The sequence below is a fragment of the Pongo abelii genome, chromosome 7, assembly GCF_028885655.2.
Source record: "Pongo abelii isolate AG06213 chromosome 7, NHGRI_mPonAbe1-v2.0_pri, whole genome shotgun sequence".
NCBI lineage: Eukaryota > Metazoa > Chordata > Mammalia > Primates > Hominidae > Pongo > Pongo abelii.
The window spans coordinates 26927457-27476200 of NC_071992.2; the positions used below are offsets into that span (position 1 = coordinate 26927457).

The window sequence follows — 548744 nt, forward strand, 5'->3', positions numbered from 1 at the left end:
AGTGCTACAAAAATTTTTCCCATGGAGATTATTAGAAATCTGTCATGCAATGGGCGAAAACTGACCACCTGGATGCCTGCAACTATTAAATTAGCAGCATTTAATTTCACACTGTTATACTGTTTGCTCATTGCTACATGTGCTCTTTTAATTAGTCTTAAAGGATCATGTTTCTTGCAGCTATAAAGTCATATCTGTAGCAACACTCCATAACAGTAGGTGTTCAGCACTTTTTGATTAAGTCCCATATTGGTAAAATTGCACATGGAAAGGGGAGCCCTATGTAGCACATCTGTGCAAAACCAACAAACAGAAAATCCCATAAAGGCAGGGCAGGAACTCCAGTCTATAGTCTGTTTAATAGCAGGGACTTTGTCTTCTGTCATCGCCACAGCATCTAGCACAAAGCTGGGTATACAGTAGGTTTTCAATAAATGCTTGCTGAATTGAACCTCCTTCTACCACAGGTGGCATGGAGATAGAAATGATATCTTAACTAATTCAGGTTTGTCATGCCTCCTGGACATTCTGTATTTCTTTTGAAAATTGGTCTGAGAAAAAGAATTCGTTTGCTGCAAAAGACAATATGTCAAAATTTCCACTTTGAACTCTAAAGAAAAAACTATCACATAATGTAAATAAATTATTTCAATAAGCATAATAATAGCTTCAGGAAGGTAAATCACAGCTAACGTGTTCATTGTTTACAAGGAAGATAGCAATAAGAAAGCAGCGTAACAATAAACACAAAATAAAAACACCCCATCAGCATCTTAACCAGCAAACCACAGCTGTTCTGAGTGCATTCAGCATCCAGGGTTGTCATATCCTCACATGTTTCTTATTCCTCCTGATTCATATGCCCAGTGATTAGTTAAGATATAAATTCAGTGGTTATAACAAAGTCTCCACAATTTAAAAATGGCTTAGACCAGATTAAGGTTCATTTCTCTTCTATCTAAAACACCATGTAGGCACTTCAGGGTAGATATGGTGGCTCTACAATCTTGAGGGTCCCAGACTACTTCTATCATATTTCTCTGCCATTCTCATCTTCAGATTTCATCTCCTATCCCAGTATGGCTGCTTTGGCTCCTACCATCACAACTGCATTCCAGCCAACAGAAATAGGAGAGGTGAAGCTTAAAATATGTTGTAACACAGAGGTTTCTCATATTGGTTCCTCTAGAATCCAATGTTTTTAACCTCCTGCAAAGGAGGCTTGAAAGGAAGACTTTTCTGGGCTTTTCTTTGCATTGTTAAAATTTGGGAGTGGTATTATCAAAAGAAAAAGATGAGAATGGATACTGGGGAACAATCAGCAGTCTTTGCAGTACTACGCCTACTGTTTGGTAATCTCCCAGGCTTTTCTGGTGACATAGAGCAGTAATTCTCAAGTTTATTTAGGAGATAAAATATCCAGGTATCATTAGCTAAACATGAACATGAGATGCTCAATATCAATGTTTAAAACAAACAGAAAGCCTTCTATGGAACACTAGCCCCACAAGATAGAGTGGAGAAAAACTATGGTGCTGAGGTCAAATATGTTTGGAAAATGTAGCTCCATTTTTTCCTGGAGACACGTAAGGTACAATCTCATTTCATAGACTCCGAGGAAACAGTTTAATTTTGTTTAAACCAGTATTCCCCAAACTTATTTGACTGAAGAGTTTTTTTAGGTAAGCCCTGAATCCCATGGAATTAGTGTGCTACAAAATACACATTGGAAAACAGATTTCATTTCATCCTTCAAAGTGGGAAATATAATTGCTAACTACTGTAACCGCCCAGTGGGTTCACCTTGCCTGCTGCCTAGACAGAGCTGATTTATCAAGACAGAAGAAGAGGGAATTGTAGTGGAGAAAGAGTAATTCATGCAGAGCTGGCTGTGAGGGAGACTGGAGTTTTATTATTACTGAAATCGGGGATTGGAGGGGTTTTTTTTGTTTGTTTTGTTTTTGTTTTTGTTTTGAGACGGAGTCTCGCTCTGTCCCCCAGCCTGGACGGGGATCGGAGTTTTTAAAGATAATTTGGTGGGTAGGGGATTGGGAAGTGGAGAGTGCTGATTAGTTGGGCTGGAGATGGAATCATAGGAGGTTGAAGTGAGGTTTTCTTGCTGTCTTCTGTTCCTGGGTGGGATGGCAGAACTGGTTGAGCCAGATTACCTGTCTGGGTGGTGGTGATCCATCCAGTGCAGGGTCTGCAAAATATCCCAAGCACTGATCTTAGGTTTTGCAATAGTGATGCTATTCCCAGGAGCAATTTGGGGAGGTTCAGACTCTTGGAACCAAAGGCTGCATGACCCCTAAACCACAATTTCTAATCTTGCAGTTAATTTGTCAGTCCTGCAAAGGCAGACTGGTCCCCAGGCCAGAAGGGGGTCTTTTCCGGAAAGAGCTGTTACCAATTTTGCTTCAAAGCCAAACCATGAACTGAATTCCTTTCCAAAGTAAGTTCATCCTATGCCCAGAAATGAACAAGGAGAACTTAAAGGTTAAGAGCAAGATGGAGTCGGTTAGGTCTGATATCTTTCACTATCATAATTCCCTCAGTTATAATTTTGCAAAGGCAGTTTCACTGTAAGAAGAAGAAAATCACAACTGTAAGCTCTCGTATTCCAAAATAAAACAAGCCCTTGGACTAAGAATAATCAGGTGTTTCTGACTCTGTTGTTATATATGTGTGTGTGTGTGTGTGTGTGTGTGTGTATTAATTATGTACCAACTCCAGCAGAGTCTAGGGCAACACCATGAAACGAAACACATATTTCTGGAGTGCAGTTCATAAATATTCACATGAAGGAAGATGAAAAGGAAACTTTAAATACCTCATATCACTTCAGGAAAGTTTTGCTCCATAATAAGTATAAAAACGGTTTTTTAAAGATGTGGTGATTACAATTTGCAAAAAAAGATTCTAGACCCATATATACTTACCATTTTAAAGCAGTAAATTAATAGCCTGGGTTTATATTTTTTGCATAACTGTTATTAGTGTGAATTCATGTTCTAGAGTAAAATACTCATCCACTCTCACCCCAGGTAAATTGATAAAATAAAATAGCTGGAGTTGGTAAAGCCAAGTAAACTGCTGGACAGTTTGCCCCTCTCTTGCCCCATTCTGGGCAGAACAGATAACATAGGCCTGCCAGTAGTCTCTCTCCAGCTTCCCACTAGCCATCATTAATTTTTGGACATTGTGCCCTGTCTATGACTTTCTCTTTCACCCCTTTCTGGAAAACCTTGTAAGAGACCTCAATGGTCAAGTAAATCATTGCTGAAGAAAAAGTCATTCAATTTAATACATTTAACAAATATTGGAATCTATGCATTAGTACTGTGCCATTTTACCCTATATAATTTTGATCCTCAACTTTTGATAAGGTACCCTAACAGAGAGTCAATCTCAATTTTTCTAAAACTTGGTGGCTAGCATCAGGATTTGGCTGCAAGTCTAAAACTGGGAGTTTTCTGCTCTTTTGTTTGGGGAGAGTTAAGAACCTCATTTGGAGGGTTTTTTGAGAAAGAAAAAACAAAGGGGATGGGGAGGGAAGGGGCAGGGGAGGGGCAGGGGAAGGGAAGGGGAGAGGAAGGGGAGGGGGGAAAGGGGAAGGGGAGGGGGGAAAGGGGAAGGGGAGGCGGGAAAGGGGAAGGGGGGAAGGGGGAAGGGGAAGGGAGAGGGGAAGGGAGAGGGGAGGGGGAGGGGAAGGGAGAAGGTGAGGGGGAGGCAGAGAGAGAGGGAGAGGGGAAGGGGGAGGGGGAGAGGGAGGGGGAGAGGGAGGGGGAGAGGGAGGGGAAGGGGAGGGGGAGGGGAGAGGGAGGGGAAGGGGAGGGGGAGGGGAAGAGGGAGGGGAAGGGGAAGGGGGAGGGGGAGAGGGAGGGGGAGAAGGAGGGGAAGGGGAGGGGGAGGGGGAGAGGGAGGGGAAGGGGAGGGGGAGGGGGAGAGGGAGGGGAAGGGGAAGGGGGAGGGGGAGAGGGAGGGGGAGAGGGAGGGGGAGGGGAGGGGAAGGGGGAGGGGAGAGGGAGGGGAAGGGGAGGGGGAGGGGAAGAGGGGGAGGGGGAGAGGGAGGGGAAGGGGAAGGGGGAGGGGCAGAGGGAGGGGGAAGAAAAAGGGGAAAGGGAAGGGGGAGGGAAGGGGAAGAGAAGGGGTGGGGCAGGGGGAGGGGAAGGGGAGGGGCAGGGGGAAGAGAAGGGGAGGGGCAGGGGGAAGAGAAGGGGAGGGGCAGGGGGAAGAGAAGGGGAGGGGCAGGGGGAAGAGAAGGGGAGGGGCAGGGGGAAGAGAAGGGGAGGGGCAGGGGGAAGAGAAGGGGAGGGGCAGGGGGAAGAGAAGGGGAGGGGCAGGGGGAAGAGAAGGGGAGGGGCAGGGGGAGGGGAAGGGGAGGAGCAGGGGGAAGGGAAGGGGAGGGGCAGGGGGAAGGGAAGGGGAGGGGCAGGGGGAGGGGAAGGGGAGGGGCAGGGGGAAGGGAAGGGGAGGGGCAGGGGGAGGGGAAGGGGAAAGGGGAGGGGAAAGGAAAGGGAGAAAATCCCAGTTCCTGCTCAAGAATGGAGAGTTTGGGAAAATGTAGAGTTCAACTGCTCTGTTTTCATTGTGCATCTCTGCAGGGCAGGGCAGGGAAGGGAGAGAATCCCATTTCCTGCTCAAGAATGGAGACTCTGGGAAAACATGGAGCTCAACTGCTCTGTTTTCATTGTGCAACTCTGCAGATTATCAGGCTGTCTGGAAGGCAGCCATGAAGTGGGAAGAGGTTGTCTCCCTCTCTTTAGGCTGCAGAAAGAAAAAGAACCTGAAGAGAAGGACGTGGTCAAGGCAATCCTATTGTGGAGGATGGGCTTGCCACAGCAACATGGCACCCAGCCAGGAGCTAAAATAGAGAGGTGGCCAGCAGAGGGATGGCCTAAGAACTGTCAGCAAAAGCGTTGTTTAGGTTGTTTTATGGTTTGGTTTGGTTTTAGTCTTTTTGGGTTAGTAATTCCCTTTAGCTATCTATTTGCCATGCTTTGTTAAACATTTTGGAAGAGAGTGCTAGATTGCAAATAAAATAAATACAACCAAAAAAGAAAATACTGAGACCATGTATGAGAAGAAAGAGGTCAGATAGCTGCAGTGCAACCCATCCCATCTATTGACTGGAGAAGGCAGCCAAAAATTTGTAGAGAATATTAAAAGAAAGGATAGACTTCTGTTAAAAAAAATTTAAAAAAAATCAATGGATGACGACTTAGCACTTGCAGCAATGCAGGTGACAGCCCGTCAATGGAAAGGGTAGTGGAGTCACAGAACAAGAGGCACAGCTTCTGCCTAGGACATACAGGACGGGACAGTGTGAGACCCACAGAACAACCAGACTGTACCACCCCAAGATCGATTTCAAACCTTCTTACCTTCACCTAGAAGCTCTGTGACTTGGAAGTATCCTTGAAAACTCTGAGTCTGTTTCCTCATCTAATAAATAAATTTACTTATTCCTACTTCATTGGACATGTATAAAATCAAAGATTGCTTATATAAAGTTTTTACTAGATATTCAATAAATGGTAATTATCATTATTGTTTATACACTAATTAAGGTTTATTAGAGATTGAAAGTTGATAAATCCTTTAGCGTTTATTATGTATAAAGCTGTTCATAAGTAATGCCGTTCTCATGACAGAATGGACTCATTATTTGCAAATCACTGTGTTGTAATGATGAAGCCTCAGAAAAAAGAACATTTCAAAACCTATCAGAGTCCTAAAAAATGTAAAGATCTGATGTGCCAAGTGTTGGTGCCTGTGTAACTACATATTGACTCCCAAACACTGGTTTTGGCAATGAAATGAGAAACAATTCAGCAACATGACCCAGTATTTCTATCCCCAGACATATATCTTCTAGGAACTCTCATCCAGGCAACAAGGAGACATATCTGAGAATCCTCACTGCAGCATTTCTAATCAAAAATAAAACAGGCTGGGCATGGTGGCTCACATCTGTAATCCTAGCACTTTGGGAGGCCGAGGCAGGCAGATTGTCCGAACCCAGGAGTTTGAGACCAGCCTGGGCAACATGGTGAGACTCTGTCTCTACAAAAAACCCAAAAATTAGCCAGGTGTGGTAGCACACACCTGTAGTCCCAGCTACTCAGGAGGCTGAGGCAGGAGGATAGCGTGAGCTTGGGAGGTCAAGGCTGCAGTGAGCCATGATTGTGCCACTGCACTGCAGCCTGGATGACAGAGCAAGACCCTCTCTCTAAAATAAATAAATAATAAAACAAACATCTAAGATAATCTAATGTCCATGAATGGAAGAATGAATAAGTAAATTCAGTTGGAGACAAACAGAATACGCTTTAGAAGTTGAAATAAATAAACCACAAGAAAAGCATATTGCAAGAGGATATGTACAGCAAAATACTATTCCTAAAAAATCTTACAAACATTTAAAGCAATAATGCATTGTTTAGAAAAATGTAATATTTAGTTAAAGTAGGAAAGCATATGTGACCATTATAAATATTGAGGTCAGGAGGGGAATGTGACTGGTGAGGGCCACAGAGGAAGCTTTAAGTGTATCTGTGAAATACTTTTCTGTTAAAAGAAAAGCAATCTGGTAAACATAGCAAAAAATAAATTAAGGGAAAAAAGTTGGGGCTTGGTATCAAGTATATTGTTATTCATTATATTATTCTCTTTAATTTTCTGAATATTGAAAATAGTTCACACTTAACAGAATCAGGATTTCAAGGTTCCTATAGAACAATGGGGACAAGTGAAATCTAAATTCCTTCACACCCTGTTCAAAAACCACGCAGACAAATTAGTATGAAAGAGATAAAACCACCTATCACCAAAGTCTGCAGCAAAACTAGGAGACAAAGAACATTGAAAATCTCATGTATGCAGGAAAATTAATATCCAACACCAGTAAGACAGCTGCAGAGCTCATGTCAGAATGAAGAGTCAAGTTGGCAGTGCGTGGAAAGAGGGGAAGGCAGTTGATATGATAGTCCGTCTGGGAAACCAAGAAAATCAATGGCAAAGCTAGTGTAAACAAGAGAACTCATTAAGACAGCAGGCTATGGACTAAACACTGAAAAATCAGTAGCTTTCATATGTACAATCAATAACCAGTTAGAAGGTGTGAAGGAAAAGAAAACATCATTTTTGGTACCAATAAAATAAAAATACATTTCTTAGGAATAAACTGAACAAAAAGATTTGTAAAAGCTGTACAAGGGAAACTTTCAAAGACCGCCTGAAAGACACAAAAGTTGACTCAGACAAAGAAAAGGGCATTCCTTGTTCTCGGATAGGATAGCAACATCTGAAAGATGTCAGCTCTTCACTAGTTAATATCTAAGTTTAAAGTGATCCCAATAAAAATAATAATTTCTTTTTCTAGAGATGGACAAGTTTTATTTAGAGTCTGCAGGAAACACACACACACACACACAGAGAGAGAGAGAGAGAGAGAGAAGAAAACCAGGAAACAGTTGAAAAAGAAGAGGAAAGAGGTGAATTGGCCCTACGAGATAGTGGAACACAGTGTAAAACTTCTATAATTGAAACTGCAATGGCATGGAAAACAACAATCCAACAGAATAGAATAGAAATGCAGGAATAGTCCCAAGTACATGTAAACATTTAGTATGATGATGATAGCATTTCAAATAACTGAAAAGACAGACTTTTTACTAAATGGTGTTGGAACAACAGGAGAGCCATTTTAATAAAAGGCTAAATGAGACTATAATTCATATCATTAAAAAGTACAGTGAAAGAAAAAGGTGCAGAAACCATGAAAAATATGATTACGTTCCTGGGTGTAGGATATAAGGAAAGCTGCTCTATCTATGACTCAAAATCTGGAAGCAATTAAGAGAAAATTAATAAATTTGACCATGTAATAACAAGGTCCAATTTTTAACATTGCAGAATCCCATAACAACAACAACAACAAAGAATGGCAAGCTAGGATAAAATATTTGCAACTGGCCAGGTGCAGTGGCTCACACCTGTAATTCCAGCACTTTGGGAGGCCAAGGTGGGTGGATCATGAGGTCAGGGGTTCCAGACCAGCCTGGCCAACATAGTGAAACCCCATCTCTACTAAAAATACAAAAAATTACCCAGGCGTGGTAGCGGGTGCCTGTAATTCCAGTTACTCGGGAGGCTGAGGCAGGAGAATCACTTGAACCGGGGAGGCAGAGGTTTCAGTGAGCCAAGATCATAACACTGCACTCCAGCCTGGGTGACAAGAGTGAAACTCCATTTCCAATATATATATATATATATATATATATATTTGCAATCTATATAAAGAGATCTTAAAAAAATAAAAGGAATAATAAAAAAAAATTTGAGAGAAAGGTGAAGACAAGAACCAATATATCACAGAAAAAGACTCACAAATGGTCCTCGGGCATGTGAATAGAGGCTCAACTTCATTTGTACTAAGAATAATGAAAATTAAAACCTCACAAAGCTACAATTTCACATATGTCAGACTGACAAAATTTTAAAAGCTTGACGACACACTTTGTTGGTAAGAAAATGGGGAAACGGGCACTCTCAAACCTTGCTGGTAAAACTGCACAATGTTATGCACATAATATAGAAGGGAATTTGGGGATAGATAAAAAGACTACCTATGCACTTACCCTTTGACTCAGCAATCCAGCTTTTAGAAATGCACCCTGAAAATACACCTCCAGAAATTCTAAACAACTTATACACTACTCACCTTACAGTATTTGTAATTTACTAGGTTTCTAATTTATAATTAAAAACCACCAAATTCCCAAACAGGAGACAGATTTACTAAACCATGTTACAATCATACAACAGAGAAATCTGTATAAAACAAAAGAATAACTCCCTTTGAACTGATATGGAGTCACTCGGAGTAGCAATCAAAATCTCTAAAATAACAAATAAAAGCCCCCCTCCCATTGCCCCCACCACATCCCTGACCTTATCTCTGATTGATTTTTTTTTTTTTTTTTGAGACAGTTTCATTCTTGTCGCCCAGGCTGGAGTGCAATAGCGCGATCTAGGCTCACTGCAACCTCCGCCTGGTAGGTTCAAGGGATTCTCCTGCCTTAGCCTCCCAAGTAACTGGGATTACAGGCACCTGCCATCATGCCTGGCTAACGTTTGTATTTTTAGTAGATATGGGGTTTGCCACATTGGTCAGGTTGATCTCAAACTCCTGAGCTCAGGTGATCCACCCACCACCTTGGCCTCCCGAAGTGCTGGGATTACAAGCATGATCCACAGCGCCCAGTCCCCTCTTACTGATTTCTCTCTGGATTAGTCCATGACAGCTACTGATTGTAGTGTCAGTCAATGCTGGGTGCGCTCCTGTCTTCTGTCGCTTGCACTTGATCAAGAGGTCCACGTGGCTTCTCCTTTATTTTTTGTAGAACTTACTAAACCATAATCTTCTCAGTGAGACATTCACTGGCTGTCTTATCCAAAATTGCAAGCTCTCCTGCCACTCTCCTTCCTTTACCTACTAGATTTTTCTTCCTTAGCACTTACTAATACACTCTCTATGAAACAAGCTGAGTTTTGCCTCCTGTCAGATCAGTGGCAGCATTAGATTCTCATAGGAGCTCAAACCCTATTGTGAACTGCAAATGCAAGGGCTCTAGGTTGTGCATTCCTTATGAGAATCTAATGCCTGATGATCTGTCACTGTCTCCCACCACCCCCAGATGGGACTGTCTAGTTGCAGGAAAACAAAATCAGGGCTCCCACAGGTTCTACATTACGGTGAGTATGTAATAATAATAGAAACAAAGTGCTTGAATCATCCTGAAACCATCGCCCCCCTACACTGTCCATAGAAAAGCTGTCTTCCACAAAACTAGTCCTTCGTGCCGAAAAGGTTGGGGACTGCTGATGTAGGTAGTGGCCATTCTCTTGTTTCTTTACTTTGCTAATAAACTTGCTTTCACTTTAAAAAAATCTGGACACCATGTATACAAAGATTAAGACAACTAAATCCTGGCCCTTTCATAAGTTCCACTCTGGGGAGGAAATTGACAAATTGTAATAACCGTTAGTTAAGGAACCCAGCAACTCTATTCTGGTGTCTTATTTCTGTTATTAAAATGTTTCCACATCTTAGTTTTTCTATCTATAAAATGGTTGAGAGATTCTTGGTAAGATACATCAGACATTTTGAAGGGAATTCTTAGTATTGCTTTCACTAATTGGCCACTGAAATTATTCTTTCACGAGGAGATGCAGAGAGAATTGGCATGGTTTAATCACCCCTTCCATACACAATTTTCCTAATGCAGAAAGGCAGAGAGCCCAATATGAATGCAAGCACCTGACGCCAGCAACATGACAGCAAGGGCATCTCTAGGTAGTCAGGGGAAGTAGAGTCAGAAGGAGACAGAGTGACAAGGGGTAGAAATGAGAGTGGGGGGGAAGGACCAGAACATGGCTTGCTTTTTGCTATCTTCTAGAATATAATATAGGGACCTAAAGCAAATGTCTAGGGCAAAACAGGCTGTGCAAAAGAAAAAAAGTTGAAAATTTTATTTCAAATTCCTACCTCTCCTTTGTGTGTGTGTGTGTGTGTGTGTGTGTGTGTGTGTGTGTGTGTGTCTGTGTGTGTGTGACGGAGTCTCGCTGTCTCCCAGGCTGGAGTGCAGTGGCGCGATCTCGGCTCACTGCAAGCTCCGCCTCCCGGGTTCACGCCATTCTCCTGCCTCAGCTTCTTGAGTAGCTGGGACCACAGGCGCCCGCCACCGCGCCCGGCTAATTTTTTGTATTTTTAGTAGAGACGGGGTTTTACCGTGTTAGCCAGGATGGTCTCCATCTCCTGACCTCGGGAGGCCTATGGCCTCCCAAAGTGCTGGAATTACAGGCGTGAGCCACCGCGCCCGGCCTAGCTTTCCTTCTTAATTCTAACTAAAGCCATAACGTTTCTCTGTAACAATCAGAATTTACCCAATCACAATGAGCTTCCAAATGGCAAAGAGACTAAGTGAGCCAGTCACGTTGAATGAACTTCTGAATTTGCTTTACAGATGTTTGAGACTGCTCAGGGAGGACAGATCAGGGGCCTGTGTGCAAGCTCACTTTCATTGTGCAGTACACGGCAGGCATTCACCAGAAGACCTCAAGGTGGATGGCATTCCTTGGAATCGTGCAACATGAAGCCCTGATGGGGATATATCTGGACTGGCAAAAACCCATCCCAACTACTTAGAATCAGAAATAGCATACGCTTCACTGTAGCATCGTCTTTTGGCAGGAGAGGCAACAATCTGACTTCTATCCATCCTGCTCAGTCTTAGAAATCATCTCCCAAACTCAGGCCTTTTTTTTTTTTTTTTTTTTTTTTTTTTTTTTTTTTTTTTTTGAGACGGAGTCTCACTCTGTCGCCCAGGCTGGAGTGCAGTGGAGCGATCTCGGCTCACTGCAAGCTCCAACTCCCGGTTTCACGCCATTCTCCTGCCTCAGCCTCCCGAGTAGCTGGGACTTCAGGCGCCCACGACCACGCCCGGCTAATTTTTTGTATTTTTAGTAGAGACGGGGTTTCACGGTGTTAGCCAGGATGGTCTCCATCTCCTGACCTCGTGATCCGCCCGCCTAGGCCTCCCAAAGTGCTGGGATAACAGGCGTGAGCCACTGCTCCCGGCCACTCAGGCCTTTTTAAGTAAACTTTTACTCTTCTGGGGTATTTGCTTTAAGAAATTGTTTACATGGGAAAGAGAAGGTTGCGCTTTTCCCAATTTAGCCATTTCTATCTCTGTACTTAGAAGAATAATTTTTTTTTACATTCACTAAAGTGTCATTTAAATAAGATGGGCAAGATGATCTCCAGGTACTAAACTATTAATGAGAACTTTTTCTTCTAGAAGGAAATTAAATGAATAGCAAATAGTCCTATTATTAGATTTTAAATGACTTTAATTTCTTAACACCAACTGGAAAGAAAATAGCCAGTGTTAGAATGTGTAATTGCTTATAATAGTAACAATAAAGATTTTATTTGCAATCTTATTATTCAGTGAGAAGGTTACTAAGCAATTTACCAGAGTTTGGGCCAAGGATTATAAAATTTCATTTACACACAAATGATGAAACGTGTTGCCGTGGCGAAGGTCTGGTCAAAATAGGGTAATGTTCTAGCTCATTTGAAATTTATCAGAGCAACAATTGTCTGATAGAAAGAAAGCAACCTGATTCTCATAATCCATGAACCTTTTAGAAATAATGCAAAGAATAGCTGAAAACTAAAAATTCTTAATTACTCTTTCTTAAACTTGCACTTTGATACTACCTGTAAAGTTTTTAAATATACTGATGCCCTAGTCCTTCCCCAGAGATGCTGATTCAATCATATGGGGTACAGTATGGGAACTTGAATTTTTTATATTTTTATTTTATTTATTTATTTATTTTTAGAGTAAGGCTCTTGCTCTGTTGCCCAGTCTGGCGTGCAGTGGTGCAATCATAGCTCACTGCAACCTTGAACCAGACTCAAGGAATCCTCCCATGTAAGCCTCTGGAGTAGCTGGGACTACACATGCGCACCACCACACCCAGCTAATTTTTGTATTTTTTGTAGAGATGGGATCTAGCTATGTTGCTCAAGCTGGTCTCGAACTCCTGGGTTCAAGCAATCCTCCCACCTCAGCCTCCCAAGGACTGGGATTACAAGCATGAGCCCCTGCACCCGGCCTCGGAATTGAAATTCTTAAAGCTCCCCAGGTGATTCTAATATGCTTTAAGTTGCAGAAATTTATTCAGATGACACATCCTTCTGTTCAAAGACTTCAGTAAAAGTGAAGCTTATTTATCACATATTTGTGCCTCAACAAGGGCTTTGCTTTAGAGATATTGTATTGGTGTGTCTAAAGACAAATGAAGAAATAGAAATATAGAAAGATATATAGAAATAAAATAGAAATAGAACACTTAATAATTGGCAGCAGCAAATTATCTATTACTATAATAGTATTATGTTTTATATAATATCTATTAACATAATAACTGAAATGTAAAATAAATCAAAATAAATATAACCTCAGAGTTTATAAAGACTTACATTCGAATAAACTTATCAGAGGCATATTAGTACATGATGAAATGCATTTTGTTTCCAGAGAAAGTTTAGTGCTTACACATTTTAAAGAATATTAATTCCACTGTGTGTATACCCAAAGGAATATAAATCATTCTAATATAAAGATACATACACATTATGTTCATTGGAGCACTAGTCACAATAGCAAAGACATGGAATAAACCCAAATACCTGTCAATGATAGACCAGATAAAGAAAATGTGAGTACATATATACCATGGAATACTATGCAGCCATAAAAAGGAGTGAGATCATGTTCTTTGCAGGGACATGGATGGAGCTGGAAGTCATAATCCTCAGCAAACTAACACAGGAACAGAAAACCAAACACCGCATGTTCTCACTTATAAGTGGTAACTGAACAATGAGAACACATGGACCCCGGGGGTGGGGAACAACATACACTGGGGCTTGTCAGGGAGGCAGGGGAAGGGGGAGTATCAGGATAAATAGCTAATGCACACGGGGCTTAATGCCTAGGTGATGGGTTGATAGGTGCACAAACTACCATGGCACAGGTTTACCTATGTAACAAATCTGCACATCCTGCACTTGGGTCCTGGAACTTAAATAAAATTTTTAGAAAAAAGAATACTAATGCCATCCCATCATAAAATCAGGCTGTAGCCAGGTAACATAGGTGGTTTTGATACAAGTAGAGGCAACAGATTTAGTTTCTATTCAAATCTGAATTAGCCTCATTGCATTTCATGGAGTCAAACTATTATACAGATGTTAGCAAATGATCCCAGAAATGCATGGATTTGATCACAAAGGAAATCAAATTTAAATCAACTACCACCAGTGAGAAAACAGTTCACTGGCATCAAACTTCACATGTCCATTCACAAAGCATTTCTTGAATGCTTGTAAAGTAATGAGCTTTGCAAAATGGAAGAATGAGGATTCCAATTCCATCTGTGAAGCTTTATTACTGAAAACGAGTCTAAAGCAAGTATCAGCAAATTATAACATTTGTTCAGTATGGCTGACAAATATATTATGTTTGCTATATTATTCTTCATACTTCTCATATATATTTGAAATATTTCACTTAAGAAAAGTTCAGTTTGGCCCAGGCATGGTGGCTCATGCCTGTACCCCCAGCACTTCAGGAGGCCGAGGTGGGTGGACCACCTGAGATCAGGAGTTTGAGACCAGCCTGACCAACATGGTGAAACCCTGTCTCTACTAAAAATACAAAAAAAAATTAGTCAGGCGTGGTGGCGGGTGCCTGTAATCCCAGCTACTTGGGAGGCTGAGGCAAGAGAATCGCTTGAACCCAGGAAGTAGAGGTTGCAGTGAGCCGAGACTGTGCCATTGCATTCCATCCTGGGCAACAGCATGAAACTGCATCTCAAAAAATAAATAAATAAAAAAGAAAAGTTGAATTTGAAGAAATCTACAATCAAGGAAACAAAAGAGCTTATGAACAATAACATAAATTTGAAGGTAATAGGGTGGTACATGGTACAGGATAGTAATTTATTTCTCACTCTTTCAACAGTTCAAACAGTTGAGTAGGCAACTCTGTATTATGGTATAGAGACCCAGGTTCTGTCATCTCATGTCCCTGCCATTTCCTAAAGCCTCTTGGTGCATCACTGGACCCTCAGCATCCAGCTGGCATTCTGAGGAACAAAGTGGAAGATTGCACAGAAGATGTTTTATGAGGCACACTGAGGACTCACATACATCACATCTGCCCACATTCTATTGTCTAGGACCCAGTCATGTGACTGCCCCTCCGTGGAGGCTGGGAAATGCGGTTCAGCCCTTTGTCCAGGAAGAACAAGAAAAGGGTTAGGTGAGCATCTCACTAGTCTCTGTCGGTGGTGATTGCATAAGAAAGCAGATAAAGGGCTGAGGCAGCTCAAAGGAAAGAAACACTGTTTTGGCAAAAGGGATTACGAAAAGCTTCACAGGAAAGATGACTTCTGAATTGGAACTTGAAAGATTTGTAGGATTTAGAAGTGCAGAGATAAATTTTATTTGGGGCGGGGGTATAAACTATGTACAAAGGTAGGAAAGTTGAAAAGTAAAAGTCCATGCAGGGAGCAGAGAACAAAAGGGGGACAGCAGAGTGTAGATAGGCTGGGCTGATACTCAGCTGTTACATACAGGAAGGCTATAAAGATTGCTCAGAGAATGAGATGCTTCTGAACTACTTGTCATCAAAAGTCACCGGTCCCAGCTCCTGAGTGTCCACATGGCCATCACAGCTGCCACTGGGACACCCTGAGCTTCTCCCACTGTCCAAGGAGATGCCCCCAACACAGCCGACTCCTGCAGGACCCTGCTCCAGCACTGTGGTCATGTTAGTTTTGATTGTTTGTGTCTGCATTTTACTGGCTGTTACATATTTTTCACATCATCTCTGAACACAAGACCATAAGCAGAACTAATGGCAGGATTTGGAGAGGTAGACTGGAGCTAGTTCACAGTGTCCTCAAATGCCACACCATGAACTTTGGATTTTATTCATTAACAGGAAATTGAGTGTTCATCACAGACCTTTTCTGAGGAGGCAAGTAATATGATCAGAGCTGTTTAGAAAGACCATTCTGACAGCAGCTAATTTAGGATGACATGAAGAGAGAGAAAGTAGATTACAAAGATTAAGTGATCTTTATAAATGAATGGCACCAGGTTATTAAAACAGCATGGAGGCTCCATCTAATTAGTTATTACAGTTACTAAGATAAGGAAAATATTGCCAACGAATTATATCAGACCTGACCTTATTACTTTGTTCTAATAATCAATGTTTATAACTGTAGTTGCTATTGCTGTATCTATAAGAGTGGACATTTTGGCCAGTCACAGTGGCTCATTCCTGTAATCCCAGCACTTTGGGAGGCCAGGGCGGGCAGATCACCTGACATCTGGAGTTTGAGACCAGCCTGGCCAACATGGTGAAACCACGTCTCTACTAGAAGTACAAAAATTAGCTGGGCATGGTGGCAGGCACCTGTAATCCCAGCTACTCGGGAGGCTGAGGCAGGAGAATCTCTTGAATCTCAGAGGCGGAGGTTGCAGTGACCCGAGATTGCCTAGTGGACTTGGACTTCAGCCCAGGGGACAAGAGTGAGACTTCGTCTCCAAAAAAAAACAAGAGTGGACATGTTATTCTGATATATGTCTGAGGGCTCTAGTGCCATGATTCACAGAGCATCACTGGATAACCATCCTTCATGTTGTCCCTCAATTATCTCTGTAAGGGCAAAAATCTACTGGTTCTATTATTTAAGGAAAATATCTGGAATTTCCCCATCCTTATATTTTCCACTGCTTTAACTCCCTACATACACATACATACACACACGGGAGCAAGTGCACACACATGCACAGAGACACACATATACACATGAGCAAGTGCACACACACAACTACGTGCATATAGATGAACACCCACACATGCATGCAGGCACCCACCAGGACACTGGCATCTATGAGGGATCCTATGCCTGCCCCAGCATGTTGATGAGAACCTGCTTGCTTGCTCCATCTTTGCCAGCTCCATATCCCAGATAGACATGATTTCCATTCTTTTCTTTCTAGCTTTCAGACTGCTTTTTTTTTTTTTACTTAAAAATCAAAGCCAGCTTGTCCTTACCATGAAATTGTATAATACTTCCCACTGAGGCCACAGTTCATCCCACTCAGCTCAAACCTGATCCTTCCCTTCCCACCTCTCCCACCCATGCTCTTGAAATGAATGGTGTTTTCCCTGCCCATTCTTGGGCTCCAATCCCATCCCATCTGAGCACAGAAGCTTCTGTCCCCATGGGTTGGAGTGCACCACCCTGTCAGCAAGGCGATGCATTCACTAACCTGGAAGCTTTTCAAACTCCATCATTTACGGGGTTTTTTTGGAGGTACCATTACAAAGGCATGATTGATTAAATCATTGGCCATTGGTGATTAGCTCAATTTCCAGACCCTCTTTTCTCCCTAGAGGTCTGGAGTTTCAGCTGAAAGTTCCAACTCTCTTATCATGCCTTGTTCCTTCTGGCAACCAGCCCCTACCCTGAAGCTATCTAAGGGTCTACTCTTTTGATCTAAGAGTAGCCTCGTTATATCAAAAGATGGTCCTATCACCCAGGATATTCCAAGGGATTTGGGAGCTGTGTGCCAGGAACCAGGGATGAAAACAAAATACTTATTTATCATACGTACTGTCCTAACATCAATTAGTGCAAGAAAATCATCTCTCCATTATCATTTTAAAATGTGTACTAAAGTCATAACTGTGCTAATTTTAATAAGACCAATCCCTGGTATATTAGTTCATTTTCATGCTGCTGATAAAGACATATCTGAGACTGGGAAGAAAAAGAGGTTTAATTGGACATACAGTTCCACATGGCTGGGGAGGCCTCAGAATCATGGCAGGAGGCAAAAGGCACTTCTTACATGGCGGCAGCAAGAGAAAAATGAGGAAGAAGAAAAGTGGAAGGCCCTGATAAACCCATCAGATCTCGTGAGACTTATTCAGTATCATGAGAATAGTACGGGAAAGACCAGCCCCCATGATTCAATTACCTCCCCCAGGACCCTTCCACAACACATGTGAATTCTGGGAGACACAATTCAAGTTGAGATTTGGATAGGAACACAGCCAAACCTTATCACCTGGACATAATAGTACTGTATTAGTCTCTGTCAAGTCAGGAAATTAGAAGCCACATCAGGCTTTACAAATAGAGGGCATTTAATACAGGGAATTGGTTATATGGTGTTGGAAGGTTGAGGCAACTCAGATATTAATAACTGCAGGAAACAGTTCCCTCCCCAGGTTGGAGGAACAAAGTGAAGAGAATTACCACAACTTAGGAGCTCAAAGGGTAGGTGGTTAGATTTCTGGTTAGACTGGCCAGTGCTTAGATTTCTGAGTGGGGGAGGGCATTGCACAGCTGCTGGAAGCAAAGAATTTTGAAGGGCGGGCACCACACGGCAGGTTCCAGAAGTACTGAAAGAAGCTGGGAGCCTGGCATGTGCTGCTGGCAGGATGCTAAAGGAAGCTAGAAACAGGACGTCTCCCACTGGAGCTCTACTTGGTGACATGTTACCATGTAAATGGACACCAGACAAAACAGAGTCCAGGATATCTAGTTTACACACTCCAACCCTAACCAAGACAAATTTCACATGAATACAAAATGAGGTGAGGCTCGACTCAAGGTGGCTGATTGGAATGGTCATATTGTAAACACTGGGAAGCAAGAACCACAGAGGATAATGGCAAACATACCCTTTGATATTTACAATTAGGGCCAGGCACGGTGGCTCATGCCTGTAATCCCAGCACTTTGGGAGGCCGAGGCGGGTGGATCATCTGAAGTCCAGAGTTCAAGACCAGCCTGGCCAACATGGTGAAACGCCATCTCTACTAAAAATACAAAAATTACCCGGGCGTGGTGGTGGATGCCTGTAATCCCAGCTACTCAGGAGGCTGAGGCAGAAGAATTGCTTTAACCCGGGAGATGGAAGTTGTAGTGAGCTGAGATTTCACCATTGCACTCCAGCCGGCACACAGAGCGAGACTCCATCTCAAAAAATAAACACATAAATAAATTATAATTTGGCTTCCCAGCCGTTGTTTTCTATTTTAGTATTATGATTTGTTTAACCTAGTATGGAAGCTAATTTGTATTTTAAAAAATCCATGTTTGGACACATTTTCTTATGTTCTTGTTAGTGCTGGCAAGGTAAAATTATTTCAGGCTATGAAACAAAATATGAAATTTTTGCAACACTGAATATATTCATGGAAAATATGTAATTTCAGTTACTATATTAGAATATCAGAAATAATGCTATTTCCAGTTTAATTCTTTGTTTTATAAATGTGCAAAACCTTTCTACAGCAACCCACTGTTTCAAAGACTGTTCTGATGCAAAGATTTTGAAACACGTAAAAACCCATAATAAATCCATTCATTCTTTCAAAAGTGCTCATTTCTATGATTCAAAAATGAAAAACAGATGATAAATATTTGTGCAAACTGGAAAAAGGAAGACATTGATTCTTAGAGTCCCAAATCTGGCAACTTTTGCTTTGATTAGCCAAATAGTGCCTCTCAAAACTCATTTTATTTCAATGCCTGGTTTCCATGGGGGAAAAAAAGGGTTACTTAACCTTAAAATGTCAGATCATTTGGCTCCAGGACTCTTTGGATTTTACGAGAAATGAGATATCTCTGGGCTTGGATCCACTCAGCCTCTCTTTATACTTCACGTCTATGGCACGAAATACTTTAGTTCCAGTATTTACAGTTAGTTCCTAGAGACTGAGGGGTCATGGAAGAGAGAAAAGTTCACAAATTTTGTTGAGAAAAGTTCACAAATCTTGGCCGGGTGTGGTGGCTCACGCCTGTAATCCCAGCACTTTGAGAGGCCGAGGCGCGTGGATCACGAGGTCAGGAGATCGAGACCATCCTGGCTAACAAGGTGAAACCCCATCTCTACTAAAAAAAAAAAAAATACAAAAATTAGCCAGGCGTGGTGGCGGGCGCCTGTAGTCCCAGCTACTCAGGAGGCTGAGGCAGGAGAATGGTATGAACCCAGGAGGTGGAGCTTGCAGTGAGCCGAGATTGCACCACTGCACTCCAGCCTGGGCGACAGAGCGAGACAGTCTCAAAAAAAAGAAAAAAAAAAACTATCTCAATCATGGTATCTCTCAATCATGGTATCTTTTTTGGGCAACCAGTAATATTAACAGCCATCCTGATGGGCATGCATTTTAAAATCCTTCTCGACTGCTGTTAATAACTCAGGAAAACAAGTGTATTGAAAGGATGGAAACCCTAAAATGGCCAAGACAGCTCAGAAGGAGTGACAGTAAAATGACAAAGCAAATACATGGTGTCCTTCAAAATAGGCACCATGGAGAGGATAACCTATTTCAATGATGCTGCCATTATACAAGTGTTTGGGGATCATTCTGAATCTTTTTCAAGCCACTTTAAGAGACCCACAACCATAAAACAATCTATTTAATCACTTTCTTCTCAATCTTGCTTTTTGCCACCAAAGAACATTTACACACCTCAGTGGGTTCCAAGTGACTTTTGAATGTTTTCCATTTTTAACAGCTATCGTCAAAGACAAGCATATATGAATGCTCCAAAAAATGGGCTTCATTACCAAAAAAAAATTCCAGAATGAAAGTTTCAAGATATTTTGCATCTTGGGTATAACACAAATGTTAGCTCCCCAAGTTTCTACATTAAAAGAAAAAAAAAGCCATTGTAGTGTTCAGATTCTGGTTTTGCTTTTTTTTTTTTTCTTTTTTAATGGATCATAACATTTTATATAGCACATACGTTAGCTGTGCCTTTAAGGGCAAACATGCTTCAATGATCTTCCCCTGAGATTTTGCTGTCATTACTTAATTACAGTTTCATTTAAAGAGATGTTCCTCCAGAATGAGTTTCCCAGTGATTTTATCATATCCAATTACACTATTGAAGGTTTATAATGAATAAAGGCTCACAGAGTCAGAAAAACATTTGTCACTGGTAAATGAACACTAGAATGTCATGAAAGACAACAATGGAATAATTTCTCAACAAGTCAAGTGACCACAAGGAAACCAATGGACCAGCAGACGGAAAATGCTTCCAAAAAATAAATGTTGGGGCCGGGTGCTGTGGCTCATGCCTGTAATCCCAGCACTTTGGGAGGCCAGGGCAGGCAGATCGCCTGAGGTCAGGAGTTCAAAACCAGCCTGGCCAACATGGTGAAACCCTATCTCTACTAAAAACACAAAAATCAGCCAGGTGCGGTGGTGCACACCTGTAATCCCAGCTACTTGGGAAGCTGAGACAGGATAATCACTTGGATCTGAGAGCCGGAGGCTGCAGTGAGCCAAGATCATGCTGCTGCACTCCAGCCTGGGTGACAGAATGAGACTCTGTCTCAATAATAATAATATGTTGGGTAAGGATGGCTTCTGTGCTGTATGAGTCATCTTGGGCTGCCATAACAAATTACTACAGAAATTTTCTCCAAAAGGAGGCTAGAAAGTCCAAGATCAATATTTGGACAGGGTTCGGTTTCTGGTGAAGGCTGTCTTCCTGGCCTGCAAGTGGCCCTGTCCTCTCCTGGCCCTTCCTCTGAGCATGGATGGACTGGGTGAGCTCTGGCATCTCTTTTTCCTATAAGGGATCAGACTTATCGGATTACAGCCCCACCCTTACAACCTAACCTTTATCATCTCCTCATGGGCCCTATCTCCAAATACAGTCACTGATATGGTTTGCATCTGTGTCCTCACCCAAATCTCATGTTCAATTGTAATCCTCAATGTTGGAGATAGGGCCTGGTGGGAGATGATTGGATCATGGGGGTGGATCCTTCATCAATCACCATCCTCAGTGCCATTCTCATGGTGAGTTCTCACAAGATCTGGTTGTTTAAAAGTGTGCAGCACACCTCCCCCACCCTTTCCTCCTGCTCTAGCCATGTAAGAGGTGCCTGCTTCCTCTTTGCCTTCCACCATGATTGTCAGTTTCCTGAGGCTTCCTCAGAAGCAGATACTGCTATGCTTCCTGTACAGCATGCAGAACCATGAGTCAATTAAACTCTTTCTTATAAATTACCCAGTCTCAAGTATAGAGACTTTATAGCAATGTGAGAACTGACTAATACAGTCACATTGGTGTTAGGGTTTCAACATAAGAATTTGGGGAGGACACACACATTTAGACGATAGCTCCCTTCCTCCTGAACAGTAAAGTCATTTCCAATGGAGTCAACAAATAGGTTAAAGTAAAAAATAGGCCAAACTGTCAAGCAAATGGATCCACTAGAAGTTACTCCAAGTTACTGGATAAAGGTCAGAATAAAAATCAGAATCCAGGGCAGGACATGGTGGTTCACACCCATAATCCCAGCACTTTGGGAGGCTGAAGCAGGAGGATCACTTGACACCAGGAGCTCAAGACCAGCCTGGGAAACATGGTGATAGGCCATCTCTAGAAAACATTTTAAAAAATTTTTAAATGAGCCAGGCATAGTAGTATGCACCTGGGGTCGCAGCTACTCAGAAGGCTGAGGAGGGAGGATCACTTGAGCCCACAAGCTTGAGGTTGCAGTGAGACTATGATCACTCTACTGCCCTACAGCCTGGGTGACAGAGCAAGACCCTATCTCTAAAAAAAAATTAAAATTAAAAAAATCAGAGTCCAAGAAAGAATTAGAGGACACACACACAGATGTCAAGCAGGAGACTGTTGGGACAACAAAGTTCAAGCTCACTACCTGTTTGAAAATTAATAAAGTCAAAGGGAAAATCCACCAAGAGGGTCAAGAATGAGGCTTAAACATCCACCACCACTGGCTCCCATTGTTCCCTGGAAGGCCTGACAAGTTCTTGCCATGCTGTTGGGCCCTGTGCTCTCAGCTTCCTGTGTCAACTCCTTGGCAGCCAAATTAGTCTCCACACCCCTCAGCCCAATGAGAATCTCATCTTCATTCTAAAGTCATGTCTCCCTAGTGCCCCTTCTGTTGTGTCACAAAAGTCAAGTCCATTTTGGAAATAATGTTCAGGGAGCATTCTGAGCTGCCTGGCTCCTTTGGGTCCCCTTCAGAGTCGAACACCTAGCTTAAACCTTACTGCCACTCTCCCTTCCATATTGCCCAGAGAGACATTGAAGATTGATTGATTGATTGTTCATCATCTGAACCCCCTTTCTATGTCTGAGGACTCTCATTGTGTGACTTTTGGTGGTTGGTCACATGCCTTCTCACCTTGGAAACTCCAAATTTGGACAGTTGTTTTCTCAGACCCTCCCTGGCAGCTGTAACTTGGGCCTGGGACGAGGCCTCAGCCACTTAGATGCCACCCCCCCCATCAACCCCGGGAATTTGCTCTGGATTAAGTGATGCAAGCTATCAGTTAATTCCCAAGAAGATTCCCTGGTGGCAGTGTCAACAGCAGCCTGGAAATGGCATTTAGCTTCTCCTGGCTATAGCAGCGCTGGGCCCAGGCCCATACTCTGCAAAAGCAGTGGAGATACCCCAGCCAGCCTCTCCCTGGGGCATCCTCAAGGCCGCTGACCCCCTGATCTCCTTTGACTACTGCATGATTTCTGTTTTCTCCAGCTCCCTCTCCTTTCTGTAAGTTTTCTGATACCCTTCTAATAAATTCCATTTCTGCTTAAACTAACCAGAAATGACCTCTATCTGCAACTAAGAAGCCTCAATATCACACCTTCCCTGGCTCTGAGCTTTGAAATTGAAGTAAAATTCTAGGCCAGAAGAATTATGGAGAATTGAACATAACAATCATTGAGTAATAAAGCTGGACACAAACTTGATTTGGAACCAATTAAAATACAAATGCAAAATAATCCACAAGCAATTCTTTTTCTTTTGTCCCTGATGCTTTGTGAAGGTCATGTGGACTTTTCAACAGCAGACTTAAAACATTCCCTGAATCAGGATCTGCTTGGTTAGGAATAGAATACGTTTTTGATTTGCTTGGCTAGTTCTTGAAGCCAACTCTGTGCAGTGTCTTGCAGAGGCCAAACAACTTTAAAACTTAGATTGCTTCTACAGTGCAAAGCTTAGCCAAGTTTTGAGAAGTAATTTATTCTCGGCCTCATGTGTTCCATCGGATAGAAGCCCAAGGGTCCCTTTCATATTGAGTGTGTCAGGGACAAATTGGCTTTGGTGGATTCCAAAAAACAAAGACATTTTGGGAACAATTTTGGAAGTGAACATTCAAAACTTTCTAGCACCACAGGGCCTAATTTGCTGCTATATTGAATTTCAGCAATCCTAATTTTGAGAGTTTTACAACACCTGCTAGTGAAGCCGTCCAACTTTTTCTTACTGAATTGATAAGTAGGTAAGAAATAATGTGGCCGCAAGAGTTGGGTAATCAGAAAACTCAGGAAAAAAAAGATGAATTGCTCTTTCTCTCAGAGATAAACCCACACAAAACAGCATGAGACTTCTACATTTTCGCACAAACTAATTAGAGTTTCTTGGCCTTACCTCATTAGACTAAATTCATCTGAACTAAACATACGCAGAGACTCCTACAGTCAACGTGCTTCAAATAATACAGGATATGAGGCTGGTGTAATTGCCAACTTAGCAGAGGAGCCTCTCTTTGCAAAGAGAGTGAAATACTGGTTAAGCACATTCACGTATTTCCTGCCTAATGTAACCACTAATTGATGAAGGGGTTAGACCCAAAGGTAAATATTAAAAAAATTGCATTGCAGGCCGTGAGCTGATCACAGTGGGCAAATCAGTGCTGATTACTTTGATTACAAACATAAATGATTAAACCAGAGTTCTGTTTCCAACTACCGAAGCTTTCACCACTTCCTTTTAGTTCAAGTTTTACTTTTCATTTATTTTGTATAATAACAAAATTAAAAACTAGTAAGCTTCTCAGGGGGTTCTGGATGTCATTGCTGTAGTAGATTGGCTATTTGATATTGAGTATCTGATATATCTGATTTGTCTTTGATGTTTCTTCTCTACTTGCATTATTCCTTTTTTCTACTGCCTGAAACAAAATTTCCTATTAGGTAGCCTGAGGAAAACCACAGCTGTTGGGCTCCGCTCTTAATTTAGACCCTGTTCAGGTTTCTGCAACAGGGTGGGCATTTGTCACAGTGGGAAGCACACAAAGATTCTGGCGGGGACAAGACTGTGCCTCAGAATCAAGGTCTCCTTGGCATTTGTCGCAATTTGCTCTGCGGTGGGCAGGGTATGCTGCCGCGTGGTGGCGTTCTTGTGAACACAGGGACACTACTGAGGGGAGGGACATGGCAGCAGAAGCAGAGGAATCTTGAGGCGAAACAGAGAAGCAATGAGCAAGCCCAAGCAGGGCTGCAGCCTATTCAGCCCTGATTCTAGGCCAGCACCAAGTCAGCTGACCAGCCAGGGGCTGGGAGCGGGGCAGGGGGGTAAGGGGGAAGTTTGAGAGGAGGTCCCAACTTTTCAAGTGAAAGGCAGAAATTATTAGAACATCAGGCAGAGTCCAGGTCATTGCAAGAATTATCTCTACAAGTCAAGGGAGGGCAAGAAGCAAGGTCAAGACCTGCAAATGACTCTGGAAGAGACCAAGGAGAACCTCAGACCCCTGCTCTTGGGTACAGTGCAAGGTGGGACTCCACTCTCAAGTCAACCTGGCCCCAGTACCTTCAGGAAGTCCCCCCACTCTGAGCACCTCACCCAACAGGACCTGGTGACAAGCTGGCCTCCACAGAAGTTGTACCGTGAGGGAAAGCATGGTCTAAAACCTGGCAACTTTATGGAGACTTTGCCTTATAGCTCAGCACAGCACAAAGCAAATATTTTCAACAAGCAAGAGCTATTGTTATATGCTGGCCTTTCAGACACTAGGTTTTGGGGTTGGTTTGTTTGTTGGCTTGTTTGTTCATTTGTTTTGTCTTTTTGCTGCATAGAACATAACAATACATTAGGCAGGATTTTGGGTAGCAAGCAACAGATATCAAATCTGGCTAACTTAAGCAGGAAGAGTGATGTTTTAAAAGGGTATTAGGTAGCTCATATAATTACTAGGAAATCTAGAGAGCCAGACCAGGAACAGTACCCGAAAACCCACAGCAGAACTGGTTCTCAACTCCAAGTTAGCAGTCCTTTCTCCTTCATTCTTCATCCACTTACCCCCAGGAGTAGAAACCACAGGCTGCACTCTTATCACTGCTACCATGGAATCTTCATCTTGTTGCATCCTGTAACCATCAGTCCCGCAGCCACTGCTGCAGTGGGGAGATGGTCATGCTGCAGCCACTGCCACCACCAGAGGATTCACTGCAGGACTTGCTTCTGTGTGTTCCCAGATCCTGGCTCAAAGTCAAGGAGTGTGTGAGGTTGACAAAGCCCAGGTTGCATGATCATGGCCTCACTGCAAGAGAGGGTGGGAAAGTGAGTGCCTGCCTATCTTTGCTTCCATCATGGTAGATGAACTCACTCCCACCACAACATTCATAAGGCAGAGAGTTCTGCACACTGGAGACACTGGAATGGGACTCAATCAATGGGCAACCGAAGAGAATGACCAACATCTACTGCAGACATCTATTACATATGAAACAGTTGGAGTGGAGAGAGACCCTATCAGGGGCTGACAGTGCTGGGCCTTTCACCTCTAGCTCACCTCGTCTTACTCCTCCTGTTCCATAGTTATCCCCGTGCCCAGCTGCCTACTGGGGTTTCTCAGTGTTCACGTCATCTTTGATCTCATCTGCCAACTACCCAGTTCTTGACCTGGCACTCCCGCTAATCTCTAGAATCTGGCTTTAGCTTGCTTTCCTGGTTGCTCAGAACATTTCTGAGTCTCAGGTTCTGGCCTCTTGTGCTGTCTGATGGTCCTACCCCTGCAAATGATGCTGATACCACTTCTGAATGATGACTATGCAATCCTCAGTGATAAAATGTTCTGTACCTTAGGACTGTAGCTCTGTAAAGTTCCATTATTTTAAGATCCTATAAGTAATTGAGTCCCCACAGTTGGGACTATGGTATATGTGGTTCACGCCAAACCCGGTGTCTCAGACTGCATTAAGCTAGCTACACTGTGCCATTTAAGAGACATTTTTGCTGACTTGCAATAATCAGCTCCCCAACCAACCATCCGCCTCAAACAAGTCTGGATTTTCAATAAGTACATTAAAATATTACTTTAAAATACTTCTGTTAAGCACTCTTTTACAACAATTGCCAAAAATCTGACAAGAAGTTTGAGGGAAGAAAAAGTGGTCACATCCGCACCTCCGCAATGAAGTCTTGTGTTCCTTGGTACAGCCCCTTATTTGACATATTTGCAAGCAGAGCCTCAGCCTGCAGTGGCTATATTTCTTCAACCATGAAAATACTAAGGACACACCTCAGAACACTGTTAGAAGAGATCATTCAAGAATGTTTGGCAAGACTTTTTGCAAAACAAAATGCTGAGTAAATAATCTGGGATGCATGTTGCCATTCAGAAGGCAAACAGAGAGGAGGAAGCATCACATCAGGACCAGTCATGTTCTTTTCATCAAGAATCAAATCCAATATGGAATATACAATGTGGCAACATTGCCTTCTGAAGGGTCCCAGAGGTAAGCAAGGAGTTGTACTCCTGGGAAGCAAAAACAGGAAAAGAACCAAACCCATGGATAGAGATTTGGTCTCTGGTCAGAAGTAACTGATAAAACCTCTCTCTAGGGCAATTTTACACAGCTGTCTTCTTCATCTACCCTGAGTGCAACAAAACTCTTCACTGTGAACTTGGAAGTCTGTTTCCTGGTGTGTTCAGCTTTGTAAGCTACTGTCTCTGATGCTCTCAAGCACAGCTACTTTGGAATTTAAAATATCTGCGTGGTATGATCCTCTATATTCAAAGTGCTCTGCAAAACACTCTCACATCCATTCTTTTGTCTGAATCTGAGAAGCTCAGTGGATAAGTGAGGGGATAAGGGGACAGGAATCAAAGCACAGACACAAGGTCCCTCACTTTGCCAAGATATCACAGAGAGTCAGAGGTAGTCAGTCGAGGTCCCCTAATTCCTTTGTGACTGTGTCCCCCTGCTTCCCTCTTCATTTCAAGTAAAATATGTTATCTCCTCCAAGGGGTTCAGAAAACAGATTTTCCTCCCTTACCTTTCAAGGAGATGTTGGCTGCTTTTATCTACTCAGCATCTCTTATTTTCTTTGGAGAACTAACCCTTCCCTGTTTTTGATGGTTCTGATGTCACTGACATCAAAGGCTGTCCCAGAGCCTCCCTCCCCACTTGGTATATTACAAATAGGTAACATATGACTGAAAACTGAGGTATGAAATGCTTTCTGCTACTCCCAAAAGAAAGAACTGGCTTGCATCTGCTCCCGAGATCTTCAAACATCCCTGGCGCTCTCCTTCTTAAGGCTGGAAATTCATATCATGCTTCTGTTTGCTAGCCTATGCCAACCTAACTCATTCAACTCCATCATTGCCCATTAATCAACCACACTGGGAGATGGGAAAGCCTTGGTTTTTAAGTCCTAGAAAAGCAAACAAACAAACTAGTTTCTGGGAAGCATATCAAGTCATTTTTCCTGCAGGCAGGCAGACACTTTTGATTTGAGATTTGGCTGTAAGTGTAAACTTCGCCTGACATCATAATCTAAGTTTACTCAGGCTCTTCAGCTTCAACAAAAAAGGCCTCACAAATCATTGAGGGAGTGGTAACACATTTCAGATGGTCACTTGTTGAAGTGCAAATACTCATTAAACATCTTCATTGTCTTTACTAGACAGATGTAAATGGCTTCTGAGTCCAGACTGACGGGCATCTCAGGGGATCTTCAGTAACTACCTTGCCAAGCATTTCTTTTTTTTTTTTTCTTCTTCTGAGACAGAGTCTTGCTCTGTCACCCAGGCTGGAGTGCAGTGGTGTGATCTTGGCTCACTGCAGCCTCTGTCTCCCGGACTCAAGCAATTCTCCTGCCTCAGCCTCCTGAGTAGCTGGGATTACAGGCACACACCACCACAGCCAGCTAATGTTTGTAATTTTGGTAGAGAGGGGTTTTCGCCATGTTGGCTAGGCTGGTCTCAAACTCCTGGCCTCAGGTGATCTGCCTTCCTCGGCCTCCCAAAATGCTAGGTGAGCCACCACACCCAGCTGCCAAGCATTTTCAAATGCACATCAATTCCCCCAAGTTCTATTTGGCCAAAAGGCTGGAGTAGGCTCAATTGCTCCTTCCCTGCCCTTGGAGATCTTCCCCTTCTTCCTAGTACCAGCCTTAAGCAAAAATGAAAACCCAAGAAAATATAAGTTGGTTTTCTCTAAACCCTTTCCTTCACTGGGACTATAACCTCTTCCTGGATCTCCTCCTTAACAGAGTTTGCTTACAGCAAAAGAGACAATATCCATTATTTATTCTGCAGCACACATTTCAATGTGCATGACCTGTCCAGAGTATTAGCATGCTCCCTTTCAGCTATCGGCCAGCAGGGAAGGAAGGAAACATTAGGGGGATGGCACTGGCACAAATGAGCTCAGACTTCTATGCTCACAGACAAGCCTGGTACTGCCTTCAGAACTAGTCTAAGAACACAGCGCCTGTGTTGAAACCACCATAACCTCTTCACATTCAGAGACCCTTACTCCTAACCCCCAAAGTGAAAAAGCTGCCAGACGGATATTGTTTCCTTTTATTGCTAGGTTTTCTCAGGCCTATATCAGTTTTTATTTTTTATTTTTTGCAAATGGACAAATGCGTCCATTTGCAGAGCAGAGAGTCTCAAATAACAAACAGAAGAGTTGACAAGATGCCAGAACCCGATTTCTAGTCCTCTCTTCCATCCATGCAAGCAAACCACTTATACCTCTACGTCCCACACACTTCATCCTTCAGAAGCATTTCCGCAAGTGTCATTAGCAGCTTTAAAAAGTGAGGGGAGCATTAAATAATTCCAAAAGCATTTTCCCTTTTGGAATTGATCCTTCAGAAGCACCATCTTGAGACAAAACTTTAAAGGTATGTTGACTTTGATTCCCCTGCATAGCTTTAGAGCCCCTGATGTCACATTGTCCTACTGCCCTCATGGTCAGTGGGGATGAGAACAGTGGGAATCACTGTGCTGTGCAGGAGAAAAGGAGAGTAGGGTCTCATTCCATTTCTTCCAGAACTTCCCACAACCTTGGCCAGGTCACTCCCCTTCTCTGGACTTCAGTTTCTGCATTTCCAAGGTGAAGAGATTGGAGATAATGAATGCTAAGGTACCTTCAGCTACTAACCTCCTCTCCAGCATCGTCCACACTCTACAGACAGCTGCTTCTCTTCTCTGTGATGACCCAGCCTGGATGGAATGTGAAAAATGACAAGAAAGCCAAACAAAGCAAACCAAATACCCCCTAGCAATGCTTGTAAATTATAAGCAATTATCTTGCACAACTAAGAAAAAGACAAACTTTTTTTTGAAATGTAGCATATTAATGGTGCTAAGAAATAGAAAGAGACATTCATTGTGTATCTGTGGTACTTTTATTAAGATTAGGACAAAAATTAAAGACATTAGTCCATTTCCATATGCAAAGTTTGGGGTGGGAGACAACAGTGAGGAGAAGGGAAGGGAATAGGGACTATTTATATCTCACTCAATTATCTCCGAAAAAGTATAAATCATCTGAAGAAAGTAGCTAACTTTGTTATTTTAATCCTTAGTTTGAAATTTTGAAAATTGATTCTCATTATTTTGACGTGCAGTAATTTAAACAAGGCTGCCAACATGTTAGGTAGTGCAGCGAGCTGAATGGTGGCCTCAAAAAGATACACGCGCATCCTAGTCTCCAGGGCCAGTGATTATCACTTTATAAGGCAAAAGAGTTGATGTTACTTAATATAGCAAAATTGATGTGATTAAATTAAGGATCCTGAAAGGAGGTGCTCATCCTGAATTATCTGGGTGGGCCCTAAATGCCATCATATGTATCCTTAGAAGAAGGAGGCAGAGGCCATGCACAGTGGCTCACACCTGTAATCCCAGCACTTTGGGAGGCCGAGGCGGGCGGATCACCTGAGGTCAGGGGTTCGAGACCAGCCTGCCCAACATGGCGAAATCTCATCTCTACTAAACATACAAAAAATTAGCCGGCTGTGGTGGCAGGAGCCTGTAATCCCAGCTATTCGGGAGGCGGAGGCAGGAGAATCGCTTGAACTCAGGAGGCAGAGCTTGCAGTGAGCAGAGATCGTGCCACTGCACTTCAGCCTGGGAAACAAGAGCGAAACTGTCTCAAAAAAAAAAAAAAAAAAGGAGGAGGAGGCAGAGGGAGTTTTCAGAGACACACAGAGAGAAGAGGAGGAACAATGTGACCACACAGGCAGGCACTGGACTGATGTGACCACAAGCTAAGGAAAGCATAGATCCCCTGGATTCAGGAAGAAGCAAAGGAATGTATTTCCCCTCGGAGCCTTCGGAGGGAGTGCAGCCCTGCCCACACCTGGCATCAGACTTCTGGCCTCCAGAACAGTGAAAGAGTACAATTCTATGGTTTTAAGCCACCTAGTTAGCATAATTTGTTCCAGCAGGCTAGGAAACTATTATGGATAGCAATGGTGCTATAATAGATAGATACTAATTATTCATAATTATCATAACAAAACAATAGCCTAAGTATGAGAACATGGCTTATATTATTGTTCTAACAATTTGCTTAGAATTATGGCTGCAATAAAACCTCAAGATTTTTATAGGCTGAGGAGGCCACCTAACTTTCTCTACATACTCTTTAAAAGCCTAAAAAATGATTTCAAGTTCAGTTTCAAATGCCATCTGGTTAGCATGACCTAACACAGTCTTTCTCTACTTCTCTCAAATTAATCTCAAAGATCCTGGGAAAAAAAATACCAAAATCTAAAATTTAAGGCCAACGGATAAACTATTGTAAACTCCTGGGTTCAAGTGATTCTCCTGCCTCAGGCTTACAATTAGATGGGACTACAGGCATGCACCACCATGCCCAGCTGGGAATTCTTTTAAAAGAAATTTGAAATGTCTATGGTTTCAAAGGTAAATGCTTGAATCTATTAATAAACATAAGAGAATAGAACAGGTTCAAGAAGTTTACCACTTAAGGCATCACTTCTGGGAGTCCCCTGCCCTGGGGTAAGAGCAGGGCTGGACCCAAAGTCCCTTCCTCTTCCATGGAAAGAAGAGGGATCTGGCTTCTCCCTGGACTTCTGTGAATATTTATTCTATTTATGGTTCCTGGGAAGTTGTTTGGTGACAGAAGCCCCTTCCTGGGCACTTTCTACCAGTGCTGGAGTAGCCTCCTCTTCTGGACCTGGCTCAAGAGGCTGTGATTTCAACATATTTTTTAATACAGGACTTTATCTTGGCAAAAATAAGAATAAAATAAAGTAAAAGATACAACTTTTTCAAATGGAATAAAAGCATATAAAGCTTTCTATCTATATTAGGTAGATATTATTTACAAGAGACATAATTAAAACCTAATAGTATGTAGAGATAGAAAGTAAATCAATCAGCATATGCACAGACACACACATGCACACTCACACACACGAAACCCATACACCAGGCAAATGGTACCCAAAAGACAACTGATGCTGCTGTAACTGGGAAAAAAGCATTATTAGAGATAGAGTTAATCACTACTTAATGTGGCTCATGCCTGTAATCCCAGCACTTCGGAAGGCCGTGGCGGGCGGATCATGGGGTCAGGAGATCGAGACCATCCTGGCTAACACGGTGAAACCCCATCTCTGCTAAAAAAAAAAAATTACAAAAAATTAGCCGGGCGTGGTGGCAGGCACCTGTAGTCCCAGCTACTCAGGAGGCTGAGGCAGGAGAATGGCGTGAACCCGGGAGACGGAGCTTGCAAGTGAGCCAAGATCGCGCCACTGCACTCCAGCCTGGGCAACAGAGAGACACTCCGTCTCAAAAAAAAAGAACAATTCACCATGAAGATTTAACAAATTTAAACACATACATGCCTAACTATATATGTTCCAAATATATAAAACTTTTCAGATTATGAAAAGAAAATGATAAATGCATTATTGTGGTAAGAGATTTTAACACAATTCTCTGTAAGTGATACATTAGGCAGAAAAAAGATTGCTAAGAATAAATTTGTAGACCACAACTAGCAACCTTTATCTAAGTGACACAAGGATAGAACCCTGAAGCCAATGGTGAGAAATTATAAAACCTCCCAAAGGTGTGTGGAATGTTTACAAATATGGATGATGCACGAGGCTAATATTCTACCAACAAAATTATCTGACCACAATATCCTGAAATTCAGAAGAAATGAATAAAGAACAATTCCAAAATGTGTATAATTGGATATTAGAGAATATACTTCCAAATAATTCAAGAGTAATTGAAGAAATAAATGAAAATTTAAAAGTAAAAAATGCATATAAAAAGCAATAATATAAAGCTTAAGCAGATTAGAGAAAAATATACACACTAAATGCATATTTTAGAAAAACGATTGAAATCATGAACGAAACATGAAATTTGAAGTTCTTCAGTATAAATCCTAAGAAAGTAGAAGAAAAAGTAATAAAGAGAAGAAATTAAAGAAATGAGTATAAGAAAAGCTGTTTTTTGAGAAGATAAAATAGAAAAACACTGATTACTGACCTAGAAAAAGAAAAAAACAGATCATCTCTCTCAAAAATGAAAACAAAGACATAAAAGTAGAATAGAGATTTTTTTAAGTATAAAATAGTAATATAAAATGTTCATGCCAATAAATTTGAACTAGAATAAGATTTATAATTTCTTAGAATTTATAGTAAGAATCCTAAAGTAAATCAAAGAAAATATATGTGAATATATAGAACCACCTTAGAATGGAAAAGGATTATATAATCACGATGCTAGAGACAAACTTGTAATGAAAGAGATTAAGTTGAAAGATAATAAATTGGAAAATATAAACACTAAAAATTACACTGTAAGTTTAAAAATAACCTAAAATATTTTAAATTAAAAAACTAACTAGGAAAATTTTCAATAAATATGACAGACAAATGTTAATATATTAAATATTCAAAAGAGTTATTTCTAGTACCTAAAAAGACAAACATCCCAATAGAAAATAGAAAAGGTATACAAGCACATAATTCACAAAAGTAAAAACCAAATTGCCATTGAATTATTGAATATATATATTTTTGAATATATATTGAAAAATATATATATTTTAATCCACCTTTGGCACACTAGTAAGTTAAAAAGCAAAAACAAAATGGAGAGACATAGTTTGCCCTTAGCCCAAACATAAATTTACAGATAATTTTAAGGAAATGTATAAGCATTGGTATAAAAATGCACTGTCACGTAATGTCGGCAGACACTTAACTTGGTATATTTCTGATAGCAATTAGAAAAAGTATAGGAACACTTACAACATGTACATCCTTTAGATTCAGCAATTCTAGTTCTACGATTTACCCTATGGGGAAAAAAGTCACGGATCTGCATAAAAGCCTATTTCTAGGGATATTCATGCCTACAAAAGAGAAAGTTTAGTAACAAACTACATAACAATGGGAAAAATTAAACCAATGAGCTTTGAAATCATTAAAAACAATGCTATAATGGCACAAAGATAGATGAATAGACCAACAGAACAGAGAAAAATAATAGACCCACACATACACCTGACTTACAACAAAGGCACCAGTGAAATTCACTGAGGAGAGGATGATCTTTTCAATAAATGGTGCTGGAGCAACTGGATATTAAATGGAAAAAATGAACTTTGATCTCTAGCTCACACCATACACAAACATTAATTTATGATGGATCATAGACCTAAATGTAAAACTTTCAAGCCTCTAGAAGAAAACATAGATGAATGGCTTTATGACCTTGGGGTAGGTATAACTTTCCTTTTTTTCTACCTCCCCTGCTCTTGTTGCCCAGGCTGGAGTGCAATGGGGTGATCTTGGCTCACTGCAACCTCCACCTCCTGGATTCAAGCAATTCTCATGTCTCACCCTCCTGAGTAGCTGGGATTACAGGCATCCGCCACTACACCCAGCTAATTTTTGGTATTTTTAGTAGAGACAAGGTTTCACCATGTTGGGTAGGCTGGTCTCGAACTCCTGACCTCAGGAGATCCACATGCCTCGGCCCCCCAAGTGCTGGGATTACAGGCATGAGCCACCGTGCCTGGCCGGTAAAACTTTCTTAAACTGGAGACTAAAAGCTTTAACCACAAAAGGAAAAGAATTGATAAATTGGACTTTATTAAAGTTAAAAACTTCTGTTTACCAAAAGGCATCACAAAAAAATGGCACTGCACAATACAGGATGTTTAAACAGCCAGTAAGCATGAAAGGAGTACAACATCATTACTCATCAAGTGCATACTCATTAAAATGATAATGATACCACCACATACCCACTAGAATAGTTGCAATTTAAGAAACTGATAATACCAAATGTTGGTGAGGATGTGGAAAAATTGGAACTCTCCTACACCACTGGTGAGAGTGTCAATTGAAACATACACCTACCCTGAGATATGTTCTTCCTAGGTATGCAAGAGAAATGAAAACATATGTCCACAAAAAGACTTATACAAGATTGTCCACAGTAGCTTTATTCATAATAGGTACAGAAAATGAAAACAACCCAAGTATTTGTCAATAGGAGAATGAATAAAGCAAATGTGGTATATTTATACACTAGAATACTATACAGCAACAACGAAGAAGAATGAACCATTGGTACATGCAACAACATAGATGAAGCTTTTAAAAATTATGTTGAGTTAAAAAAAGCAGATCCAAACGGGTACTTTTTTTAAAAAAAAATCTGTTTATACAAAATTCAAGAATAGGCAAAATAATCTCTGGTGAGAAAAGTCAGAATAGAGCCACCTATCAGGATGTTGAACGGGAAGGGGCTCAAAAGCAACTGTGGAGTGATGGAATGTTCTATGTTCTGATTAGGGTGAGGCTAATAGATGCACACAGATGTAAACATGTATTGAGATGTATATTTAATATATGTACAATTTCTGTACATAAATTATACCTTAAATATTTTAAAGAGATGCTGTAGAGAATATTTAATAATATAGGGAAATATTAACATTATTTTAAATTTTAAAATTTTTATTAAGTTGTTCATTCAACAGACATTTGTTAGGCATCTACTAAAAGCCAGACATTATCCTAGGACACAGAGAATAAAAATGAATAAAATGGAAAATATCTTTAACCCTTGGCAGCTTACCTTCTAGTGTGAGGTTTGTTATACAATAAGTACATACATTCAGTATAGTGTAGGTATTATTTTGTGTATGTGTGTGTGTGTTTATCTGTGTATATGCTCATTCTTGCCAATATATGTTTAAAATACGTGTAGAAAAAAGAATGGAAAATTTTAACGATGGCATCTGTTTTGGTGATTTCAATTAATTTTTATTATTTTCTTTGTGCTTTCATCATTTTCTACAATGAGCATGCATTCCTGTCATAATCAGGGAAAAAACATTGCTAACAAAACTCTGAATGCAGACATATTGGTTCCTGCAGTTTCTCAGCAGAGGGAGAGCCACAGCATGCTCCCTGAGAACTTGTAGCTAGTGAGTTTCAACAGCTGTGTAACACCTGGAGCATCTGCATACAACTTGAATGAATCTCTTCCAGGCAATTGATGCAGAAAGTTTTATTAAGAAAGGAAGGAGAACAAAAATGTGGCCAGGAAAACTTTAATTGGCATCATGAAATGGTCTCTGTAGGGATTATTTACTAAGCCAAGATTTTTCGCTGAACATTAGGTCAAAGTCATTAAACCAGAGCTAGGAAAATATCTGAACTGCAGCGGAATGTTTGCCCAACCTTCTAAGTTATATCCTTCTGTCATTGACTTGTAGAATAATACCCTTATGTAAATTCACACAACTTAATTTCCTACCTATAAAATGGGAATAATCATCCCTATATTAGAGGTCTACCACAGTTTTTTCACATAGCTCTCACTGACCTAAATTATATTCTGACATCAAAAAATTAACAGTAGAGCATGAACCCAGCTCCCCAACTGACCACAGTTTATTTCTCACTTAAATCCCTGCATATGACACACTCCTGATTGCCAAACTCTATGCTAGGCAAAAGTTACTCTGTGCAAATATGTTGGGATTTAGGTTACTTAGAAATCTATATTCTACAATTAATTAGATAATTAGATACAGAATAATTAAGTGAGACATTAACTCTGAAGTGTTAAATCTTGCTGTACATGCATCATCATTTCTTTATATCCCAACACATAAAGGCATTCAGTGATGTGAATCTGTTTCACGTGTAAGCCCTTACTTTCAGAGCAAGTAAAGTGTCTAAATGTATTCCAGGTAGTGCTGACATTAATTGTAAAATATACAGATATAGAAAAAACATATGAATGACTGGGCCATGAGGTGCCCAGATATTTGGTTAAACATTATTCTGGGTATGTCTGTGAGGATATTTTTGGATGGGATTAACCTTTGAATCTATAGATTGCCCTCTAACAGAGGAGAGTCTCATCCAATCATTTGAAGGCTTGAATAGAACTGAATAAGGCTAAGAGGGAATTTCTTCTGCCTGACTGCCTTCATTCAGGGACATGGGTTTTTTTTTCTTCTTTTGGACTCAAACTGAAACATTGGCTCTTCCTAGGTCTCAAATCTGCCAGCTTTCTGACAAACAACTACACCATTTGGTTTCCTGGGTCTCCATGTTGTCAACTGCAGATCTAGGGACCTGTCTGCATCCATAATCACAAGAGCCATTATAATAAGTTTTTTATACTTAAATATTTTATTTGTTTTATTTCTTTATATATACTATTATTCTGTTTCTCTGGAGAAAACTGACTAATCTATATTTGGTAGTGAGAGGGGTTCTAGAGGAATAGAATTTTAAGAAGAGTTCTCTGAACTAGTTCTTGGGTTTCTGAAATTGGCTAATCTGATTATATTTAAAGACATTAATGACTCAATTTCCAGTAGTAAAGAGAGCACTGATAGTGGTAATGATCTGGCAATAAAGATACACAAAATAGTATCATTGGATATTCCTAATTTATCACTTACAAGAAGCAACTCTCTGGGTGACTGTATATTTCAAACATTTTTAGCAAACTAATGCATACAATAAAATCACCTGGTTGCTCCTAATGTCACTGGACAAAGTGGGGAAAGAAAAATATGAGGTCAGAGATTTTAATTCCTAGCTCAAAAACCATATAAATGATCTGAAATCTTCTATGCATGCCTGAAGGAGACCCTTCTATCCTGTAGCTGCAGGGCTGAGATTGCTGAAAATCAGATTCAGAATCTCATCCCAATGACTAGCTAAATTACAACACACTATATATATATATATATATAGAGAGAGAGAGAGAGAGAGAGAGAGAGAGGCCCAAGCAAGCCTTCAAGTCACAAGTAAGTTGCATGAAGAGGTAGCCCAAATACCCATGATACCCTGTCCAGCTACAATGCCTTCTCTCTCTCAGCCTGCACTTATGACCTAATGAGGAGTTCACTACAATCAGTTGACAGAGCAAGAAAAGATTTGGAACTGGTTTATAGATGGCACTACTCAAAAGTAGGCAGTGGCAACATTGCATCCACTTTCCAGGAGATCCTTAAAGGACAATAGTGAAGGAAAATCCTCCCAGTGGGAAGAAGTTTGAGCACTGCACTTGGTTGTTTACTTTGCTTGGAAGGAAAACTGGCCAGACGTGGGTATCCTCAGCAGAGGAGGATTTCAATAATCTAGTGGATAGGATGACCAGTCAGCATGATGTTATGTAAAAGAAGACGTATTAACTTTATATCAGTATTTAAGTGTTAATTTTACATTACAGCACTTTAAGTTATTGTGTATCAAAAAGAAAAGTCAATATTACTTAAAGGCTCCACCTCCCCTTTGGGGTAAGGAGTTACTGTATTTTCATTTGTACACAAAATAGTTGTGTCAGGTTAGGCAGAATTATGACATTGTTATTGTCTTCATTTGGAGATTAAGTATGGGTTAAATAGATGTATATGGGTGCCAAGTTGACAAGGGTTGAGCCCGTGATGGATAAAGTTTGTATCAACTTGATTGGGCCACAGGGTACAGGGTACTTAGGTATTTGGTCAAACATAATTTTGGATGTGTCTGTGAGGGTATTTTGGGATGAGATTAACATTAGAATCAGATTGAATAAACAGAGGGTGGGCCCCATCCAATCAGCTGGAGGCCTGAGTAGAACAAAAGGGCTGAGTAGGAGGGAACGTCTTCTGCATGATGCCTTCAGGTAATCAGTTGGGTTTTCTCCTACCTTTGGACTTGAACTGAAACATTGGCTCTTCCTGAATTTTGAGCCTGCTGGCTTTTGTACTGGAACTATACCATCAGCGCTCACTCGCATGCTCTCTCTCTCTTTCTGCCCCCCACCCCAATATATACATATATATTTTTTTTAATTTTTTTTTTTTTAAGAAGGAGTTTCACTCTTGTTGCCCAGGCTGGAGTGCAATGGTGCTATCTCAGCTCACTGCAACCTCTGCTTCCTGGGTTCAAGTGATTCTCCTTCCTCAGCCCCCCTAGTAGCTAACTAGGATTACAGGCACGTGCCACCACACCAGGCTAATTTTTGTATTTCTAGTAGAGGTGGGGTTTCACCATCTTGGCCAGGCTGGTCTTGAACTCCTGACCTCATGATCCACCAGCCTCAGCCCCCCAAAGTGCTGGGATTACAGGCGTGAGTCACTGCACCCAGCCATACATATATCTTATACACACACAAACGCACACATATACATATATATGTATGTTCTGTTTCTCTGGCGAATCCTCATATACTTACATATATATGTATGTGTATATATGTATGAATATGTATGTATTTGTATGTATATATACACATATGCATAATTTAAACAATAGTAATAAAGATTTTTAAATCACTGTGGTGGCTAGAAACATTATGTCTCTAGATCTGTCAAATATAAGTGGTGTTTTTATAATTTACTCATTTGGCAGGTTTTAATCTTCTAACTGCTAAAATGACTGTTAACTAGCTATGTGAATATACTACCTCATAGAATTCATCTGTAATTATTGGACCTATTCCAGCTTAGTTTTCTCTAGAAAATAAATTATATAAGTAAGATTCTTGTGACTGTCTTTATGTAATTACTTTTATTAACATTTCCTTGTGGGTTACTCATCTCCTTGATCTCTAAATGTTGGAGTATTCCAGTGTTTTAACCTTGGACCAATTTTTTTTTCTATCTAAACTCACTCTCTTTATACTTGCATCCAGTCCCATAGGTTTAATTACCATCTTTTTGCCATCCAAAATTTACTTTCCCAGCACCGACATTTCCTTAGACTTTAAGCACACATTCCCACTTATAAGCCTCATGAACATTTCAAAATTATTTTTTCTAAAACTGAGCTCCTGGTATTTGCACACTGACTCTCCCTCTTTTCAGCCACTGGCAATTCCAATCTCCCAGTTGCCTCTTTATCCTTAATAACCTATTTGTCAGTAGACTCCATCAATTCTTCCTATAAAATATATTTAGAATCTGACATCTGCTGCTACAACCCTGGCCCAAGCCACCATTACCTCCTGCCTGGACTATTGCAACATTCTTATAACTGCTCTGCTTATTTTTTTCCCTTGACACCAGTCAAGCCCACTCTTAAGAAAGCATCTATCCAAAATCCTTTCAAAGTATAAATTATATCATGTCATTCCTCTGCTCCAAAACTTCAGTGCCTCTAATTGCAATCAGAGAAAAAGCAAAATACTTTTCAATTCTTTTAAGTCTATATTCATCTGTGGTCTTAGAGAAGTAGATGCAAAGACGGGATTAAAATTACAAATATAGAAGTTACATCAACAAAATGGCAAACTGGGAAGATCCAAGCACTCATTTCTACCCAGAAAAAAATAAACAGTTAGAACCTCAATAAAATGACTTTTTGGCAGGGGATGGTGGCTCACTCTTGTAATCCCAGCACTTTGGGAGGATGAGGTGAGTGGATCACCTGAGGTCAGGAGTTTGAGGCCAGCCTGGTCAACATGGTGAAACCCTGTCTCTACTAAGAATACAAAACTCAGCCGGGCGTGGTGGCACACGCCTGTAATTCCAGCTACTCAGGAGGCTGAGGCAGGAGAATCGCTTGAACCTGAGAGGTAGAGGTTGCAGTGAGCTGATATCATGCCTCTGCCCTCTAGCCTTGTCAACAGAGCAAAACTCTCTCTCAAAAAAAAAAAAAAAAAAAAAGCAAAGAGAAGACTTTATAGGATTCTTGGAAACCAGTGAAAGATCTACAGCAACCAAGCAAATAACAAATCAAGGAAAAGCTACATGCAAAACAGTAGAGAAATTTCATGGTGTTTTACTCATCTTGTTCTTCCCCGTTCCCCATGTGGTGCAGTCTGGAGGAAACAGTGACCTGGTTCCCAACCCTCTCCCATTAACCAAATTTTCACCTTTCTAGCCTGTCTGTGGACTGCCTGAAGTATTGCTCTTTGTACTGACTCAGAGCCCAGACAGCCAAAAAGCAACTCAGATTTCTGGCTAGAACAAGCAGTGGGAAGCAGTGAGAAGCAGTGAGCATGGTTCCTGAAAACTATAAGAGGACTATAGACCCACAGACACTTGGGCAAGAGATTACTGATTGAGGAATACAATAAAATGGCAAAGGCCCTGAGAAGAATCAGGGGTGAGACTCTTAAGCAAATTAAGACATTTAAAAGTAGCCATGAATATAGGGGAATTGGAGGGGGAAAAAGCATACACATGGCCCATGGAAGATGCATGCCCAAAAATTTCCTGAGAAGACCTTAAGCCTTTGTGCTATGCTAATCGCTGAATGTCTTCTCTTAAAAGGAGCCAGTCTGCAAAGACTAGTGAAGGTGGCTGTTTCCCCAAATGCCCAACTTTCAACAGAAAGTCACAAGGTATACAAAAAAAAACACACAAAAAAGCAGGAAACTACTACCCATGCAAAGGAGGAAATAAATAAATTTTCAGAAACTGTCCCTGAAGAAACACAGGCATCAGACTTGTTTGACAAAGGCTTTAAAACAACCATCTTAGCCAGGCATGGTAGTGCATGCCTGTAATCCCAGATACTCAGGAGGCTGAGACAGAGGATTGGTGGAGCCCAGGAACTTGAGACAAGCATGGAAAACAGTGAGACAGACAGACAGACAGACAGAATGAATGAATGAGAGAGAAAGAAAGAGAGAGAGAAAAGAAAGAGGGGAAGAGAAAGAGGGGAAGAGGAAGAGGGGAAGAGGGGAAGGGGAAGAGGAAGAGGGGAAGAGGGGAAGGGGAAGAGGGGAAGGGAGGGAGGGAGAGAGGGAGGGAAGGAAGGGTAAAACAACTGTCTTAAATGTGCTTAAAGACTTCAAGGAAAACATGAAAAAAGAGCTGAAGGAAATCAGGAAAATGACTTACGAAAAAAATAAGAGAGAATTTTTTTCTCTCTCAGAGAGAAAATTATAAAAAGAACAAAACAGATATTCTAGAGCTGAAAAACATAACTGAACAGGAAAATTCACTAGAGAGTTTCAACAGATCACTTGAAACAGGCAGAAGAAAGAATCCGTGAATTTGTGAGTTTCAAGTCAGTGAAAAATTTATAATTTTAATAAAATTAAAATCTTAATAAATTTTATAATCTTATTATTTAATTTTTAATTAATTTTAATTTGATTTAATTTATTAATTTAATAATTTTAACAAAATTAAAAAATAAGATGGCCCACTGGACGCAGCCATGTGTAAGAGCTTCCACACAGAAATGGAGAGGACTGGCACACTCCTAACATCTTCAGAGGGAAGTCACTGAGAGTGGGCAGAAGGAAGACACAGAAGCTGGGCTGAAGCGGGAGGAAGCTGAGAACCCTGCATGGGGCTACCATGCACCAGGACTCATTTCTGACCCAACTAATCTGGAGAAATGGATGAGTTGAACTGGCAAGGAGCAACCCCGCTCTCACCAGGAGCCAAGATTCTGAAATCTCGGCAGAAGGAGACCCTTCGACCATGAGTTGACCTGCTCCACTGCGTGACACTGCATGGAGCGATGTGTAGTGTGCAGACTCCGATCTTAGAGGTCAGATGTGGATGCTCAGGGATTCACCGAACTAGATTCCTGACTGATTGACCAGCGGGTGGACTCTGGGGAACACGATTGAGAAATGCATACTTCGGGAGTGAAAACTGGCCCCGGGACAGGAGGGAGTGTGGTGCAAGCTGTCTTTTCCGTGAAATCCACGCTGTGTCCGGCAGCGTGGATTTCATGGACCTTGTTCCACTGTGACAGATATTGCCACTCTGAGGTGGTGGGTCTGGAGTCTACTCTGAACTGCTGCTTAGGGAAGTGGTAAGGGCAGCACCCCAGCTGATGCCTAGTCTAGGATTTGGTGCTGGTGTGTCTGTAGCCCACCACAGCTAGGGATACCCATTTCCCAAAGCTCAACTTGCTCCCTTAGGAGACTTTAGCCCCAGGGGAACTGTTCAACCTGAACTCTACAAGGTGGTCTTGCCCATCAGATAGGGCCATCCAACCTGAGGACTCCTTGGTCTGCTGGCCTCTCCCAGGGCTCCAGCCTGGCTGTGCCTGCTTATAGGGTAGCCTTGGGTGCCCTGGGGGCCCACACCATAGCTCCTGTGCTGATGGATCCTGCCTGACTGATGGGGAGCTCCAGCTGGGCAGCCCCCACAGCCACACACCAGCCTGCCAGCTCCCTCCCCACACTACAGACTTCCCTGGGCCCACAGCAAGCCCCCACATCGCTTTGCTGGCACTTATGTGCACAGGTGGGTTTTGCCTTCCTTGTCCCGCCAGCATGTGTGTGTGCATGCACCCTGCCCTGCCACTGCTGCAGTGGGAGTACACTCTGGCACCCCCACACAGAACTGCCATTGCAGTTGGAGCCAGCCCCACAAGTGCCCCACCCTTGCACCAACGCTGCTGCAAGAGTGAAACTAGGCACAGAGAACAGCTGACCTTCCCCCTACCCTAAGCAACCACCCCTGCCTGCTGTACACAAATAGCACACACAGACCTGCACCTGCCAGCTCCCCACCCCCAAGCTAACACCACACCGCCACCAGCACAACTGCACCAGCAAGACCCCCCAGCCCAACCCCCAAGGCATGCTGCCTCTGCCACTGTGAGTGAACACAGGCATGGAAGAAGGCACCCCAGCATCTACTACTTAGGTCTTAGGAATTGATTTCTTGATTTCTTCTTAATTTTATTATTAATGAGATATTATTAATAAGCACATTATTAAGGTGCTCCAACACAGGAGCTCCCAGGTTCATAAAGCAAGTTCTTAAAGACCTTCGAAGACACTTCAAAGACACTTAGATTCAGATAAAACAGACTTTAAACCAACAATGATCAAAAATGTGAAAGAAGGGCATTACGTAATGACAAGGGATTCAATCCAATAAAACTTAACAATCCTAAATATATACACAGCAAACATTGGAGCACACAGATTCATAAAGCAAGTACTTTTAGACCTACAAAAAGATTTAGCCACACAATAATAGTGGGAGACTTAAACCACTACACTGACAGCATTAGGTGGATTATTGAGGCAGAAAACTAACAAAGAAATTCAGGACTTAAATTCGACGCTGGAAAAATTGGACCTAATTGACATCTACAGAATACTCCTCCATCCATCAACCACATTCTTCTCACCTGGACATGGAACAAACTCTAAGATCGACCACATGCCTGACCATAAAATAACTATCAATAAATCCAAGAATATAGAAATCATACCAACCATACTGTCAGTCCACAATGGAATAAAAATAGAAATCAATTCAAAGAAGATCTTCCAAAACTACACAATTACATGGAAATTAAACAACTTGCTTCTGAATGTCTTCTGGGTAAATAATGAAATTAAGGCAGAAATCAAAACATTGTTTGAAATAAATGAAAATAGATACAACATACCAAAATCTCTAGGATGCAGCAAAAGCAGTGCTGAGGAAAGTTTATAGTGCTAAACACCTATATCAAGAATTTAGAAAGATCTCAGATTTGGATCTAACATTACACCTAGAGGAACTAGAAAAAAAAAAAAAAAAAGAACAAACTAACCTGAAAGCTAGAAGAAGAAAAAGATTACCAAAATCAGAGCAGAATTAAATGAACTTAAGACCTAAAAACCTATACAAAGGACCAACAAAACCAAAAGTTGGTTATTTGAAAGAATAAACAAGATCAATAGATCATTAACTAGATTAACAAAGAAAAAGAGAATATCCAAATAAGCACAATCAGAAATGACAAAGGTGACATTTCAATTTATCCCACAGAAATACAAATATAAAAAATCCTCAGAGACTATTAAACCATTATAGCCATCTGATCTTTGACAAAGTTGTCAAAAGTAAACAATGGAGAAAGGACTCCCTAGTCCATAAATGTTGCTGGAATAGCTGGCTAGCCATATGCAGAAGAATGAAACTGAATCCTTACCTTTTAAAATATATAAAAATCAGCTCAAGATGGATTAAAGATTTAAATGCAAGACCTCAAACTATAATACCTCTAGTAGAATTCCGGACATCAACCTTGATAAAGAATTTATGATTAAGTCTTCAAAAGCAATTGTAACAGAAACTGAAAAGTGGAAACTAAACTAAAGAGCTTCTGCACAGCAAAAGAAACTATCAACAGAGTAAACAGACAACCTAGAGAATGGAAGAAAATATGTACAAACTATGCATTTGACGAAGGTCTAATATACAGACTCGATGGGGAACTAAACAATGCAACAAGTAAAAAACAATAACCTCATTAAAGGGTGGCCAAAGAACATGAATAGACACTTCTCAGTAGAAACCAAATGGCCAGGAAACATATGAAAAAGTGTTCAATATCACTAATCAGAGAAATGCAAATAAAAACTACAATGAAATACCATCTAACAGGCAGTATGGCCATTATTAAAAAGCCAAAAATATCAATGAAAAACACCATATTAGTTGAATGAAGGGTAAAAACTCATTATTATCTCAATCAATGCAAAAAATTTTGATGAAATTACTGCCTTTTTATGATAAAAAAAAACACTCAATAAACTAGGAATAGAAGGAAACCACCCCAACATAATGAAGTCCATAAATGAAAAAGCCAAAACTAACAGCAAACTCAAGGATGAAAGACCAAAAAAGCTTTTCCTCTAAGATCATGAATATGTTACTGAAGTCCTACCCAGAGCAATTATGCAAGGAAGATAAATAAAAGGCTTCCAAATTGGAAAGGAAGAAATCAGATTATCTCTGTTTGCAGAGGACATTATTATTTATTGGGGCATATCTGTGAGAGAGAATGGGTAGAGAACTGGAAGAATTTGAGAGAGCCATCACCATTGAGCTAGTCTGAACCTAAGTAAGGGAGAGAGGAAAAAAGTTTGGGTGCAAGGATCGTAGACCTCCATGCAATCTAAGGAAGGTTTAGCAAGTACATTTGCCAACGTCACCCATTAGAGAAATCCCCATTGTCTCCCAGAAACGGGTCTACTGTAGTATTCCTGCCATACTTAGTTGTAAGCTAAAAGCAGTTCTGAGAAATATTGGCGGGTTTCGGAATGCAGCAGCTGGAGCCCATCGTCAATTACACTCTCTGTAGTAGGAGGTCAACAAAGTATATTCTCATTGCCACCCCAAAAGCCTTACATAATATGCATCCACCACTGTCTCTTGATGCCCTAAACTTCTTCCTCTTGAACCCTTTTTTCCAGCCACACTAACCTTGGCAACCCTTGACAACAGTAGGCATATTCCCCTGCAGAGCCTTTGTACACATTACCACACCTAAATTTTCTTCTCCCAGATACCCACATGGTTTGTTCATTCACTTCCTCCAGGTCTTTACTCCAATATCACCTTCTCAGTGAAGCCTGCCCTGGCCACCCCATCTAAAAGTCCAACACTTCGCTACTCATCCTCACAAATGTACACACACATTTTTATTAGCAATTATCACTAAAAAACATATTATACTCACTTATTTATCTTGTTTCTTTTCTATCTCCCCTACTAGACTGTAAGTTTCATGTCAGCAAGAGCTTTGATTTGCTTGGTCATTGTTGTTTATTCAGAAAGTGGAATACTGTGTTGAATATATTAACCACTCAATACATACTTGCTGTATTAAAGATTGAACACAGAAGAAAAAAGGGTTTTAAAATAATACATTTATTACTGGTGTACAGATGAGTTACTACAAGAAATCCAGAGGGACATTTTGGCAGCATTTTTTTCAGTTAGTCCAAGTCTCTATGTACACTTGGAAGGAAGAAACTTCATGAAAAATCTATAATGTAAATGTTTCTCAAAATCAGAATGGTTTTTCATGACAGAAATCAAGAAGTCTTTCAAAGATAAAAATGACAAAACTAAAAAATAATCTTCAAATGGCACCAAAACCAGCCTTCAGTAACTTCTTTGACCAAGAATGGAACAATTTGTGCATCAAAATAGTTACTAAAAGCAATTAATTTGAACATATTGACTTATTTTTAAATAGCCATTTTTTTGTGTGTAATTATACCAAAAAAGGAAGGAAAGAAAGAGAAAGTCAAATAAGGGCAACATCAAAAACAAAAACCTGACCCATGGGAAACCAGTAGGAAAGACCAGGAAACTAACATTTTACTGAAGATTTGTAATTTAAATACAAAGATTCATTGCTTAACCTAATTTTAGGATAACCAAATAGTTCTGGTGGATGAGAAAAAGTCTCTCTTCTCAGAAAACATTGAGCTAATCCATGAAGAAATGTAATAACTTTTCTAAACCATCATTTTGCAACCCCTAGTGAAACATCATCAGTAGGGAAAACCATTAAAGGATAAACTGAGGGCTGGGTGCAGTGGCTTACGCCTGTAATCCCAGCACTTTGGGAGGCCGAGGCGGGTAGATCACCTAAGGTCAGGAGTTCGAGACCAGCCTGGCCAACATGGTGAAACCCTGTCTCTACTAAAAATACAAAAATTACACGGGTGTGGTGGCATATGCCTGTAATCCTGGCTACTTGGGAGACTGAGGCAGGAGAATCGCTTGAACCCGGGAGGCGGAGGTTGCAGTGAGCCAAGATTGTGCCACTGCAGTCTAGCCTGGGCAGCAAGAGTGAAACACCATCTCAAAAAAAAAAAGGATAAATTGATGGGGAACTTATAATGCAAGTTTCAAGCCATCGCCCATTAAAACGAGCGACGAATCTTAGCATCACTAAAGGCTGAACAAGCAGACATTTGTGTGCCTTCTGTTGTTATGATGCAATACAAACACAAAGCATCACCTATGAAATTGGCCAAGAAAGCAGAAACTGAACTTAAGCAAGCTCTGTGGCTAACTTCTGTGTATGAGAAATATGAGGAATAGAAGAACAAATTAGGTGGCAGCCCCAGAAAAAAAACAGACCAATTCAAAACGTGGCATGTTCTGTATGACAACTGATCCAGTTTCTGAAACAAGTAAGTAGCATGGAAAAAAGGTGAGGAGATATTGTTCTAGAGTTTTTGCTTAAGAACACTAAACAACAAAATATAATGTGTAGAGTTCTTCTGGGATTCTGCTTTAGACAAACTAAATATAAAAATACTTTTGAAGGCCATTGAAAACTTCTGGTTGTGATCTGGATACCAAAAGACATAAAAGAGTTGTTAATAATTTTGCTAAACATGAATAATGTCGTACTTAGTTCAGAAAATATCCATATTTTAGATCCACACCTAACTTTGGAAAGGAGAATGACATGACTTACTGAATCATACGGAAAAGGGGAAAATAGATAAAGCTAGTGGAGCAAATTGTGATAATAATTGAATCTGTATAAAGCATGTATAAAGGTTTATTTTACAGCTCTCTATTTGTGTATGTTTGAAGAATTTTATGATAAAATTGTAAGTGTTTATTCCAATTAATTCTAATGAATAAGTGTTTACTATAAGTTACAATTAAATTATCTACTTAACCAACTTATACTCCAAAATATTTATTCATTTCATTAAGGGAAAAATATAGCATGAAGATATTTAACCTTAAAACAGATACTTGGAAGATATGATATCCATTAATTCAACCTATATTTATTGAGCCTTTATTATGAATCAAGCGTAGTCCTAGATGCTACTACAGAGGTGAGTCAAATTAAATCCTCTTCCTCCTAGAGTCTATATACTAGGAAGAAGGAGAGTACTAGTAACAAATAAAAGATAATAGTAATGCCATAGTGATGAATAATCACACACTAATAAGTGCCATGAAGAAGATAAAGCAAGGAAAGATGACAGAGGAACAAAAGGAATGGAGGCTATATGGGAAAGGTGGACAGGGAAGGACTTTCTAAAAAGGTGAGGCTTGAGGTTGAATCTAAATGATAGGTAGGTTAGGTACATGCATGCCTTATGGGTCTGGGTGATAAAGGGGCATGGAGGTGGGGAAGATCAAGTATGAAAGCACTGAGTTGTTTAAAACAAAAAAAAAGCAAGTTATATGCAATGGACAGTGAAATACAAGAGTGAAAAGAGAAGGTAAGCAGGTAGGAGGAATCAGAGGGCCAAGTACAGAACAAATCATGTAAAGCCTGGTAGAGCCATGGTAAGGCATTCTGATTTTATTCTACATATGACAAACCACTGAAGAACCCAAAGCAGGGGATGGTCATGCTTAGATTTAATATTTTCAAAAAATATACACTGCTAGATTTAGATTTTATGTATCTGTGTTCATGGCAAGATTAGCCTAAAACTTTCCTCTTATTGCCTTGAATGGTTTTGTTGACAAAGTTTATTAGCATCATAAAATGAAGCTGAGAAAATTCCTTCATCTTTTGTTCTCTAGAATATTTTGTATGAGACTAGAGTTATCTGTTCCTTGAAGAATTTATAGACATTGACTGTAAATCTGCCTGACCTTGATGTTAATTTCTGCACAGACTTCAGTTTCAATTTATTTTGTAGTTACATATCTCTTCATATTTTCTAGTTCTTTAGTTAAATTTGGTAAGTTATATTTTCCTAAAAACATACCCCATTTCTGAAGATTTTAAAAATATATTTACATAGCCTTATATTTCTGACCAATATAAAATAAATGGTTACATGAAATGATTGTTAATAAGTAGCAAAATATATGAAACAAAGTTTGTAACACATTGAACATCAGACAACAAAGAGGAGTGACCCCACAGAGATAGAAAACTAACAATATGAACATTATTATTGACCAGATTATGGCCTTGAGAGAACTTCCAGGATGCAGCACAGGGTGGAAAATCCCATGTGGCGTGTAGGGGACTCTCAGAGTTTAGAAAGTAGAGCTGAGTCCAGGGAGACCAAGGTGGCTACAGTTTATGGGCAGAGGACCAGAGAGGAGAGAGTAGGAGCACACGAGAGAGAACTCCAGCGATCTGCAAACTGCCCACTAGCAAAGCATAGATGGGCCTAAATATGTGAGAAAACTACCCCAGGCCAAAGAAAGAATGTCCCAAAATGAATAAAGGGAACAGTGTGCAGAGCTCACACAGGGCTGGGAATTGTGCCTATTACCACCAGCCAGTCAGGAAAGCCTCATAATTCATGGTACATTAGGTAGAACATTCAGAAGAGTCTTGCTTTCATAGTGGAAAATGATTAACTCCAGATTAAACACTGCTCTCATCCTACCTAATAAATCTTAAAAGCAAAAACCAAAAGAATCAAACAATTTCCATGTAATTTAATAGTCTATCAGAATAAAACTCAAAAACGTTTCTAGAAATGCAAACGTATCCAGCAAGAAAGTACAATTCACAAGGTTTGGTATCCAGTCAAAATTTACTAAGTAAGCAAAGAAGCAGGAAAATATGACCCATAATGAGAAGGAAAATAAATCCATCAAAACCAACCCAGCCTTGGCATAGGTATTAGAATTGGCAGACAAGAATACAAGAATAGTTATAATTGTATTCTATAAGTCCAAAAAGTTAAAGAATCAACATACTACAGAGATTCAGAAGACAAAAAAATTCAAATCAATAGTCAAATGCCAATATTTTTCAAAGATCCATGAAAGTGATAAACCTCTAATCTAATGCTTCTCATTTGGAGGTGATTTGCCAATGTCTGGAGATATTTACAATGGAGAGTACTGCTGGTATCTAGTAGGTAGAGGCCAAAAATACTACTAAACATCTTATAACGTACAGGAAAGCCCCCATGACAAAGAATCATCTAGTATTTGGTTTCCTGTTCCTGCATTAGTTTGCTTAGGATAATGACCTCCAGCTGCTGCAAAGGACATAATTTAGTTCTTTTCTATGGCTGTATAGTATTCCATGGTGTGTATGTACCACATTTTCATTACCCAGCCTATCATTGACAGGCATCTAGGTTGATTCTTTGTCTTTGCTGTTGTGAATAGTGCTATGATGAGCATATGAGTGCATGCCTCTTTTTGACAGAACAATTTATCTGGTTTTGGGTATATACCCAGTACCGGAATTGCTGGGTCAAATGGTAGTTATGTTTTAAGTTCTTTGAGAAATCTCCCTACTGCTTTCCACAGTAGCTAAACTAATTTACTTCCCCACCAGCAATGTATAACTGTTCCTTTTTCTGTCCATCCTCACCAGTACCTGTTATTTTTTTACTTTTTAATAGTGGCCATTTTGACTGATGTGAGATGGTATCTCATTGTGGTTTTGATTTGCATTCCTCTGATGATTATGATGTTGGGTATTTTTTCATATATTTGTTGGCAACTTGTATGCCTTTTTTTAGAAGTGCGTGTTCATGTCTTTTGCCCATTTTTAATGGGGTTATTGGTTTTATGTTTGTTGAATGGTTCCAGTTCCTTATAGATTCTGGATATCAGACCTTTGTCAGATGCATAGTTTACAAACATCTTTTCCCATTCTGTAGGTTTTCTGTATACTCTGTTGATAGTTTCTTTTGCTGTGCCAAAGCTCTTTAGTTTAAATAAACATGAATTCAAACTAGATTACTGTAAGCATGCTAGTGGTAATCCAGGGAAACCACTAAGAAAATAACTCAAACTTCAGAAAAGCTTCATTATAGAAATTGTTTGAGGGCAACTTGACATGATTTCTTATTCAGGAATGGCCCAGAAAGAGTGCCATTGATCTCTCTCTCACTTGGCCATAGTAACCCAGATGGGATCTTTCAATATGGAGGGCAGTTGCCTTCGTGGTTTTCCACTTCCTCTACCTGCCTTTGGGAAATCTGTTTGGAAACTTGCATTCACAGAGCAAAATATCTGCACAGACTGGACCAATCATTATTGAGCCAAATCAGGCCAGAAATATCTCTCAAGGATCTTCAGAAAGATGTAATGGATGGCCCAGATTATCCAAATTGTGGTAAATGAAAAGATTAAAGACATCAATGACTGTTCAAAGAACAGATAGCATATGGTGTCCAATAGCTTCATTGAAAGGACATGAAAGATGTGAAGACTGAGAGTAGAGAAGGAAAATTTTGAAGGGGAAAATAGGTAATTCAAAAATAATAGTTGGAGTTATCAATATCCCATTTTCTTTTTCTTTTTTTTTTTTTGAGATGGAGTCTTGCTCTGTCACCCAGGCTGGAGTGCAATGGTGCAAACTCAGCTCACTGCAAACTCTGCCTCCCAGGTTAAAGCAATTCTTGTGCCTCAGCGTCCAGAGTAGCTGGGACTGCAAGCACCTGCCATCACACCAGGCTAATTTTTGTATTTTTAGTAGAGGCAGGGTTTCGCCATGTTAGCCAGAATAGTCTCGAATTCCTGACCTCAAGTGATCCACTCACCTCAGCCTCCCAAAGTGCTGGGATTATAGGCATGAGCCACCACACCCAGCCAGTATCCCATTTTCAATAGTGGGTCAAAAGTAGGCTGAAAAGCAATAAGAACACTAAAGAAAAACTATAAACTAACCCTACCTAACAGACATCTATAGAACAATGTACTCAAAAAGATAGAACACAAATTATTCTCAAGTTCACATGGATGATTCTCCAGGATAGACTATATGCTAGGTCATAAACCAAGCCTCAACACGTTTAGGAAAGTTGAAATCATACAAAGTATGCTTTCTAACCACAGTAGAATAAAAGAAATAAACAATACAAAGAAATTTTGGAAATGCACACACATTGAAATTAAACAATATACAATTAAATGACTAATGAACGGAAGAAAATCATAAGGGAAATTAGAAAATGTGAGATTAATGAAAATGAAGATATGTCATACCAAAACTTATGGGGCACAGCTACAGCAGTGCTTAGAGAGAAATTTGTAGGTATAAATTCCTATATTAAAAAAGAATAAACACCCCATATCAATAACCTAATGTTCTATTTTAAGAAACTTGAAAAATAAGAGGAAGCTAAATTAAAAGCAGAAGAAAGAAAAATTTGAGTTGCAATAAATGAGACAGAAAATAGAAAAATAGGGAAAATCAATAAAACAAAAAGTATTTTATTAAAAAGAACAACAAAACTGACAATCTTTTAGCTATACTGACCAAGGGAAAAAAAAGAAGACTCAAATTACTAATTCCAGAAATGAAAGAAGAGACATTACTATTGACCTTACAGAAATAAAAAGAAATATAAAAGAATATTTTGAACTATGGTATGCCAACAAATTAGATAACCTAAATGAAAGGAGAAATTCCTAGAAAGCCAGAAACTCCTGAAATGGACCAAAGAGAAAATCTAAAATCTGAATAGACCTGTAACAAGTATTAATTTTAAAAAATGAATTAGTAAGAACGAGGCCTAAATAGTTTTACTGGTAAATTTTACTATATGGTTAAAGAATAGCTAGCACCAATGCTTCTCAAACTTCCAAATAATAGAAAAAGAGGTAACACTTCCCAGCTTATTCTAAGAGGTTGGTATCACCTTGAAAGCAAAAGAAATCACAAGAAAACTGCAAACAAATATCACTTATGAATATATTTGCAAAATTTCTCGACAAAATACTAGCAAACCAAATCCAACAACACATAAAAAGGATTATACCCTTTGATTAAGTGTGATTTATCACAGGACTGCAAGGTTGGTTCAACATATGAAAATTTGTCTATATAATAATCCACATTAATAAATAAAGCAAAAACCCACATAATCATCCCAACAGACACAGAGTCTGACAAAATCCAACATTTCATAATACAAACACTCAATAAACTAAAAACAGAAGGTAACTTCTGCAACCTTATAAAAGACTTCTGTGAAAAAGCCACAGCTAACATTATATTTAATGCTGAAATGTTGACAGATCTCTCCTTAGATGAGGAACAGGACAAGGATGTCCAATTTCAGCACTTCTATCCAACATTCTAATGGAGGTAATTAGACAAGAAAAAGAAATAAACAGCCCTTTGATTGGAAAGGAAGAAGTAAAACTATCTTTATTTCCAGATTGTGTCTTGAAACTCCTAAGTAATTCACAAAAATCTATTAGAACCAATAAATGAATTTATCAGCTTTCAGGATACAAAATCAACATACAAAAATGAATTATATTTCTATGCATTAGCAAAGGACAACCGTATTAGTCCGTTCTCATGCTCCTATGAAGAAATACCCAAGACTGGGTAATTTATAAAGGAAAGAAATTTAATTGACTCACAGTTCTGCAGGGCTGGGGAAGGCCTCAAGAAATTCACAATCGCGGCAGGAGCAAGAAGCGCAGAGCAAAGCAGTTTGAGGGGGAAGCGTCTTATGAAACCGTCAGATCTCACGAGAATTCACTATCAGGAGAACAGCATGGAGGTAACCACCCCCATGATTCAATTACCTCCCACTTGGTCCCTCCCATGACACGTGGGGATTATGGGAACTGCAATTCAAAATGAGATTTAAGTGGGGACACAGCCAAGCCATATTAACAATCAAAAATGAAAACAAGTGCATTTACAATAACATCGAAATAATAAAATACTCAAATAAATTTAACAAAATAAGTGCAAAGCTTATAATATCAATTATAAAATGTTGAAAGAAATTAAAGAAGACCTAAATATATGGAAAGACATCCCATTTTTATGGATCAGAAGTCTCAGTATTATTAAGATGGTAACACTCCCCAAATTGATCTACAGATTCAATGCAGTTGCTATTAAAATCCCAACTGACATTTTTGCAGACACAGACAAGCTGATCCTAAAACTCATATAGAAATGCAAGAGACCCAGACTAGCCAAAACAATCTTTAAAATAAAGAACAAAATTGGAGGATTCACACTTTTTTGTTGTTGCTGTTTGTTTGAGACAGGGTCTCGCTCTATCACCCAAGCTGGAATATAGTAGTGCAATCACGGCTCACTGCAACCACAAACTCCTGGGCTCAAGCAGTTCTTCCACCTCAGCTTCTCAAAGTGCTGTTTACAGGTGTGAGCCACCATACCTGACTTACACTTCTTCATTTGAAAATGTATTACAGCTGGGCGTGGTGGCTCACACCTGTAATCCCAGCACCTTGGGAGGCTGAGGTGGGCGGATCACGTGAGGTTAGGAGTTCAAGACCAGCCTGGCCAAGGTGATGAAACCCCATCTCTACTAAAAATATAAAAGTTAGTGAGGCCTGGTGGCATGCGCCTGTAATCCTAGCTACTGGGGAGGCTGAGGCAGAAGTTGCAGTGAGCTGAGACCGCACCATTGCACTCCAGCTTGGGTGACAAGAGTGAAACTCTGTCTCAAAAAAAAAAAAAAAAAAAAGACATATAGATCAATGAGTGAGAATCAAGAATCCAGAAATAAATTTTAAACATTCACTGTCATAGTCAATTGATTTTCTTTTATTTTTGACCAAAATCATTCTTTTTTTTATTATCACCAACAATGTGGAACAATGTCGGTAATAAAATACTCCTTCCTGCCAAGGTAAACTGCTCCTACTGACCTCTCCCTTCTTTGTATGGCATTGCACTGCACTGCACATATACCTGCACATGCAGAAAACCTAGACCCAAATAGGCATTGGAAATATGTGAAGTGTTCATATTAGCCATCTAGACAGCCCATGTTACCACATCCTCTCCATTCAATTTTCTTCTGTAAACATATCTTGAGTAGTCAAAGTCAAACATACCAAAAAACCCACAGCAATGTGTATCTTCCTAGAATTATATTTATCTCAAATAAAGATTCTTATCCCAACTAGTCTCAAAACCATCTCCAGCGGAAGCCATTGGCAACTGACATCCAATGCTATAATTTCCGTGTGTTCACAGGCTCACCAGGAACAATTCTTGCTCTTCTTCTGTGCCTGGGCCATCTGGCATGTGCTCAGAGGGATAAACACCAAGGGATCTTTAAAGCCCAGCCATGTGTCAAAAAATCACATGGACAATATCACACTGTAATTTTTGATAAATGTTTCCTGGACAGGGCAACAATCCTTGACTGTATAGACGCCAATCCAGATTTCCTAGGATCTGGCTGACTTTCTGTCCAATGACACCTGGACGGTGGTCTGCACCTGGGGGCCCCCAATAGAGTATTGATCTTCAAAGGTGGAGTTCTGCAGAATGTCAGGAGGCTCCTAGGGCTCTGTCAGAGTCATCTTTGAGCACTGCTTGGTAGCTTTCTCAGTCTGAAACATCACTCCATCCTTATGGAGCAGAATATATTCAAATAATCTCTTGCAGGGAATTATTGCACCGTCCTCTCATCCAGCACTGCATGTGCTGGTTCAGACTATCCTAGGAGAATGGGGCACAGCTGTTGCAACTGTTACTCTGCTGGTACACAACCTGGTGACCATCTGATTTTCAATGAATGGCTATGAAATTTACCCATGTAAGAAACCTGTACATGTACCCTTTGAACCTAAAATAAAAGTTGGAAATAAAATAAAATAAAAAGTTGAAGAAATTAAAGAAATAAATAAATAAGAATATTAAGACACTACAATAGGGAAAGAATACAACAAACGGTGCTGGGACAATTGAATATCTACATGCAAAAGAATGAATTGGAACCTCTACCTTACACCATATTTAAAGATTAACTCAAAATGAATCGTAAACCCAAACGTGAGAGCTAAAATATAAAATTGTTAGAAGAAAACATAGGAGTAAATACTTGTGACTTGGGGTTAGGCAATGATTTTTTTTTTAGATATGACACCGAAAGCACAACTGACAATATTAAAAATAGATGAATAGAACTTTATCATAATTAAGAACTTTTGTGCATCAAAGGAACCATCAATAGAGTGAGAAGGCAACCCAGGGAATGGGAGAAAATATTTGCAAATCATACCTGATAGGGGATTAATATTCAGAATATATAAAGAACTCCTAGAAATCAACAACAAAACCCAAACGACTCAATTTAAAAAATGGACAGCAGCCTGAGCAACATGGCAAAACCCCATCTCTACAAAAAATACAAAAATTAGCCGGGCATGATGGCACACACCTGTAGTCCCAGCTACTAGGGATAAGGGGAGGGGCGCTGAGATGGGATGATCACTTGAGCAAGGGAGATGGAGGCTGCAGTGAGCTATGATCTGGCCACCACATTACAGCCTAGGAAACAGAGTGAGACCCTACGTTAAAAAAAAAAAAAAAAGACTTGAACAGACATTTCACTACTAAAGGAGATAGACAAATGACCAGTAAGCACATAAACACATTCTCAAGATTATTAGCCATCAGAGAAATGCAAATAAAAATCACAGTAACATACCATTTCATATTCACCAGACTGGCTATAATAAAAAAAGACAGACAAGTGTCAGTGAGGATGTGGAGAAATCAGGACCCTCATGTATTGCAGATGGAATTTTAAAATGGTGTAGCCATTTTGGAAAACAGTTTGGTAGTTCCCAAAAATTTTCACAGTTATCTAGACCCTCAAAATTTTCAGAGTTATTAGCCGGGCATGGTGGCAGGTGCCTGTAATCCCAGCTACTAGGGAGACTCAGGCAGGAGAATCGTTTGAATCCAGGAAGCAGAGGTTGCAGTGAGTCGAGATCGCGCCATTGCACTCCAGCCTGGGCAACAAGAGCGAAACTCTGTCTCAAAAAAAGAAAAAAAATATATCAGAGTTATCTAGACCCAGTCCATTCTTAGGTATATATCAGAGAGAAAAAAATATATATATACACAAAAACTTGCATATAAATGTTCATAGAGGAATTATTTATAATAGCTCAAAAGTGGAAACAATCCAAATGTTCCTCTATTGGTAAATGAGTAAACAAAATGTGGTATATTCGTACAATGGAATAGTATTTACCAGTAAAAATTAATGAACTATTGACACATTCCATAACATAGGTAAACCTTGAAAACACTAGTTACAAAGGTCATATATTATAAGATTTCACTTATATAAAATGTCCAGAATAGGCAAATCCATAGAAACAGAAAGTAGATAAGTCATTGACAAAGTCTGGGTGGACCTCAGCCTCTCAAAGTCCCGGGATTACGGGCTTTAGCCACTGTGCCCAGTCCAAACGCCATTTTATAGGAAATGCAGAGGACATGGGAGCTTGTTCAAATACTCATGCAGATGTAATTAACAATATCTAGCTTTCGGCCGGAACCGCCATCTTCCAGTAATTCGCCAAAATGACGAACACAAAGGGAAAGAGGAGAGGCACCTGATATATGTTCTCTAGGCCTTTTAGAAAACATGGAGTTGTTCCTTTGGCCACATATATGTGAATGTATAAGAAAGGTGATATTGTAGACATCAAGGGAATGGGTACTGTTCAAAAAGGAATGCCCCACAAGTGTTACCATGGCAAAACTGGAGGAGTCTACAATGTTACCCAGCATGCTGTTGGCATTGTTGTAAACAAACAAGTTAAGGGCAAGATTCTTGCCAAGAGTATTAATGTGCGTATTGAGCACATTAAGAACTCTAAGAGCCGAAATAGCTTCCTGAAACGCGTGAAGGAAAATGATCAGAAAAAGAAAGAAGCCAAAGAGAAAGGTACGTGGGTTCACTAAAGCGCCAGCCTGCTCCACCCAGAGAAGCACGCTTTGTGAGAACCAATGGGAAGGAGCCTGAGCTGCTGGAGTCTATTCCCTATGAATTCATGGCATAATAGGTGTTAAAAAAAAAAAAAAAAAAAAAAAAAGGACCTCTGGGCTATTAAAAAAAAAACAATATCTAGTACAATTTCTATAACGAAGCCAGGAAAAATGCTTATTTTAATTTTTAAGAAAAACAATATTAAAAACAACGAGTTGATTCCCTATCACCCTTCAAAGAGAGCCAAATTTTTAAAGCATCATTATGAACTCACATATTTAATTTCACTTAAGATTAGTATAAAAATTGTAATTTGTGTTTTTCAAAAAAATTTTCAACTTTGTCTACATTTTCAAACTTATTGGCATATAGTTATTCATAATTTTTGCTTATTATACTTTTAACATATGTAGGATCTACCTGGGTATGTATAAAAATGTGCCCAGATATACATCCATGATTTTTTACTCTTGTAGGTATGTTTTATTTCAACAATAAAAGTTATTTAAAAATAAAAGAAAGAAGGCACAAGAGAGTCTTCCTTAGCCTGCTTAATTTACCCTTCATTTTTTATTTTAGGAAATGTTGCCTTTTGGTATCATCTGTGTCATGGGAGAAATACATAATTTCATGCTCAATTTAGAAAGAGTCCAGCTGCTGTTACATTATTTAGTTGGCACTGGGTGGAAGTGTTGCTTAAAGAGAGACTTTCATTGCCAAAAATTTCTTTGCAATATATCATATTAAACACTGTTGATTTGTGTTTTAAATGTTGCCTAATGCTTTTTGTAGTATTTGAATTCTTATTGTAAACTATGGGAGCTATCTGCAGGGAATCCAAGGCCTTTCCTGTTTTTCATTTCCTTCATTTTTGGAGATAACATCACAGTATGGAGAGAGAACCCAGTTATTTCCAAATCCATAGATTCACTGGGGCTGGGCAATGTCAAATCAGCACCTGAATAAATAAAACATGAGCCCATTAGTGCAAGCTTATATGACCTGTCAGCATCATTAGGCTTTGCTGTGCACAGGAAGCCAGCAGGGATAAGGCCTTTCATAATTACGGCATCTCTCGAGAGAGCCTAACAAATCCAGGCTTTGCTTTTCGAATAAGCATTCTGGTGTTTACTTTCCAGGCAAGGGTCTCACTTCGTTTTTAGGTTGCTGTAATTCAAACCCTGCCCTCCTAGGAGTCCTCCTGCCCTGCTGTGAATGGATGCACCCAACTAGATTCCATGGAAATTCAATTCCACCAGCTCGACACACATAATGACCAAGCAGTAGCAGGCTTATTCACCAGGGTTTACATCCCTGATACTGGTATTCTCAAAGGTAGTCTCTGCAAGAACCCTCACATTTGACAGGATAAACTTGTTAACTTTACGATTCAAGCTCGTGTAGTGAATGTTAATGTTTAGGAGTGCAAAGCTTAGGAGCACGGACCTGCACCCAAATCCAGATTCAAATCCAGCCTTGCCACTTGTGTTAGTCCATTCTTGCATTGCTGTAAAGAAATACCTGAGACTGGGTAATTTATAAAGGAAAGAGGTTTAACTGGCTCACAGTTCTGCAGGGGGTACAGGAAGCATGACAGCATTTGTTTCTGGGGAGGCTTCAGGGAGTTTTTACTCATGGTGGAAGGTAAAGCAAGCAGTTTACATGGTGAAAGCAGGGGCAGGACAGAGCAAGTCTATACTGATATTACAACACACTTGTAAAGAACAAGATCTCGGGCCGGGCGCGGTGGCTCACGCCTGTAATCCCAGCACTTTGGGAGGCCAAGGCGGGCGGATCACGAGGTCAGGAGATCGAGACCATCCTGGCTAACACGGTGAAACTCCATCTCTACGAAAAATACACACACACACAAAAATTAGCCGGGCATGGTGGCGGGTGCCTGTAGTCCCAGCTACTCGAGAGGCTGAGGCAGGAGAATGGCATGAACCCAGAAGGTGGAGCTTGCAGTGAGCCAAGATCATGCCACTGCACTCCATCCTGGCGACAGAGCGACACTCCGTCTCAAAAAAAAAAAAAAAAAAAAAGAACAAGATCTCATAAGAACTCACTCACTATCACAAGAATAGCACCAAGTGGATAGTGCTAACCATTCATGAAAAATCCACCCCTATAAGCCCATTACCTCCCACCAGGCCCCACCTCCAACACCGGAGATTACAATTCAACATGAGATTTGGGCAGAACCACAGATCCAAGCCATATCACCACTTACTAGCTGAGTAGCCTGAGACAAGTTTCTGAACCTTCCTGGGCCTCAATTTACTCATCTATAAATGGGGGCCATAATATTGTCTATCACACAGGATTCATGTGAGAATTAAATGGCATTATTATACATGAAGCACTTAGAGAAGCACTCTAATATAGTAAGTGCTCTGTGCATTTGTTTTATTATTCTTATTACCTGTGTGAGCTCACACAAGTAACAAGCTCTCTGTGCTTTTGTTTCATATCTATAAAATGAAAATAATAAAAACAGTACCTGCTCTATAGGGTTGTTATAAATATTGAGTTAGTTAATTCATATACGGTATCTAATGAATTGCCTAGCACATAGTCAGCACCCAGTGAATTTTAGCTATTCTCATTTGATCTTTTCTATTTTCTGACATATGGAAATGCAGACAGGATGGTAGGTTGAATGTAACTTATGCCAAGGGTTTGCCAATTTTCAGGGAAAAAATTATTGCTTTTTTAATACATCTGTTATATTTTTCCTATGATCAAGGAAATACATTTTTATAATAATAAATTTGTAAAAGAGAAAAAAGTAAAATGTTCATAATCTTACTCTGCAATTACATGTACTTTATATTTTTATATTAGGTTGATGGAAAAGTAATTGCAGGTTTTTGCCGTTGAAAGTAATGGCAAAAACCGCAATTATTTTTGCACCAACCTAATATTATATTTTTCTTTCCAATCTCTTTTTTACCATGCACAAACTCAGATCAGGGTAAAAGAAAATCATAATTTTAAAATTTGGCCATTGATTTCCTTTTAGAGGAGAACAATTTCCCTTTAGCAAAATTCCTTAAAAAAATCACTTGGGTGGAAAGTGAGACTATCAGGGCGTAATAAGTAGTTAAGAACACAGAAAGAAAGCTAAGCCACTCAGCATTCAGAATGAGCAATAATCTGTAAATAGAGAGTGAGAAAAGTAAAGAGAAAGCAGAAAGGGAGTTAAAAAATATAATGAAATGGCTGAGTGTCTTTAAAGAAAAAGAAGGTGCTGGATCATTACTGCCATATGATCCAGCAGTCCCGCTTCTGGGAATTTATCCAGAAGAATTGCAATCAGGACCTTGAAGAGATATGTGCACCCCCATGCTCATTACAGCACTATTTGCAGTAGCCAAGATACAGAAACAACACAAACCTCCATCGAGAGATGAGTAGCTTAAAAAATGTGGCACATGCACACACACAGGCACACACACACACACACACACGAATGTTATTCAGCCTTGAAAAAGAAGGAAATCCTGCCATTTGCAACAACAGGTATGGACTGTAAGACATTATGCTAAATGAAATAAGCCAGGCACAAAAGGACAGACACGACATGATTCCATTTATGTAAGGTACCTAAAATAGTAAAACATAGAAGCAGAAAATAGGATGGTGCTTTCCAGCAGATGGGGCCAAGGGAAGAATGGGGAGCTATTCAATGGGTATAAAATTACAGTCAAAACAAAATGAGTAAGTTCTAGAGATCTGCTGTACAACATTGTGCCTGTAGTTAACAATACAGTGCTGTACACTTAAACAGTTAAGAGTGAAGATTTCATAAGTGTTCTTAACAGACACACACACACACACAAGGCAAAGGGACATAAGGAAACGTTTAGAGGTGATTGATATATTTATTACTTTGACTGTAGTGTTGGTATCACTGGTGCATGTGATGTCCAAAGTTATCAAATTATATACATTCAATGAGTGCAGTTTTTATGTATATCAATCATACCCCTGGCCAGGTGCGGTAGCTCACACCTGTAATCCCAGCACTTTGGGAGGCCAAGGCAGGAGGATTGCTTAAGTCCGGGAGTTCAAATCCAGCCTGGGCAACATGGTAAAACCCTGTCCCTACTAGAAATACAAAAACTGAGGTGGGAGAATCACCTGAACCTGAGAAGGCTGAGGCTGCAGTGAGCCATGATTGTGCCACTGCACTCCAGCCTGGGCAACAGAATGAGATCTCAACTCAAAAAAAAAAAAAAAAAGAAAATATTATATCCCAATAAAGCTGTTTTAAAAAGTTCTAATATTGTAACTTTAATCATGTGCTACATAATGTCATCAATTTCCCCAAACTAAACAGTCTATTATCACCAACCAAATCTTTGTGTGTGTATGCATTTATGTGTGTATGTGAATCATGGAATCATGCTGAGGTCCGTGTTTGGGCCAGTGTAGTGTGGGAGAGAGACAGCCTGCCCTGGTGTGACAGAAACTGACTATTCATGAGTATCCTTTATCTAATAAGAGGTTCCTTAAGTTTCAGCCAAGGACAAAGCCATCCAGCTGAAGTCTACATTTCCTACTCTTGCAGTCGGGTATGGCCATGTGTAAAGTTCTGGCCAATGAACTGGGAGAGGAAATGGTGAGTGCTAATTCCTAGAATCGACTATAAAGCCTCCAACACATCATTGAAAAGACTGTGCATCAACCTGAGATCCTGGACTTTGAACCAGATACAGTAGTTTGATAAGACTTTGGATTGCCTCCCCTGGGGAAGAGCTGAGTGTATCCTGCACCAAGAGGAAGCAGGTGGTGAGAGCTACACAGACTTCAAATGGGCCAGACTCTCTAGTGTCTAGTGTCACTGCAGAATTAGGGGCCACAGAGAACAACAGACAAGGTGATTCTTCCCAAAGAGTAGAACCAGAGTCCAACCAAAGCATCACTCCATTGCTAGCTAGGGCAGGGAGTCTTCACAATCCAATGCTTCCAGATTTGACCATTGCTATGGAACACTGGCTGCTGTGTACTTCACATTCTTTGCTTTTCCAAGTAAGGGTTTTTATAACGGTTGTGCTGGTCCTAGTCCACCATTTCATGCTGCATACATAGGAAAAGATACAGATGATGTGATTTTTTTATAGGTCATAAGACCATGCGTAGCATCTCCAAACTTGGTGGAGAAGAATGCACATCACCTTGAGATCCTAGCCATTAAACTGGATGAGATTTTGAGGTGTCTCACTGAAGGAGGCATCAGCGTGTTCTGTACAGTGGAAGGGAAGAGTGCATTAACTTTTAAGTGTCCAGAGAGAACAACAATGGCAGACTGCTAATAGTTCCCCACCATCTCCATGTTTCCCTTCTTCCACAGTGATAGCTGTTACTGGATCCACGTAAGCCAGGTAAAGCTACATTTTCCAGCCTCCCTTGCAGCTAGGTATGGCATGGGATATAAACAGGATTGATATGTGCCATTCCCAAATAATTTCTCCAAAAGAGTTGAGCATGCACTGTTCTGGCTCTTTTTGCCCCTTTCTTAATGCTTGGAAGATGATGAGAGCTGAAAGCACTTACCAGACCTAAACTTTCTATCTCTAGACAAGTGTTTTCCAAGCTATCTGTGGTGAAGGACGATCTCTCATTAACTCACACTTTTGAGAAATATTATAAAATTAAATGGTTAGGAATCATGAAATAGACAAAAAACAGAGACAAATCCCAAATATTTTATTATCAGTCAATAATATTATATTTCAATAAATATAATAACAAATAATATAGAAAAATTTTCTAAATTGGCTACATTAAATTTACCAAAAGACATACAAGACTTCTTCACTGAAAAGAATAGAATATTGTTGAAAAAAATTAAAGAAGACCTTAGTAAATAGAGCAATATAGCATGTTCGAGGATGGGAAAACTCGATATTCTCAGTTCTTCCCAAATTGATTTATGGAGTCAATGGAATCCCCATCAAAATTCCTTCAAGTATCTTTGTTGAAATTCACAAGCTAATTCTAAAATTTTTGATGGGAATTGCTGCGGACCTAGAACACAAAACTAATTTTTAAAAATATAAAGTTGGAGAGGCCAGGCATGGTGGTTTACACCTGTAATCCCAACATTTTGGAAGGCCGAGGTGTGTAGGATTGCTTAAGCTCAGGAGTTCGAGACCAGCCTGGGTAACATAGCAAGACCTCATCCCTGCTAAAAATTAAAAAAGTCAGCCAGGCATGGTGGCACATACCTGTAGTCCCAGCTACTCAGGAGGCTGAGGCGGGAGGACCACTTGAAACCAGGTGACTGAGGCCGCAGTGAGCCATCATTGTGCCACTGCAATGCAGCCTGGGTGACAGAGCGAGATCCTGTTTCAAAAAGAAACAAAAAAGAAATGGAAGGAAAACATCTCATTTCAAGATTTACTATAAAGCTACAAAAATTAAGACAATGTAGTATTGGTGAAAGCAAAAAGATCAATGTACAGAATAGTGAATTTAGAAATAGACCCATTTACATATGGTCAATTCATTTTCTACAAATGTACCAAGGCAATTCAATGAAGAAAGGAAAGTCTTTTCCAGAAATTGTGCTAGAACAATTGTATATCGTTCTGTATAGGAAAAAAAGATAATTAATCCCTACCTCACACAATCACAAAAACTAGAAATATATTGTAAACCTAAGTGGAAAAACATCAATTACAAAACTTTTAAATGAAAACATAGTAGAGAAAAATCTTTATAACATTAAGGTAGGCAAAGTTGTCTCATATGGGACACAAAAAACTCAAACTATAAAAAATATAATTATTTTCTTTTCAAAAGCCATCATTAAGAAAATCAAAAGACAAGCCACAGGACGGGAGAATTATTTATAATTATTTATAATATATATCTTCATTATTTATTTATAATATATTTATTTATAATAGATAAATTTATTTATAATAGATTATAATATAAATATAAATTTATTTATAATAGATTATAATATAAATATAAATTTATTTATAATAGATTATAATATAAATATAAATTTATTTATAATAGATTATAATATAAATATAAATTTATTTATAATAGATTATAATATAAATATAAATTTATTTATAATAGATTATAATATAAATATAAATTTATTTATAATAGATTATAATATAAATATAAATTTATTTATAATAGATCTATATTTACTTATAATATGTATAAATATATTTATTTATAATATATATAATACATATCTAACAAAAGGCTTATGTCAGGATATATGTCTTACGACTCAATAATAAAAAGACAAATAACCACATTAAAAAAACTAAACAGACACTCCACCAAAAAAGATATGCAAATGGCTGATGAACATATGAAAAGATGCTCAAGACCTCATCTCTATAAAAATTTTTTTAAAAAATTAGCCAAACGTAGTGGCATGCACCTGTAGGGCCAGCTACCTGGGAGGCTGAAGCAGGAGGATCACTCAAGCCCAGGGGATCGAGGCTGCAATGAGCCGTGATTGTGCTACTACACTCCAGCCTGGGCAACGGAATGAGACCTTGTCTCAGGAAAAAAAAGTACCATTATAGTGCATTGATTGAAATAAGAATCTTGAGACATATGTATATATATATACATATATACATACATACAAAAAAAGGGAAATGCTAACTTATGGTAGAATGCCAACTGATAAATGTGGATGAGGCTGGGCATGATCACTCACATCTGTAATCCCAACATTTTGGGAAGCTAAGGCAGGAGGATCATTTGAAGCCAGAAGTTCAAGGCCTGCCTGGGCAACATAGTGAGATCCCGTCTCTACCAAAAAATAAATAAATAAATAATGTGGATGGAATAATGAAATTTAAAAATCAATATTTAGCAACCACTATAGTAACAGCTGATTAAAGCAAAGAATCACAAATGGACACTAAAACTAGTGGGTGAGATTTTGATAAAGAACAGAAAATTTACACAAAATTATAAGTACCATATGTTTATTAACTTTACAGCTGAGAACTTAGCAGGCACAATTTTAACCAAGTGATAAACAGTAAAATCATGTGCCTTCTAATTTAATGCCCTAAGAAGAAAACAGAATCACTTCTATAACACTTCTGAAAAAAATGACATAACCTGAGGAAACCTATGAGGAAATGAAGAAATATCCATGAACAAATGTCAGACAAATCCAAACTGAGGGACATTCTACAGAGTAAATTGCTTGTGTGCTTCAAAACTGCTAAGGTTGTAAAAGCCAGATGGAGGCTGAGTTCCAGCTTGAAAGAAACTCAAGACACATGACAACCAAGTGCTACATGTGATCTGGATCGGAGCTTAGAGCTGGATGGGACACTGTTGGGACAACATGAGTGGGATCCATGGATTTGAAGGCAGTATTGTCTCAGTGTTAATTTCCTGATTTTGATGGCTGCTCTGTGGTTATGCAGGAAACCCTCCTTGCTTTTAAAAAACATTAAGAGGTAATGAGCATCGTATCCCTAATGAATTCCCTTAACGGCTCAGAAAAGAAAAAAGAAAAAAGAAAAAAGATTATTAACGTGTTGTTCTAGTTAATATGGCAGAGTAACTACCCCAAAAATGCAGTGGCTTATAACAACCAGTTACTATGCTTGTGGTTTCTGTGTATCAGGAATTTGGACAGAAAACAGCATGGGAGGCTTGTCTCTGCTCCCTGATGCCTGGGGCCTCAGCTGGAAGACACAAAGTGTTGAGGATGGAATCACCACTCCCTTGTCTGGTGGTGAATGCTGGCTGTCCGCCAAGCCGATGCTGATGCTGTTGACTAGAAAACCTACCTGTGGCCTTCCCACACGGCCTGGGTTTCCTCACTAAATGGCATTTGGGCTCCTAGGGTGAGTGTCTCAGGAGTGGTAACGAGGCAGAAGTTGTATCCTTTCTAGGACCTAACCTCAGAAGTCGTGTAACCTCACTGCAGCCATATTCTATTGGTTGTAGCAGTCTCAAATCCAAGAGGAGGGGCTGTAGATGCATCTCTTGATGGGGAGAGGCAAGATTCTAGAAAAGCCTGTGGGACAATGGCTACCGCTGTGGCCATTCTCAGAAAGTACCATCAGCCATGTGTGTACATACAGAGAAAGAAAGGGAAAATAACGCAAATGTGATAAAATATTAAAAGTAACAACCACAAAATATGGCTAAAGAGTATACAAGGGTGTTTTACATTTTCTTATAACTTTTCTGTGGGCCTGAAAGTATTTCAAAATACAAAGCTAAAAAATAAGCAATAAAAATGTATTTATCGAATTGAGCTAATAATGTTAAACTGTGAATTTCAAATAGAATTGATTAAAAATAAAATCATTATTAAATGCACGTTATAAAAATGTTTAAAATGCGGTTACATTATCCCAGACTTAACTCAGTATTTTTGCATTCAGTTCTTAATTGTAAAAGAGTCCTACTGCCCATGACTAGCCTATGTAGGCCCCATGACCATCACTGCACCACACATGTTCTCAGCATCCAGATGGCAACGTACACTGCTCAGCAAGATTGGCCCAACAACCACACACGTGGAGGTCACAGCAATGTAAATTGCTCTAAAAGTTTCTAGATGCTTACACTCAATTTTAGAAACTACCTCATCATGGCCCTTGAACAGGCTGTGGATCAACATCAGTGTGTAAACCACACTTAAAGTAGCACCATTTTAGGCTGCATTTTTGGTGATTTCATTGAAGCGGCTCATGCTACCATTTTTTAAATATTTTAGAGTTTTCCATCTAATTTGAAATGTCATTTTACCATAAATTAAATTCTCATATGTACTTGGCCTTATTCTAGGTCTGATATTTTATTCCACTAGTCTTCACTGGCATCATGTTGGTTTAGTTACTATAACTTTAGATGATGGTTTACGCACTACCCTTCATTACAAGATTATCAGAAATCTACCTGGTGACCTCTAAAATACCTTTTCAGGCCAGGTGTGGTGGCTCATGCCTGTAATTCCAGCACTTTGGGAGGCCAAGGCAGGCAGATCACTTGAGGCTAGGAGTTCAAGACCAGCCTGGCCAAGAAGGTAAAACCCCATCTCTACTAAGAATACAAAAATTAGCCAGGCATGGTGGCATGCACCTGTAGTCCCAGCTACTTGGAAGGCTGAGGAAAGAGAATCACTTGAACCCGGGGAGTGGAGGCTGCAGTGAGCCGAGATCATGCCACTGCACTCCAGACTGGGCAAGAGAGCAAGACACTGTCTTAAAAATAAAATAAAATAAAATAAAATAAAATACCTTTTCAAGTTGGAAAAGAATTACATTTTTACTTTTATTAGAATGTAACAAATAATTAATTTAGAGAGAAATATCATTAAATTTTCCCTTTCAGGAACATAGTATCTCTTTTAATTCATGTGCCTTCATATATTTCCTTCAGAAAAATTTTACAATTTTTATTTTTTGTTTTATTTTTGTTTTTTAAAGCCTTTATTTCTATAGGTTTTGAGGGAACAGGTGGTATTTGCTTACATGAGTAAGTTCTTTAGTGGTGATTTGTGAGATTTTGGTGCACCCATCACCAGAGCAGTATGTGCTTAACTCAATTTATAGTCTTTTATCCCTCACCCCCTTCCCACCTTTCTCCCCAAGTCCCCAAAGTCCATCATTATCATTCTTATGCCTTTGCATGATCATAATTTAGCTCCTACTTATGAGTGAGAACATATGATGTTTGGTTTTCCATTCCTGAGTAACTTCACTTAGAATAATAGTCTCCAATCTCATCCAGGTTGCTGCAAATGCCGTTAATTCATTCCCTTTTAGTATTCTGAGTAGTATTCCATTACATATATATATATATCACAGTTTCTTTATCCACTCATTGATGGATGGGCATTTGGGCTGCTTCCATATTTTTGCAATTGCAAATTGTGCTGCTATAAACATGCATGTGCAAGTATCTTTTTCTTATAATGATGTCTTTTTATCTGGGTAGATACCCAGTAGTGGGATTGCTGGATCAAATGGTAGTTCTATTTTTAGTTCTTTAAGGAATCTCCATTGTTTTCCATAGTGGTTGTACTAGTTTACATTCCCACCAGCAGTGTAGAAGTGTTCCCTTTTTATTGCATCCACACCAACATCTATTATTGTTTAATTTTTTGATTATGGCCATTTTAGTAAGAGTAGGGTTATAATTTTTGTTTCTCATTAGATTTGTGTTATTCCTGGATATTTGAGGAGGCACTAACCAATACTGAAAGGAGGAATGAACACGTCATCAAGGCCAGCTTGAGCTTCAGCTGTGACAGTGGTAGGAATCAGAGTGGAGACCACAAGGCCTCTGCAAGAAGCGTCGTGTCAGAGTCCAGGGAGTCTCCTAGGGTACACTCATCCTAAGGAAGAAAGTAAGGTGTGTAACTTTGGTCTTGTGACAATACTTATATCATTAAAAAAGGAAGAATATATTAGAGTGTCTAAGTCCTGAAGAAAAAGACTGGGTGTAGTGGCTCACACCTGTAATCCCAGCACTTTGGGAGGCTGAGGTAGGCGGGTTGCTTGAGCGCAGGAGTTCAAGACCAGCCTGAGCAACATGGCAAAACCGCATCTCTACAAATATAAAAATTAGCCAGGTGTCGTGGTGGGCGCCTGTGGTCCCAGCTGCTGAGGAGGCTGAAGTGGGAGAATCACTTGTGCCCAGGAGGTCCAGGCTGCAGTGAGCCAAGATTGGGCCACTGCACTCCAGGCTGGGTGACAGACACCCTGTCTCAAAAACAAAACAAACAAACAAAACCAAGACAACAAAAAAAGCGATAAGTAAAAATGAAAAACTTGCTTATATAGTAGACTTCTGGAAGAAACTGAATCAAAAGTGTATGTAAGTAAATAAGAAAGCAAAAAGAGGCTAGGAGCAGTGGTTCACATTTGTAACCCCAGCACTTTGGAAGGCTGAGATGGGAGGATTGTTTGAGCCCAGGAGTTCAAGACCAGGCTTGGCAACACAGAGAGACCCCATCTCTAAAAATAATAATAATAATCATGTAAATATGAACTTAAACTAAACTGAATATCATTTTCAACCTTCGACTTTGACAAAAATCCATACATTTGGTAGCACACTCTATCAGTAAGACTGTAGAGAAATCAGCATACTCACAAACTTCTGGTGAAAATGCAAATAGTTCCCATTCTCATCATCAGCTATCAGGAACATCTGTTGGCGTCAGAGTATTGAGTAGCAGCAATGAATGTGAGAGGAAAATTAAATGACAACTTCAAATTTCTGTGAGAATTAATTTCTCACCAAGTATTCCATACCTAGCCAAACAATTATCAATATGTCCGAAGAAGCAAAGACCCAAAAAGTTAACCTCCAATGCACCATTTCTGAAAAAATTACTTCAGGTGTTATTCCAGCAAAATGAAAATAGAATCCAAGAATGAATACGAATATAACATGAATAACTTTCTTTTTAAGTGGAATTTACAAAACATACAGTTTGAACAGGACACTAAGGCTTTTTTCTTCTCTTTCTTGAACATGACAGTCAAAAAAAAGAAAAAAGCAATAGAGTACCCAGTAAAATAAAAGCTATCCAAGAAAGTCATGGGTCTATATGAGGCAAATTAAAATGTAGACTGATATTAAGTAGTTGCTCAAGGGGAAAAAGATTCCATTTGATTTTGATGCTTACGATCTTTTTTTTCCCAAGCAGTACAGTTTCAGTGATGTAGGATTGTAATTTCTTTTCTATAGGTCTAACACCTCACTTGCTACTTCAGTGGTTAATATCTTCATCATCATTATATTGGAAGTCCCACTGATTACTGTTCAATTTTAGAATAAATCTATACACAAAGCACATGAAAGGTTTAATTATAATTACAGAAAAGTAATCCTTAACAATGTACAACTAATGATATCACAGACAGAAGCCAAACATAGAGGAGTCAGAGGGAAAATGGAGGAAAGTACAGGTACAATAACTTTCACATGTTACGTGTGGGCAATCAATAAAGAGTGCTGAAAGTAAATGTCAAAAGTTATATAAGGCTGGGTGTGGTGGTTCACGCCTATCATCCCAGCACTTTAGGAGGCTGAGGTGGGAGAATCACTTGAGACCAGGAGTTTGAGACCAGTCTAGGCAACATAGTGAGACACCATCTCTATTCTACACATTAAAAAATGGAAAAAAAAAAAGTTACTTAAGCCAGGAATGGTGGCTTATGTCTGTAATCCTAGCACTTTGGGAGGCCGAGGCGGGTGGATCACGAGGTCAGGAGTTCGAGACCAGCCTGACCAACATGACGAAACCCCATCTATACTAAAAATACAAAATTACCCGGGCATGGTGGCGCATGCCTGTAATCCCAGCTCCTCGGGAGGCTGAGGCAGGAGAATTGCTTGAACCCAGGAGGCGGAGGTTGCGGTGAGCTGAGATCACGCCATTGTACTCCAGCCTGGACAACAAGAGTGAAATTCTGTCCAAAAAAAAAAAAAAGTTATTTAAAATATAACTAAATTAAAGAAGTAAGGAAGTGTCAAGGGGCAAGAGAAGGGAGGCAGGTGTGTTAAATTCAGAGATTCAATAGATACTTTTTAAACTTTTATTTTAGGTTCAGAGGTACATGTGTAAGTTTGTCATATAGGTAAATTGCATATCATGGGGGTTTGGTATGCAGTTTATTTTGTCACCCAGTAATTAGTTTTTCAATCTTCACCCTCTTCCCATCCTCCACTCTCTAGTAGGCTCTGGTATCTGTTGTTCCCTTCTTTGTATTCCCCTGTATTCAGTGTTTAGCTCTCACTTATAAGTGAGAACCTGCAGTATTTGGTTTTCTGTTCCTGTGTTAGTTCACTTAGAATAATGGCCTCCAGCTGCATCTACGCTGTTGCAAAGGACATGAACTAATTTTTTATGGCTGTGTAGTATCCCATGGTGTGTATGTGCCACATTTGCTTTATCCAATCTATCGTTGATAGGCATTTAGGTTGATTCTATGTCTTTGCTATTGAATGCAATGAACATGTGCATGTATGTGTTTTTTATGGTAGAATGATTTATATTCCTTTGGGTATATACATAATAATAGGATTGCTGGGTCAAATGGTAGTTCTGTTTTAAGTTATTTGAGAAATTGCCAAACTGCTTTCCATAGTAGCTGAACTAATTTACATTCCCACTAGTAGTGTATAAGTGTTTCCTTTTCTGTGCGACCTCACCAGTGTCTGTTGTTGTTGTTTTAGACGGAATCTCACTCTGTTGTCCAGGCTGGAGTGCAGTGGCATGATCTTGGCTCACTGCAACCTCTACCTCCCAGGTTCAAGCGATTTTCGTGCCTCAGCCTCCCAAGTAGCTGGGATTACAGGCATGCACCACCACACTTGGCTAACTTCTGTATTTTTAGTAGAGATGGGGTTTCACCGTGTTGGCCAGGCTGGTCTTGAACTCCTGACATCAGGTGATCTGCCAGGCTCAGCCTCCCAAAATAATGGGATTACAGGCATAAGCCATTGCATCCGGCCGCATCTGTTATTTTTTGACTTTTTAATAATAGCTAATCTGACTGGTGTGAGATGGTATTTCACTGTGGTTTTGATTTACATTTTTCTAATGATTAGATGTTGAACATTTTTTCATATGCCCGTTGGCTGTGTGTATGTCTTCTTTTGTAAAGTGTTCATGTCTTTTGCTCACTTTTTAATGTGTTTTTGTTTTTGTTTTTGTTTTTGTTTGTTGATTTAAGTTCCTTACAGATTCTGGATATTAGACCTTTGTCAGGTGCCATAGTTCGCAAATATATTCTCCCATTCTGTAGGTTGTCTGTTTACTCTGTTAATAGTTTCTTTGCTATGCAGAAGCTCTTTAGTTTAATTAGGTCCCACTGGTCAATTTTTGGTTTTGTTGCAATTGCTTTTGGCACCTTTGTCATGAAATCTTTGCCAGGGCTTATGACCAGAATGGTATTTCCTAGGTTTTCTTCCAGGGTTTACATTTGAGCCTTTAATCCATCTTGAGTTGATTTTTGCATATGGTGTAAGGAAGGGGTCCAGTTTCAATCTTCTGCCTATGGCTAGCCAATTATCCCAGCACCATTTATTGAATAAGGAGTCCTTTCCCCATTGGTTGTTTCTGTCACAGAGAGTTAATATATATTTTTTAAGTTGATGAATCAAGAAATAGAGATATAGAAGCAAGTTATCTAGCATTTTATGTCAAATAAGCAGAAGAACTAGATAATAGAAGCAGTTAAAATTATTGGGGATGATTTCACTTTTTACTTTATGTCTCTGTGCTACCATTATTTTTTTATTAAGTGTGGGAAACAGAATAATGGTTCCAAAGATGTCCATGTCCTAGTCCTACGAACCTGTAAATATGTCACCTTACATAGTAAAAGAGATTTTGTGGATGTGATTAGGCTAAGATTGTGAGATGGGGAGATTATCCTAGAGTCTCCGGATGGGTTCAATGCAATTACAAGGGTCCTTACAAGAGGGAGGCAGGAACATGAGAGTCAAAGAGGAGATGAGACAATGGAAGCAGGTTGAAGTGATGCACTTTGAAGATGGAGGAAAAGGCCATGAGCCAAGGAATTTGGGTAACTTCTAGAAGCTGGAAAAGGTATGAAAATGATTCTCCCATAGAGACTCCAGAAAAAAAAACCTTTGCCAACAGTTTGATTTTATCCCTAAAGACTCAATTTGGACACCTGACCTCCACAACTTCAAGATAATAAATTTGCATGGCATGGCAGCTCATGCCTAAATCTCAGCTACATGGGAGGCTGAAGCAGGAGAGTTGCCTGAACCCAGAAGTTCAAGGTTGCAGTGAGCCATGATTGCACCACTGTACTCCCGCCTGGGTGACAGAGTTCCCATCTTTAAAAGTTAATAATAAAAATCATATTTTAAGATAATAAATTTAAGTTTTTTTAATATATGTATTTTTTAATTTTTATTATACTTTAAGTTTTAGGGTACATGTGCACAATGTGCAGGTTAGTTACATATGTATACAAGTGCCATGCTGGTGTGCTGCACCCATTAACTCGCCATTTAGCACTAGGTATATCTCCTAATGCTATCCCTCCCCCCTCCCCCCACCAAGCCACTAAATTTGTGGGAAATGGAATGGAGTCCTACCCTTTTTCCTCGGTAAAGGCAGGAAGGGGCATATTTTCATTTTATATGTATTAGCTTAAAAAGCTTTAACCAGCCAGCAAAACTTCAGGAACATCCCTTATGTCCCTGAAGGCCCAAATACTAAATTATCAGACACAGTTCTGTCCTGAAAAACTTTCAACATAGAAGAATTTTTTGCAATCCTACCCGCCTACAACTGACCCAGGAAGCAAAGCAATGTCCATACAGGACAGCTCTGAGAAGTCTAGACCCCGCTCCAGGATGGCGGAGGCTAGCCCTCCCACCTGCCCCTGTCATGGCCATCCATTACAAAATTGATGTCACCATCAGTCAGAGAGATTGCTAAGAGCTCACAGGACATTGCCTAGGAAATCCAGGACATGGTGCTATTTTAGCCAGGCAGACTGGGGCCTTCCCTCTTGTATCATGTCTCCAAGTCACCATTCTCAGCGGGGAGGGGTCTTTCTTTTTTCTCCCAATGCCAGAACTTTACCCTTTAGAAGAAGTGTCCAGCAGAGTGACTTCCAGGCACATCACTAACTTAGACCATACCACCTCTTCCATCTGTCCCTTTAGCTTAGCAGTGGTAGCATCTGGTTATTATCTCTAAGTGAACTTGCTGTTCTGTTCGGCTTTTCCATCCTCTGAGAAAACAGTCCCTGCATTGGCATCTCTCTGTTTAAATGCTGAAGTGGTTTCTGTTTCTTAGTTAAGCCAACAATCTCTGCCACATCAAGTTTTGGACCCTTTCTATGTTTTAGGATATGCTAGACACAGAAAATAATGTGTGCTGTGGATTTTTAAAAAGTAGTGTATGTAAAAATAGCATGTGAGAAATAATTATGAAGATGATCTTATATCGGTTGGGATTTGGTTCCATTCTGAGCTGCCGTGACAGTGCACGCCCATAGTCCCCGTCATTTGGGAGGCTGAGGCAAAAGGATCACTTGAGCCCAGGAGTCCGCGGCTGCAGTGAGCTGTAATGGCGTCACTGCACTCCAGCCTGGGTGACAGAGTAAGACCTCATCTTAAAAAAAAAAAAATTAGGCCGGGCGCGGTGGCTCACGCCTGTAATCCCAGCACTTTGGGAGGCTGAGGCGGGCGGGTCACGAGGTCGGGAGATCGAGACCATCCTGGCTAACACGGTGAAGCCCTGTCTCTACTAAAAATACAAAAAATTAGCCAGGCATGGTGGCGGGCACCTGTAGTCCCAGCTACTTGGGAGGCTGAGGCAGGATAACGGCATGAACCCAGTAGGCAGAGCTTGCAGTGAGCCGAGATCGTGCCACTGCACTCCAGCCTGGGAGACAGCAAGACTCCGTCTCAAAAAAAAAAAAAAAAAATTAAATAAGTAAATTGATAGATAAGTGAAGATGCATGTGGCTCCATTCTGAGTGAACGAAAATTTAAAGCAGCAGTGGTAGCTGGGTGTGGTGGCATGCACCTGTAGTCCCAGCTACTTGGGAAACTGAGGCAGGAGACTCTTTTGAACCCAGGAGGTCAAGGTTGCAGTGAGCCGAGATTGCACCGCTACATGCCAACCTGGGCAACAGAGCAAGACGCTGTCTAAAAATAAATAAATAAATAAATAATATAAATAAAGCAGCAGTAGCATAAGTAAGAAAGAACTTTATTTCTCTTGCACATAAACCATTCCTAGACATGAACGACACAGGGGGCTGATTTGAAAACCCCCCAATCATTAGGGACTCAGATCATCATTTGGCTTCCACTTCATGTTCCAAGATGGACAGCAGCAATGACAAAGTGTTCTGGAACTCGGTAATTCAAGTGGCAGGCTTCTACTACCCCTCACCCCTCAAATATATATATATATTCCTCAAATATATATATTTTGAGACGGAGTTTTGCTCTTGTTGCCCAGGCTGGAGTACAATAGTGCGATCTCATCTCACTGCAACCTCCGCCTCCCGCATTCAAGCCATTTTCCTGCCTCAGCCTCCCGAGTAGCTGGGATTACAGGGGCATGCCACCACACCCGGCTGATTTGGTATTTTTGGTAGAGACAGGGTTACTCCATGTTGGCCAGGCTGGTCTCGAACTCCTGACCTCAGGTGATCCACCTGCCTCGGCCTCCCAAAGTGCTGGGATTACAGACATGAGCCACTGCACCTGGCTCCTTCAAAGATTTTGAAAGGGGGTAATTAACTGCCTGGATTAACCTTTTCTTTTTTTTTTTTTTCCTTAAAAAAATATGGAAACACATATCATTTCAATAGCCAGAGCTCAGCACCTAACCACATTCTAGCCACATGGGAAGCGGAGAAGTACTAGTCTTTATTCTTGACTGCTTTGTGTCCAGCTAAAAAATGGGATTTCTGTTACTAAGGAAGGAGTGGGGAGAATGGACATTCAGGGAAAACTAGCAATCTCTGGCAAACCCCACAAATGTTCTCATTAATTAATAAATCTTGAGTAACCACTTCATATTTATGGTATCTCTAAACCCCAGCGAAGACACAAGCCTTTTTCCATTAGGATTGAGAGGGGAGAATTATCCTTCTGATCCCTTAGAGAGATCTGATAAAGAAACTCACACAGAGTTATAAAGAGAAAGGAAGCAGCTATTAATAAAAGACAAGTAGAATCAAAAATGAAATAGAAATGCTATGCAATGATAGTCACTAAAACTAATATAGACACTATTTATATAAAACTTCTTTTGGCCAGGTGTGGTGGCTCACACCTGTAATCCCAGCCCTCTGGGAGGCTGAGGCAGATGGATCGCTTGAGCCCAGGAATTTGAGACCAGCCTGGGCAACATAGAAAAACCCCATCTCTACAAAAAGTATAAAAATTAGCCAAGCGTGGTAGGGGGCGCCTGTAGTCCTAGCTACTCAGGAGGCTGTGGTGGGAGGATCACCTGAGCCCAGGAGGTCAAGTATGCTGTGATCCGTGATAGTGCCACTGCACTCCAGCCTGAGTGACAGCATGGGACTCTGTCTCAAAAAAAAAAAAAAAGAAAAAAAGAAAAAAAATTAAAAACCACTTATTTTTAAATTTACAGTTATTCTCATTAAATCCTTAGCAAAAATGTGTAAAGTCTTTATTATCATCCTCAGTTAACAAATGGAGGCCGGGCGCGGTGGCTCATGCCTGTAATCCCAGCACTTTGGGAGGCCAAGGCGGGCGGATCACGAGGTCAGGAGATCGAGACCATCCTGGCTAACACGGTGAAACCCCGTCTCTCCTAAAAATACAAAAAATTAGCCGGGCGTTGTGGCGGGTGACTGCAGTCCCAGCTACTCAGGAGGCTGAAGCAGGAGAATGGCGTGAACCCAGAAGGCGGAGCTTGCAGTGAGCCGAGATCGTACCACTGCACCCCAGCCTGGACGACAGAGCGAGACTCCGTCTCAAAAAAAAAGGAAAGCTAAAATGTAAAGAACTTAAATGATTTACCCAAGTTTGAAAACAATGGCAGTGTTAGGACTAAAATTAAAGTCCTCAGAGTCCAGAGTTCAGAATCTGTGCCCTTTCCTTCCCATCATTAGGCCTCCCTTCGGGCAGTTTGACAGAGCACATGCCCCCAAGTTGGAAGTGAGTGGTTCCTACAAAGTCACTGGGTGAGATATAACGATGCTGGAGATATGAGCTATGTGACATGGTTGGAACATTGGAAAAAAGATCCACCCCTTTGTGGCAAGATAGTCTGCTAAAGTCTGAATGTTGGTGTCCCCCCTCCCTGCCAAAATTTGTAAGCTGGAACTTAATTCCCAATGGGATAACATTAAGAGGTGGAGCCTTTGGGAGATGGTTGAGTCTTGAGGGCTCCACTCCCATGAATGACATTTGTGTCCTTATAAAAGAGGCTCGAGGAAGTTTCCTGGGCCTTTCTGCCATGTGAGGATGCTCGCAGCAGGAAGGCACCATTTTTGAAGCAATCACCCAGATGCTGAACCTGCAGGAGCCTGATCTCCACTTCTCAACCTCCAGACCTGTGAGCAATACATTTCTATTGTTTATATGAATAATTTCCCAGTTTAAGGTACTTTTTTTTTCTGTTTGTTTGTATATTGAGAGAGGGCCTCACTCTGTTGCCCAGCCTGAAGTACAGTGGTGCAATCACAGCTGACTGCAGCCTTGACCTCCTGGATGCAAGCCATCCTTCCACCTCAGCCTCAGCTGGGACTACAGGTGCATGCCGCCACACCCAACTAATTTTTTTGTATTTTTTGTAGAGACAGGATCTCACTGTTTTGCCCAGGCTGGTCTCGAACTCCTGGGCCCAAGCAATCCTCCTGCCTCAACCTCTTGCCTCGGCCACGTGTGATTACAGGTGTGAGCCACCACGCCAGGCTTAAGGTATTTTGTTACAGCAGCAGAAACAGATCAAGACATTGCCTTTCTATAAACCAGAGGTCATGCTAAAAGCCAAACTCTTTTTCCTAAGTGAGATGTACAAGTGTTCAGGCAATGTGAGCCAAGAATTCTCCCACACAAGCTGCTTCCTGAGATATTTAGCCTGCTACTGCCCAGCACCAACTTTTTGCCTCAGTTTTCATACATTCTCCCTAGGCTGCTAGACTTCCAGTTACTGTGGCAGTTTTGATTTTCAAAAAGTAAGAGCAAACACCCATATTCATATCAATATTATTCACAATAACCAAGAGGTGGGAGCAACTCAAATGTCCATCAACAGATGAATGGATAAACAAAATGTGTTATATCTATACAGTGGAATATTATGCATCTTAAAAAGGAAGAGAATCATATCTTACTACAACATGGATGAACCTCAAGAGCATTAGGCCAAACAAAATAAGCCATACACAAAAGGACAAATCTCATATGCTTTCACTCATATGAAGTATCGAGAGTAGTAAAAATCATGGAAACAGAAAGCTAAAAGATGATTAACAAGGGCTGTGGAAAGGGGGAGGAAGAATTAGGTTTAATGAGTATAGAGTTTCTATTGCATAAGACGAAAAAGTTTTAGAGATATGTTATACAACCATGTGAATATAATAAACACTACTTAACTATAAGATGTTACGATTTTTGCCACAATTTATTTATTTATTTATTTATTTATTTATTTATTTATTTAGAGACAGGATCTCGCTCTGTCATCCAGGCTGCAGTGCACTGGGACAATCTTGGCTCACTGCAGCCTCAACCTCCTGGAACTAAGAGATCCTCCTGCCTCAGCCCCGCTGAGTAGCTGGGACTACAGGTATGCAACATCATGCCCTGCTAATTTTGATAGCTTTGTAGGGATAAGGTTTCACCATGTTGCCCAGGCTGGTCTTGAACTCCAAGACTTAGCTATCCTCTTGCCTCGGCCTCCCAAAGCGCTGGGATTACAGGCATGAGCCACCATGACTGGCTGTGAAAAATTTTAAAAAGGAAAAAAAGTTACAACACATCACACACACACACACACACACACACACACGTATGAAGTAGGGTTTTCCAGGCAAGAGGTAAGATGCTGGCCCAGCAATCAACTGCACAACTTTGGATCCCAACCTCAGCTGTAACTGGGTAACTGGGCTGTGGTTTTGGGTTCAGACTGAAACTCAGCAACCCAGGTTTTTAACTATTTACAGATGGATTGAATCAAGTGCTGTCAATGGTAAATCTGTGGAGGAGAAGAAAGAGAAAGGATATGAGGCAGATTTTTGACTACTCATAGCGTGCAATGAGAATGTTTTTCACAGCAAGGACGCTGGATAAATCTTTATCCAATTGAACTGACTGGGCCCTAATGGTATCTGGTGTTGACTCACTTGCCTTCAGAGATGTTCTCCTAAGAAACAATACACATTGCCATGGGGTCCCCGACCACTTGCCTCAAATCTGCCAGAACAAGGAATGATTCCAACTATTTGAACTGCATCTCCACTTCTACTCTTCCAATAACTGGCTCCTGGGTACATTTTCCTGATTTTGCTGCTCTTCTCCACTTGGATTTATTAACCTGCCTATGTCTCCCTCCTGGTTTTGCCCCTCTGCCCTACTGGACTCCAGCTATTGCTATATTTTTTCCATCTGCTTCATCCCCTCTCCGTTTTGTGCTTTCAATTCTTGGACACAAAATATCATCACATTTAGCAACAAACACTTGGACTCATTAGAACATGGTGCTAAAAGTTCTTAGCATGTGCATACAATAACCAAAAAATGTTTTACAGCAAGCCATGTATATTATACCAAATAAGGACCAATAAGCCATTCTTGTCACCCTGATAGAACTGTTTGTATCATCCTCAGTCTAAGGGAGTGCCTTTCTGGGGAAATCTAATTCATCTTCTCACTTCTAAACTAGGTTACTCTGAAGATATAGGAGTAAAAGTTATTAGTGTCCATTATGCAGTGCAAATTAGCACGAAGGCACATAAAGGCCCGAAATTTGATAAGAATTTTGGTTTTTTGTTTGTTTGTTTGGGAGACAGAGTCTGGCTCTATCGTCCACGCTGGAGTGCAGTGGTGCAATCTCAGCTCACTGCAACTTCCACCTCCCAGGTTCAAGCGATTCTTGTGCCTCAGACTTCCAAGTAGCTGGGATTACAGGCATGGACCTCTATGCAAAGCTAATTTTTGTATTTTTAGTAGAGAGGGGGTTTGACCATGTTGTCCAGGCTGGTCTCAAACTCCTGGCTTCAAGTGACATACCCACCTTGCCCTCCCAAAGTGCTGGGATTACAGGTGTGAGCCACCTCTCCCAGCCAAGAATTTTGTATTAAAATGTAAAAGACAGAACAGGCACAATGACCCACATCTGTAATCCTAGCACTTTGGAAGGCTGAGGCAGGAGGATTGCTTGAGCCCAGGAGTTCAAGATCAGCCTGGACAACATAGTAAGACCTCGTCTCCACACACACACACACAAAATGTAAAAGACCACCCCAAATAACCTGCAGAACCTTTGTTGGGTCTAATAATGTTCCTAATAATCCATTCCACTAGATCAATCCTTTTGAATACGGAAAACTGAGGCTGAAGTGATAAACACATAAATTTTCTGTAAGATCTCCAAAAAGGGAGATCTCAATGAAAAGTAACATAGCATGAAGGGCAGAGATTGTATTCTGACAGACAGACCAAATTCTGATCTGCCAACCTCCCTGGCTCTGCCACTCACCAGCTTCCTGTCCTGAGGTAAGTTATTTAGTAACTCTCAAGCTCTCTTCTGTTCACAGATATAATGGGGACAAAAATGCTACCTACCTGGTAGTGTTGTTATGACATCTAAATGAGAGGATTTATGTAAAGCTCTTGGCACCATAATCTTTAGCACGCAGTAAGATTTGGATAAGTGGAAATAGTGAAAGCAACATAAAACTCACGGTTCCTGCCATGAGAGGGCAGGTTTTAAAAGAATACTGAATATTCAGAGCAACCAGCTATTAGATAGCTGCAATTTGTATCTACAACAGCAGGTGGCACTAGCACCATATCTATCTCGTTTTACCTTGAACCAATTTTTTTTTTTTTTTTTTTTCTTTTTTTTCTTTTGAGACAGGGTCTCCTTCTGTTCCCTCTATTGCTCAGGCATCCAGTGGCACAATCACGACTCTCAGCAGCCTCAGCCTCCTTGCATTCAAGTGATCCTCCCACCTCAGCTTCCCAAGTAGCTGGGACCACAGGCACACATCACCATGCCTGGCAAATATGTAGTTTGGTTGGTTTGTTGGTTTTTAAAGATGGCGTCTTGCTATGTTGCCCAGGCTGGCCTCGAACTCCTGGGCTCAGGCGATCCTCCTGCCTCAGCCTCTCAAAGTGCTGGGATTATAGGCGTGGTCTTAATTTTTTTTTTTTAAGCTTTTTTTTAGCTTTCTTTTTCAGGAAAAGCAGCATTTCTCCCTTGATCTTTTCTAGTTTTTGTTATTCTTACATAGTTTCATAAGCTATTTTCAGTAGTATATGATACATTATTGCTATTTCAAAATGCAATGAATTGCCATGAACTGATCTCATGAAATTTTAAAATTTATTGAGGTTTTGTCTGCTTTCTAATTCGTTTTTTTAAAATTAGATAGTGTTGTTCTACTATGGGCCAGTGAAACAAGAATATTCCATGTCTCTGACCTTTTTTAAACCTGGAATGGTCAAGCAACCTTTTCTAGGATAGTACAGGATATGCATTTGTTAGAAGGAATGTTCAAAAGACTTTGAGTATCGTGACAGGAAAACTACCAATGTCTCTGAAATCACTCCTAAATTGCTTGATGGATATGCTCGTGGTTAATTTAGCAGCAATTGTAATTATATTTTCCAATTATATTTTTGTTGCTCTCACAAGTATCTTCATATATTTAATTTTGTACGCTGCTGCCTTTACAACTGATGATAGTTCATTCTCTAGCCCTGCTTGGGAAGCCACAGATTTTTACTGACTTGTGTGATCAGACTTGGACTATAACATGGCTTGGGATTCCCTTGTACCACAGGTTTGGAGATACTCTAGAAGACTGAACTCAGTCAACAGGGGTAAGACGCTCACTTTGAGTCAACTTCAGGCAAACATGGGCTCTGTGCAAAATATATTTGTGCAAACACCACCACTAAAGTCTCCATTGCAACCAGACTTCTGTGGTTAGTACAGAAAGGATGATGTTGACAGAGACCGCAACACCATGCCAACCACAGGGGCAGGGCTGTCAGCTGCCACTGGGCTGGGAGGTGAACTGTGAGGTCCTGCAAATGCCTGTTATGGGGGCCTTGGCATCTGCCTTGCTGGAAGGGTTCAGTATGACACCATATAACCCACTGCAAAGGCTGATTTCCACCCAGAGAGTACCCCAGTGTCAAGCAAAAGAACAACAATCAGGCTGACCTATTTAAACTTTTCCATAACAAATTAAGTTATTTGCAAGTTAGAGTCTCTTCTGTGTTTAAAGATGAATAAATTCAGAGAGGAAAACAGAATTTGCAGAATTGAAATATCATATGTTACAATAGTAGCAAATTAGTAAATTTAATGAATCACATTAGTATATTTTATATAAAATATAATATATTATATATAAAATATACAAAATATAATATATAATATATTATATATTTATAAATATATATTTATATATTTATAAATATATATTTATATATTTATAAATATATATTTCTATATTTATAAATATATATTTCTATATTTATATATTTATATATTTATAAATATATATTTCTATATTTATATATTTATAAATATATATTTCTATCTATTTATATATTTATAAATATATATTCCTATCTATTTATATATTTATAAATATATATTCTATCTATTTATATATTTATAAATATATATTCTATCTATTTATATATTTATAAATATATATTTATATATTTATAAATATATATTTATATATTTATATATTTAAATATATATTTATATATTTATATATTTATATATATATTTATATATTTATAAATATATATTTATATATTTATATATTTATAAATATTTATATTTATATATCTATAAATATATATTTATATATTTTTATATATATATATTTATATATATAAATATATATCTATATTTATAAATATATATATATTTATATATTTATATATATTTATATATTATTATAGATTATATATTATATGTTATATATTTTATATATAACATATAATATATATTTTATATTATATATATATATAGCCTGTGAAGTCCCTTTACATGTACTTCAAAACAAGAGAAAAAAGTTAAACATGATAAAATTCTGATTTATTCAACCAGGAACAGTGGCTCATGCCTGTAGTCCTTGTGCTTTGAGAGGCCAAGGTTAGGGGATTGCTTGAGGCCAGAAGTTCAAGGTTGCAGTGAGCTATTATCATGCCACTGCACTGCAGCCTGGGAGACAGAGCAACACCCTATCTCTACAAAAAATTAAAAAATAATTAGCTGGACATAGTGCCTCTTGCCTGAAGTCCCAGCTACTAGGGAAACTGCGGTGGGAGGGCCGCTTGAACCTGTGAGGTTGAGGCTGCAGTGAGCTATGATCGTGCCACTGCACTGCAGCCTGGGCAACAAAGCGAGATCCTGTGTCCAAAAAAAAAAAAAAAAGGAATTCTGATCTAATCAAAAATATTCACTGTGGATTCTACTAGCGAATTATATCATGAGCAAATATTGACAATTAATGTTTCTTATTTCCTTGCATGGGATAGAGCAACCTCTGGATACTGCTTTCACTATGGTGTGATAGGACATTCTTTTCTTATTTCTGATTAATAGGAATTCACGGCAATTCACCTTTAAGTGTGATGCTGGCTGCTTGTTTCTATTAGTAATATATACTCTATCATGTTGAGGAGGTATAGCCTGTTCTTAGTTTACTAAGGGTTTGGATCAAGAATGAGTGTTTTCAAATCCCTTTTACGTATCAATCCAGATAATCATTTGGTTTTTCTCTACTGACCTTTTGATGAAATAAATTCTATTGATAAGTTTCCTATTATTGAACTTCTCTTGTACTTTAAGAATAAAACTTATAGCTGGGCGCCGTGGCTCACGCCTATAATCCCAACACTTTGGGAGGCGGAGGAGGGCGGATCACCTGAGGTCAGGAGTTGGAGACCAACCTGGCCAACATGGTGAAACCCTGTCTTTACTAAAAATACAAAAATTAGCCAGGCATGACGGCAGGCACCTGTAATCCCAGCTACTGGAGAGGCTGAGGCAAGAGAATCACTTGAACCCGGGAAGCAGAGGTTGCAATGAGCCGAGATCACACCACTGCACTCCAGCCTCGGCAACAGAGTGAGACTCCATCTCAGAAAAAAAAAAAAAAGAATAAAACATATTTAGTCATCCTGTATCCTTCTTTTCATGCAGAACAATATGAGATTCACTAATATTTTCTTTAGTTTTGCATCTCTGTTTATAGCTGAATTTGTATTACATTTATACAAATACATGTTTATATTTTTGGCTCCACATTTTAGCAGGCTTTGTTGCCAAGGTTAGGCTAGTTTCATAAAACAAAATTTTCTTTTCCTTTTTTTTTTTTTTTTTGAGTCAGAGCCTCACTTCATTACCCAAGCTGGAGTGTAGTGATGTGGATCTCGTCTCACTGCAACCTCCGCCTCCTGGGTTCAAGTGATTCTCATGCCTCAGCCTCCCAAGTAGCTGGAATTACAAGCGCATGCCCCCACACCCAGCTAATTTTTTTGTATTTTCAGCAGAAACAGAGTTTTGCTATGTTGTCCATGCTGGTCTTGAACTCCTGACCTAAAATGATCCACCCACATAGGCCTCCCGAAGTGCTGGGATTACAGGTGTGAGTCACCACGCCCGTCCTCACTGTATCATTTTCTGTGGAACAGTTTATATTACATTTAGCTGACCTGTTCCCTGAACGTACAAAAGTATTTGCCTTTATAGCTAGGCCTGGCACATTTTTTAGCTATAATATTTTGACCGCATTTTCAATTTTTTCTATGCTGTTTGGTTGGCTCAGGTTTTCTACTTCTTGGCTCAATTTTGTTTATGTACATTTTCCTAATGAGTTCTGTTTTTATTGTGATCTTGACAATTTATTGTATAAGAACTATACTGCACATCCTAGTCTTACGTAAGTTGCTTTTCTATGGTCCCATACCCTTTTAATTAATTACATCTATTTGTGTTTTTCTTTTATTCTTGACTAGATTCACTAAAAGTATATTCATTTTATTGCTATGTTTCTACTCAAATAGCTTACAGAATATTAAGTAAAATACATGGCCATTTGAATTTTCCTATTTTTCACATTCTAGGTAAACTGAGGTGGAATTTCCTGTCTTCAAATAATACACCATCCTGAAGAGTTCTAACATTTGTACCCAGGCAACACATCACAACAATAATTTTACAAATAAGAAGACTGTGTTCAAGAGAGGCCTTTTTGGCAATTCACAGGAGAAATAAAATTGTAACTTCCAGGGCCAGTGTTTGCCTAGCTCTTGCTGTGTGGGCCAAGCCCAAAGTTAACAAGGACAGACATTAATCATCAGATCATTTCTAAATGGAGTTTGCATCCAGGAAGAACCTAAGCAAGTTTTCTCTCTTGTGAGACTTTTTGCATAGGTGGTATAAGTCGTTCAGGGGAACAAATCCTGGGGCATAATTTCATGGGAGGGAAAGGCTTGTTTAAATAGGAACTTTATGCCACAGTACATGACTAAGAAACTATGTAAGTATGAACCCTAGGGCCCTGTCCTCCTGATTCAGCCAAGCCAGGTAATTGCTGCAAAGTATTTAAAGATTCCTTGTTATTTTGAATGAAGTGAGTTCAGAAATATTGCTCAAACATGACACAGACAACCCTGGGATGAAGCCAGACTTTGAGATTGGAGATTATACCAAAAAAAAAAAAAACCCCAAATCCCAAACTGTAATAGCATAGCCTACATTTTAATATTAAAGATGTGTAGTTTGGCTATTATGAGGGAGTATTGCAATCACATAGTTGCTTAATTAAAATGCTGCCTTTCAAAACATCTATTAAGAAATTCAAAATCTGGCCATCCAAATGAACATTCCCTAAAACTTTAAGTCACTTTTATTGATGCTATAACAATTCTACACTAAATGTAGTTTCTCCCAAGAGGGTAAAGACTGACATTCAAAAACATGAATTCTGAGGACAAGGACCAATTAGAGACAACAAATAGCTGTCCCAATCTCAGTGAGCTAATGAACACAAAAGCGTTTAGGAACATTATCCATCTGGAGCTGGTTCTACGATTTCATCACCCCCACCTCCTTTTCAAGCCTCCTTCAGGTATTTCTGGAAGATCTCAGGGTGTACATCTGAGTACTCACAAATCAATTGGGCTATTTTGTTTATTTCTGCTCTGACCTTCACCAGGTGGTATCACCAGTATCTACTCAGCCTTGCAAATATTTTAATAGATATTGTCATACCTCCTTCTAGTACCCTTATCTCAGGCAGGCCCCGTGTCATTTCCACTGGGATACCCATGAGAATGCCACCCTCCCCTCTGTAGAAACCTGCTTGTTCAATGGGTACCAAAGCATTGTTTGTGTGTTGCTGTCTTACCAGGGCTTAGTAAAAATTTTTTTTTGAGACAGTCTTACTCTGTCGCCCAGGCTGGAGTGCAGTGGTACAGTCTCCGCTCACTGCAACCTCCATCTCCCATGTTCAAGCGATTATCCTGCCTCAGCCTCCCAAGTAGCTGGAACTACAGGCGTGTGCCACCACGTCCTGCTAATTCTTGTATTTTTAGTAGAGACGAGGTTTCACCATGTTGACCAGGCTGGTCTCGATCTCCTGACCTCTGGTAATCCTCCCGCCTCAGTCTCCCAAAGTGCTGGGATTACAGGCGCGAGCCATTGTGACCAGCCAAGTTTTCTATTTATAGTTCTTATCACTGGGAATAGAGTTCAAAGGGCTAGGCCAGTAGACAATTCCCCAACACAGATATTCACTGCTCTCAGAAGTGCCCCCATCCTCTGATTTCTATGGCAACTTTTACTATTGGAGTCCTCCTCTTTCCATGACTTCTTTTCCAAGGGCTTCTCACAAATCCTTATGCAAACAGACTTCCAGTGGGAAAGCACCACACATGCTTCCTTAGTTATGCTGCTCCTTCTGGAGGCTCCCAGTCTTCCCACCCACCTAAAGGGGTGACAGTCATAGTGTAGAGCAGAGATTGGCAAACTAAGGCCCAAGGGCCAACTCTGCCTCACCACCTGCTCCTGTGTAGCCTGCAAGATAAAGATAAGATAAAGATAAGAATTTTTTTTTTTTTTGAGACAGTCTCGCTCTGTCACCAGGCTGGAGTGCAGTGGTGCGACCTCTGCTCACTGCAACCTCTGCCTCCCAGATTCAAGCCATTCTCCTGCCTCAGTCTCCTGAGTAGCTGGGACCACAGGCGCGTGCCATTACACACAGCTAATTTTTGTATTTTTAGTAGAGACGGGGTTTCACTATATTATCCAGAATGGTCTCGATCTTCTGACCTCGTGATCCGCCTGCCTCAGCCTCCCGAAGTGCTGGCATTACAGGGGTGACCCACCGCGCCTGGCCAAGATAAGAATGTTTTTTACATTTTTAAATGATAAAGAAAAACATCAAAAGAAGGATAAACAATAATATTTCTTTTCTTTCCTTTCCTTTTCTTTTCTTTCCTTTTTTTAAGATAAGGTCTCACTCTTATCGCGCAGGCTGGAGTGCAGTGGCACAACAATCACAGCTCACTACAAGGTTGACCTCCCCAGGCTCAAGTGATCCTTTCACCTCAGCCTTTGAGTAGCTGGAACAACATGTGTGTGCCAACACACATCTAATTTTTGTGTTTTTTGTAGTGACAGGATTTCTTCATGTTGCCCAGGCCGGTCTTGAACTCCTGGACTTAAGCAATCCGCCCACTTCGGCCATTCAAACTGCTAGGATTACAGGGGTGAGCCACTGCACCTGGCCAGAATAATATTTCATATGCATAAAAACTACATGAAATTCAAATTTCATATCTACTGTTAAAAGAAAAACTGTAGCCAAATTAAATTTAACGTAGTTTAATTGAGCAAAGAACGACTTGAGAATCAGGCAGCCTCCTGAGCCAAGGTAGGCTCAGCAACTCCAGTGCAGCCACGTGGTGGAAGACGATTTATAACAGAAGAAGGAAAGTGATGTACAGAAAATGGAAGTGAGGTACAGAAACAGGCGGATTGGTTACAGCTCGGCATCTCCGCGTTTACCTTATTTGAAGACAGTTTGAACAGTTTGCCCCCTTTGATTAGCCAAAACTCAGTGATTGGTACAAGAATAGGTTTTGGTCTGTTTACACTTCCATTGAGATTACGGTTCACTATGTACAGAGAAACCTTTAGGCTGAACTTAAACTATGTAAGGAGGCAGGTTTAGGCTAAACTTGATCTAACACAACTAACGAAGTTTTACTGGGACACAACCACACTCAATTCATTGTATGTATTGCTTATAGAGGCTTCCCTGCTACAACTGCAGAGTTGAGTGGTTGCAACGAGGCCATGTGGCTGCAAAGCCTGAGAACTATACATAGTGGGGCCTTTATAGCAAAAGCTTTCAGACCTCTGCTTTAGAGCATGGACCCTGGAGTCAGGCTGTCTGGGTCTGGATTTTATTTTGCCACTAATTAATTATGTAGGTAATTTCCTGACATCTCCCAAGCCACATTTGTGAGGTGGGAATGACCGGAGAGTTATATTTACCTCATAAGCTTGTATGGGGATTAAACAAGGTGATTTGGAGCCAGTACTCATTACTTCATATGCAGTTATTATTGTTACTTTACAGTAGGTGGCTGTGAAAAAATAAAATCGTTCTGGTATTAAATACAAATTCTGGATTAAATGCTTGTTTTCTTAACTGACCACAAACAGGAAGAAAAATCTGCTGAATATGACAGTCGTCCAAACAAGATAGTCATAGTGTCCGTGTGACCAAGGAACTGAGGAGTGAAACTTCACTCTTGTCACAAAAAATGATCAGATTTAGGCAAATAACTTCCTACTCTTGCTACATAGCCCAGAGACTTCAGCAATCAATTTTTCTTTATTTTGTTTCGAAGAAGGTTGAATAAAATTTTTCATTTATTCATGTTCTTCCACGGTCATTTTCCCTGTAAATCTATGACTTTCTATAGTTATAATCATTTTGCGGCATAGACAATCTAATTATTTTCATTTATGCTTACATTATACATTTTCCACATTTCTTCTAAGTTTTCATCATCTCTGTTTTTATTCTTTTTTTTTTTTTTTGGCAGGGGGAACAGGGTCTTACTCTGTCACCTAGGCTGGAATGCAATTGTGCCACATCAGCTCACTGTAACCTCCACCTCCTAGGCTCAAGCAATCCTCCTACCTCAGTTTCCTGAGTAGCTGATACTACAGACATACACCACCACACCCTGGTAATTTTTGCATTTTTTGTAGAAACAGGGTTTTGCCGTGTTGCCCAGCCTGGTCTCGAACTCCTGGGCCCAAGTGATCTGCCCGTCTTGGCCTCCCAAAGTGCTGAGATTACAGGCGTGAGCCACTGTGCCCAGCCCATCATCTCTTATTTTAAACAGTTTTATGAATATAATTTTTCAATGTATATAGGAATCAAGACATACAGTAAATAAACTTAGTTTTTTTTTCTTAATCAGGTAGTTTGATTTCATCTCACCTAAATATGGATCTAGTTTTCAAGAAACTAATGCCTTCTTACTGCTCACATCATACACCTCTCCCAATAGTGGAATCAGCTCATTTAGACATAGCAAAGAACATTCCAGAAACAAAACTAGAAAAAAGAATTTTGCCATGTTCATGAAAAGGGTAAATCATAAGTATAAATCTCCTTGTGACAGGGATGAGGAGATAATAGCATTGGAGCCCTGAGCATTATCTTCCCATCCATCAGAGAAGCCGGACCCCCACAGCCACATGGCAGAGCCTGTGCAGACTCAGAGATGCTCATGACCTAAGTCACTTGCAGAGTGGAGAGTGAATAATGATGTTGGAATCCCTGGGGCCTATGAAAAGGTACTTCTGGGACTAGAGTGATTCATGGTTTCCTTTGTCCTGCTAAGCTCATGGGTCCCAGAATTACAATGTATCACCTACTCCTGGCTTACTTAGAACCATCCTTAGGAGCCTGCAAAGCACTGCTTAGAACCAATTACATTATTTTTATTATTATCATTTTTCTGGTAGTTCCATTAGTCACTCACTCATATAGGATCAAAGAATAATCTTCTTTTATCTAGAGGGAGAGAAAAAAAAGACACTTTAAACGAATCCACAGCATCTCACAGAGAAGCCATCAGACCAGCCTGATTTGGCAAAAACAAACCTGGTAATCAACAGGGAGGTGAGGCTCTTGCCAGTTCTCTTCACATCCTGCCCATTTATTCTCTAAGGCATTGTAAGGGATAGTCACAATACTCATGTCAAACTAACCCTCAAAGTCACTTACCCTCATTTCCTTCTCCATGGCTCCTTCAAGCAGAGCCTGTGAGTGTCTGTGCGTGCATAAGTGTGTTTGTATTTGTGTGGGTTTTGGAGTCTGAAGATCTCTGGTTGTGGAATATGCTTAATGTTTCTTCTGAAAAGATATCAGAGGAAAAAGAAAAGGGTATTTCTGGGCATCACGCTGTCATTCCACCTACCTGTCTGGTTGACTGTCTAATTTTAAGCCTCATTCTAATAAAAGACTTGGAAGAGCTCTGCTTTTATGATTTAAAAGGACATTCACACCAGGATTTAGCCATCTGATATAGCAAAGTGACTGGATTTCAGTTTTCAGAAGGAAACGATAAACATACTGAAAGCTGTAATTAAAATTTTCCATTTTCCTCCAACTCTCTTAAAGCAATTGTCAAATTTGAAATCTCTGGCGCCCAAATTCAAACCTCTAGTTTTGGAAGAAGAAGACTTCAGTGCAAGAGTGGGATGAGGCAGTTGAAATCGCTTTGGTAGAAACCCAGTTCCACTGGATAGGAGCATTAACATTCTGATGTATATTACATTTAAAATATATCTGTGGTCAGAGAGCAGAGGTCATCCAATTTCCCTAAGCACAGAGAATCCACGTAACTTTGAGAAGCCCTGAGTCCACAACAGGCAGGTCATATAATCCAGTGCAGAGTGCTTTAGCTCCTAAGGGGCCACATGGAGAAGTTGCTGAGGAAGGTGTGAAGAAGTGGGTCCTAAAGAAATATTGAAAGGAAAACTTTGATACAGAGCAACTGGGACAGGAAAGGGTGAAGACAAGATACATATCATTGGTGACCAAGACAATGGCAACTCTACTCCCTAGTTGTTCAAGCCCCAAACCTTAGAGTCATTCTTTTTGTTTTGAATTAATATTTGTTTAGAGACAGGGTCTTAGTATGTTGTCCAAGCTGAAATGCAGTGGCAATTCACCAGTGCCATCCCATTATTGATCAGAAGGGGAGCTCAAGAGAGGGTGCCACCTGGAGCCCGAGGCAGTTCAAATGTGAAGTCCCAGCTACGGGATCTTTGTCAATAATACAGTTGGTGACAGAGAAAAGACAAGGACGCATCCAGTCGCTTTCTACACAGGGATGCTCTCTGGGCTGCTGGCCAGTTGGAAAAGGGAGGTCTTGGGGTGGATTTTCCCCCTGGATATGTGGGCCTGAATTTCTTCAGCTAAGGAGGAGTACCGAAGTTTTGGGATATAGGACTTCCAAATCAGGGCTTTCCAAATAATTGACCTGCTCCATTTCTGATCTGGGCCAGTTCACCCCTCCTTAGGCAACCTGGTGGTCGCCTGCTCCCAGGATGTCACTATATTGATGTGGAACTTAGTGCAGACACCTGATCAGCATAGCTCACTACAGCCTGGAACTCCCGGGCTCAAGCAATCCTCTTGCCTCAGCCTCCCGAGCAGCTGGGACTACAGGCACGTGCGACCTAGCTGGCTTTAGAGTCATTCTTGACCCAGCTTGTATCTCACATGCAGGGACAAGAACCAAGGTGTGTGGGGCCTGAAGTGTCTACGATACAGGTAGGGCTCTTTAAAAAAAAAAAGAAAAATACAAGCATATCTCTTTCTGGGGGAAAACTTTCCAAAAAAGATTGAAGCATACTGAGAGCATTAGAAGCCTCACAGTAGTAAATCCCCCCGCCGTTCATGCGACCCTTCTGTTGGTTCTTTTTCATGCTGTGAAGCAATCATAGCTCACTGCTAGCCTCGACCTCCTGGGCTCAAGCAATCCTCCCACCTCAGTCTCCTGAGTAGATAGGGCCACAGGCACAGCCACCACGCCCAGAATATATATATAGTAGACGAGGGTCTCACTATGTTGTCCAGGCTGATTTTGAACTCCTGACCTTAAGCAATCCTCCCACCTCAGCCTCCCAAAATGCTGGGATTACAGGTGTGAGCCACCACATCTGGCCAGGTTCTATTTTCACATATGTCAAGAACCCAACATCTTTTTCACCTCCATCCCTATCCTCCTGGACCCAACTACCTTCATGTCTTGCCTGAATGACTGAAATAGCCCCCCACATCCATCCATGTGGGCCTCCCTTGCCCCTTTACAATGGATTCATACCACAGCAGGCAAGTTCAATATGTTCCAGGTTGGCTCAAAGCCCTCCAACCCTCTCTTGTAGTAGTAATATATAAAGTCCATATGCCTGTCAGGGTTCTGCTCTATCTGGCACCCCTCTGCCTCTTAGACCAAGTTTCCTCTCACCTGTTACTCAGCTCTCACTACCTAGGATCTCTGGCTGACCTGGGAACCTGCCAAACACACTTGGTGTCCTTTAACTTTGCTGTTCCTCTTTCCCAGAATACTTTCCCCTGGAATCTTCACTTCCTTCAGGTCTACACCTCAACCTCAGCTTAGCAGAGCTGCATTCCCAGACCACTCCATACAAACAGCAGCACCCTACACGCCCTATCCTCCCTGCTTCGGATTTTTATCTAATGTTTACCCTCGTTTGGTGTACATTTCTTTACTGTCTTACTCTCCCCGCCTAGACTAGAAGCTCTGTGAAGGGACACATTTTACTGTATTCACCACTGCAGCCTCATTCTTAAAGAGATGCTGGCACTTAATGTGTAGGCATTTAATATGTGTGTGAAGAAGGAAGAAGAAATTACCTAACCTGGGAAATTAGAATCATGATATACTAATGGAGGAAGATAAATTATTTTACGGAAGATGGTGGAATTCTTTCTGGATGTCAAGTCTAAAGTGACAGAGGAATTTCTTAAATTATTGTTAAATATTGTGAATAAATACCTATTGGTTGATGGAGAAAAAAAAAAAAAGCCAGCTCCAGTAGTTACTCACCGTGAATAGGACTTAAAAAAAAATTTCAGACCTGGTTTTGCAAAAAAGCACCAAAGTTAAAATGCACTAATTCTCCAATGAAACTTTACTATCTTGTTACCTTGTTACCTTGTTTGCCTATCTATCTTTACTGTCTTTTTTTTGAGACGGAGTCTTGCCGTGTTGCCCAGGCTGGAGTGCAGTGGCGCCATCTCGGCTCACTTCTAGCCTCTGCCTCCCGGGTTCCAGCGATTCTCCTGCCTCAGCCTCCTGGGTAGCTGGAATTACATGAGCACACCACCACGTCTGGCTAACTTTTATATTTTAGTAGAGAAGGGGTTTCACCATGTTGGCCAGGCTGGTCTAGAACTCCTCATCTCAGGTGATCCGCCCGCCTCAGCCTCCCAAAGTGCTGAGATTACAGGCATGAGCCACCGCGCCCGGCCAACTACCTGTCTTTACTATCTTTACTACATGTTTGTCTTCCTTTCTTTTATATTCCTAAAAAGCATGAAAACCTTCACAGACTGCAAGGAGGATATAATTTCTCTCTAGAGGAATCTTCTTCGAAGGTGAACGTAATTAAGCTGGTCATTTACTCTGCTTGCAATGTTACTTCTCAGTACAAGGTAGCGAGAAGCCCCTGGATCTTCATTCTCCAGGTCTCTCCAGGAAGAAACGAATTCCAAGAGGGGAGCTCCAGAGAGGGCGCCACCTGGAGCCCAAGGCGGTTCAAATGCGCAGCCCCTTTGGGATCTTCGTCAAGAAAAGGCAGTCGTTGACGGAGAAAAGACGGGGATGCGCCTTGTCTCCTTCTCCACGGGGATGCTCTCTGGGCTGCTGGCTGGTTGGGAAAGGGAGGTCTGGGCATGAGGGTCTAAGTTTCTTCAGCTTAAGGTTGGGGGGTCCCCGGAATTTGGGGATACAGGACTTCCAAATTAGGGCTTTCTAAACAATTTCCCTGCAGAGGATCCCCTAGCAAACGGTCTGATACTTCTGAGGAGCCCACCTCCCTTGCACCAGCTCTCTGGTGATAAAAGTTCTGCTTTCCAGACTCTAAGCGGTGGCCCCGGGAGATTCAGTCTGCCCTGAGTCCGGCTTCTCGCGCTTGCGGCGCGGGTTCAAGCTCCAGGGGGTGAAGGCAGAAGTCAACTGCTCATTCATTCAACAAATATTTATTGCGCGTCCGCTTAGTGCCAGGCACCGGAGGTGCCCCAGGCAAGAAGCCACTCTCGCTGATCCGTTTCCGCTCCCCAAGGGTCCGGCGCGCGCCGTGGGAGCGCAGCCCGCATCCCTCGCCCACCGGCCGCCCGGCCTGGGCGTGCCCGGCTCCTCCAGCGCAGCCCTCTGTCGGGAGCCGGACCCCCGGGACCCAGCCTCCGGGGTATCAGCCGGGTGGGGAGGGCGGGGGAAAGGCAAAGCGCCGCCAGCGCCAAAGTCCCGCCGGCCCGGGAAGCCGCTCCAGGGAAGCGCGCGAGGCGGAGCCGCAGTCGGCCCCCGCCCGGCAGAGCGCAGAGAGCGGCGCGGGCGGGAGAGGCCGGGCGCCCGCGGCTCGGAGGCGGCCCCGGTGGGCGGAGGGCGCGGCCAGCGGGAGGGGCCGAGGCGGCGCCGGGAAGGGCGCGCACTGCTGCGCTGCCGCCCGGCCCAGCAGGTGACCGCGGGCGGCGCGGGCACGGGCACGGGCGCAGGCGGCGCGGCGAGGAGGCGGCCCGCGGAGTCCAGCGAAGTTTGGCGGAACATGGCGGAAGCGCCCGGGGCACGCAGGAGCGCGGCACGGCGGCGGCCGGAGCCGGAGGAGCTGTAGCAGCCTTATTCGCCGCCGCCGCGGGGCGAGGTCGCCGCCATGGCCCGCTGGATCACGACCAAGAGGCAAAAGTACGGGGTTGGTGAGTGCCGCCCCACCTCGTGCCGGCCCGACCCATGCGGCCAAGTTTGCGGACAGCGGCCCTGCCAGGTTTGCGCAGAGCCCGGGGGCTCGGCCCGGCTGCGCAGCTCTGGGAGCCGGGGGTGGTAGGAGCCCTCTCCAGGGAGCGCCGATGGGGAACTCGCCCAGGGTTTGGGGACTCCGAGTGCTTCCAAGTGCAGCTGAGCTTCGGGACCGTAATCCCGCTCTTGCATCCCAATCTCCGGCACTTCACACCGGAGAAATGTCAACGCGAGGGGGGCGCGCCTACTGCTCTTTTGGGGCCGCAGCTCTGTGGCTCGACCCCGTGCGCCCAGCGTGGGTTTCACCTGGGAGTAGGTGACCAGCCCGGGTCGGCACATGGACTGGTGCTCATTGTCCCAGGGCTTTCTGCCCCCGCCCCCCTTTCGTAGGTTCTTCTCAGACGCCCCTTAATTGAGGAGTTGAGGGTGGAAAGCCGCCCTGCCCCCTTTCCTCCAGAGACTGGGATCTTGATGACAGTTGTGAGCTGGATGGAAACTAGAGTCGTGGTGTGGAAGTGATGGAAGGGACAGGAAGTTGTGGCACGGGAAGGGGGTGGCTGGCCCCTGGGGCTGTTTGTGCGCACTCATTCCCTAACGGAGCCTGTCTGGAGAGGGTGTAAGGCTGTCTTCCGGATCCTGAGTTTCATCCTGGAGACGAGAAGAGGACATTTTATTAAGGAAACGGTGCCAGACCCAGTGCTGGGCACTTGGCATTCAGAACAGCGGTGCTGGAGAGCCCCGGGTTGTGCGCAGGGGTTGCCAGTGGTGGTGCTTTGGAGCCGAAACAATGGATGTGCGGGGATTTTGACCCAGGTGGAAAGTCAGGCTCGTTTGGCTTTTTATCAAGGATTGAGGTTATTGAGGGCCTGTGGGAAGACTTCTGCCCTGAACGGGGTGATTACAATGGCAGTTAGACCTGGGGTAATTCCCTACAATAAACACGGCTGAGTGTGTTGCGAATTTTATCACTTCCTCTCAGATCCATTCATTTGGCCTGTTTGTAATTTAGTCTTTGACTTTACTCCCTGACTGAGGTCCTGTTTTTCCTCACCTCACTGGTTAGTGAAGTGCAGTCTCAATTAAGAGCTACTCAACGTGTCTAGGGGCTTTTCAACTCTGTAGCCGGGAGTCAGGGTTTTTTGTTGTTGTTTGTTTTGTTTTTTAACAGTCTCATATTTACTATATTATTCTTAGGTTGTGATCCTTTATATATTTATTATTCTTTGTTTTCCCTCAATTCAAAAGACATTTTCTTTTTTGCTCTTAAGTTGCTTTTAGAATCTTAGTCTCTCCCTTAGCTGCACCTCAGAAATGGGTAGAGATGTTGCTTCTGCCTCAGGGCTCTTTTTTTTTTTTTTGGTTTGTTTGTTTTTGAGACGGACTGGCGACGGAGTCTCACTCTGTCGCCCAGGCCGGAGTGCAGTGGCGCAATCTCGGCTCACTGAAGTGGCGCAATCTCGGCTCACTGCAACCTCCACCTCTGGGTTCCAGCAATTCTCCTGTCTCAGCCCCCCTCCCCGAGTAGCTGGGATTACAGGCTTGCATCACTACACGGGGCTAATTTTTGTATTTTTAGTAGAAACCAGGTTTTGCCATGTGGGCCAGGCTGGTCTCAAACTCCTGACCTCAGGTGATCCGCCTGCCTTGGCCTCCCAAAGTGTTGGGATTACAGTCATGAGCCACCTCACCTGGCCCCTAGATGAAAGCATATTTAACAATGCCTAATAACTACAGAAATGTTATCAACTCTAATTTTAACAGGATTAAAAGCGCTTTTCAAAACTATTAAGTTGAGGGTAATTAATGCAAACATGTTTCAAAAATGTGGTTTTTATTGCCATAGTCCTAGGAGCAAGTATAATATGTTTTTAATATTTTGTTTTTATGTTCTGGAGTCAGTTTACTGTGTCACTTACCGGTCAAGAAAAATATTTCGGCCAGGTGTGGTGGCTCACGTCTGTAATCCCAACAATTTGGGTGGCAGAGGCAGGAGGATTGCTTGAGCCCAAGAGTTCAAAACTAGCATAGCAACATAGCAAATGGGTCTTTACAATAAATACGAAAAAAATTTAGCCATTTAGCCGGGCATGGTCGCCTGTGCCTGTGGTTCTAGCTACTGAGGAGACTGAGGTGGGAGGATCGCTTGAGCCTGGGAGGTTGAGGGTGCACTGAGCCCCCATCACGACACTGCACTCCAGCTTGGGTGATACTGTGAGACCCGATCTCAAAAAAAAAAACAAAACTATATATATATATGTATATATATTATATATGTGTATATATGTGTATATATGTATATATAATATATGTATATATATGTGTGTATATATACATATATATGGAAATATGGGTGGAAATTGTGTGTGTGTGGGTGTGTAAAATATTTGGATTGCATTTCCAGGGCCTAGGTGTTAGGAAAACTGCTCTAGGATATAATTCTGAACACTTATTTCACCAGACATAGATTCTGGTTGGTCTGGGTTTGACAAAAGGACCCACAGTTGGGATAAATTAACTGAAGAGAGAAATCTCCATTGCTTACTCCTAAAACTCGTTGTTTTTGTCACCTCCTTGCTTATGTTTATGTCACCTTCCTGCTTGGAAGCCTCTCGTGGTCAACAGGATAAAGTCTGAGCCTCACTTCCAAGGTTCCTATAATCTGGTTCAGCCTATCTTCAGCATTATCTCTCAAGGCTTCTTTCACTAGCTCTCCAATGCAGACCAACTGCCCTTCCCACTGTTGTGCAATCTACCCTGCAGAGTCCCTCCTTTGGGACTTTGCTCCCATTGTGCCTGTCCCTGCCAGGAGTGCCCTCCCAACTCTGCCTCAGACAGCTCACCTTTCCTTGAGGGCTCAAATCCATTCCTACTCCCTTCTTCAAATTTGCTATTTGTCAGACGGTCCCAAACCTCCTTGCTTCTTCCTTGCAGTTCCTGGACTGTGCCATCCTTGGGTTCAGTGAATCAGACCATTATGGTTTTGTATTCCTAGCACTCAACAGGTGTACCAGGTATTAGTGCATTCAGTTTGCTTGTCCTTGATGTTGGGGTGATGTTCTAAAGCACACTAACCTAGCTTCTCTGGTGATTGAATGCAGTTTTTTCCTCTTCTTTTTCTTCCCATTAGGCATAACATCTCATTCACCCCAATATGAGTTGAATTTTGTTTCATTAGTTGGAGGAAGGGAGAGCCTCCACTCTGTCTTTATCTCTGCAAGTAAGAGAATGAGATATTCTGCTAAGAAAACAAGGAAGCATGGAGCAGACAGACTTGCTTAAATATAGTTGGGAAAATTGGCTTTCTGGACTTTTCTAAATGTGTACTGGGCAGATTTGGTTTCTGGATGAAGGAACCATAGGATAGTCATGTTGAAGCATCTGGATGACTCAGAGCTAGCTATGACTTTGCCTGTTGTGCTCTAAGAGGACTGTGCCTCTGCAGAGCTAGTCTGTGTGAGGATAGAGCTTTGGACTCAGTATGAATTGTGCCTGCTGAAGCTGGCCGTCGCTACTGTCATATTTTATCTTGGTGCCACTCTTGGCTGTTCCTGACATATCCTGGATGTTTCTACAGGGACTGAAATGCAGCCTGTCTGGGCTTTCTTAGTTCTTAAACAGCAGTGTTGGCTCAGGCTCTAGCATTAAGTGGATCTCAATGGTTTCTGTGTGTTATCAAGTGAGGTGACTGATCCATTTGATTCTTTAAACTTATGGTGCTCTAGTACCCCAGTGTGAAGTGCTCAGTGGCTAAGTGTTCTTCCCTGGAGACGTGGAAAATGTGCTTTTTTCTCGTCTTTTTTCTTTCTTTGTTTCTCTTTTCTCTCTCTCTCTTTTTTCTGTTTGAGCTTATGAAGATATAAAACACTTTTAAGCAAACATTAGTGATAAATATCCAGAATAGTCTGATTATAAAAACATTTATTTTTAAGTTTGCTTCCACACAAGCCATTATGTAAAGAACAGCCCCAGATTAGGTTGACTATGAATTCTTTGCAAAACTTTTTCTTTTCTTTTCTTTTTTTTTTTGAGACAGGGCCTCACTCCACAGCCCAGACTAGAGTACAGCATGATCATAGCTCACTGCAACCTCCCACCTCAGCCTTCCAAGTTGCTGGAACTGCAGGTGTGCACCACCATGCCTGGCTTAAGTTTTTTGATTTTTTAAGTTTTAAAATAATTATTTTAAAGATGGGGTCTTTCTATATTGTCCAGGCTGATCTGGAACTCCTGGCCTCATGTGCTCCTCCAGCCTTTAGCCTCCCAAGTTGCTGGGATTACAGGGGTGAGCCATGAGCCTGGCTGATTTTTTTTTCTTTTCTTCTGAGACAGGGTCTCGCTCTGTAATCCAGCATAGAGTGCATTGGCAAAATCATGGCTCACTGCTGCCTCAACTTCCTGGGCTCAAGTGACCCTCCAGCCTCAGCCCGCTGAATAGCTGAGAACTACAGGTGTGTGCCGCCACACCCAGTTGATTTTTGTATTTTTTGTAGAGATGGAGTTTCACCATGTTGCCCAGGCTGGTCTGGAACTCCTAGGCTCACAGTCCTTCTGCCTCAGCCTCCCAAAGTGCTGGGATTACAGGCATGAGCCATCATACCCAGCCTTATTCTTTGAAAAGTAGCTCATTGTTGCATGTTGGGATTTGTGATCACATATATTTTTATGATGTAACAAAAGGCAGTTTTGGGAAATATTACTAGTTGCTTTCACTGTTAGCTCTTCAGGTGTTTACTTGTTTAAAGCTCTTTAGTTGTTTAAAAGCATCTGACTTAACAGAGTAGAGCTTTGAATGCTGATTTAAGACTGACTTAAGATTTGGGCTTTTGTTGTGCTTTTGTTTGCTTGTTTGTTTGTTTTTTGAGATGGAGTCTTGCTCTGTCACCCAGGCTGGAGTGCAGTGGTGCAATCTTGGCTCACTACAACCTCTGCCTCCTGAGTTCAAGCGATTCTCCTGCTTCAGCCTCCTGAGTAGCTGGGATTACAGGCGCATGCCACCACGCCTGGCTAATTTTTGTATTTTTAGTAGAGACGGGGTTTCACCATGTTGGTCAGGCTGGTCTGGAACTCCTGACTTCATGTGATGCGCCCGCCTAGGCCTTCCAAAGTGCTGGGATTACAGGTGTGAGCTGCCGCGCCCGGCCCAGATCGTGCTTTTTGTTAATGTCCTCGGGTATGTTGTTTCCCACCTGATTCTTCTCCATTATGGACATTATATTCCGTAGACTGTAGCTGGAGTGGTAGAACTGGGAGCGGCCTCAGGGAGTAAGCATCCTTTCCTTTAAAAGAGAGGAACTTGGTACCTGAAGAGGTTAAGTGAAATGCTTAACACCAAGGGTTCTTGCCTTTTTGGCCACATGAATCCTTGGCAGTCTGGTTAAGCCAGCAGACCCCTTTCTCAGAATGTTTTTATTTTATTTTTTATTTTTATTTTATTTATTTATTTATTTATTTTTTATTTTTTGAGATGGAGTCTCGCTCTTTTCGCCCAGGCTGGAGTGCGGTGGCGCGATCTCGGCTCGCTGCGAGCTCCGCCTCCTGGGTTCGCGCCATTCTCCTGCCTCAGCCTCCAGAGTAGCTGAGACTACAGGCACCCGCCACCATGCCCGGCTAATTTTTTTTGTATTTTTAGTACAGACAGAGTTTCACTGTGTTAGCCAGTATGGTCTCGGGTCTCCTGACCTCGTGATCCACCCGCCTCGGCCTCCCAAAGTGCTGGGATTACAGGCGTGAGCCACCGCGCTCGGCCCAGAATGTTTTTAAATGCATAACGTACGATACAAAGTTCCAAGTCACTGTAGAAATAAAAATTAAGTTAATTACAAAGGATAGAAAATGAAAACAGCCGTATTGAAGTAGGCTGTGAAGATGTTTTTCAAAGTTCGTGATACTGCAGTATATGTACTTCTTTATTAATGCATAAAGTACCAAGATCTAGTGACAAGTCTAATAACTACCATAATTTTGAATTAGTCACGAGCATATGATTTTTCAAGATATCTGCAGTAACCATACTATGATATAAAAATCCCTGTTTTATTGGTGACAGTATCACGGGCGCTACTAGTGCAATTGTGGTTTATTGGCTACAGGCGTAATTAAAGTAAGTGCTGAATGTCAGAAAACAGAGATGTAACTTTTTTTCTTGTTCAAGTCTGTGGATCCTCTGGATTTAACAGATTAAGTATCCTTGGCTGAGGATCACATAGCTAATTAGTTACAGTACCATCTGAGCAACACAGTGATACTTGTTGACCACCTCTTTACACATAACACTGTACCGGATATTATATAATTATAATGACCCGAAGAAGGCCTGGCCTTAACTTGGTCATGGTTTTTGTTTTTGTTTTTGTTTTTTTTTGAGACGGAGTCTTGCTCTGTCGCCCAGGCTGGAGTGCAGTGGCGCGATCTCGGCTCACTGCAAGCTCCGCCTCTCGGGTTCACGCCATTCTCCTGCCTCAGCCTCCCGCCTAGCTGGGACTACAGGCGCCCGCCACCACGCCCGGCTAATTTTTAGTATTCTTTAGTGGAGACGGGGTTTCACCGTGTTAGCCAGGATGGTCTTGATCTCCTGAACTTGGTCATGTTTTAACAGCATTGGGGCTAAGAACAAAAGGAAGAGAGAGTTAGTATTCATTGAGAACTTCCCTTGTGAGGTACCATTCTGAACCCTTTATTTTAGTATGTTCCAGGGACATGTGGGGTCTTGAAGACACGCTCAGAATGGGGGGGGGGGATGGTCCATGAAATTAAAACTTTCTTTTTGCAATAATGCTAAGACATTATTGGCCTGTTTACATTCTCATTCTCTCGTTAGTGTCTCGTGGAGTTTTCCAGAGGCTTTGCAAAGTGCGATATGGCCACCGATGGAATGCAGAGGCAGCTATAAAGACCCAGCTGCCTATAGAGAAGTCAGACATTAAAGAGACTTCCAAATATGCACAACAAAGCCACGCTTCCAACTGTTTTTGTTTGAGAAAATAGTTCTGTTCCTTGAAAATATGTATTTTTACAAACATGTATTGGATTTATCATAGTTATTTTAAATTAATTACCAACTACTTTTTGAATGTTTCAATTTGAATTTGTTATATGGTAAGTTGTGATAGATGTCACCCACATAGACAGAAGCTCTTTGGGGGTTCTCAGTAACTTTTAAGCAAGTAAAGGGGTTCTGAGATAAACATTTGAGCTGCTTTACCTGTTATTTCATTAAATCATTGTGGCAGTGATATGAAATGCTGTTCTCCCCTGTTTCTGATAAAGGAAACGAGGTTCGTAGAAGATGAGTTTCTCATCCATGGCCATATAATCTCACTCCAAAAACAAAATCTTTTTTTTTAATATTTATATATTTTTATTATACTTTAAGTTCTAGGGTACATGTGCACAATGTGCAGGTTTGTTACATATGTATACATGTACCATTGTGTGCTGCACCCATTAACTTTTCATTTACGTTAGTTATATCTCCTAATGCGATCCCTCCCCCCTCCCCCCACCCCACAACAGGCCCCGGTGTGTGATGTTCCCCTTCCTGTGTCCAAGTGTTCTCATTGTTCAATTCCCACCTATGAGTGAGAACATGCAGTGTTTGGATTTTTGTCCTTGTGATAGTTTGCTGAGAATGATGGTTTCCGGCTTCATGCATGTCCGTCCCTACAAAGGACATGAACTCATCCTTTTTTATGGCTGCAAAATATTCCATGGTGTATATGTGCCACATTTTGTTAATCCAGTCTATCATTGATGGACATTTGGGTTGGTTCCAAGTCTTTGCTATTGTGAATAGTGCCACAATAAACATATGTGTGCATGTATCTTTATAGCAGCATGACTTATAATCCTTTGGGTATATACCCAGTAATGGGATGGCTGGGTCAAATGGTATTTCTAGTTATAGATCCCTGAGGAATCGCCACACTGTCTTCCACAGTGGTTGAGCTAGCAAAAACAAAATATTTAACCCATGTTGTGTTTCTCAAGTTCCACTTGTTCATCGTCACCTTGGTTTTGCCCTGTCCAGGTACCACTGTGTAGCAGCTTCAGGGCTATTGTTATACCCATTTCCATCTGTATTCTTTTTTGTTTTTGTTTTAAGAGATAGGGTCTCACTCTGTTGCCCAGGCTGGAGTGCAGTGGTGCAATCTCGGCTCACTGCTGCCTGGACCTCCTGAGCTCAAGTGATCCTCCCACCTCAGCCTCTGGAATAGCTGGAACTACAGACACACACTACCATGCCTGGCTAATTTTTGTTGTTGTTGTTTTTGTAGACACGGGGTCTCACTATGTTTCCCAGGCTGGTCTTGGGCTCCTGGGCTGAAGCAGTCCTCCTGTCTTGGCTTCCCAAAGCATTGGGATTACAGGCGCCAGCCACCACACTCAGCCTATACTATTTTCTATGTTATATTTTCTTTATATTGTCTGCTTGTTTTCTTTTTTAATTTTAGCAGTTACTGAAAAAGAAAGCCTTATCTTTCTACCAGTACTTGCTGTAGAAAACAAACAATTGTAAAAATGAAAGCAACAAAAATAAAAGCGGTGTATTAGATTCTGGCTAGATACTATTGCTGTCAAGCCTAGAGCCCCAGACCTGCTTTTTCTTCATTAAAAAAGGAGGAAGCTGATACCCAATGGAATCTTTCTCTTCGGTATAGTGTCCATTCTCATTATTCATGGTAATTATGTTCTATTTACTCACAGTGAACACTGAGTTAGTGAATACTGACCCGTTGCTCCTAGGGGAGAGGCAGGGTTCCTGTGAGCCTCTGGTCCAAGCTTTTCATCAGCCGATCAATACATAACCTTATTTTATGTGTGTTCGTGTTTAAAGTTACCTTATTTAACATATATAGTTGGTTCACTAACGTTGAGCCCATGGCAAAAAGCACTGTAACTCATGCCTGAATGAAGAAACTTATCTAACATGTATTTTTTTTTTAAGGCACATTACAGCTTTTTTTTTGCATTTAGTAACTTAGACAGCACTGTAGCATATGCTTGGGACCATTTTAAATAGCAAAATCACCAGCAAAAAGCACAAAAATGAGGCCAAATGTGGTGGTTCACACTTGTAATCCCAGCATTTTGGGAGACTGAAACGAGAGGATTGCTTAAGCCCAGGAGTTTGAAACCAGCCTGGGCAACGTTGCGCAACCCCGTCTCTACAAAAAAATACAAAAATTAGCTGGGCATGGTAGCATGTGGTTGTGGTCACACCTACTTGGGAGGCTGAGGTAAGAGGATCATCTGAGCCTGGGGAGGTCAAGGCTGCAGTTAGCTGTGATCGTGCCACTGCACTCCAGCCTGGGTGAGCGAGTGAGACCCTGGTCAAAAAAAAAAAAGCAGAAAAATAAGAGAAATGTGGCAGTAAATAGACCCCGGAAAAGACGCTTGTTTACAATATGTCAGCTGAAACAAGAATGGAGAGCGTCACCTTGCTCACCCTTAGCTAGGAACTTGTGCAGGAATATTGGTTTTAAGGTTCCATGTATATTTTAGTGAGTAGGTGAATTCGCAAATATGGAGTCTGTCAACAATGAGGATCTACTGTAGTTTCACAAAACGATAATTGAAGCCAGGCATGGTGGCTCACACCTGTAATCCCAGCACTTTGGGAGGCTGAGGCAGGTGGATCACCTGAGGTCAGAAGTTCGAGACCAGCCTGGCCAACATGGCGAAACGCCATCTCTACAAAAAATACAAAAAAAAAAAAAAAAAAAATTAGCCAGGTGTGGTGGTGCACACCTGTCATTGCAGCTACTAGGGAGGCTGAGGTAGGAGAATCGCTTGAGCCCAGGAGGCAGAGAGGTTGCAGTGAGCCAAGATCACGCCACTACACTCCAGCCTGGGTAACAGAGCAAGACTCTGTCTCAAAAAAATAAAAGATAATTGAAAATGGAATCACTTCCTTTCCCCATGTGTTTGTTTTTGTTCACAGATTGGATGCAGTTGACTTTACTTCTGGAAACATTTTCTTCTCTAGACTTTTGATGCCATTTCTCCATGGTTTTCCTCCCATATCCCCACCCTCCGTCCTCCCTGCCTTCCCTCCGCTTTGCCAGAACTTTAAGTCTTGCCATGGCCTGGCTGGCTTTTGTGTCTCCTTTATCTACCTGATACCAAGTGATCTCATCCCCCGCCTTGGCTCTCATTCCCGTTCATTTGCTGCAGCCTTCCACATGGATAGCCCCGGACCCCTTCCCTGTGCTTTGGAATCACATACAGCTGTTCACTGGGTGTCTCCCAGTGTTTTTCTTAACAAGCAGTCCCTGCTTCCAGAACAGAAGTTTGGATCCTCTCTGACCCCAGAACTGCACTTTCCCCAGTTTTTTGCTGTCTGTCCAGTGGCCCAGGCAGAACACTAAGAGTCACCCCACATTCTATCTGTCATCAAGTTCAGTCTGTCTTTCCTCCGAAATACGTCCTCAGATTACCGCTCCTGATGTTTCCATTTCAATGCAAGCCTGCATTAGCTTCTGCTGGGCTACTGCAACGGTATTTTTTTTTTTTTCTTTTGGAGACAGAGTCTCGCTCTGTCGCCCACACTGGAGTGTAGTGGCACAGTCTCGGCTCACTGCAACCTCCACCTCCTGGGTTCAAGTGATTCTCCTGCCTCAGCCTCCCGAGTAGCTGGAACTACAGGTGCGCATCACTACACCTGGCTAATTTTTGTATTTTTAGTAGACACGGCATTTCATCTTGTTGACCAGTCTGATCTTGAACTCTTGACCTCAAGTGATCCACCTGCCTTGGCCTTCCAAAGTGCTGGGATTACAGGCATGAGTTACCACGCCCAGCTGCAATGGTCTTCTAACTGGACTCCTTACCACTATTTATTTATTTTTTTTTTAAGATGGGCATCTTGCTTTGTTGCCCAGGCTGGTCTTGAACTCCTGGCCTCAAGTGATTCTCCCACCTCAGCCTCACAAGTGCTGGAATTACAGGCATGAACCACCAAGCCCAGCTAAGAGGAACTTTTTAAAGGCAAGAACCTGACGTTGCCACCTCCCTGCTTCCACCTTCCCATTGCAGTTGGGATGGCACTGAAGTTCCTGGTCATGCCCTCCAGGCCCTGTGGGATCAGACCTGCCGCCTACCTCTTTCCCTTCTGCATTCCGGCCACACCAGCTTTATTTCTGGTTTTTGAACTCGCCAAGCTCAGCTTGACTCAGGACCTTGGCACTTACTCCTCCCTCTTATGGAATGTGTTTCCCTAGATCTTTAGATGTCCGGTTCTCTGGTCATATTGAGGTCTTCCTTCAAATAATCCCTGCTTTGAGAGAAGCTTCTCTGAGAAAAACCCTAGCTGCATGATCCCACCTCCTTGCCAATGCCTCAGAACGTCTAGCCCTTTTCCTTTATTTATTTGTTAGTGTTTACTGTCTGTCTCCCATACTAGAATGTAAAGTTGTGAGGACACGAACTCTTTTTCATCAGTGTGCCCCAGCCCCTGGAATAGCACCTGGCTCATAGTAAGTCCTCAGTAAATATATGCTGTATGAATAAATGAATACTGACCCCATCATCTATTTAAATTCATCTTGCTTACCATCAGCAAGATTTTGCCTACACTTTGGAAAATACCACCCTATGTGTGTTTCCCATGAGAGAAACATCAAAGGCATAGAGAAAGGGACATTCAAGTAATAGAGATAATAGATTTAATAAACTGCATAAGCAAAAGATTACGTGAATCCTGTGGGGTGGGCAAAGACTTAGAATCATAAATGTTGCATTATTAGATGGAAGTGATGGGATTTGCTTTTTTATTTTTGGGTTATTATTTATGGAGGCTTTATGGAGGAAGGGGCGTTGCAGACTTGGCTACCTGGAAAGAAAATGCTTGAGCATGTGGTGCACAGAGTTTAGGAGGTTCTGAGTCATTGGATTGGTGCTGTGTTGAGCACGTGAATTGGAAAGGAGAGAAGGCGCAGTCTCATGGAAGAAACAAGACATTTAGATTCATCTGTTATTTCCCATTTTAATACAAGGAGTTGAGATTCCTTATAAAAAGAGCATATGTACTGTACACTCAATAATTAAATAAAAAAATCTGAGAAATCACAAGTAATTTGGAGAAGAAGAAAAAGTAATTTAGAATACTGGCAAGGGGCTTTGAAGCCATGGTTACTCAAACATTAGTCTGTCTAAATTTTCTTGTGGCCATAGCTGTCATGTAGCCATCATGTTAGCTGAAAATATAAATTAATTTGTGTTTTCTCCTCATCTAAATTTCAAGAGACAAATCAGTGGGGCTTGAAAGTAAGGAATCAAATCTCATTGTACTTAATTTTACCATAAAGCAAAGTTTTTCTAACTTCTAGCTTATTGCCAGCAGTATTCAATGCAATGACATTATAATGCAATGCATATAAAAGATTTTAGTACTTTCAAAAGAATTAAAAAAAAGGAATGATCCAGTTCTTTGGAATGAGTTGTAGCGGAATTGAACCATAAGTCTGTGGTCAAGGAACACATAGTTTGTTCTTCACTAAATATTTTGGCTGGGCACGATGGCTCATGCCTGCATTCCCAGCACTTTAGGAGGCTGAGGCTGGAGGACTGCTTGAGCCCAGGAGTTTGAGACCAGCCTGGGCAACATAGTGAGACCCTGTCTATTATTTAAAAAAAAAAATTAGTAGAAGGAAAAATCGTTTTCCCCTTCTTCAAACAGGTAAAATCACCCAGAATATGCCTACTCTCCGTGGACATTAAAGGACATAATAAGCCCTTTGACTGATTTATAACTACACCAGCATACCTCCAGCATAATGGGGGTTTTATTGTCAAGCTTTATAAAAGTGTTTTTTGAGAAATTATTTTGAGGCAGAGATGTGGATGAGCATGTAAATTGTATTTTTCCATGTAATGTTTGGGCCATGTCCTCTCAGAGCCTGGGCTCACTCAAACGATTGTCTGAATGCTGGCAGCCACTTCCCAAGCAAGAAACAGAAGTGGGCTTTGTCTTTCACAAAGCTCTGTGCCATTGCAAAGCCACTGTTGTTCGAATGGGTTCATGGTCATTATCCACCTTTTCCCAAATGTGCCATTTGCTCTCATATTTCCACAGCTGATTAAACCCTGTCACTGTCCACATCAGATAATAGTTGGACTCCAAAGATGCCCTCTCTCTAAGGATCGTGAGTGTCTTTGTCTTTTTTTTTTTCTGAGAAGGAGTCTCGCTCTGTTGCCAGGGTGGAGTACAATGGCGTGATCTCAGCTCATTGCAACCTTCACCTCCTGGGTTCAAGAGATTCTCCTGCTTCAGCCACCCAAATAGCTGGAACTACAGGCGCATGCAACCATGCCAAGCTAATTTTTTTTTTTTTTTTTCTGTGGCGGAATCTCGCTCTGTCGCCCAGGCTGGAGTACTGTGGCATGATCTCGGCTCACTGCAAGCTCCGCCTCCCGGGTTCACACCATTCTTCTGCCTCAGCCTCCCGAGTAGCTGGGACTACAGGTGCCCACCACCACGCCCGGCTAATTTTTTGTATTTTTAGTAGAGACGGGGTTTCACTGTGTTAGCCAGGATGGTCTCGATCTCCTGACATCGTGATCTGCCTGCCTCGGCCTCCCAAAGTGCTGGGATTACAGGCATGAGCCACTGTGCCTGTGTCTTTGTCTTTTAAAACAGCTTGAGGGAAGGAAAACGCAGTGGAGACTAATTCCCTCTTGAAAATAACTCTTTGCTGACTCAGCCAAGGTGCATTAGAATGCACCCTCCTGATGGGTTTGTTACCTGTATACCTGCAACAAGTTGCGTCGTATTTGATTTGTACTTTCTGTGAGCCTGGAACAATGCGGCTCTCATGACCCAGTCTTCCCTGCCAGAGACCAGTTATAAGACGAAGTCACGACCAGACACGGTGGCTCATACCTGTGATCCCAGCACTTTGGGATCACAAAGTGAGGCGGGCAGATCACCCGAGATCAGAAGTTTAAGACCAGCCTGGCCAACATGGTGAAACCCCATCTCGACTAAAAATACAAAAATTAGCTGGGCATGGTAGTGTGTGCCCATAATCCCAGCTATGCAGGGGGCTGAGGCACAAAAATCACTTGAACCTGGGAGGCAGACGTTGCAGTGAGCTGAGATCGTGCCACTGCACTCCAACCTGGGCAACAGAGCGAGACTCCATCTCAAAAAAAAAAAAAAAAAAATACTAAGTCATAAATAAGACTCAGTTGTCAAAATCTAACAGTTTTGCCCTCTTGTATGTAGAATCAGAAGATATTAAGAGCCAGAGTTTGTAAGTATTACCTCTTGGCTAACACCCTCGTTTTATCAGAAGAAAAAAAGCCCCAGAGACATCAGATGACTTATCTGAAAGTCACGCAGCTAGTGGCAAATTTTTGTTTCAACTTGTTGTCTTCTAGCTGCTCTCTTTCTCTTTATTTACAACTCTGGAGACGGGTTTGTTAATCAGATCTCCTTAAGGTTTGAAGAGTAAATTTTCCCCTCTCCATCCAAAGGGGAAGATGCCTGGGTTTTTTCCAGGTGGAGATTTTGTTATAAGTAAGGTTCAGCTGTTAAATATCTTCCCTTTTTTAAAAGTTCTAGGAAGGAAGTGTGTTTGAGGAGGTTTGAGCCTGCAAAGTGGAAGTGACACTGTGGGTTCCACGGTTTGGCCACTGACTTCTCACATGGTTTCAGTCCTCAGCACCATGGTATTGACATGATATCAGTTGCAAAATTAATAAGTAATGTGGCATTGTCACTGCATCACAGGCATATTTGAGAATGAACATCACTGTGTTTTGCAAAGTAAACGTTTAAGGGGTGAAGAAAAGGTCATGTATTGCTAATAAATGATTATATTAGTAACCTGGATGTGAGAGAACATTTCTACTTTTTCAGACCTGTAGTTCAAATAAAATGTGATGCTATCTTCTGAAGACTTAGGAAAAGTTTGAGTAAGCGCCTTCTTTCTCCCTCAGCTTCCATTTCCGCGCTATTCTTTTTTTTTTTTTTCTTTTGAGACGGAGTCTGGCTTTGTTGCCCAGGCTGGAGTGCAGTGGCACCATCTCAGCTCACTGCAACCTCCACCTCCTGTGATTAAGCAGTTCTCCTGCCTCAGCCTCTCTGGTAGCTGGGATTATAAGCATTTGCCACCACACCCAGCTAATTTTTGTATTTTAGTAGAGACGGAGTTTCACCATGTTGGCCAAGCTGGTCTCGAACTCCTGACCTCAGGTAATCCTCCCGCCTTGGCCTCCCAAAGTGTTGGGATTACAGGCGTGAGCCACCATGCCCAATCAACTTCTGCTCTATTCTCTTTGCTGGGAGTGGACAGCTTTACTCTAGAGGAGGAGATGCAGCCTCTTCTCATGCAGAGACAATCACTGTCATTCTCCATCGGGAGCAAACTCCTGAAATGGGGCAATATCTACCCACGTGGAACCAGAGGTGCTGGTGCTGGTGCTGAGCTTTGAGCTTCCTTCAGAACAGAAGTAAACAGCAAGTTGCCCTTGTTCTTTACCATAAGCAGAGAAGGCCTGTCTATCCAATTGTGACTGCATGATTTGTTTTAGATTGTTAATTTACATTTTGCAGAATACTGAGGCACATTTTCTGTGAACTTATGTGGTTATATATACTTTCCATCAGTGGATACTGGAAGCATTGTTATACATTTGATGTCTTTTATAAAAGAATCCTAAGGGCCAAAAATGTTGGGAACTTTGGAGTAACTGAAATGGCAATGTGCTGTATCTTATCATAATACTTTGGAGTTCATTGTGACTTGAAAATTCCAATTAAAGTTGATATAACCTCTATCATGTCTTGATTAAAATTAAAAATGCACATACCCTTTGACTTAGCAACTCCATTTCTCTGAGTTTATCTTACAAATATACTCCACATGTGGGGAATAATACATGGACAAGGTTATTCATTATAGCATTATTTATACCAAAAACATGGAAACTCTGAAGTGTTGGCTAATTGGGGATGGATTTAGTAATTTATAGCACATGCATACAATGGAAAACTATACAGCCATTAAAAAGAATCTGACACAGTGATTAAGTGTTGACAAAGGTGACAGTGGCATGTAGTGGTTGAAGGATGATCTTTTCAAAAAATGGTATGGAGTCATTTGCTTATCTATACTGAACAAAATGTATCAGGACCCCTACCTAATACCATATAAAAAATTGATTCCAGCTGTATGAAAGATAAAACAGTGAAAGCTCTTAGAAGAAAACATAAGAGCATTTGTTAATCAACAAAAACCAAATCCAAGATTTTACTTCAATAAAGGGCAAAATAAAACATGCCTGTGCTGGTCTCATCTCTTTATAATCCTACTTCTTAAAACTCATATAATTACATCTTATTAATTGTAGTGTTAATTTGTTGGTTGTTTAAGGATCTCAATGGCTATGTCTTCTTCTTCTTTTTTTTTTGTTTGAGATGGAGTCTTGCTTTGTCGCCTAGGCTGGAGTGCAGTGGTGCAATCTCGGCTCACTGCAACCTCTGCCTCCCGGGTTCAAACGATTCTCCTGCCTCAGCCTCCTAAATAGCTGGGATTACAGGTGCATGCCACCATGTCCGGCTAATTTTTGAATTTTTAGTAGAGACAGGGTTTCACCATTTTGGTCAGGCTGGTCTCAAACTCCTGACCTCAGGTGATCCGCCCACCTCAGCCTCCCAAAATGCTGGGATTACAGGTGTGAGCCACTGTGCCCGGCCTAAATGGCTATTTCATGGTGAATAAACCATTAGCCTCAGGCTTCGTCTACTCTCTCTGTTTGAAGACAATAAAGTATGATGTAATTGTATTATTTTGATAAGGTAATACTTAGTCCCATGACATGGAAAACACTAGTAGCATTACATAAAACAAAGTATTTCAATAATGAAAGAGAACATTTATATAAAATTATTTCTATAGTCTAACAGTATCACAAACATTACATGCCTTTTAAAAAATATGTTTGAGTTACTGAAGAAGATTGAGATACAGATGTTAACTTGTTTAGGGCAACAGGTTAAGCTAACTTTAGAATGCTGGTTGCTACCTTTAGTCCTGCAGGCTGTGGAGCCGGGCAGCCAAGCCATGCTTGAAATCAGAATCGTCAAGGTGGATGCAAGAGCCATTGGCTGCAGAGTGAAGTTTTGGAGAGTAGTTGCTTGTGCCTGGGGTTTTTGAAGTTCAAGTCTTCTAACTTTTATTACTCTTTACCTTGTGAAGTCATATAAGGCTCTAAGCCAAGTAAGAAGGAAGGAATAAGATTAGCACACTTCCTGGTACAGTGGGCAGTACGTGATCACTATCTGAAAGTTTGCTCAGTCGCAGCCTCCCTGACAGTACCCTTGCCTGGCAATCAGGTGCCTTTGTTTGCAGAGTGGGGCTGATTACCAAGTAGTTAATACTGGTTGGCTCAGAACCTGTCCTCAAAGTTCAGAATTGATTTGAGTATATTTTTGATTTTAGAGCCTTATGGCCAGAAATGGCCTTATCTTGCAAGAATCTTCCTGGAAAAAAAAAATATATATATATATTTTTTTCTTCTCTTTGAGACACAGTCTCGTTCTGTCACCCAGGCTGGAGCGCAGTGGCACCATCTTGGCTCACTGCAATCTCCGCCTCCCAGGTTCAAGCGATTCTCCTGCCTCAGCCTCCCCAAGTAGCTGTGACTACAGGCATGCACCACCACCCCCAGCTAATTTTTGTATTTTTAGAAGAGATAGGGTTTCGCCGTGTTGGCCAAGCTGGTCTTGAACTCCTGTCCTCAAGCGATCCACCTGCCTCGGCCTCCCAAAGTGTTGGCATTGCAGGTGTGAGCCACCACACCCACCCCTGGAAAATATTTGAATTCCCAGGTGTCTCTGGGTGATGGGACTGTTACTTTCTTCTGATCTTGTGCTTTTGGGGTGGTACTCACTCACTGGCTTAGAATAGCCTGGAATCCTAAGAGGAATGAATGAATGAATGAATGAATGAATTAATTAATTCACACACAACAAACTAACATGAATGTTTTGAGTCACGCCACCTTGCATGTGAATCCCCACTCACTGCGGCTAACCCACCTCACTGTTCTGAGGAAGCCCATGTTCACTGAGCACCTTTTATGTTCTAGGGTCTTGCTGGGCTGGATGGTGGTGAGGATCACACAATGGTCCTGCCTTATCCTCAAGGGATACTTGAAACCGCGGATAGTACCTAAGCTTGTATATACGATGCTTCTTCTATACAAGTATATCTATGATAAAGCTGAATTTCTAAATTAGGCACAGTAAGAGGTTATCAACAATAACTAATAATAAAAAAGAACAATCAACACAATATGCCAGTATTACCACTCTTGCACTTTGGGGCTGTGATTAAGTAAATAAGGGTGACTTGAACACCAGCACTGTAATACCCTGGCAGTTTGTTTTTGAATTTTTTTATTTAATATTTTTGGAACTGGTACCTGAAGCCACAGAAGGTGACACAGGGGACACTAGGAGACTACTGTGTAAGATAAAGAATCTATAGAAACACACATAGAAGCAGTAGGCAGGGATTCATAATGGCTGCTTTCCTTTTCTTTAGCTTGATAAGAGCACTACCAAATACATCTCTAGTGTCATGAATTCATGGATGTGTGACCAGTAGCTCTTGGCCAGTCATTTCTGGTCTTAACACCCAGATCATCATAGAATCTGAGGATAGGAATCCATTGAGGACAGAATCCTGAATGACTATCTTATGTGCCTGAAAGCCTGCCTCAAAGAAGGCTGATGTCTTCTTGAATTAAAGAGTTGCTTGCATATAGAATATACTGGAGTCATTTTTCAGAAGATCCTTACATGGCTTGGCAGAGGGTTGCATCCAGTTTATCTTTGGCGGAATGAGAATTGCTGCTCAAGATTGTTTTCAAATTGTTTGATAGCTTCAGGGAGGTCCACTGGTAAGCTCACAAATTCAGAAATAGTTTGAGGCTACAGAAGAATTCTTTTCATGTTTGAGCTGTGATCTAAGCCAAGAGCCTTGGAAATTTTGAATGTGTCTTATATTTTCTTTCCTGAATGAGAAATGGGTATACTTGCTCAGTTCCGATTCTGACAACATGACTTATTTCAAAAACAAATAGCTCACTCTGTGAAGCAAACCCTGTATCACTCTCCTCTGGTGACATTTCGATTCTGATATAATGCGGTGGCATGGGGATAGATTTTAGACCAGGAAAAGAGAGAGCCTCTCATTTGTTGCCCAAAAGACTCAATTTTAAAGATGAGATTGGAGTCTGTCAGGGAGGACGTATGGACATACTGATTTTTTCTTTTATTTGCTTTTTTTCGCCTCTCTTTACTTTTGGTTTAATTTCTTTTAGGACTCGAGGTACAAAATCCAGTATGTGGAGGCATTAGCTAACAGTTGTAAAACCTTAGGAAAAGTACAGCATCTCAGTGATCCTGCCTTCCTAAAATTGCTCCTATCAAGAAATACAGATGGAGGAAATAGAAATATCTAAAATGAAACGTGTTCTTTCGTCTTAGATGTCTTTATCTTCTTGCTTTTATCAGCAGCCTTGAGTGACAGGGTTTTATACTTTTAGAAGATTAGAGGGTTTGTTTGTTTTTCTTGCAGAAATAGTTACTTATACCGTGTTCATTTGTCTGCCTCAGTTCTGAGAATTCTTTGCCATTTTTTTTAATAGCATGTGTTTGGATGAATTATAGAGTTCATAGAAGTAACTTCAGTAATTATCGACTTCTTAGTCGATACAACGTAATGAGACCCTGTCTGTACTTTAACTTTTTAATACAAGAAATTTTTTAAAATTTTAGGGGCATTTAGGTTTTTGGGGGATACTGCATGGAGTGAAACTAACAGAGAAGTATTGATACCAGGATTAGGAAGCTGGGTTCGTATTTCAGTCTCTGTTACAGAAGTGACCAAGTGGCTTGACTCTCTTTAGCTTAGTTTTTCCATCTGCAAAACAGAGATAATATTTTCTATTACCTTCTAGATTCTCAGAGTGTGATGAGTTTTCACTTGTTGAAAATTTCTGCAAATGAATTAAGCAATGCCTCTTAGGCCACATTAATGGACTAAAAACTGCTAGGATCTAAAGTTGACATGCCATTGAACTTTCTGCCTGAAGACTTACTCAGGAAACTTTGTCTACAAAAGTTTTGGTGCAAAGAACCCCATTACTTTATGGCCAGATTTTCTTCACATGCCGATGGTAATCCAGTAGTTTTTCTTCTAACTTCTTGGTGGCTTTCATATACTCTTCAGACTGGCTAAGTCATATGTAATAGGAAGAACTAATTTTCTCTCCCTGAGGCTGAACTTGTGATCTTTTTCATCTGGTTTCCAGTTCTCAGATTTCTCCAAATATCTCAGTCATCTTTCCCGAAGTATTTAAAGGAAGATTGATTTTAACAGAGTGCTATGGACTGAATTATGTCCCTCACAAATTCCTGTGTTGAAGCCTCAGCCCCTAGTGTGATGGTATTTGGAGATGGGTCCTGGGAGATAATTAGGTTTAGATGAGTTCATGGTGGGGCCTTCATGAGGGGATTAGTGCTTTTTTTAAAAAAAAAATATTTTTTAAAAATGTCTTTTATTAAAAAGTTAATTAAAGTATAGACAGGGTCTCATTATGTTGACCAGGTTGGTCTTGAACTCCTGGCCTCAAGCAATCCTCCTGCCTCAGCCTCCCAAAATGCTTGGATTACAGGTGTGAGCCACTGTACCTGGTCTCTTCTTTTATAAGGACAGCGCTCTCCCTCTCTCTTGCTCTTGCTGTCTCTCTCTCTCTTTCTGTCTTTCTCTCTCTATAACATCTGAGGACACAATGAGAGGGTGGCCATCTACAAGCCAGGAAGAGAGCCCTAACCAGAAACTGACCATGATGGTAACTTGATCTTGGACTTCCAGCCCCCAGAGCTGTTAGAAAACACATTTCTGTTATTTAAGCCACACAGTGTGTGATATTTTGTTATGGCAGCCTGAGCTGACTGAGACACAGGGAGTTGAGTGTTATTTGAAATACGAGCCCACTGTTGCCAGAACAAAGTTTAATCTCTGTAGTTTAATCCTTGATTTTCCCTCCTCTTTTACAGGGATTTGAATCTAGTAAAAGTAATTCACATGCACATCAGATACATGCCTTTAGCAGCCTTCTGGCCTTGAAAATCCTGCTGTTGTTGATTCAGTTGTCAGGGCCCAAATCAGTTGGGGAACTCATGAGTTTGCAGGTCTAGAATTGTAGTTGTGGGAAGGGGAGAGAGACATGGGTTACTGGAGGCTTGTGCAAATAAATGCTCTGTGTTCATCTTCATCTATTCACCAGGTATCTGAGTAGCAGATATACACTCAGCACTTGGAATACTCAGAGATAATGTGATTGCACACTTAATTAATACTTTTTGTAACACTTAAGAGAAGTGGATATAGATTCTATTTGTGGGAAGTTTATAATGAATTAAAAGACCCCAAAGTATGAAGCCATAAATAACTCCAGGGAAAGGAAGGCTGAACGTGAAAAAGTTGCAAAAAAGTCCAATTGGGGTTAAGGGAGTTTAGAGAAGCAGAGATTATTCTAATTGAGGGAGCTGGGGAAGCTTCAGGGAAGTAGTTGAACTTTATAGAGATGGACATCAGGTTTGGGAAGGCTGGGGACCTGGCACAGCGTGAACCCTGGCCCTAACGCAGGTATTTGTGGCAAGTGGCTAATGAGGAAGTTGTCCATTCTGGCTGAAGCAAAGGGTGGGTGAAGTGGAAATGAGGGAAATGATATAGATTGTGTCAGATTACGGGGAGACTTGTTTACCTTGATTTTTTTTCTTCCTCTTTAACCATTCATGCTGCAATAGTGTGCTGGTAAACTAGCTCTCTAGAGTGGGAGAAAAAAACTGAGTTTGTAGCATTTGCCAATATCTGTGGTGTAAATACACCCACAGTGGGCAATTTCAGACCAGCAGTGGATTCACAGATAGCTCACAGAATTCCTGAAAATGTAACAGTTGGCCCTCGCAAACTAGTACAAGTTTGCTCTAGTATTCTGTGAAAAACCTGGGCTAGTTCCCACGTGACCAATAGTTACAGTACCTGCCTGCCCACAGCCTGGATAGAAGACCCAGGGAAGGACTAGGTAGCCTTGTTTTACACCATCTAAGATTCCTGTGGCCATCACTGATTGTCCATGGATGGACAACACTACCTAGAGGCCATTCCATAGCCTGGACAATGACATATGGTTTGACACAAAGAAATAAGTACTCAATCAGGTTCCTTCTCTTGGGAATTTGAATGAAGGAATACCAATACGTTTTGCCACAGGGGCAAAAGCTAAAAGGATGTCGTTTGGGAGTTGAGTTGGTGGCAACCTGAAGTCATGTGGAAGCCAACGTTGTGAATGGAAACCACAAGGAAACTGAAAAAGCTGATTAATAGAGAGAGGGGAGCAGATGTGGAGAGACCCTACAGCCCTAGAGTGGCTCCTGTTCTTAGCAGCTTTCCACGTCCAGTTCTAAAAAATCCCTTTTCTGAGGCAACTTGAGTGAGTCTCTGTTCCTTGCAATATAGTGGCATCACTGAAGAAGTTTATGTGGCAACTCAGGATACTTTGCAGAGCTTTCTATGAATGCAGACATACCTCCTTCTATAGCACATCACTTTATTGACTGACCATAAGATTCATGGTCGATCAATAAAGCAATAGTTCATGAAGTTTGATGAAAGAAGTTTGATGAAAGAAGTTTAATAAAAGAAGCCATCGCCATAGCACAGAAGTGCAAGGTGAGGCAGCAAGTGCTGATACAGAAGCTGTAGCAAGTTATCCAGAAGATCCAGTGAAGATATTGATAAAAGTGGCTACACTAACAACATATTTTAAGTGTAGATGAAATAGCCTTCTATTGTAAGAAGATGCTGTCTAGTACTTTCATAGCTAGAGAGGAGAAGTCAGTGACGGGCATCAAAGGATAGGCTGACCCTCTTGTTAGGGGCTAATGCAGCTGGTGACTTTAAATTGAAACCAGTGCTCTTTCACCATTCTGAAAAATCTGAAGGCCGTTAACAATTATGCTAAATCTACTCTGCCTGTGCTCTATAAATGGAACAGCAAAGTCTGGATGACAGTACATCTGTTGACAGCATGGTTTACTGACTATTTTAAGCCTACTGTTGAGATCTACAGCTGAGAAAAAAAAGATTCCTTGATTCAAAATATTACTGCCCATTGACAATGCACCAGGTCATCCAAGAGCTTAGATGGAGATGTACAAGGAGATTAATGTTTTCATGCCTGCTGACACAACATGAATACTGCAGCCCATGGATCAAGGGATAATTCTGACTTTCAAGTCTGATTATTTAAAAGAGTACATTTCATGAAATGGTGGCTGCCATAAATAGTGATTACGCTGATGGTTCTAGGTGTAGTACATTAAAAACCTTCTGGAAAGGATTCTCCATTCTAGATGCCACTAAGAATATTGGTGTTTCATGGGAGGAGGTCAAAATATCAATATTAGTAGGAGTGTGGAAGAAATTGATTCCAATTCTCATGGATGACTTTGAGGGGTTCAAAACTTCAGTGAAGGATGTCCCTGCAGATGTTGTGGAAATAGCAAGAGCACTAGAATTAGAAGTGGAGCCTGAAGATGTGAGAATTGCTGCAATCTCATGATAAAACTTGAGCCGAGAAGAGTTACTTTTTATGAATGAGCAAAGAAAGTGGTTTCTTGAGATGGACTCTATCTTGGTGAAGATGCTGTGAACATTGTTGACAACCAAGGATTTAGAATAATCCATAAACTTAGTTGACAGAGCAGTGGCAAGGTTTGAGAGGATTGACTCCAAATTTGAAAGAAGTTATACTGTGGGTGAAATGCTATCAAATAGGGTCACATGCTATAGAGAAATATTTCGTGAAAGGAAGTATCAATTGATCTGTCAAACTTAATTGCTGTCTTATTTTAAGAAATCGCCACAGCTGCCCCAACCTTCAGCAACTGCCACCCTGATCCATGAGCTGCTATCAACATCAAAGCAAGACCCTTCACCAGCCAAAAAATTAAGAGTCCTTGAAGGCTCAGATGATCATATGCATTTTTTTAGCAATAAAATATTTTCAAATTAAGGTCTGTACATTTTTTAGACATAATGCTATTATACACTTAATTGTAGTGTAAACATAACTTTTATAGGCACAGGGGAACCGAAAAATTTGTGTGATTGGCTTTACTGCAATATTTGCTTTATTGCACAGTCTGGAACCAAACCCACAGTATCTCCTAGGTATGCCTATATAGCAAATTTCTTAAGAATAGAGGACAAATCACGTGCTTCTGCTTGAGGTTAAAATATGCCCATGACCTTCATTTCTTTGCCCTCCCTCCCTCCCTGCACTCCTCCCAAATGACTTGTGAGTATTATTTTTTCATTCTTTTTCATTCCAGCAGAGCTGGTTTGGAATTCATGATGTTGAAAGAATAGCCAGTAGGAACATGTGATGGGGTGATGTTTTGTTGGCATTTACCATTACAGAAAATCACAAGAAAATTGGAGCCATTAGCAGCTGGGAAAGGAAAATGAGTTCTTTATCTGCTGAGGGCATCTGGTGAGGGAGGGTCTGTGAAGATGCTGGGGGTGCACTGCTCTAGTATGAAATGCCATTTGAAGGAGGCTCAGAGCACATTAGCGCCTTCATCCCTGTCTGATGTACTCACCACACCCAAGTTCGTGAATAATTAAATTGTTAGGAAGGGGAAAGTCATGCATGGCGGGTCTTGCCCGAGGCTTAGGCAGACACACAATGAGGTCGCTACTCTCGGAGCCCAGTGGTCCAGGATGCCAGTCTGGCAGTGCCAGGGAAGGATCCTTTCTTTCAATAAGCGAACATTGTGAGGGAGCGGGATGGAGGCAAGAGACTGCTTAGAAATCAGCACATGTGAATTCTGCTTCAAACTCTGCCACTAACCAGCTATTTGACCTTCCAAAAGTTGCTTCTTCATCTATAATGAAGGATGTTGCCAAGAAGATTTTAACTTTTTGAGAAATAAAGCTCCTTTGAGACTGTAATGAAAGCCGTGGATTCTTTCCACAGAAAATGGTGCATATGTGTGTCGATGACATTTCACATACAACTTTAGGAAGTTTACAAATCTTTGGGGACTCAAGGATCCCAGCTTAAGAAGAAGTCTTGCATGAGATATCTGAACTTTTTTTGTATCTCTACAATTGCATTTTTCTGAGACTTTGGATCTTGGAAGGAACCTAGAATGTCAGCTGGGCTCTCACTTCTACTCTCAACAAGAGGCAAGCCTGCCCTGCCAGCATTTTGTGCAGAAGGCGCAAGCAGCATGGGAGCCTCCTGTGTTTTCCTCAAAAGACACCATACTTCTTTTTCATTAGAGACAGGGTCTCAACCTCGCTCTGTTGCCTAGAGTGCAGTGGCGCCATGATCCTCCCCCTTCAGTCTCTTGAGCTGCTGGGACTACAGGCACGTGCCACCATGCCCGGCTAATTATATGTGTGTGTGTGTGTGTGTGTATCTGTTTATTTATCTGTCTATCTATCGAGTAGAGATGGGGCCTTGCTATTTTGCCTAGGCTAGTCTTGAACTCTTGGCCTCAAGCGATCCTCCTGCCTTGGGCTCCCAAAGTGCTGAGATTACAGGCATGAGACACTGCATCTGGCCCTTTATAACCTCTTGATGTGTGCATTCTAAATGGGAAGAAACAGACAGCAAATGCACAGTGTGTGTAGCATGATGTCAGTGATCAGGGCTTTGAAAATATTGATGAAACACAGTGATGCCATAGACAATGATGGGGTGAGGTGCTGTTGTCGAGTTGGGATGGTCAGATAAGGGCTCTGTGGAGGGGATATGTGGGAAAAGATGTGAATAAAAGAGGGATTGAGGCCGGGCGCTGTGGCTCACGCCTGTCATCCCAGCATTTTGGGAGGCCGAGGTGGATGAATCACTTGAGGCCAAGAGTTCAAGACCAGCCTGCCCAACATGGAGAAACCCCATATCTACTGAAAAATACAAAAATTAGCCAGGTGTGGTGGCACACGCCTGTAATCTCAGCTACTTGGGAGGCTGAGGCATGAGAATTGCTTGAGCCTGGGAGGCAGAGGTTGCAGTGAGCTGAGATGGCACCACTGTACTTCAGCCTAGGCGACAGAGCAAGACTGTCTCCAAAAAAGACAAAAAAGAGGGACTGAGCCATGCAAATCTAAAGTAAGAACATTTTAGGCAGAAGATGTGGCACAGTTAAGGAGAAGTGGAAAGTGCCAATGTTCCTGGAGCTGAATGAGGGGAGGGGGAAGGGAGGGAGGGAGAGGTGGGAGACAGGTTGAGAGATTGGCAGAGGTGAGGTGGGGGTAGTTCTTTGTCTATTGGAAACACAATTATCTGTACTTGAATGATATCTAATAATAATGGTTATTCATAAGCCACCCATTCATTTCATAGGCTTGGTTCATTACCAGCAATGGGCTGCTTTAATAAGACAGTGGTCCTCAAACCTGGTTCTGTCAACAGCACCTGGATAGCCTGCTTTGCAGAGTACCATTGGAATCAGATATCCCTGTCTTTAGGGAGCTTACAGTACAGCAGAGGGGATAGGATGATGTCTCCGTTATTTTGTGCACATGGGAGAATTGCTGTGTCTCATAAGAGAAGCACAGAAAGTGCCAAATAGAGTTTCAGGAGAGGAAGTGAGTACTTTCTATTGGAGGGGTCAGGAAGGCCCCAGGGAACAACTATGCCAGTTTTATCACCCATGCACTGGGGATGGTATTAGAACCTCCCACAGCATTGTATGGACAAACTGTATGAGTGCCTAGAAAGCTTTCCACACAGGGTCTGGCACACACCTAGTAAGTGCTCAATAAAATATGGGCAAGCATTTGACTTGGGTCTTAAAGAAGGGTTAGGATTTCTGAATATAAAATGCTGTCTGTGGCCAGGCACAATGGCTCATGCTTGTAATCCCAACACTTTGGGAGGCTGAGGTGGAAGGTTCACTTGAGCCCAGGAGTTTGAGAGCAGCCTAGGCAACATAGTGAGACCGCATCTCTGCAAAAACATTAAAAAATTAGTCTGGTGCAGTGGTGCATACCTGTAGTCCCAGCTACTCTGGAGGCTGAGGCAGGAGGATCGCTTGAGCCCAGGAGGTCAAGGCTACAGTGAGCTACTATCACGCCACTGCACTCCAGCCTAGGCAACAGAGCAAGAGCCTATCTCTAAATAAATAAATTAATTAATAAATGCTATCTACATAGTTTATCATCCAGATTTTTTAGAAATACAGCTTCCGCCGGGCACGGTGGCTCATGCCTGTAATTCCAGCACTTTGGGAGGCCAAGACGGACAGATCACGAGGTCAGGAGATCGACACCATCCTGGCTAACACGGTGAAACCCTGTCTATACTGAAAATGCAAAAAAATTAGCCGGGCATGGTGGCGGGCACCTGTAGTCCCAGCTACTCTGGAGGCTGAGGCAAGAGAATGATATGAACCCAGGAGGCAGAGTTTGCAGTGAGCCGAGATTGCGCTACTGTGCTCCAGCCTGGGTGACAGAGCGAGACTCCGTCTCAAAAAAAAAAAAAAGACAGCTTCCATGTAAAGAACTATTCAGGTCAAAATAGCCGGCAATTTTTTTTTTTTTTTTTAATCTGGCTGTTAGCTTTATGAGTAGTCTTAACAAGAGGATCAAGATTTTTCCGAATCTAAATCCATCTGTATAGCCTTGTTCAGGAAACATTTTGTTCTTGACTTTGGCTTGTGTTTGATACATTTGAACTGTCTGCGTTATTTATTGCTTCTTTAATTAGAGCAGCTTTTAAGGACCAACTATGGGCCAACATTGTGCTAAGGGCCATGGGCAAGTTTTATGTGGGGTCTTGAAAGAGCTTACATTCTAGTCGGGGAAATAAGAAATATACACAAAAGTCAAATTATGTTGAGTTTTCATTATGTGGGTACCACCTAGGAAGGGGACTGGATGTACCTCTGCTCAAAACATCTGGATCCCATTTCACTTGTGAAGTCTGTTTTGAAAGGAAATATCCAGATGTGTCACGTGACTGTGACCAATTCATCTGAAGTAGCTAGAGAGTGTCTGAATAATTTTATTTCGATGCTTGCAAGAGAGAGGGTCGAAAACCCCTTTATGCTGGACTAGAGGAAAAACTCGGCAAGGGAGGTCTGTGTCAGGCCAGCGTGATTCTAGATGGGGCTGACGCCATCCTCTACCCTCCCCAGCCATGGCAGGGAAATGCTCAGGAAATAGATTAAGGCACGAGGGCTTGGCGTGGCTTAATTGACCCCTGAGTTTTGACTGCCAAAACCCTGAATAAGGATGAATCTGCTGTTTGGAGAATATTCCCTGAGCAATTTAAAGGCTAGTTTCTGGGTTCCCAGAAAAAGGCAAGGTTCTCTGTGAGCAGAGTCTTGGAGGTTGCCCACAATGGTCGTGGGTGGACGAGTTTGTTGGAAAAGCCCCCATGACTGGGCTCTCGGTAGAGTGGCAGGGCGTGTGTGTTGGAATGGAAGATGGAAAGTTAAACCTTGGGCTCAGTGAGCGTCTAATCAAGAGACAAGTTTCCTGTGCATCAGGCCCAGACCTAGGAAACGGGGAAGGTCTCTGTGTTTCCATCCTCAGCCTCAAATGAATGGGCACCAGGATGGGCCGCAGTGACTTCTCCGGGATCTCTCTGATGTCCAAAGCTCTCCCCACCCAGACATTTTTGTTTCACAGGAAAGTCAGGAGCCTCCCAAAAACAGACACGAATGTATCAAAAAAAAAAAAAAAAAAAAAAAAAAAAAGCTGATAATCTCTAGGTTTCAGCCCCCTTCTGGCTGGTGCAACTATTTGTAACCTTTCCTTTGTGTGCGTCTGCTAGTGTCCCCTTTTTGAAGGCTTTTAACATTTGAGAAACTGGAGACCTGGTTGTTTTTTTGTTTTTGTTTTTTTTTTTCCTAATTTTTACTCTTGTTTAGGGTCTGGCATTTTCATTTTCCTCATGCTACATCAGGGTTTAATTAGCAACTGTCTTTGAAGTAGCCTTCAGGGAGGAATACACTTTCTTTGTGAATACCTCCTCACCCCACAAAGAAAAGCAGTAATGCAAATTAAATGCGTATCCAGAATTGCAGTCACTCTAATCCTGACATCATAAACACATTTGTTCTTGGAAATGACTGCGGTAGAGCCAGACAATTTTATGCTTCTTACTGTGGCTGAGGTGGAGTGGCCTCTTTAGATGCAATAAGAGACGGGGGAGAGGTTGATGCTTTGATTAGTCAACCTGTTACAGGTTGTGTGTCCCTTATGGAAAGTACTTGAGACCAGAAGTGTTTTGGATTTTGTATTTTTTTCAGATTTTAGAATATTTGTGTATACATATTGAGACATCTTGGGGATGGGACCCAAGTCTAAACACAAAATTCATTGGTTTCATATACACCTTATGCACGTAGCCTGAAGGTAATTTTGTACAATTATTTTCAATAATTTTGTCCATGAAGCCAAGTTTGTGTACACTGAACCATCAGAAAGCAAAGGCGTCACTCTCTCATGGCAACGCTCTAAGAGTTTCACATTTTAGAGCATTTTGGAGTTCAGGTTTCTGGATTAGGGATGCTCAGCCCATAGCAGGTTCTGTTTTCTCCCTCACTGACCCCTCTGCTTTTAGAGAACGAATTCTCTGCTTTGCCTGTTCCTCTTTGATCTTAACCTTGGATATTTTCCTCTTTCTCCTGGATGTTTGCTATCCAGGAGGGCACAGAGAAGTGAGCCCGGACCCCGTGTTGGGTGTGTGTCTTGGGGTCAAGGGATCCTGGGCACATGAGTGGGGAAGCCATTTCTGAGCACCTCTGAAAAAGGGGAAGTGGCATTTTCACAGCAAATATGGGTTGTGTCTAATCTGGTAGTTCCCAATTTCAATCTCCTGTTTACCTCTTCAACATCCAGGCAGGTGACACACGCTGTCAGTATCTGTAAGTATACACAGTGATTCCTGTACCTTCACTGTAAGACTGTCAGCTGCCAACCCCCGACCCCCAAGCCCCACTGCCACTTCTCTTAAAGTGTGCCTTAAACGCCATCCCCCGGCACCTCTTTTATCCTGTGGGAATAGAGTCTTCTCGATTCAGCAGTCATCGGTTGGTCATTAATCTTCCACAAACCATGCACTTTATCATTGCGAAAGGGGACAGAGAGGATCAGGATGTTGGGTTGTGACACGTGAGAGAGCCCCATCTGTCCCTGGCTGCTCCACTGAGGTCATGGCACAGCACAGAGGACCAGATGGGATGGCTAGAATCTGTGTCCTACCCTAACGTTGTTTTTATCCCCCACTGGCCAGCTGCAAATTTGCTCTTGCCAGCAGAGGCTAGGGCCTGGAATGAAAGACTTCCTATACTGCTGGCTGGACATATTTCTCCCATGCATCAGCAGATGAGCCTTTTGAAGGGTGAGACATGATCTGTGACTAGGGGCTGTGGGAAAACTTGCCTGTCCTGGAGCTGGGGGAATCCTGGACTCCGTTTTGGAGAGGGAGTCATCCGGCCCCCGTTGGGATATGGTTCTTCAGGCCAGGGAAGGCCCTAACAATGGCTCAGCTGGACTCTTTGTGTCTGTTTGAAAAACGGGGGAATTGGGTGACCAGTTTGATTTCAGCTTTAAAACATGGATAGGCTAGGGTGACACTGCCATCAACATATTCCGTGGGAACAGAGGGCCTTTGGACAAGGCAGTGTCCCTGGGTGAGGGTAGGATGGGGGTGGGGGCGTCTTTTCTCCTCTGTCCTGGATCCCGTAGAGGCTGAGGAGAGAGAGAGAGAGGCACAGAACTTTCGGTGCTTCAAGTGCAGGAAGTGTTTCTTCTACACCCTGATCCCCAGCACCCTGGCCATCATCAGCGGCCAAAAGTAAGGTCACCAGGGCAACTTGTCCACTACGTGACAGTTGCCATTAGGACAGTGACTCTCGGGAGGGCACAGATAAGGAGAAAGGAATTCTTCCCAAGCAGGGCAGGAGAGCAATTTGCAACCTACTCAATCCCTTGGACGTTGTGTTATTTCTATTTCTAGCAACATTTCTGACAACAGTATGTATGATTAGAACACATCTCTTTTTTTCACCTTTAAATATAAAAAAGGCTTTATTAAAGCAATACTGTTCTGTTTTTAATGAATATATAATAATTCCTGTTACAATAATAACAGAATGTGATAGCTATTAACTTTGATATTGCCTCCCCCAGTTTGGATAGAAAAAAAGGTTATTGTCATTTCTATATTAGATAATTAAAAGTAACACCTCTCAGATTTTTTTCTTAATCTTTTCAAATCCTGGAAATAAATATATATATACACACACATATATGTATACAATATGAATATATATGTGTATACAGTATGTATATATGTATACGATATGTGTATACAGTATGTATATATGTATACGATATGTGTATACAGTATGTATATATGTATACGATATGTGTATACATGTATACAATATGTATATATGTATACAATATGTCTATATGTGTATACAGCATATGTATACAATATGTCTATACGGGTATACAATATGTATGTATACAATATGTCTATATGTGTATACAACATATGTATACAATATGTCTATATGGGTATACAATATGTATGTATACAATATGTCTATACGTGTATACAATATGTATATACATGTATATATGTATGTATGTATACAATATGTATATATGTGTATATAATATGTGTATATATACGTGTATATATGTGTATATATACACGAATGCAGGAGAAGGTGATAGCATTGTTCACTTTCCTGTTGTAGGGAGATATATACACACACACACACACACACGTATACATACAATATGTATATATGTATACAATATGTATATATGTATACTATATATACATATATATGCATATATACACACAATTTCATATTAGTGGGAGATTTTTGAAACTAGTTCATATTTAAACAATTAATTATACTGACGATCTCTGGACACCTAAGTAATGAACAACTTAAAAACGGGGAACTGAAGTTAGGGGTTTGAGTCACCATGAGTTTACTAAAGTTACTACCCATGGGACTTGCCCTGACCAGTAGCATTCATTTGTTGGAGAGTTTGAGATTCTTCTTTCTGTGCCAGCTGATACTAGCAATGCATGTGCCAGACATCAGGCAAATAGAGTTGTTCTAATGCCTTTAGTTCCAGTGACACAGAAGTCAGCAGTCAAGGTCGGGTGCTTCTTGGGTGGGTTATGTTGGTGGAGAACAATGTGTCAAGGTTGGTGGGAGAATATTATTGCCCAGACCAGCACCCACAAGAAGGGGACCATGTCTGTGATTTCAGAGAGCCATATGGTAGTTTGAGAGGGTGTAGTATGCATGACATTAATCTAACATTGAATCATGTAGTGAGGAAATGATTCTTTAAAAATTCTCTTTCAGTATTTCTGGTTTCACCAAATAGAATGAGACATGTTAGTAATGGCTCTCTAACATTTGCAATCCCAGTCTTGCAGGCCACTGCACCTACTAAGATTGTTCTTTATTACCTTTTATTCAAGGGGAGTGGTGCTGGTTTTCCAATTATTATAAATAAATCAATTTAAATAAATTGATTTCAAATAAATCTAAATGGTGTACCTATGAGAAAATCAGTGAATTTGTTTAAGCAAATAGTAAGCAAATAAGTATTACAGGTGGCTGATGGAATTGAAATCCTGGAGGCAGGTACATGAACAAACAGAGCCTGGGAAATCCTGACCTAGGTCATTGGCGTCTCTGGAATTTGTTTTCAAGTGGGTTTCATGAATCTTTTCTTCTATGAAAGATTTTTAGATTTTTTCAGAATGGTTATGACCTGATTAAGTGACAGGGACTCTCCTGCCTCCATGGACAGGAATGGAGTGTGGAATCCCAGGGTGCCCTCAGGTTGGTCACACAGGCTCTGATTATCACAGGGCATCCCTGCAGGGCCTGGGGTGGCTGCAGAGCTCAACTTCTGCCCTGATTACCACACATGTGCCACCACGGCCACTGTGCTCTTACAGTTCTATTTCATGCTGCTTGCCTCCATAGTGCCTCTGTGTGGTGTCTGGACCTTGCCATGGTCCAGGGACAGCTGGATTGTTACAAGGGGGCATCACCAATGTCACCTTAGTGGTGGCTAGGAGGTGTTCCTAGTCCCTGACTAGTAGGATCTTTTAAGTCCCTCCTGTGGTGTTTATGACACGTTCAGCTGTATCCTGGGGGCAATGGACAATGCAGGAGAAGGTGATAGCATTGTTCACTTTCCTGTTGTAGGGACAAATCTAACATAGAAGGAAACACTAACCGATTTGTCACAATTAAGGACTGTCTCGTGTGGAGCCTCTGTGGCAGTGCTGTGGCTCTTCTAGGGAGAGGCTTGAAGGCTAGAGCAGGAAGACAAGTTTCCAGGAAGAGAGCTTAGGTGGCAGGACCTTGAAGGCTGGATAACAGAATTAATAATCATTGTAATCAAAATAATGCATGCATATACTTTTTAAAAATCCAAGGAGCACTAACAGGCTTATAATGTATCAAGTAACACTTTCCTTCATCTCCTTCTCACCCAAATCTCACTGATACTCCTTTTTAAAGAGGATTCTTTTGGTATTCATATTGATGACTCTAAACATGCTTATTTTGCTCTCTTGTGATTCATTGGTTTTAGGCATTATTTACTGACTTCCATTATCTGTTGGTAGATGAGTGTCTGCTCTTCTACCTGGCTACTTCCCCTCCCCTCTGAGTCACTTTTTTTTTGTTAAATTCACATTCCGTGTTTATGATATTATGACTACGCAGATATTCTTGGCTGAATAAAATATGTATTATGACCCTGAGCCCTTTCTTGTACAATTTTCTTTTTCTGGAGTTAATAATTGCTTCATTTCTATGTCCTCCAATATATGCCCTCTGATAATCTGTCAGTGGCATGTTTTTTTTTATTAAAGACCTCATCCCTGGAGCACTTTTTCTGTTAATTTCAATCTGGCATAGTCGCTCTTTGTATCTCTGTCCATGGCTATCATCCGAGACCTCCTGTCCCCCTCATTTTGGGACCTTCCTTTTCCTCCCTCCATTGTTGGATTTTGTCTTTCTCCTTCTTGGTTTACTTATTTGTTTTTCTGGATTGCATCCTGTAGTAACCCTTTGAGGAAAGGTTCCGTGGTAACTTTTGAGAGCTTGAATGTCTGAAAATATCTCTATTCCATCCTTCCACTTCCTTGATAATTCACACATAGAACTTGAAAATGATTTTCCCATGGGAATAATGCATATGTAGTAGTCTGTTGTCCTCTAGGTTCCGTGTTTTTTTGTTTTGTTTTGTTTTGTTTTGTTTTGAGATGTTCACAACCACTTTTGACTTTCCCCTCAACTGTGACCTGGTTTTTCTTTTTGGAAGATTCTAGAATCTTCTCTTTATTTTTTGTGCTGGCATGCCTTGGTAGGAATCTTCTTTCCGTTATTTGTGCTATATATTCATTGATTCCAGAAAGTTATGCTCTTTACCTGGAAACTGTCTTGTGTCATTTAAAATAATATTTTCTTCTTACTCATTTTGTATATTCTTTATGAAATTTCTAACAGATGTTGGTCTTTGGGGATTGACGCTTTAGTTTTCTTCTTTTTTTTTCTATTGTCCTTCTCTTTGTTTCACAGACATGATATTTCATCTTCTCTGCAGGTATCAATGATCACTTTGAGATTATTATTACTATTTTAGTTTTTCCTCTAATACTTGCACTACCTCTTTTTCTGCCAGGTTTTTTCCCTCCCCTGCCTTCCCCTCCCCTCCCCTCCTCTTCCCTTCCCTTCCCTTTTTCATGTGTGTGTATATGTAGGTGTGTGTACTTCCTGTTAGAGAATTTCCCCAATGGTTTCCTGGTACTTGGCCTCTTGTTTCTATATAAAGGTGAGAAACTGAAAGTTGATTGGATGCTCTGTGTATGGCTAGGCATGTTGACAGGTGGACTTCACACTTAACTGCCTTTTTTGTTCTCTTTCTAAGACTTTCAAATGCCTTTATCTGTAGAAATTTCTCTGTGGCAATTCAGATTCTCCAGGAAAAGGTTTTCTAATTTCATACTGAGGCAGGACACACCTGCTGCTAGGGCTCTTTGTCTGCAGCGGGAGGGGCTGGGGTCACAGCACGTTTCATGTGTAGTGTTACCCCCCAGCTCTCCACAGGTAGCGGGTATCCCTGAGGCCGGAACATCTCTCATTCAGTTTTGTTTTGTTTGTTTGTTTGAGACAGAGCCTTGCTGTGTCGCCCAAGTTGGAGTATAGTAGCGCAATCTCGGCTCACTGCAACCTCTACCTCTGGGGTTCAAGTGATGCTCCTGCCTCAGACTCCTGGGATTACAGATATCCGCCATCATGCCTGGCTAATTTTTGTATTTTTGTAGAGTTGGGGTTTCACCATGTTGGCCAGGCTGGTCTTGAACTCCTGACTTCAGGTGATCCGCCCGCCTTGGCCTCCCAAGGTGCTGGGATTCCAGGCATGAGCCACTGCGCCTGGCCTCTCATTCAGCTTTTACAGAGGATGAACTTTCCTGTCTCCTGTGGGAGTGGAGAAGGGATTGTTATCTGGACATGTGGAGGGAGTGGGTAGGGATGGCGGTCATTTGTCCCATCTCTCAAATTTCCCTGTTTCTTAGCAGTCTGCCTCTCCAGTCTGTCCCTAACTGGGACCAAGCTACTTATATCACTTTATTCCTACAGTTCATTTTTCAACCCCCCCCGATCATTGGGTATTTAGCTTGTTTGCTGCTTCTCCCAATTATTACTGAACTTTGTGTTTAATTTGTCTTGTCTTTCTCTTTCCAAAGGAATATATCCGATAAGTGAAATTATTAGATCAAATAATTAAAATATTTAAAATACTTGAAGCTTTTTAAAAGCTTCAGCTACATTCTGCCAAATCTTTTTTGTTTGTTTGTTTTTTGAGATGGAGTCTCGCTCTGTCGCCAGGCTGGAGTACAGTGGCACAATCTGGGCTCACTGCAACCTCTGCCTCCTGGGTTCAAGCAATTCTCCTGCCTCAGCCTCCTGAGTAGGTGGGATTACAGGCACCTGCCACCACGCCTGGCTAATTTTTGTACTTTTAGTAGAGACGGGGTTTCGCCAAGTTGGCCAGGATGGTCTCGATCTCTTGACCTTGTGATCCGCCCTCCTCGGCCTCACAAAGTGCTGGGATTACAGGCGTGAGCCACTGCGCCCGGCCCATTCTGCCAAATCTTAAATTCCACTTCTGCTGCCTACCATCATCATCATCTCCATCACCATCCCATCATCATCATCATCATCATCATTAGTTGAGTACTTACAGGGACCATGCTGAGCAGTTTTCATTCTCATCTCATTTAATCCTAACAGCAATCATGCATAAAGTGTACAGTTATTCCTCAGATTGGCAGAGGAGAAAATGAAGGCTTAAAGAGGTTTAATGACCTGTCCAGAGTCCCAGGGTTAGTGGGTGCTTGGAGCTGGGACTTATATCCAGGCTCACCTGATGGCATAGTAACGCTGATCGTATCAGCTCCCCACTGCCAGGGCTGTGCTGACCCATGTCAACCGAGACTTATCTTCAGGGCCTTTGAGAGTGAAGAAATGTGCTCTGAATCTTACCTTCTCTCCTGCTCTCAGCCCTGCGAGTTAACAGAGAGCATTACTTTTTGCTAGGGGTTTTTGCTGTTTAGGACACTTTATTTTCTGTGAAGGAAAAAGGATGAGTTCGTGATCTCGCTTTCTTCATGCTGGTCCACTCTGCACTGTTATTAGATAGAACAGTGCTCTCCTCAAGGTCCTGGCATATGATTAATGCTTTGGTTTGCTTTCTACGGTGGCTGTGGATTTGTCTTTCTTTGAATAATTCCAATATTATTTCAAACGGGATCTGAGAGGCAGACCATACTCTTGAGGGCTGTGCCTTATCACTTATGAATTGTTCCCAAACCCTGTCTTTAAAATAAATGGAAATATAATTCAGTGGGTCATATTATGTTCACTTCTAGGCTGGGGGGATATGAGAGCTCTCCTAGGAGTCAGGTGGCCTGAACCAGCCCCTGACTCAGACGGTCCTTTATTTTCTGAGCTGTGAGTAAAAGCGTGATATGCCCCGTCTCTAGCTGTTTCACAGGAGTTCCATGAGAATAAGTAAGAAGATCTCTAAATTAATTCTTTTACCAGGAATCATAATTATTGCCACATTAACACACTTAGCAGAGCACATTAGAAATCCTTCCTTCCTTTCTAATCTCCCTTTCTTCCATCTGTTCCTCGCCTCCAGCAGGGGCTCCTGGCAGCCCTGGGCTGTGTGTCCTCATCTTTCGCAAGCACCAGGCCCATGGCAGCTCAATGAGACCTTCATAGAGGCTGTGGGTCCTCAGCATTTCCCTGCCTGCAAGCAGATTCCCATCGTCCAGTGAGGACAAAGTATGTGAAATTTGCCAAAAGTGTCTTGCACGCTTGGTGCCCTTGGCAGCTACCTCGCCAGCAGATGACACCCCAAGTAATGCCCTTCCTAAAGGGCTTCTCACCCTACCTGGAGTACTGCTTGCCCAGGTCCCCATGAAGTGCTTCCGTGGAAAGTCCTGGAACCGAGGAGCTAATTAATCCATCCTTGCTCGAGCCCAGTGGCTTACCTAGGAGCCAAGTTTTGGAATATGTATTCAGGGTCTCAGTCCCATAAATAAAGTACATGTGCTGGAATGTTTTATAATTGGAACTATTAATATGTGAAGTTTTTAAAAAAATTTTTGAAATCTTATTTTAAATTTAGAGACAAGGTCTCACTACGTTGCCCAGGCTGGTCTCGAACTCCTGGCCTCAAGTTATCCTCCCACCTTGGCCTCCCAAAGTGCTGGGATTATAGACACAAGCTACCGCATCCAGCCAGAATGCTTTATTTATTTATTAATAGACAGGTTTTTGCTCTGTCATCCGGGCTGGCATAAAGTGGCACAATCACAGCTCACTGCAGCCTTGACTGCCCCAGGTTAAGTGATCTTTCTACCTCAGCCTCTTGAGTATCTGGGACTACAGGCGTGGGCCACCACGCTCAGCTAATTTTTTAATTATCTGTAGAGATGAGGTCTCGCTCTGCTGCTCAGCCTGGTCTCCAACTCCTGTCCTCAAGTGATCCTCCTGTCTTGGCCTCCTAACATGCTGGAATTATAGGTGTGAGCCACTGCTTCTGGGACTGGCCATGATTTTTAATACAACCAACAATGGGCATAAAAAATGAAATAAGAGCGAGTGATAAGAATGATTTGCTATTATTGTCAAGAGAAGTAACTTACTTTTGTAACAAATATATTGATTACACATTTACTTGTTAAGATGGATTTGGGCCCTTTGGGGTAGATGATTATTTAATTTTATTAAAATCTCTCTAAGATTAAATTTCTGTTAAACAGCAAGACCCTGTACTTTATGGATGAAGCATTGAATTCATGACCTGTCAAAACTGAGGCTCATCATAACAGACAGTTTCCCTGACCACGCTTTGTACTATTTTGTACAGCACTTATCACCTCCAATTTCTCTGTTTTATTTACTGCTATATCTCCAACAAGGAGAACAAGGCTAAGTTGCACTCAGTTAATATTTGTTGAATGAATGAATGAGGCATTTTTAACTTTATCCTTTTTTCATGTTTTCCACGTTTATATACTATCCTTGAGTTCCAAATCTTTGTTTTTGTTTTTTGTTTTCTTTTTCTGAGACAGAGTCTTGCTGTCTTGCCCAGGCTAGACCACAGTGGTGTGATCTTGGCTCACTGCAACCTCCGCCTCCCGAGTTCAAGTGATTTTCCTGCCTCAACTGCCCGAGTAGCTGAGACTACAGCCGGGCACCACCACACCCAGCTAATTTATATATTTTTAGTAGAGATGTGGTTTCACCATGTTGGCCAGGCTGGTCTCGATCTCCTGGCCTCAAGTGGTCTGCCCACCTTGGCCTCCCAAAGTGCTGGGATTACAGGCATGAGCCACAGCTCCCGGCCTTAATCTTCTTTGTCATTTCTGTGTGTAAACAAATATCTCCTTTTCACTATGTGGCATATATTATGGACATTCTTATATCCATGAGAAAAAGTGCAAGGAAGTGTGTCACTCTGAATCTTACTAACTTGTTGTTGGAAAAGGTACAAATGAAGTAAGAACACTTCAACTAGGGGAGAGAAACTTTCATTTAAAATAGATACGGTTGAGGGAAGATGGACTGCAAATTGTAGAGGTTGGCCTGAGGCTCTTCTCTGCATTGAAAGACATGGCATCATATTTTCTTCCTATAACACATTAGATATAAAAACAGCCAGAAAGGCATCCCCCATGTGTTTTATAACAAATCAAATAATACAGAAATGTATAAAGAAAAAGTTACTGTGTTCATTGGCCCCACCTCTGCTATGGGCCACCCTGGCACCCTTCTCAGGAGACTGATGTTAAGAAAGTCATCTGCTCTACAGCTTAACCATCAAAAAACCTCATAACTCAATTAACAAATGGGCAAAAAACTTGAAAAGACGTTTCTCCAAAGAAGATGTGTAAATGGACACAAGCATATGAAAAGATTCTCAGCACCACTAAGCAGTATGGAAATGCAAATCAAAACCACAATGAAATATCACCTCACATCCATTAGAATGGCTGTTATCAAAAACGAAAAGCAAAAACCAAAATAAATGGTCATCCAGGATGTGGAGAAATTGGAACTCTTATGCTCTCCTGGTGGGAATGTAAAATGGTGCAGCCCCTATGGAAAACACTGGTAGATCCTCCAAAAATTAAAGATAGAATTACCATGTGATCCAGCAATTCCACTTCTGGGTATATCCAAAAGAATTGAAAGCAGGGTCTGGAGGAGATATTTGTACACCCATGTTCATAGCAGCACCATTCACCATAGCAAAACATGGAAGCAACAAAATTGTGTACAGATGAATGGAGAAATAAAATGTGGTCTGAACATACAAAGGAATATTATTCAGCCTTAAAAAGGAAGGAAATTCTGCCGTGGTGGCTCACGCCCGTAATCCTAGCACTTTGGGAGGCCGAGGCGGGCGGATCACGAGGTAAAGAGATTGAGACCATCCTGGCTAACAACGGTGAAATCCCCGTCTCTACTAAAAATACAAAAAATTAGCCAGGCGCGGTGGCGGGCGCCTGTAGTCCCAGCTACTCCATAGGCTGAGGCAGGAGAATGGCGTGAACCCGGGAGGCGGAGCTTGCAGTGAGCCGAGATCGCGCCGCTGCACCCCAGCCTGGGCGACAGAGCGAGACTCTGTCTCAAAAAAAAAAAAAAAAAAAAAAAGGAAATTCTGACACATGCTACAACATGGATGAACCTTGAGGACGTTATGCTAAGTGAAATAAGCCAGACACAAAAAGACACTGTGTGATTCTACTTATATGAGGTCCCTAGAGGAGTCAGATTTATAGAGACCGAAAGTGAAAAGGGAGTTACCAGAGGGTGGGAGTCTGGAGAGTGAATGGGGAGTTATTGCTGAATGAGTATAGAGTTACAGTTTTGCAAGATGAAAGAGTTCTGCAGGTTGGTTTCATTACAGTGTGAATATACTTAACGCTACTGAACTGTACAATTGAAAATGTTTTAAGATGGTAAATGTTATGCTATGTTTATTTTACAACAATTAAAAGTTAAGAAAAAATACTGAAGTCATTTAGCAGGTAAAATAAAACAAGAAAAATTGAATCTGTTTATCAGTTAAAACAGAGATAGACATAAAAATAAATTAAGAAAAAAGTAAAATAAAATTTAAAAAGAGGGGAGTATGTATCCTCCACACTAGTCTTAATGCTTATATGTGCCAAATGTGTGTATAGGCTGCTTTTTGCTTCCTGTTTACTTTTAAAATAATTTTTTGAAGGATCATATTACATACATTAGTCAGCAACTTCCTTCTCCCCCACCTTTTTTTTTGGACAGAGTCTCACTCTTGTCACCCAGGCTGGAGTGCAGGTGGCATGATCTCGGCTCACTGCAACCTCCTCCTCCCAGGTTCAAGTGATTTTCTTGCCTCAGCCTCCTGAGTAGCTGGGATTACAAGCTCGTGCCACCACGCCTAGCTAATTTTTTCTATTTTTATTAGAGACGGGGTTTCGCCATGTTGGCCAGGCTGGTCTCAAACTCCTGACCTCAGGTGATCTTCCCGTCTAGGCCTGGGATTACAGGCGCAAGCCACCATGCCTGGCATTACCCATGTTTTTTTTTTTTTAATTTTAATTTTAATTTTGATTTTTTGAGACGGAGTCTCTCTCTGTCGCTCAGGCTGGAGGGCAGTGGCGCCATCTCGGCTCACTGCAAGCTCCACCTCCCGGGTTCACGCCATTCTCCTGCCTCAGCCTCCAGAATAACTGGGGCTACAGGCACCCACCACCACGCCCGGCTAATTTTTTGTATTTTTAGTAGAGATGGGGTTTCACTCTGTTAGCCAGGATGGTCTCGATCTGCTGACCTCATGATCCGCCCGCCTTGGCCTGCCAAAGTGCTGGGATTACAGGCGTGAGCCACCGCGCCCGGCTCCCCCATGTTTTAAATCCATACCATGGTCATCTTTCCAGGTCAGCAAATATAGATCTGACTCACTTTCCTTGAAAAGGTGACTAATTAATTATCTATGGGATGTGTGTACCATGATTTATTTCACGTTTCCTTTTTCTGAACCTTCAGGTTATTTCCGGGTTTGTTGCCACTGCAGTGTTGCAATAAACAGCCTTATTCATATTACGATTTTATTGTGGTGGTTCTGACTCCTGCTGAATTTCAAAAAGTATTGCTAGGTCAAGAGTAGTGCCAGATTATTTTCCAAAAAGTCCGGAGCAGCTCACGTTCACACCACATTTCGTGAGAAGCCTGACTGCCGACCTCCCACGAGGGCCAGGTACTGTAATCTGCAGGTGGAAAATGGCTTGCTGTGATCTTTCAAACATATAGTTAGGAAGCTGAGTAGCTTTTATAAATTTATTACTTGCATTTTTTTGGATGTGATAAAAGATAGGGAGTCTAATTTCTTTTTTCAGGCAAATAGGCAATTATACCCATGCTGTTTATTAAATCATTTGTCCCACTAAATTAAAGTACATAATTATATGCATTTTGGATATTTTCTTATTTGATTCCATTGATTTATTTTTTTATTTCTGTGTCAGTGCTAGATTGCTTTGGGTATGTAAACCTTATAGAAAGTTCTAATGTCTTGAAAGCAAAATCCCTTGCCATTTTTCCCTTCTCAAAATGTTGTCAACTCTCAGATACTTTTTCCTTCTTATGACCTTTTAAACCATTTGTTCAGTTATTTTAAAAAGTCCAAGTCAGGTTCTAATCCTATTTAAATCTACCACATATAATCTGGTGTGTGTATGTATTTGTATGTCTCATTGTGTTTTATGAATAAAGATATATCCTTATCTTTGTCAAGCAAACTATAAAGTATTAGATAATACTTTCTCTGGTTTTCTAAGCATCCATTAATAATTTGTAGTATGGACATGAAGATGTTTTTCTGTGCTTTTTTTTTGTTGTTGTTGTTGTTGTTTGTTTTTTTGAGGCAAGGTCTCACTCTGGCACCCAGGCTGGAGTGCAGTGGCAGGATCATGGCCTACTGCAGCCTCCACCTGCCAGGCTCCAGTGATCCTCCCACCTCAGCCTCCTGAGTAGCTGGGACCACAGACATGCACCACCACACCTGGCTAACTTTTTGTAGAGATGGAGGTTTGCCCTGTTGCTCAGGCTGGTCTCAAACTCCTGGGCTCAAGCGATCCACCTGCCTTGGCCTCCCAAAGTGCTGGGATTACAGGTGTGCGCCACCATGCCTGGCCATTTTCTGTGTTTTTGAAACACACATTTAATTATTTAATGAAAATAGAACATAATATACTAAGATATTTCAGCATAGTTTTGTTCCACTTAGGAAAAGTTATGGCAATTTTATCAGTAACTGTCTAATTTAATACCCATCATGCAGGGCAGATGTGTCCCCAAATTGGGGCTTAACCTGGGAGGGTTCTTGGCTTCACTTAGGATGGAATTCAAGGGTGAGCCAGTGGTGTTAAACAGTAACTTTGATAGAAGTGGCAGTGTACAGCAGTGGCAGAGGGACTGTTCCTTGTGGCTACCCCGTAGGCAGTGTGCCCACTGTGGCAGCTCTGGTTCTACAGTCATATTTATACCACTTTGAGTTATAGACAGACTAAGGGGCAGAGTATGCAGTAATTTCTAGAAAAAGGGTTGTAGCTTCTGTGTCTTTGGGTTGTTGCCATGGGAAGGGGCAGTAACTTCCATGCGTTGCCGTGGCAGTGGTAACCTGACATAAATATGTTGAGGCAGGTCTCCCTTTAATTTTTCATTTTCAAGCTATTTTAAGCTATTTTTTAACTTTTTTCACGTTTATTCTTCCAGATACATTTTATTACCATTTTTGTGTCATTTTCTAAAAACCTTTTTTATTTCAATTAGAATTTAATTTAGTCTGTGTTTTATTTAGAGAATTGAACTCTTTGTAAGATTACTTTTTTTCTTACAGGAACATGATGTGTATCTATTTTCTTGGTTCTTCTTTCAATCTTTTAAACAAAAAAAAATTGTGAGCTGGGCACAGTGTCTCACACTTGTAATCCCAGCACTTGGGGAGGCCAAGACGGGAGGATCACTTGAGCCCAGGAGTTCAAGACCAGTCTGGGCAATGTAGTAAGACCTCATGTCTACGAAAAAAAAAAAATTGTGATGCAAGAATTTTAAACTCAGTTGAACTTGAAGGCAACAAAAAGTCACAGATGCAGGAACCAGAAAGAATGCCACACATACGTTTCTTGACTTAAACAAATTGCTTGGAGCCAGGTGCGGTGGCTCACGTCTGTAATTACAGCACTTTGGAAGGCCAAGGCAGGCAGATCATCTGAGGTTAGGAGTTTGAGACTAGCCTGACCAACATAGTGAAACCCCATCTCTACTAAAAATACAAAAATTAGTTGGGCATGGTGGTGGTCACCTGTAATCCCAGATACTCTGGAGGTGAGGAAGGAGAACCTCTTGAACCTGGGAGGCAGAGGTTGCAGTGAGCTGAGATCCTGCTACTGCACTCCGGCCTGGGCGACAAAGCTAGACTCCATATCAAAAAAAAAAGTGCAGTTCAGGTGAATTTAAGTTTTCATTTCTTCTAAAATTAAGTCTTAGAAATACTGATTTACCTTTCTTCAGACTGGAAGAAGAAATGAGATTGAAAAGAATTTTTCATATCTTTGCTTTGAATTGATTGCAACTAATTGTATCTCAAAAAGAAAATTTTATTTGGTTGCTTATATATATGAAGAAGGAAAATATATCAAAGGGTCATTCTAACCCTGTGATATATTCATATATAATAATTCATAGACCTGAATGTTTCATTTGTTTATTTGATTGATTGATTATCATTCCTTCATTGCATAAAAGGTACTTGGTCATTTGTTTTTATTCCTCCACTGTTTTTATTGTTTACTTTAAAGGTATAATTTAATACAGGGTAAAATTTATTATAAAGATCACTAATGTGGCCCTTGAGAAAAATGGTTCCAGCTTGCTCGTCCTAGACTGCTTCTAATTCTCTACGATTTTAAGCAAGCTACTTTATTCAGGTCATAGTTTTCTTGTAAGTGAAAACTGCAATTGGATCTAGAATTACCTTCAATAAGAATCAGCAAGTATAGAGCCAGGGTTGGACATAAACAGTCTGAGTCCCGAGCTGGTGTGATTAAATATTATGTAATACTGCAGACCTCTTAATCTCTCAGAGATTATGTTTCTTTATCTGTAAAACGAGGACCATGAGCTCTTTCTTCTCTGCTGGTTTGCATGAGGCTCACATATAGTAATGCAGGGGTTTTGCAATGTCATCTCTGAACCAGGAGCACCAGTGGTATCTGGGAATGTGCTACAAACACACATTCTTGTGCCATATTCCCAACCTACTGAATCAGAAACTAGGTTTAGGACCTCGCAACCTGGGTTGGAGCAAGCCTCTCACATAATTCTGATGTGTGCTAAACGTTGCAAACCACTGGAATAATACCTATATGTAGGTTTGTGTTAACGTGCCATCAGTTATGTAAACAGGTTTCCTTTTGTCATTATGATCCTCTCCTGCATACATATATAAGTATCTGTCTAACTGGTTTTTGTTGTTTTAATTAAACATTGAATGCATAAAGTATATTTATACCAGGCTGGGCATGGTGACTCATGCCTGTAACCCCAGCACTTTGGGAGGCCGAAGTGGGAGGATTGCTTGAGCCCAGGAGTTTGAGACCAGCCTGGCCAACAAGGTGAAACCCTGTCTGTACTAAAAATACAAAAATTTGCCAGGCGTGGTGGTGCATGCCTGTAACCCCAGTTACTTGGGAGGCTGAGGCAGGAGAATCACTTGAACCTGGGAAGGGGAGGTTGCAGTGAGCCAAGATGGCGCCACTGCACTCTAGCCTGGGTGATGATGTGAGACTCCATCTCAAAAATAAATAAATAAATAAATAAATTTACACCATTTGCGAAGAGTATGAAGAAAAACAGTAGTAAAAGTACCTACATATCCCTGTCAAATGAATTGCAAACAACATGATTCTAAGTATATTAATCCTATACTCATGCTCTTCCCTAATTGTCTGACACCTTGGCCCCACCCTGGATGTAAACATACCCTCAGGTTAGTGTGTTTCATTTCCTCCTTTTTTTTTCTGTAGTTTTATCATCCATACACATATGTATATGCAAATTCAATTCACTTAGTTTTGTAAGATTTGGTATTATATCTAAAGGCATCTTCCTGTGTATATTTTTCTGTAATTTTTTAATTCGCTCTACATTCTGTTAGTGTCATGCATGCACTTATTTTCCCTGCCATATAGAATTCTATATCTGAATATGCCATAATCTATTTCTCCGTTTTCCTTTCCATGGACGTTAGGGGTGATTCTCTTTTCAAAGGGCTATCACACACCATGCTTCTGTGAACTTTCTTGTACATATTTCCTGGTACACTTGTGCAAGTATTTCTCTGGGGCTTAGTCTTCAGATTACTACACCTGCACTTCATGGGAAGAAATGCACTTTTTATCACAACCAAGCAATTTCATATTGTTTGTTGTAGTATAGAGAAATACAATGGATTCTTATACATTGACCAAAAAATTAGGCCCTGAAACCTCCCTAAAAACTCACGTATTAGTTGTAGTAACTTTGTTTTTGCAAATGCCTTAAGATTTTCTATATAGATAATCATGGTATTTGCTCATAAACACAATTTTATATTATCCTTTCTAATTAATATGCCTTTTATTTCTTTTTCTTGCCTTATTGAACTAGCTAGACCCACCCTTAAAATGTGAAATAGAGTGATTCAAGCAGATATCCTTGCCTTGTACCTGGTATTAGAGGAGCACATTTAATATTTAACAGTTCATTATGGTGTTTGCTAGATGTGTATCATGGATGTTTTTTTCTACTTTGCTGACAAGCTTTTATTATGAAGAGATATCAGATTTTACCAAATGTCTTTTCTATGTCTATTAAGATGATCATATTTTTTTCCTTTTTTCATCATAATATGTTGGGTAATGTTGATATTGGAATGTTCCTTGGGTTATTTAGAGGTGTGTGTTTAGTTTTCAAATATTTTGAGAGTTCCTAAGTATCTTTCTGATACTAATTGGTAATTCAATTCTATTGTAGTCAAAGAAAATGCTTTGTATGATTTGCATCCTTTTAAATTACTTGGGACTTGTTCTGTTGCCTGATCTGTCATTTCTGGGTCTTTTTCTAAAAGTCTTTTTTCTCCTACCTATGAGTAATATTTTTCTTCTTCTCTGGCTATTTGGTAATCTTGAACCAGATGTCAGACATGAATTTAATCCTCTTGGGAGTTTGAGTCTTGTTCTGCAATGCAGATGCAATGCAATGCAGAACAAGGCTGAGCTAGTTATTGGAAAACACATTCAAGGTTTGCATTTTAGCTTTGTTATGCAGGACCAACACAGCCTTTATTCTGGGGCCATTTTGGCTACATGTCTAAGTCTATTTGGGATGCTATAACAAAGTCTCATAGACCGGGTGGCTAGTAAACAACAGAAATATATTTCTCACAGTTTTGGCAGCTCAAAGTCCAAGGCCAAGGTTCCAGCATTGTCAGGTTCTGGTGAGGGCCACCTTCTGGGTTGCAGACTGCCAACTTATCACTGTGTCCTTGCATGGTACAAAAAGGGCAAGTGAGCTCTCTGGGGTCTTTTATAAGGGCACTAATCCCATTCATGAGAGCTCCACCCTCATGACTTAATTACCTCCCAAAAGCCCACCTCCTAATACCTAATACTATGGGCGTAGATTTCAACATAAACATTTAGGGGTACAGGAGACAAACATTCAGTCTGTAACACTGCACTACCGAGTACTCAGTACCCGTCTGATCTCTCAGCCCAGTACCCTCATATTCCAAGCTTTCTCTACTCTGGTTGTGGGATCTGTAAGCTGTTCTCATCCATGTGTGTGGGTTGGGAACAATGCCTCTTGCTCTTTTCCAGTGATTTTTTTCTTAGCCTCGGGTATTTTCACATGCATGCACTGACGAGTACTCAGCTAAAGACTTGAGGAACCTTCTACACATCTCTAGCACTCTCTCTGAGCAGCCCTCTTCTCTCTGGTTCTCTGCCCTGCACATTCTAGCCACCTTGACCCCCCTGAATTCTCCACTCTCTTTCCTGGTCTCAGAGGGACCACTGGCTGCCTGCACAATAGCCTGGAAACCCTGTTCAAGCAGTAAGTGCAGGCAGGTGTAGACTTCACTCATCTGTTTCTCTCCTCTCAGGTATCACTCCCTGCACTGCCTGCTGTTCAGTGTCTGAAAACCAACGTGTCATATAAATTTTGCCTAGTTTTTAATGCTTAAAGCAGGATAATTCATCTGGTCCCTGATGGGTTGGTTCCCTGGTCCACCTGGGCGACAAGTAGGATTGAAATATGTGTTTTTTAGGTAGAAAACAAATCCCAAATTCAAACTGATATTTCCAACCCACGTCGTCCCAGAATCAGTTAACTTTTTTGATTGTGTACTTGTCTTTGATGCTGCAAGATCTTGGTTCCAAAGACATAACCAATAACCAATAGTTGCTTGTTTTTGTTTTTTCTCATTTTATTCTTAACCAGAAGAGTTAGGTAAAACACCAGCTCACTTTACTGATGAGGGAACAGAAGCCTGCAAAGATTGAATCACCTGCCCTAGAGTCCAGGATGGTAGTTTTTTGGCCACACTATGGAAAATATCTTCAATGGCACAGCTATAATTTTGTTCACCTTGGTCTATCACTTTTCTTTCTTTTTTAAAATTCTAGATATTTTTTAGTGCTTCACTTTTTAAAAAATTTTGTTTTATTTTTAATTTTTATAAGTACATAGTAGGTGTATATATTTATGGGGTACACGAGATGTCTTGATGCAGACATGCAATGTGAAATAATCACATCAGGTCTGTCACTTTGAACTTCACACACACACGTATGTACACATGTCCTATTCTTCCGTTTCCTCACTGCAATTTCAGTAGGGTGTGATTCTGGCGTGTATAAATACCCAGGAAGTTGAGATTCAGTTCTAAAATCCTCCTGAGTAGGATTCAGAGGTTAAAGGAGTCAGGCCAGAGCTTGTCCTCAGACTGGCCCAGGGCTGGAAGCTGCTATTGTACTTGCATTTTTTAGGTTGATATTATCAAAGTAATGACTTTTGTAGCCTGGTTGGGGATCATTACTTTTCTCAGTGAAATGTGTTTGTCTCATTCTTGTACATATGGAGAAGATAATCGGTGACATCCTCAACTATCATTTAAAAATGCTTTTTCTAGATTCCACAGTAACCTCTGGCATTTATCTTCAGATTCTCTATTCGTCAGTGATGATTTCTGTCTGTAACAGAGTCTTAGCTCAACAGAGTCTTAGATGTGACCGTCTTAATCTTAGATCTGTTCACTTTTTGTTTAATAAGGATGTGTACCAAGAAGAACCTGATAAGGAGACTTTATTTGCTTTGGAAAAGATGTTCTGGGCTGGGTAGTGAGCTATTTTCCTTCATCATTAAAGACTGCAATAGTTGCTGTCGGATTTTTTTCTGTTTTACTTTTTCCTATTTTGCTTAATAAGGAAGATATTCATTGAGGAAAATGGAGGCTAATAGAACTATAGGCATGAATAACCTTAGCATGTGTACCTTTGATATTATATACAGCCTGAGGGTCCTGTGGTGAGTACATGACTGAGGCCATCTTTAGTGTTCTGGATAATACCCTGGTTCCTCATTGAATTGTTGCAGAAATGCTTGGAAGGGGCAGCAAGAAATGGTGAATGTATTAAAATACTCCCTGCGCCTGGTGCTGTTTCTTAAAGGAGCTCTGTATTTAGCGGCCTGCAATAAAATGGCTTAGCTCTAATCAAAGACATCTGCATTTCGTTGTCCATCAACCATTGCCTTGGAAGGACCAGTGAGGCTGATTTGTTGTGTGACCTCTCCAGTCCTTCCTGATTCACTGTTTTCATTGACCGACTCCCACTTGTTTATTGATGAGGGGGTAGTGTCCACCTTTGAGGATGTAGGTGTCACCATGCCCTGAATGGGAAGCTGGACACCACGAGAAAGGGGAAGGAGTGGAGGGGAGGAGACTGCTCTTTACTCACTGTCTGCCAGGTGTTAGTCATCATTCTGGCCCTGCACAAATTCTCCTTTTTGGGCCTCACAAAACCATAGGAAGAATGTACTGTTGCCTCCCTTTTTCAGATGAGGAAGCTGTGGGAAAAAAACTCCTCATGATTATACACCATAGACTTTTTGTTCTGTAATTTTGTTTTTGTTTGTTTGTTTGTTTGAGACAGGGTCTTGCTCTGTCGCCTAGGTAGTGCAGTGGTACAATCTCAGCTCACTGTAGCCTCGACTGCTACAATCTCAGCTCACTGTAACCTCAACCTCCTGGGCTCAAGCGATCCTCCCACCTAACCCTCTCGGGTAGCTGGGACCATAGGCACACACCATTATGCCTGGCTAATTTTTATTATTTTTTGAGACAGGGTCTCCCTATGTTGCCCCGGCTGGTCTTGAACTCCTGAGGTAAAGCAATCCTCCCACTCAGCCTCCCGAAATGCTGGGATTACAGGCGTGAGCCACTGTGCTGGGCCTTTGTTCTGTAATTTCGAATTGCCTTGTTTCTGCTTTCTTGCTGTAGCATGTCATGTAAATTTAATCTCATATTCATGTAAATGATGTGGCTTCTAAGTCATCACTTGCTGCCAGTGAGGCAATCAAGAAACAATATTTGAGTTTATATCTGAGAAATATCCCTTCAGTTCAAGATATTTATCTATTCCCTTCACAAATATATATAATCTTTAAGATAGAGATTTTTTTCTTTTCTTTTCTTTCTTTTTTTTTTTGAAACAGAGTCTTACTGTCGTGCAGGCTGGAGTGCAGTGGCATGATCTCAGCTCACTGCAACCTCCACCACCTGGATTCAAGCGATTCTTATGCCTCAGCCTCCCGAGTAGCTAGGATAACAGGTGCGTGCTGCCATGCCTGTCTAATTTTTATATTTTTAGTAGAGACTGGGTTTTACCATGTTGGCCAGGCTTTTCTTGAACTCCTGGCCTCAAGTGAGCCACCTGCCTCGGCCTCCCAAAATGCTGGAATTACAGACATGAGCCACCACACCCGGCCAAGATAGAGATTTCTAAATAGTAATCAATGCATTGATTATGAAATCCTCTCTTCTCCTAAACTATCTAAAAAATGAAGTTAAGAATCCTGTAAGAGTCTGCTCTTATGGAGTACTGTTGGTGAGAAATAGAGCTGATGTCCTAACCTGATAGCCTCTGTCCTGGATAAATCTGAGCAGAGAGGTGGCGTGATGGTCATCTCATTGTAGAAAGACTGATTTGGAACCTACTTGTAATTATCATCCTAAAATGAAATCTGTTTGGCCTTCTTGGATATCATTGCAGGAAAGCCAAGATGAAGATCAAAGATGAGTTGTGCCTCTTTAGTTTTTATAGAATGCATATCTGAAACTAGGCAGATCAAGATCATAATGGAAAAGAAGAATTGTAACCATCTTTTTTTTAATTTTTTTTGAAACAGAGTCTCACTCTGTTGCCCAGGCTGGAGTGCAGTGATATGATGCCGGCTCACTGCAACCTCTGCCTCCCAGGTTCAAGCGATTCTCCTGCCTCAGCCTTCTGAGTAGCTGGGATTACAGGCATGAGCCACCACACCTAGCTAATTTTTTTTTTTGGTATTTTTAGTAGAGACGGGGTTTTACCGTGTTGGCCAAGCTGGTCTCGAACTCCTGACCTCAACTTGTCCACCTGCCTCGGCCTCCCAAAGTTCTGGGATTACAGGCGTAAGCCAGTGCACCTGGCCATAATCATCTTTGGAATATTATGAATGATATATGCCTCCAATTGGTATCTCATTCTGTGTTTGCTGGATCTTTCTTTTGTAGATTCTATCAAGTGACTAATAAAAAATATAATGTAGCTATTCTTCAGGGGATTGTAATTTGAGGATTCATGTAATAATCTCATTCATTAGAAATATTCATTACTTGGCCAGGCTGGATGTCCCATGCCTGTAATCTGAGCACTTTGGGAGGCCAAAGTGGGTGGATCACATGAGCTCAGGAGTTCGAGACCAGCCTGTCTAACATGGTGAAACTTTGTCACTACAAAAAAAGTTTAAAAATTAGCCAGGTGTGGTGGCACATGCCTGTAGTCCTAGGTACTTGAGGGGATGAGGCGGGAGGATCACCAGAGCCTAGGGAGGTCAAGGCTACAGTGACCCATGATTGTGCCACTGTACTCTGGCCTGGTTGATAGAGTGAGTCCCTGTCTCAAAAAAATAAAAAATAAACATGAAAAAGAAAAAGAAATATTTATTACTTACTAGCCTACAGACTTTTCATTGTCAAAACTGATCACTCAGTTTGCAGCCAGTAAATCTGTTCTGTTGGTTTCTTATTGCATAATCCCAGGACTTCAGTTCTCTTCTCTCATGTAAGCCTGGTTTAAAAGAAAGAGCCAAATCAAAGATTCAGTAAAATGCAAACTATTTTGTCTTGTCTACTTGGCTCTGCAAAATTATATTTTCCTGTTATAAACAGTAAGTTGCTTAGGGAAGAATTCCAGCAATTTGTCTTTCCCAATGCAGTTCATGGCAGCCAGCGAGGCAACGTATGTACAGCAACTCCCGGTTCTTGTTTAATTTCCTCAGTCAAAACAAGAGATTGTGGTGGTGCCTGCCGGTTCAAAAATGGCACATGTTTCTTTTGCCTCTTCTCATTACTCTGTGAATCAGAAGACGTTAGAGCCAGAGGGCTCTTTAAAGGCAATCCTGTTTTACAGATAAGAAACTGAGGCCTAGGCTTAGTAGCTCATTCAAGGTCATGCATTGTGTAAGCGGTAGAGTTGAGTCTTAAATCCGTTTTGCTTACCCTGAGGTTTTTCTTGGTTTCCCATTTCTCTAGCTTTCTCTATAACAGTTATTCGTATTCTAGAAAGAAACTGTGGGCCCACTAAGGGCATTAGTTGTACTCTCATTCTTGAAATAGCATCAGACTAGCGGACAATGTGATCACCAGTCACTGATGTGTGTCATGAGAAAGCTTGGTTTGGTAAGTAGGATGGTCATTTAAAGAGAGAAATCTAGGCTCTTCTCTTTGTTTCTGGGCTATTCCAGGGCATATCTTCACCATTATGGACTGGCTTGGTCAAATGTGACGAACAGACCAGCTTTATAATAGCTTTGCTGCTTGCAAGCTGGGTTTAACCCTTCTGAGTCTCAGCTTCCCCATTAAATAATGTGACACCTGGCATCCACTCTATACAATTACTAAGATATATATGAAAGTAAACTATGAAATACACTGGAAATATGAGGTATATTAAGATATGGAGGGCATACTACCAAACCCAAGAGTTAGAATGAATAGATGATGGCAGTGATTGGAAATCTCGTTTGTGCTTCTGCCCAGAGACATGAAGCAGATTGTACAAACACCCTCTAAGTGGTGACTTTTCATTCCAGTGAAAGGCATTGTTGAAGGCATGTGCTTCTAACATGAATCTCTTTGAAAGCTTAGGTTGGAGAGGCAGATTCTCTCTTGTGATAAACCAAATGGGTGGAGAAGTGATTTTAGTAACCCTTTCTTGAGTGATGGGAAACCACAGCCTCTGCTCTGGAGGAAAGCAGAAGTGTGTTTGAGTTTGGGGAAGAAGTGGTGAATAACTGAACTTTTTGATGGATTTTATAGAAGGGATAAAAATATGTGTTTTTAAAATATATTCTTTTCTGACATCATTATTATACCTTGAGTACTTTCTTTGGGACTAAGCCTGTGCCTTGTAATGAGAAAGACACAAAAGTAATGTGTAATGAGGGCCCCAATCATAGGGATTTCCTTCTAATTGATGGCAGACAATTATACAAGATTGTCTGTGATTAAAAACCCAAAGTGCGCTGGAAGGGAAAATTGTTGTGGAATGTCAGAAAAGAAAGAGATCCACGCAGGTAATCGGGAGCTAGTAGCCATTTGTTGAATTGCATTGCAGAGGTGAGATTTGGATTGTTACAAAGTCGAGACAGGCCCTCGTTCTAGGCAGAAACAAACCATGGACTGAGCTCAGAATTTAGGAGAGAACATAGGAGTCTTCACTGGAGAGTAGGTTGGAATTTTGCAGATAGTGGAGACAAAGACAGATAATTACGGGCTGGGACAATTTTGGGTCAGGCTTAGAGATCTAGGTTTATGCAAACCGGTCTTTGGTGTGTGTGTGTGTGTGTGTGTGTGTGTGTATGTGTGTGTGTTTCCAGCAGTCCTTGGTAGGTGTTTGTGTTTGGAGCTTCCAGTGCAAGGTGCTGCCTTTGAGAACTTCTGCTTACTTTTCCAATGACCGGAACCAGGAAGAGGTGAAGCATGGTCATCACACAATTCATCGTGACTCAGTGACCTCACTACTTCCTGTTTTCATCTGAGAAGGGGGCCAATGGCAGGGACCATTTCAGTACAAGGCCATGAATAGGGACTAGGAGATGTCAAGGATGTGAGGTCTGCCAAACTAGCAGGCAGAGCATTCCTGTAAACCAGCAGACGAATGAAGGAGTTGAACTCCAGTGGAATAGCAGCAGTGGCCCAGTGAACCCATGAGAAGATCTAGAGATTGGGAATTACTCCTACTTCTGAATCGCGTGCGATTTCTCCTAACCTATGTCACCAGCCAATCCTGGTTGTGAATTCATAGCCTAGTCCATAAGCTCAATAGTAAAATAAATTCCAACATACTTTGTCCAGGCTTCTGTGCCAGGAGTGCAGGAGAGCACTACCTGGATGACTTCCTTCATCAAGGAGAGGTCACTGGAAAACAGGTGGCTGGACGTGTGCTCCTTCCTGCTCACTGATAGGTTGACTGTGATGTAAGCCAAGCTGCAGGTGCAGGGTGCACTGCAGGCCCAGGGAAGAGCTGGGAAGAGCAGGGAAGAGCCGGGAAGACCCGCCACTGGCAATGTCAAGGACACCTTTCTTCGCTGTGGGATATACTGATGGATTGAGTGACCATCCATTCATCAGTGTGGATGGCCCCTCATCAGGCCTACAGAGATGGGAGCCTTATGGGTTCCTTGGCTTGTCAAGTCCATGGCTAGAGCTGAATCTCTAAGGGGGTTCTTTTTTCCTGGAAAGATGTAGTTCCCTCATCAGTAAAGTGAGGGTAAGAAGTAAATCTACTTAAAAAAAAAAAAAAAACCAGCTTCCGTCAAGTGTAATTTACATACCATAAAATCTACCCATTTTAAGCATATAATTTACTGATTTTTAGTAAATTTACAGAGTTGTGTAAATATCACCACAACCCAGTTTTAGGATGTTTTCATCTCCCCAAGAAGCTCCTTAGGGCCTTTTGTGGTCAATCACCATTCCCTCCTCACAGCCCCAGGCAACCAATAATCTCCTATATTGCCTTTTATAGATTTGCTTAATTCTGGACATTTTGAATAAATGGTATCATAAACTATGTGGTCTTTTGCATCTGGCTTCTTTCCTTTAGTTGTAATGTTTTGAGGTTCATTCATGTTGCAGTATGTGTCTGTATTCCATTTCTTTTCATTGCTGTGTAGTATTCCATTGCATGGATATACCATACTTTATGTATCCTTTCATCAGTTAATAAATTATTTCCATTTTTGGGGCTATTGTGAATAATGCTACTGTAGTGGATTTCAGTGGCTGCTGTGACAAATTATACACTTGATGTCTCAAGACAGTGGGGGTTTATTCTCTCACAGTTCTGGAGATGGGAGTTAGGAAGTCAAGGTGCAAACAGGGCTGTGCTCCCTCCGGAGGCCCTTGGGGAGATTCCATTCCTTGCTTCTTCCAGCTTCTGGTGGATACTGGCCTTCTCTGACTTGCGGTCACATCAGTTCAATCTCAGCCTCCATCTGCACATTGCCTTCTCTCCGGTGTGTCTCTCAGCTCTCTCTCTTTCTCTCTTGTAAAGATATATGTGATTGCATTTAAGGCCACCCTGATAATTCAGGGAAGACAGCTCCTCTCAAAATCCTTATCACTGGTCATTAGAAAAATGCAAATAAAAACCACAATGAGATACCATCTCACGCCAGTTAGAATGGCGATCATTAAAAAGTCAGGAGGCCGGGCGCAGTGGCTCACGCCTGTAATCCCAGCACTTTGGGAGGCTGAGGCGGGTGGATCACGAGGTTAGGAGATCAAGACCATCCTGGCTAACATGGTGAAACCCCATCTGTACTAAAAATACAAAAAAAATTAGCCGGGCATGGTGGCGGGCACCTGTAGTCCCAGCTACTGGGGAGGCTGAGGCAGGAGAATGGTGTGAACTCGGGAGGTGGAGGTTGCAGTGAGCCGAGATCACTCCCCTGCACTCCAGCCTGGGGAACAGAACGAGACTCCTTCTCAAAAAAAAAAGGTCAGGAAACAACAGATGCTGGAGAGGACATGGGGAAATAGGAACATTTTTACACTGTTTTTGGGACTGTAAACTGGTTCAATCATTGTGGAAAACAGTGTGGTGATTCCTCAAGGATCTAGAACCGGAAATACCATTTGATCCAGCAATCCCATTACTGGGTATATACCCAAAGGATTATAAATCATGCTACTATAAAGACACATGCACATGTATGTTTATTGTGGCACTACTCACAATAGCAAAGACTTGGAACCAACCCAACTACCCATCAATGATAGACTGGATAAAGAAAATGTGGCATATATACACCATGGAATACTATGCAACCATAAAAAAGGATGAGTTCATGTCCTTTGCAGGGACATGGGTGAAGCTGGAAACCATCATTCTCAGCAAAGTAACACAGGAACAGAAAACCAAACACCACATGTTCTCACTCATAAGTGGGAGTTGAACAGTGAGAACACAAGGACACAGGGAGGAGAACATCACACACTGGGGCCTGTCGGGGGATGGGGGTCTAGGGGAGGGATAGCATTAGGAGAAATACCTAATGTAGATGACGGGTTGATGGGTTCAGCAAACCACCATGGCACGTGTATACCTATGTAACAAACCTTCACGTTCTGCACATATATCCCAGAGCTTAAAGAATAATTTTTTAAAAATCCTTAACTTAATCAATTCTTTTGCCTTACAGGGTAACATACACAGGTTCAGGGATTTGATGTGGATTTCTTTTGGCGGGGTGGGGGGGGCACCTTTACAGCCCACCACCGCAGCTCTGAACATTCACATAAGGTTCTTATGTAGACACATGGCTTCATTTCTCTTTGTAGATACCTAGGAATGGATTGCTAGGACCTATGGTAAATTTATGTTTAACTTTTTGAGAAGTTCCCCAACTGTTTTCAGAAGGGGCTGTATCATTTTACATTCCTATCAGCAATGCAGGAGAGTTCTAGTTTCTCCACATTCTTGCCATTTGTCTGCCTTTTCTTTTTTCTTTATCATAGCCATTCTGGTGGGTGTGGAGTGGTATCTCACTGTGGTTTTAATTTGTATTTTCCCATGACTAATAGTGTCGAACATCTCTTCATGTGCCTGTTAGCTATTCATACATAATTTTTGGCAAAATATCTTTTCAAAGCTCTGGCCTGTCTTAAAATTGGTTTGTCTTCTTTTTTTGAGTTACGAGTTAGTCTATCATTTTTCACAACCCGGCCCAGCCATTGCCAGCCCTAAAGACTGTGGTGGCTGAGGTCACCTTGATTAGGAAGTGCTGCGGTAACCCAGTTGCCCAGGATTCCTTGGGCTGGGGCCAGGCACCATCATTGCACCGTGCCCTGTGTCAGTTTGTCACTGGAGGGTGGATGGGCCTCACAGGTGGCCTTTTGCCATCAGATACTGTGTCATGGAAGCCAGGACATGGCTCATCTATGTCCTAGAGATCATCAGTTCTGTGTTCTTGCAGGCTGGCTGTTGTCTGATGAACAAGGGGACTGACTAACAGAATCCCACAATATATTCTCATTGTAACCGGATTGTTTCTTTCCTAACACTTATCACAACTTTAACTAGTTATTTCTGTGATTATATATTTGATATCTTTCTTCCTTCCACTCAACTGTTAAGTTTCCTGGGGACAGGGGCCATGTCCATGTGATTTGCCCCTCTATCACTAGTCTCTAACACAGTTCGTGATATGTAGCAGGCAACTGATCAGTATTTGTTGGATGGGGGAAATGAGGATCCATTCTCTGCTTTACAGTGGGCGATTCACATGAAATTATTAAATACAGAGTTGTTTGTTGACCGAATTGTTCACTGTGACATGCATTCTTTTTTTTTTTTTTTTTTTTTTTGAGACGGAGTCTTATTTTATCACCCTGGCTGGCGTGCAGTGGTGTGATCTCAGCTCACTGCAATCTGTGCTGCCCGGGTTCAAGCAGTTCTCCTGCCTCAGCCTCCCAAGTAGCTGAGATTACAGGCGCCTGCCACTACGCCCAGCTGATTTTTGTATTTTTAGTAGAGATGGGGTTTCACCGTTTTGGCCAGGCTGGTCTTGAACTCCTGACCTCGTGATCCACCCGCCTCGCCCTCCCAAAGTGCTGAGATTATAGGCGTGAGCCACCGTGCCCAGCCAAGTGACATGCATTCTAATTTCCCTTTTTTATTTCTCATTTCCAGCGATCTATAACTACAATGCTTCTCAAGATGTGGAGCTCTCCTTGCAGATCGGTGACACAGTTCACATCCTGGAGATGTACGAGGGTAAGTCTGGCTGGCCTTCTGCCAGATGAGGGCAAGGGAAAAACAGTGTAAATTACTTAATAAAAAGGCACTTAGAGTAAACATCAACATGCTTGACTTCCTGAAACAGTGCTAGTAAAAATTCAGGAAGTACTTGGGTGACACAGTTTTGAACAGAGTGTGATTTCAAAACAGCCAGCTGAGTACATGAGCACAATCTTGCACAGACGCCAGGGTGAAAGCTCATGCGTATGTGAAGGGTGCTGGTGTGGCCAGGCCACTTGGGCACAGAAGGATCAGTGACAGAGCTGGCTCGCGAGGAGACACTTGGGATGTTGGGCTGGCAGTAGCTCAAAGGAAGCACTGCTGATTAAGGGTCTCTTTCTGTTCAGCACTAAATGTTCCCAGGTTGGGGGAGAAATGAGGGAGAGTCTTTCTGGTGTTGCTGAGATTCTTTTAGAAAATTAGGTCATGACTGCAGCAGGTCCGGAAAGGCTGATGGTATATTTCCTTCAACTAGGTCAGGCGAGGGCCATGGTTCCGTTAACCTGTTAGTGGGCTGTGGGGTCGTACTCAGGACTGCCTATTTGTCTGCCAAGCATTGGTCATGTCTGTACCCACTCCACCGCAGGCTTCCAACTTCAGCTCAGGTTCTCTAAATCCTAGAAGAAGTTTTCCTCCATATATCCACATTTTTAATCCAAACCTCCAGAGCACAACAAAAGCATAGCCAGGCCACTGAAGTTGAGGACCAAACCAAGAACAACCTTTAGGGTCCAGTTATTCTCTCAGAAGGTTAGGGTACAAATGAGGTGGAAGTTAGGCAGATTTGACAGGGACCATGCATTTTCCGGGTCTAGCCCCCATGTAAACCCCTTGTGGTGAAATGGCAGAGATGGTCCGCTAGGACCCCATGCAGGTTCCTAGGGTGGGACGGGATGACACAGGATGAGAAAGAGGAAGTGGGAAGGCAGAAGGAAACAAAGCAGGATTTGGCCATCGAAAAGCTAAGTTATCTGCATGGTTGCACGGAAGACTCTGCTATTACTGCCACCTCCCTTTAGTTTTTGGCAGAGGGCTGGGGTTTCACATTATCCTTTTCCCTTGGACACAACTCGGTGTAATCATGTAGCTCCCAGGGGCAGAGAGAAGACAGAGAGGACTATGTAAACTCTTCCCTTTCTCTGTCTACTGCTTATTCTCACCATCTCAGGCCCAGCCAAGCATCAGTTCAAAGTGTCCAAGACACTAGGGCAGTCGCCTTATCTTTTCCAGAATCCTTTGCTTATGGAAACCACAGCTCTTCCAATCTTTTATTTATTTATTTATTATTATTATTTTTTTTTGAGATGGAGTCTCGCTCTGTCGCCCAGGCTGGAGTGGAGTGGCGCGATCTCAGCTCACTGCAAACTCTGCCTCCCGGGTTCACGCCATCCTCCTGCCTCAGCCTCCCGAGTAGCTGGGACTACAGGCGCCCGCCACCACACCCGGCTAATTTTTTGTATTCTTAGTAGAGACGGGGTTTCACCGTGTTACCCAGAATGGTCTCAATCTCCTGACCTCACGATCCGCCCGCCTCGGCCTCCTAAAGTGCTGGGATTACAGGTGTGAGCCACCATGCCTGGCCTACAGCTCTTCCAGTCTTATCAGCTCATACCTCTTTTGTCAGGAGGCCAGGTTAATTCACTTTGTCTAGCCTCAATGGATGCACATTTTCCCGTTGTGCAGGTAAAAAGCATATGTTTAATTTTTCTAACTCTTCCATGTGGGCTTGGAAAGAATGTGTATTTAAGGATCATTGGGTGCAAAGTTCTTTTCTTTTTTTTTGAGATGGAGTCTCACTCTGTCATCCAGGCTGGAGTGCAGTGGCACAATCTCAGCTCACTGCAACCTCCACATCCCAGGTTCAAGCGATTCTCATGCCTCAGCCTCCTGAGTAGCTGAGATTACAGGTGTACGTCATCACGCCTTGCTAATTTTTGTATTTTTAGTAGAGCCGGGGTTTCACCATGTTGGCCAGGCTGGTCTTGAACTCCCGAGCTCAGGTGATAGCCCCATCTCGGCCTCCCCAAGTGCTGGGATTACAGGTGTGAGCCACCATGCCTGGCGGCAAAGTTCTATATATGATAATTAGGTTCTAATTTCTGAGTCATTTTTCAGGTTTGCTATATGCTAACTTTTTTTTCCTGCTTTTTCTGTTACTGATAGAACTGTGTTAACTCTTCCACCATGATTGTAGTTTGTGTCTCTTTATGGTGATGTCAGCTGTTTGCTTTATGTATTCTGAGACTTGTTTTTAGGTGCCTGCTGATTTAGAATTGTTGTGTTAAATATTTCTAACTTTTAATTCCTATGTATTAAACCTTTATCATTGTCTTAATCTGTAGTAACATGCTATGTCTTACTCTATGTTGTGTAAAATTGCAGCCAACTCACTGGCAAGTCCCAAGACTTCAATTTTTGTCCTCCTGGCTCCACAAGGCCTTCAGAAATGCTGCTCAGCTTCTCAGCCACTCAGGAATCCTTTCTTTCTTTCTTTCTTTTTTTTTTGGTGTTGTTGTTGTTTTTTGTATTTTTTGGAGACAGAGTCTCACTCTGTCGCCCAGGCTGGAATGCAGTGGCTCGATCTTGGCTCACTGCAATCTCCGCCTCCCGAGTTCAAGTGATTCTTCTGCCTCAGCCTCCTGTGTAGCTGGGATTACAGGCACCCACCACCATGCGTGGCTAAATTTTGTATTTTTATTAGAGACGGGGTTTCCCCATGTTGGCCAGGCTGGTCTCCTGGCCAACTCCTGACCTCAGGTGATCCGCCCGCCTCGGCCTCCCAAAGTGTTGGGATTATAGGCGTGAGCCACCGCACCTGGTCAGGAATTCTTTCTTAAATCAGCAGATGGATGCCCCAAGCAGAAAGCAGCCCCAGATGCTGGGTTGGTCTTTTTAGGTTTTGGTCTTTTTCAGATTTTGACCTGGTAATTCTTCACTGCCATGTTAGTTCGTGTGTGTGTGTGTGTGTGTGTGTGTGTGTGTGTGTGTGTGTGTGGTGGGGGCAGGGTGGGGCAGTGTATATATTTGTGTGTGTTGTTTTGTCAAGCTTTTCTAATTGTCCTACAGCGTGTGGGAGGGAAGAATGGAGACTTGGTCTGAAATAAAGTAGGTAATGTCTTTTGTTTTTTGTTTTTTTTTCTTTGAGACAGGGCCTTGCTCTGTCACCCTAGCTGGAGTACAGTAGTGTGATCATAACTCACTGCAGCCTTGAGCTCCTGGGCTCAAGCTGTCCTCTTGCCTCAGTCTCCCAAGTAGCTGGGATTATAGGCCTGTGCCACCACACCCAGCTAATTTATTTATTTATTTTAATGGAGACAAGGTCTCACCAAGTTGCTCAGGCTGATCCCAAACTCCTGGCCTCAAGTGATCCTCCTGCCTCAGCCTTCCAAAGTGTTGGAATTGTAGGCATTAGCCATAGCACCTGGCTCAGTTGATACCTTTAAAATATTTCTTCAAAGTTTTTTTTTTCACTTTTATGTGACCTCAGCGTATTTCTAAGAAATAGTTAATTGAAACACTTTTTCCTGTTAGGGTTCATATCAATAGTAATTTTAAGGATGAGTGCAGTGGCTCACTCCTGTAATCCCAGCACTTTGGTAGGCTGAGATGGGAGGATCCCTTGAGGCCTAAAGTTCAAGACCAGCCTGGGTAACATAGTGAGACCTCGTCTCTACAAAAAATTTAAAACTTAGCCAAGCATGGTGACATGGACCTGTAGTCTCAGCTACTTGGAAGGCTAAGGTGGGAGGATTGCTTGAGCCGGGGAGGCAGAGGTTGCAGTGAGCTGACCACATCACTGCACTCCAGCCTGGGCAACAGAGTGAGACCCTGTCTCAAAAAGAAAAAAAAAAGTACTTTTAAGTGTGCTCACTATTTCTACTTTACCAAGAGTTCTCCAGTTGGCCTGTGAACATTCCTCAAGACAGCATCCCTATGGACCAAGCTAAGGGGGTCACTGAGCTTAGTTGAATATAAATATAAACACAGATACATTCATTTCAAATACCATGCACTTGAGTCCAAACAGTCCAAAACCCACAGTGCTTCTAGTATATTACAGCTCACACTACGATATGCTTGTAGGATGTGCTGGCCCATTTGACAGTCCCACAAAAATGGTTAATTTCTTCAGTTATGATGATCCGGATGCTGTAGTCCTGCCAGCAAGAAACCGCTTTTCTTAATTGCTACCATAACATTTTTGCTGCGTCAGCCGTAGAACTTTTTCATCTCAAAGGATGTCAGTGCCTGTTCTTTAAAAGTAAGCACATGTCAAGGTGTGAAGGGGAGGGAGATTGAGAATACTTGAGCCTGCACTGTGAGCTTACCGAGTTCATTAACCACCAAGTGGCAGGTCAGCTTGACAGAGAGATTACTATATTGGATTATATTTTTCAATAGTGTTTATTTTCTGGGATTAATTTTTAAAATCGTGCCTACCTTGCCAGATGTTCCATGATAGGTCCTTGTATCTGCTAAGCACTTAGAGTTCTTGGCTTGATTCTCAAATTCCTTTATTATTTAAGGCAGCTCGAGGCAAGGGCAGGAGTGCTTTGCAAACATGAAATGCGATGGGAATGCTGAGTAATCCCTTGTCTTCTACCCCTCCTCTCCTAGTCCCTCTTAACTTTAGAAAAATAAACACAATGAAAACACCGACAGTCCTGCCGGGTGGAACTGAAGGGTGACACTGGCACTGTATTGTGGCCCCGGGATTCGTGTCTTCCAGCTTCCTGTCGGAGCTGACTTCGGGGCGCTCCCTCTGCACTCTGCCCCACCCTGCCCTCGAGATGTCTGCATACCAGATCTGTGTGTGTTTTTCCAGCGTGGACATGAATCCACCCAGACATGAAACGTTTTTTCTGCCCACCGCCCAGGACAGAATACTATTTTTGATTCTCCTTTTTCTGTTTCCTGCCGTGTGGTTGGCTAAAAAATTTCAGAAAGTATTGGCTCCTTGAAGGCAAAGCCTGCTCCTTCTTCATCTGCAGAGCCTGTGCCTCCCTAGCTCCTGGTATACAGCAGGTGCTCAGCAACAATCTATTGAATGATGAAGGTAAAATAGGAGACCAAGGCAAGCTGGTGTAGAGAGTAAGGGGGTCAGGGGTCACCTCCACAAAACCCTGGATATTACAAGGCAGAGGTGCTGTTCCTTCTCTATGAGGGAAATACAGGGGGTGCTAATGTTTTTCAGTCCTCTGCGATTATAGGAGGATTTAGTTATTGCTGAAGTTTTTGTTTTTATTTTATTTATCTTTTTTTTAGAGACACGGTCTTGCTGTCCCCCAGGCTGGAATGCAGTGGCATAATAACAGCTCACTGTAGCCTTGACCTTTTGGACTCAAAGGATGCTCCTGCTTCAGCCTCTTGAGTAGTGGAGACTGCTGGTACATGCCACCATGCCTGGCTAATGTTTTTAATTTTTTAGGAGAGGTGAAGCCTTGCTGTGTTGCCCTAGCTGTTCTGGAACTCCCGGCCCTTAGCGATCCTTCCACCTTGGCCTCCCAGAGTGTAGGGATTATAGGCGTGAGCCATCGTGCCTGGCCTTGTGGGTTTTTTGTTTGTTCTTAAATAACAGCTTTCTTGAGATATAATTCAAATACCAATCAATTTACTTATTTAAAGTATACAATTCAATGGATATTTACTAAGTTCACTATGCAGAGGGTTGGGCAAATATCATCACTATCTACTTTCAGAACACTTTCATCATCCCATAAAGAAGCTCTGTACCCATCAGTAGTCATGCCTCCCCTGGCTCTAGGCAGCTTCGAATTCATTTCATATAAGTGGAATCACACAATATGTGGTCTTTTGTGACTGGCTGCCTTCATTTGGTGTCAGGACTTCATCTCTCTCGCTCTCTCTCTCTCTTTTTTTTTTTTTTTTTAAAGAGTCAGGGTCTTGCTCTGTTGCTCAGGCTGGAGTGCAGTGGCATGATCACGGCTCACTGCAGCCTTGACCTCCTGGGCTCAAGGAATCCTCCTACTCCAGCCTCCCAGGTAGCTGGGAATATAGGTGCACACTGCTACACCCAGTTAAATTTTTATTCTTTGTAGAGACAGGGTCTCACTATGTTGCTGAGGTTGGTCTCGAAATCCTGGGCTCAGGCAGTTCTCCTGCCTTGGCCTCCCAAGGGCCAAGTGTCCCAATATGTTGGGATTATAGGCATGAGCCACTGCACCCGGCCCAACTTCATCTCTTTTCATTGCTGAGTAATGTGTATTGTGTAGGTACACTATATTTTATTCATACATCAGTTGATGGACATTTGGGTTGTTTAGATGTTTCAGCTACTGTGAATAATACTGCTGCAAACATTTGCGTGCAAGTTTTTATGTGGATATATGTTTTCATCTCTCTTGGGTAGGTACTTAGGAGTGGAATTGCTGGGTCATAGGGTAACTCAATGTTTAATGTTTTGAGGAACTGCCAGACTGATTGAGCTTTGGCTCCAAAACAGGCGACCAGAGAGTCCGGATGAGCGAGCTTCTATCCATCATCTTTTTTCACTCATTTGACTCTCTGGCCTTGCCCCTGAACTTCATTTGTTATTAAACGAAGGAAAGAAGCAGAATTGACTGAGAAGCTAATCTGCTGCTCATCCATTACAGGTCTCCAGGAATTACTTGTCTTTAGAGAGTTTATCAGGAAACAGAATTCCTTAAGGACTGAAGCGAGCATTCTTGCCTTTCTTCATCTTTGGCACTGGCCAGCCCACAGTCATTTCTGTGTCTTTGCTTCTTTTACTGTGGAATGTATTTGGCAGCGAGGTATCTGTTTATTACTGTGAACGTTCCTTTCCACCCCAGATCCATGGCAGAAAGTGCAGTGACTTCTGGAGATGCCCGGCCGTGAGGTCATTTATTCATTCAACATTTGCTGAGCACCAAGTATGTGCCAAGTACATTTATTGAGCATGAGAAATGTTCTGGGTACTCTGTGGTCTCTTAAGTGACAAAATGCAAGTTCTTGCTCTCATAGGGTTTACATTGGAGGGATAGACAAAAACAAGTAAACAAAGTAAGTAAACAAAACAATTCAGATATGTGCTTACAAATGCTATGGGGAGAAGAGGGTGATATTGCAGAGGCCAGAGGTGGAGGACAGCGATGGAGAGGGAGAGGGAAGACTATTGTAGGTTGGTGGTTTTGTCCTTGTCTAGATTGACTGGCCCTGGGCAAGACATTGCAGCCGTCTTTGTGACAAGGACATTTCATCTAAATTGGAGTCACTTTTTGAGTCAAGAGTGATCAAATGTAAGTGCTTTGAAAAGTGCACAGTACCTTGTATGTGTCAGGTTCAGCATCCTGTTACCATGGAGCTCCCCTCTCCTGTGATTAACGTCACTCCAGTCACAAGTGGTTTTAGGCCTGGAGTCTGAGGTTCCTCTAGTGCTGGTTTCCTGTGTTTAATTCATATCCATCGATTAACTCTTTTTCTGCTCCATAAACCACTCACAAGCTCACGAGAAGGGGTGGCTGGTGTGCTGGTTTTAGCAGTGATTTCCGGGGTAAATACAACACAATTGACCGCTGTTGGAACAGACACAATGAGATGTCTCCAAGGTGAGCTGAACTGTACAGAGGCAGGTACAGCACATATTATTTCAGGGCAATTTGTAAAGACTCAAAGGATAGCACAAGTGCTTGGACTGGAACCAGAGGAAATAGGCAAACCTGAAAAGTTAAATAAACAAAAAGAAGCGTTTGTATATGTATAGGAGTTCCCCAGAACACCCATGTTATTTCTTCTGTATAGAAGGAGTCCAGGTTTTGCATGCACTTTAACCAAAAAATCTGCTTCCCTCTAATATGAAAAGGAATAAAAATGAATTAAGACTGGAGCTGTATGTGTTTTGAATCTCATTTTTATAAAACAGGCCTTTGTGAGTAGGGACAGTGGGCGGTGTTATGACAGGTAAGTTACATGGCAATGAATTTTGTCTGCATGTTTGCCAAAACTTTCTAACAGAGATATAAAAAAGAAGAGAGTGGGCTGGGTGTGGTGGCTCACGCCTGCAGTCCCAGTACTTTAGGAGGCTGAGGCAGGCAGATCACATGAGGCCAGGAGTTTGAGACCAGTCTGGCCAACATGGCAAAACCCTGTCTCTACTAAAGATACAAAAATTAGCCCGGCATGGTGGTATGCACCCATAATCCCAGCTACTTAGGAGACTGAGGCACAAGAATCGCTTGAACCCGGGAGGCAGAGGTTGCAGTGAGCTGAGATCATGCGTGCCATTGCACTCCAACCTGGGTGACACAGCAAGATTCTATCTCAAAAAAAAAAAAAAAAAAGAGTGCTTTTAAAAGATTTTTTTCAAACAGAGGCTTAATCATCATCCTTTAGAGATGTGGTAATAGGAACCCTGCATTGGATTATGATACAGTATGGTATCTAACGTTTTGAGAATATCTGTCTGATTGTCACATTCTGCTATGCTCTATGACAATTAATTTTGTAACACTGGAATCTCTTTATTGTTCCTCCTTTCTACTTGTTTCTTTCTCTACTTGGTCATCCATGCACAGTGGTCAGAAGCCAAGAGAGAGACAAAAGATTCAAAATTGCTGTAAAAATCAGTTCTTAATAGAATGTATAAAAGTTTACTGGGTATAAGCTTCAATAGGGGTGTCCAAGGTATTTGTAACTTCTGTTTACTTTTGTTACCCGCTAATTAAAATAATTGAAAGTTTATTGTAATTCAAAATCTATATAGTCTCCACGATCTAGGTACAGAAATACTGCCTTTCACATACATAAATGGCAGTGAGCCTAACAGCTTGGATTTTATGACGCCACGTGCAAACATTTTGGCATTAGCCTGGAAAGCAGATAAGGCCATGTGGCATTTTGTTGAGTGTGCTTGGTCACTTCCCACATCTGTTTGACCTTTACCATAAGTACAGCTTGTGAGCTACTACTGCTGGTGACATATGTTCCTGAGATGTGTTTTTCAAAAGATATGTGTGGCAGTAGGAGGGTGTTTACCAGAGAAATTAATTAAAAGGAGTGTCAGTGAAAAGTCTTATCTCAGATTTAATCTTTAAAAAAAGCGAATGCCTTCTCCTATTGTTCCTTTTCAGGTACGTTTCAATATGCTTCTAAAATTCTAAAATTCCATCTTTATTTATTTTTTTGAGACAGAGTGTACCCTGTGTCCCAGGCTGGAGTGCAGTGGTGCAATCTTGGCTCACTACAACCTCTGCCTCCTGGGTTCAAGCAATTTTCATGCCTCAGCCTCCCGAGTAGCTGGGATTACAGGCACATGCCATCACACCCAGCTAATTTTTAGTAGAGATGTGGTTTTGCCATGTTGGCTAGGCTGGCCTCAAACTCCTGGCCTCATGTGATCTGCCCACCTTGGCCTCCCAAAGTGCTGGGATTGCAGGTATGAACCACCAGCCCTAAAATTCCATCTTTAAAAATGTACATGATTCAAGTATAGGCATATATGGAATTTTCTGTTGTAGAGTTCAGAACTGTTTCCTGAGTGGTACCTTCATTCAGTTATTCTGTCATGAGTAAGTACTTGGAATTACCTATTTGGGCAGCTCCCATGCACCTAAGGAGGCAAACTCAGTCTGAAAGCAAATATGCTTTTGGGAGTACTCTGGAGGAATGTTCCCAGGAGCTTTTAGCATTCCACAGATTTTGGACCACAACAGATCTTGGTTGGATCAAGGGGTTGAAATGCGAGCAGAGTCCTTCCATCCCATGCACACACATACCTGCTCACAGCTGTCTTCACACCGCTGATTGCTGTAGCATTCACATTATTTGGTGCATAACCTTTATTTTTTAAAAAATGCGTTAGATTATCTCCATATAACATCACTGTTGGGCTGGCTAAGCCTCAGTTAAGGATTAGTGTAAGGAGAAAGACTTAGAGGAAGGTTTAAAATTGAGGGCAAATGATCGTATTTCTCTTCTTGCTTATATCTGGAAAAAAAAGTTAAATATATGCCTCTGCTTTGTCCGTAGTAATATGAGTCATTTATTATCTTTAAAAGCATATATTGATGAAAGAATTCGAAATACGAAATAAATGGAAGCTATCCCATGTTCATGGGTAGGGAGACTCAATGTCAAAATGTCAGTTCTTGTGAAGTTGATTTATAGATTCAATGCAATCCCAATTAAAATCCCAGACAGTTATTTTGTGGATATCAACAGATGGATTCTAAAGTTATGTGGAGAGGCAAAGGACTCAGAACAACCAACATGACGTTGAAGAACAAAGTTGGAGGACTGACACTACCTGATTTCACAACTTACTATAAAAGCTATAGTAATCAAGACTGTGGTATTGGCAGAACACTAGACAAACAAATCTACTGAACAGAACAGAGAGCTCACAAATAGACCCACACAAATATAGTCAGCTGACCTTTGACAAAGAACAAAGGCAATACAATAGAGAAAAGATAGTCTTTTTAACAAATTGTGCTGGAACAACCTGACAACCACATGCCGAAATAAGAATTTAGACACAGACCTTTCACCCTTGACAAAAAATAAGTCAAGATGAATTCTAGACCTAAATGTAAAATATAAAGGTATAAAACTCTTAGAATATAATAACATGGAGAAATGTAAATGACTTTGGATACGGGGGTAACTTTTTAGATATAACACTGAAAACACAGTTACATGAAAGAAATAAGTGATAAACTGGACTTTATTAAAATTTAAAACTTCTGCTCTGCGAAAGATAAAGTCAAGAGAATGAGAAGTTAAGCTACAGTATGGAAGAAAGTATTTGTAAAAGAGAAATTTGAGGCTGGGCACAGTGGCTCACACCTGTAATCCCAGCATTTTGGGAGGCCAAGGCAGGCGGATCATGAGGTCAAGAGATAGAGACCATCCTGGCCAACATGGTGAAACCCCATCTCTACTAAAAATGCCAAAAATTAGCCGGGCATGGTGGTGGGCACCTGTAATCCCAGCTACTTGGGAGGCTGAGGCAGGAGAATCGCTTGAACCTGGGGGGCAGAGGTTGCAGTGAGCCAAGATCGCGCCACTGCACTCCAGCCTGGCAACAAAGTAAGACTGTGTCTAAAAAAAAAAAAAAAAAAGACATTTGATAAGGGACTATTATCTAAAACGTGTAAAGAGTGTTAAAATCCAACCATAAGAAAACAACCCACTTAAAACATGGGCAAAGACCTTCACAGAAACCTCACCAAGGAAGATATATATCCATATGGCATATAAGTGTGTGAAAAGATATTCAGCATCATATATCATTATAGAATTGAAAATTAAAGCAATGAGATACTACTATGCACCTATTAAAATGGCCAAACTCCAGAACACTGACAACACCAAATGCTGACAAGGATGTGGAGCAACAGGAACTCTCATTCATTGCTGATGGGAATGCAAAATGGTACAGCCACTTTGGGAGACAGTTTGTTAGCATCTTAGAAAGCTAAACACACTCTCATCACACAATGCAGCAATTTCTGTCCTTGGTATTTAACCAAAGGAGTTGAAAACGTATACCCACACAAAAGCATGCACATAGATGTTTGTAGCAGCTTTATTCATAATTGCCAAAATGTGGGAGTAAATAAGATGTCCTTCAGTAGGTGAATGGATAAACAAAGCGGTACATCCAGACAATGGAGTATTATTCAGTGCTAAAAAGAAGTGAGTTGTCAAGCCATAAAAAGACATAGATATGCACGTTACTAAGTAAAAAGAGTCAATCCATATGATTCCAACTATATGACATTCTGGATAAGGAAAAACTATGGAGATGGTAAAAAGATTCGTGGTTGCCAGGGGTTAGAGGGAAGGAGGGATGAAGAGGTAGAGCACAGGGAATTTTTAGAGCAGTAAATCTACTCTGTATGATACTGTAATGGTGGAATCATGTCATTATACATTTGTCCATACCCATAGAATGCACAACACCAACAGTGGACCCCAGTGTAACCTATGGACTTCGGGTGATAATGATGTGTCAGTGTAGGTTTGATTGCAATAAATGTACCACTCTGGTGGGGTATGTTGATAGCAGGGATGTCTTGTCAGGGGACAAGAGGTATATGAAAACTTTCTGTACCTTCTGCTCAGTTTTGCTGTGGACCTAAAATTGCTCTACAAATTAAAGGCTATTAAAAATTTTTAAGCATATAAGGAGACTTCTGTGTCATAAATATTAACTCTGTGCTTGAGTACACCCATTCTGTTTCACCCATAGAGTTGAATGATTCAACAGAAATGGTCATAGTAGCAGGAAACAGACTGCCTAAAAAACTTGTGTTTTATTGATGGGTCTTAGAAACCCATGAAAACTTCACTTCTCTTCCTTGTCTCATCTCCATGTATAATTCAAGCTACAAATAAGAATGGACAAGGCAACACAGGAAAGTTTCTAGTTACAGAAAGATTCTTAGTCTTACTATTATATTCTGTGTATCTGTTCCTAATGTTTGTCCTGCAACCAAGAATATTAAATATGTGTGTGTGTGTTTCACTTTGGCAATAGGAATATAGGATTTTAAACAACTATATCTAGCAATTTGGTTAATCTTCTAAATGGCAGGAACAATGAGTATTATGTTACTAACCTTGAATGCTTGTTTAGTTTTCACCAATGCCAGTTTAAGAATCTGTTACAGGCCGGGTGCAATGGCTCAAGTCTGTAATCCCAACACTTTGGGAGGCTGAGGTGGGTGGATCACTTGAGGTTAGGAGTTCAAGACCAGCCTGGCCAACATGGCGAAAACCCATCTCTACTAAAAATACAAAAATTAGCTGGGCATGGTGGCATGTGCCTGTAGTCCTAGCTACTCAGGAGACTGAGGCAAGAGAATCACTTGAACTGGGGAGGCAGAGGTTGCAGTGAGCCAATATCGTACCACTGCACTGCAGCCTGGTCGACAGAGCAAATCTCCATCTCAAAAAAAAAAAAAAAAAAAAAAGAGTCTGTTATAGTTGGAATTGAAAGATACAAAGGGTGAACTTTTTTCTTAGTGTCACTTTCATTGCTGACACTAAATGTTTAATCAGGCCTTAGATAACCAATTTTGGTAACTTTTGAGTTTGGCCCCATTTGGTCTCTGCCAAGGCCCTGGCTACCCAGTGCCATTTCTCGATTATTCTAGCCACAGTCTTAGGGTTTTTCTATCACTCAAATTGTTTCTTCTTGACTTTTTTTTTTTTTTTTTTTGGTCCTCTTTCTTCTAAAGTCATCATTTCTACCATTTTCTCGGAGTAGGGATGTTATCATGTTGGAAAATAAAATTATGTCTTCATATCAGGTACTGCAGTCTGGACACCCCTAGCATGGTATTCTAGCTGTTTTGTGTGTCTCAGCTTTGGTTGTTGGCAGTAATTTAAGTAGTTGAGAGAGGTTCTGCTCTTTTTGAGGAGCACAGACACATTCTTCAAAAAAATAAGTAAAAAAGAACTCCAATATAGAGCTCCCCACAGTCAGCAGCACAGGAACCAGAAGACAGCCCTAAGCACTGCAGATGGTCCCTGAACTGTGCCATTGGATACCTTCTGTGTCTGACATTTTACATCCCTCTCTGTGCCAGGCATCGAGCTACGGCCTTTCATGTACTGCCTCTCAGTTCTTACAATCCTGGGAGACCAGAGTAATTGATGCTCTTTTAATCAATGTGGAGATTTAGGTTAAGAAACTTGAAGAAATTCATGCAGCTATTAAATGGCAGAGCTGTGATTCCCACCGGGATCCTGTGGAATCCTAGTATATTGTTCTTTCCACAGCGTGCAGCCCTTCAGCAAATGACGTTTACACTTTGGACATGACATAAAGTTTTCCAAAGGGGATAGGGTTGTTTTGCTTTTGAAACAGCCACCTGAAAAGTTTAGCAGCACCTCAAATGTGTCTGTATTGCAGTGAGCTCTTTCTGAACTTAGCTCCCCTCCACAGCTCTTGGCACACAAACTTGCCACTCTTACCCAGTGGTCTTGTCGCTGTCCTGAAGAGGATCAGGGATTGGGGTTATACTCTCAAACTCCTTGAGGTCCCATAGCCTGTAGCATAACTCTTTATAAAAAGTGGACCTCATTAAATATATCTCAGTTGATTAATTGTACCTCTCTCTCGTTCGTCTTTCAAACTCATGCTGATGATAACAAAACCAACATAAGAGTTGAGTTGCAGCAAATTCATTGCTCCTACTGATAAAACCACGTGCTACCTCCTGTCGTCTCAGCTTTCTTGACTGGTTGGATAAGTTGGAGAAATGCATCACAGAAGAGGAAAGTTAGACTTTTAGCAAGAAGGACTAACCGCTGGCGAGATTACTTTGCTTTAAAAAGGAAAGAAAGAAAAGCCACGTCCAGAAAATATAAAGGGAATTGGCCAAAAAGTAGATGATGTTGTCCAGGCTACAGGAAGTGTTATTTCCTTCCTCTCAGTGAGCTTCCTTGGCTCTGTGAAGGCACAGAGGGAGGTTTCCTTGTTTTGCAGTGAAAATTTGGATATATCATCTCTCTATTTTGCTGACTGTGATTTGGTCCTCTTCCTCGCCTCTCACTGCCTGGACCAGGTCTCTCTACTTGTCTCAGAAGGTATTTGCTGGTTTCAAATAGAAATCTCTGCCATCACCCTCTATGATAGGCAACCAGAAGAAACCTTCTTGGCATTCTTTGCTACAGATGTTATGGGGTAACAAGACTAAAAATATTGTAATGTTTTTGTGGAAGGAAATTTAAGAGATTGAAACTCTAATTACTTAAAATTGACAAGGGAAGAAGTGGAGTCCCCCAGAGCTGGTTACTGTGGAGCTAGGATGGAGAACCAGGCCTTTTGGTGTCAGACAAGTTCTCTTTATAAAGAAGCAGTGGCTCTTCTATTCTGGACATTCTGGCCTCATAGGCAGGGTGCGTTAGCCCTGCCTGTCTGTGCCCACTGGGCATGGGATCCCAGGAGAACAAAGAAGGGTCACTCAGACCCTGCTGTCCAAGTGTGTCTTGTGGGTGCATGTTTCATTGCATATTCCTTACAGCAGTCTATTCTATACCTAGCCAGTGGCTCAAGAACACCCGCCTTTCTCATTGCTATATTCATCAGATGTTTACTCAGTGCCTGCTGCATGCCTGGCACTGCGAAGGACAGTTCCCTGTTTTGATCATTAAAAAAATTAAATAGACCGGACACAGTGGCTCACGCTTGTAATCCCAGCACTTTGGGAGGCTGAGGTGAGTGGATCACTTGAGGTCAGGAGTTTAAGACCAGCCTGGCCAATATGGTGAAATCCTGTCTCCACTAAAAATACAAAAATTAGCTGGGCATGGTGGTGCATGCCTGTAATCCCAGCTACTCAGGATGCTGAGGCAGGAGAATTGCTTGAGCCTGGGGGGGGCGGAGGTTGCAGTGAGGTGAAATCATGCCGCTGTACTCCAGTCTGGGTGACAGAGCGAGATTCTGTCTCAAAGAATGAATAAATGAATGAATGCATGAATGAATAAATAAAGCCAAAAGACTTATCTCGTTTTTCACTTAGATGGTGTGCCTATGCGTGTATGTTTTATACTGATAGAATTCCATGGCCAAGCTCACCTGACCTGAGGGGTGGCGCCTTGAGAAAGTGTCCTGTCTACTGTGCCCCAGAAGGGCTGTGGGCCAGCTTGGTATAAGGGAAAGCAATGAGCTGGCAGGTAGGAGGCCTGTGTTTGTATCCCCAGCTTAGGTAGTAAGTAGCTGGGTGACATGGGACAAACCTTTTCATTCCTTAACTATGTTTTCTTTATTTAATTAATTTATTTACTTTTTATTTTATTTTTTAAGAGGCAGTTTTGCTGTATCGCCTAGGCTAGAACACAGTGGCACCATCATGGCTTACTGCAGCCTCAACTTCCTGAGCTCAAGTGATCCTCCCGCCTCAGCTTCCTGAGTAGTTGGGACTACAGGCATGCATCACCACGCCTGGCTGATTTAAAAAATTCTTTTTTAGAGACAAGGTCTCACTATGTTGCCCAGGCTGGTCTTGAACTCCTGTCCTCAAGAGATCCTCTTGCCTTGGCCTCCCAAAGTGGTGGGATTACAGGTGTGAGCCACCGCACCTGGCCTCCTTTGTTTTAAGTAAGGTTGTTATATTTTAGTGAGCTCTGAGTTCTTTCCGATATCTGGCTATCTCAAATCCACAAAATTGAGCTCAGATGGTTAACCTGGAAGACTCATTTGTCTCACCAAGAAGTATAAAAGAATAGAATCATCTTTTACCATCTTTGCATCCCTTGACTTTCTGCCTTTGAACTTATTTTCAAAAGCCCCAGTGAGATGCATGTGGAGTTTGGACATCTTGAGACCTGAGGCTCAGGAAGGCGGTGAGTGTGCTGCGCACAGGGAGAGGTGCAGCCACTGTCTGTAAGGAAGGATTTTAGACCCAGCCCTTTGTCTGTCCTGTGACGAGTTTGCACCCAGCTGTTTCTGCTCACTGGCTTCCCAAGAGACAATCAGCTTCTATTGGAGGGACAACTCACTGGGGATGGGAGGACAGGATATGCCCGTGGAAACCTGACAAGTTTACCTGGCCCACAGGGGATGGAGCCTTTGCCCTTGGCCTCATTAACTGTGTTTTATCCAGCGTGATACCAGACCAGCAACACTTAAAGGAAAAACAACAGGATTTAGCACCTGCTCCTTCTCTGGGACCCACCCTCCCCAATCCCCGCAAACACACACACAATGCAGGTGTATAGAAACATAGCTCCTTGTCTCCTTCTTACCTTTAATTCCTCAGAGGTTAAAAATAATTTGTTGATCTTCTATGTGTGTATGTGGGGTAAAACTAATTTATCTTGTGATCAGAAAGTAGGGAGAGATTTTATAAAACTCCATAATTTCAGCATCTAAATGATGCTTTCCTTGTTGGGAAATCATGAGTCCCTCTGAGTAATTGCTTCTGAGTCTTCAGCATATTCATGACTTTCTCTTTTGTGTGCCAGAGTCTACAAGCATTACCATTAAAAGCCCTTTTGTATTTAGTTATTTGTTTACAGATCTGTTTCCTTCCTCCTTGAAGACAATGTCTGGCACACTGGTGTTCAATAAATGTTTTCATGTATAATCAATGAATGACCACATTAGTAATGTAAATCCTCAGCCTAAATGTACATCCTCAGAGAGACAATTTTCTTTCTTGGGATCTTGCTCTGTTGCCCAGGCTGGAGTGCAGTGGCGCGGTCATAGCTGACTGCAGCCTCCAACTTCTGGGCTCAAGGGATCCTCTGACCTTGGCTTCCCTAGTAGCTAGGACTATGAATGTGCGCCACTTCACCTGGCTAGTTGTTTTATTTTTAGTTTTTTTGTGGAGACAGGATTTTGGCTATGTTCCCCAGGCTGGTCTCCCACCTCAGCCTCCCAAAGTGCTGGAATTATAGATGTGAGCCACCACGCCCAGAGACAATTTTCTAACCATGTTTTCTAAAGTAGCTCCATCCTCAGGAGTTGGCCTTTCCCAGGTTAGCCTCTTTTATTCCTTTATAACTTTTAGCCCTATATGAAATTACTTTTCTTGTTTATATGCTTGTGTGTTTACATATATTTTTTTTTCTTTCCATTATTAAGTAAGATTTAGGACACAGAGACATTGAATACCCTGCTTTCCTATCATCTGTTAACTAATTGTCCACTGGAGAAATTAATCTCCAATCTGCAATTGAACTTCTGGAAATAGCACAACTTGTTCAGAATGAATTTTGGAGCATGCAGTAGTAATTAAGATGAATAATGTCTTTGGGAAGACAAAATACTGCGTAAAGTAATGGAGAAATAGTTCTGTGCTTTTTCACACGTGACTCAAACTTGTTTCAGAGGCATTTCCAAACAAAAGTATTCAGTCATATTTCAGCAACGCAATTCCGTGTTACTTTGAGGTGGTTACTTTATAGAGTAATATTCATTTGACAGTGTCAATTTTTATATTAAAAAAAGTGCAGTAAAATTTATATGCAACAAAAGGCACTCATCTTAGGTTTACAATTCAGTGTGTTTTATCAAATGAATGCAGCTTGTATACCTAACATTCTGATCAAGATAAAACACATTTCCCTTACCCTAGAAAATTCCCTGGTATCTTTATCCACACAGTTCCCACCCTGAGTAAACAGCCACCAATCTGGTTTAGATCACTGCGAGTTAGTTTTACCTGTGAGTCAACTTCATATCAGTGGAATTAGATGTGTCTGTTGTGTTTGGGCTCTTTCACTTATTGTAATGCTTTTTGGGTTCATCCATGATGTTGCACATCCATAGTTCATTCCTGTGTATAGCCAAGTATAACTATATTATGTATTATATATCATAGTTATAGTAAATAATATATACATATAACACTGTCAGTACTCCCATTGATGTACATTTTGATGTATTCCAGCTTTTGACTATTAAAAATAAAGTGTTCACAAACATTCTTATAAAGCACTGGAGTGAGGATGTGGCCAGGTCATAGGATAAGTGTATGTTTAACTTTATAAGAAACCACCAGCAATGGGAGAGAGTTCCAGTTGCTCCATCTCCTTACCAGTGATTGGCACAGTCAGTCTTTTTAACTTTAGCCATTGAAGTGAGTGGATAGTATTTCACTGTGTCTTTTTTTTTAGAGTTATAATTTGCATAGAGTAAAATTCACCGTTTTTAGTGTACAATTCTGCAGGTTTTGACAAATGCATACAATCATGAAACACAACCGTGGTCAAGCTACAGAACCATTCTGTCAGCCCCCACGTTCTCCCGTGTCCCTTTTCAGTCATCCCCATGCCACCCTGAGCACTTGGCAACTACTCATCTGTTTTGTATCCCTATAATTTTGCCTTTGCCTAGTTCTGGCCTACCAGGGTTTATCAGCTGTATATTTTTTTAAATGTTATCAGTCATATATGTTTATAAATTTAAACATCAAGACCATTTCTACAAGGTTTATAATGAAAACAGGAGACCCTTCTTAACTCCTCTCGAATTCTGAGGAGTTTCAACTTTTTCAGAAGTCTTTCAACTCTTTCAGCCAATGTTTTGTGAAATAAATCTCTTCATTTCTAAATTCATTTCTTACTACGGAAGATAAGGATTTCACTCTTCTGTACACCCCACCAACGATGCAGATACCCATTAATCCCTCATAGAAAAGCAAATATAGATACAATTTTTTTTTTTTTTTGAGACCGAGTCTCGTTCTGTGTCCCATGCTGGAATGCAGCGGCACGATCTCAGCTAACTGCAACCCCCACCTCCAGGTTCAAGTGATTCTCCTGCCTCCACGTCCTGAGTTTTAAACACTTAGAATTTGGGTTATTATGGCTATGTAGTATAAGCAGCAGAGGCTGTGGGATTTACCTTGATTACATTTCCTTTCTTGAATAATATGTTTTTCTAGAGCTAATTCCTTTTTTCCTTCATTCTCTGTGAATGCACCTCTGTTTCATACTCAAGGTTGCTGACAGTATTGACTGCCTTTTAATATGTTGAGACAAATAAGATCATTTCTCAGTTCCTTTTTTTTCTTGGATTCATTCCTCATGGGACCGTCTGTCCTCCTCCCTTGTTTGGGACTGGTTGTGCTTTCCCAGTGACATAGCTCTTTTTCTGAGAGCTCTCTTTATCATCTGTCTTGGGGACAGAAAAATAGGAACTAACTAGGTAATTCAACAGAGCTAGGGGTAGTATGCATTTGTATAAATATAGACTAATACCTGTTAATTTTGACTGATCCACATGTATAAAAAGTCATGAATTCACGTGGATACCTTCAATCCCAACCTGGCAGCATGGGGTTCATTCGAGATTTTTCCCTTCTGGGGCTTATAACTCCATTCTATAATAGTAAGAAACCTAGCTTCCCATATTTTTTTTTCTTTTGCTTCCCATATTTTTAATAGATTTAGCTATTTGATCAGTTCCCTCGTATGTAACTGATCACTCATCCTCATTAGCATGCTGTCTCCCATGGGAACACCCCCCTCACCCCGTTTTAGCTCAGATATCCAAGGCCAGTGCACCACCCCCAAGTCCTATGTGCAGATACCCCCTCGCCCCACTTAGGCTCTGACACTCCGTCTGCTCCCTTACACGAGTGCCCACCTCGTTCCGCCGGGGTTCTGACATGCCATGCCAGTCTGGACTTCTGCGGATGTGTAACCCTCCCCCACTGAGAATGCCCAGGTCACTCTGCTCCACCCCATGGCTCAGGACTCAGCTGCCCAGGAGGGAGAGCAGAAGGGCCAGGATCCATCTCCTGATTCTGTTCTGATTCCCATTCCCCAAGGTTTTCCTTTCTTCAATCTTCTTATACCAAAGACTACGGTCCTGCTATTTGCTTAAGCCCAAGATACAAATACCTTTGAGAATTTGCCTTTACTCCCCCATTCATGGCCACCCCCAGCAAAATCATGAGCAACTCCTGTTGATTCATATATATCATGCGTCTGGGTGCGGTGGCTCATGCCTATAATCCTAGCACATTGGGAGGTCTAGGCAGGTGAACCGCTTGAGTCCAGGAGTCCGAGACCAGCCTGACAGCATGGGGAGATGCCGTCTCTATAAAAAATGCAAAAAATAGCCGGGCATGGTGGCATGCACCTGTAGTCCCAGCTACCAGGGGTCGGGTCGGGGGTGGGTGCTGAGGTGGGATCCATGGAGCTGGGGTGGTGGAGGTTGCAGTGAGCCATGAGTGCGCCACTGCACTCCAGTCTGAGTGACAGAGTGAGATCCTGCCACAAGAAAAAAACAACAAAAAAAACCCCATAAATGTATATATCCTACATTTTTTTCATCTCTCCTCCTCTTCACTGCACCCACCACTCCCCTTTGGTGTTCCTCTTGCTACTACACCTCACATCCCACAATCCATTCCCATATAGCGGCAAGGATGCTCTTTTAAAAGCCTAAGGCATCCAGGCACAGTGGCTCATGCCTGTAATCCCAGCACTTTGGGAGGCCGAGGTGGGTGGATCAATTGAGGTCAGGAGTTCAAGACCAGTCTGGCCAACGTGGTGAAACCGTGTCTCTACTTAAAATACAAAAAATAAGCTAGGCATGGTGGCACACCTCTGTAATCCCAACTACTGAGGAGGATGAACCATGAGAATTTCTTGAACCTGGGAGGAGGAGGTTGCAGTGAACCAAGATTGCACCACTGCACTCCAGCCTGGGTGACAGAGCAGGACTGTCTCAAAAAACAAAAAACAGCAACAAAAAAAAAACATAAGGCATGATGACATTTGAAACCCTCCAATGCTTCCTCCTGTACTTAGAATAAAACTTGAATTTCTCCATGGCTTATAATACCTGTGTCTGATAATTAATCTTGGCTACACATTAGCATCACCATCTCCATGGCATGTAATACCTGTGTCTGGTAATTAATCTTGTCTACACATTAGCATCACCAGGGGACCTTTTTAGAAGCATTAAGTCTGGGCCTCACCCCAGTCCACTTAAATCAGAATATTTGGTGGTTTGGCCCAGGCATCAGTATTTGTAAAAGTTCCTGGTGGGTCTCATGGGTGCCCAGGGTTGAGAACCAGGCCTCCTCTATCTTCTTATTGCCTCTCCCCATCTCAGTCTCTTGCGCTGAACTCTGGCAATGACATTTTTCTTCTCTCTTTGAACTTCAGGCTTACTCTCGCCTCACAGCTTCCTTGCTTGATTTGTTTCTGTCTGGAAGTTTCTTTGCCCAGATCTGTTAATGGCTCATTCCTTTTAGCTTCTCAGAGTAATCTGTCCTTGGTCAGCATATCTAAAATAATGTGCCATGTTACCAACCATTCTCTGCCTGTTACGCTCCTTGAGCACTTCTTCCTCTTAGTACTGTCATTATCTCAGCTCATTCTACTTGTGTATATTTTTAACATTAGAGTGTAATCTTCATGTGAACTCTTGCTTTCCACTACGTCACGGTTCTTAGTTAGTGCTTAATAAAGATGTGTAGAATGACTGCATGTAGTGAGGAGAAGAATCAGGGAAGGGATCTGTTGGACAGAAAGTGTGCAGGAGCCAGAGACATTTGGATAGGTGAAGTGAAATGGAGCAGATGAGAGTCCTTACTGATAGAGATTACTTGAGAAGCCATATATAAAGTAAATAATTTTGACAGTGGAATTAGCAACTCTCCATTATTTTCAATTGGAGAGGACAGATTTTTATTCTGGATTAGAGCAATCCCAAGAAAGCAGAAAAGACTTGTGAACCTAGTGAAAGAGCAACCCTCAGCATAGAATAAGTTGGTGTTCACCATGGTTGCCATGAACTTGCTTTTTGTGACTGTCATTTCCCCTAAATGTAGGCAAGAGTGGCCCTCTGGACTCATTATCCCCTCACCATTCCCTTTATTTTAATGGTGTAATAACTTAAGAAAGCATCTGAGATCCTGCTGACCAGTTCACACCACCCACCGACTGCAGCTACTGATATGCCCATAGCTACCTCTTTGCATTATGCCTTCTTAAGCCTAATAGCAAGCTATATTTAATTATGATCGTCTTACTGTAAATACGCGGGATTAATTGGAAAACTGGATTCTTGCTTGTATGACAACCCAGGTATGGAATGTGGAAATGAGCAAACATACTTGTGAACTATTACCATATTCTGTGCAGTTATTAAAACTGAATTTATGGAGTTCTGACAGTATATGCTTAAAACTCCAGAGATAGATCTGTTCTCTCATACCTGATGCAAGGAAAATGAACATTCATGTTTACAAATTCAGCATGATAATTTTGTGCCTTTAGATAGGGCTTGTACACACACCACAATTCTAGAGAAGACATAGGAGTTTAAAAAAAAAGTTTTTTCAACAATGACAGGCTTAGGAAGCATAATTCCGTGATGAATGGCTGTGCAAAATACTGTTTACAAAAGTACAGATAAATTCTTCTTTGAAAGTGGAATGAAGTTTGTATTGTGACAACTTGGCTTTATAGGGCACAGAACGATGAAAACTGCTTGGAAAAGATGAATAGCTTGTTTCTCAGCCTGCCCCCCTCCCACTCTGCCCTTTTCCCAGAGTGAATTTGAAGCCATTTATTCATGCAAAAGCCCATTTTCATGTTTTCACAGAACCAAGCAGGTATATACAGATGGGTACAGACCTTGAGACCTGGGGAGAAATGCTTAGCTTACTATCCTTCTTATTCCTGAATCTCTTACACCTTTGCATCCTAAATCGGGGGAAGTGTTTCCTGTTTAGATATCTTTTTGTCAGCCATGTGCCTTGATGCAAGCCACAGTTCCACAGCATAGTACCCCATGCCTCCCTGTAAAATGTAGCAAATCCTTTCAATGTCTGAATGCCACAGTTTAAAATATTTGTGAAATATTACTTTTACAATAATATTTGTGAAAATATTATTGAATATATGCCCAAAGAAGGTAAGTTCAGTTTTCTACCTGTAACATGCATGATATAGATATAGAGTTTGTGTCTGTTTTCTGGTTGATTTCATGTAGAACAAATAACAAGAGGGTTCTAGGATCCTATTGGCAGATGCCAGAAGTTTTAATTACAATTTACATCTACTCACTGTGTGTATATGGCTACCTTATACGTGTGTACCGTTACTTTCAGTGGCAAAAACTGCAATTTCTTTTGCACCAACCTGATACCACATGGTTTACCTGGGCAAGATGACCGCACTGATGCTTTAGTTGATGGAGGTGGGGAATGAGGGAAATTATTACAGTGAACTTCCTATAGTAGATGTTCAGCAAATAGTTAATATAAAAAATCTGTTTATGGACAGATTAAATTGTCTACTCTCTACAAGATAGAGGGTTGGAAAACATCTGTAGGGGTGTGTACCTTTATTGGAATTTTTTTTTTTTGGAAACAGAGTCTCGCTCTGTTGCCTAGGTTGGAGTGCAGTGGTGTGATCTCGGCTCACTGCAACCTCCGCCTCCCAGGTGCAAGAGATTCTTCTGCCTCAGCCTCCTGAGTAGCTGGGATTACAGGGGCACACCACCACGCCTGGCTAATTTTTATATTTTTAGTAGAGACGGGGTTCACCATGTTGGCCAGGCTGGTCTTGAACTCCTGACCTCATGATCCACCTGCCTCAGCCTCCCAAAGTGCTGGGATTACAGGTGTGAGCCACCATGCCTGGTCGGAATTTTTAAAAAGAAGTTAAAGCCTTTACCTAAAGCCTCAGCAAGCAAACACATAAGATCTTTTTATGGGGGGCGGGGGAGGTGTGTTGCTTTTAGCATTACCAAGAATTGCACACAATTTCGTTTTATTATTTCATTATTTGGATTATTTTTAAATTGCAAATATTTGTCTTCATAAGGTTTGCTAGTTCAATTTAAAATTTTTCCAGAATAGTGGTTCTTAACCCAGGAACTCAGAAGAGTTACAGCTAATATAAGTTATTTAAAAATATATATTTTAATAGTATAAGGTGACATGTAGAAAGTATGTATACAATGAAAGTCCATATTTATTCATGCAAAAACATTTATTAAATGACTGTAAGGTATTAGGGTGATAAGAAACGGGCTGTCTTTTTTGTTTGTTTGTTTGTTTGTTTTTTGCTGTTGTTCTATTCTTCCTCCAAAGGAGTAGAGATGAGGCTAAGTTCTAAGTGAATTTTAAATCTGATTGTTATTAAGAGAATACAGCTCTAAAATACAGTTAGATTTTTATTGTGTAATAAACTAAAACATTCATCTTCTAATGTACTGTCTGTTAATTGTCTCTGTCAATTGTTGCGTCCCAGTATTGCTAATAGAACACGAGAGTGTATATTGCTAATACCTTTATGATATCCCAGAAAACATAAAATATTTTGTGTTCTCTTTTGCTCTGACAGGTTGGTACAGAGGATATACCCTCCAAAATAAATCTAAAAAGGTATGACTTATTATCCACTTTTTAATTCCATTTGAGATCTGTCTGCTAGTTTTGTATTGTGCTATGTGACCCTCTCCTCTACTCTCTGCTGTCTCTAGACCTAGTTTGCTTTCTCTTTGATGGCTCTTCTTTGGATTTGAAAGCAAATTCTCTGACCTCAGTGCCTAAATGTAATAGTGTAAATCCCATTGACTGTATTTCCTACCAGCCAGTTCAAGGAGAGAGTCCTGGAAGACTTCTTGCTTCCTGTCCCTCAAGTTAAGCAAGTTGGTAACACATTCATTGCCCTAGTGGGATCTCTTTTGCAGGGAGGGGTGGACCCACCCTTCTCCCTTTGTCCTTTACTTCCAGTGCTACAATTCCAAACTAAAGGATCTCCCCATTTCCACTTGATCCTTTCCTTCATTGTAGATTGGATAAACAAGAGTGGTTTTCATATTATGAGCCTCACACCCCAATAATACATTATGAAATCAATATGGTGGATTATAACCAATTTTTTCCAAAAAATGAAACCGAAAAGTAGAGAACATGAGATGCAATGGTAAGTACTGTTTCACGAAACTTTTATTTTAGGTATATACTTTTATTTATTGTTTTTATTATATTTTATGTATTTGATATGTAATACTGGTTGCCATAAGAATGTATCTCTTACTGTGCAACAAAGGCACAGTTTGAAAAATACTGACCTAAATGGTTCCTTTTGCCGGTGCCAAAACTACCAATCATCAGGCTAAAGAAAATCTATTAATTATGTTAATACCTCCCTCAGTTTCTTTTAGGTCTTGTCAGCACTTTTCCTTTGATACTGCTCGCTGAGGCAGCATGACATGTCAGCACTTTCTTTTGAAAGAGCAGAGTTGATAGGGCCTTATTATTTCACAATTAGTTCACATGCCAAATAGCAAATTAGGAAAGGGATGAGAGAAACGATTTAGAATTTATCAAAAGAGGAGTGAAAAAACAAAACCAGACCCATGGTTCTTACTCTTCACAGACAGCATGAGAAAGACGTAATCCTGCACAGATAGGCTGATGTTACACACCCAACTCTCCAAAGAGTATGGGGCCCAGGAAAACACCTTTCTACAAGGTATAGTTCATTGGAAACCAGGACTGCCTCTGCATTGTTGATGCTTAAATCACACTCAGTATTTGCACATGTATGTGTACATATACACATTTTGTTAACTTTGTGACAGTTTACTAGTCTAGCAAAATAAAGGAATGTTTGCTTTTAATGCAATTCCCACAGTTTTGGTCCTTTTTTCTCACCCCAAGCCAGAGAATGATTTTTTCTACCCACAGTTATTCTTGTGTCACATGTCTTTATTTCAAACCAAATTATTTTCATTTAATCTCTTGCTGACTTCAGTTTCTCTGGGCCGTCAAATAGGGGTCCAAGACAGCAGGCATGCCAGAGTAAATGAGAACATGATAGAACTAAAGTAAAAACTTTTCTTATGGGATCCTCAGTGACACAGAGTACTTGATTATGGCCACTCCTGCTTTTTTAGCCCTATTGGTGTTAATTTTACTCATAGTTATGGAAGTGGTAGTTACTTCAAAGCACAATTAGAGTTAACAACTTTTATGTTCCGAATTTGTTAAACAGTAAGAATACTTATGTCACTTAATTCTCAATCCTTTTTTTTAAGAAAAAAAAAGTTAATTTAAAAACAATAAACAAAAAGCCATTCTCAAACAAAATTATGTGATGAACTTAAGGAACAAACGAAAGTCTTGATTTTTCACTGCGAAATTCAATTACGTTCAACCAAAGTCCTAGATCAGGTCTTCTTTTTCATAGACTACAGTAAGTAAGGATCCTTTTGAACATGGAAGACCTTGCTTTCTAAAGTATCCTATGATTTTTTAAAAAAGTCTTTCCTCATTTCCACAGGCAATTGGTTCCAGGACCCCCACAATACCGAAATCCGTGGATGCTCAAGTCCCTGATATAAAATGGCGTAGTATTTGCATATAACCTGTGCATTTCCTCCCGTGTACTTTAAATCATGTCTAGATTATTTATAATACCTAATACAATGTAAATGCTATGTAAGTAGTTATTATACCGTATTGTTTAGGGAATAATGACAAGGAAATAAACCTCTGCTTACTTTTTTTTTCTATATTTTTAATCATTGGTTGGTTGAACCCATGATATGGAGGGCCTTGTGTATATAAAAATCAATCTAGCTAATAGTGCCATTGTTGTTGGCTTTGAACAGTAGATAGATAGGGCACCCCACCGGGATCTAAATGATAAGTTCTGGATGTGTTTTTAATTTTTTTGTGTTCATTAAAGAGTGCTTAAAACCTTTAAGCTTAAAATCTCACCCTTTAGAAGAAATCTTTCAGTAAGAGTTTCTCTTTGTTCTCTTGATAAGTAAAGAAAAACTTTCTAATTCAATGAAATGATGACACAGACAAGGGACATGCATTTATTTGATGATTGTTTTAAGTCGAAATATCCTTCTTGTGGAGAGATCCAGGGAAAATACAGGCAAATCAAATTCAGTTGCCATGAATTCTGCTCTGCTTTTGACACCCCTTCATTAAGAGATCAGCTCATTAGAAACGCTCTCCTGTGCTGTGTCCCTCATTTCTCCATCTTTAGGGGGAAGAGCTACTTGAAAGGCCTATTGTTTTAATGGAAATTCTTGGTGTCATTTATAAGCTGACCCAGCCATTTAGAGTGATGATAAAAGGAGCTAGTTGATGATAAAAGGAGCTAGTTGATGATAAAAGGAGCTAGTGGTTTTACAAATTGAAGAAGCCAAGTGCTTTTCCGAAACTGATTATTGATCCTGGTGGAATTGTGGGAGTGTGGATAAGGGCAACATCTAGAAAATCATTAGTTTATTTTTCTACTCAAGTGAGTGGGTTACAATGAGGAAGGAAAAGCAGAACTGAGAAACAGGCTGTAAATCAGAAACACATGACCTAGGTTTACGCTGACTTTCTGTGTGTCCTCATGGCATAGGAGTCATTCTATAAGCATCAGATTTGCCAGAGCAATTCTATGACTGTAAATGGCCAAGTGTCATCATGGAAAGGTGAAGCCTACAGATGACAAATACATACATACTATATAACAAATACACACATACTGTATAACAAATACATACTATATAACACATACATACATACTATATAACAAATACACACATACTGTATAACAAATACATACTATATAACAAATACACACATACTGTATAACAAATACATACTATATAACAAATACACACATACTGTATAACAAATACACACATACTGTATAACAAATACATACTATATAACACATACATACATACTATATAACAAATACACACATACTGTATAACAAATACATACTATATAACAAATACACACATACTGTATAACAAATACATACTATATAACAAATACACACATACTGTATAACAAATACACACATACTGTATAACAAATACATACTATATAACACATACACACATACTGTATAACAAATACACACATACTGTATAACAAATACACACATACTGTATAACAAATACACACATACTATATAACAAATACACACATACTGTATAACAAATACATACTATATAACAAATACACACATACTGTATAACAAATACACACATACTGTATAACAAATACATACTATATAACAAATACACACATACTGTATAACAAATACACACATACTGTATAACAAATACATACTATATAACAAATACACACATACTGTATAACAAATACACACATACTGTATAACAAATACACACATACTGTATAACAAATACACACATACTATATAACAAATACACACATACTGTATAACAAATACATACTATATAACAAATACACACATACTGTATAACAAATACACACATACTGTATAACAAATACATACTATATAACAAATACATACATACTATATAACAAATACACACATACTGTGTAACAAATACATACTATATAACAAATACACACATACTGTATAACAAATACACACATACTGTATAACAAATACATACTATATAACAAATACATACATACTATATAACAAATACACACATACTGTATAACAAATACATACTATATAACACATACATACATATATACATACATACATACATATTTGAGACAGGATCTCAGTCTGTTGCCCAGGCTGGAGTACAGTGGCATAATCACGGTTCACTGCAGCCTTGACGTTCTGGGCTCAAGCAATCCTCCTGCCTCAGCCTCTCGTGTAGCTGGGACCGTTGGCATGTGCCACCATGCTGTGCTAATTTTTTAAATTTTTGTAGAGACGGTGTCTCAGTTTGTTGCCCAGGCTGGTCTTGAACTTCTGGGCTCAAGCGATCCTCTTGTCTTGGCTTCCTGAAGTGCTGGGATTACAAGCATGATCCACTGTGCCTTGCCTCAAATTCTCCTAATATGAAAATCATCATGTCTGAACACCCAGTGTAAATTGTCTGCTTATGATCTGCTTAGATGTCACAAGATTCATCACTCTGCATTTATGTTTCTGAATACTTCTATCTTGAATGTTTTCCACTTATTAGGAGCGACTAGTCACCAGATTGTGAATGCATGAAAATTTTAATTGGTCCTTTACCTTCTGATTTCAAAAACCTTCAGCAAGGACGTTCCTTTGTTGTAGCAATGTTACATTTTACTTTTGACTTCCAGAATTGGATCCTTGTAATTAAACAGTTTATCCCTGCTCAGCACCTCCCCCGCCCCACTCCTGCTTTTTTATGAGTTTTTGACTTTTTTTATTGTGGTAAAAAAAATATATATATATATATAACATAAAATTTACCATCTTAACCATTTGTAAGTGTACATTTCAGTGGCACTAAGTACCTTCTCATTGTTGTGCAACCATCAACACCATCCATCTCCAGAAGTCTTTCATCTTTCCAAACTAAAATTCTGTCCCCTTTAGATACTAACTCCCCATTGTCCCTCGCCCCCCACAAGCCCCTCAGAACCCCCATTGTACTTTCTGTCTTTCTGAATTTGACTACTACAGGTGTAAGTGGAGCCATACAGTATTTGTCCTTTTGTGACTGGCTTATTTCACTTAGTGTAATGTCTTCAAGATTAATTCCCAACATCCCAGTTTGGTTCCCCACAGAGATGATAGTCAACAAATCATTTGCCATGGCGCAGCGGCACAGCGGCACAGCAGGCAGAAGAAACACCCAGAGTTCCTTAGGCATCCTAGGGACAGGCCTAGAGCTTCCGAACTGCAGAAATCAGACCCCAGAGGAATCACACACAGTTTGTGAACTGAACACCTGCCTTTCTCATTGCTATATTCATCAGATGTTTACTCAGTGCCTGCTGCATGTCAGGCACTGCGAAGGACAGTTCCGTGTTTTGATCATTAAAAAAATTAAATAGACCAAGCACGATGGCTCATACCTGTAATCCCAGCACTTTGGGAGGCTGAGGTGAGCGGATCACTAGAGGTTAAGAGTTGAAGACCAGCCTGGCCAATATGGTGAAATCCTGTCTCTACTAAAAATACAAAAATTAGCTGAGCATGGTGGTGCATGCCTGTAATCCCAGCTACTTGGGATGCTGAGGCAGGAGAATTGCTTGAGCCCGGAGGGCGGAGGTTGCAGTGAGCCGAAATTGTGCCACTGTACTCCAGTCTTGGCAACAGAGCAAGACTCTGTCTCAAAGAATGAATAAATGAATGAACGCATGAATGAATAAATAAAGTCAGAAGACTTATCTCCTTCTTTTTCACTTCAATGGTGTGCCTATGCGTGTATGTTTTATACTGATAGAATTCCATGGCCAAGCTCACTTGACCTGAGGGGTGGCGCATTGAGGAAGTGTCCTGTCTACTGTGCCCCACAGTAGACACACATTTAATTTTTGTTTTCCATTATTTGATCAGTTTTCCAAAATGGTTCTGAATCCCACCTCCATAATGAAAGAGGTCATTGTCACCTTGTGTCTGTGTGTGTTCTTGGTCTCATCAGTAACGGGATTAGAATCATGCTTTCACACTCATATTGCCCACGCCTGCCCCTGTCTCAAAGCGAGGAGGAGAAGGGATGCACTTTTTATTTGGGGCTTTGTGTCTGGTGGGAAAGCACATGCAGGATCCACTCTGTCATCACCAATGCTAGGGGCAGTGTAATCTCAAATGTTCTTGCTGTTTCCTGTTTTATTGGCAACGGATTAAAAGAGAGAAAGCAGAGTATTGTACAGACAAATATAGCACATGCAACTGGACACAAGAACAACTGTCAATGTTCACTGTTTTCCTGTCTGAGTGAAGTAAGGATCAGTGGGTATATATGCCTCTGGGCACTGGGACATCCCCTCCCACCTTTATGATCAGCCACCCCTGACATGTCATGTTCATGGAGTTCACACCAACTCTTCCAGGAATAGGGCTGGGAGCAATTAGCCGATAGTGCCAGCTATAAGCTCCATGTAAGATACCATGAAACAGATCAGCATCACTGTCTCCAGATGACATCTCCTCTGTGTGTGAGCATATCACACAGCAAACAGCAGAAGCTTTGGTACACATAAGAACACTCACATCTGGGACTTGCTTCCTGTTGGTTAGATCTGGTCCTCCGTTCTCTGATTTCTATCCATCAGTTTCTCGTCTTTCTCTTAGGTCTTTCCAGGCCTAAGTCTTCCCCATGGGCAGTGTTACAATACTGATGTAGAATTGCCTCTTAGGGATATAGAATGGAGAGCAGTTTGACACTGTGAGGTGCTGAAAATAACCAGGTGACTAACACCCGTTGATTTTGAGTGCATTTGGTTTAAGTGGCAGTGCTGAGAGGAACTACTTTAGAAAAATCACTATGTAGTTGACCCATGAAAAATATGAGTTTGAGCTCTGCAGCACTTACACATGGATTTTTTTTTTTTAGCCAAATGCAAATCAAAATTACAATATTCTTGGGACATGAGACCTGTGTAAAAGTACATGCGGGTTGTGCAGGGCTGCGTGCCATACCTGAGTATTTGTGGATTTGGGTATATGCTTTGTGGGAAGGGAGTTTCTGGAACCAACCCCTTACATATTCTGAGGGATGACTTATTTTATGGGCTACTGAGTACTGCATAGTTTCCATGTCACCCCTTATGTGAAACCCTTTATGGGAAGCATCTCATGGCAAGTAGCATCTGAGGAGTTTAGGAGCTCACAGTTACACTCCTTCCCATTATGTTATCTCTGAGCTGACACAGCATGTTTGCCTCTTCATTCACAAAATATCCTATGCTCTCTGAACCCAAATTTTAATTTCTACCTTTTTGATGTTTCCACCATGCTTTTGTTGAGGTAGCCGGTCAACGTAAGTGGTGTCCTGCAAACCTGATCTCAGGAGTTTAGCTATTGCCCGGATCTTCCCATTTATTCTCTTTACTTTGGGCTGAGGTGGTTTTTGTTTGGTTTTTGTTTTGTTTTTATGGCCATATAACCAAAATTCTTTTCTCTGTAGGGCATTTTCCCTGAAACGTATATCCATTTGAAAGAGGCAACTGTGGAAGACCTGGGGTAAGTTCCAAGCTAGGAAGATTCCCCAAAAATGATGAAGTTGTAACATTATCATTAATGGTAATCTTAAGGCATTAATGCCTTATGTACGTTAATAGTTCTCTCATCTCAGGCCAGGCGTGGTGGCTCACGCCTGTAATCCCAGCACTTTGGGAGACCGAGGCGGGCGGATCATTTGAGGTCAGGAGTTCGAAACCAGCCTGGCCAACATGGTAAAACCCCATCTCTACTGAAAATACAAAAGTTAGCTGGGCTTGGTGGTGGGTGCCTTTAATCCCAGCTACTGGGGAGGCTGAGGCAGGAGAATCACTCGAGCCCAGGAGGCAGAGCTAGCAATGAGCTGAGATCGTACCACTACACTCTAACCTGGGTGACAGAGCAAGACTCTCTCAAAAAAAAATAATAATAATAAAAAATTTCTCTCATCTCATCAGTTCTACTTCTCCTATGAGAGAGAAATGAAGAAAAACTTTTCACTGGTACAATTCCTTCCTCTGTCTTCTCTTTCTATAATTGTTCCTCCTTTCCATTACTTCTCCAGAATACTAAACACAGAAGTAGCAAACTGAGGGCTTTTGCCTCTACATTATATTTATTATCTGTTCACTGATTGTGTGTGTGTGCGTGTGTGTATGTTTGCACACATGAACATTTGGGACTCTGACTGATAAGATCTGAGAAGCCCCCAATTTAGGATCCTTGAGAGATAGATGATTAAGCGACAGCCTGCATTTACCAGCTCTGAGCCTTGGATGAATCGTTTAGCCTCAAGTGGATCCTGGGTTTTTCACAGCATATTAAGGGAAAACAATCTGGCCCTACTTTGATCATGAGCTTGTCATGAGATTCGAATGAGGTAATGTATGCAAATGTGCCCTGAAGATAAGATCTGCTGTGTTTTGTGTATTGATATTTCTTGCCCACCTCATCTTGCCCACCTACCTCATTTGTCCTGGGAAGTGCTGCCTCTGTGACAGCTAAGAAGAGCGAGCTACTTAGTCTAAGTGGGAAAGAGAGGTCACTTAGGTGATGGTGAGTCTCTGGACAGGAGAGTTCTGGAGGCAGTATGGAGAGGCTGGGGTAGGACTGGAATCCTGCGGCCAATGGAGAGGAGAGTGGGGCCAAGGAGAGAGTGGACAGCTGGGTCACAGAACCACACAGCCTTACAGCTAGAAAGAGCATTCCCAGTTGTAGTTCAGCACCATCATTTCTTTTCTCTTCTTTTTTTTTTTATTATTATGGGCAAACTTTATTTTGTATGAACTTGATTTCACAAAATTAGAATGGCAATTCCACTTAAAATTAACTCTTTAAAAAGTGTAAATATCACGGTATAGATATGTTATCCAAAACTCCAAAAGGCAGCGAAATTGGTAACATATTCCTCCTCATCTTTGGACTGATACAGCGGCAGAATTGATGAAACTGGTTCCCAGACAAGTATGTGCCACTTGCTCCCGTGCCTCAGGGAGGAGAGGATGTTATGACACAGGTGTTTTTGTTGCAGTGACTTGTGGGTAATTGCTTCTTATTAACACTGCTAAAATTATGTTCACATGTTTTACTTTGTGTGGGAGCCGATGACTCTTGTCCTTTCGTTTTTTGAGTGGTATCTTTCAAGGCGTTGGCCTCAAACCCGCTCATTCCAAAATGCATCACAGATGGGAATTTAAGCCTCTTCACAAAGCAAACCACTGGAAATTCATAGGTAGTATACAACACTGGTCTGTAACTGACCTCTGATAATAGGGCAACATCATTTCTTTGGAACATAATTTTCTTGATTTCACAAGAAGTGACAGGATAAGAAAACTCATAGTTAAATGAGAACAGTCTTATTACAGGACAGTTATCTCCCAGGTGTATGTCACCAATTCTAATTTCCGTGTTGTTATTATTTTCATTCTGACTAACAACCAATCATCAGAACACATTGAAACTGTTGCTGGGTCAAGTTCAAAAGAATTCCAAAACAGTAAAAAAAAGAGGAAGGGCCCACCAAGAGCACAGAGGTCATCGCTCCAGACTCCCAGATACAGCACAGGGAACAAGAAATGGCAGAACCATCATTTCATAGACAAGTGGTCAAGATGTCCTCAAAGCCATACAGCAATTTGGTGGCAGAACCAGGACCAAAAACCAGGTCTCCTGCCCTGCTGGAGAAGTCGTCTTTCCGGTGGGCCGTGGGCTCTCTCCACTGCCGCCCACCATGTTGGGGGAAATGTAGGTGGGGAGGCACATTCACACCAATTAGGGTTGTACAGGATGCCCAGTTACATTGGCAATTCAAATAGTAATTTTTTATAGTAAGCATTTCCCAGATATTTCATGGGTCACACTTATTCTAAAAAATCTTACTCTACCAGAAATTCAAAGTTAACTAGGTCTCCTATATTTTTCCTCATTGAGCCTGGCAGTCCTACCACCAGTTCCCATTTGTTTGCTTGCTCTTGCTTTCTCCTTTTTTCTTTTTGCTAATCTTAAAAATGCCAGAGAGGATTTCTGTGAATGAATGTAGGACCTACCTTTATGAGAGTCTTCTGTGAGTAAGCAAGAATTTTGTTAAGTGTTCGTTTTCTATGTTGTGAAACTAGAGATGAGAAGAAAACACGGGACTATTCCAGAAAGGGGTGCTGCCTCCGTACCCCCCACCCCTACCCTGGCCCCTGCCGCAGCCAGGTCCTGGGTGGAGTCAGAGTCCCAGGACATTCGTGCCACACACACTTCTCCATCCACCCTCCCAAATTAAACAGCTGCTTGGTGGAACCAGCTAAAATGCTGCATATTTTGCTTCCACCTTTGAGAATCACTGAAGCCAGCCTGGCTCAGTAATTGAGTCTCCTGGAGAAATCTACACTGGGGAGGTCAAGGCTGGGCTGCAGACTCATTCAATTGCAGGAATTGAGCCAATTTTGAGGACTGTGCTGCCTTATTCTCCTTCTCTTCTCCCAGATGCTTGGATGTGATAAAGTCCCCTGCACAACTCCTGCCCCCAGGCCTAACCAGCTTCATTCTCAACCTTGAGCATTGGGGAGTCTGATCCCCATCAAGTAAAGCAGTGCCGATCAGCCTAGAAGAAAGTGACCCTCGTTTGGTTCTTTGTAGGCAGCATGAAACCGTGATTCCTGGCGAGCTCCCCCTGGTGCAGGAGCTCACGTCCACTCTGCGAGAATGGGCTGTCATCTGGCGAAAGCTCTACGTGGTGAGTTTCCCCCTGTGGCTTGGAGCCCCATGGTCACTCTGGGTCCTCAGCCTGTAGGTCCTTTGCAGGGTGTCGGCCCCTTATTGGCTGACTTCATGGAGTGGGATGCATTCTCCCTGGATCACACAAAGGCTGATAAGCTGCAGATTCTCATTTCCCCAGAGCTGGGTCACTGATATCGGATAGTAGAGTAAGTAGGCGTAATCATTCTAGCAGTCTTTTCTCAAATGATAAACATGCTGATTGTGAAAGTACTAATGATAATAATCACTGCAAACACTTCTGCAGTCTTTCCTAAGTGCCAGAAACTATGAATCCTCACAACATTCCTATAAAGTAGGTGCAATTATTATTCATTTGTTAATAAGGAACCTGAGTCATGCTCTCAGCCTCTTCATGTATACCAGTGAACTGAAATTTGTTGATATTTCAGGGCTCAGCTGCATGAGGATGACGTTCTTTACCTTGGTCCGTATACCTTACAGACTCCGAAACTTGAATAGTGTTAAGTTGTGGTCTGAGAGTCGCCTTTTTGGGCAGACTCACAGTATTCTTTCTCCCAACACTGGTTTGACCTCAGAATGCTAATACAGTGTGTCAGTTCACAGGGAGATTACAAGGAGCCAGCACATCCTCTCTGTGATAAACAATAAGCACAAGTTGTGTGCAGAAATCAGCACCAAGTAAATCTAGCATTTAACATGATCAAACTGAGAACAGCTGTCTTGCAAGAGACCAAGGATGCTCAAAGTCTATTGGCAGCAAGCCTGCCTCATCTCCAGTGTAGAAAGCTCTTTCCTTAATGTTAACATTGGAATCCACAAAGACTTTGTTTTATTTATTTGTTTTTTTGAGACGGAGCCTTGCTCTGTCGCCCAGGCTGGAGTGCAGTGGCACCATCTCAGCTCACTGGAACCTCTGCCTCCCAAGTTCAAGCAATTCTGCCTCAGCCTCCCAAGTAGCTGGGACTACAGGCGTGTGCCACCACGCCTGGCTAATTTGCTTTTTTTTTTTTTTTTTTAAGTATAGACCAGGTTTCACCATGTTGGCCAGGCTGGTCTTGAACTCCTGACCTCAAGTGATCTACCTGTCTTGGCCTCCCAAAGTGTTGAGATTACAGGCGTGAGCCACCATGGCCGGCTAATTTTGTGTGTGTGTTTTTAGTAGAGACGGGGTTTTACCATGTTGGGCAGGCTGGTCTTGACCTCCTCACCTCAAGTGATCCACCTGTCTTGGCCTCCCAAAGTGTTGGGATTACGGGTGTGTGCCCTGCCCACGAAGACTGTTTATTCTAAAGTTGCTTCTTTGCCTATAGCCCTTGTAGTTCAGCATCACTGGGTCTTGCCTCTGTTAGTGGGTTCCAGCCTTCTGTGGCTGACCAGAAATTCCTATGGCGAATGTATATTCTCTCGTTAGATGTGTGTACAAGTTCGGGGAGGTTGTAGACCAGACTTGATGGCCTGGGAACCCTCCTCTTTTCTTTATGTGGCTTTGTTTATCTCAATTTTTGTTCAGTCATGTGTTGATTCATTTTAACTCTGAAAAGCCAATATTAATAAGTTACTAGGAATACCTCACTCTAGACCCTAAATACCGAAGGCAGTAATCAAAAGCTCATTTTGGCATAACTTCTAAGAATTCATGGAAGATATTTCATTTTCATTCAGGGCTGTTGTTTCCCTTGGTTAATCACAGCAGTAGAAATCACCAACCCCTTTGGTGGAAAAGCCCTTGGTATTTCTCTACTTGGTCATCCTTCAAGACCTTGTTTAGATACTTTGTTCTTCATATTATATTTTCTAAACATAGCAATCTATAATGTTTCCCTCTGGACAACAGAAGCACTTACTGCTGAACTCATCATCTGACCCTTAGGGCACACTGCTTCATAATAAAGGTGATTTTTTGATCTCTTTATGTTTAGTTGAAGAGAGAATGCACGTTAAGTTGCTAAATCACAAGGAGGATGGAGACACTACTGTCAGCCCCGTGGCCTTCATTGATCGTCTTGCACTTATACTGAGAGTACTTTCTGGTTCTGGTTTATTGATTAGTTAGTTGGGTGGATGTAACAAGGTTGATGGATGAGGAATTCCATGTACGTGGGTTGGTTACTTAACATGTTCTTTCTGGAAATTGATGAGTGTTGAAATGCATTCTTAGATAATCAGTATTGGGAAAGGAGGTTTTTTTTTTTTTTTTTTTTTTTAAGATGTATGAGAGTGGAGCGTATGAGTGAGACCGACTTTTTCTCTTGCTAAAACACAACCGGTGTGCCCAGTTTATTACCTATGTCCTCTACACATCCACAAGTAATTGTGCCAGGTCTACCATTGAATAGAATGAAGAAAGAAGTGAATGGGGGCCAGGTGCAGTGGCTCACGCCTGTAATCCCAGCACTTTGGGAGGTTGAGGAGGGCAGATCACTTGAGGTCACGAGTTCGAAACCAGCCTGTCCCAACATGGTAAAACCCCTTCTGTACTAAAAATACAAAAATTAGCTGGGTATAGTGGCTCGTGCCTGTAATCCCAGCTACTCGGGAGGCTGAGGCAGGAGAATCGCAGGAGAATCGCTTGAACTAGGGAGGCAGAGGTTGCAGTGAGCCAAGATCACGCTGTTGCACTTCAGCCTGGGGGAATAGAGTGAAACTCCGTCTCAAAAAAAAAAAAAAAAGTGAACGGGGATGAAGAATTAGGACTCATGTATTTTGGCTGCCAAAATCTCTTAGTAGTTAAAGGTGATAAGGTCTTGTTGAGCATTTCCTTGGCGGGAGAGTTTCATGTTGTAGTAGCAGAATTTGGTTAAAAAAAAAAAGGCTGGGCGCAGTGGTTCACGCCTGTAATCCCAGCACTTTGGGAGGCCTAGGTGGGCGGATCACAAGGACAGGAGTTCAAGACCAGCCTGGCCAATATGGTGAAACCCTGTCTCTACTAAAAATACAAAAATTTGCTGTGCGTGGTTGCGGCCACCTGTAGTCCCAGCTACTCGGGAGGCTGAGGCAGAAGAATTGCTTGAACCCGAGAGGCGGAGGTTGCAGTGAGCCAAGATTGTGTCATTGCACTCCAGACTGGGAGACAGAGGGAGACTCTGTTTAAAAAAAAAAAAGAAAAAAAAAAGCCATCCCCTCTTCGAGTGCAGCACATTTCTCATTTTAATTTAGATATCTAATAACATAATTATTTTGGTATTTGTGAATAATTTAAAATGTCTTATAGCTGCTGTTGATTGACTAAAAGGCATTCTTTGTAGAAATTCTCAGTCAGTCAATAGGACTGAGAAACCTGCTTCTGCTCTTGATACATGCTCATCCAGTAAGGAACAATCCACTAAGATTTGTTATTATGGTTAGTGCAAAAGTAATTGCGGCTTTCACCATTACTTTAAATGGCAAAACCCACAATTATTTTTGTACCATCCTAGTATTAATTGTGGCTTTCTCTTTCGTTTTTTTTTTTTTTTTCCTGTCCCTTCCTAAAGCATTGACAGTTCACTTGAGGCAGAATTTCTGAACTTCTTACTGAAACATTTCTGTATCAGAGTAGCAAACCTCAATATTATGTTTCACTAGGAAGCAAGTAAAAACCAAATCTCTAGTTTTCGTGTCCCATCTCCTTTCACCCGCTGTATGCTTTTATTGATGTTTTTGCTTTCTGATTCTGTAAGTTCCTTCAGTCCATGTAAAGATAAATATAGATTTTACTACTATGTAGCAATACTTGTATTATTTCTCTCTTGCATTTCCCCCTGTAGATTACAACACCAGACACTCTGTCTGATGTCTTTAAAGACACCTGTGGCCAGCATAGTGGCTCACACCTGTAATCCCATCCCTTTGGGAGGTCAAGCCTGGGGGATTGTTTGAGTCCAGCAGTTTGAGACCAGCCTGGATGACATAGCAAGACCCTATCTCTACAAAAATTAGCTGGGCACAGTGGCACACACCTGTAATCTAGGCTACTGAGAAGGCTGACGTGGGAGGATTGCTTGAGCTCGGGTGGTCGAAGCTGCAGTGAGACATGATTATACCACTGCACTCCAGCCTGGGTGACAGAGTAAGACCCTTTCTCAAAAAAAAAAAAAAAAAAAAAAGATACCTGTGATGTCTTAGAAATCCCACATTTCTATAGTACATTTCCTTGTTCTTTTCTTTTCAGTCTCAGTTCACCAGAAGTTTACGTTGTGGATCCACAGTCTCATATGAGGGGAAAATGCAATCCACTAACCAGATTAAGCCCAGCTATGTAGATACTGATGATTATTCTAGAAAGGAAAAATATTTGCCTAGCTGTGATTTATTTTTAGCAGTTATACGGTAACCATGTAGAATAATCATAAATATGTCTTAAAGGGGAGGGGAGTATGTACACAGAACAGAGGTTAACCCACTTATCCAAAATGGAGAGAAGAGATGACTGCCCCCATGGTCTCTCTGTTCCTTAGGTATATTATTATTGTTTTCTGTTGGATTATCTTCCCCAGTGGGTGTTGGTCTTATGCCCAGGAGAGGAAGCGGGTTTTAGGAGACAGACACTGGCCCAGGAATTGGGAAGCTGGGTATCCTCTGTGGGTCCTGTTCTAACTAGTTCTGTGGCCTTGGGCAAGTCACTTGAACACTTCAAGTCTGCTGGATGTTGTTCCTCCGCAAAAGTTGATGTAAAAGCTGCCGAGTTGACCGCGTAGAACTGTGAGAGTATGGAAAGAGAGAGTGGCTGTGATCTATGCTGCTGACAGACCATCAAGGACTCCGCCAATGGGAGCATGTGCTTTTGATGTTATCTTAGCTGGAAACAGTAGCCATCTGGACACCCTCCCCCTGAGAAGCCTTGGCATAGCTTCCGTCTTACCCGACTGCCTGCCCCAGACGCTGAAGCTCCCTTCTGTATGGCCTCTTATCCAAGGCCGCTTCCTTTGGAACAATTATCTTAGGCAAAGTGGCCTTGAACACTCGGCAGCCAAGCTAAATTTCTCACCATATATAGAGAACCTGTTTGGTTTAAATTCAAGTCCAGGAGGCCTGGGTCATTCCAAAATACAGAGAAACTGCAAATGTATGGCAGTTTCTGATGGGCTTTCCCTATACTGCTGTGCCTCAGTTGGAACTGGTCACTGGGTGTGTTTTCATTGGTTGTTCAGGAAAGGAGGGAACATTGTGATCAAGGAGGCCTCCTGGTGACGTGCCAAGACCTTGGACATTGGAGTCAGACAGGCTGACTAGTTCTTAAATTCTGGCTTCTCTCTTACTGGGTATGTACTATTATATTCAGAAAAAATAGCAAACCCAGTAATAGTTACTGAAAATAAACCAAAACAGAAAGAACTTGGATGCAGAAGGCTACTAGCTGATCCTGCCGCCTAAGACAAGTCCCTTGATCTCCTTAAGTTTTCTTTTCTTCTCTTAAGTGGGGATTTTGTGTACTATATGCCTTGCAAATTTACTGTAAGAACTCAGCGGGATAATCTGTATAAAACCCCAGGGTAGTACCTGTCACACTGTGGTCAATACATGACAGCCCCTGACTAACCCCTCACAACTCTGCTCCTAGAAAGAGCTGATTGATAATGAGAAGTGTAAGAGAAGAGCTGGATCACACTAGAAGATTTAGCAACATTTGCCTTGAGGTCATGTAAGGGTGCAGTTGCCCACCTACTGTGGTTATTCCCTATCTTCCAGCTTCGGGCAGAAGGAGTGGGCAGATAATGTCTAGCCTCCCTCCAGCCCCGTAGTAACTTAACTAGGTCGATGGGTTTCAGGTTTTCTATCCACTGTTCTTCCCAGCCTTGGAAAGCAGATCCAGCGAGCTGATCTTTGGCCTCTTTTCCTTTCTGTCAACACCTCTTCCTGCTTCCACACGGCTGAGGTGGAATCAGGGCAGATCCCCCTGCTAGATGGGCGGATGCCCATGCAGTGACTTAGACACGGTCAGATTCGTGTAATGTCTAACTTTTATCTTTTCGATAACAACTCAGTTATACTTTTTGAATATAAACAATTCTACATCTCAAGGCAAAGGATCATACTTTCTCAACTAAAAATCTGGTCTTGAAACTGAAAAATTGCAGTGTATTCGTGGACACAGTAGGGCAAGGGTTTTCAAATACAGGACTGTCCTGGAAATTCTAAGCTGTTTGAATGCCATAAACATGCTGTGCACCATCTCACCCTAAGATTTAGTTTCGTGCTATTCCTCATCTTCCCATGGGAGAAAGGGTTCAGTGAATTGTGGTCAATCAGGCTGTTTTGTTCGTGTAACTTTGGAAGACTGGATCTAATCCTACTCCTTATGGAAAAGAGATAGAAGATCTTTTTTGGTGATAGAAGGTATTTAAGGCATAATGTTGAATCAAGTGAATTTATTATTATTATTTTTTTGAGATGTAGTTTCACTCTTCTCGCCCAGGCTGGAGTGCAGTAGTGTGATCTTGGCGCACTGCAACCTCTGCCTCCAGGGTTCAAGCGATTCTCATGCCTCAGTCTCCGGAGTAGCTGGGATTACAGGTGCGCATCACCACACCTGGCTAAGTTTTGTATTTTCAGTAGAGAAGGGGTTTCACCACGTTGGCCAGGCTGGTCTCAAACTCCTGACCTCAGGTGATCTGCTCGCCTTGGCCTCCCAAAGTGCTGGGATACAGGTGTGAGCCACTGTGCCCAGCCAATCAAGTGAATTTAATTGCTAACATGTAGTTCGTACAAAGGACTGATCTCCCCTCACTTAAAATTTGCCAGCAATAAAGAACCCTGTGGCAGTCTATAGTTCTGGAAAAATCAGGAGCAGAAAAAGTGCCTATAACCGGGAAGGGGGTAGGGGAACTTACAGAACACACTGAATGGCCCTTTCTTCCCATCATCGCATATCCAGGCAGTTTAAAGCTGCTTGATTCTAATCTCTTTGAACCGGTGGTTATTACTGGCTGCTGGAACATAAGCTCTGAAGTATAATTACGCTGGTCTTGTGGTTTGAAACCAGCATCTTATTCCTTATTACCAAGAACAGAAAATTCCCATAGCAAACTTTGTCCTCTTGTCAGGGCATTTTATCTGCGAGTTGCAAGCCCTGCTTCAGGATGGCTCTAACGAGAGAGCCAAGATGTGGCGTGGGACTGACTGACGGGCACCAGACATGGGCGGTGCTTTGGGTATTTTTCCTGTTTTGATTTCCTCTGACCTGGTTGCCTGGCTGTCAGGATTTCTTTTCCTTCAGGAGGCAAAAAATGGCCTTTAACTTGAATGCTTTCTTTAAAAATCAGACCTTTGCTGGTCAGACTGCACTTTTATCTGACACAGAGAAAAGGCACTAGAATGGATAGGAAGCGTGTTTGGGGCAGTGGGAATTCTCTTCTTCCCGGGATCCCTGGAGTCAGTGTAGCTCAAGAACACAGAAGGACCTAAACACCCCATCTGGACCCAGGTGTTACAGCTATGTGGAAAAGGCATGAGATTGATTGCAAAGAGCTCGACACCGGGAAAATTTGATTCAACGCCAACTGAGTGTGCAAGCAAGTGAGATGATCAGAGTCAGATGCAGTTAATCAGGAAGCTGCCTGGGAGGAGTAATTGAGTTTAAAGTCTCAGTCATAGACTCAAAGACGCTTATCCTTGGGAATGGATTTTAGTGCCAGTCTCTTTATTTTACATATGAGTTTACCCTAGAGGGAATATGCCCGAAGCCACATAGCAAGTTAATGATAGAATTCGAGATAGAAGCCAAGTACCCGTACTTTCAGCCAAGCCTGTTTCCCTCTAAGTCATAAAATCTGCATGGAAGAGGAAAGGTTGGTGAACAAAGTGAATATTGATTCTTTTATACACGGAATGGTAGAAGACCAGAGAAAGGGTTTTTGACTGTGGTCTGCATTGTTTTTCTGTTTTTTGTTTTTTGTTTTTTTTTTTCAGAGATAGGGTCTCGTTTTGCCACCCAGGCAGGAGGGCAGTGGTGCAGTCACAGTTCACTGGTGCCTCAAATTCCTAGGCTCAAGCGATCCTCCCACCTCAGCCTCCTCGGTAGCTGGGACCACAGGCGTGCACCACCACATCTGGCTAATTTTTTATTTTTTGTAGAGACAGAGTCTTACCATTTTGTAGAGACAGAGTGTTTAGCCCATGCAGGTCTCAAACTCCTAGGCTCAAGCAGTCCTCCTACCCCAGCCTCCCAAAGTGCTAAGATTATAGGCATGAACCATTCTACCCATCCCTGTGGTCTGCATTCTTTGGGAAAATGAAGAGTAGAGTCCAGGTTTTCTGACACCCATTGCAGCGGGGCCATCATCTAAATGGCCCCTCAAATTCTATAATACTCCTTTCCTGTGAGTATTGAAGGCAAAGCTATTTTTTCTTGTGACTTCATATTTATCTCTAGACATTCTAAAAAAGAAAAAAACATTATAAACATCGGGAGGCCAAGGCGGGAGGATCACCTAAGGTCAGGAGTTTGAGGCCAGCCTGGCCAATATGGAAAAACACTGTCTCTACTAAAAATACAAAAATTATCCCATTGTGTGGTGTATGCCTGTGATCCCAGCTACTTGGGAGGCTGAGGCAGGAGAATTGTTCGAACCCGGGAGGTGGAGGTTGCTGTGAGCCAAGATTGTACTACTGTACTCCAGCTTGGGTGACAGAGCGAGACTCCATTAAAAAAAAAAAGTTATAAATATTTGGACTAAAACTATAAAAAGTGAGGCTTCAGGTATCTCCAAGTAGAAGAGGGAGAAATTCTAAGCAAATGCAGGAATATCTTTGCTATCTTGGAAAAAATTTAGATTGCTTTATTTTGTGGAGCCATTCTTCACTCAAATTGAAAGCAGAGTATTACAGAGTGTTATTTTAAATTTAAGCTGTCAAAGTTTGTTTTTGAGTCCCTATTGTGTTCCAGGATTGTGCTGTCTTTTGTGGAGAGGGTCACAGAAATTCTTGGATGATGTGACAGTGGCTGATAATGCAGAAAAGGCTGAAGTGAGTGATGACGAGAGATAACCGAGAAGGCTTCTACAACAGGCGGGCCTGGGCAGTATGGGATTCAGGAAAGAAAGAGCTGGAAGGAGGGCAACTGGAGAGAAAATAGAGCCTCAGAGGAGCTTAGCACATGCTCTTTTTTTTTTTTTTTTGAGATGGAGTTTCTCTCTTGTCACCCAGACTAGAGTGCAATGGTGTGATCTCGGCTTGCAGCAACCTCTGCCTCCTGAGTTCAAGCAATTCTCCTGCCTCAGCCTCTTGAGTAGCTGGGATTATAGGTACCCGCCACCACACCCAGCTAATTTTTGTATTTTTAGTAGACATGGGGTTTCACCGTGTTGGTCAGGCTGGTCTCGAATTCCTGACCTCAGGTGATTCACCTGCCTCAGCCTCCCAAAGTGCTGGGATTACAGGCGTGAGCCACTGTGCCCAGCCAGCCCGTGCTCTTTTGGTGAGTGTTTGGTTTTCTCTTCACCTGTCCTCATATGCTTCCCCCAAAACCCATGAAGTGTCAGAGACCAACTATTATGTGAAACATCTTGCTTAGAATGCTCTTAGGAATGTAGCAGCAAAGTCCATCTCCTTGAAGTGAATGGGGAAATTGTTTCCTTTGGTGTGTTCTAGCTTGTCTATTCAGAATTCACTTGGCACAGTAAATCAGAGAAGAATGGCTGTCTTCATCCTTCCTTGGGGGACAAACTTGGCAGACAAGGCTGGTATGGACTGGCAATAATTAAATTGCCACGGATAGTGTGTAATGTAATTGAGACTAAGAACTTGTGCACATGTACCCCAAACAAAGCACTGTGTCACACAGAGGATCCCCGGAGCCTTTGAACCCTTTCTTTACCATATTATGAGAAACAATATCTTAACATTAGAAAACATTTTGAATAGCTAAGAGTGGACAAATGCGTTGCAAGAAAGAAAACAAGAGTCTCTTTCCACCTAGCAGTTTTGACAGGCAAAAACTGACAGGCTTAATTTCTCACTTCTTTTTCCAATTTTGAAGAAAATGAAATGGAAACATTTTATATAAGATTGAAGGAAAAAAGCAGGGTTTTTACCTTTGCTTATTAAAAATAGTATCTTTAAAAGCCTCATTTTTATGTTTTGCTAAGGACTGGGGGATGAGGAAAAGGCAATTCAGAAAATGCTAAAAGTAGTAAACGTAGGTAGTTTCAAAATTTTAAACAGGCTTTGCCTTCTGTGTTTTTTAAGATCAGCGGTGTTAACAGAGCATATTGCAATCACAGATAAATGGGTTCTTCATCTCTTTCCTTTGTGTTGCCACAGAACTTTGAACTTGTGTTAGGGTTTCATCACACTCTGCTAATGTCAGTTTTGTTCATTGCCCTCTGCTTTACACCAAGGCCTCTTTCCTCCTCATTTATTCTTTGTTAAGGGGTATTTTGGATGTTTTCAGCCCTGTTTCTAGTCTACACCTGGTCTAGGAATCTGTGTCGTTAGGATCGACATAGAAGGACATCACTAGAGAACATTGTGTGCTGTCAACATCTCTCCCTGTGTGTGCATTTTTTGGGGAGTTTTTTGTTTGTTTGTTTGTTTATTTTACAGAAACAAGGTCTCACTATGTTGCCCAGGCTGGTCTCAAACTCTGAGGCTCAAGTGATCCTCTTGCCTCGGCCTCCCAAAGTGCTGGGATTACAGACGTGAGCCACAACGCCCAGCCAGTGTGCATTGTTTTTATGGGAGATAAGAATGTTTTCCTATAATTTCAGAAGTACATGGTTATATAACTATATCATGACTTTCAACTATAAAGAAGAAAGAAATGGGGCCGGGCGCGGTGGCTCACGCCTGTAATCCCAGCACTTTGGGAGACTGAGGCAGGCGGATCATCTGAGGTCGGGAGTTTGAGACCAGCCTGACCAACACGGAGAAACCCCATCTCTACCAAAAATACAAAATTAGCTGGGCGTGGTGGCGCATGCCTGTAATCCCAGCTACTCAGGAGGCTGAGGCAGGAGAATCGCTTGAACCCGGGAGGCGGAGGTTGCCATGAGCTGAGATCACGCCATTGCACTCTAGCCTGGGCATCAAGAGCAAAACTCCATTTCCAACAGAAAAGAAAGAAAGAAATAGATTCATAGTATATGTGGATTGAGTGGAGTCCTATGGGGTTTTATTTAACTAACATCTCAAAAGTGATATACAGAACACTTTTCTCTGAATGCTGTACCTAAAGTAACATCCTTCCCCTATATACACAAGATCATATTGTCCTATTTATTTTTCTTCTTGCACTTTTCATCATCAGAAATTATCTCATGTGTGTATATATATTATGATATAATATATGGCGTATATATTTACTTTCTTATTGCTGTCCTACCTTCTCTAGAATGTTAGATCCTTGAGGGCAGAAACTTTATTTCCAGCACATAGTGGATGCTCATTAACTTAAAAAAAAATTAAAATGAAGCCGTCAATCATTTAGATCAGGGGTGTCCAATCTTTTGGCTTCCCTAGGCCACATTGGAAGAAGAATTGTCTTGGGCCACATATGAGATACACTAACACGAATGATAGCTGACGAGCTAAAAAACAAAAATTGCAAAAAAATATGATAATGTTTTAAGAATGTTTATGAAGTTGTATTGGGCTGCATTCAAAGCCGTCCAGGGCCACAGGTTGGACAAGCTTGATTTAGAAGGTTGTGATGGCTTAGGTGTCAAGTATCTGATTCTTAAAATGATTGAAAAACAAATGATTAGTTGTAAGGTAATTTAGTTTGGTTACAGTAAGTTACTAGTGAAACCAAGATTAACAGTTTAATATGTGAATGGTCTAACAATTGTCTGGGGAAATTGGGACTTTAAAATAATATTTAAAATTATATTTTCTAGTATTTCTTATCTCTGAAATTATAATTATTTCTCCATTCATAATTCACTCATTTAGTACATTTGCTAGAGTGCCTACTTGTACCAGCTGTATTCTAGGGACACACAAATGAACAAACTCTCTGTCCTATAAAGGCCTACCAGCTAAGCAGGGAGGCAGATGAGCCAGTGTAACCCAGGGTTCTCCATGCTATCATGGGAGCAAATTCTGGGCACTGTGGATGGGACCACTAACCTAAAGTTGAAGTTTCAAGGTAGAGACATCTAAGTTGAGACTGAAGAAATCAGAATTACCAGTTGGCAGAGGGTGTGGTATAAGTCAGAAAAGGATAGGGGTGGGGGTAGATTTGGAGGAAGAGAACAAAAGAGGAAATAACATATTGAGAGGATCTGGAGCCTTGGAGAGAAATGGACGTGGCTTTGCATGGAAGGGAACATAGATTGTTGGGGTGGAGACTGGTATGAAATGCAGCTGGGAATGTGCGGAAGAGTCAAGATGTGGAAGGATCAAGGTATGTGTCTGGAGGACATTGAGACTCACTGGAGGGCTTTAAACCCAGGAGGGGCATGGCTAGAGTTTTAGGGTACATGGATGATTTGATATGGTTGTGAGTATGACCCACTGTTAACCCTACAATCACCAGTTTCCACAGTTGCAAGAGGGGAGGGTGTAGAAATGGCTCGGGAGAAAGCCATTCCTATTAATATATTTTCTTAAAATCCCTGGATGCATGCAGCTTACTCTATGACACGATTGATGAAATAACACCTTATAAAGAATCAGGCCAGGCGCAGTGGCTCATGCCTCTAATCCCAGCACTTTGGGAGGCCAAGGCGGGCAGATCGCTTGAGGTCAGGAGTTCGAGACCAGCCTGGCCAACGTGATGAAACCCCATCTCTACTAAAAATGCAAAAATTAGCTGGGTGTGGTGGTATGAGCCTGTAGTCCCAGCTATTCAGGAGGCTGAGGCAGGAGAATCACTTCAGCCTGGGAGGTGGAGGTTACAGTTAGCTGAGTTCATGCCACTGCACTCCAGCCTGGGCAACAGAGTAAGACTCCGTCTCAAAAAAAATAGACCAGGCCAGGTGAGGTGGCTCAAGCTTGTAATCCCAGCACTTTGGGAGGCCAAGGCAGGTAGATCACTTGAGACCAGGAGTTTGAGACAGCCTGGCCAACATGGTGAGACCCTGCCTCTACTTGAACCCGGGAGGCAGAGGTTGTAGTGAACCAAGGTAGTGCCACTGCACTCCAGCCTGGGTGACAGAGCAAGACTCCATCTCAAAAAAAAAAAAAAAAAGAATGGGCCAAAAGATGTTCCCTCTCATCTGTCTGACATTCCTGTTAAAAACAAACAAATAAGCTGGTTTTTTGAAAAGATCAACAAAATCGATACACCGCTAGCAAGACGAATAAAGAAGAAAAGAGAGAAGAATCAAATAGATGCAATAAAAAATGATAAAGGGGATATCACCACCGATCCCACAGAAATACAAACTACCATCAGAGAATACTACAAACACCTCTACACAAATAAGCTAGAAAATCTAGAAGAAGTGGATAAATTCCTCGACACATACACCCTCCCAAGACTAAACCAGGAAGAAGCTGAATCTCTGAATAGACCAATAACAGGCTCTGAAATTGTGGCAATAATCAATAGCTTACCAACCAAAAAAAGTCCAGGACCAGATGGATTCACAGCCGAATTCTACCAGAGGTACAAGGAGGAGCTGGTACCATTCCTTCTGAAACTAATCCAATCAATAGAAAAAGAGGGAATCCTCCCTAACTTATTTTATGAGGCCAGCATCATCCTGATACCAAAGCCTGACAGAGACACAACCAAAAAAGAGAATTTTAGACCAATATTCTTGATGAACATTGATGCAAAAATCCTCAATAAAATACTGGCAAACCGAATCCAGCAGCACATCAAAAAGCTTATCCACCATGATCAAGTGGGCTTCATCCCTGGGATGCAAAGCTGGTTCAACATACGCAAATCAATAAATGTAATCCAGCATATAAACAGAACCAAAGACAAAAACCACATGATTATCTCAATAGATGCAGAAAAGGCCGTTGACAAAATTCAACAACGCTTCATGCTAAAAACTCTCAATAAATTAGGTATTGATGGGACGTATCTCAAAATAATAAGAGCTATCTATGACAAACCCACAGCCAATATCATACTGAATGGGCAAAAACTGGAAGCCTTCCCTTTGAAAACTGGCACAAGACAGGGATGCCCTCTCTCACCACTCCTATTCAACATAGTGTTGGAAGTTCTGGCCAGGGCAGTTAGGCAGGAGAAGGAAATAAAGGGTATTCAGTTAGGAAAAGAGGAAGTCAAATTGTCCCTGTTTGCAGATGACATGATTTTATATCTAGAAAACCCCATTGTCTCAGCCCAAAGTCTCCTTAAGCTGATAAGCAACTTCAGCAAAGTCTCAGGATACAAAATCAATGTACAAAAATCACAAGCATTCTTATACACCAATAACAGACAAACAGAGAGCCAAATCATGAGTGAACTCCCATTCACAATTGCTTCAAAGAGAATAAAATACCTAGGAATCCAACTAACAAGGGGTGTGACGGACCTCTTCAAGGAGAACTACAAACCACTGCTCAATGAAATAAAAGAGGATACAAACAAATGGAAGAACATTCCATGCTCATGGGTGGGAAGAATCAATATCGTGAAAATGGCCATACTGCCCAAGGTAATTTATAGATTCAATGCCATCCCCATCAAGCTACCAATGACTTTCTTCACAGAATTGGAAAAAACTACTTTAAAGTTCATATGGAACCAAAAAAGAGCCCGCATCGCCGAGTCAATCCTAAGCCAAAAGAACAAAGCTGGAGGCATCACGCTACCTGACTTCAAACTATGCTACAAGGCTACAGTAACCAAAACAGCATGGTACTGGTACCAAAACAGAGATATAGACCAATGGAACACAACAGAGCCCTCAGAAATAACGCCGCATATCTACAACCATCTGATCATTGACAAACCTGACAAAAACAAGCAATGGGGAAAGGATTCCCTATTTAATAAATGGTGCTGGGAAAACTGGCTAGCCATATGTAGAAAGCTGAAACTGGATCCGTTCCTTACACCTTATACAAAAATTAATTCAAGATGGATTAAAGACTTACATGTTAGACCTAAAACCATAAAAACCCTAGAAGAAAACCTAGGCAATACCATTCAGGACATAGGCATGGGCAAGGACTTCATGTCTAAAACACCAAAAGCAATGACAACAAAAGCCAAAATTGACAAATGGGATGTAATTAAACTAAAGAGCTTCTGCACAGCAAAAGAAACTACCATCAGAGTGAACAGGCAACCTACAAAATGGGAGAAAATTTTCGCAACCTACTCATCTGACAAAGGGCTAATATCCAGAATCTACAATGAACTCAAACAAATTTACAAGAAAAAAACAACCCCATCAAAAAGTGGGTGAAGGATATGAACAGACACTTCTCAAAAGAAGACATTTATGCAGCCAAAAAACTCATGAAAAAATGCTCATCATCACTGGCCATCAGAGAAATGCAAATCAAAACCACAGTGAGATACCATCTCACACCAGTTAGAATGGCAATCATTAAAAAGTCAGGAAACAACAGGTGCTGGAGAGGATGTGGAGAAATAGGAACACTTCTACACTGTTGGTGGGACTGTAAACTAGTTCAACCATTGTGGAAGTCAGTGTGGTGATTCCTCAGGGATCTAGAGCTAGAAATACCATTTGACCCAGCCATCCCATTACTGGGTATATACCCAAAGGATTATAAATCATGCTGCTATAAAGACACATGCACACGTATGTTTATTGAGGCACTATTCACAATAGCAAATACTTGGAACCAACCCAAATGTCCAACAACGATAGACTGGATTAAGAAAATGTGGCACATATATACCATGGAATACTACGCAGCCATAAAAAATGAAGAGTTCATGTCCTTTGTAGGGACATGGATGAAACTGGAAACCATCATTCTCAGCAAACTATCACAAGGACAAAAAACCAAAAACTGCATGTTCTCACTCATAGATGGGAATTGAACAATGAGAACACATGGACACAGGAAGGGGAACATTACGTGCTGGGGACTGTTGTGGGGTGGGGAGAGGGGGGATGGATAGCATTAGGAGATATACCTAATGCTAAATGACGAGTTAATGGGTGCAGCACACCAACATGGCACATGTATAGATATGTAACAAACCTGCACATTGTGCACATGTACCCTAAAACTTAAAGTATAATAATAATAAAATTTAAAAAAAAACTATAAAGACATAAAAAAAAATAAAAAAAGGATGTTCCCATCCTGTGTCACACCTTTTTTTAAGAATCTTTTCTTCATCATATTTTCTCATCTTAGAACAACAAGCTCACCCTCTTCCACCAGCTGCAGCAGATGACGTACAGCCTGATCGAGTGGCGGTCCCAGATCCTGTCTGGGACGCTCCCCAAGGATGAACTGGCAGAGCTCAAGAAGAAAGTCACAGCCAAAATTGATCATGGGAACAGGTAGGTAAACCAGGGATGACTTTTCACTGAAAACCTGGCAAACAGTGGGCATGTTCATGCTAATGACACTGTTTGCAGCAGACTTTTGGTCTTAGAGTTGCCAAAGAATAATGCTTACTGCTCTCATTTTGTCTTTGAAGACATTTAATTTTGTTGAAAAAAATGTCACAGTTCCCTCCATGGCCAGGCTCTGCGTTGGATCTCTGATCCCATGGAGGTGACAGATGACCAGGAAAGATGGGGCTTGGATTGAGGCTGCTCCACTTCAAATAAAGAAAAGAAAAACAAAAAACCTGGGTGGGCACAGTGGCTCACACCTGTAATCCCAGTACTTTGCGAGGATGAGGCTCGAGGATCACTTGAGCCCAGTAGTTTGGGACCAGCCCAGACAACATAGCGAGGCCCCATCTCTACAATAAATATTTGGAAATTAGCTGGGTGTGGTGGTGCACACCTGTCATCCCACCTACTCGGGAGGATCACTTGAACCTGGAGGTTCAAGGCTGCAGTGAGCCATGATTGCATGCCTGCACTCCAGCCTGGGCAACAGTGAGACCCTGTCTCACAAACTAAACTAAACTAAAATCCCTGAAAATGACCAAGCCTCTGAAGTTGACATTTTCAGATACTTGGGACTGTATCTATTTTTATTCTAACAGTGGATTCCAAATCAATACCAGACTCATTCTCTTTCTTTCTCTTCATCTCCCCCTAACCGGGACCATTGTCTACAGTGTGTGAAAAACAGACTTGCTGGAGTAGTAAAACATGTTTGTAGCCTGTTGATTATAGCTACAATCACCTCTACAGAGTTAATCACTTCATTAATCTTCTGATTAACACAGGCACATATCCAGGCTCAAGATATCACTGCCTTTAGGAAAATGAGAAATTCAGTCCTATATCCAAATTGATGGTGGCCTGGGATTTTTGCTTCTTGACCAGCTCTTTTTTAAAAGGCAGAAGTGGTTCCTCGGTTAGCTGTTATTGGTGATTCTTTTGGAATTTAGTTTCATTTTCTAAATTTCTTCAACTTGTGCATATGTGATTTTTTTCCTCCTCCTCTACCTTGCTTTTCCAATCTCGGAGTTCTTGGATATCCCTCAGAGACCTATTAAAATACAGATCATTATGCCACTTATTTAAATGTCATAGACTGTGACAGCTATATTCTGAAGTAGCTGAAGTGAACATGCCATGCAAGATTCAGATTCAAGCAGTCATTAGGAAACACCTTCTATGTACATTTCATATACATTACTTGATTATAATCTTAAAATATAGGGTTGAGGTAGCTGTTATTATTTACGTCTTATGGATAAAGAAACAGACCAAGTGAGCTTAAGTGATTTACTTCCCAGTCACATAGATAATAAATGGGAAAGGTTAAATTTGAACCCAAGACTTTTGACTCCATGTCTAATGCTGCCTTCTTAGGGTTACAAATTAATAGTGCCCTCCCCTATTACTTGACCACCCAGAAGACCATACCCACAGTGGCTGCACTGCCAGGCTTGTGGTGTCAGAGGACTTATTAAAAGGCCAGTTAGGCCAGGTGGGGTTGCTCATGCCTGTAATCCCAGCAGTTTGGGAGGCTGAGGTGGGCAGATCACCAGAGGTCAGGAGTTCGAGACCAACCTGGCCAACATGACGAAACCCCATCTCTACTAAAAATATAAAAATTAGCTGGGCATGGTGGCATATGCCTGTAATCCCAGCTACTTGGGAGGCTGAGGCACAAGAATCGCTGGAACTCAGGAGGTGGAGGTTGCAGTGAGCCAAGATCATGCCACTGCACTCCAGCCTGGGTGACAGAGTGAGACTCCGTCTCAAATAAATAAATAAATAAAGGGCCAATTAGGTGGGATAAGGCAGCTCTCCATTGCACATAGGACACTTCTGTCATTTGGTGTCTTGCCATGACATTGGCCTGGAGGTCCCGTGATCTCTGGCACAGGATGTTCACACCCCACAAATGGCAGAACATGACTTCTTTACCATTCCAGCTCTTGGAAGTAGCTCAGGAAATGGAGCTGCTGTGTCAGTGCCTTCCTGATCCAGTCTCCGAGCAGCCAGCATGGCCATCGTTCATGAGTCTGGGTGGCCTGTGGGTCTGGCCGCCATGGAAAGGAACCTGCCAGATCAAATCACTTGATAGAGGTGCTGTAAAACAGGGAGGAGGGAGAGGAGGCATTTTTGCTTTCTTCCCAAAGACTTGGCACATTGCAGTGTTATCCCTGAGCGGTCTTGCTCTTTGGTGCCAGGAATGCATGCTGGGTATTGGGACAGCAGTATCCTATTTCCACCACAGTTCTCAACTTCTTGAGCCTAAGCAAAGTTTTTTCTACTTCTGTGTGCACTTTGGGCACAAAAGCCTTGAGGGGAGGGATTGCACCCACGATATGGCCGTTAGTATTCCCAAGCATATGCGGAGCTACAGCTTCACACGCAGCCAGGTGTTTGCTTCTACTAGTTGCTGTGATAAGAGCTGTGTTAGTCCATTCTCACACTGCTATAAAGAAATACCGGAGACTGGGTAATTTATAAGAAAAGTGGTTTAATTGACTTACGGTTCTGTTGGCTGTACAGGCAGCATACCAGCTTCTGCCTCTGGGGAGGCCTCAGGAAACTTACAATCATGGCAGAAGGGGAAGTAAGCACGTCTTACATGGCAGAGCAGGAGCAAGAGAGAGAGAGGTGGGAGGGGCTACAGACTTTTAAACAACCGGATCTCATGAGAACTCTGTCAGGAGAACAGCACCAAAGGGATGGTGTTAAACCATTTATGAAGGATCCACCCCCATCATCCAATCACCTCCCACCAGGCCCCACTTCCAACATTGGGGTGAATGTGAGATTTGGGTGGGAACATAGATCTAAACCATATCAAGAGCTAACATTTATGCTTAAGCTGAGAGCCTACTGTATGCTACATATAGTATTAGGTACTGTACATGCATTATCTTATTAAATTCTCACAACAGGGCCAAATGCAATGGCTTATGCCTATAATGCCAGCACTTTGGGAGGCCGAAGTGGGAGGCTCACTTGAAGCCAGGAGTTCAAGACTAGCCTGGGCAACATAGCAAGACCCCATCTGTACAATTTTTTTTTTTTTTTAATTAGCTGAGCATGGTAATGTAAGCCTGTAGTCCCAGCTACTTGGAAGGCTGAGACAGGGACTGCTTGAGCCCAGGAGTTTAAGGCTGTCTCTAAAAAAAATATAAATAAATAAATTCTCACAACAACCTTGAAGGGTAAGGAATGTATACAAATGAAGAAACCAAAGTTTTGCAGAATTAAGTAGATTCTCCAGGGTCATAATGGTAGCAAGTATTCAAGCCAAGATTCAAATCCTGGTCTAAATGACACCAGAGCCCATGCTGTAGGCATGAGATAGCAGCAAGCCAGGACTTCCTTCACTCGTCTCCTTTATGACCATCTTGAGTTAAGGAAATCAAGGCAAGCCCTCAAATAATTGTTCATTGGTCCTTCATTGTAATAAACAGTGAGACCACGCCCACTTGGTCTGTTCCTTTACTCATAAAATGGAAATAATAACATTTACCTCCACCCTACCTCATGGCGTTATAATCAATCAATGTTTGCGAAGTATATATAGGAGGTATGTGTGTATTTATTTATTTATTTATTTATTGTTTCAGACAGGGTCTTGCTTTGCCACGCAGGCTAGAGTGCAGTGGTGCAATCTTGACTCATTGCAGCCTCAACTTCCTGGGCTCAAGCCATCCTCACACCTCAGCCCCCCAAGCAGTTGAGACTACAGGCGTGTGCCACTACACCTGGCTAATTTTTGTATTTTTAGCAGAGACAGGGTTTCAACATGTTGCCTAGGCTGGTCTTGACCTCCTGGTCTCAAGTAATCCGCCCACCTCAGCCTCCCAGAGTGCTAGGATTACAGACGTGAACCACGGCGCCTGGCAAAGGAGGTGTTTATTAAACACAGGTTGAATCTTAATTTTGTTTGCTCTGTTTACTTCATTTCATAGTTCCTCTTCATAATAACAGAAGATTACAGGCAAGAAGCATTGGCCAGAGGAATTTAGTCAAAATCAATGCCAATTTTGCTTTTCTCTTGAGGGTCTATGGACCATATTTGCATATCCTTCTACGACTTTGGCTAATATCATCTCATGAGTTTTCTAACAGTGTTGAAAGGTGGCAGAAACTGAAATGCGAAAAGTCAATGAGCTGTGCTTCCCTGGGCTTGTCCAGCATCTCCCTTTCTAACTATGGATCCTCTGGGCTCCTTGACAAGGACTCTTCAGTAAAAAAGTCTGCCCTTGGTGAGGAGAACCAGCTGACTACTCCTTTCTCTCCAGAATGCTGGGGTTAGATCTGGTGGTGCGAGATGACAATGGGAACATCCTAGACCCCGACGAAACCAGCACCATTGCCCTCTTCAAGGCCCATGAGGTGGCCTCCAAAAGGATTGAGGAAAAGATCCAAGAAGAGAAGGTACAGTTCCTCAAATGTGAAATTCTGCCCACTGAGGTTCCATTTTTGCCTTGGTTTTTAATGAAAGAAAGGGAAATCATTGAGAACAAAACTACTTCTGTAGTTTCGTCCTCATTTTAAAAGTGAAACATAGCAGAAAGGATGAGGCAGGTATATATATATATATATATATATATATGTTCTGATATGGAAAGATCACAAAGATATGTATTAAGTGAAAAGATCGGGATCCATAACAGTATATATGAAATGCTATTATTTGTGTTTCAAAAAATGTATATAAATCTATGCTTGCATATACATAGACTAACTCTGAAATAATAGACAAGAAATAATTATTAATGGATGCGTCTGGGAAGGAAAATGGAGTGGGAGGGAGACTTTTTAAATGTGTAATCTCTTGCATTCATTGCATATATTGCAATTTCAAAATAAATAGTATTTATTTATTTTTATTTTTTATTTATATGTTTCTTTTTGAGACGGAGTCTTGCTCTGTTGCCCAGGCTGGAGTGCAGTGGTGCAATCTCAGCTCACTGCAACCTCTGCTTCCCGGGTTCAAGCAATTCTCCTGCCTCAGCCTCCCGAGTAGCTGGGATTACAGGCACCCACCACCACACCCGGCTAATTTTTGTAATTTTTTTTTTTTTTTTTAGATGGAGTCTTGCTCTGTTGCCCTGGAGTGGCCAGATCTCAGCTCACTGCAACCTCTGCCTCCTGGCTTCAAGCTGTTCTCCTGCCTCAGCCTTCCAAGTAGCTGGGATTACAGGCGCCCACCACCATGCCCGGCTAATTTTTGTATTTTTAGTAGAGACGGGGTTTCACCATGTTGGCCAGGCTAGTCTTGAACTCCTGACCTCCTGTGATCCACCCGCCTCGGCCTCCCAAAGTGCTGGGATTACAGGCATGAGCCACCAAGCCCGGCCAATTTTTGTATTTTTAGTAGAGACGGGGTTTCAGCATGTTGGTCAGGCCAGTCTCAAACTCCTGACCTCAGGTCACGAGATCCACCCTCCTGGATCTCCTCGGGAGATCCACCCTCCTCGACCTCCCGAAGTGCTGGGATTATAGGCATGATGCATTGCACCCAGGCTAAAATAAATAATATTTAAAAATAAAGTGTTTGAAAGACTTCAAAAGTAATAATTGGACATTAAAGAAAAATTAGAATCCGTGCATGGTGGCTCATGCCTGTAGTCCTGGCCATTTGGGAGGCTGAGGTGGGCGGATCATTTGAGGCCAGGAGTTCAAGACCAACTGGGCAACATAGCAACATAGTGAGACCCCATTTCTACAAAAATTTTTTTTTTTTAAATTAGCTGGGCGTGGTAGTGCATGACTGTAGTCCCAGCTACCCGGGAGGCTGAGGCAGGAGGATCACTTGAGACTGGGAATTTGAGGCTGCAGTGAACTATGATCATATCACTGCAGTCCAGCCTGGGCAGCAAAGCAAGACCCTGCCTCTTAAAAAAAAAAAAAACTTATTCATATTTTGATTTCTCAGACCCAAACATATTGACATTTTGATATATGTTTTTCTTCCAGTCTTTCTGTTCTAAGGAGTAAAGATTTGTGTCAGTTTTATTTGGTTTGTTGGTTTGTAGTATTTACTTCTTTAGCACGGTCATGATAATATTTGTGTTCTGAATCCAATGGCAAACGATGCCTGAAGGTAAAGCCTTTCCAGCGGAATATTTTGTTTTTAATGAGAGTTATTTCTCTATCCAGGATAATGGATCATGATGTTCGTGCTTTTGAGCTTCATTCAGAAGCTATTGTGTAAGACAAGCACTTCTTGGAGCTACCAAAACCCTGGAATTATCCCCTTTAGACAGCATTTGTTTGAATGTCTGGGGTTCAAGACAGGACAGTCTTGATCACTGAAATTATAATGATTATATTTTGCTCACTGCATTTGTCCACTTACATACACTTTTTCTTAGCAAATGTACTTCCTCTTGGGTGTTGTCTGTGTTTTGTTTTTTGTTATTTATTGATTAATCAACTGATTGATTGAGACAGGGTATCACTTTGTTGCCCAGGCTGGAGTTCAGTGACTCCATCATAGCTCACTCACTGCAGCCTCCTCTGTTCCCAGGTAGCCGGGACTACAGGCACAGCTAATTTAAAAAAAATTTTTTTGTAGAGACAGAGGCTTGCTGTGTTGCCCAGGCTGGTCTCAAATTCCTGGGCCTCTAGTAGCACTGGGATTACAGGAATGAGCCACTGTGCCCAGGCTTTGTCTGCCATTTGCAGGCTTATTTATTTATTTATTTATTTTTGCCAACATTTCCCATTTGCCAAAATCAAGATGTTTTTCTCTGTTCCCTCTTTGTTCAGTCAATCCTGCAGAACCTCGACTTGCGGGGCCAGTCCATCTTCAGTACCATCCACACCTATGGCCTCTATGTGAACTTCAAGAACTTTGTCTGCAACATCGGGGAAGATGCAGAGTTGTTTATGGCCCTCTATGACCCAGACCAGTCCACTTTTATCAGGTAGCAGAGACCCAGGTCCCCTACTGCTGACCTAACAAAGATACCCAGCCTTCCCCTGACCCCTACCCAGGCAGCTCTTTGCCAGATTTGAGAAGAAAAAATAGGGAAGCAGGGAAGATTTCTAAGCAGTAGAATGTAAAATCATATGGTCTATGAAGCCTTCATATGTCACTACTAGAACAATGCAGCCAGTTTGTATACTCTCTGGGATTTAGAGATCACATAAAACTCATTAGGACTTGGAGATGGGAACAAAGAATTCACAACACTGTGTGGGAGGGTGAGAGAGGGATGAATAGGCAGAGCACAGAGGATTTTTAGAGCGACGGCACTATTCTGTATGATGCTATAGTGGTGGATGCATGTCATTATGAATTTGTCTAAATGCACAGGACGTTTGACGCCAGGAGGGAACCCTTATGTAAACTGTGAACTTTGGGTAAATGATGTGTCAACGTAGCTTCATCAGTTTTAACTAATGTTACTACTCTGGTCGGGGGAATGTTGATAGCAAAGGAGGTTGTGTCTGAGGGGAGAGGATATGTTATGGAACTCTATTTTCAGCCCAACTTTACTGCAAAGCCAAAACTGCTCTAAGAAAATAATGTCTATTAAAAAAAATTTTTTTAAGACTCTAAGGAGTGTAATGGGCATTGTTCAGTCCTATAGTGGTACTACTGTTTAGCAGCTAAGAAAATGGAGAATTTATTTTTGAGAAGACAGTTAAAAGTAATGGCTGATAATTTGTTTCTTTAAAAAAATTTTTTTAATGTCATAATGTGGATTACAGGGGATAGATTTGGAATGACTGTTATAAAATTAAATTCTTTTTTTATTTTTATTTATTTTTTTATTTTTTGAGACAGAGTTTAGCTCTTGTCATCCAGGCTGGAGTGCAATGGCACGATCTCAGCTCGTTGCAACCTCCGCCTCCTGGGTCCAAGTGATTCTCCTGCCTCAGCCTCCCAAGTAGCTGGGATTACAGACACCTGCCACCATGCCCCACCAAGTTTTGTATTTTTAGTAGAGACAGGGTTTCACCATGTTGGCCAGCCTGGTCTTGAACTCCTGACCTCAGGCGATCCACCTGCCTTGGCCTCTCAAAGTGGTGGGATTACAGGCGTGAGCCACTGCGCCCTGCCTAAAATTAAATTATTAATTTAGCAAAGCTGAAACTTTTATTCAAGGATTTTGAGATGGAAGGACAACCCAGACCGTAGCATCCCATAAGCTCTACTGTGTCTGTGCCCACCAGGAGCAGTGGGTGTCCTGCATCTGTGTGGGGCATGCCTTGTGGAGCCACAGCAGGGACACTTCTCTAATGCCAGGACACCCAGCAGTGGCCATCTGTGTGGTCCCAGTTCCCAACTCAGCTCTTTTCACACCAGCCTGTTGAATTTCACTGAGCATTTCTGGCCCTTCCTCCTTCCCTTGTAAGTCTATCCTAAAGGTAGCCTTGTCTCCAACCCCAGTTAGCCTCTCATTAAGAGCAATTTTTTTTCCTTTGCCAGTGAGAACTATCTAATTCGTTGGGGCAGTAACGGGATGCCCAAGGAAATAGAGAAGCTCAATAACCTCCAAGCAGTGTTTACAGTAAGTCCTCCCTTCTGTTTAATCATTCTCTTTGTTTGCTATGTGAACATATTCATATAATGAATATGTGGAAAACATACAAAATGAAAAGATGAAAGGAAAAATCATCAATCCCCCTAGCAGGAATAACATACACTTATTCAACATGTACTTCAATGCCAGGCACTGATTTAGACACTTGAGATACATCCATGAAAAATCAGGGGGAAAAAAAAAGCAGCTTTTGTCCTGATTGGTAAGACACATAGTAAACAATAATCAATCCAGGCACAGGGGCTCATGCCTGTAATCCCAGGACTTTGGGAGGCTGAGGTGGGAGGATCACTTGAGCTCAGGAGTTCGAGACCAGTCTGTGCAACATGGTAAAACCTTGTCTCTACTGAAGAATTTTAAAAAGGAAAAATGACCTCAAAGTACAAGAGGAGTGATGCTGGCAATTCGGATATGCCAAAGAGAAGCGTGCTTCCTTTAAGTGAAAAGGTAAAACTTTATAAATACGTATGTATAGGAAAAAACAGCACATATAGAGTTCAGTACTGTCTTTGGTTTCAGGTATCCACTGGGGGTCTCAGAGCATATTCATCACAGACAAGGGGGGCTACTCTATCAATGTGCCACAATATATGTAACTAGTCACCTGGAGTCTTTATTTTTCCATTAACAGAAGCGTTGCAGACCTACAATAGAAATGCAGGGTGGACATTATCATTGATGTATATCTTGGACACCTGAGTTAACTAAATTACAGGGGCTGGATTTGGAATGATTATGTTAAAAGTGATTGTTGCTTCAGTAAAGAGAGCTTGGGCAGCTGTTTCATATAACCAATTTGAGATGTGATTAATTTTTTTTCTGAAGTTGAACTGAATGAGAGATATCAGCTCATTCCTGGGTTTACTCACCTATCCTTAAGAAAACAAATAATGGCTGGGCGCAGTGGCTCATGTCTGTAATCCCAGCACTTTGGGAGGCCGAGGAGGCTGGATCCCTTGAGTCTAGACGTTCAAGGCCAAGGCCAGCCTGGATAACATAGGGAGACCTTGTCAAAAAAAAAAAAAAAAAAAAAAAAAGAATACAGACAAATGTAGAACCCTAGCTACAAGAGAAATAGGTATTTCATTGACACATCTGTCATGATTCAGTATACACTGATAAGCTCTCAATGGAGACCTCTCATAAATCAGGTGAATAGTCCCATAAAGCAGTGCCTGTCTCATAGTTGCCTCACGGGCTTGTTTTGAAGAGGAAATGAAATGTCACAGACTTGTGTGTATACCCAATAAATGTCAGTGTTACACAAGTTTTTACTTCATTTGATACTGAAATGCATCCTGTGCTGAGATACTTCCAAGAAGGATATATAGTCGCAATGATGAGGGCGCTGATTTTTCAATACCCTGCTTAAGCTGATGAACTGGAGACTTCCAACGGACTGTGATCTGATTTGTAAATTTGAAGCAGGAACTGGGGAACAAAAAAGCACTTGTTTACAAGCACAAAGTCATGTTCTCTGATGCCATAATAGCTCTTGGATGGAGATGGGGAAGAAGAGAGTCGTTCTGATATTTCAGCATTGAGAAATAAGGTTGGAACAGGATTTTGTTGTAGAGGGTAAAGAAAAAAGAGACACAGGTGACACAGTGGCCCAGCCCCACCTCCTCTCACACTTTCTCTGCCCCTTTAGGACCTCAGCAGCATGGACCTCATCCGGCCCCGCGTCAGCCTGGTGTGCCAGATCGTCCGCGTGGGCCACATGGAGCTGAAGGAAGGCAAGAAGCACACCTGTGGACTCCGAAGACCTTTTGGAGTGGCAGGTACAAGAGAGACCCAGAGACAAATGTGAAATACTGCAGTGCTGTGGAAAATAGCATGGCGATTTCTCAAAAAATTAAACATGGTACTAGCAAATGATCCAGCTGCCCTGCTTCAAAACAATCAAAAGCAAGGTCTGGGGGAGATACTTGTGCATCCATGTTTGTAGCAGTATTATTCACAATAGGCAAAAGGTGGAAGTAACCTAGGTATCCATCAGTGCATCAATGGACTAAGAAACTGTGGTGTGTACGCACAATGGAATATTACTCACCTTAAACAGGACGGGAATTTTGACTCATGCTACACACAGCGTGGATGAACCTTGAGGACTTTACACTAAGTAAATAAGCAAGACACAAAAGGACAAATATTGTATGATCCCACCTATATGAGGCACCTAGAGTAGTCAAATTCACAGAGACAGTGTAGAATGGTGTCAGGGGCTGGAGAGGGGGAATGGGGAGTTAGTGTTTAATGGGTACGGAGTTTCCATTTGGGAAGATGAGAAAGTTCTAGAGATGGAAGGTGATGATGGTTGCACAACAATGGGAATACACTTAATGCCACTGAACTGAATACTTTAAAATGGGCAAGATGGTACATTTTATGTTATGTGTGTTTTACCACAATTTTGAAAATAGAGAGAGGAAGAGAAGGAGGAAAGGAGGAAGAAAGGTGGGAAGAAGGCCCAGAGATAGTAAGAGATGGATCACGTTGTCATTGTCAGTATCAGACACGCATTTACTGCCTGTTACTGCCAGTTTTCTTTGTGTGGGTTCTGTGTCCTCACCTAGCCCATGCTCCTTTCTTTCCCCCTTAGTGCCCAATGCTGTGTCTTATACACAGTAGAACCTAAGTTGTGACTATTGGAATCCTCCCTGTGTGGGTCTGCGTATTGATTTTAGTGGAATAAAATACTCGCTGGGAAGTAGTTTGCCGGTCTAGGAAATTTACTCTTCGAAGACAATGTTGTGTTTGTTTCTAAATGCTTTCAGAGATGCTCCTTGGCTTACATCAAACCCCAGAACCTGCCAAAACGCCCAGCATCTTCCTCTGTAGTTTGTTCAATTGAGGAAATACATTTTGGACCTTACATTGACATTTTGGTTGCTTATAGATTGAAAACGATCAAGGAAATGTCATAATTCTGCTCCTGGACCTTTGGTTCCAGACTTACTAAAAAGTAACCTGATGTTAAATTTCTCAAGAATTTAGCAACTCGGGCAGGGCACGATGGCTCATCCCTGTAATCCCAGCACTTTGGGAGGCTGAGGCGGGTGGATCACCTGAGGTCAGGAGCTCAAGACCACCCTGGCCAACATGGTGAAACTCTGTCTATACTAAAAAAATACAAAAGTTAGCCAAGCGTGGTGGCATGTGCTGTAGTAGTCCCAGCTACTTGGGAGGCTGAGGCAGGGGAATTGCTTGAACAGGAGAGGTGGAGGTTGCAATGAGCCAAGATTGTGCCACTGCACTCCAACCTGGGCAAAAGAGCAAGACTGTCTTTTAAAAAAAAGCAAAAGAATTTAGCAACTCAATCTTCTAGAGTTTTTAAAGTGGGTAGTCTGCAAAATTGATCCAGTAAAACCCAGACCCCTTCCTTAGCACCTCATGAGTCACTTTTTTGTTGGGCTAGGTACACTGGGAATCACCATTGGCAAAGAAATAAAAAAAAAGTCCCTGCTTGGTACTTTCTTCCTGCAGTGTTTTATGTTTGCTGATACTGTCCTTTTCCATAGTAACTTACTGAGGCATGAAGCAATTAGTTTCTTTAATGAAGTTTATCTTTTTCCTAGTGATGGATATTACTGATATCATACATGGGAAGGTGGATGATGAAGAAAAGCAGCATTTTATTCCCTTTCAGCAGTAAGTACTTTGGCATGTGTCCCAGGTGACTTGAGACCTGGATTAGCCATTCAATTGTCTGTTAACACAGAAACAGGTGCTAGAAACCATTTTCTCAGAGAAGGAAAGATTCCAAGCTGCAAGATTGTCAGATAGGAGCTGAACAGAAGACTTTATTCAAAGTCCTTGATGTTGGACTCCCATTGAAGAGAGTAAACTGAACTTTCCTGATTCTGTAGAAAGGATCAAAGGAATATAAAAGGGCACATATCTGTCTGCCCTGGAATGCAGAGAGGGTGCCGTCCTTGTGTCAGCAATGCCAAAGTATATGTGCAGTCTATTGCATGAAACAGGCATCATGAAGACACGGAATCACGTGGGCTAGCGTAGGGCTTCTCAGACTGCATCATGCATATGAATCAGGGCAGCTTGTTAGGCTGCAGGGGAGTTCTGACTCTGAGAAGCTCCCAGGTGATGCTGATGTAGCTGGTCTGAGGGCCACACTGTCTGTAGCGAGGGTTTAGGAGATGAGAGAGTGAAGGGCTGACCCACCCATGGGCCAGTGTTCCTGCGTGTCGGGGGAAAGCCAGCCTGGGAGCATGTGAAAGGATCCTTGCAGAGCTTTACTAAGGCCCTCCATGTTGAGCTGCAGGAGCTGGAGCCATGGGTAGGCCATTGAGGAGCTGTTGAGAGCAGATTCAAGCCGTGTCACTCTGAAGAAGTGCAGGTGTAGAACGTCATGACCTGCTCCAGCACCTGCACAGGCAGTGGAGGCCTAGCGGAGGCCAAGAACATTGTCAGGACCAACTCCCATCAGGGGCCATCGTGCCAGTCAGAGGGCATCATCTCAGCTCACTTGCAGCTGCCACTGCAGACAAGTAGAACAAACTAATTCCACAAACCAGCCAGAATCATATATTTGAGTTAATATATCGTTTTTTACAAATGATATCACAAATTAGTGGAGAAAGATACATTATGCAAAAAAAAGGATTTTTGGAGAAAGTTAGCTAGCCATTTAAGATCCCTAAGTTAGATTCCAGTCTCACAACTTATGCCAGTGTAAATCTTAGATGATTAAACATACAACTGTAAGAGCTAGAATCTTAAAATATTAACAAGAAAATAGAAGTTTTAAGTGGTAGTAATGGGAGGGAGGCCGTTTTAAAGATTCAGCCAAAAAAAGAAAAATTGATAGGTTTAACCACCCAAAAATTGTAAAGAACTTAATACATAGAAAAAAATCAATACAATCTTTGCAGTGTGTATGAGAAAGGATGAGTATTTGTAATATATAAAGAATTAATAGAAATTAATAAGGACACGAAGGGAATACACGCACACACAGAAATGGTGTTGTACATTTATTGAGGATGAGTGAAATGCAAATGGAAACATCAAGGTTTAGTTTTTATCTTGACCACACGTTAGTGTTTGGGTAGATACAAGGAGACATACATTACTTATAGAGAATATGAATTGTTACAATGCATTAAAAGCCTTAAAATTTAGATATTTCAAAAAATGTACTCCATGATTAACAGTGATTATTTCCGTTGATGTAACTCTTGGTGATTTTGCTCCTGTTTTTGTTTTCCTGTTGTCTGTTTTTTATGCAAAAAATATGTATTATATGTAATATATAAAATATAAAAATTTTAATCTTTCAATGTTAAGTCCACACCTTTGGACCAGTTTCTAAACATAATAGTGCAAATAGCCCATGCTGAGTAGTACTTGTCTCTTTTATACAGAGGCTGCTATGAATTATTTTTTAAAATGTGGCCATTGCACTCCATCCTGGGTGACAGAGCCATACCCTGTCTCAGATAAAATAAAATATAAAGTAAAAACAGATAAATAAAATAGTTAAAAAATAAAATGCACTTACTTTGTATGCTACCGCCTATATACTGACCTTCCAAGATGAGACAAATATTTTATGTAGCACAGTGCTAAAGTTAATTATGTGATAACTTTCATCTCCATGAATGCTGCTCCTGTTTTGTGCATAATATAAAACACTGTATGCACATACCTATATAAATATATATTGTATAATATATAAATATGTTTAAGTATATTTAATAAACATGTTGAATTTAGGGCCGGGCGCGGTGGCTTACGCCTGTAATCCCAGCACTTTGGGAGGCTGAGGTGGGCAGATCACGAGGTCAGGAGATCGAGACCACGGTGAAAACCCTGTTTCTACGAAAAATACAAAAAATTAGCTGGGCACAGTGGCAGGCGCCTGTAGTCCCAGCTACTCGGGAGGCTGAGGCAGGAGAATGGCATGAACCTGGAAGGCGGAGCTTGCAATGAGTCAAGATCGCGCCACTGCACTCCAGCCTGGGCGACAGAGCGAGACTCTGTCTCAAAAATAAATAAATAAATAAATAAATAAATAAATAAATAAATATGTTGAATATAATACAATGTTAATTTGTTAATTACATTTATAAATATGCTAAATAAAATACAATCATGCATCAGTTAATGGCAGGGATACGTTCTGAGAAACATGTCACTAGGCTCTCTTGTCATTGTGTAGACAACATAGAGTGCACTTACACAAACCCAGAATATATGGACTACTACACACCTACGCTGTGTGGTATAGCCTATTGCTCCTAGACTATAAACCTGTCCAGCATGCTACTATGTTAAAACAGCTATAACATCACTAGGCAATAGGAATGTTTCAGCTCTGTTAATAATCTTTTTTTTTTTTGAGACGGAGATTCGCTCTTGTTGCCCAGGCTGGAATGCAGTGGTGTGATCTCCGCTCACTGCAACCTCACCTCCTGGGTTCAAGCAATTCTCCTGCCTCAGCCTCCTGAGTAGCTGAGATTACAGGTGCATGCCATTACACCCAGCTAATTTTTCTATTTTTAGTAGAGACGGGGTTTCACCATGTTGGTCAGGCTTGTGTCAAACTCCTGACCTCAGGTGATCCACCTGCCTTGGCCTCCCAAAGTGCTGGGATTACAGGTGTGAGCCATCATGCCTGGCCAGCTCCGTTATAATCTTATGGGACCATGGTCATCTATGCAGTCTGTCATTGACAGAAACATTGTTAGGAATATGACTGTATATTGAATAAATATAAATATACATATAATAATAAATATAAACGTTGTACCATATATATTATAGTACTATGAATGTGTTATATTTGTATTTAAGATTATATGTACATGATAGGAGTGGCCTTCATGGATATGAAACGTGTCTGAAACAGCCATCTATATATTTGCTGGTGGTGATGTGCCTCCTGCTTAATTTCTGAACCAGCTTTCCTCCAGCAACCGTATCACAGTACTTAGTCCTGAGATTGTCCCACTGTATAATCCGCGCTTTGAGTCCCCGATGAACCCTGCCTTAATTGCATTAATGCTCACTGTGCAGCCAACAGCGGCAGTGAAGTATTTACAATGCAGACTGCAGCCTCTGGCATTGAATGCCTAAGATTTATGGCAAGCACTGCCATAACCTACTTCAAAAACTTTACGGTGTTTTCCACTAGGAGAGTGTTGTATGGGTATTCTGCAAGTCCATTTAGAGAGAGTCATTTGTAAAAAACAGGAGCTGAAGACTATAGCAATCCCATTTGCCAGTCACATATTGCAGTGTGTTTTATTGACAGGGTACAGGGAACCCTGCGGAGAAAACTGGCCTACATGCAGCAGACAGAGGAGACAGGAGACTATTGTACTGCACCAGGCCGATGTGCAGTTGCTGATAGTGCTTCTGCCTTCAGTAGAATGGGGGCTGGGTTTGGTTCTTTGATCGCCCTTTATGAGACGCGGCCTGATAAGGTCACTCAAGTGGAGCTTGTTTGGCAGCACCCACGCCAAGATCTAGCTTGTCATCACATGGAAATCTGAGAACATCTACCAGACACCAGGCATATACACCGTGCTCATACATAGCGGGTTGACACTAGACAGGAGCCTTAACAGGCATGCGATCCCAGCCCATCTCTTACAGATGGAGAAACTGAGGTCCAAAGGGAGCCTCTTGCAGAGCTCACTATCAAGCAGAAGTAGACCTGGGGGCTCCTGCCCCTTCCGTGGGTGCTCTGTCTTCAATTCTATTGCAGCAGCCTCTTCTGCCTCTGAAAGAGCGTGGAGCGTTGCCTCTGATTTTAGTTGCTAACCGTAGGTCACCAGTTTTGTGTACTCTTGGGTTTTTTTCCTCCCTCTTTGCCTCAAGTCATTTCCAAGGTGAATTTAGTATTTAACATAGACACAAAATGGAAAAATAAAGGAAAGATAGAAAGATAGGGGTACTTAGTGTTGATATCTCCAAATTATTCCCATACGACTCACCATTATCTGAAGTTGTGCTGCAGAGACTTCCTTTCTCCCCCTCCCACCTTACCTCCTATTTCTCTTTCCCAAGAATTGCAATGGAAACCTACATCCGCCAGAGGCAGCTCATCATGTCACCTTTGATAACATCACACATGATTGGGGAGAATGAACCACTCACTTCAGTCTTGAATAAAGTGATTGCAGCAAAGGAAGTGAATCACAAAGGGCAAGGTACAGTCCAGTGCCAGAGCTGGGAGGGACTCTGCTGAGGGTGGGGGACATTCACAGCTGGGTCCTTGGACTCCCGCCCTTTATTATCTTTCTCTGATACAAAACAGCCTCTGCTGGGGACCGTCCCCCTCAGCTTCCTACCACAGGCTTTTAATACTGAACTGCATTGAGATGCACCCAGCAGTGATTTGATCACAGTTGTGTTTTGTAAATTCTGTGGAACAAATTTTTATCCCATGAGTCTTTACTCTTTATTCATTTATTTATTTATTTATTTTTGAGACTGTTTCATGTTGTCACCCAGGCTGGAGTGCAATTGCATGGTCTTGGCTCACTGCAGCCTCCACTTCCTGGGCTCAAGCAATCCTCCTACCTCAGCCTCCCAAGTAGTTGGGACTACAGACATGTACCACCATGCTCAGCCAATTTTTAAATTTTTTGTAGAGATGGGGGTCTCACTATATTGCCCAGGCTGGTCTCAACTTCTGGCCTCAAGTGATCCTCCCACCTTGGCCTCCCAAATCCCTGGAACTATAGGTATGAGCCACCGTCCCCGGCCTCCACGTTTTTGTCTACCCTTCGTTCCCAATGTCGACCCTGGATAATAATTATGCTCTATTCTGAATAAGTTTATCCCATCACATTTTTTAAAATTGAGAGGAAGGAACCAAAGTAATACAGATGAATATGTATTAATATAAAATAATGTAAAAATTTTAGTTTTTGGTATCTCCATATCATGTTCTGTTGATAGAGTTTGAACTAAGAGAAGTTCTGCTTATTGAAATTGCATTTTGAATCAAATGAGGGAAAGCAATTTTAAGACTCAAATACCAATTTGGTGACCATATTTGTATAATTTCAAAGATTGAATGCTTTGATTTTCCTTAATATTTTATAAATCTTTCACCTTTAGTTACTGAAGATTTCCATGGAGAGGAACCACTCTGAGCTTTAACCAACTTTTTAAGGCCTTATGTTTGCAGAGCTTATAAAATTAGTTTAAAAAAATGAAGCGGCATTGTTGTCTGGGGTAATACCCCAGGTTTGTTGTCCCATGCCAAGAAAATTAAGGACATGGACACACACAAAGAGTGAGTTAAGGAGTGGAGGTTTAACAGGCAAAAGAAAGAGAAAGGAGAATAGCTCTCTCTCTTGTGAGAGATAGGGCCTCCCAGATTTTATAGGCAGGCTTGAGGAGGTGGTGTCTGATTTATGTAGGGCCCGCAGATTGGTTAGACTAGATGTGACATTTACATAGCATGCAGGGAAGACTGGTCACTCCACCCTAATCTTACACAAATGGGCTTTCCACCTGGCTGGTGCCATGTTGTCTGCTTCTTACTGTACACGTGGCTGGCAAAGAGAAAGGAAGATGGACCTGCCATGTTGGACATGCCTAGCTCCAGGTAGCCTTTTCCTATTGGCACAACTGCTGGCATTCACCCATGCAAGCTTCCAGCTTGCTTGTCTATGTCTGCAGCTCGATTTTACCGGCTGTTCTTTGTTGGAAAAGAAAATGATTTGGGGACTGCTTTTCATTAAAAGGAAAACCTTGCTGAGGATTTCCTTACCCTCACTATCTGCCTAAATAATTTCTTAACTCCTGTATCAAAAATATGTAGAGACTGGGTCGGGGGCAGTGGCTCACATCTGTAGTCCCAGCACTTTGGGAAGCTGAGGCGGGTGGATCACAAGGTCAGGAGTTCGAGACCTTCCTGGACAACATGGTGAAACCCCGTCTCTACTAAAAGTACAAAAATTAGCTGGGCATGGTGATGCGTGCCTGTAATCCCAGCTACTCGGGAAGCTGAGGCAGGAGAATTGCTTGAACCAGGGAGTCGGAGGTTGCAGTGAGCCAAGATTGTGCCACTGCACTCCAGTATGGCAACAGAGTGAGACTCCCTCTTAAAAAAAAAAAAAAATGCAGAGACTGAATTAGTCTGTATGTATCAAAAATACAGAGACTGAATGACTTTTTTTTTCACTACCCTGTAACTGTCTTCCAAAATGGAAGCAATCAGAAAACACATTACTTTCGTAATATTTAGTTTCTTATATATTTGCAATTATCCTGCATAGGAAAGACATGCAAGGGATCAATAAAGAACCTGTAAACAAATAACTAAATATATTTCTGGTTTTTTTTTTGTTTTTTTTTTTTTTTGAGACAGTCTCACTCTGTTGCCCGGGCTGGAGTGCAGTGGTGCAATCCTGGCTCACTGCAACTTCTACCTCCTGGGTTCCAGTGATTCTCCAGTCTCAGCCAACTGAGTGGCTGGGATTACAGGCGCCTGTCACCACACCCAGCTAATTTTTGTGTTTTTAGTAGAGACGGGATTTTACTATGTTAGCCAGGCTGGTCTTGAACTCTTGACCTTAAGTGATCCTCTGGCCTCGGCCTCCCAAAGTGCTGGGATCACAGGTGTGAGCCACCGCGTCTGGCCCTATTTCTGTTTTTTTAGAGTTTTAACTAAGTATAATTTCAGTTGGTGTGGAAAACCCTTACACTAAACAGATTACCATGTATAATTTTTTTAACAAAACTGAAAAAAAGTCATTTCCATTCTTGCTGCCTAACAACAAAACAAGCACTTTTCATTCTTTTTTTCTTTTTTTTTTTCCAAGATACCATACTTCATGCCAAACAAGCACTTTCCAAATGTTTTTATGCTCTTCACAAATATTTTTTATGCTGCATAATATTCCAGGGTTTAGATTTAAGGAAAGGGAATCCCTTAGATAAACATTTAGGTGCTTTCTAATTTGTCATTATTACAAATATAAAAACCTCTGCTCTGACTATCTATATACATGAAGTCTTTTCCACGTTTAAGACTGTCTCCCCGAGAAAATTCCCAGAAGTTGGATTTCTAGGTCACATGCTAGGAATAAGCCTACACCTGGAGATATACATATTGCCAAATCGCTTGCCATAAATTTCTACTATGTGTGAGTGTTTATATTGCTGCACTCTTGGTTATGTTGCAAACTGATACTTAAAAATTATTAGGGCTCGGCGTGGTGGCTCACGCTGTAATCCCAACACTTTGGGAGGCTGAGGCAGGTGATTGCTTGAGGTTAGAGTTCGAGACCAGCCTGGCCAACATGGTAAAATCCCATGTCTACTAAAAAAAAACACACGAAAAAAACAATAATTAGCCAGTGTGTTGGTGCACACCTGTAATCCCAGCTACTGGGGAGGCTAAGGCATGAGAATTGCTTGAACTCGGGAGGCAAAAGTTTCAGTGAGCCGAGATGATGCCACTGCATTCCAGTTTGGGCAACAAAGTGAGACTTTGTCTAAAAAAAAAAAAAAAAAAAAGAAAGAAAAATGATTTGTTCTCAGAGGTTTAATAGCTATACACTTCTTTTTTCTTTTAACATTCTGCCTTCTTTTTCTATGTAATTCATTATTGGGAATTTATTTTAATGAAAATACAAGATGGGAAATTAAATTTTCTTAAGTAGCAAGAAAATAATCCCAGCATATTCATGTAATTATTGGATTTTTTTCATGATTTGTTATGCCTCTTTAGCCATATATTAAATTGCTATATACTACAGTATTTCATTGTTTCATGTATATATATTTTTTACCACTAGGATCACAGATGGTTGTAGCTTTACTATATATTCTGGTATCTGGTAGGGCCTATCTTTACCCTTTTTTTCCCCCAAAGTTAGCATCTGTTCACATCTCTGTCAAATTCTCAAAGAGGTCCTGTTGTGATTTTAATGGAAGTGTCATTAAAATTATAAGTCAACTGGGGGAGAATTTACTTCTTTACAGTAAGATTGTGACTATACAACTCAAATGTTCTTCTCACCAGTTATGCGTGTGTTTTATACATCATACAAAGAACTAAACATTTATCTTTTATTTCTTTTAAGGCCTTTGGGTATCCTTGAAGCTCTTGCCCGGTGACCTCACACAGGTTCAGAAGAATTTTTCACACTTGGTTGATAGATCAACAGCAATAGCCCGGAAGATGGGCTTTCCTGAAATCATACTGCCAGGTAAGCACTTTGCATGGCTCACCTGTTTGCTTCCTCCTGTGCAGCGATTATTTCTTACTGGACGGTGGAGGCAACTTGGATCCAGAAGACTTGGTTATTTACATTCATTGGTCCTGAGACACCTGGGACACAAACAGAGACACCTGCAATATTTAAACACTTAGGTGCTTTCTAATTTGTCATTATTACAAATATAAAAACCTCTGCTCTGACTATCCTTACCATGAAGTCTTTTCCATGTTTAAGACTGTCTTCCCGAGAAAATTCCCGGAAGTTGGATATACAGTGTGCAAGCCCAAGATAATGCTTTTAAACATAACTCAAATTTTCTTTCTCTTTTATACAGACTCTCTCAAATAGCACAGGGTGCTCTGTTCAGGGGACTAATTGGCCTCATTTGTGTGTCCCTTTCTCATTATGACATCCCCAGCATGTGGGCGCCTTACTCTCTCCATTCTCTGAAGCTCCAAAAGCACTCTGGCTCTTCCTGTTCTTGTTGTGACAAGAATGTCAGCATTTTCCTGTTTCATCTTCTTTCTAGTGATCTGCATATGTGTGTGTTCTCTGGAATTTGCTGACTTCACCCATTTAATTTTAATCTCCATACTAAGAAAAGGGAATCGGTCCCTCAAATTTTATACATGTTGCTATAAACTAATTGATATTAATAGAAATTCTAGAAAAACAACCATGGCTTGGCCGGGCAGGGTGGCTCACGCCTGTAATCTCAGCACTTCGGGAGGCTGAGGTGGGCGGATCATGAGGTCAAGAGATCGAGACCATCCTGGCAAAGATGGTGAAACCCCATCTCTACTAAAAATACAAAAAATTAGCTGGGTGTGGTGGCACGTGCCTGTAGTCCCAGCTACTCGGGAGGCTGAGGCAGGAGAATTGCTCAAAACCGGAAGGTGGAGGTTGCAGTGAGCCGAGATCGCGCCACTGCACTCCAGCCTGGGCAACAAGAGCGAAACTCTGTCTCAAAAAAAAAAAAAAAAGAAAAGAGAAAAAAGAAAAACAACTATACCATGTTAGAAAAATTCTAGAAAACCAACTTACCTATTGCACAAAAATTCAGGTTATTTTAGGCCAGGCATGGCGGCTCACGTCTGTAATCCCAGCACTTTGGGAGGCTGGGGCAGGCAGATCACATGAGGTCAGGACTTTGAGTCCAGCCTGGCCAACGTGGTGAAACCCTGTCTCTATCAAAAATACAAAAATTAGCTGGGCGTGGTGGCGGGTGCCTGTAATCCCAGCTACTCAGGAGGCTGAGGCAGGAGAATCGCTTGAGCCTGAGAGGCAGAGGTTTCAGTGAGCTATGATCGCACCACTGCAACCCAGCCTGGGCAATAGAGCAAGACTCTGCCTCCAAAAAAAAAAAAAAATTAGGTTATTTTAAAGTAATACAAAATCTTATTTCTCCTTTGAGAAATTAAGGGGCAGTGATAACTTGTTGCTGCCCACATTGTCTACATGTAGTGGGTTTTAAATGAGTATTTGTGGAAGGAATGACTAAAAAAGTTATAAAATGGAGATCACGCTTTTTTTCTTTTTCTCATAAAAGAAGATAGTTTTTTGCTTATTTTGTCCATTACGTAGCTATTTTACCCTGATATACATTCATCAACATTCTGGGAAAATGTTTTGTCTTCTTAAGGAAAAAAAAAATTAGTAGTAATATTCTCTAGCTGAAGGTTGTTTTACTACTACAACAAGACACAAATCTGAAAAAATAAAGTAGAGAAGTTTATTCTTTGATCAAGGTGACAGCAGGGTTGGCTTCTCCTGAGGCCTTTGAATAAGGTGAGTTTACCTTTTAAATCTGGCTTGTAAAAGAACATTTAGTTTAGTTTAGTTTTGTTTTTTAAGTCAATAGGATTGGTTCATAGGATGCCAAGGGCTACATTGGTTTTAAAATTCATCTAGAATAGGGCCAGGCGAGATGGCTCACATCTGTAATCCCAGCTGTAATCCCAGCTGAGGTGGGTGGATCACTTGAGGTCAGGAGTTCAAGACCAGCCTGGCCAACATGGTGAAACCCCATCTCTATTCAAAATACAAAAATCAGCTGGGCGAGTTGACATGTACCTGTAGTCCCAGTTACTCAGGAGGCTGAGGCAGGAGAATTGCTCAGCAGTAAGCTGAGATTGCACTCCAGCATGGTGACAGAGCAAGACTCCGTCTCAAAAAAAAAAAAAAAAAAAAAAAAAAAAAAATAGCTGGGAGTGGTGGCGCATGCCTGTAATCCCAGCTACTTGAAAGGCTGAAGCAGGAGCATCACTTGAACCTGGGAGGCGGAGTTTGTAGTGAGGTGAGATCACGCTGCTGCACTCCAGCCTGGGCAACAGAGTAAGACTCCATCTCAAAAAAGAAAAAAAAAATCATCTAGAACAATGGTTTCCAGTGCTAGTCTGTGGATCAGCTAATCAAGATCTCCTTGAAGATCTCCTTGAAAATACAGATTCCCAGATTTCTAGAGACTGATTCAGAGCTCCCAAGGTGATCTGGTGGTGAGTCAGGTCTGAGAAATTCAGGTCTAGACCCAACTCCCTGGGCTCAGAACTCCTTCCTGTTGTCCCATCACCACGTGAACTGGTTCCAGTTGCCTCCTAAACTCTTCCCTGTACCCCCTTGCCCTCTAGCAAGGAGCTTTCACTCTGTCTTCAGCATCACAGGAGTGATTCTGTCCACGCTCTTTCTCTGTTCTCACCTCTGCCAGCCATCCATCCATCCACCTACCCAACCTCTGTCCACCCATCCATCCCTCCACCCACCTACCCACCCACCCATCCATCCACCCACCCATCCATCCACCCACCTATCCATCCACTGCACAAGCAAGAAGTAAGAAGTCAGAAAGTCACCCTTGATATCTCCCTTTCCTTTACAACTCACATAAATTAGTAGATAAAACCTGTCAGCATTACCTTTGAAAGGACTCTCAAGTCTCTCTCTCCCTTCTCTCCATCTGCATTGTCACTACCCAAGTTGGAGCTATGATGGCCTCTTCCCTGGACAACTGCCATAGCTTCCTACCTGGTTTTCATGTTTCTGCTCTTCCTTTGCTTATTTTCTCTTCTCCTTACTGCATCCTGAATGTTTTATTCTGTAAGCACACCTGATCTCATCCCACTCCTCCCTCGCTGAAAACATCTTACTGAGTTTCATTTATGTTGAGGGTAAATATAAAAATTCTTAATTTGCCCACCGGCCTCAGGGGGATCTGGCTTATTTCTTTCTCTACAGCCTCATCTCACACCAGACACCCCCTCACTGTGAGGATGTCAGTCAGGTTGTCTCCTACCTCTGGGCCTTTGCACAGGCCACTCTCCCTGACTGTGCTAACAGCTGAAAGGAAAGATTCCCATACCCTGTAGACGAGGTCAGGACCTGGTATTGTGCATTCACAGAGCCTGGCACATTCCTCCATTGCTAATGGTGGGTTTACTTGTGCAGATTATTTGACTGGTGCTTCTCTCTGGCACTAGATTGTAACCTGAGTTGGGGCAAGGCTGGTGAGTGGCTCACCATCACCACCCAGACACCCAGCACATGCCTGCTGCAGAGTAGGAGCTCAAGCACTTTTAAAAATGAATATTACGCCCATCATGTGATTATACCATAATTTATTCAACTAATTCCCTGTGCTTGGAAATCGAGACTGTTTCCATGTTTCCACTTTTATAAACACCGCAATGAATATCCTTACAGATAAATTATTGCCCACATTTTTAATACTTTGAGACAAATATTACCAGTGGAATTGCTGTATTAAGACTTTTGACACATTTTCAATTTCTCCATTGACAAAGAGTGTGTCAAGTAAGATTTCAAACTGTGCTGTGTGAATAAGCCCCTTTTTCTTCATCCTCAGCAAGTGTAAGCAGTATCTTATTTTTTTTTCCAGTTGAGGAAATGATGAAAGTGATCAGTGCTCTAAATATGCACTCCTGTTTTCTTACAGTGTTAAAAGGTTTTGTTTTTTACATTGGGAGGCAGTTTAATATAGTGCAGGTGTTGGAATCATTTTTTCAATACTTTTTTCATCTAGGAGTTTAATATACTTTACATTTATTCCGAGTTTCTTTTATGTACCTCAATAACATTTAATATTTTTCTTCAATATGTGGGCCACACATTTATTAATGAAAATTTTTTTTGCTGGGTAACAAAAAAGAGCAGCAGAAAGCACTCTTTCATTGATAAAAATCAAGCAAACTGATTTAAAGAAATATAAAGTACTCTAGGCTGGGCACGGCAGCTCACACCTGTAATCCCAGCACTTTGGGAGGCTGAGGTGGGCAGATTGCTTGAGTCCAGGAGTTTAAGACCAGTCTGGGCAATGTAGTGAGACCCCTTCTCTACTAAAAATACAAAACATTAGCCAGGTGTGGTGATGTGTGCCTGTAATCCCAGCTATTTGGGAGGCTGAGGTGAGAGAATCACTTGAGCCCAAGAGGCCAATGTTGCAGTGAGCCAAGATTGCACCACCACACTCCAGCTTGGGCAACAGAGCAAGATTATGTATCAAAAAAGAAAAGAAAAACATACTCTATAGGCTTTTAGAAAGAGTGTCTACCTCATCAGGTTGTTCTGTAGATTAACAAGTTAGTCTATAATTGATTACATTAATACATATAAGACATTTTGACCAGTGCCTGGCACAGCATATAAGCACTCAATAGCCAATTGCCTTCATTATTATCAGATGTATTCAAAATATCACACTCTCCAAGGCACTATTAAAAAACCATCTGCCACTGTAACCTAACAATATATACTATGTATTTATTATTAGATAGAAATTTTTAATAGAGAAAGAATTACTACTTAATTTTCTACAAAACTACAGTGCAAAGACATCTTGGTATGCATGGAAAGGTAAAATGAGATAAGCTGAAGACAGCAAACACATATGAAAGCCTTTTGTTGGATGAGTAGTTCAGTATAAAACCAGACCATTTCATATTGTCTTTATCTTTTATGTCATCTGATGTTCTGAAACTTAGAATGACTTCTCTCAGCAACACTCACAGCATGCTTGTCATGTTGCAGGAGATGTTCGGAATGACATTTATGTCACCCTGATCCATGGCGAGTTTGACAAAGGGAAGAAGAAGACGCCAAAGAATGTGGAGGTGACAATGTCTGTGCACGATGAGGAGGGCAAGCTCTTGGAGGTGCGTGGCGTGGCCCAGAAATCCTGCTACCATCACATCCATCTTTACAATCACGATAGAATTTTGGCCGTATTTTAATTCTTCTTCGCATCAGGATGGGTTTGGTTTTTCCTGAGAAAAGAAATATAAAGCCTGTTAAATTTGTGATTAGCAGTGAGCAGTTTCACTAAGGAAGCTATCTAGACTCTTGTGGACTCTTATTTTTATATTTCTCCTGTGCTAAGAAATAGCTCCAGCAACTAATGATTTTATGTGTAAGCTTCCAATGCAGATGTTATTTATCGTTTTCAACTTATTTAGCCACTTTCAAGCTTGATCAGTTCCTCTTAGGCTTGAGCTAAGTGGCCTGGGTGCTCGAATAGCATCAGAAAGCATGTTTCCTTCCCTGGGTGAGAAGAACCAAAGGAGATGTGCTCATCAGAGACTGAAACTGGAAGAGCCCTTGGGTAGGCATCCGCTACCACTGCTCTTTAGTTTTTTTGTTTGTTTGTTTTTTTGAGATGGAGTCTCGCCCTGTCACCCAGGCTGGAGTGCAGTGGCGCGATCTCCACTCACTGCAAGCTCTGCTTCCCGGGTTCACCCCATTCTCCAGCCTTAGCCTCCCAAGTAGCTGGGACTACAGGCGCCCACCACCACGCCCGGCTAATTTTTTTGTATTTTTATTAGAGATGGGGTTTCACCATGTTAGCCAGGATGGTCTCGATCTCCTGACCTCGTGATCTGCCCACCTCGGCCTCCCAAAGTGCTGGGATTACAGGTGTGAGCCACCGCACCTGGCCTGCTCTTTAGTTTTAATGAACAGGAAACTGTAAGAAACTTTAAAAGGATGAGTTATTTACTCTGGGAAACACGGGAGTTAGTGGCAGAGCTGGGAGGGTATCTAAGTATCCTGAATTCCAGTCCAGATTTCCCCCAGCTCTGGCAGCTTTTCTTTTCTTCTTTCTTCTTGGGTTTTTTTTTTTTTTTTTTTGACGGAGTCTTGCACTGTCACCCAGCCTGGAGTGCAGTGGCGCAATCTCTGCCTGCTGCAACCTCTGCCTCCCAGGTTCAAGCAATTCTCCTGCCTCAGCCTCCCAAGTAGCTGAGATTACAGGTGCCCGCCACCATGCTCGACTGATTTTTTTATATTTTTAGTAGAAACGGGGTTTCACTATGTTAGCCAGGCTGGTCTCGAACTCCTTACCTCGTGATCTGCCCGCCTCAGCCTCCCAAAGTGCTGGGATTACAGGCATGAGCCGCCATGTGCAGCCTGCTTTGCTTTACTTTCCTCTTTCTTTTCTTTTTTTTTTCTCTTTCTTTCCTCTCCCTTCCCTTCTCTCCTCTCCATTCCCCTCCCCCACTTCCCCTCACCTCCCTTCTCCTCCCATTGCCCCTCCCCCTCCCCCTTCCCTTCTTCTATTTTCCTTTCTTTTCCATTTTCTTTCCTCTTTTTTTTTTTTTTAATTAAGACAAAATCTAGCGATCTAACACAGGTATCTGCCAGCTTTCTGCCCACATAAAAAAGTGAGTCCTGATTCTGACATCAAAGAGGATAGGCAGGAGGTGGTCACAGGTTACATGGCCTCTGCTGAACTCCAGCTCTTCTCGTATGAGCCGTAGTTACGTGCTTTGGTAACCAAGGACCAAGCTCTTGATTGACTTGACTCACCGAGTGTCCTGTTGCATAGTTGTTTGAGGCTACAATGAAATACAATTTCATCACTTGCCATGGATGTTATAATCTATTAAGGAAGCAGACAGCTAGGCAGTTTACTAAGTCAAGTCGTACTCTGCATGAGAGGGAGAAACTGAATGCTATGAGCCGCTGTATGAGAGTGCTTTATTTGTGCTGTTGGTAAGAGCACATGAGCTCATTTCACGTAGATACCTTCTCCTGGTTGGTCATTTCGTTTGATAGTGCCCCACCAAGGCCTGGTTCTACTGAGCTCAGTGGTTCATGACCAGAAAAAGATGCAGCCCTGAGTTGAGTGAATATGTTGTGCCAATACCCTAAGTCCCTAAAACAGAAAGTAGACAGGAAAAGAGAAATGCTTTTCTGCAAACAGTGGCACGTCTGCATTTGTCACCTAACTTCTCGTCATCGTCATGTTCCCTGAGAGAGAAGAGGAAAGAATCAGAGGAGGATGCATGCCTGGGGAGGGAAGAGAAAATACAAGTTACAGGAAAGAAGAATATTTAGGCGGTGCTGGGTTCCTTAGCTGGTACCAAATTGATATTATAGACCCTTGAATAAAGTGGTAGAAATTCAGTCTTCTCTGTTCTTCATCCCCCAAACTTAATCAGCCGATCAGTGCCAGTGTAGGGCATGTATGGACGTGTTTGGGGGTGAGGGGCTTGTGCATGGTATGTGGGGTCCTCTTACTTTTCTAAACAAAATTATTCCCTTCTAATTTTTTCCTTCCATCTGAAGAAAGCAATTCACCCTGGTGCTGGATATGAAGGCATTTCAGAATACAAATCAGTAGTCTATTACCAAGTCAAGCAGCCCTGTTGGTATGAGACTGTCAAGGTGAGAATGAGTCATTTGTAACCCCTGTTATCTGTTAAACCTCAGTTAGATTCCTATCTTCTGTTTACCCCCAAATTATTCCTACTTTATTTTGAAATTTTTAGATAAGTTTCCTATGGTGTGCAATAAGAAATGAATCGGTAATTATAATTCTGTATTAAGAGCATTTATCATTAAGAAACTCAGTGATGTATGGGAATTTGAATAGCAAAGCTTGTGGTTGACGTGATGGATATAATAGACTGCCAAGATGGTACAAAACCAAACAGAAATTTTCACACTGTGCAAACAGTTTCCTAACATTTTTTTCTTCTTGGCTTCTCACCAAGTGTTCTGGGCCTCTTTTCAACTTCAATATGTGTATTACACTTTCCAAAGTGCTTTTCAGATCAGTCATCTCCTTTGAGCCCCACAAGGGCTCTGCAACTAGAACAAGCAGGTGTTGTAATGCTGTCTTTCTGATTAGGTACTGAGGTTCAAAGTTCAGTGACTTCCCAGGATCCTAGAGCTGACTAGTATCAGGGCCCGAACTAGAGTCCACTTCTTCTGAATCCCAGGCTCCATCAGCTCTTTCTGGTTGTCGAAGTCACATGAGTTCTTCATGGAAAAAAATTTTTTTTAATTGCATTCATATATCTCAATTTAGAATTAACCATTTTCAACAGTTTTCTATAGTTCATATGTTTTGAATGATGCTGTTGATACAAATTTATATTGTGCTTTTTAAAACTACTTATCTCAATGCATATGAATTCTTCAGATATGTATTTTATATACTTGTGTAAGGTTCCAAAGTATAATCATGCCATGATTTAACTGCACACCACAAATTTCTGCTCGTTTGAGTGCCCTAAGGCTCTGTTTCTTCTCTCCCCTGTAGATATGTAAGCAGCAGAAAGCTGCTTTATGAGCCCTAATTATTACCTTTCCCTCTCTTTATGTAATAATTAGGTCTTATAGATCCAATTATTACTATATTTATACACATCTTGCAGTCTGAAAGGTCCTGTGTAGACCTCAAAGTACCAGTATTTCCCCTCCGAAGTATTACTGTTTCTTACTTCAGAAAATGCTAGAAATTCGCAGTATCTCTATGCTCAGAATCTATGATAAACAGCAAGATGATCTGAGATTCTTTTGATTTGGAAATAGCTCAGTCTCCTTTGAATGAAACCTATACCAAATCTCACTCTCTTGTAATTTGTGCTGTGGAAAGTATAAAATTGAGCCTAATTCCATGAAATAAACCATGCATGCAAAGTACTGTGTGTCTGTAAACTATTAATTTCTTACTATGACACAGGTATCCATCGCTATAGAAGAAGTCACACGCTGTCATATAAGATTTACCTTCCGACACAGGTCATCTCAGGAAAGTAAGTATTAAGAGGTCTGTGACATATTTCCACTTAAAAACAATTTGCTGTGGCTTGACAGCTCTCTTGTGAAGCTGGAGAACAAGATATTTGGAAACTAGAGACTTGGCAACTGTATTTTGTAACTCACTGGTGCTAAGGAAATCAGCATAATGAATTTTGCTGGGCATGCAAGGTCTGTGTTATCACTCTGTATTAGGATTTCCTCAAAATGTGTTTTGTGAACACTAATATTCTCAAAGACAGCAGTCTTCAGTCTTTGGCACCGGAGACTGGTTTTGTGAAAGCCAATTTTTCCAAGTATCAGGGGTGGGGGGATGGTTTCAGGGTAATTCAGGCACATTACATTTATTGTTTTCTTTATTCTTATTACATTGTAATATATAATGAAATAATTATACAACTCACCATAATGTAGAATCAGTGGGAGCCCTGAGCTTGTTTTCCTGCAACTAGACAGTTCAGATCATCAGGCATTAGATTTGCACAAGGAATGTGCAACCTAGATCCTTTGCATGCGCAGGTCACAGTAGGGTTTGGCTCCTGTGAGAATCTAACGCTGCTGCTGATCCAACAGGAGGCGGAGCTCAGGTGGTAATGCAAGCAGTGGGGAGCAGCTGTAAAGACAGGTGAAGCTTTGCTTGCTCCTCTGCCGCTTACCTCCTGCTGTGTAGACCAGATCCTAACAGGCCACACACTGGTATGGGTTTATGGCCTGGGGTTTGAGGTCTCCTGCTCTAAGATGCTACTAGATGCTCTATAACAAAAAGTGTTGTATTTCACAATCAAATAGGTATAGGAAAGGCTGTATATACATTCTATCTCCCTCCTAGACATTCACAATGCAGGTTGCCATGTTGCAGTAGCAAGAAAACTCTTTAGTCACTTGTCTCCCCAAATTATCATTTTTCTCATGAAAAAACTCTTTCAAGTCTCAGGTCACAGTTCTTGAAATGGCTGCACTAAAGTGTGAGCAGAGAAGAAAATTGATTGTTTTCCGATTGATCACAAAATTTCTGGAATCGTCTTATTCTCATTTAGCACTGCATAAAAATGTAATCCCTCCTTCCAAAAATGCATGTGTTGAACACCATCTACACAACAGGCTGCAGGCGAGGCCCTGGTCTACGACAGCCAGCTGGACACTCTCACGCAGAGTCTTTGTGGTCTGGTTAGGAAGATGAACGAAAAAGTGGGTGGTTATGTACAGAGTAGTGTGATATGTATATTACAAGGGGCAAAGACTTGTAATGGATGCGTAGCACAGCATTTTACCCAGTCTGGGGGATTTATGCATATGACTTCCTACATCTTAGCTGAGACTTGAAGGTGAGTAGAAATTAGCCCAGTGAAGGGTGATGGGAGAAATGTGTTTGGAGAACCAAAATGAGCTCAGTCTGGCTAAAGCAGGACCAGTGGAGCAATAATAGTATCAGGTTGAATTGTGTGAAATTGGCGTTTTTTTTAGGTCTAAATGGCCAAATATCAGCCATTTCGTATGGTTCTGCATAATAACTAACAATTATCAATTAACAATTAACAAAGATCAAGTTTGTATGAAGTATTATGTGAAGTTATATTTGCACATGGTCCTGTTTAGTATCCACAATAATATAATAAGTACATTCTACTTTTATCTACATTTATACACAAAGAAACTAAAGCACGGAGAGGTTAGGTACTTACCTGTGGTCACAAGGCTAGCATATATGACCAGGCTGGGTTAGCACCCAGGCAACCTGATTCTAGCTGGGCTGGAGCCAGATCATGAAGGCTGAAGATGTTTTTCAACCATGTTAAGGAGGTGCAATTCAAGGGTGGTTTCTGGTTTTGAGGTTTTGGGAGGGGTTGGTCTATGTTCATAACAGCTTTACGCATAGTACTCCAACGCTGGAATAGCCTAAATCCCCATCAATAGGAGAATGGATAAACAAATTGAGGTATGATCATACAATGGATGACTACTCCACCAGTGTGGGGACCCAAGAGGCACAGCAGACCATAGAGCCGTGCCTGTGATAAAAACAGGCCACAGGTTACCCTACTCAGAGCCACTGAAACAGGGGACCCAGTGAGTTCAGAGACTGGCCCCGAAGACCAAGAGAGAGGCGCTCTGCCTCCTCATGAAACTGCACCCTCCTCCCAGCTGCCACAGAGCATACAGATCTTCTTTCCTGGCACTGGAGCTGGTATTCTGGGGAGGAAGGGGGAAGAAACCTTGGGCAGCACCATAAATCCTAGAGTAGAATAAATATCTTGCAGAGCCTGTTTTAGAGCAACATAAATTGAGATCCCTCATTCAAGTGTTTTGAAGCAGGGTGGTTGACATGATTGGGTTGGACTTTGGAAACCTCATTCCAACATAGAGAATGTGTTTGGTGGGAGAGCTTAGAGACAGGGAGATGTGCTGGAAAGGTCTTGTAGAAAATAAAGAGAAGAGGTGAGGGTGGCCTGAAGTCAGGAAGGACAGCAAGATGGAGAGAGAAGAGACAGGCTCCAGAGCTATTTAGGACATGGAGTTTACATGGGGTGGAGTTGGTGTCAACACCCACATTTCTGATTTGGATGACTGGGCAGATGCTGGTCTCATTTATTAGGGGATGTAGGAAGAGGAGAGCATACTTGGGGGTGCCAGGCAGTTTCATTGGCACATGGTACGTGGCTTATTGCAATTTGCTCAGTTGTGCTTATTAGAATATGGTTGAACGCCACACCCCTGAGCAAAATGTGAAATTATGTGTCATAGCCATCACCTCCTGGTGTCTTTCTGCACTGCTCAGACATGTCTTTCTGCTTTTTCAGCCAGAGATAAATCGGAGCGAGCATTTGGGGTGGCCTTCGTGAAGCTTATGAACCCGGATGGCACCACTCTGCAGGATGGGAGGCACGATCTGGTGGTTTATAAGGTGGTGCTAACAGAAAATGGCTGAGAAAAATACTCCCTTTCAAATGGGCATTTAAGGCTCCTTTCACATTTATTTGTACAAACATCAGAAACCTTTCTAGAGCTTTCTGTACTTGCCGGTTAACATCTAGAAACCCGGAGGGCTCTGGGCCCTCCAGCTTTGTGGTTTCCCACCTCCTTTCTGGAGAGAGTGAGTTGCATTATTACTGAGTCTTCTAAGGAGGCTCTCACCCTCTCCTGTGAATGGTGTTCCCTGGCAGTGAATGGTAAGGGGTTGGCCTCTCATGATCTGCTTTTTGCATCATCCTGCATGGCATGTGGACAGGTGCACTGTTGGGCTTCAGTAGCGTGTGGTGGATGTCGTTTTCCTATCACCATGAGCCACATACCATTTCTGTGCTCTGGGGGCCTTATTTCCTTCCCTGAGAGTTTTGTCTTCCAACTGGTGCTGAGCTCCCACTTCTACTGAGATTTTAGAGTATAAAGTAGATGCTGGAAGATCTCATTTATCCAGCAATATCTGAGGATTTCCTCACAGTTGGCTGCTCTTTTGAGATGCATCTACCTGATGAATATTTTTCTTAACATCTTAGTTTATGAATCATTTTGAAAGGGATGGCAAGCTAATTCTTCCATCAACCCAATAAAGTATAATTGTCCCCATTTTTTTTTATTATACTTTAAGTTTTAGGGTACATGGCACAACGTGCAGGTTTGTTACATATGTATACATGTGCCATGTTGGTGTGCTGCACCCATTAACTTGTCATTTAACATTAGGTATATCTCCTAATGCTATCCGTCCCCCCTCCCCCCACCCCACAACAGGCCCCGGTGTGTGATGTTCCCCTTCCTGTGTCCATGTGTTCTCATTGTTCAATTCCCACCTATGAGTGTGAGAACATGCGGTGTTTGGTTTTTTGTCCTTGCGATAGTTTGCTGAGAATGATGGTTTCCAGCTTCATCCATGTCCCTACAAAGGACATGAACTCATCCTTTTTTATGGCTGCATAGTATTCCATGGTGTATATGTGCCACATTTTCTTAATCCAGTCTATCATTGTTGGAATTGTCCCCATTGAGAGACTGAAGAAAATGAAATTTAACCTTATTCTGAAATATGTGTATTTACTGTAACAGAGACTAGGGTATTCTGGTTTCTAGTTCACAACTCACTCTGTTTCCATTCAATCATGAAATTATTTCTGGGCTCAATGTTTACAGAAAGGTATCAGAGTATCTCAGAGGTGGAAGGGATCTTCAGGATAATTTGATAAATCCACGCTTCTCATGCTGAAAATGCATGATAGAAATTGTTTTGGTTTGCATATAAGAGATGTTGGCCATCATTTGGTGTTCCTAACATGCTTCCTTTTAGGGTGACAACAAAAAAATGGAAGATGCTAAATTCTACCTGACCCTGCCTGGGACCAAGATGGAGATGGAAGAAAAAGAGCTTCAAGCATCCAAAAATATGGTCACCTTCACCCCAAGCAAGGATAGCACTAAAGACAGCTTTCAGATTGCCACTCTCATCTGCTCCACAAAGCTCACCCAGAACGGTAGGAGTGGTGAATACATTGACACAAATAAGCTTCTTGCTCAGCCTTCCTGGGCTCTTTGGTTAGGCTCACAGGGCTGGACTATATGGGGCCGGGTCTTATTAGGTAGGATGTTGGCCAGTTGGATTCTGCTCTCTGCTTTTCAAGTGGTATTCTGGGTAGTGCTGATCACATTGCACAGCTTCTTCTGAAGTTTCATTGTCCACTTTAGAGCAGGATGAAAAACATTTTAGTATTTAATATCTTAAAACCTATAAATACATTTATGAACAGCAACTGTAAAATTCAAAAGCTGTATGTTCCCTGATAGTGCATTCTGTGTAGTAAGTGCAGGAAGAGATGTTGGTAATAAGAGTAAGAGCCTGGCAAAGAAATATAATCAGTTTCCTGTCCAAACAGGTATGGCAGGGCTTCCTGTTTGAGTTCCATCTTTCCCTCATATATTCTCCTCTTTCCCGTTTTTTTCCAAGCAGTCAGGAATTTTCCATAAATTCAGCTGAATAGTTCAAAGAGGGCTTCATTTGGTTTTTCCTTCAAATCTCTGATACCAACTTTAACCTCTCTTGTGTAGATTATGACATATGATAGCCAATATCAACTTCTGATTTATTTAACTTAAGTAATGTGTAAGGAGCCCTACTGGATGTAGTAAACCAGGAATGAGCTGCCTAGGGGACTTGCGCTAGAAATTGTCTCCCGTATGCTGTGTAGAGACTGTTGCCTTTGGCCTTGTAGACAGTTTAAGTGAGGTACAGGCAAGAGCTCTGCCTTAAGGGGTGCCAAGATAGATAAAAAAGTATAGTTATAGGGTAAACCCAGGGATCAGATCCCTGATCTTTAGAAGGGCTCAGTATTAGGTTTGTTTCAACAGATCGTGGTAGACAAAAAAATAAGGATTGTATTTCAACTTGGACAAGTGGCTAGACTCCACAGAGTGAAGTTTAGGGCTAATCCATATATGCAAGTAAAAGCATCCTCACCAAAAATGAAGCCAGAAACATAGAAGACGTGACAAAACCGTCAGCAACATACCCCTTGTTATGGACAAAGTGAATCTATTAACAATAAACTGCTGGTAGGTTAATGGGTACAACATTTATGGGAGATCATTTAGAAGGCATATCAAGGATTTTAAATGTCTGCAGACCCTTTGAGCCTGTGATTTGATTCCTGGAAGTTGAACTTAAGTAAACCATGAGAGACGTACACAAAGATTTATGTACAAGGATGTTGTTTCCCTGTTATTTGAAACAGGGAAATACTGGAAACAACCCAAATGTCTGATAGTCGGGGTCAGTTTCACCACATTTTATAATAAAATTAAGCGATGAAATATATGCAGCTGCTAAATATGGTACTTCAAAACATAATGAAGGACACGGTGAACTTTTTAACACTATATACAGTATGATCCCAGTTTTATTTAAGTGTATGTGAGCAACCTGCAGGCAGATTGCCTGGCTTCAAATCCCAGCTCTGCCACTTACTAGCTGTTTCATCTTGGCTAAGTGACTTGATATCTCTGTGAATTGGTTTCCTTGTCTTTAAAATGGGAGCAATAATAGTATCTATTTCAAAGAATGCAGTAAATTAAAATACATAAAAACGAAATCGCATTCCATCTACATAGTGAACACTATTATGTCAGCTATCACGATCATCATCATTATTTGTACACAGAAAACGACGAATAGGACTAACCCAAAGTTTGATAATTCTTCTTTTCTTTATTCTTTTTGGTATTTTCCAAATTTTTAACTATGAAATGTCAAAATGTTATTTTTTAAACTAAGTATGTAGTATACTATATAAAGCATTAATGTTCTTTTAAAACTATCAAGGGATATTTGAGAAGGATAACACTTACTGAACATCTAGTAGATTATCCTTTCTGGACTACAGATCAAAGAAGAATAAAGAAAACAAGAATAAAAGTTTGTGAAATTAACTGGTAATGAAAAGCAAAAGGAATTTCTGTTAGAGATAACCATATTGTTGCATGGTTATCTCCCCGTCGAAAATGTAGGGTTTCCTGACAACCTGCAGTTCTCAATGTAGACCCTTCGTTTGCTGATATATCTACTTCACCCCATCTTCTCAATGTTCTTAACTAGCCTGTACTGTCGCGATATGGTAGCCCCCAGACACATGTAGCTTGTAAAATTTAAATTAATTAAAATTGGAGGGTGGGGAGATTGGGGAGAAGTTGGACAAAAGGTACAAAAGTTCAATTAGACAAGAGGGATAAGTTCAAGAGATCTGTTATAGTTAATAGTATAGTGTATACTTGAAAATTGGTAAGAGAGTAGATTTTAAGTGTTCTCACCACCAAACAATAAGTAAGGTAATGTGTATGTTAATTACCTTGATTTACCCTTCTACCGTGTGTGCGTGTGTGTGTGTGTGTCAAAACATCATGTTGTACACTGCAAATAGATACAATTTTTATTTGTTAATTAAATTTTATTAATAAAATTAAATTATAAATCAGTCTGCTAGTTGCCCTAGTCGCATTTCAAGCATTCTGGTCTTCTGCAGCTGGTGACTTTTGTGTTGGGCAGACGGATATACATTTTCATCATCACAGAATGTTCCTTTGGATGACACTGTATGCTTTATTTTGTCATCCTTATTCCTGATGTTTTGATTAAAAAAAAAGACAAAGTCATCATAACACATACAAAAAAAGTCAGAATTAATATCTTATTACAAAGAAGGGTTAAGAAGGCAAACCTCGTCTGAATCAGAGAGGAGTGGGCTGCCATCCAAACAGACTGAGAGCAGGGAGAGGGAACAGGGTACAGAGAGGGAAAGACGGAGACTTGGCAAAGGCATCACGAGCATCAGGGAAAATGGGGTATTCCAGGGACAAATGATTGCAGATTATTCATGCATTTGCTTTCTTCTGACTTGATGGAAATGACAAAGAATGAATTTGATTTAATAAAAAGCTGAAGAACATTAATAAGCCATCAGCTAACTCTGAGGGTGTTGACTGAGTAGGGAGGGTAGCAGTGTTCTCACTGAGAGGGTGAGCAAAGGCATTCCTCCTTCGCCTGAGGAGAGTTATTCAGACTCAAAAGATTAAAAGCCACTGGAGTTTTAACAAACAGATCTTGGAGACTCTTTTTTGTTTACTTGATTTGTTTTTTAGAAACTAGAACAGACCAATTTGTGTGGGATCATTGGTCTCTGGGCCCAGTGGAAGGTAAGAATAGATTTGTTTTCCAGGAAAAAGAGAGGAATGTGCAGGTCCCCAGAGGTGCGTGTCCTTGGACCAGGAGTTTCATACTCAAGTCAGTCATTCCACCCTCCAGCACCAACTTTGCCATGATCATCTCCAGCTTATTGATCAGAAAATTGAGTTTTAAAGTGGCAAAAAATCTTTCTTAAGCTCCTAAGTCATGGACTTGTATTTTGAAAGCAGCTCTTTGTAGCTCCAAACAATTTATAGTTTATCGTTTTGCAGTTACAGAGTCTCCAAGATCTGTTTGTTACAAACTCCAGTGACTTTTAACCTTTTGAGTCTGAATAGCTTTGTCATTCTTTTCTCTTTAAAAGTATGTGTTCTTAAATTCTCTCCTTTAGGGTAGAAGGCAGTTACTACCCTAAATTTGGGGATTGTCATTCTCTTGCTTCTCTTTATAGTTTTGCCACATCTGTAGCCCTTAAGGTATATTGTTTCATTTTGCATTTTTTAATTTTATGTAAATAAACTAAATTATGAGTCAGTCCCTTAGTTGCCCTAGCCACATTTCAAGTGCTCAGTAATCTCCTGCAGCTGGCGACTTTTGCATGCCACCTTACTTATTTTTCGGTGGTGAGAACACTCAAAATCTATTCTCTTAGCAATTTTCAAGTATACAGTATACAGTACTATACAGTCTACAGTATTAATGTAGTTAATAATTGAACTGTCTAATTGAAGTCTTGTGTCCTGTGTGAATTCTTGTGTAACTTGCGCTTTTACTCAGCATTACTGAAGATTTGAAATATCCTGAATTCTTACACATTTCTGATGAGAAAGTAAAATGAGGACAGTGACTTTGGATAATATTTAATATGGTTGAAGATATTCTTCCTGATGCCCCAGAAATCCCACCTTAGTTTTCTACCCCAGAGAAGCTGCTCTACCTGTATACCAGGAGACATATGAGAATGTTCATGGCAGAATTGCTTATGATAGCACAAAAAACTAGAGATAACCCAAGTGTTTATCAGCAGCAGAGTGGATAAACAAATTGTGTACGCCCATACAATTGAATAGACACTACACAGCAAGAAAAAAAAATTAGCTAGAGCTACATGGATAAACCTGTATAAATCTTAGAAACACAGCAAGCCTGGGGCTCTTTCTGTAACCCTGTGTCACTGCTCTCCTGGCCCTAAGACCTTAACAATTCACCAGATGCCAAAATATTTTCCTGTGTGAGCAATGATCTGGCATGCAGGTATCACTAGGAAATAAACCTCTGCGCTGATAGATGGGTACTTTGCCAGGGCTGAAGCTGCTGGGTGAATATTCACCCCGGGTGAAGGAACTAAATCCTTTTCCTCCATCAGCTATGAGTCAAGTGATGGAATGAGCAATACCTTCGACTAGCCTGTGACAGAAATAACAGCTGGAGAATATGGAAGTAGATGGTGCCTAGTGGATGAATGAATATATTGATGATTGGATTGAGCATATTACCAGTTTCCTTAGGGCTACTGGTTCTCTTTCCATTCATTCATTTATTCCTTCATCAAACATGTATTGAACACCTAATAGATGCCTAGTACTAAGGCGAGATAAAAGAATGAACACTATATGGTTCCTGCCTTCAAATGGCTTAAAACTATGGGAAGAGTCAAGGAGATACCAAGTACATCTTACCAAATACATAGTATTTCTGGGTATTTCAGGCAAAGGGAAGAATATACACAAAGACACAGAGATATTTCAGAACCTGCCATGGTAGGGCCGTAGTGATTGGATTTCTCTGACTGCTAAAGGGTAAAAGAGAATGGTGGTGGTTGGAGTGTGCAGGAATGATATAGGTGGGGCCTTATTACGTTCTCGTGTGGCATTGGAAGTTTATTCTGTGGATGCAAGGAATCCGTAGGCACTAGTTTTAGAGGCTTCCCAGGGCCTAAACAATAGGCAAGCTGATAAACACCCTCAAGAAGCACTTTGACTATGAAAAATACACATGTGTAACTACTTATATATTTCTACAAATTCATTGATTGAAAGATATCAGCTGGGCACAGTGGCTCACACTTGTAATCCCTTTGGGAGGGATTTGGGAGGCTGTGGCAGGAGGCTTGCTTGAAGCTCAGGAGTTCAAGACCAGCCTGGGCAACACGGCGAAAGCCCTTCTCTACAAAAAACACAAAAATTAGCCAGGTGTGGTGGTGCACCTGTAGTCCCAGCTACTCTGGAGGCTGAGGTGGGAGGAATGCTTGATCCCAGGAGGCGGAGGTTGCAATGAGCCGAGATTGTGAGATTGCACCACTGCACAAGATTGTACTACTGCACCCCAGCCTGGGTGACAGAGTAAGACCTTCTCTCTCAAAAAAAAAAAAAAAAAAAAAAAAAAGTATATATTGCTACATTTACCAGATAGTGCTCTGAATAGAAATAGTAGCTTGATGTACTAAACTACGTGATAATACAGTAACAGTCCAGATAACTGCAGTTTCTCTGTGACACATACACACACACACACAAACACACACACACACACATATATATGTGTGTGTGTATATTCTTAATAGAGACAGGGTCTCTCCATGTTGCCCAGGCTGGTCTTGAACTCCTGAGCTCAAGTAATCCTCCTGTCTTGGCTTCCTAAAGTGTTGGGATTACAGGTGTTAGCCACTGCTCTCAGCCCCTTTGACATTTTTGATAGCTCAACATTTATTAAACTATTAAAGCTGTAAGTGGCTTAAAGTTTCAAAATTCTCCGTTGTAAGTCAAAAAATGCCTTAAGATTTTTATCCCAGACTTATGCTAAGGGCTATGAATCTGTTCCACCTTTTCTTTGAAATAGCCACCTGTCTGATTTGCTTGTCTATTTCTTCAAAGAACTCTGGGGAAAACAGTATGATAGAGTAGCAAGGAGTTGGTTTTTCAAATCAGATAAATATGTAATAAAATCCCATTTCTACCTCTCCTGAGACATGTAATTTAACTTCACAAAGCTTCAGTTTCCTCATCTAAAAGATGGAAAAAATAAAATCTACTGTGCAGTCATGATGTTGAAAAAAATTAATGCATATATATATATAGAGAGAGAGAGAGAGAGAAAGAGAGAGAGAGATGCACACATACCTATGTTCCTCTTTCCCTCTGAATCCACCCAGACGTAGGTAGTGATAAGGGACAAGTTAAATAAGGCAGCAAATTAAAAGTAGGAAGGTTACATTAGCGTGCTTCTTAGCTTTACTTCTTATGACCATGATGTCATTATTTGAGAAATGTTAGTTTCAGTCAGATATTCTTTTAAGTTCTTATTCATTAATAGTTAATTTTTTTTCTATTTGAAGCATAAAAGAGGACCACAAGGTTTTCTCTGCCTTAGATAGGAGATAGTAAATTAAAAGAATATATAAGGCATCTTGAATTAACCACTATTAAGAGCAATTACCTGTTCTAGAGAATTCTTTAGCTGTGTCCTGAAACGGTCTGGGTTGTTGTGTCTCACCTGTGTCTAATGCTTGTGGTTATTCTTCCTAGTTGACCTGTTAGGCTTGTTAAATTGGCGTTCCAACTCCCAGAACATTAAACACAACCTCAAGAAGTTAATGGAAGTGGATGGAGGAGAGATTGTTAAGGTATGTTTATATATTCATAGTTAGAAATATACATACATACATATATATACCTATCCAATTACACCTAATTGGTTCAACATCTAAAATTAAACCATTCATTGTAAATATAAAACTTATCTACGTTGTTAAACAAGTGTGCCAGTTTTTTTAAAAATGCTATTTTAAACCTCTTTGATTTAAACCTAGTTGTACCCAGATTTCTGTGGTGTGGAGCTGAATGAAAGCATCAAAATAGTCTCTCTGTTTTTCTTATCTTCAGTTTTTGCAAGATACACTAGATGCACTTTTTAACATAATGATGGAAATGTCAGACAGTGAAACCTATGACTTCCTTGTGTTTGATGCACTGGTAAGCAGTTAAACATATTAACTAGTGTTTATTGTTGCAACTTTGTAGTTTTCAATATTTCACTATTACAAGTGATTGTGTGAATATCTTCTCACATAAATATTTGTTTACATCTCTCTGGTTACTGTTTTAGGCTGAATTCCTAGAAGTACTATTAGAAACAAATGACTTATATTTCAGGCCTTTGTTTCCTGTTAGATCTCATTTTTTGATATACTCTTTCTCATTAGAGAAAATAAGATGTTTTATTTTTATTAGAAATCAGGAATCATTTTAACTCACATTACCATTGTCTGGAGCATTGTTACATGTTGGATGTGTGTGTGCACTGGTGTGTTTATGCAAGGGAGACGGAATTCACAAGTCAGAGGTGAATCTGAGCCTCATTAGGCAGAATATTCAACCCAGCAGAAAATTGAATTTGTCACACAAAAAGCACTTAAACCTACAACCCATTGCAAGAATTGAAATCAGATCAGGGATAAGTGATATCTGAATCTGGGAAGGCCAGAGGTGAGGGTGGAGGGGAAGAAGCTGAAAGGGCCAAAGCAAGCATCATTTTCACCTCAGTGGGGTGAAATTTCAGGACAGGATTTTACCTGAATGCCACAGCTAAGAAGGAAGGTCAGTTGCAGCTTTAGGGAATTCACCAGCTTTGAGAAACTAGTCAGTTTAGGAAATGATTAGGGCATTAAAGCTAAGGTTTAAGATAAAGAAAGAAAATGCTACCTAGTTGAGATCCAACTGGTTGGACTCGGGTTTATGGGAAAGAGACAGTGGTTATGGATGCTGTGGGACATGGTCTGGAAACAAATTCCTGAGGGACATAGCAGCTGGCCAGTGGGCATAGATGGAAATCCCAAATGCCCCTTGCTTTTGACCCCTCTGTCTTAAGCAGGGTAGTGTGGCTAATTTTAGGTCATGTGCCTGATAGCGGTGCAAGGGAATATACAAGGGGTAATTGGGAGATAAAACTCTGGTGAAGTTGTTACTGGGGCCACTCATAGTGTACACAGAAAAATGTCATGGAATCTTTCATTAGCTGCATCCTAGGATTAGAGAAAACCCCTTTCCAGAGCCTCCTTCCTCCTGCCCCTTAGGTTACCTGGGCACCGACTCCCCTGTCTTTGAGATACTCAGCTCCCTGAGGCCAAGGATGCTGGCTTGAATTGGTTTCTTCACAGCATTTAACATAGTGCCTGACACATAATAGTCTCTCTATTTATGTTAAATAAATACAATCCTCAAGACTTGACATCAGCTCTGGAATAGTAGAGTGGGAATGCTGCAGAAAAGATCCAGAGAGGAAAGAAGGCACCAAGATGTTAAAATGCAGCTTGTTGACAGAATACTTGGGATTGTGCAGTGTTGCTATTTCTATTTCACTTTTGGCAGGTATTTATTATTTCACTGATAGGAGACATCAAGTTCCAGCATTTTAATCCTGTACTTGAAACCTACATTTACAAGCACTTCAGTGCCACTTTGGCATATGTGTAAGTATGATCTGAAGGAACTACATGTTGTTGGATCTTTGGATTTGTACTCTAGGGCTGGATTGTTGAGAAATGACAGGGACCTATGTTCAGTAAATGTGCCTGTTAAGGCAGAACTCTATTCTAAGCTTCCTGGTGGAAAATGGGAACCATCTAAGTATTCTAACTCTGGAAAGGGGGCTAAAATCAGGGCCTTCCTTCTGGATCAGGTGAAATCTCCTTAAGAATTCAGAATAGGCCAGGCGTGGTTGCTCATACCTGCAATTCCAGCACTTTGTGGGGCTAAGGCAGGAGGATTGCTTGAGGCCAGGAATTCAAGACCAGCCTAGGCAACATAACAAGAACCTATCTTTACAAAAAATTAAATAGTTAGCCAGGTGTGGTGGCACACACCTATAGCCCTAGCTACTCGAGAGGCTTAGGCGAGAGGATTGCTTAAGCCCAGGGAGGTCAAGGCTGCAGTGAGCTGTGATCATGCCATTGCACTCCATCCTGAGTGACAGAGCAAGACTTTGTATCTTAAAAAAAAAAAACAAAAAAAAAAAACGAGCAAAATCAATAGCAAATGACTCAACTCAGGATCTCAGAGGTTGAATGTCAGTGGGATTGGCATGGGACATCAAGGAGATCAAACCATGAATTAAACAAGACCAACTTTGATAGAAGAAAAGGTCATGCCCTCAACCCGTACCACAAATGCTTTGTAAAATGTATTACTTATAGGATATGAGAAGATTTCATTTTCCCATCTTTTGCATAAGAGGCAGTGGTCTCTACCTTTTCCGTAGTGCAGCCTGCCTTCTGTCATTGGTTTATGGGCCCCTGACTAAGGAAAGCAACTGGTGTCCACTCCGCATTCCTCCCAAGAGCACTCAGCTCACCGTGGCATTGTATGTGCCTGCCATACCCACCCCGTTGCCTTCCAGTTATTATGCAGAATGTGATAAATAGTGATAGGAATGTAGCTGGATTGGTCGATGATCTTCTTATGACAGTGGCTTAGGCCACATCATGTAGATTGCTGCCCACTGACCTGTCAGCAAGTACACCAGTGACAGTGGCCGTTCCACCCAGGAGCCTCACATCCAGGTGAGCAGTAGCTACAAATGAGGAAATCCCATCACTGTGATCATACAGAGCCAAATGCAGTACTCCGGGTGGTAGTAATCTGGGTTTACTTGCAAGACTTGATCAATTCTATGTTTCCTTTTTAAAAAATAATAATTCGGCTGGGTGCTTGAATCCAGGAGGCAGAGATCACGCCACTGCACTCCATCCTGGGCAACAGAATGAGACTCCATCTAAATAATAGTAATAATAATAACTATTATTATTATATATGACTATTATTATTATTATTATAACTATTATTATTATTCTAGGAAAGCTCAAGGATTCCCAGAAGGAAAGTTTAAGATTAAAATATCAATGCTTTCCAAAGTCTAAGGGATAGCACAAAATGAAGACCATTCCTAGCCCAAAAACTCTAGAAAGACACAAAGAGCAACCTATAACCCCAGAACAGTTTTATCTGTTGAATGCTTAGAACCGTGAATGTTCTGGAGAGTCAGACTGAGCTCCTCTTTCTTCACTCCATAAAGTTTCTATCTGGCTCCATATTGATGGATCCCAAGGGGTTGAGGCAGAATAAAAGGAATTAGGCTTCTTTTAAGTCAACTCCTGTAGGCAGGCATAATCCCTCCTTTATGGGAGCATCTGAAGATGTCAGAATTGCATACCAGAGATTAAAATATCCTAGCAATTTGGGTCACTTCAACCATTTCATTTCATAACCCTCCTGTTCAATCCCACAAAGGGAAAGAAACCTTTTCTAGTATTTCTCAGGAGAAGGGTAGTTCCAAACCTAGATGGCAGATGAGGAAACTTAATTGGAAAAGAGTTAATTTTGCTGTTCAGGGCATATTCTAGAAGATATAATTAGTTATGACTTCTACTTCCAGTATGCCATGTTCCCCTCTTAGATAACTTACCTAAGCCTCAGAGTATTCTGTTGCTCATTGGCTTAATTTTTCTTTCTCCTTCTTCTAAGGAAACTCTCCAAGGTACTGAACTTCTATGTGGCTAATGCAGATGACTCCAGCAAGACTGAATTGCTTTTTGCTGCGTTGAAAGCCTTGAAGTACTTGTTTAGATTCATCATCCAATCTCGAGTTCTCTACTTGAGGTAATGTTAACTGCAGTGAAGATGTTTAGATTATCAGCTGTCACTCTGTGTACTTTTTCCCTCACTCTGCACACTGGTGTTCAGCTCTGTGAGCAGTTAGTTCTTAAAATTGCCTTATTTCAGAGCTGCAGGGCTGAAGATGGATTTGGGCTGTATGTCTGTTGGAGAAGACTCATGAGAAGTTTTTGTAGATCAGCAAAATTCTGGCGCAGTAATGACCTCAGGACTTGGGGAAGCAGATTCCTATGGAAAGATTGTACCTAATACAGCAGATGACTTCATGACAATATCGAGTGTGCAAATCTAGGATCATGATCTGCTGTCGCTAGCAGAAGAAGCAGTCATCTCGGAGGAGTTGTTTCCTGAGATGAGTGTTTCCTTGTTGACACTATGCTTAGCTACCTGGGCAACTAAGCACTAGAGATAGAATTATTCCCTGTTTGGATTTCTAGCATAACAGTTCCATCAAAAACAGAAGAAACCACAAAAGAGCAAGTACCTTTGCAGGGAACACTCACAACCCCAGTGACTTTCCTACCCTTCAGAAATAGCTGGATTTCCAAACTGTTAAAATTTTTTTCTAAGGAAGAAAGAAAAGGTTTGTAGAATTGAGCATATGTATTTTTAAAAGAAACTTTGTTTATTGAAAAAAATAAAATGAAAGGCAAACAACTTGCAAAAAGGTTACATATAGTACAGATGAAAGGCTAATAGCTTTTCTCAGTTAAAGCTTTTATAAATCAATAAAAGAATGATAAATAGCCCTAATAGAAAACAAAAACAGGTAATTTACAAAAGAAAAACTTAAATGGTCAATAAACTTTTTAAAAAATTTCATACTATCAAAAGAATTTGATAGTATGCATGCACACATACACCATCTTTTACCTATACATTTGAAAAAGATGAAGCATCTTTGTCCTTTGATGAGATTGGGCAAAAATTGGTCCTCTATTTCAGTTTTGATGCTAATGGAGATATAAATTCTTCAGGATAGAAATAGATAGTCTGAATAAAAACAAAAAAGAAAATTTTTAAGGAAAAGAAAATAGTGTCACATTTGTCCAGTAATACCTCATCTAGAAATTTATCTAATGGAAAAAAAAATCTATCAGGTATGACAAAAATGAATGTGAAAGTATATGTACATTCAGTCATTTCAAATGTAGGGTATGTTAATGAGGAAAGAGGACCATGATAGATTTTTTTTTTTTTTTTTTTTTTTTTTAAGATGGAGTCTCGCTCTGTCGCCCAGGCTGGAGTGCAGTGGTGTGATCTTGGCTCACTGCAGCCTCCACCTCACAGGTTCAAGCAATTCTCCTGCTGCAGCCTCCCGAGTAGCTGGGACTACAGGCGCATACCACCGTGCCCAGCTAATTTTTTTGTATTTTTAGTAGAGATGGGGTTTCACATGTTAGCCAGGATGGTCTCGATCTCCTGACCTCGTGATCCCCCCGCATGGGACTCCGAAAGTGCTGGAATTACAGGCATGAGCCACTGCGCCTGGCCCGATAGATTCTTAAGTGATAAAACAAAGGTATTAAGCATGAGTACAGTATGATCTTCCTTTTAAAATAATACAGATTTGAAATATGTATAGTAAAGAAGACTGGACAGATCACATGCTAAAGTGTTTTTTTGCTGTTGTTTCTTTAGTTTTTTAGGGTTTTTTGTTTTTGTTTTTGAGACAGGGTCTGGCTCTGTCACCCAGGTGAGAGTTCAGTGGCATGATCTTGGCTCACTGCCCTCTGCTTCCCAGGCTCAAGCGATCCTCCAACCTCAGCCCCCCAAGTAGCTGGGACCAAAGGACACGCCACCATGCCCAGCTAATGTTTATATTTTTTGTGGAGACAGGGTCTCTCTATGTTACCCAGTCTGGTCTCAAACTCCTGGGCTCAAGGGATCTGCCCACCTCCGCCTCCCAAAGTGCTGGAATTACAGGCGTGAGCCACCGTGCCTGGTCTGGAATGTCAATAGTATCAAAACTTCATGTGACAGGGTTGTAATTTATTTTTTCATTCTTTATGTTTTTGTTCTTTCAGCATTTTATATTTATTATTCTATTTTTATTTGCTATTTTTTATATTTTTTTAATTTTTAAATGAATATGTACCTTTCTAATTGTTTTTAAAAAATGTTTAATGACTTGAAACCCATCTGGCTGAATGACCATCCCTCCTTTCCACGTGGAAGCAGGCAGTGTTTTCCCCACATGTAATTTATGCTCAGTCTCTGTATTTGCTTTCTTTTCAGAAGGTCTTCTTTTAAAGTTGGTTCATTATATTTTCCAGTTATGGTACATTTCCATGTATTCAGAATGGTTGGGGCATGGAGTGTTCTACCAAGGGAACATTCTCTTACCCAAAAGTTTGTTTGTATAGTAAACCCTGATGTCCAAAAATCAGTATCACCTTTAAACCACAGAAAGAAAACCTGAGTGTGAAATTAAAATGTATTTTCTTATGGATGGTTCACTAGTTCATTTCCTCTTCATTGGTTGAAGCACATCAGAGTCCTCATTCTAGACACCAGATAGGACAGTAAAGGATGGTGAGTGTGGAAAACAAAAGGTTAGGGCGACAGAGGACCCATGAAATTGACTAGGAGAGTTGCTTCATTACACCTTGTCTGTGACGGCCTGCGTGTGGTTACTTATCCCTTATATGTTATTAAAGAAGAACCTGAGCTGGGGAAGAGACTGGCAATGTGCGTCCTCTGCTTGCTTAGATTTAATGGTCACTTCAGTGCACTGGCCATGTCTGGAGGCTGCAGTGGAATGTCACTTGGTCCCTGGTCCCCCTGTTGCCTTCATCAGAGCTTAAATCTCTCTTATGAGCTCATTACCTGGCTGGAGTTCACCTCAATCAGCAAAACACCAAGAAAAAAATTGTAAATTGCCCCCAATAGGATGTTGAGAAGCTTGATCTTAATCCCTTAGCTCCCTACCATTAGTACTTAAAAAAAAAATTAAGTCACAGAGTGCCAAGTGTTCTGCGTTGGTCCAGGGCTTTTGCAGCATATGTGACCAGGCTCCCACTGTGATGGTGTGTGTGGGTTCCATGGAGTTCAGGGAGGCAAGGAGTAAAGAAATCAACCCCTAAATGAGGGCAGTGTTGGAGTGGTGGAACCAACAGGGAAGGCTGCCGGAGCTGAGCTGGGTGGAGGAGGAGGTGGTATCATGTGAGCTGAGCTGGGTGGAGGAGGAGGTGGTATCATGTAAGCCGAGACTGAAAGATGAAGAAGCAGCCTCCAGAGATGTCAGGTAAGGGTTAGTGGGAGTAGGACCTGCCCCAGGCAGGGACCTATGGGGCACCAAATATGGATGCGTGAGGAGTAACGAGAACCCAGTGTCAAGTGAGAGAGCGGGAGTGGCCAGCAAATAATAAATGATGTGGGGCCTTGTAGGCCATAGTGAGGAGTTTGGATTTTATTCCAAGTGTAGTGGGAAGCCATTGGGGGACAACTAGAGAAGTAATAAAATCTGGCTTATATTTTAAATGATCATCTCATCTCCCACATGGAAAATGGATTATTGAAGGCTAAAGGTAGAAGCCAGTGACCACTTTAAGAGGCCATTGTGGTTCAAGTGTGAGATACTCCAGCCCCATCTCAGAGGCAGATGGGGAGAATGGACTGATCCGAGCTCGCAGGATTTGCTGTTGGGTTTGATGGGGCAATGAGAGAAAGGGAAGAAGCATAGATAATATCTAGGTTTGGGGTGGATCTAGGTTCGAGGTGATGCTGTTTGCTGACATTTGTAATGATTAAGAGTTGAGCAGGGAAATCAAGCGAATTCTGTTGTAGGTGTGTTAATTTTCAGATACTTTGGGGACTACATTGCAAATAAAGTTCTTTTCTAGTTCTGTGAAATGGATGAATTGAGAATTACCATTAACCCTCTGATGAACAATCTCAGTGAAGTTCGTATTCTTTGGGTACTATATAAGGAATAGGTGAATGGAGGAGATGAATTTAAATGTACGTGTGTGTGTGTTTGAGTGTGTGCATGAAATTCTGAATTCAAGCCATCCTATTCTTGACCAGTTAGTGGTGAAATTGCCACCTATTATATGTGCATATGCACTTTCATTTGGGACTTTTGTGTTTCTTGGAAAGTGCCCAAATATCTCTTGATTTCTACTTATGAGAAAGAACCCACTTTTGAGTTGATGGACAGATCTTTTGAAGACAAGTAGAGTACTTTAATTAAGGCAAGCACGTATCAGTGAAGACTAAGGGGTCTTGTCCTGGAAGGCCCTTGCGGTAGAGCAGGCCAGCATCAGCATGGGCAGTTCAGTGGCTAGACTGGAACAAACGGTTTTGTAGGCTGGGTTGGGGATCAGAGCCTTTCTGGGTTGAGCAGCTTCTCTAACCCATTGCCTGAAACTTCAGATGACTGAGGCTTAATTAGGTGAGTCAGAATGATTAGGGTGATACAGTGAAGGAGAAGTGAGGGAGGCAACAAATCTATTTTAAAATTTCTTTTAACAATGGAAAGTCCAACTGCTTTTCTCTTTTTCCTGTTAAGATTTTATGGCCAGAGCAAAGATGGAGATGAGTTTAATAATTCAATTCGCCAGTTATTTCTTGCTTTCAATATGCTGATGGACAGGCCTCTGGAGGAAGCTGTCAAGATCAAGGTCAGCCTGGCGTCATCGTGGGTAACCCTTCTTAGGCTGTGGTAAGGATGTTTTGGGACCACTTAGAATTGGCCATCCCGAGGGAGAAACAGAATGAATCATGGTTCATGGATAGCTTATGAATTTTAGTATGACTTACAGAAAATAAAGGAAAAAAACAAATCCATTTTAACTTCTACAGATGCTTGTATTTTCAAATGTCAATTTGCCAAAGACAAGCTACCCAATTAGACATCCCTTGAAAGGCCATTGTGAACCCTGTTTGACCCCATGATTTCAGCAAACTGATCCCAATGCTACTACAGGTGACAATTTTTTATTTTTTGTCCTTCATTTTACCCAGAAGTGCAAAGTCACCATCTTTATTATCATAATTAAAAAAAAAATGAAATACATAATCCCTGAAGGCTCAAATGTGAACTTTACTATTAATATTTATTTTTTGCTCTTTATGACCATGTTGCAAGAGAGACTTCAAGAATTTAACCACCTCCTTAGGCAGAGAAATGAACTCCAAGTGGACAGAGCCTGCTGGCAGTAGAAACCAGAAAGCTGCACCCCCTGGCATCTTCAGGAAAAGCATTTTAGGAGATTGTGTAGAGCAATGCCAGCTTTCCTTTTTATTGTGAGGGTATCTGTGTCCAGTTCCCTATATAAGTTCCAAGCACAGCCTTTTCTTCCTGGGATCAAGCAGTAAATGGTGTATTTGTCTTGCCTGGCAACTGAATTTGCCTTTGGTGTTTTTCTTACAGGGGGCAGCTTTGAAGTACCTTCCTAGCATAATTAATGACGTCAAACTTGTATTTGATCCTGTTGAGCTCAGGTAAATAGCAAAACAAAATTTTATTCCTTAACTCTAACAGAAACAGCTCCCTTGCTTGGCTGGAGCCTGGGCTGCTACACCTGGCTTTTATTTTTCTAAGAAGTATTAACTGAATACCTTTTTGTGCTCAGTTCTGTGGAAGATGCAAAAGAACATCCAAAACCTGCCCTGAGAGAGGTTTGCACTTTCTCTGGGAAAACAAGACATGCAGACATAAAATCGATGACAAAAGTTAGTGTATAAATGACATGCTTCCAGCCCTACCCCTAAGTATCCCAGCAGTGCAAAGTCAGACTGCAATCAACATGAGAGTGGAGTTACCAAGAAAGCCATTTTCATAAAGGCGGGTCTGGAAAGCGATGATGGACATGTGTGTTCTTTGGCAATTTAAATACTCAGCTCTAAGGCAGAGCCCTCCAGTAAGTGAGGATAAAGTCTCCCTTGCTGCCATGTCATAAACTCTCAGGTCATTTTGTAGTTTTCCAGGTAAATCTCTCCATGCCCAAATCTCAGAGTGGAGGAGAAAAGTTTATAATGATGCCTTCAATTTGGCAGAACGAAGACACTACTAACCCTGAGGTTTCTCTCCCAGCGTGCTCTTCTGCAAATTCATTCAAAGCATTCCTGACAACCAGCTGGTTCGGCAGAAACTTAACTGCATGACCAAGATAGTAGAGAGCACTCTTTTTCGACAGTCAGGTAAGTCTCCTTCAAAAATTGCTGTGTGAGGTTGCAATGAGCTGAGATTGCACCATTGCACTCCAGCCTGGGTGACAGAACAAGACTCCATCTAAAAAAACTAAAACAAGCTGCTGCATGCTGAGATGCCAGCCCCATTTCTGCAGCTAACACTTGAGTTTTGTTGTTTGTTTTTTCTTGTTTTTTTTTTTTTTTGTTTTTGAGACGGAGTCTCGTTCTGTCACCCAGGCTGGAGTGCAGTGGCGTGATCTCGGCTCACTGCAACCTCTGCCTCCCAGGTTCAAGCGATTCTCCTGCCTCAGCCTCCCGAGTAGCTGGGACTACAAGGCATCCGCCACCACGCCCGGCTAATTTTTTTTTATTTTTATTTTTAGTAGAGATGGGGTTTCACCGTGTTAGCCAGAATGGTCTCGATCTCCTGACCTCATGATCCACCCGCCTTGGCCTCTCAAAGTGCTGGGATTACAGGCGTGAGCCACCGCGTCCGGCTTGTTTGTTTGTTTGTTTGTTTGTTTTTTAAGACGGAGTCTCACTCTCTCACCTAGGCTGGAGTTCTGTGGTGCTGTCTCAGCTCCCTCTAACCTCTGCTTCCCAGGTTCAAGTGATTCTCCTGCCTCAGCCTCCTGAGTAGCTGGGATTACAGGTGCACACCACCACACCCAGCTAATTTTTTTTTTTTTTTTTTTGTATTTTTGGTAGAGATGGGGTTTCATAATGTTGGCCAGGCTGGCCTCAAACTCCTGATCTCAAGTGATCTGCCCAACTTGGCCTCCCAAAGTACTGGGATTACAGGCATAATTACCATGCCCAGTCAGCACTTGACTTTTCTTTTTTAAAAATGTCATTAATATTCTTGCCAGTTGTTTGTTGGCAACATTAATATTGTTGCCAGTTGTATGTAAGGACCTCCTGGGAGAGCAGTTTTAAGGAGAATCTAAAATCAGCTCAGTATTTCCAACAGTTCCTAAAAGAGCAAAATCATGTGTTCCTTAATCTTTAATTAGAACAATCTGCAAGTGGTTCATTAATTAGAGAATTTTGTCTTTAAAACAGGAACCTCAGGAAGTAACAAGCAAGTAGGAAAAAGATGACCCTTTTAAAAGAAATTCTTCTTCTTTAATCTATACTTATTGCATGACCTTAAAAACCAGGGGACAGGGAAACAGCAATGTGTTGGATGCCACAGGAGAGCTGGTTACATGCGTCCCTTCTCAACCCCACGTTCAGTGATATCACATTAGTAGCTGGAAATTGATGATGGTGGAAGTATTTACACCAGGGTAATTGGCAAACATGATAAAGCAAGCCTTTTCTCTCTTTTTTTTTTTTTTTTTTGAGATGGAGTCTCACTCTGTCACCCAGGCTGGAATGCAGTGGCACGAACTTGGCTTACTGCAACCTCCACCTCCCAGGTTCAAGCAATTCTCCTGCCTCAGCCTCCCAAGTAGCTGGGACTACAGGTGTGCACCACCATGCCCGGCTAATTTTTTTTGTAATTTTAGTAGAGCCAGGGTTTCACCATGTTGGCCAGCTCGTCTCAAACTCCTGACCTCAGGTGATCCACCCACCTTGGACTCCCAGAGTGCTGGGATTATAGGCATGAGCCACTGCACCTGGCCAAGCCTTTTTCTTTAGGGGGTAGGCTGGCAGAAGCCAGATTACTAGTATTCTGCTGGGAGAGGAGTGGGGCATGGAGGGGAAAAACTCTTACACTGATAAAATACTTTTCATTTTGTAAGTAGAGTCTAGCAAATAGCCACCAAGTGTTTCTGTCCCAAAGCTGATATAAACAGGAGGTCCAGCCACTGGGCCTTCCCCATGAACTCAAGACTTGCTAGAGTGAGGCAGCTGTGGAGACTTCTTTTGGGGCTAACTACCTGGTCAGGGGCTCCCAGAGTGTGACCTCATGTTATGTATGTATATTGCCTGGAGATCTGAAGACCAGCAGGACTCCTCAACGTTGAACAAGTTGAGTGGATTGTTGGTGGGAGAGCCTTCCTGGCTTTGCCCCTGGCTAGTTATGTAACTGGACAAATGAGTGGCCTTCTCTAAGTCTCAGCTTCCAGTTCTGTGGAAGGAAGGACTTGAACTAGATCATATCAGTAGCCTCCTTGGCCTCTGATATTTTCTGACCCTATGAATTTGCACTTTGAAATTGCAAATGTTCCTAAGACACAATTGGAGGTAGAGGTAATGCCTGCAAAAGGTTAGTGAATGCTCATAAGTAAAAAACATTTATTACTAAAGCAAATTATTACTAAACATTTTAATATGCTTTGATAACTTTTTAAGGATACAGAAAAGGTAATTGAGATAGTAAAGATAAGGTGTTTGAGCAGAAGAGCAAGCATGCACTTGATAGTTCTAATTAGAGTGTGATCACTGTTAACAGTCATTTCTGTAGCATTTGGAGTACCTGAACTCATTATAAAATGTGTTACAATAGCAAAGATCTCAGAAGGCATAATAGGTCATACCTTACTTTCTGAAATCCACATGCCTGCACAAACATGAGCAGAATGTCATTGAAATGTACTAGGGAAGCTCAGTATTTATAGAAACTTCTTTTAGTAAATTTTCTCCATTAGGTGAAAAAAATTTTGAAAAAAAAAATCTATAACTTGCTTGGTTTTATTTGTTTCATATGACCTCAATTTCATGTATTAGGTTGGCCTTTTTAAAAGCTAGAGAAATTGTTAAATAATTTAAACATTTTTCTAAGTTCCCACCTTTACCTGTGAGAAGGGTCATTTTTTTTTTTTTAATTCATTCATCTGCGCATTGAACAAGGGTGAAGTTCCACGCCTAAAACCAGGTGTTCCTGGGTGGGCTGGAGGGGCTGCATCCCTGCAGGGCTGATTGCAGAGCTTAGAGCTACTGGTACCCGCCGAGGGAGAGTTGCAGGAAGAAGACAGGCAGTTCAGGAGGTGGCACTGCTGCATGTGAGCTGTCTGTGTTTTCCTTCTCAGAGTGCAGAGAAGTGCTGCTGCCACTACTGACGGACCAGCTCAGCGGCCAGTTAGATGACAACTCCAGCAAGCCTGACCACGAGGCAAGCTCGCAGCTTCTGAGCAACATCCTGGAGGTGCTGGACAGGAAGGATGTGGTGAGTTGAGTCATCACTGATGCTGCACAGAGTTCACACTGGCCCCTTTGCACCAGACAGGAGTGACTCCATGGCTTTCCTATTCTCAGGTAGTTTCCGACTGTGGTATTAGGGCAGGCTGTGCCCATTTTAGAGATAATTAGGGAGGCCAGAGCCTCCAGTGCAAAGTCAGATTACTGCTGGGGCCTTCCGCAGGCTGATTTTCCTGGCTTGCCTAGTGTGTGCACTATTGAGATCCCTGTGACTATTTTTTTTTGAGATGGAGTCTCGCTCTGTCGCCCAGGCTGGAGTGCAGTGGCGTGCTGTCGGCTCACTGCAAGCTCCGCCTCCCGGGTTCACGCCATTCTCCTGTCTCAGCCTCCCGAGTAGCTGGGACTACAGACACCGGCCACCACGCCCGGCTAATTTTTTTGTATTTTTAGTAGAGACAGGGTTTCACCATGTTAGCCAGGATGGTCTCGATCTCCTGACCTCGTGATCCGCCCATCTCGGCCTCCTAAAGTGGCGGGATTACAGGCATGAACCATCGCGCCCGGCCCCGTGACTGTTCTTAAGAATCGAAGACCTGACTGGGCATGGTGGCTCAGGCCTGTAATCCCAGCACTTTGGGAGGCCAAGTCAGGAGGATTGAGCCCAGGAGTTCAAGACTGACCAGCCTGGGCAACTTAGTAAGACTTTGTCTCTCTAAAAAATAATAATAATAATAATAAATAAAGAATCAAAGGCCTTTCTGTTTTTATGCAGACACCTCTTCCTTCTTATCCTCTGATGCCTAACAACCTGATATTTCTGAGCTGCTGAGAAGTTCTCATTTCCATATCCTCTTGGACACTGATACTTTCTCTGGAACCTAGTGGAAATTATGTTTTCTCATCTTGTGTTTTCTCTGTGACTTGGCCCCCATCCCTCTTGAAAACATAGGGCTAAGGCTGGGCGCGGTGGCTCACGCCTGTAACCCCAGCACTTTGGGAGGCCGAGATGGACGGATCACGAGGTCCTGGCTAACACGGTAAAACCCCGTCTCTACTAAAAATACCAAAATTGGCTGGGCGTGGTGGCATGCGCCTATAATCCCAGCTACTCGGGAGGCTGAGACAGGAGAATCGCTTGAACCCGGGAGGCAGAGGTTGCAGTGAGCCAAGATCGCACTACTGCACTCCAGCTTGGGCAACAGAGCAAGATTCTGTCTCAAAAAAAAAAAAAATTTATGTCCCACTCACCCCCACCCCCACAATAGAAATCTCTAAAGGCTCAGAGGAGCCTTATTCATTTCATACCCTCCCCACAGGGCACAGCATGTGACTTGCACAACTATTTAGGGCCACACTAAGGAAATGTTATGTAAATGGAAGTGAAAGCAGCATCTCCTGGAGAGGCCGATTTTATGAATCACTTTCATTCAGGGAAATGGGAAACAGGTAAATGACTAATAAAAAGTGAAGGAGGGAGAGAAGAAGGAAGGGACAGAGGGAAGCAGAGAGGGAGGGTGGACCCCAGATACTTGATACTGTAATTAAAATACATATAGCCATACCATAATTAAGAAGTCAAAAAACAATAGATGTGGGCATAGATGTGGTGAAAGGGGAACATTGTTACACTGCCGGGGGAATGCAAATTATTAGTACGACGACTATGAAAAACAGTATGAAAAACTATGAAAAACAGACTATGAAAAACAGGGAATGCAAATTATTAGTACGATGACTATGAAAAATGTTTAAAGAACCAAAAGTAGAACTACCATTCAATCCAGCAATTCCACTCCTGGGCATCTACCCAAAGGAAAATAAGTCATTATATGAAAAAGACATATGCACGTGCATGTTTATAGCAGCACAATTTGCAATAGCAAAGATATGAAACCCATGTAAGTGTCCATTGACCAATGAGTGGATAAAGTGTGGTATATATGCATCATGGAATATTACTCACTCATAAAAAGGAACAAAATAATGTCTTTTGCAATAACTTAGGTGGAGATGGAGGCCATTATTCTAAGTGAAGTAACTCAAGAATGGAAAATCAAATATTATATGTTCTTACTTATAAGTGGGAGCTAAGCTATGAGAATGCAAAGGCTTAAGAGTGATATAATGGACTTTGTGGACTTTCTGGGGAAAGGCTAGGAGGTGGGTGAGGGATAAAAGACTACGCATTGGGTACAGTGTACACTGCTTGGGTGATGGGTGCACAAAAATCTCAGAATCACCAATAAAGAACTCATCCGTGTAACCAGAAACCACTTGTACCCCAAAAACTATTGAAATTAAAAAAAAAATTCCTATAGCCGTAGACAAATCCTACCTAATCTGACTTCTATGTGGAATCTAAAAAAGTTAGACTCCCAGAAGCAGAGAGAACATTCTTCACCAGGGTCTGCAGAGTGTTAGGGGCAGGATGGGGAGATGTTGGTCAAAGGGTAGAAAGTGTCAGTTATAGGATGAGCAAGTTCTGGGAATCTAATATATGGCATGGGTGGCAATAGATGTGTTAATTTGACCATGGAAATCATTACATGATTACGTGTATCAAATCTTCATGTGGCACACGCTGGATAAGTACAGTCTTTGCCAGTTAAATTTGTAAAAAATAATAAAAATGTTAAGCAAAAAAATACATATAGCAATGATTTAGTTATTTGAAGCATTAAGCAGGAGTTTCAAAATATCTATCATAAAGCAAGGACAGATAGAGGCTATGAAAAGTCAAGTTGCATATGGGTAAGTCGGAGCCAAATGGGTGTAATATCTAGCTACAAAAAAGGAAAGAAGGTGAAAGAAAGAATGTGTACATCAGGCCTACTAATTCCTATAAGAAAACTGTTACTGTACCCCTTATGCAGCTATGAAAACTGCAAGCTCAGCGAAGTTGAATAATTGCTCAAAGTCACACATGACAGAGTCAGAATACAAAATCCTTGTATTAGTCTGCTCAGTCAGTCTTCTATAACAAAATACCACAGACTACGTGCCTTAAACAACAGACATTTATTTTTTCACAGTTCTGGAAACTGAGTTTCGAGATCAGGGTGCCAGCGTGGTTAAGTTTTGGTGAGGTCTCTCGGCTTGCAGACAGCTATCTTCCTGCTGTGTGCTCACCTGGTGGAGAGAGAGCGCGACATCTGTGATACTCATTTACTAAGAGCATTCATCCTGTCAGTCCAGGGCCCCACCCTTATGACTTCATCTAACCTTCATTACATCTCAAAAGCCACATCTCCTAACACTATCACGATGGGAGTTAGTGCTTCACATATGAATTTGGAGGAGACACAAACATTTACTCCACAACAATTCCCTTGACTTGAATTTCTTGTTTTTTTCCCCTCCAACACAGAAGGTGGTAAGAGCTTTGAATTTTGCCTTTAATTTCCCACACATGTGCCTAATTGACCCGAACAATTCTTTTTTTTTTTTTTTTTTTTTGAGACGGAGTCTCTCTCTGTCACCCAGGCTGGAGTGCAGTGGCAGGATCTCGGCTCGCTGCAAGCTCCGCCTCCAGGGTTCATGCCATTCTCCTGCCTCAGCCTCCAGAGTAGCTGGGACTACAGGCGCCTGCCACCATGCCCGGCGAATTTTTTGTATTTTTTAGTAGAGAGGAGGTTTCACTGTATTAGCCAGGATGGTCTCGATCTCCTGACCTTGTGATCTGCCCACCTCAGCCTCCCAAAGTGCTGGGATTATAGGCATGAGCCACCGTGCCTGGCCTGACCTGAGCAATTCTAATCTTCTCAACCTCAGAACAGAATACGTCATGCTAATGGGGGTCCCCCAAAACTATTTGTTGAGTCAGTGGCCGCAGTGAGCGCTCAGTGAACCTGAGCAATCTGAGTTATTAGGAAGGCACTCGTTCCTGCACACCCACATTCATCTTTTAAATGTTGACTGATCAGTTTCAATTATTTTCTTCATAAAGTTATATATTATTCTGTGAGACCATTTTCTACTTTTGGACAAGAGATTGCTTTGTAGGGAAGAGCCAGAAAGAGATCTAAAGACAAAACTCATCTATCTGAGGTCCTCTTAAGAAAAGTGAAACTGAGTCAGAAGGCATGGAGTCAAATCCTGTGTTCCCCGCAGGGTGCCACTGCGATGCACATTCAGCTTATAATGGAACGGCTGCTGAGAAGGATCAACCGGACAGTGATTGGGATGAACCGGCAGTCTCCCCACATTGTGAGTATCTCTTTGTTGGATCCCACGGCCGCTGCTGTTTCTCTGTCCCCCTTGCCTATCGGGAGGCCTTCGGGGCCAGTGGCTTGAGACTATTCTTCACATGGGCCTCTCACATCATGGGTTATTGGTTATGACCTTGAGCAGATCTTGGTTCTGACATGGATATTCTATTGAGAGAAAATAATCCAGCCTAGGCAATATAGTGAGACCCCATCTCTACAAAAAAATTTTAAAAATTAGCTGGGCGAGGTGGTGGCACATGCCTGTGGTTCCAGCTACTCAGGAGGCTAAGGTGGGAGGATCACTTAAACGTGAGATGTCGAGGCTGCAGTGAGCTGTGATTGCACCATTGCATCCCAGCCTGGACAACAGAGCAATAGCCTGCCTTTGAAAAAGAAAAAAAAAAAAAAAAAAAGCAGCAAGCAGGGAGGGAAGGGAGGGAGGAAGGAAGGAAGGAAGGAAGGAAAAAAGAAAAGAAAAGAAGAAAAGAGAAAAGAAAGAAAATGATCCAGTATGAACCACCCAGCCCCTTTGATTCAAGGAACAAAACCGAACATTTTAAAGAACCTGTGGTTAGCATGCTTGTGGAAAGGCCAGTGTTGCTCTGGCCTCTTATTTTCTGTGCACTCTATGTAAATAGATCCCAGGTAACAACTATGATAGAGACCAGAGGTAGCTGTTGAAAGGCTAAGTGGTGTCATCATTAAGGTGAAAAGCATCTTTTACTTGCTATATTAAAAGCTACAGTTAGATTTTAATTAGAGGACATAGGAAAAGAACTATTTCAAATTCCTATCAGATAAGAAAAATTGTATTTATTTTTCTTTTCACAAATATGTATTTAAAAACTGCCGTAAAACAGGCACTTCTCTGGACACTGAAGATGTACCCATAAACAAAACAGAAAAATCACTGCCTTTGAGGAGCTGACATTCCAACAATAATGACAGCAGTTACAGCAAAATAAACTAGTGTTAGGAGGCAACAGGTGCTAGAGAGAAAAAAAAATGAGCAGGATTAGGGAAGGGAGGGTGGGGGAGTCACACCTTTAAATAAGATGATTAGGAATTTTACCAGAAAGCGTAAAATTTGGGTGAAAATTTGAAGAAGGTGAGGGAGTGAGCCATGTGGCTCTCTGGGAAGGGTCTTCCAGGGAGAGGCCACAGCCGTAGCAGAAACCCTAACACGTGCCTGGTCAGAACCTGTAGGGTGATGGAGCTGATCCTAATAAGAATAAAGACAAATGATTGCAAGTAAAACTGTCTTTCTGCTGGATTAAAACCCAGTCTCTGAGCTGAGGAGTTCAAGACTGGCCTGGGCAACACAGCAAGACCCCATCTCTACAAAAATCTTTTTAAAAATTAGCCAGGTGCAGTGATTAGTGCCTGTACCCCCAGCTACTCTGGAGGCTGAGGTAGGAGGATCACTTGAACCCAGGAGATCAAGGCTGCAGTGAGCTATGATCTTGCCATTGCACTTCAGCCTGGGTGACTGAGTAAGACCCTGTTTCAAAATATAAAATAAAACAAAATAAAATAAAAATCCAAGCTCATCCAAAACATATTATAAAAGGATTTAGATCTTGTATTAGGGGATTATCAGTTAACTAGACTAGTCCTACATCTTTTTCTCGAGGAAATGTCTGAGGGAACAAAGGCTAATATGGAAATTGGAGAATTCCTCATGTAAAATCAAGGCTTTTATCTTTAGAACAGTCAGATTGTTGGCAAGGAAATACTATTTTTTTTTTTTTACCAACAGAAAGAGGGAATAAAACCTAAAATCTATCAATTACTCTTTATTTCTAGGCCCTGATAATGTTGCTGTTAATCACTTGTGCAAAAATAAAATCTATAACTTAACTGATCTGTCTTTTCCAACCGTTGACTATTGGAGAGTAAGAATGACTTAGGAAGCCGGGCACAGTGGCTCATGCCTGTAATCCCAGCACTTTGGAAGGCTGAGGCGGGCAGATCACCTGAGGTCAGGAGTTTGAGACCAGCCTGGCCAACATGGTGAAACTCCGTCTCTACTAAATATACAAAAGTTAGCCAGGTGTGGTGGCGCACCTGTAACCCCAGCTACTTGGGAGGCTGAGGTAGGAGAATTGCTTAAACCCAAGAGGTGGAGGTTGAGGTTGCAGTGAGCCAAGGTCACGCCACTGCACTCCACCCTGGGTGACAGAGTAAGACTTTGTCTTAAAAAAAAAAAAAGAATGACGTAGGAGAGAAAACTAGTCAAATCACTTATATGTTTTATATGTTTAAAAGTTGGGAATGTTTTAACAGCATTGCTTCACTAATCCCTTTATAATTTACTGAAATTACTAACAGATGGAGTGCAATTTAGCAGATCAAGATGGAAAAAAACAGGATTGAAGAACATTACGTTATGCTAAAACTGATATACTTTTAGAGTATTTTACATATTTTGTGAAATTTAAGAAAAGACAATGTACCATTAGTTGCTATTGCCAAGCCATTTCTATCATACATTATAAAGAAAGATTGATATGGGAAATGATATATTGGCTTATAGATAATACATACTTGAATTCAAATTTACTCAGCTCCTTTTAGGAATCAAATTGCATGTTGTCTCCCTTGTTTAAACTCACTCAAGGACATAAGCTCCATATGTTTGAAGGGAAGGGCAGGATTGGATGTAAAGGCAGCAGTACTCCCGCTGTGCTTCTTCTAAAATGAAATGATGAGAGTGGGAATGACTTAGATCCGTGGAGTGATAGCAGTGCCAAAAGAAGCAAAGTGAAGTGGGAATGATAAGCATAAGAAGGAAAAAAAGTGAGGGGAAAATGTACAGACAGGCACAGACAGTCGCGAAGAGAGATGTGGAAAAAGAAAATCTACATGGCTTAATACAGTTTATTCCAGATGTTCAAGAATAGTTAAATATTAGGAAATACATTTATAAAATAATATCAATTCAATAAAAGGAAAAAAGCCTTATAATTTTCTTCATGGATGCCAAAATGATATCTGATTATTGTTACTTTTTTCCCAAATTAAGAAGAGGAGGGAACTTTTCAGCATGAAATCATCAGGCATCATGATACTCAATGGTCATTAAAAAAAGGAATCAAGATATTTAGGCCAAGCACAATGGCTCACACCTGTAATCCCAGCACTTTGGGAGGCTGAGGCAGGAGTATTGCTTAAAGCCAGGAATTTGAGACTAGTGTGGGCAACATAGCAAGACCCTGCCTCTACAAAACAATTAAAAGTTAGCCAGCATGGCGGCATTTGTCTGTAGTCCCAGCTGCTTAGGAGGATGAGGCAGGAGGCTTGCTTGAACTCAGGAGATTGAGGCTGCAGTGAGCTGTGAAGATGCCACTGTACTTCACCCTGCATGACAGAGTGAGAACCTGTCTCTATTTAGAAAAAAAAGGTATTTAATTTCAATACTGTTGTTTAGCTTTTTCTATAATTTCTAGCCAATGTAATAAGATAAGAAAAAGATACTAAACATAAATATTGTAAAAGTAAAAATAATTGTCATTATTTTTAGCTGAAATGACCAGCATATCTACAAAACCCAAGAGGGTTTACTCAAATTTTAGTAAAACTAATAAACAGTTTATTAAACTAACCTGTTTAATTTATTTATTTTGTTTTGAGACAGGGTCTCACTCTGTCAGCCAGGCTGGAGTGCCAGGGTGCTATCTCGGCTCACTGCGACCTCCGCCTCCCAGGTTCAAGTGATTGTCCTACCTCAGCCTCCCAAGTAGCTGGGGTTACAAGCGTGTGCCCTGACACCCAGCTAATTTTTGTATTTTTACTAGAGACAAGGTTTTGCCATGTTGGCCAGGCTAGTCTTGAACTCCTGACCTCAAATGATCCACCCACCTTAGCATCCTAAAGTGCTGGGATTACAGGCATGAGCCACTGTGCCCAGCCTCTAACCTGTTTTAAAATAAATGATATTTAATGCCCGTTCTTTAACAATGGAAGCTATTTAGAGATTATAAATGAGAAATTCTATTTAGTCACAAAAATATCAGAGTAAAAATAAATACTAGTTACAAATAAATAGTCAAATAGAAATAATAATGGGGCCCGGCATGGTGGCTCACGCCTGTAATCCCAGCACTTTGGGAGGCTGAGGCGGGCAGATCATGAGGTCAGGAGATCGAGACCATCCTGGCCAATATGGTGAAACCCCGTCTCTATTAAAATACAAAAAAAAAAAAAAAAATTAGCCAGTTGTGGTGATGCATGGCTGTAGTCCCAGCTACTTGGGAGGCTGAGGCAGGGGAACCCGGGAGGTGGAGATTGCAGTGAGCTGAGATCGCGCCACTGCACTCCAGCCTGTTGACAGAGCGAGACTCCGTCTCAAAAAAAACAAAAAATACATAATAATGGAGAGCTTGCCTGTCAGACTTAGTGGACACATATCAGCAGAACAGAACCATGATAAGTGAAAAGGAGACTTTGGATTGTATGAACATTTCATTACCTTTCTAAAGGGAAAATGAAGGTTTTTAGTAAATGTTATTTAGAAAATTAGTTAACAATTTGGGGCTGGGTGCGGTGGCTCATGCCTGTGATCCCAGCACTTTGGGAGGCTGAACCTAGGAGATCACTTAATCCCAGGAGTTGGAGACCAGCCTGAGAAACATGGCAAAACCCTGTCTCAAAAAAATACACAAAAATTAGCCAGGCATGGTGACATGCGCCTGTAATCCCAGCTACTCAGGAGGCTAAGATGTGAGGATCGCTTGAGCCCCGGGGAAGTCAAGGCTACAGTCAGCCATGATCGCCACTGCACTGTAGTCTGGGTGACAGAATGAGACCCTGTCTCAAAGAAAGAGAAAGAAAATTAGTTAACAATTTGGAAAAAATTTGTTCAACTTCATGCTATACCCACAAAATAAATGTCAGATAGAACGAAGTGTTCAATTAAAAAAAATTATATCATAAAGCACTAGAATAAAATAATAAATAGATAACTGATTTGAGGAGGACCAGGATTCATGGATTTTTTATAGTTAAAATACAAGAAAAAAATCAATTTTACTAGATAAAATTTTAAATCCCTATATATGAAGAATGTGTATATATATATATATATATATATATATGCAAATTAAATGTCAAGCCCCAAGCTTTAAAAACTTTTGTAACATAGGTGACAGGTGGCTAATAAACTTAATATACAAAAGCTATTATAAGCCACTGAGCAAAGATATTGTTTTAATAGAAAAATGAGTAAAGAATGGGTGCAAACAGCAACATGAGAAAGCTAAATGGCCAAAAAGTTCATGGACAGACTGTTTAATTTAGAGAAAAGGAAATGAAAGTGCAAAGTGAGATTAAGTAAACCTCTAATACTCAGAATAGGCAAGGTCTTGGAGAAACAAATTGTGTTAGACACTGTTGGGAAAACAAGCTATATGACAATTTGGCAATGTGTATATCAAAGGCCTTAGTACAATAAATTTACACTGCTTTATAATTGAAAAAATAAACTTTTTTTTTTTTTTTTTGAGACAGGCTCTGGCTCTGTCACCCAGGCTGGAGTGCAGTGGCGGAATCTCAGCTCACTGCATCTCTGCCTCCCAGGTTCAAGCAATTTTCCTGCCTCAGCCTCCCGAGTAGCTGGGATTATAGGTGCCCACCACCATGCCTGGCTAATTTTTGTATTTATAATAGAGATGGGGTTTCACCATGTTGGCCAGACTGGTTTCAAACTCCTGACCTCAAGTGATCTGCCCGCCTTGGCCTCCCAAAGTGCTGGGATTACAGGTGTGAACCACCCCACCAGGCCTAAAAAATAAACTTTTTAAAACAAAAGAGACAGTCTAAGGCATACGTTCAGAAGGAGATAGACACGGACAGTCTTTTATTGTTCTGCTTGGGGAATCTTTCCCTCTGTTTTAGAAACAGCTGTATGTTCATCTCTCCTGTGCTAAATTCCTTTGTGTTATTTTCATAACAGCATGAATACAGGAGGATAGCACCCCTGGATCTTTGCTCCCTGTCTAAAAAACTAAGTCTATAATTCACATTTTTTTGGTCTAGGGGATAGCACCTTGAATATGTAATTCTTGAACTCACAAATGGAAGCAGTGTTAATTAATCATCTAGTTATTGATTTTTTCTCTTCAAGTCAGTGTCACAATTCATGTGGGTAGTATGTTGGAACAACTGGCTGAAGGGCTCTGGAGTTGGAGAAGTGGTATCAGGTTGTATTAGTCTGTTCTCATGCTGCTAATAAAGTCATAGCTGAGACTGGGTAGTTTATAAATCTGGGTAGTTTATAGAGGAAAGAGGTTTAATTGACTCACAGTTCAGCATGGCTGGGGTGGCCTCAGGAAACTTACAATCATGGCGGAAGAGGAAGCAAACATGTCCTTCTTCACATGGCGGCAGCAAGAAGTGCCAAGCAGAAAGGGGGAAAATCCCTTGTAAAACCATCAGATCTCGTGAGAACTCACTCACTATCACGAGACTAGCATGAGTGTAACCGTTCCCATGATTAAATGACCTCCCATCGGGCCCCTCCCACAACACATGGGGATAATGGGAACTACAATTCAAGATGAGATTTGGGTGGGGACACACCCAAACCATATCACAGGTATTCTAGCAGGGAGTTTTCGTCATCATCGCTTGCCCTCCTTTCCTCCATGCTCAGTGTTGCCACCTCTTTTCCTGCTAGCCTTCCTCCCCGTTAAGATTTGTTTAACTAATCTAAGTATTTCAGATATTTCTCCGTGGAATTCTATACTACAGCTCTGCCTCAACAAGAAACCCAAAGCCCCACAAGTTGTTACATCTTCACTGGTGATCTCATTGAGGTATCCTGTTTATAGGATTCCACACTTCATGGCTGTTAATGAGATTTCTTCACTCAGACCTGGAAGGAGGTGGTTTGAAGCAGAAACCACAAAGCACGTCGCCTTTGGACCTTTAGAATGCAGCGTGTTTCCAGTGTGGTGGGGTACCTGCATGGCTCGGTGGGTGGGAAAAGCCAAGTTCGTGGGGCTCACATAGTGTTTTTGTCAGTTGGTGGTCTAAGGAGTCTCGGATTTGTGCTTTCCTTTTCCTTCCAGGGGAGTTTTGTGGCCTGCATGATTGCCCTGCTGCAGCAAATGGACGACAGCCACTATAACCACTACATCAGCACTTTCAAAACCAGACAAGACATCATTGTAAGTTGCCTTTACTGGTCCTGGTAACCTGAAGACTTCCTATATTTGGTTTAAAAAAAATGACTGAAGCTGAGCATCATGAGTCCAGGGTTCTCTTCCCACCCACCTCCAGTGCTATGTGGCTGTCCACAGTGATTACAGAAAGGAGAGAACTGATTCATACTTTCTCTCTTTGATAAGATTTGAAAAAGAGTACAACGCATATACCAAGAGGTTATCACCACTTTAATCTCTCTTGGATTTAGAGAGAGCCCTTATTTAGCAACATTTGGGAGATGTTTTTTCCTCTGAAAACAGGATTTAATACTTGGTACAGTAACTACTCATGTCATGGCAAGGATTTTAGAAGGCAGGGGTGTGCAAAGTCTCCTAAGACATGGTTGATACCATCATTTTAGAGAGAGCAACAAAAAGAGGTAACCCCTGCCCTTTACAACCGGTCCGTGGCCTGTTAGGAACCTGGCGGCACAGCAGGACATGAGCAGCGGGCCAGCGAGCATTAACTCCTGAGCTCTGCCTCCTGTCAGATCAGCAGAGGCATTAGATTCTCATAGGAGCTGAATCCTATTGTGAGCTGCACATGCGAGGAATCTAGGTTGCCAGCTCCTTATGTGAATCTCACTAATGCCTGCTGATCTGAGGTGGAACAGTTTCATCCCAAAACCATTCTTGCCCTGATCCGTGGAAAAATTGTCTTTTCTGAAACCTGTCCCTGGTGCCAAAAAGGTTGGGGACTCCTGCTTTACAATATTTGTAAGTTATCTTCAGATGAAAATATTTTGTTCTCTATTGTTTTAAGCAGGAAAATTGTTCTCATAGTTGCTATGAAGCACTCATCTAAGAAGCTGAGTTAGGCCTCCGGCTGTGGCTTCACTGCCCCTTCCCTGCAGGGGATTGTTAGTGGCCCTTCAGACGTCCATGAAGGCGTTATTAGACTTTGTAGAGCAGTGGACAGGATGTGCCGCTGGATTAGCACACTGTTGTCATGTTGACACTAGTCTTTGGATAACTTCCCATCATCTGTGCATATTCCAGTCTCTTTGTTCTAGATTTTCCACTTTCTGCCTCTGTCATGCTGAGTAGGTGGCCAGTGCTCCCAAGGATTTGCAGCTCCTTCCTTGCCCATTACCCACCTTTCTGCCATGCCCACATGATGGACAGACATACAAGGAATTGGAAGGAAAGTGCTGTTTGTTATCATTAGTTGGTTCCATGCTGGACTCTCAATGCCGTGTTAGACCACGTGGCTTGAGCTGAAGGTCTCCATGAGCCTCTGCTTGGGCCACACCCTGGTAGGCAGCATGGCATAGGAACCATAGCAATATGTAGATGCGCCTGTGGAGACCAGGCACAAGAGGACCAGGATAGGGGGTGGGGGGCGGAGGAGGAAGGCCAAGGTTAGCCATGTGTTCTCTACAGGCAGGTGGTGTAGCGGGTAAGAGCATAGGCTTTAGAACACGCAGCTCTGGGTTTGAATTCTGACCATTCCACTTCCTTGTATGCGATTTGGGGCAAGCTGTTTAACCTCACTGAACTTCAGTTTCCTCATCTGTAAGATAGTACCCACCTTGAGGGTTAATTAAGTGTTGCTTGGCACCATGCATGGGAAATGCCCAGCTTCGTGCAGGTTGGCATGTAGCTAATCCCTGTGAGGACTAGCTGTTTGTAACGATAATTGTATTATTATTGCTATATAAAGTAAAATTAACAATAAAAATTTTAGGGATTTTTGTTTCAGATTTCTTTCAGAAAGCAGGCAAAATAGGGACATGTTAAGGTCAAACCCTGACAATTTGGATCCATTGTTAAGTAAGAAAAAAAGGGGCGTACCTCCTGTTTACCAGCATGATGGTGAGCTCCTCCAGCTGTATTATGTAATTAAAAGAGGATCATTATCCCCATGAGGGAACTAAGACTTGGAGAAATGAGGGAACTTGCCTGAATTTAGTCCCCAGTGGCCGAGCTACCGTGCACAGCTAGGCCTTGGTCTCCCAGTGGCCTTTCAGTCCCTCATGCTGCCTTCTGAGTGAACCGCATGAAGGCCCTTGGGAAGTGGTGGATAAAACCAGGCTTTGGGATTCCCTGTGAGTTTCCTTTATCATGCTGTCTCATTAATTTAGATTTCCAGGAGTTAAATAGAGAGTCTGTATCTGAAGCAAATAACAAGTATCTAAATTCAATCCTTGTGTCACAAAGCATGAATTCTTATGGATTTAAAAGAAAAGTTAACAGAATAGCTAATAAATTGGTAGAAGCACTTAAAATATATAATGAGGCCGGATGTGGTGACTCATGCCTGTAATCTCAGCACTTTGGGAGGCCGAGGCCGGTGGATCACTGGAAGTCAGGAGTTCGAGACCAGCCTGGCCCACGTGGTGAAACCCCATCTCTACTAAAAATACAAAAAAAAATTAGCCAGGAGTGATGGCAGACACCTGTAATCCCAGCTACTGGGGTGGCTGAGGCAGCAGAATCGCTTGAACCCGTGAGGTGGAGGCTGCAGTAAGTTGAGATTGTGCAACTGCACTCCAGCCTGGGCGACAAAGCAAGACTCCATCTCAAAATAAATAAATAAATAAGTAAATAAAATATATGATGAATTTGAATTCATTAATTATGTCTGGGATTTCAGAACTGAGAGTGGATATGTCTAACTTGCCGTAAAACCAGGGGAGATTCCACAGTTGCACACACACTGGCTGGCCAGAGAGAGTCATTCCCCATGCCGTTCAGCATCCAAAGTATAGGAAGTTACCCAGCTTGACCAGCATCTCGGAAAAATATGGTTAGCAATAGGACCTGGGACTCCTGCCTCTCACATACTGTGTCTAGGCAGAACTGTGTAGGTTAGTGCCAGAGAAACTAGACAGGACTTTCAAGAATCCCAGTGGAAAAGGTCTAAATTTAGCTAACTAATAAAAATGCCTTCAAAACATTTTAGCTTTGATTTCAACTCTGATTGTTCTATTTCAGAATTAGTTTTTGCTCACAGCCCCCTTTGGAGCAGAAGAGCTCTGTATGCTTAAGTAATTAGTTATTAGTCATCACCAGCCACTGTTACAATCCATTTTGAAGGACCGTTTAGGACCTTTCTTCTAGGCTGCACATGATAATGTCCCTGGCGCAGAAAGAATGGTGATTCTGCTTCTTGTGTGTATCACTGTGTCCTTTTCTAACCATAATAAAGGAGAATTGAACTGAAATCTATTAAAAGTATCAATTTCCCCACAATTGTTGGTGAATTATGTTTAAGTGCATGAGATACATTCTGACAACCTGTGGCAGATAAGGGTTGAAAACTTGGGGTCCAAAGCTCTAAGTTCTCATCCAGCTCTTCTCCTTCCTACTTTCTTTTTTTCCTTTCTTCTTTTCTTTTTTTTTGTTTTGTTTTGTTTTGAGATGGAATCTCACTCTGCTGCCCAGGCTGGAGTGCAATGGCACAATCTTGGCTCACTGCAACCTCTGCCTCCTGGGTTCAAGTGATTCCCCTGCCTCAGCCTCCCGAGTAGCTGGGACTACAGGCATACACCACCACGCCGGGCAAATTTTTGTATTTTTAGTAGAGATGGGATTTCACCATGTTGGCCAGGCTGGTGTCGAACTCCTGACCTTCATGATCTGCCCACCTTGGCCTCCCAAAGTGCTGAAATTACAGGTATAAGCCACTACACCCGACCCTCCTTCCGACTTTCTGTGCCCTTAAGCGAGTCCTTTAGTTTTTCTCAGCCTCAGTTGTACCATTTGTAAAATGTGGATGATTCTTTTTGTCCTCATCTTCCTTATAGGGTCCTACAATATAAAAATCAAATTGCATCATAGCTAGCTGTAAGAATGCTTTGTTATTCCTAAAACCCTTGAAAGATGGGCTGTTACTGTGAGACTAGGAACATCCTGTTCTGAGGTTGTGGTTCTGCTTGTGTACATGCCAGAATAAAGACTATGAATGTAACCCAGTTTTCCCCCAACCACTCCTCTGTTCTCCGCAGGACTTCCTCATGGAAACTTTTATCATGTTCAAGGACCTGATTGGAAAGAATGTCTATGCCAAAGATTGGATGGTGATGAATATGACTCAAAACAGGTGAGACAGCCCATGGCTGGCCCTGAGGCATTTGTCTGAATACCTGAGGCTGCTGTGTGAACTTTGGGAAATGTCTTTAAATCCCTTTGCCTCAAATCCATCATCTGTAAAGTGAGGATCTTCCTGCTCCAGAGGTCCTAATTTATGTGCTCATGATCTTAATTTTCCCAGGGTAATTGCCTTTGCTCCACCTCGGGCTCTCTACTCCCTTCTCTAGCGTCATCTCTTCAGTGCTCTCATGGTAATTGTCATCCTCAACTCTTCACTGCGCCTTTCTGTGGCTCCACATGGCCTGTGTCATCCTGATATTCAGGGCTCACCTGTTAGTGTCTGTTCTATGACTGGTCCATGATGTATTTAACCAGATTCTTCTTATGAACATTTAGATGCTTTCCATTTTCTATTAATGTGAAATATCACTGTCATGGCTTTTGTTGCTTTACATATTTAAAAATATCCATGGTTATTTTATCAGGATATACTCCTAAAATAATTTAGTAGTTCAAAAGTTTGGTGAAATTATAGGGCTTTTGATACACAGTATCAAACTAACTAGTTGCTTCCGCCACTTCCCTGTGTATGCTACCTGTACTCCAACCAAACTGGCCTCTGCCCAGTCCCTGAACACATGGTCTGCTCTGCCTCACACCGGTCTTCCGCCAGCAGTGCCTTCCCCATAACCTCCAGCTGTCAGCGTTCCAGCCATTCCATAAGGTTCTTCTCAAGCGTCACCTCCAGAGGAAGCCTCTCTGACCTGGATGTCATCTCTTCTTCCTTTGATTTTCCATACCCCATTCAAACCTTCTTATAGAATTGTTTTCAGATTCTATGTTGGATAATAGATGTACATTTTGTTAATTTCCCCGACCAAGCTGTAAATTTCTTAAGATCAGAAACTGTGTCTTTCAACACAGACCTGAGCCTGTGTCTTGCAATTGCTAGCCCACAACAAATACTTGTTGAACAGAAGTGAAATGAACTGAATATATATTATATTAAAAGAGTGTTAGAGTTTAATGAGATAAACCATTATTGTAAGCATTATTATCAACTCTACATGATACCCAATTCTGAGTAATTCTACTCTAACACCTGATTAGAAGAAGCCTTCTCTGCTATGTACAGATTAGATTTAAAAAATTACACCAGAAACCCTAAGCTTAAACAGAAGCATCATAATAGAGTCTATATTACCCTCCTCTGAGGCTTAAGAGTCCTAGTTTGCAGTCTCAGATCTGCCTTCAATTACCTAAATTGGGATGTGGCCCTGAGTGGCTCTTCTTGTTTGTTCTGTAAACTGAGCTCCTGTGCCCCGTCTGCAGATGGTGTTGTGCTGTTGGTCTGCAAGGACACTGTTAGATTGTGAGGTCTTATGATGCCAAGTTCAGGTTTGGTTTGGTTTAGTTTTTAACATAGGTGGGAAAAGGTTTCAAAGGACATACAGTTGCCTTCTTTATCTGGTGTTTTCCTTCCCCAGGGTTTTTCTCCGTGCTATAAATCAGTTTGCTGAAGTTCTCACAAGATTCTTCATGGATCAGGCAAGCTTTGAACTTCAGGTAGGCATGTGACTCACCTACCTGCTTCTAGAATTCTTGGCTATGGCAAGAGAACTATATGAATTTGGAAAATGTCTCCTCAGATTTCACTGTTTTCACATGAAAAAGGTTTTCATATGATAGCGTGACATATGCCTGTCATACTGTCCTCCAAACACAACAAAATAGGGGTGGTTTCTTCTTTCTATAAAGGTAACATATGTAAAAAAAAAAAAATCTTAAAGAGTAATAGTAGAAGATCAAAAATATAAATAGTCCTCTTTGTCGCTATAAACATTTGGAGTTGACCCTTTGTATATTTACACAAATGCACATAGACACACATGGCTACAAATAAGCACACAGGTAACTCTCCTACCTACAAATGAGTTTGGTTCTAAAGAACAGTTCTTATGCACAGTTTGTTGAAAGTCCAGAGGAATTGCAAAATGGATGACCACTAGCTCTATCTTCATTCATTCATTCATTCACTTATCCATTCATCCATTTAACAAATGTTAGAGTACTTACATGTACAGGGCCCTATTTTGCGCCCTGGTAGGGGCATTTCCCTGGTGAAGGCAGATAAGTTCCTTGCTCTCATGGAGCTTACCTTCCAGAGTACTCTGCATTTTGTGGGTGGTGTGCTTTCTGTGTTCTTTGTCTTTGCGTGTATCTGTGGAACTGTTATCAGTGGAGGTCCTTGACTACAGATTGTCCAAGTTCTTGACGTTTTGAACAAAATGCACAAACAAAGCAATGAAAGAATGAAGCAATAAAAGCCAGATTTATTGAAATGGAAGTACACTCCACAGAGTGGGAGCGGGCTCAAGCAAGCGGCTCAAGAGCGCTGGTTACAGAATTTTCTGGCGTTTAAATACCCTCTAGAAGTTTTCCCATTGGTTACTTGGTTACACCCTATGTAAATGAAGGAGTAGCCTGTGACCAGTCTGACCCTCCCACCAGTTGTGGGAGGGAACCAATCAGAGGTACTTTCAATTTTTCATCTGCCACACAGTGCAAAGGGGTAGCCTCTGATCCTTTTGTTACTTGGGTGTGGAGAGGTGGGGTTTTCCTTTTGATTCAGTTCTAGGAAGTCAATGTGAATTGGCCTTCAGTGCTCTGCCTCCAGGCCCTGTTTTCCTGCCTCAGAACTTTAAAAGTTGAAACTCATAAGTAGAGGAAAGTATACACACATACACACACAGAGATGCATACACATATAGATTAATATATATTGTATGTATGTGTATGTATATTTGCCAAAATGGAATTGAGCTGTGCAGTTCTTTGGTACTCTGTCAATCTATTTTCCTTTTTCAATGATCTGTGATCTTTTCAATAATGTTGAATATTTTCCTGTTTTTAATGGCTGAATATCATCTGTTCTATGACTGGTCCATGATGTATTTAACCAAATTCTTCTTACGAACATTTAGATTGTTTCCATTTTCTATTATATTAAATAACACTGTGATGGCCTTCCTTGCTTTAAATGTTTAAAAATATTTGTGGTTGGCTGGGCATGGTGGCTCACGCCTATAGTCTCAGCACTTTGGGAGGCCAAGGCGGGCAGATCACCTGAGGTCAAGAGTTTAAGACCAGCCTGGCCAACATGGCGAAACTCCATCTCTCCTAAAAATGCAAAAACTAGCCAGGCGTGGTAGTGGGTGCCTGTAATCCCAGATACTCGGCGGGATGAGGCAGGACGCTTGAACCCGGGAGGCGGAGGTTGCAGTGAGCCGAGATCGCACCACTGTACTCTAGCCTGGGCGACAGAGTGAGACTCTGGATCAAACAACAACAACAAAATTCATGGTTATTTCATCAGGATAAAGTCCTAAAAGTATTTACTAATTCAAAAGTTTTGCAAACTTGTAGGGCTTTTGAAACATAGTGCCAAAGTACATACTATAAATAGATACACTTCTTGGCAGCAGTTTTCCTTTATCCCAGGAGTAAAGAAAAATATAATAGCTTAAATTTTTTTAAAAAGCTTAACATTAAGTCTCAAAACTTTTAGGATTGAATAATCAAAACCTAAGAAGAATGTAGATTGTATTTTGTTCTTTCATTAATCCCTGGTTAATGACTTTTTGCCATGTGACATTGTTTTATTATGGCCCTTATTAATGTTATTTTACATTTCCTTTTACCCACACAATTAATTTTGAACAGCTCTGGAACAATTACTTCCATTTGGCAGTAGCATTTCTCACCCATGAGTCCCTTCAGCTTGAAACCTTCTCACAAGCCAAGCGCAACAAAATTGTTAAAAAGTAAGTGTCCTTTTAAAGTTAAGATCGGGCAGGGGCTTCTCCATTTGTTTATATTGAGAGCAATATTTTAGGTATCACGGAAATTACTATTTAGTGGCTACCCATATTGTCAGTGGGGTAAGTCTTCAACTAATTACTTAATAGACCTCACATTCACCCAGGTTCAGCTCTCTTTTCTTAAGGCCCAACCATCTTCCCATCAGTCATCCCATGCTTTTTATCAAATCTGTACCTGGAGACGGACTTTGGCTGTCAGTATGCCCATCCCCAAGAAGAGCTGCGCCTCTGCTGGCAGCTTCCTCAAATTGCAGGCATAGTACCTCCTCACTCATAGCGCTTCACAAAGCACACTCCTTCAGCACAGTTGCTCTACCTCCCTGCCGTTTCAGCAGAGAAAGCCAGATCTCAAACATTGCATTAAAATGCCCTCCAGATTCCTGGTCTGGAATTCAAAATGGAATTATATGCAGACGTGATAAGAGATTTAGGGAAGCATTTCGTTTCATTGAGAGACTGGAAATCCAAAGACTGTCGTTAAAAAATAAATTGAGGAATGTATTATTTGAAGACTTTGAAATTTTAGTTGTGTTCCCCTTGTTGGGACATCTGCGATATTTAGGAAAATTATTTAGTGTCCCTCTACTTCTGGTTCCTCCCTCAAAAATTGCCTATATATATAAAAACAGCAAAGTATTTTTTGCTCCCAAGGACCAATTTTTATCCCTTTGTGGGCAGTATCACTCCCATTGAGAGTGCATGGTGTAGAGCCTTCCAGTGTGAATACTTTGAAGAACACACTGGAATGGGTGTATATTACCCCAATATCCATCTGTAAAGTATATAAGTATTTAGTCTGCCTATTAGACATCAGTCACAGTACTGTATGGTCATACTTCATTCACTTTCCTGTTCATCAGTGTTTGCCGTGTTTTGTTTGGCTTTGTCTGTGCCTCACTCTTCTCTCTGAAGTGAGTTTGTTAATCTCATCTTCTCAGTTATTTTTCAGCGTTTCCATTTGGCTTTTTGTGCTGTCAAGGTCCCCCGGCCTCTGTGCGCCTCATTCCTTTTGGGGGCTTGTTTAGGTATGAACCTCATCTCTTAAGGTTGGGCCTTAAGAGTGACCAAGAGGGACACAGACTGTTTTTACTTTCCTTCTTACTGTTTTTATGCAATTCATTTCTACTGCAAATCCTCCTTCTGGTTTATGATCTTCTTCCTAGATATGGGGACATGAGAAAGGAAATCGGCTTTAGAATCCGGGACATGTGGTATAACCTGGGTGAGTGTCTAGCCTTGAACAGGCCTGATCACAACCTCTGAGTGATAAGCATCCCACAATGAAGTCTTTTTTTTATTTTAATGCAGCTAACCCTGAGATGTATTTGTCTGTGTGTCTGGAAGTGAAAGTTGATTTGTGGGTTTCATGTTATCAGAATCTGAGTCACTCACTTCTGAATTGAGTTGATTTAACCTTTTCTTTTCTTATGGGCCTGGTGGAGGAAGATTGTAACACTTTACTTTCAGTGAAATAATTTTTTAATATCTTCATTCACTTTCATTTCAGGTCCCCACAAAATCAAATTCATCCCATCCATGGTAGGTCCCATTCTGGAGGTCACTCTGACCCCTGAAGTAGAGCTCCGGAAAGCCACAATCCCCATTTTCTTTGATATGATGCAGTGTGAGTTCAATTTCAGTGGAAATGGCAATTTCCATATGGTAAGAAGTGGCAGACCGCGTAATATTAGTAAATGGACATATAGTCAAATCATAACTCATTTCTTTCTATATAGAGAAACAGTAACCTAAATAATGCAAGTCCGTGTTGATCTGAAAGTTCACTTTACATTTCATTTTGTAAAGCAATTAGAGATAGAGTCAGACAGTGCAACCCAGAGCCTGGAAAAGATCTTTTTGCTGCATGTCTTTCCTAAGGCAACACCTGTCTGTAGAAAATTAAAGGAAGTTAACTTCATGCATTTTAATCCTGGCTGTTTCAGTATAGCCTAGAGAATAATGTAGTGAATTGAATTTAAAAACCTATCTATTATAGTACGGCTGAAAGTAATGCAGTGGATTAAGTTCTAATCCATTACTCTATAGCTTTGAGAATGTCGTTTTCCTGGTATGTCTTCTCTGTGCCTCTGTTTTCTTATCTACAAAGTGTATTAATATTGAAAGGATGATTTTGCATCTATGGACCTCTGCAAAAGCAATCTCACTGCAGAGACTTAGACATGAAACTGAAGTAAAATAGAAAAACAAGAATTATTATTCTATTTTTATATGCATAGTTGTAACAGAAAGCAATGTTTTGGATAATAATATTTTTTTAATCAAACGTAATGCAAAGGACAAAGTAACATGAGACTTTGTTAGAACATTTTGATAGGGCCTTGGTGCACAGTTTATGAGTGACCCTCTGTGATCCTCCCTGTCTGTGCTGGAAACAGTTCACAACTCAGTGAATGGGTTGGCCAAATCTAGAAAGGTTGGCCATGTCTTCTTCTAAGGATGCAACATTTTCCTGTGAAATTCTGCCCCTACTTTCAGTTTGAGAACGAGCTGATCACAAAGCTGGACCAGGAGGTAGAAGGGGGCAGAGGAGACGAACAATACAAGGTTCTTCTGGAAAAACTGTGAGTATTTCAGGAACAAAACCTTAAGTCAGTGGTGTCATTTAGTAATAGAGAAATACAGGGGTCCTGTTGCACCAGTGGAGCAATTGAGTAGTCTTAGAGTCACTAGGACCACCCCCATTGTGGTCTTCAGTATGGTTATGGGGTGTATACTGTCCACGGCTGACATTGTTTATCTGGTGGGAGTCAAGTGCTGGTATTTTCCTGGCCAGCCTGGCCCTAGAGAACACAGCAGTTGGAGGCAAGGAGGAGGTGCACAGAGCGGTGGCATTTTGCCCAGTGTTTAAATTTTTGAACTTCAACAAAAGTGTTAGCACTTCTAATTATAACCGCAAAGCAACAATTTAAAGGAAAAAAATATTTCAAGGTCTGCTGTGTATGTAAAAAATACCTTATGCCCCATAAAGGACATAAAACCAAAGCAGTTCTGTCTCCAGCCATGTTGGTCTTTTTCCTGCCCTGTCATCCACCCCATTCAACACATCTGTACCTCTCTCTGGGCTCCCATTATCACCACTGTCCCCTCTGCCCCCACCACCACACTCACCTATAACCCTTTTGCCCTCATCATCCTCCTTGGTACATGTGGAGTGATGAAGAGTGGGAAAGTGATTAAAAACAAATAGGTGTTGGCCTCAGTGAGAGACTGAACTTCAAACCCTGTTTTCACCAAGTATTAAGTCACTGGCTTTAGTCCAGTGATTCTGCTTATCCAACACTTCATTTTTTTTCCCTCTCCAAGAATAGCATCTATTTTTTGATACCATTATGAGGATTACAGGAGATGATGTGCTAACATAGCATCTGTTGCAGAGTTTATGACTAATAAATATTGGCTGCTCTAGTGTTCATGGTTGTTATTATTACAATTTGTTTTTGGTGTTTGTTTTTAAGAGATAAGGTCTCTCTCTGTTGCCCAGGCTGGAGTGCAGTGGTGCAATGATAGCTCACTAAAGCCTTGAACTTCTGGGCTCAAGCAATCCTCCCGCCTCAGACTCCCAAGTACTTGGACTACAGGCATATGTCGCCATGCCCAGCTGTTTCTTATCTTTATTTGTGTAGAAATGGGGTCTTGCCACGTTGCCAAGGCTGGTCTCAAAATTTTGCTTTAAGTGATCCTCCGACTTCAGCCTCCCTAGTAGCTAGGACTGTAGGCGTGCATCACCATGCCCAGCTGGTTTTCATTTTTATTTTTGTAGAGACGGAGTCTTGCTATGTTGCCCAGGCTTGTCTAGAACTCTTGGCCTCAGGCAATCCTCCAGCCTCGGTTTCCTAATGGGCTGGGATTATAGGCATGAGCCACCACGTCTGGCCTACTATTATTATTATTATTATTTTTACAGGCCTACCCTTCATTCAGGTTGTAACTACTCTAGACCATTGCTTTCTCATGTTTCCTGAACTTTTCTAGTGTTGACCAACTGCATTTCCAACTGAGTGCTTGCCTCGGTCACTTAGTTGTTCACCTGTTTGTGGGAGTTTTGGGGACGAGAGTCTGTGTTTGAGGACAGGGCTCCCAACTGTATTCTTTTTTGAAGATTCTCTAAGGAACCAGCACTCTGAATACTTAGAAATGGAATTGAATTGTATTTTTAGTAGAGATGGGGTTTCACCATGTTGGCCAGGATGGTCTCCATCTCTTGACCTCATGATCCACCCACCTCAGCCTCCCAGAGTGAGCCACTGTGATGGATGCCTGTAGTTCCAGCTACTTGGGAGGCTGAGGCAGGAGAATCACTTGAACCTGGGAGGCGGAGGTTGCAGTGAGCTGAGATTGCGCCACTGAACTCCAGCCTTGGCAACAGAGCAAGACTCCGTCTCAAAAAAAAAAAAAAAAAAAAAAGGAATTGAATTGATGAATAGTCTGTATTTTAAAGGACTAGAAGCCTTTCTTATTTTGTTTTTAATAGTGACAAGACCTTTTGTTGGTCTTTTTAATCTTGTTTCCATTAAGTCTCTCCATTTGAGCTTCAAACCTCTCAGTTTATATCTTTTGCAATTCTGATCTTATATGGAATTAAATGAAGTTATGCACATATACACACAATATTTACAGATGATATGCTACTTTTTTTAATCCTACAGCTGATTTTTTTTTTTTTTACATAAGGATCTTACTTTGTTTTCTTCATTTTTCCTAGATCACTAACTTAGAAAAAATATGGATACATAAGTCTCCAGTGCCCAAGAATAACCCTAAATCTGGATTAATGTTTTGGACCCATTTCTTTCTCTTTCCCTCTCCCTCTTTTCCCATGTTTTCTTTTAATTTTCTAATCTAATAAGCCCCAGAACTTGGCTCTATGTGGGTCCAAAGGGACAGGATTTAGACTGAAAGTTTAGCCTCAGTTTGCTTGTTTACAACTCTGCATTTTTATCTGAAGCTAACACTTTTATCTAAAGAGCCGCACTGCAGGAGGTGTACTAGGTTCCCAGGTTCCTCTAGGCTGGGCATCCATATGAGGCACTCCAGAATGTTCAGAGGATGCCCTGAGTGCCAGGTCTTAGGGAGAATAGAGACATAGGAAAAATGGTCTCATACAACTGATTAGAGTCCTCACAGAGCACACAGGAACCTTTTGAGCAAGGGTTTGTTGACTGAATAAAACACAAACAAAAACAGACATTGAAAAAAGGATATTGTGGGCTTGGATTCTAAGTGATGGTGGGACTTGAGCTGAGTCCTAAAGAAAACTGGAACTCGAGTCCACAGAGAAGCGCAGCATAAGTGAAGGTCACAGGATAGGAAGGTGTTGCATGAGACGTGTGTGTCGGCTTAACTGTGTCACTTAATATCTAACATTGACATTCTGTGTAATCAAATCCTGCCCCAACTGCTGCTGAGACCCTGGTCAGTGCTGGTCAGTGCTGCTGGAATGACAGCATGGAACCTGGGCTTTTGTCTCTCCCTCCGCCCCTCCAGGCTCCTAGAACATTGCCGGAAACACAAATACCTCTCCAGCTCTGGGGAGGTCTTCGCCCTCCTGGTCAGCAGCCTCTTAGAGAACCTGCTGGACTATAGAACCATCATCATGCAAGATGAGAGCAAGGAGAACCGTATGAGCTGCACTGTGAACGTGCTGGTATGTGACATGCCCCCGGGGTGATGGGAGGGCACTGTCAGGCTGCCCCTGCACCCTACAGCTCAGCTCTAGGTAGATCCCACAAACACAGAGGCGCCCTGGGGCACCTTTGTGGAGCCGGTGTCTTCCTAAGTCTAATTGGAATGGCTGGCTCAGCTCACAGGTATCAGCAGCCACAGACCCTGAGGATAAATTTGGTGTGTTTTTGATTGTTTTAATTTTTATTTCAGTAGCTTTGGGGGTACAAGTGGTTTCTGGTTACATGGATAAGTTTTTGGGTGGTTTATTTATTATTATTTTTTTTTGAGATGGAGTCTCGCTCTGTTGCCAGGCTGGAGTGCAGTGGTGCGATCTCGGTTCACCGCAACCTCCGCCTCCCGGGTTCAAGCAATTCTCCTGCCTCAGCCTCCCAAGTAGCTGGGATTACAGGCACGCACCATGATGCCTAGCTAATTTTTGTATTTTTAGTAGAGATGGAGTTTCACCATGTTGGCCAGGATGGTCTCGATCTCCTAACCTCATGATCTACCTGCCTCAGCCTCCCAAAGTGCCGGGATTACAGGCGTGAGTCACCGCGCCTGGCTGGATAAGTTATTTCTTTAGTGGTGATTTTTGAGATTTTAGAGCACCTGTCACCCGAGTACTGTACCCAAAATGTTTATCCCTCACCCTCCTATAACCTTCCCCGTTGAGTTCCCAAAGTCCATTATATCATTCTTGTGCCTTTGCATCCTGAGGATGAATATCCCCTTTTCTTATGGGGATATTTGTTAAAGGGAAACAGTGAACTCTTTGGAAAAGTGAAACTGTTGAAAAGCAACAATAGTGGTTTGGCTATTTTTGTGGCGAGCTCGTCAATAACTCTTGATTTATGTTGGGATTCTGTGATCCTTTTTTTTTCCCGGCAGAACTTTTATAAAGAAAAGAAGAGAGAGGACATATACATAAGGTAAGCTGAAGGAAATTCTTGCTTCTGCTATTTATTCCATGACTTTGTGATTGATTTCTTCAGTAAACAAATACTATGCCCAATACCATGTTTGCTGCTTTGAGAGACCCCTAAAAGTACATGATATGCTCCATTCACCCTGAACCGACAAACTCTTTAAACAGATACATGAATAAGTATGACAAGAAGGAGTGCCTATGTGAGGTCATGTCAGGGATCAGGGGAAGGATAGACAACTTCTGGCCTGGGTGGGCAGGAGAGGCTGTACAGGAAGAGGCAGGAAAACCCACCCAAGAGTCTTAGCTTGAAGTCTGCGAATCCCTGAACATGAAACAAACTTGTACATAACCAATATGCATGTTCTTGGGGAGAGATTCCATAGCTTTCATTAGCTTCCCAGAGGGGTCCAAGACCTAGTATTTAAAAACATTAAACACCACTGCCTTAAAGAAAGAAGAGAAACTAGTCTAGGTGGAGTCAGAGAAACACGGAGGCAGGAGGTTCACAATGTATTGAAGAAATGGGGAAGATCCGACTTCTTGGCTCAAGAGGAAGGAATTGCTCCTGTACAGTAGTGGGGAAGGGGGTCAGGCAGGGAAGCAGGCTGGGGTCTGGTTATGGAATGAGCTGCACACTAGATCAACTCTCGAGCCTGGGCAGCATGGTGAAACCCTGTCTCTACAAAAGATACGAAAATTAGCTGGGCCTGGTGGCACATGCCAGCCACTCAGGAGGCTGAGGTGGGTGGATCACTTGAGCCCTGGAGCTCAAGGCTGCAGTGAGCTGTGATCAGAGCACTGCACACTCCAGCCTGGGCAACACAGCAAGACCCTGTCTCAAAACAAAACTAAAAAACCTACAAAACTCTCGAGTGACAAAATGCTTCCTTCTCCCCTTCTTGCCAGATATCTGTACAAGCTTCGAGATTTGCACCGAGACTGTGAGAACTACACAGAAGCTGCCTACACGCTTCTCTTGCACGCTGAGCTTCTGCAGGTGAATGGCTCAGAGAGCTTGTTTCAACAGGGTGGAGTACAGTGTCCTTTCAGACTAAATTCTATATATTTCATAATTTTGATGGGAAAGAACCTTATTCCAGGGATATCCTTTTATATAAGTTTTTTTAATTCTTTCTAAATAGGCACAGCTAATTTGTAGATCAAGTATGGGAAAATGTCAGTTATCTTTTATTTAAAAATCCTTAGAAAGCAGAGCATGACTTATGAACCTTTGGTAATTGAGACTCTAATTAAAGCAATAAAACACACATTGATGAATACATAAAAAAATGTGTAAAACTGCAGAAAACCGCAGAAAGATGAGTTATAAGTGAATATAGTACCATAGAAGTACTCTATTTTTATTCTCTCCCTAAATAAATTTATGTTGTAGCTTAGATATAAATACATCTGAATGTTATGAGTCCCAAGTAATTATTTCTAGCCCTGAGAACCTCCTCTAACTTTGGATTTACATATAAACTTCGATTGGCTAATATGCAGCTCAAACTGAACAAGGCAGTAAAAGGAACCTTTATTTCTCACTCTTTGCTCCTCCCCAGCCCATCCTACCTCACTTTGTTACCATGTTACTAATAACATTCCCATCCATTTAGTTGCCCAGGCAACCTCATAGTCATCTTCAGTTTCTCTCTTTTACTCACCACCTCCCACATTCTCCACAAGCAAGAGATGTGGCCCCTCTGTTCGGAACATGACCCTAACCTATCCACTTTTCTTTTTCTTTTTTTTTTTTTAAAGAGATGAGCTCTTGCTATGTTTCCCAGGCTGGTCTCAAACCCCTGGGCTCAAGCAATCCTCCCACTTCAGCCTCCCAGAGTACTAGGATTACAGGCATGAGCCACCACGCTGGCTAATCCACTTTTCCTTATTTCCCTGGCTACCACCTTGGTCCATCCCATAAGCACGTCACACCTTGAGCACTACAGCAGCCTCCTGTTGGGTGTCTCTGCCTCTAGTCTTGTTCCCAGCTATTAATATTCTTTTACGGTTTATATTTGTTACTAAAGTAATATATGTGCATTGTCCTAACATATGAGTTAAAAACAGGATTCCTATCCCTCACCATTTCCCAAAGGAAATTCACAATTCATATTTAAGTTTAGGGCATTAAAAAGCTTATTGTATAATGGGCCAGGCGAGGTGGCTCACACCTGTAATCCCAGCTCTTTGGGAAGCTGAGGCCAGCAGATCACTTGGGGTCAGGAGTTCGAGACCAGCCTGGCTAACATGGTGAAACCCCATCTCTACTAAAAATACAAAAAATTAGCAGGCGTGGTGCCACATGCCTGTAGTCCCAGCTACTCAGGACGCTGAGGCACGTCTCTTGAACCTGCAAGGCGGAGGTTTGCAGTATGCTGAGATGGCGCCACTGTACTCCAGCCTGAGTGATAGAGCAAGACTCTGTCTCAAAAAAAAAAAAAAAAAGAAAAGAAAAAAAAAAAAACTTACTGTAGATAGCTTAGAAAGTGAGGCTTGTTGACTGTGGATTTTGCCATTGCATGATCAGAAAGAAATCCCGTGTCTGTAACTGTAGGTCTTTTCATTTGGGCAACTCAGGAAGTTAAATTCTCCTATCCTGGTGTAAGACATGAGGTATGAATGCAGCTTTTTCCCCCCAGATTGCTATTCAATAGAGACGCTCTTTGTTAAGTATAGTTCACATTTGGCTTATTGGTATAAGATCCCATCTTTATTACTAAATTCTTATTTTGGGCGGAGGGAATCTCTTTCTAGATTGTATATGCGTTTATGTGGGTCTCTGTCTGTTCATGTACCAGTACCATACTGTATTAATTATTAATTCTTGATAGTGTGTTTTATGACCTGGTAGTTACTCTTGATTGCTCTTCTTTTTCAGAGTTTTCCTACCTATTCCTTTTTGTTTATTTTTCCATATGGACTTTGGAAAGATGAAATTTAAAATTTAATTTAGTGAGAATTTACATGTTAATGAAATAGAATTTTCTTATCCAAAAGCATGGTATGACTTTCCATTTGTTCGAGTCTACTTTTGTGCCCTTCAATGGCGTGTGAAAGTTTTCTGTATATAAGTCTTGCATATTCCTTGTAATGCTCACTCTTAGAAATGTTCTTTTTGGACTTATTTTTGTTTGGTTCCATTCTTCTATTCTGTATATTTAGTCTCCATGTATCTGAAATAAATTTTATTCCAAGTATATTGTTTTTCCTGCTGCGTAACTTAATTCTCTTATTGCGTGTCGCAGTTTCTTAGTCAACTGCCTTGCATTGTGAGGAATACAACCATGTTTGCAAATCATGATAGTTTTACCTCTTCCTATTCATTTTTATACTCCTAATTTGTTCCTTTTATCTGACTGTGTTACTGATGCCCCAGTACAACGATAGTCATGTCAGTTAGTGACCTTGCTTTGTCGCTGGCATTTTGGGGGGATGCTGTGAGTGCTCATCCATTTGGCATGATACTTGTTTTGGAGCTGGCATGTGTATATGTGTGTATATGTAACTTTTGTGTTTAATACATAATCTAAAATACAAAATCAATGAGTCAAATATATATACAATATTTTCTTGATGTTGGGGGGCTGAATATTTGTTGTATTAACCGTGTGTCGCTTTTCTTCCTTTTCAGTGGTCTGACAAGCCCTGTGTGCCTCATTTGCTTCAGAGGGACAGTTACTATGTTTATACCCAGCAAGAGCTTAAAGAGAAGCTGTATCAAGAAATCATATCATATTTTGACAAAGGCAAAGTGAGTATTGGATTGTTTTTGTACTAGGGGAAAGAGGAAAATGACCGCAGTATTGCAGTACAATTCTGATGCTCACCACTTGGAGTTAGCACTGACTACCCAGGTTCAGGGCACCGTCTCCAATGAGACTGCCCCCACTTCAGATGCCATCTGCAAATTTGGGGGTCCCCAGTCCATTCACAGTTCTGCGCAACTGGCTATACATCTGGGGGGCTTCCACTGCCCCCTCAGTTTTCATAGTCTGCTAGAACAACCAACAGAACACAGTGAAGTGCTATATTTTACGATTCCAGTTTCATCAGGAAGGATGTAAACTGGGGCCAGCCAAATGAAGGGACCCATAGGGAAGAGTCTGGGAGAATCTCAAGCATGGGGCTTCTGTGTCTTCCCCCTGTGAACTCGAGGCACCTTCCCAGCAAATCAGTGTGTTCCTCAATCAGGAAGCTCACCCAAGCCATGGGTGTACAGAGTTTTTATTGGGGTTTCTTTTTTTTTTGGTAAATATGGTATCTCACCAGTTGCCCAGGCTGGTCTAGAACCTAGAACTCCTGGGCTCCAGTGAACCTCCTGTATTGGCCTCCCAAAGTGCCGAGATTACAGGCATGAGCCACTGTGGGGTTTCATTATACAGGCAGGATTGAATGAATCATTAACTACACAATGAACTTGATCTTTAGCCTTCCTTTTGTCCCTGGAGGTTGGGCTGATATCACATGGCTCACAGCCCTAACCTTCTAGTCACATGATTAGTATTTCTGGCATGGCAGCCCCCATCCTGAGACTAGGAGACCACCATGAGTCACCTCATTAGCATAGATCTGGGTGTGATCCTGGGGTGAGGACACCAGGAATAACAAAGACACTCTTATTATTTGAGAAATTCTAAGAAAATTAACCGGAACTCAGGACCAAGACCAGATACATGATTTAATATACAACAATAACTCACAGCTACTGTTTATTCTTCCCTTGTGTATTCTTGAATTCTGAGATTTCAGAGGGGGACAGATTTTGCAAACAATGATTTTAAAAGATTTAATTTTGAAGTGTTTCACAATGGCTTGTGGGCTCTGCACACATTCCCTCAGAAGCCAGGAACAATGGAACATAGCACCTTGTGAGCAGGAATGAAGCAGGAGGTGACCCGATGCTGCAAGTTGAATAGTATCTGTCTAAGAGACAGCTTATGAAATACCAAAGGGGTTAGAAGGCTCAATCTGGGCTGCTAGCCTCAGACACTGAGGACGTGCTTTAGCCTGTAACTTACATGGTTATACATGCTCGGAGGCATTTCCTAAAACTCATCCACTAAGTAGGGAAATCAGTGCCCTGCATGGAAATACAGTTTGCCAAATTCCACACTATTGGGGAAACCCACCCCCAATATTTCAACGTAGGTTCTTTCTATTTTCCACAAGTGTTGGCCGGCTGAGAAATAAAGAGAAAGAGTACAAAGAGAGGAATTTTACGGCTGGGCTCTCGGGGGTGACATCACATATCGGTAGGACCGTGATGCCCACCTGAGCCGCAAAACCAGCAAGTTTTTGTTAAGGATTTCAAAAGGGGAGGGGTTGTACCAACAGGGAGTAGGTCACATACTTCAAGGGGCAAAAAGCAGAGCAAAGATCACATGCTTCTGAGGAAACAGGACAAAGGGCAAAAGGCAGAAACTCCTGATAAGGGTCTATGTTCAGCGGTGCACGTATTGTCTTGATAAACATCTTAACAGAAAACAAGGCTTGAGAGTAGAGAACCAGTCTGACCAAAAATTTACCAGAGTGGAATTTTCCAACCCTAGTAAACCTGAGGGTACCGCAGGAGACTGTTTATTCTTCCTTATCTCAACTGCATAGGACAGACATTCCCAGAGTGGCCATTTATAGACCTCGCCCCAGGAATGCATTCCTTTCCCAGGGTCTTAATATTAATATTCCTTGCTAGGAAAAGAATTTAGTGATATCTCTCCTACTTGCACGTCTGTTTATAGGCTCTCTGCAAGAAGAAAAATATGGCTCTTTTTGCCCGACCCCGCAGGCAGTCAGACTTTATGGTTGTCTTCCCTTGTTCCCAAAAAATCGCTGTTATTCTGTTCTTTTTCAAGGTGCACTGATTTCATATTGTTCGAACACACATGTTTTACAATCAATTTGTACAGTTAACACAATTATCATAGTGGTCCTGAGGTGACGTACATCCTCAGCTTACAAAGATAACAGGATTAAGAGATTAAAGTAAGACAGTCGTAAGAAATTATAAAAGTATTATTTTGGAACTGATAAATGTCCATGAAATCTTCACAATTTATGTTCCTCTGCCACAGCTCCAGCCGGTCCCTCCATTCGGGGTCCCTGACTTCCTACAACACCACAGAACAGTACTGTTAGCCTTTTTCCATCTCCACAAACAACATCACTACACCTACACACACACACACCCATACACACACCTGTACACGCACACACACACACACATTTCAGAACCAAAGTCCTACAGAAGCTTCCCTTCCCCCTCCAACCAGACTCGCATGCTCTCCGAACCTAGGCTGGCAGAACTTCCTCTCTCTACTTTCAAGCGCTGTAGGTGCTTTACCTGTTAAATGCAGTATTGCTTTTTTGGGTGACACATGGTACTTATTCTTAATGTCCTTGCAAACAGAACTACAGAAGACGCCCCTGGCAAAGCTGCCAATATACACTGTCTTTATGATGTCAGGAAATGAAGGTTTCACTGATCTAAGGGATAAAGCGAATGAGGAATATCTACTGAAACTCAATCCCTCAGACTACTTGCTCATTCCCAGTGACTCGCCATTGGCTTTTGCCACTGAATCAATGACTGCCTTGTTCTCCACTTTTAACCCTACTTTCCTTTTTCTGAAGATGTGGGAGAAGGCCATCAAGCTGAGCAAAGAGTTGGCTGAGACTTACGAAAGCAAAGTATTTGACTACGAGGGCCTTGGCAACCTCCTGGTGAGTCTGGGTCAAAATATGTTAGGCCTCTGACAGGGTTGCTAAAATTAACGCTCATGAAAATGTTTCTGTAAGTTGAAAGTCAGGATGAATGGTGTTTTTTTACAATGGAAAAGTCAACTTTGCTTGAAATGAGAATGAAAAAAGATGTAGTCCAAAGGCTCTGATCAATATTTCTGCCAAGTATCCTTCAGAGAAGGTTCAGGACATCTCTGGAAGTGGAGTGGGGTTGTCTCCAACAGTGTGGTGGAATGTCGAGTTTCAGATAATAGTGACTCGCTTTCCACATCCCTCAGGATCTCCGTCTGCAGCTCTCTCATTCTTCCTGAAGACATTTTTCTTTCTGTGGACCCTCCATATTCCCAGCCATCAATAAAGCAAAACAAAAATGAGTGCCCAGTGTTAGGCAGCCACCATTCTGAAAGCTCAGTGGAGGCGGCCACCATTCCAAATGCCCAGTGGAGGCAGCCACCATTCCGAATGCCCAGTGGAGGCAGCACCATTCCAAATGCCCAGTGGAGGCAGCAGCCATTCCGAATGCCCAGTGGAAGGCAGCCACCATTCTAAATGCCCCAGCGGTAGTCAGCCACCATTCTGAATGCCCAATGGAAGGCAGCCACCATTCCAAATGCCCAGTGGTAGACAGCCACTCTTCTGAATGCCCAATAGAAGGCAGCCACCATTCTGAATGCTCCATGGTAGGCAGCCACCATTCTGAATACCCAATGGTAGGCAACCATAATATTAAATTTAATAATTTTTAGTAGAGGAGTTAGAAAAGATCAGGTTACCCATAGTCATGAAATGATCATTTATTTGAGGAGCTGGGTGTCGAGATCACTTCGTAAAAAGTTTACCGGTGTACTATTACCAGCCCCTGGCTTCACATGCAAAAAACTCACTTATTAATTTCATCAACTGGGCTGGGCGCGGTGGCTCATACCTGTAATCTCAGAACTTTGGGAGGCCAAGGCAGATGGATCGCTTGAGCCTAGGACTTCCAGACGAGTCTGAGCAACACAGTAAGACACCATTTCTACAAAAAATATAAAAAATTAGCTGGGTGTGGTGGCACCTTCCTCTAGTCCCAGCTACTTTTGGGAGGCTGAAGTGGGAGGATCACCTGAGCCTGGGAGGTCAAGGCTGCAGTGAACTGTAATCATGCTACTGCACTCCAGCCTGGGCAACAGAATGAGACCCTGTCTCAAAAAAAAAAAAAAAAATTTTTCATCAACTGAACTGAGCTGAAGTATTGGTAATGTAACATGTTACATATCGGTCTAAGAAAATAGTATTTTGACGAGACCATCACCTAGATAGAAGAGTAATGGCATGCTAACTATTGTGGGGGAGGGGGTTCAGGTCATTGCTCAAAGTTGTCCACGTCTGGCTGGCTATTTTGCTTTCTTTAATGCCGACCTTGTGAGCCAAAGCTGGAAAGCCCCTCATCTTGTGAAGAATTAAAGATAGAGGTGGTAGCAGATACTGAAAAACAGAACATCACCACCACCTTCTGGGCACTTATAATTTACCAGACACTTTCATCCAAATCACCTGCATGAACTACACAGTCCTTCTTTTTAAAAATGTTCTTTATTTTATTATTACTTTTTCAAAACAGGGTCTCACTCTGTCACCCAGGCTGCAGTGCAGTGGTGCAGTCATAGTTTACTGCAACCCTGAACTCCTGGGCTCAAGACATCTTCCTGCCTCAGCTGCTGGCTAATTTTTTAATTTTTTGTAGAGATGGAGTCTCACTATGTTGCCCAGGCTGGTCTCAAACTCCTAGCCTCAGCAATCCTCCCACCTCTGCCTCCCAATGTGCAAGGATTATAGGCGTGAGCCACTGCGCCTGGCCTTGGAAGGTTCTTTATCTTCTCCCATGGGTGTCTGGTTAAGTGCAGCCGCCTTCTGTGAATCTCAGAATGCACTTTTTAACCTTTTATAGTTCCTGAGCCCACTTTGAGAAACTGCTGAAAGTTGTGCACTGCCCCGTTACGCAGAAGAATTCCAACGTGCACACACTTCAGCATACACCCTCAGGGAGTCACAGCCCTCCAACGTCCATTCATGGAGCCCAGGTCCAAAACCTGTGATCCGAGAACAGGATAACCCTTTTCTGCCCATAGGGTGTTTTCCAAAAACCTTTCATTGCTCTGGGTTACATGGGAAACAACAAAACAAAGTCTGACTTTTTTTTTCCCCCAACTGTGTACTTATAACCTCCCCTTGGAATGTCTTGTTTTGTTTTCCAGAAAAAAAGGGCCTCGTTTTATGAGAACATCATTAAGGCAATGAGGCCTCAGCCTGAATATTTTGCTGTTGGATACTATGGACAGGGCTTTCCTTCTTTCCTACGGGTAAGAAACCTGATGGTGGTCTCCCAGGCCATTAGGAGGAGGGAAGAGACTCATTTCTTTTCCAGATGGGCAACAGTGTGTTAGCAGCTGCCGACCCGTGTTCTCACTGTGGGAAGTAGGGGAGGGAAACCACTTCCTGAGCGGCCGGCCTCTTCACCCCACACCCCCGGACACCCCTGGTGTTCTGACAGGTCTTTTGTGAAATGACTTTTCCCAGGTGCGGTGAAAAAGGGAAAAACAGAACCATCCCCCGCACTGGTCAGCTGCTACGGGTCACGCCAGGGAAAAGTGTGGACTGATGTATTTCGTTGTTTACTGTGTTTCTAGCCAGAGCTAATTTGAAAGTAGGTATCCCAAGAACCAGACTGCAAGTCTCCCAAAATAAAACATTTTATTATAATAATAATGACAAGGATGGTATTTTTCTGCCATCTCAAAATTGTCTATAATGTGATATTCAATTTATAGTTTAATAAACAAAAATTCTTATCTCTTACGAAAAGTTTCTTTTAGAGCTGAGCTTTGCTTAAACATTTATTATCCATCTACTTTCTCCTAATTTTAAAACAAGTGATAAAGCAAGCAATTTACATTCCTAACAGTGCCTAATGAGACAGTTTATTCATTCAGTCAGTAAATATTTATTGAGCATCTACTCTGTGCCAGGCATAGAGAAGGCATTAGAAAGATCTTGCTGATTACAGTCAAACATAGTCCCTACCCTCATGGATTTTACAACCTAAACTCATGAGGGGAGATTTTAATCACACATGAATGTAAAATTTAATCTGCATGTCGGATGCAGTGGCTCATGCCTGTAATCCCAGCACTTTGGGAGGCTGAGGCATCACTTGAGGTCAGGGGTTCGAGACCAGTGTGGCCAACATGCTGAAACGCTGTCCCTACTAAAAGTACGAAAATTAGCTGGGCATGGTGGTGCATGCCTCTAATCTCAGCTACTCAGGAGGCTGAGGCAGGGGAATTGCTTGAACCCAGGAGGTGGAGGTTGCATTGAGCTGAGATCACACCACTGCACTCCATCCTAGGTGACAGCGAGACTCCATCTCAAAAATAAATAAATAAATAAATAAATAAATAAACTGTAACCAAGAAAGATACCCTGTGCTATAAGAATCTGTAACCAGGAAATATTTACCCAAGTGAAATAGAAACTTACCCTTTTACAAAAAAATGTACAGGAATATTTATAGCAGCTTTAATCATAGTCACCAAAGACAGGATCCAATCCACGTGTCCCTGAACTGGTGATGGGATAAACAAACTTCAGTGTATCCACACAACAGAATACTGCAGCAGCCAAAGGCAGTCAGCTCCTGGTACACACAACTGCAGGCATGATTCTCACATGCATCTTGCTAGGTAAAAGAAGTTAGACTTAAAAGGCTGCATACTCTGTGGTTTTATTTACATGAAATTCTTGCCAAGGCAACGCTTCCTATCAGGACAGAAAATAGATCAGTGGTTGCTGGTCAGGGGTGGGTTGGCTGCAGAAGGCCCTGGGGAAGTTTTTGGTGGCAGTGAAACTGTTCTGTATCTTGATTGTGGTCCTGGTTATGTTTGTCAAAACTCACAGAATTTTACACTAAAAGGGGTCTGTTTTACTGTATGTAGATTATGTCTTAATATTATTATTTATTTATTTTATTTATTTATTTATTTTTTTGAGACAGTGTCTTGCTCTGTCACCCAGGATGAAGTGCAGTGGTGGAATCTCGGCTCACTGTAACCTCCGTCTTCTGGGTTCAAGCAATTCTCGTGCCTCAGCCTCCCAAGTAGCAGGGATTACAGGTGTGCACGACCAGGCCCAGCTAATTTTTGTATTTCAGTAGAGATGGGGTTTCACCATATTGGCCAGGCTGATCTCGAACTCCTGACCTCAGTTGATCCCCCTGCCTCGGCCTCCCAAAGTTTTGGAATTACAGGCATGAGCCACCGCACCCAGCCTATGTCTTAATAAAAAAAAAACAAAAAACAGAATCAGGGGCCTGGCACAGTGGCTCACACCTGTAATCCCAGCTACTTGGGAGGCTGAGGTAGGACAATCACTTGAGCCCGGGAGGCAGAGGTTGCAATGAGCTGAGATGGTGCCACTGCACTCCAGCCTGGGTGACAGAGCCAGACTCCATCTCAAAATAAAATTTAAAAAATCAGGAAAGACTTTCCAGGGATCCTCTGTTTCAGCTGCAACCTGAAAGGTAAGCTGGGAGTGGAGCAGGTATAGGGGGTAGGAATAAGTATTGCAGGCAGAGGAAGCAGCAGGCAAGAGCAGGGCAGTGCCTTGAAAGGAAAGGCCAGTGCAGCAGGCACAGAGACAGCTGGGGTGCCAGCGGGGAGGCGGGGAGGCGGGGAGGCGGGGAGCCCTGGAAGAGCCTGCACAGCCTTGGGGTTTCCTGGGGTGTTCTTTCTGCATCCTGAGAGCAGTGGGAGCTGCTGCAGACTTTTCGTGTTGGAAAGATCATCTGGCTTTTGTCTCCGTGGTCATCCATGGAGAATGGATGGGAGGTGCTGCAGATAAACCACTAAGAGACCGTTGCAGATGTTCAGAAAAGAGATGACAGGCTAGACTCGGGACATGGGGGTGGTGGCTTTAGAGAGAAGTGGAAAGACTAGAGTGGTGGAGATGAGGTCACAGCCATCTGATGATTGATGGGCTGTGTGGGTGAGGAAGCGAGAGTTGTCAAGAATGATTTCTGGGCTTCTGGCCTGCATCATTGGAGGGGGTAGTTGAACCATTTACTGGGACAGCAGGACCGGAAAAGGCCAGAGTCGTGGAGGAGAGAATGAATTTATTCCTTGAGTAAATATTTATTAAACTCCTACCGTATACTTGGCTCTAATATAGGCATGGGAGCAGAGTCAAACAAACCAAAATCTTGAAATTATCAAGCTTATGTTCCAGCTTGGAGAGATCAAAAAATGAGATAAATCAATAAACTATTTAGTATGAGAGATGGCCTAGAACACTGCCTCCTACAGTGTAGCTACTCAGTAAGTATCATGGAGAAAAGGACTTAGGGAAGGGGACTAGAGAGGCAGGTGTTGGGGATGGAGTTACAATTTTAAATAGAGAAACAAGAAAGACTTCAGAAAGATAATGGCATTTTTGCAAAAACCAGAAAAAAAGTTAAAGAATAAGCCATGCAGCTATCAAGAGGATGAGCGAAGGTCCCAGACCTTGAGAATAGCAGGTCCAAAAGCTATGAGGCTGGAGTAGTGTGTACAAGAGGGTGTATAGGTGGGAGAATGGGGCGGGTGGCTGTGGGTACCAGATAGCAGAGGGCCTCCCAGGGCTTTCTAAAGTGTTTGCAAAAGTTTGGTTTTGCACGTACTCAAGGGGAGGTAGATTTGGAACATCCGAGAGGCACAAGTCAACCATTAGCTGAGGCAGGAGGATTGCTTGAGGATTGGAATTAGAAGCGACAGTGAGTTGTGATCAAGCCACTGCACTCCAGCTTGGATGACAGTGAGACCCTGTCTCAAAAAATAAAATTAAATTGAAAATAGAGTGTAGGGTCTAAATGCATCAGGGTCTAGTGTTAGCTCAGCTTTAATCCAGGTCAACATAAAAGAACAACCCCTGCCATAGCCGTTACATATGCCTGTGTGTCACATGAAATCAGAAATGTGACCTCAGAGACAGCAGTGATTCTGTGAAATCAAGAACACCAGACTTTCAAGTCGAAAGCATTCTAGTCTAAATCACGTGCTGAGCGAGTGTGCAATTTTGGTGAAATCACGTAATCACTGAGTTTTGGTTTTCTGATCCGTAATTCAGAAAAATAATGCCTGCATCACAAGAAAGTTTTGAGAATTAAGTTAATAGCATACAGGAGTGCTTTATAAACTGTAAAGTAGTTTAGAGATGTTAACATACCTCAAAGGCGTACTGTAGAATATAAAATCCTCAGGAGTGATATAACCTCAGTGCCATTCTCTTCTATGGGATATTTCCCTGAATTCAGAATATTTAAAATTACATCATCCTCTCCTTCCAACCCAATGAGATCTCATTTGTTTCTGTCAGGGGTACCACTGTTCTTCCTACTCCAAGACCAGTGACTTTTTTTTTTTTTAAAGAGACAGGTTCTCGCTCTGTCTTCCAGGCTGAAATGCAGTGGTGTAATCACAGCTCCCTGCAGCCTTGACCTCCCAGGCTCAGGCAATCCTCCTGCCTCGGCCTCCTGAGGAGGTGGGATTACAGGTGCACACCACCACGCCCAGCTAATGTTTTTATTTTTTCTTAGATATGGGGTCTCACTGTGTTGCCCAGGCTCAAGACCAGTGATCTTTGAATCAGCGTTGACTCCCCTGTCTGCCTTGCCCTTCTCCTGACACCAAAGAGGCAAACACTGAATGCTGTTACTTCTCTCTCTCCTGCTGTTACTTTTCCCTCTTCTGCTCAGTCCAGCCTGTGAGCGTTCAGTTGGGCATAGATGCCACTGTTGTCTTCCATTGTCTACACTGCTTCTTTCATCATGCGTCTCCCGCCTTCCAGAACCTCCAGTGAACGTTCCCAGTCTTTGAAACCTTCGCCCGCCATGAGAGACCATTCATTTTCTGGCTCATTCTTCCAGTCCAAGCTCATTTCTTCTCCCAGAATTCTGTACTTTCCACCCCTGGGCCTGACCCTTTCCGCATACCCGCCTGGTCCTTTGCACCCCTTCTCTTTATGCTTCCTTATCCCGTTCATCTGTCTATGCCCATCTAAGGCCCGTGTCTTCCTTGAAGCCTTCTCTTTCCAGTCGAGCTAATTCTTCCTGACCTGCTTCTCTGATTCCTTTTACAGTTATTGTCTGCATCATACAACTAGCGTTGTATTACACTCTGATCCTTTGCCCACCATTGTTTCGTCTGAATGATGGAATTTCAACAGGCTTGAGTTCCATAGACTTTTCCTAGCTTGGAAAAGTTTTATCATGTATTCCAAAAGATCCAGTAGTTTTTACTCCCTTCATTCAGTGTTTGCCTGGAAAGTGTAATTGCCTTCACGGTGCTTACACTATCATGTTTACTTATTTATTTACTTGCTTGTTTTTTATTCTCTCCTCTAGAAGGTAAGTTCTGTGAGAGCAAGATCACCATTGTATTCCTGTTGTCCAGCTGATCTTCTGTTTGCACAATACATATTTTTTATATGAATGGACAAGTGATTTTCAAAGACATTTTACAAGACAACCTGGGCCCAAGTGTTGGTTAAAAATGAATCATGTGTGGACTACCAATGCAAACTGCTCATTTCAAACATGGCTATGTTTGCACTTGCCCAGGCAACCACACCTGTGAGACAAATTACTGCCATGCCTGGGGCCTAGGAAATCTCTTTGGGAAAAAAAAATGATTAAAGAGATTATATTTACAGTCTAGAGTGGAGAAAATAGTATTTAATGCAGTGATTTTCTATTAGACTTTCAGGATTGGCTGGGGACTGTGGTACATTGCTTCTGTTCTCTGTCACTCTGTTTCTGTGCCAGAAGACACATTGTTTCTCCTCATTCTTTTAGGCAGTGCTGTTTAAGTGCTGGTCCACAAACTGTTACTGGATCGTGATGAGATCGATTAGGAGTTTATACCTCAATGTAAATTAATGCACTTCCTTCCTTCCTTCCTTAAGAATGTCTTGCTATGACAATATCAGCATGCCTGGTGATGTCATTGATTTAAATGAGGGCACAAGTTCCTTATTTCCTTGCAGATGGGTCCAGACTGTTTGCAGACTGGCCATAGTCCTTGGTTCACACTGGAAGAAGCACTAGGCTAAGTATTTTTTACGCCTGTGATTTAACTTCTCCAGTAAACCGCAGCTCTTGTAAGATATGACGGTTGCTATCGGGCATGGACTAGATATTCAATGAGAACTTGATGGTGTGGATTGAACATTGGCTGGAGAGTGCAATGGCTCCCTCAGTACCTGGAACTCCAGTTGCGTCTCCACTCTTCCTATTTAATGACTTCCCTTGCTGTCTCTCACCTCCAGAATAAAATCTTCATCTATCGGGGAAAGGAGTATGAGAGGCGAGAGGACTTCAGCCTGAGGTTGCTAACCCAGTTCCCCAATGCGGAGAAGATGACCAGTACCACGCCTCCTGGGGAAGACATCAAGTCCTCCCCCAAGCAGTGTATCCTTTCCGGGGGGAATATGGCCCCGAGGCTCTTAAGGCTGTGTACAGCCCTAGATAAGCCAGAGAAGATAGGAGCTACAGTCCCTTCTCTGCAGACACACCATCCTCTCAAGCATTCTGACACAGGTTCCCATTCCATGTAAAATCTTTGGGACCCTAATAGCCTTAGCTGGTGGTGATGACATAACAAAAGAGGAGAGATAACAGACAACTGATGGATATGAAATATACTTCCTAGCCAGATGGGGAGCTTAAGTGGAACATAGACTTCCTATTCTGAATTCTGGCTTCTGTTATAGACTTTAAGACAGTATCTCTGTCCTGGTGGGTTGGGGAGCTAAGACTTTCTAAGACTCGATCATTAAATCAGAGCAGGAGCGCTTACCCTTGAGCTGCTTTTGAAGCCTAACTTTACCATTTACCAGCTGTGTGATGTTGGATTTTAACCTCTCTTATCCTCAGATTCTCCATCTGTGAAAAGAGAATAAGATTATCCCACATGTGGAGTTGTTGTGTATATTAGAGATAACACATTCAAAATACCTAGCACAGTGCCCAACTATGGCACTGGATAAAAAGATGGGATCCAAAGATAAAAGTAATTCTTGTTGCCTGGGCTCTGATTCTGGTGATTTCAGAGGGATGCTTGTCCCAAGAAATTGTTTAAATCCATTTCTAAGTACCTATTTCCTGATATTGCATTGATGTCTATTTCCCTATGGCAAGGGTTGTTTGCCAGATGTCTGACCGAAAAAAAAAAAAAAAAAAAAGGACCCTAGGATTAATTGTAATCACTGAATAAGGCATTTCGGTGATACACAAAGGAACTCCATTTTCAATGCGGTCCTGGCATTGGGGTCAAAGGGAGTGATTGGTGCTGGTGGCATTTCCGGCTGTGAAGCAGGAGGAACAGGGGTGTTTGGTGTCTGACACCTTCGCGGCCCCAACCCCTCTCCTTTCCTTAACGAGCTCCTCAGACATGCAGTGCTTCACCGTAAAGCCAGTGATGAGCTTGCCGCCCAGCTACAAGGATAAACCTGTTCCAGAACAGATCTTAAAGTAAGTGGTTTTTCATTTAAAAAAAAAAATCTGTGTCTGGTCACAGTGGCTCACATCTGTAATCTCAACATTTTCCGAGGCTGAGGGAGGAGTATTGCTTGAAGCCAGGAATTTGAGACCGGCCTGGGCAACAAAGTGGGACACTGTCTCTACAAAAAAGAGAAAAGTTTGTCTCTCCCTCACACTTGTTTGGAGTACATCAAAACCAAAGCCTTACATTTATTATAGTTTGCAAGACCTACTATCTGTTCTACTTTGAGTGTAGGATAAAAGCTTGGTAATACAAAGGGATGTGGGGTTTTTTTTTTTTTTTAGGCAGAGGAAAATCAGAAATTTCACACCTAGCTTACAGATCCCTGAGCTTTTATTTTCACCCAAAAGCATCACAGAGGAGTGGCTGGTCCCCAGTGATGGAGGGGCTCATTCCTTGTCTTGAAAAGCCGAATGCTAATAGTATTGATAGAACTGTTATAAAACTAGACTAATGAGATCACAAATGTATGTGTAAGTGCATACACCTTTTTTTGTTGTTGTTTGTTTTTTGAGACTGAATCTTGCTCTGTCACCCAGGCTGGAATACAGTGGCGTGATCTCGGCTCACTGCAACTACTGCCTCCTGGGTTCAAGCAATTCTCCTGCCTCAGCCTCCCAAGTAGCTGGGATTACAGGTGCACACCACCACACCTGGCTAATTTTTTGTATTTTAGTAGAGACGGGGTTTCACTGTGTTGCCCAGGCTGGTCTCAAACTCCTGAGCTCAGGCAATCCACCCACTAAGAGACAGGGTCTCTCTGTCAACTAGGCTGGCATGCAGTGGCATGATCATAGCTCACTGCAACTTCAAATTCCTGGGCTCAAGAGACCCTCCTTCCCACCTCAGCCTCCTGAGTAGCTGGGACATACACCACCACACCTGGCTAATTGTGTGTGTGTGTGTGTGTGTGTTTGTGTGTGTGTGTGTGTGTGTGTACATGGGATCTTGCTGTGCTGCCCAGGTTGTCTGGTCTTGAGTTCAAGTGATCCTCCCACCTTTGCCTCCCAAAGTGGTAGGATTACAGGTGTGAGCCACCACACCTGACCACATATACCTTTTAAAATTGTGTGCTGTGACTTTGAGGCTGAGGTGGGTGGATCACTTGAGGTCAGGAGTTCAAGACCAGCCTGGCCAACATGGTGAAACCCCATCTGTACTAAAAATACAAAAAAATTAGCGAGGTGTGATGGTGCGTGCCTATAATCTCAGCTACTCAGGAGGCTGAGGTAGGAGAATCACTTGAACTCGGAAAGTGCAACCTGCAGTGAGCCAAGATCGCGTCACTGCACTCCAACCTGGGCGACAGAGTGAGACTCTGACTCAAAATAAATAAATAAAAATAAAATAAATAAATAAAATTGTGTGCTGTGAAATAAATTCCTAAATAATATAAAAGTAAGGTGTGAAATAAAATCAAATTGTGCACTTTCTCAAGCCTTCATGTGGAGGCACTATTGATTATGAGATAGCTTAGTGGGTAAAACTCAGACCAGGCAGAAGTGTTATAAGGTTTTGTTGAAGTCAAATTGAGGAGTGGTTGTTCTAAGAGAGAAAAATACAGCATTGCTTTGTCCTTCTCCAGCTACTACAGAGCCAATGAAGTGCAGCAGTTCAGATACTCCCGGCCGTTCCGGAAAGGAGAAAAGGATCCAGACAATGAATTTGCTGTGAGTTCACCCCTTTTGTCCTTTAAGAGGTAAAATTGATGGGCTGAGCACGGTGGTTCACGCCTGTAATCCCAGCATTTTGGGAGGCCAAGGTGGGCGGATCACGAAGTCAAGAGATCAAGACCATCCTGGCTAATACGGTGAAACACCATCTGTACTAAAAATACAAAAAAATTAGCCGGGCGTGGTGGCACGTGCCTGTAGTCCCAGCTACTCGGGAGGCTGAGGCAGAAGAATTGCTTAAACCCAGGAGGCAGAGGTTGCAGTGAGCTGAGATCGCACCACTGCACTCCAGCATGGGTGACAGAGCGAGACTCCGTCTCAAAAAAAAAAAAAAAAAGGTAAAATTGACATCCCAAGTGGAGGTCTTCCACCTACCTAACCAGCTTCACAGGAGAAACGATGGCACCCCTGGGAACAGAGGCTTCACCTGCTAATTACCTAGACAGCAAGTGCTAATTACCTAGACAGCCAGCTGTCATCTCCATGGAAAATGCTAGACTAGGAGTCCAGAATCTGGACTCTTCTTGGGCCTGCTGCTCATAATGACCTTGGGCTAGTCATACCTCTCTAGACCTCACATTTCCCTCCGTAGGGTGAGAAGTCCCAAGTAGATGATCCCTTTCAGCTTTAAACATCCAGAATCCTTGAATTTTATGAGAAAATTTGGCTCACTCTCTACGAGGCATTTGAGAATAGAATCTCACTTAACTGAACCAGAGAGTTTTGCTGTTTTCCCTGGGAATTGACCAACATTTCATGTTTTCCTCCTGGGAATTGACCAACATTTCATGTTTTCCTTCTTGCCACTAGACAATGTGGATTGAACGGACCACATATACGACTGCATATACCTTTCCTGGGATTCTCAAGTGGTTTGAAGTCAAGCAGATTTCAACAGTGAGTCATTTGAAACTGGCACTTGGAAAAAAACTTTCTGTCTCCAAATATAATAACAGCCTTTGTTGAATTCCCTCTGCAGTTCACACCAGCTTGGCCAGCCTCCTCTGGCCAACTTTGTTTTTCAAAAGAGAAATAAAAGGCATGCTTATATAATAGAGCTCCTTTGTAAAACTGATGTGACAACACCAGCCCTAAAGGTCACTCACAGTGAATGACTCTTTTATGTCCAGAGGAGTGGTGTCTGCTCAGCGATCCTGCCAGCACCCAGAAACATTTTTGGAATGCTGCTTTGGAGTTTCCTGTCAATTACATCTTCCCTCCCAAAGGCTGTTCTCTTCTTTTATTCTCCACTAATCACATCCACAATCACCATAGACTCCTCCCTCTTCATCTCTCCCAAAAGCTGCTCATTTTACCTGTTTAGTATTGATTAAATCTGTTTTATTTCCCACCTCCTCATTGGCCTCCCTGCCATGCATGGCCTTCTCAGGTCCAGTTACCTCACTGCCTCAGTGGGAATTCCATTAAGGAAATCTCACCATTTCGTCCATTCTCATGCTTAAAGCCCTTCTATGGCTCCAAGTACCTGGAGTATAAAGCCTGTCCTCCTTAGCACACACACGTATGGCCTAACTCTTCTGCCCCATCTCTTAGGCAATCTATTGGAACCATAGTGTTCATCCCATGCTAATTTCAGTCCTCTGTGACATTGGATCATTTTCTCTGCCTGAAACACACTCTTGCAATTTCTGCACCTAACTAACTCCCATCAAGGTTCAGTTTAGGCACCAGCTTCTCAATGAATCCATCTCTGGAACACCCAAGTTGGGTGACCTGCCCTTTGTCTGTCCCCTGTGGCACCTGGGCGTGTTTCTAACCTACCATGTTTACATGTGCTGAGACCCCGCTAACACCATCAGCTCCTCCAAGCCATGAAGTACATACATCTTAATCACTTTTGTATCTGTGGTGCATAGCATGGCACTTAGCCTAAAGTAGGTGTTCAAGAAATGTTTCTTGAACAAATCTGAATTGAAGTTTGATGTGTTATAAGTCATGGCTAGGTACAGTGGCTCATGCCTGTAATCCCTGAACTTTGGGAGGCCAAGATGGGAGGATCCCTTGAGCTCAGGAGTTCAAGACCACCCTGGGCAACATAGCAAGACCGCCACCTCTACAAAAAGAATAGCTGTATGTGGTGGTATGTGCCTGTCATCCTAGCTACTTGGGAGGCTGAGGCAAGAAGATGGCTTGAGCCCAGGAGTTGGAGGTTACAGTGAGTTGTGAATAATTGCACTACTGCACTCCAGCCTGGTCAACTGAGTGACACCCTGTCTCTAAAAGAAAAAAAAAGACATTATTCTTCAGTTATGGATATGAATTTTGGATGGAGACTTTTGGAATCAAGTCTGGAATAGGAGGGCATGTTGACTGATAATGGGTAAAATGAAGAAGGAGATACTTTTTTTTTTTTTTGAAACCTGATTTTGTAGACATTTCCATAGGAAGAACTCTCTGAATCTGTACTATGTCTTATTTTCTTTTCATTCAAAATTCAGCCTGTATATTCTAATACATCCTATTATTTCTGACTTCTGATACACATACAATTCGTACTAAGATTATGTATGGTCTGAATGCATGGCCTCCAAGATCACTTACCTCTTTTCATGGAGGAAGCATCAAACGTTTTGCCAGTGGACATTCTTGGTGGTTCAGAAGTGACTCAGATCTGATATCCTGCTGTTCTCTTGTCGTTGATCTTCTCAAAAGTCTCCAAGGAAGTGTTGCCTAGGAAATGATTCTTACTACAGGTCCGGTTCTTTTCTTCTCACATTTTCTGTAGACATTTTGTCCAAGGAATAATCATTACCATAGCTCCAATGTTTTAAGTCATCATTCTACTTTGTAAGGAGATTTTAAATAGCTTATTTTGTATCTTACCACTATTCCAAAAAGTTGTGGTGTCCTTATAAGCTAGCAGTCCCCGATCTTTTTGACACAGGGACTGCTATCCTGGAAGACAATTTTTCCGTGGACCTGGGGTAGGAAGGTGGGAGGTGTTGGGGGATAGGGGATGGTTTTGGAATGATTCAAGCACATTACATTTACTGTGCACTATATTTCTGTCATATATTATATTGTAACACATATTGAAATAATTATCATGTGGAATCACTAGGAGCACTAGCTTGTTTTCCTGCAACTAGAAGGTCCCTTCTAGAGGTAATGGGAGACAGTGACAGATCATCAGGCATTAGATTCTCATAGGGCATGCACAACCTAGATGCCTCGCATGTGCAGTTCACGATAGAGTTTGCACTCCTATGAAAATCTGATACCACCACTGATCTGACAGCAGGCAGAGCTCAGGTTGTAATGCAATAGATGGAGAGCGGCTATAAATACAGATGAAGCTTCCCTCACTTACCTGCCGCTCACCTCCGGCTATGTGGCCTGTTTCCTAATAGGCCACGGACTGATACTGGCCTGGCGTTTTGGGACCCCTGCTATAAGCCTAACCTTGATTAGAAAATCTTCCCTTTTCTATAGCTTGTGGGTATTTTATACCTCTTCAGGGGAAGAGTTAAACTTTTTTCAGTCTTTACTTGGAGCTGACAAGTGTCCTCTTTCTCCCATGTGCTCTGTCACTCAGGAGGAGATCAGTCCTCTGGAGAATGCCATCGAAACCATGGAGCTGACCAATGAGAGGATCAGCAACTGTGTTCAGCAGCATGCTTGGGACCGGTCCCTCTCTGTGCACCCCCTCTCCATGCTGCTCAGTGGCATCGTGGACCCAGCCGTCATGGGGGGCTTCTCCAACTATGAAAAGGTTTGCTTGGTCCCACAATCCCCTAGGGATTCACAGACCTGGGTGTCTGTATGCCTCCCTCTGTGCCATTTGCCACTGACAAATTCATTTCCTACAGCTGCTCTAAGAAATGTTCACTTTCCCTTCTGGCAAGTGAAGTGAATGAAACGATTGTCCCTGACTTCTTTGAGACTATCAGCAACCCAGCTGGTATAGAACATTGCCTAGTAAAGCATCACAGAAAAAAAACCAACATGCCTCTGGTCAAAGCACCTGTTATTCTGTCTCCCCTGAGGGTTATACAAACTAAGGGGTGGACCCCAGAACCCAGGCACACTGGAAATGGAGCAGCATCTCTGGGGATGGCAAAGCCACACTCTCTTTAGAATTAGCTCCTAGGGGCCGGGCACAGTGGTTCACACCTGTAATCCCAGGACTTAGGGAGGCCAAGGCAGGTGGATCACTTGAAGTCAGGAGCTAGAGACCATCTTGGCCAACATGGTGAAACCCCGTCTCTACTAAAAATACAAAAATTAGCCAGACATGGTGGTGCGTGCCTGTAGTCCGAGCTACTCAGGAGGCTGAGGCACGAGAATCACTTTTAACCCCAGAGGCAAAGGTTGCAGTAAGCTGAGACTGGGCCACTGTTCTCCAGCCTGGGCGGCGGAATTAGCTTCTAGGACCCCCGCCTGACTTCGTGTGCCAGAGGTTGTATGGACAACTGATGGCCCTGACTCTACAATTAAATTAGTTCAACTAAGTATTCTTAGTTGAGACATGAAAGCAGAACTCAGCACAACTTAATCCATGGCACAGGGTTAGGATGTAACAGCATTTAAAATACACAACATGCATTCAGTTTATGTTAAGTATAATTAATGGAGCAGAATTTTTCATTGCTGTGGTATGTTTTCAGTGGCTAAATATTTTTTGAATATAAACTTTTTGGATATAAATCAACATTTGGCAAGGACACCCCTGTGCAGCCACCTGGAGAATGGGTAGAAATTAAAGGAGCCAGAGGGAAAGGGTGAGCGGCATTAACTGGGTGGCGCTCTTGTGTCCGTGTGTGTGTGTGTGTGTGTGTGCGTGTGCGTGCGCATGCATGTGCGTGCGCGCGTGTCCTGGGAAGAGCAGGAGGTTTGCACTCAGTTGCTCCCAGGACCCAGTTCTGGCTTCCAATTGGCCACTGTGTGCTCTGGGCAACATGCTTCACCTCTCTGAGCTCCATATATCTGCAAAGTGAGAAGAATGCCTGACTTGGCCAGGCATGGTGGCTCATGCCTGTAATGTCAGCACTTTGGGAAGCCAAGGCGGGAAGATCACCTGAGGCCAGGAAATCGAGACCAGCGTGGCGAACTTGGCGAAACTCTGTCTCTAATAAAAATATAAAAAAATTAGCTGGGCATGATGGCGGGTGCCTGTAATCTCAGGTACTGGAGAGGCTGAGGCATGAGAATTGCTTGAACCCGGGAGGTGGAGGCTGCAGTGAGCCAAGATTGCACCACTGAACTCCAGCCTGGGTGACAGAACACTCCGTCTAAAAAAAAAAGAAGAAGAAAAATGCCTGACTCACAAGATAGATCACAGGATGGACTGGAAGATTAAGGGAGACATCCTGTATAGAAGGAACATCAGACAGTGCTTGACATAGAGTTGAGGCTTCACCAGTGTTGGTTTTCTTCCTGCCTACTTGGAGCAGACGGTGTAATTGGAATGTTCTTCATGGGTGGTGACATCTATGCTCTGTGGCTGCTACTATGATCATCTTCTTTCTGTCCTTTTTCTCAGCCTTTCAGCCTTCTCTAGCCTTATTATACTCAGCAGCTGGGAAAGACGCAACACCAGAGACAAATTCTAGTTTGTTCATGTTAGGCACCATAATAATATCCAGTGTTACAATGGCAGTCAATATAAAAATAGGATCTAATATACACTACTTTTTAAATACTGTAATGCTTTCAGTGTGTACTTTTTCATATGTACTGTTTGGTACTAATCTTCATGTATTTTTTCCAAGTATTAATTTTTACAGAATACCCCAATCACAGATTTATATATGCCAATATCTGTGAATAATACATAATATCATATGAAGTTTTTCCAGCGTGACAGTGTTCTAATTAAAATGAACAAAAAGCTAGGATAAATACATACATACATACATACATTTCGGGACCTTTGGCTTAAAATACTAATGTATTCATTTAATTAATATGTATGACTGCACATTTCTAAATGTAAGAAAAAGGTAAACTCATTAATCACCATGATGTATTGCAATCAGTGGGGAAGCCCATCATTACATATTTGATGTAATATGTAATGGTAATAGGTAATAGGTAAACTATTCTAATCCAGCTCTTTATTCATCGCCAAAGTGATAAGAACACAGGAGCTGTGTGCAGTAATTCATCGCCAAAGTGTTAAGAACACAGGAGCTGTGTGCAGTAATTCATCGCCAAAGTGATAAGAACACAGGAGCTGTGTGCTGTAATTCATCTCCCCTTTCTGTTCTGAGGCAGAACTCTGCTAGAAAAATGAATTTCAGGGCACTCGGCTCCAGCGTTCCCCGATCTAACCAATACTTTGGGAATTTCCATGTGTTCTACCATTTAGCAAAAACAAAATTGTTACAACTTTCAAAAATTTCAAGTACTTGTATTTGAAAGGTAAAAGTCAATGAAAACTTAAGTAAATACTCCTTTTTCATTTATACTGACAGTCCCTCTAAATACCATCCTGGCTAGAATGAGCTGTTATGCTAATGTATTATATTGTCATGCTTCTTTTTGTGATAAAATTGTTTCATATATATTCATATTCTCTGTTGTATTAGTTTGCTAGGGCTGCTGTAACAAAGTTCTCCAAACTGGGTGGCTTAAAACAACAAAAACTTCTTGTTTCACTGTTCCACGAGCAAGAAGTCTGAAATCAAGGTGTCACAGTGTTGGTTCCTTCCAAGGATGTTTGAAAGAATGTTCCATGTCTCTCTTCCTGGCTTCTGGTGTCTTCTTGGTGCTCCATGGCTTGAGGCTGCTCCTCCGTGTCTTGTCGATGGCCATCTTCTTGCATCTCTTCATATGATGTTCTCCCAGTGTTTGCACTTCTGTCTCCAAATTTCCCCTTTTTATAAGGACACCAGTCATACGGGCTTAAGGGCCCACCCTACTCCAGTATATATGACCTCCTCTTAACTAATTAAATCTGCAACAGCCCTGCTTCCAAATAGGGTCACATTCTGAGGTACCAGGCATTAGGACTTCAACATAGGAATTTTGGGGGACATAATTCAACCCATAATGTCTGCTCGCAAGATAGGCTTTGCACATACTTTGTTTGCCACGCAAAATGGGCCATTCACTTTTATAAGTCTGTCTTGTAGTTCCAGGAGTTCTTGGTTTTATATAATGGGGGGTTTGGCTCTCACAGCATTAAAGCAGAAGACTGAAGGGGAATCCGAAGGCTGGTCTTTGAAAGCAGTTTCAGAAATGAATGTTAAGTTCTGGGAAGAAAACATGTCACTCCAATTTTGGACTCTGTTGGAAACGTTTGCTGCAAACTTCTATTTCTCTTTCCTGATGAATTCTGTCTTTAAAACAGTACCCTATATAAGGCCTGTGTTTGGAATTTAACTTTGGGTTTTATTTACCTGTTACAGGGACTTAGCTGGGGGGTCATGAGTGTTTACTGACGAGCATGGTGCTGATGTATAATAATAAGGGCAACCAGCATTTAATATTTTTGAAATGTCTTTACATCTATCTCATTTTCTTTTTAAAATAGCATTTGGGATAGGGGACTACTAAGAAAGTGCAAATATTAACCTTCACTTAATATAGGAAAAAAGCGTGATATAGCCAATATCATGGGATGAGCAGAAAAACTGTCACCTCCATCTCCTGTTTTTTAACTTTTTACTCTTTCCCTTATAATATCTATGCACTTAATTTAATGATTAGCCTTGAGATATTGCCATTTCGCCTTTGCTTTGTTCTTTGGGACAGTTATTTTAACGAATGACATTTTGCTTTGTTGATGACTATTTGATTAGTGTGTGTGTGTGTGTGTGTGTGTGGTGGGCTGGTGACTGTTAAGAATGTAGTTTTGCTAAGAATTTGCTAATCAAGGAAAGACCACATAATAGCACACACTTTTTTGCATTGCCCAACATAGTATAAGAGCTATCCCAGGAAAGGGATTCATTTTTAGTTAGACACACCTGGTTCTTCATTACAGGATACATGTTTCACCCTTCCAGGCTTTCCTGCACAGATAGGAATGTGTTCTAATTAAAACTTGCATATGCTCTGTTTTTAGGCTTTTTTTACAGAAAAGTACTTGCAGGAGCATCCTGAAGACCAGGAGAAGGTTGAGCTGCTAAAGCGACTAATAGCATTACAGGTACAGGATGGCTTTCCTTTACACTCCTGGGGAGGCCACAGTGCCGGACACCCATTATTCTCCAGGGCTTAAGTCTACAAGCCCACTCAGTATTACTTTTCTTTCTTTTATTAACCCTTGTGAAACCACCACCTATCTATGTATTTGATTGCTTGGCTGGCAGTTAAACTGCCCAGGGTTGACGGAGCCTTCTTAAAGCTGAGATCAAAGTTCATCAGTTGGGGCCGGGCACAGTGGCTTATGCCTGTAATCCCAGCACTTTGGGAGGCTGAAGTGGGTGGATCACCTGAGGTCAGGAGTTCGAGACCAGCCTGGCCCACATGGTGAAACCCCATCTCTACTAAAAATACAAAATTAGCCAGGCATGGTGGTGCATGCTTGTAATCCCAGCTACTCAGGAGGCCGAGGCAGGAGAATCATTTGAACCCAGGAGGCAGAGGTTGCAGTGAGCCAAGATCACACCACAGCACTCCAGCCTGGGCAACAGAGTGAGACTCCATCTCAAAAAAAAAAAAAAAAAAAAAAAAAAAAATGTTCATCTGTTGGTTTCCTGGCATGTGTTTCCAGCTGAGAGATGCTTGGCCTCATTTTTTTTCTCTCAAGACTTCAGTGGGCAGTGGTAGAAAACATGACTACCAAATTCGGTCTAAGACTTAAACCTATCAGTTGCTCATCCACGGAAGTGCCCCAGGACTCCATTAGATTTGCCTCATCCCACAGCCCTTCCCCAGTTTAGGGCCGACCTGTATTCTTGGTGTGCACATTTTCCCACATCATTGACCAAAGTCCATCCAGTCCACAAGTCCTACACTGAGAAGTGGCCTCCCCATTGGCCAGCACTATGTCTAGCAGTTTACCTTTCCACCCCATCCCTCCCTTCCCCAACCAAATCAGAACGATCCCTCTTCCTGAAGCACATTGCACTCATTTTTTGCCCTTCTTTCCAGATGCCTCTGCTAACAGAAGGGATCCGCATCCATGGGGAGAAACTGACAGAGCAGCTGAAGCCGCTGCATGAGCGGTTGTCTTCTTGCTTCCGGGAACTCAAGGAGAAAGTAGAAAAGCACTATGGGGTTATAACACTGGTAAGCATGATCTAAGTAGCCTTCACACGTTTTTCTAGGCTCTGTGACCTTTTATGACACTGATTCGTTTTTCAGATGCCAAATGAGGTGTAATAACTTAGCTATGGCATGGAAATAGTGGGGCTGGTGGGAGAGAGTGTGTTCCCCTCTTGGTGACCTTGAACAGTCCTTGTGCTGGTCAGAGGTTCTGCAACTTGAACAACTATCAGAACCTCCCAGAGGGCTTGTGAAAATACAGATGGCTGAGCCATCATAACCCCGGAATTTGTGATTCCATAGATCTGGGGGTGGGGCCCAAGTAGTTGCAATTCTGAGAAGTTCCCGGGTGATATTGATGCCTCTGGTCTGGGGACAACACTTTGATAACCACTGTACTAGAAATCAGGCCAGGTGCAGTGGCTCACAGCTGTAATCCCAGCACTTTGGGAGGCCAAGGAGGGCTGATCACTTGCGGTCAGGAGTTCGAGACCAGCCTGGCCAACATGATGAAACCCCATCTCTACTAAAAATACAAAAAATTAGCTGGGCATTGTGTCAGGCACCTGTAGTCCCAGCTATTCGGGAGGCTGCGGCAAGAGAATTGCTTGTACCCAGGAGGCGGAGGTTTCATTGAGCTGAGATCACACCATTGCACTCCAGCCTGGGCGACAGAGCGAGACTCTTATCTCAAAACAAACACACAAATAAAAAAAACAAAATAACTCAAAGTTTTCTGAATCCTAGACACTGGTTATTCTTGTGCTGTCTGGCCAAATTCTTACATTTTTTCCTAATCTTAGAAATAGTATCTCTTTTGATGAAAAGTGTACAGTTTTCACGCCTTTGAAGGGAAGAAGGAATTGTGAATTACATTTCATATGCATGTAGCTGCTTTCATAATTGTGTTTGACGAGCTCCTCGCAGCTACAATTTTCTTTTCTCCTCCTGAACAGTTCAGTGGATAGTGCGTGTACTAACCTTTTCTCTCCAGTGAGTGATGATGTAATACATTCTAGCTTTACTTATCTGCATTTTTTTCTTTGAATTCATGCTGTTCTCTTTAATGGTCTTATTCTTTTTGTTTTGTTTTGTTTTTGTTTTTGAGACAGGATCTCTCTTTGTCACCCAGGCTGAAGTGCAGTGCATGATCACAGCTCACTGCAGCCTTGACTTCCTAGGCTCAAGCCATCCTCCCATCTCAGCCTCCTGAGTAGCTGGAACTACAGGTGTGCTCCACCACAACCAGCTAATTTTTTTTTTTTTTTTTTTTTTTTTTGAGACAGAGTCTTGCTCTGTCGGCCAGGCTGGAGTGCAGTGGCGTGATCTCAGCTCACTGCAAGCTCCACCTCCCAGGTTCACGCCATTCTCCTGCCTCAGCCTCCCGAGTAGCTGGGACTACAGGTGCCCACCACCACGCCCAGCTAATTTTTTGCATTTTTAGTAGAGACGGGTTTCACTGTGTTAGCCAGGATGGTCTCGATCTCCTGACCTCATGATCCACCCACCTCAGCCTCCCAAAGTGCTGAGATTAACAGGTGTGAGCCACCACGCCCGGCCCACACCCAGCTAATTTTTAAAACTTTTTTGTAGAGATAGGGTCTCGCTGTGTTGCCCAGGCTGGCCTCCAACTCCTGGACTCAAGCAGTCCTCCTGCCTCAGCCTCCCAAAATGCTGGGATTACAGGTGTGAGCCAGCATGCCCAGCCCTTTAATGGTCTTATTGTTAAACCCCTTATTTTCACATTATTTCCTCAAACCAAAGCTCTGAGTTTCTTTTCATGCTCTTTTCTCCCCCATTCCTGTCTGCCTGCCTTCAGTACAGTTTCCTCCAGGGTATCTTTTTGAGCGTGTCTTTCAGCCATTAAGTGTTCAGTCCTGCCTTCTTCCTAAGATTGTGCCTCCTAACCTGCTGCTACTTAAGAGTTTTTCTAGGAGCATTTGTCTTTTGCACACACCTTCCTAGATAGCAAAGACTGTCTTCAATTTAATGAGCTTAGTCATTATTAGAACTAGGCCGGTATTAGTGAGTCAGTTTGATATGGTGGCATCTGGGGGTAATCCTATTGGTGACATTTCTAGGGAACATAGGATTCGCCAGGTTAAGCTGCATGTCTACAGTGTCAATCTAAAAATTTTCTCTAACCCCAGTATTCCATATTTTAAAAGACTGAAAGAAGCTGAGCTGGGGAAGCAGACGGAAGATTTTGCTATTTATTGGAGAGTGTGAGGCACATCTTAATTTTTTCCTCTCTTATGTAGGTAGCAGAAAATTATGACAACTTTGTCTCTAGTCTTAGAATCAGGGAGGTTTAACCTAAGTTATACCTATAGCTAACAGTATCAGTATGTGCGATATTTAACAATAGAGGCAGCAGAGACACCAACCAATCAGAATGGGGTGCCAGCCAATACAGATGGGTAATGGTTAGCCACAAGCAAACAGGGCAGCTGTGCTAGTTCATAGGGTCTGGATTCCAGGCCCGCTAACCATGTGGAGTCGTATGTTTTCAGCCACCCAACTTGACGGAGAGGAAGCAAAGCCGCACGGGGTCTATTGTGCTCCCCTACATCATGTCTTCCACTCTGCGGAGGTTGTCCATCACCTCAGTCACTTCCTCTGTGGTTTCCACCTCTTCAAACTCATCTGACAATGCTCATTCCAGACCGGGATCTGATGGGTAAGGGTTTCATCTTTAATCTGCAGGAAGGGCGGGGTAACGCCTTACTAATGTTTGCCTTTAGCCACGCATCACTCCTTTGAGAAGAATAGCCTTTGGGTCGTTCTCATTGACTTCCTCATGAGGAATGTCATGATTAGCAGAATAATAACAACAGTTACTAAAAATGAAAAATGACAAAAAAAATCACCCATAATCCTACCACACTATTACATGCCTATAGTCATTACCTATTTTTTCATCATTTCCATTTTAAAAAATAAATTTTTACATTGATTTTATGAATAGGTTTTATAATCACATGATATGAAATTCCAAAAGAACTAAACGATATATCACAAAAAGTCTCCCTTTAATCTCAGACTTCCCACTACAGTAGAACCCCTGCAGTAGCCCCACCCCCAGAGCCGAGTGATGCTAACATTCAGGTTCTTGGTACCCCCATGGCAGCTCTTTATAGGTTCACAAGCATTGCAGAATTACATGTTCTTCCCCACACTTTTTTTATAGGAATGGTAGAATTTTCTTTAATTTGCTTTTTTCATTTACTATTATATCTTGAAACTCATTCCATTTCAGAACATAAAAAGCTCCCTCTTTATGCTTTCTGTAGCTATGGATATAGCTCATTGTATGTATGTGGCATGATACAGATTGAGTATCCCTCATCCAAAATGCTTGGGGCCAGAAGTGTTTTGGATTTCAGATGTTTTAGTATTTTTGGATATTTGCGTTATACCTGTTCAGCATCCCTAATCCAAAAACCCCAAATCTGAAATGTTCCAGTAAGCATTTCCTTTGAGCATCATGTCAGCATTCAAATATTTTGCACTTTGGAGCATTTTGGATTTTGGATTTTGGGATTAGAGATATTCAACCTGTATATTCCACCAGTGCTTACTGGTGGTCATTCAGTTGCTTTCACTCTATTACTGTTACTTCAGTGTGACAATGAATAACATTAAACACAAGTTATTTTGTACATATACAACTATATCAATATGGGAAAAATCTCGTATGTGAAATTGCTCTGTCAAAGATTTATATTTGCAATTTTGAAAATTATTCCTAAACCGACTTCCATAAAGATTATACCAGTTTACGCTCCCACCAGCAACACACAGGAGTGCCTAGTTACTCACCTTAGCCACCAAACTGTACTTAGTCTTTTTAAATTTTACCAATCTGATAGGTGGAAAATATTTTCTTGTATAGTTTTTGTTTGTTTGTTTGTTTTTTGGTTTTTGTTTATTTTTCTTGTTTTGCCTGAAGTTGAACATCTTTTCATTTGTTTATGTTTTATTTTCTGTGACCTGTGGTCAAATACTTTTTTCTGTTGAATTATTGGCCCTTTGTCTGTGAAATGAGTTGAAATGTTTTCTCCTAATTTCTCCTTTATCTTTTGACTTCTAATTTGTTGCTTCTAATTTTTTATTGAGTTGTGCTGATGTTTTTATGTAGTTATATAATCAGTCTTTTATTTTATGACTTCTGGATTTTATTTCACAATTAAAGGCCTTTCCCACTCTAAGATAACAAAAAAGGTACTTTTTTTTTTTCATTGACTTTTAGGGTTTCACTATTTACAATTTTGTCTGTAATCCTTTAGAATTTATTCTAATATAAGATGTTAGGTATGAAGCCAACATTTTTATTTCCAAATGGCTACTCAATTCTTCTTATAACATTTAGTGAACAAGTCATCTTTTTGTTTTTTTGAAATGTCAATCTTATAAAAAATCAAATTTCCACGTACTCTTTAGTCTGTGGACTTTTTTTTTTCTGTTTCTTGGATTTACCTGTCTATTCATGTATCAGTACTATTCAATCTTAATTATTATAGGTATAAAACATTTTTTATTTTCTAATATTCCTTTTCAGAATTTAATCTGGCCAGTGTCGCTCATTGCTCACTGTTGGATTAACTTGTCTAGAATCCTATTGCTATTTTTATTAGGATCATGTTAAATGTATAGACTAACTTTAGGAAGACTGATGGCTTTTTGATGCTGAGGCTTCCTTGCCAAAAAACATAAAATGCCTTTCCATATGTTCAAATTTAAAATATTTGAAAGGAGTTATAGTTATGTTCTTTCTGCCTAAGATTACTATTTTTAAATAACATATTGCTGAAGTACTGGAAACTTTTAAAAGAAAGCAATGCTTTATTATTTCATCACTCAAAGATAACCACTGTTAAAGCTCAGGTATATAATACCAAAAAGGTATGTTTATTTTTTATTTTTTATTTTTATTTTTTTGAGATGGAGTCTGGCTCTGTCGCCCAGGCTGGAGTGCAGTGGCGCGATCTCAGCTCACTGCAAGCTCCACCTCCCGGGTTCACGCCATTCTCCTTCCTCAGCCTCCTGAGTAGCTGGGACTACAGGTGCCCGCCACCATGCCCGACTAATTTTTTGTATTTTTAGTAGAGATGGGGTTTCACCATGTTAGCCAGGATGGTGTCGATCTCCTGACCTCGTGATCCGCCCGCCTCGGCTTCCCAAAGTGCTGGGATTACAGGCGTGAGCCACCGCACCTGGCCCTGTTTATTTTTTATACAAGTGGAAAAAAAGCATTGCATCTATCATCTTGTGACCTACTGCTTAATTTAATATAGGTGATGAACATTTATGCATCATTAAGTATTTAAAATAGTCTTGAATATAAGTTATCAGTTGACTTACCATTTTTTCACAAATGTTTAATTCCATAATACAATAATTGCATCATAAAAATAACCTACCTGAATGCCACCCTACCTGGAAATCAAATATATAGTGTTTCTTAAATTATGCACTTTTCCATTGATATAGGTATATTTACATAGCTCCAATTATAGCATATAGTTTGGTACTTTGCTGTTCCTTCTTATCTTTTTATTAGAAGCATTTGTCATGTTGCTGTGTAATTTTTATTTATGTATTGTTTTTTGAGACAGAGTCTCACTGCGTCGCCCAGGCTGGAGTGCAGTGGTGCGATCTCGGCTCGCTGCAACCTCTGCCTCCTGGGTTCAAGCAATTCTCCTGCCTCAGCCTCTTGAGTAGCTGGGACTACAGGTGCCCACCACCACGCCTGGTGAATTTTTATATTCTTAGTAGAGACGGGGTTTCACCGTATTGGCCAGGCTGATCTCTAACTCCTGACCTCATGATCCGCCCACCTCAGCCTCTCAAAGTGTTGGGATTACAGGCGTGAGCCACCGTGCCTGGCCGTGTAATCTTTATTATTATCAGCTTTTACCATCATTTTTGATGGCAATTGACATTGCATCTTACAAATATGCCATGATTAATTATTCTCCTACTATAGAATATTTAAGCTGTATCCTTCTTTCTAAACAATTAACCATAAAACTTCATTATAGATTTTAAGACAAAAATATGTAACTTGTATCACTATAAAATATATTTTTATTAAAAACTGTAGCAAACATATTTGGACATGTAGCTTTCTTATTAGGATGCATTCTTAGAAGTGCTGGGATTATTTCTAGAATGTAGTCATCTAGATTCTAGATTACTTCTAGAATCTAGATTACATTCTAGTAGTATGTAGTAATCTAGATTACTGCATTCTAGTAGTATGTAGTTTGTGGGTAGGATTTGAACACAGGCTATCTGGCTCCAGAGTTGTGCTCTTACCCACTACATAAAACTGCCTATTGAATCTCTTACTTTAAAGATTCTGTCTTTGCCTATACATTAAATTAAGACCTTCTCTTCCTGGGATAAGATACTCACTAATATTTTCGTCCAGTCATCTGACGGTCTTCTTTCTGTACATTAACACCTTGAGATGTTTGTTCAGTTGTAATTGAAAATTTAAATTTAGAATCTGAGAGTGAAGTCATAGGTCGAGAGTAGGTTGAGGAGGCCGGGCACAGTGGCTCACGCCTCTAGCCTTAGCACTTTGGGAGGGCCGAGATAGGAGGATCACTTGAGCCCAGGAGTTTGAGACCAGCCTGGGCAACATGGTGAAACCCCATCCCTACTAAAACAATACAAAGTTTAGCCGGGCATGGTGGTACACACCTGTAGTCCCAGCTACTCAGAAGTCAAGGTTATAGTGAGCTGTGATCGCACCTCTGCACTCCAGTCTGAATGATGGGAGAAAGACCCTGTCTCAAAAAAAAAAAAGAAGTAGCCTAAACAGTCATAACTGCTGGTACTTTCATAGTGAATTTTGATTGCAAGGTGATCAGTGTTTGTGATGTTTGTCCTTGTTCCTGGCCAATAGCTCAGTCCTGGAGCCACTGTTGGAGCGCAGGGCCTCATCGGGTGCCAGAGTTGAAGATCTGTCCCTAAGAGAGGAGAACAGCGAGAACCGGATCAGCAAGTTTAAGAGAAAAGACTGGAGTCTGAGCAAGTCCCAGGTCATTGCAGAGAAAGCACCAGAACCTGATTTGATGGTAAAAAACAAAAAAGAAAAAAAAATCTCTGGAGGCTTGTCCCCACCTCCCCTGTACCCAGGCACATCACCATCCCCTCCCAGATTGAAGCTGGGCTGTGGCTTGTCTCAGGACTCAGCAGCCTGGGTTAGTGTCAGATCGCAGATTGTGGTAAGGAAAGCACATACTGAGAAGTTCGAGTCTATAAATCAACATTGGTGAAGATCTTGTACCCACAATGTAAACATGTGGGTTGATGCTTAGAGCTGTGGTTCTTGCCACTCTGTCCCCTGAGTCAATCCAAACATTGTCATTTCTCTTCTTTAATTTTTTTAAAAAGTACTTTTCCTTCCATATCAAGTTGTTAAATGTGGCAAGACCACCTTTTCCTGAGAATCAGGGTGGCTTATGTCCAACATAAATGACACAGCCCAACTGTGATCAGAATCAAGTCTGTGGCCATTCAGAAAATAATCTGTGGTTCAGTGGTTCTAGTCAGTGCCTGTTCGGTGGTGCCCATCAAATGACAATGCTTAAAAATCGCTCCTTCAGTTAAGTACTTTTCCAAGTGTCTTCTCAGAAGACAAGGCTGTTGAGAGCATTGTTGAGCTCAGCCTTCCTCACCGTGAAAATGTTTTGCTTTTTCTCTGTGGTCCTAGAGCCCAACCAGAAAAGCACAAAGGCCAAAGAGTCTCCAGTTGATGGATAATCGGCTATCACCATTTCACGGTTCTTCACCTCCTCAGTCAACACCCTTGAGCCCACCTCCACTCACTCCCAAAGCCACCAGGACCCTAAGTAAGTTTTCCTGTATTCCTTATAGTCTTTTTACTAGGGAATGGAATATGTTTATGCATCTGGGCAGTTTGTAACTAAACCAGCCACAATGTATGTAAGACCATTGTAAAACTGGTTCAGTTCCGTGTTCGTGTATTATACAGTTAGACTGGAGTTTGGCAAGGAGGCCACTAGGACTCATTAAACTTTTCTGGATAGTGATCCAAAGGGCATTAATGTCAGTTTTATAATTGTGAAGGTATAAATGAGGCAGATCTGCACTAGGACTAGACAGATAACAAGTAACTTACAAGCTAGCCATTGGTTAGGTAGACCTGAACAGGGACAAGAAATAGACCCATTCCATCTACTGCTTATAGTCTGGCTTGGGGAACCAGCAGTGTACAACACTTGAAAAGAATTGCAAAGTACCCATAGTCCAGAGGCATGGTAGAGGGATAAATCTATCAGAGCCAGGTGGGACACAATTGTCAACCAAGAGTTAGAGATAATGAGTTACAGTTTCCTGGAGGAAGTGGATACTTTCCTAAGCACTTGGGCTATATCAGAGAACAGAATAATACCATACATTCCAGAAAATGTTCTCATCTTCAGCTTAATAGTAAAACCCTGAACAAAAAAAGTTTTGGCCGGGTGCGGTAGCTCACGCCTGTAATCCCAGCACTTTGGGAGGCCGAGGCGGGCGGATCACGAGGTCAGGAGATCGAGATTATCCTGGCTACAGTGAAACTCCATCTCTACTAAAAATACAAAAAATTAGCCGGGCGTGATGGCGGGCGCCTGTAGTCCCAGCTACTCGGGAGGCTGAAGCAGGAGAATGGCATGAACCCGGGAGGCAGAGCTTGCAGTGAGCCGAGATCGCGGCACTGCACTCTAGCCTGGGCAACAGACTCTGTCTCAAAAAAATAAAAAATAAAAAATAAAAGTTTTTGCTTCAGAATACCTTGTGGAGCTGTTGAAACTTCTGGCGAGGGCGTCACCTGTGTGATGTGGGGTGAGAAGTCTTCTTCATTCTATCCACAGAAACCATAGAATGTGGCTTTCATCAGTTGGTTGACCAGGTTGGCTTAGGTGTTGTAGGGCCAGCAACATTTCCATGAGCTTCCTTGCTCAGTGCCTCTCTGCCCACCTGCACTTTGTGTCATTTCTAGGCTCCCCATCGTTGCAGACAGATGGAATCACGGCCACTCCTGTCCCACCTCCACCTCCCCCCAAAAGCAAGCCCTATGAGGGCAGCCAGAGGAACTCCACTGAGGTAGGGAAATCACAGCTGGCAACTGTGGCCAGGGAGCGCCACTCATGGGAAGGCAGCATCAGGTTTTCCAGGCTCTTTAGCGGGCAGGTTTGCTCATAGACCTCTCACTGCAGTCGATTCTTGGCTCATTCCTGAAACCACAGGCGATAGAGAAGTTTTCAATGGGAAGGACAGACATTCAAGCAGATGATGAAGGTAGAGCAGGTGTTCTCTGTACCTCATCCTGGGTACCCGTGAAATAAGCCATGAGTTCTAGTTCACCTTTTTAGGGGGGCGGGGGCAGGGTCTGGCTCTGTCACCCAGGCTGGAGTGCAATAGTGCGATCATAGCTCACTGCAGCCTCGAACTCCTGGGCTCAAGTGATTCTCCCACCTTGGCCTCTCAATTAGCTGGGACTACAGGCATGTGCCACCATGCCTGGTTATTTTTTTAATCTTTTGTTGAAATGGGGTCTCTCCATATTGCCCAGGCTGATCTCAAACTCCTGGCCTCAAGTGATCCCCCCACCTCAGCCTTCCAAAGTGCTGAGATTACAGGTGTGAGCCACTGCCTGCCCCCAGTCCTCTATTTCACATTTGAAGAGTTTACTTCTGAATAAAGGACAGTCGTTCTGGAATGACCTCAGATGGGTTTCCTTCAGTCATTCAACAAATGACTTTTAAGTGCCTCCTATCTATACGCCAGGAACCCAAGTGTTGGGGATATGGCAGTGAGAGAGAGAGAGAGAAAATGTGTGTGTGTGTTTGTGTGCGCGTGTTTGTCTGATTAGCTCATGGGAAACAAGGAGGACAAGTCAGTGTAGTTTTCCATTTCACTTTGCAAAGCCTGTGTAGATAAACTCAGATCAATTAGAAGCTAAAGCAGAATATGAGAAATAGGAGGAGAAGGCAGAATTGGGAAGAAAGCTAAGACCTGCTTCTAATTTTGAGTTTCTGCTTCTGCAGCTCGCTCCCCCACTGCCTGTCCGAAGAGAAGCCAAAGCACCACCCCCTCCACCTCCAAAGGCTCGGAAGTCTGGCATCCCTACTTCCGAGCCTGGATCCCAGTAAGGATCTTGCCCTCCCTGCAACACCGAGTGCCTTAGACAGCTGCTGCCTGAGAACTGGCCTCCAGCCAGTGTCCTCATTCCATGGGGCTCCCTGCTGACTGCATTTCCGGATCTGGGATGATGTTTACCAGCCCAAAACCGGTCATGTTCTTCCAAAAGCTTCTCTTTGATAGAAGTTTGAGGCCATGCCACCTCCTTTCCAGTCCATATGGAATTCCAGAATCAGTCACAGCCTCTGAATTTTTCCAAGAGATTGCATTCATCATTGTTAAATGTCAGCCTGTACGGCAGAGACGTGGTAGTCTGCACAAGCCTGGACAAGTTCTTCCACATTGATGGTGGAGCAACCCCTGTAATCTACTCCTTGGAAGGATTTTTTGCTTTGCTTATGAAAAGCTGTGCTTGAGACTTAGGTACTTTTCTCACGTGGACACACTGATCCCATCCCATATTGCACCTTGCAAGAGATGGATATCAAATACACTTTGGTAGCTGAAATAATCATATCTTTCTGATGTCTGTTGTATCTCCTTTGAGGAAAAGAACACACATTTTTAATGGAGATTGGCTGCTTTCAGGTATGTGTGGCTATCATTGAAAGAGCATGGACTCAAACGTCAGCCCTGAGTTCTTGAGTCCACCCAACTCCCGTCTTTTTTGTGGCAAAGGAAAGCTGCTGTCTCCCTCTCCCACCACACCCCTGACTAATGGCCTTCACTGCACTGCAGTCACTCCTTCCCTACGGACTTCTTTGAAGCTCTTCCTTTTGCACATACGGCTTTTTTTTTTTTTTTTTTTTTTTTGTCCTATTACCTCCTCTGAGCGCAAATCACTGGCTACAAGGGACTTACCAGTCTGGATTCAGCAGCTTCTTTTCTAGAACCCATTTGGGTGACTCAGCAGCCGCATCTGCTACCTGATTTTATCCTGGAGAATACAGTGCAATATTTCTCTTTGATTATTTATTCCTCTTGATTGTGGAATTAATTTGATTGCTTGCTAATGGTACTAATAGTACTCCTTTCAGAAGAAAAAGATGGAGTGATTTAGGTGACCAAATATTACATACATAAATAGCCACATGAAGTTTTAGATGTTTGGAGCTTGAAACCTCAAAGATCAACCAACCAGCCCCCTTATTTAGTAAATAAGGAAATTGAGGCTATACACAGAAAATTGTACTACAGATTATTACTAATAACCCAGCTTGCTAAATTAGGCTATACCTAGGTAACTTCTAGAAGACAACTCTGACAAACTCTTTAATATTTACCCCTGGTTGGAACAATATTTGAAATGTCCCAGATATTTCTATGCTACTTAGATATTTGTGGCAAAGCAGAAAGCTTTTTGACTGTGAAGGCAAAGGTCAGCACTGGGGGAAACTTGCTGGCGGTCTCTCCCACAACCTTGCCCAGAGTCCTTTCCACTAAGGAGGTGAAGAGAACAGAGAAAGAGATTTCCATTTCTGCTGCCAGAGCTGCTATTTGCCTGCCTGATTCTCTGTGTTTCCTGTTTCACCGCCACCCTTTCAGGAGAGAACTACACCAGTTCATCATAAGGGTCAAGGAAGCAAAAAGCTCTCAGATGTGTCCAGGGCATTACTTAAGAAATGAGTATGCAGATTCTGGAAGGGGTGTGGAAAAGGTGATCCTTTACCCCCCACCCAGGAAAACCTGCAGTGTGCTAGCATGGAAAAATCATGGGCTTTGGAATTAAACCCATTTGGTGGAATTAAACCCATTTGGTTTCAAATCCCAGTTATGACATCTGTTAACTTTGCAAACTCACACAAATTATTTGAAATTATCTGAGTTTTCATTTTCTCACCTTCCGGAATGGGGATAATGCCTCCTGCATGGGTTGTTGTGAGGTTTCAATGAGATAAAATATGGGAAAGAAGAGGTACTCACCTGATGGTCCTTGCTTTTCTCTGCTAGGCCTGAGTAGGAACTGGAACTCTCTAAGAGCATTACTGATACTTTTTTTTTCTTGCAAGGTAGTTTGGAATGTGAGTGCAAGTTAGTTCTGCACATATAGCCCTTCTCCAAATGGTGGTTTCCTTTGAGGTCTTTTACATGATTATTTATGACTAGAGACAAACTTAATAAGAACTCAAGAGGATTTTAAATGGAAAGAACTCAAGCTGTAGAGAAAGGAGGAGGCAACAGAAAGGATATGTAGGGGCTTACCTAGAGCCTGGCACGACTTCTGAGAAGTCACCCAGCAGACCGGCTAGAGGGGATTTGTGTGCCACACTCTACTTGCCGGGCTGCCATTAAAATAGAAAGATATAAAACTGGGTCACCAAAAAAACCAAACCTCAAGGCTATCCTTCCAGAGCAGTAGAAATGAGTCCCACAGCCTGGTCTTTGAGCAGAGGCTGGGAAGATAGGATACATCACTCTCTGGATACCTTCTCTTTTTAATAGAATATATTCCATATGATTCCCTTTCCACCTTAATGGAAATAATAGCTCTGTCCTGCCTGAACAAAAGGGATTCCAGGTAGTATTGTGGCTAAGAGATTACAGTGGACGATGGAAGGTTCATTTTTTAGGGAAGCTGTTGGGTAGGAAGAGTCACATTTGACAGAATTCATAAATAATGTGTCCTGAAGTCAGAGGATGACTGCAAAGAAACACCTCATGATTCCATTAAATATAAAGAGATAAGGAGCAAGGAGGAAAAAAGAGAAAGAATTGGTCTTTATTTTTCTTGCCAAGAACTCTCTGGAGTATTGAAAGACATTGAAATTATCCCTAAAATTGTCACAACTTTTGTGAATACTGGTATATGGTTGGAGGTGTTTTTAAATCTTTATTTCCTCTCTTTCTCTGTTCTAGTGACTTGTCTTGCTTTAAGATTTTTTTTAAAGAATTGTTTTATTCAACATATATCAAGTGCTTATGGAATGCCAGTCATGGTACTAGCTCCTTGGGGTGTAGCAGTTGAGTGTGTTCAATGGAAACAGCCCCAGTATACAAAGACAGTTCACTCTGGTGTGCTGTAGGATTGGAAAGGGAGTGGTACCAGATGAAAATGAAACCCTAAAGAAGACTGCTGGGCCATGAGTTGCTTCCTCCTCCTCCACCTTAACCCTCTGATTCCAGAATTGCAGTCATTTTCTCCTGCCAGGGAAATCCATTAAAAACTGCAGCCACACTGCAAATTCATAATGTAAAACAAGATGTAAAGCAGGCTTTGAGACAACAACCTACCTTTGTTTACTCTTTCCAAGCTGAAAGAGTCCTTCTCCTCTAGTTGCCCCTAGGTCACTGGCTAATTTCTTATTTTAAAATCTAGATGGAACTCACGTACAGTTTAGTGCACAAATCTTAGCCATGCAGATGGGTAATTTTCACATAGCTATCTGCCCACATCCCTGCCTCTAAGATACAGACATACACTGTGTTCAGCACCCCAGAAAGTTCCCACGTGCCCATGCGCCATTTTGTGAAAGGTATTTAGAAGGCCCTTCAAATTTGTGGCTTCCTTTCTCATACTTCTCAGGTATAATGAAAAGGGGAGAAAAACCCCACCATCAACACACAACAAGGCTATAAAGACTGTGCACCTTTTAACAAGTCAATTTGTAGTCAGTCCCTGGGCCTGTCTTTTTTTCTTTTTTCTTTTTTAATTTTGAAGCTACCTGAGGTTTAGAATTCCTTCAGCCCTAGCTGCTTTTATTCTAGGTAAACAAAAAGAGGGGGAGGATCTGAAGGAAACTAGTTTTCTGTACAAAGGCTTTGAGGTCCGTGGACTATACTTGTCCCATTTATCATCCCAAGTGGTGCTTTGACCCTGCCATACCCTGGCTATTAAGATAAAAAGATTTGTGGACATTAAAATTATGAATATGTCAGTAATCAGCACACATTGAAATACTGACACAGATTACCATAATTTGTGCAACATCTTATAAACAATGTCATTTCCATAGTAGTCTAAGGCTTCACCAGCCGGGCCCACTGTATCTAGACTTTAGGTTCATTTTAATAATTATGCTTTCCTTCTCTGTATCATTTGGGAAGTTGATAAATATCACTGCCTTAGATACCTTCATTCAGTGGTATGTCTGGCTTTTACAATTAAATTGGAAAAGGTAAGTTTCTCTTTGGTGGGTTGAGAGTTGGACCATCAATTCTAATCTACAAAAGGAAATTCATGATTTCACTCTGACGCCTAGGATCTAGCCAAGGCTGGTCTGCAGTATCAGATGTCCAAACTCATCTACTATTAGCCATATTTTTTGAGTTGTTTATCTAAACTTGGTCAAAAATGCCTTTGCCATGATTTTGTTGCTATCTGGGTTTCAAACATGGACAGTTAGGAAGATGTGCATTGAAGTAGGAAAATTTTGTTCGGATTTGCTGTTATTTATTTTTTAATTAAAAATGGAAATGTATTTTAAAGTTTATTGCGTGTTTAGTTTGTTATTGCCCTTATGTTGATGAAATCATTCCTGAACTTTGCAGTTTTTCCTTATCCATGCCTCCTTCATGACACATCACACCTAGCATTTTTCTTGCTTGTTTCCTTACAGGTCTGTTAGGTTAAACCTGCACTTTGGGGTCCTGGAGTCATCTTTGCCCAGAAATAAGAAAAATTACAAACCACTTGGTTCTTTTCACCCTCCTATCTTTTTTTTTCTATCTAGGCTGACAATTTTCTGATAGAAATTCATTTAATGTACATAGGTTCTGTTTCTTTACCCATTCCCCATAGATATTTAGACAGGTAAAGAGAGAAATAAAAAGGTTAAAGGGGATATCTAATAACTTACATGAAAAAGATAGGAACTGGTTCTAAAATGGCTGAATGTTTGTATCACCTGGGGAGAGGACATTCCCAGAGCAATTACATCAGAATTTCTGAGGGTGGGGAGTAAGATCCCAGGCATCCATATTTCTTTAAAGTCCCTCCCATGTTATTCCAATGCTAGACCAAGTCTGGAAAACCACCACATAAAGGAAATGAGACTTTAGAAAATTGGTATTTAAGATGTGTTTCATAAAATCCCTGCTGGTGGTGGGTCAAGTTGGAGAGAGGGAAGGGGCAGTCACACTTGTATTAGCACCACTGTTTAGTCCTGAGCTTATGCTTACGATTTTTTTTTTCCCCCAAGAAAGTGTTCTGTCCAGGAGCTGTGGCTCAAGCCTATAATCTCAGCACTTTGGGAGGCCAAGGCAGGAGGACTGCCTAAGCCCAGGAGGTAGAGGCAACAGTAAGCCCTGATCATGCCACTGCACTCCAGCCTGAGTGACAGAGTAAGACTCTGTTTCCACAAAAAATTTAAAGAAATTAGCCAGGCACAGTGATGCGTGTCCATAGTCCCAGCTACTTGGGAAGCTGAGGTAGGAGGATCGTTTGAGTCCCAGAAGTCAAGCCTGCAGTGACCCATGATCATCTTACTGCACTCCAGCAGGAGCGACAGAGGCCCCATCTCTACAAAAAATTAAAAAAAAATTAGCTAGGCATGGTGGTGCATGCCTGTAGTCCCAGCTACTTGGGAGGCTGAGGTCGGAGAATCACTTGAGCCCAGGAGGTCAAGGCTGCAGTGAGCTATAATTATGCCACTGTACTCCAGCCTGGATGACAAAGAGAAACCCTATCTCAAAAAAAAAAAAAAAAAAAAAAAGTGTTCCAGTACTTTGCTTTTTAGAAGCAATAATGCTTCACTGTGTTCATATGATTTATAAGAATCACGCTTCTTGAAAACACGACAGCGTTTGGGCCGTAAATACTAAATTGACAGATTTGGGTAATCTTTTGGCTCTAGGATCCCCATAGAGAAATACTATGAAGTGTCTTCCTCTGTCAAGATCCAAGTGCTATTATCTTATGCAGTAAGTGATTCTTGGCTTTTTTCCAGTCATCTGTAAGCTACTGCAACTTCTAAAAGTTTTGCTAAAATGACCTATTTTTGAAGCATTCTTTTTACTACTTGATCATTTAAAGCCATATATATTTGAGAACTCATCTCATTAAATGTATCATTTGATATGTTTCCCTACCCTTTATTATGAAAGGCTTAGGATTTTTTTTTTCTTAAAGCTACATTGATGAGTTAGAGTCTTCAGATTCAGTGAAGTGTTTATGATTTTTATAAGGAAGCCATTTTCATTTTCAAAATGGGGTCTTACTCTGTTGTCCAGGCTAAAGTCAGTGTTGCAATCATGGCTCACTGCAGCCTCAAAATGGGCTCAAGCGATCCTTATGCCTCAGCCTCCTAAGTAGCTGCAACTACTGGTGTGAGCCACCATGCTCAGCTCCAAAGTGGCCATTTTCACTCTCCTTCCCGTTAGTTATTTGGGCCATTTGAGCATCAAGGGTACCTCCTGAAAGCCTCTAACATCAGCATCAGGCAGTTGGATGAGCATCTTTTTATCCCATTCAAGGGAGGCCTGCAGCTGGCCCTCAAGAAATTGTCCCAAAGACAAACTTTGGCTAAGGAAATCTGATGCTTCACGCAGGATGTGTAAGTTAAGTGGGAGTGTTGCTTTTTGTTAATGTGTTAAGTAATGTGAAGATTGTATACTGTTCTCATTAAAAAAAATAGTCACTGGATAATTGGCTAATGGAAGCCTCTCATCTTGCTCACGTGTATTGATTAATGAAATAATGCAGTTTTGCTTTTGTTTCATAAAGCAGATTGTGGATCACATCATTGCCTAATTTTATTAAAGACGGAGTGAAGAAATTATTTGATTCCACTTTAGAGACTCTTCCAATGGAGGTATTTGGGAAATCTGTCACTGTGCAGTAGCAAATATTTGTATTAAAAAGAGGCGGTTTTCCCCACGGGATGTTTCTCACCCCTGTTCAAATTTCTTAGCATAAGTCTTTCCTTTTTTGAGGGAGCAGGGTAGGGGGTAGGGAGGCGAGTTCATTTGATTAAAAGAGGAAAAAGGGCTTAGATCTTTGACAGGTCAGTTTGTTACTGAGACATTGGGCAAGTTATATGAAATTTGTTTTTTTTCCAATGGTCTCATAGCCACTTGGAAGTTATGTGGCTAAATGAGAACATCAATGTCATAGTGTCTGGGGCCTTATGGAGGATTAGTCATTGCTAAATCTACATTGACCTATGAACCCTAGTTTCCTGTTTCAGCTCCAATGGACAAAATAACGCAGCCTCCAAAGTCCAGTTCTGTTGGCTGCTCATCATAGGGCAATACTAGAATAGTGAACATGGAACCAAACATGGCTGGGTCTCTTAAACTCTCTGAGCCCGTTTCCTCATTTTAAAGCAATGGCAATACTAACTACAATCCAAGGTTCTTATGATGGTTAGTAAAAATATCTGTGCACATATGTAGCACAAAGCCTGCCCCTGGTCTTTTTGGAGAAAGAATGGTGGCAATGCTATCTGACCAGGGGACATAGGAACAATAGAGTTCCGTCTCCAACAGTCTGTCTGTACTCCATTGTGTTTCTTAAATGCAAACCAAACAGATCAAGCAGATGAACACTCTATTATTTTTTAGGTCTCAGTCCCAACCCTCAGTGTGCACCACTTGGATAGATTGCGTGGGACCAGAAGGAGCACTGGACTAGGAGTCCTTGGAGGCCCCCTCTCCTTACCCGGGCCTCACTTGGGTTCCAGTAAACTTTCAAAGGGTTTGGAGACAATCAAGGGAGGGAACTTCTTTCCAAGTGGGAGAAAGTCTTGGCCATGGCCCCACCTCAACTTCTGAAGAGTACGGTCGAAGATAAAGTTATAATCCCATAGAAACTGGAGCTGAATCAGCTTTTTCTGGCTGGACCAGTATGTGGCTGTTCTGCTTGTGGGTAGATGCAGGCTATGGGTGCTGGAGAGCCTGAGATCCCTTTTGTCAACAACAGACACTTTATCTCATCTGCCTTCCCATCTGCCACCTGTATACACACATGGAGGGCTACCTTTGGTGGGTTTATAGTGCCCCTTCCCCCGGAGTTCTGAGTTGGAGAAAGATTTAACAGGTATGCCACTTCATTCACAACACAGCACTTTATTATGGAATATGTGCAACTTGGTGTAAGGATTTCTGAAATTCACACCATTTACAGGTATTTAATGGGTTATAAATTTTCAATGTCAGAATTATACTTAAGTCATGTTAGTAATGGTCACTCCTTCTGGCCCAGTGGATTTAAATCTTCTTCTGCCCAGTTTCCTCTTCAATCAGACTTTCCTGAAAAATATATAACAAATACATCAAGACTGACTTTACCAACTGAACTTCATTACATTTTTGACATTTTAATTTCTAAAATATCAGTCTGGAAGGAATTGGTCTGTTTGATTTTGTACTCTAGTTAGTGCTAGGGAGACATGATAAATTGGGTTTGTTGTTTTTTTGGTTTTTTTTTTTTGAGACAGAACCTCACTCTGTCACCCAGGCTGGAGTGCAGTAATGTGATTTCAGCTCATGGCAACCTCCACCTTCCAGGTTCAAATGATTCTTGTGCCTCAGCCTCTCTAGTAGTTGGGATTGCAGGCATGCATTACCACATCTGGCTAATTTTTATAGTTTTAGTAGAGATGGGGTTTCACCATGTTGGCCAGGCTGGTCTTGAACTCCTGGCCTCAAGGGATCCACTTACCTTGGCTTCGCAAAGTGCTAGGATTATAGGCATAAGCCACTGTGCCTGGCCGATTGGGTCTTTTTAAGCTACTTAATATACATAATATCTACATTAATAGTTTAAGGATGAGTTGTGAGGAAGGAAGTGAAAAAAGAAGTATGGTCAATTACTTTGCTATTAAACCAGCCTTTGCTTCAGTTTCTTCATAATGTCATGTTTGGCAAATTTCACTGCTTGCCATTTTTGTAATGCAGTAAGCAAGATTAGAAAAAGAAAGGAAATAGGCCGGGCGTGGTGGCTCATGCCTGTAATCCCAGCACTTTGGGAGGCCGAGTGGGCGGATCACAAGGTTAAGGGATAGAGATCATCCTGGCCAATATGGTGAAACCCCATCTCTACTAAAAATACAAACATTAGCCGGGTGTGGTGGCGCATGCCTGTAATCTCAGCTACTCGGGAGGCTGAGTCAGAAGAATCGCTTGAACCCGGGAGATGGAGGTTGCATTGAGCCGGGATTGCACCACTGCACTCCAGCCTGGCGACAGAGCACGACTCCGTCTCAAAAAAAAAAAAAAAGAACAAGGAAATAACGATGTCTGCACACTTTTTTCTTTGTTCTGTGGGTATATTAAGTTGAAGTCACTGTAGACAATTAAAATTACAGCTTATTTTTATATATTATTTATTTGGGCTTTCCCAGCTCCTAGGCATAACTGATCATTAACTGTAATGCCTTCTGATTGCTGCACAACAGAGATCAGAGAATATCAACATTGAATCCAAGATTCAACTTAAGTTAGGCACAGTGGCTTGCACCTTTAATCCCAGCACTTTGGGAGGATCTTGAGGCTGGGAGTTCAAGACCAGCCTGGGCAACATAGACCCTGTCTCTACAAAAAATTAGAAAATAAAATCAGCTGGGTGTGGTGGCAAGTGCTTATCGTCCCGGCTACTAGAGAGGCTAATCTAGTCTCGAGAATTGCTTGAGCCTGGGAGGTTGAGGCTGTGGTGAGCATTGATTGCACCACTGCACTCTAGCCCGGGCAACAGAGCAAGATCCTGTCTCAACAAATAATTTTTTTTAAAAATTCAATTTATACATTCAATTCTCTTTATACTTTTTCATCAAAAACCTAATATGATTAGTGTATTTCCATTTTGGGGGGCGGAATTTGGAGGTGGTTATAGTCCTATCAGGAAACTGGAAATCAAATCCATCACTCTCTAAATTATATATTTAGTAGTTTGGCATTTTTCATTCCAAAGGAGAAAAAAAATCCCCATCTACAGCAGTGTTTCTCATGTTTGTATTCCCCAGGGTTCTGGAAAACCATGGAAGATAAAGTACAGTTGCAGGATCAGGTGGAGGGCTGTGGAGTAGTCTAGGGGGTTTGGTGATTTTACTTGAAGAACCGAAATGCAGCAGTGGGAAGAAATTTGTTTTGCTGGTTATCCCAAAAGCTAGAACCAGGATTAACAGATAAAAGTTACAGAGAGATTTCAATTCAACTTCAGAAAAAACAAACAAAAAAACGTTTCAGCCCCTAGTGCTGTCTAACCACCAACTGGGATTGTCATGAAACACAGTCCTACCACAGGAGGTAACAGGAGTCAGGAATGTAAGCCCCACAGTAGCTGGGAGGTAGCTGTCCTAAGTGATCCCCAAAGGCTTATCCACCTCTAGAGCTCTATGCTATGATCATGTTATGATCACTTTAACTTACCAGAGCTCCTTTCAGGTCTTGGAGGGGAGAACGTGGCTGGTGCGTGGTGCATTCGAAGCGTTGGGTTTCTGCCAGTTGACCAACCTCTTTGACTATCTGAAGAAAGAGAATGTGATGCTTTCAGATGGAGGTAAAGAAATGAAATGGTGTTTTCCATTTCCACCAAAAAATTGTGGAGAGTGGGGTCAAGGGGGATGTGGGGCTGAGGGGGATTGGGAAAGTTGCAGGATTAGCATAGGGACTTTAAGGACACAGATCTGCCATCTGACACTTCTACAGAATGGCATGGGGATCTGGAGATAATGGAGACAGTAAGAAGATATCATATTTTCCCCTTAAAGATGAAAAGAGGGAGGCGCTTTGAGCCTCATGAGAGTCAGTATACCCAAAAAAACAAAAAGCAAAAAAACCCCAAGAGTATATAGTTGTAAAAAGGGTTGGTTTTTATTTTCTAGGTTTTACTAAATACGTTATAGTTCAATGAGATTTGCTTCATGTATAACCTGCAGAGAAAAGGCTTCAGATTCTGGGTCTTCTTTAATACTAAATTACCTTTATTATTTCTCAGAAAAGAGATAATTCCTTCCAATGATAATGAAATGATTTAAAATTTTTCCCATTCTCAGCCCTAGGTTATTTTTCAGGTTAATCAGCTAACATAGATGGCTTCTTTCCTTACATGACCCTGATGAGTGTGGTCATATTTTATCAATAAAAATCCTCCCGGCACTTTGGGAGGCCAAGGTGGGAGGATCCCTTGAGCCCAGGAGTTCGAGACCAGCCTGGGCAACATAGGGAAACCCCATCTCTATAAAAAATTGTAAAAATTAGTTGGGTGTGATAGTGCATGCCTGTGGTCCCAGCTATGCAGATGGCTGAGGTGGGAGGATCACTTGAGCCCAACAGGTCCAGGCTGCAGTGAGCTGTGATCGTGTCACTAAATTCCAGCCTAGATAACACAGCGAGACCCTGTCTTAGAAAATAACCCCAAAAAACAAAAAAGCAAGTACCTCACGTTAGTGTTGGTGCCAGTCCTATAATCTAATCTATATGAAATCAGCATGTTTTCTACTACATTATTTTACCATCTTGAGTTTGCTAATTCCTGTATTCTACCAGTCTCCAACTTTGCTTAAATGCTCCTATCAGTAAAAAGAAATTATAGGGCATGCATCCTTGATAAGGATACTCATTTATAAATTATAAAAATGTACTGATCTAATATCATATTTTTAAAAGATGAAATGAGGAAAAAAAATACAAAGTTCTAACGTTTTTTCCAAATCCCAAAGAATCATCTTCCGATACACCTTGACCCTATCCCATTGTTTCTAATTCCTTTAGCAATCCCATACACTCAGAGTATGACGTGCTATCTCACACTTGTTGCTATTGATATATTCTTTTGGAATTTTTCCAGCTTTGTGTTTAGTCCCTGTCTGAACTAAAAGTAGGAATGGGACTTCTACTTTGTAAGTGCCTTATCTCACCTGGGGTATCTAGGGTACAACATCATAGAATATTGCCATTGGGGCTATCCTGAATGTTTAATATAGTTAAATTGAATCAAATCAGTATGTCTTATTTTGAAGCTGAGAGAAACTTACCTCTTGGAAAGAATCAATCAAATTTTCGGCATCTCTCTTTCCTCCAGGGCGTAGTCCATAGGACCAGTGCTGGCTGGAGCAGCCTTCCACGCACAAAGTCAGCAGAATAAGGCCAGCTAGGAGTTTTGGAATTGGCTCCATTCTAAGGCACATGAATGCACAATCAAATTAGATCCAGACAAGGTTGAGTATAAACTAAAAGACCTCTTTAGTGAAAAAGCTAGCATCTGTATCACTAACCCTGCAGAAGATGGAAGTCAGAGTCAGTTTTTACACACAGACACTGAAACTCAGACATGCCTGCTGGCTTGCCTTGAGTTTCTTAGCCACTGGGGACAAAATGAGTACTTAAGCTCACATGTTCAGGACCTTTTTAGTACTAAAATAGTCTATACTTTTATTTCTATCGTTTGGTTATCCAAACCCCATAATTCATCCCTGATCAAGTTCATCACTTTGCCTTAACATTTCCCCTGTTGTGGATTGGTCTTCAACTCTTTCATTCCTGAGATAAAGAGAACTGAGCCATCTGTTAAGAAAAGTAGCTCCTACTAGGAATCTCTGGCTAATATAAAATTGCTTGACATTAAATGGCTACCCCATGGTACTAATGACATTTTTCTATTTATCCTTCAGTGTTCCTAGCATTACTGCTGGCTGAACCATCTGTGGGAGAGAGGACTCAACACTGTTCAAAGTAGTTAGTCCCAGACCAGATGCCTTCCTAGCCAAGGGGGCCTCTAATTTTCTAATGAAATGTGTCTCCAAGTTAATTTTCATTTGATGGGAAAGAGGCTAAAGACTAAATCAAACACTGGTCGATAAGCTGTGGGAGTCCCCAAAGCCTGGATCTCTGTGGCTGGTGATGGCAAGGACAGTGAAGGACAGGACATCATTAGATACCATCACACCTGGATTTAGCCCTTGGGCTGTCAAATGCCCTGTAGACATACAATAGCATGCAATCTAAAAAAGAAAAACTCGTGCTAGAAATAATACAAAGCCTTTTACCTGTTTAGAGGCAGAGAGCCAAAAAGATCCCAAGCTTCCCTTGAAGTAGGTTGAGTACTGTGACTTTTCTGTTTTCCTATCTTCCTTTTTATAGGGAATTTTCCCAGGACATTGAAATATTTCCTGCTGGTAAATTATACTGCACATGGACTATGATTTTTTTTTAATGGTAATTTTTAAAAATCCTCACATAAAGCCCTTTAATGGTGTATGTAATTGGAACACCCCCTGGTATATCTGTTAGATTTACTTAAGTGCAGCCATTAAAACCTCAGCTAAAACTTTTATAGCTGAGGACACAATTCAAAGAGATTAAAATCCAGCTAGATTGGATTCCCTTGAGGAAACCAGCAGACCTATCAAGAGTTCAAGGAAAATAGATGTCTTAGATTAAGTGAAGTCAAATGCATACATAACTTCCACAAAGGAGGCTATGCAACAAATATAGGACATTGAGTCAGGATGTCTGGGAGCTTCTGGCTCTTGGATTCTTCATTTGTAAAAGGAAGGCTGTAGACTAGATGGACTAGATGATCACAAGAGTTGCTTCCAGTTTTAAAAATCTGATTTATAAATAAGTGACACTATATACCAAGTTCATGTAGGATCCTAAATCAGACAGTTGCGTGTTTGAAAATTCCCTCATCTACCCACCAGGTTCCCTGCTTGACTTACCTTGAAAGCCTTCTAAAGCATCAAAAAGGCAAGAAACATATACTGAGAGCAAGACCATATTGAACAGACTTACATCAACAGATCAACTCATTTCAGTAGATGCTTATTGAGTTAAATATGCAAATCACTGTTAAGGGCAGTGGGAACAGAAAGATGAGAAATTATAGTTATTTAATAAATAGCAAATGTATAAGAGCACTCATTACAATAGCCATGCGAAGTGGGTGTCATTATCTAACTTTTATAGATGTTCCACCCCAGAGGTGCAACCGTGGACGTGTTATTTACCCAGGACAAGCATGTAAAACACACACACACACACACACACACACACACAACCATTACTCTTAATTACATTTATTTGAATACATGGTTGTCTTCCCCTAATTTACCCCTAGGCTGAAACCTGTAATAGTCAAAGATCCCATCTTATTTAAATCTCTCTTAATAAAGCCCCAGCATTTAGTCAGCATTCAGTAAGTATAGGTTTGAATGAATGAATGAACGAATGAATGAATAGAAAGCAAAAACCTTTTAACCAGGTAAGGCCTAATGCTGCCTCTATTTCTGCATCAAAGATATGCTTTATCTGACACAGAATTAAACTTTCATGTATAATTGGCTGTAAATCCTGTTATATTAGCTAAGCTGTAAGATGGCTAAAAAAAATAACTGGATATTTGTTCATTTTACAGCTGGGAATGGCAATTTCCCCTCATGTAGGATGCTAAACCCATCAGTCATTGCACAGTCTCCTCTGGAATAACTACATTTGCAGGGATTTCATAGTAAAGAGAAATGGTGTCTTACCTAAGTAAATTCCCTTGCTTTGTCCAGCCATCTCTGTGGAGGCTGTCCAGTCCTCATGATAGGATAGAGAAGGGAGTACACTTTAAAGTATAACTGCAAATAGAGGAGAATTTAAAAATAAAACATAAGTATTTGACTTTGTTCTATTTAAATTATTTCATTTAGACACTTTGACTCATGTAAGTGCCATTCTGACATGAAGAGTGGAATCTCATCTCACTACAATACACAAGTAGGGACAGACTGTTTTTCAACAAGAGTTCATTATGGTTGAATAGTGCTAGTTTAAATTGTCCAATTGATTTGTGTTTGCTGAGAGATGTGCATCTAAGTATTGCTTAAGCAGAAAATGTGGTCTCTGGATAGGACTAATGAAATGAGAGTTAAGACTTGTGATGCATATTGTCAGGTGAATCACTTATCTCTGGGTAGGTAGGCCTCACTGGATTTCTTGTAGGTTATTTCTAACAGTTGGGATTAAATTTTTGAAAAATGCTTTGAAATTATTAAGATGAACAGAGCAATACTGTATTACTCAGCATTCTCTAGAGGGACAGAATACATACACACACACACACATACACACACACACACGCACATAGGAGAGTTTATTAACTCACACGATCCCAAGGTCCCACAGTAGGCTGTCTGCAAGCTGAGGAGGAAGGAAAGCCAGTCTGAGTCCCAAAGCTGAAGAACTTGGAGTCCAGTGTTTGAGGGCAGGAAGCATCCAGCACGGAAGAAGGATGTAGGCTGGGAGGCTAGGCCCATCTAGACTTTTCACGTTTTTCTGCCTGCTTTGTATTTGCTGGCAGCTGATTAGATGGTGCCCACCCAGATTAAGGGTGGGTCTGCCTTCCCCAGCCCACTGACTCAAATGTTAATCTCCTTTGGCGACACCTTTACAGACACACCCAGGATCAATACTTTGCATGCTTCGATCCAATCAAATTGATATTCAGTATTAACCATCACAAATATGGTCTATGAATTCATCCAATATGCTGTTGTCCTTAAAGTCTCCATTAGCATTGTCTTAGGTCACACAGATCTCAAGGCAAGAGTCAACTTTGTTTTGTCTTACTTTCTATAGCACCAAATAGGTTATCAAGCCACTATGCAATTAATGAGTTTTTGATATTGAATGACAAACTTAAAACCATTTAAGGATTCCATGGTTAGGTCAATTTACCAAAAAGTTAAATATAATAAATTGGGTTTAAATAATTGGATTTTATAGTTGTCATATTTTTTCTAAATTTGAAAGAATGGCTTTAGAGAAAAAACTGCTTCATCAACATCAAAACACCTCAAAATTATTACAGCGAGGATTTCGTAATCTCACTGAAATGACAGATGAAAAAAATCTTTTCTTGCCCTAATGTAAAATCTCAGCAGGAAGCACTTAAGGTTAACTCCTGCTGACATGTCTAATCAGGTTGTAAAAGGGTTTCAGAAAATTAATCCTTGGATAAGGTGCTTTATACTGAAATAATGTAACCACTTTTCTTTGTAGTAATGAACCTTTTAATTTTAAAGGTAATTCTTCCTTGGGGACTTAGTGCAATTCTAAGTTTTTTCCATATATTAAAGATGATTTAAAGTTGACATAGGGCAGATTTACAGTACACATAAGAGTCATAAAATTAAATGGAGAAAATATTCCAAGTCTTGATTTATGATTGAACCCTTCATAAGAATAATGAATTTACAACATTTTCTACTAGAATTTCCTTGAGACTATAGTTGAAAGAACTAGACTACAATAGATAGTATTGCTTAGTTACTTAAGTACCAAATTTTATTAATGCAGATAATCCAGCTAGTTTAATTTTGATTTAAAACCTTTTTCCTGTCATTCCAACAACTATTTTTACCTATGTGTACAGACATGTTTCATCTCTAGGGTTAATGGAAGTTTTACTATTTTAATGGTTTCCTCCCTCCTTAAAATTCTCTATCCTAGTTATCAGGCAAAAAATGTTTTCGGGCATACTATTTATCCAGTCTAATAAAGCTAACTGGTAATATTCATCACCTAAAGGGTGATGAATTTAACACAAACAAATTAAATGAATTATTGGGGAGGCAGTCTTTTCTTTTTTTCAGAATTCATAAGGTTTGTGTTGTTAGCACGGTGTATTTTTAAAAGAATGATAAAAATAATCATGTTTAAAGAAATAAATTTACTTTAATGATACTTTCAAAAGACTAATCCATAACAAATTAAGTTATACTGCATCTCCTTTGCTACCCAGAACCACAGGGCTGGTTGTCAACACCTATTGAAGAAATGTAAGCAAAATACAGAAAGTGATGATTTTCAAAAGGAAGAGAAGAAACTCCTTTTCAACACTTTATATCGTTTATTAATGCAGTATACATTAGATCTAAAATCTGCAGTTTGTAAGCACACCATGTTTAGATCTTTCAGATCCTTCTGCAGTTTTAGGTTATTTCTACAGAGGTACCTTTAAGTGAATGAATAACACATTCTGTAATTCCTGAAAATATAGTACAGAGTGAAATGATTTAAATATAATTTAGGCACATATTGATTATGAAAATAGATTATCTCTCAATACAATACTTCTCTGTCTTGGTAAAAATAATAAAGCAAAGAAAATAATTCATTTCTGAAGTTGCTTTCCTTCACTTGTAAAGGTCTGATCTCCTCCCACTATGCATATGTACCCTTTACTGTTAAGGAAAGCTTTGCATATGTAGATATAGAAGAATAAGCTACGTAAATACTAAAGATATGTCATTCTCCCAAAGGAGACACAGGTGGTTTTCAATGATTCCTTGCCTCATGTTGATGAGTCTGTAGAATTCAGAACCCATTTGGACACAGCTAATATCCCTGCTCTTGGGGTAGAAAATAAGGACACCAGGTCATTGGTAGGGAGGTACAGGCCCTTCCTCTGCTGCTGCAGAGAGATAATAACTCAAGAAAATTGGGCTAAAATTTGTTTAAAAAAAAAAACACACAAAAAATACAAGTAAAAGAATCACAGGTGCTGACTGATTGATACTACATCTTGGACCAGCCAAATGCCTTTTTTACTTTACATCTATTTTTTTGGTGGCTGTAATCAAATGTGTGTTTAAAATTCCTCATTCCCCACTGTAGGGTTCTAGCTGCAATTATATTACATTGCCTTTTAGCAGGCAACTCTACCATATTCACTCATATAAGCTTTGATTGCAGTAGCTCTGGATTTAGTTTCTATTTCTAAGCTGGCCCTATGTAAACTATTTGGTATTTGAATTAAATGAGTATTAATGATGCACCTTGGTTTTTTTGGTTTTGAAGTATCTTCCTATGCTTGTGATGACTGTATGAGAAAACTAGGCTAATAGTGTAAATAGAATTGCTTGGTCTGGTGTTGAGTGGAACTTGCCTAGAATGAAATTCTGAGAAATTCTCATTTATAAGTGTCGTAGTGATGGGTAAGTTATTCCTCCATCCAGAGTTCCACTGTACCTTTGGAATGACAGTGATGTACAACGATGTCTTTCTTTCCACTCTGTCTCAATCAGTAAGAACTGGATATTACTTTAATTTAGCTACTGTTCTGTCCTAAAAAGTAAACATTATAAAAATGAACCTGAAGAGTCTTAGGGAGTCTGATCTCACCATATTCATATGGTGTGACAGGTATTTAAAGAGGGGAGGCATCACTAAAGCTATTTATAAACCTGAACAACCTTTTCCAAGTTTTCATAAAGTTTTAACAATTTAAATATCCATACTGCATCTAGGAATTCAATAAATATAATTGCATATGTTGTGCTTTCCATAAATTAAAATCCTCAAATGCATCTCAAACCAAGATGGTATTTCCACATCATGCCTATTTAAAAGCAAATATAATAGATACTATTCCTGGTCATAAAACCAGGTAAACCCCCCTACCCCATTCAAAAGGCAGCAATATCTAGTTTCCCTACATCTATTAAATGAGTGCTTTTCTGTTAAAAATCAGAATGTGGAAAAAAAGTCAGTTTTTTCCCTTATGCACCGCTCAAAACAAGCATAATCCTCTAAATGTTTTTTTTAAATTTCCTTACAGTGTTATTTCTTCTAGACAACTGAGTGGGTGGAGAAAGAAAAGTGATAAGGAAAACATTTTCATCTTTTACATCTTCCTCCAGCCCCTAAAATTCTCATCTGACACTTTGTGACATGTGTAGTGGTGTCAGCATCTCTTCAAATATAGCTCCCTTCACGTTGGACCCTCTCAGGTTGGCTTCTTGAAGATCACACCCAGACAGATCACAATTCTGCAAGATGAAAACAATATTCATGTAATTCATGTGGAGATTTCAGGCCTTAACTGTTTCTGCTCAAAACGATTTCTGGGGCAGATTAGGAAAATGTTCTTATACAATAAAACTCAGTTAATTTCCGGAAAACTGATGATACACCACCCTAAATTAAGATGTTCTTCTATCTGTATTTGTTACCTCTAGTTAATGTTCAGGCTGATCACCATAAATACGTATAAACAAAGGTTAAAGAGGAAGCATGTCCCTTGTTCTTGCATATTTTATAATGAAACATTGAAAACAGGGGTCCCCAACCCCTGGGCCACAGACTGATACTCGTCCATGGCCTGTTAAGAATCAGGCCACACAGCAGGAGGTCACCAGTAGATGAAGCTTCATCTGTATTTACAGCCAGTCCCTGTATGGCTCAAGTTACAGCCTGAGCTCCACCTCCTGTCAGATCAGCAGGGGCATTAGATTCGCACAGGAGAGTGAACCCTATTGTGAACTGCACATGTGAGGGATCTAGGTGGGGTACTCCTTATGAGAATCTAATGCCTGATGATCTGTCACTGTCTCCAACACCCCCAGATGGGACTGTCTAGTTGCAAGGAAACAAACTCAGGGCTCCCACTGATTCTACATTATGGTGAGTTATATAATTATTTCATTATATATTACAACGTAATACTAGTAGAAATAAAGTGCACAATAAATGTAACGCGCTTGAATCATCCCAAAACCAGCCCCCGACTCTGATCTGTGAAAATATTTTCTTCCACAAAACCAGTCCCTGGTGCCAAAAAGGTTGGGGACCACTGATTTAAAATACAGAATGGATTCCAACATAATAAATGAATACACACACACACACACAGCTTTTTTTTTGACACGGAGTTTTGCTCTTGTTGCCCAGGCTGCAGTGCAATCTCGGCTCACTGCAACCTCCACCACCAGGATTCGAGCAATTCTCCTGCCTCAGCTTCCCGAGTAGCTGGGGTTACAGGCACTCACCACCACGCCTGGCTAATTTTTTGTATTTTTAGTAGAGACGGGGTTTCACCATGTTGGCCAGGCTGGTCTCAAACTCCTGACCTCAAGTGATTCGCCCACCTTGGCCTCCCAAAGTGCTGGGGTTACAGGCATGAGCCACTGCGCCCTGCCCCAAGGTAATAAATATTATCAAAACAATTTTACTATGATCCAAGAACAACAACAACAAAAGGAATGAGATGGGGGGAAGACTATTTTTTTAATCTGAAAAGATTTTACTTAATCAAATTGTGTAACAGATTTTTCCATTCCCTAGCCCTAGTATTTTTATAGCAAGGAACTGCCCTTCTTTTTAAAGCCCCAAAGGTACGTATATAATACAATGAGTTTTGACAGATGTGCAGAATAGTGTAACCACCGCAATTTGAAGGTGTTTCTTAATTTGTCTTGAGATCACGGAGCGATAAGATAGAGATTCCAGTTAAGTCCTTGGATATGATAGGGGGACAATGGTTAGAGAGAAGGGTGACTAAACGTAACCTGTTAGGAGAACAAATGTCAGCAGCTCTCCCCTCAATAGTCAACCTGATCAGTCTTTGCAATCAGTTAGAGAGAGGGAGGCTTTTGCTGCTAGGCCACACTGAGTACACAGTACTAAAACCAAGAAAAAAAATATAATCTTAGGTGAAAATAATGTAACAAATAATAAATAATTGTGCTCGTGATAGGATTATACTTAGGCCAATTCTTTTTGCCTTGAAGTTGAAAGGGGCCTGCTACTCTGCTACTGAGAGCTATCAAGAGATCTAAGCAAAAATATTAAGAAAAAACATTAACAGCAAGCTAAATTTTGACATACCGTTCTCTGCTATCCAATTTGTACGAGATTTCATAGCTATCAGCCACATGTGGCTACTTAAATTTAAATGAATTAAAATTAAATAAAATTTAAAAATCAATTTCTCATCTGCACTAGCCAAATCTCAAGTGCTCAATAGCTATATATGGGTGGTAGCTACTATACTGAACAGCACAGATATAGAACATGTCCCTCCTGCACAAAGTGCTATTGGATAGTGCTGATGTAGACCTATCAACAGCTATCAAGTCTGCTAAACTGGCAAATTAAGAAGACATACAAATATAATTCTTTGAAAAAGATGACTAGGCAAAATTATAATCTCAAGCTGAAAACCAAAAAACATATGGTTCCAATTTCAAATAGACTTTTCCTGAACCTGATTTCAAACCTGGATATCATTTAAATTTCTCAAGTAGTTTAAGAAGTAATCTAGCCCATTTAATTCTGTTCGGAATTAAATTTTATGGAAAGTGCAATACATTAGATAACACATCTATCAAACTTATTTACTTGAGAAAAACTCAAGAAAAAGGAGAGAAATGAAATCAACTTAGACTGAATGTCAGATGAGTCTTCCAATCCAGTTTTACCAGCCAACTACTTTGTTTTGATTTCAATAAATTTTGCATGAGATGCTTAATAAGTCTAGTAATAAAAATTCTTAAAATGTTGGTGAACTCACCTCTAAATCAGTTCCTGCCAGAGTTGCTCCTCTGAGGTTACAGTTCTTCAACTTTGCATTTTTTAAGGTAGCCACTCTCAGGTTAATTCCTGTCATCTGACTTCCTTCCATATCCACACCTTTCAGATTAGCACCTACAGTGAACACATTCTGGGAGTAGTTTAACTTAAAAATATAGTTATCTACCTTCAACAAAACTGCAAGATGACTTAATGGAGGCCTCTTTTAACTTTTGGAAATTAATCTAAAATCTTGTCTCTCAACGAACATATATATAAACAGTTTACTGATGAAAGAATGCTTTCACAATACTTTTGATGGAAGAAATTTAGTTCTGTCTTATGATGGTTAGCACTTTCATAATATGGCTCTACAGGTTTATGATAAGGGAGAGTTAAGTAGTCTCCTAAATATACAAGTAAACAAAGTGATCAGTCACAGATAATAACAAATTAAGAAACAATACATTAAATCTAAAAATGATTTTTAAAAACTCCCTGGCTTTATGCAACTGAAATTTTTCCTTTTGGTCAGTGTAAGAATATTTTATTCCATTTGAAAGTTTAAGATGTTGATATTTAATTTTCCAACTAAAACCTTATTAAATATCTGAGGCTTTATTTTTTCTGAGTCCTCAGTTTTGATTAGCATTTGACTGAAACCAAATGGAGGTTTCTTACCACTTTGGAAGTTCTCCAAATATGATGACAGAAGAAACCTATCCCCTACAGCTATCCTGTTTCACCCTTAACAATTATTTTCCAGGGCTTTTTCCTTTACAGTCTGCTTCCTCCGTAGAATAGGTATTTACAGAAAGGATCTCACCTTCTAAATTGGCTTTAAGACCAGAAGGATCCTCAAAATTACAGAGTTTCAGGGATGCTCCTTCTGCATTAGAACAGAGCATCTTGACTCCCTGGAGATTTGCACACTGCAAAGAAAAGAGAAAAGTCCTGGTTGTAAGGTTCATAATTTTGTTCAAATTAGCTCAAACAGTAAAAGAAAAAAATAGAAAAGGGGAAAAGGCTCAACTCAAAACACTCATTATCAATTATTTTCTGTTTACAATAAAGGCTTTTCTAATTAAACGCAGTAAGAACTGGGAACATTTGAAAGAAAAATTTTTTAAAGAACTGTTTTTTAAAAAATAAATGCAAATTAACAATAGCATGCTCATTTTACGTGAAACATAATGGTTTAGATAAAGAAGTTGGGAGAGTCAGAACTCTGACATCTCTATCTCTATTTTTATAAACATACCTATGCATGACAATGAAACAGTCAAAATGTATGGGTAAGGAAGGCATAGACTTGTTAGGGGTATGGATTTTCTTATTACTGTAGGAATCTTGATGTTCTAAGTGAAATTCTTGATATTCTAAGATGCTACTACTGCCTTCAAGTCAGAGGTCAGAACACAAAAGCCAGCATTTAAAGGCATTATTTAGCTAGAAAACACTAACAAGATGCTGGTTGGGTCTTTCTGCACCAACCATGGCTAAACATTATCAACCCTGAGCAGGCACATCACAATGCATAATGCAGGGCAGAGAGTAAAATGGTAGAAAATATATGTTTTAAGACTTTATTTTTTTGTTCTGTTTTGTTTGAGACAAAGTCTCACTCCGTCACCCAGGATGGAGTGCAGTGGTGCTATCTCAGCTCACTGCAACCTCTGCCTCCCAAGTTCAAGTGATTCTCGTGCCTCAGCCTCCTGAGTAGCTTGAATTACAGGCATGCACCACCACGCCTGGCTAATTTTTGTATTTTTAGTAGAGACAGGGTTTCGCCATGTTGGCTAAGATGGTCTTGACCTCAAGTGATCTGCCTGCCTCTGCCTCCCAAAGTGCTGGGTTTACAGGCATGACCCACCACATGCAGCCAAGAGTTTTAAATTATGTTCATTTATCTCAAAGAGTTTTTGACAAACATCTTTTTTTTTGTCCTTAACACAAACAAAGATGCCTCTCGACATTTCACTATTTAAAGACTAGGTCCTTCAAACGTTTTTTTGATGTTAGTCTTTTTCCTCTTTTGCCACTAAGCTGACCCTTCATGATAAGACAGAATAAGGACAGTGAAAGTAACTAAAATGCATATTTGGTAGATTTTGTTACTCGCCCTGATACACAGCTTCATGGAAAAATAAGCTGCAGCTAATGAGTAAAACCCAAATTAGAGTAATTCAATAAATGACTACCAAAAAGCAAGATGGTATTAATTCAAAAGACATACAGACATGGGCCTTGGTGGTAAGGAACTTAAAGTTGTTAAAAATTAATAGATTTCATTGTTGGTTTGCATATATCCTCTAACTTCAAATAAACACAGATAACTGTTATAAATACATACATATACATATATATAAATATACACATATATGTAGAGAGAGGGAAAAAGCCACTGAGATGTTAACTTCCACAAACTGATGCATACCATGTTTATTTCAAAATATCTGTCAAATACTTCTTGAGCAATAACATTTTCCCATTCCAGAAATGAGGTTGAATAGATTTCAAGGTTCCTTTCAGCTTTACCTTTATAATTTGCTGAAAATATGAGTCCTGATAAATAAAGTACAGTATATTGAGGAGATCAAGAACTAATTCCAAGATTTAATTTCTTATTAGTTGCTAAACCTTTCAGGTCTATGTTTAATAAAGGATATCAAACCTGTAAAACCAAATTCATTTCACTTTCAGACCTTTAGTCTTATATCAACATAATAAATTATCTGTTTTCAAGTAAAAGCTCCAGTAAAAGATAGTTATAATTCCTGTCTCAAAGGCTCTTTAAGACTGTTCAATAGACTAAACATTTAATTTTCTCTTGTAGCCTAAAATGATACTTACGTCAAGCACTGATCCAGAGAGATCAGCTCGTTCAAGATTTGCACAGCAAAGATTTGCATGTGCAAGATTACAGCGGCTTAAATTGGCCATTTTGAAGTTAATGTATCGAAGGTCCAAACGAGAAAGATCAGCACCACTGAAGTTCAAACCCTGAAATAAAAAAGCACAAATTGTCACCATAACTAAATGGTCTGTTTGTATTAAATTTAATTACTATAGCTAACCACCAAGTTTTTTTTAGAAGCAATTGGCAGTTCAGTCACTTGGAGTTTATTACAAAACAAGATAAAATGGAACTTAGATACATAAAAGAAGTGTCCTTAAATAGGTTCCTCATAAAAGAAACTCTATCGATATATACATTAGAATATAGCCTGGCTATAATTCGTTTATGTGTAGAAGTTTCTAAAGAGGGATTCCTGTTAGTCCTATACCTGCTAATAAGTATTTAAACCTAATTATATTTAAATTATTTTATTCAATAATTCAAAACAGTTTATTAGGCAGAAATGAGTACTGTGGTCTTTACAGTCTGAAATGCTATAGTACACATAAGTAAAGTACCTGCCACTGATCAGCCCATATATTGCAAATGTACCAATACTGACTTTTAAAAAACTGCTGCAATTTCTATGCATTATTCATAAACTGCTGCATGAGGTATAATTAGACAATTTAAAAAGGCTATTGCATCTCTTTTTGGTTAACCATTTCAGAACTAAATCAATGCTATGACTCATAATTAAATTAGATCTTGCATGTAAAAGAAAAATAAAGCAAGATAATCCCAAAACACTCGAAGAATGTAAAATTTTATTCATAGACTTGCTGATAGAAATAATTGATGTAAAAGTCTGCTAATTACCTGGCATCGCAGTTCTGACTTGGTTGGAGTTGCTAGCAAAAATCGGACAAATTCCTTTCGGGATATTGGTGAATGATCCTCCGGTGGTTGAGAATTCTTGAAAAAGATATTAAGAAATTAGTGGAGTCTTTTGGGAGATAGCTACAATGAATGTAACACTGGCTAATGTAAAAACAGGCTTACCTTTATTGCCACTTCTAGGTGTTCAATCAATGAGTCAATACCAAAAAATCTTGCTTCTTCTAACACACCTATCACAACAAAAATAATTCTGAAACAACCTAATTTAGTGAATGTATTACATTCATTTTGAATTTAGTAAAATACGATTAGTTCACATAATCTTAACATTTAATTGCCTTTTTAAATGGAGCAGATCTGAACAGGTTTGCCACAAGTACCTTTTACATACTGAATCAGAAAATGATGGAAATGAATAAAAGTTTAAAAAGTACAAAAAAGTCAAAAGTATAATTCAGAAATCTGTCTTATAGGAGAATAAATTTTAAAGATATTTGTAAATGCTAAAAGAGCTTTCATTTATCATTTACTTCAACTTGGTAAAAAAAAAGTACATCCTTTACATGACTTGGTATGTTTACTTATTCTAATCTGTTAATAAACATCATCAGAATGTGTGGGAATACATTTGGGTTCCATTATCTTTCAAATGAGAAGACCTCAATCAGCTGGCTGTTGACTCAGTAAAAAACTACTTAGAACTCTGGAATTACAAAGAAAGTATCAGACATAATCCCTCCCTTCAAACACTTACAAGCTAATAAGGGTAAGTAGATACAGAAAACCAGAAGCAGTTATTTGGGAAGAATAATACAATCTTTTCTGTGAAGACCAAACTCTATGGTCAACAATCCAATTGTAAAACAAACGTCATCCAAGGTACAGCATCGGGCTACCACTCTGGCATACAGGGTCCACATTTCCCCTTCAAGAGGCATCCAAAGATTATGCCATTCCGTTCAGATACATATCCCTGGTGGAAACTCAACATATTATAAAAGAGGTTCTTGTGGGCCACGCTCTCAATTTGCCAAGATCTAAGTAAAGCAGAACTCTTAGGGAATGCAGCCAGGATACGTTTCTAATTCTAGGTTTAGAATTAAACCTTTAAAACATCCAGAAAAGCCACAGAAATACAAAAGACAGGCCGGGCTCACACCTGTAATCCCAGCACTTTGGGAGGCTGAGGCGGGTAGATCACTTGAGGTCAGGAGTTCGAGACCAGCCTGGCCAACACATGGTGAAACCCTGTCTCTACTAAAAATACAAAAAATTAGCCAGGTGTGGTGGCAGGCGCCTGTAGTCCCAGCTACTTGGGAGGCTGAGGCAGGAGAATGGCGTGAACCCAGGAGGCGGAGCTTACAGTGAGCCGAGATCGCGCCACTGCACTCCAGCCTGGGTGACACAGCAAGACTCCGTCTCAAAAAACAAACAAACAAAATACAAATATTAGCTGGGCATCATGGTGTGTGCCTGTAATCCCAGCTACTTGGGAAGTTGAGGCAGGAGAATCACTTGAACCCAGGAGGCACAGGGTGCAGTGAGCAGAGATCACACCATTGCACTCCAGCCTGGGTGACAGAGCGAGACTCTGTCTCAAAAAAAAAAAAAAACAAAAACAAATCTGGATGTGAATCCCAGCTCTGCCACTCACTACTTTTTGGTGTTAGTGAAATTACTATAGATTGTTTTAAAGCATATAATTACTTGGGGCAACCTGTAGGCAATGTAAAGAGTTTGGATGGAAACTGTACTAACTAAAAACAATGCTTTATAAAATGAATCCAGCAAAGAGCTCTGCTTTTTGAACACTTGAACAAATAAAAGAAATGGTTGAGAAACTTGAAAAAACTAGCAAATCTTGGTAATAGCTTGGTTTGCAGATGTGTGACACAGCATGGATAAATGTATTTCTGACGTTATTTTCTAGGCAAGTAGGTTACGAAATGCTATCAATAATTTGAAGAAAAATTAAAATGGGAGAAATAGAAAGCAACAAGAATTCAGTTATAAAGTTATAGAACTAGCTAAAAGGGTCAAATAATACCTTTTTTTTTTTTTTTGCAATAGGTACATGTTCAAGGGAATATAAAGTTTGTTATAGCAACACTAAAAGTTAATGGGTGTTTTGTATTTCACTACAGAAACTGTAAGCCAGCAGTCCTCAGGCTGATTCTGATGTGTTCAGCATGTAATGTTTTCAAAATGAAAACATGTCACATAAAATTTTAGATACCCAGGTTTTCTTTAAAAACCAAGGTTCTGGCACTCTACGTCTGTCCACTTTGCACATGGCAATGATCTGCTGAAGCTGACAGGCATGTGACCTCAAGATTGCCAACTGCCTACCATTCCTCAAGTACTAACATCACATCAACTTCAGTCACTTGGAGGTCTATTAGCTTCCAAATATGCAACCAGTGTTTTATAAGGGCTTTTGTCTACATCACCTCCATGAATCTTCACAAAAATCTTGTGATGTAAATAGGGTCGAGAGTGCTTTTAACACTCATTTTTCCAATATGACTCAGAGAAATTTTCCCCAAGTTAGTCTCCCTAAGTTAGCAAGTTGTAGAATCAAGACTCTAATTGAGAATTATGATTGCAAGGCATGATTTGCCCTCTTGACTACTCTAGTTCTCACATAATGTGGGGAATATCCAGAACTTGGAGCCAAGTTACATTCTTAATTCAATTTTTAAAAAAGGAAACAACAAAATCCTTTAAAGTCACTTGTGATAGAATGTAAATCAATTTAGAATGTAAAGTTGATGCGTATGGCTTAGATATTTACCTATATGTACAAAGACTACCTACCTGAAGGACCACCTGCCCGTGCCTAAATCTATTTCTACACCTGTATCACTCATATACGTGTGAAAACATCTAGTTTAAAAAATAGAAAAAATATATACTTTTACTTTATGGAAATATACTGTTACTGAGTGAAACAAAGTTAAAATCTTAAACTTACAAAAATGTGAGTAGTTACATAATTATATTGAAAGTCTAAATAAACTCACCCAATAAATTAATGCCATCATTTACAATGAGCTGTCCATGACGCAAGTAGTTCAAAATGGGTTCAAAGTACTCAGGACTTCGGTCAATTAAGAAAGCTCCTCTGTGATCTTGCTTATTTCCCCAGACACCTGTGTTACCGTTATAATAAAGAAAGTCCCCCATAAACAAAAAATAAAGTCAGAAATGTATGAGGAAAAAATTGCTAAATATGTTTTTACTCTTAAAAACTGACATAATCAGTAAGTACAGAAGGTCAGGAGTTATAAAATCAGCACAGATATAAAACAGGTAAGGTGAAATGTGAAAACAACATGTTAAACTCACCTTTGTCCTTAAACATGTGGGCCAGCATACTGTCAGGTTCTTTATTCACTAAAGTGCTCCTAAGAATTCAGGGAAAAAAATTGATTTCTCCATTTGTCTTTATAAACAAACATATTTAAGTCAAGAGTATACTCGATCCCAGCTGCTCTCTCAAAAAGATGCATGCTACAACCTGGTAGGAGTAACGCTGGGAAACAAAAACGTGCAGTAAGTTGCCATTTATCAGATCCCTTCTAATAGGGTACTTCCTTTGATTTAAACATTGTTTTAGTTTCCTTTGCTTTAAATACTTGTCTGTCTATCCTGTAAGCAAATTATTACATAATAATATTCTTGATCTTCCAAACTTACATTTTTCTGCCCTTTAATAAAAGCAGTTGTAGTCTCTACAAATTTCAGTAGTGTTAATTTTTACTTATATTGTGTGTTTATTACTCAATATCTAAAAAGCATGTTCTAAAACACTGAAGTGATGCCTTTTATGCTTTCTCTGGAATGAACCATGTTTTTTTCTTCAAAAAAAGTTATAAAAAATGGTTTCAGATCACATAGTATATTTAAGCAGCATCTGAGTATCTTTTAAGGAAATCAGCAAATTGAAGAACAAAGGGTACACAGTGCTTCTTTTGCATTCTCTTTCTCTCTAACACACATACACACACACCTACCGTGTAGTTGTAAAGTACCGCCCTCCAACATTTAATGTCAGCCAGTCTGTGTGGAATCCTAACAGTCCTTCAGGAGGCTTAGAATCTGTCTGAGGATCTAGAGATGACATGTAGAAAATAATACAAATATTAAGATTGGGGATTCTGGGAAGATGGTAATGGCGTAATTTTTTAAACTGAATACACACATAATAAAAGCATACCAGAGCTACTAGGACAGCAATACCCAAACCCACAGACTGCATCTAAAACAACACTAGGTGATAAGGTAGTCCCACCAATACCAACAGCTATAAGAGCAGCATGCTTTCAGCGCCTGTGAAAGAAAAAGCAGAGAGAAGCAACAGGGTATATGGTGAACCCATGAATGTTAAAGCCATCCATAGATACTGACTTCATTGCTTAATAAGTCTAGCTGAAAACAACAGATTGAGATCACCCCAAAAGTGGGTGATGCAAGTAGTTTGCAGTAAGATCTTATAGGGCTGAAAATAAACTCTTAAAACCAAATGGCCAAAACTCCCTTCTATGGACAAAGCCCCATACTGATAAGATGCTGGGAAAATAATCCAAGTTGAATGCAACAAAGACAACAGAGAAAAAAAAAAGGACTCCAGACGAAAGTTAAGAGGTCTAATGGACCAGAATATATCAGAAAATGAGTTCTGTATCTTTTTAACACTTCACAAAAACAACAGAAAAGGGAACTCTAGAGCCATGAAATTAGAAAAACTGTCCTGTCAGCCCTCTTTTCAAGTTAAGAAAAACTAACTTCACATAAAAATGAGCAATACAAAAGGACTGATCAAATGTAATACAAAAGTGTTAAAATAATTGTCCTTATAGATAATGGAAACATGCCAGAAATACCCACAAAATAGATCAAAATTATAATCTAATATTCCAAAACATGCTAAAAGAAGTTTATACAAGTTATACAACAACAATATAAACCAGGATTTAAAAATTCAGAAATGAGTAGCAAGAACTCCCAAGACAATTAGAAATAAAAGAAAAATGATTTTTAAAGACTAAAGCAAAAGAAATACAAGAGTGATTAAACACAACAGACAATGACTTAAGGGAAAGAAAACATAAAAAAGAGAATAGCTTGAAAAATTAAAAAGAAATGGCCAGACGTGGTGGCTCATGCCTATAATCCTCTGGGAGGCCGAGGCGGGTGGATTGCTTGAGCTCAGGAGTTCGAGACCAGCCTGGGCAACAGGGCAAAACCCCAAAACCCCATCTCTACAAAAAATACAAAAAAATTATCTGGGCATGGTAGCACACATCTGCAGTCCCAGCTACTGGTGGGGGGCTGAGGCAGGAGGATCACTTGAACCCAAGAGGTTGAAGCTGTAGTGAGCCAAGATCATACCACTGCACTACAGCCTAAGCGACAAAGTGAGGCCCTGTCTCAAAAAAATAAATAAAATAAAAAGAAAGGAAAAGAAAGTTTCAAACATAAAAGACAACTGTAAAAGATCCACCCTACATACAATAGAGTCCTGAAAGAAGGAAATCAAATCAAAGTGAACAAAATAAAAATGTAAACTTCAAGAAAACTGTACTGAAATTTTAAAATACATACACTTGAAACTATATATTGAAAGGATCCATCACATACTGAGAAAACCAATCCAGAACAACTCAGAACACCAATAAATATTCTACTAAAATTACTGTACTTTAAAGAAAGAGAAATATCCTTTGGGTGATCTATGAAAAAGAATCACATAAGAAAGATCAGATTTTTTGAGACCAACACTTCAAGCCAGAATAAAATGCAGTAACATATTTAAGATATTCAAAGAAAAATAACGTGAACCAAGGATTTTTCAATAGCTTCACTGAGGTATAATTAACACAGGACAAATTACACATATTAAAGTTGATAATTTAATAAGCTTTGACATATAATTTTATACCAAAATTATATAAAGATGGTGGATGGCAATGGCATCTTGCCATTGGAAGATGTCACAGAATATTGTTCTCATAGTGTCTTGGAGAGAAATCTACTAGAGAACAAGTTTCAGATAACCACTGGAAACATAACAAAAGGATTGGAGGTAAGTGTACGCTTGAAGAAGTAAAACTAAATAAGTGTATAAAGGGAGACAGTATAATATACAATGGCTATATGTTCTGACAATTCAGAAACAATACAATTATTTTTAAGTAAGGGGAGAAAGGATTTAGCATATGAAAAACATTTAACTGTTTTTAGTAATTATATTGGTACTGAAAGTATCGAGTTTGTTACTCTGACATTTTTAGATGTGTTCTGTATGGGGTAAAGTAAATGCGTAATTATGTGACATTATAATTCTATTAGTCCCCATGTCCCTGAAAGTCAGGACTATTGATATAGAAAAAGGAGACACAGATATAAGACGGAAGAGGATAAGTAAAAACCTCATAATCCTTAATATAAACTTTAAGTATTACTATGAAACCATGAGTTATTTCATCTATCCATATTTTGTTATATATGACATATAAACTTTATATCCTATAACATATATTATATACAAATTTTATCTCTACCTATATATTTTCAATTCTGTCCACCAAAAGGCATAGCAACAATAATGAACCCAATAGCGAAGAGCCTCCCTAGCACCCAGATTTGTCTTGGAATGACACTTCCCACTAAAAAAAATCGAGGCTTGTTGGAAAAATGTTGATCCAGGTCTGAGACAGGAAAAGGTTTTAAGATGAACACCAGTTATTCCAGATAATAAGAAAGCTATAAAATCCAACAAGTTTTGTTAAAAAGACCTGAAGAGATTTCCAGTGGTGAAAAATTAAGACCATCTGAACATCAATAAATGCAGAGGATGAAAATATACCAAATATTTTTAAATCCATGAGTTAATAACAATTAAAAAAAAACCTTAATTGATCATTTTTTATTGTGTTGGTATGCAGTGGACCAATTAAGTGACCATTGCCTGCCAATCACTGTTAGGCCAATGGATAAAAGAAGATGAGGAGAAGTTCTTGCTTACAGTTTTAAGGTAGAGACAGACAGACAAGAGTATGCACTTACTTCTAAGTTGACAATTGCCTGTGCAACAATCCTGAGAACTACTTCCACTCACCAAATGCAATTAGTATGATGCTTTAAAAAATACTTAACATATTCAGAGTGTTGACTGTATGGATCTAAATAAATCAAATACTTTATCTTCCTTTCGGCCTTTTCTTTTGGGATATACAACTATAAGCTTTCTTCCAAATCAAAGGGTAGTGTGTGTGCACATCTGTGTGTGTGGTTGATACCAAGTCATTTTTTGGCTGATCTGATCACTGTGAAATACTGTCAAACACTACTTATGCAAGCAATATTTACTCACAAATATGTAATACAACACGTAGAAAAATTTTGACATTCACCATCAAAGAAAAAATTTTGAAACAAAACAATTGTTTCTAAAATCAAAACTACCTTACTATGTTACAGTTAATGAATATGTACACCTCGAGAGCATTTTAAAGGCATGTAAAAGATGCATCCATAATAAACTACAATCATATAGTAAAAAATTTACTTTAACACACCCAATGCATAATCAAAAAGTGTGAAGATTTGAATACAGCCATAAGATCATTTTTAATGTTTAAGCTTAATAGCCCCATTTAAAATAATTGTCATCCCATCTTTTTTTTTTTTTTTTGGCAGATAAAATTGGCTTTTAAAGTCACTTACCAATAAATGGCTCTCCTTCACAAACAAACAAAACATCATCATCCCTGGGGAAATCAAAATTTAAAAAGCCACCATCAAAATCTAAAAATCACATTAATTATCTGTTGCTTATAGGAACTATTCCTTAGAATTATATAGACAATAGGTTTTGCTATCAATCTAGAGTGCAAAGAAGCTAAGTTTCCAATGCTTTGTTTAACCCCTTGAACTTAACTGTCTTTGAATTTAAATTCAAAAATAAGATCTTGCACATGAAAGTACTTTTGAAATGCGGGGAAAAAAATCTCCCTACACAAATTATGTTGAGTTCAGCTTTCTTATCAATTGAGAATGAATAATTATGCTCAAAGGATAGATTAAAGTCACAGCCAACTATTCTTTTTTTCTTTACATTTTTTTACCCCTAAATCATCAGCTGTTGTGTGCTTTGGAGATGAAATAAACTGTCATATTAAATCTAGGAAAAATATAGCTGGAAGTAACTCTACTGTCAGTGTTTACCCACTACACATCCACCATACACCCAGATGTAAATGGCTGCACGTAACCCACAGTTCTGGACAATCAGTGCACATCCTCTTCCTCAACCCATTACACCAGATACTATATTGTGAACCAAAAATGAATAAACAGATATCTTATAGCTCAGAAGGCTTCAGTTATAACCTTCCATTGTAGAAGTTTTTATTTCCTATAGGACATCATAGGACACGTTAAATTTTTTTAAGAAGCAGAGTTTGTGTTCGTTAAGAAGAAAGGTTGATGAGGATCATCATCCAACAATGCGACTCAGTTTTCCGTAGAAACTGAAAGAAGCTGGGAGATACATATTGAAAAACTAAGAAATTATCCTAATTTATTTGGATTTAAAATGTAGTGTATAGTATTTCCTACTTGTTCACCATGCCAGTTTACTTTTTCAGATTAGTATAAAAATCTGTTTTCATTAACAAAACCCAACTAGCTGTATGACCTCGGTGAGTCCTCAGCTTCACAGGTAATTTGTTTCCTCATCTGTAAAACGAAGGGTCTAGAACTGATTAACTGCAAAGCAGTATATTATATTGAAAGGTCATTTTGATCTGGATTTATACACAGACTTTGTATATTATTATAAGTTAAAGCATCATTATCTTCACGTCACCGATAAAAAAAATGCATGCTTTGCCAATTAAATGGTATAACTCAGGCAAAGCAATGATAACATAAGTGGCATAGTCAATACTTAATTTGTGTTCCCTTTACCATCTTCTTCGTTAAGCATCTTCCTGCTCCAAAATTCTCTGACCTCGTGAAGATGAAGTATGGTGAACTACACACTTGTTTGAAAGAGATAAATCTGCCTGGGATATTTAAGGTACAAACATAAGCCTATAATTATGGTGGATCACTGGTGATATCACTACTTAGAATTCTATCATATTTATAAAGTTTTTACAAAATCTGGCCTTTGTAATGATTATAAAATGCAAAGCATTCTTAGGAAATGATTAACAAGCAGGTGCATATAAAAGTGAAGAGATGAATTAGATTTTTAATGTTAAAAACTGCATGTCTTACTAGATCCTTCTCTAGTACACAAAGAAGAAATTCCTCATAGCCATATATGAACTATGCAGAAAGACTATCAGTATACTGAAATGTACTAAGGGTTTTCTAGCTGATCAATACACCTTAGGCCCAAATGATTTAAATTCCAAAGAGCAAATTCTAGGTAATCACTTGCCAAAATCCTGTATTCTTAACAGTGATTAAACTACTGCTTAAGGGAAACAGCATAGCACCAAGAAGTTGAGGCACACTGTTGACAGCTTATAAAAAGGTGAAGGTTACCTGATCAAAGCAATATCATCAATCAGTCCACCTTTCCCATTATACACACTGGTGGCTTTTATGCCGAGTTTACTGCTGGCCACAGAAAGCAAATCAGATAAAGTTCCATATACAGCAACCACCTGTAAACACACCAGAATAATATGAACAATTTATTTAATACATGTTATCCCCCACAAGTTATAAACCATCACACTAGAACAGTGCTAAAAAGATTATCATATAAAAGGAGACTTCAAGAGGTTCTTAACAGTGCCCCCTTTTCTTCCATGACTCATTTATTCACTTGGTGCCTAATATTGCAGACTCCTAAACTAGAACATAAGAAATCATCTCTGACCAAAACAATCTACAGTCCTAAGGTGTGTTAAATAGAGCTCCAGTTGTGAAGTAAGATAGACCTACACTTCGATCTAGAGTCTGACATTTTCTAGCTGTCAACTTGAGTCAAGCTACTGATGCTTCTGTTGCTTTAACTAGAAATGAAGAAAATAGTAGCACCTACTTCAGAAGGTATTATGAAATGAGTTCATGCATAAGAGCTTAGCAAAGTGCCTGAGACCTAGTAAGTCCCCATTATGTTGTCCTTTTATTATTTATTTATTTGAATGGTTCATCCTTAGAATAGGAGTGTGCTGGTGCTGTTTATTATATCATTAACGACATCAACTACCACAGAAAAGATAACTTCCCACCTCATTTATTTAATTCTTCATTAACTAAGCCAGATTTTAGCATCTAACATTTAAGAATAGAGCAAACAGCTGGGTGACAATGAGTTGATCTGTCCTGTTGTGAATCAAGCAGTCTGATATATGTGCAAGATACATGCAACTGTTTAAGCAGGGTGCTGAGAATTTCTACATGTAAGTGAATTTTGTGCCCTGGTCCTAACTGTAACTATGGGTTCCCAGCGACTGAGTTGTACAGTTGCACCATTATCAGTTATGACCTCTGAAAGTCAGGAATAAAAACTAGGTAAGGGTCGGGCGCAGTGGTTCATGCCTGTAATCCCAGCACTTTGTGAGGCTGAGACGGGCAGAGCACTTAAGGCCTGGAGTTTGAGACCAGCCAGACCAACATGGAGAAACCCCATCTGTACTAAAATACAAAAATCAGCCAGGTGTGGTGATGCATGCCTGTAGCTACTCCAGAGGCTGAGGCATAAGAATTGCTTGAACCCGGGAGGCAGAGGTTGCAGTGAGCCAAGGTTGCACCACTGCAGCCAGCCTGTAGGACCAAGCAAGGCTCTGTGTCCCCACTAAAAAAAGAAAAATAAGTAGGTGAAGAGCTAAACACGAAGCACAGTCAGCTAGCTCATGGACGTCCCAAGATTATTATGTCAAGATGCCATATGAAGTGAGCACTAAGGCTGGTCCTCTGTCCACCAGTGACTGGAATACAGTGGACAGTTTCTAGTTAAATAAATAAAGTAAATGGAGGACATGGAAAAAGCTGCTCGATAACATAGGAGTGTGCAGTTTTTCAAAAGCAGAGTACTCAGATTCTAACTTTTTTCTCTTGGATCAGAAGGATGAAAGCCAGAAGAGTGCTGGGGCATTTTGGAAAGTGTTGAAGGCAAGAAAAATTTAAGTGGAACCAAGTGCATTATAAAAAATAATGCACAACCCAAGTGTCTATAAGCAGGTAATTGCATAAATAAAATATGGTATATATATACAATGGAATATTATTCAGCAATAAGAAACAATGAGGCCAGGTACAGTGGCTCATGCCTGTAATCCCAGCACTTTGAGAGGCTGTGGCAGGTGGATCACTTGAGCCCAAGAGTTCGAGACCTGCCTGGCCAACATGGTGAAACATGGTCTCTACAAAAAAATACAAAAAGCCGAGCATGGAGGCACATGCCTGTAGTCTTAGCTGCTTGGGAAGCCGAGGTGGGAGGATCACCTGAGCCTGCCAATTCAAGGCTGCAGTGAGCCACGATCACGCCACTGCACTCCAGCCTGGACATGATGGGATGGAAAAGAAAAAAGGAAAGGAAAAAGAAAAGAAAAGGGAAAAGGAAAGGAAAGGAAAGAATAAAGAAAAGGAAAGGAAAGCGAGAAGAGAAGAGAAGAGACATGAATTCTGACACATGCTGCAACATGGATGAACCTTTCTGACAGTATGCTAAATGAAGTAAGCCAGTCACAAAAGGATAAATATTCTATGATACCACTCACATGAAAGTACCCAAAACAGGCAAATTCATAGAGAAAGAAAGCAGAATAAAGGTTACCAAGGCATAGATGGGAATGGAGAGTTATTTCTTAATGGGTACAATTTCTGTTTGGGATGATGACCAAGTACTGGAAATAAACCGTGGTGATGGTTACACACATTGTGAATGTAAACAATGTCAATGAATTACACATTTAAAAAATGGTTAAAATAATAAATTTTGTTCCATCTTTTATCACAATAAAAAAATAATGCAAAGCACTTGGCACAGTGTCCTACACACAGCAGGCTTGCCATAAATAATTAAAGCCTGAGTAGGGCTGGGCGCGGTGGCTCACACCTGTAAAATCTGCACTATGGGAGGCTGAGGCGGGTGGATTGCTTGAGCTCAGGAGTTCGAGCCCAGCTTGGGCAACACAGTGAAACCCCATCTCTACTAAAATACAAAAAATTAGCCGGGCGTGGTGGTGTGCGCCTGTAGTCCCAGCTACTCAGGAGGCTGAGACAGGAGAATTGCTTCAACCCAGGAGGCAGAGGTTTCAGTTAGCTGAGATCGCGCCACCACACTCCAGCCTGGGTGACACAGTGAGACTCCTTCTCCAAAAAAAAAAAAAAAAAGCCTGACTAAAACATGTCCCCCTCATTTCCTATGATTGTTCACCTCTGCAACACAGTGAGGAATTCTGTAATTGCATTATACACATTCCTGGGACAAAGGGAAGCGAAATACAGTACCTAGGGCATTGCACACGGCAAAGCTGGGGTTGTGTTAAGGCAAAGAGGATGAAGAGAGTAAAGACAGAGAAGAGAGAAGCAAACATGCAAAGGAGCAAGAGATTGACAAAGCAGATGCAAAACAACTCCTGCAGCCAGAAGGTGCTGTGAGAGGAGGGTAAGAAGCACAAACACCTCTTTCCCAATTCAATGTTCTTGGCATAGTTGCCATCATACAAAGAAGTTTCTAAATCTTTCTTTTCCCTCTTATTTACCTCTGGCTCTTATATCTCAGTATGGCTTTCTTTTGCCTGATATCCCCTCCTTGCCCTAACATCAACTTTCTCTCTCCGCATCTCTTTCACTGTTCTCTCTTGGCCATACCAAAAAATAGATGCAAGTTGAATGCACCTGCCTATATTATGCTTAATTCTTAATGTAATATTATAGCTTAAGATCTTATATGACTTATTCAAAATACACTAACTTGAATTGTCATCTACTTCCATATGATTGACTTGGTTTTTCTGTGGGTCAGTTGTCTTCCGATGAAAATAAAGGCCACTTGCCATGTTTTAAAGCTGTGCTGTCCAGTGTGGAAGCCACTAGCTTCATGAGTCTATTTAAATTTTAATCTATTAAAAGTTAAAATGCAGTTCAGTCACACTAGCCACATTTTAAGTGCTCAACTGCCACACTGACTAATGGTTACCATATTGACTAGCACAAATTTCCATCATCTCAGTAGTTCTATTAGACAGTGCTATTCTAAAGAGCAGAAAAAAAAATGAAGAAAAAAAACCAACTATTTTAATTCTATTAGGCTTTCCCATGACATAGGAACCCAAAGTAACAAACTGATGAAATACGACTCAAGACCTGTTTGTTGTTTTTTTAGAGGGTTGGGATGTTGGCATCTTCTGTTTCTTCCCCACTGAAGTCAAATGTGACCAGACGACAGAAAAAAACCACACATACTGCTCGGCAAGGACTATTTTCAAGGCAATCAAAGTACAATAGGTATTTCCTTGTAGGCTGTAAAACTACTAAGGAGCACAGTCTAGGTATAAATTGAATTCAACTTTTATTGCCACTTAAATCAATCCTAATAAAGTATCAAAAACAATTTACCATATCACTAAATATTTTCTAATCTGGCTGTCTGCCTGGATCCTAAAGGTCCAATAAAAAAAATTAATTTGCAAAAAGTTGTTATGAATTCTGTGAATAGAGGTGACCAATTATCCCTTGGTAAAGCTGATAAGCAGCACTAAAGAAGTACATTCCTGAGCTGTTCTACTAATAACTGCCATAGGTTCAAATGGTACATTACCTGGCTTACAGCAGGTCTTTGATAAATATTTCTTTAATGTTGAGTGTTGAAGTAGGACACACACCTTTTTTGTGTGACAATCAGTCATATTCATTTAAGTCTCTTACACTGTCATTAGGGTAAAAAAATACACAGTATAAATGCAATTCTAAAGCAGTCTGGGCATGGTGGCTCACGCCTGTAATGCCGGCACTTTTTGGGAGGCCAAGGTGGGTGGATCACCTGAGGTCAGGAGTTCAAGACCAGCCTGGCCAACATGGTAAAACCATGCAACCATGCCCAGCTAATTTTTGTATTTTCAGTAGAGACGGGATTTCACCATGTTGGCCAGGAGGGTGTCGATCTCTTGACCTCGTGATCCAACCGCCTCAGCCTCCCAAAGTGCTGGGATTATAGGCGTGAGCCACCACACCCTGCTAAGTTTTTTGTTTTATTTTGTTTGTTTTCCAAATTTGGTACAATTAACCTATATTACTTTTGTCATAAGGGGGAAAGTTTTAATTTGTTTTAAGGTCTCCATAGCTCCAGATACTAGTTCTATAAATAAAATCATTTTAGCAGTTTGCAATCAGGCAGTTAACAATTTCCTTTAAGTTAAATAACCAAAGGGTGGTCAATTAGAGAAAACAGAATTAAAATTAATACAAAGAATCTTATAGTTCTAGAAATTTGAAAATTTCCCTTAAGTTGGGCCAATATACTTGTTTTCACTTGGAGGGCTATTCTTGACGTTTGTTTTCCAACTAATCATTCACACATACTAACAATACCAAACAAATAAAAAGGAGTTATGTTGCAATACTAATATTCAAATATTCAAAATCTCTGTATTTTAAACTAATTAGAAACTAGGTTTTAAAATACATATATCAACATAAATTTGTCATACATATGGAAAAGATGATTAAGTTACGGAGAAAGTTGCAAACAGATTGGCACATGCATTCTTCTTTAACTCTTTTGAGAAAGAGGAACAATAAAAATCTTGTATATCATGGACATAAGCTCCAGTTAGTATATACTAAGATTGTTTTTGTCCTCATACTGAGCTAAATAAATCATAAAATGATGGTGCTTACAAAGGTCATTTGCTTTGTATGTGTTATCTCCACCTGATGTTTCTAGGTCACTGTGATTATCTACTTTAACAACTTAGGCCCTAAGAATAGAAGTATTTTACATTTATTGAGAAGCATGTCGATTAAAGTTCATGATGTCTGTATTATACTACTGTTCAGAGTCAATTATTTTTAAATTTCAGATCCCATGACAAGTGAAAGCTGTCTATGAGTTGGAGAGTAAATGAAACACTATGCCTAGTACAATTGGCTAGTTTTAATTTGCCTTTAAACACCATTTTCAAATTGTAACCTGTATTATTTAAATTTAAAAATTAAAACCTGCACATGCACATAAAATATTTTTTTATACCCACAAGATTTATTACATAATACATAATAAATACACAAGTATTTGTGTATTTGAATTCAACTTTTATTGCCACTTTAATCAATCCTAATAAAGTATCAAAAACAATTTACCACATCACTAAATATTTTCTAATCTGGCTGTCTGCCTGGATCCTAAAGGTCCAATAAAAAAATTAATTTGCAAAAAGTTGTTATGATAAATACACAAGTATTTACTGTGCATTATGTAATACACAATACACATAAATTGTTGAATTTATGCAGGCTGATTTACCCAACAAAACCACTAATCACCACTAGTAACTAAATATAGAACTCAATTTTCTCTACCTATACTTTTAGTCAAATACTTTTTAAATATCTACATGATCTTATTCTTTAAAAGATGAGATAATTAAAAAAAAGATGAGATAATTAACTCTAAGGTGAAAAAAAGAAAATATTTAAAATGGAAAATACTGATAATATCAAGTGTTGGAGTGGATGTGGACCAATGGGGAAGATTTATGCAATGGTGGTGGGAATATAAATTACTGCAATGACTTTGAAAAACAATCTGGCATTATTTTGCAAAACTGAATATTTACATATTCTAACACCCAATAATTACAACTATGTGTCTATACCTTAGAGTGGTGGTTCTCAAATGTGTGATCCTGTCACCTGCAGCATCTGAACCACATTTCACCTGCAAATTAAAAATGTACATTCCTACCCCACCCCAGACCTACTGAATATTAACCTTTGGGGATGAAGTCCAGCAGTTTTCTCAAGTCCTCCTCCTCCTCCAAGTGACTCATGCATGCTAAAGTTTGAGAACTACCTCCCTAGAAAAATGCTTGCTGCTGTGTGCCAGGATACATATACAGAAATATTCATGACAGCACTGTCAATTTAACAACAAAATATAAAGAAAATAAACAACCTAATGTCCACTGACAGGAATATCATGGTAGTATTTGTATAACATGTACTTTAATAAAGCAATAAAAATGAATAAATTATCACTATGTCAGATATTATGGTTGGAAGAGAATTATACTCAATGAAAAAAGCAAGGACTGGCCTGGCATGATGGCTCATGCCTGTAGTCGCAGCACCTTAGGAGACTGAGGAAGGAGGACTGCTTGAGGCCAGGAGTTTGAGACCAGTCTGGGCAATATAGGAAGACATTGTCTCCACAAAAAACTATATACAGTATAATATCAATTTGAGATACAGTATGTCCGGAAGCTGATTTTTTAAAAATGTAACTTAGTGGCTAGGCACAGTGGCTCACGCTTGTAATCCCAGTACTTTGGGCAGCCGAGGCGGGCAGATCAGGAGGTCAGCCGAGACCAGCCTGACCAACATGGTGAAACCCCATCTCTACTAAAAATACAAAAATTAGCCGTGAGTGGTGGCACGCGCCTGTAATTCCAGCTACTCAGGAGGCTGAGGCAGGAGAATCGCTTGAACCCAGGAGGCAGAGGTTGCAGTGAGCCAAGATCACGCCACTGCACTCTAGCCTGGGTGACAGTGCGAAACTCTGTCTCAAAATAAAAAGGTGAGGGCCGGGCACGGTGGCTCAAGCCTGTAATTCCAGCACTTTGGGAGCCCAAGGTGGGCGGATCACGATGTCAGGAGTTTGAGACCAGCCTGGCCAATATGGTGAAACCCTGTCTCTACTAAAAACACAAAAATAGCCAGGAGTGGTAGCGGGCGCCTGTAATCCCAGCTAGTTGGGAGGCTGAGGCAGGAGAATTGCTTGAACCCGGGAGGCGGAGGTTGTATTGAGCCAGAGATCGTGCCATTGCACTCCAACCTGGGCGACAGAGTGAGACTCCGACTCAAAAAAAAAAAAAAAAAAAAAGGTAATTTAGTTAGGCCTACATATGTGACAAAACTATTTATTTAAAAACACACAGCAAAGAGAAAAACAAAACAGGGGAACAGGAACGTGGATGAACACATTATGTTATTGATAACATGCTACTTCTTGGGTTATCTGGCAGATTTACAGATATTTGCTATATTATGTTCCTCTTTTTATGTATATTCTTTACTGTATTCTTTTCTATGTATCAAATATATTAAGAAATGTTCAAGCTTAAAAAGTGGGCCCTCACTAGGTTCTTATTAATGTTTAGCCTTCAGAGGCAGAGGTTCACATAAATTTTCACCTTTCTCCAACTCTAACAACGTAATGGATTCAAACCTGGATACTTACTACTAACAACATATTTCTTTTTCATTCTTTGTTGTTGGTGTTGTTTTAGAGATGGGATCTCACTATGTTGCCCAGGCTGGTCTTGAACTCCTGAACTCAAGCAATCCTCCCACCTCAGCCTCTCAAAGTGCTGGGATTACAGGCATGAGCCATTGTGCCTGCCCTCGACAACATGTTTCTGACCTAATACCAAAACCTGAAGAAAAGTTATTTCTTGGACCAAGAATGAAAACACGGTACAGAATTAAAGTATTTCCTACCCTGTTTGCCATGTTTGGCATGATGCCACGTACTCAGAAGGCATTTACTAAGGGTTCACTGAATGAATGAATGAATGAATGATGAATTAATCAGTATGCAAAAGGCCTAGGACTTGCACAGCTCATTATTGAATATTCTGAAGTAAAAAAAGCACTCCGTGTTCAAGACGTATAGAAACTCTGCACTGACATTAAGTTGCTCAGAAGCCACACGCTGCATTCAGATGTGCAAGTCCCCGTTTCAATTTCCTTAATGCCAACTCTTACAGGGAATATTAAAAAGAATAACGAAAATGTTGAGGCACATGGAAAAAGGATGACAGGTACAACATAACTGACTCTTTTGGAGCAGTTTTAAAAAACAACAAAAAAACCCCTCAAAATTTAAACCAAAGATTCCAGTGATTAGAACTAAGGCCTTCAAATGTTTCTGACCACACACCCCATTGGTAACATACTTTTGGGCATGTACTCAAACATCTGTATATTTATGTATTTACGAACTATATTCCACTGTTAGAAAGTACATGTTTTCCTAAATGATGAGGACTTTCAGTGACTTAGACTATGAATTAGCCAGTAAGAATCTCCTAAATATTTATCATTAAATTTAGTGAAATTCTGCCAAATACAGGATTGACTTTAAACATTAAAATAAGCCGGGCATGGTGGCTCACGCCTGTAATCCTAGCACTTTGGGAGGCCAAGGCAGGTGGATCACATGAGATCAAGAGTTCAGGATCAGCCTGGCCAACATGGTGAAACCTGTCTCTACTAAAAATACAAAAATTAGCAGGGCATGGTGGCAAGCGCCTGTAATCCCAGCTACGCAAGAGGCCGAGTTAGGAGAATCACTTGAACCTGGGAGGCAGAGGTTGCAGTGAGCTGAGATCATGCCACTTCACTCCAGTCTGGGCGGAAGAGCAAAACTCTGTCTCAAAAAAAAATAAAAAATAAAAAATAAATAAATAAATAAAAGTAAAAAACACACAAAAACCAAAAAATCAGAAAAGAAAAAAATCTGAAGCCATTTGTCTTCATGCCCTAGAAAGTATTTCTAAATATCTTGCTAACTAGGATGACTCATCCTATCAATGGCTAATATTTCAAAGAATAACATACACTTAGGGAGAGGCTGATTATTAATAGCAATTAATAAATAGGACTTCAAATATTCTTCTTTAAAATTCAGCACTGTTTCAACTTCTAAAGTCCAAAGAGACCCACTCTTTTTTTAGTCTCATGGTTTATACATACTAGGAGAAGTGGCAGCTTCTGCCATTTCCTCATTGTTTACTTGTGCTTGCATAATTAATATTGTCTTCAAGCTGCAGTTTCTTTGAAGTAATCCTTTAAGATCACTTGGCATTTTGGTGAGGGTTAATTTGGTTAAAACTAGATATAAATCTTAATGTGCCAGTTGTAAGCTTCCATATCACAATGTCAATGACAACCAATCAGTGAAGAAGACACTATTAACCTTTTCACATGTGAAGGCTGTCCCTTCTTACAGGAGACCTGAGACCAGCTGAATGTTCAGTGACTGGAGGCACCTGTGTCTTTCTAGATCCGAAAAATCAAGTTTTCACATTAATTTATATTTTTGAGTGTAAGATATAAACAAAAGGTATATTTCTTCCTGACCTCCAATAAATCATCTTGGACACTGTCTGTGGTGTGTCATCTCACTCTAGAAACCACAGTTTAGAGAACGCATAGTCCTCTCTCCAACGTCAAATACGTTCACCACTAGTTACATTCATTCAATACACAGACAATTCCTGGCAAGCATGCAACACAGCACCTTGGAAGAATTCTGTGCCTCTCCACGCCCTTCCCCAGGCTTCATAGTCTCACAGTCTGGTAACTACTAAACAAGCTATGAGAGGGAAACTTACTTGAAAAAACAGAGATTATTCTTATAACCAGGAAACAAAAGCAGAAGCGAGGTAAAGGAGATAAAGTAAATGGTATAGATATTCCAACTGGTGGATGGGAAATCAAATTCTATTTGAGTAGCACTTTTCCCCAGCTTATTCTTAATGAACATTCATGTCATGATCATGCCAATCCAATTAGTAACTTTATATATAAAAATGCAAGCTGTTATGTATTATGCAGCTCTTTTGTCAAATAAGAATAATTATAAATTTTTTTAATCAACTGAAGGGAGAGAAAACACTGCCAACGTCTTAGAATATGTTCATCAGCTGAGCAGTGAAGATCATGGCTTTGTTTCTTTTTATCGAGTACTCTCCCGTTTGGATTTTTACGTTGTAACATAAACATATTTATATTTAATTATTTGAGATGCATTTTCCCCAATCTTCTGAGATTCTCTAGCAGAATATTTTTAAAGTAAATAAAATTTAAATCCAAGAATCTAATCTAGTCAAAACTAGATAGCTTTAAAAAAAAAATCCGTGTGAACAACAATATGGAAAGACCAACTCAATTAATTTTTGACAACCAAATTGAGTGGATTTGGGAGAGATTTAGAGCAAAAATATTTATGACTAGCTTTAAATATTTGTCTTCCATGAGTAACATAGCAGTGATACTGCATTAAAAAGGTCAACCAGAAGTTTGTTTTTGAGAAATATTACCAATTTTGAATATACTAAATCTTTCTTAGAGTAACAACATACGTTTTAGATAATAGGTAGTAGCTAACTACAGAACAGGTTTAGAAAAAGTTAACAGTGATGAGAAATGTAAACTTCGTGAACATATTTTCGGGGTAGCATTCATGATAACTCAAGAACTCGAATTTATACCAATTCTGTTTTTAAATGAGTATTAAATCTCTAAGACCAGAAGAACACAAAATTATAGCCAACAAACCACACTCTGGTTCGAATTTTCAGAGCAAGTTTACTCTACACTGAATAATCGGAAAGCCATTTTTAATGCCACTGGACAATTTCACTATTTAAAAATTTACAATGTTCCCCGAATGTGCAGGCAGCAGAGTATTTTGGCAACCAACACAGCGAGACCCATTTACCTTTACCTTAGACTCGTAAAGGCTGAGTTACTTCTAGGTATCATTTAGCAACGCAATAAATGTCTGCCTCGAACAGTCAAAATTTCCCAAAGGGGCAGAACAACTTTCATGGGTGGGGCAAAAGGCTGGGAAGGAAGAGCATTCGTTTTGGCTTGCTCCAGCGCTGGAAGAACACTTAGCACCACACCCTCCGCAAAGGCCTAACACAGCAAAGGCGACTGTCAAATCGATCCCTTTTGGGTCTGCTGTACCCGTCCTCTAGGGAATCAAAATAAGGCAAAATAATAAAAAGAGTACAGAGAAGTTTGGCGGCGGCAGGGCGTGGGGGCTTGAGGCATCTCAGAGAGGAGGGCAAAAATCAACAAGAAAATGCCCCCATTTTTAAAATCCTGTCTTCGACCTCGGATGGGAGAAGATTTTGTTTATCCACGGGCAGTTTACTTGTCTCCCTGACCCATCTCCACAGGCTCTGGTGCTCGCCGCCACTTTCCGAGCTGATCATTACTCAGCACCGGAGCCGGCGCGCCTCCTCCAGCAGGCGGGAGCGGGGTCTCGGGGAGAGGCGGGAAGAGGCGCGACCGCCCGGGCGCCCAGGTGACCGCGGCCCTCCCCGCGCCCCCGTCCCCGCGCCCCCCGCACCGCGCATCCGGGAGCCCCGGAGCCCCCGGGCTGACCCGCGCCGGCCCCCAGGCAGCTGAGGCACTGAAGGGCAGGCTCGGGCACGGGGGTCCTGAGGGTCGGGAGGAGGCCGCGGGGACCCTGTGCTGTCCCCGAGCGCCCCCAGCCCGCGCACGCCCACCTCCCAGCCCCTCTACCCAACTTCACCGCTGCCCCGCCAACCGGTTCCGCACCGTCCGCCCTCGCCCCGACCCCCGGCCCGCCGCGCCCCCTCACGGCCCCGTTACCTTTCCGTTCTTGGGGCTGCCGTTCAGGAACAGGGTCACCCGCCTCATCGCGCTGCCCCCGCTGGGTCCTGAGTGAGCCGCCACCCTCCCACCTGGTCCTCCTCCCACCTTTTTCTCCTCCCGCCCTTCCCCTCCCTCCACCCACTCGGATTCGCCTCCCTTCGCCACCTTCCTGCCCTTGGGAAAACACCACACACACGCACCCTGTCCCACACCCAGGGTTCGGCCGGTCCTCCTTCCCACCCCGCCCCTAGGCTCCTCAGCCTGCCCGGGGCCCTTCCCCCACCTCTCTGAGACTGACACTCTGCCGTACCAACCAACCCGCGTCACCGGACAGAGTCCAGCCAATCAGCACCCAGTATCGGGCGGGCTCTGGCTACCCTAGCCGGGACGGAGGGAGGGAAGAGACGCTGAAGGCTAGTAGACGGGAAGAGCCATCAGCCAATCAGAGAGACTCCTGGAGCCGGACGGCGGCTTCCAGCGTTACTGAGCAGGCGCACCCTCCACTTTAGGTAGCGCTCATCTGCATACGAGGGCGGGGTCTACGGAAAGGAGGTGGAGCGCTGAAAGGGACCCAAGCACCAGTCAGCCCCTCCTCCCGCGTTAGCCCCGCCCACAAGCCGGCCCAGCAAGGAAACGGCTGCGGTAGGGACGGACTGATTGGGTAAGAGCCAGCTCGTCGCTCTGTTAGGATTGGTTGAATGAGTCTTTTCGAAGTTTGCAGTATCCAATAGAAAGGTGGGAGGCGGAGTTAAAGCGCTAAGAGAAGCGTTACTCCGCGAGACTCTCTTGGAAAGTAGTCCCCGAGGTCACAAGACAGTAGCAGGGGTCTGTAGTTAGCAGGTTGACTGCAGCTCGCGGTGGTCCCTCTCCGAGCCCAGGAAGCCACTCCTGTGCCGAGAGAGAGGCCTGGGAGCGCTCGGAGTGTGCGCGGACTGGAGAAGCGGGCGGTGGCGGAGTGATTCGTAGAGTAAATTCGACGCCGAGGGGCGGGGTCGGGGATTTGAATCGGCGGCGGGCGGAGGAGGCCGGTGGAGGAGGCTGCCGTGCAGAGCGCAAGACAGGGTCAGCGCGGGCGGTGAGTTCAGGTCAGCCGCCGGGACCCCGGGCTCCGGGTTCGGAGAGCGGCTCCCGGCTGCGGGTGCTTTGCCAGGAGAGCCCTTCCGGACAGAGGAGCCGGGGTCTAGAAGGAGCGGCCAACGCGACGCTCGCCTGCCACGGGGCTCTGGGAGTAAGCCTGTCTGCCTGGCGGGCCTTCAGGTGCGGCTTAAGAGGTAGGATTGCATCCGCGCTGCCACGGGGCTGTTTCTCCGGGGCGTTTCTAGGCAGTTTGTTCGGCTTACCCTGCACACAGAGTTAGTACTCCTGTCAGGAGCTGCTCTGGGTGACCGGGAGTGCATCCGGACCTGTTGAGAGAATTTCTGGAAATGGACAGAGCTGCGTCTTGAGAGGGGTACCCTTATGATTCAGGTTTTCGCTACGGTTGAAAAGCCATGGTTTATCCTTTGGGGTCTGCCTTGGTGCCTGAACAGCAGTTTCCTCCATTTCTTTCTGTTTAATTTGGCTTTAAAAGTACGCGCTGAGAGTAGAAGAATGGTTAGCACAGGCTGGGAAGTGTATTGGGGATGGGTGGGAAGGAAGTGGAGATGGTTAATAGGTAGAAAAACATTGAATAAGATCTGGTATTTGCTAGCACAACAGGGTGGCGGTCCATAATTTAATTGTGCATTTAAAAATAGCAAAGTATAATTGGATTGTTTATAACAAAAAGGATAAATATTTGAGATAATGGCTACCTCATTTACTTTGATTTGATTATTACGAATTGCATGCCTGTATCAAAATATTTCACGTACCCCATAAATTATACATCTACTGTATACCCACAGAAATTAAAATAAAAAATGAAACCTGTGACGTGTGTTTCTGTGCCAGTATGGACTGTATTACAATTCAGTCCTGAATGAGGTTCGTGATCGAACCACATTCATCTTGCTGGTGGGGTTATTTTTCATTGTTTTTCTTCACCTCTTAGATGGATGCCAGTTCAAAAGACAAGCCCCCTGAAACCAAGGAGTCTGCAATGAATAATGCTGGTATGTGATGATCTGCTGCCTCTTTGTGAAGTTGAAGGTTTAGACAGAGAGTTGTCCTCACCCCTACAATATGTCATCCATTTCAGGAAATGCCTCTTTCATTTTGGGAACTGGGAAGATTGTGACTCCTCAGAAGCATGCCGAATTACCTCCTAATCCTTGCACACCAGATACTTTTAAATCACCTTTGAACTTTTCCACAGTAACCGTACAGCAATTGGGAATTACACCTGAAAGCTTTGTTAGGAACTCTGCAGGTAAGAAAAGTTGTCATTCTATTGTAATGCTTTTCAAGTTTAAAAATAACTTTAATATAACTCAGCTTTATTTGTTTATACGTACTGTCATATTTTAGGTACCTAAATTGCCTACTCTGCAAACTTGCTTCTTCAGGGAGACTTCACAGTTCATTTAGCATAGCAGGGATCACGGAATCGCAGGGCGCCCAGCATGATAATGTTCCCAAGTCAGAGTCGTGCTTGATGCCAATACTAGAAAATAATGTGTGTGTGAGTCATTTTTTGACCTGTCACCTGGGATACAGGAGGGTGTATGATATGAATAGTAATAATGCATTTTGTTTTCATTTATGGCAAAAATAAGAGAAAGTTTAAGAGCAATTAAGAAAATATAATACTGAAAGATCAGGATGTACCTCCTTTAAAAATCACAAACAGGGTTGGGCTCAGTGGTTCAAGCCTGTAATCCCAGCACTTTGGGAGGCTGAGGCAGGCAGATCCCCGGAGGTCAGGAGTTCGAGACCAGCCTGACCAACATAGAGAAACCTCGTTTCTACTAAAAATACAAAATTAGCCGGGCGTGGTGGTGCATGCCTGTAATCCTAGCTACTCAGGAGTTTGAGGCGGGAGAATCGCTTGAACCTGGGAGGCGGAGGTTACCGTGAGTTGAGATCGCACCATTGCACTCCAGCCTGGGCAACAAGAGTGAAACTCTGTCTCCAAAAAAAAACACAGACAGAAGATTGATTCTGGCTAATGTCCTTCGAGCAGTAGAAGTGAAGTTTACCTGTGAAGTCTGACTTAGATGGAAAAGAAAGAAATACTATATGAGAATGGAATTGGATCAGAGAATAGCATTTAGAATTGGAGGATAATGGATGTCTTGAATATCACAGGGCACTAGACCAGGTAATACATAAGACAAGGCAAAAGTGGCACACCACCCTAACTTTCATTCTCAAGAACATCACTCTCAGACCTTTAAAAAGCTGGATTCATTTTGTGTGCTTAGGCATATGTCCAAAATTCAGGGTAGTGCTGATGGTAGGTATCAGAAAGAAACACAATCATCTTGAAGAATTAAGAATCAGACTGCATGTACCTAGGTGGAGATCTTACCTTTCAGTTGCTGGGGATAAAACTGACTTATTTAGAAAAAGAAAAATACTGAGTCAAAAGCAAAAGCCATCTGTGTGTAGGAAATAAAAAACAAAAATGAAAACTTAAAACGTGTTGATGTATTTATTCAACAACTTTTAATAACTGTTCTGTGTACCAGGCACTGTTCTAGGAGCATGGACTAAGTCAGCAGACAAAACAAAGATTCCTCTTCCACTGATTGTATATGAATGACTGTGCCAGTAACTCTGCACTGAGCTTTCTGTAGCACATGTTTATCATGTTTTCTCTCTCAGGCTGGTACATCATGAGTATTGGATGTGGTTACTGATGATTGCCTTGTTTTGTTCCAATTTATAAGAGAGTTTCATTACAGGAAAGTCATCATCCTACCTTAAAAAATCCAGACGACGTTCTGCAGTGGGTGCTCGGGGCTCTCCTGAAACAAACCATCTGATTCGTTTCATTGCTCGGCAGCAAAATATAAAGAATGCTAGGAAATCTCCTTTGGCACAAGATTCTCCTTTCCAGGTATGATTTTCTTCTAAGTTCTGTCGTGAGTTCCGTTAATGAAGCTTTTGTGCTTTCTTTACACCTTCTAGTGCATCTGCTGTGTTTCAAATCTGGAGAGAGATTTTCTCTGTTTTAGAGAACATGCAGTTAGCGGCCGGACTTGGTGGCTCACGCCTATAATCCGAGTCCTCTGGGAGGCAGAGGCAGGCAGATCACTTGAGGTCGGGAGTTCGAGACCAGCCTGGCCAACATGGTGAAACCCCATCTCTACTAAAAATACGAAAATTAGCCAGGTGTGGTGGCAGGTGCCCGTAATTCCAGCTACTCGGAGGCTGAGGCACGAGAATTGCTTGAACCTGGGAGGCAGAGGTTGCACTGAGCCAAGATCATGCCACTATATTCCAGTCTGGGCGACAGAGTGAGATTGTCTCAAAAAAAAAAAAAAAAAAAAAAAATGCAGTTAGCCTAAATGATGATGTTGACCATGGGTGATTTTTCTTTGTTTGCTTTGTTTTAGAGACAGGATCTCAGTTGCCCAGGCTGGAATGCACTGGTGCAATCATAGCTCACTACAGCAATGAACTCTTGGGCTCAAGGAATCCTCCCACTGTAGCTTTCCAAGTAGCTGGAATTATAGGCATGTGCCACAGCAATGGGCTAATTATAAAAATTTTTTTTTGTAGAGTTGGGGACTCACTATGTTGCCCAGGCTTGTTTTGAACTCCTGACCTTAAGCAATCCCTATCAAAGTGCTGGGGTTACAGGTGTGTGCCACACTGCTCAACCCAAACGAAAGTATTTTTAGAGTTATGAGACCCTGGATAGAAAAAGCTTTCTAGAGGAGCTTTTTATTTTATTTCCCAGTTTTTTTTCTAATTAAGATCTAGTTTTCTATGAGGTGAGGCACTATTACCTTTCTAAGAGCTTATCTCTAAGTTACTGATTTTTTCATGACTACTGTGTGTTGATGTATAGGGGCAAGGGTCTCCTGGACAAAATGTATTTGGTACAACCTTGTGGAGAGGAGTAGATTATTTCTCTGCGGATGGGGATATATTTAGCTGTTTTTTCAAATTTTTATTAAAATAGTACATCCCCCTAAAACGTCAGATACAGTCTTGTGCTACATAATGACGTTTTGTTCAGTGATAGACTAAATACATAATGGTGGTCTCATAAGATAATAATGGAGCCGAAAAATTTCTAAGGCCTGGTGATGTAGTTCACATAACATCATAAAACAATGCATTGCTCACGCGTTTGTGGTGATGCTGGCGCAAACAGTTCTACAGTGCTGCCAGTTGTATTAAAATCTAGCACAAAAGGTTACCTACAATACATAATACTTGATAGTGATAATGAATGACTGTTCCTGGTTTATACATTTACTATAGACTTTGTATCATTAATTTAAAGTGTACTCCTACTGATTAAAAAAAAAAGGACCTTAATGTTGTATGTGTGTTGTGCTGGCAGCAGCCTCCTACGTTCTCCCTAATCCATTGGCTATCTCACAGAGCAGTCAGAGAGGTATTCATTTAAAGTAGAAATCGAATCATTCACCCGGCTGCTCAGAATCTTCCCATGGCCTCCTGCGATCCCTTGAATTAAACCTACACCCCTTCCTGATGCCTTCGTACGCCCACTCTAGTCTCTCCCCATCTCCTTGTACTCACAGGGCAGCACGCTGGCCTTTCTGCCCCATCCTGTTTCCACTCAAGGCCTTGGCCCTTGTTTTTGGAGAGTACCTCCCTCCTGTGACATCTTCCCTTAGACCTCTTTCTCATTGTTTTGGCTTCAACTCAGATTTTACTAAAGATAGAGGTCTGTCCTGATTCTAGCTAAGCCAGCACTTTTAGGGACTCAGCCACATTCCTGATATTTCTTCTCAATAGCACCTCTTTTACCTGTAACTACATTTATATGTTTTCAGAATTTCACTCTAAACAGTAATTTCCCTGGCCGAGTATGGTGGCTCACACTATAATCCCAGAACTTTGAGAAGCAAAGGAGGGAGGATCGTTTGAAGCCAGGAGTTTGAGACCAGCCTGGGCAACATGACAAAACTCCGTCTCTACAAAAAAATTTTAAAAATTATCTGGGTGTGGTGGCACATGCCTGTAGTCCAAGCTATTTGAGAGGCTGAAGTTGGAGGATCGTTTGAGCCCAAGATATCGAGGCTGCAGTGAGCTGTGATTGTGCCACTGCACTCCAGCCTGGCTGATAGAGTGAGACCCTGTCTCAAATAAAAATAAAGTAATTTTTGCTAGATCCTGAGCCCCTCAAACCGTTTGTGGTGCATGGAAGGAAGGTTATTGACTGACCAACACAATTCCTAAGACAAAAACATCAAAAAAGCAGTACATTTTGAATGTTTCATTTGCTTTGTATGTAAACATTGTTCTCCTTCTCCAGTAGAAAATAGAGAAAAAACAATTTTGACTAGAGAAACTTAATTTTTTTTTTTAAGCAGGATTTCAAAGTGCTGCATGTTCCTAGGATATTAAATCTGCCCCTACCATGTTCAAATATGAGTACAAAAAAAGCACGTTCAAAGTAAATTGTATGAATTTGAGATCATCTTTTCCCTATCGTTCTGTTAGATGAATTGACACAAGCCTTTTTTGAATATTATTGCTGTTTATGTCATGAACGTTTATGTCATCAAGCATATTTCAATGTAAAATGTTCTCTTATTATGTAATAGAGAATTTGCTTTATATTTAACTGGGAAGAGAATCAAATGTGTGAACAGATCACCATCAAACATGGCTTCACGATATGAACTGCTTTTTCTCCCTATGGTATATATTTTTTTTCTGAGACCAAGCCTTGCTCTGTTATGCAGCCTGAAGTACAGTGGCATGATCTTGGCCCATTGCAACCTCTACCTCCCAGGTTCAGGCGATTCTCCCACCTCAGCCTCCCACATAGCTGGGATTACAGGCAGGCACCACCACGCCTGGTTAATTTTTGTGTTTTTCGTAGAGACATGGTTTCACCATGTTAGCCAGGCTGGTCTCAAACTGCTGACCTCAAGTGATCCTCCCACCTTGGCCTCCCAAAATGCTGGTATTACATGCATGAGCCACCGTGCCCAGCCTACTCTGTATGATATCTTAAACGGAGGTAATTTTTACTTCACTTTTTGCCCACTGGTATAATTTTTTAAAATTGCCACAAACTTCGTATCAGTGGAAATGTTAGTAGTCCAAGTAATTAAAAAAAATCTAGATAGAGAACTTCATCTGTAATATATTTTTTATGTAAAGGGAACTCTCAATTTTTATATTACTTGTCTTTATCTGGCACTTCTATCCCTACTAATATAAATTTCATTTTATCAGTCTTTGGCTGGAACCCTGTTAAAGGGGTTTCCAGAGAGCTTCTGTGCTTATACCATCAAACTTTGTATTTTAAGAGAATGGCTGGCTTTCAACCCTAAGAAGGAAATATCCTCCAGGTCCCTTACAATCAGGAAAATTAACTGGGAAGAGCCAAAAAAGAGAGCAATGCAAGTGTGGTATCTGAGCATGTATGGAACTTCTGTGTCTCATTCTGGCCCCTGGGCTGGAGGGCATGTGTAGACCGGTGCTGAGTAGAAACAGCTTGGACTGAAGGAGATATGCTGAGACTTACCTGTGACACAGGCACCATGCAGATGGCTTCCTATGGATACATCCAGCACAACATTTGGTAAAAATTGCAAATAAACAGGTTCCTCCTGTCCCTTCTTTGTTGCACCATCCCAGAGCGCAGTGTTTTTTTGGCACCTTCCATATAATCTTAGGCTGGCCTCTCAACATTTTTGTGTTAAACTTCCTTATTCAAACTGAAAATATGTAATTCCAGGGTGAAGAAGCTCTGCCACACTAACTCCTTACCTTTGATCTTCAAAAAGCGTATGTGTACTGTATTTAATTTTGGATTCAATGGCTGTAGGCCTAGAATATAGAAAGTATGAATTGATTATAATACTCCTTGTATATTTTGTACTTTCACAGGGCAGCCCTGCACTGTATCGAAATGTTAACTCTTTAAGAGAACGAATATCAGCCTTCCAGTCAGCTTTTCACTCCATAAAGGAAAACGAGAAAATGACCGGCTGTCCGGAATTCTCAGAGGCAGGAAGGGAGTCTGAGATGACAGACTTGAGTGAGTAGAAATAATTCGTTCAGTTTTGAACGACAAGCTTCTGAGATATGAAATGATATAGTGTGAAGCCAGTCTTTTCAGAACACAGGTATATTTATAAAGTGAGACTAACATTAAAAATTTAGGACATTTCACACAAAAATAAGGATTTCTGGTTTCTCTTGGAAAAAAAACCTGTTATCAGGCATTCCTAATCCTACATTTCCGCATGGTTGCAATTCAATTTTAAGTTTTAAAATGTCAGAGATAATTAGCTCATTTCACCTTTACCATAGAGCTTGTGGCAAATTTGAGTTTACAAATCTTGATTTTTACAGGATTATTATTAAGCTTGGCAAGCATTTAATAAATGAAATAAATTCATATGAATTTTATATGAGTACCAACCACCCAACCCTGATGTTAAAAACAAATATATCCAGCCAGGCGCGGTGGCTCATGCCTGTAATTCCAGCACTTTGGGAGGCTGAGGCGGGAGGAGCACTTGAGGTTGGGAGTTCGAGACCAGCCTGGCCAACATGGTGAAACCCTATCTCTGCTAAAAATACAAAAATTAGCCAGGCATGGTGGCACATGCCTGTAATCCCAGCTACTGGGGAGGTTGAGGCAGGAGAATCACGTGAACCCGGGAGGTGGAGGTTGCAGTGATCCCAGATCGTGCCATTGCACTCCAGCCTGGGCAAAGAAGTGAGACTCCCTTTCAAAAAAAAAAACCACACACACAAATATATCCAATCTGATAATCTGCTCTATTCTTTAACTCTTAGATTGTAATTCATTTGGTTGTTTTCTCAGTCTTTTTTTTTTTTTTTCCCCCAATCATAAAGCATTTTAGATACCAAAATGTGACAAAATCTTGGTCTTACTGTAATCATTATAACCATTCTCTGGTACTTTACACCCTAAGGTTTCAAATGATTTTGTTTTGAATTCTTGAACCATCTTTAAGTGCATTTCAGCACCTCCCATGAGGATTGCTCTGTTAGCCCAAGACAAGTTCCCCTCATCTACCTCTAGAGCATGTGACCCATTCAGATGTACCGATTTATATTTGTAGTTTGTGACTCACTTATTGTTTCAGTTTTTTCCTGGGTTTTAAAATTTATTTACCTCATTATAATTCTACAGACAGTTCCTTTTTTTTAGCTAGAAAAAAACTGAGGCACGTTGTGTTTGTCTTTTTCATAAAGTCATACAGAGTATTAGAACATAACCACATCTTTTAAAATAACAGGTGTCATCATACATTTAAAAAGCGTGAGGTACCATATTAGACATGCAAAAGTATTTTAGTATATCTTTGTACGTTTTAAGGTCTGAAAAAAGTTAATTCTAATAATATAAATGTATTATTATCTTTTCAATAGGTATGTTTTCATTCCTTTCAGTTAGATTTATTTTTTTTGGAATAAAAAAGTGTGGTAGATTTTTCTTTTCATTGATAATTTAGACTCAAGCACTAGATTTTACTAAAATTATGATGCACAATAGCAGGGCATGGTGGCTCATGCCTGTAATCCCAGCACTTTGGGAGGCTGAGGTGGGCGGATCACCTGAGGTCAGGAGTTCAGACCAGCCTGACCAATGGGCATGGTGGCGTGAGCCTGTAATCTCAGCTATTTAAGAGGCTGAGGCAGGAGAATCACTTGAGCCCAAAAGGTGGAGGTTGCAGTGAGCTGAGATCGCACCATTGTACTCCAGCCTGGGCGACAAGAGTGAAACTTGGTCTCAAAAAAAAGAAAAAAAGAAAAAATATATATATAATATATATGAAAACATTTATGCCTGTGTCGTTTTGTTTTTATTTTGTGTTTATAGCCAGAAAGGAGGGTCTCAGCGCTTGCCAGCAGTCTGGGTTCCCTGCAGTGTTGTCCTCCAAACGTCGGAGAATATCCTATCAGAGAGACTCTGATGAAAATCTAACGGATGCTGAAGGAAAAGTAATTGGTCTCCAGATATTCAATATTGATACAGATAAAGCATGTGCAGTTGAAACTTCTGTAGATCTTTCTGAGGTAATTCACTTACTTTACGCATAGGAAAATGAAGTTTTGGTTTTCTGCATAGGCAGTTTTAAGGCTGTCAGTGCTGTTTTTCAATTTTAGTACCTTGTTCTGCCCTGTGGTAGCTGGGGGGGGGTTGTGGGTGTGGGTGGGTGTGTGTGGGTGTGTGTTTCCTACCTGTTAATTTACGGTTGCTGGTAGCTGGGGTGTGTGTGTGTTTCCTACCTGTTAATTTTACGGTTGCTGGTATTTATCGCTTATTAGAAACAGTTTGGATAGCAATTTCACTTTTGACTACTAACCTTACAAAGAGAATAAGCCCTGGGGTCTTCTACATGTGAGGCAGATGCTCCAAGAAGGGAGGAAGTTACGGTCTTGCCCTCAGGCAGTATTTTTTCTACTGGGGAGCAGGGTATAAGCAGATGGCTTCAGTGGAGCTGGTGGATCAGGTGGAGATTCTGTATGGGGTGTACTCCACAGGCCTGGGAGCCTTGCACTTATACCTGCCCCTGACTGCTTTCCTTCTGATGGAAATCAGGGTGCCATTCAGCAATTTCTCTTTTGCTCTGCTCACTTTTTTCAAGTAGCTCTAGGGATTTTTGTGGCTTATAACTACCTAAACCCTGTCAAGACATTCAAAAGGCGATATTAGGAGAAAAATAATACTGCTGAAGATCAGTTGACCTGCGCGCATGTGTGAACCGGAAGCTGGTCTGTTGTGACGGACTTTTCTTACTTCATGCTCCTAGTTCTGGTTTGACACAGTAGCTCCTCATGTCCTTTGTGAGAGGAGACACCTAACACCATTACAGTTGGAACTCTTTCTGCACCTTCTCTGTCACTTAGATCCAATGCTCATCCTATTCGTTTTATGTGGACTGGCAGAACAAAGATTTCATAGTTATTAGAGATTCTTCAGGCTCCAGTGGGTTTCCTTTGTATTTCAGTTGCCTGTAATCTCGGCTCCCTCTGCCCTTTTTAGGTTGATGTGAAATTGCCACCGGACAGAAACAAGACTAATTGTTTGTTATCAGAACTTTGATTAATTGTTTGAACATACATCATGATTCAGATATTATTTCTGAATTAATGTGACTGTGTTTTCTATCCTAGCCTTTAATGTTTCTCATATCCCAGGTATTGATATCGTTTGGCATTTGATTAATAATTATATAAACTTTTTTTTATTTTGAGAATTTTCTCTAAAGAATTGCAGATGATACAACTGTCTAGGCTATAACAACAAAAATATATCCTTTAAGCTTTTCTTGGGGAATTAAAAGTTGATTTGTGGGATGTTTAGGATGCAATTAGTATGAATACTTCATTGTTAGATTCCTGTACACTTTGAGTTTATGAGATAATGAAGGTGACTGAACATCAGATTTCCAGGTAATCCATAATGTTTACTCAAATCTTCAAAAAGGCATTAGTAGTACTCTAAGTAATAAAATGTAATACTCTTTCAATTTTTCCCCAAGATATCATCTAAACTTGGTTCAACACAGTCTGGATTTTTAGTTGAAGAGTCTCTTCCCCTTTCAGAGCTCACAGAGACTTCAAATGGTAAGTAATCTTTTCTTAGTACATGGACAGTTGCCCGATTCATAGACATTTATGATTAGTTTACCTATTTGCTAAAATTTGGGAGAACTGAAATTGTTTCCTACTTTTTAGGAGCTCATGGCCTAGTAGAAATGCTTCTGAATTCTTGTTATATGAGAGATACTCTCTTTTTTAAGCTACCATCAGTAAGAATTAGTGAAGTATTTCCAAGCTCATGGAATTTAGTATAAAGAGGTAGCACCTATGAACATATTAACAAGTATTCTTTGTTAGAGAAACACTACTTGTAATATTTTTATTTGTTTTTAAGCACGTAAAAAGAGTTTTACCAGGATGTAAAAATTATTCTTTCTCAAAATCAGTATGCTTGTACTGAGTGAACATTACTAGCAAGGGTCTAGATTGACTTTTTTTCTACTTGGGTCTTTAAAGTAAAACTCTTATGGGCATATAATTGGATCTTGTGTTTTTTTAATCCATTCTGATAATTTATTGTAACTGGAATATTTGGCCTATTAACTTTTCAGGTAATTACTTAACATGGTTTTATTCACAGCTGTCATTTTATCACATGTTTTCTATTCCTAATTATTGCTCTGTAATCTTTCGTAGTCTGGTTAGTTGATATTATACAGTTTCACATAAAGTACAGAAACTACAAACTCTACAGATCAATTTCCTCTCCTCTCCAGCCATGGCTTTTATGATCCTTTACAGATACGCTTTTATTTCATTATAAGCCCCACAAGATGTTGTTTTTGGATTAAGCAGTTGTATGTGCTTTGTTTTTCTTTTTTTTTTTTTTTAAGGCAGTTTCTTACTCTGTTACCCAGGCTGGAGTGCAGTGGTGCGATCTCGGCTCACTGCAACCTCCCTCTCCTGGGTTCAAGCCATTCTTGTGTTTCAGCCTCTTGAGTAGCTGGGATTACAGGCGTGCACCACCATGCCCAGCTAATTTTTATGTTTTTAGTAGAGATGGGGTTTTGCCATATTGGCCAGGCTGGGCTTCAACTCCTTGCCTTCAGCAATCCACCCGTCTTGGCCTCTTAAAGTCCTGGGATTATAGGTGTGAGCCACTGTGCCCAGCCAAAACAGTTATATGTGCTTTAAATAGGTTAAGAGGGGGAAAAACAGTCTTTTGTATTTACCCAGACATACCATTTCTTATGTTCTTCATTTTTTCCTAAAGATCTGAGTTTCTTTGTCTTATTTTCCTTCAACCTGAAAAAGAACTTCTTTACCATTTTTGTAGTGAGCATCTGCTCTGACTTTTAATTTTAATCATAAGATAAATGGGTGGATGTCCGCCTGCATGGTCCCCCTGCACAGGGCAAGGTTGTGAGTTTGTTGCCACAATGGAATAAGGCGTTCTTGCCTTCAGTGGTTTCTTTTTTCTTCTTCTTCTTATTTTTGAGACAGAGTCTCGCTCTGTTGACCAGGCTGGAGTGCAGTGGCGCAGTCTCGGCTCACTGCAACCTCTGCCTCCTGGATTCAAGCAGTTCTCTGCCTCGGCCTCCCAAGTAGCTAGAATTACAGGCACCCGCCACCACGCCCAGCTGAGTTTTTTGTATTTTCAGTTGAAACGGGGTTTCACCTTCTTGGCCAGGCTGGTCTTGAACTCCTGACCTCATGATCCACCCATCTCAGCCTCCCAAAGTGCTGGGATTTGGCACTGTGCCCGGCCCAGTGGTTTCTTAACAATTCTTTTTGTTTTGCTCTTATGGGACTTTGCATAGGAGTGACCGATTCTCTATGACGGTGATTATAGATTGTATGAAGTGTGGCGATTAGCAGTTGTCATCATACTAAACACCTCACTCTACAATGTGAAATGTTGAAATCACACAGGCCAAAATTTTATTTAGGCATGCCCTGAAGCCGTACTCAGAAATATTGTAATTAAACAGGGAAGAATAGATCTACCATAGTAGATGGGGACTTGACGAAAGGAGTCTGGTGTTGATTTCTGTATTTTAAACTGCTTGTTTTTTGGTGGCACCCCAGACAGTGCACCTTCAGGAAGAATAAAAAGGTGTTCTAAGATGGAATCAAATGTCCCTTTGTGAAGGGGGAGCTTAGGGAGAGCTGCATGACACCTCTGATCTCCTTTACCCCCTCTGCTTCCTCTATTTTACCTATGTAGCCAGAAATCCAACTCAGCGAATCTCCTTGCCTTCTCTGTACCTGCCTCAGAGCTGCTAATATTTGGTATGCTGATAGCCCCAATTTTTTTTTTTTTTTTTTTTTTTAACCTCAAATGGCTCTGTGCTGTTTCTTCTTTATTTTTATTTTTATTTTTTTTTTTGAGACGGAGTCTTGCTGTGTCACCCAGGCTGGAGTGCCATGGCGCGATCTCTACTCACTGCAACCTCTGCTTCCCGGGTTCAAGCCATTCTCCCACCTCAGCCTCCTGAGTAGCTGGGATGACACGTACCCGCCACCATGCCTGGCTGATTTTTGTATTTTTGTAGAGACAGGGTTTCACCATGTTGGCCAGGCTGATCTTGAACTCCTGACCTCAGGTGACCCACCTGCCTTGTCCTTCCAAAGTGCTGGGATTACAGGCATGAGCCACTGCGCTTGGACTGTGCTGTTTCTTAATCCACACACTTTCACACCTTATTTTTCTCTTAAAATACCCAATGCTCCTTCCTTTATTTCTTTTTAAAATTTAGATACGTATAATTTATGTTTTCAACAGATAATTTTATAGTGTGTCATGTAATTGTTTTGTTTTTCTTAAATTTATTACTATTATTTTTGAATGACAAACCATAACTGTATATATTTATGGGGAACAATATGATATTTTGATATGTTTATACAATGTGGCATGATTAAATCAGGCTAATTAACATGTCCCTCACTTCACTTACCTATCATTTTTTTTTTTATGGTGAGACGTTTGAAAATTACTCTCTTAGTTATTTTGAAATATGTAATACACTAATATTAACTATAGACACTGTTGTGCAATAGATCTCAAAACTGATTCCACTTGTCTATCTGAAACCTTGTATTCTTTGATCAACAACTCCCCATTTCCTTCCTCACCACTTCTACAGCCTCTGGTAACCACTATTCAACTCTTTACTTCAATAAATTCAACTTTGTTAGATTCCTCATGTAGGTGAAATCATGTGGTTTTTGTCTTTTGTGCCTGGCTTATTTCACTTAGCAAAATCTCTTCCGGATTCATCCATGTTGTTGCAAATGAGAGTCTCCTCACTTTTAGGGTTAAATAGTATGCTGCTGTGTGTATATATACCATGTTTTCTTTATCCATTCACCCATTAATGGATGCTTTTCATTGACGAGAATGATGTTAGCAACAGGTTTGTCATGTATGTCCTTTATTATGTTGAAGAACATTCTGTTCCTAGTCTGAGAATTTTTATTGTGATATTGTGTTAATTTTTTCAAATGCTTTTTCTCCGTCTATTGAGGTGATCATATGGTTTTTATTTTTCATCTTTTTTTTCATTTTTCAAGAGCGTTTATTAAAATAGGCAGTAATCAATACATGTGCATCATATGAGCATTTATTCAAAATCAGCCCTTCCAGGAGAGGGGCTGCATCTCAGTTTTTCTGTCTGTATAATAAAATGCCAAAAGTACTTCCCTAAAGTACAAAGGCATTTCCTTAGTAGTCTTGGGACCATAACAGAATATGATTACTAAACATCTCCAACGTGGTTTTCATTACAAAGAAACATGTTTTACATAAGAGCTTCATAATATAATCCAGAGACAGAATTTGTGCATGCTTAAAATTTGAAGCCAGGCTATTTCTGATATATATTTTTTTCATTTCTTCCAGTTTTTTATTTTTATAAATATGCATCCAGTTTCCTACCAGTTTAAAACACACACACAAAACACTGCTCAGAGCACCATGAATGCCTTACAGTAGCTTCTTTGAGACTATAATCCTAATTCAAGGAGGGGAGTACTAATTTCTATTCTGACTTGCTCCTTTCCCCAAATCTCAGCAATTGTCAGATACAAAAAAAGGTTTCTGGGCAGAGGGCCAAAGAATAATTATGAATAATTTCACAACGATCTGGTTAAGAAAACACACAGAAAATGGTGATCATATGATTTTTATTTTTCATCTTCTTTATGTCATGTATCACATTGATTTGCATATGTTGAACCATCCTTGCATCCCAGGGATAAATCTAATTTGATCGTGGTGAATGATTCTTTTCATGTGTTCCTGAATTAGGTTTGCTAATATTTTGTGGAGGATTTTGCATCTTTGTTCACCAGGGATATTGGTGTATAATTTTCTTATATGTAGCAGGGTAGTGCTAACCTTGTAAAATGACAGGGAAGTACTTGGAAGTATTTTCTCTACTTTTATTTGTTTTGAAAGTGTTTGAGAAAACTTGTCAGTTCTTTAAATGTTTGATGGAAGTCAGCAATAAAGCCATCTGGTCCTGGGCTTTTCTTTTTGTGGGAGATTTTTATTACTAATTCAGTCGTCATCTTACTTATTATTGGTCTTTTGAGATTTTCTATTTGTTCATGATCCATTTCTTTTATCCAATTTGTTGGCATTTAATTATTCATAGTAGTTGCTTGTGATCGTTTGTATTTTGGTGTCAGGTTCTCTGGTTGCTTCCTGTGCTCTGAAGTCAGATGATATTGCTAGGTGTCCTCCGTGGTCTAGTAAAATCACTGGCTGGACTCTGCCTTCAGTCAGATAGAGCTGCTCTCTGGGCTCTGTGATTGTCTCTGATTTGGCAGAGTTGCAGGTTGTCTTCCTTGGCTGGTCGGTACTATTGTTTGGAATCTGTAGTTGGGCAGAACCATGTGATGGGCTCTGAGGCTGCTTGAGGCTGTTGCTTGGCCCTGTAGGGTGGGCAGGGCCTGAGGCTGTACTCCACAGATGTGTGTGGATTTGGGCTTGCTTCTCAGCTCAGGGTAGGGTTAAGCAGAGCACTGAGGTTTGGTAGAGTCACTTCTCTGCAGCTGGGGTCGAGCAGGGACAGATGCTCCTTCCACAGGTAATCACTGACACAGCCTGGCTTTGGGAAGACTTAGTGACAGCACAAGGGCTTAGTTTGATCACCTTTCCACTGCTAGGATTGGGTAGGCCCAGATGTACCTTTCATGGGTAATTGCTGACCTACAGTTGCTCCCCCTAAGCCAAAATCCAAACTCTGAAACTTTTTGAGTGCCAACATGACACTCAAAGGAGGTGGTTATTGGAGCATTTCTGGATTTTCAGGTTAGAGACACTTGACTGGTAAGTAGAATGCAAATATTTGGGCCGGGTGTAGTGGCTCACGCCTGTAATCCTAGCACTTCGGGAGGCTGAGGTGGGCAGATGACAAGGTCAGGAGTTTGAGACCAGCCTGACCAATATAGTGAAATCCCATCTCTACTAAAAATACAAAAATTAGCCGGGCGTGGTGGCACCTGCCAGTAATCCCAGCTACTCAGGAGGCTGAGGCAGGAGAATTGCTTGAACCTGGGAGGCGGAGGTTGCAGTGAGCCGAGATTGCGCCGCTGCACTGGAGCCTGGGCGACAGAGCAAGACTCGTCTCAAAAAAAAAAAAAAAAAGAATGCAAATATTTAATGCAAGCACCAGAATTTAGTTGGCTCACATCTTTACAGCTAGGGTTAGATGGGGCCAGATATTTCCTCTGGTCAATCACTGACCTACAGTTGCCTCTCGACCTGGGGAAGACCTAACGGGAGCACCCAGGCTGCGTGGGGAAGCTGGACAGGGATTTTAACCTGGAAGACCCACTAACCATGTTTCCTGCAGCTTAATACTACTGGCTGGTTTCTCTGGTGTAGCATCTCTGCTAGTTGGAATGCAGGAAGCCACTAGAATTCGCTTTCTGGTGGCTGTGATCCCCATCCCACATTCTTTGTTTTTATCTGACCCCCAGTGGTCCAGCCTTGCCAGTACTCCCAGTGTTTCCTAGGGAACAAGACAGGAGTGTAGCTCCTGCGAAGTATCCCAAAATGGTGGGGAAGCCAAACGTCTGCTTCCCACTCACTCTTCCCACTGTAGAAACTGTGGGTCCAGGGGAATTCTCTGTGTGTGGCACTGTGCCAGTTGGGAGAAGGGCAGCACAGTCAAACAGACAAGTTTCTTACCAATTGTTTGTGGCTTTTCTCCATTCTGGGGTCCAAGGAGGTGTGTCAACCTCACTCCCAAATTCTGGGATATTCAGAATGTTATTTTTGCCTACAGATAGTTGCTCATTGGATTTATCTGAGAACAGGGAATGAAGCCACAGAACTGTTACTCCACTCTCTCTCCCACGTCACTCCAGTGGTTTTGTTTTATATCAAAGTACACATACGTAAGGAATTAGATATAATTCAGATTTAACTGGGCCCCTGCATCTTTATTTGCCAAACCTGGCAGCTCTACTCACGAGTGATCTGAGAGAAAGTTCCCTGGTAGCCTTTTGCAGTTCCTTGCTTCCTGTACCATTGAGAAAATAAGAGATGTGGGGAGCAAAGGTCTTGGTCCCTAAGCCTTCCTGCATCTCTGTATGTGTGTATCTACCTTTGCTCCTCTTTCAAAAGGGTCCCAATGTTCTTACCTAGGGCCAGCCTCTTTTTTTTTCTTTTTTTTTTTTGAGATGGAGTCTCGCTCTGCCGCCCAGGCTGGAGTGCAATCGCGCGGCCCCAGCTCACTGCAACCTCTGCCTCCTGGGTTCAGGTGATTCTCCTGCCCCAGCCCTCCTGAGTAGCTGGGACTACAGGCGCCCGCCACCACACCCGGCTAATTTTTGTATTTTTAGTAGACACGCTGTCTTACCACGTTGGCCAGGCTGGTCTCAAACTCCTAACCTCTGGTGATCTGCCCACCTTGGCCTCCCAAAGTGCTGGAATTACAGGCATGAGCCACCACGCCTGGCCTCTACCCTCTTTTTTATGGACTGATTCCCATTGCTCCTTCTCTTTCTAAGGACCTTGTGTCTGAGTTGTCTCCTCTCTTTTCTGAATTGTTAACTTTTCTTATTCAGCTACAAGATGCTGTAAAATATCCCATCTTAAACTTCCCTTTGCCCCAGGATTGCCTTCTAGCCAGAACACCATTTCTTTACTCTCCTTTAGGCAAAACTTTTAGGAGAAGGCCACACTCTGTCTCCTTGCCTCCCATTCTTTCTTGATGCAGCTCCAAATAGGCCTTGTTGACCAGCCATCTCCTGGCTGCCATCCCAGTGGTAGTCAGACTCAACACATTCCTTTCCTTGATGTCTCAGCAGCACTATGGACGGATATAGACATCTATAACCAGGCCCTCCTGTGAGAAGCATTTTCCTCACTGGGTTTCAGGATGTCATTCTCATTTTCCCATGTATCACTGACCATTTCTTCTTTGTGTATTTTCTTTGCTCCTCTTCTTCCATCCTGACCTTCAAATATTTGAATGCCGCCCCCCAACCTTTGCGTTCGGTGCTTGGATCTTTTTTCTCTATATACAGGTTGAGCATCCCTAAGCCAAAAATCCAAATTCTGAAACTTTTTGAGTGCAAACATGACGCTCAAAGGAGATGGTTATTGGAGCATTTCTGAATTTTCAGGTTAGAGATGCTTGACTGGTAAGTAGAATGCAGATATTTCAAAATCTGAAAAAAATTTGTAATCTGAAACACTTCTGATCCCAAGCGTTTTGGATAAAAGATACCCAATGTGAACTCTTTCTAGGTGACTTCAAACATTATCACATGCTGTTGACTTCAAATTAAAATAGTTGCCAGTGGCCTTTTCCTGGAACTCTTGAATTAAGTACCCAGCTCCCTTTCATGACCGTCATTTGAATGCCTAATAAACATCTCAAACTGAACATAGTAAATAGGTCTTGATGATTTTTTCCTTCACCAACCTGCTCATCTCTGTTTTCCTCATCTTAGTAAATGACACTCTCATTCACCTCATTGCTATATCTCAAATATTGGACTTAACTTGATACCCTTCTTTTTCTTTTCCTTTTTTTTTTTTCTTAAGTCAGAGTCTCGCTGTCAGCCAGTCTGGAGTGCAGTAGTGTGATGTTGGCTCACTGCAGCCTCAACCTCCTGGGCTCTGGGAGTCCTCCTGCCTCAGCCTTCCAAGTAGCTGGGACCACAGGTGCTCACCACCACGCCCAGCTAATTTTTTTTTTTTGGTAGGTACAGGATCCTACTATGTTGCCCAGGCTGGTCTCCAGCTCCTGGGCTCAAGCGATCCTTCCATTCCACCTTGGACTCCCAAAGTGCTGGGATTACAGATGTGAGCCACTGCACCCAACTGATACCTCCCTTTTTCAAATGAAACTTGTAATCGCATTGACAAATGCTACTGGGTCTTCAAAATATGTCAAATGTCCACCCACTTTTCACCTTTTGCATTCCTATCAGTGTGGTCCAGGCCATCACCATCTCCTGCCTGGATTGTTTTATGTATCCTCTGAAGTGGTTTTCCTGCTTCCCCTCTTTCCCCAATCCCCTGTTACAGTTTTTCACACAGTAGCCAGAGCACTGGTTTTAAAATGTAAGTCACAGTATCTCACTGCCCTTCTCAAAATCTTTCATCGACTTCCTGTTACACTTAGAGAAGTAGCCAAAGACCATATTATTTCTACTAGGCCTTCCCTGGCCTGGTTCTTAACCTTTGCTCTGAGCTTATTTCGCAGCTCTCTTGTCGATGCCCACTGTTCCAGCCACAGCAGCCTTGCTGGGCGTCTGCTATGCCAGGTACATCTTTACCTCAGGTCTTTGCACTCGGCTTTGTGTGCATAGTGTCCATCCCTAGATCTATGTGTGGTTCACCTTGTTCTGTTCAGGTGTCTGCTCAGGAGCTCTCTCTTTACCCAAAGCAGTAGCACTTCCTTCCAGCTTATCATACTGTATTCCTCTCTTGCTACATTATTTTCCTTAATAGCATATATTAACTACTTGGGGTGTGTGTGTGTGTGTGTATATATATATATATATATTTTAACTTTTTATTTGAAGTAACTATAAATTTGCTATCTAGTTGTAAGAAATAACATAAATCCAGCATTCCCTTCACCTAGTTTCCCCCAGTAGTGACATGTTGCATAGCTACAATATATTAATATCACAACCAGGAAATTGACATTGACATTGCTACAATCCACCAACTTATTTTCAGATTTCACCAGTTTTACATGCACACACTTGTTGTGTATGTTTAGTCCGTGTGGTTTTATCACATGTGGATTCATGTGAGCACAGTACAGCCAAGCCACAGCATGGTTCTGTCCTGAGGATCCTCATGTTACCCTTCATAGCCATCACTCCTTCCCTCTCCCTCCTCCCTGCTGTGAGATTTTATAATCCCTGCTTATTCCGTGCTGGTTGAGGGGGTTTCCTCATCTTTACTTCTTCAGCACCCAGAGGAGTGCCTGTCACATCATGTATTTGTTCAATGGATCACTTAATCATAAGGCAACGCTCTCCTGTGGGAAGAATTTGGGAAGAAAAGCCACGCCTGTTTGGGGCACATACAGTGTGTCTGTAGTTTGGTGTGATGATCTTTCTTTTCTCATTCCTGCCACTCTCGGATGTTGAAATGCCTGTGACTCTAGCAATAAAATTGCTTATTAGTCAATGCTTGGCTCAGATTAGTTTTTATGATCCAAGTAGTAGGTGTCATGAGTAGAGGCACGCTAATAGCTTATAACTGATTCATGATACCTTCTTTCAACCTCTGACTCAGAGATTTCCTGGGGAGCCAAATCCCCATACCCACTTTACCCTTCGTAGTCAGATTTGAGGTAAAAACTGACCGATGCTGCTTCTTTACCTCCTTTTCTCTTTCCAAATGAAATCCCAGACGTTCCTGCCTAATCAGGTTATATTAGGTTTGAATTTCTTCATAGCATGTTATTATCTTTGCAAATACACACTATATTTTTGGTCTAGAACAAACAGATTTAAGAGCTCTTCCGCCTCTCAAGTTTACGTGTTTATCTTGAAGCACTGAAGGTTGCTGACTGTGTAGTGGGCAGAGGACCAAGTGATGCCGTTTCACCTGACACGTTCACAGCAGAAGTGAGCTCAGATGCAGTCCCTGATGTCAGGTCACCAACTACTCCAGCCTGCAGGAGAGACCTTCCCACCCCCAAGACCTTTGTACTTCGTTCTGTACTGAAGAAACCCTCTGTTAAGATGTGTCTAGAGAGCTTACAGGTAAGAAGAGAGTTAAATTTCCTAAAGCAAATGAATAAAAATGCATTTTGCTTCAAAGTAATACCCTTGAAATGTCATATATCATGCTAGTTTAAAAGGAAATGTCTTACTTGTCTTACAGTAAATTTTTTTCCTCATCTTTTCTTATTAACAACACTGGGTGTAGTTTCTTTTTGTTCTTATTTTTAAAAAATTAAGTATAGTATGTAGTATGCAGAATTTAATATAAGTAGACTAGTTTATAAAGGATCATAATCTTACATAATCTTATTGCACTAACATAATTATATGTTATTGATTCATTTTATATAATTATATAAGTGATATTAATTACTTAATCATAATTAATGTGTCAATCTGTTAAACTGATCATTCCACCCAACATATTTAGTCTTTAAAGTACCTCTTATAGCTATCCTTTTTTCTCTAAGCTCAGTCAATATGAGGAAAGAGGAAGTTGATGGGAACTAGCTGGCATTCATTGAGTAGTTTCTGTTGACAGTTCTGGCATATATATATAGCAGTAGTGCTCCAAGAAAGGTATAGGACCTGTTTGACATACACTTAGGCTTGTAGGTTGTTAAGTGAACCCAGATAAGTCTGCTGTTAAAATCCATGACAGGCTGTCAGTCCATGAGAGGTTGAGAGCCTAGCCTCAGGAGTCAAAATGCCAAGTTTCAGATCTTGACTTGGAAGTGTAATCACTGAGCAAATTATTTGACCTTTCTCTGCTTGGTTTCCTTACCTATAAAAATGTAAAGTTAGTAACTACTTTTAAAGTAATTTGAGCATTAAATGGGATAATATAAAATCACCACGAGTGTCTGGCACCTCAGAAATACAAATCTTTTTTTCAAACCATAAGTATTTTAACATACAAGTATGCCTACAAGCCTGTACTGATCTGTTCTGAAGCCAAAAGGAACTAAATTACCTTCTATTTACATGGATCATTGATGGTCAATTGCTATTTATAAAGCTTTAACAATTTTGTTTAAAGAGCTGATTTGGGGCCAGGTACAATAGCTCACACCTGTAATCCCGTGACTTTGGAAGGCCGAGACTGAAGGATCGCTTGAGCCCAGGAGTTTGAGACCAGTCTGGGACAAAAAAAAAAAGCTGATTTGGGTCTGTAATACACACAGCACTGCTTGTTCATATCTTCTCCTCAAAAAGACTTCACATCTGAATGATCCATGGAACTCTTACTTTCTAACAATATGACACAGCAAATATTAAGTCTTGTCATTAGAATCACATAAAAACATTTACAACTGGCCAGGCGTGGTGGCTCACGCCTGTAATCCCAGCACTTTGGGAGGCCAAGGCAGGTGGATCACAAGGTCAGGAGATAGAGACGGTCCTGGCTGACACAGTGAAACCTCATCTCTACTAAAAATACAAAAAATTAGCTGGGCGTGGTGGCGGGCACCTGTAGTCCCAGCTACTCAGGAGGCTGGGGCAGGAGAATGGCGTGAACCCAGGGGGCAGAGCTTGCAGTGAGCCGAGATTGTGCCCCTGCACTCCAGCCTGGGCAACAGAGCGAGACTCCGTCTCCAAAAAAAAAAAAAAAAAACATTTACAACTAATGAAGATGGCAAAAATTAGGAGGCATATAAAATGTGAGTTGTTTGCTGACTTTTCTGATTGTTTTAGTTAAAGATAAATCTAAAAGTAAACATGAGCTTTGTTGTATAAGTTAACTTATTTTGCAATATTGGTATATACATTTTCCTGGTCAGAAAAATGAACTGACTTCAGAGACAGATGAAGGAGATTTGTTTGGGGCAGGACTATTTCTTAGAGCAGGTAATGTTCTTAGAATTGGATGTACAGAAGAAAATGAGGAATTCTTGATAACAAGGACTGGTCAGAGGTTTGGGTTGAGGCCGGATGAGTAGGTGGTGATTAAGAGGGAACTTTGATCCAGTCTGCAGCCCTGGCTGTCTCCTGCTGAGCTTCAGGGGCCCTGTGTTTAGGCTTCTTCTGTCTTTTTATACAGGGCTTACAATATCCCTTCTTTCCTAACTTGCCTACACTGTATTCTTTATTTGGAGAAACACAGGGACAACTGCTACCTTCTTTCCTTGTTTCTTCCTCAAGAATATAGTAATGTAAAAAGATTTAAATACTAAGAATAGGTGTGGTTCCCATGTTTAAAAGACAGAACACGATGTTATACCATTTAACTGTTGGCTTTTTTCTTGTTTTAATGCAGTTCTTCTATCTGAGATCATTTATATAGTTTTCCTCATCTGACACCATATATGGTACTTGTAACCTTCAAATCTGTTGGTTCTGCATCCATGGATTGAACCAACCACAGATAAAAAATTATCAGGGAAAAAAAGTCACAAAACACATAAAAACAAAACATATAACAGCATCATACCATACCTATCAACAATACCATATAGCAATGCCATTTAAAAGTATTCTTTTAGGTTGGGCTCAGTGGCTCACAGCTGTAATCCCAGCACTATGGGAGGCCGAGGCACACGAATTGCTTGAGCTCATGTGTTCAAGACCTGCCTGGGCAACATGGCAAAACTTCATCTCTACAAAAAAATACAAAAATTAGCTGGGTGTGGCAGTGCGCACCTGTAGTCCCAGTTACTCGGGAGGCTGAGGTGGGAGAATGGCTTGAACCTGGGTGACAGGTTGCAGTGACCTGAGATTGCACCGCTGCACTCCAGCCTGGGTGATAGAGCCAGACCTTGTCTCAAAAATAAATAAATAAAAAGTATTCTTTTACATGACATTTACATTGTATTAGGTATTATAAGTATTATTTAAAGTATATGGGAGGATGTACTCAGGTTGTATGTAAATAGTATGCCACTATATAAAAGGAACTTGACCATCCATGGATTTTGGTATCTTCGGGGATCCTAAAACTAATCTCCTGTAGATATTGAGCGATGACCATATGCTATTATTCTAGCTACTCACGTTTTCCTTAGCTTTATTTGCTAGATCAAACATTGAATGAATTTGACCCATGTTTATTGATTTCTATGCTTTAATTTTGCCCTAAAATCCTGTTTTCTAAAGTAGTATCTAGGGGACATAGTTATGATTTGTGCCTGATATCATGGTTTTGAGCCAGAACAATTACTGAAAATAAAGGTAATCTTTAATACTGGAGTATCTATCTGCAGTTGACGGAGAATTTCAAAACTGCTGTTCTTAATGATGATGTCTATATATTTCTATATGTAAAATTATTAATTGATGTTTATTCTGTTTAGGAACACTGTAACCACCTCTGTGATGATGATGGGACTCATCCGAGCTTAATCTCAAATCTCCCAAACTGTTGGAAAGAGAAAGAAGCAGGTAAGAAATTCATACTTGTTTTTAAGCTTGAGGATATCATTTTCATGTTAATAAAACCTAGTATAAGATATGAAATTTTCGGCCGGGCGCGGTGGCTCACGCCTGTAATCCCAGCACTTTGGGAGGCCGAGGCGGGCGGATCATGAGGTCAGGAGATCGAGACCATCCTGGCTAACACGATGAAACCCTGTCTCTACTAAAAATACAAAAAATTAGCCGGGCGTGGTGGCGGGCGCCTGTAGTCCCAGCTACTCAGGAGGCTGAGACAGGAGAATGGCGTGAACCCGGGAGGCGGAGCTTGCAGTGAGCTGAGATCGCGCCACTGCACTCCAGCCTGGGCGACAGAGCGAGACTCGGTCTCAAAAAAATAAATAAAAAAAAAAAAGATATGAAATTTTCTATGATCTATAATGCCTTAGTGCTTCTGAAATAACACGTGAATGAAGAACAGTTGAGAGGGATAGAATCTCCTTGGAGAGCCTCAGAATTGGTCTGTCCATTTTATGGATCCATTTTTAGTGGTGGAATTTGTAAAGAAAATTTATATTTCAATTTTATTAACATTTAATATGCAAATTTTTACTTGGAAATCTGTTACCGTATTTTAATTGGAAATGTGCTTATCTTCTCCATTTTGAATTTGCTCTACCAACAATTATTTTGTACTTTGCTTTACTAGCTATTATACAAATAATAGCTGAATATGATCACATTAAAAGATTCCAGTATATGCCTTTTAGATAAGAAATATAGCTTAATTTTTAAGTTACTCTCATTTATTATCTAATTATAGAAGATGAAGAAAATTTTGAAGCACCAGCCTTTCTAAATATGAGGAAGAGGAAGAGAGTTACTTTTGGAGAGGACTTAAGCCCGGAAGTGTTTGATGAATCTTTGCCAGCAAATACTCCATTGCGTAAAGGAGGAACACCTGTTTGTAAAAAGGACTTGAGTGGTCTCAGTTCCCTGCTGCTTGAGCAGTCACCTATTCCTGAGCCATTACCTCAGCCAGATTTTGATGACAAGGGGGAGAATCTTGTAAGTATGAAAAGCGTGTAACAAGCTTGCCTGTATTTTCATCAGGCTTCACCTGCTTTGCGTGAGCAATAACTATGCTTTGAAATAATGAGATAGACTAAATGATATGCCATGGTTTAAATTAATCTGTTTTGTATGTAGGTTTTTATGAGTTTTTCCCCATTACAAATAATACTTCCCTGACTCCTTGTACATATTGAACAAATTTATGCCAATGAATTTAACAACTTAGGTAAACTGGATACATTCCTTGGAAGACACAAATTACCAAAACTCACTAAAGGTGAAATAAATTACCTCATTATCCCTATATCAACTTAAGATATTTAAATTTTAGTTAAAACCTTCCCACAAAGAAAACTCTAGGTATAGATGATTTTTTTTTTTTTTTTGAGATAGGGTCTTACTCTGTCACCCAAGCTGGAGTGCAGTGGTGCAGTCATGGCTCACTGCAGCCTCAACCTCCTAGGCTCAAGCTATCCTCCCATCTTAGCCTCCCGAGTAGCTGGGACTATGGGCACACATCACCATGCCTGGCTAGTTTTTGATGATTTTACTGATGAGTACTACCAAACACTTGAGCAAGTTAAAATACTAATTCTACACAAGTTTTTCTACAAATTGAAGGGGTAGGTTAATTGATGTCAGCACTGTGATTTCAGCATTAACGTGGTGCTAAAATCAGACAGGCAGTACAAGAGAAGAAAACTGCAGTTCAGTATCCTTGTAAACATAGCAATATATAAAAAGATAATACATCATAATCATGTGAGATTTAACCTTGGGCTGCAAAGTCGTTTAATGTTTGAAAAAACAATCAGTGTAATCTGCCTTGTTAAAAGACTAAGACAGAAATACGATCATCTGAGTAGATGCAGAAAAAGCAGCATACCAACATGGCACATGTATACATATGTAACCTGCACATTGTGCACATGTACCCTAAAACTTAAAGTATAATAATAATAATAATAATAATAATAAAGAAAAAACATTTAACAAAATCTAGTATCCACTTCTCATTTAAAAAATAAAACCTCTGAGCAAAATGGTAATAAAAGAATTTCTTCAAACTGACTAATGTCTATGCAAAACCAACAGTTAATGTCTTACCAACAATTATGTGGAAAAGATTTGCTATCTGTATTTATATTGCCATCTTACTCTGGAGTTCCCTGAATAACATTATAACGTTAGATTGTGTTTATGAATGAATTTTTAAATTTTCTTTATAGGAGTTAGAAATTTAGCAGTATATCATTATGTGTACTTTAGCTTATAAATTTTCTTAGTAGTTTGATGGATTGCAGTTAGTAAATATTTCATTGCAAACATGATTGGTAAATGATATACATATATTTTTCTATTCAATATCTTTGTTTTGCTTTGACTTTTAGAATCTTTTATTGATTACCCATCTTTATGCTTATTATGGTTTCTCCTACCAAAATAAATTCTTACTCTTCTTTTGGGCACATTATGTATTCACTGCATTTAAAGATCTCTAACTTCTACTCTCTTTTCCTCTGTTTAGGAAAACATAGAACCACTTCAAGTATCATTTGCCATTCTCAGTTCTCCTAATAAATCATCAATTTCTGAGACCCTTTCAGGTAGTAACTTGTTTATCTTAAAATCATAAATGTCATTTTTTATATGTGTATATGTTGATTATTTTTGTTTTCTTTTAAAAATTTCATATTTGTTACCACAACATATACTTGGTTTAAAAAAACCTGATAGTATTGGGAAGCTGACATGAAGCTATTCATCTATCCCTTTTCCATTCCAAGCCTCATGCTTCATAATCACCCAGAATTCACTTCCTCAGATGGAATCCCCATTTTGTTAGTTGCTAGAAGCAGTGGAGTTAGCCTCTCAACTCTTAAGTATCAATGACAAACTGCTATTCACAGTTTACAGAATTGACATCTGGATTGTAAGGATCATTCTTAAATATCCAGACTTTTTCCTCAACATTAATGTGGTGTGTTTAGCACATGTGCTTTCCAAGGTCTCTGGATTTTTTATGGTTATGACAAAGCAACAGATTGCTCCCAGCTTTTCTGACAAACCAGGACTTAGCTGGCAGATGTCATGGGATGGGCACCTTTAGTCAGGTGTCTTCCCTGGCGGAAACCCCTTAATGGCTTCTTGTTGACACAAACCAAACCTAGTAGACTCCAAGCCATGTGTTACTAAGTTAGAGCTAAAATTTGAACCACAGTCTATCACATTCCAAAGCCCATACCCTTAAACACATTATACCATCTTTCATTTATATCATTAAAAGTCTGCCGGGTGTGGTGGCTCATGCCAGTAATCCCATTACTTTGGGAGGCTGAGGCAGGCAGATCACTTGAGGTCAGGAGTTCAAGACCAGCCTGGCCACCTTGGTGAAACCTGGTCTGTACTGCAAATACAAAAAAAAAAAAATTAGCTAGGCATGGTAGCGGGTGCCTGTAATCTCAGCTACTTAGGAGGCTGAGGCAGGAGAATCACTTGAACCGGGGAGACGGGGGTTGCAGTGAGCTGAGATTGCACCACTGCACTCCAGCCTGGGTGACAGAGTGAGACTCCATCTCAAAAAAAAAAAACAAGTGGTCAAAATAAAATATTCCTATCCTACACTTTAAATAAAATTTAAAACAAGTAAAGTATTTTCATGGTTATCTTAATGTCCTTTATTGTGATTTCATTATACAAAATGTATCGTGGAATAAATGGGCATTCATGAAAATACATGCGTTTATTGTAATGTGATTTATTCTGCTATCTTAGCTTGGTAATATGTTAAGCAGTCACTATGGAAAGAGGTGAAAGTTTCTGAGTATCCAGTAAACTTAAAGTTTTTTAAAATGAAAAAAAAAATTGGATTTCAAAATTTCTGCTGCTTGGCTTCTCTTTTTTTTGTTTAGATATGGTATTAAAGGTGGATTTCCTAAACACAGTGTTTCCAAAGGAAGATGTATGTTATAGTTTTTGGTTTCCTACCCTGATTTAGCTTTTGTCTTGTTTTTCAGGCACTGATACCTTTAGTTCTTCAAATAACCATGAGAAAATATCCTCTCATAAAGTTGGTAGAATAACAAGGACTTCTAACAGAAGAAATGTAAGTGTTTGTGTTTGGCACAATGTATTTGTTTTTAAATCATGCAATATACTTTTGTTTTCATGGCCAAATGATAATGGGTGAATCTTAGTTTAATCAGTGTCATTAAGAATTAATACTTTGGCTGGGCGCCGTGGTTCACGCCTGTAATCCCAGCGCTTTGGGAGGCCGAGGCAGGCGGATCATGAGGTCAGGAGATTGAGACCATTCTGGCTAACATGGTAAAACCCCATCTCTACTAAAAATACAAAAAAAATTAGCCGGACATGGTGGTGGGCACCTGTAGTCCCAGCTACTAGGGAGGCTGAGGCAGGAGAATGGCATGAACTCGGGAGGTGGAGCTTGCAGGGAACCGAGATGGTGCCACTGCACTCCAGCATGGGCGACAGAGCGAGACTCCATCTCAAAAAAAAAAAAACTAATACTTTATCCTACCTAGCATGTAACCTATAAGGTGATAGTGTGTTTCTGATTTGATTTTAATTCTATTAGAAGAAAAATCTAAAAAGATGCTTTCAGAGCTGTGTTAACATGGAAGTTAACAAAATTTGTTTGGGATCTGTATGATTTTATGAATTTCGTTGAGGTGAAAGTGGAGAAGATCAGCATGTAATTAACAGAACCAGAAAATGGTATAAGTATAACCTTTTTTAAATTATGCTTCAGTCTGTTTTTTAACACTTGGTTTCAACTGAGAGTTATATATAAGCATAACTCCCATTGAATGCATGTCTTTTGCTATTTTGTTAAATTAGATAAAATTTGGATTTTTGTTTATAACATCATCAAGTATAAACATATACTCTCATGGGGTATTTAGCTGATAGGGTTGGATGTTAAACCCAGGATTCAAACCTAGATAATCTAAAAATTCATGATTTTTTCCCCATAACCCCGTAGTTAGGTGCTAAATTGTAGGTTCTTAATGAGTAGTTGCTGAATGAATAAATTTACGAATTCTTAAGCTGTTTTTTCTTTCTTCCCTAATATAATTGGGTAATGTATGTATACTTCTGGGTCTGCATTTGATAGTTCAGAAATTGGTAATTACCATTTCCACCAATTTTCATCAAAGTGCTTTTAATAAGGTTTGTGAATTAAGAACAAATGGGATCTAAAGTGGTAGAAGCGTCCTGGGAAGCACAAGAGTGAGAGCTGCACATTAACATGTAATTGCTCGTGCTTTATGGTATCCTTACTTTACACTTTCTTTATAGCAATTGGTCAGAGTTGTAGAAGAGAGTGTTTGCAACTTATTGAATACAGAAGTTCAGCCTTGTAAAGAAAAGAAAATTAATAGGAGGAAGTCTCAAGAAACAAAGTGTACAAAGAGAGCACTTCCTAAGAAGAATCAGGTAAGCGTGTGTTTAAAGATATAATAAAGAGTAGAAGTGGTGTGTTTCCTTATTGTATAATTAGGAAAATATGGAAACACATTTTTTTCCAGTTGACTTTGGACCAAGATTATTAATGCAATCTTATCGTGGAGTAGAATGTGGTGGGGGGGTTATATACTTAACTCTGAATTACCTAAGGGGCACTTTTGCATCTTCTTCATCTTCTTGTGTTTCGTACTTCCTGCACAGTAAATTAATAGGCACTCAAACCTGAAATTAATTCTCATCTTTGAATCTACCCCAACATATTACCCTATTGGGAATCCTGATTTTTTTAGGCAGGGTTGAGTGTGCCGCTTGCTACTTCTTAGATTCTCTTCTTCCAGTTGCTGAATCAAATTTTTCCCTAAATTTAAGGAAAAATTTAGAAACTAGCTCTCAGTCTTTCTTAACACTTCTGTTCGTCTCAGATACCCTTACAGTCCATGTGGTTAGCCAGTTTAACACCTTAACCCAGTTCCTTTTCCTTCTCCAGCTCAGTGATCTGGACTGCACAATCCGAAGCCACCTACTCACTTTTGCTGCCATTCTTACAACTTGTTACTGCCTAACACCTTCGCACGTGTAGCAGTGCTCATTCTCTGACCCCCAACTTCCTGTCCATCCGGCCTACTCACTCCCTTACTCTGGAATTCCTTCTGTACTGCTAAGCTTTCGATACACCTTAAATTCATGTTTCCCTCTTCATCCTGAACTGAGTGAACTGTTTCCAACTCTTGTCAGGAATCTCAATTCCGGATCCTTTTCCTTCCACCTCATCCATCCAGCAAAATTTCCAGTCTGACTGAGTTATCCTCTCTTCCATCTGACATAGCCCCTAGAGACACTCACACAGGAGTTGGGGGTAGTACTACTACACATTCACTGACATCTGGCCTTCTTCACCCCTTTGCCGCTTCACTTTATTTTTAATACTAAAGCCAGTGCATACTTTTCAGTCCTGTTCTTAATGGACATCTTAGCATTTGACATGATGGAACACTCTTGTACAGTCTCTGTCTAAGGTTTGTTTTCTGTCCCCCATTGTTAAATGTTTGTATTTTCCAGAATTCTCTTCTTTGCCCTTGTAAATTGTTTATTTTCTGGGTAATTTCATATACAGCATGGTTAATGACCATATATGAAGACCAGAACTTCCTGATGTATAAATCTGTGTTCAACTACGTACTAGACATCTGTCTTTAACCATGCTGTGTCAAAATCAGCATTTCTAAAACTAAACTTATCAATCTATACACCCACCCAAAACATTCCATAAACTTCCTTCCCCCTCCATGAAATAAAAATGACTGCTTTTCTTGGTTGAATAGCACAGAGATCCTTAAGTCATTAAATCCAGAAGGAACTGGGTGTTTTCCTGCTCTAGTTCCCTTTTTTAGGTCACACACTCTTGATAAAATGATGAAAGATTATCTTGCTGAAAAAAATACCATTAATTGAGAAATATACATACAACTTACTACATTAGAAATTGATTTCCTTCCTGTGTGTGTGTATATATATTTTAAAGCACTCTTACAAAGAATATACACCTATTCATATAAAATTATGGCCAGAAAGTACAAAAAGGATTGAGCATTAAGTCACTGCAATCCCTCCCAGTACTTGCTGTATTAATACCATTTAGGTAATAAAAGGAATACACTTAGAATAGCAATGAGAGGAGGAAAGGGATGAGGAGGGATATTGAGAAACCGACGACAGCCTTCAATGAATTTCTAGAAGACCAAGCAGATGGGAGCATGTTGATAGATAAAAAAAAGTGGAAAGATTTACAGCTCAGAATGTGCTAGGAGGGAGCTAGAGAGGAGCTGGGAGCCGACCTGTTCATGGGAATCCCAAGAGACCCTGGGCCAGAATTGGCAGGTACGATGGATGGTGAGAGTGAAGGGTGGTACTGAAAAACAGAGAGATGAATTGAAGTCCTATACGTGGGACAGTTTGCACCAGTTGGCACGCCAGCCCCCTCCCAACCTGATGCTCAGAACAGATGTTGTCATCTAGATTAAAGCCCTCATTCTTGCATTTGCAAAGTCCCACAGTCTTGACAGCCAGCTCCTGCCCTAATGCAAATCCTGACAGTTGACACTCCAGCATTCTGCCCCACCCTGCCCCATGCAGAGTTCCTAGGTAGGATTTCCATGCAGGAAAGAGACTGAGCTGGAAAGCAGAGGAAACCTATATACCAACTTACCCAATCTTAAATAAGAAACAAGACAACTGAATAGAACAAATAGCATGAAAGAGAAAAGACCAATGTTAATAAGGTTAAAAACTGACCTCAGAAATAGGTTATTCAAGGAATAGAAGGAAATTTTACATACATAAATACTCTACTCCAATTTAAGAAAATATCATCTGCATAAAAGTAAGGAGATACTGTGAAAAAGGAATTGCAAAAACATAAAATTTAGTAGTTGGGCAAAAGAATTAAAGTTAAGGAAAGTCTCCCAGAAGATAGAGCAAAAGAAAGACTGGAAACGAGAATCTAGGAGACAACATAGGACTCTTAGGAAAAAGAAGGAGAAAATAGAATGGGAGAAGTCATCCAAATAAAAGAAGAGGATTTCCCAAAAATAGAATGGAAGAAATTATTCAAATAAAAGAAGAGGATTTCCTAGAACTGAAGAAAGGAGTCTTCAAGTTAAAAGCGCCCACTGAATGCCTGGTACAATGAAGAAGGGCCAGGTGGGTAGGCCTGTAACTGTGAAACTGAACAATAAGGATAATAAGGAAAGTGGGCTTTTCCTACAGAGAAATAAGAATCAGAGCGGCATCAAGTCTAACAATAGCCTGAAAGCTACAAAATCATACAAGAGTTCATTTAAAGCTTAGAAGAAAATTTCAACCGAGTATTCTACACTCAGCCAAAGTCTCAATGAAGTGTGAAGGAAAAAAAACATTTGAGTGTTTCTTTTCTTTTTATTTTGAGAAGTCTCACTCTCACGCAGGCTGGAGTGTGGTGCTGTGGTCACTGCTCACTGCATGCTTGACCTCCCAGGCTCAAGTGATCCTCCCACCTCAGCCTCCTGAGTAGCTGGGACTACAGGTGCACGCCACCATGCTTGGCTAGTGTTGTTTTTTTTTTTTCTTTTGAGATGAAGTCTTGCTCTGTTGCCCAGCTGGAGTGCAGTGGCATGATCTTGGCTCACCACAACCTCTACCTCTTGGGTTCAAGCAATTCTCCTGCCTCAGCCTCCCAGTTAGCTGGGACTACAGGCACGCACCACCATGCCTGGCTAATTTTTGTATTTTTAGTAAAGACGGGGTTTCACTATGTTGGCCAGGCTGGTCTCAAACTCCTGACCTCATGATCTGCCTTCCTCGGCCTCCCAAAGTGCTGGGATTACAGGCGTGAGCCACAACGCCTGGCTGGCTAATTTTTTTTTTACTTTCTTGAAGCAGCGGAGGGTGGGGGGCGGGGTCTCACCTTGTTGCCCAGGCTGGTCTCAGACTCTTCCTGGGTTCAATCACTTCTCTCACCCCAGCCTCCCAAAGTGCTGGGATTACAGGCTTGAGCCAACATGCACAGCCAGAAAGTTATTTTTCTTTGGATGCTACTGGAGGAGGAACTCTAGCAAAATGAGGAACTAAGCTTAAGAATTCAGGACACAATGGATCTAACAATACAAGAGCGCAATCAAAGGGAAATCGCTGGTTATAGCTGTTCAGCCAGCCCAGAAGAGCAACCAGTCCAAATTTGAGCAGGGAAAAGGAGCTGGAGGTAAAAAACAGAAAAGACCTGTGATTGAAAGAATGAAAGGTATGTCACATACGAAAAAAACGGTAATTATATACCATTTCAAATAAAAGTCTATATAAAAGTTTTAGCGTAAATACGAAGGAAACATTACTGTGATTTCAAGCAATAATGCACTATAAGGAAAAGTAGATTTTATAGTGCTAGGAATCATCTCCCTCAAGGTCCCCAGAGGAGAAGAAAAGAGTATGAAAGCTGTACTTGGCAGAGCCGTGAAAAATGTTTGCAGTCATAATAATGTAGATGCTATTTGTTTTCAACTAAGGACAAAGCTTTTAACAACTTGGTTGTTGCGCAGGACAATGTAAGTATTAACAATCTAATGATAGGAAAATGTAGTTAATAGCAGAAGGTGAAAAGTGAGTTAAAAAGGTAGAAACAAGGGGGCTAATGGTGTTGCTGGCAAGAGTGCAGACTCTGGACCAGACCCCTGGGTTTAAATCCTGGGTTCATTTCTCCCTCCAGTGCAATGCTGGATAAAATTCTGGACTCCTGTTTTGTTTGTGTGTTTGTTTGTAAACAGTGGTGGAAACGGATGTTAGAAGCTTATAAATCTTAATGAATTCATGCGTACTCAACTCTTAGAACAGTGCCTGGCCATAGTAAGCTTTGTGGTCATTATCATCATTATCATGAGACATTCCAGCCGGGCGTTGTGGCTCACGCCTGTAGTCCCAGCACTTTGAGAGGCCAAGGAAGGCAGATCATGAGGTCAGGAGTTTGAGACCAGCCTGGCCAACATAGTGAAACCCTGTCTTTACTAAAAATACAAAAATTAGCCAGGCATGGTGGTGCGTGCCTGTAGTCCCAGCTAACTGGGAGGCTGAGGCAGGAGAATTGCTTGAACCCAGGAGGTGGAGGTTGTGGTGAGCCAAGATCATGCCACTGCACTCCAGCCTGGGCAACAGAGCAAGACTTCATCTCAAAAGAAAAAAAAAAAAAAAACACTAGCCAATTTAATGAAAAGAAATAGAAATATAAAAGTTCAATGTTTACCAACTGAAGAACCAAAATTAACATAGAAAACAGGCAGGTTTGGTTTTAAATGAGCAGTTTTTTCATCTTTCATAGCAAGATATTGACAGATAACTAAAATTAGATTAAATGCCACTTCTCAACCGGAAGTAGCATTAGAATCCTCAAGAGTAAATTCCTTTATAAACCAGAAATGGAGAAAGTTCCCACAGTGTGACTCAAAAACCAGAAACAGTGAGGGCAAAGGATTGGTGAATTTGATATCTTTTGAACCATACATCATGGAGCATGCGTAAGGAAGAAAATCCCCATAAGAAAATTTAAAAGACAAAGGACAAGCTTGGGAAAAGTACTTGCAACTCATATCAGACACCAAGGATTAATGTCACTAATATTTGAAGCGTTTCTAAGTTACTTGGAAAGGAACAGTCTTCAAAAGATAACAAAACATTTACAAAACGGGAATGAAAATGACCTTCAGCACAGGAAGGAAATGTTCAGACTTCCTCATCGTAAGAGAATTTCAGCTGTAACGTGCATTGAGATGCTGTTTCTCACCTTTTAGATTACCAAAAATCTGAAAGTTGACAGCATACTCAACGTGGTAAGGCTATGGGGCAAACAGGCACACTCATACATTTTCTGCTAAAGCAGACCTCTGTGGAGGAGTATTTGGCAGTATCTGGCCAAATTAAATATTCATTTGTCCTTTGACCCAACAGGCCTATTTCTAGGAATCCATCTCAAAGATCCACTGATCAAAATACAAAAATATATGTTTATTTATTGCAGCATTCTTTGTAAAGCAAAAGACTAAAAGCAAACCATATGCTCATCGATATGAGACTTGTTGAAAAAACTACGGTGTTTCCATAAAGCGAGTATTAGGCAGCTGTAGAAAGTTGTGAAGAGAACTTCTGTACACGTCTATGCAGTGATGCCAAGGGGACACAGATGGCCCTCTATGTACTCTGGTCCAGCATCTGTGGTTGGTTGAATCAAAAACACTCAGGGCTGGGCGAGGTGGCTCACACCTGTAATCTCAGCACTTTGGGAGGCTGATATTGGAGGATTGCTTGAGGCCAGGAGTGTGAGACCAGCCTGGTCAACATAGCACAAACCCATCTGTATTTTCTTAATATATTATTTAAAAAAAAAAATTCAGAAAAACCCAATAACAATACAACAATTAAAAAAATACAAATTTTAAAATACAGCATATTAACTATGTAGCATTTATATTGTATTCATTGTTAAGTCATGTAGAGATGCTTTAAAGCATAGTTATTATGCTGTATTTTTACAATATAATGCTGTAAAAGGAAGTTTGCATAGGCTTTATGCAAATACTGTGCCATTTTATGTCGGGGACTTGAGTATCTGCAGATTTTTGGTATCCACAGTAGGTCCTGGAACCAATTCCCCTACAGATACTGAGGGACGACTGTGTTTACTGTTAAAATGAAAAAAGCATGTTATAAAACAATATATGTGGTCAACTACTGGTTATGGACTGAATTGTGTCCCCTCCCAAATTTATATATTGAAGTCCTAACTCCCAGGATCTCAGAATGTGACTGTATTTGGAGATTTGGTCTTTAAAATAGTTACTAAGTTAAAATGAGATCCATAGGGTGGGTCCTAATCCACTCTGACTGGTGTTCTTATAAGAGGAGGAAATCCGGACCCACATAGGGACACCAGGGACACGTGTGCATTGAGAAATGACCATGTGAGGACACAGCTAGAAGGTGGACATCTGAAGGCCAAGGAGAGAGGCCCCAAGAGACACCAGTCCTGCCAACACCCTGATCTTACACTGCCAGCCTCCAGAACTGGGAGAAAATTAGTTTCTGTTGCTTGAACTACCTAGTTTGTGACATTTTATTACAGTAGCCTTACAAACTAATACATTACCCTTTGTCTAAGAAAGTAGAGTACACACACATGTAGTTTTGATTTTTAAGTTGAAGAATAAACCAAAGAGAAATAACTGGCTGTAGGGAGAAGCGGGGAGACAGGAGAGAATGTGAATGCAAGCTAGACTTTGTTAAGTGTGTACTGTTTTTCAGTTTTGATTGTGAGACCATTTAAATGTTTTACCTGACTATGAAACAAAATTATAACTAGTAGAAGACAATCTCGAAAAAGCGAAAGCAAAATTTGACAAATTAATCTTACTACGTCAAGTTGGTGGCTTAACCTCATTAAGAATTTTTTCAAACCTAGAAATTTGAATATAAGGGGAATAAATGTTTTTTTTTTTTTTTTTTTTTTTTTTGAGACGGAGTCTTGCTCTGTCACCCAGGCTAGAGTACAGTGGCGTGATCTCGGCTCACTGCAAGCTCCGCCTCCCGGGTTCATGCCATTCTCCTGCCTCAGCCTCCTGAGTAGCTGGGACTACAGGCACCCTCCACCACGCCCAGCTAATTTTTTATTTTTTATTTTTTAGTAGAGACTGGGTTTCACCATGTTAGCCAGGATGGTCTTGATCTGCTGACCTCGTGATCCACCCGCCTCGGCCTCCCAAAGTGCTGGGATTACAGGCGTGAGCCACTGCGCCTGGCCCTATAAGGGGGATAAATCTTAAGGACAAAAATAACTGCAAAGAAATCATAAACAGTATGAAACACTCAATAGAAGCACTGAATTTAGAATAAAGCAAATCAGCAATTTTTCCCATCGTTAAGAATCAAGATGTTCACTAAGAGACAAAAGATAAATTTTTAAATCCAACAAATTTAAAACTTTGTAAGACTAAATTTGAATTGGAAATAAGAGTAGAAACTCATTTTATTTTCCATTTAAAAGAATTGTCCGTCTCTATCCATTGATAAAGCTTAAAATTCATGAGCATCCCTGGTGCATAGATTGTTATTAGACATACCAGTTAAAAGGGGTTAGGGTCCCTTGGTAAAATGGCAGCTTTCAGATTTACAACAACAAATTTAAAAAGTGAGCCTGGTTGGGTCTGTACCAGAGTACAAGAAAGGATGCTAAAAAAACTACTGGTGTCATGTTAACAGACACAAAACCATCTTCAAGGGACTTCACTGACCAAATATGACCATCAGCATTGCAAAGCATTAAAGTACAATCATGAAATAACACATAAGTTTATTTTTTTTTTTTAAGTAATGGACACTTTAGAAGCTTGCTAGGATACCCACTCATTTTTCTGATAACAGGAAAATAAAATTTGAGCTCTGTTTCAGGTAAACAAATAGTTGATGAGGGAAAAATTGTTTATAGAAGAATTTCAGCTAATAAATGCTCAACAAAGCTGCTAAAACGTTTGATAAAAGGCTGATGTGACATAGTAACAATCAACAGAGGAAAGAAACACCGTATACAATGGGAGAAGATATTACAACTACAAACCATACATCTGATAAGGGGTTAATAGCCAAAATATATAAAAAACTCAAACAGCTGAATAGCAAGAACACACCAATTTAAAAATGGGCAAAGGTCCAGAATAGACATTTCTCAAAAGACATGCAAATGGCTAACATCACTAATCATCAGGGAAATGCAAATTAAAACCACAATGAGATATCACTGGCTATCATCAAACAGATGAAAGATTACAAGTGTTGGAGAGGATATGGAGAAAAGAGAACCCTTTGTACACTGTTGATAGGAATGTAAATTGCTACAGCCTGTTTTGATTGGCAAAGTCAACTAAAAATATAGAACTGAATCTCTAAACAAAATATTTTATTTGGGAAAACATAATTGCAGTTTGGGGCATACACACAGACTGAGGTGGTCTTTGATGTGTCCTAACAAAGAAAGTTGGGGTTTTTAGTAGAAAGAGAAATGTTACATATTATTTAGAAAACTCACTGGCCCTAAGCAAAATTTTGGGGAGCTGGTAAACTCTGATTGGTGAGTGATGGTGGTAGTTAAATTTAGTCTTACAGTCCTAAGTGCTTTTTTTCCCCTGGTCTCTGGACTCTAGTTGTTTATGACACGGTAACTCCAAATAATCCATCTTCACAAGCCATTATGGGAAACAGTATGGGGGTTCCTCAAAAAATTAAAAATAGAACTACCATATGATCCAGCAAATCCCACTTCTGGGTATGTATCCAAAGGAAATGAAATCAGTATATCAAAGAGCGATAACCAAGTTACAGACTCAAGCTAAGTATCCATCAGCAGATGAATGGATAAAGAAAAAATATGTGTGTACACACACAACAAAATGCTATTCAGCCTTAAAGAAATCCTGTCATTTTGACAGCATAGAAGCACCTTAAGGGCATTATGTTAAGTAAAATAGCCCAGACACAGAGAGACAAGAAGATCTTACTTACATGTGGAATCTTTAAAAAAAAAAAAAAAAAAAAAAAAAAAGAAGCTAAGAATAGAATGGTGGTTGTCAGGGGGCTAGTGGTTGAGTGGTGGGGGGATGAGGAGATGTTGGTTCAAGGGTACAAAGTTTCAGTTAGGATGAGTAAGTTCTGGATATCTGTTGTACAGCATGGTGACTAGGAAATAATAATGTATATGTGAAAATTGCTAAGAGATGACATTGTGAGTGTTCTTACCATAAAATAATTATGCGAAGCGGTGGATATGTTAATTTAATTTAATCATGTCCCAATGTATACATATGTCAAAACCTCTCATCCACCATACTATATGCATTTTTAATTTGTTGGTTATACAATTGTATTCAAATTTGTCCATCAAAACTGAATCTAATCAAGCTTCTAGATCTAATTACCAATTTATAGGACATGGAGGAACATAGATTCACCTACTATAGTGAGCCAAATCTAGGACTTGACTAATTCTATAGGAAAGATGCTTCAATTTACTCACCAAATAAATGTCAAGGGAAGTAAAAGAAGGAGCCATAGAATAAAAGAGACTAAAAGACATGAATCAAATGGTATGTGTGGAGATCTTCTTGGGGTCCTGATTAGAACAATTTTTTAGAAAAAAAAATTATGGGCCAAGGGAGAAATTTGAACTTTGAGGAGATACTAGGGAAAATTGCCATCATGGTTTTTGTGTTTTGTTGAATTACATTTTGTTTTGTTTTGTTTTGTTGGAATGGAGTCTCGCTCTGTCGCCCAGGCTGGAGTGCAGTGGCACGATCTTGGCTCACTGCAACCTCCTTCTCCCAGGTTCTAGTGATTCTCCTGCCTCAGCCTCCCAAGTAGCTGGGACTACAGGTGTGCACCACCATGCTCAGCTAATTTTTGTATTTTTAGTAGAGATGGGGGTTTCAGTATGTTGGCCTGGCTGGTCTCAAACCCCTGTGCTCAGGTAATCTGCGCCCCCAGGCCTCCCAAAGTGCTGGGGTTACAGGCATGAGCCTCTATCCCTGGTGTACATTTTAAGTTTTGCGATCATTTTGGATATACACACTCTTCTAAGAAGTAATGCAGAGAGAGCCCAAGTACCCTTTACCTAGTTTCCCCCAGTTGTGACATCTTGCAAAACCGTAGTTCAGCGTCGCAGCCAAGGTATTGATACAGCCGAGATCCAGACAGCTCTCCCATGGCCCTTTGTAGCTACATCCACTTCCTACCCATAACCCCGCCTCATCCCCTGGCAACCACTAATCTTTCTCCGTTCCTACAGTTTTGTCATTTCGAAAAGGTTACCCAAATGGAGTCATGTACTGTGTAACTCGGGAACTGGCTTTTTCACTCAGCATAATTCTCTGGAGATTTGTCCAGGTTGTTATGTGTATCAGTAGTTCTTTTTATTGTTGAACCATATTTGTAATTGTCTCTAATAGAAAAAGAACCTTTAACTCTTCAAGACACTGCAGGATTTTCCAATGAAATGATGTGTAACGTCTGGGATTTGCTTTAAAATAATCTGGGGTTAGGGGAGTATAAATGAATCATGATTTCTATGTGCTAGTAATTGTTGAAGTTAGCTGATGGGTACATGGGGTTCTGTACTTTTTGGGTGTTTAAAATTTTCCATTATGAAAAGTTAAAAATATAGCAGTATGAGCCCTTTATCAGAGAGAGGGAGCTAACTGCAAGAGCTAAAAGTGGAGCCAGCAGATAAGTAAGCACCAGGGGCAGGCAAGTGTGTGCTGTAACCTTTCCTATATAGTGTGATTTGTTGCCATGTCCATGAATTTTTTTTTTTTTTTTTTTTTTTTTTTGAGACAGAGTCTCTCTCTGTCACCCAGGTGGAGTGCAGTGGCTTGATCTCAGCTCACTGCAGCCTCTGCCTCCCAGGCTCCCAGCCTCCGCCTCTCCTGCCTCAAGCTTCCCTAGTAGCTGGGAGTACAGGGCCCACCACCACACCCAGCTAATTTTTGTATTTTTGGTAGAGACGGGGTTTCATCATGTTGCCCAGGCTTGTCTCGAATTCCTGAGCTCAAGCAACCCACCCACCTCGGCCTCCCAAAGTGTTGGGATTAAGGGCATGAGCCACCGTGCTGGCCTGAATTATTTTTAAAAAAATTTAAAGCTATTCTCTGAAAATAATTTAAAGAAGTCTTAATTATGCAAATAAGACAAAAGATAAACATTTACTTCTGCTTCTTGACCTCCTTCACTGTGGAAGAAGAGGAATCAGTGATTTTGGAGTAAACGGAATTGCTTTAGGGACAATCCCTTCAGTTGTTCTTTGGCTATTCTAAGCCATAATCCACCCTAACCATTTCTTGATCAAATGGCTTCCCCGGGGGGTTCCAAGCTTATACAACTTCTTCTGTTATTACACTATTAGCAAGGCTTTTGTACTGTGGTGAATTCAGATTTGGTAAGTTGGTGGCCTTTGCGGATGAAATCTTCTCATGACTAAGATCAGCTCTGCCAGATATATTTTCAGGACAGACAGACCTGAGGTGCTTTAATTGTTGTTTTTTGGGAGGGGGAGGTGGTAATATACTTCTCTTGGCCCATGACCATGAAAAAACAGAAATTTAGTCTTTCAATCATGTTGAGCAAATTTTATGTAAGCTTAACTGTACTTCTTTGACCATTCATTCATTCATATTTGTAGAGTAGCCACTGTGTGCTTGGCACTGTTGTAGATCCAGGGACATGATTTCCAAAATCATGTGAAGAGGGGATCTTTTTTTTTTTTTTTTGTAACCCACATATCAGAAGCTATTCTGGCGATTATAATCTGGTGGCATTGCCCACAGTGTATTAACTGACCACACTGGGTCTATACCCTACAATAATACTAATAACATAATTTAATATTAAAAATTAAAAGTATATGAGGTAATGGATATGTTCATTAGCTTGATTTAATCATTCCACAGTGTATACGTATATCAAAACATGGTGTTGTATGCCATACGTATATTCAATTTTTGTCAATTAAAATTTTTTTTCTATTTTTTAAAAAGGGTCACTCTGTTGCCCAGGCTGGAGTGCAATGGTGCGATCATAACTCACTGCAGCCTCAACCTCCTGTGTTCAAGCAGTCCTCCCGCCTCAGCCTCCTGAGGAGCTAGGACTACATGTGTGTGCCACCATGTCTGGCAAAAAAAAAATAAAGTTTTAATATTTTTCCTCATATTAACTCTCAAGTAATGGAAAAGAATTTGAAAGAACAAGATAGCTTTTACCATGGGTCAGGCCCTACATTAACCAGCTGTATCACATGTCAACTCATTTAATACTCCCCACAGCTTTATGTGGAGTGTGCTGTTATGATTTCTGTTTTGCAGAGGAGGATGAGGTACAGAAAATTGACTTGCCCAGGGTTATGAAACAGTTAAGTAACAGAGTCAAGACTTTAACCCAAAGTATCTGCCACCAGAGGCCAATTTTTTTTTATTTATTTTTTGCAACTTATCTGTGATCCTCAAGTTAAGATTTTTCTTTTCTCTTGGCTTTCAGGTTCATTGACCAAGCCAGCATTTCCCCAACTGTTCCACGGAATGTCAACAGATGTTCCATGAAAAAAATATTTACTGGAAAAATATTTAACCCAGCATTTTCCTAATGTGTATAGAGATTATTTATACTGTGGACTTCTCATAGAATTTCATGTTAAATGTACACAGTAAATCACCAGGAGGAACATTCATCTTGTACAGTTCTAAAATTATTTTTCTGTGGAATGTTTTGTTTTCACAGGATATCTATAGATTTCTCAAGGAGCACATAGTTTTGTGCCATTTCTGTACTCTTGAATCTCACCATTAGTTTCACCTATATATTCTGTGCTGTCACCCAAATGACCTTTCTTAAATTTAAGATCAAACGTTGACACTCTCGAAGTCACCGTGCAGTGAGCCTTCGTTGCTTTCATTCAAGTCACTGACAAGGGCTGTGCTCCTGCCACTCCTGCATGGATCCACGGGCCGTGTCTTGCTCCATGCATCCCTGCACCTATGCTGTGCTGTCTCACTTTGAGTTCATGCACATGGCATTCCCTTCTCTTTGAAAAGCCTTTCTGCATCGCCCCCATAATAGGCCAGAACAGCCCTTGCTTGTTTGAGATTTGACTTAGACATTACATTTTCCGTGGAGCCGATCTTGAACACCTCCTGCAGGCCGGGTACCCATCTTCACAGTTCACACAGCCTGTCATGGTGCGTGTGTATGGTAACTCCTTTACTTTATACCAGCAGCTCCTTGAAGAACACATCCTCTTTGCTTCCAGCTCCCACACCTGGCAAGTTATTACCTGGCACACAGCAGTCTCAATAAATGTGTGAATGAATTCCACTTTCTGGATGTTTGTTTTTGTTTTTGTTTTGTTTTGTTTTGTTTTTTTGAGACGGAGTCTCGCTGTCACCAGGCTGGAGTGCAGTGGCGCGATCTCTGCTCACTGCAACCTCTGCCTCCCCGGTTCATGCAATTCTCCTGCCTCAGCCTCCTGAGTAGCTGGGACTACAGGTGTGCGCCACCACGCCCAGTTAATTTTTGTATTTTTAGTAGAGACGGGTTTCACCATTTTGGCCAGGATGGTCTCAATCTCCTGATTTCGTGGTCTACCCACCTCGGCCTCCCAAAGTGCTGGGATTACAGGCATGAGCCACCATGCCTGGCCTGTGTTAATTGTTAATATGTTTTATGTTGGCCCTAAATTCTGGTTCTCTTCAACATTGTCACATTGAATATATTTCATTCCTTTTGCCCATAACAGTCTGTCTTTCTAGTATTTCAGTACAGCATTTCCCCAAAGTCTTTTCCATATGAAACTTTTTTAAAAACATAAAACATTATTTCTTAGTTGCTGATACGGTACTCAGAATTGAATGTAATACTCCATTCCAGATATTATTAAGCGACTTTTAATTTTTATGGAAACCTACATTTTCAGTCAATTAATGTCAGACCTTTGTCTTCCATCTTCTGCTTGTGCTTGTTAAAATCCATTTTGTTTGACTGAATCTTGATTAAGTCATCTGTTGTTTGAATCTGCAGATTCAGCTAGCTTTGTGTTTTCTTCATATTTTACATACACACCTACTGTTTCTTCATCCAGACCTGGGAACATAAAGCAGTCTCCCATAGCTTGCAGTATGTAACTCACATTGGGTTAATCCTGAGTCATCATAACTCTGTGCTTCTTACAAATATCTCATGACATTATATCTGTGCAGTTCTAAAGCATCTTATATATTTTTTCATTTATCCAGCCCTAGTTTTGGCAAGTGCCTTGTGGAAATGTAGAAAGCTACCATTCAATTTATAAACTGAATCCTGCTTTGTAGTTTGACTTTTTGGAAGTTACCTGACTTCCTACCCTCGATTTAGACGCTTACAATTTTAAATAAAATATAAAAGTTATCTATTCAATAAAGCACTGTATGAACAATAATTAGAGATATTATGGAAGTTGAGGGATCAGACTGGGCATTGTAGCTCACACTTGTAATCCCAGCACTTTGGGAGGCCAAGGCAGGAGGATCGCTTGAGCTCAGTAATTTGAGACAAGCCTGGGCGATGTGGCGAGACCCCATCTCTACCAAAAATACAAAATAAAAAGCTGGTCATGGTGGTGTGTACCTGTGGTCCCAGCTACTTGGGAGGCTTGCTTGAGCTGGGAGGCAGAAGTTGCAGTGAGCCGAGATCGTGCCACTGCACTCCAGCCTGGATGACAGAGTGAGACCTTGTCTCAAAAAATAAAAGTAAAAATAACTAGTTAAAGGGTCAAAATTTTACATGGTGCTACATCTTTCTCAATTGCAATGTTTTAATGCATTTTCTCAGGTTTTAAAAAGTTGCAGAAAGAAGAAAGGAAAGGGAAAGAAAAGTGTTCAGAAATCTTTATATGGGGAAAGAGACATTGCTTCTAAGAAGCCCCTCCTCAGTCCTATTCCTGAGCTGCCTGAAGTCTCTGAGATGACACCTTCAGTTCCGAGCATCCGAAGATTGGGTTCAGGTATCCTGACCTTTTCCTGGTAGTTATATTTTATCTTTTCTCTTCACCCTCTTCGTTGCTATTTTACTTTTTTCACTTTTTCCCCATTCACTATGTAAAGAGTATGTAAATTTAAAAAGCAACGTTTCCTCACATTACCATGAGGATTTCAAGTGGAGGAAACAGTCACTTGTCACTTGTAACTTGTAGGTGGCTTAGACCCTTTTCAGAATCTGATGGAAACTCTGGATCCTTTCCCCAGGAAAACCGAGACACAAGATTTTGCATATAATATCAGTAATAATTTCTGTGCATCCTGTTTCCTTTTGCTTTTTAAAGCATTTTGTGAAAATAAATTCCATGTGGTGGTGTAGTCCATCGTTGAAAGTGAACGAGAGCTGGGGCATCCGCCTGTGATCCCAACCATTTGGGAGCCTAAGGTGGAAGGATTGCTTGATCTCAGGAGTTTGAGGCCAGTCTGAGCAACATAGCAAGACCCCATCTCTTAAAAAAAAAAAAGAAGCAAAGTCAACGAGGTGATGATTCAGTAATATGTACACCTTATATGAGTTAAGGACAATGATGTTTTGTTAGAGTTGGCACTACTGAGTGTTTTCTAAAAATAATAAATATAAATTGAGCGTGATTACCTTGAAAGTTATTTTATTATCAAGTCAGTTGATATATGGGGTAGATAAAAAATGGATTGGAATTGTTTCTGGTTTCTAATGCCCAAATTTTAAATGGACTGAATCTTGCTGAAAATAATAAGCCTTTTTTTTTTTTTTTTTTTTTTTAATTTTTAGTAGAGATGGGGTGTCCCTGTGTTGCCCAGGCTGGTCTCGAACTCTTGGGCTCAAGCAATCTTCCTGCCTCAGCCTCCCAAAGTACTGAGATTATAGGCATGAGCCACGCTGTCTTGCCTGAAAATGATAATGTGTGTCCATTTGGTGTGTTGATTTGTATAGAATCATTTTTTAAATGGCTACCTTTGTCAATCATCAGATATTTATAGCCTACCTCCTATTTGCGGTATACCATACAAGATTGATAATAGACTTGAGGATGAATGAGGTACATGCCACCGTAGACTCTTGGCTTCTGCTACCTGCTTAACATTAGGATAGCACAGGAGTTTAAATAAACAGCCACCCCTCTGTTGCACATGCCCTGGCTCACACTCTTCTGCCATGCTTTCTCAGACGCTGTGTTGTGACAGGGCATCCACCACTCTGCCTCTTTTTAATCTGACCTAAGTTGCTTATCTTCCAAGATTTTGCTGTACTGTCTGTTTTTCCAGGAATACTCTGCGACCTACTTCCATCACCTGGTTTTATGATGATCTATTTTCTATGTTCCCCTGCTCCCTAAAACTTCACTCTCCTTGAGAGTGGAAACTAAGTCTTATTTTCATTACATCTCTAGTTCTTAACAGGAGTTTTTCAAAAAATGTTTAAACAGTGACTAGTAAAATTTTCCATGTTGCATCCTATTAGAGAATTTATTTTTTAAAATACCTAAAGCATTTTTTGTCTGTAACCAGTGGTATCACCTTCTACATGGGTTTAAAGCAATTCAGCTCCTTCCTTCCTTTATCTTCTCTCTTTCTGTTTTTCCTTTCCTCTCTCCCTATATCTTCTTTACCTTCCTTCTCTAGTATGTTGGATTTTATGCGAAATACATATCTTTTTGTTTGTTTGTTTGTTTTTTGAGATGGAGTCTCACTCTGTCGCCCAGGCTGGAGTGCAGTGGCTCAGTCTTGGCTCACTGCAACCTCCACCTCCTGGGTTCCAGCAATTCTCCTGCCTCAGCCTCCCAGGTAGCTGGGACTACAAGCACGCCACCATGCCTGGCTAATTTTGTATTTTTAGTAGAGACGGGGTTTCACCATGTTGGCCAGGCTAGTCTCAAACTCCTGACCTCAGGTAATCCACCTGCCTCAGCCTCCCAAAGTGCTGGGATTACAGGCGTGAGCCACTGTGCCCTGCCCGGCCATAAATATCAATTTTTAAAGCTGTCTAAAGAGCCCAACTAACATTGGTTGGCACTGAGTGGACACTGACCTGTTTAATCTCTAGCTTTAAGTGACATGATTTTAAGTACCTTAATCATGGATATATTTTTAATGGAAATTTTTTTTAGACTTTTGGCTTACCTTATGTTTTATACATCTTTTAGTTTTTATTTTGTTTAAAACACTTTATTCATTTGACTGGCCACTTAGAAACATCATCTGAGGTATCAAAAAAGATTGCATCCAATAGTTAGTTCTAAGATTTAGAACTCATAAAGCCTGAACTCATGTGGGCTGTGTTACTTACCAATCTGATGATGGTTTTTCCACCTCTGATGTGCCAGAAACACATGAAAGGCTACCCATGCATATCTTCCTGGAGGATATTTAGTCAAGGGCTGAGGAATTAAGGCTCAATTTTTATAATATTGAAACAAACCTGGTTCTGTTTGAGAGTACAGTGCACTTCATAGTAATTTTTAACAAAGGGCATGCGACCTGAGTGTCTTCAGGCATGTTGTTTTAGCTCATAAGTCCTCAGATACCCCAGAATTCCAAATTTTCCCTCCCCTGTTTCAGAGGATACATTGGTAGAAAGTTTCAGAAGCATAATGTTGCCCATTTGCAGTCATTCATTTTCAGGGAAATGGGAGATGTCGCTGCCTCATGCTCATGGACCCTGTAGCATGAGAAGGGTGTTAGAATGGAGGAAGCTGTTTCAGATGCTGTTCTCATTTTCATGGTTTGAGGTTATATGCTTTATTAATTCATGCGTTGAATACCTATTTTCTTAACCTGTGGATCGTGGGAGAACTAAAAGAGGAGGAGGATGATGACAGATGGGCAAGTACAGTGTAACATTCGTGGGTCTTGTGAACGCTTAAAACACAAAAACAAAACAGGTCACCTGATTCTTTAATAAATGTAAAGTTCATTCCCGTTGTTACTTTTTAATTAGATTTAAACCTATTTACATACCCATAGGTTATTTCAACTCAAATGGCAAACTGGAAGAAGTGAAGACTCCTAAAAATCCAGTGAAAAGAAAGGATCTTTTGCCTCATGACCCAGATTTGCGTCTGCATCAAGGCTTTAATAAATATGACGTGTCTGAATTCTGCTCGTATATAAAAAGTTCCTCATCGCTTGGCAATGCTACTTCTGATGAAGATCCAAATACAAATATAGTGAACATTAATGAAAATAAAAATATTCCAAAAGCAAAAAATAAGTCAGAAAGTAAAAATGAACCAAAAGCTGGAACTGACAGTCCTGTTTCTTGTGCTTCTGTAACTGAAGAACGTGTGGTATCAGATAGTCCCAAACCTGCTCTGACCCTGCAGCAGGGTCAAGAATTTTCTGCTGCTGGTCAAAATGCAGAAAACCTTTGTCAAATCTTTAAAATTTCACCAGATCTAAACATAAAGTGTGAAAGAAAGGATGACTTCTTAGGAGGTGCAGAAGGAAAACTGCAATGCAGTCGTTTAATGCCTAATTCACAAAAAGACTGTCATTATTTAGGAGATGTCTTAATTGAAAATACGAAAGAATCTAAAAGCCAAAGTGAGGATTTGGGAAGAAAACCCATGGAAAGTAGCAGTGTTGTGAGTTGCAGAGACAGGAAAGATAGAAGACGCTCCATGTGTTATTCTGATGGTCAAAGTTTACATTTGGAAAAAAATGGAAATCACACACCATTCTCCAGTGTAGGCAGCTCTGTAGAAATTAGTTTAGAAAATTCTGAACTGTTTAAAGATTTGTCTGATGCCATTGAGCAAACCTTTCAGAGGAGAAATAGTGAAACCAAAGTGCGACGTAGCACGAGGCTACAGAAGGATTTGGAAAACGAAGGGCTTGTATGGATTTCACTTCCACTTCCTTCCACTTCCCAAAAAGCCAAAAGAAGAACAATATGTACATTTGACAGGAGTGGATTTGAAAGTATGTCTCCCAGAAAAGAAACTGTGTCCTCCAGACAAAAACCGCAGATGACACCTCCCGTCTCAGATCCAGAGAACAACCAGGGCCTTGCTGCTGGTTCTTCCCATGAACCTGGTAAGAGGAGGAAGAGCTTTTGTATATCTACACTTGCAAATACTGAAGCCACTTCCCAGTTCAAAGGCTACCGGAGAAGATCCTCTCTTAATGGGAAGGGAGAGAGCTCTCTGACTGCCTTGGAAAGGATTGAACATAATGGAGAAAGAAAGCAGTAATTGACATTTCCTGCAGAGCCTGTGGCAAGAGGGAAAGTAACCATCTATGCTGAAATGATCTGTCTAGTTCCCATTCTCTGTTCAACCTTGGTGTTTCTAAAGTTCCTAATAAATAAACTCATTTGAGTTGAACCTACTTTTATGTAGAAATAAATAAATTTCATCATCATTCAGATAGAAAACATTCTATTAAATATATTCTTCTTCCACCAGAGAGTAAATTGCTTTATTACTACTTTTCTAAAAGGGTTATTTTTAGGCCCAAGAAGACATCTCTCAATTTTTAGACTTTTTTTTAGCATATATATTTTTAAGTATATATTTACCACTGACGTTTTAGACTCTGTTGTTAGAAACATCTTTTAGAATTGGCTGGTTTTATCTGGATAAGAGGTTTGTTTTTTGTTGTTGTTGTTGTTTTTTCCCTACAAAAGATAAATTGATAGAATTAATGGAACTTTATGAAAATTGAAGGAAATATAAACTTGAAGACTTAAAGCGGGTGAGATATGTATTTTTCTTTAGGAAAAACAAAAACCTGGCTATAAATTTTAACTAACAAAAGTTGAAATTACAAAACTTGTTTTCCTTTTGGTTAAATTTAAGAGAAGACTTGATGGCTTGTTTTATCTGTCTCAAATGAGATTTTTATTTTAATAGTTTAAATCCTAAACAAGAAATTTCAGAAAATTCTTTCAATAACCACAATCTTATAAATTCATCATTACAAATGAATATGTAATTTAGAAATAACTCTGATGTGAAACTATTAATTCCTTTAAACAAGATTCCTATATATTTTGTTGTGTGTTGGGGGGAGGAATTTTTTTTTTTTTTTTTTTTTGGTGAAAATATAGCAGCTCAAGCTGTTAAAGACTGGGCTCTCAGATTATTCTAATTAGTCACAGGCAGTTTGGGACTTAATTCATGGTTTTCCATTAAAAGTTTTGAAAACCAAAAACTCACTGATAGAATTAGTTTACTAACCTGAAGTGTGGCAGTAGGTCACTGATTTTTTAACACTGAGTTTTCCAGCGATTTTTTTTTTTTTTTTTTTTAATAATATCTGGCACTTGACTTGGTTTCTGTAGCTTTTGCAACATCTCCTATGGCTGTTTTGGTGATAGTAGTTTGAAAAACTAAACTGCTGTATATCTGGAATTTATGAATGCACATACATCATTATATCATTAAACAATTGTCTTTGAAATCCTTTAAATCATTAAACTCCCCCTCTCCATGATAGCAGAAACATGTTAACAAATAGAGCTCTCTATAAATAACACAGCAGGGAAGAAAGCTCCCGCTGGGCACCCATTTCCCCCTTCTTACATAGAGACTATTTGTTACCTTCTTGGCACCGGCAGGTCTGGAACTCCTGCTGCTAAAGGCTAATGTATTTTACATTAACACTCAAAGTGATCCCCAATTTCTTCTGCTCAAGGGTGGATTGTTTTTAAAATTCTTTTATCTTTACATGTAAATTATTTATAGACTTTTTTTTTTTCCATTTCTAGTTTGGTGTGGTTGGCAAATCGCTACCACTAAAAACAAGCTCACCACTCCCCCCACCCAAAAAAAATGAACGAATTAGCTTCTCTGAAGCTTTTTCGTTTTGCTGATTTTAAAAGAAAACTTTCAGAAACCTAATAAAATTGTTTTGCATTTCTACCTTGTCTAATATGAAGACTAACAACTATTGATTGTTATTTCACTCCCTGTTTTCTATGATGATATATGATCTCAATTGTATTTTAATGTTTAAAATCTCACATACTTTGTTTTATTTCTCAAAAAGTGCTAATGAGAATGAGGGAAACATTTCCAATCTGTGATTTGGGCGTGGTTTTTCAAATGTGAAATGTTCTCTTTTTCTATCTAGCAGCAGTTAAAAATGTAAACACACCGTTAATTTCAAAATGTTTCACTATAAACATTTCGTTGACATTTGTCAATAACAAATAGGCATTTTTCCTTAAAAAAAAAAAAAAACAGATCTGAAAAAGCAAGTTAGATGCAGTTTTATCTACCAGGTCTCATTTGTACAAAATGTGTAAAACATTAATAATTTCTGTATTTGGTCATTCTTGTTTTTTGTTTTGTTTTGTGTTGTTGTTGTTTTCCCATTTGTTTTCATTCGTGGTTAAATCAAAAGCTTGGCTTCAAAATGGTTTTTTTTCCTGCCGTGTTTTTTCACTGCAGTAACTAACCCTTCACGTTCTTCCATCATGTTTCTGTTCCTGTAGATTCTTGTTTGTTCCAGAAGATGGCAGCACAACCTCTGAAGTTTTTCCTTCTCTGTGCATAACCTAATGGCTGTTGCCTGTGTGGCCCTCTATTTTTACTCATTTTTCTTACATAAATAGTATGTATCAATTGAAAAACACAGAACTGTACAGAATTTAAAAGTGGAAATATGGCATCTATCTGCCTTCCATCCCACGCAGGTGTCATCCAGCCACACCCTCCTCTCTGCAGCTCTCTCTGCAAGCACTTAACACCTGGCATGCACCTTCCAGACCTTTCCCGTATAAACATGAACGCATCGTTTTGTTGTTTTCTAACAGGATCACTATATGTGCCATTCTGCCACTTGGTTTTTTTAATTCAACAAAATGCCATGAGTATCCTTTAGTCTTTTTATGGACAGCCCTAGTGCTGCTACTTCAGTCTTTTTTAACCCCTTCATATACCTTGAACATCTGTAATGAAGGTGGTCATCTCCTTACTAATGGATGAATGTCAGTTATCTCCAGCTTTTGCAATTATAGCAGTAAATGTAGCAAATACAAAGCCATATTGGGCTTGTTGAAAATATCTGTAAGATAAATTCCTTGAAATTAAAACGACTACATTCTCTTCTGTGGATCTTAGCTGGCACATTCCCCTTATATTTTGGCATCCTTGCCTTCTTTCTGCCTCTCATTTTCTGTTCCTACTACTTAATGCCATTTTGCTTCCATCTTCTGTCACTACTGCCTCTACTTCCACTTAAGCTGCAGAATTGAGGGTGGGCCTTAGACCTGGTATATGGAGGAGAGAATGATTAATTATACCTGGTTCATGCTTTAGATTGAAAGAGCTACCTTTCGAAGTCAAGTTTATTGAGGTATAATTAACCTACGGTGAAGTTTGCGTTTTTAAAGCATCCAGAATTTTGGCAAATTTATATGGCCATGTAACCAGTGCCACAATCAAGTAATAGGACATTTCTGTCACCCCAAAATTCCTCCTGCCTCTTTGTAGTCAATTTTCTACCTGCCAACCCCAGGTCTTCACAACTGCTCATCTGATTTCTAGTGTTACAGTTCTGTCTTCTCCAGAATGTCATACAAATGAGATCATATAATATATACCCCTTTGTGTCTTTAGCTTAGCATGATGCTTTTGAGATTCCCCCATGCTTGCATGCTGTAAGTAGTTGATACTTGTTTATTGCTGATACTTGTTTATTCCATTTTATAGATGTACCAAAACTTGTTTATCAGTTTACCACTTGATGGATATTTGGATTATTTCTGGTTTGGGGCTATTATGAATAAAGCTGCTGTAACCATTCACATATGGATCCTTTTTTATAGTCACATGTTTTCATTTATCTTGCATAAATATCTAGTGGTAGGGTTCCTGGGCTATATGGTGGTAGTATTAATATATGTTTACCTTTTTAGGAAACTGCCAGACTTTTCCACAGTGGCTGCATGATTTTGCATTTCCACTGGCAACACGTTGTTTTGTTTGTTCCACATCTTCACCAGCCTCTGGTATTGTTAGCCTTTTTTCATTTTAGCCATTCTAGGATGTGTGTAGTAGTTTCTCATGGGTTTTGATTTATTTCTCTAATCACTAATGATATTGAACATCTTTCCTATGCTTATTTGCCATCTTTATATCTTCCTTGCTGCAATGTCTATCCAAATTTCTTGCACACATTTGTTGTTGCTGTTATTGTCTTACTATTATTGAGTTAAAAGAATCTGTACATTTGGATACACATCCTTTATTGGATATGTCTCTTAAAATATTTTTTCCCATTCTGTGGCTTGTCTTTTTATTTGCTTAGCAATGTCTTTTGAAGAACAGATTTTCATTTTGATGAAGTCCAGTTTACCTTGTTTTTACTTTAATGGTTCATGCTTTTTGTGTCCTAGCTAAGAAATCTTTGTCTAACTCAAAGGCACAAAGATTTTCTCCTGTGTGTTCTTCCAGTTCTGTAGTTTTAGCTCTCACTTAAGTGTTAGATCCACATTAATTTTCTTGTGTAAGATGAAGGTGGGTTATTTATTTTTAATGGAAATCATTCAACACCATTTGTTGAAAAGATTAACCATTTCTCATTGAATTACATTGGCACCTCTGTTAAAATTATTTGACCTTATATGTGTAGATCTATTTCTGGACATTATTCTGTTCATCTGTATGTCTATTCTACCAATATCATGCCACCGTGACTATATAAGAAAGTTTTGGATTTTTTAAAATCATAGTTTAGGGTTTTTTTTGGAGGGTAGAGAGGAGGCCAGAAGAAGTAAAACGTTGACCAGCCACATCTGTCTGGGGCCTTCAGTTATACCCAGACTTGTAGTACCATTTGGGTGCAAGAAGTGAAGCCAGCAATGACAGGCTATCAGAGACACAACAAGGAAACTAACTTCTCTGGGTGCCTCTGCGTTCAGCCTAGTCCTCTGGAAACTAGTTTACTACAGTTTATGATTTAAAATTTGACCCTAAGTTACTGAAAGATTCAGTCATCAAGAAGTAATTCTCTCTCTGGACACTACTCTGTATAGCAGTAAGAAAAGGTGAATTAAAATAAGGTTCAAAATTCAATTTGCTAAAAATTATCTAATAAGCATGACTCATGTATTTTAATAAATTGGAGTTTGTATTATAGTTTGATTTAGTATGAAACTTAGCCAGGCATGGTGGCTTACACTTGTAATCCCAGTGCTTTGGGAGGCCAAGGCAGGAGGATGGCTTGAGCCCAGGAGTTTGAGACCAGCCTGGGCAACACAATAAGACCCTACCTCTATTAAAAAAAAAAAAAAAAATTTAAATTAGCTTGGCATGGTTGGTTTCAGCTACTCTGGAGGCTGAGGTAGGGAGGATCGTTTGAGCCCAGGAAGTTGAGGCTACAGTGAGCCATGTTCGTGCCACTGCACTCCAGCCTGAGTGACAGCAAGACCCTTTCTCAAATAAATAATGAATGTCACTGTCCTTACTCAGTAACCTTAGCATTTGAGAATTGTTTCCTAATGTAGGAAAATTTTCCTGCACCAGCTTATTCTAGGTAGGCAGATTATGGACTCATTAATAAAGTAATTTGCCAGCCATTTATTCAACAACTACTATGTGCCAGGCATTAATTTCTAAATATAATTACTTTCAAGATGCTCAGTTTTCTTTCTGTAAGGGGACAAAATTACAATACAGGGTATGATAAAAAAGAAATACCCCGACCTGTCAGCCCTCCAGGGGATATCAACTTTCAGATCATGCAAGTTTAGTTTCTTTCCAGAATAAGTGATGCTTGAGCCAAATTCACTAATAGGAGTTTTAGAGGAATGGGGACCCAAAAGGCACATCCCTTTCCAAATCTCCTTTGATTATTATTCAATAATTTCATTATTCATTAAACTGAGACTAGGTGATACAGGCTGGCTTCATCTCATGTTTTTCTTTTAAGTATTTTTTTAACTTTCATTAAATTCTAACCTATAAATACATCTGGAAAAGCATGGATTTGAAACTAGACTACAAGTTGTGAATTGTACCTAAAATTTTAAAGAAACCTGCTCTGTTCTCAATTGCTTAGGCATTTGTGTCTCATACTATTGGGTGTCTTTGTAGTGTGTCTAAAGGGTTTCCCTCTGGGTTTGGAGTCCTAGACCAAGTGAGTGGAATTGGGATTAAATTACAGCAAATAATTGTACATCCCCCTTTTGGGGTGTCTTAAATTTATTTGAAGATTAGTGCATAGCCTTGACTTAGCTCTAGAATGGGTTAATTACTAATGTACTATGGCCTAATAGTTTCAAGTTTGTCTAATATTGTGCAGGTGTGTTCATTTTTGCATATTTGATGCTTTTCTGTTTATGAAATTGTGTTACAGACTGCAAGTAACATAGCTTAAATGAGAAGATAAGTAATTACTGCCTTTCAACTGATAAATATTTTTGTCCCACATCTTCAACCAAGATCATACTTAGCCTGATTTTGATATGACCTTAAAGATTTATTAGAAAGGCTTTTAGAAATTTCTAGGCAATTGAGAAGCAAATATTTTCTCAAACTGCTTTTATTTTTTTGATACTTTTTAAGCGTTGTATCTCTTACATGAAAAGAGAAAATAAATGAGCATTTACATTAAAGAAGACTACAGGTTTGCATTTTCTAAAGGGTAAGTTGGGATTTCATCACAAAATTTCCAGTGACCACCTGGAGAGCTAAGTCTTTTTTCTCATTTATCCTAGGCATACAAATTGACTATCTTGATTTATGTCCTGTGATAATAAGTTGCCTTCAGGGATGCAAACAGTTGACATTTTGGTTTTAGATGTAATTGAAGAAATGTCAAATTATCTTAAGTTTTTGAAGTTCCAAATTCTTAAGTGTATGTGTGTGAATTTTTAAGCTCAAAATTTAAAGGTAACATATATTTGCTATCTCTAATAATTTATTCTCATGGTTTATTCACTGTCTTAAAGTTTGCTTTAAAAATTCTTCCACTTTGATAATATTTGATAATGTCAAATACAGTGATCTGATACTAGCATTTCTTTTGCTTTTGAAAAACAAACTGCATTCCCAGTGTTCTGATATCCCAGGTCCTTTTTGGTAAACAAGGAAGTAAATGTCAATAATTTCTTCTTTTTTCACATCACATAACTGCTAAGTAGCAAGTGCTTGCAAAAATAGGTTCATCCCTATGTCTGATTCAAATATGGGAATAATTTTTCAGTATAAAATGGGGGTCAAACAGTTGAAACGTTATAGAGAAGATGAGTAAAATAGGATTTTTTCAGTTCAAGTACATTTAGTTTGGATGCCAATCACTCAAAAGTAAAATGTAAGATTTTCTGCCTCACATTTGTACAAAATACAGTATGTCGATTTTCTAATTGTTCACAACAGAGGAATAATCAATAAAGCAGCCAGTCTTGTCTTTTCTTTTTTAAGTAAACGCTGGGAATGAAGATTGCAGAAGTATTCCCTGACTCAAACCTGAAAAACCTGGTGTTAGTCTTGGGTGATTTCCAGTGACCCTCTGCCTCCCTTCTTCCTGCCCCCTGTGTAGATTTGGAACTGGGCAGCCATTTTTGTTTTTGGAAGGGAAAGGAGACAGATATAATGAATGACTTTTATTGTGCAATATTTCAAACTCTCTTGAATGCATTCGAAGGGATGGAAACTGTTCTGCCCTATGTCATAGCCAAAACAAACAAAACATATTCCCTAAACCTGGATGTGTGTTTCTCTCAAACTGGCTGTAGTTAAGAGTTCAGCTCTCAAGCAAGAATTCGGTTTGACAATTTTTAGCCCTTGTTCAACTGAGTATTTGGATAGGTCACAGCCAAAGCAAATACTATGGGGAAAAATTAATGCACATATTTACAGCTTGCAGGTGGCATTCTTTCTTAAAAGTTGGAGATTTGTCTTAAGGAATTGCATTTGTGGTAATACTTTTAAATAGACTACTTTTTGCGAATATTTTTTAAATGAACTCTCTGATAATAGTAACTCCAAATGTAAATAAATTCTACAGAAGTCCCCAAAGAGTGATAAATGCTTGAATTTAAGTATTTAAACATTTAGAGACCACTAAGAATCTGAGAATTCCAGAAATATCAGACCCAGCGAATATGCACCAAAACCCCCTTGACAGTAGCCTTCTACTGTCCCCAAGGCCTCCACTCTGGGAAGCATCAATGGCTTCTTTATGATGCAACTCCCAGCGTTGTTTACTGACTCCAACCCCCCTCACTTAGGCTGTTAAGTATTCCCTGCTTTGGATCTGCGGGGAGAACATATTCTACAACATCAAGATGATTCATTTTGTAATGTGCCATTGTGCTTCATGACCCTGACAATATATATTTATTATTGGTAACAATAATAACTTTGAATTTATGGTTGCCTATAACCAGCTGGCTCTCGGTTTGTGTCTTAACCAAGAAATACGGGAAACAAATTGTAAGCCAGGCAGCCTGCCTCGCATAATGGTAGCAAAGACTTCACCGTTGGTCATCCCTTTGAAATATAAAATTCTAGCCTTCATTGAAGTTTTGCTGAACAATATTAGACACCTGTGTGAGTGGAAATAACTGGAAATTCTGTTGGCTGCTACTTTTCCATCTAATAAACACAGCAGATGAAACGGCCCACGTCTTGCATCTCAGAAGCACTGCATGGCAGTGGAAAGATAACCTCTTCCCAAGCACTGCGAGGTCCAATGATATTCCCGTAAACCAGCCTGACTGGCACATTCTGGGAATATAAAGAGTTTCTAGCAGTGCGTGTTGAGTGTTTTGTGGTTTGTCATGAGTGGGTACGTGGGTATTGCCAAGATCCGTGGCTCAGGCTGTCAAGAGGCGAATGTAAATGTGAGGGAGGAGGCACTAGAGTCTTGGGGGGGGAAAAGCAGGTCCCTTTTCAACTTGTAAATGTTGCTTTAAGTTCTTAGTCTTCAAACTTAAATGTGGTAGGCCATAGAGTTCTTTCTTTGGGTAAAAGAACTAATTGAACACTTTGGTTTATCCAAGTTCTGTCTTACTATTTTTTAACCTTGTGACAGCTGAAGGGATCCCTTTAAACCTAAATAAAATTTTTGGGTTTAAAAACAATTTACCTTCTCCAGTCAAATTTACCTTCTCCAGTCAAATTGGAGACTCTTAAACAAGTCCCACTGTGGCTTTCTTTCCCCTCAGAGACAGAGAGAAACAACCGGCTTTCCTTTAAATAAATATCCTGCCGCCCCTTATAATGCTTAATCTAGACTTTGTCTCCCCGCCGCCCTTTTTTTTTTTTTTTTTTTTTTTTTTTTTGTGCAACTCACACTATAGTAAACATGTAAAACATCCTTCTAAGGTATTGTCAGATCTTCCTGCCTCTGGAAGCACAGAGGGAGATGTGCTATTTCTTCCATTTTTATGAATGAGAGCCAGAGGGAAGCGCTTGGAGGAGTGGGCCACGGCCACCCTGGGAAAGGCTGGAGGCCTCTGACCCTCAGCTTGTGGTTTATTTCCCTGCCTCAGCCGCCGCCTCCATCTTGCAGCTGGCTCCCCTTCCCGTGCTTGAGGATGTCAGGCCATTTGGACTCCTGTTGGCTGGTCTTTCAAATTCTAGTTGGGGATCCAGTGAAAGTGACCCACAACAGAGTTTTGAAGCCATCCAGAATCTCAATCCAAAGTTGCATCTATTTTCTTAAAATTAACTGAATGATGAATGTTGACTTACATGTTCTTTTCATATTTGGGGTGCGGGAGGGGTTGGGAACAGGAAGAAGACAGAAGCAGCACTGTTTAAAGCAGAAGTCGGCCAGGCACAGTGGCTCATGCCACTGTCTTAATCCCAGCAATTTGAGAGGCTGAGGCAGGAGGATCACTTGAGGCCAGGATTTTGAGACCAGCCTGGGCAACATGGCAAAATTTCGTCTCCACTAAAAATACAAAAATAGGCCAGATGTGATGGCACGCTCCTGTAGTTCCAAATACTCGGGAAGCTGAGGCAAAAGGATCCCTGAGCCCGGGAGTTGGAGGCTGCAGTGAGCTATGATTGTGCCACTGTACTCCAGCCTGGGTAAGACAGCAAGATGCTGTCTCTAAAAAAGTGAATAACCTGGAAGGTCAGCACTGTGTCTGCCTTCCAGTGTCAGCACTCTGTCTAAGGAGCATTCTCAGTTCAGTCCCTAAGGTTTGTGCCCAGTGCCCTAGAGCTGTCCTATAAATGTCTGGGTGGATCTCTACCCTATATTTCTCCAAGAGAATAAAACAATCCTAGCCATATCCCCGGCACTTGTGAGGCGTGTGTCCCTTTGACTTTTCCTGCCTTTCCCTCTCACTGTACCATCCACAAGCAAAGCCTGTTTCCACCGGGCCAAAAGCTGTAACAATATTAAGATGTTTTCTTCAACCTTGTCCCCAGAAAGATACTCTGTTTCCAGAAGATTGTTCTCCCTTGGGCATTACATCATGAATTGATTCAGTTCTTGGAGGAAGAAATTGGACAAAATATAATAGATGACCTCTTGGGGAAACATACTTAGGTTGTTAAGTATTCCCATCAGAAAACTAAGAAACTGCTTATATATTACTACTCTGTCCACATTTAAACTTTCACCTTCTTGCAGCTGAGCAGGGTGCTTTTTTCTGTAAGGGTTTTTGTTTTACTGGGGGTCAAAGAGAACATTTCTCCTTTATTTTTTTAAGGAATACAAGTATTCTTTGTTTTTTGCCATTACCCTCCCTTCCTCGGTTTCAGGAGCCGGGGCAATACACCAGACCCTGGGGCAGGTTGGGACGCAGCAGCCGCAAAAGGGTGTCCCCCGACCCCCAAATGAGTAGGGAGAAGGGAAGGGGGCTACTGGGGCATCATGGCCATCAGGAAAGGGGCAACACTTGTCAAATGTTTGGAAGGGATCACTGAGGTCGTGAAGATAGCATGGCTCCATATGCAGCATCCATGCTGGAGAAGAGGCTCGAGTTCCTCTTTCTTGGGAACTGGTTCTCAGGGAAAGATGTTAATGACTGATGAAATAACTCCCATCAAATAAACAGTGCAGTAAGAAATGTGGGAGTTGTTTGCTTTTCCAAGTTCACAAGCTGGAGTGGAGAAGAGACCCAGGAGAACTGGCTGTACGCGTCTGCTGGCGGCAGATAGTGGTCACTTGGAGGGAAGAGCTGAGAAGCAGGAGGGACTAAGCAATGAAAGTGACGAACCTTTCATCACCAAATGCCCATCTAGTGACTGGCAGCTTGCCGGTGTCCAGCGCCTGGCTAACAGATTGAAGGGCCGGGGGGCGAGTTGGCTGTCCCCTTTGGCAGGATCGTTCAATTGGTAGGGCCGATTTCCTTCATGGAGGCAGGAGCATTCTCACAATGTCAGCCAGTCTCAGCGTTGTCTTGTCTTATAAATCTCCAATGGGAATATTAGCACAGCTCCCCAGCTCACTGAAATCTATTCCTCTGTCCTAATAAAAGCCCTCCAGTTGCTCTAACCAGGCCCCTGAGTCAGCCTCCGGGAGGCCAGCTGCTTTTCTGAGGTGTGCAGGTGAGGAAATGCAAAGCTCCTGTTGGACTCTAGTCAGGGGAGATGCAATGATCGAGGAAATTGGATGAAGGGTACACGGGGCCTCTGCTGTTTTTGCAACTTCCTGTGAATCCATCATTTCAAAATCAGTTTTAAAAAGTAATGTGCTTAAAACCACAAAAGTGTGAGCCTCAGTTACTTCATCTGTAAAATGGGAATAGTAGTAATGCCTACTTTATGGGACCTCTGTGAAAATAACACAGATATTCAGTATTTGTTTTCATCAGACCAGCATCCTATGCCTTGCTACAGATACCTGTTCTCTTGATCACAGGGTAACCAAAAGATGAAAAATATTCCATTGTATTGTTCATCCGCAGTGTCGTCACTGCAGCAGGTGTTCTTCCACATGCCCTCATTTTATGTGACTTCATTATCACACCCAAATTACTGATAAGGAGCTGAGACTTTTTTTTTAAGAGACAGGGCTTTTTTTAAGAGACAGGGTCTCACTCTGTTGCCCAGGCTGGAGTGCAGTGGCAGGATCATATACATAGCTCACTGTAGCCTTAAACTCCTGGACTCAAATGTTCCTCCTACCTCAGCCTCCCAGGTAGCTAGGACTACAGGCATGTGCCACCCTACCCAGCTAGCTTTTTAAAATTTTTTTAGAGATGGGGGTCTTGCTATGTTGCCCAGGCTGATCTCAAACTCCTGCCCTCAAACAATTCTCCTGCCTCAGCCTTCCAAAGTGGGACTAAAGGCATGAGTCACTACACCCAGCTGGAAGCTGAGACTTTTAAGAGGTCATGTGACCTGCCCAAGATCTCAGAGCTGGTCAGTGGCTGAGCTGGAATTAGGAGTCTGTCTTCCCCTCAAGTTGATTCTCCTTTGATGAAAATGCTGTACCTGGAGAGGCAATGATTTGGGGGCTGTGAAAGAGGAGAATCAAGTCTCATCCAGAAAGATAAGAGTTCTGTGCAAGACGTGCCAATGTCCTCAGAAATGGAGAGCCGCCCTCACCACGTGATTGGAGATACAATGACCATGTCTTGGCTCCACTGGAGGGATGCGTTTCCCCTTCCAGTCTTTCTCTCCTGTCCTTAAGCCATAGCCTCATCCTGCATTTCTTCCAAAGGAATCCATCCCATTAGTACACACATGTCAACTACTGCAGAGCCCACTGCACTCTTTACTCCTAATTTAGATTTGTCTTGATCACATTGTGAGGAGGTTATATGGATCTAGCAAGGTCATTTTTTGTGTCATCCTCTATTGAATACACTACTTTTGGCTAAAAATTTACATCAGCCTATCCATAGCCTTGTTCTAGCTTGTCCCTAGCCATGGAAATCAAATACCATCCATGGATCTTTTCACCATGTTACCGAAACATCAGGGGTTGAGTCTAGGTCCTGCTACTCACTGCACTAAAAGCCAATCACTGAGATGATTGTTGCCAAGGAAGAAGGCTTTAATCGGGTGCTACAGCCAAGGAGATGGGAGCTCAGTCTCAAATCCATCTCCCTGACCGGCTAAAACTAAGGGTTTATGTAGCTGGGAAGAAATGAAACAATATGTAAGAAAACAGGAACTAGGGAGGGGTAAGGAAGCAATCATGATGAATGAGGGATCCAGCATCTCTTTGTGTAGATGTGGTGATCTGATGAGTTTCACTTCTTTGATACTTTTTTGAGAAACCTGAAGGTCACTTCCTAAGGAAGGAACTCAGATAAAACAAATACATGTTTTAAGCTCTGAGACCAGAAGGGTTGGCCGGGCTCAGTGGCTCACACCTGTAATCCCAGCACTTTGGGAAGCTGAGGTGGGCAGATCACCTGACATCAGGAGTTCGAGACCAGCCTGGCCAACATGGTGAAACCCCATCTCTACTAAAAGTACAAAAATTAGCTGGGCGTGGTGGCACATACCTGTAATCCCAGCTGCTCAGGAAGCTGAGGCAGGAGAATCTCTTGAACCTGGGAGGGGGAGGTTGCAGTGAGCTGAGATTGTACTGCTGCAGCCTGGGTGACAAGAGTGAGACTCCATCTCAAAAAATAAGACCAGAAGGGTCAATTTCTATGTTTAGTCTATGGGTCTATTAAATCAGTTTCACACCCAAAGTGTGTCTACCTATGGCTTGGCAGGAGGGGTCAGGTGTGTGTGTCAGCAAATGGCAGGAAGATTGCCAGGAAGTTCTCTCTAGAGTCTGGTAAAAGAACAGCTTCTGTCAGGAAGTCTTACCCTGTTCTTAGGACAGTTGTAGGGATAATCCAAGTTTAACAGCCCCCGCCCCCCCCATCCTGGGCACTTTAATTCCAGTAAGAGACAGGTCTGTACTCTGGGCAGCTGTTGGCATTTCTGTTGGGAGGTCTGGAGGGGAAACTGGCACAGGTCCTGTGTTGGGGGCTTAGGACAGCAAGTGCCAAAAGAAATGTTTATTAAGTGATAACTACTTACCAGATGGTGAGTAGCACATAATTGTAGTTGGTACGCTGAAGTTGTGAGACTTGTTAAGGGAGTTCTTCAGCTCCTTGTTCTAGTTCTACAAAGAAATTTTGGGGAGAGAATGGGAATCCCCTCCTGTAGGAGTTAACTTCCAAACCTGGGGAAAGCTACCCTCCTTTCCCCAATAGCTTTTCCAAAGGATCAATGATTAAAAAAATGTATCTTGGCTGAGTGTGGTGTTTCACACCTGTAATCCCAACACTTTGGGAGGCCAAGGCAGGAGTATCACTTGAGCGTAGGAGCTCAAGACCAGCTTGGACAACATAGTGAGACCCTATCTCTATGAAAAAAATACAAAAATTAGCTGGGCATGGTGGCACGCACCTGTGGTCCTAGCTATTCTGGAGGCTGAGGTGGGAAGATGGCTTGAGCCTGGCAGTTCAAGGCTACAGTGAGCTGATTGCACCACTACACTCCAACCTGGGCAACAGAGAAGACCTTGCCAATTAATCAGTCAATATAAAAATAAATCAATGGCCGGGCGCAGTGGTTCACGCCTGTAATCCCAGCACTTTGGGAGGCTGAGGCAGGTGAATCACAAGGTCAGGAGATTGAGACCATCCTGGCTAACATGGTGAAACCCCATCTCTACTAAAAATACAAAAAAATTAGCCGGGCATAGTGGCAGGCGCCTGTAGTCCCAGCTACTTGGGAGGCTGAGGCAGGAGAAAGGCGTGAGTCCGGGAGGTGGAACGTGCGGTGAGCTGAGATGCGCCAATGCACTCCAGCCTGGGCGACAGAGCGAGACTCCGTCTCTAAATAAATAAATAAATAAATTAATTAATTAATAGGCCGGGCACAGTGGCTCATGCCTGTAACCCCAGCACTTTGGGAGGCCGAGGCAGGCGGATCACGAGGTCAGGAGATCGAGACCATCCTGGCTAACGCAGTGAAACCCCATCTCTACTAAAAATACAAAAAATTAGCTGGGTGTGGTGGCGGGCGCCTGTAGTCCCAGCTACTCAGGAGGCTGACGCAGGAGAATGGAGTGAACCCAGGGGGCGGAGCTTGCAGTGAGCTGAGATCACGCCACTGCACTCCAGCCTGGGCGACAGAGTGAGACTCCATCTCAAAATAAATAAATAAAAAAATAAAATAAATTAAATGTAAACATATAAAATAAATGAATAAAAAACTTTTATTTTACTTATACCCTATTTCACTTGCAAATGTTCCTGTGACAGTAAAACATCAAATTATACAATTTCAAGATATCTTGTTTTGTACTTGTAGTTTGGATTTGCAGTACTTGACCATTATATAAAATTACAAAATGATCTGATGGCTGGCAAGATGGCCGAATAGGAACAGCTCCCGTCTGCAGCTCTGAGCGAGATCAATGCAGAAGGTGGGTGATTTCTGCATTTCCAACTGAGGCTCATCTCACTGTGACTGGTTAGACAGTGGGTGCAGCCCATGGAGGGTGAGCCAAAGCAGGGTGTGGCATTGCCTCACCCAGGAAGTGCAAGGGGTTGTGGACCTCCTTCCCCTAGCCAAAGGAAGCAGTGAGGGACTGTGCCATGAGGAACGGTGCACTCAGGCCCAGATACTATGCTTTTCCCATGGTCTTCACAACCCGCAGACCAGGAGATTCCCTCGGGTGCCTATACCACCAGGGCCCTGGGTTTCAAGCACACAACGGGGCAGCCATTTGGGCAGACACCGAGCTAGCTGCAGGAGTGTTTTTTTTTTTGTACCCCAGTGGTGCCTGGAATGCCAGCAAGATAGAACTGTTCACTCCCATGGAAAGAGGGCTGAAGCCAGGGAGCCAAGTGGTCTTGCTCAGCGGATCCCACCCCTACAGAGCCCAGCAAGCTAAGATCCACTGGCTTGAAATTCTCGCTGCCAGCACAGCAGTCCGAAGGGGGATGCTGGAGCTTGGTGGGGGAATGGGCGTCCACCATTACTGAGGATTGAATAGGTGGTTTTCCCCTCACAGTTTAAACAAAGCTGCCTTGAAGTTCAAACTGGGTGGAGCCCACCCCAGTGCTGCAAAGCCACTGTAGCCAGACTGCGTCTGTAGCTTCCTCCTCTCTGGGCAGGGCATCTCTGAAAGAAAGGCAGCAGCCCCATCAGGGGCTTATAAATAAAACCCATCTCCCTGCAACAGAGCACCTGGGGGAACAGGCGGCTGTGGATGCAGCTTCAGCAGACTTAAATGTTCCTGCCTGCCAGCTCTGAAGACAGCAGCAGATCTCCCAGCACGGCGCTCAAGCTCTGCTAAGGGACAGACTGCCTTCTCAAGTGGGTCCATGACCCCCATTCATCCTGACTGGGAGACACCTCCCAGCAGGCGTTGACAGACACTTCATACAGGAGCACTCGAGGTGGCATCTGGCAGGTGGCCCTCTGGGACCAAGTTTCCAGAGGAAGGAACAGGCAGCAATCTTTGCTGTTCTGCAACTTCTGCTGGTGATACCCAGGCAAACAGGGTCTGGAGTGGATATCAAGCAAACTCCAGCAGACCTGCAGCAGAGGGGCCTGACTCTTAGAAGGAAAACTAACAGACAGAAAGGAATAGCATTAACATCAACAGAAAGAACATCCACTCAAAAACCCCGTCTGAAGGTCACCAACATAAAAGACCAAAGGTAGATAAATCCACGACGATGAGGAAAAACCAGTGCAAAAAGGCTGAAAATTCCAAAAACCAGAATGTCTCTTCTCCTCCAAAGAATTACAGCTCCTCTACAGCAAGGGAACAAAATTGGATGGAGAATGAGTTTGACAAATTGAGAAAAGTAGGCTTCAGAAGGTGGCTAATAACAAACTCCTCCAAACTAAAGAAGCATGTTCTAACCCAGTGCAAGGAAGCTAAGGACCTTGAAAAAGGTTAGAGGAATTGCTAACTAGAATAGTCAGTTTAGAGAGGAACATAAATGACCTGATGGAGATGAAAAACACAGCACGAGAACTTCGCAAGCATACACAAGTATCAATAGCCAAATCGATCAAGCGGAAGAAAGACAAGATTAGAGAAAAAAGAATGAAAGGGAATGGGAAAAGCTTCCAAGAAATATGGGACTATATGAAAAGACCACACCTACGTTTGATTGTACCTGAAAGTGACGGGGAGAATGGAACGAAGCTGGAAAACACTCTTCAGGATGTTATACAGGAAAACTTCCCCAGCCTAGCAAGACAGGCCAACATTCAAATTCAGGAAACACAGAGAACATCACAAAGAGCAACCCCAAGACACATAATCGTCAGATTCACCAAGGTCGAAATGAAGGAAAAAATGTTAAGGGCAGCCAGAGAGAAAGGTCGGGTTACCCACAAAGGGAAGCCCATCAGACTAACAGCGGATCTCCCTGCAGAAACTCTGCAAGCCAGAAGAGATTGGGGGCCAATATTCAACATTCATAAAGAAAAGAATTTTCAACCCAGAATTTCATATCCAGCCAAACTAAGCTTCATAAGCGAAGGATAAATAAAATCCTTTACAGACAAGCAAATTCTGAGAGATTTTGTCACCACCAGGCCTGCCTTACAAGAGCTCCTGAAGGAAGCACTAAATATGGAAAAGAAAAACTGGTACCAACCACTGCAAAAACATACCAAATTGTACAGACCATCAATACTATGAAGAAACTGCATTAACTAATGGGCAAAATAACCAGGTAGCATGATAATAATGACCAGATCAAATTCACACATAACAATATTAACCTTAAATGTAAACAGGCTAAATGCCCCAATTAAAAGGCACAGACTGGGAAATTGGATAAAGAGTCAAGACCCATTGGTGTGCTGTATTCAGGACACCCATCTCACGTGAAAAGACACACATAGGCTCAAAATAAAGGGATGGAGGAATATTTACCAAGGAAATGGAAAGCAAAAAATAAAAAAAAAAGCAGGGGTTGCAATCCTAGTCTCTGATAAAAGAGACTTTAAACCAACACAGATTAAAAAAAAGACAAAGAAGGGCATTACATAGTGGTAAAGGGATCAATGCAACAGGAGGAGCCAACTATCATAAATATATACGTACCCAATATAGGAGCACCCAGATTCATAAAGCAAATTCTTAGACACCTACAAAGAAACTTAGACTCCCACACAATAATAGTGGGAGAATTTAACACCCCACTGTCAATATTAGACAACCAACGAGACAGAAAATTAACAAGGCTATTCAGGACTTGAACTCAGCTCTGGACCAAGCAGACCTAATGGACATCTACAGAACTCTCCACCCCAAATAAACAGAATATACATTCTTCTCATCATCACCTCACACTTATTCTAAAATTGACCACATAATTGGAAGTAAAACACTCCTCAGCAAATTCAAAAGAATGGAAATTGTAACAAAGTCTCTCAGACCACAGTGCAATAAAATTAGAACTCAGGATTAAGAAACTTACTCAAAACTGCACAACTACATGGAAACTGAACAACCTGCTCCTGAATGACTACTGGGTAAATAATGAAATTAAGGCAGAAATAGCACTAAATGCCCACAGGAGAAGGCAGGAAAGATCTAAAATCGACACTCTAACATCACAATTAAAAGAACTAGAGAAGGAGGCCAGGCACAGTGGTTCACGCCTGTAATCCCAGTGTGTCCGGAATTGGTGGGTTCTTGTTCTCACTGACTTCAAGAATGAAGCCGCGGACCCTCACGGTGAGTGTTACAGCTCTTAAGGTGGCACATCTGGAGTTTGTTCCTTCTGATGTTCGGATGTGTTCGGAGTTTCTTCCTTCTGGTGGGTTCATAGTCTCACTGGCTCAGGAGTGAAGCTGCAGACCTTCGCGGTGAGTGTTACAGCTCTTAAGGCAGTGCGTCTGGAGTTGTTCGTTCCTCCCAGTGGGCTCGTGGTCTCGCTGGGTTCAGAAGTGAAGCTGCAGATCTTCCCGGTGAGTGTTACAGCTCCTAAAAGCAGCGTGGACCCAAAGAGTGAGCAGTAGCAAGATTTATTGCAAAGAGCGAAAGAACAAAGCTTCCACAGTGTGGAAGGGGACCCGAGCAGGTTGCCAATGCTGGCTCGGGCAGCCTGCTTTTATTCTCTTATCTGGCCCCACCCACATCCTGCTGATTGGTAGAGCCAAGTGGCCTGTTTTGACAGGGTGCTGATTGGTGCGTTTACAATCCCTGAGCTAGATACAAAGGTTCTCTATGTCCCCATCAGATTAGGTAGATACAGAGTTTCGACACACAGGTTCTCCAAGGCCCCACCAGAGCAGCTAGATACAGAGTGTCGATTGGTGCACTCACAAACCTTGAGCTAAACACAGGGTGCTGATTGGTGTGTTTACAAACCTTGAGCTAGATACAGAGTGCCGACTGGTGTGTTTACAATCCTTGAGCTAGATACAGAGTGCCGATTGGTGTGTTTACAATCCCTGAGCTAGACATAAAGGTTCTCCAAGTCCCCACCAGAGCAGCTAGATACAGAGTGTCGATTGGTGCCCTCACAAACCTTGAGCTAGACACAGGGTGCTGATTGGTGTGTTTACAAACCTTGAGCTAGATACAGAGTGCTGATTGGTGTGTTTACAATCCCTGAGCTAGACATAAAGGTTCTCCAAGGCCCCACCAGAGCAGCTAGATACAGAGTGTCAATTGGTGTACTCACAAACCCTGAGCTAGACACAGGGTGCTGATTGGTGTGTTTACAATCCCTGAGCTAGACATAAAGGTTCTCCAAGGCCCCACCAGAGCAGCTAGATACAGTGTCGATTGGTGTACTCACAAACCCTGAGCTAGACACAGGGTGCTGATTGGTGTGTTTACAAACCTTGAGCTAGATTCAGAGTGCCAATTGGTGTATTTACAATCCCTGAGCTAGACATAAAGGTTCTCCAAGTCCCCACCAGACTCAGGAGCCCAGCTGGCTTCACCCAGTGGATCCCGCACCGGGGCTGCAGGTGGAGCTGCCTGCCAGTCCTGCGCCATGCACTCGCACTCCTCAGCCCTTGGGTGGTCGATGGGACTGGGCACCGTGGAGCAGGGGGCGGCGCTCGTCTGGGAGGCTCGGGCTGCACAGGAGCCCACGGAGGTGGGGGAAGGCTCAGGCACGGCAGGCTGCAGTCCTGAGGCCTGCCCCACGGGAAGGCAGCTAAGGCCCGGTGAGAAATCGAGCGAGGCGCTGGTGGGCTGGCTCTGCTGGGGGACCCAGTATACCCTCCGCGGCCGCTGGCCCGGGTGCTAAGTCCCTCATTGCCCAGGGCCGGCAGGGCCGGCCAGCTGCTCCGAGTGCGGGGCCCACCAAGCTCACACCCACCCGGAACTCCAGCTGGCCCGCAAGCGCCACACGCAACCCCGGTTCCCACTCGCGCCTCTCCCTCCATACCTCCCTGCAAGCTGAGGGAGTGGGCTCCAGCCTTGGCCAGCCCAGAAAGGGGCTCCCACAGTGCAGCAGTGGGCTGAAGGGCTCCTCAAGTGCCACCAAAATGGTAGCCTAGGCAGAGGAGGCGCCGAGAGCGAGCAAGGACTGTGAGGACTGCCAGCACGCTGTCACCTCTCACCAGCACTTTGGGAGGCCGAGGCAGGTGGATCACGAGGTCAGGAGATTGAGACCATCCTGGCTAACATAGTGAAACCCCATCTCTACTAAAAATACAAAAAATTAGCTGGGCGTGGTGACAGGTGCCTGTAGTCCCAGCTACTCAGGAGGCTGAAGTAGGAGAATAGTGAGAACCTGGGAGGCAGAGCTTGCGGTGAACCGAGACCACACCACTGCACTCCAGCCTGGGCGACAGAGCAAGACACCATCTCAAAAAAAAAAAAGAACTAGAGAAGCAAGTGCAAACAAATTCAAAAGCTAGCAGAAGACAAGAAATAACATAGAGCAGAACTGAATGAGATGGAGACCAAAAAAAAACCTTCAAAAAAATCTATGAATCCAGGAGCTGGTTTTTTGAAAAGATTAACAAAATAGATAGACCGCTAGCCAGACTAATAAGGAAGAAAAGAGAGAAGAATCAAATAGACATAATAAAAAATGATAAAGGGGGTATTAGCACTGATCCCACAGAAATACAAACTACCATCAGAGAATACTATAAACACCTCTACTCAAATAAACTAGAAAATCTGGAAGAAATGGATAAATTCCTGTACATATACAACCTTCCAAGACTAAACCAGGAAGAAGTCAAATCACTGAATAGACCAATAACAAGTTCTGAAATTGAGGCAGTAATTAATAGCCTACCAACCGAAAAAAAAAAAAGCCCAGAACTAGACAGATTCCCAGCCGAATTCTACCAGAGGTACAAGGAGGAGCTGGTACCATTCCTTCTGAAACTGTTCCAAACAATAGAAAAAGAGGGACTCCTCCCCAACTCATTTTATGAGGCCAGCATCATCCTGATACCAAAACCTGGCAGAGACACAACAACAAAAGAATTTCAGGTAGCCAGGCGCGGTAGCTCACCCCTGTAATCCCAGCACTTTGGGAGGCTGAGGCCGGAGGATTACAAGGTCAGGAGATCAAGACCATCCTGGCTAACACGGTGAAACCCCATCTCTACTAAAAATACAAAAAATTAGCTGGACGTGGCAGCGTGCGCCTGTAGTCCCAGCTACTTGGGAGGCTGAGGCAGGAGAATGGAGTGAACCCAGGAGGCGGAGCTTACAGTGAGCCGAGATCACGCCACTGCACTCCAGCCTGGGTGACAGAGCAAGACTCCATCTCAAAAAAAAAAAAAAAAAAAAAAAAAGAATTTCAGGCCAGTATTCCTGATGAACACCGATGTGAAAATCCTCAATAAAATACTGGCAAACCAAATCCAGCAGCACATCAAAAAGCTTATCCACCAAATTGGCTTCATCCCTAGGATGTAAGGCTGGTTCAACATATCCAAATCAATAAACATGATCCATTAGATAAACAGAACCAATGACAAAAATTGCATGATTATCTCAACAGATGCAGAAAAGGCCTTTGATAAAATTTAATACCCCTTCATGCTAAAAACTCACACTAAACTAGGTATTGATGGAACATATCTCAAAATAATAAAGAGCTATTTGTGACGAACCCACAGCCAATATCATACTGAATGGGCAAAAGCTGGAAGCATTGCCTTTGAAAACCAGCACAAGACAAGGTTGCCCTCTCTCACCACTCCTATTCAACATAGTATTGGAAGTTCTGGCCAGGGCAATCAGGCAAGAGAAATAAATAAAGCATATTCAAATAGGAAGAGAGGAAGTCAAATTGTCTCTGTTTGCAGATGACATGATTGTATATTTAGGAAACCCCATTGTCTCACCCCAAAATCTTCCTAAGCTGATAAGCAACTTCAGCAAAGTCTCAGGATACAAAATCAATGTGCGAAAATCACAAGCATTCCTATACACCAATAATAGACAAACAGCCAAATCATGAGTGAACTCCCATTTACAGTCGCTACAAAGAGAATAAAATACCTAGGAATAAAACTTACAAGGGATGTGAAGGACCTCTTCAAGGAGAACTACAAATCACTGCTCAAGGAAATAAGAGAGGACACAAACAAATGGAAAAACATTCCATGCTCATGGATAGGAAGAATCAATATCGTGAAAATGGCCATACTGGCCAAAGTAATTTATAGATAGATTCAATGCTATCCCCATCAAGCTACCATTGACTTTCTTCACAGAATTAGAAAAAACTACTTTAAATTTCATATGGAACCAAAAAGCAGCCCTCATAGCCAACACAATCCTAAGCAAAAAGAACAAAGCTGGAGGCATCACGCCACCTGACTTCAAACTATACTACAAGGCTACAGTAACCAAAACAGCAGGTAACATACAGTAACCAAAACAGATATATAGGCCAATAGAACAGAACAGAGGCCTCAGAAATAACACCACTCATCTACAACCAGCTGATCTTTGACAAACCTGATAAAAAACAAGCAATGGGGAAAGGATTCCCTATTTAATAAATGGTGTTGGGAAAACTGGCTAGCCATATGCAGAAAACTGAAACTGGACCCCTTCCTTATGCCTTATACAAAAATTAACTCAAGATATATTAAATACTTAAACATAAGACCTAAAACCATAAAAACCTTAGAAGAAAACCTAGGCTATACCATTCAGGACATAGGCATGGGCAAAGACTTCATGACTAAAACACCAAAAGCAATGGCAACAAAAGCCAAAATTGACAAATGGGATCTACTGAGCTTCTGCACAGCAGAAGTAACTATCATCAGAGTGAACAGGCAACCTACAGAAGGGGAGAAAATTTTTGCAATTTATCCATCTGACAAAGGGCTAATATCCAAAATCTACAAGGAACTTAAACAAATTTACAAGAATAAAACAAACAACCACATCAAAAAGTGGGCAAAGGATATGAACAGGCACTTCTCAAGAGAAGACATTTATGTGGCCAACAAACATAAGAAGAAAAGCTCATCATCACTGGTCATTAGAGAAATGCAAATCAAACCACAATGAGATACCATCTCATGCCAGTTAGAATGGCGATCATTAAAAAGTCAGGAAAGAACAGATGCTGGAGAGGATGTGGCGAAATAGGAACACTTTCACACTGTTGGTGGGAGTGTAAATTAGGTCAACCGTTGTGGAAGACAGTGTGGCGACCCCTCAAGGATCTAGAACTAGAAATACCATTTGACCCAGCAGTCTCATTACTGGCTGTATACCCAAAGGATTATAAATCATTCTACTATAAAGACACATGCACATGTATGTTTATTGTGGCACTGTTCACAATAGCAAAGACTTGGAACCAACCCAAATGCCCATCAGTGATAGACTGGATAAAGAAAATGTGGCATATATACACCATGGAATACTATGCAGCCATAAAAAAGGATGAGTTCATGTCCTTCGCCGGGACATGGATGAAGCTGGAAACCGTCATTCTCAGCAAATTAACACAAGAATAGAAAACCAAACACCACATGTTCTCACTCATAAGTGGTAGATGAACAATGAGAAGACATGGACACAGGGAGGGGAACATCACACACTGGGGCCTGTCGGGGGGGTGGGGGGCTAGGAGAGGGATAGCATTAGGAGAAATACCTAATGCAGATGACAGGTTGATGGGTGCAGCAAACCACCATGGCACATGTATACCTATGTAACAAAACTGCATGTTCTGCACACGTACCCCAGAACTTAAAGTATAATAAAGGTTCTTTATAGATTCTGGATATGAGACCTTTGTTGGATGCATGGTTTGTGAATATTTTTTCCCATTCTGTAGGTTGGTTGTTTACTCTGTTGATAGTTTCTTTTGCTGTACAGAAGCTCTTTAGTTTGATTAGGTTCCACTTGTCCATTTTTGTAATTGCTTTTGAGGGCTTTGTCATAAATTCTTTTCCAAAGCTGATGTCTAGAATGGTGTTTTGTAAGTTTTCTTCTAGGATTCTTATAGTTTGAGATCTTACACTTAAATCTTTAATCCATCTTGAGTTAATTTTTGTATACAATGAAAAGTAGGGTTCCAGTTTCATTCTTCTGCCTGTGGCTGGCCAGCTATCCCAGCACCATTTATTGAGTAGGAAGGCCTTTCTCCATTGCTTATTTTTGTCAACTTTGTTGAAGATCAGATGGCCATAGGCATACAGCTTTATTTCGGGGTTCTCTACTCTGTTCCAGTGGTCTATGTGTCTGTTTTTGTACCAGTACCATGCTATTTGGGTTACTGTAACCTTATATATAGTATAGATTGAAGTTGGGTAATGTGATGCCTCCCACTTTATTCTTTTTGCTTAGGATTGCTTTGACTATTTGGGCTCTTTTTTGGTTCCATGTGAATTTTAGAATAGCCTTTTCTAGTTCTGTGAAAAATAACAATGGTAGTTTGATAGGAATAGTGTTGAATCTGTAGATTGTTTTGGGTAGTATGGCCACTTTAATGATATTGATTCTTTTAATCCATGAGCATGGAATTTTTCCATTGGTTTGTGTCATCTGTGATTTCTTTCAGCAGTGGTTTTTAGTTCTCCTTGTAGAGATCTTTCATCTACTTGGTTAGATGTATTCACAGAGACTGTATTTTGTGTGTGTGGCTATTGGAAATGGGATTGCGTTCTTGATTGGCCTCTGAGTTTGACCATTATTTGGTGTGTAGAAATGCCACTGATTTTTGTATCCTGAAACTTTACTGAAGTTGTTTATCAGTTCCAAGAGCCTTTTGGTGGAGTCGTTAGGTTTTTCTAGGTATAGAATCATATCATCAGTGAAGAGAGATAGTGTGACCTCTTCTTTTGCTATTTGGATGTGTTTTATTTCTTTCTCTTGCCTGCTTTCTCTGGCTGGGACTTCCTGCTTAATCCTTTTGAAATAGTAATCAATGGGACTTCTGTGAGTTGAGAGTGTGGGATCTTAGGTTAGACCTAAGTGTAAATCTCAGTGCCTCAGTTACTGTGGTGTTTGCTAATTTATTTAACTTCCCTGAACCTCAATTGTCACATCTGTAAAATTAGGATAGTCGTAGTATTTTTCTCTGACAATTATTGTGGGCGTTGAATTATGTGGTGATAATGTATGTAAAGTTCCTTGTTCAGTATTTGGTATGTGATGGGAATGCAATGAGGTTACATTAATTTTTTACCTCTTATTTTGACATAATTTTATCCTTCAAGAAAAGTTACAGGAATAGTACAAAAAGATTCCCCAAATATTAGCATTTTACTTTATTTGCTTTCTCTCTTTCTCTCCATATATCTAGCTAGATATATGGATTTTTCTGATCAATTTAAGTAAAGTTGTAGGCGTGATCCCTCTTTACCCCTAAATACTTCAGGTTGGGCATGGTGGCTCAAGCCTGTAATCCCAGCATTTTGGGACGTTGAGGCAAGCAGATCACTTGAGGTCAGGAGTTCAAGACCAGCCTGGGCAACATGGTGAAACCCCATCTCTACTAAAACTACAAAAATTAGCCACGCATGGTTGCACATGCCTGTAATCTCAGCTACTTGCTGAGGCAGAAGAATCACTTGAACCCAGAGGCAGAGGTTGCAGTGAGCTGAGATCCCATCACTGTACTCCAGCCTGGGCAACACAGTGAGTCTCAAAACAAAACAAAACAAAACAAAAAAACTTCAGTGTATATTTCCTAAAAATAAGAGATGACCTACTTAAGCTGATTACTTATTTAAGGTATTGTAATTATTGCAGTTATTACAGTGAAAGTACTTGAAGCAGTTCCACAGTGTTTCTCTAACTCAAATTCACATGACGATCAAAGTTAAGTTTACTGAATGCATATTATGTGCCCGGCATAGTGCTAGATGCTCTGAAAAATATTCTGTTGACTTCTCTCAACAGCCCAGTGAAGCAGCAGATTAGTAACTCCACTTTGCAGAACATAGCAACTAAGACTCAAGGAAGTTAGTAAATTGCCCAAAGGACTTCAGTGAAGTGGTGAACTGGGATTTGAACCCAATTCACTCTAGTAAAAATGGTGCCCTTTCCTGCCTAATAGATTGACAACCATATTCTGCTATAAAAATGAGAAAACTGGCCAGGCGCGGTGGCTCATGCCATAATCTCAGCACTTTGGGAGGCCAAAGTGGGCAGATCATCTGAGGTCAGGAGTTCGAGACCAGCCTGGCCTACATGGGGTAGCCCCGTCTCTACTAAAAATACAAAAATTAGCCGGGAGTGGTGGCAGGTGCCTGTAATCCCAGCTACTCAGGAGGCTTGAGGCAGGAGAATCGCTTGAACCTGGGCGGCAGAGATTGCAGTGAGCCGAGATCGCGCCACTGCACTCCAGCCTTGGCGACAGAGCAAGACTCCATCTCAATTAAAAAAAGAGAGAGAGAGAGAGAAAACTATTTAAGGAAAACAAGAATCAGCTCTACTGGGGCCCCTGAGTCAGTGTGTGCTCATTGCCACTAAACTGTCACGTAGTTCTGTGGCCTGAGCTGCAGGGGTTTGGTTTTCACGATTCTTTCTAATTTTGAAGCGTTCTTCAGAACTTCATTTCAAAACAATTGTAATCCTTTTGCACATTTTGCTGCTGGCTGGGAACCAAGCCTTTTGTCTTCAGATACCTTTAGTCAGGTTTATTTTTAAAACGAAGGTTTATTTTCCCAGGAAATGCTGAGGATATTGTTAACAGCTTGGGTGGTTAAACTTCGCTTTAGAACCAAGGCATGTCATCTGTTTTCAAGCGTCTGGCTCTGCTCCGAGATTCTAGGAGTAACTGAGAGATGTCAGCTTGTTTTCTCATGTCCCAGCTAAATGTAGCCTGGCTCCATTGTCTTCTGCCTAAGCAAAGAGAACAACAAACACAACATAATGCGTTGGGGTGAAAGATCCTTTCCTAGATATTTTTATGTCTATCCCTTCCTAGATATATTTATATCTATATAAAAAATCCCAGAGATTTTTAGTACTGAAGAATTCTAGCAGATCCCTTTTAGAACCAGCATTAATTCTACTTAAATAAAATCCTGTGCTTGAATTAGTGGCCTTGGCTATCAGTTGCCTTAAAATTCAATGGGAAAATAATCTTAATTCACAGATGATGCACTTTAATAGTTAAAGAACTACGGCCAGGTGTGGTGGCTCACGCCTGTAATCCAGCACTTTGGGATGCCAAGGCAGGTGGATAATTTGTGGACAGGAGTTCAAGGCCAGTCTGGCCAACATGGTAAAACCCAATCTCTACTAAAAAAATAGAAAAATTCGCCGGGTGTGGTGGCATGCACCTGTAGTCACAGCTACTCGGGAGGCTGAGGCAGGAGAATCACTTGAACCCAGGAGGCGGAGGTTGCAGTGAGCCAAGCTGGTGCCACTGCACTCCAGCCTGGGTGACAGAGCAAGACTCCGTCAAAAAAAGAAAAAAAAAAAAAAAACAAGAACTCCAAGTAACTTAGAAGCCACTAGTTAGGATTGTTTGGCCAAGTTGAGAGAGCACCTGGGAGTATTTGGGGCCTCTGCCTATGGAGCCTGGAAATGGGGAAACAGTTCTCTATAGAGCTTCAGCACTTGGGATCTGGGGTCAGACTGATTTGGATCCCAGCTCCACCACTTAACTGTGTGACCTGAGCAAGTTAATTTAAAATTCATTGTCTGAAATAACAACAGCACCTACCTTTCAAGGTTTTATTGTGAGACTTAAATAATATAAGTTAAGCACCTAGGATAGACCCTGACCCTTAGGAGATTCTCATGAAAAGTGGCTAATTATAATAAACATAAATTTGAATTGGGCAAAAAAACTAATATTTTTTTCTCTTTTTCTTTTCCTCCTTCGCTGCTTTTTCTCTCCCTTCCTGATCGTTCCCCACTCTTCCCACCATCCTCCTTCCCTCCCCCTGCCTCAGTCCCATTCTGCATGATCCAGAGTAAGAGGTTAGTTATTAAAGAACATCCGGTTCTTGGCATTCTATGTAGAAAAAAAAAAAAAAAACCCCAATGGTGCTGAGGACTCTGAAGAGAATCACTGATTTCATAAAGGCTTAATAAAAGTCAACAATCAAACAAAAGCTTTTCCCCCCTGAATCATTACATTCTGTTGTTCCCGAACATCTGGGCAGAGCCAGGGACGGCCTTTGCTTGGCCTTCCTCACAACACAGCTTCTTGGGCTGCAGCTCTGTCTGTGTTTCTGCCTCATTTGGAACATAAGCCATCAGTCCAGAATTCTCTTTCTGGAGCTGCCACTAACTATGTGGGTGAGTTATTTCCCAACTTTGAACTTGAGTTTTCAAAATGGAGCAAGTCAGATGAGACTTGCTATAATTGATGAAAGTCGATAAAAATACCACTCAGATTTAATGCTTCATCGTATACTCTTCTGTGTTTCCTGCATATTCATCTCGTCTTGACAGCAAGCTCTTCAGGCAGGGGGACCAGTCACACACCATAGGAGAGAGCTTAAGATTTAGAAGTAGAGGCCTGGATTGAAGCCCTAGTGCTGCTACCTGCTAGCCCAGGTAACCTTTGGCTAGTCACGGAACCTCTGCCCTCTGCCGCTTCCTCCACTGTAAAATGGAGCTGATGTACCTGAGACACGAGAGGTTCTCTAAATGAGATAATCATCAAATAATTGATAAGATAATAATTAATACAATACTTGGTAGGCCTAAAACAGATGTTCATTATTGTCATTTTTATTGTCCACGCAGCTTACTACCATGCAGTGTGCATAAATTTTTGTTGAAACCCACCTGTTTTAAGAACAAAGCTAAGACTTTTGTTATTATTGATTTAAAAATCACTAAAGAAAAATAATGTTGGTATATAATTAAAACTGATTTCATATCCAATGCAAAACTTTTAAACACAAAAAATATGCTCTCAAAACCAGTAAAGGCTTTGAGTGATGTTTTGTAAATAATATTTAGGTTAATACTCTCCAGGTGCTTTCAGATTTATGCAGTAGCAATAAATATCAAAATTAAACCTGAAATGAAATATGAATGTTTGCAGTGGGATTAATTCTGTCAGATTTTCTTTGCATAGTACATGGTTCTTCTTAAATTTGTGTAGGTAATTTTTAAAAATTATTTTCTTTTTCTTTTCTTGAGACAGGGTTTCACACTGTCACCCAGGCTGGAGTGCAGTGGTGTGATCATGGCTCACAGCAGCCTTGACCTCCCGGGCTCAAGCAATCCTCCCACCTCAGCCTCTCAAGTACCTGGGATCACAGGCATGTGCCGCCATACCTGGCTATTTTGTTTGTTTGTTTTTTGTAGAGACTGGGTCTTGCTATGTTGCCCAGGCTGGTCTTAAACTCCCGGGCTCAAGCAATCCTTCTCAGCTTTCCAAAGTGCTAGGGTTACTGGTGGAGCTACTTGTGCCCAGCCTAAAAATGATTTTCTAATTATAGAAATAAAGTTGGTAGTAAGTGTGTAAATGCAAAACTAGTTGTGGGAAAGTCACAAATATTTCCATATGCCTCTGATTTTCCACTTATAAAACAATTATTAGAAAACTGCCTTGAATATATAAAATATGCTGTTATTATAAGCAAATAAAATGAACATGGAACACAACTGCATGTCATGGATTCCAGAGAAACAGAAACAACAGGAGATATGAACATATGAAGAGATTTATTATAAGGAATTAGCTTACATGATTACGGACACTGAGAATTTCCAACATCTGTAGTTGGCAAGTGGAAACCCATAAGAGCCGATGGTGCACGTTCCAACGTGAGTGTGAAGGGAGGAGAAGATTGATGTCCCAGCTTGAAGATGTTGAGATGGAGAGACTCCTTCTTATCCAGGCTTTTTCTTCTATTCAGGCCTTCAACCGGATTGAATGAGGGCAACCTGCTTTCCTCCGCCTACCCATTCACATGTTAATCACATCCAAAAACACCTTCACTGAGACTCCCAGAATAATGTTTAACCAAACATCTGGGCACTCTGGAGCCTACTGAAGTTAACACATAAAATTAACCCCCGACACACTAGTGTTGTAGAATATTTGGGAAATGCAGGAAAGAAGTCAAAACTCCCCCAATTCTGCTACCCACAGATAACCATTATCAGAGTTGGCACATTTTCTTTCTCGTTTTTTTTTAAATGTGTCACAGATCAATGTTTGTTTTTGTTTTGTTTTGTTTTGTTTTGTTTGAGACGGAGTCTCATTCTGTCGCCCAGGCTGGAGTGCAGTCACAGATCAATATTTTAATCACCCATTCTGTTTGACTAGAGATTTCATGTTGTTTCTTATTTACTTGGGAAAGTCATGAAGATTTCTATTATGCCTCTGATTTTCCACTTATGAAACAATTATTAGAAAACTTGCCTTGAATATATATAAAAGACACGTTATTATGACCAAATAAAATGAACACGGCCCACGATTCTGTCTCTCCTCAAGGAGAAAGAAATGTTTTTCTTTCATTTCATAAATATGGCAACCACGTTAAGAAGGTGGTGAGGAGGGTGGGTGTTCGTAATTCCTGAAAGACACCAGGAAATTCTATCTGCCCCCTCAAAGCTGATGCCCACTTTGGGGAAACATCCCCAGATGGCCAACCTGTTGCTCTTCCCCCAATCCAACACTGAAGGTGTTAATCCCCCATCTCACCTTCTCTGTCCCAAGGCTGGAGATGTGAGTGACTAGGGAAACCCCCAGTAAATTAAGGGTGGCAGTCTCTCTGAGGAGGGAGAGGCAGCTTGTTCAGCTTTATAAGCCTTTTAGCTAGCGTCCTTTATCACTGATTGATTTATTGGATATTTATGCAGCAGGCAGGGGGATTTGAAATATAACATAGGCGCTTCCTGAGATGTCAGTACTCTAACGTTAGTGGTCTGAACAAGGATGTAATTCATATCTGCAGGTGCTTACTCTAGTATCAAATACTTCAATAACATCATGCCTGTGGAATCCACTGTTCCCAAGGGCCCTATTTGTATTCTGATATGCCCGTGTCTTTTCCTATGTGTGTTTTCCTTTCTTAAGGAGCGCTCATTTCCTTCAATAGGATATGTTTTATTTCATCCCTTTTCCTGCATTTACTCATATTAATGTCACCGCGTTCATTGGTAATAGCTGGGCCTGGATCTAACCTGCATAGCCACGTAAATACTAGCCTGAAACAGAACGCCTGGAGTGCATTATTAAGAAATAATGGAATGGAGCAGGGTAGAAGTTAGGGAGTTCTAAGTCAGTGTAGCCCAGTAAGGGGGCATAGGAGGCGAATTGTCCCAAGCACATGGTAGCCTCTCCCCAGAGCTGGCAGGGTTGGGAGACAGCAGGGAAAATTTAGGAGTTTGGGTACTTCATTTCCAGCAAGGAAGTTCTTGGTTGATTGATAGAAGCATAGCACGGTCAAAACATCCTTTTGAGTTTTGTGTTTCTTTTCTTCCTCTGTCGTAGCACAGTCACTGACCATACCAACTGGCCAAAGCAGACTTCTACATTTATGAATAAATGTTAAAACTCCAGGGTCTGCAGGGCTGGGCGATGGAGATGACATGCTGTCTTCTGGGCAAGGTTTGCTTCCCTTTTCTCTCTTCTGGTTCTTATTTATTTATCTGGAAGATTGGTTTGTGCTGGCAAGACAGTGTTACTTAGCAGAAGAAAACTCTGTTCTGGGCCTCTGGAGAGTTTGTTTTGTTTCATTTGCTCTCTAAGCCCCACATTTTTCATCCGTAAAATGGAGCTAGCAATCTGCCTGCTATTTATGTCACAAGAAAGTATAGAGATAAAACATTTTTTGGACTGTTATGGGATACAGTATATTACAAGCACATTAAAGGACGTAAGGGTCGTGTTCAAAGTTAGTCACTTAGAACACAAAATGGAGCCTGTAATGCCCCGTATTAGGGAGGCTGAGGCACAAGAATCACTTGAACCTGGGAAGCAGAGGTTGCAGTGAGCCGAGATTGCATCACTGCACTCCATCCTGGGTGACAGAGTGAGATTGTCTCAAAATAATAATAATAATAATAATAAAATGAAAGAACACAAAATGGATATTCCCCAGAAACTATTTACAATGTGGAATGCAGATAATTACTACATATCTCTAGTATTAATATGTGTATAGGTTCAAGGATGCTTTCATTCAAATGGTATAGGTTCACCTGTAGCTGTTAAATTCCTATTTTATCTAATGTTATAAATGTTGTGTAGGGGGACCCTCATCTTACTATTAAGAGCAAGGACTTTGGGGTGATGTCTTAGGAGAACAGGGACATAGGCCAGGCAGCCATTCATAGGCATGGGGTGTTAATATTTTAACTGTTTATTAGTCAGTTATAACCATTCATAGTGTGCTATATTGTAGATTATGTATAATATGTGTTTATCATATTATATTACCTATGTGTGTGTGTGTGAGAGTGTGCGTGTGTGTATCATATAATACGATACAGGCTGTGATCCCTCAGGATTGCTGTGGGTGGGCAGTTTCCCATCTTAGACTGCTGGTTTAGAAATATTTCCTTTTTGCATGCGCTGCTGCAGTGTAAGTTGGGAAAAGACAAGTATAGATACTGTGAACTTGAGCCCTGGCAAAGAATTAGTCTTGGGATCTTGGAAACTTTGATGAAAAAAATAATTTAAAAGATGGAGTCTTGAAAGAACTTCAGGACAAATATTTCTTGATTGTGGGAAGAACAGCTCAGTGGAAACTTGGTTTTGCATATGTAATCTAACAATCCTTTTCTTCTTGGAAAGGATAGTTTTCAAACAAACTAGAGGTTCTAAGAAGATAAGCTGTTCTTTCTTCTTTGTAGGCAAAGTTGTATCTCCAGAGATTATTTTTTTTATTAGGGAAACTTTTTTCCTTATATGTGGATTTAGATAGTCCTCTTGCCAAAACTGATAGTGGTTCTTGATAAAGCCATTCCTCAGTCCACGACTGGGGCAAGCCCAGATCACGCTGATGGCGGGGGGAACCTGAGATGACCCAGACTGGGCACTCAACACTCAACCTTCGAAGCCCCACAGGAATGGTATTCCAGGTGCAGGGATCCAGCCCGTCAGCAGTGTACTGGGAGGGGATTACCTGGCTCCTACAGGCAGGGGGAGATTAGAGTGAAACACCTGGCCAGGCGCAGTGGCTCACACCTGTAATCCCAGCACTTTGGGAGGCCAAGGCTAGCAGATCACTGAAGGTCAGGAGTTCGAGAGCAGCCTGGTCAACATGGTGAAACTCTATCTCTACTAAAAATACAAAAATTAGCCGGGCATGGTGGCGGGTGCCTGTAATCCCGGCTACTCGGGAGGCTGAGGCAGGAGAATTGCTTGAACTCGGGAGGGAGAGGTTGCAGTGAGCCAAGATCACACCACTGCACTCCAGCCAAAAATAAAAATAAAAAATAAAAAGAAGCTAAAAACAGAGTGAGACACATGTGTGGCAGAGTTTTCCCTAAGGGTGAAAATTCCTATGATCAATCACCCAGCAAGGAGACAGATCCAACGGTAAAAAAGGAAGACTAAATGGTACTGGGGGGCAAAGGAGTTGGGGTATTGAGGACATGAGTCTCCATGGGAAGGAGGGATGCCAGAGGTCCCTCTAGCTCCACAGGTGGGAGAGGAGATGGCCGGCCCAGTTCAACAAACTATGAGCCCGGCTGGCTGCTGGGCGTGTAGCGATCACTGAGGACAGGTCAGCCTGTGGATTTGGAGCGCAGCTACCTACAGCACCTGTTCTAACTCCGTCTGTGTCGGAGCGCCCTTCTGTTACCCTCAGTGCATTAGCATGGCTTTTTTGTTTGTTTGTTTGTTTTTTGAGACGGAGTCTCGCTCTTCTGCCCAGGCCGGACTGCAGTTGTGCTATCTTGGCTCACTGCAAGCTCCGCCTCCCGGGTTCATGCCATTCTCCTGCCTTAGCCTCCTGAGTAGCTGGGATTACAGGCGCCCGCCACCACGCCCGGCTAATTTTTTGTGTTTTTAGTAGCGACGGGGTTTCATCGTGTTAGCCAAGATGGTCTCTATCTCCTGACCTCGTGATCCGCCTGCCTCGGCCTCCCAAAGTGCTGGGATTACAGGCGTGAGCCACCGTGCCCGGCCAAGCATGGCTTTGATGACAGTCACCACCTGGTCTTAGCTGAGCTGGAGGCTTAAAAGACTCTATCCACACGAAGATGGAGTGTTGCAGGGGAAAGCAACCTTTCTGTCCTTACTCCTGCACTTTCAATACCGTCATGCAGATGGCAGCTTCTGTTCTAAGGAGGACAGTGGTGCCAGAGCTCCTGGAGGTCACCAACATTTAAGAGAGTGGCAGCCTAAGTAGGAGCTAAGCAGAAGTCAGGCCTGGTGTGTACCTGAGGTTTGTACCGACGCTGGAGCTGATGTGTCCCACGTCACTCAGCTGTGCTCTCGGGAAGGACACCCAGCCTCTAGCCACCCTCTCCACCCTGCCACTACGTCAGAGAGGCTACCAAGGCCAGGGATGTTTGGGTCATCTTTGTTGCTCTGCTCACAGCCTGCAAAGGGGCTCCCTTTGTCCCCAATCCAGAGGTCAAGACTCCTGAGCATGGCTCACAGGGCCCAGCATAACGTGGTCCTGCCTACCTGTCTCCCAAACTAGCATTTGCACATATCTTTTACCTGACACAGGATGTTGATTGTACCTGGAACATGGCAGGCTCTTGCACTCCAAGTTGCTTGCACTTCATCCTTACTAATCTTTTTTTCAACTCCTGGCTGCGATCTCTTTTGTCACCTGGCCATGGGACACCGTTCCTTCCTTCAGGACCACTGCTGTGCTGTCTGCTTCCTGCTGCCACACCCTGCCCCTGCCGGCGGCCAGCCTCTAAGTTGTCCATCAGGTCTTGCATTAGATGCCATGTACCCCAGGAAGTTGTCTCTGATGCTGTCTTTCCCCCGGCATTGGAGCCTGAGGCCTTTCCTATCCAAACCTCCTTCCCCTCCTCACTCTTTTCACAGATGTCAGAAGCCTCTCCCTGCCTCCTCCTGCTCCCTGTCTCTTTTACCCTTCATGGTATTTCTCGGATAAATCTTGGAAACTGCTAATTTTATCCTGGCGTCTGCTTCCTGGAGCACCAGAACCAATCTAGTTCTTTTCCATGAGGCCTTGCCGCGTTAATGAAAACCTTTCCCCCAGACTCGATTCTCCATTTCAACCTGTCCCTTTCCTCCATGGCTGTCTCTCTCTTTGCCGTATCAGTGCAAGTCCACCAACTCTTCTGCAGAAATATAGAGTTGCTTTGCACTTGTCACATGCCCTTGTAAGGGCATTCCATAGTAAAGGTGACAAATATGTATGTGTTTGGGTGTGGTATAGACGGTGAGGTTCGTGTGCCTTTGTTGTCCAGGAGGAAACTGAGGTTTGGGAGGTTTAAAACGTTTTACTAATTTATCAATTTTTTTGTTTCATTTGTGTAAGTGTGTGTTTTTTCAAGACAGGGTCTCACTCTGTCACCCTTGGTGTGCAGTGGCACAATCTTGGCTCACTGCAACCTCTGTCTCCTGGGTTCAAGTGATTCTCCTGCCTCAGCCCCCCGAGTAGCTGGGACTACAGGTGCACACCACCACACCTGGCTAATTTTTGTATTTTTAGTAGAGACAGGGTTTTGCCATGTTGCCCAGGCTGGTTTTGAACTCCTGACCTCAAGTGATCTGCCTGCCTCAGCCTCCCAAAGTGCTGGAATTTCAGGTGTGAGCCACTGTGACTGGCCTGATTTATCACTTTTTTTTGTTTTTTTTTTTGAAACAGAGTCTTGCTCTGTTGCCCAGGCTGGAGTGCAGTGGCACAATCTCGACTCACTGCAAGTTCCGCCTCCCGGGTTCACGCCATTCTCCTGCCTCAACCTCCCAAGTAGCTGGGACTACAGGCTCCCGCCACCACATCCAGCTAATTTTTTGTATTCTTTTTAGTAGAGACAAGGTTTCACTGTGTTGGCCAGGATGGTCTCGATCTCCTGACTTCATGATCCACCCGCCTCGGCCTCCCAACATGCTGGGATTACAGGCATGAGCCACCGTGCCCGGCCGATTTATCGGTTGTTTTAGAGATAGGGTCTCACTGTGTTGCCCAGGCTGGAGTGCAGTGATGTGATCACAGCTGCCTGCATCCTCAAACTCCTGGGCTCAAGCAATCCTCCCCCATCAGCCTCCCAAGTAGCTGGGACTACACGCACAGGCCACCATACTTGACTTGGCTTGGGAAGTTTCATAATTTGAGGATGCAATAGAATTGTTTAGAACTCAAGTCTGTTCTTACTACACTGTTTCCCTACAAGACACTTTCCATTTAAAAGTTAAATAATAATTTGACTAGCAAATATTAAGGACTACGATATGACAGGAATTATGATAAGCACTGGGGATAGAAAAATTAGTCCTTCTGGCTGGGCACGGTGGCTCACGCCTGTAATCCCAGCATTTTGGGAGACCTAGGTGGGCAGATCACCTGAGGTCAGAAGTTCGAGACCAGCCTGGCTAACATGGTGAAACCCCGTTTCTACTAAAAATACAAAAAATTAGCCGAGCTTGATGGCACATGCCTGTAATCCTAGCTACTTAGGAGGCTGAGGCAGGAGAATTGATAGAACCCGGGAGATAGAGGTTGCAATGAGCTGAGATCACGCCACTGCACTCCAGCTTGGGCAATAAGAGCAAAACTCCGTCTTAAAAAAAAAAAAAGAAAAAAAGAAAATTAGTCCTTCTGCTTCACTGAGGATATTGTAGTCTTTCCTTTCGATAAGGTGATGATCAAGTGGGATCATGTGAATAAATAGTAAAATGTGTGGTGCCAACAGTCAATGCCTACAGGGAGGACGTGGACAAGCTAGGGCTTTTAAGAGACTAAGGAGGCTGGGCGCAGTGGCTCACGCCTGTAATCCCAGCACTTTGGGAGGCCAAGGCAGGCGGATCATGAGGTCAGGAGATCGAGACCATCCTGGCTAACACGGTTAAACCCTGTCTCTACTAAAAATACAAAAAATTATCTGGGCTTGGTGGCAGGCACCTGTACTCGCAAGGCTGAGGCAGGAGAATGGCGTGAACCCCAGAGATGGAGCTTGCGGTGAGCTGAGATGGCACCACTGCACTCCAGCCTGGGTGACAGAGCGAGACTCTGTCTCAAAAAAAAAAAAAAAAAAAAAAAAGTCTAAGGAATTTGTGCTGGGTGCAGTGTCCCATGCCCGTAATCCCAACACTGTGTTTCCCCCTTCTTCTCACCCACTCCCTTCTTGAAGTCCTGGAGGCTGAGGTCGGAGGAGCACTTGAGACCAGCAGTTTGAGGCTTCAGTGAGCTATGATCGTGCCACTGCACTCTGGCCTGAGTAACAGAGCACGACTCATCTCTCAAAACAAAAACAATTCAGAGAATTTGGGAAGAGAGAGAAAAATGAAAATTTCAGACAGGGGGATCAACTCGAGAAAAACCTTGACAGTTGGAAAGCAGCCTAGTATATTTGAGGGATCTGAGACAGAAGCAGTCTCATTAGGGTTCCCTTTTGAAGTAATGGGAAGTGAGGTTGGCCAGATAAGGGTATACCTCAAATGCCTGTAGGTAGTGAGGGGACCTTCTTAAAGGAATAACAGAGGAAGTGCTTCTTCAGATAACCAAGGCCAAGGCTGAGTTTTGAATGCTGTCTGGGCTTAGATTCCAATGACTGAGGGAATTATTTCCCTGGATGAAGGTATGTTCTTATTTCAATTGATTCTTAAAGTACTTTTTATTAATATTTATTAAGGAGAGTTATCCAACTACTCATGAAGTTTAGGCGGTTACACTAGGGCAAGATATGTTTCCCTCATCTTCTCATCTACCACCTTCTTGAAGTCCTGGAAATCTAAGGAATGGAAGGAGGCCGTTGGTACTGTACCTCATGGCTACAAGGAAGACATATATCATCCAGCATAATAGATAAAGATAACAGGAGGGTAATCTTCACTATATAAAAGGGTGATTATGTTCCAGATACTCTGCATCGGATGCAGAGAGGACTTCTTCCTGACATCAATGCCAGAGGCAGATCTAAATCTAAATCTAATCTAAAAGGTGGTGGGACCTTGGGACAGGCTTCAGACTGGGGACAGGAGGTGGGGGTTAGGGAAGAGCAAAGGCCTAATCAAATTAGGGAGTGTCTAGTCAATTGTCTGTTGTAACAAAATATCATAAGCTGGGTAATTTATAAAGAAAAGAAGTTTATTTAGCCTGTGATTCTGGAGGCTGGGAAGTCCAAGAGCATGGTGCTGGCATCTGGTGAGAGTCCTCCCATGGCAGAAGGCAGAAGCAAGCACATGAGACAGAGCAGGAGCACAAGGGCAGACTTGCTCTATAACAGCCCATTCGCAAGGTAATTAACCTGCTCCCGAGATAATGACGTTCATCCATTCATGAAGGCTCTGATCCCAAGACCTCCCACCAGGCCCCACCTCCCAAGACTGCTGCATTGGGAATCAAGCCTCCAACACATGGATTCTGGAAGACAAACACTGAAGCCATAGCAGGGGGGAATGAAAGAGTTGAAAGAGACAGTGTGTCTAGGGGAAATGCTTTCTGCTGACTGCGATTTGGTCATAGGATGCATTTTGAGAGTTAGTATCGATGTATTAAGTCTTGCACATTTTTTTTGTCAGATTTATCCCTAAGTATTTTTGTTGCTGTTGTAAGTGGTATTGCTTTTACATTTCAATTTCTAATTGTTCATTGCTACTGTATAGAAGTACAATTGATTTTTATGTATTAATTTTTCCTTCTGAAACCTTGCCAAAATCATCTATTAGGTCTAGTATCTTTCTTGTGTTTGTTCTAATAGATTTCTCACTTTGGTTCTTTTAAAAACATCTTCTATGACTCTATTTAGCTTGTTCTACCTTTTCTGTAGCATCTTGAATACATGGAATACCATTGTAAAAACCATTAATGTCCTTCTCTACTGATGCTAGCATCTATGTCAGTTATGAGTCAGTTTTAATAGTCTTTTCTCCTCATTATTTGTTGTATATTTCTACTTTGCATGCCTTATAACTTTTTATTGGATGCCAGACATTTTTGAATTTTACATTACTTTGTGTTACACCAGGCGCCTCTGCCTCCTGTACTCAAGGGATCCTCCCTTCTTAATCTCCCTAGTAGCTGGGACTAGGGCACATGCCTGGCTTATTTTTGTATTCTTTGTAGAGACAGGGTTTCACCATATTGCCCAGGCTGGTCTTGAACTCCTGAGCTCAAGCAATCCTCCTGCCTCAGCCTCCCAAAGTGTGGGATTACAGGTGTGAGCCACTGCACCCAGCTGAGACTGGGTAATTTATAAAGGAAGGAGGTTTAATTGCCTCATGGTTTTGAAGGCTATTCAGGAAGCATGACGCTGGTAACTGCTTGATTTCTGGGGAGGCCTCAGGAAATTTACAAACATGGCAGAAGGTGAGTCTTACATGGCAGGAGCAGGAGCAAGAAAGAGAGTGAGGGGAAAGGTGCTACACACTTTAAAATGACCAGATCATGTGATAACTCACTATTATGAGAAGAGCACCAAGAAGATGGTGCTAAATCATTCATGAGAACTCCACCCTCATGATTTAATCATCCCCACCAGGCCCCACCTCCAACACTGGGGATTCCAATTCGACACAAGATTTGGGTGGGGGCACAGATCCAAACCATATCAGAAGATCATTATTTCTGGCCGTGTGTATGCTCTGGGTATTGTTCCCTCTAATCCTTTTGAGTGGCTCATGTCCTAAACTCAGATAGTTTACTCACACAATATTCATCTAAATACTCAATGGGGACCCTCTGCAGGTCTCCAGAGTTCACTCTGTGCAGCTCTCACTTCTCTGGTACTCTGCCCTGTGAACTCTAACTGCTTTGGCTTTCCCAGACTTCCAGCTCCATTTCCTGAATTCAGGGGGAGGACAGGGATCTTCCTGGATTCCCCCTCCCCATGCTGAAGATCAGAAACCTTCTCCGGGCAGTAAGTTTGGGCTAACATAAGGCTCATCTCATTTGTTTTCTATCAGGCAGGCATCACCCACTCTTTGTTTTCTTGAGAATCATCACTTCGTATATATAATCTGGTGTTTTGGTGTTCATGTGTGATAGTAAATCTAGTCTCTGTTACTGTTACCAAAATGGCAGAGTTCAGTCTAGGTCCTGTTGCTCACTGCACAGAAATCCAATCACTGAGACAACAAGCATTGCTAGGGAAGAAGGCTTTAATTGGGTGCTACAGGGGAGGAGATGGCAGATCAGTCTCAAACCATCTCCTTGGCCAACTAAAATCAGGGGTTTATATAGCAGGGAAGAAGCATAGTACACGCAGGAAAACAAGAATTAGGGAGGGGTAAGGAAAAGGAGTCAGTCAACAGGGAGTAGGTGGTTGCTTAGGCAGTCATGAAGGACGATCTAGCATCTCATTGTCCAGAGGCAGTGATCTGGTAAGTTTCAACTCTTTGCCACTATCTGGGAGGCCTGATGGTGGATTTCATATGAAAGGAACAAAGATAAGATCAATGTAACTTTTTCAAATGGTAAGACTGGAAGGGTCAATTTCTGTTTGTTCAAAAGAAACCATAAGCATCAGTTCTATGGGACAATTGGGCTGGTGGGAGTGAACACCCGCTCTCTCAAGGGTTAGGGCTACAAAACTCCATCCACTTTCTACTGGTGACAACTAGTTGTATGGTTCCACTTGGATACAATGGGGGTGAGGAGATGTTCTTGGCCGAACAGTTACTTCTCAGCAATAACTCTGCCCTAGAGGAGGGGATGCATGAATTTTAGTGGCCAGCTAGCTGTCTCTGCTACAGTGTTCTTTTGTATTGTTTTGTTTTGTTATGAGATGGAGTCTCGCTCTGTCCCCAGTCTGGAGTGCAGTGGCACAATCTTGGCTCACTGCAACCTCTGCCTCCTGAGTTCAAGAGATTCTTCTGCCTCAGTAGCTGGGACTACAGGTGTGCACTACCACACCCAGCTAATTTTTTTGTATTTTTAGTAGAGACGGGCTTTCACCATATTGGCCAGGCTGGTCTCGAACTCTTGACCTCAAGTGATTTGCCTACCTCAGCCTCCCAAAGTGCTGGGATTACAGGTGTGAGCCACCGCGCCCAGCCATGCTACAGTGTCCTTATCCTTATCTTACAGATGAGCAAACTGGGGCACAGTAGAGTAAAAAGAAGCTCAACTGAGAAAAATTAGCATAGTGATGGTCACAGGCAAATGTGCATTTGCAGCTCCTACAGGCTTTAACCTCCTAACTCATTTTTCTGTTTAGGAGATTCTGAAAGCCATAAAATCAGTTGACCTCACCGACTGTTAGAGCCAGGAGTGCTGATTGTGAAAACAGTTATCTCAATATTCCATGTGGAATTGCATATGCGGTAAGAGAAAATTTTAAAACAAAACGGAGTTCAATTTCTAGGGAGCCGAGCTTTGTTTTCTTTGTTTGACCAAAACCTCAAGTAAAAGAAGAGAATGTAGTGGGAATAATTAGCCACAATGGGTGGTATAAATCCAAAGAGAAAAATAATTCATCAACTTTAAAGCAACTCATTTAAAACCGGGAGTGTGGTTTATTTGACCTGCATTTGGGAGCAAATATTAATGAAGAAGTAAAGGCAGCTTATGGCTTTTTCAGTTCTTTCATTTCCCTCTAGATGTCTTTGATAGAAACTAATTATCAATGCTGTCGATTTAATTTGGAAAAAAATTGGATGAAGGTTTTTCTTAAGTCCCATGTCACTGTTCATAATGCGGGAGAACTAAAATTCACCTCTGATCCTTCGTCAGTAACTGCTCTAGTCAATAGAGTCCAAGGAGTCCACTTTGGAAAACAAGAAAAATTATTACTATGGTGATTATTATTTTTTAAATAAAAGTTTCTTGTGGGAATGCAGAAAGACCAGAGGAAATTTTCCCAGTGCTAAAGTTGCTTTTATTAACCCATTAAGCAGATACAACAAAACTTTCATTAATTGAAACCCAACCAAATTGAACCCATTTTTTTTTTTTCTGCATTCTATTTTCAAGGGGAAAAAAAAAAAAAAAAAAAACAAAAAACCAGACTCAAAAGCAAGAAAATGGCCGGATGCAGCGGCTCATGCCTATAATCCCAGCACTTTGGGAGGCCGAGGCGGGCGAATCACGATGTCAGGAGATCGAGACCATCCTGGCTAACACGGTGAAACCCCGTCTCTACTAAAAATACAAAAAATTAGCCGGGCGTGGTGGCGGGCACCTGTAGTCCCAGCTACTCGGGAGGCTGAGGCAGGAGAATGGCGTGAACCCAGGAGGTGGAGCTTGCAGCGTGAGCCGAGATGGCACCACTGCATTCCAGCCTGGGCGACAGAGCGAGACTGTGTCAAAAAGAAAAAAAGCAAGAAAACAAGATACTGTCAGGAACTTATCATAAAATGAACTTTCAATATGATATTTAGGATCCATTAGATATGTAGCCCAATCATGTACACTTTCTACATTTCATCTGCAGTATTTTTTTTTTTTTTTTTTTTGAGACAGAGTGTCACTCTGTTGCCCAGGCTGGAGTGCAGAGGTGGAATCATGTTTCACTGCAGCCTCAACCTCCCCAGGCTCAGGTGATCCTCCCACTTCAGCCTCCCAAGTAGCTGGGATTATGGGTGTGTGCTACCATGCCTGGCTAAATTTTTGTTTTTTTTTTTTTTTTTTTTTTTGGAGAGACAAAGTTTCGCCATGTTGCTCAGGCTCATCTCAAACTCCTGGGCTTGAGGGATCTGCCCACCTTGGACTCTCAAAGTGCTGGGATTACAAGTGTGAGCCATCACATCTGGCCGGCAGTGTATTCTTAGTTATTGATGTTTTCCAGGGTTATGTCCTCAATTTTCTTACCTTTTTTGGTAGCATAAGATTGGGATTAAGAATGTGGGCTTTGGATTTGAATCCTAGCACCATCATTTATAAATTTTGCAGCATCATCTGAATGGGCAAAATATCAATACCTACTCATAGAATTGTTTGATTAACTGAGTTAATACATGTCAAGTGCCAGATCAATGACTGTCATGGAGGAAATGCTCAATACATACTTGCTATTATTATTGTTATTCTACATGACATCCCTGGATGGCACTTTTCCTCCTTAATATTCATAGCTTCAACTTTCATTTATATGCTAGTATTGATAGCATCCAAACAGAAGTATAAAAATATACATGTGTATTTATAAATATGGCTTTGTCCCATAGTTTATCTACTGGGACTGTTTTTTTTTTCATTGACCTTCACCCTTGAGGGACCCACAATATCATTTCCAAGTAGTCAGCCTTATATATGGGGTTCTACATCTTATTTTATTTTGAGACAGCGTCTTGCTCTGTCACCCAGGCTGGAATGCAGTGGTACAATCATAGCTCACTGCAGCCTCGACCTCCCAGGGTCAAATGATCCTCCTGCCCCATCCTCCCAAGTAGTTGGGACTACAGGCATGCAGCATCATGCCTGACTATATCTTTAAAATTTTTCTAGAGATGGGGTCTCACTACGTTGCTCAGGCTAGCCTCAAACTCCTGGCTCAAGTGATCCTCTGGCCTCAGCCTCCCAAAATACTGGGATTACAGGCATGAGGGGTTCCACATATTCTTACATTCTACTGCTGCAGAACCGTATGGTGCTGCCCACTGAGACCCCTGTCTTTGGCTTTGATGATTGCTGTTCTCTTCTAGTGAGGTTAGAATCTACTTATCCTGCAGACTAGTCCTCTCCTGCCAGTGGAATCCATCCAGGCTCTGCAAGACTCCAGGCCTGAGCATCCCTGTGCTCACTCACCAGGAGGCTGCTGTGACATGGCCCTTTAGAAAACCCACCACCACCGAGTCCATCATGCCTCCCCTTCCCTGTTACCTTTGGTTACCACTTTCTCTCTGCTTCTAGCTCTCTGCTTGCTTTTCTCCGACTCACCTTCTCACTGCTCTCTTTCCAAGCCTTCCACTTGTCTCATAGTAAACAGATTCTCAGCATCCTCAACCTTTTCATGAAGGCTCCTCTGTTGCCATGCCTGAGCTGAAACCGAGCTGGCTCCTCTGGACACTGCTTCCCCCCAGGGGCCATCTCAAATGGGTCCTTTTCATTTTCTCATTCCATGCATGCCCGAAGGTGGGCAGAAAATCTCTGCTTTCCTCCAGTTTTTGCCATAGGTCTCTCCCTCCTGTTACTGCCACCCACTGTCCGCCTGAAAAATACCCTCCATTTAAGGAAGTCACTGGCACGGGGCTCAGGTTCCTACCTTCCACTCTTAAGTCCTGCTCATCTCTGTGATGTTATCTCTGCTGTTCCCCAGCAACCCTTTTCACAAACATATCCTGTACTTTATCATAACACATAACTGTCTATCCCCAAAAGAATAAGTGTAGACATGCCCTCCATCAACCAGGGCCTCTTAATGTTGCAGCTGCCTCATGCGCTCACGCATGTACCCCGTGTTTCTTGACCCTGTGGTCTATTGTTATTGACCCTTAATCCCTTGAGGCTCAGCTCTTCCCCTATCCAGTCTTCACCTTATTTTCTACCCAACTTAGACTTTTCGATTCATTGTTTCCATATTTCCCTTGCTGATATGATTGGGCTATGTCCCCACCCAAATCTCATCTTGAATATTAGCTCCCATAATTCCCAAGTGTTGTGGGAAGGACCCAGGGGGAGATAATTGTATCATGGCGGTGGTTTCCCCCATAGTGTTCTCGAGGTAGTGAACAAGTCTCACAAGATCTGATAGATTTATAAGGGGTTTCCCCTTTCACTTGTGTCTCATTCTCTCTCGTGCCTGCTGCCATGTAAGATGTACCTTTCACCTTCCACCATGATTGGGAGGCCTCCCCAGCCATGTGGAACTGAATCCATTAAACCTCTTTTTCTTTATAAATTACCAAGTCTCAGGTATGTCTTTCTTAGCAGCATGAGAACAGACTAACACACTTGCCATTTACCTTCTTTGCTCACATTACCTTTTTTGTTGTTGTTATATCCTCCCTAAAAAACCTAGATTGATGTCCCAAAGCGCTGGGATTATAGGTCAATTTGAGTGTCTGACTTCATCTTGCTTAAACCTGGACTACTGCATTTCTAAAGAAAATAGCATTATCATATAGATTGGTAGACTCTAGATTCACATTTTTTTCAGCCCTAACAGGGCTGAATTCTCTGAATTAATGATTTTAAACCTTTTTCACTCTCCTCAATGGCCTACAACACCCTACATTGCAGGCCCTCCATTGTTTCTCTGACCCCACCTCCTACTGCTGTCACAGTTGCCCACACCTGTCCAGCCTCACTGGCCTCCCTGCTAAATCTGGAATGGATCTGTGATGGTCAGTTTGTGTGACAACTTGACTATGCTATAGTCTCCAGTTATTCAATCAAACACTAACCTAGGTGTTGTTACAAAGGTATTTTGTAGATGGAATTAAAACCCATAATCAGCTGACTTTAAGTAAGGCAGATAATCCCAGATAATCTTTTTTTTTTTTTTTTTTTTTTTTGAGACAGAGTCCCTCTCTGTTGCCCAGGCTGGAGTACAGTGGCATGATCTCGGGATCTCGGCTCACTGCAACCTCTGTCTCCTGGGTTCAAGTGATTCTCATGCCTCAGCCTCCAAATCAGCTGGGATTACAGACGTGCACACCACCATGCCCAAATAATTTTTGTATTTTTAGTAGAGATGGGTTTTCACCATGTTGGCTAGGCTGGTCTGGAGCTCCTGACCTCAGGTGATCTGCCCGCCTCGGCCTCCCAAAGTGCTGGGGTTCCAGGCGTGAACCACCACACCCAGCCCCCAGATAATCTTAACAGGCCTGATTCAGTCAGTTGAAAGGCCTAACAAGCAGAACTGAGGCTTTTCTGCAAACTAGAGCTTCAGCTCATACCTCAGAATTCTAGCCTGCCCTTCCTGTTGGCCTGCCTTACAAATATTGGACTTTCTTAGCAGCCTTCACAGTCACATATGCCAATTCCTTGCAACAAATTTCTTAATATATATCTCCCACTGGTTCTATTTCTCTGATTGAACCCCAGCATGGATTTTTGTACCTGAAAGTGAAGTGCTACTGTAACAAATACTTAAACATGTGAAAGTGGCTTTAGAATTGGGCAGTTAATGAGAGAGACTGGAAGAACTCTGAGAAGCATGATTGAAAAAGTCTAAATTGGGGCCAGGTACAGTGGCACACACCTATGATCCCAACATGTTAGGAGGCTAAGGTAGAAGGATTCTTTCAGCCCAGGAGTTCGAGGCTGCAATGAGCCATGATTGTGCCACTACACACCAGCGTGGGTGACAGAATGAGACCCTGCCTCTAAAAAAGAAAAAATAAATTAAAAAGTCTAAATTGTCTTACAGACTGTTAGGAGAAATATGGATGTTAAACACTCTCTGAGGGGTCAGAAGGAGTGGGGATCATACGAAAGAAGGCCTAAATTGTCTTAGAGGTTAACTAAATTGTCAGAAACAGATGGTTTGTGGAAGTATGGACATTAAAGACATTAACCTACTGGCTTGGATTAAAGTAAAAACCAATATTTTTTTTAAAAGAAAAATAATAATTAAGAAACAAAAAAAAGGTGCTAATTGTGAAGATCCAGAGTGAAATGGGAAATATATTTTTGAAAACAGGAGGAAAAGAGATCCTTGTTATATAGTGGCAAAAAAGCTGAGTTGAATTGTGTCCTACATGTATATGGAAAGCAGAACTTTTAAACAATGTATTTGGGTATTTAGCTGAGGAAATTTCCAAGCAGGGTGTTGAAAGCATAGCCTGGTTTCTTCTTGCTGCTTATAGTAAAATGTGAGAGGAAAGAGATCAATTGAGGGAAGAACTGTTTTTGTTGTTGTTGTTGTTGCTGTTTTGTTTTGTTTTGAGATGGAGTCTCACTTTGTCACCCAGGCTGGAGTGCAATGGCACGATCTTGGCTCAATGCAACCTTCACCTCCTGGGTTGAAGCAATTCTTCTGCCTCAGCCTCCCAAGTAGCTGGGACTGCAGGCATGCACCACCATGCCCAGCTAATTAAGAACTGTTAATCAAAAAGGAACAGGACTTCATGATTTGGGAAATCCTCAGCCTATCCAGATTGCAAAAGATGCTAAAATGAGATTCACTGTCAGGAGAGCTGTGCTCTGGAAAGAAGGCCAAGGGTGTGGCTCGACAGCTTTTTGCTAGTGCCTGGAATGGATAAAAATTCAGAATATTCAGTCATAAAGAGGACTCTGAAGAGATTAGGCATATGATTCATAGGTTCTCTTAGCCATCTCAGCAGAAGCCAGGAATAATGATGAAATTATCAGGTGAAACCTGTGAGGGAGTCTTTGGTCTAATGGAATGGATTTCCATGATATACATAGTAGACCCACAAGGCTTTTGAGATTTATAACAGCAGAAACACTGAATTGAAAGAGAGGGCTGAAACAGAGGACCAAATGAAAGAAAGCTGTAGGACTCCCAGGCAGAACAAGCTGATAAAACTTCTCAGCCACAAACAAATACTATCTTTTCTGAAAAAGGAAGGATGGCCCGGAAGGTAGAACCTTGGGCCCAGAGGGTGGAGCCTCTGGCCACAGAGAATTATTCACTGGCCTTGAAAACTAATGGAGTTTGCCTTGCTGGATTTCAAAATTGTTTAGGACCAGTGCTATTTTTTCCTTCCATTTTGTCCTGCTTTGAATGGGAGTAGCTGCAACTGGCATCCTGTTCCATCGTTGTATTTGCTGAGCAGATAATTTGTTTTCTAATTTCACAGGTCCATAGATGGAGAGGAATTTTGCACAAGGATTGATGATACTCAGAGTCTTACCTATACATTAGTTAGATGATTTAAATATTTAATAAAGTATCTTATAAACATGATATTCTTTATTTTTTTTTCTGTCACCCAGGCTGGAGTGCAGTGATGTCATCATAGCTCACTGCAGCCTCAAATTCCTGGGCTCAAGCTTATTCTCCTGTCTCAGCCTCCCAAGTAGCCTGGGATTATAGGCATGTGCCACCACACCTGGCTAATTTTTAAAATTTTTTTGTAGAGAAAAATTTTTTAATTTTTTTGTTATGTTGCCCAGGATGGGATATTCTGTAAAATATATAAAAATAACTGCAAAACTAAAATGTAAAACAAACACTAGATTAGGAGACAGGAGACCTGACTTCTGCCCCACTCTTTTAACACCTTACTAGTGACGTTGTATAAGTCATTCAATTCTTTCTGGGCCAAATATCTGCACTTGGTAAATCAGGACTATTAATAGTACCCTCCCTATATCACAGTGCTATATGAATCAAAGTAGGTCATGGGTATGACCATGCTTAAAATTGTGTTAGGTATTGTACAAATATATAGTAGTATTTTTGCTGAGGGTTGAAGTAAACAAAAATAATTCAGTGGTTAAGCAGGAAATATCTAATGGTCTGACAGACACAGCTCATATCATACCTTGATCTCAATGTTACCAGCCTTGATTTAGATAATGAGATTTGAGATTTTTGAACAGATAAAGTTTAGATGAAATTTTGGTCTTTGAATTGATGTCATAATGCATTGAGCTCTTGGGATGAGGTGAATGTATTTTGCATATTGGATGGTTGTGAATCTTTAAGGTTCAGGAGATGAGCTGTGGTAGACTGAAGAGTGATTCTCAAATATATTCAGGACCTAATCCCTGGAGCCTGTGAATCTTACCTCATGTGTCAAAAGGGACTTTGTGCAGGTGTGATTAAATGAAGGACCTGGTTTTGAGATAGGGAGATTATGCTGGATTGGCCTGATAAGCACTAATGTTAGTGTTCCACTAAGGGGAAGACCAAGGGAGATTTGACTATGGAAGAGGAAGTAGCAGGTGTGAGAATGGAAGCAAGAGGTTGGAGTAGTACAAGGAGGGGCCATGAGCCAAGAATTGCAGGCAGCCTCTCCAAGCGAGAAGAGGCAAGGAAACAGATTGTCCCCTGCAGCCTCCACAAAAAGTCCAGCCTTGATGACACCTCAACTTTAACCTTGTGAACTTTTGACTTCCAGAACTTATGGGAGAATAAATTTATGTTGTTTCCAAGGACAAAGTTGATGGTAATTTGCTGCATCAGCAATAGGAAACTTATACAATATCCAACACGCTCTCACCTGAGGACTTTGTGCTGGCTATTCCTTCCCCCTCAAATACTTTTTCCAGATAGCCATCTGGCTGACTCCTCCACCATCTTCAAATATTTGCTTACACATGAAGCCTCTCTTTACCTTGTCATTTGACATTGCAGCCTTCCCTCTACATCCTCCCCGCCAGAGCTCTTCATTCCCTTCACCCTCTATTCGCTCAAAGTACTCACAACCTTCTAGCATTCTATGTAATTCACTTACTTATTATATTCATTGTAGATTATTTGTCTTCCCACCTTGGGATACAAGCTCCACAATGGCAGGGGCCTTTTTCTGCTTTGTCCATTACTGAATTCTATGTACTCAAAATAGTGCTTGGTGCATGGGGGTTACCCAGTAAATATTTATCGGATGAATAAAACTTCCTATCCAGTTGCCTCAGTCTTCATCTCAGCAGATGATTTTACTTGCAATTTCATAGAAAAGAAACTGGAAATCATCAGGGAGGGCACCATTAATCTTGTGTTTCTGCGTTTCCACTGTCTTCTCCCCATTCTACCTTTTGCTTCCCTTCCTCTTCCAAGTGAATTCCTCCGCCTGGGTTTTGGTTTCCACTACTCCTACCTAGTCAGGAAAATCAAACATTAAATTATCCGTTTTCTTATATTCTTTCTTTTTACACAGGGTCTCTCTGTGTCACCCAGGCTGGAGAGCAGTGGCACATTCATAACTTGCTGCATCCTGGAACTCCTGGCCTCAAGCCATCCTCCTGCCTTGGCCTCCCAAAGTGTTGGGATTACAGAGTGAGTCACCATGCCTAGCCTCTCTTCTGCTTCTCAAATTGTGCATTCTCAGCTACCTTTTTCTTTTTTTATTATTTTTATGTTTTTCGAGACGGAGTCTTGCTCTGTTGCCCAGGCTAAATTGCAATGGTGCGATCTCAGCTCACTGCAACCTTCGCCTCAGGTTCAAGTGATTCTCCTGCCTCTGTATCCTGTGTATCTAGGATTACAGGCACCTGCCATCATGCCTGGCAAATTTTTGTATTTTTCTAGAGATGGGGTTTCAACCACGTTGGTCAATCTGGTCTTGAACTCCTGACTTTAGGTGTTCTGCCTGGGTCGGCCTTCCAAAGTGCTGGGATTACAGGCATGAGCCACCACATCCCCAGCCTTAAGTTACCTTTTTAAACTCCTCTTTTTGTGCCCTCTAAATGTTGCTATTTCCCAGAGTTTTGCCCTAGTCTACTTTGTCTTTTTGTATCATACATTCTTTGAAGCCCATGGATTCAAGAACCATCTATAATGCAAGTATTCCCAAGTGTATTACTTCATCAGATAAGTGCCAGCCACTAACTAGGTGCTGTGGATATAGCAGTGAATAAGATGGACATAGTCTCATGGAGCTTCTACTTGGGTTCTGAAGGCAAAACTAAGAAAAGTTTAAAAGGTAAATAAGATCATTTAGAATAATATAAGTGCTATTAAGAATAACTCAGAGTATGCTAGGCATGATGGCTCATGCCTGTAATCCCAACACTTTAGAAGGCTGATGTGAGAGGATCCCTTGAGGTCAGGAGTTCAAGACCAGCCTGGGCAACATAGGGATCTTTTGTAGAATCTCTACAAAAAATAAAGAAAATTATCTGGGTACAGTAGCACACACCTGTAGTCCCAGCTACTCAGGAGGCTGAGGCAGGAGGATCACTTGAGCCCAGGGGTTCGAGGCTAGTGAGCCATGATCATGCCACTGCACTCCAGCCTGGGTAACAGAACAAGACTGTCAAAAAAAAAAAAAAAGTGTCCTAACTCAGGGTAATGGAAAAGAAGGTAACTGGGCAGGTGCAGGGTTGGAAGGCTACTCTGGATAGAGGGGTCAGTGAAGGTTTCTTTGAGGAGATGGCCTTTAAGCTGAGCAGGGCTGGACCTAGGTGAGGCTAGTGAGCACAGATTTGCAGGGGTCGCCAAAATCTCAGTAACCAAAATAAATAAAATTTTTTAAATGCAATAATTTAAAAAAACAAAATCAATGCCAAAAACATTAGGAACACAATACCAAAATTTAAAAGTAAAGTGCTAGTAAGATGAATTTAATTAAAAATTATTTAAGATCATCAGTTGGTCAAGAGATATTGTGAAATATGACAGTCCACTCAGTTGAAAATTAGATAAGCCAAGAAGTCGATTTTGAAAATGCTATTGATGAGTTCGCTTCTGTGGAAACTAGAAAAGGAAAATTACATTAAATCCTGATTTTGGTGTAAATAGAATCTTTAAACTTAAAATAACATTCTGAGTTTTAATATACTTATTTTTTAAACTTTTCAATATTTTTTCAACTACTTTAATGTTCTGGAAAAATACTGACCATTTAAATGGTACATAAAGATGTACATAGGGGAGCGTGTTTTTCTTTTTTGCCTCAGTCTCCCATGGTTCTGTACGGCACTGAGGCTAAGACTTGAATGACAAGAAGAAGCCAGCCACATGGTCATTGTTTGGAAGAGCCTCCTAGACACGGGGAGCATGCTGTGATGGCACTGGGAATAAAAGGAGCTGAGTATAGTCAAGGAACTGACGGGACCAGTGTAGAAATGAAGGAAAATATGTGTGAGAGAAGATTAGAGACATACAGGGGCCAGATCCTGGAGATGCTTTTAGACCAGAGGAAGAAGGGTGGGTATTTTTTTTCTTATTGCATTATGGACTCATAGGAAGCTTTTAAGCAAGGGAGCGATCTAATTTGGGATTTGTGAAAGATCAGATTTGCTGTTGAGTGGAAAATGGACTATATCAGAGCAGGGCCAGAAAAGGTGAAAGGCTGGTGCAGTGGCTGATGCCTGTAATCCCAGCACTTTGGGAGCTGAGGCAGGCGGATCACTTGAGCTCAGGTGTTCTAGACCAGCCTAGGCAACATAGCAAGACCCCATCTCTACAAAAAATACAAAAAATAGCCAGATGTGTTGGTGGGTGCCTGTAATCCCAGCTACTCGGGAGGCTGAGGCAGGAGGATTACTTGAGCCTGGAGGTCAAAGCTGCAGTGAGCTGAGATCATGCCATTGCACTCCAGCCTGGGCGACAGAGCTGAAGACTCTCTGACTCAAAAAAACAAAAACAAACAAACAAAAACTGTCTCCAAAAAAAGGAAAAAAAGTCCTGTGAGAATGGTTAAGAGGCAACTGCAGCACTGCAGCTGAGAGGGGAGAGGCATGTCTCCAGCCACAGCTCATGTGTCCCTGCTCAGTCTGAGACCCAGGTAACTTCGCTTACTGGGCAGCTCCTCAGGATTGTCCCACAGGCTTTAAATCAACCACGCCAAATCTGAGTTTACTGTCTTTTCCCAGAAACCTGCTCCACCTTGCTCTTCCTCTCATTGAATGGATCACTGCTCACCTAATTACTGAATCTAGAAACCCGATCCTTGACTCCTCACTGGCCCCCCAAATCCAGTCAAGGATTCACTTCCTTTGAACCCAGCTTCTAATTCAGGCCACCCAGCTTTCCCTTTTCTTTAGGCCCCACTGCCATCTCCCTAATTCAAGTTGCCAGCATCTCCCTTCCATATCGCTGCCCAGTCTTCTCACTGTGCGTCCTCACTTGCTGTTTTTTTTCTCCTATCTAGTCTCCGTTTTATAACTTAAGTGGTTTTTTTTTTGTTTTTGTTTTTGTTTTTGTTTTTTTTTTTTGAGACAGGGTCTCACTCTATTGCTCAGGCTGGAGTGCACTGGTACGATCACAGCTCACTGCAGCCTTGGCCTTGACCTCCTGGGCGCCAGCAATCCTCCTGCCTCAGCCTTCCAAGTAGCAGGGACCACAGGTGTGCACCACATGCCCAGCTATGTTTTTCATAGAGATGGGGGTCTCACTATGTTGTCCAGGCTGGCCTTGAATTCCTGGGCTCAAGGGACCTGCCCACCTTGTCCTTGCAAAGTGCTGGGATTACAGACGTGAGCCACCACGCCCGGCCTCAAATGGTCTTTCTAAAAATAAGTGTAATTGTGTCCCTTCTGCCTAAAACTCTTTAGTGGCTTCTCTCTTCCCTCACAGCAAAGCCCTAATGGTGTTTGTGAGGCCTTGCGCATCTCTTGCCTCCTCATTTTCCCTGCTCGTTCTATGTTCTACTGCTCTAATCTCACATCATTTGACTCACTGGCTTTTTCTTGGTGCTGGTCCTACCCCCTCACGATTTGCTCTGTCTTCTCTACTCTTTTCTCATTATTCTACTTAGGTTCTAGGTTTCAGCTTTGACATTGTCCCCCAGCAAGCCTTTCTCAAATTCAAATCCAGATTTGTGATGTTTTGGCACCCTCTCTTCATTTATCTCAGCATGTCTCACCATTTCACAGCATTTATGGTCATAGCATTGACTTGTCTGCAAAACCACTCCTCAGTAAGGTCCACGAAGGCAGGGAGTATTTCTATATTGATACTGTACCCCAAGCACACTGGTTCAGTCTCTCCATCGCTTCTTGCTCTAGTTCTTTTTTTTTTTTTTTTTTTTGAGACAGTGTCTTACTCTGTCACCCAGGCTAGAGTGCAGTGGGGTGATCATAGCTCACTGCAGACTCAACCTCCTGGGCTCAAGTGACCCTCCCACCTTAGCCTCCTAAGTAGCTGAGACCACAGGTGTATGCAGTCACACCCAGCTAATGTTTAAATTTTTATTTTTTGTAGAGATGGGGGTCTCACTGTGTTGCCCAGGCTAGTTTCGAACTCCTGGGCTCAAGCAGTCCTCCCAGTTCTGTCTCCCAAAGTGCTGGAATTAGAGATATGAGCCACAGTGCCTGGCCCTTATTCAAATACTGATGGGAGAGAAAGATCGACCTAGTAAATTACCTATTGGGTAGAATGTTTTATGCCATGCCACCTTACTGGTTGGGGACCAGCCTATAGATTGGCCAATATTGGATCAGGTGGCATTTCTGGTCCAATAAAAGACTCTCTTGCTCAAGAAACATCTTTCATCACTTAGGGACTATGGGTGCTGAAGCCCCCTTAAAAAGAGCTAGTGGGCTTGTTAAGCATTCTAAGTGACATATTCAGTATAAACAGCAGCTTTGGAACAAGGGGCCAGGCTTGATCAGCCCGCCTTCTGTTTATTTCAAAGCATTTACTCTCCCCAAAAGACAGTATTTGGTTGGATCAGGTTGCTACCATTCAACCTAGAGCATTTCCATTGAGCAATGTTTACCTCCCAAACCACCCCAGCGCTCCTCATGCCTAGAGAATGGGTTGCCTGTAGTTTGCATTGATCTGTGGTCCCATGTGGCCTGTGTGGGTTTACTTAACTGAGAAGACACATGCAAGAGTAAGGCAAACCATGTAGGGAAAAAAACCCCTCTTGGGGTTTACTTCCCTCCCCCAAAACGAGGCAGTTTAAATGGCAGAACTTTGAGCATTCTGGGGCTCCCTGGCATACTCACTTATCAAACATCATTAGAAAATGAGGGATTCTGGGTCAGAGAATCTTCCAGACAACTGAATGCATTCCATTTTAAACAGCAAAACTTAAGAACAAAACGTTTAAAGCATCTAATGAGTACTTGCTTTTCTGCTTTCATTAACTAAGAACACAGAAGGTATTTAACTCTTAAAATTATGCTGTGCTGTCTTTATTACCTGCATCAGTCATTGTTCTGGGCCCTCAGGGCCTATTGAGCTGCAAAGAGCTGTTTGCTCCAGCACTAAATGGCCTCCCCTGGTTGACTTTTATTACTTTTGTATATGCTTTTAATCATTATCCAATATCTTTCTAGACTCTGGGTCTTCCTTTAACATCTCTTCCTTGCCACATCCTCCTCTCTTCAGATGGGCTGCTCTCCATCTATTGTTGGCTGAAAATCCAGAAAACCAAGACTGGGACAGGTGGCTGTTGAGGGTCAGTAATTTCTTTTTTTTTCTTTTTTTTTTTTTTTTTCTTGAAACTGAGTCTTACTCTGTTGCCCAGACTAGAGTGCAGTAGCGCCACCACAGCTCACTGCAGTCTCGACTTCCAGAGCTCAAGGGATCCTCCTGCCTCAGTTTCCCATGCACCACAGGTACCCACCACTACATCCAACTAGTTTTTGTATTTTTTGTAGAGACGGGGTCTCACTGTGTTCCCCAAACTGGTCGTGAACTCTTGGGCTCAAGCAATCCGCCTGCCTTGGCCTCCCAAAATGCTGGGATTACAGTCATGAGCCACTGCACTTGACCTGGTCAGTAATTTCTGAGTTAGAAAATTCTCTAGTCTGTGAGAACTATGACTTTCCAGCCTAGAGGTATTTCTTCTATTTCTTCCCTACTTCCTCACCTCCTTTTGCATTGTGTCTCAGATCCTGTGGCCTATACCGTATTACCTATGTGCTGACATTTAGAAAAAGTAAAAATCACAGTGTCAAAATCTAGGTTTGAAAGAATCTCTTAGGATCACCTAGTTTCACCTCCCTTCGCCTATGGCTCTCTCTAGAGCATGCTCTGAGACTAGCTGAATATTCCAGATTCTTTATCCTGGCTTATTAAAGGAAGTATCTTCAAGTACTGAAATTGTAAGTTTTGAAGAAATAGAGATTGATGTAGGATTTTTCTTGGCCCCTTTGCTGGACTTACAGCAGGAGTGCCCCGTCTACTTGGCCCGCCGTGCTCAGCCCATTATGGGAGGGAGCACGTGGGTGAGTGAGTGCAAGACCCAGCCAGCTGCTCCTGACACAGAAGCAAGCTCTGTGTGGGGCCCCTGGCCAGACCAGGTGTGTCGCCTCAAGGGGAATGTGGCAGCACCCAGGTGAGGGTGCCTGTGACCCTGAAGCCCCAGAGGGGGTGTTACAATGCTTAGTTCCACCATCCATGGACAGTGGCGTGTTAGCAGCTCAGTTGGCCACTTGCCTCATCGTGGGGGGTGGCTGCCCTCCGTTGGCAAAGGCAAAGAGCCAGTGTGACAGCCTTTCAGAGTACCCACAGTTGGTGGGTCTTGAGCTCTTGTCTGGTGTCCAAGAAGAATGAGGTCACTCTGAAGATTGAAGGATGGTGAGGGCAGATAATTTTATTGTGAGATGAAAACAACTCTCAGTGGAGAGGGGAGCTGGAGAGGGAATGGGAAGGGCAGGTCATCTTCTCCAAAGTCAGGTTGTCTCTTCTCCTAAGTCAGGTCATCTCCTCCTCTACTGACTAGGTCTGGGGTCCAGAGAGGGGAGCTGGAGAGGGAATGAGAAGAGCAGGTCATCTCCCAAAGTCAGGTTATCTCTTCTCCTAAGTCAGGTCATCTCCTCCTCTACTGACTGAGTCTGGAGTCTTTATAGGCACAGGATGGGGAGCATGTGCTGATTGGTTTGTGAGTATGCAAGAAAGGTTAAAGTGAAGACACCACGCAAAGATGGGCACGGCAGTGTAGAAAACCAATTAGGAAGGGGTAGGTGTGTGTAAAATAGGTGAAGGGTGAGGATCAATCAGAGGAAAGCATGCCAAATGGGAAGACAAGTTCTCAATCCTGTCTGAGGATTTAACTTGCAGCTTGGGTTTCAGGCTTTAAACTGTCTTCAACCTGGAGGTGGAGTTTCACCAGGTACCCACTCCTAACTGCCTAGGCATTTGGCTGCCCCCTGTTGCTATCAAGATGATAACAGTAACACTTAAGATAAGCATCCCTTCCCTGTCTGAAGGTAGTTGTCTGGACCAGATCTTCCTCTTCCAGGTGAGAGCTGTGTGGTTTTGGATAGAGATGCTACTGATGCAGACATTCTGTCATTTGGGAAGGATGGCCCAGAGGCATAGGGGAGAAGCAGGGAGTCACCCTGAGGCAGTTTGGCCAGAGAGACAGGTCCACATATGAAAGCCCAGCAGTTGAATGGTCATGGGCTGACACAGGGAAATGAATGAGCCTGCTTCATATCATCCACGTCCTCACTCCCTCCTTTGTCTGCTCCCCTTAGCCTGTGACAAAGCAGAGCCAATCGGGTCATTGGTGTGGGTTTCAGTGACTGAGTAAAGCAGGCTACTCCACCACACTTGGCCACAGTGTCTTGGAGTGGTTCCCATCTGCGAAGAGGAAGGCCTGGGAGAGACACTGACCTGTTGTCCAGAGTCTGATAAGAGGACAGGATTGAGGTCATATTTCAGACAACTCAAGGGAGTTAGGATGGGGACTAGGGTTGTTGCAAACGATGAGGAGAATTTTGGAGACCCCAGCAGATATCTACCAGCTGTATCTTCAAAGAAGAATTAATCTTGGTCTTTGCTGTTTTTTCTCTGTCTGGCTTTGCAAACCTAAAAAGAGACAGCATGTATCTTCTTCAGAATATATTCTTGGAACGGTAGATGAGGAGAATTAGGAAATAATAGCCCAAGTTAAATCAGATGTATAATTATAAAATTAAGGGGCCTTGAAGATTTTCTAGTTAACTGCACACTGGTTCATGCATTTCAACTGTAACGTTACAGATAGCCCTCTCTTTTGGAGCACCTAGACAGCAGGGAATTCGGAATGTCCTAAAGTAGCCCAGGCCGGTATTGGACAGTTCTAATTCTTAGAGATTGCTGTAAGAAATCTGATTACCTGTAGATTTCACCTATTGATGTTTGCTTTGTCTCATAGAATAGTGCCAATCCTTCCTCACATGCCAGACTTAAAATGTGTGGATAACTATTATAATCTATTCAAAGTTAAAATGTAAACTTTTCAACTTTTGTTTTATTTAATTGGCTTCAAGCCTCTTAATTATGCTAGCCACCCTTCTCCAAGGAAATTTCAATTTGTTAATGGACTCATTATCTCTGATAGGGGAGCTTGAGATCACATTGGATTTTGCACAAGCTACTACTGTTCCACTGCTTTTTTATTACGGGTATTCAAACCCAATAAACTTTGTCATATACCACAGGGGCCTTAGTCTCAAGACCTTAAGGCACAAAGCATCGTTGGCTGAGATCTTTATTTTTATTATTATTTTATTGTGTTGTACTTTTTAAAGAGATGGGATCTTGCTCTGTGGCATAGACTGGAGTGCAGTGGTGCACTCATGGCTCACTGCAGTCTCCAGCTCCTCAGCTCAAGCAATCCTCTCAGCCTCTGAGTAGCTGGGATCACAGGCATAAGCCACCATGCGCAGTTGCTGAAACCTTTAGATGACCACAGAGATCAAGCTGAGTGCCAGGCCAGTTCTTGAAATTTGCATATTGATGGAGCTGAAGAGGGCTTCTGTCCTCAGTGACCATCTTGGGTTTGTCGTGGGAATCTGCAATATCCTCTGTCCAGCAGGCTCAGCTTAATCTGTGATGTCATCTAAAGGTCTCAGTCACCAGGCACAATGGCTCACACCTGTAGTCCCAGCACTTTGGGAAGCCAAAGCGGGAGGATTGCTTGAACCCAGGAGTGCAAAACCAGCCTGGGCAACTTAGTGCGACACTCTCTACAGAAAGTTTTTTTAAAAATTAGCCGGGTGTAGTTGTGCACACCTGTAGTCTGAGGAGGCTGAGGTGTGAGAATCCCTTCAGCCCAAGAGTTGGAGGCTACAGTGAGCTATGATCACGCCACTGCACTCACAACAGAGTGAGACCCCATCACCAAACAAAATCAAAAGAATTGGCCTTGTGGCTTCCTTACTGAGAAGGGGAGCAAAGTGCTGCAGGCTGTAACTATGGGTTGAGACTTGGAAGCTTCTTCCTGGGGAGCAGGGCGCCAAGATGAGGGATGGAGGAGTCATTCTGGGGGCGAGTCCTAACAAGAGCCCAGGGATGAGATAAGAGGCGTTGTGCATGTTATGCTGACCACAAAACAAGACTGGCCAAGAAGAGACTGGAAGGCACATTGTTTCTGGTGGCCTGATCACAGAAAATGGTGGAAATCGGGTTTTTAATCACTTAGGAGAGTTTTTCCTGGCTTCACCCTATCTGGTCTTTCAAGGAGCTGAAGGGGTATTTGTCATTGTGAACTAGGGCAGATCCTTGCTTTGCAAATTTATGAATGTTGGCCCATCTCAGATTGTTTGAGCAGATTTGAGGCCTGAAATCTGTTATCTATCCCTCCTAGTTTCCTGTCATCCGCTGATTTAATGAACATACCATCATTGTCCTCATGTAAGTCACTGCAAATGTTTTGCGGAGGAGGACAAGGACAGATAGTTCTATGGCACGATATAAAAACCTCCCTTCAGGTTGACAGGCATTTATTAATCAAACTCTTTGAGGAGAGCCATCCAAGTGCTTGCTAATGTATCTAATGGTACCAGCATTGAGCTCAAATTTCTGAATCTGGTCCAGAAGGATCTAATGAGAAACTCTGTGCAACGCCTTGCCGAGATGTAACTTATGTGTTTTGCAATTCTCTGTGCCAAAAGCAGAGTGGAGGTTAGACTGGCATGATTTATTCTTAGTGAACCCATTCTGACTCTTGGTGATCACTGTTTTCCTTTCAAAATATATCAACAATCCATTCTTTTAGTCCACTGGTCTTTAGTTTATAGAATCTTTTTTATTTACCTTTTCTTGAAAAGTGGGAACATATTTAATCCTCTCCAGCCTACGGAGACTTCCCTCATTCTCCACAGTTGTTCAGAAAGTATCTGTAGCATTTCACCTTTCGTTATTTCTTCAAGACCTTGGTAGTATAATTGGTTTGTTTATTTATTTATTTATTTATTTATTTATTTATTTATTTTTGAGACAGTGTCTCATTCTGTCACCTAGACTGGAGTACAGTGGTGCCAACATGGCTCCCTGCAGCCTCGACCTCCTAGGCTCAGGTGATCCTCCCACCTCAGCTTTCCTGGTAGCTGGGACCATAGAAACACCCCACCATGCCCAACTAATTATTTTGTATTTTTTTGTAGAGACAGGGTTTCACCATGTTGCCCAGGCTGGTCTTGAACTCCTGGGCTCAAGTGATCCATCTGCCTTGGCCTCCCCAAGTGTTGGGATTACAGGCATGAGCCACTGCTCCTGGCCTTTGGTATAATTGGTGTAGATATGGAGATCTGAACTCACTGAGAGCAATAATAACCAACTTTGGCTTTTCTCTTACAATGTATTATCTTTCCTAATATGAAGATCAGTTGCCTTGAGATAAGATAGAAAAAAAATGAACTGGAGCTGAGTAGTTCTATTTTCATCTATGATCAATTAATATTCAGTCTCTTCCCCACACATAAGACTTCCTTAGTCTTCTTGCACTTGATATACCTTTAAACTCCCATCTGCTTCTTGTTTATCACTGGTACTTATCTAGGCTAAAACCCATAAAAGTGCTAATAACAGTTTTTATAGATGTCTGACATGGAGTTCTTTTTTGTTTTTTAAATAATTGTTGAAACTTATTCCAGAACCGCCTAGTCATGGTGAGACCTAACTTTATTAAGCTCCTGATTTTGGAGACCTACAATATCCTACCTTCTGTATAGAAGAAGTATAGCCTTTCTACCGCTGCCTCCATCATTTGCTTAAACTAATGTGAGTGAGTCTCCTTTATAATAATCAAATGGGCCTAACCAGAACCACTAGCAACCTTTATGCTTTGTTGCTGTGGGCTTCTGAGACTGTCCCTTTTAAGGTAGTCTTCGTGTTTGGTTTAGGCACTCTTTATAGAGGATCCTTCATTCTCCCAAAAAAACTGCTGTTTGAAAACCAACGTGGGCCAGTATTTCCCAGATCTCTGTTGTGGCCACTGTCATGACCATGCCCAACAAAATGCTGGCACTTGTGGGTGCTCCAAATGCTTGCTTGAATGAAGCAATGAATGAAGAGAAGTCTCTAGCCCCTGAAAATGCTCTCAAAAAGCCAAAGGAAAGCTCCATGGGGTTAGCAGAAAAAAGAAAGAGAGAGAGAAAGAGAAATTCTATACAACCATGAATTTCTTTCCCCTTCATCTTTCTTTCTCTGCTTCCGTGTCAGAGAGAGACTTAGAGGCGTGCTGGAACACAAGTCACAGAAGAAGGAAGTAGAGAAGGAACGGGAAAGGTAAGAAAAAAAAGAAACGGACATTGTCATATAAGAGGGGGAGTCATGGCGTTTCAAACCTAGAAGGGACTCAAGCGTCCATTTGGCCTAACTCCTTCATGTCACTGATGAAATATGACCATTTTGTTTGGCATTTAATACAAATCTGCTGAAAAAAAAATGAAGAAATTGAGGTCGAAAGACATAGATTAAACAATTTGTCTAAAGTTACAAAGCTAGCGAGTGTCAGAGCGAGGACTAGAAGCCAGCCCACCTATCCAGTAATCTCCCACCACATGGCTCTCAGGGTGGCCGAGGAGGGGATAGAAGAGAGGGGTCAGGATGAGAGGGGAATGGTGGGATGGGTGGATGGCAGACTAAGTGGGAGGAGAAAAACTAAATTTGTATGTCGGCTATCGGCCTCCCTTGTGACTTGTTTTTCTCTAAGCAGAAGAAAGTTTACAGCCACCTCACCTACTCAATCTGAACTTCACGGTTTCCCCATCCCGCCAGAGAGCTCTAGTTGTCTGGAGGCCTGGTGGAGACTGCCCTGTGACACAACTAGCTAGCTGCACAACCAGGGCAAAATACTGCTGGATTAACTGATGCTAATGGGTTACCTTTATTTAGTAATCATGGGTCCCTCATAAGCATGGTCCAGATCCGAACGTTTTTGGAAAGATCTTGGACTTTCTAGAATTTCACCTACCCTGGAGTATGAAAACACACCAAAACAGAACTGGATAAGGATTTTAAACAGAACTTGCAAGTGAGATCATCACATCCCCACTACCCTGCTGCCTCCTGACCCAAGATGACGAAGAACTGCAGCAGATTTAAAAAAAAAATGTTTCACATTCCCTTTGCTTCTCATCTCTAGAAAACTCTCCAGATCAAGAACTTTGGCCTTGGAGTATGGAGTTTGAGGTCATGCAGACCTGATTTCAAATGCAAGCTGTACAGACCTGATTTCAAACGCAAGCTGTCACATGGTTGCATTACAGTGGGGAGGGGACTTACCATCTTGGAGACAATTTAGATAGTAATAGCAACATGGAAAGACTGTGAAGACACTTATGATTATGTGGGACCACAGTGCCTGGGAAACATCACGTGATTCATACATGTTGATTACATGTGTTGCTTGAATGAGGCCCTGTGGACTTGAATCCTAACACCCTCACTCTCCAGCAGTGTGAACTTGGAGCAAGTTACTTGATTTTCTTTTATTTTTAATTAATTATTATTATTTATTAGAGATGGAGTCTCACTGTGTTGCCCAGGCTGGAGGGCAGTGACGTGATCATAGCTCTCTACAACCTCAAACTCCCGGGCTCAAGCAATCCTCCCGCCTCAGCCTCCTGAGCAGCTAGGACTATAAGCCTGCACCCCCATGCCCAGCTAATTTTTAAAGTTTTTTTTATAGAGATGGTGTCTCACTATGTTCTCCAGGCTGATCTCCAACTGCTGGCCTCAAGTGATCCTCCTGCCTTGGCCCTTCAAAGCTTTAGGATTACAGGCATGGCCACTGTGCCTGGCCTTACTTGATTTCTTTATATGTTAGTTTTCTTACCTGTAATAAGGATATCTAATTGCAGATATCTTATAGAGATACTAATAGTGACTGCCTCATAGATGTGAGGATAAATGGAAATAATGCACGTGCAATGCTTAGCACAGAAGCTAACAGATGATCAACCTTAGCTCTCATGATTATTTCCTCATGTCATGTGATTTCTTGATGAACGCCTTGGTGTCTTGGGGGGCACCAAGCAAGCTGGTTTAAAGTCCATGTTCAAAACATCTGCCAAGGGCAGCCTGGCACCATGCTTGGGATAAATGTCTTCACTCCAACACAGCCTCATCTGGGCTAAGGGAGTCAAGCATCAAGTTTTATGGGTCTGACGAAGATGTTTGAAATATTGTAGGAGACTGTCAAAGAATACTTATACCCACTCTGAAAAAGGGCCGTTCTTAATTTTCATCTTTCCTGTAAGTCAGAAAGATATATACTCTCCAAATAATGGCAGTTTCCTTGTCCTGAAGTTATGGCAGCTTGGTGATACAATAAACAGCACCCTGTCATAAGGACCACATAAAACATGGTCTGACATTTCTTTAAAAGTAAAAAGAAACACAACTGCAGCAGATGACCTTTCCTCCGAGGGCACAGCTGTTTTGTGTGGTTAGAGGGACCCGCAGTCTCATATTTGGGGGCTACGATATACGACTGGCTTTTCACAAAGTGTTTCCATGAGAAACTACAGTACGTTCCAAAGGGGAGCACCAATTCACATCAGGCAGGGAGGATTTTTTTCCCCTCTTGATGTTTTCCAAATGATATTTGTGCTGAATATTTGCTATTAGAAACTTCTTTGGTGCATGAAGTGTGAGTGGTATCGAGAATACCAAGGTGTCTTTTGCTTCCTGGTGGAGTTTGATGATGGGCTTTCTACCAGGTTGGTGAGCCAGCATCTTCGTGGACTTATGAGGAGTCACTCAAGCAGTGGGGCTTCTGTGGGTCAGGACTGGAAGTTTCTGGGGGAAAATTTAAACTAGTCCCTTTGTTAGAGACGGTAGGTGATTTCCATTTCATCTAAAAATATTTATTCCTTTTGTTGAATATTATTGGTGCAATATGCTAAAATAATAATGAATGTTTAATAAATCTAAAAAAATGTCTAGTTGTACATGTGTTAGTGAGACTGGATGTTTTCTTCTTTTCCTTGTTCTCCAAATTATCTTTAACATGTTTTTTTTACCTCATAATAAAAATGAAATTAAAAAGGAGTGTTACATCTCCATTTAATTTTCTGATTGAGTTCTCCTGGACATCAGCGGTAACTGAAAACATTCCTATTTAAGCACTAGATCCCCTCCCCTCAAAACCTCTATCCTCTAAATTAGAATAATAAGCCCTTTGAGATGGGAATTTGGCAGCCTGTCCACAGGATGGAGAGGAGCATATGTCAATTACTGATGGCCGTGGTGCCGATATAAAAATGTGGTCTTGTTGCTCATATCCAAAATCCTGCTACTGACCTGCCAACAGCAGAGCACTGAGTGCATGTCCCAGTATGGTGGGACATTTGTTCTGATTTATCTCTGGTCTCTCACCTTGTCCCCTGTGTGACCAAAGCTGGGCATATGCAAAATGACTGGCCTGGTTGAGAAGTACAAGGTGAGTCCCCCGAAACAGTTGACTTATTGGTAATTAGACCACACTGGTATTGAACCCATGACCTCAGCCTCATTAGAGCTGCATTCAGGCCAACTGAGTTGACCAGAAACAGATTCAAAACAGTGAGTGATAGAGGTCTTTGGTGCAGGGTCAAAGGCCTATTTACACTACCCAAGAGCATGAGTGGGTTCTTACTCTACCGTGTTAAAGGAGAGGCAGCAGACAAGATGGCCCAGTGGGTAGGTCATGATTCCCTGCTTTATACAATCGTACAGCATTGCTGTTCTGGCCAACTCCCGCCTTCCTTTAACTAGGTCTTCATGTAACTCACGAGTTAAAAAGGAGAGAGACAAGTGTTTTAACAGGACTCTTCCCGCCCCACCCCTGCCAAGTTGCTAATGGCTTATAGTAACAAAAACACTAGGACTAAAGTCCATTTCTTTAGGAAGGAGTTCCTTTGAAATGACACTCTTTAAATTAAAAATATCCAAGTCTAAAATGGTGTCCATGGTGAATTATTATTTTCATCCTTTGCTTTTCAAGGAGATCTAAACACAGCTGACCAGTGCTCACTTTGTGTAGAAAAGGAATCGGTTTCCCAGAGGGAGAGCAAAATACATGGAAAAGGCAAGACATGGGACTGATGAGACCTGTGTGCTACATCAAGGAAACAGACTAGAAATAAACGCAATATATGACAGAATTTTGTGTGTGATAACAGTGGCACATCCAGTGGGAGGAGAATAGATTGCTTAATAATGGCCAGCCATTTAATTAAGAGGTTTTATAAAATCTCTCCTTCAGACCACACCCAAAGTAAAGATTTAGATGTGAAAATAAAACTTTACAATTCTAAAATATAATTGAGTAATTTTTTAGTAATCTTGGAAGGCTTTTCTAAGTGTGTTTAAAAGTACAGAAATCATAAAAAATGATGAGATAATTTCATTCTGTAAAATTGTATTATGAAAACTTATGTATATATCAAATACTAAATATTAAAAGGCATACTAGGTGACCATATTTTTAGTGCCTATGGAAGAGTTAACCTAAAGATATTTATAATGCAGATGGAAGATTTAATAAGAAAGCATTTAGAAATCAACAAGAAAAAGATGAACAACTTAATAGAAAACAGATGAAAGAAATGGACATCCTTCACATCAGAAAAAAATGTAAATGGCCAGTAAATCCATGAGCAATATATTTAACTTCCTTGGTAAATGTCAAGAAGTACACATTTTAAACAATTGAAAGTTAACTTTTTTCCCCGAAAAATGGCCAAGATAAAAATAAAATCACTGACAGTGTTGCAAGGAAATTACTACTTTTTTATACCACTTGTGGCCATATAAATTGCTATAACTTTTGTAGAGGTTTATTTGACAATACAGAAGAAAAGTCTTAAAATTTTACATGGGCCATGACCCAGAAATTCTACTTGTGGGAATAAATCTGAGAGGAATAATCATGTATTTGTGCAAAGATTTTGCTATTAGAATGTTGATCAAAGCATTTTTATACTAACTAAAAATGGGAAACATCTTAAATCTCTTACAATAGGTTACATATATCATGGTGTATGATGTATGTTGGGACTTCATGCAATCATAACATATTGTAGAAAAAATTATATCTCATACCATGGAAAAATATTCACTAATGTCTTGTTAAAAAAGTAGCTTCAAACCGATATTATAAATTACATATGCATAGAAAAAAATGGCAGATAATATATATCACATATATCGAAATGCTAAAATTGTTTTCCTCTAGCTGCAGGAATTATAAATGTTTTTAAATGTTTCTTTTTATCAGATTTTTTTTACAGTGGATACATTATTTGGAGCACAAAAGGTAAAGCAATATATTTTGTTTCAAATACTATAGCTGTCACAGTTTAATCATGGAGATTAAGTGGGATAATGTATAAGAAAGTTCCTAATACAGGATTAGAAAGATAAGGAGGCCTTGGTACTGGAGATCTGAATTTGAATCTAAAATGTTACCAAGTAGTCCAAGAACTTTGAGCACTCTCCATTTAAGATTGACTTCCTTAGTTGGTGAATTATATGAGCCCAAAGTGACTCTCTTTCTTTTGTTTTGTCGTTAGACTTTCTATTTCAATGGCTCATACATCTCTCCATAAGATGGCAGGCAAGAAGCAGAGGAAAAGAAATAAATTCCCATCTGTCATTTTAAGATCATTCCTATCATATTCATTTTCCTCACTGTACAGTAAAGCACACTGTAGCGGGACTCCGTTCTTTAAGGCAAACTGAAGCAATGAGTCTTCCTTCTCCAGCATTACTGGGTTCAGTAGCAATTGTTGTATTATCTTTTATGCTACACAAAAATAGATGTTATCTGCATGCAAACCGAACATCAAAGTGAACCCAAGACTTATGACCTACGGATTGGTTATGGAAGCACAGAGGTTTTGGCTGACAAGGAGGGATGGGGCGTAGGGCCGGTGAGGTAAGTGCTTAGGCGGTGGGAAGTGGAGCAAGATGGGGACAGTGCTGGAGCTGGCATGGAGGTGGTTCTATGTTAGCACCAGAGTTCACATCTGGGTCTATGGGAAATAAAAAGAAGGGAACCCTACACATGGGAATGTAAAACGTGCTCTATACAAAGGATCCCCTTAAGATTTGGGATATAACACATCTCTTTTTTGGCCATCCTTGTGAGAGACTTTGTCACTAAGGGGCCTGTGTGTGTATATACATGTGTGTGCATGCATATGTGTACACTCACAGGGTACGGTGCTGGTGGCTGAGTGGTTGCTGTAGGTGGGCGTTAGGAGTTAGAGGGAGATTTTTCCTTACTCCACAGAGTGTAGTGCTGGTGCAATGCTGGAAGCTGAAGGACACAATGGCAATCTTTTTTGGTGACATTAAAGGGGCAGTGAAAGAGACGATGGAACCAAAATTATGCAGATAGACACGACACTGTGGCTGTCGGGGCTTGTTCTTGTGCATTGTAAACCCCCTCCGAGGCCCTGAGACATAACACTGGGGAACTGGTTAGGGGGCTGAATATTCCATTACAGCATGTAGGGTAGAAACACTCAACAAAATATGGATTACCACTGTTAATGTAACTTTCCTTTAAATCCCGGCCTTAAGTGTCCTGGGAAAACATGTGTGACATAGACAAGTGTTAGTTTCTGTGACTGATTGAGCTGGCTGGAGCTTGGTACTAATGAGACCAAGGCCAAGGAGCTTGGCTGTATCCCCATAGGGTCTGTTAGTGTTTCATGGATCCAAATCTGAGGTGACACCCTTTACCCTTGCACATATTGGGGATTGGGTGAGAGAGTATAGTGTCTGACTCCAGTCTAATGCTATTCCAACACCATGCTTTCCCCTCTAACACAATGCCACTTCTCTGAGTACATGTGTAGCCAACTTGTGTAATAGGACAATCTAATCAATGACATTGTCTCTAGAGCCACATTGCACTTAAAAAGCAGAGGCTGCCAGAATGAGGGACAGCAAAGGTTTCTGGTCATTTCAGTGGATCCAGGTTGTTCTACCAATTGGCAGTCACAGGCAAAGCAAATAGAGTTTGAAATAAACCATGCCCAGGTTACCCTGTTGCCTGAGAGTTTGACTACAAACCTTGGTTCTTTCTCTGCCTTTTAAGAAGTAGCTGGCAATCTTTAGCCATGTAAATGTTGAAAAGAGTCAAGTTGAATGCTTTACCCAGATGCCCTGAATCCTCCACCTTGAAGTGTCCTGTCACTTTAGGATTAATATGTGGGACCAGTCAGCTTAGACCTGGGTGATATGGTTTGGCTGTGATTCCCATCCAGATCTCATCTTGAATTGTAATCCCCATAATCCCTGCATGTAGAGGGAGGGACCTGGTGAGAGGTCATTGGCTTATGGGGGCGGTTTCCCTCATGCTGTTCTAATGATAGTGAGTGAGTTCTCACAAGGTCTGATGGTTTTATAAGTGTTTGACAGTTCCTTCTTTGCATCCTCCCTTGCCTGCTGCCATGTAAGATGTGCCTGCTTCTTCTTCCACCATGATTTTAAGTTTCCTGAGGCCTCCCCAGCCATGCGGAACTGTGAGTCAATTAAACCTCTTCTCTTCATAGATTACCCAGTCTTGGGCAGTTTGTTATAGCAGTGTGAGAATGGACTAATACACTGAGGCTCAGAGTAAAACCAAACCTTGTTATCTTGGTCACGTGGGCTTTCTGGGGCCTGTGTCACAGCATTGGGTCAGAAGGAAAGGAAGGGAGAGATCAAAATTCAAACCCAGCCTGGGGTTCTGCTTCCACTTAAGATGTAGAAAGCCACAAGAGAACATTGCTTCCACCCTAACATTGAGCAAAAGCTGGGCAATCTACAAAATCATAACTTTTTTTGAGCCCGTCAGAAAGCTGAGGTCACAAGGCAACCCAAACTGAATTCCAGTGTTGGGGCAGTAAGCCCATCCAAGGAGACCTGAGACACATGAACTACTATGCTTTCTGCAGGGCATAGGAAGAAGTGGCAACCATGAGCAGCTGAAATGTTAGCAGATTCTCGAAGGCCAAGTGTGGGTTCATGCTACTTGCTAGTTATTTGGCCATTGACAGGGCGCTGGGCAATGAGCTGAGTAGGGACTTTTTTGAAGTGGTTAGCCTCGTTTGGATCCTTTTTCTTCTAGAGTAATGGAAAGTGGGTATCTTGGTTATCTATAGCTGTGTGACAACCCCAATCTCAGCAGCTTAAAACAAACATTTATTATCTCCCAGTTTCTGTGAGTCAGGAATTCTGGTGCAGCTTAGGGTTAGGATGGAAGGTCCCAGAGTTGTAAGAACAATAGGAGAAGGAAGGAAATAAACACGTGTCACATGCTTTATGTTATGTCATCAAGTGCTCAATACAAACCCATGTAAAAGGTGTTAACCCCATTTTACAAATGAAGAAATCAAGGCTCAGAGAGGGTAAGTGTCTTTCTCCATATATTATATATTACATATAGGTTATATAGGTATTGCGATGGTTGCACAACTCTGTAAATACACTAAAAATCATTGCATTATACACTTAAAACCGATAAATTTTATGATACACTTAAAACAGATAAATTTTACACTTAAAACAGATAAATTCTATGATATGTAAATTATATCTCAATAAGCTATTTTTTAGACTATGCAGGTAGTATGCAGTAAAGTAGGTAATTTCAGACCTAATTATTTTTGACTCTGCATTAGTTTGCTTAGGCTACCATGACAAAATGCCACAGTCTGGGTGGCTTAAAGAATGGAAATTTATTTTCTCATGGTTCTAGAGGTTAGAAGTCTGAGATCAGGGTGTTGGCAGGTTTAGTTTCTTTGGAGGCCTCTCTCCTTGGCTTGCAGATGGCTGCCTTCTCTTCCCTGTGTCTTCACATGGTCTTCCCTCTATGTCTGTATCCTAATCTCTTCTCATAAGGACACCAGTCTTATTGGATTAGGGCCCACCCTAATGACCTCATTTTAACTTAAGTACCCTTTAAAGACCTTATCTCCAAATATAGTCACATTCTGAATTACTGAGTGTTGGAACTTCAACATTGGAGGGACACATCACAGACTCCAGCTTATTTTTTTCTTCTGTATACACTTTTTTAGACAATAGAAGTCCATTGTTGTGTTTGTTCATGAAATCTGCTCATAAACATCAATGTATAAAAAGGAATTTTTTTCCCCTGGCTTTATTAGTGTAATACTTGTTTTGTTCTGGTAGAACAATATTGGGAAAATTGTCATTTCTACATTTGCAAATAGTAATAGTTTAAAATAAACAGCTCATATTGCAATCTCTGGATACTCTTCAAATACGTTGAAGCAGAGCCCAAAAGAAAAATAGTTGGATTTAAAAAAAAAACTTGGTTTGAATTACTACCAATATTTAACATCTGTTAATATTCTTTATCGCTAAGAGATAAACAAAATAAAACAAAATAAAAAACATCCAAAAATGTATAACAAATGCTAGCGCTATTTGTAATATGATGTTATCGCAAGTCTTGTCATCTCTTTCCTGGTTACTGTACAACTGACAGATGCTGGGAGACACGTGCTCTGAGCAGATATGCATGAGCACAGTCAGTTCATGTTAAAAGAACATACGTGCATGTACAATGTTACATGAGGAGTCATGCATTGGCCTGGGTTTGTAAAAAGTCCAGACACACAGGCTAATTTACTGGTGTCCTAATGTGTTAAAATTTGACATATGAGGCAGTCAATGGTGCATTTAACTTTTTTAAAGGTAAAACTAGTTTTTAAAGATATGTGATTCACATATTTGTCAAACCCTTGTGTAACCTGGGGTTCAGGGGTATGCATTTTGAAACTGCCTGCAATATATCACGGAGCTCTCCACACTTCCCATGTCATTGACAACTGACCCTCGAACTGGTCTGGCTCAGACACCACGGATGGCTGGTGGGCAGTTGACATAGGCAGGACCTGGCTTGTAAGCTTATCTCAGATGTATCAGAGCATAAACCGGAGGATGGGAGACCCACTGAGGGAAAAGCCAGGTATGTGCTTGGAAGAAAAATTCCAGGACGATTTGAGCTAAAGGCTTCCTTCTGGGTTCGCTAACCCATGGACTTAAAGGGCCATGGGCGAATCCCTCTTATCTGTTCTCCAGATCAACCACAAACCTGATCATTCCCCAGGAAGAATCGAGTGTCACTTAAAGGCAGCCACTGTCTTTCTGTCTGCTTCCTCCCTCAATTAGAGAAGCCTTTGTAGCACTGGGACCAAATGAGTCAATAAAAGGGGCTTATTGACCATTTGGCACTCAGACGGGAGCCAGGTCTCTCAGCCTTTTCCTGGTTCTCATTTATTCTCCCTCCACACCCCTCGCCCCATCTTTTAAACCAATTAAGGGAACTGCAGATTTGGTTCAAGTGCCACAAAAGCTGTTCTTTTTGAGTAGTGAGTTTTTCAGTCAACAAGGAGAGTCCAGCCAAAATCCCTTTATCTCAAAGACAAACAAAGGAAGCTAATGAGGGAGGTGGGAGGATGGGGGAACAAGGGACATTCTGGAAGCTTTAGCAATTCCTCGGAGGAGATAATGTGATTTTATGCAGGCTGAATGTTGTGCACGGAACCTTTCAGCCAAGAATCTCGCGATCATGCAGTGTTTATCCACGGGATGGCAACAGAGAGCCGTCTATGCCTGCTTCCCGGCTCCTGGAATAACTTCACCTCAATGTTGCTGAAGTTTAAAATCCCTTTTCTTTATTGAATGGAACAATACCAAGAATTTTGCTTAAGAGGTGTTTGATTCTTGGCTGTTTAGAGCCCCCCTTCTCGCTCTGTGCCCATTTTCTATCTCTTCACATCCACCTGTGGCCACGCTTGTTATTTTTCATTATTAGGAAAATAGGTGTGGATATGGACGGTCACTGTTTTAACCTCCTTAGCAAGCTGCCAAGGAATATTTTCCCCTTTTCCTTTTAGACAACAGCACATGTTGCTCTTTGAAAAAAATATTTTTCTTTTAATTGAGAACTAAGTAAACCTTGCTGCATATGTTTTTTTGCCTCCTCCCTACAGACAATCAGACCTGTCTTTTGTCAGACTCCAGGCTAAATGTCTCCTTCTTTGGGCAGGTCATTGCCTCCTGGCCTGGTCTGACCGCTGAGAAGACAATGTGAGGTTTTGTGGGAAGTTTGAAAGAAGAGTGAGGAAACTCGAGTGGCTTCCTGCTCTCAAGAGGGAAAGCCTGGGTGATATGGTGCACACCAAGGCCCGTGGGGGTTGCTGCTCTCCTGGGACTTAATTGGTAGTGTTGTTCTAGAAACAAAGAATTGCGGAGGTGGAGTTGGAGCAAGACAGACAGAAAAGGCAGGAACTTCTTGATGTAGCCATCTTGTGAGTTTGAAATAGCTGCATATCTCTTTGGCTCTGAGTGCAGTCAGTAACATGTAGGTGCCACTGGCTTGACTATCACATTGGAAAAGAGAGAAGGGGTAAAAATTAAAGAAGAAAGAGAAGACAAGAAAGGAGAGGGAGAGAGAATAGAAGAAGAATGGCGTGTTCTCATGATAGAGGTCACCTACCGATGCTTGTAAGACAGTCCTTGCTGGAGCTCCCAGAGCCTTTCACCTCGCGTCCGCAGCCTTGCCTGGCTCTCTGCCCAGGTTGTGTGCAGGACACACCAAAAGCCAGATTCCAACCACTGGGGAGTCAAGATGGCCATGGGCTGGCTGCAGGGATCCAAGTGGCTGATGGATATGAAGCCCAAGAATCTGTCCCTTGGCCTGGGACTCAGAGTGGGAGTCCAGAAAAGACCCCAAATCAGTGTCTGTTGAGCTGAGAACTCGAGCCGGATTGCACAGCTTCCCCTGGGATCCTGAAACCGTCTCCCACAGTGTCAGCCACTGATTGTCCCTGTAGCCTGGAGCTCCAAAGGAAGGGTCTGGGGCCAGCAGGAGAGGCAGCATGGTCTGAGGAGGCATGTAGGCAAGGGAAAAGGAGAAAGGCCAGTCTGTGAGAGTGTGCGCTGGAGTACCAGAGCATGCTTATTCAGAGGCCCTTAGGAGGGGAGGTCCAGAAATCAGAATCAAAGAAGAGACTTCTCTGGGGACATCTTTTGAATCATATTGAATATAACCTTATGTTGGGCCTGGTGTGATGGCTCACGCCTGTAATCCCAGCATTTTGGAAGCCTGAGGCGGGTGGATCACCTGGGGTTGGGAGTTTGAGACTAGCCTGGCCAACATGGTGAAACCTCGTCTTTACTCAAAATACAAACATTAGCCAGGTGTGGTTGTGCATACCTGTAGTCCCAGCTACTCGGGAGGCTGAGGCAGGAGAATTGCTTGAACCTAGGAGGCGGAGGTTGTAGTTAGCAGAGATCGCACCATTGCATTCTAGCCTGAGCAACAGTGTGAGACTCTGTCTCAATAAATAAATAAATAAATAAATAAAAATAATGTAACCTTATATTCAATCAAATACCACTATTTCATATTTGTATAAACTTATATAACAAGCAAAACAAAAGAAGGGCCTTCTTGGCCAAAAGCATACTGGAAAGGCAAGACAGGGAAATTCTCTCAAGAGATGACAGAATTTGGTTCTGCTTTTGGAGTACATATGAAACTGTTTCTGTATTTGAAAGCCAGTTCATACCCATTTATTGTGTTCAGAGCATTGTTGATTTCCTGAATGTTTCATGGCTGGTAACATTGAGGTCAAGGTATGGTATGAGCTGTGTCTCTCAGACCATTTGATATTTCTGACTTAGCCACTGAATTATTTTTGTTTACTTCAACCTTCAACCCTCAGCAAAAATAATACTATATATTTGTATAAGACTGAATACAATTTTAAGTATGGTCATATCCATGACCTACTTTGATTCATATAGCATTGTGATGTAGGGAGGGTACTACTCATAGTCCTGATTTACCAAATGCAGATATTTTGGCCCAGAAAGAATTGAGTGACTTATCCAGTGTCACCTGTAAGGTGTTAAAAGAGTGGGGCAGAAGTCAGGCAAAACCTAGTGTTTATTTTACATTTCAGTTTTGCAGTTATTTATATATATCTTACAGAATATCCCATCCTGGGCAACATAACAAGACTCCATCTCTACAAAAAGTAAAAAAATTAGCCAGGTGTGATGGCATGCACCTATAATCACAGGCTACTTTGGAGGCTGAGACAGGAGGATGGCTTGAGCCCAGGAATTTGAGCTATAATCATGCCACCGCCTGGGTGACAGAAAAAAAAAAAAAGAATATCATGTTTATAAGATACTTTATTAAATATTTCTTATTTTAATTCAATTTTTTTAGTTTCTTAGTTGTCCTCAACTCTCTTTACTCTATAAAGTGAGACCAGAAAATGAGACATCAGAGAGTGTTGTGATGTTCTATGACCATCCTTGGTGGTGTGTGGCAGGGTATAGTTAGGGAATGGGAAGACATTAGGGAGGAGTTTGTCCATGGGAAAACTGTAGACCAATTCCATCTTCTTGGTACTGGCACAGCCCCTTAACCTTCCTAGTCCTGGCCAATACTTACCACTCTCCTTCTTCTATGACAATTGTTTTATCTACATAAGATACAGCTTTTATGTATCTTAAAATGACTAGACAGCAAACTAAAAGTATTTCTTCTTATGCAATGAAATCTGATGTCTAAAAGTCAGAGGTTTTTAACTTGGGGATTAGAAGAAGGAATCATTTTTTTAAAGATGAACACTCATAAGGTATTATTATCCTGAAGGATTCTTCGAATATCTTTTGATAATTTTTAACGTAATGAGATTGGGAAATCTCCGAAGCCATAGAACTGCATTGGCAGGCAGTAAAATGGTTTTTAAATTTTTCAAGTTAGCCACTCTTTGGTTGCTCTCCTATTCTAACTCACTCAGATATCCAGTGGGATTGAGAACTGGCCCTAATGGAACCTTCAGCAGGAAGACTTCATTACACTATCCCTCATTTAATCTTCTCGCGTAAAATATTCCTAACACTGGGTCCCTTGGCAAACGCCCTAAAGAAGTTTCATTTCAATAATATTGCTTTGTATTTATATAACCTCTATATCCAAGGAGCTTAAAAACACTTACAGCCCATGCTTCATTACTTAGTTTAACCAAAAAGACAGTCAGCCCATTTCATATTAACAAATTTAAGGGCTCCCTTTGGAGACAGGTAGTAATAATAGCACTTGGTATGACAACATTTCTCTTCCAAGAAGCTCAAAGTAATTTGGACAATGAAATGACTGAAGAATCTAAGGAAGAGACCAAGCAAGTTTTTGGTCAAAAGACAACACAGCAAAAAGCAGGCAGACTGGAAATCAGAGACAGGACTTGACTCCAGTCAGTATTCCATTCACACTAGTTGCAAGTAAGTGGTGGTAAATTAGAGGAAAAGGGAAAGTGACTTCCTTTTATTGTTCTTTGTGGCAAATCTTGTGCAGTTTCATTTTTGTTCTCGAGTAAAAGGAAGAGTCTCCCAGGCCTTCCTCTGCATCCAGATGTGAGGCTGCATTCTTTATCTCTGTATTCTGGCTAGTTCTCCCAAGATGTTGATGGAACAACACAGAACATTGTCTCTGGTAAACTTGCAATTAACCCAGTACTCAGGGAGTGAGGCATTTTAGTTCTTTGAATTAAATAGTCAATGAATGTCCCGTAGTAAACCCTTCCTGTTTGAATGCTTCTTAATGTCTGGAGACCAAGGTTGAATCTCTCCTTGGTGATTCTGGTTCTCTGAGTTCCAGTCCCTATCCAGACCAGCTCATCATTGTCAGACCTGCTGATAGATCAAAGATGAGAAATGGGAAGGAGACCGTGTTCTGGTCTCTGGGTGGAGCCCTGCATTGTGTTTTCACCAAATATGGGAGAATCCCTGCTGTGTGTTTCACATTTACCTGTCCCTACTTCTCTCTTCCCCTAAACCCATTCTTCTAGAGTCTTGGCATAGTGATGCCTCAGTCAACAAGGATTCACCATGGTGCAGAGGCTCAGAGAGTGTGGAGATTGTGTTGCTGAGTGCCGTGGTTACTGCACATTGTCCACCTGGCCGTTTGGCCCTTTGTCTGTCTCCCCTTTGTGCTCCTCTTGGGAAAACTCGGGATGCAGTTCAGGAAAGGCAGAACTCTGCATGACTCTTTCTCCATATTGTATGTTTAAAACCTGCCCTTGATGCCTGATCTCATTCCCTGTGCCATGTAGTTGTACAATTCCTATGTTTGTTGTTTTATGTAGGGGGGCTGGGAATAATACATTTTCAGTCTCCTATAAATAACACTCTAATGTCCCTAAGAGTTATCTGTCTTCCCAGTTCCCATCAACAACATGAGCTGGTGCCTTGAACAGAGCCTAGCATGGAACTTCTTGGGGGCACATGTGTAACTGGCTATGCCCGTAATCTTAGGATGAGTTTTCTTGCCCCAAAGAAGTCTGATTTAATCTAAAGTGAAATACAGGCTGTGGGATCCATTGTTTAGAGAATCCAGGCTTCTCAGAGTAAACACTCCATAGCGAGAGACCTCTGGGTTGCTTGGCATAGATATGGCAACCTGAACTTGGCCCTGTCTCCGAGCGCATATGGTGTTCCAAGTCAGGATCACACGCAGCAATTTACCATACTGTGCATGGGGAAAATATTTATGGGATAATAAATGTGAGCAAAGCATGTTTGTGCTCTGTGCATAATTGGCAGTAGAATATGTAGATGAACTGATTTCTTGTATTCCTCTTTAAGGAGATATGGCCAGATGCCCTCCCAGACATGTCTTGGAGCATAGCCTTCAACTCCAGGGCAAGGGATGAGGCTGGGGGAAGAGGAAGCCCTTCACCGGTTTAGGACTAATACCTCATAATGAATTCAGGGACTTCCAAGTATGATCCAGCTAAACAACAAATATAGATTTTTTTTCTCTAAAAGTGTATTCTTCTATATGTGGAATATGGATCAACCTTGTGAAATAAGCTTTATGTAGAGCTTTGCAAGCATAAAGAAGAATGTGAACATGATAGGACTATTGTTACAGCAAATAAAGGCAGGAGAAATTGCCTCAGTCAGACAAACTTCTCTGTTCGGGATGTAAATCTTTGTTCAGAGATTTGCAGACAAAGAATTCAGAAAGTGCATTTTCAACTGTACAATTGCATTAGATACTATGTGATCATTCCAACATAACTGGAATGTTATTGAATAGTTATGGCACCTTTACTTTTAAAGAGGCCATAGAACAATAGAAAATCTCTAAAAACAAATTCCAAAGGTTAAAAAGATTTTTTTAAAGTTCCACTTTTAGTAAATATTTCACAAGTATATTAGCAGAGGGGCAGATTTATTGAATAAAAGAAACAGTCATGTTTAAGGATAATTTGCAAAATTGAGAGCATACATTTTTCAATAAAATTTAAAATTGGGGTTGCATTTCTTTTTGTGAAAGAAACCTCTCATAGTTTTCCTGCCTGCTTGCTATTGTTATATGTTGGGGAGATTTCTCTTCACATTCCTTTTGCATTATTGTAACAGACAAGTCTAAGGCACTGTCTAATGTTAATTCTACACACTGCTGCCAATTATAATCAGAGCTAGTCAAAATAAACAAATTAAACAAATAAACATGTCAAAACATCTCTGATTTAGGGAAAATAAGCCAAGTCTGAACTCTCCCAGTGTTTCGGCATAAATGATGGGCTGTGGGTTGTAAAACGCTCCATAACATTTTTTCACCTTTGCTAGGGGGAAGGTGGGTCAGTTTAGAATTACAGCACAGCTCAACTTTGAGAAAGGGGTCTGCGACTGAAACCAAATCAAACCCAAATGTTGCTGGCTTCACCTAGGGTAGTAATGATCTGCCGCGTGCTCTAAATGCTTTAAAGAGAAAGAAGGAGAGAAAGAAAAAGCAGTTGATTCTTTGCTGATGTGATGCCAGAACCCCTAAATCACTGGAGAGGTTGAACACAACGCAGGTGAAAATATACCAAAGGCGGATGTACATTTCAATATGAAACATACTGTCACTGTGACATTTCCCAATCAGCACGTTGAAAATACTAGGCAATTAAGTTAGAAAGCTCTACTGGCTTCAAGAAGGAATATAAAACATGACTTTGCTACCCAAGTAGGATATCTTGGCTCGAACTATGCTTAAATAACAAGATGGGTAGCTGTGTGTGTGTGTGTGTGTGTGTGTGTGTGTGTGTGTGTGTACTGGTATGCAGCTGTGTGTGTGTAGTGGTATGTTAACCTATAAAAATATGAAGAGAGGTTAAGGGAGAAGGCTGTCATTCTGGCAGGTGGTTCTTGTAAAAAGGTGATCTCTCGAAGTTGAAGAAATTTCTAAATGTCTACACCCACCCCTAGGCAGCAAGCCTCAAAGCAGGTGATTTGTGTAGGGTCCTTGGTGTTCTTCCTTCAACCAGTACTGACCCAGCACCAACTGTGTGCCAGGCACAAGGTAACAAAAACAAGCAGGACTCAGTCCATGCCTTCAAGGAATTTCCCTTGGTTCCCATTGAGAAGTTTTTTTTTTTTTTTTCTTTCACCAACCAAGAAGAAGTTTCGACCCATCGGGAAGTTTAAATGTTGCGTTTAAGACAGGGCAGTTGGTGATGGGCAGCAAGGAAGAACAAGAGAGACTGGGCTCTGACATCTCTTGCTGTTCCAACTTCACCTTTCACTTGTCAGGGAACAGGATTTGGGAAAGGTTATACTCCAAGGAGAGGGGCTTTGCAAAGGAGTGAGAGGAGTGACATTCCCTACCTCCAGAAGACAGGACTTGATTACTTCTCTCAGCTCCCATGGCTTTTATTTTTAATGTGCACTGTGCTTGGAAGGGAAGGGGCTGGGGGTGGAAATCATTGTACCTTTGAAACATTGTTTTCTGAGGACAGTGTATAGAATCTTGGTTATTAACAACCTCTCACAAGACAGTTATTTTTGGAGTGGCCTCTTAGGAGGCAACCTCTTGGAAGTGAACTCATTTATTTTGCGTCTCACTGTCCTGCCATTTCCTGCGGAGAGAGGGGAAAAGTGAAACCACATGTTTTGAGGAGCGAATGGAGGAAATCCCTCCGAAGACAAATGACGACTCCTCTCCCCTGGCAATTAGTCAAACCTGGGCTTCAGGCCAGCCCAGGTGTTCCCGACTGTGTATAAATTTGCCAAAGAACAATGAAAATAGCAGTTGATTGTGCTGACAGATTCTTCTGATAATTTCCTGTTGTTTGGCATCTTCAGGTTACTTTCCCACAATTATGGCTGCTGATGAAGTCTGGGGCCCTTCGAAGTAATTTTCCAACTCTCTCCCTGCCCCTTTCTGTCATCCCACCAACAAGCAGCCTCTTTTCCCCAACTTAAAAGAAACGAAACAATCAAAATCCGAAACCAAGTTAAAAATATTTCGGGGTTGTGGATTTTTTCCCCCTTTCCCAGATGTTTGAATTTAATCCCCTTGCAAAATACATATTTTAATGAGTCTGAATTTAAAAGAGGAAGAAAAAATGATTTGCACCTGCATCATATAGAGTTTCTTGGCAACTGTGAGCTGGGATTCAGGCTCCTTTGGATTCTCCAACTTGCAAGTTGGAAGGTTTCCTTGTGTTGTCTGCTAATATCTAATCTCAGTGAAGCTCAGGGTCAGCTGGTGCTCTGCTGAGAGAGATTGGAATCAAATTGAGCGCTAATCAAAAGGGCAGCCCCAAACAGGCTTGGGTGTCATTTTGATGTTGTTTCCTGCCTAAGTAAATACCTCTGCTCAAAGATTGCTCCCTGTTCCCAATCTTCAGTTTAGGACATTGAAACTACTATTATTTGTGGGTGGAAGTTATACTTGCACCCAAAGCATTTGGGGGTAAAATGAAAATGAGGGAAATTGCACACTTTTCTCAAATCTCCACATTATCCAATCTGTCAGGAAGCTATGCATACTTTCTTGGTTAGAACAACTATGTAAAAGATTTTTTTTTTTTTTGAGGGGCTAGGAAGCTGGAGCTATTGTTGAGAAGCAGCCAAGAAGCTGGTTTCTTTCTCTTCACTTCTCCCCTCCTCGGCCCCTCAAGCTCCTGAGGAGAGAGTCAACGTGAATGCTCCAATGTGGGTTTGCAAGAGTTGCTGAGGATATATTAGACTAGAGCATAATGTATTGAATTTTTCCAAACAGGGCTCCGTGTCCCCTATTAATCAGGACTTCTAGTCAGGAGAATTGCAAATGAAATAAAAAATTCCAGGATAATCCAGAGCATTTGAAAAGAAGGTCAAGCTCAGAAATGTTGACATCTGAAAAATGTTTTTGAGATTGGCTTTGAATACCTGTCAGTCTGCTCAGTTCTGGATATACTTTCAGTAGAAAGAGTGTCTTTCTTTTTGTGTTCAGGTGAGAACTGTGGGGGAAAAAAAACCTCACTGAACATATATAAAGTCTGAAAGCAACTGGGAAAAGGTTTTTCTAGATTCCTGGACATCTTAAAAATAATAACAAAACATCCAGGTGAAGGAAGGGTTGGAGGACACTGGAAATGACGAGAGATGTGGAAATATGCTGGTTTCGTGTGACCTGTCAGTAACTCCCCCACCCCACTCCCATGTATACTCAATGACCACGTGTTTGGGGCCATGGATAAAGGGAGCTAGTTACATTTTCAGAAAAAATGCCTTTCATTCATGTTACTTGTTATGCCTTTCATCCAGAAAGCCATTCACTTATTTATTTTGTATTCATTCATTAATTTATTCACCAATTTACTTACCGTTTGTTTGAATGGCCTCCATGTGTTGGATGGAAGTCAAAGTATTTTACCTCTACTATTGAGAATAGTTTAATCTGCTCCTTCCCTTTTGTGAAATCGTCCTTACCCTTAAAAGTTCCAATCAAGCAGCACCTCCTTCATGCAGTCTTCCTTTCTTTTACACTCCGGTTCTTATCAATCTTCATTTTCTCTAACTATCCACGACATATGTTCATTCATCCAAACATAGTGAAGGGACGCTTACAATGTGCATTGTGCTGGAGGAGGGAATATCATGTGAATTAAGACAATCACAGTTCCTGACCTCATGAATGTTATTGTTATTATTATTATTATAATAATTATTATTATTGTTATTGTTGTTGTTATTTAGAGACAGGGTCTTGCTCTTTCACCCTGCTGGAGTGCAGTGGCATGATCACAGCTCACTGCAGTCTTGACCTCCTGGGCTCAAGTGATCCTCCCCTTTCAGCCTCCTGAGTAGCTGGGACTACAGGTATGCACCACTACACCTGGCTAATTTATATATTTTTTGTAGAGATGGGGTCTCGCCATATTGCCCAGGCTGGTCTTGAACTCCTAGGCTTAAGCAATCCTCCTGCCTTGGCCTCCCAAAGTGCTGGGATTACAGGCGTGAGCCACTGCACCTGGCAACCTCATGGATTTTAAAGTATAAAGGTGGCAGCAATCAGTTAAATAAATACTTATAATATGGTATATTAAATGCTATAATATAGGAAGTATTATAATACTTATGGTATATTAAATGCTATAATATAGGAATATATAATATAGGAAGTATTATAATACTTATAATATGGTATATTAAATGCTATAATATAGGAATATATAATATAGGAAGTATTATAATACTTATAATATGGTATATTAAATGCTATAATATAGGAATATATAATATAGGAAGTATTATAATACTTATAATATGGTATATTAAATGCTATAATATAGGAATATATAATATAGGAAGTATTATAATACTTATGGTATATTAAATGCTATAATATAGGAATATATAATATAGGAAGTATTATAATACTTATGGTATATTAAATGCTATAATATAGGAATATATAATATAGGAAGTATTATAATACTTATAATATGGTATATTAAATGCTATAATATAGGAAGTTGTGGGAATAGGGAGAGAGGCCCTGTTGGGTGATGTTTAAGCTGAGACTTGAAGGATAGGCAGTAGTCAGCCCGCCAGGCTGTGTGCAAATGTTCCAGGCAGAGGGAAGTACATGAATAGTCATGAGAGAGAGGGAGAGGCATGCTGGGAAAAGACGCATTTCAGTTCTGCAGGACATGGTATAAACTTCCCAGGACACATGGAGGACCAGGAGGAAGGAGATTGGTAAGGCACGAGACCCTAGCGGTAAGCAGAGGCCCAGTCCCAAGTGGCTTTTAACACCATTGTAAGGAATGTGGACTTTATCTGGAGGTGAAGCTGTTGAAATGTCTCAAGCATGCAAGTGGCATAATTAGGTTTGTGTCTTGGAAAGTGGCTCTACTTGTGGTGTAGAATGGATTGGGTGGAGCCTTGCAAGTGAAGCCTTGTCTTAAATGGAAATCACCTACTTTTGTGCTCAATTCTATGCTGTCTCCTCCCTTCCTTTGTTCTATGTGTATTGGCCTTTACTCTACCTAGATCACAGGCGTCTTGAGACCAGGACCCATGTTTTATCCTTCTGTGCACAAATGATAGTAGATGCTCAGTAGATATTTGCAGTAGTTTGATTTTATGTTTATGTTGCTCCCTTTTCAGTGTGCCATTTCAATATCTCTGGCTATGCAATAGCCCTTCAGTGGGCAATAAAGAGAGAGAGACCGTTTTCTGGGTGAGTCCCATAAAAACAATCTCTGAACCTCAGTTTACCAAAACAAAAATCCACTCTTTGCTTTTTCGCTTTGTTAATTCTCAAGAGAGAAGAGCTGTGATTTGTACCATAGGCAGTTTCCAACATTCAAAGTTGAAGTACGTTTCCCAAAAGGCTGGGCAAATTCCAGTTGTAGAGTTAGACAGAAAGAGAGTGTTGGTGTTGTTTGCAAGGCCACGGAGGTACAGACTGGTGGTTAATTCCCTGGTACTTCCCTGGAAAAGTAGCTCCCCTCCACCACCCACCAGGCACATTCCTCAACATCCACCAGGGAATCTGACCCCGTTAGCACTTAATATTTATGACCAACATTTGCTGGTGATTATATTAACAGTCAAATGATTATAATTCTAAATGCAATTGTGTGTGTGTGCGTGCGTGTGTGTGCGCACACTTGCATCAGGGGGAGGTTGGTATTCTTGCAGCAAATATATTGTCTCCTTTAAATTGTATGCCCATAATACCAAATTGGAAATTGCACTGATGTACTTATTAAAGAATTTAGAGGCAAAGAATGTGTCCCAGGAAAGGGTGTGTTACAGGTGAGGAAATTGAAGGCAAGAAAGAGTCTGTCTGGGGCCATGCAGAGACACCAGAGTTGGAACTAAAACTAGGTCTCTCGACTCCCAATTCAGTGCTCTCTCCACAGCGCCCCGGGGCTTTTCCTCTATGTGTTTATTGCCTTCACACAGTGCTTGTCTGAAACCCAGCCTTGGTGTTTTTATGTTTATCCAGACATTTCATCTTGCCCCCATTTCCTTGCCATCTCTTTGGGCATTGGAGGCTGCTGTCCCCCTGTGGGGGTTGCAGGTAACACCCACATTCTGTGGTTTTTGCCTCCTGCAATCACTTGGCTGGGAGCTCAGACCACAGGCATCCAAATTTTAGTTTTTGGGGGACAAGGATATTTGTTTCCTTCACTAATTCTCTAAGCTTTCTCTCTAGCTTCCTTGACTACCTCCCCCTCCACTCTCTCAAGCAAGTTGGGTCACCTGTATTAACTTCTGTCCATCTTCACATTAGCTGAGGTGCCCAATCTTTATTTGTTTATTATTTTTTGGAGACGGAGTCTTGCTCTGTCACCCAGGTCAGAGTGCAGTAGAGCGATCTCAGCTCATTGCAACCTCTACCTCCCAGGCTCAAGCAATTCTCGTGCCTCAGCCTCCCCAGTAGCTGGGATTACAGGTGTTTATCAACACGCCCGGCTAATTTTTTTATTTTAGTAGCGATGGGGTTTCGCCATATTGCCCAAACTGGTCTCAAACTCCTGAGCTCAGGCAATCCACCCGCCTCAGCCTCCCACGATGCTGAGATTACAGGCATGAGCCACTGCGCCAGGCTGATGCCCGATCTTTATTCATTAATTTGTCACTTTCACAAATTTTACCATAGCCATATCCAGACTGTACTCAATGTTACATTTTTTTCTTTAGATCACCTAATCAGTTTCTTAAACTTAAATACATTTGTTTTAAAATTAAAACTTTATATCATTATTGTAAATGGAAAACCAATATCATTGGCCAACAGGGAAGGTAATGATTAAAACATGCAAACAATGTTATTAAATTCTATCTAGATTCACTTGCTTGCTGAAGGCTCTAATGTTGAGCCATGCCCTCTTTTTGTTAAAAAGGATGATTAGCAAATGGTGGAGAGGTTGCGAAGGCTGATTCTCTCATTGATTTAATCAGAATGATTAGAAGGAAACTGACATGATACTTTTCCTACCATATGAATCTGTGGGTACTGCCTACAATCTGACGGTCCCACTCTTGGGTTCATCTTGATCCACAGAATTGTGTTATTTCAAGGAGGCTCTGACCACAGGTGCAACATGATCTCATCCAACTGCACCTACTTTTCCTATGTCTCTCTGCTGCAATGGTGCTGGAAGATCACTGCAGACCATTGTAGATTGTGTAGTTGCCATCCCCGTTTAAAGCTCTCACTTGTACTGGTGCCAAGGATGTCAACCTATTTAGATAAGTTTGACCTGAATAAAAGTTGATCTATGATCCTGTGTTCTTGATCAGCACAGAGTTTATTTTTGATGACAGGAGAAAGCATAGGCTATAAACATTTCCTATCACACTCCAAACTCATTTTCTAATGTAGAAAATGAGAAATAGACAATACTTCCCTTTTCCTTTTCTATTATATCACATGTTCCCGAAATGTCTTCTAGGCACTGGACATTGAAATATACAACTTGGCTGCTTACTTACTTCCAGGAGTCTGACTGTTTCTATTTGGCGCGGAGTAAGTCTGGGCTGCCGTGCACTGAAAAGGGCTTGGGAAATAAGATGGATTTGGGTTGGCAAGAGGCAAATGGCCTTGCTTAGTATTGTAGTCCCTTGGTATTGTAGTCTCTGTGAAAGGTACCCCTGGGGTTGTGCAGGGCATGGTCAGTGTGGTTGCATGTGGTGGTCTTCAAGGGTAAAGGATGGATGCTGAAGTCTTCTAGTGGAAGCCTGTGAATAACTTTATTGAATTCAGTTTATCAATCATCTGTTCAAACCTCTCCTAATTCTCAGGAGTTTTTCTAGGAGGTAGGGGAAAGCAGATTTGGAGGAAGATGAGCCCTTGGCCCTCAAGAAACTTACATCCTGGTAATATGCACCATGACTCATGAAGAGTATGTGTCAGGTTCAAATCTTAGCTGTGCCACCTATTAACAATGTGACACTGGACAAGCTACTTAACTTTTCTGGGCCCCAGTCTTTACTTACTTAAAGGACAACATAGAGGACCTTTGTGAAAATTAAATGATAAAATGATGCCTCGCACAGAGTGAGTGCACGATAAACATTAACTCTTATTATTGCTGAGAGAACAACTTCGAAGTGAAAAGAGAAATCCCTCCAAGGTGTCTGATACTCCAGTCACTAACAGTGTCATACAGATTGTAAACCCAATGCTAAAGGAGTTCAAATCAAGGAAAATGTCACTAAGGACTGGTGATAGGGAAACATGTGTCAGAATGTCCCTACATTTCTAGCATGCTTCGTTTCTCCCTCAGTTTGTAAAATTATATTTCATTTATGGTTCCAGAAAATATAAACAGGATTCATGACTAGAAGAAGAAAAATTGGAAGGATACTAGTGTCTCCTTCTCGCTGAATTATTTATTGTTGTGTGCTGAGGAGCAGAATGATTGCTTCTTGCCCCACTGTAGGTGGATTGAATTTCTTTCTGTCCCCATGCAGTCAGGCGAGCTTATTTTAATAAGAACAACTTAATATTGCAACTATACAGTGAGGTTCTCTTGTCCCTCTAGGACACACCACACTGTACACTCTGAGCTTGGAAGGCTGTTCTGATTATTTCGGGTGTGGAAACTGAGTTACCCTCCCTAGGATGGTTTATGTGAATATCTTAGAATTGACAGTTAAATTCGATCAGCATTTTCTTTTCTTTTTTTCTTGTTTTGTGTTTGTCAAGTGCCAGATACCATGCTAGACACCTTCAGGGCTATGATTACATTGAATCCTCAAAATAATCTCATGAGCTAGGCTTTCTTATTATAAGCATATTTAAGAGGTAAGAAAGTTGGAGAGAGGTTAAGTAACTTGTCCAGGGTCGCCAAGGTAGCATATGTTAGCAAACAAGATTTCAATCCAGATTCTCTCACCCCCTACCCATTTCTAGAAATGCAGTGCTGCTGGAGACAGCACTTGTTGGCAGCCACCTGTCTGCTTTCCTCCTTCTCTTCTTCTCCTCCTCGTCCCTCTTTCTCTCTCTCTTCCCTTCCCTTGCTTCCTCTTCAGTCCCTTCTCTTCCTTTCCTTCCTTCTTTCTCTCTTTCCTTCCTTTTCTCCCTCCCTCCCTTCCTTCTTCCCTTCCTTCCTTCATTCCTTTTTCTCTCTCTCTCTCCTTCCTTCCTTTTTTGTAATTTTATTTTTCTGCAGAATACTGTTTCTCAGTGGTTAATGACAGGTATAGAATAAAGTAACAGTGACATTGGATAAAATTAATCAAATCATTAAATTTGCACTTTTTTTTTTTTTGAGACCGAGTTTTGCTCTTGTCACCCCCGATGCTGGAGTGCAGTGGCGAGATCTTAGCTCACTGCAACCTCCACCTCCTGGGTTCAGGTGATTCTCCTGCCTCAGCCTCCTGAGTAGCTGGGGTTACAGGCGCCCACCACCATACCTGGCTAATTTTTCTATTTTTAGTAGAGACAAGGTTTCACCATGTTGGCCAGGCTGGTCTCAAACTCCTGACCTCAGGTGATCCACCCGCCTCAGCTTCCCAAAGTGCTGGGATTACAGGCGTGAGCCACCGTGTCTGGCCTGCACTGTTAATTATTTAACTAAATGTGGAAAAAAGGAACTTCAGTCCCTATCCCGTGCTGATGTGTGGTAGGCATCAGAATATGCTTTCTAGACCTTATCCCAGCAAGCACTCCCTGGTGCTGGGCGTCATCTGTCCCCAGGACAGACAGGGAAGGGAGTCCTAGAGAGTCCTGTGACTTGCCCATTGGCTGCAAAGCTGCAGCAAGAGGAGGACAGATCAGCCTGACTCCAAATCTTATCTTCTTTTGGCTGCAGTATTTTCTGAATTAGACATTATTGTTAGCCAGAATTTGGATTATAGGAGATAGGTATTTAAGGAGAGGCTTAGGGGAGTTTGTCCAATGGCAAAAATGATCAGATACAGCCTTAGGATCTGATACCTGGTTCCTGGATCTGCTATCACTGGTACCTGGAGCTGATCTGGACAATGGAGACAATGGAAAGATCAGTGAGCACATCTCAGACCACAGCCCCACACCGCGTTGTGCGGCCTGATCAGTGAGAGCTGGTGCAGCCAGCCCGCCTTGTTGGCCATCCACAGCAGGAGCCTCCCTTTCCAGTGACCTCCCGTCTACCCTCATATGGATAAGATGCTGTTTACTTTCCAACCTAAATGATTGTGGTTCTGGGAGCTGTTAAGAAGCCAACATGTTCCAGGCTCCCATGTTAATAGCATGGGGATTAAAACTAACCAAACAAGCATGCATTTGACAATAAATGAGGCTATTGGAAGTGAGTAGTGAGTACAGAAGGGAGCGTGTGTTCCTTGCTTGTTTATTGACCCCGGTATTTGGGCAAGTCTCTAAACCTCAGTTTGCCTCTGTTATGCTGACTATAAAATGGGAGATAACAGTAGCATGTGTCCCTTAACACTTGGAGGTGGTGAGAGGTCAATTACTTAATGCCTCAAAAATCCTCTGGGCTCCTCGGCCAGGACCAGAAATTAGAAGAGTTTTCTTCCCAAACCTTATCAGAATCCTCTCCTGTTTTCTGAAGCTCAAATCTTAGAGGTGAGTTGGAAGAAGACTGAAAGAAGAAAGGAAAAAAAGGAGAATGAAACAGAAAGGACTGGGAAGACAGGAGGTAGAAGGAGGAATTTTTGCATTCCTTTAGATAAAGGAAAGTACCCCCAAAAAAGATACTCTTGCTTTGCAGATGTCTGCTCTGGAGTCACTGCTCTTTGGTGAGAGGTATGTAAATTGTGCAAGTTTTTTTGCATGTGAGCCTTTCCATGATTGGGATGAGCAATGGACTGACTGCTGGAAAGCTGTGGATCTTGGGATTCGATCCTAGTGCTTCCACTGTGGTTCTTTCCCTCCCTCTCTCACAGAGCTTCCATCTTCTCTCAGGTCATTTCTGGCCAGAACTTAGATACAGGACCACATCTGAAGAGTGGGGCACCTTCAGCCCGCTGGGAAGATGCCTAGGTACCTCAGGGAGAATTGGGCCTTGTTCTACGGGCAGTTTTTCCCTTTGAGAAGAGGCAGATCTCCTGCCAGAGACTCCTGAAGCCAAAGTTCAGCTCTCCATGGCCACCCACTTTTGTCCCCAGCTTTCTACTCAGCCTGGTAACTGTGGGGTGAGGCAGAAAACAGAGCTGGGTGCTTTGCCTTTTCTAATCAGAGGGTATATATATATATATATATATATATATATGTGTGTGTGTGTGTGTATATATGTGTATATATATGTGTATATATGTGTATATATATATGTGTGTATATATATATACACACACACATACACACGTATATACATATATGTATATACATATATATATACATATATGTGGATATATATATATATATTTTTTTTCTTAGAGACAGGTGTCACTGTGTTGTCCAGGCTGAAGTTCAGTGGTGTAGTCATAGCTTACTGCAGCCTACAACTCCTGAGCTCAAGTGATCCTTCTGCCTCAGACTCCCATGTAGCTGGGATTACAGGGACATGCCACTACTTGGCTAATTTGTTAATTTTGGGCAGAGACGGGGTCTCACTATGTTGCCCAGGCTGATATTGAACTCCTGGTCTCAAGTGACCCTCTTGCCTCAACCTCTCAAAGTGCTGGGATTATAGGTGTGAGCCACTGCATCTGCCAACATTTTTTCTCTTAACAGTTTGTCAGATAGAATCAATAGCAATTTTATTACAGACCCTAGGAAGTCCCATGTTTTTGTGTTTCCATTTTTATCTATTTTTACAAAGGACTCCAGTCAATCCTTATTTTCTAATAGAATACCAGACAACACAGTGAGACCACTTGGACACTTTCCTCACCACGATTTTACCAGGGTGCTAAATAGCTTTTGTATGATGAAATTTTGGCAAAATAATTTTATGTCTCTATTATTTATATCATATGAAAATTGGAGTTTTCTAGTGGCCATATTTTTTCTTATAACCTAGAACATTTCTTTTTCTCTCTTTTTTTTTTTTTTGAGACAGAGTCTCACTCTGTCACCCAGGCTGTGGTGCAGTGGTGTAATCTCGGCTCACTGGAACCTTCACCTCCCGGGTCCAAATGATTCTCATGCCTCAGCCTCCCGAGAAGCTGGGACTACAGGCATGCACCACTATGCCTGGCTAATTTTTTATATTCTTAGTAGAGATGGGGTTTCGCCATGTTGGCCAGGCTGGTCTCGAACTCCTGACATCAGGTGATCCACCTGCCTCGGCCTCCAAAAGTGCTGGGATTACAGGCGTGTGCCACTGTGCCTGGCCTAGAACTTTCCTTATGTGTCCCTCTCTGCTTCCACAAGCCCACACTAAATGGGCGAGATGGAGAGCAGTGTGTGGGGGTGGTGGGGATGGAGACTTCGATGGTGCTGACCTACTAGAACATTCCTAGGTTCCCATTATAAACTTGAAATAGGGCTTTTTTCTGAGAGACACAAAGTAAATTTTTCTCCCTGGCAGAAGGATAGATTTATTAAGCTGCTGCTTTTTATTAAAGCAACACAGAAACCTTCTTAAAATCCTGCAATGCTGTCAAGGACTGGGCTCACAGGATCCCTGGCAGGAGAAGGTCTCCACCTCATCTGAAGCATGAGGTTAAGTGCTGGCCGAGAGCATCTGTATGCTAAGGTTGCCAGAGAAAGCAGCAATTGACCTCTGGTGTTTGTTTTGCAACCAACAAAGGGCAAGAAGAAACTTTTCTGAAATGTTTGCTTCAGGGTGTGATGATGAAACCACTGTTGGCTTCTCTTAGAAAACCTGTTCAATCTGAGAGCAGAAAAATCTTTCCTTTTGATTATAAAAAAGAGGGAAGACTTTGATAATGTCAAATATGGGCAAGGTGGTGGCTTTTTGTGTCCTCCCTGGCTGGACATGGCAGCTCTGCTGGCAGGGATGGTGATGCCTGTCCTGACTACCAATTAAACCAGCCCTTCTCCAGCAGCCTGGCCAGGTGAAGAGGGGACCTGGGGCAGCAGAGATCGGCTCTGACAGTGGAGGACGTGCACCAGATGGGGCTCTCATCCCAAACAGGCTTGATACATTTCTTTCCCAGAAAAGATTGAATTAAGAGAGAATGTTTTAAGATGAGTTAGGAAAAAGCATTTTAATGAAAACCGAAGAAGATAGATTAAGGCTAAATTAAATCACCAAGATTGGTTAAGGAAGTGAAAAAAGAGCCAAATTATACCTAGATGTGTATCATTTCCTGAGTTACATTGCATTTCGGTCTACTCTTTTCTTTTCTCTCTTCTCTTCTCTTCTTTTCTTTTCAGACAGAGTCTTGCTCTGTCACCCAGGCTAGAGTGCAGTGGCACGATCTCAACTCACTGCAATCTTCACCTCCCAGGTTCAAGGGACTCTCATGTCTCAGCCTCCTGAGTAGCTGGGATTACAAGCTCCTGCCTCTACACCTGGCTAATTTTTGTATTGTTAGTAGAGACAGGTTTGTCCCATATTAGCCAGGCTGGTCTCAAACTCCTGACCTCAGGTGATCCACCCTCCTCGGCCTTCCAAAGTGCTGGGATTACAGGTGTGAGTCACCATGCCCAGCCTCCTTTTTCCGTTTTTTGAGACTGGGTCTCACTTTGTGGCCCAGGCGGGAGTGCAGTGGCATGAACACAGCTCACTGCAGCCTCAACCTACTGGGTTCAAGCGATTCTCCTGCCTCAGCCTCCCAAGTAGCTGGGACTAGAGGTGCATGGCATCACCCCCTGTTAATTTTTGTATTTTTTGTAGAGACAGGGTTTCGCCATGTCACCCAAACTGGTCTTGAACTCCTGAGCTCAAGCGATCTACTCGCTTCGGCCTCCCAAAGTGCTGGGGTTACAGGTGTGAGCCATTGCACCTGGCCTCAATCTGCTTTTAAAACATGATATTCTTTTCTTTCTTTCTTTCTTTCTTTCTTTTTTTTTTTTTTGTAGTGATAAGGTCTTGCCATGTTGCCCAGGCTGGTCTCAAAGTCCTGGCCTCAAACAATCTCTCCACCTCAGCCTCCCAAAGTGCTGGGATTACAGGTGTGAGCCACAACGCCTGGCCGAAAACATGGTACTCTTCAGCATAGTTGCATTGAACAGCCTTAGTCCTAGATGAAAAGCAGGATTCCTGAGTGGAAGAGTATATTGGTATTTTCATGTCAGGTGAAACACAGCTAAAGGAAGGCTTCTCGTCAGATTATGGGGTAACCCGATTGCAGGCACTGTGTCTAAGGGGAAGTAAATAGCTCCTTCAATTCCAAACCCTCACTGATGATTAGAGAGCAGCATCCCAGACCTGGTGCTTCAGTTTATCACCCTGCCGAAGATGGATAGGACATCTCGAATAAGACAGCCATAAAGTACTTGAGCAATTTCTCAAAGCTGCAACTGGGCCCTCTGCCTCTGACCTATAGATACCAGGGAGTCTTGGCCAGCTCTGCAGAGCTGTCCCAGCCTGGGTGGGTTTTAAATGATGTGGGGTGAGTGGAGGTAGGCACGATTCCCTGGAAATGCTTCTCAAGTTGATGTGCAATATGAGTGCCAAGTACCAAGGAAGGAACGGGAAAATAATTAGAAATGGGGCATTTTCCCACATGTTTCCAGGGAGCTTTGCTGTTTTCACCTCGGGACGTAGGTTAATGCAGTTTTCCAACCAGCTGCACAGCACAACCTAAACCCGGCATTTGAAGTACCCAGTGCTCATATAGACAATAGACAATGCAACTCGGGAAATACCTCGAGGTATTAGACTTCATTTAGGAAAAAATTGAGAGAACATCTAACTATCTCTGAAGTGTTGATATGGAAATCCCGGCATAATGTTCTATTACTTTTTTTTTCCCTGATTCCTATTTGGATAGACTCCAATGACATGCAACAAGAGTACAGTCCTACTTTATATTCATTAGAGACTCAAGGAGCCCAGAAGACAAATAGTCCCTGTGGAGGGACAACGTCTTTAGGGTGGCCCACTGGATTGAGGTCAATTGTCACAAAAGAGACCAGAAAGGCAGAATGAGCTGCTTTGCTTTTTGAAAGTAAAGCAAATTACTCTGTTGTCTTGTATTAACATATACCTCTGTGGATTCCTAAGTATTCTTGTTTCTGGGTGTAACTGTATGTATTTGTGATTTTATGCCTACCTCTTTAACTTAGGAAAATAGCGAATGCAACTTGAGATAGAAAGTCCCCAAATCTTGGGTTCTGTTTCTAGCTCTCTCACTGACTTCATGGAATGATCTCGTGCTGGACATTGACACATGCTGTTTGCCTGCTGCTCCAGTATGTTATGAGTAAAGTCTAATAAAGTATAATCACAATGTCCTAAAAATGTCAAGTCCATGCCCCTTGGGCCTCCCATAACTATTCTCATCTGCAAAATGGAGCTGGTAACTCTGCGCCCTGCCTTCCCCACACAGATGTTAGGAAGCTGGGCTGCAGAACATCTGTAAAGCAGTTTTAGATTTTGGAACATGGGAACAATAAATGACCATAACAGCTATTTATCATGAAAGAGGAGATGACGATATATTCTATATTTCAAGCCCCACTTCTCTCATCTACTTGAAAATAGTTTTGCTCACGATTGAGGCCATCAGTTAAGGAGGTATAAGTGTACAAAATGCAGAGGAAGGGAAGAAATTTTGACTTAAAACTTTGCCACCCTGGGTGAAAATTAACTCTCTGAAAGGATGTGGAAGTGCATATTCATGAGCTGAACGTATCACTGTAGCTTATAAAGAAGAAGAGAATGTTATTGAGTCTGGTGCAGAATAAAGTGGGGAATGGCAGGTGCCAAGAATCAGGGACTCTAACTTGGCCAGAACCCAAGTCAGTTGAACTGGATTACTATTTGGGGACCTTTGGGGACCTTAGTAGGGTGGGGATGACTTAGCAGGCAAGGTCTTCAGAAGCAGAAAATTATGTCCTAGTAAACATCACAAAATTCAGCAAAATTTAAATCCTAGAGGATCATGGACAATATCTTTGTAGACCAACTGGCTGATCTTTGACCAAACATGTGTGTATATATGTGTGTATATATGTATATATGTATGTATATATGCATGTGTGGGTGTCCATCCAAGGAGAAGCAAAGCAGTTGCTTTCAAAGGTAAGTAAACAATATTTGGGGATAGCCCATGCTGAAAGTGAAATCAATCATCCCATCCTTCCGGAGTCTATGGTCTCATTTATTTAGTCCTCAAATTATGCAAAGTAAAAATGCTTATATTTAATATAGTCAAGTCAGTGCTTTGTTTGCATCCAAGGCACTAAGATGAAAATGGTCTCTGTCCTCTAGGAGCTTGCAACTTATTAGGGGATTTAAGACTTTTCCATAATTTGTTAATTTCTCCAATTAAATTAAAATCCTCTCCTGTCTCTTTCCCTACCCACTAACTTTGTCAGAAGTGCAATATCACCCCCTTACGGCTCTCTTGCTCCATCCTCCGAACCATCTAAAGAAAACTCCTCCAAGGCTGGGTGCAGTGGCTCATGCCTGTAGTCCCAGTGCTTTGGGAGGCTGAGGCAGAAGGATCACTTGAGGCCAGGAGTTTGACATCAGCCTGGGTAACACAGTGAGATCCTGTCTCTACAAAATTAAAAAAAAAATAGGTCTGTGGCAGCACGTGCCTATAGTCCTAGCTACTGGGGAGGCTAAGGCTGGAGGCTCGTTTGAGCCCAGGAGTTGGAGGCTGCAATGAGTTATAATTGCACCACTGCCCTCCAGCCTAGGTAACAGTGAGATCCTGTCTCTAAAAATAATAAATAACTATATAAATAAAGTGAATAAAACTCCTCTAATAAAGGAGATCCTTGTGACCCCTCCTGCAAACAGGTAAGAGACCGGGTCTGTTCTTGGGCTGCCCCTGCCCCTGCCGTTGCCCCTCACTGCCACACGGTGCCACTGTTGAATGGGCATAGCGGCTTTTTTCAGGAGGGTAAGTCCCAGCTAATTCCACTTCCTAAATTATCCCCTGTGGCCTGTTCTCATTGGGTTTCTAGATGACGGCCCTCGGTGCCCAGCCATTTGGGTTCTATACAGTCCTCCTCCTCACCTTGGGGAGCTGTGCCAGGAAGGTTCAGGAGTTAGCCCCCTGCCAGGCTCATGGATGCTGCCTTTCAACGAGAAATGCCAGCGTTTGTCACCAGTCACTCCACCCACTTCCTGCCTCTCTTAAATAAACTCCTTTCCTCAAAAATGTTTCTAGCCACCAGAAACACAAAACAATGGCTTCCCTTCACTTGAAGGAAAGCCTTCTCTATCACAGGGATGAGTCACCTTCCAAAGAATGCGCAGGGATAATCATCAGGACCCCTCTTGCTAACTCGGTAAAAAACAAACACAGGTTCGGTTTCCAGCATGTCTCTCCGCTAAGCATATAAAGAAATAGTTTAAACTGGGCAGAATACAATAGCTGATGGGAGAATTGCAAAGAAAGAGTGATGGGAACACAGATTAGCAAACATTGATGTCAATTTGGAGTAATCTGGGAAGACCAGATTGGGGAGGCATTTGTGCTGACCTTTGATATGCAATAGGATTTGACAGATGCATGTGGGAGGAAAGGGTATTTGCAAGCCAAAGGGATAAGACAAGCGAATGCACAGAGGTGGGGAAAACGCATGTCATATTTGATGCCCAGGGGTGGGTGGTGGTAGTGGAAGTGGGGAACTTTGTGTGTTATAGTGTGGGGGCCACGTGGGGAGATATGGAAGTTGAAGTCTGGGGCTTAGAATGCCCTGGAAGACAACTAAAGATCTGGCCTGTTTTCCTTTTACATGACCATATCTGCTGATCAGCTCAAATCAAGAATAAACCAATCAAGGAATGAACACAGAAACTAAAACAGTTGAAAACAAAGGTTGAAATCGAGTTGCTTATTGTAGCCAAATCGTACATTTTTATTAAAAAAAAATTCTCAAAGAAAAAAAGCTGAACTTGTAGATTTCGGTAAGGTGAAATAGAATGTTTGGGGAATTTCAATAAAACACTGAATTAATAAGTCTTCTTTTTCCCCCGTTTTCAAACCATTTTTGAGTTGTGTAAACAGTCAATACTTCACTGTTATGTCCTTGAACTGAGTCCTTTTAGTGTTCAGAAAGAGACATTTAGAAGAAAATGACACAAAAATTTCTTCCTCAAACCACCTTGTTGAAGTTTCTCCGGGGACCAAAGTCGATGATTTGTAAATTCCTTTACTCTTAAAAGGCATTTTCATAAAAGAAAAGGTGATGGCCAAAGACAGAAACCATTATGCACACTGACACCTACTCAGGAGGGAAAATAGTCACAGGGAAGATGTCATTTGTTCTCTTCCTCACGGTGCTGACTGTCTTACATTCAAAAACATTGTGAAGACAATGACATCCATAAGTAACAATAAAAGCCCTTTTGCGGCTGTTTTAAAGAGTTGTAGGAGTTGAGGATCTCACAGTGTTAATAGGACCATCTTATGCTTTAGTCAGGAGGCTTTCTTACCCGGCATCTCATTTGCTTCCCCGGTAGCAGTCCCAGGGAAGGTGGTAGGACAATGACTCTTAATTTTGATTTTATAGCTGACAAAACCAAGCCCTTCAGCAGCGACAGGACTGAACCGGTGTTTCTCAGTGAGTCGATGCAGGGCCAGAAAAGATTTGGAGACCAGATCTCTTCAAGCTCACCTGGGCATATTCTCTCCCTGCTGCTCCCAGCTGTCCCACCAGACTGTTGCCCTGCGGGACTGAAAAATTTCTTGAGGGTGGGAATTGCGTCTTAACCATCTTTTTATCCTTCCACAGTACCCTCCCCATAACAGGTGTTCCATAAATGTTAATTAAATAAGGGCTGTAAGTCCTGGAGTCTAAATGGCTCTAAATTAGATTTTCAAAGCTTTCTGGGTCCTTGCATATTTCTAGAAAAAAGAAAAAAGAAAAACTTTCACTTTCTTAATCTGGCAGTGAAGAAAGAGAATATTAGTTGGTTCCATTCCCTGGGGTATTCAGAAACAAATATTGAGGACTACTGGAAGCTGAGGGTTATGTGCAGGATAAACAGCAATAATGAATGGATCTAGAATACAATTCAGTCTCTTGTTTATATACGTCTGTTCCTTCTGGCTCAAGGGTTTTAAAATGACCTTTCCTAGCAAGATCTGGAAATGAATAGTCTTTTCTTTTTTTCAAGCAGTTCTTGTATTTCCTGAAGTCAGTTACCATGTGTCCTTTGACAAATGAGTTGCAGGAGTGTTGACCTTACCTTGAAGAATACCTTCTCCTGTATTTTTTACTTTCCCCGTATGACCACTTTTTACTCCTGCAGAATTGGATGCAAATAAGACCCATCCCCTAAGTAATTGTGAAGTGGGCAGTTTTTTGTCAATATATGTATTTCTTTTCTTTGCGTGATTGTGGGAAAGGGGAGAGGGGACTTGGAGAGGAAGAAGCTTGTCCTGAAGATGAGGTCAGCTATGTCTGGGCAGCAGGACCCCAGGAGGCTGGGCTTGGGTCAGCAACAGCAAGGGGCTGTGTGAGACTCTAATTAGCATCCCCTTGTCTGGCTACCCTAGACATCCATCTACTGCCATAGCTTTAAACCAACTATCACCAAGGGTTCTACACATTCCATATGCATTCATTTATTTTTTAATAGAATGTATCATGCACATAATATAAAATTTGGAAAAAGCAGAAAGAAGAAAACATTTATGCAAGCCTCACTCGCCCCTAGCAACTATCTGTAAACACTTTTAGTTCTCAGGGTTTTTTTCTAGGCATGATTACTGAGAGATTTCATACTTGGTAATCATACTGTGTAAGTAATTGAGTAAATTGCTGTTAGATGCCTGTATCTGTTGAGAAGAGTTGCAAACAAGATAAAGAAATAAAGTCCTTTCTCTCCATGCTCTTAATGCATAAATCTGGTTGCCTGTCTTGGAATAGGTTCATAGGAAGGATATTATGGGGTCAAAGGGTATATTTTAGAGGAGAGATAAATTTAAGAGAGGGTCAGGGTGCAGGGAAGTGTTTCCTTTTGAGCCGCCTCCCCTTCATTTAGTTTATCAGTTATTTCGCTCATGCATGGTTTCAGGCAACCACCTCACAGTAAGACCTTTGGAGAGCCTTGGGGTGCATAACCCAGAGCAGTGGCTGGAACAGGGGTGGCTCAACCAGAGGAGCCCCAGGCCTGCAGATCTGGATTGGAGTCACTAACCCTGGAAATTCAGCTTCCCTTGGTGAGAGCCACTCAGGAGTGCTTATGAGCTGAGCTGAGAAGGGCCCGGGCCGCCCTGACTGGTGGAGGTTTGATTGGGAGATTTTAAATATCTAACCTTGGGAGCTCCTGCCTATAAAGACATCGAGCGTCACTCCTTTTGTTACTTTGGGTTGGTCACCAGGAGAATCTGATTCCTTCAACTGCCTCACACCATAATCAATGGATGACTTATTATTCTGTTTGTCCTTATTCTTATGAAGCCTAGAGACTCATGGGGAAGCCATTCCTGAAACAATCACAAGCAAATAAATAGATTTTTCTAAGCTGTTATCACAGTTCAGGTGTTAGTGAGAAAATGTCCAGGGTGCCACGAAAACATATAATCGGGAAACTCCATTGGATCTGAGGTGGAGTGGGCGTGAAAGGTTTCCCCAATGCCATTACCACTGAGCTATATTCTGAAGAATGACGAGCAACTCATAGGCCAAGGTGGTGTGGAGAAGGGGGTGTAGAGATGGTTTCAGCAGATCAAACAGTAGCTGTGCAAGCCGAATGGCAAAGAAGCAGTTGTTACCACTACTAGCCACCGAAGAGAAGTTGGCTTCATTAGGAAGCAGAGGGTGTGCCTGGGAAGCGGGGTGGCCAACTTGTCCCTGTTTTCAGATTGAAAATCCTACATCATGGGCATCTTCCTCAGCCCCATGCAAACTGGGAAGTCGGTCATCTTAAAAGTACCCTCTGATTCATTTTAATGAATTGGTTTTCTGAGTGTCAGGGGTTGTTTGGTTAGACATTGTCCTGCTCTGTCAATGGACTTCTCTTAGAATGTAAATCCTGTGGGAAGAACATGATGCCATTAGCCACCCACTTCTTAGTATAAATCAGCTTATCTGAAGTCTAAATTATTTACAAGTTAGACTCTGGCCTGTGAGGATGCACTGAGATGTGGAAGGGAACGGCAACATAGAAGAAGATGTTTTTAACATAGAGAGGAAGAAAATAAGAGAGCGATGAAGACATGCTTGACCTGCATCATTATTTTACCTGTGAGTAGGTTACCTTAGGCCTATACTCACTATGCCTCGACTCTTATCTATAAGATGAGAGTAGTAAAGTTCTTGTTCAAGTAAGAAATGACATAGGTGGTAGGCCTGTGGAACTTGTGGTCAATGCTACATGACAGCAGGAACCTTTGTTTTCTGTTCTCAGCTCCAGGGAAAACCTCTCCTCAAAGTAGCCTTGGGATCCGTTTGTGCGATGCAAGTCACTGTTGAAAACAGTGACAATGAGGGTCTTCCTACATTTTCAAAAATCTGTGGACTTATCTCAAATTCAGTTTCAAGGAGTAGAGAGTATAAGGGCCTATACTTGTACGGGGCTCATAAAGCAATTTCATTCATGTTATCTTCTTAGAACATTCTACAAATCCAAGGAAAAATTCCATCAGCCAATACTTACCAACATTTGCTCTGTGACAAGTTCCATTCTAGGTGCTTTACTTGAACCAGGTAATTTAATCCTCACAATAACCTGATGAGGTAGGTACTATTACCAACCCATTTTACATATGAGCAAGCTAAGGCCGGAAAGCCCAAGTAATGTGCTCAAGGTCACACAGTTATTAAATGTGGCAGCCAGGAGTTGAATCCAATCACAATGGTGCTGGAACCATCTACAACTGGGAGGAGGGATTGTTACCACTTCTATTTTACAGAAGAGGAATCCCTGCATACCTGGGGCCCATCAGGAAACCCTGACTGTTACAGAAGGGCCAGACTCAGGCCCTTACATTAGAAAAGGACTCCTGTTGCCCTGCTGACCCTTTGCACAGGATGACACATGTGCCTTTTGTTTTCTATAAAGCTACCAACTGCCCTGTTTAAAGGAAATCAATCTGAGGTCCCTTGGAAGGGGAAGTGTAGAGGGAAGGTCCTGGAATGGAAAGGAGCACAACAGGCTGTGCATTTGCAGTTGGAGCATCACAGATCCACAATGAAGAGGGCAAAATAAGGCTGGCCAGGGCTGCACAGCAGAGAGGATGTGCCTAGAAATGGGTGACAGTGCACTCAAGGAGAAGCGTGGAGGCAGGACATGTCATCACCTGTTTCATTCCACTTCTTGGGCTTAGTTTAGTTGGGCGTAGCTCCCCTTCCTCCCCTTGGCTGATCAATGAATGAGAGAAAGACTTCTGCAGCACATGGTGTTAGCAGGAAGCTCGACTCTGGAACTTTGAAGTCCATAAGCACATTGAGCGACTATTCCTGAATTTGCAGGAGATGAGGAGGGGAAGAGAGTCCAGAAGCACCAATTCCAAGTTCTTTACTCTTCTCAATTCTTAGAAGCCGTAGAACTTTAACCTGCAAATCTAGTAGGTCAGATCCTCCTACCTAACGAATCCTCTCTGGCAATTCTCTGAATCAGCTTGGTCTCTCCATCATGGTAATGCTCTCCGTTGCCTTTCTCAGCCGAGAATTTGGTGGGTGCTGAGATTTGGCAATCTTTAATATTAGCCTAACTCAATTTAATTAAGGAGATAAACTTTGAGGCAGAGAAGGAGGAATAGTTGTTTTGTGATGGATTCTATAATATGGTGGGTGTCCAGACTATTTCCATGGAAAATTGGAAGTTGAGTGTGTAGCCATTTAGAGAGTTCTGATGAATAGAATAAATATTTGGTTCACTTTCTATGGTTATCTTCTAGTTTCTGACTTCCACTAATAACATATATGTGAATAAATGAATACCTAAACCACTGCCCACTCAGGTTATTCATTTGCAGACTATATCTTATAGCACTATGTTTTCAGGTGACTTAAGTCTCCCTCCCCCCATGGAGTTCATTTATTTGTCCAAAGCAAACTCTGAGAAGCATAATAAAAGGCTGTGCTCCAGGTTTACAGACTCCAGGTCCTAAGGACTTCAGAGAGCATTTGATTACCACCAGGAGACGCTTCGTAAGAGCTTCCCAAGTGTTCTCCAGGAAGAAATGCCTCATCATTTAGGGAGATGCCCCATTAGAACCTTTGCCCTTTGCTCCTATCATTAGCTTTTCTTTTCTTCCTTTTTTGAAAAGCAGCAAAGTGACATTTTCCCACATTCCTCTGCAATGCTGTGTACCTGCTCACAAGTTGGCAAGAAGGCAAGAGAGGTGGGGGAAACTTAACTGGAAACAAATGTGAAGGTGACTATTTGCTGGTGCTGTGGAATGAAATTCCAGAAGGCAGCCTGGCGGTGTGTCCAGGGACAGCAGAATCATTGAAAACAAGTACCAGCTCTCGCATTGGGGTAAAGAATTGTCAGGATTTGCTTTTCTATTTTTCACCCCTTTGATGGGCTTGTGTTAGTACTTTTGTTTGCGATTAAGCCATTCATTTCTATCTGTGTGCAATGCAGTGCAATGTTTCAGACACTACGGGGGACCTTGTCTCTCCCACCAGAAGTTGTAGTATAATTCAGGGCTTTATTTTCTTTTTTTAAAAAAATAGTGTTGTGTGGTCCTGAGCAGAGTGAATAGTTCGGCTAATAAATTCCTGAGACCCTTTAGCACAGAGGTGAGAGCTCCATTGCTCACATGGGTCCCCAAGCCTTGACCTGTTGAGCCCTTTGCCACACTATAGCAGAGTCTTTTCATATTAATACTAATTTATCATTATTCCATTTAAATGCTCTTTTTTTTTTTGTCTGAGAGAAAGAGACAGAAAACATCTGCATATCGAGTAATATTAGCTACAGTTGGTGTCTCAAGTGAGAATCAATCTGACAGCCCCATTTATTATATCTGGGTAGGCTTTATTACAGAAACTCATGCATTTGAACTTTCCCTCTGCAAGATATGAAAGAGTCTCTGATGTATTCATATCTGGCTTTAAAAACAACATTTTGAAATACAAGACAGATTGCATCTATAGATAATATTTCAGTTATAATAAGAGAGGCCAAATGTTAGCCAGATTTAAACCAATAGCAACAATACAGATATTTAAAGGTGTTGTTAGTTATGAAGCCTTATGGTTCATGTTTACAGCTGCGTTCTTTTGTTTCCTGACTGTGTTGTCAGCATTCATGTGGTTGTTTTTGATTCATCATGTCTACTGCATTGCCCTCCTCAATCATTAGGCTAATAGCTCAGGTCATTTTTAAGAGCAATGCCATGATCCATTTCCCTTTGGGTAAGGCTGGCCATTGAGGTTAAAACATGCCATTGTTAAAACAAACCAAATTACCACCACCACTACCAAAACCTCCAAACAGAGTTTTTCCCATCAATTTGAAAATCAGCTGTTTGAGGCTTAGTAAGGTACACTGGGGTAGTTATAGTAAATGTTCAAATAATTGGCCTATCAGTTAACTTTGCTCATTGTCAGTTAATTAGGACTTGAACCCTTACAAATCAGAGGTGCCCATGTTAGTATATGTGTTAATGTGTTTCTCAGGCACCAGGATGGTTAGTAACTATTACTTCTGTATCCCTACTTGATAAAAAAAAAAACAAGGATGGCTCTCTCTCTAACTCTACTGAGTCAAATGGCTCTGCAGGTGATCTTGGTGGCCCTGAACCCTGGGACACAATTCCTTCACTGAGGCCTGAAAACCAAGCAAGTTTCACACTGGGTTATTTCTTTTTGTGTTCCCTCTTTACTTGTATTATTTTTTAAATGAGTTTCAGTACTCAACACCAGGAAACAGAAAATGAAACAGGGCTCCTCTTCAATGGACTGGTGGTCAGCATGCAATTGTTTATGTAAAACTGTGAAAGTCCAATACGTTTATTTTTCTTATGTCGAGGTGTCTTAACATTTCCCATGTGAGCAATTTTTTTTTTTTTTTTTGACGGAGTCTCGCTCTGTCACCCAGGCTGGAGTGCAGTGGTGCGATCTCGGCTCACTGCAACCTCTGCCTCCTGGGTTCAAGCGATTCTCCTGCCTCAGCCCCCCGAGTAGCTGGGACACTATAGGCGCCTGCCACCACGTCCAGCTAATTTTTGTATTTTTAGTAGAGACGGGGTTTCTCCATGTTGGTCAGGCTAGTCTTGAACTCCTGACGTCAGGTGATCTGCTCGCCTTGGCCTCCCAAAGTGCTGGGATTACAGGCATGAGCCACCACACTCGGGTATAGACTTGATTTTTTTTTTTTTTTTTTTTTTTTTTGAGATGGAGTCTTGCTCTGTTACCCAGGCTGGAGTGCAGTGGCACGGTCTCTGCTCACTGCCAGCTCTGCCTCCCGGGTTCACACCATTCTCCTGCCTCAGCTTCCCGAGTAGCTAGGATTACAGGCGCCCGCCACCACGCCCAGCTAATTTTTTGTATTTTTAGTAGAGATGGGGTTTGACCATGTTAGCCAGGATGGTCTCGATCTGCTAACCTCGTGATCCGCCTACCTTGGCCTCCCAAAGTGCTGGGATTACAGGCGTGAGCCACTGAGCCCAGCCTCTAGACTTGATTTCTAAAGGACCGTGGAGCTGCAGTCCTCATAGTTCTGTGTCAGTTAAAGTTAAAATGTGTAGAGGACATTTATGAGCATCCCAACACTCATAGGTCTTTGACAGTTGCAAACTAAAATGGTGATTTTTCCCCCTACTCCATTGTTGGTCTCTGCCAGACTTCTCTGGGTCCTCTATCACCTCCGTTAGCTCCTTCAGATTTATCTACTCTTGATCACCAACTCTTTCTTTCTTCAATTTATCATATTCTGTGCCTGGAACACCTATTTTTCCTCAATCCACTACCTTCCTTGACTTGTTATTTGAAGTCCCTTCACTTTGTTTTATTTTATTTTTCACTTAAAAGACACCAACCTATAATACACACACAGTTCAGAGTGCCTAACACCCTAGAGGAGAGATTCAACACATGTCAAGGGTGACTATAAAGGCAGAATATGATAAATATGAGAAAGATTAAAGCCAAGTGCTTTGGGAGTGAAAAGGGGAGAGATACCCATTAAATGAAGAATCATCTCTTTTAGAAAATATAATAGTTTATTCTTTTTTTTTCAAGGTGTTCAAATTGTTTTTAATAATGATAACCCCCTTGGTTGCCGATTTCTTTATTTTTATTTTATTTTATTTTATTATTATACTGTAAGTTCTAGGGTACATGTGCACAACGTGCAGGTTAGTTACACATGTATACATGTGCCATGTTGATGTGCTGCACCCGTTAACTCATCATTTACATTAGGTATATCTCCTAATGCTATCCCTCCCCCTCCCCCCACCCCACAACAGGCCCCAGTGTGTGATGTTCCCCACCCTGTGTCCAAGTGTTCTCATTGTTCAATTCCCACCTATGAGTGAGAACATGTGGTGTTTGGTCTCATATCCTTGCGTTAGTTTGCTCAGAATGATGGTTTCAGGCTTCATCCATGTCCCTACAAAGGACATGAACTCATCCTTTTTTATGGCTGCATAGTATTCCATGGTGTATATGTGCCACATTTTCTTTATCCAGTCTATGATTGATGGACATTTGAATTGGTTCCAAGTCTTTGCTATTGTGAATAGTGTCACAATAAACATACGTGTGCATGTGTCTTTATAGCAGCATGATTTATAATCCTTTGGGTATATGCCCAGTAATGGGATGGCTGGGTCAAATGGTATTTCTAGTTCTAGATCCTTGAGGAATCGCCACACTGTCTTCCACAATGGTTGAACTAGTTTACAGTCCCACCAATAGTGTAAAAGTGTTCCTATTTCTCCACATCCTCTCCAGCACCTATTGTTTCCTGACTTTTTAATGATCGCCATTCTAAGTGGTGTGAGATGGTATCTCATTGTGGTTTTGATTTGCATTTCTCAGATGGCCAGTGATGATGAGCATTCATTCATGTGTCTGTTGGCTGCATAAATGTCTTCTTTTGAGAATTGCCTGTTCATATCCTTTGCCCACTTTTTGATGGGGTTGTTTGATTTTTTTCTTGTAAATTTGTTTAAGTTCTTTGTAGATTCTGGATATTAGCCCTTTGTCAGAGGGTAGATTGTAAAAATTTTCTCCCATTCTGTAGGTTGCCTGTTCACTCTGATGGTAGTTTCTTTTGCTGTGCAGAAGCTCTTTAGTTTAATTAGATCCCATTCGTCAATATTGGCTTCTGTTGCCATTGCTTTTGGTGTTTTAGTCATGAAGTCCTTGCACATGCCTATGGCCTCAATGGTATTTCCTAGGTTTTCTTCTAGGGTTTTTATGGTTTTAGGTCTAACATTTAAGTCTTAAATCCATCTTGAATTAATTTTTGTATAAGGTATAAGGAAGGGATCTAGTTTCAGCTTTCTACATATGGCTAGCCAGTTTTCCCAGCACCATTTATTAAATAGAGAATCCTTTCCCTATTTCTTGTTTTTGTCAGGTTTGTCAAAGATCAGATGTTTGTAGATGTATGGCATTACTTCCGAGGGCTCTATTCTGTTCCATTGGTCTATATCTCTGTTTTGGTACAAGTACCATGTTGTTTTGGTTACTGTAGCCTTGTAGTATAGTTTGAAGTCAGGTAGCGTGATGCCTCCAGATTTGTTCTTTTGGCTTAGGATTGTCTTGGCGATGCAGGCTCTTTTTTGGTCCCATATGAACTTTAAAGTAGTTTTTTCCAATTCTGTGAAGAAAGTCATTGGTAGCTTGATGGGGATGGCAGTGAATCTATAAATTACCTTGGGCAGTATGGCCATTTTCACAATATTAATTCTTCCTATCCACGAGCATGGAATCTTCTTCCATTTGTTTGTATCCTCTTTTATTTTGTTGAGCAGTGGTTTGTAATTCTCCTTGAAGAGGTCCTTCACATCCCTTGTAATTTGGATTCCTAGGTATTTTATTCTCTTTGAAGCAATTGTGAATGGGAATTCACTTATGATTTAGCTCTCTGTTTGTCTGTTATTGGTGTATAGAAATGCTTGTGATTTTTGCACATTGATTTTGTATCCTGAGACTTTGCTGAAGTTGCTTATCAGCTTAAGGAGATTTTGGGCTGAGACGATGGGGTTTTCTAAATATATAATCATGTCATCTGCAAACAAGGACAATTTGACTTTTTCTTTTCCTAATTGAATACCCTTTCTTTCTTTCTCTTGCCTGATTGCCCTGGCCAGAACTTCCAACACTATGTTGAATAAGAGTGATGAGAGAGGGCATCCCTGTCTTGTGCCAGTTTTCAAAGGTATGCTTCCAGTTTTTGCCCATTCAGTATGATATTGGCTGTGGGTTTGCCATAAATAGCTCTTATTATTTTGAGATACGTCCCATCAATACCTAGTTTATTGAGAGTTTTTAGCATGAAGCGCTGTTGAATTTTGTCGAAGGCCTTTTCTGCATCTATTGAGATAATCATGTGGTTTTTGTCTTTGGTTCTGTTTATATGCTGGATTACATTTATTGATTTTCGTATGTTGAACCAGCCTTGCATCCCAGGGATGAAGCCAACTTGATCGTGGTGGATAAGCTTTTTGATGTGCTGCTGGATTAGGTTTGCCAGTATTTTATTGGGGATTTTTGCATTGATGTTCATCAAGGATATTGGTCTAAAATTCTCTTTTTTTGTTGTGTCTCTGCCAGGCTTTGGTATCAGGATGATGTTGGCCTCAGAAAATAAATTAGGGAGGATTCCCTCTTTTTCTATTGATTGGAATAGTTTCAGAAGGTATGGTACCAGCTCCTCTTTGTACCTGTGGTAGAATTCGGCTGTGAATCTGCCTGGTCCTGGACTGTTTTCGGTTGTTAGGCTATTAATTATTGCCTCAATTTCAGAACCTGTTATTGGTCTATTCAGGGATTCAACTTCTTCCTTGTATAGTCTTGGGAGGGTGTATGCATCCAGGAATTTATCCATTTCTTCTAGATTTTCTAGTTTATTTGCGTAGAGGTGTTTATAGTATTCTCTGATGGTAGTTTGTATTTCTGTGGGATCAGTGGTGATATCCCCTTTATCACTTTTTATTGCATCTATTTGATTCTTCTCTCTCTTCTTCTTTATTAGTCTTGCTAGCAGTGTATCAATTTTGTTGATCTTTTCAAAAAACCAGCTCTTGGATTCATTGATTTTTTTGAAGGGTTTTTTATGTCTCTATCTCCTTCAATTCTGCTCTGATCTTAGTTATTTCTTGGCTTCTGCTAGCTTTTGAATGTGTTTGCTCTTGCTTCTCTAGTTCTTTTAATTGTGATGTTAGGGTGTCAATTTTAGACCTTTCCTGCTTTCTCTTGTGGGCATTTAGTGCTATAAATTTCCCTCTACACACTACTTTAAATGTGGCCCAGAAATTCTGGTATGTTGTGTCTTTGTTCTTGTTGGTTTCAGAGAACATCTTTATTTCTGCCTTCATTTCGTTATGTACCCAGTAGTCATTGAGGAGCGGGTTGTTCAGTTTCCATGTAGTTGAGCGGTTTTGAGTGAGTTTCTTAATCCTGAGTTCTAGTTTGATTGCACTGCGGTCTGAGAGACAGTTTGTTATAATTTCTGTTCTTTTACATTTGCTGAGGAGTGCTTTACTTCCAACTATGTGGTCAATTTTGGAATAGGTGTGATGTGGTGCTGAGAAGAATGTATATTCTGTTGATTTGGGGTGGAGAGTTCTGTAGATGTCTATTAGGTCTGCTTGGTGCAGAGCTGAGTTCAATTCCTGGATATCCTTGTTAACTTTCTGTCTCATTGATCTGTCTAATGTTGACAGTGGGGTGTTAAAGCCTCCCATTATTATTGTGTGGGCATCTAAGTCTCTTTGTAGGTCTCGAAGGACTTGGTTTTTGAATACGGGTGCTCCCGTATTGGGTGCATATATATTTAGGATAGTTAGCTCTTCTTGTTGAATCAATCCCTTTACCATTATGTAATGGCCTTCTTTGTCTATTTTGCTCTTTGTTGGTTTAAAGTCTGTTTTATCAGAGACTAGGATTGCAACCCCTGCTTTTTTTTCATTTCCATTTGCTTGGTAGATCTTCCTCCATCCCTTTATTTTGAACCTATGTGTGTCTCTGCATGTGAGATGGGTCTCCTGAATACAGCACACTGATAGGTCTTGACTCTTTATCCAGTTTGCCAGTTTGTGTCTTTTAATCAGAGGATTTAGCCCATTTACATTTAAGGTTAATATTGTTATGTGTGAATTTGATCCTGTCATTATGATGTTAGCTGTTTATTTTGCTCGTTAGTTGATGCAGTTTCTTCCTAGCCTCGATGGTCTTTACAATATGGCATGTTTTTGCAGTGGCTGTTACCGGTTGTTCCTTTCCATGTTTAGTGCTTCCTTCAGGAGCTCTTTTAGGGCAGGCCTGGTGGTGACAAAATCTCTCAGCATTTGTTTGTCTATAAAGGATTTTATTTCTCCTTCACTTATTAAGCTTGGTTTGGCTGGCTATGAAATTCTGGGTTGAAAACTCTTTTCTTTGAGAATGTTGAATATTGGCCCCCACTCTCTACTGGCTTGTAGAGTTTCTGCCAAGAGATCTGCTGTTAGTCTGATGAGCTTCCATTTGTGGGTAACCCAACCTTTCTCTCTGGCTGCCCTTAACATTTTTTCCTCTATTTCAACTTTGGTGAATCTGACAATTATGTGTCTTGGAGTTGCTCTTCTTGAGGAGTATCTTTGTGGCATTCTCTGTATTTCCTGAATTTGAATGTTGGCCTGCCTCGCTAGGATGGGGAAATTCTCTTGGATAATATCCTGAAGAGTGTTTTCCAACTTGGTTCCATTCTCCCCATCACTTTCAGGTACATCAATCAGACGTAGATTTGGTCTTTTCACATAGTCCCATATTTCTTGGAGTCTTTGTTCGTTTCTTTTTAGTCTTTTTTTTCCTAAACTTCTCTTCTCGCTTCATTTCATTCATTTGATCTTCAATCACTGATAACCTTTCTTCCACTTGATCAAATCAGCTACTGAAGCTTGTGCATGCATCACTTAGTTCTCATGCCATGGTTTTCAGCTCCATGAGGTCATTTAAGGACTTCTCTACACTGTTTATTCCAGTTAGCCATCCGTCTAATCTTTTTTCAAGGTTTTTAGCTTCTTTGCGATGGGTTTGAACATCCTCCTTTAACTCAGAGAAGTTTGTTATTAGCGATTGTCTGAAGCCTTCTTCTCTCAACTGCTCCAAGTCATTCTCCATCCAGCTTTGTTCCATTGCTGGCGAGGAGCTGCATTCCTTTGGAGGAGAAGAGGTGCCCTGATTTTAGAATTTTCAGCTTTTCTACTCTGGTTTCTCCCCATCTTTGTGGTTTTATCTACCTTTGGTCTTTGATGATGCTGACATCCAGATGGGGTTTTGGTGTGGATGTCCTTTCTGTTTGTTAGTTTTCCTTCTAACAGTCAGGACCCTCAGCTGCAGGTCTGTTGGTGTTTGCTGGAGGTCCACTCCAGACCCTGTTTGCCTGGGTATCACAAACGGAGGCTGCAGAACAGCAAATATTGCAGAACGGCAGATGCTGCTGCCTGATCCTTTCTTTGGAAGCTTCATCTCAGAGGAGCACCCAGCTGTATGAGGTGTCATTCGGCCCCTACTGGGAGGTGTCTCCCAGTTAGGTTGCTCAGGGGTCAGGGATCCACTTCAGGAGGCAGTCTGTCTGTTCACAGATCTCAAACTCCGTGCTGGGAAAACCACTACTCTCTTCAAAGCTGTCAGACAGGAACGTTTAAGTCTGCAGAAGTTTCTGCTGCCTTTTGTTCAGCTGTGCCCTGCCCCTAGAGGTGGAGTCTACAGATGCAGGCAGGCCTCCTTGAGCTGCAGTGGGCTCCACCCAGTTCGAGCCTCTGGGCCGCTTTGTTTACCTACTCAAGCCTCAGCAATGGCGGACGCCCCTCCCCGAGCCTCGCTGCCACCTTGCAGTTTGATCTCAGACTGCTGTGCTAGCAGTGAGTGAGGCTCTGTGGGCATGGGACCCTCTGAGCCAGGTGTGGGATATAATCTCCCAGTGTGCAATTTGCTAAGGCCATTGGAAAAGCCCAGTATTAGGGTGGGAGTGCCCCAATTTTCCAGGTACTGTCTGTCATGGCTTCCCTTTGCTAGGAAAGGGAATTCCCTGACCCCTTGTGCTTCCTGGGTGAGGCAATGCCCCACCCTGCTCCATGGGCTGCACCCACTGTCTGACAAGCCCCAGTGAGATGAACCCGGTACCTCAGTTGGGAATGCAGAAATCATCCATCTTCTGCATCACTCACACTGGGAGCTGCATACTGGAGCTGTTCCTTTTTGGCCATCTTGGAACCTCTAATAGTTTATTCTTATTATTAAAATAACACACATTTAGAGATACAGACTAGGAAGCTTCACAGAGACATGAAGTTAGTAAAAATATGTGGACCAAAATATTTTTGTGAGAACTCTGGAGACTACTTGAGAAGTCTAAGCACCCTGACCAACATACAACAGGAAGGGATTTCAGATAAAGGGTGAGGGAAGTTCATAGCACTTTGTATGCTCATCTGTGCTCTGCCCCCATTTGACCTAATGCAACACAACTGGAAGGAAACTTCCCACACCAGGGATCCTCTCTTTGAATGAAAATGAAGGAGAGGACCATGTGTACAACAGTCTGGCTAGTCTGGGAGCTGCCTCAAGAATTGGTATCTATCTCAATTGGCTCAGAGGGCTGATTGAATTTGTGGCCTGGTTTGCAAGCTGCTGAAAGCAGGTTCAATAATAGTGGCACATTTGAGCTGCAGTTCCACGGGCAGGTGCCAGAGGGAGCAAGAGATTTCAGGCTTCTGAAAAGAAGCAAGGACAAGCTGCAATGGGAATTTCACAGGACTAAAAGCTTATGTACATGCCCAGAGAAGGCACATTCTCAGAGTTTGAAAGATCCTAAAATAGACTCTAGCTGGGCTGATCAGTGAAAGTCTTTTGCATGAAGCCAGACCATAAAGTTTATGAAAAGTGGTTGTTGTTTTGAATGTCCATGTCTTAACAACATCATCAGCACAACAAAAATTACAAGGCACACAAAGAAACAAAGATTTATGGTCCAATCAGAGGGCCAAAATAAAACTTCAGAAGCCAACCCTAAAGAAATGAAACATATGGGCTTGCGGACAAAGAATTTAAAATAACTGTCACAAATATGCTCAATGAGCTAAAAGAGAATACAGATAGATGACTAAATGAAATCCAGTAAATGACACATGTATAAATTGAGACTATCAACAAAGAGAAACTATTTTAAGAACACCAAACAGAAATTCTGGTGCTAAAAACCATAATAAGTGACCTTAGAATATCACCAAAAAGTTTCAACAACAGACTTGATAACACAGAAGAAGAAATCGTTGAACTTGAAGACAGGTTATTTGAAATCCTCAAGTTAGAGGAACAAAACATAAAAAGAATGAAGAAAATGAAGAGAACCCAAGGAACTTATGGGGCAGTACCAAGCAGCTCAATATACTTATTATAGAATTTCCAGAAGGAGAAGAGAAAGAAAAGGCCAGAGCTCTTAACCGAAGAAATAATGGCCAAATGTCTCCCAAATTGAAGGAAAAAATGGACATACAAATTTAAGAAGCTCAAAGATTCCAACAAGGAAAAATCCCAAAAGACCCACACCTAGATATAATCAAACTATGAAACATCAAAGACAAAGAGACAATCTTGAAACCAGCAAAAGAAAAGCAACCCATCACATAAAAGGGAACTTTGATAAGATTACTAGTGAATTTCTCAGCAGAAACTTTGAAGGCTAGAGGAAGTAGGATGTTATACTCAGGGTGCTGAAAGAAAAAAGGAAAAGCAAAAATACACTCCAATAAACCTGTCAACTAAGAATATTGTGTCCAGCAAACTGTTCTTTAAAACTAAAAAAGAAATTAAGACTTATTCAGGTAAACAAAAACAAAGGGAGTTCATTATCACTAGATCTGCTTGGCAAGAAATGCTAATGGGAAATTCCTCAAGGTGAAGGGAAAGGATGGTAGACAGTAGCACAAAGCCATTCAAAAATATAAAGTTCTCTGATAAAGGTAAATTCATAGACATAGTAAACTTTATTACTGTAATTTTATTGCACACCTTCACTTTTAATTATTGTATAGAATTTAAATTACAAAACATTAAAAAATTATAAATCTATGTTAATGGGTATACAACCTATGAAGAGGTAATTTATGATAGCAATAACAAGTGGGAGATTGAGCATGTAGTACTACAGTTTTTGTGTGACATTGAAATTAATTTATTAGTTTAAAATAGAGTGTTATAACTCTAAGATGTTATATGTAATTACGGTGGTAACTATATAAAAATTTATAGAATATACACAAAATGAAATGAGAAGGAAATCAAAGCATGCCAATACAGAAAAATCAACAAAACATAGAAGGAAAGCAATAAGAGAGAAAAAGAACAAAAAGCTGTAAGATATATGGAAAACAATTAACAAAATTGCAATAGTAAGTCCTTCCATATAGACAATTACTTTGAATGTAAATGGATTAAATTCCCCAGTCAAAGATATATTCGAAAATTTGATTTTAAAAAACAGGATTCAGCTGGGTATGGTGGCTCACGCCTGTAATCCTAGCACTTTGGGATACCAAGGCAGGTGGATCACTTGAAGTCAGGAGTTCGAGACCAGCCTGGCCAACATGGTGAAACCCCATCTCTACTAAAAATTAAAAAATTAGCCAGGCATGGTGGCACATGCCTGTAATCCTAGCTACTCAGGAGGCTGAGGTGGGAAAATTGCTTGAACCCAGGAGGTGGAGGTTGCAGTGACCCACGATCATAGCACTGCACTCCAGCCTGGGCAACAGAGCAAGACTCTGTCTCAATAAAAATAAATAAATAAGTACAAACAAAACCCAGGATTCATCAATATACTGTATGTCACAAGCTCACTTTTGATTTGAGGATACATATAGGTTGAAAATGAAAGGATAGAAAAAATGTTGCAAATGGTAACCAAAAGACAACAGGATAGGCTATACTAAAATCAGAAAACATTTACTCTAAGTCAAAAATTTTTGTTTATAAATGACAAAGAAGGACATTATGTAAGGATAAAAAGATTAATTCACCAAGAAGATATAATTCTAAATATTTATGCATGAAACATCAGAGATCCTCAGTATATGAAGCAAACTTTCACAGAATTAAAGGGAGAAACACACAGCAACACAATAAAAGTAGATTTCAATACCCCTCTTTCAATAATGAATAGAATAACCAAACAGAAAATACATTTAAAAATAGAAGACTTGAACAAAAGTATAGATCACTTGGACCTAAAAGACATACAGAAAAGTCTACCCAACAATAACAGAATATACATTCTTTTCACGTGCACATGAAACATTCTCCAGAACAGATCACATATTAGATCATGGAACAAATCCCAACAAATTTTAAAAGACTGAAATTATACGAAGTATATTTTCCAATCACAATGGAATGAAACTAGAAATCCATAGCAGAAGGAAAACTGGAAAATCCACAAGTATGTGGAAATTGAACAACACACTATTTAACAACCAATAAGTCAAAGAGGAAGTCAAAGGGAAATGAGAAAACACTTTGAGAAAAATGAAAATGAAAAAAATCCCGTATTTAAATTGATGGGATACAGTGAAAACAGTGCTATGAGAGAAGTATGTAGATATAAGTTCACACATTAAAAAAGAAGAGAGATACAAACTTAACTATTTAACTTTATACTTCAAGGAACTAGGAAAAGAAGAACAAACAAAATTATAGCTACTAGAAAGAAGAAAATAATAAGGACTAGAGAAGAGATTAGTACTATTAAGTAGAAAACAGAAAAATAGTAGATAAAAAATAAAACTAAGAGTTAGGTTTTTGAAAAGATAAAGAAAATTGACAAACTCTTAGCTAAACTAATTGAAATAAAAAGAAGACTGGATTAAATAAAATCAGAAACAAAAGAGGGGATATTACAACAAATGCCACAGAAATAGAAATGATGAAAAGAGATTAATTGTATGCTTACAAATTAGATAACCTAGAAGAAATGTATACAATCCAACACACAACCTACCAAGACTGAATCATGAGAAATAGGAAATCTGAATAGATCAATAACCAGCAAGGAGATTAAATCAGTAATTAAAAAGTTCTTAACAAAGAGAAGTATAGGGCCGTAGAGCTTCGCTGGAGAATTCGACCAAACATTTAAAGCAGAATTAACACAAATCCATGTCAAGCTCTTCCAAAAAATTGAAGAGGAGGGAATACATCCAAGGTCATTTTACAAGGCCAGCCTTACCTCAACATCAAAGCCAGACAAGAACACTAAAAGAAAAGAAAACTACATACAAATATTGATGAATAGTGATGAAAAATCCTCAACAAAATACTAGCAAACTGAATTCAGCAGCACATTGAAAAGATTATCCACCATGACAAAGTGGCATTTATTCCTGGGATGGAAGGATGATTCAACATATGAAACTCAATTAATGTAAACTTCACATTAACAGAATGAAGGACAAAAATCACATGATCACCTCACTTGATGCAGAAAAGCGTTTGATAAGATTCAATACCACTTCATCATAAAAACACTCAACAAAGTAGGAATAGAAGGAAGCTTTCACAGCATAATAAAAACCATATATAACAAATTCACAGCTAACATCATACTCAATCATGAAAGACTAACACTTTTCCTCTAAGATCAAGAACAAGGCAGGTTGCCTGTTCTTTGCCGCTTCTATTCAACACAGTATTGGAAATCCTAGCCAGAGCAGTTAGGCAAGAAAAATAAATTAAAAGCATCAAATAGGAAAAAAACCCTACAATTATCTCTCCTCACGAACCTATGATCTTATATGTAGAAAACCCTAGAGATTCCATGAAAAGCTATTAGAACTAATAAATTTAGCAAAGTTGTGGAATACAAAATCAATACATATTTCTATACACTTACAATGAAGAATTACAAAATTAAGAAAACAATTTGATTTACAATAGCATCAAAACAAATATAATTCTTAGCAATAAGTCTAACCAAGGAGGCGAAAATTTCATATACTGAAAACTATAAGCCATTGCCAAAAGAAACTTAATAAGATACAAATAAATAGGAAGATATCCCATATTTATGGATTGGAAGACTATATTTATGAGATGTAAATGCTACCAAAGTGATTGACAGTTTAAACACAATACCTATCAAAATCTCAACAGCATATTTTGCAGAAATAAGAAAAATTATCCTAAAGTTTATGTGGAATTTCAAGGGACTTCAAGTAGCCAAACATTTTTTTGAAAAAGAAGAACAAATTATAAATGGAGGACCCACACTTTCTGAATTCAAAGCATATAACAAAGCTACAGTGATCAAACAGTGTGGTACTGGCATAAAGACAGATAGACCAATGGAATAGAATAGAGAGTCTAGAAATAAATGCTCACATATATGGTCAAATAGTTTTTGAAAAAGGTGCCAAGACCACTCATTGGGAGAAAAGACAATCTCTTCAGCAAATGGTGTTGAGAAAACAGTATATCTACATGTAGAAGAATAAAACTGGATTCTTAAATCATATACAAAATATTAACTCAAAATAGATTAAGGACCTGAAAGTAAGATCCAAAGTTATAAAAATCCTAGAAGATATCATAGGGTTAAAGATTCATGAGATGGGATTTGGCAATGATTTCTTGGCTATCACACCAAAGCCACAGGCAAAAAAGCAAAAATAGACATATGGGGCTACATCAAAATTAAAACTTTTTTTAATCAAAGTACACCATCAAGAGAGTGAAAAGGTAACACACAGAATAGGAGAAAATATTTGTAAATTGTACATCTGATAAGGGGTTAATATCCAGAATATATAAAGAACTACTACTCAACAAGAGAAATCCAACTAGCCCAATTTTTAAAATGTGCCAAGCATTTGAACAGACATCTCTTCAAAGATGAAATACAAATGGTCAACAAACATATGAAAAGATGCTCAACATCACTAATCATCAGAGAAATGGAAATTTAAAAAATGAGATATGACCTCATATTCATTAAGATGGCTACTATAAAAAAATCAATCTGGAAAATAGCAATTATTGACAGTGCTGTAGAGAAGTTAGAACCCTGTATATTGTTGTTGGGATTGTAAAATGGTGCAATTGCTATAGAAATCAGTATGGCAGTTCCTCAGAAATGCTCTACCATGTGATCCAGCAATCCCACTTCTGAGCCTATAGCCAAAAGAACTGAAACAAGGGGCCTGAAGAGATATTTTCATACTCATGTGCTTAGCAGCACTATTCACAATGGCCAAGAGGTGGAAGCAACCCAAATGTCCATTGAGGTATGAATGGATAAAATGAAAGATGGTATGTACATGCAATGGAATAATACACAGTTTTAAAAAGGAAGAAAATCCTGTCATATGCTACAACATGGATGAAACTTGAGGACGTTATACTAAGTGAAATAAGCCAGTCATGAAAGGAAAAATGCTGTGTAATTCCACTTATGTGAGTTATCTGAAGTGGTCTAATTCATATATATAGAAAGTAGAATTATAGTTACCAGGGGCTTGGAGAAGGGGGCAAAAGAGAATTGTTGTTTAATAGATGCAGACTTTCAGTTCTGCAGGACAAAAAAGTTCCGAAGATCTGTTTCACCACAATGTAAATAAACCCAATGCTACTGAACTGTACACTCAAAGTGGTTAAGATGGTAAATTTAATGTATGTGTTTTTTTCCCAAAAAGTTAATTTAAAAAATTTCCAAATATGTGTTTATTATAGAAATTGTGGAAAGTACACAAAACATAAAGAAGTAAAGGAACACAACTAGATTTTCAACAACTCATAGGTTAGCATTTTGGCAAATAGGCTCTTGGTTGTTTTGCCCTTGGTTTGTATATTTTTCTTAAGTTGTAGAAGTTCCGTTTAAAAGTTGATAGCAGTGTTATGTCTCTAAAGTTTGATATATGAATTCACTTTTGGAAGATATTCTTCTTGGGGTGAGAACATGAAGGGTCCTTTGAGATTTTTGTCTATCATATATTACCTTCTGTATCTGGGGAAAACTGTAATGTTCAATAAATGCAGATACTTCAGTATAAAATATTGACTCTAATAGGCTTGTGCAGATGGTGAGTTTAGAGAATTGATTATTTTCTGAGTTAGCAAGGATAATCTAGGTTATACCACAGTAACAAACTCCCAAATCTTGATAATCTTACACAACAGAAATTTATCTTTGGCTTTTACTGTACAGGCAATGAAAGTTGGCTGGGGTCTACTTCACATTATCACTCAGGAATCCCACTTCTCTGAGGGACAACCATCTAGAATATTGGTGGTCGCAGTCGCAAGGGAAGAAGGAAAGACCAGAGAGTTAAACAGAGAGTACTTGCTGAATCAGCTCAGAAGAAACACAAGTCATTTTCATACATTTTATTGACCAGAACTACTCACATGGCCCCACCTGACTGTAAGGGGTTGGAAACTTTGAGGTTTTCTGTATTCCCGGGAAAGAAAGAACTAGGTATTGGGGACCACTGGTAATATCTACCACATTTTGTTTATAAGGGGAATAGGAAGTATCATATCTGAAAAATTATTCTTTGTTATAGGGCAGTGAGTGTGTGTGTGTGTGTGTGTGTAGGAAATTGAAAATAGGGAAGACAAAGCTGTATATTTTCACCATTTGACAGTAGGACCCGAAAAGGACTCGAAGAAAAAGCTAAAAGCTACTTGATCTCAAGTACTCCATGAGGTGTTTTCTTGTTGACTAAATCAAACTTTGTAGAAATTTAGTGTTAACTATCAATGGGCTACATGGTCCAGGCAACTCCATTGTTAATCATCTGGAGGAGGAATTGGGCTGGAGGTGGGAGATTTGTATCTTTCCATTGGACCAGGAGTGGCTGAACTGGGAATTTGGATAGGGGGACATTTGAAGAAAGGCATCTGGCCCTTGCAACATGGCAGTAGGTCAGAAGAAAATGAGAGAAAGGTGTTCAGGTCCTGGAGAAGACCCCCTGAAAACCAGAGCCCACAACTAGAAGCAGTGACATGTAACAACCAGTTTTAAGGTTTACTTTTTGTGGTCTAATTTTCTTCTGTGATGTTTTGATAACACTGCAACCTGGCTTGTTTGTGCTTCTAGGATTTAAGGAAGGGTTCTGACTCCATGCAGCAGGCTAAATTTAGAGAGACAGTGGCAGAAGTCAGGAAAAATAAAAAGACTACAGTGACGACCAGGGTAAATTTCTCCAATTTTTGCAGAAATTACATGCAGAGGGGCTGGGCGTGGTGGCTCACTCCTGTAATCCCAGCACTTTGGGAGGCCGAGGTGGGAGGATCACAAGGTCAGGAAATCGAGACCATCCTGGCTAACACAGTGAAACCCTGTCTCTACTAAAAATACAAAAAATTAGCTGGGCGTGGTGGCGGGCACCTGTAGTCCCAGCTACTGGGGAGGCTGAAGCAGGAGAATGGTGTGAACCTGGGAGGTGGAGCTTGCAGTGAGCTGAGACCGTGCCACTGCACTTCAGCCTGGGTGACAGAGCGAGACTCCATCTCAAATCAATCAATCTATCAATAAATTATATGGGGAGGGTGCTTGTAAGAAAAATGGAATTCCCAGTCCAGGGAATGGAGTTCTGCTGTACTGTGACTTGGCATCATGTGACGGGAAATCCATGAAGACTGGGGAATGTGTGAATATCTGGGTCACACTTAGGTCTTTAAAAAGGCAGAAGTTAGACATCTTTACCAGCTGAGAAAAATGGATATGAAAATGCTTCCATTTCAAGAGATGGGGGTCTCAGCTATGTTGCCCAGGCTGGTCTCAAACTCCTGGCCTCGAGTGATCCTCTTGCCTCAGCCTCCTAAAGTGATGGCCAGAATTTTGTACTGGCTTTTAAAAAATATCATACATTTCTACCAGTGTCTATCTCACATATGCATCAAACCACTCAGTATCATAATTGGTAAAGTTTTCTGGCACTTCAGTAACAAAACAACACTTACTTTGCACTGAGCACCTACTATGTGCCAATTACTCTATACACATTAGCCTATGTGCCAGTTACTCTACACACATTAGCTTGACTCCTCCTAACAGCCATGTCTGATACATGTTATTATTCCAGTTTTTATTCCATCTTATTCCATATTTTTTTCCAGTTATTCCTGTTTCACTTATAATAAAAGCTAAATTAAGCCAAATTAAGTAAATTTTTCAGGTTCTCACAGTGAGTTTGCAGCACAACTGCGATTTGAACATACATCTCCTGGCCTCCAAAGTCTACAGTCTTCCCATAAATATTAGACTTCCTTCTTCTGCCCGTACCTCAGGGGCTCATCTGAACAACAGGATCGTCTCTACTAAAGAGGGACTTGGCAATGTTAACTTGTTATCATCAGCAAAAGCATCGTTAGTCCCACAAAGCTGTATGCAAGCACTCACAGCTGAGTGGGCTAACACAGTGGCTGTATTTTTCTGCTTTATTGCTGCAACAAACTATCAGACAGCCTTAGTGGCTTAAACGGCACAAATTTGCTATCTGTCTTAAAGTTCTGTAGACCAGAAGTCTGGCCCTGATCTCACTGCATTAAAATGAAGGTGTTGTTGGAGCTGTGTTCCTTCTGGAATAAGAGTGAGTTTATTCCCTTCCCTTTTCCAGCTTCTAGAGGCCTCCTGCATTCCTTGGCTCATGGCCCCTTCACCATTTTCAGAACTAGTAATGGCAGATTGCATCCTCACATCGCATCATTCTGATCTGTTCTGTAGTTACATCTCCCTCTCTGACCTTCTCTTCTCCTCCATTTTTCAGTTTTAAAGACCCCTGTGATGACCTTTGACCTACCAAGATAATCTAGGATAATCTCTCTATTTTAAGTCAGCATTAGGAATCTTTATCCCATCTGCTGCCTTAATGCCCCTTTGCCATGTAGCCTAACATAGTTACAGGTTCTGGGGATCAGCACATGAACATCATTGGGGACCATGGTTCTGCCCACTACAGTGGATTACTGATTCATATTCAAAGTTAGATTGGATCTAGAATGTGGTCCTGATTGAGATATAGAACGTGGTCCTGATCCCCTTAAGGATTGCTGTGTGTTTATTTCATTTTCCCCCTGTGCTTCACTCTTCATGCTTTCAATCAATATGGTGGTGAGAGGTGACTAGCTGAAAAAATGGTAGATGGTTTCAAGGTGGTTCAATACCAAAAGCAAACAAAAAGACCATGGTTATCTTACATGAAGGCAGTATAATGTGAAGGCTGACAGTGTGGGCTTTGGAAGCAAGGTACCTGAGTTCCAGTCCCTGCTCTCCTGCTCATCATGCACAATCTTGGGTAAGCTATTTATCCTCCCTTTATCTCAGTTTCTTCATCTGCAAAATGGCAATAATAAAGATAGTACCCAAACTGTTATGAGAACTAAACAAGTTAATTCTGGGCACATAATGAGCACTCAGTAAGTGTTAGCTGTTACTAAAGAGATATGCCTGGTTATTAGCAAAAAGAATTGAAGGTTAAAATTCAGGGATTCACATTTGTTTGAGATGAGAGGCCAAGTATGGCAAGACAAAAATTATAGAAAAGCTCCAGGAGTCCTACACAGAGATGTCTGGGCTTGAATTGTGTCAAAGCAGCTGTGGGCTGGAGGGCTTCATGATAGAGAGTTGGTGCTATGGTTTGAATATGGTTTGCTTGTTCCCACCAAAGCTCATGTGAAATGTTATCTCCAATGTGATGGTGTTGAGATGTGGCCTAGTGGAAGGTATTTGGGGCACAGGCACAGATCTGTCATGAATGGCTTGGTGTTGTTATTGCAGTAGTGAGTTCTGGTTCTGGCAAGATTAGATTAATTCCCTCAAGAGTGGGTTGTTATAAAGCCAGGATGCCCCTTGGATTTTTGTCTCTTCACACATGTCTGCTTCCCCTTTGACCTTCCCCACCATGTGATGACACAGCATGGAAGCCCTTACCAAAAGCCAGGGCCGTGCCCTGGAAATTCCCAGCCTGCAGAACTGTGAGTGAAATAAACCCCTTGTCTTTATAAATTATCTGGATTCAGGTATTCTGCTACGGCATCACAAAACAGACTAAGAGCGTGGGCTTCCTGGTCTGGCATTCATGACCACTCATAGGCCCCCTCCATTCACCTTTCCATCTCTGTCTCACTTCTCTGTCTTGTAGGAAATCAGTTGAATGTGCCTGGGCTTTCCCAGTTCTGAATCTTTGCTCAAGTGGTTCTCTCCCATGACTACCTCCTCCCTTCTCTGCCTGTTGAGAAATCTCAAAGAACATCTCCATGAAGCCTTTATGAATTCTCCAACCGTGAAAGGACTTTCACTCTTCTGAATTCCTATGACATCTCGTCTGCACAGCTCTTATATTATGGTTAATTGTCTCTGTGTCTTTTCTTCTTTACTAAGAGACAGCCTGCGTAATGTCCTTATCTACTTCCGCATCTTTCTCAGCACATGCTTAGGAAAGTTGCATTGAATAAATGGTTGGCAAATGAGGGAGTGAGAGTGTGCCACCTCCAAAACAGGATGTCTGGTTGCTTCTTTGGTGAGGAATTAGATCATGGTATTCATAGTGTTCTACATCTTTGAAGTTACCCTTCTCTGATTACACGCACTTCCCTTGCTCTGCTACTGGTCCCCAACCCAGTGCATATCAGAAATCTTTTCTGAAACATGAAAAGTATACAGATGTCCTGGAGTTATCCCCAAGATTCCAATTCAGTAAGTTTGAGGTGGGGCCCAGACATATGTATTTGTTTTTAAGCTTCAAAGTTGATTCTAAAGGATGTGCAGAAAAAGTAACTTCTTTTATTTTTTTTTTTTGAGACAGGATCTGGCTCTGTCCCCCAGTCTGGAGTGTAGTGGCATGATCTCGGCTCACTGCCACCTCCACCTCCTAGAGTCGAGTCTTCCTCCTACTTCAGCCTCCCGAGCAGCTGGGACTACAGGCATATGCCATCATGCTTGGCGAGTGTTTTGTATTTTTTGTAGAGACATGGTTTTGCCATGTTGCCTAGGCTGGTCTCAAACCCCTGAGCTCAAGCGATCTACCTGCCTCAGCCTCCCAAAGTACTGGGATTACAGGCGTGAACCACTGTGTCCAGCCAGGAAAGGTCATTATTGATACTGGCATTGCAAAGAATTCCAGATATTGGTTAATGGATGATTCCCGAAAAAAAATCAGAAAAAAAACCTATCAATTCTCTTTTCTTATTGCCAAAACATACCACAGCCATATTTTCAGGGGAGATGTCATAGATGTCAGTCCACACATAAATGATGAGGTTGAAATTTGGGCAAAATGAGTTCGTCAGGATAAGAAATTAGCACGTATGTGGCAATAATGGATGGGGGGAAGAGGTGGGAAGGTAACAGGGAGACACTTTGTTTTTGCCAACATAAGAAAAAAAGCCTTGAGTTTTCTTGTATTTCAAGAGTTTTCATATATATATATGTATGTGTGTGTATATAATGTGTCTGTGTGTGTATATGTGTATATACATACCTTTAGTATAGGGAGAACCAAGAGAAGCATCAAGTCATGGGAGGTAAAATACACACACACACACACACACCCCTAAGCTACAAAGCCAAATGTGAAACACAGTAAGTCCACATGGGCTCAAGTGAGAAATTTGCTTCAGGATAACAATTCAGCCAGAAAGTAAACCAGATAAAATACCCAGAGGTAGATAAAGAAAAGGACAGGGAAACTCTGTGTTGTACTTGCAATCTGAAAGGTAAGATTTTTCTCAAAGTTCCATCCTGAGTCGGCTTTACCCTACTGAATAAAGTCTTGAACGCTGAACTGTGGGTGAGAACATTTGTGTGTTACACTTAGCTAAAGGGACCCCATTATGCACGAGTCAGGAGCTCAGCTAGGTGGAAACTGTGGGTAAGAAAACAAAGGCAGTGTGAGAAAAATGGCTGAGGGGGCTCAGAAGTTGGGACTGTTTTTGTTTGTTTGTTTGTTTTTAACGCCATGGTATTTTAGTCTTGTTTTGTTTTCTTGATCAAATGTGTAATTTCATACTGTTGTGGAATAGAGCCATGACTTTTATTTTGCAATTATATAGTTTCATTTCTCTTATATTTATGAAAACTACAAATTAATATTTTCTTTGTGATGCTGATGTATTCACTGGGTTGTTACAAGAGCACAGGATGTCCCAATTTCCACCCCTCCTATCCACTTACCCCACTGGGAGCTGGTTTCCAGGTTCCTTGCCCTGGGTCCTAGGCTTCCTCCTTCTTTCAAACAAAAGCCTCCTTTCCCTAGTTCTCTCCTTGGAATCACAGAGGCTGGAGCTGAAGGAACACAAGTGGCCCAACATTCTCAGGTTGCAAATGAGCAAAATGAGAAAACAGAGGCCCAGAGATGGGAGTGGCTTGGTTTCTGTGAGAAATGAGGGTCTCCCAGGAGGCAGCCAGTGCAGTCGGCCCGGCTAGCTGAATGTGTGTGGAAACAAAGGAAGTAATACAGGTGGGAAAGAGGTAATGGTTTAGTATCTCTACTCTAGTTTTGTTTTGTTTTTGTTTTTTGTTTTTTGTTTTTGAGATGGAGTCTCACTTTGTCACCCAGGCTGGAGTGCAGTGGCACAATCTCGGTTCACTGCAAGCTCTGCCTTCCGGGTTTACGCCATTCTCCTGCCTCAGCCTCCCGAGCAGCTGGGACTACAGGCATGTGCCACCACGCCTGGCTAATTTTTTGTATTTTTAGTAGAGACGGGGTTTCACTATGTTAGCCAGGATAGTATCGATCTCCTGACCTTGTGATCCACCCGCCTCGGCCTCCCAAAGTGCTGGGATTACAGGTATGAGCCACTACGCTCGGCCTAGTTTTTTTGAAGATCTGGGGAAATGGTAGCCTGTTTGAGAAGCCATTCTGCATCCAAGAAAAACAGACCCAGAAAGCCACCTGCTCATGCATACAAATGCTAAAACTCCAGGAAAGTGAGTGAACAGAACACACTCACCTGCAGGCACTAAGGAAACTGATTTGAGATATAGAATCCTGGAACATTTGTGCTAGAAAGAACCTCGCAAGTCGTCTACTCTTATTCCCTTATTTTACAGGTCAAGAAACTCAATCCCAAAGATCACAAAGCTAATTAGAGGAGGGTCCTGATCCGACACCCGAAAGCCCTCTCTACTGTCCTGAGTGGCCACCAAGTTTGCCTTCGAGAAACATCATGGGATTGTTGTTTGGATGTTGATTTATCTGTGTCCAGTTCTGCTTATTATGGGCTGGTATTAACATTTCTTTTTCTTCTTGTACACCAGTTGTCGTAGCATTATCCACAGTAGTCAAAATGTGGAAATAACACAAATGTCCATCAACAGATGAATGAACAAAACATGGTGTATGTATGGAATATTATTCAGTGTTAAAAAGGAAAGATGGCTGGGCACAGTGGCTCATGCCTGTAATCCCAGCACTTTGGGAGGCCGAGGCGGGTGGATCACGAGTTCAGGAGTTTGAGGCCAGCCTGGTCAACATGGTGAAACCCCCGTCTCTACAAAAAAAATAGAAAAATTTGCTGGGCATAGTGGTGCGCACCTGTAGTCACAGCTACTCAGGAGGCTGAGGTAGGAGAATGGCTTGAACCTGGGAGGTGGAGGTTGCAGTGAGCCGAGATTGCACCACTGCACTCCAGCCTGGGAGACAGAGTGAGACTCTGTCTCAATTAAAAAAAAAAAAAAAAAAAAAAGGAAAGAAACATACTGGTACATGCTACAACATGGATAGACTTCAAAACTTCGTGCTAAGTGAAATAAACCAGACATAAAGGACATATATTGAATAATTCCCCTTACATGAGGTACCTAGAACAGGCAAATTCATAGAGATGGAAAGAACAGAGGTTTCTAGGGGCTGGAAGGAGGATGGAGAAGAGAATAACTGTTAAATGGGTCCAAAGTTTCTGTTTGGGGTGATAAATAAAACAAGTTCTAAAAAGGATAGTGGTGATGGTTGTACATCAATGTGAATGTACTTAACGAATTGTATATGTAAAAATATTAAATTGATAAATTTTAAGTTGTATGTATTTCATTACAATTTTTAAAACTGAAAAAATTTTTATGCCTTTCTTTGTTACAAACCAGTTGAGGCTCCAGTAAGCTGTGGTTTGAGAAGGTAGGCTAGGGAGCTAGCCTGAGTTGAATATGTCCGCGGATCATTTACCAATTGGTAAAACACAGACTTAAGTTTTTCTGTCTGGCTAGCCATGGTGGCTCATGCCTTGTAATTTCGGCTGTTTGGGAGGTCAAAGCAGGATTGTTTGAGGTTAAGAGTTCGAGACCAGCCTGGGCAACATGGCGAGACCTCGTCTCTACAAAAAATTTAAAAATTAGCTGGGTGTGGTAGCCTATGCCTGTAATCCCAACCACTGGGGAGGCTGAGGTGGGGGGATTGCTTGAGCCTCGGAGTTAGAGGCTGCAGGGAGCTGTGATTGCACCACTGCACTTCAGCCTGGGTGACAGAGTAAGACCTTGTCTCCTTGTCTCTCCAAACAAAACAAAACAAAACAAAAAACAAAACAGTTTTCCTTTCTAAGGTCTAACCCTGTCTAAAGGAAGTGTAACCCCAAAGATCAAATAATCGATTATCAAAAATATGTGGAGCTCCCACTCTCTGCCCCACTGTATATATACAAAAGAGGAGTGGGATGGCGGGACAGTAGGAGTACAGGCTTTGGACCAGGTTGTCTCAGCGTGAATCCTGGCTCCAGCATATATAAGCTTTTTGCCTCTTGAGTAAATTATTTTCCTCTGTGTTCAATTGCCCCATCTAAAACCAAGGTACTATTGGTACCGCATTATAATTTGTTATAAAGGTGAAATGAGTAGGCATGATAAAGGACTCAGAAGACCACCTGGTGGCGCGTGAGCCGTTATCATTATTTTGATCACCTGTTACGAGGGATGTGGTATTAGCAGAGGTCTCTGCCTGCCCTCCAGAAACAAACTTCTTTTTGGGGAAAACTAGGCTAAGAGTAAGAAACTGTTAGCAAACATCATAAAGCAGTATTGATGAGTTGGAGTGGTAAGAACAAGCATCACAGAGCACGTGGTACTTCGTAGAGTTCCTCCGTGTACCCAGGTATGTTTCATCTTTTCAACATCTCGAAAAAGCACATTACTGATTTTACTTAGTGGAAAAAAGAGACTCAGCATCATTGCCTTGCTGAAGGATTCACAGATTATAAGTGGTAAAGAATAAGAATCTTGGGAACTTAGAGACAGGAGAAACCAGTGTGGTCTAAGCCACTCAAGGAAGGCTTTGTGAAAATGTGACTTGAAAAATATCTTGAGTAAGATGAAGGTGAGAAGAACATCTTGGGCTGGTACATGGAATGGTACATGGTACATCTTGGGCTGGTGCAGTGTGAATGAGGTGTGTTTGTGTGTATGTGTCTTTTCAGAGTTGTGCAGTGCACAACCTGTGTGGTCATACAGAGCATCCCTGCCAGCAGAGGAAACCACATGGGCAGGAATGAGCAAATTGTCTTTGCAATACCGGAAGAAGGCCTTGTTTGACTGCCACAGAAGGGACATTTAGTGGGGTAGGAAGACCAGTGTGAGAACGGGGTGTTGGTGTTAATGTTTGGATTATGTTCCTAGGTGCTGAGAATTCCTACAGTGGAAGGAGCTTTGGAATAAGAAACTCGTGATCTCACCCTTGCCTTGGCGCCCCCATCAGCTTTGTGACCCTGGGTAAATCACTCCAACTCTCTGGGCTTCAATTTGTGCATCTATAGACTGAAAGAATTCAGCTGGGTGGCTCTCTCATTGTGTTTTCATGCCTGTTAAGAAGTCAAAAATACTTGGTTATATGACTCTCCTTGCTTCGTTTACTGAAAGGAGAGGCTTGGGAAAGGGTCCTTTCCCATTTTTCTTTTACCCTCGGTATAATAGCCCCTTCTCAGGACGAAGGCTCTCTAAAGCCCTATTCTCTGAAGTATATTAGAGAAGGAAGTGTAAACATAAGATCCTTTTGGTATTTTTATTAAAAAATAAAAACAAAACCCAGGATGGGATAGACTTACCCTTTTCTCCTCTGAGTAATTAACTTCTCTCTCCCCTACATGGGGACAGCAGACCCAAGTATTTTATACTTCTCTTATCTCACCATTTCAAGCTCAGAGTTTTCTACCACTGTTATTTCCCAGCCTGTTTGGAATCTATAATGACAGGAATTCTTCCGTTCTTACTCTGTAGTCTGCACAATGTTTTGCAGCCCAAAATAGATGCAAAAGAGTGTGTTCCATTGACTTGTGTTGAATCATATAGGTAAAAAACCAAGATACTTGTCACCACCTTACATTTGGGGAAACCAAGGCAAGGAATGGGAAAGTGACTTCACTGACGTGCAAAATAAAGGCTAGGCATGCTAACAGAGCTAAAGGTTTCCATCTTACAGTCTTCGCTGTTCCCCACACGATGATGATGACAGCCGCATGTGTGGGGAGCGACGTGCACGCTTTGCCAGGCCCACCAGATGGGCTTGGAAGCCAAGTCAGAGAGAGGCATTTCACTCTCCACATGTAATCGGCATTTACCAGCATTTGCTTACAACAAGAAACATTAAACAATTTTCCACATTTCCTCTAAATGAATGGGACTCCGCAGGAAAACCCTAAAGGGAAGTATCTGAGAAATCAGTGGCAGAGGAATTTCACCATGAGGAGAGCGAGCCAGTTCATTCTGTTTGCTTATTAATAGGTTCTGTGTCGCCAGCTCCAGGGGGAATGGCCTCTTGAATAGCTGGCGGGGAAACGCATTCAAGGGCTCTGCTTGATGAAAATAGGGAATAATGGGAAGGGAGAGGAAGGGAAATAACTTCAGAAAGGATTGGAAAGCTTGTCCTCTGGAATGAAAACAAGCTGCTGCTAATTTGACTAAGTTACTGCTGAGTCTGGGTTCGAGCTGAGCGGCAGCTGAGCCGTGCAGGAAGCTGCGGCCCTGCTTTTCTGGCTCCTCTTTGCAATTTATATGCAGCCAATGTTACGTCTCATTCTTTCAGATAAGGCTGCATTTAGAATCCAGTGTATTTCAAAAGACAAACTGCAGAGGCTGGGGTGTGTGTATGACCTGGTTAGAGAGGTGGTTGATACTGATTGTGGATCAAGAAATAGATGAGAAATGTTTCCCTATGTGAAGCATTATCTAGAAGCAATACGTGGCCGTGTCGCTCTCCTTAAGGAACATTCATTTGGTCATCTTGATGCAGGGCAGGTGAGCCCCAAAGTGGGGCTTAGCCCATGAGGTTTCTTGGCTTCACCCAGGCAAGAATTTAAGGGTGAGTTAGTGGTAGGGTAGAAGAAAACAGCTTTATTGAAGTGGCAGTGTTACAACTCCATGACTGTTTCCTGCACAGCAGGGCTGCCCTGTTGGCAGTGTGCTGACGGTAGCAGCTCAGGGCAGTTTTGCAGTTATATTTATACCTACTTTTAATTACATGTAGATTAAGGGGCAGTTCATGC

General features: G+C 41.3%; 5 protein-coding genes, 1 non-coding gene and 1 pseudogene across 18 annotated transcripts; 4 read left to right on the plus strand and 3 right to left on the minus strand.

Moving 5' to 3' along the window:
- Window positions 1-55878: 55878 nt before the first annotated feature.
- On the minus strand, window positions 55879-58117 carry LOC100440704 (mammalian ependymin-related protein 1-like; annotated as a pseudogene).
- Window positions 58118-58192: 75 nt separating this feature from the next.
- On the plus strand, window positions 58193-86727 carry LOC129060781 (large ribosomal subunit protein eL21-like). 4 transcript variants are annotated; one of them, XR_008527686.2, is made up of 5 exons: window positions 58193-58592; window positions 69819-70016; window positions 79820-79944; window positions 81681-81872; window positions 86478-86721. XR_008527686.2 is itself a non-coding variant. In XM_054561058.2 (3 exons), exons 1-2 carry the CDS (start codon window positions 58322-58324, stop codon window positions 70001-70003), a joined length of 456 nt encoding a protein of 151 aa, XP_054417033.2. In that variant the 5' UTR covers window positions 58193-58321; the 3' UTR covers window positions 70004-70016; window positions 86478-86660. The 4 variants fall into 4 exon arrangements, 1 of the variants encoding a protein (XP_054417033.2); XR_008527684.2 differs by lacking the exon at window positions 81681-81872 and having other exon boundaries at window positions 86478-86727; XR_008527685.2 differs by lacking the exons at window positions 69819-70016; window positions 81681-81872.
- A 9390-nt stretch (window positions 86728-96117) lies between these two features.
- Window positions 96118-340044, plus strand: DOCK5 (dedicator of cytokinesis 5). Of its 4 annotated transcripts, XR_002915986.3 has the most exons (56): window positions 96206-96388; window positions 154659-154742; window positions 179562-179602; window positions 187090-187145; window positions 190251-190347; window positions 206580-206728; window positions 211072-211207; window positions 213548-213705; window positions 215217-215298; window positions 216983-217112; window positions 218910-218982; window positions 223366-223508; window positions 227403-227528; window positions 232581-232705; window positions 235116-235214; window positions 236518-236590; window positions 239393-239496; window positions 240874-241057; window positions 247779-247876; window positions 248136-248225; window positions 249621-249721; window positions 251772-251906; window positions 256435-256546; window positions 257299-257369; window positions 257962-258068; window positions 261038-261174; window positions 265257-265352; window positions 272425-272523; window positions 276510-276604; window positions 278082-278160; window positions 280318-280418; window positions 281639-281697; window positions 281983-282137; window positions 282972-283057; window positions 285981-286140; window positions 287049-287089; window positions 287995-288085; window positions 290723-290842; window positions 293722-293811; window positions 296067-296171; window positions 302167-302308; window positions 303289-303370; window positions 304987-305071; window positions 305885-305971; window positions 308631-308807; window positions 313107-313190; window positions 314138-314275; window positions 316765-316931; window positions 321168-321339; window positions 321978-322116; window positions 323268-323371; window positions 324316-324997; window positions 331074-331158; window positions 334730-334844; window positions 336369-336504; window positions 336958-340044. XR_002915986.3 is itself a non-coding variant. In XM_024250911.3 (52 exons), the coding sequence occupies exons 1-52, from the start codon at window positions 96346-96348 to the stop codon at window positions 324418-324420; spliced, it is 5613 nt and encodes a 1870-aa protein (XP_024106679.3). In that variant the 5' UTR covers window positions 96118-96345; the 3' UTR covers window positions 324421-328839. The 4 variants fall into 4 exon arrangements, 3 of the variants coding, with proteins under 3 accessions (XP_024106679.3, XP_024106681.3, XP_024106682.3); XM_024250911.3 differs by lacking the exons at window positions 331074-331158; window positions 334730-334844; window positions 336369-336504; window positions 336958-340044 and having other exon boundaries at window positions 96118-96388; window positions 324316-328839; XM_024250913.3 differs by lacking the exons at window positions 323268-323371; window positions 331074-331158; window positions 334730-334844; window positions 336369-336504; window positions 336958-340044 and having other exon boundaries at window positions 96126-96388; window positions 324316-328839.
- On the plus strand, window positions 224381-224498 carry LOC112134860 (U5 spliceosomal RNA). The gene has a single exon (XR_002916192.1). It is a non-coding gene; the product is annotated as a U5 spliceosomal RNA (small nuclear RNA).
- Window positions 332394-338910, minus strand: GNRH1 (gonadotropin releasing hormone 1). The gene is made up of 4 exons (XM_009243636.4): window positions 338818-338910; window positions 336322-338134; window positions 334715-334810; window positions 332394-332596 (listed from the first exon to the last, which is right to left on the minus strand). Exons 2-4 carry the CDS (start codon window positions 336472-336474, stop codon window positions 332555-332557), a joined length of 291 nt encoding a protein of 96 aa, XP_009241911.2. The 5' UTR covers window positions 336475-338134; window positions 338818-338910; the 3' UTR covers window positions 332394-332554.
- A 1119-nt stretch (window positions 340045-341163) lies between the features above and the next one.
- On the minus strand, window positions 341164-371249 carry KCTD9 (potassium channel tetramerization domain containing 9). 3 transcript variants are annotated; one of them, XM_009243634.4, is made up of 13 exons: window positions 370971-371052; window positions 366799-367989; window positions 358929-359050; window positions 357096-357139; window positions 353381-353477; window positions 352713-352771; window positions 352388-352516; window positions 349527-349594; window positions 349344-349439; window positions 348479-348628; window positions 346452-346557; window positions 345627-345760; window positions 341164-343104 (listed from the first exon to the last, which is right to left on the minus strand). In XM_009243634.4, exons 2-13 carry the CDS (start codon window positions 366808-366810, stop codon window positions 342988-342990), a joined length of 1134 nt encoding a protein of 377 aa, XP_009241909.1. In that variant the 5' UTR covers window positions 366811-367989; window positions 370971-371052; the 3' UTR covers window positions 341164-342987. The 3 variants fall into 3 exon arrangements, with proteins under 3 accessions (XP_009241909.1, XP_063582476.1, XP_002818965.1); XM_063726406.1 differs by lacking the exons at window positions 366799-367989; window positions 370971-371052 and adding an exon at window positions 371174-371249; XM_002818919.6 differs by lacking the exon at window positions 366799-367989 and having other exon boundaries at window positions 370971-371230.
- CDCA2 (cell division cycle associated 2) lies at window positions 370879-482062 on the plus strand. Of its 5 annotated transcripts, XM_054561364.2 has the most exons (16): window positions 371713-372244; window positions 373006-373066; window positions 373153-373323; window positions 374801-374955; window positions 378942-379092; window positions 380911-381107; window positions 382577-382661; window positions 392620-392831; window positions 396083-396170; window positions 396964-397208; window positions 398743-398821; window positions 400232-400320; window positions 401538-401675; window positions 416619-416790; window positions 470865-470983; window positions 482036-482062. In XM_054561364.2, exons 2-16 carry the CDS (start codon window positions 373006-373008, stop codon window positions 482045-482047), a joined length of 1974 nt encoding a protein of 657 aa, XP_054417339.2. In that variant the 5' UTR covers window positions 371713-372244; the 3' UTR covers window positions 482048-482062. The 5 variants fall into 5 exon arrangements, with proteins under 5 accessions (XP_054417338.2, XP_002818964.3, XP_054417339.2 ...); XM_054561363.2 differs by lacking the exons at window positions 371713-372244; window positions 470865-470983; window positions 482036-482062 and adding exons at window positions 370879-371634; window positions 419768-421494; XM_002818918.6 differs by lacking the exons at window positions 470865-470983; window positions 482036-482062 and adding an exon at window positions 419768-421494 and having other exon boundaries at window positions 371702-372244; window positions 416619-416809.
- Window positions 482063-548744: the final 66682 nt, after the last annotated feature.

Coding starts and splice junctions, on each gene's coding strand:
- LOC129060781 (XM_054561058.2), top strand. CDS start 58,322: ATGTATAAGAAAGGTGATATTGTAGACATCAAGGGAATGGGTACTGTT. Junction 58,593..69,818: donor GAAAGAAGCCAAAGAGAAAG/GTACGTGGGTTC, acceptor GTTTCTCATTAG/ATTTGTGTTATTCCTGGATA.
- DOCK5 (XM_024250911.3), top strand. CDS start 96,346: ATGGCCCGCTGGATCACGACCAAGAGGCAAAAGTACGGGGTTG. Junction 213,706..215,216: donor GACCAGTCCACTTTTATCAG/GTAGCAGAGACC, acceptor TTCCTTTGCCAG/TGAGAACTATCTAATTCGTT. Junction 218,983..223,365: donor CATTTTATTCCCTTTCAGCA/GTAAGTACTTTG, acceptor CTCTTTCCCAAG/AATTGCAATGGAAACCTACA.
- GNRH1 (XM_009243636.4), bottom strand. CDS start 336,474: ATGTGCCTTAGAATGGAGCCAATTCCAAAACTCCTAGCTGGCCTTATT. Junction 334,811..336,321: donor TGATTGATTCTTTCCAAGAG/GTAAGTTTCTCT, acceptor CTCTTTCTTCAG/ATAGTCAAAGAGGTTGGTCA. Junction 332,597..334,714: donor AAGACCTGAAAGGAGCTCTG/GTAAGTTAAAGT, acceptor TATATTTTTCAG/GAAAGTCTGATTGAAGAGGA.
- KCTD9 (XM_002818919.6), bottom strand. CDS start 371,018: ATGAGGCGGGTGACCCTGTTCCTGAACGGCAGCCCCAAGAACGGAAAG. Junction 349,440..349,526: donor ACCTAGAAGTGGCAATAAAG/GTAAGCCTGTTT, acceptor ATCTTTTTCAAG/AATTCTCAACCACCGGAGGA. Junction 348,629..349,343: donor AGTCAGAACTGCGATGCCAG/GTAATTAGCAGA, acceptor TTTTTATTTCAG/GGTTTGAACTTCAGTGGTGC.
- CDCA2 (XM_054561363.2), top strand. CDS start 373,006: ATGGATGCCAGTTCAAAAGACAAGCCCCCTGAAACCAAGGAGTCTGCA. Junction 373,324..374,800: donor CTTTGTTAGGAACTCTGCAG/GTAAGAAAAGTT, acceptor GTTTCATTACAG/GAAAGTCATCATCCTACCTT. Junction 401,676..416,618: donor CACTTCCTAAGAAGAATCAG/GTAAGCGTGTGT, acceptor GCATTTTCTCAG/GTTTTAAAAAGTTGCAGAAA.